Raw genomic sequence first — 572,890 nt, 5'->3', positions numbered from 1 at the left:
CTGGGGGGGGCGTGGCCTGCCCTACTTAGGGCCGGCGCGGAGGGGGCTCGCCCTCTTTTCGCCAGCTCGCCCTCACGTTTTCCCACCCTCCCTCCCTTTAAGTAGGCTTTAGGTAGGTCTTTGACTTTGCTATGGACTTCGGTCTGTCGCCACAAGGGGCATGGTAGGAATTTTTCCCAATTGGCAATTTCTGGCCTTTTGGTTTTTCGCCTACCTCGTAGCAACTCGTCACAACTTCTTGGGATTGGCGGTAGGCATTGGTAAGAAGGGGTTAAGAGGATGTGGGGGGGAGGAACGCCATCACCTCCCCCCAGCGAGCGAAGGGTGGTCTGTTAAAGGACTGCGGGGGGCGTGGCCCTGTCCGAAGCCTATGGAGGTGTGGGCCAAAGGCACGCCCCCGAGCGGTGACCCGGGGGAGCTCCTAGTCGACGTGCCTCCGCAGGAGACTCCCCCGATATAGTGTTAACCCTTCCCCGTGTCTCCAGCAAATGGGCTGGAGCCGGATAGTCGTTAGGACCAATGCCTAAGCCAATGCCTCTCATTCCTGAATTCAATAAAGTTGTGGCCTAATTTGCCCATTTAACCTTAAATTATGGTGTCTCGTGTCTTTATTTATCCTGGTGGGGGGCGGGAACTCGCCACGCAAAACTCTGACTGCCGGAAGGCCCCCTGTGGTATCAGAGGTCATATACTTGTCACAGAAGGCGAATGGTCAGTTGCGCAGGCAGCCAACATGTCTTGCCTGCCAGCATCCACCCAGCCAATACAGCTTCTTTTCATGCTAATATCAGCAAGGTGAGAAAGAGCTTTCAAATGATGCTGGATGGATATGTTTACTGGCTGCTAATGGCCTTGCGGTGTTATGCGCCAGTGCTACACAAAACCAGTAACAGTCCATTTGTGTGTCAAAATACATGCCTTAAATGTACTGCAAGGAATTCACAATTGACTGCAGCTTCCTGAGATGCAGACTCATAAGGGAAAGGAAATCAACAAAACCACAGTCAGAAACCAGAGACAGAAAGAGAATAGGAATAGATAGAAAGTAGTGTGTCAAACTGAAGAAGCACAAGGGGAGTGTTTATGCAGTTTATAATACGAGCTTCTCAGTTCTGTGATTCATGTTTTATTGTATACTTGCCAGAAATAACAATGATTATGCTGCTTTTATTGTTTTGTATGGTATTTTTCCATAATGTTTTTGATTCTTCTAATTTTTGTATGTCACCCGAATTATTGATGTTTTGGGGCAGCCATACATGTACAGTAGATCGATAAATAATATTTTCAAAAAACAAATTGCTCTCTTAGTGGACTGTGGAAATGCAGCAGACATAATGTTATGACAAGTTTCAGGGCTCCCAGGGCCTGCATTGGGCTTGGTTTCCTTGAAATGAAGATCACTGAAGACTGGTGATGTTTTCCGTGATGTTTTCTGTTTATTTACACAGGTATAGAGGCTGAGAATAAAATGGAAGTGTCCCATCATTATCCCTCCAAGAGAAACATTATATTTTTGGGGGCAGGGGACCAGCGGCACCAAAGCCATTGCTTTGGTTTCTCCCACACAGCAAACCAGGCCTCTTTGTCCTGAGATTGCTTTACTGTTGCTTTTCTTCAAGCTGCAATACCATCACCTTCAGCCAGGGGAGAAGAGACATGCCCCCTTCAGCTTACCTTCCAGAAGCATCTACAGCTAATTAGCTTCTATCACAACACTTCCGCTAAAGCTTACATAACCAAGCAATACTCAACAGACCTGGCTAGGCTGCTTACTTACCAAAGAAACTGGTCAGATAATTTATGCAGTCCCCTTCCAGGAAAGAGTGACCCATCTGGTGGGGCAAAGCCACAGCAACAACGTAGCTGCTGTTTACCAGGAGGTGAGAGGTGAAACCTGACACTCACATAGTCCTAACCTTGTTACCTCTTCCATCCCTTCCTCTCCTAGTGACTGTGATGCCACTTCTAGAAAGCTATTGCTGGACAAAGTGTTCCTGTCCCCTTTTCTGCAGAAATCTTTCAGCTATAGCTATACAATCACAGGCTTAGAGGGGAGCCCCCAAAGCCATTTAATCCAACCCCAAACATATTATATTCCCCCCTTCCAAACAAGTCTGCCTCCCATTATCTCTAGAGACAGATGGATGCCAACTCAACCCCCCCCCCAAAAAACCCGCATACTGTAAAGCAACAATAAGCCTACGGCAGAAAAACAATTTCTCCTCTAAGGCACAACAAAATAGATCAATACACGATAGATGCATATATGATTAAATACACACAGTCATTGCACAGTTGCATTTCCTAGCACCAACAGAAACCCCTTTCAGGCAAACTTTTTCCTATTCAGACCTCAAGTTCACAATACCAAAAAAAACCAGGGCTAAAGTCAATTAGCCTTCATCATCCCTCCTAGTGCTCAAACACAAAGGTTAGATTGCTCATTCTGAAGAGCTCACCCAGTCCCCATCACCACTAACAAGGGTAATAATAATAAAAACAAAGAGTGTTACAGTAGGTGTCAGATGCTGATGGTGGTTGCTCGTGAGCAACCAGGCAGAACTCCGACCTGTCTTTTACAGGTTTTATTGTGCAAACTATTTACAGTGCAGATCTACAAAGTTCATATCCATCTTAGTCACTTGCAGAATCCGGGAGTGGCCCTTTCTGGCTTCTCCCCCAACATAAGAACTTCGGCACCCCAAGCCTCCTCCTCCCCTCCTTGCGTTTCATCCCTCTGCGCAAGCCCTCCTGGCCAGCCTGGCGAGGAGAGGCGCTGGGGCTCTCAGCAGCATCCTTGAGCCGTTTTCTCGCTTGACTGGACCCTTCCCTCTCTTCTCCACTGGAGGTGTGGCTTTTCCCACTGCTGGAAGAGGAACTGCTCCTCAGGAGTTTCGGAGGCTCTCTGTATCCCAACGGCCCCCCTGCCTCCCTCCCCTGTTCCGATGGCAGTCCCCTCACAGTAGACAATGGGTATGTTCACATTAGGACCTGCTCCGCATCCAGTGTACTCCCACTGCCAGTATTTGAAGCCATATTCACATGTTAGCTACAATTCTTGATAGATACTGCTGTTTGATATTTTTTAAATCAAACCAGCGTCAATCCGGCTAGAAAACTGGATGCAAAGTAAACGGTAATGTGAACATAACCCTCACAGCCATCGTGCATGCGCAGATGAGCACACATACGCAGATTAACAGCTTCATGAACAGGAGTTGGGGGGATGTTGCAGGAACAGGGAAACCAAAAATGTAGGGGGCAGTGAAGATCCCTTCCCAATTCTCTGATGAAACACAGCAGGGGGAAATGACCTTTCTTCAAGTTGTGGATCAGTAATTTATCATTTTATCATGATCTCAGCAAAGCATTTAACCAAGTGTCCCCATGACATTTAGCTTATTAGCTAGCTGTTTAAAAGGCCTGGGGTGGATGCTAAAAAGACTGTAAGATGGCACCAGACCAGTCCCTCCAGGAAGGCTCTTCCATAACTGGTGTGACACCACCAAAAAGGCCTCCTCTGCCTTGCTTCACTTGGTGGAAGCACTCTCCTTCATTTGGTGCTTCATTTGGTGGAAGAGCAGGGCCTCTAATGAGGATCTTCAAAGATCAGGTAGAGATGATTATTCTGGCAAGATTTATTCTTGACAAACCCATGCTGGCTGATACTAATCATTATATAGGTATGAAGATGGTTGCTCTGCTCCCCGGCTGAATTTCAGCAGGAAAAAGGGGCTTTCTTTCAGTGCAGGAAACCAAGAAGTTGTGTCCGTTAATTCTTCTGGATCACTCAGCAGCTTCCATTCTCATCAGCCATCATAACCTTACGGACCATGTGTCTGAGATGGAGATTGAGACCATAGTGTTCAGTGGCCCGTTCCCACTGGGACAGCCATTTCCAGAAGGTGGTGCTGGGGAACTATCGCCTTGGCCCATGGCATTTTTGCTGTGGTGTGCCAGAATGTCAGGCCTGGACAGGGAATCAAATGTGGTCCTCCAGGCCTCTTAATCTGGCCCTCTGGACTCTCCTCAGGCCATATACCCCCCAGACACACCCCTTCTCCAACCCCCATGAGTGTTTCTGCCTGACGATGTTCTCTCTCCAGTGGTGGAGGCAGTATGTCTCTGAATACGGGTTGCTTGGAAACACATGTGGGCAGAGTGTTGATGCTCTCATGTCCTGCTTGTAGGCCTCCCACAGACATGTGATTGGCCACTGTGACTAGATGGACCTCTGGCCTGATCTGGCACTCTTCTTATCTTGTGTGTCCTTTAACTCTTGACAGTGCCACTTGCTTCTCTGGTTGGAGAATAGAGAGGGGTGTGCAAGTGGGTGTGTAGAAAGAAGTCTGTGGTACGAAGGGAAAATGAACCTTTGTTGCCCTGCCTGCTTTTCCTTCTGGGCCCACCCACCACTGGCATTGACCCCTGGAAGGCTGCTGCCTGGAAGGAAATGTGTCCCTCAATCTACATGAATCTGTTGAGTGAGGTCATCTGAGGATATGCAGTGCCGTGTTATCAGTATGCTGATAACACCCAACCCGTCTCCCTTTCAACAAATTCAGGTGAAACTCTGTAAGTACTGGACCAGTGCCTGGAATCAGTAATAGATTGGATAAGGGCCAATAAACAGAAGTTCAATCTAGACAAGACAGAACTACTGTCAATGGTAGATCATCTGACCTGGAAGGTGGATGGTGGCATTCAACCTGTTCTGGATGGGATTACGACCCCCTCTGAAGGATCAGGTTCACAGTCTGGTGGTATTATTATTAGATCCAACCTTGTATTGGGAGACCCAAGTGGTTCTCAGGCTATGAAGCATCTCTCAACAGCTTAGGCTGGTGCACCAGCTGCGGCTACTTCTGACTAGATAGAAATAGCTTGGTCACAGTTATCCATGCTCTGGTCCTGCTGGGACTATTGCAATGTTCTGTACACACAGCTGCCTTTGAAGACTGTCTGGAAACCGTAGGTGGTTCAAAACATCGTGGCTGCATTTCTGACTGGGACTGGGAATATGGATCATATATCATCAGTTTTGAAACAACCACTTTGGCTCCCAGTCTGGTTTTGAGCACACATCCTTATTGATTGGTTTTAACATTTGATGTAATTTAAAGTCTGTGACCCTCCTGCCAACCTAGCAGTTCAAAAGCACGTCAAAGTGCAAGTAGATAAATAGGTACCGCTCCAGTGGGAAGGTAAATGACGTTTCCGTGCGCTGCTCTGGTTCACCAGAAGCGGCTTAGTCATGCTGGCCACATGACCAGGAAGCTGTCTGTGGACAAACGCCGGGTCCCTTGGCCTATAGAGCGAGATGAGCGCGCAACCCCAGAGTCGGTCACGACTGGGCCTAATGGTCAGGGGTCCCTTTACCTTTAAAGTCTGCAACTAGGGTATCTTAAGGGCCAAAGTTTCCCACTTGAATCTGCCTAGGTATTATGATCACCGCCAGAGGCCCTTCTCTGGCTCCATCCACTACCAGAGATGAGACGGGTGGTGACCTGAGACAGGGCCTTTTTGGTTGTGGTGTGCCATCTCTAACATTTGCTCACCTGAGAGGTTTGCCTGGGGCTGAGTCTGCTTCTTTTTCTTTTTTGTGTGTGTTAGGTGAAAACTGTTCTCCTGGGAACCATTGTGAGCTGGAGTCACATGCCTTAAATAAGCAAGATAAAACAAGGCGGTGTTGTTATTCCTATATTAGGAAATGAAGAACAGAAACTGAGAGATAGTAGGCTGCCTAAAACCCCCTCATGCTGAAATGAGCTTTGAACTGAGAACTTCATGGGTTGCTCTTAAACTGAACTATGATGCACACAAACATGGGAGTGAGTGCTAATGATTTTTTTCTTTACTCAAAACTGTCAGATAACCTGGGGAGCAGGCAGTCCCCACAAGACTGGAAATCATCAGAGGCCTACACTTACCCCTTTATTTCAGAGGCAGCATGGTGAGTATGTTACTCCAGAGTAGGAGATCGGGCCACTCTGCTTATCAGAGGGTTTCCTCCTATCGAAAGTCCCAGCACCTCACCACCTGTATAAAATCTCTCCCCGAATATAACCAAAGCATGCATAACAATGGTCAGATTCCCTTCTCTAGTTCAGCTAGCACAGGGATGTCCAACTGGTCGATCGCGATCTAACGGTCAGTTGTTCCCGGTCAACTTTGGGTTTGACTCCCCAATAAAAGCTGAACAACTTTGGTTAATCCAATGGGGTAGATCACTGCCAGTGTTTTTATAGTGGGAGTAGACCGCAGTCTCTTGGAAGTTGGACATCCCTGAACTAGCACATCATCCGAATGGGGTTTCTCCCCATCTGAAACTGGGGAGAAACACAGCTGTCACCTGAGTAATGCTGAATCCAGCAGTATTCCCAAGCACCTCTCTTACAGTCCCATGCAAGGTAGGTCATGCACTCAGCTCTGAATTAGCTGTTCCGCTGAACAAAAGTATCTCTGCGTTGACTTGATTCAGTTTCCATTGAGGAATGTAGAACTTGCTTCTGAGTAGACATGCACAGGATCAAGCATTAGTCATTATGCAACAGTTCTCAGGAAAGGATTCAATGAGGAAGGGACAATAAATCTGAAACGCATCAAAAACTGTACTAGAGAAATGCTATTTGTAGGAAGAGCTCAGTCCAATGCTTGCTAATTAACATTAGCAACAAATTAGATGATTAGCAAATGCGTTAGAAATCAACAGAGGAAATGGATAAAAGGTTCTGGTCTGCTCTTAAACATGGCATTACAAACAGCCTTAATGGGTTTTTTCTCCTCATACCTTTGGGATTTATTATGATTATTTATTAAACTTATTAGAATGTGACCTGAATTAGGCCAAAAAAAATACCTGGCCTAGTTTTATCCGTTTTGTTTTCAGCGCAGGGCAGGAAACAGGGATTTATTGGAAAGGGAGAGAGGCGAGCCTCCTGAATCTACCTCTGACAGATGTTACAATGCTGGCAGATGAGGATTTCTTTCAATCCCTCTACAGGGAGATGTAGATGGAAGTGCAACCTACAGCCTACGTAGACATCTTTACAACCAAGGGCAGAATAACAGCTTACTCCCCTCCCTGCCACACTACAGGAAGCTGCATCCCCAGCCCCTTGCACAAGAGCTAATGTGTAATCTGCAGTTCTCCTGCTTTCCAAGTCTCCTGTCTCAACAACACAAAAGCAGGTTTGGGGGCCCGAGAACCCTTCCCTTCCTTCATTTCCTTTGAGCTACTTCTGGAAAACAGTGTGCATGTTCAAGCCTGTCTTTGCATGTTCTCTGTGTTACACACATGTGGCAACTTCCACATCTCAGTGATGTCAGCGGCAAAATTTCCTGTTGATTTTAGCAGCTTGTGAGCTTATTGATTTATTTCCCTTGTATCCAGCTCCAACTCAGATCAACTTGCATCTGGTTGCCAGGGCACTCTCCCATCCCAGCAGCTTACAAAGCTAGACCTGTTCAGTTTTCAACAGTGGAATCACAAATGATGCTTTCAGATTGTCGTCTGCGCTGTCTGGTATCATGGGTTAATTTTATAGGTTGCTCACCTGCTTTAGGTAACAACATGTAAATCTGAGCCACATGATTGGCCCAGTGGTTGCAGCAGTATGGTCATTCTTCGCCCCCTTTTGACCTTTGAGTAGGAAGTCTAGAACATAAAAAAAAGCTCTGTGTGTGTGTGCGCACTCTAATTTACAGCAAGTGCAATCTGTTTTCACTGTGCTACCTCACAGCATTTCCCTGTCCCCCAATCACAGAGAAGAGTGCCCTCTTCTGGATGGATGGTATCACAGCATTTGACATCTTTATTTCAACTGCATTTGTTTTTGTCTTTGCTTTGTGGTTTATGGGCCATTAAATTAATAAAACACTTAAAAATTTAGTATAAGAATATAGGTTTCCTGTGGTATCAAACAATGGAAAAATGATGAATAAATAATCAGACAGAGTGATATGATATAGCTTTTCTGATATAACTGAAAAATGAATTTAAAATGTAGTGGGTTGGATTCAGAATTCAGCATGCCTGGTGCAAACTGACTTCCTCACCTTCTGGTTCCCACAACAGCCTTCCTAGCACCTAGCATTGTTCCACCAAGGGTTGGGGAGCCCCGCTGAATGGGGTCGGCTGTTGTGCAGATAGGAAGGCTGAGATGATGGGTCACACACACAAAAAAGCTGAGTGGAAGCTCCTTCTATGAGCAGATCCCCCATTCACATACGTTTCCTCTGCCCCATTTGAGAGGAGGCCCCCTTCCCCCTCAGCCCCCTCTGCCACATCTCAGCCCACCCAACAAGGACCTTATGGAGCACTGGAAGGTTGCCATGGGGGCACTCAGCTTCAGCCAGCTCTCTCACACATGGCTTAACTCCGTGTCCAACTCATTGTATGAACTAAGCTTAAATTGCATGTACACCACAGATCACCTTATAGCCTTTCATGCCTATAAAGCCAAATGTTTTGCTTAAAATACCAAGTCCGTAAAGGAGGGGGGGAATGATATAATAGCTTTAACCACTTATAAAAGCAGTTTAAAAATATGCCACGATACTTTCTAAAGCCAGAATTCTGTCCCGTTTCTCTCACTGCAGCCTGAGTATGTGGCCAGCTGTTCTTGAGGAAAGGCCACCTTCCTTGCACCATGTTTAGGGATAAAGTAATGATTGCATGTCATCATATGCAATCCCATCCACATTTTCCAGAATTTCTGATAGTCAAACACTTTCAGTTTCTCCCTATAGCATAGTTTCTTATTTTTGTTCATGTTTCTTGCTGTACACTGCCCCAAAATCTCATACAATAAAAGATGGTAAATAGGGGTGTGGGGGTGTACACACATGGCTCCCTCTAACAGCAATCTTATGCTCTGAGTGACAACGACTATGCGGCCAAAATGGGGCCACTGAGAAAGAAGTGGGAGGTTATGTGGGAAAATCCGGAAGTCGGCAGAAGGACAACTTTAAAAGCAAACAAACCCATAGGGGCTTATAAACAGCCTTATGAGGACTGAGCATGCTCAGTAGCCAAGGTATATTGAGTGTCGTGGGCTGGGGTGGGGAGAAGGAATGAAGCATGCAGAATTAAAGCAGGTTTAATTTTTGCTTAATCTTGACTCTTTTGTTGCAGGTCCCACCTTTTCTCTCTATATAACTGCAGGGTCATCTGCGGCCTGTTCACACGTTTAGATAATGAGACTTACAAGCGTGAATAGTCTATTCAGGCGGGCTCCTTTCGTAAGCAAGGACTCCCTTGGCTCATCCCCGGACCCGGATCTTGCAGCGGTATACGCTGCTCTGCAAAGCGTCCCCCTAACGGAGCCGCGTTCAGACGACGCTGCTGAATGACTAATCTAACGGGGAGGGGGTGCCTGTCTTTCTTTCGCCCTGCCGCGGAGGGAAGGGATCCCGCAGCAGCTGCCAAGCCGGGGAGGGAGCCTCCAGAGCCCGCAGAGTGACGTGGCCAGGAGAGCACACGACAGGCGACGACACATAGGGGTCTCCTGGGCATGCGCAGTGAGGGAGGAGAAATATTGGGGAGGGGGCGATGCTCGGACGTCTCATGCCAACGAAGCTCGTATGGAGCCATCCTCGCTCAGGTTCTTGCACGCCGGCTGGCTGCTGCCTGGGAATTCAATGGAATCCGTAAAAATGGGTGATCGCCCCCCAAATCACGCGCCCCTTAAGATCAGGAGTTGTGCTGGGGAAGGGGGTGAAATCCAGCATCACAGAGAGAATAATGGGGGGACCACCCTGCTAATGATCCACTTCCCCACCAAGGGAAGCCGCGTGGGGCGGGGGGAGGTGGGCAAAGGATGCCTCGGCTTGGGCTGCCTCTGCCCGGCCCGCAGCAGCCTCCGCCTCCGCCTCCCGCCCAGGCTGTGAATGCCGAGGATTTCCCTCCCGTGGCAGGGATTCCTCCTCCGCCGCGGCCCCCGCGCGCGGAGGGGGCGGAGGGGGCTGGGCTGGGCTGCTGATTCCGCGTCTCTCTGCAGCACTAGCCTAATTCCAGCACAGGAGCCTCTCTCCAGCTCCCAGCTCCGAGCCGAGTCTCCCAGGACTGCGGGGGAAGCACTTGCAGAGGCGGCCGCGCAGGCTCAGTGAGATCTCACTGCGTCTCAGGTTCTCTCGCTGGGCAGATGCCAAGAAAGGGGGGGGGAGGGAAGCGGGGGAGAGAGAGCCAAAAGAAAAAACCCGAAAGCCTGGGAAGCATCAGGGGCTTCTCCTTGGCACCGAGGAATCCCTGGGCTGCCTGCGCTGGGGAGTGGGGCGAATCCCACCTGCTGCTGCCAAGCAGCCTATTTTGCAGGGCCAGCCAGCTGCGAAGGAGACGCTCGGTCGCAGCTGGCCCTGGGCGCCAGGGGGCAGCACTGAGCCGCCTGCTTTGCAACTCCCCGAGATTCCCCTGCATTTCGCATCATCAGGAAATTCCCTTTGACGAGATGCCTCTGCAGCCTTCTGCAGTGTGCGCGCCCGGGGTGCTTGGCGCTGGCACAAGCTCTGCTTTCTGTTTCCCTCCAACCTCCCGCCCCCAAACCAGCCAAGCAGATTACAAGGGTAGGCCAGGCTGGACGAAGCGCCCGGCTCGGCCTGGAGGAACAAAGGGCACCCCCAAAACTGGCCCCAGAGGAAACAATTGTTTAGCTCGCTGAATATGCAAACATCGCTAAGGCCTTGCAGCTTCAAGTTGGTGAAAACGAATCCTTGCATTCGCCTTGGAAATGGGGGGGGGGGCAAGACCAAAATTAATTGAGGCGGCTCGACCACTTCTCTAAGAGGTCAATTGGGGAAAATGAACGCCTGAGGTGAGAATGGGCGCGCGCGAAGTGTCTCTGGCAAGCTGCCATCCCGAGCAAGAAGAAGGTGCAGCAATGCTACGTGGTCTCAGTGGTTGCCTTGCCTCCGCCATGTAGTGCTTATCCGCACAAGGCAGACTGTCGGCAGCAGCAGCCTCCCCGAAATGTATCGCGAGGAAACACGTGCACGCTACCGCCGTAATGCAATAGGAAAGCATAAAAAGGGAGAAGCCCCAGTTCTGGAAAACACCTCAAGGAGGATGTCGATCCACCTAAAATGCATATACAAGATCACATCCGTGTGCATATGCATATCACTAATTTTGGAATCAGAACTATTGCCCGGTTCCGATTGCACCCAGGTCCCAGCAGTGACCTAACTTCGCCCATATGCACGTATTGACAAGAAAGAAGGAAAAAGCCACCCTTTCGCCCTCGCCTGCCCTGATTCTCGTTTAAAGCGCGACTAATCCGCTTTAGCGGAGTTCTAGAATGCACGCTTCAAACTTGGGAAGCTATTCCCGCAGGAAGTTCGACGGGCGCCCTCTGGCGGTGGGTGCGCTTCTAAGGTGCCGCTTATTGGCTCTGCCCGCTGCACTTGCCGCCGGCTTTTAGTTCTCCCGCGCGCTCCCTGGCGACGAGGGGTCGGGAGGGCTGCTCCCCGACTCGGACCCCGGCGGTGCGGAGTTGACGGGAGCGCCGATCAGGCTCCTCCGCAGCGCCTGGCCCCACAGGGCAGCAGGGAGACCAAGGGCTCCTCCGCGGCTCTCCCAGCTCCTCCTCCCCCTCCCTCCTCGCCGGTCTCTCCTCGCCTCCCGCCCCTGCCGGAATTGCCATATAAGGAACAGGAAGGCTCGTGCCGGAACAGGGCCTTTTAAGGGCATGGCCTTATATGGACTCTGCGTCCGGGGGCTTCCGGGGCCGCGGCGGAGACTGCAAAGCGGGGACCCCGCGGGGGGGGGTCCGAAGGCTCCGGCTCCGAGGCCCGGGCCGAGGGACGGGGTCCCCAGGGGCCCAAGCGGCCCAGGCAGGCCGCGGGACTCCCGCCTTGGGCCCGGCCGCAGCCCCCCTTCTCGGCTTCCCCCAGTGTCAGGCTCTCACGCCAGGCGGGGTCCTCGCGCCCGGGAGCCATATAAGGGCTTCCTGCCTTCCATATTTGGACATGTACGTCAGGAAAGGGGCGGTGCGGGGCCGATGAGACCCGATATATAGAGGCTGCTCTGGGGCGGGCGGGGAGCCGAGAGCTTCTAGCGAATCGAGCCAGGGGGAGCCCCGGGCGGGGGAAGGGAACGCAGCGTCTCCCGCGGGCACAGCCAGGGGGAACCCCAGGCCAGCGCCCACCCCGTCGACCCCCGCTCCTCTCGCCTCCCCACGGGCGCCGTAGCCCCCGGTCCAGCGCCCCCCCTCGCGCCCCCATGGCCGCGGCCAAGGCCGAGATGCAGCTTCTGCCCTCGCTGCAGATGGCCGATCCCTTCGGCTCCTTCCCGCACTCGCCGCCCACCATGGACTCCAACTACCCCAAGCTCGAGGAGATCATGCTGCTGGCCGGAGCCGGCTCGCAGTTCCTCAGCCCCGGCGGCGGCAGCGAGAGCGGCGGCGCCGGAGGAGCAGGAGGCAACGGCAGCTTCAACCCCTCGGGCGAAGGCGGAGAGCAGTCCTACGAGCACCTCGCTGCAGGTAGGCAGAGGCACGTCCCGGGATGGGGGGGCAGAGGGGCAGCCCTCCACCCCGTCGGGCAGGGGACTCCGCTAGCCTGAGCGCGCGCGGGGAGGGAGGGAGATTCTCCGACGTGCGTCACCCGCCCGGGCCAGGTAGCTCCGGCAGCTGGAGCCGCGCCAGGCGCAGCAAGATGTAGCGCTCCATCCTTCCTGAGCCCTGAGGGAAGGGGGGGGAGTCCCCGAAGTGGGGCCGCCCAGGCGAGCGCGATGCCCCGAGATGATCAGCTAGCTGGGGGGAGGCAGCTGTGGCTCCGATGCTTGCTTGCCTTTGGGGTGGCGATGGACGGAGGAGGTGGCGGCGCTGTGGGGACTTACCTTGGGCCGCTCTTCTCTCGGCAGACACTTTCCCCGACATCTCTCTGAGCGGCGACAAGCCCTTGGCGGTGGAGACCAGCTACCCGAGCCAGACCACCCGCCTGCCGCCCATCACGTACACGGGTCGCTTCTCCTTGGAGCCGGCGCCTGGCAGCGGGGGCAGCACCCCTCTGTGGCCCGAGCCTCTCTTCAGCCTGGTCAGCGGCCTGGTGGGCATGGCCACCCCGCCCGCCACCTCCGCCGCGGCGCCGCCGTCGTCGTCCGCCTCGCCGTCCATCCCGTCGTCGTCGTCCGCCTCGCCCAGCCCGGCGCTGAGCTGCTCGGTGCAAGGCAGCGACTCGAGCCCCATCTACTCGGCGGCGCCCACCTTCCCAGCCCCAGGCGGCGCCGACCTCTTCCCGGAGCAGCCCTTCGCCAGCCCGTCGGGGGGCTCGCTGTCCTTCCCGCCGCCGGCTTACCCGACGGGCAAGAGCACCTTCCAGCTGCCCATCATCCCGGACTACCTCTTCCCGCCGCCGCCGCAGCAGCAGCAGCCGGGGGGCGACCTGGGCCTGGGCTCGGCGGAGCAGAAGCCTTTCCCGAGCCCGCAGCCGTCGCTGACGCCGCTGTCCACCATCAAAGCCTTTGCCACGCAGAGTAACGGGGGCGGCGGCGGCTCGACGGCGGAGCCCAAGAGCCTCCCGGGGTCGTACCAGGCGCAGCTGGTCAAGCCCAGCCGCATGCGCAAGTACCCCAACCGGCCCAGCAAGACCCCTCCCCACGAGCGGCCCTACGCCTGCCCCGTCGAGTCGTGCGACCGCCGCTTTTCCCGCTCCGACGAGCTGACGCGCCACATCCGCATCCACACGGGCCAGAAGCCCTTCCAGTGCCGCATCTGCATGCGCAACTTCAGCCGCAGCGACCACCTCACCACGCACATCCGCACCCACACGGGAGAGAAGCCCTTCGCCTGCGACATCTGCGGGCGCAAGTTCGCGCGCAGCGACGAGCGCAAGCGCCACACCAAGATCCACCTGCGCCAGAAGGACAAGAAGGCCGCTGACAAGGGACACGCTGCCGCGGCCGCCTCGACGGCACCTTCCGTGGCCGCCTCCCCGCTGGCGCCCTACTCCGCCTCGCCCGCCTCCTACCCGTCCCCCGCCTCCTCCTACCCCTCGCCGGGGCCGGCCTCCTACTCTCCCCCCGTGACGTCCTATGCCTCTCCCGTGACTTCATACGCCTCCCCCGTGACGTCGCCCTTCCCCTCCTTCCCCTCGCCTTCGGTGGCCACCAGCTATGCTTCCACCTTCCAGAGCCAGGCGGCGGCCACCCCGTTCCCATCCCCCGGGGGCCTTGGCAGCCCCTTCGGCTCGCAAGTGACTTCTGCACTTTCTGACATGGCCTCCACTTTCTCGCCCAGGACAATCGAGATCTGCTGAGAGGAGAAAAGGGGGCGAGGGGGGGGACACACACACACAACGACCACCAAGACTTTCGCGACGCCCACCCACCCCGTCTAAGTGGGGTGGGGTGCTGATAACGAATCTTCCTCCGGCACTTGGTGGAGGAACAGTGGACTCCCTCGCAAGCCAGCCCGGGCCCCCCAGCTTTCCAGCAGCCGGGGTGTGGGCTGGGGTTGGGACTTATCTTTCAACTTCAACTGCCTGAAGACACAAGCTCCCGGACACCGGAGTTCCTCTCCACTTCTGTTCTGCATGGACGAGAGAGGTCTTTTTTCTTCCGCGATGATTTCCCCCCAGCCCGCAATTCATTCCTTAGGGGGGAGCAATGGGACTTTGGAAAAAAAATCCATGCATAGACAATGTAATATTGTATTATGTGCCATGGCTTTGCTTTCCTTCTGGGTTCTTGACGTGAAGAACCTCTTTGCATATTCATATTGCGTTCTTTGGAGTACGAAGGGCCATCTCTCTCGCGCGCGCTCTTTCTTTTTTGTATAAATGGTAATTTTTCGCTCTTTTCGTGACGACAAAGCTGTACTGGGTTTTACAACTTGTTTTGGGGGGTGGGGTGGGGGAGGGAGGAAACAAACAAACAAAAAAAAACAGCACTTAACTATGTATTTGAGCATGTCAACAGAGTGTGATGTTCTTTGTAAATATCACCTAGAGGATGAAACACTCTCGCGTGGCGAAAAGTTTTCGTTTGGTTTGATTTGTTGTTTTTCCTTTTGAGAACAAAAAAACAAAACACGTCCCAAGTCTTGGTGCCTTGTTGTGAAGCCCTGCTGACGTCATGCAACTCTGCGATTGGATGCTTTGCATCTAGCCTTAAGGTGAAAAAAGGGAAAGTGGGGGGGGAGGGGACTCTGAGGCTCGAAGACACACACACACACACAGGAAAAAGGGGAAAGGAGCCGGGAGACAGAATGTAAGCAAAAAAGCAAAACAAAGCAAAACAAAACCCCGAACTTCTCAAAAAGTCTATTTTTGTTACAGAAGTGTAAAATTTATAAATATATTCAGCAGTTGGAATGTTGTAGTTACCTACTGAGTAGGCGGCAATTTTTTGTATGTTATGAACATGCGGTTCATTATTTTTGTGGTTTTATTTTTGACTTTGTACTTGTGTTTGTTTAAACAAAGGTGACTGTTTGGCTTATAAACACATTGAATGCGCTTTACTGCCAATGGGATATTTGGTGTACAATACCCTCTGGAAAAGTCAATAAAAAATATCGAGAGACCAGCAGTCCGGCTTGCTCCTTCCTTCCTTCCTTCCCTCCCTATAGGCTTCCAGGGCTCTGGCCCTTTCTTGTACCTGCAGCCCAGCCCGACGGCTGGGCCTCGTCCCGCACCAGTAGGAATTTCTGCCCTCGTGGTGGGAAGTGATCTCTGGGTTTCTCTCTAGGGGGAGAATAAGATGCCCAAGTTCTCTACGACCCAGTTGTCATGCTTGGGCGTGCGGCTGATGTCTCTATTCGCCCTTCATGCAATGCAGAGGTTTGTTCCACGCTGAACAACGTCGCCTTGGTCTCCCAGACCTAAAACGCCAACTAGCCCTCCCTTCCCCTTCCCACTGGGCAAGTAGGGGGGGGGACGACGACCCTCGCGAAGGTTGGAGGGGAGAAGACTCTGCCCCCCGGATCTGCCAGGTCTGTGGCGAGCACCTAGTCGTCGGAAGTGTCTGCACGGACTCACAGCTGAGTCCACTGCCAGCGCCCTCCGTTACCTTAAACCCGACGGCTCTTCATTTCGCTGGTGGAGGCGTGTTTGCTGCAGAGACGGTGGCGAGGGGATCGCAGGCAGGTGACCCTAGACGGATAACGCTGGAGGCATCCCGGTGGGAGGGGGAAGCGTGCCAGGCACTTGGCTTAGATGGGGCAGGCGGGATGTGGGGCTCCTAATCCCCGTGGTCCGAGGTCCCAGGCAGCCGTGAGTCCCTCAAGCCCCTAGATAGCAGCTCTTCTGCCAGGGAGCTAAAGAACTGACCTCCTTCCAGCCTCCCCCATTATAAGGGTGGAGAGGATGGATCCTGTTCCCACTCTATAGCAGGGCTGAGCTGCGGGTCCCAAGATCAGGACCAGACTAAGCCGAGAGAGAGACCCTCTACGGAGGCACCTTGGCCAAACCCCGCTGCCTCCGTTAGCTGTTCACACCACAGCTCCTAAGCACGCTCGCTCCCTTGGCAGAGCAGATGCAGTCTCTCTCTCCCGCTTCAAACATTGCCCTAAGGCAGGAGTGGCGGCATGCAGAGAGACCCATCCAGAATCGGGGCTGCGAACTGGTCCTCTCGCTTGGCTCTTGGCTTCTCTAGCCGGGTTCAAATGGCTGAGGAGCTCATTCTAGGGTGCTGGACCCTACCTTGACTGTTCTGCAGGGCCAATTCCCTTTCAGTCTCAAAATGTTGCTTATCACCCCGGAGTCTTCCTTCTGCTCCGGTTTATACGCAAGTAAGCCTCATCGTGGGGTTTATTCCCTGGCAAACGGGTGTAGGGTTATAGCTCTCGATCGCAATCTTCTGCATGTTTACGCAGGAGTAAGCCCTTCAACAGGGGCTCAGTCCTGGATCAGCGGGCACAATATTGCAGCCTGCGTCGTCTCCGGCACAGCAGTAGGTCACTATGGTTCCCATTTTACAGATGAAGAACTGAGGCTGGAAGTTATATAATGACGGAAGTGAGCCGTGAAGCTATACTGCAGTGAGGGGAGCTGCTAGAGAGAAGGTCCCCCTGCTCTGCAGGTTTAATATACTCAGAAGCAGAGGTTTAGCAGAGACTCCCTCATTCTCCAATCCTGGAATACTTTCGCTCTCTTCAGGGTTGCCAACTTTTTTTCTGGATAGGTTCCTGTGCAGGACAGGCAGAAACCTCACAGGTGCTGTATCTCGCAGCGTGGTGATAAGAGTGGTAGGAAAGCGCCACCCGTTACATTTCTGCCTGTTCTGAAGCTGTAAACAGTTCAGGAAGTTATGACAGGAAAAACAACTGGAAATTCTACGATCTCTGGGTGGGCCCTTTCTCACCTCCCCATTCTCAGAGCCTAAGACGAGACAGGGCTCAGCCTCCGAACTTGTTCTGAGTGTCTACATCATTCTGAAAACCCCGCGCCAAGCAGGGGCAGCCTGCATGGCTCTGGGGCTTGTGGAACCATGGAAAACAGCCTTCCTCTGCACATGTGCAGAGTGCATTCGCTCCCATCTAGTGACTTTTTCCAGCCTTTAGGGCATTTCGCTGATGTGAGGGGGAGGACATGGGGGCGGAAGGGACATTACTTCCGGACAGCTTGATCTCCTCCCCCGCCATTCAGAAACCGGGCGCTGCCCCCATAGGCCGGTGGTAGCCAAGGCATTCAGATGATGGACTGCAACTCTTATCAGCCCTTGCTTGGGGGGGGGGCGGACAATCGGAGTGGGGAGTCCAGCAAAATCTAGAGGGCTACCTCTGCCCTCGGCTGCGGGGTAAGTCGAACTGAATATCTGAATCCCACCCCCTAAACAGTATCTAGAAGTTTGCATTCCAACTTTCATCGCTGGCATTTTTCTACGAAGCAAACGGGATTTATGCATCTGATTTCAAAGTGGATCTTGTTTTTGACTCTAGGTGCTTGCGCTGCGCAGGGAAGATGAGGAAATTCTAATAGGATGGGCTGGGAGGAGACGCCCAGCTCCTAATAATCTGCAGTGCATTGTGAAGTAAGGGAAACTCCTTCGTCCAGCATCCCCTTGAAAAAGAAGCCGCGAGGCTGCCCGCGCCGTCGAACAGACGGGACTTTGATTCCACTCCCGCGCCATATACTGTATTAGTTCCGCACCACCCAGTCTCTTATTTCTGAAATGGCAGCAGCCGGCTGATACTGAGCCCCCCTTGTCCCTCCCCCGCCAGCAAGCTCAACCCACCCAGTTAAGTCTGCTGCCCGACTTGGCATCCCGCTGTCTTTTCTTTCGACGGGGGCAGAAATGATGGCTTTGCTCCAAAGCGGCTCCTCCCGCCGAGGAGGCGCTATTCTGAGGCACCCCAGAGGGCAGGGCTTGGGCTTTTCGGATCTTGCGCGGGGCGGGGAGGGGGTGGGGAGAAAGCTGGTTCTGAAATCCCACTCTGGCCTCTCACGAACCAGACCCCCGCCCCCTGAGCCCCCTATGCCTTAAATGCAGGGAGAAACTCAATGGGACAAGCGTTTCCTTGCACGGAGATGCAGCGTGGCATCGCTTTGCCATTCCTGGAGGAAACCTGCCGCCCCAGAAGGTCGTCACCCCAGTAGCTCTGGGCATTTGCAGCCTTTGAACTGGGAATACTCAGCAAACATAATTCGGAAGTCGGTCGGGCACACAAGAACGGGGCTGGCTTTGAAATAGGCGAGCTTAGCGCGGTGGTGTCAGCCTCGGTTCTTGGTCCGAGAACTGCAATATACTAAATCCTCATAATTCCATCGCAAGAGCGTCCTGAGAGCCAATCGACCTTTTCTTTCTGCGCCGTTTCCGAGCTGCGCCACAGGTGCAAGTTCAACCGGTGAAGCTTCCTCCCATCACTTCACCCCAGGGCCAAACAGAGGCTGCAGCTCGGCGGCCAGCTTCTGCTTCCCGCAGGGCTGTATGGAGATGTGGCAGGGGAGTGAAATGGGGCCACCGACTGACAGCACTTCTCTCTCATCAGGACCACCGAGCCCAGCCCTTGCTGCAAGGCAGGCGGGCAGGCAGGCATCCTGCACCTGCAGACCCCTCTCCTGCCCGACCTTTCCTTGAAGGGCTGCTGCCACAGCCAGGCAGCTTGTGGATTCGCTCTTCTAGCCTTCTCTCTTAGGAAGAACGCTTATTTTGATACCCAGCCATCACTCCTTATTCCCCCCGCTTTCTAAGCAGTAAATTATGCTTTCCGTTTCTCATTACAGTATCGGCAATCCTTCTAACAACCCTGTAAGGTTGGCCAGTATCATTATTATCATCATCATTATTATTCCCGTGGGACTTGAGTCAGGGAGTTGTTGATTCACTCCCTGATCTGCAGGAGTCTCTCCGTCTGACAGCCTGTATCCTGCTCGTGTTTGCGATGCTTGAATCTTCTACTTAGCGCCACCAGAGCCTGGTAGCCAATGCCAGTTCCTTCATCAGGGTTCTCATTGGTCAGAATGTTTGTGGGGAGGGAGAAAGGCATTGATTGGCATGTTGGAGTGGGGTGGGGTGGGGGTTCCTCGCAGCTTCAGGAGGCTGCTTCCGATTTACCCGGAGCCCACTAGGAAAACTTCAGATAGCTGAACGCATGGGATGGGGCTTTGGGGGACAAAAGGGGTGTTTACATCGTTGGGTCCTATCCATTTCCACTCAGACTGCGATGAGATTCCTCCTAAGGAAGCAGCGCGCAGGATTGCAGCCAGCGGGAGCTCCAACTGACACATATTATTGGCTGCTTCAGTCCTAACAAGGGGGGGGGGCATGTCCTCAGGGGAGGGGAGGGGAGTCCATCAATACAGAACCAACGGGCTGGCACTGAACACAGATCTGAGGAAGGAGAGACTGAGAAAATCAGAGAGAGAGATGAGAAGCAGTCTCCATTTCTCCCATTCCTCGCCCAGCTTTCCGGCTTGTTTTCTTTCCATTTGTGTTGCTGAACATATTTCTCTGCAGTATCTCTTTCCCCGGTGCCAGATTTGTAACTAAAGGGACTCCAGTAGAATAAATCTATCAACTGGCTGAGCTTCTGAGTTCTTGGAGCTGCCTCTCCACCCACTCCCGCCTACCTCTGGATATATCTTTCTCAGGCCCGTAGATCTATCCTTCCGGGAGTGGGCTTTCATCTGTGACCCTGGTAGGACTCTAACTGTTTGGCTGCCAGTTTGTGTCTTTTATGAGTCTTGTCTTTGGGTTCAACGGGATCACAGAATCACAGAGTTGGAAGGGATCACCAAGGGCCATCTAGTCCATCCCCCTGCAATGCAGGCATCTCAGCTAATGCATATTTCCAGTCTATTATACCCTCCTCCTAGTCTTAATAGGACTCACTCCTGCAGCCTGCTCAGCCATGGCGCTATAAAAGAAAAGGTGCCTTGAAGCATGTGCAGAATGCCTTTTTCCCACCACCGAGTCACCACAACCAGACCCCACGCATCTGGGGTTATGGAGATGGGTTTCTTGGACAGAGGGTATAACAAAGAGGCACGTTTTCAGCTGCAGGCACCTTTAGAAATGAAATCATTTAGCTGCAGTAGTCGCTGAGACCCATTTATATACCACAGAACTAGAAAGTGGGAAGATTCCCCCCAAATTCCCCTGTGTTTTATCTCGGATATCTGGGTACTCTTCTACGTATGAGCTTTCTGGAGGTCCAAGGCTGCAAAGAGGGGCTGAGAGGAGAGCTGGGCTCTTTATACTGGTTTTGTAATCCAAGTGAGTTTTGAAGGCAGCTATGAGCCTGCAAACCTGCGGCAGAGCTGCAAATACAGTAGGGATGTGAAATGAGGTATCCAGGAGCTCACCTCCTTTTATGCTGAGCTAACCCATCAGAAATCCCAGCTTTCTGAATGCATCATAACTCACTAGGATTAGACCCACGACTAAAACGCGCGCGGAGAAAAAAAGGTGGGAAGCCCCCGTCCCCAATACATGATTGTGGGTGAGCGTCTGATTAGCTGGGACCGTAGGCTGATGGGCACTTACGGCATCTGCACTGGGTTATACTCGGAAGTACTTAAAATGCAAGCGAGCTGCCCATCGTTTGGGTGGGCGCTGCCCCTCCTGCGCCTCTCTGGGTCCAGGAGAGAGCCTTCCCCATGCGAGCGGCACAGAGGCGGCTGCCCCGCCAACCCACCGTCGAGAGGGTGCTGCGCGCCCTTTAAAACGCGCCCTCCACGTTTCTTCCTAGCCGACTCTGGGAATCCCCGCTTCCTTGGCAAGCGCGGAGCTCCCAGCTGCCAAGTGGAGGATTTTATTAGACGGCCGCAGCGGGAGCGGATGAGGGGGAAGGTGCTGACTCGGTCTGTCTGCAGCGAGGGATGGATGGATCCGGAGACTTTTTCTGTTTTTCCCTTTTTTTTTAACCCAGGCTCGATCGGTTCACACGGTTTTCGCCGCGAGGACACCGGATTCCTGCGCGCCCTGGAAGCTGGCGCGCTCTCCCGACGGGGCCAGTCAGCGGGGGAGAATCTGTTTTGGCTCAGTTCGCCAGCAGCTGCTTGTAATTTAAAGCCCTGCTTCGGCGCTGACCATTAAGTGACAGGAAAGGCCTTGCGTCACTCTTGGAGCCGGCCCAGGCGCAGGGAGAGGGGGGGGGGAAGAGAAGGAGCACGCTAGTAGGCCATGCTGGTAGTAGTAGCAGCCGCCGCCGCTGGAGGAGCCCCCACTCCCGGGCAGCCTCCCGCGCCTGGGAAGCCAACCCCCAGCAAGCAAGCAAGCAAGCAAGCAAGCGCCGCTGCTTGGCGGGAGCTGCCTGGCTCCCTCTGTGGAAGCCAAGCGCAGGAGGGAAGCCGCCTCACTCGGCTTTTGCCAGCCTCCGAGCCGCGAGAGCAGCGAGACGAGCCGTCCCCGTCATCCGATCCCAGCCGCCGAGCCAAAGCTGAGCGGAAGCAGCCCTCGTTTGGTTCCAAGCAGGAACTGCCTTGCCCATACATGGCGCTTCCTGCCCTGCGCGCCATACATGGCCCTTCCTCGCGCGCCATAAAAGGCGCTTCCTTCCCTCGGCGGCTGCTGGCTCGAGGCCTGGCCTGGCCTGGCCCGGCGGCGGGAGAGCAAAGGGAACAATCCGCCCGCGGGGTGAGGCGGGGAGGGAGGCAGGGAAAGAGAGAGAGAGAGAGAGAAAGGCGAGGTGACTGGGTTTGCCAAGCCCTTTATGGAGCGGCCCCGGAGGCCACGAAAGGAGGAGTGCTGGCGAAAAGAGGAATGGCTCTTTTGTTGCTGCCGCTTCTCAGGCCGTTGCCTGTTATAATAAAAACAAAATAATGCACCCCCCGTCGCCGTCGCCCCGCTCAGCGCCCTGTTTTACCCAGAGGGGGTAATAGCGAGGTGAATAGAGGAGCTGTTCCTTGCATTCTGAGCAGATAGACTTCTCCTCTTAGAATACGAATTTTCCAATAAGGCAGCTTTTCACCTCAGAAACCCATTTAAAGCCCCCACCCACACTATCTCAGTACATCCAAGCAGTGACTGTACATGTCAACTCCTTTTGCCTCCAAGTGAGCACCACTAAGTTGCTTGTTTTTGTCTTTCTTCAGTCAGGGTTCCTCTAACATTTTGTTTTATGCCACCCCAATCTCTGAGGGGTGCACTTACCCTGGATATTCAGGGTTTGGTTTCCTTGGAATGAGAGACAGCGGAGACTGTGGTGTCTTTAGGATATATGGTTTATTTACACATGTACACAACTTGAGCCAACGGTGGAGGGTGTCACAGCATTAACACCCCAAAAGGGTATTGTTTCTCCCATGCCAGAAATCAGGCATGACTTTGTCTCTCAGCTGCCCAGCCTGCTTCTTGTTTCTAGCTCACACACCTCAGCTCTGGTTTTGTTCTTCTAACTACCAGACCTGGGGAGGGGCATGGACGGACAGACACCCATTTGTCTTCTTGCACAGAGCCACTTCCTTTGTGGCCCTAAGGACCCATACTTAGGGGTCCATTAACTCACCAAGAAGTTGGCCTGGCTATTCCAACAATTGAATCCTTCACTAGATTTTAATCCTTGCTGGATCCAGGAATTGGAAGGCACTCAGGCCTACAGTTTAACCTCCTCTCAAAAGCCTCACAACAATATGCATGATGGGCAGAGTTCAACAGGTTAAACATTTACCCTCTGCAGGGCCCTGATGAGAAAAGATGACGTGAAGTTTCTGCCTGTAATGCAACAACTGAAGGTGTAGGAGCCTTGCCTGGAAAAAAGAAATAGGTAACAAGCAATGCTATTTTATATTAGCACAGTTACTATGTTTCCCTGTATTTAGTAAAGAAGATTGGTAAAGCCTCACTGCTTCTCAGCTTTGTCTGCTCAGGTGTTGCAAGCCTTGGTCTAGAGGAGCAGCTGCCCAACATTTTTGTCCATGGACCACTTGAAAAGTGTTAGTAATGTGTGCAAATTTCCAAATGTGTTCAGGAGACAACTGTCTTGTGAAGTACCCATCTTTGGTGCACATTGCTCTCCTGTTGTGCCAAGTGCCTTTCCCTCTTAATTCCCCATTACCAAACTTCCAAGTGTGGGAGAATTTATAATATACTGGTTGTAGTGGGGTTTATATACTGGTGGTTGTAGTATGCTATCATTGGGTAGTGAGTTAACACCAGCTTTCTACAACTTGGTGCTCTCCAGATGATGTTGGACTTCTAACTCCCATCATTCCCAGCCAGCCAGTCAATGCTCAAGGATGATAGAAGCAGTAGTAAAAAACATCGGGAAGCCTGACTTATGTAATTCTTGCCCCTGTCACCTCTGTCCCGCACATAACTTCACCCTGTTTTCGCCACTCTGGTGGCATATCTTCACAGGTGGAACAGCTCTGCCAGTGGAGTGTTCCATTGGTGTATTTTGAATGTTCCACTAGTATATCTGTCAGACCAGCAGGGTATCTCATATCCTGCCAGTGTAAGGGGGCTTCCACAAGATGATAAGCCTCTCAGTCTGCAGAACCTGAGTATAGTGTTACATCCCTAAATATGAGCTTCCAATAGGCTGCTGTAGGATTACTCCAAAGTAATTGGCTTGAGAAACAGTTTAAATTTATTTAGTGGTAAAAAGATGTTTTTGTTGTTGCCAGAAATGGCAATTTCCTTTTTTTCAGATTATTGCTTATAGAGCTCCTAGGAGCAGCTCTTAAAAGATCCCTGTTTTAGGAGGGCCAAGAATAATATTGTGTAAGAGGCAGGGAGGAGGAGCAGATTCCATCTGTGTTTATTTTGGCCAGATTCTGTTAAGGTTCAGTAGTGATTGAAGCTGGCCAAAGTTGAAGGATCCATCAATGTCCCTCAAGGAGTGTTAATATATTTCACATATTGGGCCAATATAAGAAATGCAAAGAAAAACAACAAAACCGAAAACCCAAACCCTTCTGTTAAAACCAAACTGAATACTTGACTTTGCAGGTTTCATGTTAGGTGGTGCCAGAAGGAATGGTAGTTACTCCAAAGGGCTTTGTTGCTAAAATTTGTGTTTGGCACGTAAACCTGAATGACTCGTGACTGTCTTGTTAAAACTTGCTTTTAAATAATGAAGCATAAAAGTGTATGTGCAGATGTTAGAAAGTAAGAACTCTATGTTGACTTTCTCAGTATTAATCACTGGTAAAATGTTGCGTGGCAAAGCTCAAATGTTGCTTTAAAGGAGGAGGAGAGATACCTCTTTATCTTTGTGTGTAGATAAATAACACACACACAGAGAAAGTGGTAATCTTTGTGAGGTTGAGCGAAAACCCAGCTCCTCCTCCTTATGCAACAGTCATGCAAAGGCAGGTTTATTTTTCTTTTGCCAGCATGCAGGGAGGCAATAAGCTTCTATTCCAAATGGAAAAAATGCCATGCATGCTTACCACTCCCAATTCTTTCTGGATTCTGCAGATGCAGCAGAAGAGGGACCTATATAAATCTGGCGTCTTGACTGCAGACTCATAGAAATCTGTAGGACTCTCCTCTTCTATAACCTAATTTATTAACATTCAAGGTTATGATGGATACTCTGCCATTTCTCTCTTCCCTGCTTTAGCTGCTATATGAACACCTTACTATTTATTCTCACTCAGCATGATTGTCCATCAATGGTTAATGGTGGCTGGATCAAAGGTTTGATACTTTATGGAGCATATGGGGCATTATGGAGCTATCTTACCCATAGACAGTGGCTTAAACTGTGCTTTGCATGAAATCTATTGGGAATCTGGAAAGGGAGTGCATGAGAACAGTGGGTCCAACAATGAGGCAAACAAATTGATGTATTCTTCAGCATCCCACAGCAGTGGGACTCCCAGATGTGAAGAGAAAGCCAAGTACCTTAATTATCATCAAAGCTGTGTTTGGTATATATTGTTCCATGCCACCACAATCTCTGAGTGGTGTGATTCCAGGGGTCTTGGCACTCACACAGGATTTGTATTTCCTTTGGAAATTAGGCACAATGGAGACTGCAGTGTCTTTATGATATATTGTTTATTTTTACATACTGTATATACAACCTGCGTCTACAGTAGAGGGTTTTCCAACATTCACATGAGGGGGGGCTTGCTTCCTACAGAAGCATAGTGTTGGGTTCAAAGGCAGCCAAACAGCCATCTCTGTCTCTTCTCCCATCTTGTACCAGCCCGCTCGCCAACAGCTCTCGCTCACTTCTCCCCTGCTTTTCAAACCTCTTGCAAAAACAATTTTTCTTCAGCCTCCGTCATCCAGGATGAAACCCTATTTTTTTTCTTTCTCTGCCCACTAGCGCAAATAGTTGAAGGAGGGCCCCGTTCCCTATATCACAGTCTTCTCCCCATTGATAGCCCCCCATGGGCTGATGACCAGCTGTCATTAGCCTTCATTCCATTTAATAGCTTCTCTCCCAGGTAATACCTTTCTCTGGGAAAAACAGGGTTAGCCTGCATTTTTACACTTCTAAATGCAACATTTATCAACCCATCTTAATTCTCAAAGCACTGATTAAACCCCAAACACCCCAGAATCTAGTGGGAATCAGGGCACCAACAAGTCCATAACAATATACATCAAGTGCATTGCATTATCAATTGTAATACAACATTTGATTAGCGGTCTATTGAGCTCAAGAACGATATTATTTACCTCCTAAGATTTATTTTATTCATCTGGTGAGTCATCAAAGCTAACCGCAACTGGCAATGAGATTTTAGTTGTTGACAGAAGCAAAAGTATTGTCAATGAGATTGGAAGTTTTCTTGATCTGAGAAATCAATCCTAAAACTTATACTTATGTGTTTAGCTTTGATACTCAGTAATATTGCTAAGGACTGTGAGACTATTTTTCTGCATGTGTGAAATCTCTCAAGAAATGCATTCCATTGGTGCAATTGAACAAATAACTAATATCAGCTTATATATGAGTACAGAAAACAGAAACTGGAGAGAGAGGTATGATGGATATGTTTATTTTTAACTTGGATGTATAGAGATGCCAAGAATATTGAAAGGTAAAATATGAAAGCCTAGGGCAAAGACAAATAGTGCTCTAAGATCCAAGTATTCACCCCAGATTGGAATTCTGCTGAGGGCACTTGAGGCAATAGTGTGAGAGAACTAATTAGACCTCTGACTTTAATTTCAAACAGATATACCCTCCACCTCTCAGTTTAAAAACCAGGCCATCTGAAGCTTAAATAAAATGAAACCAGAACAAATCTTTTTAGTACAAGTGCTGAAATAGCTAGCCATAGCCAAATTTCTCAAGTCTTGCAAGAGATGGACTCCTCTTGGGGTTTTATAGGAAATGAATGTAGTCAAGGTCAGTCTTACTTTTAGGCAGAATGAGGTAGCTGCCTCACACAGGAGTTGCTGAGGGGTGCAGAATGGACAGACCTGTGTATGCTGTATGACCAGACCTCCACCCTCCAAACTAACCTGTTGCCCCCAGAAGATGCTCACTGTCTCATTGCAATGTTGAAACAAAACTCAATTGCTAGTCTGGTTGGCTAGTGTACATGGCATGGGGATATGTACCATCTTGTCCTTAGGTGGAAAAATATATTGGGCCAGCCCTTTCTGCAGTGTTTATAAAGTCCAAAGGTGAAACCTGATAAGAGCTACAATGAAACAGATAACTAGACTCCTGGAAGAGCCTGACAATAGAGTAAGGAAACATGGGGAATGGAGATTTTGTAACCAACAAAAATATTTCTAAACCTTGCCAAAGACAATTCACTTGGTAGAAAGTTAGCAGGGTTCGTAGCACTGGTTACCCAATGTTTGGCAGAAAATGTATGGTGGAGTGTTTGCTTAGTGCACTGAGATCTTAGCTATTAGGAAAAGGCTTGTTCCTTTGAGGCAAAAGTAAATAACCTGGATACACTGAGAGAGGTAGTTGGTGAGACTTTCAGGGACTTGACAGAGAAGTCCCGTTATTGCTACTGTAGACAATAAGCATACAGACATAGTGAGGACAGGGATGGGGTACCTGTGGTCCTCCAGATATTGTTGGACAGTAATTTCCATCTTCCACTAGCCAGGGAGCTGATGAAAGAGCTGGAGTCCAACAGCAGGATTCTAGGATGCCCCAGTTTCCACATTCTTGGAAGATGCGAGTGGAGTTGTATTGTGGGAGGTTAATTAGAAGCAAGGAGAGATGGGGCTGTTGTGAATGTTAACACGGCAGACATCACACACTATATTGGTAAAAGCCAATAGCGCAGTTGATGGATGGGGGAGATCAGTAATTCTAGTACATGTTAGTGTCAGTTCATTGGGAAATACAGTGGTACCTCGGGTTAAGAACTTAATTCATTCTGGAGGTCCGTTCTTAACCTGAAACTGTTCTTAACCTGAGGTACCACTTTAGCTAATGGGGCCTCGCGCTGCCGCTGCTCGATTTCTGTTCTCATCCTGAAGCAAAGTTCTTAACCCGAGGTACTATTTCTGGGTTAGCGGAGTCTGTAACCTGAAGCGTCTGTAACCCGAGGTACCACTGTATAGTTATCTAGTCCTGGAAGTCAAAGCTGTTACTCACGTTTAATTTACAAGTAATATTTTAAAGTGCATTCTTGCTTGAATGAGGCAATATCTATATATTTAGAGCACAAACCTGGCAAACAGAATTGGGAGACCCAAGCTGATTGTGCCTAAGAATATCTCTTGAGGAAGGCTTTGTATTCAAAATATAGTGGGTTCAGTTAATGGATGTCTGTACAGCCGGAGGCTTATTCCTTTCTTTCTGTGCATTTGGTATATACCTCTTCATTTTTGGGGTAAGTGGGTACCTTGGAAGTAAGCATTACTAAAAGTAGAGTTGTTCAAGACAGAAAAGGCCTTGCTGAGAACAAATCAGTGTGGTTCCTGTAAACTTAGGGAAGTCCTGTCTCACCAACCTTACAGAACTGAAAGTATAAATAATTATATACTTGGATTTCCAAAAAGCTGCTGACAAAGCCTTCTAACAGGCTTTGGAGCCAAATGCACCCCTCCTAGCCTTTCTGTCTGGTCCTAGGAACACTCCCTGGGCTTAGGAACTCTCTGCAGGCAACACCATTGCTTCACACCCCAAGTGTTTTTGCAGGGTTGGGATGTGTCTGTGAACTTGGATAAGGCCTCTGGCTTATCAGGATGGATAAACCAGGATGATTACTATCCCCATTTTTGCTTTCGTCCCCACCCACCACTGGGAAGTGGCCCCCAGAAGCTTGCCAAGAGGCAAATGGCAGAAAACAGCTCCCCAAACCTGATTTAGAATATTGTGTGTGGTTTACATTGCCTTGCCTCAAAAAGGAAATTGTAGCTTTAGGAAGGTGCAGAAAGAGGCAAACCAAGAGATTAAGCAATTGAAGCAACTCTCATATAAGGAAATATTACAATACGTGGGTCTGGGTCTCTCTAGTTTAGAAAAGAGGCAAGTGAAGAAGGATGTGACAGAGGCTTATACCATTTCGAGTGCTATTGAAATAGTGAAGCTAGTTCTCAGGAAAAAATAAAAGGAGTTATCCAGTGAAACTGATTGGCAGACAGTTCAGAACAGACAAAAGGTCAGATTCAGCAAAGCTCTTAGAAAACCTAATAAAATAGGTTCAAATGGCTTCCCAGGAATGACTTTGTGTTGGCGTATCTGCACTAACCAAATGTAGTCCATCCGGGAATCATACATGAGATAGACATTTGCTGTTGCCCAAAGAGGTATTAATTTATCTGCTCCAGGCATGCCAGGGGAACTGCTCTTCTGAAAGTGCCTACTCCCCATTATATTTGGTGCTTTATAGAAATAATTCTCAAACTTGTGAGATGTCCACCTTTTGGGGAGGGGCGAGAAGTGGAAGGAGGATCAAAGTTTCAGAGGAGATGGGACCCTGGGGTATGGCATGGATCTTTCCCCACTAACCAAGACCCAGGTAGACTGATCACCTTCTGACAGTGAACATCCTATTGGATTTGTGTGCATGATCCCATCCTTACTTCTCCTTGACTCCAAATGTGATTTGGGAAGAAGCAAGTTTAGGATGATCTGCTGTGCTCTTAATATTTCCTGGAGTGTATCTGTAAAAGAGATTCAGAGATATTCTGCAGCAATGCATATGTCAGATTACTGTCCTGATTCTCATGTCATTGGATGCAGCTGATGGTTGCATGCATGTAGCTATACACACATAACTACATACAAGGATCTATGGATATTCACCCATGCAACAGATAACTAGTGCTGAGGAACTAGAAAGCAGTGAAAGTTTTGAAGTGAGCAGAGTTAAAAATAATACTTGAGAAACACTGCATAGATTCACCCGACAGGCAGGAATTATTTTGGCAAAGACAGATTTCCAGAGAAACAAGAGGTAGAACAGGCCTGAAATTCTGGCTAAGAATTGCATACTTTTCTTTTAAAAGCCTGCAAACCATAAAATTAACTTAGCTTTTGGGAAAGCCAATCTACCAAGCACTTACATGTCCCTGGAAATTCTTTCTTGTGGCATTTCTTCGTTTACACTGCCCTCTTACGGTTTCTGGTAAAATAGCATCTGTATCTAAATTTGTAAATATTTTATTGCAGTTCCTTACATTATTATTATTCTCTCCTTGGTCCTTGTCTTGGAAAACCATGTGTCATTATTGTATTGTTCCTTGTGCTGGACAAGGATCTGGGGACCAGGGTTCAAATGCCCACTCGGCCATGAAGCTCACTGGGTGATCTTGGGCCAGTCACTCTCTCTCAGACTAACCTACCTCACAGGGTTGTCGTAAGGTTAAAAAGGGAGGTGGGAGGGGGAAAGTGTGCATGCCACCTTGATCTCTTTGGAGAAAAGGCGGAATTATAAATGTAATAATAAATAAATAAAGAAGATGAGGACCACTGAAAAAAATACGTTTAAGAAGAACCCTGCTGGATCAGGCCAAAGGCCCATCTAGTCCAGCATCCTATTCTCCCAGCAGCCAGCTAGGTGTCTATGAGAAGCTTGTGAGCAGGCCCTGAGTGCAACGACACTCTCCCCATTTCTGCCCCCAGCAATTGGCATTCAGTCGCATTACTGCCTCCAACAGTGAAGGAAGAAGATAGCTGTGGTGGGTAGCTGCCATTGATAGCTGCTTCTTCCATGAAGTTTTCTGATCATCTTTTAAAGCCATCTGATTTGGCTGCTATCACTACATCTTGTGGGACCAAATTCAATGGTTTGGGTATGTGCTGTGTGAAGAAGTGCTTTCTTTTGTCTGTCCGGAATATTCCAGCATTCAACTTCAGTGGATGGTCCTGAGTTTCTAGTATTGTAAAAGAGGGCGGCAAAGTCCCTGTCCACTTTCTCACACCATCTTATTCCCCTTTACTCAACTTTTTTTTTCAAAACTGAAAAGCCCCTTCAGCTTTGTTTGTGCAATGGGGCTCCTCCCCCTCTTCCTCCCGCACGTACCCCATGAAACCCCCAAAGTTGGCTCTTAGGGGGGTTGGGAGAACCTCCACAACAGTGCATGCAGGGAGGAGAGGGGAGATCACTCCTTTGGAACTATCCCCTTAGTGTGATGTTGAATTCCTCCTCCTATTATTATTGTGCAAATATTAAGCACGTGTGTGGCATGGATTTGTGCCCCCAAATACCCCTGCTCCCAGTTTGTTGTACGGATAAAATGGTGCATGTACATCACTTCTAGCCACTTGGAGGAAAGGCAAGATCTAGACATATTCAATGTGGTTTTTCTTTTTGGCTGTAGGCTAATGAAATCATACTTCTTGTGAATCCATGATGCATCTTGTGATTAAGTCCTGAGAGGTGCTGCATAGGGTCTACAAACAAGAGTTGTAGATGAGTAGAGATCTTTTGCTGATAAGCACTCAGCATCAGAGGCATAGCTGGGGAGGGACTGGGGGTGGGGTGTACTGGGTGCCACACTGCGGGGGTTGGTACTTAACGCCTGGGAGTGACACGGTGGCTTGGGTGCCTGCAGGCTCTGCACTGCCCAAAATGGCAGTGTGGGGTTTGCATCTGCCTACTGCCTCCCCCTCAGCCGCCCTATAGCTGAGAGGGAGGCAGCAGGCAGACTCCTTGGAGGCTCCTCACAGCATGCCCTGCCCCAGCTCACCCCGCCCCCATGGGCTACTCGCCCTGCCCCTGGGAGTTTCTGAAGTAATGTATAGCTGATTTTATGGCAGGGGGAGAGGAAAGGATAGATAGATAGGTGCTAGCACTCAGAATTTGTTCTCTTACTTGAAGACTGATATTAGAAACAAAATATGATGCCTTTTCTTTTCATACTGATGGATGTACATGTAAACCTGTGGTCCCTACAGTAGGTGTCTAATGGAGCAGCTAGCAGTGTGGCTTGTACAATCTGGTCTTTGTAGAACACATCATGTGTGTCCATCTGACACGGCAGCTTAGATTGCTTGGGAATTATGCTGGAGAGTTCAGCATATCCAGGAGGAGACACAGAAACTCTCACAGAACTGGTAAATTTGGTGGTTACTTTCCATATGTACTCTGCCAAAGACAAAATGGTAGAGAAGCTAATTGAACAAAACAAACTAATCGTTTGGCAATCTATGTGATAATTGACAAGGTTCTTATGGACACAATGCTTGCTAGGGGGTGGCAAGTAGAAAGAAATGTTGAGTGTATTAGGAACTGTCTGGGAAGACTAACTTCTAAACAGTGACGGCAGTATTCTTCATCTGAGGAACTTGGTTTCTTTTTTCGCTCCATCTGTTTTCTGCTTCCTAATGTGCTGCTGGCATGACAACTTTTCCACTGTCTATTCACTGCTTCTTTCCCATGACAAGCCATGGGAATCTCTCCTGAGTGCAGGAGTCAGTGTGGGATTGTATCTCAGTTTGATTCATCCCTTCTGGATGCCGTATATGTTGTCAGCTCTTTGGCAGTAGTCTTTCTGTGTTGAGAGAATAAGAACAAAGCAAGTCTCTTCAAGGCTTCAGCGGTTACTTAATTTTGAGAGGCATGACCGCACACACGTAGCTTTTAAACTGCAGAAGCTATGGACTCTTACCATCGGGTCCTTGGGGGTGCAATGCACAGGGCTTTGTCCATTGTACCTGGCTTCACAAATTCCACAAATCAGCTGACTGGCAGAGTTTGTGAAGCTGCGTACATAAGGCCCCCATAACAGTTCAAGCTTCCGCACCACCAAAATGTAGGTCTGCCACCGGCTGCAGCCCAGCCCAGTTTCAGCTATCAGACCAATCCTCTCCTGCCCCTTTCACCTTGCCTAGCCTTGCCAAAGCCCAGCAGTCCTTGTTCTAAGGTGCAGCAGGCCCCAAAGCTAGGCAGGCAGGCAAGCAAGCAAGCAGTCCCACCTCTCATTCTTCCTCTTTTTTCCATCCTATCCTCCTTTCTTGTCACTTATACAGCCACTGCTGCCCCCTTCCTCTTACTTCTCCACCTCTGCTTGCCAAAATGCCCAGGGAGCAGCTACAGTGAGATCAGGCACTCCATTTCTACAAATACCATTGGGGTGCCCAGCATGCAATGGGAGAAGGGCCCAGATAAGCCACTCCACCTTTTAACTTGCTGGCTACCACTGTCTCCTACCTAGGACACACTGCACCAGGCAGGGCCAACAGGTGGGCAGAGCAAACCAAGAGGGTGGCCTGCTTACAGAGACTTCCCCATACCCTGGTCTCCCACTTTGCTTTGCAGTTCGTAGGCTATGTGGGTGGAAGTGCTTGGGCAGATTAGGGATGTCGTCAGCTGTATACATCCAAGAAGCTAGAAGTGTGTTAGTGTGTTGGAGATCTTTAATCTGCCTTGATTTCCTGCTTTTCATGGTCTTGTGTTATCATTAGTATCATCTTACAATACAATATCCTGACTACTAAAGTGATTTTTTAAATGCCTGTACTTTAATTTTAAACTAACAGGGCAATATAAAGAAAAAGGACAACCCCTTAATTATTTTCAAAGTATTGTATTCACCCAAACACCAACCTATTTGAAGCCTTTAAAAAATTGCCTTTAGGGTGAGGGGCCAACACTGCTAACTTTTGCTCCCTACGGCACTGCCCCCCCCATTTGCTAGCACCGCCATTAGAAGTATGTGTAACGTGGCTCTGCAGCCTTAGTAACCTTCTCCCTCACAGTATCCGAGAAACTTTTAATTTATAAATTATATGCTTATAAATTCCCTTTAGTACTTTCCAGAATAGTACCACAAAGTCTGGGAGGGGAAATGTACCTACACCATTTCCTGCAGCAATGCTTTGCCATTTTAGAAGAGTTTTTACTTTAACATATGTAACTTAGCATATAGGCATCTGGCTGGCCACCGTGTTAACAGGTTGCTGGATTAGACCTGATCCAGCAGGTCCATCTTATGTTCTTAGCCATAAGATATGGTGATAGGCAGTGGCTTAGATGGCTTTAAAAGAGAACAGGTAAATTCAAGAAGGATAAGGCTATCAATGGCTGTTGGTCATAACTGCTAAACAGTACCTCCATGTTCAGGGTACCAGATACTGAGGACAAATGGAGTATGGTTATCCACCACATACCCTATCACGGATGGAAGCAAAGTACTAAGCTACAGTGACCTTTGGCCCAATCCTGCCAGGAAGACAGGACTATGATCAGAGAAGGGAGAGGGGAGTCTGAAAGGAATGGCTAGATAACACTTTGTGCACTACCACAAGTGACCACCTGATGTCACCAGGTGCCAAGGTACTCCTGATGTTTGCAAGGAGCAGGCCAATTCAACTCTGAATAATTCTTAAGCAGCTGGCCCAACAAAAAACTCCTACCGAAAATCAGAACAATTTTGTTTGGCAGGAAATGAACCTTGCTAGTTAGCAACAATAGATTTCTCTTTAAAGACAGTGTTTTTCATCAGATTAATTTTGAATCCTTCATTTTGTTTATAATCTTTCTCTCCCTTTGTCATTTGAGGTGTCTGGTGTGTTGTTGTTTTACAGTGAGTAGGACGCCATGCTCAGCATTCCTCCTTTCTTATAAACCTTAATACAAGATTTCAATGTGGGTTACTGAGGTGTGTTTGTAGAGTTTTCTGACACAGGTGCCAAATTAAATTGGCTCACCCTAGCTAGTGTATGTAGCTTGTCTTGGGCAGGGATGTGCGTGTGTGTATGGTGTTGGTGTATTGGGCCTGCCCTGCCACCACTGCTATATACACACACAGACATGCCTATTGCAGATTAAACTTTGCCCCATTCACTCATTGCTGCTTTATGCCCACCAGCTCAATGTATGCTTTGCTGCCAAGCCACCTGTTGCAATATTATGGTGTATCACAGTACTCGGCTTATGCTTGTTAGGTTGATGACTTATGCATCACTAAAGAAGAGGAACTACATAACCAAAAGAAAACAAGGACACAGATCTCAATAAAGTTTTCATTATCTTACCGTAATTTAAATAGAAATACATCTCATTCACCATAGTGGGTAAGACAGTATTCAGTTGACCTGTGTGCCTGCTCAGTCTGCGGCCAGCTGTTGCCTGTTGACAAACAGCTTGAAGGTTCCACCTGCTTTCGCTTTTTTAGGTTCTCTGTATCTTTAAACGGGACTTGGATTGGTAGTGCTTCACAGAGAGGAATCTTTCCGTCAGAAGACTGCCCTCTGACAGCCCTTCAAATAGAGGTTTGTCCTCTGTAAAGGAGGGCACATGGGAACCCAGATGGGGGGTCGGGAATAACTGGAGATGCTTGGGCACTTTTGATTTACAATTAAGGCCAGAAGGTAAAATATATATTTTAAATAAGAGCAAAATCTCTTAAAAGATACAGAAGAAAACAATTATCCAAAAATGTATATAGTGGTACCTCTGGTTATGTACTTAATTCGTTCTGGAGGTCCGTTCTTAACCTGAAACTGTTCTTAACCTGAAGTACCACTTTAGCTAATGGGGCCTCCTGCTGCCGCTGCATGGTTTCTGTTCTCATCCTGAAGCAAAGTTCTTAAAGTCCTGTATACCTGAAGGAGCGTCTCCACCCCCCATCGTTCAGCCTGGACACTGAGATCCAGCGCCGAGGGCCTTCTGGCAGTTCCCTCATTGTGAGAAGTCAGGTTACAGGGAACCAGACAGAGGGCCTTTTCAGTAGTGGCGCCCGCCCTGTGGAACGCCCTCCCTTCAGATGTGAAGGAAATAAGCAGCTATCCTATCTTTAAAAGACATCTGAAGGCAGCCCTGTTTAGGGAAGTTTTTAAATATTTAATGCTGTATTGTTTTTAACACTCGATTGGGAGCCACCCAGAGTGGCTGGGGAAACTCAGCCAGATGGGCAGGGTATAAATTATTATTATTATTATTATTATTATTATTATTATTATTATTATTATTATGTAACCCGAGGTACCACTGTATAGATACACCTGAGTTCTTTAAAAAACAACAACTTGTCACAGCAGTTTTCTGAAGGCCTAAATGTAGGGAGGACTGCATGGCCTCTTATGAATCTGAGACTTTGGTTGAAGCAAGTTGCCTTGAGCAATATAGTCCACAGAGTAGACACTCTACCTGTAAAGGCTTTGGGTTGTCCCACCACAGATTTTACCACTGCTTTGGACTTTGTGCAGTTCATCACTGAAGGATGTGAAGGCTCATATGTATTTTTCCCCCCTCACATAATTTTTTAATTAGATTTTTATACACTTTAACCTATTCAAACATTAAATTACAGGGTTCTCTTTGGACTCCCTCCCATAACTCCAATGGGTTCTTATATTAAAAGTTTAAGTTTTCTGTATCTTTTGCTTTATCCAACTATTGTATATCCCTAATTATCATAATCAATTTCACATTACAAATGTCATTACAACGCTACCAATTATTTTAACAGTTTACAGTGGTTTTTTTAAGTAAACTACAAATTTACTCCAGTTTCTAACAAATACTTGATCTTCTTGGTTTCTGATCTTGCCCGTCAGTTTCACCATTTCCACATGTTCCATCAATTTCTTCTGCCAATCTTCCTTCATTGGTAGTTCTTCTTCTTGAAGGTTCATATGTAAGCCAGGTGTAACGCATTTAGGCCTGGTGATGACTTATTAGCTGATTCTGAAAATGCTTTGGCTATTTTTATTTTTACTGTGGAGACTCACGGAATTTTGCCTGTTTTTGAGACGTAACTATCACTTCCACACTTCCATTTGCTTTCCCCTGGGAAAACCCGCTCTTTGCTGCTGAATTGGAACTCTGGGAATCACAGAGACCCAGAATGTGGCTCAGCATAAGCCCTTTTCCTCTTCTCCCTCTATTCCTAGCAGCAGTAATTCTTCCAAATACCCGCTGCTGGAAACCACAGAAGAGGAGAGCGCTGTTGCACTCTGGTTCTGATTGCAGGCTTCCCACAGGCATCTGGTTGGCCACTGTGAGAACAGGATGCTGGACTAAATGGGCCACTGGCCTGCTCCAGCAGCAGGCTATTATGTTCAGGCATTCATCTGAACATGTGAGGTTTAAAACAGGAACAGGGGAATGTATGCAAGCCCTGCCCCCAAGGTCCTATGTTTAGGACATCCTTTCATACTTGCGCTCTTTGAACACGACGGTCTCGAGGGGGCTTTTACATTTGTTGTATAAAATGTTCTTAGAACTGCAGTAGAGAGCAGGTCAGATCCAATAGCGATGCAGACAGAGCGACAGTAGTGTTGGTGAAGCTACAAGATCATAATAACTTTGGCTGTAAGTCCTGGAAGACCTGCTCCTTCTGCCCTGCAGGCCTTTTTCCCACTTGGCCGGAAAGGGCGGGATCCTGACTGATGCAAGCTACAAAACTGAGACTGCTGAACAGACTGTTGGGCTAGGTAACGCCCTGTTACGTGGGGCGGGGGAGGTATCTTTTTGTATCTTTATTTTAGATCTTGTGATTTATGTGGACATTATTCAGTTTATTTTTTATGTTTAATTATTGTTTATGACTACGTTTATTATGTTGCAGTTGTGTGTATTTCATGTTGCAACCTGCCTTGAGCATGGTTTGAACTGTGGAAGGGCAGCATACAAATAAAATTATGTATGTATGTATAATTTTGCTGGCTGTTTTGCTGTATTGTAGGAAATGCATTCAAGCCAGTGCTGTTTATACTTTACAGGGACTTCTGGCAGTGTTTTGGATCAGGGACGTGGAACATTTTTCCACCCTAAAGGCTCACATTTCCTTGGGAGAAATCTTCCAGGGCTTACAGGTTAGTGATGGGCAAGACCAGAGGCAAAAATGGGGACGCAACAGAAGTGACTCTTACCTTTCTATAGTAAGCTGCATTCCAGTCATGCAAAGAGGTTTCTTTGCAGCCACTCACATGCCTGCATATCTCCAGCCTCCATCCAGGCAAGAAAGACACATTAATACAGTTCAAGAATACATTCCAGGCTGGCAAAAGCAGTAAGCAGGGCGTGGAACAGGGCAAGTGGATGATATGGCCTGGGCAGAGTCCTGGGGGCCAAATAGAAAGGCTTTGGGGCACATTTGGCTCCTTGTTCTCAGGTTCTCCACTCCTGTTTTAAACAGACTTCAGAAAAGAAACTGAAATGGAGGAGAAGGGGAATGGTGGCACGGGTAAAATGGAAGTACAAAGAATGGATGCCAAACATGGCAGGAGGACAGTGGATAAGCAAACACAAGGGAGGGAAGGAGGGAGATTGTGCTGTCAAGGCCAGAAGCAATCTGAAATACTCACTGCTCATCTTGGATTAGTTGACCTCCACATCACACTGATGCCCTTTGCCTTGTTGTTGTTGTTTAGTCGTTTAGTCGTGTCCGACTCTTCGTGACCTCATGGACCAGAGCACGCCAGGCACTCCTGTCTTCCACTGCCTCCCGCAGTTTGGTCAAACTCATGCTGGTAGCTTCGAGAACACTGTCCAACCATCTCGTCCTCTGTCGTCCCCTTCTCCTTGTGCCCTCAATCTTTCCCAACATCAGGGTCTTTTCCAGGGAGTGGCCATAAGGTAGCCAAAGTATTGGAGCCTCAGCTTCACGATCTGTCCTTCCAGTGAGCACTCAGGGCTGATTTCCTTAAGAATGGGTAGGTTTGATCTTCTTGCAGTCCATGGGACTCTCAAGAGTCTTCTCCAGCACCATAATTGGCCATTTCAAATCCCTGTTTTAAGCCATGGGGGTATTACTACAAACAACTGCATGTAAAATCCAGCTGCCCTAATAACATAGTAAAGAGTAGCATTTGAAGTTCCAGGGGAATTGTTTCCACATAAACTTTTTTTTTGGTGGTGGGGGGGGGAATTGGTATCATTTGTTCACTTGTCACTATTTGTCCCCAGTCTTTGTGACAAATTACATATTTTTGTTAAAAGACCAGCAATTTCACAACTGAGTTATTTACCAACCCACAGACAGATACCACAGATACCACCTAGTTTCTGTGATCTGCTCATTTTCTGCTAAAATGGTGCTTCAGGTTAAGAACAGTTTCAGGTTAAGTACGGACCTCCGGAACGAATTAAGTACTTAACCCGAGGTACCACTGTATTTAAGTACAAAAATTACATTTCCGAATAACATCACTTCACTCGTGGCGTAATTGGACTTGTGGGGGAATGGATTTCTAATTACTGTTGCATTTTGAATCTTAGAAAACTTCTAGTGCTCTACAGTATGCTAATGTAGCCTGGTACAACCATCATGATATTCCTTTCCCACCTAATGGATGGCCTTGTGGCAATCTCATTGCGAGGGAATTACCGGTAGCTCTTCAGCGCTTTTTGTTTTCAGTGAAATCAGGGCAGTAGTGTGCTGCAGTATCAGAAAGATACATTTTTGGCATCCGGATAACTAAATGCAATGGGCAGTATCCAGCCAAACACTTTCACTAGTGCAAGCACAGCAGAAATCCCCCCCCCCCCACTTTTAGATCTGTTGTGGAGTTTTCCCCAACCCTCTGCAGCAGATTTAGAGGGCACAGGGTTGAGAGGGGAGGGAGGGGAAGTTCGGTTGCATAGCCAAAAGTGCTTGCACCAGTGGAATGGCTGAGTTGGCTACCTCCCAAAATATTTAAAAAACAAAAACTGAAATAGCAGGGCCTTGCCCCAGGGAGTGGCATTCACCACTTCTCTAAAAGGGTGAGATGAGCACATTAGAATGCTATAGTAAGAGAATGCAGCACTCAAAGATCACAAAACGATGCAAGCATGAGGGGGAATTTGTGTCACTTATCATTAGGCACTGTCCAGGGGCCTGAGCCCTGGGTTTTTTGCACCAGGTCCTGGATCTGTTGCCCCTCCCACTTTAAAACAAACAAACAAACAAATAAGCAAGCGGACTTTGCTTACAGGGCAACTGAGCCTGCCACAAAGTGCAGTGTTGGTAAGATGCCAACCATCTGCTACCTTTATTTGTTCGAAGGCAGTGCAGCAACTGGGGAGGGGCTTGTGATAGAGAAGCTTGTTGAGTGACCATGAAGCTTACTGTGTGATGGTGGGCTAGTCACTTCCTTGCAGCCTAACCTACCTCTTAGGGTTGTTGTAAGGGGAGAGACTCCATCAGGCAAGGCCTTCTTCCACCTGCCTTGCCCCACCTCTTGGCCCTGGGATTCTTCATAAGGAAGCTGTGCCTGGAGGAAAAACTGTGAGGGGAGAGACTTCATCAGGCAAGGCCTCTTTCCACCTGCCTTGCTCCACCCTCCAGTCTCTGCTTCTCATTTTGTATTGTATTATGTTGTGCACTGTGGTTTGCTGTTGTTTTATTGATTGGAGTTTAGATATTACTTGTAACTTTTGAGTGGGTTTCTGTTTAATTCTGAAATGCTGATATTTAATATTATTCTATATTATTTTCTGTATTATTATATAATATTGTATATAATAGTTATATAATAGTTATATTAAATAAATATTTATATAATATTTTCTATATTATTATATGGGACGCGGGTGGCGCTGTGGGTTAAACCACAGAGCCTAGTGCTTGCCAATCAGAAGGGGTGAGCTCACCGCAATGGGGTGAGCTCCCGTTGTTCGGTCCCTGCTCTTGCCAACCTAGCAGTTCAAAAGCATGTCAAAGTGCAAGTAGATAAATAGGTACTGCTCTGGCGGGAAGATAAACGGCGTTTCCGTGCGCTGCTCTGGTTCACCAGAAGCAGCTTAGTCATGCTGGCCACATGACCCGGAACCTGTACGGTGGCTCCCTCGGCCAATAAAGCGAGATGAGCGCCGCAACCCCAGAGTCAGCCACGACTGGACCTAATGGTCAGGGGTCCCTTTACCTTTACTATATATTATTTTAATGAATGTTGAATGTTATTTTATTTGCATATTGTATATTGTATTATGCATATTGTCTTATTTATATGATGTTAGCCGCTCTGAGCCCGGCATTGGCTGGGAAGGGCGGGATACAAATAAAAATTATTATTATTATTATTATTATTATTATTATTGATAAAATATGTACAGTGGGAAGCCACAACCACTGCTCAGAACTCATTGAGGAATAGAGTCCAATCTGCAGGCAAAGTACTGGGCCTAGAAAATCCTGTTGGCACCCTATAGCTCAAAGCCTTGACAGCAAGAGCTAATGTTTGTTTGTTTTCCTTCTGAAAGTGAACCTAAACTTGTATATATACAAATGTATACATATAAATGCATACATATAAATCAGCATATTTTATGCAACCGTGTCCCAAATCCTTTTCAGTAGTTAGCAACACGCCTGCCTGTGACACTTACACAATCATATTCTGCACAGTATTAGCAGTAAAATAACAATGGGCGTGCTACTTGGAGAAGAACCACAATTTTCCTGTGAACTGTGGTTTGATGCTGAGAAAATGTCTCTTCAATGGAAACACTTCCTTAGGAATCTTGCTTGCAAAACAAATGAGTAAAAACTGCACAGTTACGGTGGAAAAGAAAAAGAAAATGTCTTGAAATGCCTTTACAAGAAGCAGCACAAAACGACATTGGTCTGATGGGGCAAACTGAGGCTGAGTAACAGCTTGAAGAGATAGTGGAGATCATCAAATGCCACAGGACCACTATATCTTTAAAACCTCACACTGCAGACATATCCCAGTCTCATCCTGATCACCAGGAATAGGAGAGTAGATAAGAAAACAGCAGAGGCCTCTTTAAAGAATTGGGGGGGTGGGGGTGCATTTGAAAGAGCCTCTCAAAACCTTTAGGGGAGTGAGACATGTTTTAAGATTGTGAAATCCTGCCTTCGGCTATAGTTCCAGTTTAAGCAGGTAACTGGTGGGGAGCCTGGGTTACCAGCAGCCAACAGATTGTTGACTGGAGTCAGCATTTCCACTATCTCTTTTGCCCAAGGCAAAAAAGATAGTGATGGTGGAGAGGGGCTGCAGGATTTTGTTCTAAATGTATTTGGTTTCTTTTTTCTAACTTGTAACATTTGAAAAATGCGAATGCCAGTGGATATCAAGTTCTGATTGGCACATTAGTCCAGGAGGTGCAGATCAACTTGGTTCATACTGGAATTCACAGACTGAATTCCTCAAGCAACAGCTCCCCTAGCTAGACTACTGCAATGTACTGTGTGTGGGGATGACTTTGGAGACTGTTTGGGAACTACAGCTATGGCAAAACACTGTCACTAGATTGCTAGCTGACGCCAGATTAATAAAGAAGGCCTTCCCCCTGGCAGTGGCAAAAATCTTGGGTTCTCAAATTTCAGCGGTGTTCTGTGTGATGCCAAAATTTGTTGTTCCTCCACCTATATCGCTTCATTGTAAACCATAGTTGCAGCACCCGCAAGGTTCCGCACCCAGTGCAGCTGAACTGGTCACACTCTCCTAAATCTGCCTCTGACTATGATGCCCCCCTGGTCTATGGAACTCTCTTCCCAATAAGCCTTGAGTGATACCCAAGTTATTGCCTGTTTGGCACCAGGAGAAGATCTTTTTATTTCCCCATACTTTTAACATCTGATGCGATTTTAATACCCATTCTAGTATTTCATTTTCACGCTGACTTTCCCCTGCTGTTTGTATTATGGAAGGAGTTCTATGTCTTCATGTTCTCTTAATTTTGCAGGTATACTTGAAACTACTGGAGACAAGACTGGAAACATGAAGCCATGTCTGGAGCCTGCAAGTCTGCAAGATACAGTTCAATCTAGTTCAAGCATTTAAATGTGTATGAAAGGTCTGGTGCTTATTATGAATCTTTAGTGAGTGCATTCTGTCTCTCTGTCTCTCTCTTCCAGCCTCTAACATCACTTTTGTTTTCTCCATGAATTGATTTAAGTTACATAGCAAGTTTAAATTCAGTTGGACTGGTTAATGAGAGGAATATATTATTTTGCACTTACCTGTATGAATGCCTGCAAATTAAACAATTTCACGTTCCTACAAGCAGATCATCCCCATTTGACTCACAGCCAGGCTCAGTATCTTTCCAGCTGCCTCCTTTGCGAGGACCATATGCAAAGCCAGGTGGACTACTTCCCAATTCAGAAGGGCTTCAGGTAGCACCTGTGTGGTCAAGGCTGAGCTAACCATTGTACGAAGCATGAGTGAGGGATATCTCTACTGTCTAACAGGTGATGGTGCTCCTGAGTATGAATAGCAATCTTTGCTCTGTTCCATCAGCTAAGCTATTCTAGAAGTCCATACAGTATAGTAGTAACCATTTCATGACCATGCGGCAGGAGAACCAGGGCCCTCCGCTATACACTGGGTGAAGTGAAAACCTTTTCTGCTGCAGAATAGTGCTTGTGTAGCCTTTAGTACAGCAGTACAGATGCCTCACTTTCCAAAGGAGGCATGGGAGGGTTGAGACCACTGTTCGTCGGCATTGCACACATCCATTTAATTGGCCATTATCAAGTGGTGGTGCTGAGCTACATATAAAAGTGGATGAGGGTGGCAGAAAAAAATGGTCAGCTGGCAATTTTGCACCGGACATTTCAGAAAGAGAGGAGGAAAAGGCAGCAGCAATCTATGTTGTGTGCACGTTTGGCTTACTATGAAGGTAAAGATCTAGGGCAAATTACAGGTCATCAGAACCGTATGCAGAGCATAGAATATTGTTATGCTCACCCCTCTTCTCCACGTGGTGAGAAGTTCCAGGAGTGTGGTACTTGCCCAGGTTCCGTTTGCTTTGGAAGGAAATTACTGGAGGCTTATTGATGTTTTGTAATATTTGCATTTCCTTACTGATATCTAGTCTGGGCATAGCGAGGCACAGTGTAAACCAAAGCTGGCTCCAGGTTTCATATGCTCTTGGGCAAAACTCTTTTTGTGGGCCCTTCTCCCTCTGAAACTACTTTCTCGCTGCAGTTATCTCCTCTTCCTCCTCATCACTACTGTTGTCTGCTTTATTGCCAGGCAGAGAGAGGATCAGCAAGCAGGCTGTGGTATCTATTGCTCTTGAGTTTTTCCTGCAAAGCACATTTGGAGATTCTGATGACTTTATATTCCCATGTCCACCTTGTGGGGCCAAAAGCAGCTGGGATAAAATTTTGATTAGGGAAACGTAGGGCAGGGGGAGTTAAACACCCATTCTACCAATGTGGGGCTTCAATTAAATTAGCAGCACCCCACAGCTACTATTCAAAAAGCAACAGGGGGCAATATCCAATGCACTCATTCCTTTAGCAGGAAGATTTGTACTTGTGCAACATAACTACCTACCCACTTACTGCCCTGTGCACCCCACTCCAAATTTGCTCTGGAGGGCTGGGGGGGGGGAATACAGAATATATTAATAAATCTTTGTGCTTGCAGAAGGAGGTACCTAGTGCTACAATGGCTACAAGACAGGAGCTCCAGTCACAGCATTGGAGTAGCCAAGAGGGGGCAGGGAGGGGCAGCTGCCCCCAATCAATAAAAATCAATAAAAATACATAGCAAACTGAGGCTCTGCCCCCCCTAACAAAAGACCTGCTCCCCCTAACAAAAATCCTTGCTACACCCATGAGTCACAGGTCATTTTAACATGTAACTTTGTTCTCACAACCCTTTGAGGTTGCCTAGGCTGAGGGAGAGCCACTTGTCCAAAGTCTCCAAGTTTGGTATAAAGCTTGAGCAGGGATTCAAAGCACATCCAAACCACAGTGCTCTAGCCACTACATCACATTATATAATTTATAAAGTATTCCTAGAATAAATTAAGCTGAAGTCACATTGCATTTTGAAGTGTTTTTATCATTTGACAATCTTCCCCTGCTTCAATTAATGTACATTACAACCACTCACAAGTTATTTTTTCCCCAATTTTAAATGCCTCTCTCCCACTCTAGCTATTGCAGGAGTTGACACTCCCCGACTTGCCTGCTTTGGATAGTGGCCCACATTGCCCTGTGACTAGACACAGACACAATAACAGCACAGTGTGGCTGGTGATAATGTGAAATTTCCCCCCTTCTCTTTCTGCACTCTTCCCATCTCAGTAGGATTTTGTTTGCCACCTCCCTCTAGTCTAGAGAAACTGACAAAGTTAGAGAAAAGGTATTCTCATTTTGACCATCTGTGACTCTCCCTTTGCCAATGTTGTACCATCCAGGACTACGTCTCCCATCAGCCCCAGCCAGCACTGCCAATAGTTAGGGATGCTGAAAGTTCATAGCACCAGGTTGGCAAAGGCTAATGTAACTTATCAGTGGAACTGGCAAGTTCAAGGGGAAACCTTAGAGTGCAATCCTATAGATGCAGAACCAAGTTCCCTTGTTTTCCATGGGTATAGGACTGAAGCCATAATATGCCTGTGTCTTTCCTTGAAAAAAGACGAATATGTGAACAACAGTGCTGGTGCACATCAGCAACCACTAAGTAGACCTTGTCAATTTCACTGGAGTCCAGCAAGGGTTGATGATGCCACTGATGCTTGCAGTTGTGCAAATGGAGGGGGAAGTAGGAAAGAGCCATGCCACACACCTATCCTGTCTAGTCATGTTATATGTGATCAGTTTCAATCTGTTACCTCCGAGGATGTGGACAGGCTGCTTGGACAAGTGAAACCAACCACCTGTCTTCTTGATCCTTGTCCATCCTGGCTGATAAAAGCAAGCTGGGAAGGGCTGGGAGATGGGCTCCGTGGGGGGGGGGTGTGAATGCTTCCCTCTGCGAGGGAGCCTTCCCAGACCCACTGAAAGAGGCGGTCATTAAACCGCTTCTTTAAAAAGCATCTTTAGACCTGGCCATAATGGCCAACTATCGCCCAGTATCAAATCTTCCATTCTTGGGCAAGGTGATTGAGTGGGTGGTTGCTGAACAACTCCAAGTACGCCTGGAGGATGCGGACCATTTGGATCCCTTCCAATTGGGATTCAGGCCTCACCGTGGGACTGAAACTGCCTTGGTCGCACTGGTAGATGATCTCCGGTAGGCTAGGGACAAAGATGAGAGCTGTTTCCTAGTTCTGCTGGATCTCTCAGCGGCCTTTGACACCATCAACCATAACATCCTTCTGGACCGGCTAGAGGGGCTGGGAGCTGGGGGCACTGTCATACAGTGGTTCCGCTCCTTCCTCCTTGGCCGTGTCCAGAAAGTGGTGTTGGGGAATGAGTGCTCAGACCCCTGGGCTCTCACTTTTGGGGTGCCTCAGGGTTCCGTCCTCTCCCCCATGCTTTTTAATTTCTATATGAAGCCGCTGGGAGAGATCATCAGGGGGTTTGGGCTGAGTGTTCATCAGTATGCAGATGACACCCAGTTCTAACTCTCTTTTAAATCAGAACCAGTGAAGGCAGTAAAGGTCCTGTGTGAGTGCCTGGAGGCGGTTGGAGGATGGATGGCGGCTAACAGATTGAGGTTGAATCCTGACAAGACAGAAGTACAAGACAGGGGCAGGCGGGTGTGGGGGACTCCCTAGTCCTGAATGGGGTAACTGTGCCCCTGAAGGACCAGGTGCGTAGCCTGGGAGTCATTTTGGACTCACAGCTGTCCATGGAGGCGCAGGTTAATTCTGTGTCCAGGGCAGCTGTCTACCAGCTCCACCTGGTACGCAGGCTGAGACCCTACCTGCCTGCGGACTGTCTTGCCAGAGTGGGGCATGCTCTAGTTATCTCCCACTTGGACTACTGCAATGCGCTGTATGTGGGGCTACCTTTGAAGGTGACCCGGAAACTGCAATTAATCTAGAATGTGGCAGCTAGACTGGTGACTGGGAGTGGCCGCTGGGACCACATAACACCGGTCCTGAGAGATCTGCATTGGCTCCCAGTACGTTTCTGAGCACAATTTAAAGTGTTGGTGCTGACCTTTAAAGCCCTAAACGGCCTCGGTCCTGTATACGGTACCTGAAGGAGCGTCTCCACCCCCATCGTTCAGCCCGGACACTGAGATCCAGCGCCGAGGGCCTTCTGGCAGTTCCCTCATTGCGAGAAGTCAGGTTACAGGGAACCAGACAGAGGGCCTTTTCAGTAGTGGCGCCCGCCCTGTGGAACGCCCTCCCTTCAGATGTGAAGGAAATAAGGAGCTATCCTATCTTTAAAAGACATCTGAAGGCAGCCCTGTTTAGGGAAGTTTTTAATACTTGATGCTGTATTGTTTTTAACACTTGATTGGGAGCAGTGGCGTAGCGTGGGGGGTGCAGGGGGGGCCGGCCGCACCGGGCGCAACATCTGGGGTTAGGGCAAATCCATGGGTTAGGGGGCGCAAATCCATGGGTTAGGGGGCGCAAATTACTTGCCTTGCCCCGGGTGCTGACAACCCACGCTACGCCACTGATTGGGAGCCGCCCAGAGTGGCTGGGGAAACTCAGCCAGATGGGCGGGGAAAAATAAATTATTATTATTATTATTATTATTATTATTATTATTATTATTATTATAAATCTCTTTGGAAAGATGCAGGAAGTTTGAAATGTGATTTGAAACCCACCTTCCTGTATGGCTGTAAATTGATTAAAAAGCCTGATACCGGCACATTTAAAAATGTATTTTTGACTTTCATACAGTGCGAGCAAGATTCAAAAGTGCTTTAAGCAGCATTTGTGAAATTGCTTTTCGTATTATGGACTTCATTGGTCTTTGTCCTAAAGAAGGGAGTTGTTGCCTGACACATTGTGAGGAAAATGAGCCTTTGTGCGTAGCTTGTGGTGTTGCATGGGTTCTCTACTCTGTGGAGTGCAAATGCAAGATTCTTACACCAGGGACAAAGGTGTGATGGAATAAATGCATTCTTTCATTGCTCAAACTAAAAGGCTGCTGTATTTGAATTGGAAACATTACTGAGTTGCTGGCAGGTGAGAGAGGATTTGGCCACTAGTTCTCAGCAGGTCTGGGCAAGGTTGGAGAATGCAGTTGCTTATCTCCCCTCACCCATAAACATTCCTTCCTAGTCATTCATCTGTTTGCCAGATAAAGCCCAGCCATTTGAATCACACAGAGAGCAGGAATGGACAAGAATGACAGATGCAGATGATCAGCCCTCCAATTCCATCCTAGATGTCCCACCTGCTGACAAAGCACTGGGAGGTGGGGAAGGTGTTTGTCCTGTTGCTGGGCTGACCCCAGGGAAGGAGAGGCTGATCATTTGCAAGAAATGCAGATAGTATTACTGGGGAATGTGCAAGCCTTTGGGTTTATAAAATCATTCACTTAAGGTAGCCCAGTAAAAGACAGAAGGCTTCCTACTTTGCCTTCCCCACAATCTCCTTCCCCCTTCCTCTCTGAGGGCTGCTTTGCTTATTGTGATTTTAATTGGTACATGTTTTAGACCTTTGTTGTGTACCTGCTAAAACTGTAGCAATTAAGAGCATACAAAACCCTTGGCAGACTGCCCTGGTATATTTCCTTGGAGTTTAAAAAACTGCATATGGGCATCAGGTATTACAGCTTTAGATGTAGGTAGCCATGTTGATCAATGGGTGGGAGGAATACCAAAATCACCGTAGAGGAATAAATTTATGAGGGCTAACTAAAATGTCACAAAACTGTGAGCAAGCTGAAGATGGTGTATAACTGTACATCTTAAAGCTGCAACATGTGAAGTACCCTTCCCAGACATTCTTCAGTTGTCTTCAACACAATCCTCTGTCCAACACCATGTTAAGGTTGCAAAATTATAACTGTTCTATGCAACACATTAATGTGTATGAAAATGTCATACTTTGCTTGGAATTTCTAGCTATGTAAGATGAAATCCCTGGTTTAGGAACACTTAACCAGTCCAAGTCTCTGTTGTTTTTGTTTGATCCAACAACCAGCTCATCATTTCAGGAGGTCTCAGCTACACTTAATTCCCATGGACTTAATTCAAGGTTTCTAATGACACAGGAAAATACAGTGGTACCTCGGGATGCGAACGGGATCCGTTCTGGAGCCCTGTTTGCATCCTGAATAGAACGTAAGAAGCGACTGCACATCTGTGCGTGCGTGGGTTGCGTTTCGCTGCTTCTGCGCATGCGCGTGGCATCATTTTGACCGTCTGTGCATGCGCAAGTGGCGAAACCAGAAGTAATGCGCTCCGTTACTTCTGGGTCACCATGGAGCGCAACCCAAAAATACTTATCCTGAAGCATATTTATCCTGAGGTATGACTATACTGAGAAGGGCCAGTCTATAGATTGTGCAACTCCAAAAAGCTGCAGACACAGTTTGATACCCAGAAAGTTGTCACTCTTTCCGCAAGGTGAGACCTGTTTTACTATTATAATCTTTTAGGTACAAGAAGTATGACACTGAGCGCAAAGACACAAGAGCCCAACTAACAACTTGAAGTGGCTAAAATATTTGGTGTAGTGTTGGATAACCTAAGAAAGGTCCCAATATATTATAGGGAGCCATTGCAAATGACCATGTGTGCATATGTGGGTGCATATTTGCTAATCCATGCTCTAGCCAGCAGAGGTGGATTTAGGGGAGTGCAACTGGTTTGCCCTCACTGGGCACTGAGCCAAGAGGACACCACAGGCTTTGCTGCAACAGTGATGAGCAACAGAAGGCAAGAGGTGGTTTGGTGGTAGTGAATTTTGGCCTCACACAGGGCACCGCTTAAATTTTAAAGCCCAAAGTCTGCCACTGTAGCCAGTTAGACTACAGTGGTACCTCGGGTTACATACGCTTCAGGTTTCAGATGCTTCAGGTTACAGACTCCGCTAATCCAGAAATAGTACCTCAGGTTAAGAACTTTGCTTCAGGATGAGAACATAAATTGTACAGTGGTGGCGCGGCGGCAGCGGGAGGCCCCATTAGCTAAAGTGGTACTTCAGGTTAAGAACAGTTTCAGGTTAAGAACGGACCTCCAGAACGAATTAAGTTCTTAACCCGAGGTACCACTGTATTAAGCAGGGGTGGAGGGTGTCTAGTTTTATTATTGCTAAATGGACTGAGTGGGGATAGTTCTTACTTTCTTGTTCCATTAGGTTTAATTGGATAGGCTATGACTACTTCTAGATAGATCAGGACCCTTTGATTTCATCAGGTTTTTGCATCAGTGAAAAGTATTTTGGGGTAGCTCAGCAGACTAAAACCAAAGTGACAATAAAGATTGCACAATGGTAGGGATACCTTTGCCCTTAGACTCCAGTCTGCTGTGCATGCAAGTTGCTTCGTTGTAAATCCTGAGACTCAGCTTAGTGGCCTGGGGTTCTCTGAATCACTTCTGAAATGTTCCTGGTTAGAAAGACTCAGGTTGCAGAGGTCACAGAGTTAGATCTACTCTGCTTTTGTCCTAATCTTAATTTTATATGTCCAATGCCTTGCTTTCAAGAATGGGCAGAAGAAGGTGATGATATAAATGAGGTCAGTTTTTAAGTACAGGGTGAAAAGAAGTTTCTCAGGTAGACATTTCAGGGGGATTCTCTGCTAATGGTAACATGTTGTAAGTAACTGAAAGAAGACAGAGGAGCCCACTTTATCCCCTCCTCTTCCATGTAGAGGGACCATGGCACAGTGGTACAACATATATAGTATTTTGCTGGCAGGAGGTCCCAGTTTCAGTCTGTGACATCTTCCATTTAGAGGATCCCAGATCTGTAGCTGGTACAGATATCTGCAGGAAGACTTTGGAGAACTGCTGTCTTTCAGAGGAGGCAATACTGGTCTAGAAGGGCTGGTGGTTGGATTCAGTATGATGCCCCTTCATACGTTCATACCTGCCTCCTCAGATAAGCCCATGAAGGGCGGGGGACGGCACAGACAATAGGGTTCTGCATGAACAGAATTGATAATGGAATGAGATGTGAGTTTGTTTTCCCATCAAGTTTGCCTGGTCAGTCATTTCTCTGCTAGAGGTGGGGTTGTATAGCAGAGGCTGTCAGCAACATTCTGCATGTGCAGAAATTGCATAGCCGATTTCTGATACCCCAGCTCAGCTCTGCTCCAGATACTGGAAGCTGAACTCATCCTATAAATATGCACGTATTGCAAAAGCCGAATGTGGCCAGACGTTGTGTTTCACCTCTGTGACCGAAGGCAGCAGGTACTGTGTTTGAAACATTTGGCTCTTTAATGTCACACAGTTGTTCCATTAAGAGGGTGCCTTTGTTTATGCTCTGCCCTCTTTTGTATGGCAGGATGTGGGTGGGTAGTGAGCCAGGCCCGGAGATATCTCTTAATGACTCAGAACAATGACCCTCTGAGTATAAACTGGTCAGGCCAGTCCATGGCTGGGCGGTTGTGTGAGAGTTCAAAGGCCCAATTACATGTTAAAAGGAAATACAACCTGGCTACAAAACTTGTCTCCATGCCTTCCAGGGATAACGGCCAGGGATTTCAACAGTTTTTAAACACAGCATGGCAGTTTAATTCCTGGCTCCTCTGGAGTTCAGGCTGGTTAGTCGGGCTTGGAGAGAAGAATAATGTTCTCAAATAACTCCAGCAAAAGGAACGAGTTGTTCTTATAAGCTGAGAAATCACAGACTTGGGGAATCTACAATAGGATATTACTCAGAGGGACAGTTGCACACAGTGGCAAGGTTATGTCTACAGTGCCGAGATAGGGGTGGGGAATGAAGTGCAGTGGTGTGGCGGTTAAAGTGTTGGACTACAACCTGGGAGACTAGGCTTCAAATCCCCACTCAGCCATAAAGCTCACCGGGTGACCTTGGGCCAATCACTGCTTCTCAGCTTAACCTACCTTACAGGGTTGTTGTAGGGATTAAATGAAGCATAGAGAACAATGTACACCACCTTGAGCTTCTTCGAGAAAAAGGTGGGATATAAATGCAGTAAATAAATAAGTGACACGCAGCCTAGACTTTGGGTGCAGAACTACAAGTCACCATGGGCCATAAATGCAGATAAGACAACTCTCTACTTCTGCATCTCTACAGTGCAAACCCACATGCCAGCCATTGACAAGTAAGAGTGGCACATGCAACAATTTGGATTTAATAGTGAAATATGCCAAAGAGGACTGTATTGTCACTGTGGCCTTCTGATAACAGCATCCTGCCCACAGCAACGAAGTTCCAGAGTGGCTGAACAAAAACTTCTAAGACAGCAAGTAATAGCCTTCCTTAGGTGTTAAATGTTTGCTCACTGAAATCCAGACACCTGAAGATTTGAGTTCCACAGTCAGAAATGTGACAGAATTTCAAATATAGTTGATGGAGGCAGCTTGAGGTAATATGGGACACAGGTAAACAAGATGGAAAGTATCCCACATACACTTCTTTACAATGAAGATTTCTTCAAACGATCAGATTTCACTGTCAGTCCCATCATTGCATCAATTACATACTCAATAAACAGAGGAGCAAGGATTGCTGCTGTTTCTAAAATTTGCCTGGCAACAGGAGAGACTGAATCCTCCCCATCCCTCCATTGGCTGAGAAGGTTATAATATCCCTGGTCTGTTCCTCCAGCTGCTGCACTCCAGGTGACAGCAGTGGCATCCCAGAGGCCGCATGCTGAGTGAACCTTGCCCCCCACCCCAAGCAAGGCGGAGAGCTTAAAAGCTCTTTCCATACCAGAAAAACCTTGCTTGCATTGAACTTGCAGGATTTAAACAAGCAAGCCTTCAACCTTGTAGTTGTATGGTTGAAATTGCGCAAGTTAAAAGTGTGTAAGATGCCATCCTCCTGTACTACGTAGCATTCATGTAGTGCTATCTCTATAGTTCTTACAACAACCTTCTGAGGAGCCCTAGTATCATTTTCTAAGGAGCTGCAGATGAGTGGCTGAGGCTGGGAGACTGGTGTTTTGCACAACACTTTTAAAAGTGTTTGTGGAGGGATTTGACGAGAGGACTTTCCATGTATATGTTTTGATCAGATGCTCCAGTGATAGCAATTGTGTAAGACTAAGCTAAACTTTTGGTTTATAGAGCATAGCATCGTGACAGCACAGGAAATCCTGTGATGCGACAGTGGTTCAACTAGCAATGGTACCAAGTAGAAAATAAAATGATAATTGCCTTGATATATGATTATGAGATTATAGTGTGTACTGGCTGACCAGTAAAGTCACACATCTCAGAGATAATGGACACTAGTAGAACAAAGTAGAAAAAGAGATAAGCTGACCACAGGATGTCTTGCTGACTATGCCACCAGTGCCAGGAACTTGAATAGCACCTGCTGTTCTGATGCATGCTTGTAAAAATTCCCTTTGCTTGTAGTTGGTTTGGGTTTTGAGTAAATGAAATGGGTTCATGCATTTTCAATGGCATTGTGCATGAAAAATTAATATGTATTTGCTTAATACACACAGTTGAGTTGGACCTATGTTTTTGTCATTGATAACTTCATTTATTGTTCAAAACATGGGGGTGTGGTTTATAACGTTACATGTGAATGATATGTGGTTCAGAACATGCAATTGAATATGTATTATTACAGTGTGTGCTTATGGAAGCTTCCATATGTGAATGTGTGCTCTTTGCAAGGGTGTGCATTTGTCGCCTGGTGCATCACTGTAACCCTTGCTATCTGTGTAGTGTGTCAGTAGCCCTGGGGGCCTAAGTGATGTGCAGTGTCCTCAGTTTCATGGTAGGTTACTGCCAGGAAAGCTAGGAGAAGTCAGATCGTGGAGAAGGAGAACTTCCCTTCAGTATGAGCTCTTCCTTCGCTGTCGCCTTTCAGAAACACTGAGAAGCAGTTGGGACGCTTCATAAAACAGGAAGGGGCACTCTGTTCTGAGGTTTCCACAGTGATTGGTCATCATTAGGTGGTGGACTCTCCACTGGAGGTTTGTAAGCAGAGGTTGGATGGGCCTCTGTCATGGATGCTTTAGTTGGCATTCCTGCTTTGCAGGGGGTTGGACTAGATGGCCCTCAGGGTCCCTCCCAACTCTACAAGCTAGTGATTCTAGAGTGCTCCCATCTGCCCACCAGCTGTTCTGAATGGCAGCAGAGGAGAAGAAAACCTCTGCTCTTCAGATCAACTAAAGGTAGAGGGTGCAGAATTTGTTGACAACCTAGAAAGAGATCAACAGGAAGAGAAAGTCAGAGAGGGAGAGCTGTGATTAAGGAGGCATGGTCACCTGACAAAGTGAAAAGGCCCCACTGATGTTGTGTCTTTGCTTTTGTAATTATTTTCACTGCCACAGTCGCACCACAGAAATATGTGGAATGGGTCAGGGTGTGTGTGTGTGTGTGTGTGTGTGTGAGAGAGAGAGAGAGAGAGAGAGAGAGAGAGAGAGAGAGAGAGAGAAGGCCTGGGAATTCTAATAGCAATTTGGAAAACTGGTATGTGTTCCTATGACCATTTCAAAGCAACCTATGCATTCAAATGGCCATTATCAGTCATTCAAAGGTATGTTTTTTAAAAAAAAATTTTTTCAATGTAAGCATATGAGAGAAGTGGAGGTTCTTTGTTCTGTTTCTATATATCTTTTCTGAATATAGTAACTCTGGCTTATGTTGCCTGCTCGCTGCCCACACACTACTCTCCATGACCGCATGACAGAGGAGTCCAACGGTCAAGGCTGATTTTAACCATTTACAGCCAAATGTCACTGGCTGCATCAGTACACAGCTCCTGGGTTAAAACCACCTTAAATTGGTAAAGAGCATTTGGGCTATAAGAGGCCTCTCTCCCTCAGCTTCTCAACCATACAGTCATTGACAGCTGCTTGTGCTGTGTGAGGGGTTTCATGGAGTTTTCTTGGGACAAGGATTTAATTGGTGCTTGTAACAGAAAATCATGGCAGTTGAGGAGAAGCTGTGGCAACTGCATGTTAATTAAAGAATTCTACACTGTATTTCCTTGTGATTTTCACACCTTTTAACTTCAGCTGTGTGATATAATATTCACTGTCAGCAGAGTAGGAGGTTACCAGGAGTACATGAAAGACTTCCTGAAAGAGCCTTCATATATCACTTTCCCAACAATTTGTGTTAACGCCTAGGACTTGCCAATCAGAAGGTCAGCGGTTCGAATCCCCTCAACTGCGTGAGCTCCCGTTGCTTGGTCCCTGCTCCTGCCAACCTAGCAGTTCGAAAGCACATCAAAGTGCAAGTAGATAAAGTGCAAGTAGATAAATGGTGGGAAGGTAAATGGCGTTTCCGTGCACTGCTCTGGTTCACCAGAAGCGGCTTAGTCATGCTGGCCACATGACCCGGAAGCTGCCCGCTGGCTCCCTCGGCCAATAAAGCGAGATGAGCGCCACAACCCCAGAGTCGGCCACGACTGGACCTAATGGTCAGGGGTCCCTTTACCTTTTACACTTTAAATTCACATTTCCAACCAGATTCCTACCATACTTTAATTAAAAACTACTCAAGGTACATCAGCAGTTATAGTTTATAGACACTAACAAAGTAAACAGCACAACTATGGAACTACAAGTAAAATTGGAAAGACAGAAAAATTCTTGCTATCTAAAGAACGCACTATTTAAATCTTTTCCTCCACTTAGAAGTAGTGACTCGGGAGAGAATGGGTTGGTTGGAGTTAGAGAGCAAACCTTAATTTATGGACAGGTCAGCTCTAGTAGGCTGAGCCTTGGAATTTGTGCAGAATAAGCATGCACAGAGTGCACTTCCTCCATCAAACAACTGCAGCCTGTCACAGTTAGGATTAAAGAGCAAGGATTTCAGGGCAGATGGCACCTCATTTTTTTAGAGGACTGGGAATAAATTATATATGTTAATTGGCTTGTTAATACCAGTATATATTTACTATCTATGTCTGTTTCTTGTGAATGATTCCCTGCCCCACTAAAGGTGTTTGTTCAGTCAGTATTGCTGAGATGATTGGCAATAACTTAATCTGCTACTGTAAAATGTGTGCCTATGTAAACATATGTTTAAATTCTAATTATCTCTGGCTGTAATTTTTGCATCCCATTGCCATTCAACTCTCACCTTACAATTTTCTTTTTCCTTACATGCCAAATAAGATTTCACTTCAAGGCATCTGATGAAGTCGGCTTGAATCCACAAAGGTTTATGCCATAATATACTTGTTAATCTTTAAAGTGCCAAAATACTTTTTCTTTCTTTCTTAAAATTGCCTGATGCCTCTTTTGGGGCTGTAACTAAAATGACCTAAAAGAAGTGAAAGGAACCTCAACCCACCCCCCATTCCTCACACTTCAGAGGCAAGGCAACTATTGATCCCATCTCTTGCCTCCCTCCCCCAGCAACCAGGGGGAATTCCCTCAGCAACAGACAACACTTTCCGGCCTCTTCTTTCCTCAGATCTAACACTCCCTCCTGCTGGATGCTGTTCCCGCCTTGAGTTCTCCACCCACCCACCCACTTTCTGTGCATTCCTTCAGTCTCTTGAGATGGGGGTGTGGAACAGTCCTCAGTGGCCCCCAATCTCCCACACATAATAAGGGCTGTAATCTCCACATCCACACTAGATCTGCTGTGCTAAGACAGGATTTTTGTGTCCTCCAAAGTGGCCACAGATTGCTCAAGAAAGGAAGGAGAGAGGCAACAAGTCGAGCTCAGCAACACTTGATCCTCCATCTTTCACAAAAACTTGAACTTTATCACTTTGTGATAAAACTTTGGGGCCTGCCCAGTAAGGACGTTTCTAGCATGGGAGAGGGTGAAAACTGAACTCTATAGCTATAGTCCAGGGGTTACTAATCCTTTTGGTCAGCAGGTGCATTTGGAATTTTAAGGAAGTGCCACTGATGCCAAACAAGAAATGGCTTCTGTTGCGATATGGCACAGGCTGAGCCAATGCAAACAGGAACCGGGCAGAAAGAATACAGCCACTTACAGTAGATTTTTGAGGGGCAGCATAGGAGCTACTGGAAAGTACACTGGAACTCACAGGTGCTGCATTAGTGATCCATCACCAGTGTAGACTGATAAGCAATAGTTGGAGGAACAGACCAGTGATGTCATAATCATATTGGCTAAATCAGAGGGTATTTTCATTCCTTCTCTGGGATTACAGTTGTAAAGTATTTTGATGGAAACTATTTCAGATAGCATCCCCACCCCACCCCACAATGGTATTGACTGAATAATTTTTGACACTGTGAAATTTCGAGAGGGGGAAATTCTCATTCCTGTTACTACATAATTCTGATTCTGATTTTCAGTGGGAAATTCAGTTTTCCAGAATTCATATCTCTGGGTAGCTACATGTGTAATTGTTTAGTCCAACCATAAGATTGGGTTGAAAGGGGAATTCAGTTAAAAAATGAATATTTTTGTTTTTTGTTTTCCAGCTTTCCTTTGCCAAGTGTAAAAAAAAAAGTAAATAGACATATGATCAAAGTGAAATTGAGATTCTTGACTGCTTTGCCTCCAGGGTTGAGTAAACCTGCAAAGTTGCGTGACAGTTTTTCACCTACTGGGCCTACTGATTTTCCCAACTTCTTTAGTGTGAGGATAAGAGTGAGACTGCAAGTCAAGCTGAGGAGGCCTTTTAAGCAAGTATGTGGAGCCTTGACTCTCCATGCTTCCATGGGCAGTTAAATAACCCCTCCCTTAGTGACTCAGGGCAAAAGCACCCAAGCCCTTTCCCTTCAAAGTGCAGCTGCAATGGCCAGAGCATAGTTGGAGCTTAGCACTGAGGGTGCAGCCCTCTCATTCATAATGCCCATCCCCCCTGCTCACGGCATAGTTCCTTCTCATCCACCCCTGCTGGCAGTCCTGTATGCTGCTGCCCTACAGTTTGGCACGTCTCACACACAAGGAAACAGAGCTGTAAGATGAGCTAAGTCCAATTCCAGGGACTGGGATTTTGGTGCCACTGAGTCAGTCGAGAGGCGTGCAGTGGACCTGTAGAGAGAAGAGAGCAGCTAAAAATACCCTAGAGCCAACAACACACAAGGAGACGTGCAGAAAACACAGCAAGACAAGGGCAGGGAAAGACGCTGCCATTCGGTCTTGCCGCTGCTCAGCTCAACTTCAGCTGTTTCCACCAGAAACCAATCCTGGTTTGCTGCTCCAATACAGCGGCCTACTATTTTGCCCCTCTGCCAAAGCCAAATGCGTATAATCCCCTGCCTCACAACCACAATTACAGGCTGGCTTTCTGACTATGGCGTGGCCATTCTGCCCAGCGCATGTACCTAGGTGGTAAGCCAGGGCTAGCTCTAACATTAGGGAGAGAGAGGAATCTGCCTTAGGCAGCTCATTTTGGGGTGTTGGGAAAAGGCAGAAAGTAGTTATTTATTTAATTTTGATCTTTAGTGATTACTTACTGCTAAGTAGACAAGAGGATTTTGTCAGATTTTCTGTCTCAGCTTCAAAATATCTTGAATAGCCCTGGGTACTGTATGCACCTGGTTGGTGTTGCTATGTGCTGCTAAACTTCAAGAAGCAAAATGTCCTGGGTCTGCCCTGCCATCATTACCAGACACAAACATATGCCTTATAGATTACACTTTGCCCTTTTCAGTCATTGCTGCCTGATACCCACCAGCTCAATGTATGCTTTGCTGCCAAGCCACCTGTTACAATGTTATGGTATCTCACAATATTAAGCTTTTCTTTGTTTTAAAAAGATTTTAAAAAGAAGAGGACAATATGCAAAATCTAATTTATAGATTTAGGGACACATTTAGAAGTAGTTGCTGTATTTAAATAGAAATACATCTCATTCACCATTGTGAGGAACACTGACTGTGACCAAGTGACTGACTGTGACCAAGTTTGCCTGTTCAGTTTGCCATCCAGGTGCTAAATGTGTAACTTCAAGCCCCCTCCTGCTCATTTTGCCTGCTTAGGGTTCTGTATACCTTTAAACTGGATATGGACTGGTAGCACTTCAATTAGAAGACTCTTTGAAATAGAAGTCTATTTTCTATGAAGCAGGACATGTGACTACCCTAATGTTTGTTTGAGAACCATCTTATGGAGCTCTGAGACATAGGCCATCTTTTAAAGGAGGAAAAATTTGGTGGTGGTGGAAGAAATCAATGATTGCCTATGCCAGCCAGATGTAGATAGTCAGGCATCATGAGTCTCAATCCTTGGTTTCTGGAAACTGGGGACCAGATCACTATATCACCACCCTGATAATGGCAGAGCCTTTAACCAAAACTTACTGACTGTTCCGCTGTGTCAGGAAAAACCAAGCAGCCTATAAACTTCAATAGCACTTTGTAGAGCTTAAACTTTTCAGTCTGAGCACTTTGGTGTGAGACCTTGATCTGGGACATTATACCAAGTATACCAGACTTCTCTGACCCACCTCCCTTGATGCCTCAGTGTCTGTTCCACAGCCCCTTGTTCTCCCTCTGTATTGCTAACGTGGCTTGGACCACTTATTTGACTCCTGTTCTGAATTCCCAGTCCCAGACTTTGGATCATCCAATACTCTAGTCTAGAGCCTATGTTCACATAGATATGCTCCCGGACAATATGGAAGGTTCTAGGCCAACGCCTGACCCTGAAGAAATCAAGGCTGCTTCATCTCTTGAGTACTTGCGGTTCCTGACAAACTTACTGCTCCCACCCCCCTTTTCCATTCTACTCAGCTGGGTGCAGCCTGGGAAAGCAGGGAGTGTTTGCTCAGCTGCTGGCTGAGGAAGAGCGATGGTCTCTGTGGGGAAATAATACAGCACTGTAGAAACAGGTGGCTGCGAGACACTGTCCCTACTCCATGTGCGACAGCACTGAAGGTCTTAACCCATTGTGAGGGATGCAGACTTTTTTCCTGGGAGCACTTTGCCATTTACACCAGCATGACTGGAACTATCTGGGCCCACTGCAGGTGAAGGCAGCTTTGTTCATCACTGCTTATCTACTTTGGGAAAAGGTACATTTCTGTGGGTTGTATCCAAATTCTACTCGGAGAAGACCCATGGAAATCAATGGATGTGACTAACTTAGGTTCATTACTTTTAATAGGTCTACTCTCAGTATAACTTAGTTGGTGACAACCCTGATTTCTTACTCAACTGTTCAAAGGCAGATGAACTGTGCCACTTCACCCATCCTCCTGCATCTCTACCTATCCTTCTAGAGCAAGATTATTGTTATTGTGCCGGCAACAATGGCTACTACAGGCAGCACCATCCCTTTTTCCGTTGGTGTGAGAAACGGTACCACAGATAGCTTAGCCAGCCAGTTCCCCCAGTTATAGAGATCTAGGCAGTGTACTCTTAGATCTTGCTCTCAGGAGGAGTGTGGGCAGGGAAATAAACTGCTGGGGTCCTTTATTTACAGCAATGTCAGTTAGGCTTTCTTACTCCTGCTGCAATGGGATTGGCCTCAAAATGGCAAGTTTAATGCCTGGAAAATCCCAGAGTCAGCACTGAAAAAGGGCAAATCCAAGCATACTGCATTCCTCAGGCCGTGGGCCGGAGGTAGCAAGAGTCGGGCCTGTGCCTGCATGTAAAGTAGAGGACAATGGCAGCATTGACTAGGGGGCATCTCAAGAATGTGCTTAAGATCCTCATGTTGCACCCACATAGATAAACATACTCTGCAGTGCCTATAGACTCCTAGCGCTCTGGCTCCTGGGCATCTTGACCTTCCACCCACTTCATTTGCTCCAGGGGCTCCTGCCAGCCCCCAGTCCCATTCAGCTCTCGCCACCCCACTTTTCTTGTGAAGGTCATCTCAGCTTCTGCGCTCCAGGATCCTTCAACTTCTTTCCTCACCCATTTGTGGATTATATCGCCCTAGTGGCAACACACTCTGACCAACTCTGTGAACTAAGATGTTCATGGATGTGCAGGGAGGCAAAACTGGTGTGCCAGTCAAAGTATCACTTCATATATAGAATTGTCATGTTGTTGTTGCAAACTGGGAGGGGGAGCCCAACTGGGAGGGGGAGCCAATGCCACTGAAGACAGAATCAAGATTCAATATGACCTTAACAGATTGGAGAACTGGGTTAAAACTAACAAAATGAATTTCAGTAGGGACAAATATAAGGTTCTAGACTTAGGCAGGAAGAACCAGCCATACGAATATAAGGTGGAAGACACCTGACTTACCAGTAGTAAATGTGAAAAGGGTCGAAGGGTCTTAGACCACAAGTTTAACACGAGTAAACAGTGTGATGCAGCAGCAAAAAAGCTCATGCTACTCTAGGCTACATTAACAAAAGTATAGCGTCTAGATCAAGGGATGTCATAGTTCTGCTCTATTTTGCTTTGGTCCGACCACACCTGGAGTACTGTGTCCACTTCTGGACACCACAATTTAAGGAGGATATTGACAAGCTGAAATATGTACAGAGAAGGGCAACCAAGATGGTCAAGGGCCTGGAAACCAAGCCTAATGAGGAACAGTTGAGGGAGTTGGGTATGCCTGGTAAAGAGGAGACTGAGAGGGGATATGATAGCAATCTTCCAATATCTATCTGAGCCTTCATAATAGTTTGCATTATCTAAATCAGTGGTGCCTTGAATGATAGTCAGGGGTGCTACGTGCAACACTGGCTTCTGTCCCTCTTTCCTTCCCTACCTTCCTCTGATGCCCTCTGATGTCCTTGCTTCCCAAAGGCTTGTACAACTGTTTGTTACAGCAGCCCTTGCTACAAGCACTCCAGGCAAATGGTGCCTCTGCTGCTGGCCAGGGAGTGCTTCCCAGGGCCCTGTGGGGCAAGGTGAGGAGGCATCTCTTTTTGGGGCAGGTGGCAGAGCTCAGAGACCAGGGGCAGCAGCTGCGGCTGCCCAGAGGACTCCCAAGGAGAGGGGAGAAGAGGAGGCTGAGGGAAAAGGGGTGAGGAGCTGCCCGCTCTGCAGGCAAGGGGTGACGTAACTGGGCTCCTGAGCCCCACAGGGGTGCCACAGAAAGAACGTAGTTGGTCAAGGGAGCCGTGGACCCAAAAAGGTTGACAACCTCTGATCTAAATCAATGCTTAGGTCACCGTATTTCAGCACTCTTAATTTAGACAGCATTCGTATTTTATGGCTTGCTTTTCCTCTGCATTTGTTCTGAGCTTGTATTTTACTAAAGTGCTTTGGTTGCTGATGAACGTATTTCTGAGAGCGCGCAGAGTGCATTCCTCTCGCGAATAATCACAGCAGGCAACCTCCGATCTAGAGCTAAGAGTCATGCCTTCTAAACAGATAAGACCTCAGTATCGCTTATTTTACAAAACAAGTGCTAGATGGCGGGTTTCGAATTTTAGGGATGGAGAATCACGCTCTTCACTCTTTCTCAGTCTTTGTCCCCAAGAAGAAAAGAGAAGCGGTGGGCGCAGTTTGCAGGTGGGGCAAGGCGCGCTGCCTGCGCTTTTCCCCTCCCACAAGAATTTTTAGGACAGGCCAATCGGGAAACGAAGAACCGGAATTCTATTCACCTCTGCCCAATAATAAGTCTGGCGGTGGGCGTGGCCTAGGGTCCCTTGATGGGGGGGCGTGCTATATAGAGCCCTGAGGGTGTGGCCAGGGGAGCGTGCGCCCGTTTCTGTACGCCGAGGAGGGGCGTGGTTTCCTTCGGCGAGAGGGCGGGTCTTGCGGTTGGGGGTGGGTGGGGGGGAGGCCGGCCGGGCGCGCGCGAGGCGGAGCCCGGCGGGTTGGGTCGGGGCTGTCGCGAGCCAAACGGGCAGAGTCTGGCGAGCTGCGCTGCGCTGCGGCTCGGCCCGCGGAAAGGTTTCGTTGATTGGCTGCGGCGCGCTCGTGCCGGCGGTTGCTAGGCTCCTGTGCGCCGCCCCTCCCCCAGGTACGTGTCGCGGCGCCGTCGCGCTTGCTCGGTCGCCTCCTCTGTCGGTCACTGTGCCGGCGGCGAGTCCCGGGAGGGAGCGGCCTCCTCGCTGGGGCTTCTCAGGGGCGGGCGGGCGGGGGACGAGCGGGAGCGCGCCGCGGTAGGTGAGCCCTGGCGCCAGGGAAGCTCTGTGGGGGCGACGGCAGCGGCAGCCAGCACCGGCGCGGGGCCCTCGCAGGCCCGGGATTCGGGGAGCCCCCGAGGCCTCTCCAAGGAGCTCTGGCTCGCGCTGGATCTCCTGGCGGATTTCAAACTCTCACCTCTCCTCCGCTGATCCCTCCGCGCTCGCTCGCTCTCCCTGCGCCCCGAATCTCCTCCACTCTCGGGCTTCCTCCTCCCCACGAGGAGCATCTCACCTTGGGCCTGGGCCACGGTCTTCCCTTCCCGGAGGGGCGTCTGATGGTAAGGCAGGTGGGGGGAGGGCAGATCGGGCACCCACCAGAATGCAGGTGGACGTGCGATACTGGCTGAGCAGGTGCAATTGGCGCTGGGAGCACTGCTCTGCTCTCCTCGTGTGTGTGTGTGTGTTGAGCATTGAGGTGCGCCGCAGGCAGGGTCGGCGATACTGGGTTGCGATTGAAGGGTCTCTGGATTGCTAGGCGGAAGGAACGAGTGGCCTTGGGGTACCATGATGTTTTGTTGAGACCGGGAAACTGGGCCATCTTTAACGTGTAGGGAAATCTTTGAGGTCCTGCTAGAAGATTGCTGCCGTGCCTTTGCCATTTTGGGAGTGTTGCAGGCCCCCTTTCATTAAAAAACTCTGCAGTTGCCTGCCATGTTGAGGAATGAGTTCTCTGTTAGTTAGTGTTGGACGAGCAAGCTGCTGTAAGGCCTAGGCTAAGTGTTCTCTGTTTCAGGAGCTCCCTTTTTATAATACTGTCATGCTGAGTCTCAGAAAGATCTAGCTATATGGCTCAACCTTCTATCTGCAATCTAATGTAGCAATGCTAATTTCTAAGGCCCTCATTCTGCACCCACAGTTCACTGATTGAGAAGAAAGTGGTAGCTGATAGAATTACTTGATGCTAACTATAGTAATAGCAATGCCACTCAATGCTTCAGATCTGTGTTCCACATACAATCTCTGTAATCCTTCTAAGGTTGCTGCCTAATTCTGTGCTGTTATTGTGGTCTGGACTATTTGGCCAATATGTACAGCTGGAAGTGCTAGAAACTTTATAACTGCTAAGTAGGAGCCATTGCTTCTCTGTAGGTACATGTTTATATGCTGGGACTGCTTTAGAGTCTGTATCCTGGAGAGCTAGGCCTGCAGGAATCATTGACACTGAACATGTTAAGTGCAAGTTTGTTTTTTAAAAAATCAATTTATTCACCAGAGGTACTATTGACTTGTAAAGCGATGCCTTGGAACCATTATTCTTGTTGTAGGTAATGCGGTCATGATACCAGTAATTGCTGGCTGTTCCACCACATGCAGAATGAGCACTGCATTCCAAAAGCTTAATCCAGTACAGGCATCTAGTACAACTTATAAAAAAGCTCAGTATATTTAGAAGCAACGTGTAAGGGCGTGTTAAAACAGCAGCTTTCCTGGTCTGGTGTTGTAGTGCACATTTGGAAATGCAATAGTGAGGCTAGAAAAGGCAGTATAGTATACTGTACCTTTTCCTTACACCACTCTGATTTCCCAGTAATTTTTGCTGGCTGTGTCCATGGTTAGGGGACCAGTGTGCACTGAAGTACCCTCTGTGTAATCACTGCAGGGATTGGATATGCTGAATTGTATATTTGATCCTCTAAATAGGGCACACCCACTTGATGTTAAGATGTTTAATGGAGTCCTGGGGAAATAACTGATTTAAATTTCACTGAAAACGCTTTAGAAAACTAAGCTACTATACATGTTGTTCTTTTTAAAATGCTTGTTCAGGTAGCTTGATCAACTATTCTAAAGCAAATTCACTGAAGGTGAGGTAGGGAGGTTCCTTAGAAGAGATAGCTGTGCCATTATTCTAGCAAAAAAAAGATTGTTGGTAGTATGCATATTTGCCAGCAAAATAATTTCTGTCCTGTATGGCTTGAGAAAGTAGTATGACCAAAATGAAGCTTGTTTTTACCCTAACAAAACTTCAGATTTTTTTGAGAACGTGGAAATAGCTCCATCTTTAACATGCTTTGTGTTTTTACATGCGATGCATTAGATCTATAAAACTAGGTATTAGCCCTTTGAGAGAGAGCAGCATGACTTTCTGCTGTTGTGCTCTCTCCCACTAATATTTCACAGTGGAAAGTTACATTGTAAACAACTTCCATATCAATTTATATGTCACTTGCTGATTATCAGATAGATAAAGTCCTGTACCATGTTTCTAAGATATTCGGGTCCTTGAATACATTTCTGATAACTAAGTATTTGATACAAGAACAGATATGGATGCTTGACACTCTCTGGACCAACTAGAAATTTATTATTAGCTGGTAAACTGAAGATATGCTAGGACATGTGATGTTTCCTGAAGGGAGCCTTTAAAGTGAAGTATATATTCAGTGCTATTAAAAAAATAGTAAGAAGCAGTTCTATAAAAGCTCAATTCTAAATGACAACTTCCATAGGGGGAAGCCTCAGCAGTCTGTTGCAGTAAAACCGATAGTGTTGTGGCACCTTAAAGAGTAATGGATTTATTAGGACATAAGCTTTCATGGATGTTAATCTTTTTGCAATCAGAGTGGGTGCCTTCTAGTTTGTCACTGCTAGCTGAAAAGTAATGACTTTCCTACCCTTGTGTCCTACAGACTGGAGGCTGATAAGCATTTAGGGGAAGTTTAATGTGTGGAAGTGGGTTCCTCTCTTCTGAAGAAAAGTGCCCCCTGTATAGTATCAAACCGTGGGGGGGGGGACCTTTTGACAAAAATGCCCATTATCTACACACCACTTTATGCTAATTTGCTAATTGTTAAACTGTGTGGAGGTACAGTACTGTGCTGCAAACATGCAAAAATAAATTAATTAGTTTGGACTCCCAGGCTCCTTTATTTATCTACTAACAGTAAGCTTTCTGCACAATCTTCTGTTCTGAGTGTATGTCTTGCAGTTGGTTTCCACTGGAGGTGGGCAATTCTTTGCTGTCTCTGCATGAGTTTTCAGTAGAGCATTCAGTTACTCCCCAGTTCAGAGATGCAGCTGAATTACCTGCCTTGAGAGGAGGTGATTGTTGCATCCACTCAGGATGCATAGCCTAAATATTAATTCAGACAGAAGCAAAGTCAGGTAATGCCATTTCACAAGGCATAAGATATCTCAAATTCTAATTCTGAAAAATGCATCCTTCCCTACCCATCGTGAAGTTTGTGCTACTTTGCTACTGTGCTACTTTAGACTGATGGCAATCAGCATAGCTCCTGTGACCACTGCAGATGAGTTTTTTGAGTTTGTATGCCTATTTCCTGCGAAACATTGAATGAAAACAACTGAAGTGTGTTGAGAACATGGTTCTGAAACTCCAGATCATTTTGGAGTAATGAAATTTGAAACAGGACAGCACTTATAGGTGACTTTCCTGGCTGATATTTATGCTGGGATGTTAGCTTTGGACCCATTCACATACACCTAGATGTTTCCATTTGATCTGTTTTCCATTTTCTTACATGTGCTTCCTGCAGTTGTCCTTTTGTCTAAACAGTGTGCTGGAACCTCTGGCACCAGTGTGGAGAACCAGGAATGCATTCTTGATGCTAAATATTTTGGCTTTGTTTCAGTAAACGTGGGAGAGAAGCCTTAGCTTCCACAAGTCTCCTCCTTATTAAATGCAGATTGATTGACACATACTTGAGTTCAGTAGTTTAAACCTCAATACATGTGAGGTCCCACTTTTTCACTTTTCCCATGACCTCCTAGAAGTCATGTGAAGAGGGAGGTTCTGGTATGTTTTGAGTATCATTGTTAGTTCTCTGCAAGCACCCATTATAATTACTGGGATTACTAAATGCAGTTCAGTATTTCACTCTCTGACAAGCTATTGATCATAAGACTTTACCCAAGTAGGGGCTTTTATTTTCCAAAATAATGTGTGAGATAAAAACATATTTGTATTATTATTATTATTAGTAGTAGTAGTAGTAGTAGTAGTAGTACCCTGCCCATCTGGCTGGGCTTCCCCAGCCACTCTGGGCAGCTTCCAACAAAGATTAAAAATACATTAAAATGTCACACATTAAAAATTTCCCTGATGTCTTCTAAATGTCAGGTAGTTGTTTATCTCTTTGACATCTGATGGGAGGGCGTTTCACAGGGTGGGCGCCACTACTGAGAAGGCCCTCTGCCTGGTTCCCTGTAGCTTTGCTTCTCGCAGTGAGAGAACCGCCAGAAGGCCCTCAACGCTGGACCTCAGTGTATAACTGCTACAATATCAAAATATGGTAGAATTACTGAAATACTTCAGTGTAAAAACAGAATTTTTGAATGTTGAGGATTTTTGTTTTATTGGTACATGGGGGTCCCGGACTGCATAACCCTTATTGATCCTTAAAAAATTAAAATAAAATATTGCATCTTTGAGGAGAGTGTCACAAAAAAAGAGATCAATTAGTAGTTAGACAATGGTGTCAAGATTCAAAGTTCCAGGATACACTAACCCATTGGTTGTCAACCAGTGTGCTGGGGCACCCTGGGGAGACTTGAGGAATGTTCAAAGGAGCCCTGAATGTTCTTTCATTAACTTGCAGCCCACATCTTCCTGCATTACTTCTCTCTCATTCTCCCTGAGGAACATTCAGGGGACTCAGCGGGGGCAGAACAGGGTGGGGCAGGGGCGGAACGGGAGAATCCCCACTTACACATGTCCTGTAATGGAACCCCAGTGTAAGTGGCTCTCACAGCGAAGCCACAGAAAAAACGTGGTTGGTCAAGGGAGCCACGGACTCGAAGGTTGAAAACCACTGCTAACAAATTAAAAATTAGCAAGTCTCTAGTTGATGGCTTACACCTGACACCCAATAGTTTTTAAATAACTTGAATATAAAATATATGGAATTTGCTATAGAAATCTACCATCTCACCAGAAGATGAGACAGTAACATAGGGTGGGGGTGTTTTGTTAAACTCTGTAATTAACCTAATACTGGTCTGGGTAAGTTGGTGGAAAGTATTACTAAAGCTTGAATTGTTAAAACGTACAGAAGAACAAGCATCAATGAGAACTAATAAATGTGGCTTCTATAAAGGAAAGTCTTGCCTCCCATAAACTTTGTGAGTTCTTAAATGTCAACAAGACATGCTCCATGTCTTTTCTGGTTGCTCAAAGCAGTTTACCACCAGTAATTAAAGATACTAATAAGGAGAAAATCCAGTTACGTAGTAAACTAAATCTACAGGAAGGCTTCTACCAAAAATCATCCTAAAGAAATAGGTCTTGCTCTCCTCATGAAAATAAAGCAAAGAGGTAGATGTCCTAACCTATAGCTGCTAGGACACAGTTTGGGAATGGTCTGTGCTTCTGAGTTGTTGCAGTTGTAACTTGCCACAAAGACGCTACAAATAACAAAGCCTGTTGACTGACCTCACCTCAGCAGACTAGTAGTCTTTGAGGTATGTGAGTCTAGGCTATGCACGGCTTTAAAGCAGGGGTAGGAAGCCTTTCTTGGCCCAAGGGCTGCATTCCTTTGCGGAGTGATCTGGCCACTGCATACCACTAGTTAGTGTGGGGACAGAGGCAAGGGTGGCTGGGGCAATAGATGCCACCATTGCCTTTGTACAATAGAATATATTTTAGCCATGCATAAGCCAGAGATTTCTACACACAGAAACTAACACATACATATTCTATATATCTCCATCCAGGCAAGGAAAAGGCATTGCCATAATTTAAGGGATACTGTTCAGCCAGGCAAAGCGCTCAAGAAGGATGTAGAATGGTGGGTGAGGTGAGGGGTATAGCCTGGGGAGAGTCCCAAAAGCCTGATAGGGAGGCTTGACATTCCTAATTCCTGCTTTAAAGGTTAACACAAGAACCTTGAATTGGACCTGGAAGCAAATTGTTAACTAGTGCAACGGATGCAGAACAGGTTGAATATGGTTGTGCTTTTCAGCATCTGTCAGGGCTGGCTGGTGCAGCAGTGTACAGAGTGACAAGGTGTTATTAATTAGTCAGAATTTTGTGTAAATTATTACTTGCAGCTTTTCATTACAATTTAGTAATGGAATATCATAACAAAAGTATGTGAAACCGGTAATGTTAATTGTAGGTAGTTCTGATCGGATGCACCTAAATAAATAATCAGGTAAGGTTTTCTATCTCATATATCATTCAGTATACTCTGTGATGTTAAAATACTCCCAAATTTTACATAGAAACTCCAACAGACTTCATTTTGGGGCAGGGGATTCCTGCTATGGCTTTCAGAGTAGTTATATATTCCTCATGTCACTTAAGGCATCGCTGCTTATGCTACTTAATTTGCAGTCACAAGGGTCAGGTCACTATGAGACATTTAGGAGCTAGCAAAAAACTAGATAGCCCTGTATAGAACTGGAATTCACAAATATTTAGAACAATTAATTGGTTTGGTTGAAGGGTTTTTGCTGCCCTCAGTATAATATATGCATACAGGGTGGAATCAGAGATGTAAAGTTTCTGGAAATTTTAAAGCAATGGCAAAAAAAGAAGATGGGGGTAGGGGGCGGAAGAAAATTTTGGGGAGGATAGCAACATACAGTATCTGTGGAAACCCAACCAGATGGGTGGGGTATAAATTATAAAATTATTATATGCAATACTTGTTTAAAGCACCTTTTACAAATCAAAATCCACTTGTTACTGGACATGCTCCCTCCTCTTCTTTCATTTCATTAAAAGTGAATGTGGATCTTTAGTTTTGTGCTAAAAGAGGATGGGCCCAGTATAGGCCAGGCCTCTTGTTGCTTATACTGTATCCTTTTGTTTGAGTTTTCCTACCTGTTCAGCTCCGTGCATGGAAAAGGAATTATGTCTAGGACATGTCCCATCCTCCTTTCTAGGTTCCTGTATTCTGTCTCTTGGTCACACTAGAGAACATTTGGTAGAAACTCACATACTTACATACTGAATTGCTTACTCTTAATATTGGTTGTTCCACAGTAGTATCTTAAATATAGGTTAGCGTGCCAATTTGGAAAGCTCTGCTAGAAAGCTGAAGCTTCTGGAATTCCAATAGATTTCTGGAGAAGTACTACAAGGGTTTACTCCATAGATTTTGATGAAGGGACTATAGCCAGAATATGCAACGCTTATTATTCAGAGGGCTTAGAATTTTAGTTTTTATTGAGAGATATTCTGTAGCTGGAGCTCCCCTCAGTAGTTCAGAAACTTCTAAAGGTCCAAGTAAATGTTGGCCGAGCTAGTATCCAGGCTAAGCTAACAGCACTCCCCACCCCCAAAGATAATTTAAGGTTCTGTATTTGACCTTTTAAGGCCTGGAACCACTTAGGGGACATCTTCTCCCTTATATGCCTTCCCCCTTTCTGTGAATTAAAAATCAACTAACGATGTCCCTGTCAGGGAAAAAGGCAAGGTGTAAATAAATATATAGAGGATGACCATCTGCCATGGATACTTTAGTTGAGATTCCTGCATTGCAGGGGGTTGGACTAGACCCTCAGCGTCTTTTCCAGCTCTACAATTCTATGACTCTGTATGTGCCACTGACGTCATTCGTTGGTAGCTTTTACTGTGATAGGTATCTGCGCAATTGAACTTCCAAGGGAGATCAGCCAGGTCTATTTTACTGAAGTTTGACAGAAGAAAATTTATCTTTGTTATGTATTTGGTTTCTGAACATGAGACTGCTCTGGTTTCTCTAGGCCATTTTAATTGTTTTCCGGGAGTTTATTTTATTAACTTTAAATGTGTTATGTTCCTATTACATTTATCGTAAGCTGCTTTGGGGACATTGAAGTAGAAAATCAGTTTATGTTGAAATCATTTTATTTGAATGCATAATCCCTGCAACCTACATTGAAAATTCAGAACTTCACTCATTGAGCGGAAGAATTGTTGCATGGAAAAAACAGAAGTGAGGCATGCCAATAGGTCAAAACCAATTTTCAAATGCATATAAGTCAGTTCCCAGTGAACTGGTTGTCTTTCTACGTGCAGAACATGTACCTATTCAGCCCCTTAGTTTCTGTCATCAGGGTAGAACCTGCCTGAAAAAGAACAAATTCTCACCTTCGTACCATGTATTTGTGTGGATACATTTAGCTGAGAGGTTGTCCTTACAGTTGTGGGGGATGTCCCCAATGTCATACATGTCTGTTGAAATAATGCCATCAGAACTATGCAGTGAAGATTCACAGAGGATATCCCAAGTTTGAGTGTCTTATAAGACATAATCCTATGCACATATTGAACTCAATAGGATTTAGAGCTCCATCTGGACTATATCAGTGTCTCCTAGGCTATTGTAAACTTCCATATGCATACTGTTTCCCTCTGTAACACTCAGCTAGAAGAGAGTTTGCTGTGCCAGACTCTTAAGCTCCTGCAGTACGGAGGGATGAGACTTGGGAACCTGCTACGGAAGAAGCAGAATGGATAGTACTTCTACTTCTGTGCATGCAGCATAATATATCTGAATGGTCTTTGTGTTAGCAATTTCCCACTGGACTTAAAATGAAACTTTTGGTTTTGTCTTGGCTTGTTGCTGGTGCTGTAACTGCTGTGTACAGTATGACATGAGATTTTACAGCGTCAAAAAAGTTTGATTGTTCCTGCCCAGGAACTATCATTTTATTCTTACTCACAATTCCAGTTTGTTTTCTGATTGGGGGGCCTTGTTTAGTCATTTAGTTCAGGAGATATTTCAAGTAGGCATCCTAAAATAGGACAGAGTCAAAGCTGGTTAATCCTTTCCCAGTCTCTAGAGTTCTGCTGCAGACAACTGAGCTCTTCCCCCCCCCCCTTGGCTTAAATTTTCATATCTTAGAAATAGAAAAGTTTTATAGATCAATAAAATTTTCTGCAGAGGAGACTTTTTAAAACTAAGCTATAGGACGTATATCTGCTTCCAATGCACTTGTACTTGGAATGTCATGTCATGTGACATGTTGCAGTGAGATAGGCTTGGATTCATGTTGGATGTCTCGCGTGCTGCTGTCTTTACTGCTGGCTCTGTATGTTTCTTTCATGATATTTAATAGTTTCTTTTAATAGTAGCTAAATGTCTGAGTCAAAGGTACTAGTTCCTGAGAGCAGATTTTAAAACTTTTTTAAAACAAAGAGATGATATAATTGTTTCTGATGCCTTGAAGGACAGTTTAGGACAGGTCAAAGTGGAGGAAACAGTCAAAGAAGGTTGCGGTGGTCATGGACTTGTCCATCATTTAATTTGATCGTGATAAACAGAATCGTTCCAGCCATCAGAATAAGGAAGTTGCAAATGTGGTTCTCATGAATCTACCTGACCTGTTAAAGATTAGCACATTGCATCCAGTCACACTACTCCAGGGGTCAGCAACCTTTTTCAGCCGTGGGCCGGTCCACCGTCCCTCAGACCATGTGGTGGGCCGAATTATATTTTCGGGGGGGGGGGGGTGTTAACGAATTCCTATGCCCCACAAATAACCCAGAGATGCATTTTTAATAAAAGCACACATTCTACTCATGTAAAAACATGCTGATTCCTGGACAGTCCACAGGCCAGATTGAGAAGGCGATTGGGCTGCATCCGGTCCATGGGCCTTAGGTTGCCTACCCCTGCACTACTCAGCCTAGCTGTCCTCTAAGAAACTTGTCTGGGGTACCTCAAATTGAATTCTTGGGTGCCTTTTTATCAAATTAGTACTAAATCTTGTCCTGTTCAGGAATTATTAATCTGTAACTGTGTGAGAGGCACAGGGTTTTTTAGCGTTCTGCCCCAACCTTGCTGTTTTTAGTGGCAAGACCTCATGCCACACTTGAATACACATATAAGCCTCCCTGCAGTTGGCAACCCTGATCACACAGGGCTCCTGCTGGCAGGAAGGCTTGTAAGTGTGTTCAAGCAAACATGCTTGCAAGCTCCTTTCATACCCGGCTGCTGTACATGGAAAGATTGGGGGATGGAGCAGGCAGGGTGTGCATGCTTGCAAGCCCCACATTTCACACAGTTACAGATTAATTATTCCTGAGTAGGTTTTTTACTTGTGCTAGTTGTTTGCTTAAATTTTGTGCTTGTAACAACAATATTTTTGTGCTTTCTTATCAGGCCTAATGAATTTCTTTACATTTTCTCCTTAACACCTGGACACATAATTGCATGTATGTAGTATCCTTTTAAAGGCATTCCTCATTGCAAAGTTCTGAGCAGGTGGTCAGAACTGCTTGGCTTCTACTGGGGAACAGATTAGATTATTTTTTAAGTTATTGGGCTTTGTTCCCAAAGCCTCTTACTTCCACCTCCTGTAATTTTAGGCCCTATGATCTAATGTCCATTGACATGATCAATACTTGCTACATGTAAATTCTGAATTTGATGTTCTCAAAATGAACGTAGTTTTTATTGGAGTTTGTTACTTCAAACTGTATGGAGAAGTGCATGCTTGAACCATCCTCCTATGATGGAGCTTCCTGGTTTTGGAAAGCTAGTATGTCGGGCAGGGGGGAGAGACTCGCTTCGTTTTCTCCTTAACTTGCTTTTATGCGAGGAAGCATTCAGATGTGTTTCATGTGCTCTGGACCTGTACCCTTTTAGAATATTAAAAATAATATTAAAATTAAAATTCAATATTTTAAAATTAAAAACAATATTGTTTGTGCAAAACAGCTTTGGGTGGGTGCTCCCCCTTGGAAACCTCAACAAGTTACGGCACCTCTTTTTCTAGAAAAAAGCCCTGAATGCAATGAGATAAAAAGGAAGAACTCCAGAGAAATTAAAATAGAACTTAAACAAGCTTATTAAATTTGTGTTGACTCCCTTGTCCTTTTTCACTGTCTCCTGGATGAAACTTGAGCTTGATTAGGGTAGATGTTGCTTTGGACAAGGAGTTTCATCATGCAGGTTCAAATCTTAGTTCAGTCATGAAAGACTTCACAAACTAGTTCTTAGGTCTTATTACCCTCCTCCGTTGGTGGCTTGGCTCTTGGGGCTGATCCCAGACACACTAGGAGATTTGAATGCATAATAGCAACTTTAAATTGTTGTGGCTGATACCTAGATGTAGAGAAGCCACAATGGTCAATAAAAACTTTCTCCTTTGGGGCACCTTGCCCTAACTGAGGTGATGAAAAGTTGGGGAGAGGGTGAGGATCAGATCAAAGTGTTTACAATCAGGCTAATGTCTTGTGGCTTTGAAGCAATGTGAAGACTGAACTGATTTGCAAAGTACATTCATAGGCAAACAATTCTTCCATTTACAGTCCTCCCCCAGCCCTCCACCCCTTTCCACCCACTCACTGGAAAGGAATTAGCCTTATTACCGTGACTTTGAAAGTTACTCTGCTGCTAGACTGAAACTTTCTTGAAGACCTGCTGGGAGATTCTGAAGGGCTTAACAAAAACTATCCATTGTTAGACCCCTCTAGTACTTAAGTAATCACTGAATCTATTGAGGGTCAAATTCATATTTTTCAAGAATATTCATCTGAGATTTTATATTCTCTCCAAAATTAGAAATTGAAGACGAGAAGAAAGTACTCAGTTCTGATAACCTTTAACTTTGTTACCTTGATGACTTTGATAGTATTTATTGCCACTTAATTATCATCTTTATGATATGGCATTCATTCTGCATGTTATAATCTGAATAACCTTTTGAATGTAATTTAGTCTTGAAAAGTTTTTTTTAATGGTTTTAGCAGGGATTGCCAAGCAATATTTCTTGCATAGCTTAGCCATAAAAAACAAAATGGTCTTGATAGACCAATTGTTTTCCAATTATTTTGTTTTTTGTGTCACTTCCAATCCCTTAGTTGCCACAGGGTTGAATGAACAAACATCAGTTATCTATTTTCCTAATCTTTCAAGCAAACATTTTGTGCAATACCAATTTTCTTCATTCATGTAAATGGATCAGTTGACCTTTCAGTTCTGGCCTAATCTCTGCCAATTTGGAAAAGGCAGCTTTGGTTAGATTACTGAAAATGTATTTATATCAGGTTTGTAATTGCCCCTGCCAGATTACCCGGAATCACCAGGCAAGAAAGCTTTTGAAAATTGGAAGCAGGTAGCTGACTCTTTTAGTCTATAGATGTGCCAGAAATGGTATACTGTGGACAGGCAGACTAGTAAACATTTTTTGTGGGCCAATAACTAGGGAACATGTCTGCAAGGTTTATTTATAGAATACTAAACTATGGCAGTTCTGATGGTGGTATTAGTAGTAGTAGTTTTATTGTTACTTTTATAATCAGTACTCTTGATGGTTTACAGCAGACAAGTTCTGCCGCAAGGAGCTTACAATCTGAAAATGCTTTTTTGAGTCTCTGGCAGCTGAGGTTTCAGGTTCAGTTGTATGGTTACTTGATACAGCTGCCAACTTGAGGCACAGCTGCGTATTTTTATTTGGAGATTAGACAGAATCTAGTCTTCATCACCGTCTTTTGCAGGATGTTCAAGGTGTGTTTGTTCCCTCCCAGGATTGCGGCTGCTGGGGATGGTTGCTGGTCTGACCCATGTTGCATGGGTGACTGGCTTGGTTTGGTGGTAATGTCCTGGGAGTGGAAAATAAACTTTCTCCCAGGAGCACTTCTGTTTGCCATAGCACTGAATCAGAAACTCAGGCAGCTGTAGGATGGACATAGCAGTATTTTGGCACACTAATACAGAAGCATGTCCTAAGTAGCAAGTTAAGAGAATAGACTTTTTCTGTTATGCATAGTAATAGCTATGGTGGCTTCTCCACTGAACCTCTTTGCTGAAAGTCCTTCCTAACTTTCCAGTATACTACAAATTTCTGTTCTTATTTTTGTCCTGACAGAACTTTTTTTTTGGTTCTTCTGATTTCCTGTCAGCCTGTCATATGAGTTAACTGTGGTTTTGAACTAGCTGGGCAGCAGCTGCCAAAACTACCAGACCCTAAGCAGATGATAAAATCCCCTTGTTATTGTGGTGTATTTGCCCTGCTCTTGACCGAAAACATATTGTTCCCAGGAAGAATGTAGGGGCTACCACACAAGTTTGAACAGAGAAATAGGACAAGCAGATATTGAGGACACTGTTATCAACCACTGTCCATTATCTAGTTAAATCATTAGGTATTACACACTCTTCTTGACAGGCATGCATTCCTGACATAAGGACTAATTTGGCCTCTGAGTTCTTCCTGAGTAATAAAACATGTCAATGTGTCTTCAAAACATGATTTTTCTTCTTGAAAATACATCTGGTGAATTGTGAAAAGGGACCAGGTCAGAACAAAAGGAGACGAGTGATTATTGACATGAGAGTGTTGCTTTACAGCTCATTATGCTTCAAACAGTATAGCCCCAGCACAATGGGATCCCCAAGCAAAGGCATACAGCTCATTATTCTCTCAAACCAAAATCTTTGAGTATTAGTCCATATACATTCTTATTGTGCAATCTCTGGGGCATCTGGAAACTAATTTTGATGCCTAGTCACACTATGTACTCATGATAATGCTACGTTCACAGGTAGCCACAAATTTCTGTCTGGCTTTGGTTTCCAACCATGTTTTGCTGCTGGCCGGCTGTGAAGACTAATCCTGCCATAAAATTACAGCCATACAATACACATTTTAAAAACAGTATCTGTTTCATAAAAATGAAGTGAAATATATAGTAATTCAGGTTTTGTCTTAATTAACGAACACATGACATTCTTTACCTTTTCCTTTCCAATTTTTGGTCTTTCCCTCCATAGTAAATAACATGGGTTACATCCCAAACTACATGAGTGTAAGTCTACATGAGAAGAGGACTTTCTTCCTCTGTTCTTCCCATTACTGCCAATGCGTTGCTTTTGCCAGTTTCCTTCTTCCTCTCTGCAGCTGCCCTCTGCATATCCCAGCACTTTCCTTGGAGTAACAGCAGCTTGTACTGTGGACAAGGGTCTGATAAAGCTCAGTTGAATGAGCAGATTTTTATTTGTGTAACTTGGGTATAACCCATACATTTTTTTAAAGCATAATTTTTTTAAAAAAATGTTTCCTTTTTTTGGTGCAAACCCTCAGATGTGGGAGGGTCAGAGTTTTGTCCAGTAGAGGCTTATTCTGATGAACTGTCCAATAAATTATTACAAAAGTTAGTAAGGAATGTCAGGTAAGAGTCATGTGGCATGAGTGTTTATTAGCTAGAGTCAGTCTCAAGGACAGTTTTTCAAGCTAGAGCACTGAAACAGGATTTGGAAAACTATACGCGGTCTTCATTTTCTGTTCAGGATTCATTAGGAAATAGGCTTTTGTCATTTTGAGTTCTAAGTGGCCCCAACAGGGTGGTGGAAATATGTGTTTCAGGTGTAATACGAAGAGTTCTGTGAACTCAGGAGCTTTGCTTGTTATTTTGTGGCACTTTGGTCCTAATAAAATTATTGCCTGACAGCAGATTTTGAAATTTACAGATTTTCCCCAACTGTGATCTCTTGACATTTCACATGTTTGTAGGACTGCAATCCTGTGCACACTTAACATGGGAGTGAGCATCATCAAACTCTGTACAGTGGTACCTCGGGTTAAGAACTTAATTCATTCTGGAGGTCCATTCTTAACCTGAAACTGTTCTTAACCTGAGGTACCACTTTAGCTAATGGGGCCTCCCGCTGCAGCCGCGCTGCTGCCATGTGATTTCTGTTCTCAACCTGAAGCAAAGTTCTTAACCCGAGGTACTATTTCTGGGTTAACAGAGTCTGTAACCTGAAGCGTCCGTAACTTGAAGCATCTGTAACCCGAGGTACCACTGTAATTCAGAAGTAAGCATGCATAGGATCAAGCTGTGAAACACATTTGAGCATTTGCTTAACCGAAGGAACTTCTGCCAGGTGTAAAACAAACTTTGTATTTGTAATAACTTTTTAAGACAATGCAACATACAAGAGAAGAACCATCCCTCCTTTTCTGCGCAAAGTTATGTGTAAAAGAAACTAGTTGATTTCTTTTTGATGAACTGAGCTCTTTCTAGAAGTTCAGGGGCTCGCCAGACTAGTGAAGTTATGAAAATCTGGTGTGAGGAACCCATCATAACAGTAAGGTTGGAATAGATCTTGGCTGCCTATGTTAATCTGAATGTGTAAAGGTCTCGGAACTCTTGACTGCAGGCTTTCTTGTCTCCCAGTGTAAGCTTGGGATATCTGGAATGGAGTCCCTGAGATGGTTGGATGGCGCCTTGTACGTCTCCTTCCAGCGACTCCTGCAGCCAGGCTATTGCCAAACGTGTTGCTTTCCTTTCCTTGTGAGGTCAAGAGGGGGGTCTTGTTGTCAGGACAATCTAGAACTTCCATACACACCACACAGGTTTGTTCCCTGGGGGTGGGGTCACTTGGGTGTTGCTAACTTAGCAGTTTGACTTCACCCCCAGAGGTGTACTCCATTGTATCTTGAGACAGACAGATGCCAACCAACCAAGTGCAAGCTAGGACTCGGAGCCTAAGTTAGAATGAGAAACAAGCTTGAAACCCCTGAAAGGATTGTGTTCGATGAGCTGCTTTATATTTCTGCTACTTAATTCATGGAATGCTTTAAATTTCACTTGCTATTTGAAAGTGGATAATAGAAAGTCTTACAAAACCACATTTTCAGGTGCTTCCATTGCAGAAGAAATTCACAAGATGAACAGTACAATAAAGCTCTTACAAGTATAGCTAGTTGATTTTCAAATGAACCTTAAGGCATAATAAGTGATCGTGCTGGTTTAAATTGAGACTATAAACTCATTCATAAAATTGCACCACAAGACTTCCATCCATTGCTGTTCTTTAAATGTACAGTTTTTTTGAGTTTATAAGTTGTGACCTAATTCTTTGCATATGAGAAGAAGGGACGCAGGTGGCACTGTGGTCTAAACCACATGTGTTTTTAGGAGCAACTGTCTATTATTTTATTACTATTGAGCTGCAGGTTGAGGTGGGGGGTGTTAATCCGTTAATGGGATACTGGGACCCCAACTCCTGCTAGCTATTTGAAAAAGAATAAGTCTCAAAGATAAAATGGGGGCAAAAGTGTGTTTGCATTAAGTACAGGAACTTTTTAGTCTTTTCAAACTAATCTCTGGGCTTTTATTCTCAGAAAAGTAGTATTTCAGAAAAGTTTCTGTTAGTGTTTATGGGGAAGGGCATTTGACTTGAAATCTTATGATTTGGATTAAAATAATACAAGCTCCCCCCACATCTTAACTAGCCACAGATATCACCTCAGCTGTCAAAGGACGTATTACTGTACTTTGAGAGCACCCGCCGGCAGTGCAGTTCAGTACTCAAATAACTGATGGTACCCTTGTCCTTAGAGGGGCACGGGTGGCGCTTTGGGTTAAACCACAGAGCCTAGGGCTTGCTGATCAGAAGCTCCCGTTGCTTGGTCCCAGCTTCTGCCAACCTAGCAGTTCGAAAGCACGTCAAGTGCAAGTAGATAAATAGGTACTGCTCCGGTGGGAAGGTAAACGGCGTTTCCGTGCACTGCTCTGGTTCGCCAGAAGCGGCTTAGTCATGCTGGCCACATGACCCGGAAGCTGTACGCCGGCTCCCTCGGCCAATAAAGCGAGATGAGTGCCCCAACCCCAGAGTCGGCCACGACTGGACCTAATGGTCAGGGGTCCCTTTACCTTTACCCTTGTCCTTTATAACACGAGTCTTCAGTTTACTGGTCTACAACTGAGTCGCAGGGGAGAAGCAGTTGGCCAGAAGGCAATTGTCTTCAACTTTTTGAGACCCACCTTCACCCTTAATAAGCAACCCATTTAACTTTCTGTATATATCCAAACTCTGGTCAATTACTTGTTCAGACTTTCTTTTTTTTTAAATGAGAAAACTTTAATAAAAGTGTTTGCATCATTTGTTAGTCTTTAAAAGTATTAGTGCCTTTACTGCATGTGAACAATTATAAATATACAGTTCTGAAAGTGGAGCTTAAGCTGTTGTACCCTAAAATATCAGAGTGTACCATAGCTTGCCAACTGGAATAAATAGAATAGAAACAATATTGTCACACAGAAAAGGAAGATCCTGTTTGGGTTTAGAATGGAGTGGCCTGGATCCAAAGATTCTTGCAGCTAGTTCAGCGTGCTGCTAAAGAGGTATTGGGCTTGTTTCTTGAAAAAGACCGACTCCTTGCTTCATGGGAAACTTCTTTTGAATCCCTGTTCTGAGGGGAATTTTAAAAGCAGTGTTTGGTATGGCTTGGGGGCAGAGGTTCTGCCATTCAAAGGAAGAAAAGTTAAATCCTACTGGGCATGTCCAAGCCTTTGGGTTCACTTTAAAGTAGCTCTTAAGATCTTGACCTGTTCAGAGTTGTCATGCAAAAACAGAAGAAACTCGTATTTTTAAAGAGCTCAGAAGATAAGTATCACTATAAGGAACAGCAATACATTTGGATATTAATTTAAATTAACAAGACTCCTAATGGCTGGGGAGGCACTCCTGTGGTCATTTAGCTTGGAGTAAGCCCTTTTGATCTGAGCATGACTTGCTTCTGCGTAAAAGGCATCAGATCTGGTTGCAGTTTATCCAAAAAGTTACTCTTTCTCTACTAGTAGCTATTTATTTTTATGCATTTATATCCCATTTTATCCCAGTAAATTAGATTCATGAAATCTAGCAAAACTCATTTATTCCTCTAATCAGTTAGCAGCCCAGTTCAGATAAAACAATCTCAGTCCAATAAAGCAGAGGCTATTGAACAAAGAAGGAGCGTTGTATCTGTAATACTCTCTCTGCTCTCAAATGCTTGTAGGGTTTCTTTAGTGTACAGTTTCCCAGTTTTCCACACAATCTGGAAGACTGTGTCTCAAGCTCTGTTTGTAAGTCAGGATTGCAAGCTACTGTTTGTTCCCATTTTGAGAGCAACAATTATAATCACTTTCCTGGTTTGGAAGTAATGGCAAACAAGAAATAAACCCCCAAAGTGTAGAATTAGGACACATAAGCAGAGATGAGACAGCACACAGATGCAAACACTCCTCTTCAGTCCAATTTAAGCCATGATTTGTCAAACAATATCATTATGTTCCGAAAGATCCATACTGATTTCAAACAATATTATTTTAAGACACTGCTTTAAAACATTTCATTATCCTAAAAGAGAAACTACTTTATAGAGCTTTCCAATTGCTGTATCTTTCTGTGATCTAAGGTAGTGGAGATAAGAACGGGAAGTCATATTCTGAATTTTTCCATTTGCTTTTACATCTCTACAGTTCAATTATTATTATATCAGTATTCTAATCTCTTGTTTCTTTTCTTTAAACTGAAGATTTATTAGAATTACCTTGTGATAGACTTCATTAGAAAATGCACAATGATTGATCTACTTAAGCCTCAATGTGAACATTCTTTTTAACCCCCCCCCCATAAATGTGGGTTTTATGTGTTTGTATTTTCTGTCCTTTATCTGTATTCTATTAGACAAGATGACTGTAAGAGAAGTCTTGAAGAATACTATTGTAAAATGCTGTGTTTCAACCACTGAACCAGTTCTGGGCTTTGGTACAAAACTGCCAGAGGCCTTTTTTGGGTGGGGTGGAAGGTTGAGCAGCAGATGATTCTTCATCTGATGACTTAAATACATAAGTTGTTTTTCTAGCTACATCCAGGGAATGTTGTAGTTCCGTATGGATAATATCAGAAATCTGAGGTGTATTTTGTTCACACAGGGCTTTGAGGCCAAGCAGACCTGACCAGCACCTTGTGTAAATGGTAGGGCTGGGCAATAACTGGTTTTCTATATCGTGATATACCGATATATCATGATATCTGAAATAAAGAAGGAAGAATGTAAATGTGAACAGGACAATGTCCTGGCAGCTGCTACTACTTAAGGGTCTAAAACTGATAAATGATGATATTATCAATCACCTCATGGTCCCTTTCAGCAGCAGGCAAGCCAAAATGCATCCCAACAGGACATTTGGTTTTGGGCTTGGCTACCAAATGGTGGTATTCTGGACAATCCAAAGTATGGTGATGAGTCATAGTGCATACAAATAATCTGGTACTGCCAGCAGGCCTGTTAGGCGGCAGAAGTGGGAGCAACCTGGCAGCCATGGCATAATAATCTGCAGCCTGCGAGGCTTCGCAGTCTGCTGCTGTTGCCGTCACTCCCTCTCTCTGCTGTTGTGAGGCCTTGCAGGCCACTGCTGTTACTGTACTACCACCACTTTCCGTCGCCAACACAAGGCCTTGCAGGTTGTCGCCACTACTGACAGCATGTACCACGGTCATGGCAAGGTGTTTCTGCAACTGCTACTTCTGCCTGCTAGCAGTTTGGCAGTCCCAGATTATTTGTATTCACTATGACTCATTGCCAATGTTGAATACCAGATATTGCCAAGACCTTACTCACATTGTGATTCACGATATATTGCCAGCTCAGATATTAAGAAACAGTTATCACGATGTGAACTTCAAACCAGTCCTATATATCGCCCAGCCCTAGTGAATGGAGTGTGCTTTTTAGAAGCCCAAGAGAAGTGTGAAAAGGATTCCCTGAAAGTAAGAAGTTTGAAACTACAGTCATACCTCATGTTACATTTGCTTCAGGTTGCACATTTTCAGGGTGCGTCCCACGGCGACCCGGACGTACCGCAAAGGGTTACTTCCGGGTCTTGCCGCTTGCACATGCGCAGACGTACAAAATGACGTCATGCGCAGAAGCGGCGAATCGCAACACGCAGGCGCAGGTTGTGTTCTTTTCAGGTTGCGAACGAGCCTCCAGAACGGATCCTGTTCACAACCAGAGGTACCACTGTACAGCTGTAAAGGAATATATTGCAGTCAATTGAAAGTGGTGCAAATCTCCTTATTTACGGTGCAAATGGATGTGTAGGGCCAGAATATATTCTTTCTGAACCCCTTCTTTTAGGTTAGATTCCACAGGATTCTGTGCAGCATCTAAATGTGCTGTGGCTCTCCAGATGGTGATGGAATTCAGCTCCTATCATGCTATTGGTCATGTTAGCTGGGGCTGATGAAAAGGGGGAACCTGGATGCTGACCTTTATGAGAGAAACTTTGGTTCTGTGGTGTAGACTGGCACTTATCCAGTAAAGGATACAGTGAAAACATCATAACGGGCATTTGATGAAGATCTTATTCCAGAATTAGTGCTGATGGTGCAGTCATGCCATATGAAGTGGGGATTGCTCACTTGATACGATATGTAGAAAAGAGTTTAAAATCTGTCGGGGAGACTGACTTATCAAAAGAAATACAAATGTCACTATAGATCCTTATTTCTGATTAAATCAATGTTTCTTTGATTTCTGTGTTTTAATATCTGAAGCCGCAGTTCAGCATAGGAATGTCAGGAATGTTTGAGTTGGGAAAGTTGGCTTATGGTACTACCGTGTGAAATTGGTGCACTTAGTGAGAAAACACAGCCATGGTGGTCTGGATGGTTGTTTCTGAATCTCTTCAAACATAATTATGTGATTTAAGCTATATGGTAACCATGTAGAAAGAATGTTATTTTTATTGGATGTGTTTCATTTAGTAGCTCAGGAATTCCTTCCGGGGCATAAATCACTTATAATTTTAATGGGGGTGTTAGTTTTGACCTTCTGACATTTGCAAGGTGGGCAGTATTGTTTCTTGAACTTCTTAGTGTATGAGAATTTTCTGTGCTTTGCTCAGTTGGTTTGCTGTTTTGCTCTTTGTGCCTGTATATATGAGCAGTTCATAGGCTGGAGGGAGATTTTCTCTTGATGTTTAGTTGTCTAAAATAAGGTTATAATCTCAAATTAGCACAGCAACTGACACTGCTTGGAACTTGGCCCAGAACAGATACATTTTAAAAGCCAGCTTTCTGACTTGCTAGCCATTCTTCAGATAGATCTCGAGATAAATATTCTAAAATAGCTACTTTTTAAGCTCAGTATTTAGAGACACTCTGTGTAGTCATTTCCTGCAAAGTTATGTCTTGGGAAGGAAGGGAAAGCCAAACTATTTTTACTGTCTCTCAGGCAGTTTGGCATGGTTATTTTAGATTTCTGGAGTCAGTCTGGCCTCTCTCTGTGCCTTTTCTATTCTCATATTCTGTTTCAATCTTTTTTTGAGAACAGGAGGTACTAATAATGCTCTGAGCAAGCTCTACGCTTACATTGATATCTGTTATGTAGACAGTCCGCGTCTCTAGAATACAGTTAATAGTTGCAATAGGTTGTGGTTGGCCTGAAGATGCTGCAGGTGTGCCCAGAGCTGTGGTCACACCTGTATCTTGTGCAGGTGCTATCCCTGGGGCATTTGCAGGAAAATACTGACCTTTTCACTGGAGATCCCTGTGCTGTGCTGCTGCTTCTGTTGAACAAGCAAGTTATCTCCCCATACTTTCCTTTCCTTTGTCCAGATTTTCATTCTCTGTCACAGTGTGCAAACTTTTGTGGAAACCCAATCATCATTCATAGAATCATCGAACTGTAGAGTTGGAAGGGTCCACGAGGGTCATCTAGTCCAAACCCCTGCCATGCAGGAATATGTTGCCCACCGTGGGGCTTGAACCCATATTAAGCGTCTCAGGCTGTACTGCCTGAGCTATCCCAGGTATTGAAGTACTCATGTTTAGAAAGTGCTGAGTGACTAAATCTGTAGTCCACCAAAAATGGTGTGCTGATGCCTCTCATGCTATAAGAAAAAGAACAAAAAGGATTCATGCACAAAATGCTTTGACTAGTTGCTTTTTCTAGTGCCAAGTATGTTTCCTAATTAGGGAAAGTATGGTATTAGAACTAGCACATAATGTGGGAATGCAAAATGAAATTAATCCAGAACTGATAGTCAAAATATAGACTCATTAGCTAGCTAATCTGTTTAGTGAGCAGTTAAGAATGTGTGTTTTCCTGTGGGAATATTTTCCGAGTGCTGGTGTAATTGAGAGCTTATCAGAAGGACATTGTCTCATATGTATTACGAAAACGGAGACCTCATGGAGTCTGCATGTGAATAAAATAGTTCCTTGTAGTTTGGGACAAACCTGCCTTCTGAGCTTGCTGGTGTATTTGAACTTTCCATTTTAGCTTGCAAAATTCTTCTATTCCCAGTTTGAGCTGTCTGTTGTTTCCCTGATTCTCAAGTGGAAACTAAAAACAAAACAAAAACCCCTTTAACAGTACAATTTTTGAATGGTAGTTTCCTGCTTTTCCACTGAAGCATTATTTAGGTCTCAAGAAGTAAGAATGAAGAGTATTGTTTAGGATGCTAAACATCTTGCGAAGTTGTTTTTGTTTTTACTTAGGTGTTTCCATATATATCTGATTTAGGTGAAGCTTTAAAAAAAAATGATTACTCATTTGAAACTAGTCACAACACTTTTGACCCTATATTTTATAGAATCATAGGTTTGGAAGAGATAAAAATACTAAGTCCAAACCTACGCTCCAAGGCATGACCCGTTCTTCAAAGATTGGCCTATTCAGGTCCAGGCCACAGTGTAGCAGAGACTTGGGTGTATTTCAGAAAAGAAAGAAGGTTGTGTGTATGTACATGTATTATGGTGTGGCATGTTATTGCCACATTAGTGAGATAGTAGGCAATCATTTTACACTTAGAAGCTGCAAGTAAGGGGAGTAAGTGTGCCTCCTTATAACTCTTTATATGCATCCTTGTGGAATATGCAGTTTGGTAAACTTTTTATGTTGGCAGTAGTTTCAGAGCTGCACTTCTAAGCGCAATTAACTAAATTGGTGGACTTCACAGCACAACTACTGTGAACTAAGTATGAACGTTTAAATAAAGTTCATATACTGGTACCTGTAAGAATCGGCTGGTTCAACTAGTCTGGGCTGCAGCTGTTCCACCATCTGTTCTGTCAGCTGCCTGGGCAGCTAATGGGGTCACTTCCTCTAGAAAGGGACAAAGACCTTGTGCTCTTGTAGTGGTTACTGTATTCTGCCAGTCAGATGCTTTTGTTTTTTGGTATGGCCGAACAGCATGGACAGAGCCTCTCTGTAGCAGCTGAAGAGATACTCTGCAGAAACTTCCCAGAAACAGGGAAGTCATAAAAGCAAACTCATTCTTGACAAGGACTTGGAAAGTGTGATTGGACCTATATTCAGAAATCCACAAAGAAATAAGAATAAACATATTCTGCCACCTCTCCATCCTAATGGAAACCAATAATTTTAACAATAAAAGAGGTAGATTTTAGATTGATGGACAGAAGCAGCAGCTAATGAAGTCTTCACAAATACAACTGCTCCCAGCTCCATCCTCTTAACCATTTGTGTCAGGCACTTTCAAGCTTTCAAAGTGTTTCGTGTGCATTATCTACCTTGGAATCCTTACAACAGCCTTGTACTATCCCTCATATTACTGATGGGAGAGCTGAGACAAAGAACTGGGATGCCAGTGAGTTCATGACTGAGACAAGAGTCACACTGGGTTCTTCCCAGGTCCATAGTTTAGTCTTGCGGCCGCTATACTACGCCTGCTGTCCTCTACCACTACTATCCACTGGCCTCTTTCAGGCCTTGGAGCAGCATTTGTTTGTGTAAGAGCCTGTTTTGTTTCCCACTTTCCTGCAGGCGTTTTTCCTCTGATGGAGGGGAGGCTACTTATCAATTGCCACAGCAGAAGTTTCTGGGGAATGTGTGGAATGTTGGCAACAGGTGGGGACAGGCAGATGTGCTTATCTGTCACAATATATTTCACTGAAAGTAGTTTTTTAAAAAAACACAAATCTGTGACCTGACTCGTGCAACAGATTTCTATATCCGTTGTCACTTAACAGCCGATACAGAACTGAAAGATGTGCATCTTCCTTGCTGTGAGATTAACCGCAGATTTCCTTTCTTCTTGATTTGGCTTCAGAATGCAGCTATTAAGTGTTGGTCACTGCTCTGGCTGTAATCTGGTTTACAAGTGCTGTCGTGAATACCACTGATTTAAAGAATACTGTACGAAAGTAAGGAGATGGCATGATGTTCTTGAAACCTTGGCTTGACCTCTGTTCACTGGACCTAATAATTCACATTTGGCTGGTCTCATCAGTATGTTTACTGAACAGCAAATCACACAGCTGATAGTGGATGAAAGTTATGGGAAATGTTTTAGGGAGTGGAGGAGGAGGAAGAATGGAATTCAGCTGTAAAGTAGATTTTAGTGGGTTGAGAAAAGAGTATATTCTGTACTCTCAAAACACTTGCCCAGCTATCACTTACATATTTTTTTTTGCAAGATGCTGACAAAAGGTGGTTCACAGATCAAATGCTTTGAAACAGATTTCTCTAATAAAACTTGATCAAATTCAAAGGAAATCTGCAGGAATAGGTCTTTTGACAAAAGCAGACCAGAAGACCATGGAGTATTGCCCAAATCATCCTTAATTTTCCAGTTTTGGTTCCAGATCAAAGGACTGCATCTTTCAGCTTATTAATTTAAAGAACTTCTATTTTCAGGGGCAGCATAGCTCTGAATATCAGATGAGGGGCAAACAAAATGGCCATTACAACTGTGTCTAAGTTTGTCAGCTTCCAGAGGCATCTGGGTTAAAACTGTTGTAAGCAGAGTGCTGATGGAGGTGAATATTGGTTTCCTCCAGCAAGACCATTAGAAGTCACATATATGTGCCATCAAGCACCTTGTTCCTAGAACCACAACAACCTAGATGGTGCTATTCAGTTATCCTACTTTGGAGTGCAAGCATGTTTTATTCCTGCCACGCTTTTAAGATAAGAGTTGCAAAGTTGCCCAAAGATTCCCATTTAACTTCATGACTGAGCAAGTATTTAAAACTTGGTCTCCCATGGTTGAATACACATTCTGTCCTTTGCAATCCATATTGCCGCATTCTAATTTGTTTGGGAAAGAATAGTTCAAACATTGAACCTTCTTGGTTTAATGCACTGCATTCAGACATCGGTTTGGTTTGGACATCATGTTTGATCATGTTATATACAAGCCATGAATGTGAATAAGCAGTAGTGAGCTGATGCACATTGCTTAGAAGCCCCCACTTTGCCTGCTGTGGCCAAGCTGGGGCAGAAACAAATCAGGAGGTGGCTTTGAGTTACATGTGAACCAGCATTCATGTTTTTTCTTGCCAGACAGACTATGAGTACAAGCCGATGTTGCTTAGCTTACCAGTTGGGCTTGTTTTAGGGAAACAGCCCACCAGCTCTGGCTCACAGTGTTGCAAAGCCAGCCTCTGGCTTGTTTTCTGCCTGGTGCAGCAACAGGAGGAGCATGGTGAAGCAGGGACTTTTGAGCAATGTGCACCAGCACACTGCTTGTTCAAAACCATCGTTTATTTACAACAAACTGTTTAATAATGATGTCTAAACCAGACTTATTTTTCAGATTGGGATAGTTTGCATGCTTCAGATTCTCTAATATGCTGTTACTTCTAAAATACCAAGGAATTTGTATCTCTTGGTATTATCTCCTTATTGACAGGATTAGTGAGGGTATTCTCAAACAACTTGTACTCTTCACTTAACCACAGTGAAGTTGACCAGATCTCCTGAAGGATCTCTCTGTGCTAATTAACTTGTAACATGGAGCTACCTGTAGGGGTTTATAAACTGTACTGTTCCACATCCAGAGGCTGGAAGTGGCTTATCCTATAAGCCTCTGTTTTGGAAAGAATGTTTAAACTTTCCTGAGGCATTGACTTCTAAATCAGAAGCTACAAGTTGCATAGTGGCAACAAACACCGAAATCACTGTTGTAAAGCAGAACAACGGCATTTAAATTTATTTAGATTTATTAATTGCCATTTCTGCTATTTTTCTAATTGGGTTTAGAGCTAGCACCAGTATCGTAAGATATACTATTCTGCCTATGATGAATGTGAGGAGGATTGAGAATAAAGTAGATTTTTTTAAAGAAAACAAAACCCCAGTGCTCTCATTTCCCAATCTGTGGGAGGCTTTTTTCTTGTTGCTCCCTGAGCACCTGGAGTGTCACTACTAGTTTATCCAAGCACTCTTAGACTATGACTGTTTGCTTGCTTCTATCACCCACACTGCATATTTTTGAAAATAGCACCAGACATATTGTACCGCCTCGCCCAAACAATTTAAATAGATTTGGCTGTAAGCATATTGCATGGGCCAGTTGGAAAGGCATGAGGTGACTTTTATTTTTTGAGGATTGCTAAAAATTGAACAGCTCTTAAGAGTGCTTGGAAAAGGAAGTTTCAAGTTTAAGGATTTCTGAGTTGTGCAAATCAGTATTGGATGAAATAAAGAAAAGCAGGAAGGAGATATTAAAATAGCATTTTGACAGACCAAATAATGATGCTCAGTAGGGAGGCAGTAATGCCGTGAAGTCTGTGTGGTTTACGTAGTGTGTTTGCACTTGTACTTAATGGCCACAAGGTGATGCTTTAGGTTAGGCACCCCCAAACTCAGCCATCCAGCTGTTTTGGGACTACAACTCCCATCATCCCTAGCTAACAGGACCAGTAATCAGGGCTGATGGGAATTGTAGTCCCAAAACAGCTGGAGGGCCAAGTTTGGGGATGCCTGCTTTACATATTGTAGGCTTAGGTGTCTGAATGGGCCACACTTGGAATACTTAGTTTAGTTCTGTTCACTTCAGTTACAAAGATGACTGCAATAAGTGTGTGTGTGTGGGGGGGGGGGGGTCTTGATGCCTACAACTGTATCTTTAACTAAGCTCCTTAAGGAACAGGAAATTTCAGCAATCTAAAATATCTGAAGTATGTAAAGTGATTGAGAACCTGAGGTACCGTAAACACTATTGGCCAAGAGGCAGAGATGATAAATCAACAATAATCACCAGCCTTGTTTTCTTCTTCGTTCTAGGGCAGCTAAAAGCTAGGAAGACATAATACGAATCTGCATTTATTTAAAGCGGAAAGATCTAGGCTTTTAGACCTTGTCTGGTCTTTTAGATCTCTTCTTTCAGCTGCCTATAACTAATACAGCTTCTTGTTTTCAGCTGTAGAACAGGCATATTCACTGAGATGCAGAGGTAACTTACTGCCTATTTAGATCTAGAGATAAAGTAGCTAGAAAATGTGTGATTGAAACACTGGAGAAGGGGACATTATGGCTTTCAAGGAAAGGAAGGCGGGGATAGAAAGGCAAACCAGGGCTACCATCCTTCTGTATATCCTCTGCAGAGATGTTTTGAAAGTGGCACTCATAAAGATTTGGATTTTTTTTTTTAATGTGATTTTTACCAGAGCTTTCTGGGATTTACCAGAGCTTGCCGACTTGAGTGGGCTTGAAGAGGTATAATGGCTGCACCACCCTCTATTGTACCTTCCTACTGAAGGCCTTGTCAGACAAAGCCCACTTGTCTAGCTAAAGGGCTGTCCTCCAGCAGGCTCTGGGAACAGAAATTCATAGTAAGAATTTCCTTTTGTTCTCTGGCATTTTGGGGCCCATGGGCACACTTGCAAACCAGGCACCCCAGACACGCTCTGCCACCTATTCTGTTGGCTATGATAGAATGCCTCTTCGAAGCCTGATTTCAATGTGGGGAGGGGTCCCTGTGGACAACAAGGATGCATCACACTGGTGTCCTCTGTTTCATTAAATTCCATGCTTCTGTGGGAGATTAGCAACCTTTCTATTCCCCTCCAGTTTTCCTTGACTTTCAACCTTTTGTCCCAGATTTTGCAACAAGAACAAATAATATGCATGAACTATAAACAGATAGCTTAATTGCAACAGTTGCATAGCAAAAAGGAGACTTGTTTTTAACAGCGATGTGCCAATCTTGCAAGAGGGTCTACCAGTGTATTTTTATTTTTATTTAGTTTTCATTGGGTGACTGAAATGCCTGAGTGAGCTGTGCTATTTACAGAGTAGGATATTATCCTACAGTATGTTCCATAGGCTATATTCGCTCCTAGAGAGTTTCTGAGTGCAATACAAAATTAGCTTTGACCTCTAAAGCAAAGGCCTGTTACATGTTGGATATGGTGTGGCAAAGTTTGTGTTCTGATAAGCTGAATTTCATGTGTTTTATGTAAGGCCTAGGAATACACCTTCAAACAGACTAACATGATACTCCTCAGTGGTCTATTTCCTCCCACCCCTTTGTCATGTATAGGTTGAGTAACATTATCCATGCTGCTTTGACCCTTTGGAATAAGTTTGAGGCAACATAGAAAAAAATCACTTACACAGTGGTACCTCGGTTTACAAACTTAATCCGTTCCAGAAGTCCATTCTTAAACAGAGGCGAGCTTTCCCTAATGAAGCCTCCCACCACCGGTGCCCTTCCACCGTTCGGATTCCGTTCTTAGACCGAGGTAAAGTTCGCACACCGGGACACTACTTCCGGTTTTGCGGAGTTCGTAAACTGAATCGTTCGTAAACAGGACAGTTCTTAAACCAAGGTACCACTGTATATCACTAAACAGGGATGTAAAAACCCCAAGTGATTGGTCACCTGCACACCCGTTGCTTCACTAGCACATACATAGGCCTGTGCAGATTTGGTGCTTCTATTTCATGCTGAGGAGCTGGATATACCATTCTGTTGCTGTAAGAGGTTTTCAACCTTTTTGAGTCCACGGCTCCCTTGACCAACTACAATCTTCCAGTGGCGCCCCTGTGGGGCTCAGGAGCCCAGTTATGTCACCCCTGCAGAGCTGGCAGCCTCTCACCCTTTTTTGAACACCCTGTGGAGTGCTCCATCTGACTCCTCCCCTCTCCCCTCTCCTTGGGAGTCTTCTGAGCAGCCACTTCTGCCACCCCTGGTCTCTGAGCTGCCCTCTCTGCCTCAAAGAAAGATCCCTCCTCACACTGCCGCACAGGGGCCTAGGAAGAAGATGCCTCCAGCCTTCGTGGCACAATGGAGACTGGCCAAAGGTGAACATGAGGCCAGCACCTTACCTTGGGAGGCAGCAGTGGGCGCTGCTGGGCATTCCTGGTGAAAAATCTCCCCTTCAGCACTGGGCACTCAGCTTCCGGGCAGACGTTGCACACAGCAAGCACAAAAAACGCCAGTGCCTGCCCACCCTGCCTGCCACTAGTCTGTCCATTTCCAGCAGCAAGGGCTGGCTGGGCTCCCTCATCCACTTGCTTGCTTAACTCCAAGGCCACCTCAGCTCCTTGCAACCAGCAGTCCCTGGCCAGCCCCAGAGGCACCATTCACCTATGGAGCTTGTAGCCAGGGCTGCTGCAACAAACAGCCATACAAGCTTTTGGGAGGCAGATGTGAGAGGGCATCAGAGGAAGGGAGGGAAGGAAAGAGGGACAGAGGCCAGTGTTGCCCACGGCACCCCTGACCATCATTCAAGACACCCCAGGGTGCCATGGCACACTGGTTGAAAACCACTGCTGTAGGTTCTTGTCAAGGTTTATGTACTTTTAGATGCTGCAAGAGAATGCATTATGCAAAATAATTGATTACTACATTATTTGCTTGCTTTGCATAAATGTAAGTTTGAAAGTTCAGATTTTATTTTTTATCTTTAAACTGATTTTGGTGGGTAGAATCTGGAGCAGGGTAAGGAAAGTGTATACAAATTAGATCTGGGGGTTGAGATGATTTCTGTCAGGGTGGGACAGGAAGCTTGTGGGGGGCTCATATCCTTGGACACAACCTGGAGCTGTGGGTTTGTGGTGTGCGAGGTGAGAGCAGCTTTTTCCAAAGCTCAGGTTCATGAGAACATAATTTCAGTGATTGGTAAATGAGAAACTGACATACCTTGTCGTTGATTGTGACTGCCATTTATCAGTCTTTGGTTTCTCTGCTTCACTTCACAGTGGCAGAGGTGAGAAAAACGACCCTCTGAATTAATGTAATATTAATATTTAATTCTGGGAAACACAGCATGAATGCACAGTAAAATTTCTTAATGCTAGCATATTTTAGTTGTTTAAATTAAAAACCTTCTATTTTGTTTTTATTTGCCTATAAATTCTATAAATAAATACAGATCTACATATCCAGGTACGGTGGCTTATTTTCTTATTTAATGCCCCTAAACAAAAAAGGACAGGCACTTCCACCCCCTGCCAAAAAAACCCCAATTTGTAACACCAGAACCTACAACCAGGTAAAATATGCCCCCTAAATATTTCCAAGTCACTTCTCCTCCCCCAAATTCACCAGACAGTGGCAGCATTCCTTCCCCCCCCCTACACAGGCTGGAAAACAAAGCATTGGCCTCCAGCTGCCCTGCCCTCCTTTTCCTATGAAGACTTTCCCTGAGCCCAGAGGCATTCTGGGGAACGGAGAGGAAGAGGACAGGGTGACTGCAGGTCTGCACTTCTCCTTTTAGCTATCCCAGCCATCACCCAAGATAAAAGAAAAAAACACCCACCCACACTCACCAAACCCTCAAATATTAAAAATCAGGAGGCACATGACCTAAATATTGGCCCTGAAGACTAAAATCTCTCATCGCATGATGCATTGCTCATTCTTTTATTAACACAATATACTTAATATGCTACTCAACATGCACAAATGCTTTCTGAAATAAGTGGAACCTAGAAGCACTGGGATCAGGGCTGCTGTGTGCTTAGTTTTATCTAAACAGAAGTAGTTGATGAAAAGAAAATCATACAAAGCTTATGCTGGTACATGCTTTCACCAGGTACATGGGACAGGTACATGCTCCCCCCTTTCAGTTCTCTGCAGAGAAAGCCTATAAGATGCATATTACTGCACAGGACTGTATATATTTGCTACACTTGTACCCCAGTTTCCTCTAAAGGGCTCCAAGAAGAATTTTAGCTTTTGCAGATCTGTGAGGAACATTAGACAGAGAGACTTCCCACGGCCCCCCAGTGAGCTTCATAGTTGAGCAAGTATTCACACCTAGTTTTCTCATATCTAGGTCAAACACTGTAGCCAGTACATCATGCTGACTCTGACTAAACAGGAAGTATCAGTGGCTAACAAATTCATGTATGGTTTGAATTAGTTTCAGCAAAAAGTCGAGGAGGATAGGACAAGACCTGTTCACAAACACCCAGAGTTCTGTTCCAGGTCTACAGCCCTCAGGGTGCGCTTTGGTGGTATGGTTGTACTGTACTGATTTTCCATGTAACATAGAAATGTAAGTTTTAAAAAAATGAATAGCAAATGAGCTTTAGCGGGATTCTGCATTGCACAGATGCATGCTTTCGCTTACATGGATGGAAAATGCACCCAAGTTAGCTAAATGCAAAAAAATTGCAATACACTTACCCAGTATGGGACTACTTACCGGTAATTTTACTCAGCCACGAATGATCACCAATTAAGAAAAAGAAGACGGACTCCACAAAATTGTGTTGAAAATGTAGTGTGCCTGCTAATTAAAATTCCTCTTTTCTGTTCCCTTCCCTTCTCTACCTCATACCCTCTTTTCTGTATTTGAATATGGCCAATCTTAAAGTAGTTTTGTGTATGTTTTGATTTGATTTGTGTTTCATGTCATCTTTTTGTAATGCATGAAGGCTTACTCTGAGAAGGAGAGCAAAGTCCAAAACCACTTCTGTAGTCAGCATTACTTGCAAAATCACTTGCAAAGACTTTCCTGAAAACGACCAAGTCTTGTGATGCCGTAAACACTGTCAAAGTTTATCCTGGTATAAGCTTTAGTAGATGGCAGCCCACTGTTTCAGATGCATCTGTATCGCAACAGAGATGCATATGTACAGTTGGGGGAAGGGGAATTATAATCTATAAGTTCAGGAGGAAATAAAATGCAGAATGTGATAATTATATTCCATTAACATAGTCATCCTGGCATTGGTAAGCCAATTGAAACAAGCAGTGTGATATCCCAGTTTGGTTCACAAGAAAGAATTCATCAAGAAGTTCAATGCTAATCCAACAGTTTCATGTTGCAGTTTCCCTTTGGCATTCTGTCATGGCTATCTTATGATCCGTTAAAGAGTATGGTTGAAATGTTCCCCCACTGATACTGACATTTCTTATCTCAGATTTGTGCCCTTTTTTGGGGGAAAGCAGCAATCTCTAATTATTTGTTCAAATTTTTATACTTCCCTTAATTAGATCTCAGGACAGTTTACAAAAGACAGAAATTTTTATTCATATTGGTGACAACACTTTTTAGATATGCATCATTTCGCGACACAGTAATTCAGTTTTGCATCATTTCGCTACACAGTAATTCAGTTTTACTAGCAAACCAGAGTTTAAACTAACCCCTTTCTAGCCCCTGGAGGAGAGTGGGGAGCATTCACACGACACACCTACATACTGCAGCCGATACACAAACATGTCACAACACACAGTTCAGTTCTAGGGGAAGGGAATTCCACAGATGTGTTGCTGTAATCAAGAAGGTATTTTCCTGTATCATCACATTCACATCAAGCTATGCCCAGCAATGCAACCATGTGAAGGGCCTTCCTAGCAGAATTTAAGGCTCAGGCCAAGACATTTCTTCAAGTATTTGGGACCTAAGTCATGTAAGACTTTCTATGTTAATGTCAAACCTTGAATTGGGCTCAGTAGCATCCTGCCAGTCAGTGCAGATTTCACAGGAGTGGTGTGTTATGATTCTGATTAAATACACCACTCACCAATCTGGTGGTCACATTTTGCACAAAATACAGTTTTCAGATCTTCACAAGGTAGCCCTACCAAAGCTGGTGGTGTAGCTGGAGCTAGACATAGGCAAGCCTTGCCATCAATGTCATCTGGATCACCAGTGACTCTGTTATATACCTGCTTCTTCAGCGGGTTATCTAGAGCAGGCCACCTCTCTAGAAGGGAATTGTTGGCAGGTGGCTTGTATTATATTAGAAGCTGTGATGGGGATGATGTTATTAGATCTTGTAATGTTGTGGAGTTGACATGGGGACAGAGGCAGGGTTTGGATCTGGATGTGTGGCAGGGTCTAGTGGCTTGATGTCTGTTTTGTGGCCAGTTGTTCATGAGTAGCTGTTCTAGGTTAAGAGGGTGTCTGTATACAAGTGTGGGCCTGCCATCCAAAGCCTGTGAGAAGAAAGCGTGCTATAGATTATGATACATTTGATTGGTTTTAACTGGGAGCTGAAAGTGACAAGTGGCGATCTGTAGTTTTCTCTTCTAGATATACACTATAGTAGAATATTCCTGTGTACCAATTTTGTTTATCTCTTTTTTTCATTGCATTGCATGGGTGTTGGATTCCAAGGAATGCCTGGTGAAAATTTGAAAGTCGCAATTCTCTGTCTGAGTCTGTGAACAAATGCAGTTGTAGGGCTTGGCTGTAGAGATGTGGATTCTTTTGTGGTGTGTTCTGAGTGAAAGCTAGTAGCTTTCCTATATAAGCTGGCCTATTCTACACTCATGGCCTATTCTACACTCTACACACACCTACACTCTACACACACCTATAGATTCCTATAGATGCGTGTTACTTGCCCAAGTGCAGTATGGCACATTGTGGTTTCTCTTACAGTTGTAATAGGAGTCTAATGTAGCAGTGTGGCACTTGTTTCATTACTCCTGCCCACTTGAGGTTATTTTAAAACTTTTATCTACTTCTAAGAAAAGTTCCTGGTGATGTCATATATAGCATAATTGAGCTACTTAAAGAAAATGTTGCTGGTCAGTGTGGCTTTGTTCAGCTTATTCCCTTCGTGCCACAGTGCTTTCCCTTCACATAGCTGTGAACAGAAGCAATTTAAAGCAGTAGTGCAGCTCAGTTGCAGGATCTTCAGCGCATTTGAAGAGTTCACTCCCATAGGACAGGCATATAACACAGATTACCAAACAGAAGTCACTAGGTAGCAAAAACCAGAACATTAAAATTGGAATTAATGTACTTCATGTGGTTAAATCTAGTCACCTTGGATTAAATGCACCCTAATGACATCTAAAGGAAATATTAGTATCTCTCTTTTAGGATACTGTAGTAGTTCTGAATGCTTCATGCAAAGCAGTGTGCAAGACTTATTTGCTATAAATACTTTTCTTCACCTTTTTGAAAAGCAGCAGGGTTCATATATTGGGACCACTTCCTTTCATGCATGCAGTGTACATATGATAGCAGCAGAATAATCTTATACCACAGAGGAGGAACAGTGGCGGGTAGTGTGAAGAGCTTTCAAATAGTTATATGTATTTATTTATTTATTTGAGTTAATTTAACTGAGACTAAGAATAAATGAACTGGAGGAGAGCCTCAAAACATGTTGTCACAATAAAGAAATGCCTTAAGTTTCAAGAGATGAGGAATTTTGAAGTAGCTATACTATGTACAACTCAAATCCACTTGGCCAACTTCAAAACAGCCCTTTGCTTAAGATAATGTCTGTGTAAAAAGGAAGGCGTAAGTACCAAACTATGAGCAATTATGCAGCTTTACTTCCTTGCACAATCTTTCTGTTAAACCAGAACTGTCTGAAGTACTGCGTGTTTTTCACTTCAGAACATTCATTATCTTGTGTCCTTCCCTTTGGTCTACTTGATTACATACCTGAAATGTGATTAGCAAGACTAATATTTGCATAGTAACCTTGGTCCTAAAGCATCCCAGGGAGTCAGAGTAAAACTTCCAGTTTGCAGAACTTTGGTCCAAAGGTCTTGCATATTTTGGTGCTGTGGAGTATCGAGGAAAGGAATTTAGATTAAGGAGGGATTTGGGGTGAAAAGACTCTTCAAGGTTGGTTCTTAACCTCTGGGAGAAATGTGTTCCTGTTAAGAGATGAAATTGGTTCAAGAAAATCTATCTCTCTGAGGAGTATTGGCATTACTGGCAGGGGGTGAAGGTTACACAAAGGCCTTCCGGGGCTTTCTCCCCTTGTATGCATTTTTTTTTAAAAAAATATTTTTTATTAAAGATTTTATTGGGTTATAAAAATACGTGCATTGTCTCTATTTGCAGCCCTTATATGTATCTTGAAATGTTGGTAGTAAATCTCATATGGGTAGAAATGTAACGGCTTAGAGCAGTTTTTGTATAAAGGCTTTAATGTGATTTTTTTTTCCTGCTGTGGGATTGATGACTTGTATAATATGCATTATCTGGCCTTACAAAATGGTGTAAGTTTTTACATAATTTTGGAAGCTGCTTTATTATCATTATTATTTATTCTGTTTATATCCCACCCTTTATCAAAAGCTCCCAGGGTGGTGTACAACATTAATAACACATTTTATGGCCCAGAGATAATAAAAACATAATAAAAAGCATAATAACAGTCAGCATAATAATAAACTAATCATAATAACAGTCAACTGACCTGGCTTCCCCCACAATAAAGCTTTAACAGGCCATTCAGTGGCTAAAGAAGAATGCTTTTGTCTGGTGCCTAATGTAATGATGGCACCAGGTGAGCTTCTATGGGGAGAGCATTCCACAGTTGGGGGGTCTCTCTCTGAACCCATCAAGGAGGAGGGACACAGAGAATGGCATCAGATGACAAACACAGGGTCCAGGTCACTTTGTATGAGAGGTGGTCCTTAAGGTATTGAGGGGCTTTCGGGGCTTCCCTTACCTTATTTGGTTTTGGAGGTCAATGTTTTGTTCTGTTTGCAGTTGTTGTATGAAGATTTATGCATTCTGTCACAAGTAGTTGCTGTTTGCGGTTGGTGTTTTTGTTCATAAAGACTAATGTTATGTGCTCTAATGTGGTTCTGGCCAACAGCAACAAAGCACTCCTGGCTCATATTTTTCCAATTAAAGTAAGCACATTTTGATAAATGGAGCTTGTAGGTGTTTGCTCCCAAATCCAGGTGGGCAGCACATTATGTAAACATACGAGCTGGTGGAAAGGCAGTGCCTGCATTGCCAAGTGTTAAGTATTTTTGTTTTTCAAAGAGCCATGGAGCACTGAAGTGACCGGCTTTCTTTGATGTTTGGACCTTGAATAAAGGTATACTTTGTTTGTTTTAGATTATTTTCCTGTTCATTTCAGAAACTTCCTCACAATCTTTAGTACTGCAGTGTGTAAAGCACTAGGTGCCTGATTTGCAAGGCAGCTTTGCTGATCTTGTAGTAAGTAGTTCGTCCAAAGGAACCATTAACACATTCAGTATTTGCTCCCTCCGATAACAAACTCATGTTGTGAGTGCTGTCATAAATGGCGTCAAAACAGAGCCACTCACAAATAAGAGGCAGCTATTGACATACTCTGGGGAACCATGAGGACCAGAAGGAGAGAAGAATAGAATGCCTTGCTTAAATTCCTTTACAGCTATAGTATGTTGGAGTATGTTGTATGTATAGTATGTTGGAGTGTAGTATGTTGGCTGGCTGGCTTGGTAGGAATCCTGAATAGGGACACTCCTAGTAGGAGGTGTTTCAACTGGGCCTGGGTGATGTATAGCGGCTTCACCCAGCAGTATATCGCAAGTGAAACCAACACTGCTTCTGAGTCCCTCTGCTACCAGTGCCACTTTCAACAGTGAGCCGCTGGTAGCAGAGGGACTCAGGAGCAGCAGTGGTTTCACCCGCAATATATTGTGTGGTGAGTTCCCGCCCCCCACCAAAGATAAATAAAGACACAAGACACCATAATTTAAGGTTAAATGGGCGAATTAGGCCACAACTTTATTGAATTCAGGAATGAGAGCCATTGGCTTAGGCATTGGTCCTATCGACTATCCAGCTCCAGCCCATTTGCTGGAGACACGGGAAGGGTTAACACCATAGAGGGGGAGTCTCCTGCTGAGGCACGTCAACTAGGAGCTCCCCCGGGTCACCGCTCGGGGGCGTGCCTTTGGCCCACACCTCCATAGGCTTCGGACAGGGCCACGCCCCCCGGAGTCCTTTATCGGACCACCCTTCGTTCACTGGGGGAAGTTATGGCGTTCCTCCCCCCCCCCACATCCTCTTAACCCCTTCTTACCAATGCCTAACCGCCAATGCCAAGGAGTTGTGACGAGTTGCTACGAGGTAGGCGAAAAACCAAATGGCTGTAAATTGCCAATTGGGAAAAATTCCTACCATGCCCCTTGCGGCGACAGACTGAAGTCCATAGCAAAGTCAGAAACCTACCTAAAGGGAGGGAGGGTGGGAAAACGTGGGGGCTAGCCGGCGAAAGAGGGTGAGCCCTGGCCGCGCCGGCCCTAAATAGGGCGGGCCATGCCCCCCCCCAGCCACCCGATTGGCTGGCTGGCTGGACGACGCGGCCGGGATTCCCCTGCTCTCGTGCGGGCTGAAACCAGCCCCCGCTCACGTGGGGTGGGCGTGAAGCCCGCAACCCTACCTCCTGGGCAGGCCGGAAGTGGCTCTGCCGGGTGAAGCCACCATTGCTCTGCCCCTTATACTGCAGAGAGAGGAGCAAGCTGTATCACCGGGCCCGATACAGCTTGTTTCTCCCTCGCCTTCTTTAAACTGCTTCTGCCCTAGCTCTCTCAGCTGTGGAGTGGGAGCCGTTTAATGCTCAGCTGAGCCGTACAAAGAAGCTCTGCGGTCCCTCTGACTAGATAAATACAGTTAAATTCTATAAGTATATTTTTTCACTGCTCTAACCCATTAGTCTTCAAAAGAACTCAGTGGCTTAAGCGTACTTCCCAGATTCTCCATCCAGGTAGCTTTTAAGACTGGGCCTGCTCATTTCAATGCACATAATTACTCATTTGTTTCCAAGATAGATGCATCAAATGGCATAGTTGTGGGGAAGAGGCCCCTCCCTCCCTCCCTGCACCTGTAATGAGGCCTTCACAGCTGTTTGAAGACGCTGGTGGCTTGAGGGGGAAGTTGGGTAGCTGAAATTTCTGCCCCACCCACAAAGTGGAGTCTTTCTATATTAGCATATGGTGCAGTTGCCACACAGTGGGGGTGGAGCTTCTGCCCAAAGCAAAAGACAACATTAATGCATTGGTTGTGCATTTGCACTAATGTGGCTGAAGCTACCTCCAGAGTTGCTGTCTTTTTTTTTTTATAAATTTTTTATTGGTTTTTCAACACATATTAAAAGACAAAACAACACAATACATAAACAAACAAACATATAAACACGTATAATTTCTTGATCTTTCTTTCCTTAAACCTTCTTTCAGCGACTTCCCCATACCTCCCCTTTCTGCATCCCTGTTTTAAATCATTCCAGCAACCCCTAATTTCAATTTCTTATAGCACTTTCTTTAAATCTTTTTTCTCATATCCAATTGTTTGTCACTGCAATTCTATTTTGCATTACCCAAGACATTTTAACATTCATTAATTTTACAACAATTCTTAAGATAAACTTTAAATTTCTTCCAATCTTCTTCCACCGTCTCTTTCCCTTGGTCACGGATTCTGCCAGTCATCTCCGCCAGTCCCATGTAGTCGATCACCTTGGTCTGCCATTCTTCCAGTGTGGGTAGTTCTTGTGTCTTCCAATACTTTGCTAAGACAGAGTTGCTGTCTTTTAGCCTCATAGTCTGCACACACTGACACCGTGATGCTCCTTCCTGTGTTGTCTCCCCTTTCTCCACACTCCAGACAGAAATTACTACTGCCCCAAGGCTACCAAAATGTAGTAAGAAGCACATTCATGCATTCAAATATTGTCTAAGCTATTGGTCCAGGCACTTTATTGTGCATTGGAATGCACACATGAAATGTTAACCCGCAGATCAGTATTCTTCCAAATTGGGTCAGAACTTGTTCTAACACAACTTAGTGCATGGAAGGAATGTTTCCATTCACTAGAGAAGGTGTGCCTAACTGGGAGTTGTTGTAATCACATCATCACTTTGGTTCTTGAGCTTTAAGGAAGCCTTCTATTACTCATTGACCTTGAAGATCTTTCCTTTAATGCAGAGCAAATGCTAGTCTAGTTTATTATTTACGTATTGTCTGAGCAGTTCTGGGCCTGTGCTTTTTACAAGTGTGCATGGAGCAAAGTGTTCGTATAAACTGTAAAGACATTGCTCATCAGTGTAGATTCTTTTTAGCTGGTGAAAGACAAGCTTGCATGATGTGTCAATGCCCAGCAAAACTATTACATTTGATAATTTACCCTATTAAAAGCAGTAGTATTGCAAATGTCTGCTACCTAATGAAAAGGTCATCTGTGTACAGTATGTAAATATGGATAGAGCTAATAAAGGACCCCATTTATCTCTGTGTTGCAACTTCTGAAATTGGAAAATATATTTGAAATTTCTGCAATACAAAAGTAAGAAGCGTGGGGGGAGGGGAATCTCATATCAGGAGGGGATTCCAGTCAGAGAACGTGTAGGTAAAGATATGCACCTGCCTAATAAGGAATACAGAGTGAATGTCTTCATGCAGGATGGAATTCTGTTGCTCTTCTGCAGGAAGTTTCATGTACCCAGATGTGTTTAGGCATTTTGTCTCTGGTCCATTCAGCAGGAAGCCTATTTTGCAAATAATTCTTGCAGCATGCACACCTCTCAGAATATATAGACACAATTCTCCCAAGCAACATGGTGTTTGTATGGAATTTCCTACGCAGAAGCAATGTCCGGGTAGCAGTGACCTATGTAAAACAGCTGTCATCTTTAGATTACTTGTTTGTAACATTCCAACTTGGGGCTAGGAAAACTGTCGTGTGGAGTTGAGCTCAAAGTAGCGGAACTGAATGGCATGCAACATCTTCCACTAATGGCTCTTATGTTCTGATAATTAAAGTGCAAACTCCCTGTGCAAACTTACTACTGTTTTCTTGAAAGATTGCCCCGCTCTATGATGATACATCGTTTGATTTCTTCCTTTGTTCACATACTTTTATGACTCAGTAAAGATAGAGGGTATGGGGAGTAAAAAACCTGGAAACATTTAATGCTGCAGCGCTGCTGAAGCCAGGAAGTTATAAACTGTTGCAGAAAATTGGATGGGAGGCCCCTGGGAGCTCCATGTAAAATCTAAAAATGATGAAGACATTGTGGATGTGGGAGGGTCAGCAAAAGCCTTGACAGAAAGATTGAACTGGACTGGGGCAGAAACTGGAGAATTTTGAAAGTAGAGGGAGAGTTCTTTGGGCAGTTGGGCTTCAAGCTTCTGAAAGGCTTCATGCACTAGCCAGATGACAGAACCTTAGTCAAAGGGTCATCATGAAGTTTGTCGTCACCTGCTCATTGACTCTGTGTGTGTTTCTCTTACAGGTACCAAGACTAGCAACAATGAATCTGGTGTGAAGGATTGGTGACTGCACGGCTCTGTTTAGCTTGCTGGGCCCTGGATCTCTTTTCTGGCTACAACGGAGTACTTGGCACGTGCTGAGAGAATGACTCTTGGATTTATACAGCTGTCCCCAATACTGGGGAGGACTTTGCTAGTGCTGATGGTGACTACTACTGTTAAGTGCCATTGGCCTAGTGAGGCCTCAGAAGTTGTACGGGACTGGGAAAACCAGTTAGAGGCCTCTATGCATTCGGTTCTTTCGGATCTCCGAGAGAATGTGCCAGCGGTGGTGGGGATTCCTGACAGCTCTGCTGTAGTGGGTCGTTCCTTCAGAGTCACCATCCCAACAGAACTAATAGCTTCTAATGGCGAAATTATCCAGGTGAGAACTTGGGGCTGTAATATCTTCTGCCGTGTATTTACTTCTATTTTACTAGTCTTTGTCTTCTCTCTCTCCTCAATGAGTGTGCTTAGAAATTGACTTTTACATCCAAATGTCACAGAGACTAAGATCAGGATAAGTATCTACTATACTAATTTATCTAACATGATCCTATTTTGAAATCTGGGCTGACTTTTCATGGAATTTGAAACTTGATGCTAGGGGAAGAGAACTTGTCATAAACACGCTCCAAGCATAGTCGCTTTCCTAGGCATAAAATTTTTGCATTCCTCTTCTGACTTCGGTAGGAACAGGCAGCCATGATGTACTTTCCTGGCCTTAGGATGCTACAGAGCCTGCCAGACCCAGCTTTAATTTATTAGTTGTATTATAATTATTTCATTATTGCATATTGATATTTTTTATTAACTTTTTATTTTTAAATGTAATCTTGTTGTTTATTTATGAATCACTTTCCATGAGACACTCCAAAGCAATTAGCAATATAATAAAAACATGTGCAAAACACACACACACAAAAACACCTTAAAAGCAATTATTTTTATAAGGACAGTTTAAAAAGCAACAGCACATACAGTGGTACCTTGGTTTGCAACTGCTTTGGATTACAACCGTTTTGGATTACAACCACGCCAAACCTGGAAGTGCGTGTCCCTTTTTTTGGATTACAACCCATTTTTTTGGATTACAGCCCTTTGGGGGGGGGAGGCTCCATTGGCAAAAGTGTGCCTTGGGTTACAACCTGTTTTGGTTTACAACCAGACCTACAGAACGGATTATGGTTGTAAACCAAGGTACCAATGTATATCAAACAATTCAAAAACAGATAGCAACCGAGATAAAGATTTCAGAAGGCTTATTGGAAGAGAGGAATCATAGAATTGTAGAGTTGGAAGGGGTCCCAAGGGTCATCTAATCCAAACAACTGTCATGCAGGAATCTCAACCAATTCATACATGATAGATGGACACCCAACCCCTGCTTAAAAACTTGTAAAACTTCACATGCTATGTGAGGCTTTGTACACCCATACCACCACCTTGAACTTATAATAATAATAATAATAATAATAATAATAATAATAATAATAATAATAATTTATTATTTGTACCCTGCCCATCTGGCTGGGTTTCCCCAGCCACTCTGGGCGGCTTCCAACAAAGATGAAAGATACACCAAAATGTCACATATTAAAAACTTCCCTGAACAGGGCTGCCTTCAGATGTCTTCTGAATGTCAGGTAGATGTTTGACATCTGATGGGAGGGCGTTCCACAGGGTGGGCGCCACTACCGAGAAGGCCCTCTGCCTGGTTCCCTGTAACTTGGCCTCTCGCAGTGAGGGAACCGCCAGGAGGCCCTCGGCGCTGGACCTCAGTGTCCGGGCAGAACGATGGGGGAGGAGACGCTCCTTCAGGTATACTGGACCGAGGCCGTTTAGGGCTTTAAAGGTCAGCACCAACACTTTGAATTGTGCTCGGAAACGTACTGGGAGCCAATGTAGGTTGTATCTACTTAGCCTAGTAGATAACTGGCAGGCTATGTAATTCTTTCAGCACCGGCATAATATTCTGCCCTGGTGAGCAGTGAAGCCCTGGTGAGCAGTGAAGCCATTCTGCACCAGCTGCAGCTTCTAAGTCAGTCTATCTATCAGTCAAACCTGATAAAAGGCACTGTTAACCGGGACTGGCAGAAATGACCGGCAGAATTCGAGACCAGGGAAAAGAGACGGCGGAAGAAGATTGGAAGAAATTTAAGGACTATCTTAAGAAACATTGTAAAATTATTGAAGGCTAGAACGATGTTGATTCAGAAATTAAGGGGTTAAAAGCTGTAATGATTATGTGATTAAGAAAAGAAAGGCTAACAATTATATAGAAATTAGGGGAAGGATTTGCTGGATTGACTTAATTAGAGAATGGAATACAGAAAGGGGAGGTACGAGGAGGTTGGGAAAGTAAGTTTTATGAATATAAGGGATGGAAATTATACTTGTTTTGTATGTGTTCTGTTTGGATTGTATTTTTATTGTTTTTGTTTTTTATTGTTCTGTTTTTTCTGTTTTATATAAATTCTTAAACCTTAATAAATATACTATAAAAAAGGCACTGTTAACCATCCAGGTCACCTGGGCCTCTAGCAATAGAGAGACATCCAGACTATATAAACCTGCTCCTTCTGTATAGCCCCATTCAAAGCAAGCAATTAATCAGTTATTCAGACTTGGAACTGCTCTCACACAGTGCCTCCATCTTGAAAGAGTCAGTTTATTGACCCTCACCTAGCCCACCACTGAGTCCAGGGCTTGCATGGCCTGTCACAATTCAAATGTTACAAATTATCATTTCTCCAATTGGAGAGGTAACTGTGGTAGTGATGTGAAACTTGCTGTTCTGGGGGAAAGTGTTGCAGTGCCCGAAGACATAAATTCTGCCACTAGTCAGCCAGCCTAACCAACAGCTTTTCAGCCAAAAAGTTGAGGCTGTATTAGAAGGAACCTAGAATCATTTATGGGATACATTTATTTATTCCTGTAAATAATCAGGAAGTACTTGCTGACTTTGCAGTCCTTCCTGCCCCTTCTTCCTTGTTTTTAGTTAAGGAACCACTTTTTTATTTCTGTTAAAAACAACAACATTTAAATGCAATAAAAGCAGTGAAAGAGCCACATAAAACAGCACAGGAAAAAACGAATACAGCAAACACAAAAAATTAACCACAACAATTTGTACCAGAAAGGGAGCAACCATTTATTGCCCAAAAGCATTCCCCCAAAGGGAGGTTTGGACCATCTTGTCACTTGCTTGTCTTTGTGCTGAAAGAGCCTGTGTCTTTGAGTGGAGGAAGGAAACAAGGCATATATGAGTAATTGACTGCACTGGGATTGTGGAGAGTATGCAGAAAGTGTTAGTTAAAGGGTTAGTCAAAGATGTAGAGTCCCCCTTGCTGGAACCTCTCAAACAGATAATTCAGAGGTGATCATAACTTTTTTTGTGCCCTGTGCTTTAAAAAAGGTTCTTGGCATGTAGTCAACTGTCTGGTTGCCAGGCCTCAACATGGGCCGGCAAAAAGAGATATCATTCATACCCATGCTCATTCTTTTATATCTTGAAAGACGTGTAGGTTAGTTACTGAGGCTTTGTTCTCAGTTTTTGTGCAAGTTTTTGTGCAAGAACTGCTTTGCTATCCTGTGCTCAAAGTAGTGCTTTGCTAGCAACATTGTTGACATGGTACATTCATAGAAAGCCAGATGGGTGTTGCCTTACACAACTTGAAGGTCAAGAGAAAGTGATAGGTACTGATAACTGAAAGTAAGGGGCAAGAATCTGCTTGTAATCTGTTAAGTAGTTCCCAAACTGTAAGAGCAGTTGTAGTCCTGCTTCCCTTTTAGGATATTTAGTTTTAATCACTAAGATGCTCAGCGATCTTGAGATGCAACTTATTTTAGGCAATGCCAGAGGTGTGTTAAGCTTGGATAACCTCAGAGGATTCACAAGACCTACAGAACTACAGGCTGAATTTCAGTGCAGGATAAAGGCAGCCGGACATCTTCTCAAAAGAAGAAATCGTATCCTGCCCAAACTTGCTATGCTGACTGTGCTAAACGGCCAACCTATGCTTGGAAACGTGCGGAATTATTTTATTCACCTTGCTTTATGCAGCAACTATAGGATTTTAAAACCAGGAGGACTAATAACAGTTATGGCCTGTAATCTGCATAATGCAGGCTATTGAAATTTACTCAGTAACTGAATTAGTAATCAGCATAATCTGCTCTTCTATTTTACAAAAGACTGCTTTTCACTTAAAATCACGGGGTAAAAAAAAACCCAACTACTTCCAGTTTTGGTTAATCAGCGCCATGCCCAAGTTTATGCCTTATTTTGCAGTCTTATTTCTGACATCTGTGACCTGATATGTGCCTCACTTACCGTATTTTTCTCTCTATAAGATGCACCTAGTTTTTGGAGGAGGAAAACAAGGGGAAAAAAATATTCTGAACCCCAAAAACCAGAACAGCAAGAGGGATCTGGCTTCTGGGATAGCCTCTTGCTGTCCTGGCTTATGGGATAGCCGCACACAGCCTCTCCCAGGCAGTGGGAGAAAGGCTCCCCCAAGAGCTGCACTCCCTTTAAAGAGTGTGCGGAGCATGTGTGCAGCTCTTGGGGGCTTTTCCCCGAGGAGGGAGAAGGGCAGCCCTTCTCCCTCCTCGGGGAAAAGCTCCCAAGAGCCGCACACACGCTCCACAGGGCTCTTTAAAGGGAGCACTGAGCAGAGCCTCCCGCCTGCATTCGCTCCATAAGACGCACACACATTTCCCCTTACTTTTTAGGAGGGGAAAAGTGCGTCTTATAGAGTGAAAAATACGGTAGATTAGCTCTTTAGTGCGGAACACTTTGAATGTATGAATATACTTAATCCCCACAGTCTTATGACATCTAAACCTTTTGGGAAGTTCTGACATGTTGAGCTCTCCACACTTTTCTGGGATAGTATTTTCAGTGTTTGTTTTTTAGACATGTGAACCTTCAAATTGGATTTGTTACCTTACATCTTTAAGCAAATATACAGAAATTACTTGCCCATAACAATTTATTGTAGCCTCTTTGCCCCATCCATGTGGTATTAATTGTATTCTACCAGAATACAATACCAGAGGTATGAAAGGAAGAGAAAATAATCAGCACTTCTCTTTGCTTTACAAAAGCTTCTCTCCTTTGTCACCTGGAGGAGAGTCTTACTAACTGAAGGTCAGATAAATGTCTGTTTTCAAGCCTGCATTGTTTTGCCATCAAGGTCACAATGCCATTTTTAAATAGTTTCTTCTACCCTACATGAGCTTTAAGAACTGTGTTAGTCTTCTTGCCAAAAGTGTGCAGTGTAATACTTAAGGGACCAACAATAATTAGCAAATAATTACTCTACCTTTTTCTCTGGTCACACTGCTGAGTAAAATCTCAACAAATATTCTGCAGAGCAAAGTAGGTTCCTACTAAACAGAAGAGACAATTATTGGGTATGTTGGTGGTGATCACTTTTGTTGAATACTCTTAAATGGAATCCCCCTCCCAAAAAAACCATGCTCAGGAATAGATAAACATTTGGCAGCAGGTGTTTCTGTAGCAATCGAATGGAGGACCAATCTGGATCTGCCTTGGAAGCTACAATAGTTAGGTTCTGTGACCTCCAACAAAATGGAAGTATGGGAAAGTATTTCCTTTGGAGATGAAATCTCCTTCCTTTCAACCTCTCTGCAGTGCTGTACATACACATAACTGATGCACAGATGGTGCCATGACAGTGAATTGTCAAGAGCAAAACCAAATCCATTTAATCTTTGGTTAATTGTTGACTCCATTTAAATGGTGTTTTCTGTGACTGACGGACTAGTTGGCAATAAAGCAATGCAAAGCTGCTTTGCTTGCGCAGTCTGGAGACTTCTTTTCACAAGTCCAATAACTATCACCATCTGCTGGAGAGGCTTTTATTTAACAGGTTTATTTAACAGGTTTATTCTTATCGGATATTAAGGAGATTTCGTCCCACAAACAGGATCTGAGCAGTTTTGTTCGGAGAAACCAAACAGGCTCATTATCAGCTGTGAGTGGGGTCACATGGGCAGGGCTCTGTCCCTATTAATGCAATAGCTGCACTGTGAGAGACATTCTTCTGAGGCATTTGGATGTAGCAGGGAGTTGCCATCTATGCTGCGTTTTTCTCTCCTGGCCTTCTGTTAAGAAGATTAACACATGGATTTCTAACTGAACATGAACTCAAGATTAGGGTCAATGTGGTGCAAAGAGCACTTTCCGTGAAAGCTTCAAGCTAATGCAGTGAGACCACTTGGCAGGCTGCCTGCTAACTAATGGGTTGAGAATTGTGCATGCCTGGGTCTGTGGGAACCTAATGCTGTTTGCCGTACGTAGTTTCAGTAACACCTGTGGACTCCCAGGATATAAAGGGATTGTCACAGAGGCATGTGCTAAGAGACTCAAAGAAGATCTTGTCCAGTTTTTCACTGGTGTAGTCATGTATGCCTCCCATTGTGACAGATTTTGGCCTTTTAGCTTCCAACAGTGAGTTCCACACTTGGAAGATATGACTCAGTCTAATTACAAACAAACTTTTCACACTGACAGTTCCTTGTCTCTTGACGTTGCCACTCCTGAATAGTGTCCTCTAGCATTGAATTTTAAAGAAGGAGAAGATAACCAGTAAGTAATTGTATACATGGTCTGCGTGGCTTGGATGAAGGTCACTAGCAGAAGTTTTAATCCTCCTGCCAATTCAGCCATCAGGATATCTGCTGGCTGGGGAAATAGCAGCAAGTGGTGATTAGTTGGGAGTCCAAAGCATCAATATGCGCTTAGCATCTGGTGCAAATGTTGTATCATAGATTCTTTTTCCTTTGGCCTTTTGCTTGCAAAAAGGTCATGTGTGGAGAAGTGCCCTCTTTCAAAATTTGGCATTCTGCCCTGGACTGTGAGCAACAAAACGGAGAGCAGGATTCAGGCAACAGGTCCCTTGGTCAAGCACCCTGCTAGACTCTAGATTAAGCGAAATGTTTTCAGACTGGCAGCATTTCATCGGACAGTCAATGTTTTGCAGTGACCACCCAGTGAAATTACTGGCATGCCCTCTTGTCATATGAGAGAGGAAATGAGTTGTCCTCTGAATAGTTCCTTTATAATAAATATGGGCACATCTGGAAATGGAAGGCGTTACAGTGGGAGTGGCAGAATGGTATTAGATGGAGCAGCTGTTCAGAACTTTGCTGAGTTTTGAACAATGTGATCTCATAGAGAAGTTGTTTATTACAGACACCAAAGACAAATGTCACTTCAAATACGGGTCATTTCCACATCTTTAAAATGGATCTTGCCGGGGTATGGTTAAATGTCTGGTATGCATAGTGGAAATATTCTAATTGCCCACTGATTATTCAGGTTTCCATTTTCTCCAGATGAATAGACTGAATGTTTTGAAACAAGAAATTAAAAAATGTGCCTTCAATTTAGCATCTGGGATGCAGTTCCACTGTTAAAATACTATAACCAGGCATGTTCCTTACATTTTTTTCATTTTATCGTAACACACCTAGTTGTCTGTACTACTTAGTTAGTATTCTTGAGTGAGCCTCGTAGTTCCCTCTAGTGGTTACATTGGATGTCTAGAGGTTCAGATGCTTGACTGGTGTTCCTGGGTGGTCCCAGAAGAAGGCATTCTGCAGAATGTTCACTGCATATCAAAAATAGCTTTCTCGAGGTCAGCATTTGGTTTTATGCAGCTTTTGTCCTTATTTTCCAGGATAACAATCATAGTACATATTTTCTTCTTAAATTTCTGACCTTTGAATCTGACTCTCTTAAAATTCATGATCAATAAAATACAGCTGTGACTAATAGGTCCCAGATGGCTTGAAGCATGTTGCATTTAGGTCTTGAACAGATGCAAGGGAATTCTAATTCAAAGTATAATAATGAATTGATCGCTACAAAATGTAGTTATGGCTACTGGTTTAGGTTTATTTTTATTTTAAAAAGGGAATATATAAACACATGGAGAATAGATCTCCCAATCAATATTAGAGCTTCCATATTCAAAAATAGTTTATCTGATTGCCAGATGCTTGGACAAATGGTGGATGGTTAATTGCATCATGCCCTTGGAGTGAGTATCTTGAGCATTTGGTTAGCCAGTGTTGGAAAGAGTGCTGGGCCATGTAGACTTTTGATCTTACCCAGCAAGGGAGTTCTTTTGCTCCTAAATTTAGAATTGAAGCAATCTTCATGAGTTCTTGCAAAGTTTGCAATCTGCTTTTCATTCACTGACTATTCCTTGTTATGCTGAGAAGTCAAAACCAACATGGCTTCAGCATTCAAGCTTGTTCAGATGGTCAAATTTTCAACTGAACATTGCCTGTTTCAGTTGCCTCCATTGTTTGGGGGAAGGTGGAGACGTAGCTTGACCCTTTGCTTAGAGCAGGGGTCAGCAACCTTTTTCAGATGTGGGCCGGTCCACCATCTCTCAGACCGTGTGGTGGGCCGGACTATATTTTGGAGGGAAAGAATGAACAAATTCCTATGCCCCACAAATAACCCAGAGATGCATTTAAATAAAAGCACACATTCTACTCATGTAAAAACACCAGGCAGGCCCCACAAATAACCCAGAGATGCATTTTAAATAAAAGCACACATTCTATTCATGTAAAAACACGCTGATTCCCGGACCGTCCGCGGGCTGGATCTAGAAGGTGATTGGGCCGGATCCGGCCCCCCGGGCCTTAGTTTGCCTACCCATGATCTGTAGGTCAATCAACATCAAAACCCAAACATTTCCTGGAAATTATAAAACATACTTAAGCAGGCTTTCAGTACATTTTCCATTTTACTGCCCATTCACTCAGTTTGGAGAGGTCCTTTTCTTTTAATGACTGAACAATTGAGTATCATCAGCAAACTTGGCCACCTCACTACATCCGTTTTTCAGTTAAATCCAGTCAGGGTGAGGCATCTGCAGTCGAGACAAACAAAAATCTTCTGAAAATCTTCAGGAATTAAAAAATTATTCTGAGGGGAAACATTAAATTATAGCAGTAGTATCCAGGATACTGGGTGTGGGGCTTGTAAATAATGGATTTCAGCATGAATATAAGCCCCAGAGATGGAGTACAAATTAGTAAATTGGGCAGTGCATTGAAAGGAAGTAACAGATGTGCTGTGGATCCCAAAAACTGACAAGATCAAATCCATTCTAGAAGCAAGAAGTTGGCGTTGAGTTTTATACATGGCAGGGATGAAGGTGGTCTGTGATTAGGGTATTAATCTACTTTCAAGCATTTGTTGACACTAGGCATTACCTCATAAATAGCTTGATGGCAATTTTAGAAATCTAAATTGTTCTAAATCACTGTTGTTCCATTTGGAGTACAAATTACTTTTTTGCCATGAGTCATAGGAACATGATCATCTTCCATGAAAGCTGCTTGAGATATGCTTGTTTGTAATAATTGGAAACAAAAGCAGGCTTTTTCCTAGCATCCAAGGAGATATTTCTGTCTTGCATAAAATGGCAGAGTTCACAGACGTGCTGATGATAGTGGGCAGGCAGCGCTGAACATAACTGCTTCTCAAACTGAATTGCTTGAGGGTTTGAAATACAGGATAGCATTAATATGTGATAACCAAAGAAGTTACTTTGGGGGTATATTTGAGTCCAAACACCCTAAACACTTACTGCTGCATCTGCACACTGACACTGACATTCCCGCTTCTGGCTTCACATAGCCGCTCTTCTGTATCAGACCCTCCCTGCAACTGCTTCCATGTTCTGCTTTGTGGTGGCTTCAGTTGTTAAGATCTAGGAATAAGCACCTCCCAGAAGTCAAACTCCAGCAGCAGCAAAGCTGTAGGGGAGAGGGAGTGTGAGTTTTCAATACACACATCTATTCAACCCTTTCCCAAGAAAATTGATCACTTTTATGAACTAAGATGCTTGCATTCAGTATTTAATTTCATTTATTTGGGTTACATTGTACCATTCTAGTGGCTTACCCTTTACAATAGCAAGTAGCCCACGATTTCCTCCATCTGATTTAAGGTCTCATAGAGAGAGTGGGTGTGAGTGCAGGGTTCCGAATCACGAATAGAGCCAGCATATGTTCAGTAGGTTTCCCCTATACAGACAAGCTCCCCATTGCATGGATGGGGGGGAGCATAGATGAGCAGGTTCAGCATGCACATCTCCACCCTCTCTCCATGCCTTCTTAATGGCATGGAAGAAATAATACTTAAAGAACTAATATGTCCCTCCTATTATTATTTTTTTGTTTTACTCCTAGAGTAACTTACATGGTAAAAAGGTAAAGGTCCCCTGAATGGTTAAGTCCAGTCAAAGGTGACTGGGGTTGCGGCGCTCATCTCGCTTTTAGGCTGAGGGAGCCGGCGTTTGTCCACAGACAGCTTTCCGGATCATGTGGCCAGCATGACTAAACCGCTTCTGGCACAATGGAACACCATGATGGAAGCCGGAGTGCACGGAAACACCATTTACCTTCCTGCCACAGCTGTACCTATTTATCTACTTGCACTTGCGTGCTTTCAAACTGCTAGGTAGGCAGGAGCTGGGGCAGAGCAACGAGAGCTCACCCCGTTGTGCGGATTTGAACTGCCAGCCTTCTGATTGGCAAGCCCAAGAGGCTCAGTGGTTTAGACCACAGCGCCATGAAACCTACAATACAAACCTAGATCAATAAAAATGTCACTTGAGCAGTAAAACCAGTAAATCAGAACAAAATATATGAAAGGTTTCTTACAATGTCCCTTGCCCAGACCTTCCTAAAGTATGCACTTGGTGCCAAAAATAAAAAGGCAGCACCAAGCAAACCTCTCTTGGAAGGGACCTCTGTAACAAGGTTTGAGTGTCTCGGGTTACCGCTTCCCTTACTTCACTTGGCAGGGAACATGGAGTCGGGTCGCTGAGGCATTTCTGAATAGCTCATGCTCAAGAGGATGGTCTCTGGGGATGTCTACTTTGAATTGTGCTTGGATACGACCTGTAGCCAATGCTGCTTTTCCAAAGCTGGTATAATAGATTTCCTAAGTCTTGTTGCTTACTGTACTTAGGGCTTTTTATGCAATCAAAAGCAGGGAGGAAATATGCTTGTTAACAGTTGAACAAGTTTGTCTGCATGTCATTTCAGTGCGTGGCAGAAACAATGTCTTGAGGAGGAAGATGTAGGTTTGGTGACTTCACTAGACAACTGAATGGACGAAAGCAGAATGGTGACTGAGAGAGACAAAAATGCTTGGCTCTTTCTGGTGTAACTGACTAACCTGATTCTCTTGCATGGTGAACACTGCTATCTTTCAGTTAGTTCTTCGATAGCTTTCAAATATGCAAATAACACACTTTTCCAAGCCTCTGCTTTCTTGTTTTGAGAGGACTGTATGCTTCAAAAACAAACCCTTATTAATTTGTGTTCAGAGCTATAAGTTTTCAGAAAAACAAAATTAGCGGTAAAAGTCCTTTCTTAAAAGTAGCCAGCTGTATAGGAGTCTTGATATGATAATCTGAGAATCATGCAATCTGCCTAGGTTTTAGTGACCTGACTCTCTGCCTTTTAGCTTCTTTTCCCTTCCTGCCTCCTTTCATCTATCCATCTGTAGTCATCTTAGGCTTGAATATCTTTCTATTCTACTAAGATAGCATGGGGAGGCAATATCACAAACACAGCCATGCACTTTTTGGTAATTCATGTAGCCACTTGTCTGTACACACCGAAGTGAGGCTTTAACCATGGAATTTCTTCTAGATTCCACTACATATTCTGGCCAATATATGCAGTATGACTAGAAAAGTGTTTCTTGGGTTTATATTTGTATGTGACATCTTAGTAAAAAATACTGTGTTTGTCAAAGCCATAGTCTGACTGCTTGCAAAGTCTACTATGTGTGAGGATGCAATTACTGTATATGGGATTTGTTTGTTTGTGGAAATAGGCATTAACAAAATAATAGTCCCTTGACACACAGATGCATCTGAAGCACAGAGTGACAGCAGGATATTGGAGTAGATGGGCGGCTGGTCTGATCCTGCAGGGCTTTTCTTAAGTTCACAGCTGCAGCATTGCCGACTGTCAGAGCTACCCTAGGTCCCAGCTCACAAAGGACCAACGCTGCTTCGTTGTTAAGTATAAAAGTCTTTATTGAAGTTCAGTTTCACTTCCAGAGCCGCAGCGCGCAGCTCCACGTCTCAAGTGTCAGACCACTGATGCTCCGTCTGAGTCTCCTCCCCCTTGACACCAATTTAAGATTCTAGCCTTGCTCCACCTTCTCCGCTGCTCCTTCCTCCTCTGGGTCCGCCTGCCCGCCGGGGTTCCGCCCTTTCTAGCCTCTTCTCCCGCTGATTCCCCTGAGCCTTCTCCCTCCCTCCGGCGGGCTTTAGGAGCTGGTTCCCCATCCGGGTCTCCTGCTGTTCCGCGCGCCTGCACATTTGAACTTGGCGCGCGCGCCCAGCCAGCAGCTTTCCTCCTGACCGTTCCACTGCTGCTGTCACTGCTTCCCCCTTCGGGGGGGCTAGCTGCAACTGACCTCCCCTCCGTTGGAGGCGTGGTCAGCCCTGACTCCCTCTCTGGAGGAGACACTGCCCCTGACACATGTGACTCTTCCCCCCCACTACGCTCTGGTGGGGAAACTGGTCCCGATCCTCCACTGCTGCTTTGGGATTCCCCTCTGGCTCCTTGTTTCTGGTGCGTCCCCCCTGGGACCCCCCTTGCCCTGACCATCGGCGCCCCCTTCTGGGAATCTTCTGATTCACTGGAGAAGCTCATGGAATCTCTCGGGCCACTGTCATACTCCCCTACGCTGCCCTCGGATTCTTCCCCTTCGCTCTCCCAATCCTCTCTCCCCAGTGCTCCTGCTCCTGATTCCCTGACACCGACATATTATGGAAAAACTAACCCTGGTTTACACTTTGGCAAAATTATGATGCTAGAAAGTTATCTTGCACTTTTCACTATCTGAGAATTGACTTTGTCTCCCATCTTCTTTGATTATCAGGGAAGGAGTAAAGAAAAGAAATTGAAATCTGTATATATTTAAATAGGCATAAATTGTCAGTGATCTGCTACTCTTGGGGCAAGGATGAGCAGTGAAAACCCTATTGAAAAGGGCACCAGTCCCATACATAAACAGTGTCTGGTGCATAATCCATACTTGGTATTCTTTTTACTTGCATTTTCCCTTTGGAGCTCAGTTACATAAACTTCACCGGTAGTGGTTGGCTTGTTTCAGATTCTGTCCAGAGTTATACATATTATAGTCATGTTTGTGTGGATGCTGCAGGGAAACGTACAGTGTGGTTATCATAAAGGTCTGGTGTTAGAATTTTGAGCTGCATGTCTCCTTTTTGAAGAGGCCCTAATACTATACTACATAGTATGAAATGCACTTAAAGAAGCTAGAGTTAACTTTATTTCCTGAACTCTAGTGTGAGGAAGTTCTGCAAAGCTGCTTTAGTTTTATGAGGGAAGCAACATACTGTTGCTTCATTCCTGTTTAGCATCATGTGGGAAATATTACTCATCTTTGTCCCTCAAATTTGAATACTTCTTTAAAATAGTAATAATCAGCTGAAGCAGAAATAAGTTTGTTGTTGTTGTCATTTTTATTTATCTATATTTATTGGCTTTATTATTCAATTAGAAATTGAAGGTCTGTATCTGTCTTTGATCCAGTTCACATGTAACACTAGATACCTGCAAATCGTAGTTCCTTTCTTGTTCTTAACTATTGTATTGGGTTGGGTTAGTACCAAAGTGCTCCCCCCCAAAAAAATCATTTGCACCCCTCAAGTGATAATATTAATACTTGGAAACCATGGGGGATTCATTCTCCTAGTATTCAGCTTTAGTGCCCACAGGGGACTCTGCCAGCTTTCATTGGCTTTCTTGCTTCTGTTTCCCGAAGTCTGTCACAGATAAAAGGCAGAGTAGAGCTCCAGCAGCAATGGAGAGTTTCAGATCTAAGGATGTAAGCTATGCACTGGGAAGACTTTACCTCGGCAATTCACTAGTTGGCCTCACTCAAATCACTGCTGTTGACCACCACCACCACAACATGCCCTTTACCCTAAGGTCCCAGGGCAGGGTACAATTTAAAATAGAGCAGTAAAACGTTTTAAGAACTTATATTACAGAAAATACAGTAGTGTGGATAGTAGCAATAGTGGCTTACCTTTGATACCCACTGTAAAAACTAAGAAGCTTCACATATATTATTGAAATATTCAAAGTGCTGTAAAGATGCCAAGTATAAAATCTTTCTATGCAGTATCACCTCGAGACTTATCTACATGTCTGCTTGTGAGTCAGGCATATCAAATTCATGTCCTTTCATCCTTCCACCTAGTTTCTAAAATGATAGCCATTTAAAATCTGTCCAGTACTGTGTCTCTTCAGTTGGCAATGTGATTTTGACAGAATTGAATACAAGCATTACCTCAGTAAGGTTTAAAGTTGCAGTAAGGAAGTGTGAAATATTCTATAAGCACTTCCACATATGGTACCTTGACAAGGTAAGAGGCTTAAATTTAAGGTGTGGCTCACACTGACTGACTGCCGGCCTCGGCTGTCATCCTGCCAAACTGGAGTTTACTCTTGCTGAAGAACGTTAAGGTGGCAAAATTTGGGCAGTTTTGTTCTGCATTCCTTGCTTTGTTGAACTGATTCAGTGACTGCAGTGAACAAAAGAGGAAGAAGGCACATGGTTGAAACATTTCTAGAATTGGGCATACACTTTGAAATTTCTCCTTACTTAAAAATCCATGGTAATAGTGGTTATGAGTAGTAGTAGTAGTAGTAACAACAACAACAACAACAACAACAACAACAACAACAACAACAACAACAACAACAATTTTAAAGGCATTTCTTAAAATGGATTTTTTTAAAAAACATGAATCCTCAAAAGGGAGCAGTATATTCAGCACTTAGCAGATACTATCCCCTGACGGAAGATGTTCTCAGTGGGGCTGCCTTGCTGTGATATCACAGAATGTTCACAAACACTTTTAACTCCTCAAGAGAAAGCTGTTAATATAAAGGACCCAAGACAGAAGGAGCTAGCATAGATAGCATTTTGCTTACTGAGATGTTTGCACCTCCAGGTGGTTGGCAGTATTTGTAGAAAAACGGGGAATGATCTGGCCAGAAGTAAACATTTTTTTAACTCATGAATTTTAGCATTTGCTTAATTCTCCCATTGATGTCAGTGGGACAAAAGTGTTACACTCAGGCTGCAACCTGCTTTTATAGAGTAAAATGAAAATGGCTTTCTTCTGGGTAGACACATAAAGGATTGCACTGTAAGTTTTCTGAGAAAACGAACTTTTCCATTCACCTATCTGTGGTATTCATCTTTTTTCTTATCTTACCTTGTTAACACACCACTTACCAAAAATAAAATCAAAACTGCTGGTCGCAATCAGCTTATCTAAATTAAATCTAAACCATTATCTATTGTAGTGATTCATGTAATTTTTCTCCAAAAAAAGTATTTAATTGTTCCTTTTGTAAAATGTGTTTGTGTGTTGTATAATGTTGTTGATATTGAAATGTAATTGTTTCCTCAACTTTAGCTGTTCTGAGGGCTAAACAATACTTGCAATTTGCCAGAATGAGAGAGTATTTTCATAATTTAGGCTCCGTTTGCCTGTATCACATTAGTTAAATGTGAACCATCTTAAGGCAGATACAACTGAGTTACTATTATTTACATTGAATAGTTCCCCGGTAAATGACTGTACAGTCTGAAACATGTTGGGATTGGGATATCTATCTGTTATGGGAGTAGTATTTTTTTGTTCACCTATTTTTTTCTGTTCACCTATTATGTTTCCCCTTTTGCTTCCTTTTTTTTTTTTAAGAGGATGGAGGTACAGTACATATGCAATGGATCCATTTTGGCTGTATGGCGGCCGAGTATAAATTTGAGTTTTGGCAAATCATGAAATATATATGAATTCTACAGACCTTTAGAAAAACAAAAATGTCTTTTACTCTGAGAGCTTAATCACAGCTGTGTACTAGACTGCAGCAAAGTCATTTGGAACTGTACCTAGAAAGACCCAGATTCTAGTCATGGGCTCAGAATACCTTGTAATGCAAAAAACAAAACCCCAATAAAACAATTTAAAAAATACATCGGAATGCAAAAAAACCCAAACCTCAATAAAATAAGATGACCCTGTTGTTGGATACAGTTTCTAGACACCAAATCAACATTACTACTTATTTTAAAATATTATTTTAATATTGAAGGTGCACCATGCACTGTAAAGATCACAGATAGAGCAGTCATAAAATGTTTTGCTGCCTGAAATGGAACCAAAATGGTGCCGCCTCCTTCTAGGCAGGATGGCTGCTGGGACTCCCTTGGTTTCAAAGCATACAGGAATTCGCACAGAAATAGATTTTATATAGTTTTCCCATCTATTTTGAAGAAGGAAAACTCAGCTTGGCATGCTATCAGATAGTTACTCTGATAACAAATGGCTATAGATAAAGCAGGATCCCAGTAAACATACAGTCTGCTAACTGATATTTTGGGTCCCGTGGCTTCCCATGAAACCAACAAAAGTATACAGGTTTCATCCATGCCTCTTTTACTTCCTTCCTTCCTATCCACAACACCAAGAAATACAGGATTATAACCGAAAGCTATATAATTGGGGGGAAATGGAAGAAATGAGGAACAGGAATCAAAGAGGAGGAACTCAGTGCAGTGCCCTCTAATAAGATCCTTTTTGACATATGGGAGTGCTTTTTTCTTTTTTTTTTCTTACATTAAGTTTCAACTTCCTAAAGTAGGCCAGAGGATTTTGAGTATACATTCATATATGTAATTGGACTCTGAGAACTAACCGCTGCCGCATGTCATGCAACAGAGTTACTTATGAGAAAGTATATAATCAAGTGTTCTGTTCCTGAATACAAAGGTCTCAGGAGACCTTAGTACACTTAAATCCTTAACTGGTGTCCTTAAGTTTCTGCAAAAACTTTTTCTAGAGTGTTTCAATTATGTATATTTGAAGCAATAAAGTTGGTCTAACAGAACCACCAGCAGGAACCTTAAAAGGGGACTCTTGTTTGTTCTTCCTAGCTCCTGGTGGCCCTTTGGCACAGTACATATCTTTCCACTCTTCTGGTAGAACTTTGTGTTCGCTCATGTTGCCCTGATGAAAATGGCTAGGCATACTGTAAAGAAGCAGTGAAAAATCAGGGTCCTCTGTCTACATTGGAACACACTAGACACACTGAGTACACGACTTAAGTACCACTTTGATCATTTAAAATTTGATAGTTGAAGAGTTTCAATTATGTGTTTTCTTTTTATTAGGAAAAACCTTTTGGTACCTATTTGACCGTCCCCTTTCAACAAGCCTTTTCAGTTAAATTTTTTACCCATCTGTCTTGAAATTGTTTTGAAGATGTTTTTATGGTTTTATCACTTGTTTTACCACCCTGGGCTCCTTTGAATATTAATTAATTAATTAATTAATTAATTAAATTAGTGAGTCAAAAAGCAAAAAGAACCAACACTACCTTTAACAAAAGCTTCTCTACCTAGTCACCTGTAGGTGATTTGGGCTCAGCCTAGGCCCTAGGCAACCAAGTGAGTGTCTGTTTTCAATCCTGTTTTAATTTATTAATTTAGTTGTTTTCAATCTCTTTGACCTATCAAGTTGAGCTACTGCTCAAGATTTACATTCCATGTGTGCTTGCTGGAGGGGTTCTTAAACGTTGTTTGCACAAACTTTAAAGACCAGAGTTTACTGTAATACTTATACTGAGCCCGGCCTTGGCGGGGTATAAATAAATATTATTATTATTATTATTTCTAACGAATGTTGTAACTACCTCTGACTGTTTCTTTCTTTCTCTTTCATAGATTACCGAAGCTGGGAAAGAAACTTTGCCTTCTTGGTTGCATTGGGAACCAGAGAGTAGCACCTTGGAAGGTCTCCCGCTTGATACAGATAAAGGCATTCATTATATCTCAGTGAATTCAATGCATCTGGTATCTAATGGAAGCTACGTGCCCCAAACCACCAATGTCTTTTCCATTGAGGTTCACCCTGAAGATCATAATGAACCTCAGTCGGTACGGGTGGCTTCACAAGATGTGAATGAAGTAGCACCGTTTGTGTGTAGCGCAGAGGAACCAGTCACTATTTTGACTGTAATTTTGGATGCTGACTTAACAAAAATGACACCAAAGCAGAGGATTGAACTTTTAAACCGAATGAAAACCTTCTCAGAAGTGGAACTTTATAACATGAAATTGGTTCCCGTTGTAAATAATAGACTCTTTGACATGTCGGCCTTCATGGCTGGCCCAGGGAACGCAAAGAAAGTGGTGGAAAATGGAGCCTTACTATCTTGGAAACTAGGCTGTTCTTTGAGCCAGAATAGTGTCCCAAACATAAGCAATGTTGAATCTCCAGCTAAGGAAGGTACAATGTCTGCTCATCTTGGCTACCCCGTGGTTGGCTGGCACATTGCGAACAAGAAGCCTAATCTTCCAAAGAGAATAAGGCGGCAGATTAATGCTACACCAACCCCTGTGACTGCTGTTGGACCTCCGACAACAGCCCTCCAAGAACCGCCAATTAGAATTGTTCCTACACCCACTTCCCCAGCCATTGCACCTCCCACTGAAACAACAGCTCCTCCAGTAAGAGAGCCTGTTCCATTGCCTAGGAAACCCACCGTTACTATTAGAACAAGAGGTGCCATTGTTCAGACACCAACCCTTGGACCAATTCAGCCAACCAGAATGATAGAAGCAGTTTCTACTACCCCTGTCCAGATCCGGCCAACAATGACTGGGCAAGTTGAACCTACTGCAGCAGTTACACCGCCCACAACAAAGAAACCAAAAAGAACCACGCCAAAACCGTCCACACCATCAACCACCGATACGAGCACGACACGAAGAACTCCCAGACCCACCAAAATTCCTCGACCTCCAAAGACTCCCGGGACTACTAAATCGCCTTTCATTCCACCAGAAAGAGTTTCGCCACCAACTCGCATACGCACCACTACAGTTGGAACTCCTCGTGTGCCCAATGATCCGCCAGAACTGAAAAACCATATTGACAGGGTGGATGCCTGGGTGGGCACGTACTTTGAACTCAAGATACCTTCAGACACTTTCTATGACAAGGAAGATACCACCACTGATAAACTGCAGTTGACCATGAAACTAGAAGATGAGAAGCCGCTGGAAGAAAACTCGTGGGTGCAGTTCAATAGCACTAGTCAGCTAATGTATGGACTACCCAATCGCACACACTCAGGCAGGCATGAATTTTTCATGCATGCCACAGACAAAGGGGGCCTTTCAACAGTGGATGCATTTGAAATATTTGTCCATGGTCTTGGAGCCGACGAGGTGCCTCCCGTTAAATTTAAAGCCGCATTAGAGGGAGACTATACTACAGTTGTCAATGACATTCATAAGAAAATTTTGTTGGTGAAGAAGTTGGCTTTTGCCCTCGGAGACAGAAACAGTAGCACTATTACCATAGAAAACATTGTCAACGGCTCCATTGTAGTTGAGTGGACAAACAATACTCTGCCTTTGGATCCATGCCCCAAAGAGATGATTCGCACCATGAGCAGAAAAATTGCTGATAATTCTGGCAAGCCAAGCCACGCTTTCAAGAATGCCTTAGCGCCAGAGTTCCCAGCTAAGAACATTTCCGTTATTGGTGCTGGTAGCTGCGGACGCATTCAGTTTATTCCTTTCTATAGAGAAGGACTTCCTACAACGGCACCGCCGACAGTTGTGCTTCCGCGGGATCCAGAAAAGACGAGCGAAGACGATGTGTACCTCCACACGGTCATCCCCGCTGTGGTGGTGGCAGCAATCCTGCTGATTGCTGGGATCATCGCTATGATTTGCTATCGCAAGAAGAGAAAAGGCAAGCTCACCATAGAAGACCAAGCCACCTTTATCAAGAAGGGAGTGCCCATCATCTTTGCCGATGAGCTGGATGACTCCAAGCCTCCTCCTTCCTCCAGCATGCCGCTGATTCTACAGGAGGAGAAAGCCCCTCTCCCGCCCCCAGAGTACCCAAATCAGAATATGCCAGAAACCACCCCGCTCAACCAAGACACCATAGGAGAGTACACGCCACTGCGAGACGAAGACCCCAATGCACCGCCCTACCAGCCACCCCCTCCCTTTACCGCACCCATGGAGGGCAAAGGCTCCCGTCCGAAGAACATGACCCCATACAGGTCTCCACCTCCCTACGTCCCCCCTTAATGAACAAGAGGCGCTTGCGGAGATGGGGCCTATAGTTCCACACCAGTGTTGTCTGTAGGGGTCGGTGGCCTGCGAATCCGTTACCAATTAGGAAACCAACATACATAAGCTCAAACGTAGCCCGGTCCCGGCAGGCCCTCTCTCCGAATGCGTTTGCTACACCACAGTGCTTGTGGAATTTTCGGGACACTGATTTTATTTTTGCCTAACAGCTTTTGTTTTGTTTATTCATAGAGGGGGGGAAAAATCTACTTGGCTCAAAAAGTATTTCTGACAGCAGGCGTCTCGAAGCATCTTGTGCAAAGGGAGAATGGCTGGACATGCAGGCAGCGCTAGGGGTGGCACGCTGGGTCTCTGCTGTTTGCCTTTAAAACTAACTGTACTGTTTTTTCTATTTCACGTGTGTCTAGCTACAGGGCATAACATGAAACGTAGCCTAAAAAATTAAAACCGGAGGACTTTCTGAGGTCAATGTTAAGTTTTTACATTTAATTGCTGTTACCTAAACTTGTATGTATAGAATGGGGAGGGGGAGGGGAAATGCTTTACTACAAATAAGCTCCAGGGGTGTTTCCAATGCCAGTCAGGCTGAGGGACCGTCTTTTTTAATCAAAGGAATCCTATTTTTTCACACATTATACAGTTCAGTCATCAGCTGGGGTCCTTTTTGCAAACTGTAGAGCGAGCCCTTGTTGCTCCAGCCTGCCATTGCTGGACCGATGCCATGCCGATAGCCGTAGGTTTCTGAAAATGGGATGGAGTTTGGAGAGCTCTTTACAATTACCAAAAAGAAAAAAGAAGAGAGAGAGAGGGGGTTGAATCTAGCTATGTAGCAGCATTAGCTGCCTTTTGGTAACCGGGGCCCCAACAGTGGTAGCTGCAGGCTGCAAGGGTCATGGTGCTGCGCTGAGGTTTTTCCATCTGGAAGGCATCCTTTGGCTTTCGAAACACTCTTGAGATATTTTGGTGAAGATGCAATATTTTTATGTAGTGTAATGCAGTTTCCTCACATCAAGACTCCTCCTGGACCACAGTATTGGAACAGTCCCTCTTCCCCCCCAATCACTCACTGCTGTCCTCTGCACACACACAGACGCAATAGTAGCTGTCTGGCGGTTGGCAAAATAAAATAAAAAACACATGTGCGCCAGAAATAGTTCATAGTGAAAAATCAGTGAACTCTCAGCTCTAATTTTTTACTAAATTTTTGATACAGCCTCAAATTGTTTTATTAAAAAAAGTGATTAAAAATGGTAATGCTGCCAGCAGTTTGTATGAGCTTAGCTTCTTAGTATCAATTCAACGGGACTGACTGCTTTGCTCATTTTGGGTTTTTTTTCTCTTTCTTTTTGGTCTCTCATAGTCATTGTTTTTAAATATTAGAGCCATGTCTAGGTTTCTTGCCTTTTTAAAAAATGAACTTCCACATGTCTCTCCTGGGAAGTTGGAGTGACTGTCAAGGTCACCCCCCATGCCTTTCTCCCCCCCTTTCAACAAAATGATTTTAAGCATGATTTATTAATTTTTTCTTGTCCATTTGAGACTATTTTTGGTACATTAGAGGGAGGAAAAGCCCTTTGCAATAATTAGTCCATCCCCTGGCTGGGGGCTGGGCAGCCTCTGGCTGACTTTGCACACAAAGCAGACACTTTTAAGCCATATTGACTGTTTTGCAAAGTATGATGGTGTGCTGACATGGCCAGTTAACACACTAGTGGATGAATGGCTAAAATGACCTTCACCTCTGAACTTGCTAGGGTGGCATTTCCCATCAAGCCTTTTTTTGACTACTTGAATAGGATTTTGTCTATTAAAACAAATGTTAATTTGACTATGGCCCCATATAGTTCTGCACTCTGCTTCTGCCCCCTGAGGTGGGCTGGAGGGGTTTGTGTTGAAGTGAGGGGGACTGTAAGGAATGCTTCAGATTTAGCCTTTGTCTAGTTTGACAGGTATAGATTTGCCCTACAAAGTTTTTTTCCCCTTAAAAAAAACCACACCTCTCCTCTGTCCCTTCAGTGCTTGAAAGTTGGTGTGTGTCTCAGATGAGGAGAAGCGATGGATTCCGCTCCACACACAGGAGAGTTGGTTGAAGGGAAAGGGATTAAGTGGCACCACTTAGGGCAGACTGCTTTTGAACAGACACTAGAAATACGTTTGTAAGAATGCCTCCCCCCACAAGCTAGCGACCATGGCAGCACAGTGCCAAAATCTATACTGGCAGGCCTGCATTTCAGATGTCTCCAAGTTATCAACACACACAGCCTCCTAAACCCAAATGCTGCAAGTTAGAAGGGCCTTCCAAACAGTGCCGTTGTCCCTAGCAACTGATGCCACTTTATAATGGTCATGCGCAAGCGCAAACGGTTTCAGGCCTGGGCCTACCTGTCACCATAGAAACTGGAGGCGAAGGGGCAGTGAACAGAATAATAACAATGGCATTCTCATCAGCCGCCTTCCCCCTAAGCACCAGTGCTGTTTATTTATGCCACTAGACACTGTAATGGTGGGAGAAAATCTTGTATTAAAAGTGTTCACCAACCACTGATGTGTTTTTATGTCCTTATATAATTATTTTAAAAATGTGTTTTCTGCATTCTGTAAAGAAACATATCAACTAAATAAACCAGTGTACTTTACTACAAACGCAGAGGCTAGTGAGCTCTTCCGTTAGACCCCTCTGGGTTCCCAGCACACAATATTCCCATAACATAGGAAGCTCAGACTGGAAAAGAAGCTGTAGAAAGTGCAGTAGAAGAATCCCATTGAGCTCGAGGGTGCTCTGTTGAGTGCGGTAAGTGAGCTCCATTCTGCTTCGCACAATTCAAGACTCTATGCTCATTACTGGCTTAAAGATTTTACAGTTTAGGAGATGTGAGAAACAAAGCACAATGGTATCTGCTTAAATCCTCCCCAGTGATGAAAGAAAGATTTATTTCTCCATTTTTTAAAAAAAGAAAAAGGTCAGAGTGAAGTTGACAAGTGGTACAAAGGTTGCGTTACTGGAAAGAATTATTTTAAGTGTCAAACCAATAAAAGATTCGTGGAGTCGCAGCCTTCAAATACCAAGGCACCGTTCTCCATATACGTTACAAATATATGTTACGTTGTTTTGTCAAGTGCGTCTCAATCCTTATGCATCCTCATAACAACCCTATTTTGTAGATCACTAGGTCCCATTTTACAGAAGGGAAATAGAGGTATGGTGATGTACATGATAAGTACAATGGGGCTTACTCCTAGTTAGGTGGGTATAAGATTGCAGCCCTTAATCAAGACTACCGAGTGTGTTCTTGGCTGAACATGAATTTAAATCTCTTAGTCCAGTAAGAGTCCCAAGTCATCCAAGGACAACTGTACTGTGTAAAAGCAATACTGGATGGTGTTTTCGTTTTTTCCAGTTTATGGCCTCATACCTTTCCGCCCTCTTACCAGTGGAAGAATGGGTTTCTCCCTGCCGATGACTAGAGCAACAGAGATTTTCAGGATGCTGGCTTAGGAGAAGGTATAGGGTAGGAGAGAATTGGATTTCATAGCCACCTTTTTAATTTATATTGCTGCATAGTGAACATTTAACTGTCACTCCTTTGATTCAAGGTTTAGAGTTTTCCTGTTCCCTTTCTATAATTCAGACTGGGAACACGTTTGAAACATCTATCCATTTCTTTAACATCTCAGTTGCTGTTCTATACCCTAAAATTACTGAGCTAGAGTAATAAATTTCAATAAAATGAGATGTACTAGAGTATTAATGTACCATAGTTTCAATTCTATAGGAAAGTGGTCTCCCTGCACATAAAAGTCACCAACACTTAGCTGTTTGTATTTGGTTTTACTGGGTTTTTACCTGCACTAGCTAATATTTTTCTACATTGTTAAGGCTTCAAGCCTTATTGCGGAGTAAGCTTCATTGAACAAAGTGAAACTGAGTACACAGGAACACACTATGGCTGCAGACCAGATTTCACTTATTAAAGAGTAAGTCCCTTAGAAGATTAAAAAAACAAAGCAGTGATAGCCACCAACTTGGATGACTTTAAAAAAGAATTAGCTTTATCATGCATGAATCTGCCTTATCAGTGACTGCTAGCCATGGTGACTATGCTTTGCCCCTAAGGGTGGCAGCAGTTTGCTTCTGAATACCTGTTGCTGCAGAAGTCTAGTTGGCCATGGTGAGAACAGGTGGACGGACATTGAGCAGCTTCTTACGTTCTTAAATACGTATATGCTGCTTGGTTAAAATTACCGTATACACTCGCTCACTTGGAAGCAAATCTAATTAAACCCTCTGTGGGATTTACTTATGAGTAAATGCATAGGATCAGGCTGTGCAAGGTTATAATGCACAATCCATTTGTGTTCTGGAGCTAGTGCCGTTGTTGGTTACATCCAAAACAATTTCACTGATCTTAACTTCCGTGCTTTTCATTTTCCTTTAGCTTCCAAGCTGTAATAGCCACATTCTGAGGAAACCCATTGAAATCAATAGACATGGCTAACTTGGGACCATTAATTTCAATGCTCTGAGTTAGATACAATGCATAGAACAGTATCCAATGCACTTGTTCCGTCAGTATAAGGATTTCTGCTTGCACGATGGAACTTCTTCCCCATCTGTGCCCTTTCCACATCTTTTCTGGAGGGTTGGGGGAACCCTTAGAACAGATTTAGCGGAGGCATGGTGGGCAAAAGAGAGAGGAAAGTTCAATTGTGCAAGCAGAAATCCTTGCATTTACAAAACAAGTCCCATAGCTCTACTTTGGATACAACCCATTGCTTGGTTTTGCATGCTTGTCCTACAGACACACACACTTTAAAGGGCATGATCTTTGGAACCGTGGTGTGGCAGGCAAGGGTTAACCCTCTCCCTGCTATGGTTCCAGTTTTCATCCACACAATACCAACCTACTTGTTTGAGTGAGATCTAAACATGCTCATAATTTTAAAATGAACAACACCAACAGGACGAGTGATGAAGAAATTAGCCTGTACTCACATGATTTTTCAGATGTGTTTATCCTTGAGGACCAACAACACATAGAACAGGTAGGACTCTGAAATGATTTAATGGCCATAGTAAAGCGGTCACAGAAATGAGCCAAAAGTCACGTTATGGAGGTGTTCCTGTGTGACAGCAGTTGCACACTAGCCATTCAACTTAACCACCTCTAAAAAGACTGCAGCATGACATGATTCATGGCAGCACTAGCTCTTACTATTATTATTTATCCACAAAACTTAATGCACAGTTGTTGTTAAAAGTCACCAACCTCGTCTCAAGGCATCTTTTATTTCATCTCCTTTGAACCAAGAACTTGCCTTATTTGTACTTGTTTTTAAACCAGTGGTGAAAGCTGCCATGGTTAGCCAGGTGCAGAGTACTCCCCAAACATTTTAACCACATTAATCAATGAGTTTAAGCATACCAGCAAAAGATGAGGGAATTCTGGCAAGATGTGCAATCCATTTCCATCACTGGTTTGCAAACCGTGCAAGTTAAATCAGTTTCTGCAAATCTCTCGGTGACATTTAACCTAATTGGTAGGCATTGTCGTTCCGTTGCTCACAAATGCAAAATTCATATTGGTTCAAACATTGCTCATCCTCAGAGGAACCTGAAACAATACCACGTGGCCAGAACTCAGCTTGCTGCTCAAATTTCAAATGCTCAGCTGGTGATAGAGCAAAAAGCTGTGATGATTTATACATTTTATGTGTAGTAGGTATGGACTTGCAGTCAGTAAGATTGACATTTTATTGATTCTGTGTGCATCTTGCTTTCAAGCACTGTTCTGGAAACTGGTAAACTTTATTGGCTTGCTGGATTGAAGTGAATCTAGTGCTACAGTCTACTGTGTTATGTGTCCTTGCAAGGCCAAACTGGACAGCAACATACAAAGAATGATTCAGAAGTTCCTTCTAAGTTACCATTGGTGGTTTGCTTATGTATTGTTAGCTACTTTGCTTACTGTGTTGCTATCTTCCTAAAATGTGTCTGGTTTGGGGTTGTTTTTTTTTAAAGTTAGCCATGATGTATTAGCTAGTAAAATGTCTGTCATAATACTGGGTATAGGCAGAGATGTGCTATATCCTCCCTGGATATAGCACATCTCTGCATTCTGCTCTGCTCACAGAGACGCATGGGATGAGTGGAGAAACCTCGGGCCTAGGGGCCAAATGAGGCATCTCTGTCTGGTCTTTGGGCTCTTCCTTGGACACGCTTGTCCTCAGGCCGTACTTGTCTCCAATCCTGCTCCTCCATACCCTCCCTTGACCGCCTTTGCCTGACTGGAATGAGCCTTGAACTGTGACTGTGCCTCTTTGTTCCCTGGCTGGAGATCTTGGTACATGCAAACCTCTGATTCATCCTGACCTCAAGTGTCCAGTGCACTAACTGCTTTTTTGCCGTTGTTCCCACTCACCACTGGCGTGAAGCCCCACAAGGGAATGCAACCCTTGGGCTGAAAAATTCTTCACCCGTGTTACACCCACACACCAGGAATGTTTTATCATTATGATGATTATTTCTATATGCCACCTTTCCTCCAAGGCGCTCCAGGTGGGGTACACACTTCTCCCCGTCTCCATTCTGCCCTCACAACAACCCTGAGTAGGGATTTGAATCTTGATCTCCCAGATCCTAGTCCAGCACTTCCTGTGCCTCCTCACTGGCTCTCCACACAAGGATCCCTCTTACTGCAAGAACGGATCTGAGAAGGCATTTATCACGTTAAGTGTCTGGAAGAATGCTCAGAATTGATTCTATGATTATGTTGTATATTGGCCTTTGTCAGCCTAGTGCCCTCCAGGCATATTTGGACTTCAACTCCCATCAGCCACAGCTAGCTTGTGCTGATGGGGGATTATGGGAATTGTAGTCCAAACCCACCTGGAGGGCACCAGGTTAGTGAAGGCTGCTATATAGAACACACAGGATTCCACCTTCCCTCCTGGAGAGCCCAGGCCAGTGAGTGTGTGGGGTTTTCATCTTCATGACCCTTGGGTGTGATATCTTCTTTTCTTACTGCTATTCTGACCAGCCATGTTAATGTCACATTTTCCAAATTTTCTACATCCTTTTTCCATTTTCACCATAAGTAGGACAAAATTAAGTTTTAAACATTTAGATTTTTAAGACTATGTTTACTATCTTCACAAATTGAAGATTGGACTACACAATCTTTGTGATTTATCACTATTAGTAATGGAATGACCATTGCACTTCTTTGCATTGCACTTCCTCTGACCTCATCATTTACTGTCATCACTACCCCAAAAAGAATGTATGTTATCCTCCCTTCACCACAAAGTCCCAGGGCAGGTTACAGCAAGAGAAAAATACAAGCTTGAAATCAGTTAAAACATGTGCCTATACCAGCCATTCAGGAAAATCTTCATGCATTCAATGAAGTGGATGGACTCTAGTCCACAAAAGCATATGTCACATTACATTTGCCATTACGTATTTAAGGTGCCACAAGACTCTTTGTTGTGTATTAGGCTCTTGCAGAGAAAAAACAAAACACACCTGGAAACAACAGATTGATTCACCTTGAACTGGCCACCAGCCTTGTTTTAACTCCAGCAGTGCAGACTCACAGGTCCTACCTTAGGGCATGCTGCAAGCCCAGGATGGTTTGCATGCATCTTTTGGGCAGCTGATTGACATGAAGTATAGAATGGAGCCTGTGGTTTGTCTTCTCTTTCTGGAAGGCAAATCGGCCTCTGTCAAGGTGGGTAATTGGCAGCACAGTGCAGCTGCTGCCTTCTTGCATTCAGCAATTGCAAGTTTGAAACTTTCCTGCTGCTATTTTTGGTGTGTGGCTCCTGCTGCACCCTAAGGCTATGAATTGGATTGTTCAGCCGTGTGTTAATCAGGCCGTATTCAGAGGGAGAATGTGGAGAGAATGAGAAAATGGATGCTTAAAAGCTTTCTAGCATCTCCTCTGAAGAGGCTGAGTGGCAGGCCTCCATGTGTTCCACCGCCAGCCGTACCCACTACTGTCAGAGCAGCTCCTGCCCCCCCTTCTTTCTTTGGGAGTCTGTGCCATTTGCTAGTCTTGTGTATGTGTGTGCCTGCAGAAAGAGAAAGCGGAGCACATGGCGCCTCTGATAAGATTCCCAGCCCAGCCTTGTTAGCTTTTCTGCTGCAGAAGGCCAGGAAAGCACGGCTAGGCTGTGTGCTCCCTCCCTCCCTCCCAGTCCCTGTTGCTGCTCCAAAGCTTTTTTGCTCCAGGCCTCGCTTTGGCAAGCTTACAAGCAGTCATTAAGCCCATCCCATCTATTTTAAACTCTGCCAGGATGGGAGAAGGGAAGGTTCTGTAAAAGGCCTTCCCTATTTATGGCTCTCTTAACAGCAGAAGTTTACCCACATCACATGGCTTCCTCCCTTATCCAGACTAGCTACATTTAAAGAGAAACTTGCTCAGGAGCTCCTCACCTCACCTCAGGCCGCTCATTATTTCTTCTTTAAAAAAAATAAAAAATTATTTCATTTGAGAGGCCCAGCATCAAGCCTGCCCCAAACTCGCTGGGGACAAACAAGCAATTTTTAGCCTTCGTGGGTGGAGCAAATTTTATATTTTGTAACTTGACTCCAGCAGCATTTGCTGTAATTCAAGGGCGAGGCACAGAAGGCTTCAGTGCTGGGTTTTGCTTCGCTGCCTCCGCCATAACACCGAGCTCTGCCTTCCTTGAGGGAGCATTGCCTCCCAGGAAGTTCAAGCGTGGCCTTGGGGAGTTTTTCTGGAGCGCTTTTGCCCTGAGCTGCTGTTGGCTGACGATCCCTCTCCTGTGGTCTGATAAGACAGTGTTGACCTCCCGTGTGCTGCGGACGCCTGTTCGCTTCCCTGCCGCATCTGCCGCTCTGTACATGTCATCCCAAATTGTGTCTCTGCAGCCAGTGACAGCTTCCACTAACCTACTTCCTTGATGTGATTATGAATACTGGGAGAACAGTCAGCTTGTGCTCTACCTGTCTCTCATGATCAGGCAAAGGGGGTGCAGGAAAATTACCATCTCCCTCGGGAGCTTTCTTGTTATGTACTGAGTTGAATAGGATCCAAACTGCAGCAGTCTGATTGGTCCTAGAACAATGCAGCAGTATGATTGGTTGGCAGGAACCACCCAAACATGCTCCAGATAGAAGTGAATCCACAACCTGATTGGCTTACAGTAGAATTCCGGAATTAGCCAATCATGTGCAGCCCATTGTGTAAATAATGTATATAAAGCAGATACCTTGAGGGGACTTTCATTCATTCCTCCTCACCACTACGAGCTGAATAAAGAGCATGAAATCACTTTGCGACTCTGAGTATATTTCATTTCTGCAGGATTATGTGATGGCAGCTCAATAGCTCTGTATGCCCATCACGGTCACTGTTAGGCCTTCCCTATTTTTGGTTCCATCCGAGCCTCTCTCCAAAGTTCAGTGGCAGACCTTTTAAAAACTCTGCCTCCTGCCGTGACTGCAAGGGCACAGAGGAGCAGCCTGAGTTGCTTTGTTGTGAAAGGCCTGGGTATTCCCCCCCCCCGCCTTGTCGGCGTTCTTCAAGAGCAGAAGAGGCTTCCCTTGCCCAGCAGAAATATTTGCCTTTGAACCACACAACTGAAGCAGAGCCAAGTGCCTGTCTTTTCCCTCTCTGCCCCCGCCCCCACTCTCCCCATCTTGGCTTTCCCACTCCTTAGAGTGTAGCTATAAAAGAGGCACATGCCAGACAGCAAATTGCCGAGCAGAGCCTGGATAAAGGGCAGGTGCAAGAGGAGTCGGGCAGGGAGTGGCCCATGATGCCAATGGTTAAACTAGGAGTTTAGGAAGAATTAGGAGCACAGAATTGCTGGCTGCATAGGAAGGAGCTGAGTCAATAGATTAGACTTCTGCAACTTACTCAAGAACAGTAAAACTAAGTGACTTTTTAAAAAGTATTTGGCAAATTCATAATGGGTAGATCTGTCCCACAATGGATGTCCCCATATTCCACATCCAAAGGCAGCATATCTTTTGGCTACCAACTGCTGGGGCTATATGAGAAGGGACAGGTGTTCTCCATCATGGCCTGCTTTGTCAGGAGCACTGGACTAAATGCAGCCTTGCCAAGGAAACTATTTTTACAGTCATTACCTTGAAGTGAAGGTTTGTACATGGCTAGTCTTTAAGACTGTAGTTGATCAACTGTTCTGCATGCAGCCCAGTATTATGCACATTTACTTGACAGTAAACCCCACTGAGAGAAATGGCCTACTCTCAAGTAAGTATCAGAAATCTTATGATCAACAAGCCTGACTGTGTAATCCTGTGAATGTCTACTCTGAACTAATTCCCAATGCATTTGATGAGACTCCCAGGTAAGTGTGTGTAGGAATGTAGCCTTAATGCACAGTAAAAGGCAGAAATGTTTCACTCACTGTGTATTTCTAAGTGTCAAGTTGAACTATGTGTCATCATGTTAGGATCATATTAGAGATTCCTATAGAGTGTCTCAGTTCTACACCTTAGAATGAAACACTGTTACCCTATTTAATATGAGTCCAATAGGTAGAAATCTCATTCTTAAAGGAAGTACGGTATGTTTCTTTCTGTTCAGCTACAGTATCTCTCCCTTGGATCCATTTCCTTTTTTCACCAAGCTGACTAGCAATCTGCTTTCAGGGTTAAGTAATCTGCTAGTCATACATCCTCACAATATTCTTTTGAATAAGCCAAGACTGGTTTTGTTTTTAACTTTTAAAAAAGATTTCCCAGACACAATTTCTATTTATGTTAAATGATGAGTCTAATATTTTTCAGGAAACTACACGGCTGAAAACCAATGAGGAGCAGCCACAGCAGCCATCACATCATTACACATATTTTCATATGAATGGACATCATGCATGTCCATACTTAGCCTCCGTTTTCTTTGGTTATCAAGCCCAGGATATCCTTCTATGGTAGTCTGTACACCATAAAGCAATACCATACTTCACAGAAGTCATCTCACACATTATTCAAATACAGTGGTGCCTTGGGTTACAGATGCTTCAGGTTACATATGCTTCAGGTTACAGACTTTGCTAACCCAGAAATAGTACCTCGGGTTAAGAACTTTGCTTCAGGATGAGAACAGAAATCACATGGTGGCGGCATGGCAGCAGTGGGAGGCCCCATTAGCTAAAGTGGTACCTCAGGTTAAGAACAGTTTGAGGTTAAGAACGGACCCCCAGAACGAATTAAGTTCTTAACCTGAGGTAACACTTATGTCTATGTGAATGTCATTCAGGCCAGTTTTCTCCATACAGCTGCAGTACACAATGCTTAACATTGCTATGGATGACATGAGCTTTACGGTAGAAGTATGATAGGCTATAGGCTACCTTAATTCTGCTCCATAAATGCCAACAGCAAAAAGGTATCATTGATTAACAGTTGATGGGTTACAACTCCCAACAGCCCCAGCCAACTTAGCCAAAGTGGGGACCTGAGACCAGCAACACCTGGGGCAACAGGTCCTTCCCCCGTTGAACAGGGCCTCAATGGAGGAGTGAGAGGATGGTGTGTGTTCAGCCTTTGAACTTGGTGTAACAGTCCAGCAGAGAGGCTATCAATTATGATCTGAATCTGGCAAGTGGCAATTTAGAAAAGACATGGGTGTGTCAGGAGAGGCCATATTGTATGGGAAGTTCGGCAGGGTGATGAATGGGAATGGAAAGAGAGCATTGCAGTCAAGGCTCCTGGCCAGGTTTTCTGGGGTGGGTCTCCTCCTGGGTTTACCCGCTTGGCCTGCTGTCTGCTACCCACACTGAGAAGATTGTTCTACAGGCAGCTGTTCTCCAGCTGATCCCTGACAACAGAGCTGTGTCTGAGATCCATCTCTGAGAAGCTCTGAGCTTGGTGGGAAAGGATTACCCTCTGGCATTGGGAACCCAACATTTGTTGCAAACACTGCTCCAAGGAATGGGCTTGGAAAGACAAGCAAGGGGTTCCTAACAAGTATGTCTTTTCCCTAAGCTCTTTCTGCAAAGCAGGCCAGAATCCTACACAGCAGCTGTTGCAATCCAGTGCCAATTCCCAACAGCTCTGCCAAGCCCCCAATCTACTCTTTGTATGCATCTTACCCCTGCACTAACAAGGGGCATGAACCAAACAAAGTTAAGCAAATTTAGGCCCTGTCGAATTATATGAAAGAGATGTTTAGCTCCACATTGAACCTAATGGACATACATGCCCCAATCCAACCATTTATTTAGTTATTTAGAAAAGTAAGAGATGAAGATTTGTACAGTAGAAAAACAAGAGGGTCTGGCCTTGGTCTAACACAGCCTGTACACAGTAGCAGGCTGCACAGTGGCTATTGAGTGTAAAAAATTATGCCAAACTGATGGCCCCTATATGAGCTTAGACCAGCCTTCTGCAACCTGGTGCCCTCCAAAGGTTTTGAACTACAACTCCCATCATCCCTGCCCATTGGCTGTGCTGGTTGGGCGTTGTAGCCCAAAACCTAGAGAAGGCTGGGTTCAAAATTGTTTACCTCCTAAGGCAGAAACACAGCACCTGAGCTCATTCAAGTGATGATAGGTGGTATGACAGCTGATGTCACAGACTATATGTCTGGCAGTATGTCTAAGGTCCAGATCCTGAAATGGGCAATTCTGGGTGATGGATGTGCACCCTCTTGTAACCTTCTTTGCTCATATGGCCTGATCCAGAATCTTCATTTGGTGCAGCAATAAACTTGCTAGCACATTTGCAAAGCTAAGCAGGGCCTGGTATGGTTTCAAATTGGATGGGAGGACCGTGTGTTGAGATTCCTACATTGCAGGGGGTTACACTAGATTACCCCCGGGATCCCTTCTAACTCTACAGTTCTATGATTCTATGAATTGCCACCGCTGAACTATTTTATAATATCTCAGCTGTCAATAATTCCAACAGAGTTTGCAACTAGATGATCAGCACACTTCTATGTCTACTCAGAAATTTATCCCATTAAATTAAATGGGGTTTACTCCCAGATGAATGTATAATATTACAGCCTAAAGTTGAAATCCTATATTTATTTACCTGGGAATAAGCCCTATTGAAAACAACAAGTCTTTCTTCTGGGTAGACCTGTATAGGTGCTGCAAATCTTGAAAGAGCACAAGTTATAAGAATGGATTGGTTTCCTCCAAATAATTTAAATCAACAGGACTAATGATAAAAATTAGAGACCAGGAGAAGAACATTTCTAGTCAGATCTCTTAACATGTACAAACCAGAGATGGCAGATGAATACCCCAAAGTGACAAGGAGAGGCTTACTTTTCAAGAGGCATAGTAACAAATCAGATATTACACTTACATGCAATAGAAGCGAGCCATAATTTATCTAGAATTGTTATTAAGTTTAGAGTTGTTCTAAATATAGGCCAGTTTGAAAGATTAATATGGAGCAATGGCAGAATGAATACTGTATAATGCTTTGCACTACCACATATTCTTCTGCAATTAAGCTCCTTCAATTTTCAGACAAGGAAGCTGTTTCATTGCATTCTTAATAAAACTACTGTTTGGTTACCTTTTAGATCTCTGGACTGCTGTAGTGTGTAAGATATATTTTCCAGGTCTGAAAAGCCTAGTCCTCTCTCATTTAATTTAATTTTCTGGGATGTTTCAATTAGCCAGTGAAAGACAGATGCACTTTTACAAAGAACTCTGTAATCAATATAAACATACAAAGTTGGCTTCTAATGAAATGGTTCATTGGGCCATCTAGAAGCATTCTCTTTACTCTGACTCAGAACATCTTGGGCAGAGGTCTTTCTCAGTCGTGATATTGGAGATCTTTCCCAATGAAAATCAATGACTAAAGCTTTGCTGAAGATGCCAGAGGACTTTTACCACTTGATTCTGGACAGTTACATTTCCCGCAGATCCACTCCAATAATAAGTGAGGAGGCATAGCTCAGCAGGAGAGCAAATGCTTTTCATGCAGAACATCCCAGGAACAATGCCCACCATATCCAGTTAAAGTATCTCTCCTAGCAGGAATCAGAGGGGAGGGAAGAATGCTGCATGGGATGTGGAGAGCTGCTGCTAAGCAGAGTAAACAGTGCCAAGTAGACCAATGGCCTGACAGAATAGGGCAGCTTCATATGGGGAGAATGTGGTTAATAGGCCTACAAGACTAGGCTTAAACCAAATGCACTGCCTAGGATGCTTTTTAAAAATTAAATACAACACATAAAAATTGTTTTTAAGAAAAGCGAAGAAAAAAAATACTTTAATGTGCATTAACATATGGGTGGCTGTTTTGAGAGAAGCTAAATAACAGCATGTCTGTTTCTGCACACATGACATCATGAAATATGATAACAGATCTATAAATCCACTCTGTTGGTTTGCATGGCATTTCTTTAATCTGCACAAAGAGGAATCCTGTACTATTTTCTATGCATTGAATGTGGATTTGCTCTTTTTTTGTATGTATGTATGTATGTATGTATGTATGTATGTATGTATGTATCAGGATCCTTTAAGTGAGGAATGGGAAAACTGTAGTACTTCCTATATTGTTGACCTCCAACTCCCAGCAGCTCCAGAAGCATGGCCAATGGTCAGGGGTGATGGGAGTTGCAGTCCAACAACATCTGGAGGGCTGCAGGCTGGCCATCCCTGCCATAGGCAATGACATTTGCAGAAGAACAGTTCCATACGATACTGTGTACAATGGCTCTCATAATGTTGTTGGACTACAACTCCCATCATCCTTGACCATTCCTGCTGGCTATGGCTTATGGGTGTAAATTCAACCACAGATTCCCCACTCATGCCCTACCACAAGAAGAGGAGGATAGCTGAATCAGGATGATAAGTGTTCTAAAGCGGATACGACCAAACTAACAAAAGCTAAATATTAAGTTCAAAATGTACTTCACACATGAATCTTCTTTGCTCAACAACAGCTTCAGACTACAGTAGTACCTCGGGTTATATACGCTTCAGGTTACAGACTCCACTAACCCAAAAACAGTGCTTCAAGTTAAGAACTTTGCTTCAGGTTGAGAACAGAAATCGTGCTGCGGCGGTGCGGCAGCGGGAGGCCCCATTAGCTAAAGTGGTGCTTCAGGTTAAGAACAGACCTCCGGAACGAATTAAGTACTTAACCCGAGGTACCACTGTATTTGGCATGTATGCGTGAGTCATTATAGATCAATTGCCACAGACAGAACTTTCATACCACTTTACATTTCCTCAAACACACTGCTTTTCAGTAGAGTCAGTTGATATATTAAACTGTGATTGGCTGAGTGCTAAGCAGTCACATGATAGATACATGCATGTGTGAGCTGGCTTTGTTCAAGTGCAGGCGGGGAAATAAACTTTATCCAACAGTACAGTATCAAGATGAATAACATCACTGGCCACATTGTAACCAAATAAAACAATAAAATGACGTGATAGACACGAATTATTAGAAAGCTACTAACTGCCAAACTGAAAAATCACTGAACTGCAAAAAAGTAAGGCTATACCCATGTGTATTCCTTTGCATATGGGAAGCGATTTGCACCCAGAAGTAAGTAGATGCCCTGCACTGCCACCAACCTCAAGTTTTTGGATATATGGAAGTCTTTATGAAAGTAGGCTTACTCCTAGCACAAGAACAGGAGTGATTTAGCTCACTTCAGAAAGTAATTGTCACTCTGTAGGTATTTCTGCACACTAATGATACAGCTTTGTCTATTCATAAACCAGATGAAAGTTGTTCGGATGCTTGATTATCGTCTTCCAAAGCAACTACTCTATTCCCAACTTAAGAATGGAAAGCGAAATACCAATGGACAACAAAAGAGGTTTAAAGACACTCTCAAGGCAAATTGGAGAAAAAGAATGTAGTATAAGCACTGATAGCTGGGAAACACTGGCCTGTGAGTGCTCCAACTGGAGAACAGCCTTTACCAAAGGTGTTGTGGACTTTGAAGAAGCACAAACTCAGGGCAAAAAGGAGAAACAAGCTAAGAGGAAGGCGTGTTTGGCAAACTCCCACCATGATAAACTCCTGCCTTGAAACCTATGTCCCCAGTGTGGAAGGACGTGTGGATCCAGAACTGGCCTCCACAGTCACTTACAGATTCACTGTTAAGACTATGTTCATGGAAGACTATCTTACTCAGCTACCAGTGATCGCCAAAGAGAGAAGAGAGGTTAGCACTTGGGTCTCACTTTGTAAAAATATCTCCACTTGCTGTTTGAGGAAACCTACCTATCCAGTGAGGTTATACATCTGAGGAACTGGGCTTTGGCCCATACACACTTGCACCAATATACATTTGCTAGTTTTCACAGTGCCACAAAACTCTTTGCTGTTTTTGCTGCAACAGACTTAGCACCTCTGGAATGAATCCCTGCAGTGACATCTTTGGTAAAAGGATGACCTCTTTTGAGAAAGCCTGGTACTGCACTTAGCAATCAAAGTCAACTCCCACCGGAATTCCTTCCCCTTGGTTATTAGACAGGTGTAGTCATTGTTGTCTCTTTGATGCCTGACTTTCCTTTTTCAACAAGCCTTTAAGTGGAGGTCTTTCCCAGTCTGCATCTGTACTGGAATTGTTTTGAAAACATTCTTACTGTTTTATCACTTGTTGTTTGCCATCCTGGGTTCATTTGGGAGGACAGGCAGGATATAAATTTAATATAAATAATAATAAATAAAATCATCATCATCATCTCACACTAATGACAGTTCATGCCACCCAGAAAGTCTAAGAACAGGCTACACTCCCTTCCATTCCACCAGTGGCGTAGCGTGGGGGGTGCAGGGGGGGCCGGCCGCAACATCTGGGGGTTAGGGCTAGGGGGCACAAATCCATGGGTTAGGGGGCGCAAATCCACGGGTTAGGGGGCGCAAATTACTTGCCTTGCCCTGGGTGCTGACAACCCACACTACGCCACTGCATTCCACCCTTCAGAGCCTCCATAAATAACTGATTTGACTACTGGACTGAAATGCGCCTACAGTAGAAGGGTAAGCACTTTGAAAATTTACAGCAACATCTTTAACCTAGTGGTTGCCATCAACCACAGTCACCATCCATTCAGCATGTTTTTAAGCTTATTTAAGAAATGAGTTCTATTCCAACAGTTTCCTTTAAAAGGGGGGGGGAGCTGCAGAGCTGGTTTGGTAACATTTTTGTCATAAACTGGCAGGACAAGGAGGAAGAAGAGGATCCTGGTAAGGGGTGTAGCTGGGGCTGGGACACACCAGGGCAAGCAGGGGATGGGGAAGTAAGTACTGTACTCACAGGGTGATGGAGGATGGTGAAGACATGGAAGTCAATGCACAGGAACCAGAGCAGCAGAACCCATCGCCAGAGCCAGAGGGGCTCCAGTCTCCACGAACACAGTGGGCTCTGAGGCATAGGGAGCAGCAGGAGTGGCACTCCAGGAGACTAAGGCGGGCAAGGGCCCACAGCCCAGCTCACTAGCTGGCCAGGTGGGGCTCGCTAGCTCTGGGAGGAGGTGTGTTATTCATCAGTTGGAATAGGCTTGGAACAGGTGAAGGTCGCATGCCTCATCAAGCCAGATGCTGCAATCAACATGTAAAGTACAAAAAGCAAGCAGAGCTGAGGTGCTGTGTCTGCTCAACTGCCCATGTTGATGGGCCTCTATGGGATTGTGCTTTGACTCTGGATGGTATCCCGACTGCTGCATTTCAGACTTGGCCTACTTGGATTGACCCTGGACTGCATTTCCTGACCTTTGGACCTTGGACTTGACATACTGACTTGCTGCCAGGTAGGCGAGGGGTTCAGGACAATTTTTGTCAGCTTCAAAAGAAAACAAGAAAAAAGCCCTGGCCTCTAAATCAGCATGGGTACTTGTGCACATGGCACCCATTTCTCATCCACTTGGCAAAACTGCAGTAAACAATGCTTCTGAAATCCATCAACTCCTAGATCAGAGGTGGAGAACCATTTTCAGCTGCAGAGTCGCATTCCCTTCTGGGCAACTGGGCAGGGTGGGGCGGGGTGGGGCGGGGGCACACACAACAGTACTAGATGAGCGGCAGAGGCAAATGGGGTAGAGCAATGAATGTAAACATCTTTTTACCACAGGCTAGTTTCTACGCACAATCACACACGCACACTTCTGTCTTCCATCTAAGCGAGCAAGATGCATTATCAGCATGGTCATAGCCAAGGGGGGAACGGGGGGGGCAGCTTCCCCCATCACTAAAAAAACACTACAATTCAATAAAAATATGAGGTTGTGCCACCTAACAAAAGTCTGCCCCCCTAACAAAAATCCTGGTTATGCTCATGATTATCACGAGTTCAAGGACACATTCCAGCCAAGCAAAACCACTCAAGGGAGATGCAAAGCTGGCACAGTTGTAGCTGTGGCTGGGAAGGGTTTGTAGCCTTAGGAGAATCACAAGGACCAGACAGACTTAGAGGGCCATGTTCTGCTCCTGGGGTTCTTCAACCCTGTCCTAGATGGATCAGGGTCCCCATTTATTACATACAATGTTCTAATAAGCAGTGTTTAGTTAACTGGGAATGAAGTGTAATTTTACTTCATCAAATTTATAGTCAGTTCTTCCTCCCAAAAGGGAGCCCAAGACAACTAATGGCATAAAAATATAAATCATAATAAAAGTTAAAACAAAAATCAAAACATCATTAAACGACATCTGTTAATACTTTCAATGCAAAAATGTATCACAAAACTACCTCTGAAAGGTCTGGGCAAATAAAAAGAGTTTTTAAAATTCATGTGATTGTGACCAGAGTGTGGGCTTGCCTGGTTTCCCCTGGGAGGGGGTTCCATAAACAGGGCACCACCATCAGGAACACCCTGCTAATTCTGCTATCCTCCTTGTCACTCTCACAGATGGGATATTGAACAGGGCTTCTTCCTCTGATTGCAAACTCTGGGCTGGATTTTACTCCTTCAAGTACTGTAGTCCCAAGTAATGTAGAGCGTTGTACACTAGTCATGATCCCTTTAACCAACAGCCAGCTCTGAGAATGGGGTTGATACGATTCCCACTTACTATTCCATACAACAGCCAGGCAGTGGCAATCTGCACTAAAGTTGTTTCCAGACACTTTTTCAAGTGTAGACCCATGCAAAGTGCATTGCAGTAGTCTAATGTATCTCATCATCTTTGAAATAGGGCGCTTTGGGTTTCAGAAGTGCAAATTACTGTGCCAGCTGAAGGACTGCAATGTCTAGTTGGCCTTTAACAAAGCAGACATCTCTGGGAAGTTCTTTTTCCCTCCTCCTACACAAATACTTAACATGCTTTCCTTCCTCCTCCTCCTCATTCAGCTTCACTGCCAGCCTTTCCTGGGATCGAAAGAACAGTCCACAGTACTTCAGTGACGCATTCCAGTAGCCATGTTAGTGGCAGCAACAGCAGTGAGTTTTGCACCATGTTAAAGGTTGACAGATTGTGCCATAACCCTACTTTCTATAAAACTGTCTTTATGTTCATTCAGGCCATTGGTCTGCTGTCCAGAACTGTTCGTTCTGCATAGCTTTCCACAGTCTCAAGCAGAGGATTCCCAAGGATCCTTTAGCAGCCAGAAAAGCACACAAAAAACCTGTGTGCAGGAGCAGAGCCTGCCATTGCCCAGTTAGAATGGGGTGGGGCAAGATTTGCGAGTGAGGGTTGTTTTGTGTGACTAAAAAATTCCCCAAAAAGCCACCTTCCAAAATAAATTACCCCAACACTGAACTCAGTAATTGTGTAAAATACGCTAGTATGTGAAAGCCTATCCAAGCACATAACATATTTGCTTATTTTATCTGTTTTTTATTGGTAAGTCTTTTTGTTTTTATGTTTTGTTTTTATGTCCACCACTTAGAGGATTTATATTATATATTTTATATTTATATTTATACTATATATAATATATTATATTATATATTATATATTATATTTATATTATTATTAAGCAGTTTATACATTATCCTGAGTAAACGAATAAACTCTCCTCATAAAATGCCGCTTCAAAGAGCGCAATTCAAGCCGTATTCACTGTACTGTACTGAGAATTCGAATAACGCTGTATCCTTCCGCCCATTCCCCCTCCCCCCAGGTAAAAGGAGCGCCGGCTCGCGCTTCCGCACTTCGAACACCGCAACCTGATAGGCGGGCGGAAATTCCCCGCAACCTCCAATAGCCTTTCCGGCCTACTGTCGCTTTCCGGACAAAGGACCGAACCGCGGTCGTTTCCATGGAGATTTCGAACGCGTTCGCGTCACGTCCTCCTTTCCCAGATCAGGGCTCGTTTGTGGACGAGAGTTTCGCGCGCTCCTAGAACGCTCCCCCCCAACCCCCTAAGTGTAGGGGTTTTAAGGGCGCAGCCCCCCCCAAAGAGGCCACTGGGTGGGCAGGCGCACCCGCTGCCGCCATTTTGGCCGTGGAGGCGGCGAGGCGGGAGGGAAGGAAGCAAGCGGGGCCGAGGCGGCTTTCGCAGGGGCCATGGCGCGCGAGGCTGCGCAGTGCACGGTCAGAAACGCGGTCGCCGCGCAGGTGGACGGGCAAATGTCCTGGCAATCCGGTGCGTCAGTGATCGACGTGCTGCTGCCTCGCCGCCGGCCCTTCTTCGTAAGTGCGAGGGGCGCCTTCAGCCTCCCGAAGTCCCATCTTGGTCCGACTTTTCCTTCGTGTCCCTGAGTAGGGAGCGAGAAGCTGAAGATTTTTTCCGTTGGAGATTCCGGTGGATCCTGGATCTTATGCGCCCAAAACGTGGTCTCTCTCGCTCTCTTTCATCCATCAAGCTTACGGCCCCTGCAGGCCCCCCCCCCGCATATTACACACCACTCAATGGTGATAGTAGAGGGAAAGGAAATCTCATTTTTCCCAGTGACAAAATATTAAGGGGGAAATGTCATTAAAAAAAAAAAAAAACCATACAGGCAGGGGAGTGTGAGTGGAGCAAATGTCATAACAGATATATTGTACAGCAAATGACTTAGGAAGGCCCTCAGGGACACAGAGAGGCTTCCATCCGCCTTCATAGCACTCAATCTGACTTCATGTTCAGGAGTGATACCTGTCACTCCTTATTTTCCTAATAAGCTTGTGAAATTGGTCCCTGCCTTTCGCAGTGTAGATGTGGAATTGATGTTGAGACACTGATTTGCACAAGACCCCCACCCCCAGTGACTCCACTGCTAAAGTTGAGGGGGGGAAACAGCAGTTGGGTGTACATTAGATCAGCAAAGCACAGGAAGTATTACTGAGAACATGTCTCCCCACCGCCACCTAGTCTGTTGGCAGAGTAGTGCTGGTATAATGGTATAAAGTCAAGTCACACTTGTGGCAATTATTATTATTATTATTAATAATTATTACTATTATTATTACAACTACTACTACATCCCCCCCCTTATAACACATCTCATGCAAGAGGCTGATCTCTCAGAACCATCTGCAACCCATCGTTCAGTTGTGGATAAACTTACTTGACTATGAGAAGATAAAGGATAGTAGTAGGATATTGAACTTCAAAATCAAATGACCACGTTTCAGGTTATTTTCCAAAGCAGAACTGGATGACCGAGCTCCGCAATTAACCCACCGCCCTGACCTGCAGAACTTTTTACTATCTTCCTGGTCATCAGATCTATTATTTAATGTGCAGAGAGGTTTCAATAGTGTCCTTTCTCAGTTGAGCTGCATGGATTGGCTGGGGCTGTCTGTTAGTATAATGTGTGTGTGCATGCTAGATTATGTGTACAAGACTATGGGGTGGCTACATCTACTTTTCATGAGACCCACCACTGGCCAACAGCCAGAGGGTTAGCCAAGGGTAAATTCAGCTCCTATGGGAAAATAAAGATTAGCCACTCCTGTCCTAAGAAAAACAGTTTATCCACTACAGCTACTGGCTTGTGAATGCAGCAAAGATTACCCAACCTACCTGAAACAGTAGACCCAAGAATGTCCTCTTCCATAGAGTTGTCTGGTTCAGTTGAACAGCCATCAACATAAGCGTTAAGAATTGTCAAGCGACATTTTTCTGAAATTGCTTCAGCAGCAAAAAGCCCTCAAGTAGCTGACCTTGTGTTCTCTTATTGCTTACCCTCCATCTTTTCTCTCAAGAAGGTACAAGTCCTGGATAGAATGTTTGGGGTGACTGGAGGGTGGATATTTCTGCTCTAGCACCCGCTCCCCAGGTTTCCACCATTGTAAGCCCAGTAGAATGGAAGTTACAGCAGAAAAGCATTTCCATCAAGTTCTGCTGTTACTGTTTGCACAGTTGGTTGCTGTTTTGATTTTGATTTTCCAAATGTAAGGCACAGGCTGCTTGCTTGTTAATAATTATTTTATGCAGAGGGAGCTGTGTAATTAAGTGACAGCCTTGTTTTCAGTTACAGGAAATTGTGTTCAGGAATTATTACACAGCTTTCTTGACTGTGCGGATGCAGCAACAAAACTTCACAAACAAGGGAAGGAAAAGCCGCTCCAGCTGGGTCACCTGCTTACGTAATTATTGCCTGATGCCCAACCCACACACAGAGGAAGGCTCCCAGGATTACTTCTGTTTCTCTAGGAATCAGGTTAGGATAACCGGGCTCCACTGGGAGCTGGAGGTGAAAGGCCAGTGTATTGCTTCCTTTCTATTCATTTATAAACAGCTCACTTGGCAGACTGCAGTCTTTTTCTCTAGGGAGCAATCTCTGTGGTAACTGATATTGCACTTGAAATGCAAGATCTAAAATCTGACGAAGCTCTCTTTTCAAGACAGTGCTTTTACAGGAGGATGCCTCAGCTGTGGCTGTTACAGAGGTGGAGCAGTTGGGAGCACGTGCTCATTGCAAAGTGCAAAGTGCAAAGTTGAGCCCCTAGAGCACTACTTACCAAGCAGCTTTTATTCTGAACCTGTGTTCCTTTGTACTTTCACTACAGCTGGCTCTCGTTCCCCACACTTATAGGAACTGTACGTTAAACATCCTCAAAAAAGTACCAGTTTAATTATTAATATGGGATAAGTGCAATGTTTATGTCCAGATTTCCCACTCCCCTCCCGCACACTACTTAGTAGATGGGGACTGCCAGTGCCATTAGTAGCTACTCCTACATCCCCTTTAGCTTTAAGAAAAACTTCTGAGGGAATGGTGAAGACACAACTTACAGCAAGAGCTTCTCCCTTGAAAATGTTTTCCAGTTCTATTCTTGAACAATATATTGTCCATTAATGCCAACCATATTAGGCCAGGTGGTTTCTGATACAGCTGTTAGGACTATGCACTAGTCAACTGAAGGCTTATCCATGCATCTATTTATTTATGAAGTGATTCTTACTGCACCCCAGCATAAGTGCTCTTAGGGCAGCTAATAAAAATTCTCTCCATCCTCACAACAGCCCTGTGATGTAGAGGATGCTGAGAAATAGTCATTCTTCCAAGGTAACCCAGTGAGTCTCATGGCTGAATACAGATTTGAACAGTCCTAGTCCAGCACTCTTACCACTTCATAAATGGACCGAAGGAACTCCAGCACCTGCAATGACTCAATACATTAGTCTTGTTTCAAGTGTCTTGTCAGCAGTTGTTGCAGGTGTTCATTTTTTTAACAGCGTACATTAATTCTTTTAGATGCTTTGCAGTGTGGATCGGGCGATTGCCATGCGGTTGATTCTGCGCCAGCCTTCTCCAACATGGCTGCGTTTCAGTATTGAAGAGCTACAGCTCTGCCCTGGAGACCAAGAGGTGTGTACATTGCCATCTCCTTCAGGCACTCTTTCCCAGATCCACAGGGCCAGTGTTCCCTGTGTCTTACGACAAATGAACTAACAGCAGAGGCTGGGACTAAATATAACATTCTTCAGAGGGAGCCAAGATGGTTAGCTGATGTTAGTCTCTCTCTGCAACACCTAGATCCCTAGCTGTGATCCATGGTTGCCAGGCCAACTCTCTTTCTTACCCACACTGGATGGCATCAGCAAAGATTTGCAGTGGCATCAGGAACATCAAGCAGCTATGTCAGAGCATCCAGCAATACCACTTCTATGTATTTGTGATACTAGGAAAGACAAGAAAGCGGTTTGGAGGTATGTGTCTGCCTGTCTGCGAGTGGAAACTTATAGATTTCCTGCATCAGAAGGAAGCTGGATTTGTTGGCATCTGAGGTCCCTTCCAACTCTGTGATTCTACGAAATCATTTCCAAAGTAGCCCTCATTGATCTTAGGGGCACATACATAAATTAGGTTCAGGTTTTGTTTGACACATGCCTGGAAATCCCTTTCCCATGCAGGCAAGCTGGTCTGCAAGTCAAGATGAAGATTGGCAGTAGTTTGTTGACCTACCCAGGGTGAGGGGCAGGGGGAGAGGAGGCTCCCCCCCCAACTTTGTTTTGTCTTTTAACCCACTGTAGAACTTGCAGAAAGGTTTCTCTGTCTGACTCCCACATCCATCACCCAAAGTCTGGCCAGGAAACCTTTGTTTGGTAAGTAGAGTCAGTAAAATAGGACACTTAGAAAAGAGATTCCAAAATGTCTGGACCCAGGGACATAGTTGGAAATCTAAAAAACTTGTGGACACAAAATGTCCATTGCGTGGAAGAACATGCAATGCTCAGAAACATCTCCCCCAGCAATAGGCAAAAAGCCTACAGAGTCCCCAGATAAGACAAAACAGGCCTCACAACAAAAATGCAAAACCCCCTCATTTAATATATGGGGGGCATGGGCACCAAATTGGAGACCCCAGCTGTAGAAAGACTAGAAAAAACTGTGTGCCATATAGCTCAGTTGTTAGTCAGGACTTGACCATTATTGATGGGCTGCAGGGCTGCATGGTGTGCAGGCCTGTGAGTACTCTGCACTAAAAAAAGTTCAGCATCCCAAGAAGGTAAATCTTTTAACCTGCATAAAATATGTATATTTGCATGAAATTTTATTTTCCAAATGCTGCTTTATATTTTCTATTTTGCATAATGTATCCTGACTTTGTAAGTAGGCTAAGGAACCACGCAATCTACTGGAACCTTAACCTGTAGCTACTGGAAATCTCGAGTTCTGAGATTTTTGCAAGCATTGCCCACACACTTTCTGAGTATATCTTCACAGTCATAAGGGTTGGAAATTTGCTCTTCTAAGAATAAAAAAAAAAACATTCTCAGGAAGCTGAACACTGCATCCCATGTGACATGCTATATTCACACAGAATCATAGCAGTAATGTGAGACGCATCAACTGTTGGGGTGGTAGTTGAACCAGGTAGGAGATAAATTGCTGCCCTTCTCAACAACAGTCTCTTCCTTTCAGGAGTTCCCCAATGCTAACCAAGAGTTTTCAGAAGTCCAGTAAATGTGGGTGCTAGCGGAGATACTTCAAACCAGCCAGCAGTGCAGATCAGGCATTTCAATGTTAGTTGACAACTGTTTCTATTTTCTACCAGAAAAGTAAGGTGCAGCAGGTATTCATTGAAGGGATTTCTGATGTTGGCTGGGCTTTAAGTTGCAACATGCATAGCTATAAAATACGTCACTGAGCTTCCTAGGAATCACTATAAGGAAAGATTCACAAAGGGAAAGGGAGAATGCTCAGCTCCTACTCTTTAAACTTGAGCGAGTGCAGTGTTTTTGCCAGAAACTGACTACTGTTTGTGTTTTTGTTTCAGGTGGATGGCTGTTATTATAGTAGTCTCTTCTCCTACACATAAGTTTTCCAAGCACTAGAATCTGGCACATTTCTTAGGAATAGCACTGTTGTATGCAGATTGGTGCAAAGATGCTACTAGAAAAAGATGAGGAATCCATCCATGTTGGTTTCCTTCCCCTTTTAGAGCTGCTAGATGTAGCCTCATCCAGTGGATCTGGAGGACCTTGCCATTTGAAATGTTGTATAATTTAGTGCAAGAAAAGAATGAGTTGTATCTTATGTTCCTTTCTGGGGTTTCATCAGCTGAACTCTTTCTGACTACTCTTCTGGATATGCTTTTGCAGTTCCATAAAGTCCCTTACTACAGCAGAGAAATGCATCCAGCTTCACAGAATAGCTCAGCATTAGCTGATTTATCCCACGTCTTCCATCCGTTAGTCACATCCTTTGTTCTTTTCTCCTCCTAATTTGAAAGCACTTTCTCTTGGTGCGGCCACAAAAGTAGAAAGGAATGTTAATGGTGTGAGTTGCTAAATAAATGCATTTATTAAGCTTGCTTCCAGACTAACTTTTTAAAAAAAGTTTTGAAATAATAATGGGAACTGCTCCAACATAACTTCAGTTTAGTAAGGCTGTATTTGCAGTTGAACATGGACTAAATATTTACATTAAACAGCTGACATTTGTGAACCATTTTTAACTCAGCTTCGTGTGAGATGAGCCCCATTAAAATAACATTTTCCCCCAAGGGCAAAATAACAAGTACTAGTGCCTAGAAGTAATCTCCTAAAGTCTTACAAAACTGGAGGAAGAAACAGAAAATATGTTAAAGTGAAAGAAAGCCAGCCAGAGATTTCATGGTTGTGTGTAATCTCATGCAGTTCCTAGGCAGTCAAATTCACATCCATCTTGCACCCGTTCTCCCCGGACCCAGCCATACTGGGATGACTATGAACTTGATCATGTATTTTGTGGTTTTACATTTTGATTTTATTCTGTGAACCGCCCTGAGACCTCCGGGTATAGGGTGGTATATAAATTCAATTAATAATGTGAACTAGGTTATTAAGCTTGGTGGAGTGAAAGAGACCCATAAAAGACACTTGTCCCTCAGCTAAATGTCTAGCAGTTTATTTATATACACATAGGACTTTTTATACACAACAGGAGAGCTAGGGATGCAGTGTATGGAGTACAGATACTGTTATTTCTCATGCCCAAAAGCTTGACTTGGCCCAACAAAATGGCACTGGAATAGACTATGAAAAATATACAAGAAGTTTGTAATGCAATGCTGCGTCCCTCCCAGACAAGTCAAAATGGACAGATAGGAACCATTCCTGTAGGGTGCAGTACTGCTCCCTGCTCTCATAGTAACATTTCTTCCCTTTCTGGCAGTTCTCATAGAGACCATTCTGCACCTAGACTTTTCAAAGTATAAAAAACAACATTTTGCTCCTGAGATAAGCATGCAATAGTAAGTACAAATACAACCAACCAAAGTCTGAACCTGACTTGGATGACTCTTTCCAGACTTGCTGTAAAACAAGCAAAATACATAGGCCTATAGTCTCTCTCCCCACAGTCAAAAACAGTCCATGAAACCACCAAAGCTTGTCTCTCCTTTTAAACCCAAATGGTCATAATATTCTGTGGTGACCCTTTCACAGCAAGCAATAAAAGCAGGTTCCCTTGCACTTGTGCAGAGCAGCATATGCCCCCAGATTGCACCTCCACATTTTTATACCAATAGCAGCAAAATGTGTATTCAGGTGCACTCCAAGGGTTCATGGCAAGTTGCTGGTGTAACTCTTAGTGAGATAACTGGCTAGCTAAAGCATCTTCCCCCCAAGCAGAAACTAGTATTTCTGACCTAAAACTACACCATCAAACCCAACCTGTAAGCAGCAGGCAGGCAGGCAAATGTGATCTGGTCTGATTTGTGGTTTGGTCCTCTGAAGAGGGGCAGGATTGATATGGAAACATAGCTGCACGTGTGTTAGGCTAGGGAAATTGAAACTGACATTCAGCCTCTTTCAACAGAAGCCCGGCTACATTTCTTCCACAGACTTCCTTCAGGTGCAGGAACAGATATGGTTAAGAGTTGAATACCTTCCCCACGTGACACACAGTGGGCCTTCTTTGGGGTCATCTAGACTGAACATTATCCAAAGTGCAACTCTCCATCATTCATAGGGAAATATTTGAGCCGATATTTCTGAAATGTCATGCAGCAGGTCCAGGCTACAAAGGTGCTAGTAAAGAGAAGGTGGCTCCTATTCCAACTGAAAGGGCAAGATCAGTTATTGACAAAAAGCACAGTGCAGTAATAACCTCTAGGTGAGGAGGAAGAGACACTTTCAAGGCAGCAGCTGCCGCCAATACAAAATAAATCCAAGTGCTTATCTGGTGAACTCTCATTTGGCCCTTAATGAAAAGGAACCCCTTACAGTGTGCATTCACCAACACTAGCAGTTCCTATGTATTGCTAGAGAGATAGCTGGCTATGTATTCCAGAAGGCTGAAAAGCTGATTCATCATCTACATGAAGGCAACTACACAGTACGTGCAAAGTCCTGCTAAAGGAATCAACACTACTGGACATAAAGTGTCAGCAAGCTGTAAGAGCAACAAACAGGATGTGCTGCTCCAGGAGGAACAGACTGGAAGGATTATTTACATGAGTGTCCAGCAGAGGACCTGAATGTATACAATGCATACAAAATGGCTTTGTTGGACCCAGCGTCCAGAGCAGCACCTGCTTTACAAAAGCCGTATGCTCAGTCTCTCACCACTCATCCTTGTCTAGGCATTTTAATAAGCTAAAAACTACTAAAAAGCAACATCCCAGTCTGAAGCTACAGGTGAAAGGAGTCAAGTTGCTTTATGTTTAGTTCCTCAAAGCTAACCCCATGTCATCTTCAGCTATTTTATTTTGCAAAATTATTCTAGAGAACTTCATGACACTTGCAATATAGCTTCCAGTTCTGTAACACCACCCCTAAAATGAAATAATAAGCCTAATTATCTTGAAGGATTTTACAGATAATGAGGTAGAACAGGGAAGTGGCATGTTTGCACGATTGTGTCCAATGACAGGTGCCTTTATGGCAAGGTGAATGGCTGCAGTGTAACAACAAATGCTGGGTCTACCTTTGTAAATACATTGCCCCATTTATATATCAAAACAGAGTGGGACAATGTACTGTACAAAAGCCATTAGACAAACTAGCTTGTTTTGGGTAGATTCAATTCCTTTTGTTTCAGGGCAGAAGAGGGCAAAGGGGATGCACTCAAACATGTGTGACCTGCTTGCCTGAGACCTGAGACCTTTTTCTCTGGCAAGATGCAAGTCTGAAGAAACAGTTAACCAAACAGTTGGAAGGAGAGCTGCTGAAGGCAAATATTCTAGTTCATACCTTCTGCTCTGTCATGTTTTTCTTGGTGCCTTTTAGAAGGCACTTTTACTCTGCAGAGTTGCTTTCAATCGAAAGCAAATGTCAAGCTGCAGAAACTGATTTTTGCTGCACGCCCAAAGGGATTGCTTAGAAATAACTCTCTGCAAGGAAATCCATTTAAATTTATCTGCCCTGACAGCATGGGTACTTCTCTAACAAACCCTCTAGATGCTTCCGTACAGAGTTTTGCCAGTACATCTCAATTTCAGCTACTCTAACACCAACAGACTACACACAAGCACGTGTGTGCACATGCAGGCACAAACAGCCCTGCAAGAGGCAACATACAGGCTTGCATCAAACAGAGGAGCATGTTAGTCAAATTAGTTCAATTTGTACTCTGAGCTGGTGGCAAGCAGACCTCTACTAGGAAAAGGCAAATCCCTTCAGACATGCAAGGTGCTCAAGTATGAAGAACAGTCACATCCACGTCCCGTTGCTTAACTTGAAGTTAAAGAAATGAACTTGGAAAGCTTATTGCTATTGAACAAGACTGTGCTTTGCAGTTACGCTGTCTGAAAACTAACCACAATGCTAAAATACCAACAAAACCAAGTCCTTTAATATTTTTGGTTCCTTGCGGAGCAAACAGTTATTAGCAACATGAAAACAAAACCTGGCAACAGGAAGGAGAAATGCTATTTACAAGCTCTGGAACTTATGATGAGAAGTTCAGAATGGTCCAGATTTTTTTAAAATGAAAAAAAATAATATCAAAATGGTGCAATCATTAGAACAGGAAGAAGACGACTCTTCAGAGTGATTTTCTGTATTTTCAGTGTTACTTAAGTAGCTGGTAGAGGGATAAAGATTACAAAGCTAAAAACTTCAAAACAATATTGAAAGATCCTGTTTAACCAAAACAATACCAAAATTGTGATGCCTCAAAACCATTCTGAAGACTTCAAAAGCTAGGCTCAACAGAAAGCAAACCCGTTCCCTTAAATTCTGGGAATCAAAGATAACGTTGGGGAAATGGCATTGCTCTTTTCCCTGTGAAAATGCCTCTCGTTACAGAGGCAATATCTAATACTAATTTCTAAATTGGTCAATGCACAACGGCTGCTCCCCCATCTGCCCTTCAGAACATTCAGCACTGAGTCAACTGCAAATACCTGCTGGCACGAGAGGGGGTTCCATCAGCAGCTCCTTGATGAAAGAACCAATACTTTCAAGACAAACCTGTGAAGTTCATACTCGCCCAAAAGGGAGGCACAGATTCAGCACAGGAGCTTTGGGGCAAATGCTAACCCATTACAAGAGCATCTAGTAGTAGAGGTTTACGACAATTGTGCTCAACTTTAACGCCTTGCCATTAGTTCCCTATGGTAGTAAATCGCCTCCCCAACAAAGTGCATGCCCAAGAAGTCTAGTGCATTTGTGCATACTAGGCCTGGTCCTAATTAGAGCAACTAGCCTCCAAGGTCCATAGAAGAGCACTTAGGGCCACCACTGCCACCAAGAGCTGCAAATTGTGATTAATCACGCAGTGAACTAATGCTGTCAAGATTAATGCTACAAGCCACCAACACCTCAGCCCACGCAACAGAATCCCATATATGTATGTGGGGTCAGAACGTGGCACAGCTGCATTCAACCCGTCACAAAGTGGAGGAACAAGGCTGGAAACACCAACTCCCTGAGGTGAAAACAAGCACAGGTGGCAATACATTAAAAGCCAGACAGACGCTTCCCTCCACAAATCAGGACAGTTTCTGAAAATAAAGACGCCTACTTTTCTCATCAATTACCCCACACAAGTATTTTATTATTGTGGGCGGAACATGTATGGAAGTGTGCTGTCTTGCTAGGAAGCCTCCCTGGAAGGAAGGAAAAAGGAAAACTGCAACGAAATATGGTGCTTGTATCTGAACGAGGTCGGAAAAGAGACTATTTTATCTACAAAATGGAAAGACGCATGGGTGGGGTGAGGGGGAGTTGGCACCTGATAAACATCATTAGTTTCACAAAAGCAGCAAGGGATCAACATGAATATGCTATTAACACTATCCTTAGCCAGCTGAACTCTCCCATGAAGTTCTTGACCAAGACAGCATTGTGAACACCTGACTGGGCTTTTCTGGAATTTGGAGAGTTTCTATCAATGTGCAGGAAATGGTGAAGGGAGGTAGGCCAGCTTCATCAATGGGGTGCAAAGCAAAACCATTAAAGCACTGCACTAGTTTTCCTTTGGTCATTTATTTCCCCATTTGGGATGATCTGATAATGCCCAGATTGGAGAAGATAAATGAAGTATCATCTGTACCCTCTAGAAGAGTCTCTCACATCTGCTCAGGGGCAGCAACAGCAGAGAGGAGTATGTGCAAATCATGTGCCTTGATCAGCCCCATAAGTAATGTTAGCTTGTAACTGAATGCCCTTTCCAAACAAAAGAAGAGAGGTTCAAACCACTGGTTCTCGATGGAAGGCTGACAAGGAAGAGGGACACTGGAATCCCAAAATCTACACCACTAGACCATCACCCCTCTTCTTTCCCATGGGGTCAGTCTCCACATTCCTAACAGACATGATCACAGGGCTGTATTGAACAAATGCAACGCCCTAGATATAAATGCCCAATACTGGGGTCCATGGGGTTTGTTTCTCCTGCAAGAAGTCCAGGCCAGGATAATCAAAGCCATTTTGCCAGGATCGTCCAGGATATTGTGTCCTTTGATGTTAAACACACTGGAGCAACAGAATATTTTCAAAGCAGCAGTCTGCTTTTTCTGTAGGGGTGGTGGTCCTGTCTGTTTCTATCAATGAGGGACAAACTTGAGGAGCCCAGCCCAAGGCTACTGGTTCTCATCCCGCATCTGTTCCATTATGTTGATAAGGCTCTCTAGTCCAAACACATACCCCATGTCAGGGCCATCATGTACAGTGGGATCATCTCGAAAGCCTTTGAATGTGCTGTGTGCAAAGTCTATCATACGTACATCTACCTTGGGCTGGAAACTGACTGCCTCTGTGCTGCTGGCATCTTGTAGGCTCTCTGGGAGAGAGATGTCCACTTGTTTCAGGCGCATCTCTGCCCTGCGCTCCATATATGTCTCCGACCGGTTGTCCTTCCCATCATAGATGATGAGCAAGGAGCTGGAGTAGAAGCGATAGGAGGCCTGCCTCTCCAGTACAGACTTCAGGCTTTGCAGTTTGCTAAGGATGGGCTCAAACAGGTCCTTTCGTAGCTCTACTCCATTGTGCAGATACTGGTAGAGGGCATTGCGAAAACCTTCAATGGAAAGACCTCTGCCGTAGTATTTATTCCGGCACAAATAATGGCCTGTATCCAGCTGATATACCTATGATAGAAAAACGTCATACATTAGTCTACAAAGAACAGTCAAACGTGTACTGCATGAAGCTACAAAGCAGTAACGATCAGCTATGCTTTTCTGCAGTAGCTCATGGAAGCCTTTGCATCGTCATGAGAATTGTTAAAAAAAGAAGCATCAAACTAGTTCTAGTCCCTGCTGTGCCAAATTAAAACATTACAAGGACTCGGTTCTCCATAGGTTAGGACACATTCCAGAGTCAGAACAACCAAAGTGGAGCAGGACTCAAGCATACTTAAAGAGGAAAAAGTGGACTAGCAGCCAAATTAAAAATGGTAAACCTCAACAGTGTGCCTTTGTTGTATCCTCAAAGAATTCTGAAAGATTGTACATTATGCTGGCAAGGTGTTAAGATATGGGTGGAAGCTTGGGTACTCCCATATAAGAGAAAAGTCTCTTCAATTTCCTTCCTAAATATGATACAGTATAACTGGACACTATATAACACCCTGCTGGATAAAGTAGCCCAAAAGAAAATTCCAGGCTGGCTAAATGCCTCGTGTTAAACAATAATTGTTTGGAGCACCCTTGTTGCTGAATAAAACACCCTGAGCAAAATTATAATTATTATTACATTTATTTATACCCCGCCTTTTTCCCTGATGGGACTCAAGGTGGCTCAAGTCACAGAAATCAACATTTCCTTCAAAATAAGTCCAAATGGAGCTTGATGCAGAATCATGGCTGTCAGTAAAATTAGTAGGAAATTTTAATAAAAGCAAGGTACGTATTTCAAATGACCACCATCCAGCAGGGGGCACCAGCATCCATGCTATGAAGGCATGCTAAACCAACAGGAGAGTATCTACAACACTCAAAGAAAGGGACACCTATCTGACACCCTGACCAATGCAGATGTTCTGTGCTTTTTTTGTGCAAGGTGTCACCACCCATTTTGAACAAGAGAGCCCCATACGGTTTCAAGATTGTTGAAACTTCTGTTCATCCTTGCCCATTAAGGTAAAGGTAAAGGGACCCCTGACCATTAGGTCCAGTCATGGCCGACTCTGTGGTTGCGGCGCTCATCTCGCTTTATTGGTCAAGGGAGCCGGCGTACAGCTTCCGGGTCGTGTGGCCAGCATGACTAAGCCACTTCTGGCAAACCAGAGCAGCGCACGGAAACGCCGTTTACCTTCCCACCGGAGCGGTACCTATTTATCTACTTGCACTTTGACGTGCTTTCAAACTGCTAGGTTGGCAGGAGCAGGGACTGAGCAACGGGAGCTCACCCCATCACGGGGATTCGAACCGTCGACCTTCTGATCAGAGAGTCCTAGGCTCTGTGGTTTAACCCACAGCGCCACCTGTGTCCCTCTCCTTGCCCATTAGTGGGTTTCAAATATATATGTATCTGAGAAAGAGAGATATTTTCCTATGTTCAAGCCTACTATCCTAATACTACCTTGGTTCCTCAAGGATCAGAGGTTAATAAACTCAGAGTAAGTCTTACACCCCAAGGAGCACTATTCCATTCACTAGCATGTAAGCGCTACCAGGTGAGTTGCCTATGTTAACCACAGTTCAAAGCTAAGGAAGCTCACTATGACACATGGAGATTGTTTGCTATTAAGCAGCTGGTAATATTTGCCACCAACTCCACACACCGAAGTGCAGCCCTATGCTAACCGGGAAGTAAGACAGCAGTCCTATACCCACTTATATTGCAATAAACCTCATTAAAATCAATGGGATTTACTTCTGAGTAGATCTGCATAGGAGTGCATTGTAAGTCACTTTATGCTAATGACTGCTAAGCACTGTTCCACTCCTCCCCCCCCCCCCGCTTAATTGCATACCTGAACATGGGGGATAATGTCACACTTTGACAAAGAGGGCAGATATTGAAGCCTTTTGCCGTTAGTGCTGGAAAGTCTTCAAACCTCTCTATGAAGACTAGAAATGTGCATTTGTGGGAGAGAGACTCTATTATTATAAATTACACACACAGCTTTTTTAAAAAGGAAGCAGAGATTCTCTGTATTCTAAGCAGTTGCCAAATACTATTACACGCCCCCTTGCACAGGAAGGTATCAGCCCTGGCTATAAATCATGCAACAGAAGTTTTGCTAGCAGCTTATACGGTACCTGCATTCCACAAACCCGTACGCCTAGTGTGGACGAGGTGCTCTGGGCACACTTCTTCATCTGCCGAGCAGCTTTCTCCTCAGACGCATCATCCCCGTGCTGCCTGGTCCCCATTTTCAAGTCAAGCACACAGGGAAATTTGAAATGGTGTACCACGTTCTCCAGTAAAAGGAATTCTAAGGAGCCAGTAAAGGTAAATTTGTTTCTTTAAACTCAGCATTCCTAGAACTGCTTTGATTGGTTTCTACAGAAATTCTAAGACCCCTCTCTTTCATTCCAGAAAATGCACTGGTAAAGATCTTAACTCTGACCAAAAAAAAGAACAAGACAGGAAAGAACAAAAACAAATACATGAAACCTCCACCCCCGATAATAAAAGGAAGAAACAAGCATTTCATCTTCAGGGACAGGGGACAAGCCAAGGAAGAGAAAGCCTAGTTTAATACCATAAGAAGAAAAGCTCCCATTTTTAAAGCAAGAGCAGAACTGATATTCGGGTCCTGGTGCTGGGCTACAGGAGGTGGCCAAACAAGAAAACAGTGACTGAAGTAGGGTTACCAGATGTCCCTGGATTCACCAATCTGTCTCCGGAATGACCCCGGATTCTAATTAATGTCCCCCGATTTATGCCCAGAGAGTGGCGGCTGTTACAGCGTCGGCAGCTTTGACAATGTCTGTGTGTGCAAGGCGAGCCCCAGGCAGTGAGCAGCACACACCCAAACTACGCTTGCACCCGGCCCCTTGGTCACTCACAGCCTCCCAGAGCAGCTGAAAGGCGCTTGGGCTGAACCTTGGCCCCTCCCTCCATCCATAACCAAGGAACCTGGCTCTGGTTGCCATGGAAACTACATATGTTTACAAAATGATGCTCCCTACTAATAATCCGGATGCTACGGTCTTTTAACCCCTTGGCTGCTGCAAAAAAGTGTCCTCAGATTCATTGAAAAAAATCTGGTAACCATAGACTGAAGGCCACAGAAAAACACTAGTTATTCCGACTCACAATTCAGCCTACCAGGGCAGGGTAGGTCTTTTAAAGATGAAAATGCTCCAAGCAGGGTTTACTGGCAGGGTGTCAGTCACCCCCAAAGACGCACTCTTCCACTGCCTCCCAAAACAAACAGATGACAGTGGCAGTCAGCCACCCCTCTCAGTCCCCAACAAAGACCATGTGAGCATGCAGTCAGTATACACTATGCCTTTGGGAGGATACTGTAGAGCTTACGTTCCTTGGACTCTGAGCGCATGCGGCTCAACTGTTGCTTGTGGCAACGCAGACTCCACGGGTTAAATGTGATCTTTTCAGAACTCACGCTGCTATTTCCATCTAGCATCTGAAATGGAACATCTGAATGCCAGCTCTTGAGGCTCTTCGTGTCCTGGAAGCTGTTGGCACAATATGGAATCACAAAGAAGAGCTTTGCTAGGAATTAGATTACAACAGAGATTAGCATTTGGGCTACTAAATTTAGTTGCTTTGCAAGAGTAATTCTGTAGGAGGGGGGGCATTCTGCACCTTTCTCATACTTACAGTATGAGAGCCTTCTTAATTGTTAAGGTCTCAGGAAATAGATGTCCAGCGAGCATGTACAAGATTACAGTATCTTTACTGGGGAACATTTTGCCAAAAAAGGGAGTGAAATGTTGTTTAAGGGAAGCAACTTCTGAAAAGCTATGTCTGAACTAATGAAAAACAACTGAAATACATGGTACCTTTCTGATGTGTCACTGGCCAGTCCAGCTCTCTCCTCTTTGTGCTCACTGCCACTGCCAGACCTGTTGAGGCTTCTGCGAGAGTGTTTGCGACGTGGCTGGTCCCTCTCTGGTACATCTTCCTGCTCCAAGGCTTCACTCTCCACATAGGGGTATGCTACCAGGTTAATGTAGCCATCACTGTCTCCCTCAAAACAGACAGACACCACACCTGCCAGACACAAGCCACATGTGGCATTCCTCACATGAAATTTCTTAGTAGCTAGGTAACAGCCACAAAAACTAGCACTCTAAGAGGTTGTTGCCAAGGACCATGTAAGGGAGAAAAACAAAATGAAACCATAAGATGGACTCACTCACTCTCTCTCTCTCTCTCTCTCTCTCTGTGTGTGTGTGTGTGTGTGTGTGTGTGTGTGTGTGTAAAGCAGCTATTGTCACATCAAGGGTGTATCCAGAAGATGGATCAATTATGGTGTTTGGGCAGGAGGAATTGGCCAGATGCGCTTTGGGGGGGGGGGGAGGATTATGTGCAAGAAAGAAAAATTATACACTTTATAAAGTTACAGCTCTTTTGGATTTTGTATGCAACATGTATGTAACAGAGTGGCCCTTGAGAATATATGACTGTCGCTGGTCTACTTGATGCAACAGCAATAGTTTCTATAACTAAAAGTTTACTACACAGGTAAATAAAATGAGCATGGTATAGTATCCTGAAAGCACTCAGTTTCAAATTATAGGCTTTCAAAGGTGCCCTTTTCAGACCACCTTCATTTCAAAAAGGAGAAATACAGGGTAGAAATGACATTCTGATGGTAAATAAAAATAACTGAAATGTATTTTGGAGTCAAGAGTTTGTCCCATGAAGGCACATTAAGTATTTAAGCACATCTAGTATAGGCTTAGCTCTAGCCATTATCTGCATAGTCTGTGCCCAAAGAGCGCATTCATAAGTCACTCTTGTCCATTTTCTGGCACAGCTTCTTAATATTAACTGGAATGACTCCAGGTTGATATGCAACCTATTTTCTCTTGTAAGAAAGGCTATTTCAGTATAAATTGAATTTTGTTGTACGTGAATTGAAATTAAGACTGGCTTTCCTTGTCACACTTTCCCAATAGCAGTAATAGAAAAATGTGCATGATATTCTGATTCATTCAAGAGTAACATATTATTAAAGAAGAGTCACCCTCCTTTGCTATAACATGGGGCAGATTGTTTTCTTCTGTGACAGGCTTTTTCTGTACAGCTTCATCTATAAAGAATGATGTGCCTATTCATGACAGCCCATCTGCTTTCTGTATGAATTTAATAACATCAATTCTTTCTACTTTAGTTTTATTAAACACAGAATTTATTTAGTATCAACAGCTTTATAGTCTCTGCATTAAAAATACAGCAGCAGACTACTACAATTGCCCCACCTTCCAAACACCATTTCCAAGCCCTCACAACTTTTGCAAATAACAAATGCTTGGTGTTAGTTATCAGAGCTGCAATCCTATAAAGCATTACCTGTAAATCCCACATAAATCAATGGAGTGACTTGGAGTAGATATGTACAGGATAGTACCATAAGGCTGTGCAAGGGGTTCTCAGGGCTAAGTAGCTTTAAAGAATCAGACAGCCAAAACAGAGGCGGAAACACAAGTGAAAACAGATAAGATTATAGACACATATACAAAAGAAGGGGGGGCGGGAATCAAAGAAGGTGCTCAAGAGAAATCAGCAAGGTTGGGAGCAATATCAGAAGCATGCAAGACTTTCTCAAAGGAAGGACAGAGATGCTGCAATGCACCATGGGATTTATTTGCATCTCACGGTGCTGCGTCTGCCTTGACAACTGACAGGGCCCTAAAGCCCAACCTGGCAGGTTCAGTCCTATTGTGGGAGATCTAGACTTGCTAATAGCAGGAGTAGCCAATATGGTGTCCCAGGTGAAAGAAACTCTAGAAGAGGCCTAAGCTCCAAGTGGCAGCTGCAAGGAAAACTTACTAAGATGGAACGGTTACGTTTTAAAGTTAGAAAATTAACTCTTTCAATATATGGCAAAAGAGGTGATGTGAAAAAGACATTTCTCTCTTAAGACTCATTTGACACTGCACAAGTAAGGCTCAGTTAATACACATCAGAATCCTCCATGCAAAACAGATTTGTGTCCAAAATTACAGGGAGGGGAAAATGCACACTGCCTCAAAGTCTTGTTTTTCAGTTGCCATACTTGCACAAATTGCCACCAGAAGCAGCATGGTCTTAGTGCCTCATATGTTACTTTCTCCAGGAGACGATGGTCACTGGACCACTCCACTATGAGATTCAAAGGATATAAGCCAGACTTAAGACTAGAATCCTGACCACAGTTACCGGGAAGTAAGTCCAAGTGAACTACGTAGGGCTTATATGACTTTGAAACTAAACCCAACTGGGCTTTAGAAGTACTGCCAGCCAGCAATGCCATTAATGAGATCTTATGAGTGCTTAAGCATATAAACGAATTGTTCTCATCCATGCATTGTCTGAAAATACATGGGAAAGTTTCACAGTGATCTTATGGATAGTATGTAATGAAATAGTTTCATTAGATTTCAATTTGTGCAATAGAACTTCCCTCTCTCTTCTATCCCGGCACACCCTCAGATCAGATTGGGGGAGCCTTCAAGATAGTTTTATGAGGCATGCGGGAAGAAGAGGGGACTTTTCTGTTGTGCAGCCAGAAGTACTTGCACTAACAGAACTAATTTGTAGGACATCACCCTATGTATACATTCACAGCACAGTTGAAGTTTTTAATGTTTGACGTTTTATTCTGTTTTTAAGGTTCTATTGAAAGCCGCCCAGAGTGGCTGAGGAAACCCAGCCAGATGGGCGGGGTAGAAATAATCTATTATTAATTATTATTATTATTATTATTATTGATAGAAGAGTGCCCTCCAGATACACTAAAATGCTCTGGATTTAAATGAGATTCTTCAAAGATTTTGGGAGCTTACCTTTGTACTCAGGTGTGAATTCCTTCATTTCTGGAGGCAGGGACTCATAGAAGCGCTGTTCTCTGGTGATGAGAGGCTTGCACACAGTGTGGTCATCGTAGCGCATCATGCTGCTGTGGCCGCCCACCTGATGGATGAAAGGCTCCAGAAGGACCCCTCGGCCTCCTGTGTGGGATGCGTTCTTGCCATGCTTCCCCACCTCCATGGTTTGACAAACACACATTGCGTAGGGCACCAGTCACACACTTGGAGCTGGGGGTGAGCTGCATGGGGTGGAAGGAGGAGTTTCTCAAGGAGCAAAATCTCTACCACTCCGATGTCTTAGTAAGAAAGCATGTGCCAATGGTCTGCAAAAGAGAGAAGATTGCATAAAACTTAGCCAGTGGCCACTTGCATCAGGCCCAGTACAAAGTCTACCATGTAGCTATGAGTTATACACAAACACACACATGCAGTATTCTTTTTACACACTTCTGTATTTTATCAATGATCTTGACAAGACAATAATTTTTTAAGAGGTTTGTGACCAAAACCGAGAAAGAGCAATGACCTACCAGCTATTCAGAGCAATCTAGATCTTTTAATAAGGTAAGCCCATCCTTTACTTAAAGCATTACTCCTCTGTGCCAGCAAGGAATTAGTTCAACAACATCCCATGCCTTCCGTTTGAGCCATCTCATGTACTTGTCCCCAATAAAGCATCCTTCAATTCACGTAAATGTTGAACTGACAGTTAAGTTGTAGAAAAAGGTTCATTGAATAACTGGAAGAAAATGCATTTCAAAATAAAAAGTAGGCTTTCATCACAGAAGATGCAACTGTTGCATGTTAGGTGATGTGATAAGGGAAACACTAATCAGTCATGAGGAGAAAGGGAAAGGTCAATGTTTTAGGTCTACCATTTGCTACTAACAAGCAAAGCATAAACACAGAAGAGCAAGGAGCTTGCAAACTGCCTCTCAAGCCTTGGTTTATAATATGAATTTCATGAGTAAGTTTTTGACAAGCTTCTGATATAATTTTTGAAAGTCCCCCGCTTTTTACAAAACAGATTGAGCCAACTGTGCCCCAAAGTTGCCCTGAGAGGTGCATGCTTCACCTCCCCTTTCACAGTAAGGGCATGCTTTTGATATTTCAACAGGAGGCTAAAATAGAAGATGACTGAGGTAGACAAAAATGATTTCAGCCAAGTCTAACTGCCAAACAGATTGGTGGCTTCTGCAGAGCTCTAATTTGGCCAGTGATCTTGTGTAAAGCCGATTAGTAAGGGCACTACTTTGGAAAGTCTCATGGCCTCAGGCGAGGATGCACTTGTGATAGCTGTTCTGTTTATCTATGGCTTATATTAAGCTACTGGACACAGTTTGCATTCTGCAAGCATAGATATGTCCCTCTTCCCTCGTTGCCAGGTAGGGAACTTGTTAAAGCAAATGAAGAGGGACGTATGTAAGGCCTGTCCCATTTTTCAAACTCACATGGTTGGCTAGAACCTAAATGCTCCCTTCCCCCAAAAGAGGCTCCTTTCGAGTATGTGATGAAAAAGCTCCCATCGTTTCACATTTCATCCATCTACTTAGCTCACTATGTGAATGACTACTGACCAATATTATAAGGTAGGTTAAACCTCCAAAGTTTAACAGCAGTGGTTTGTATGCTTTTTTAGGTTTCTCCAACAATCAAAATGTTTTGAGCTATATGTATACCAGTTTTTAGCTGGCTGTCAGTTGGTGAAATATATTCATATGACTGATATGGAACAGTGAATGAACGAGTCAATAAGCACATTTACAGAATAAGCGGCAATCGGGATGAGGGGGTCATTTGGAACTGGCATTTTCTACATGTCACTACATACACTAGCAACTGCTCAGTTGTTTATCAAGTATCATACACACACCTTCAAAGGAGCTTACAGAACCTGATCTACTGAGCACTCAAAACTTTGGCATTGGCGACGAATATCAGCTTGCAGTCCAGGAATGAAGATACTACTCTAATCACAACATAAAATTCAAAAGGTATTTTAATCCAATGTTCTTCAACCTCATATCCAAATGCTGAACCACTACGACCCTCATTACCCTCAGCTAACTTAGCCAACTGACAGTGATGATGGGAATTGTAGCGCAACACCATCTGGTGACCCAAGGTTGAAGAAGATTGTTGTAGTTGAATAATCTTTTTTAAAGGAAACATTAATACAAGTAATTGTAATCAGTACATGCTTATTTTGTAATCCTACACATATAGCTACTGTAACAAGCTTACAGCTAATACGTTTTGCACTTTGGAATACAGTAGCTTTTTTAAAAGGGTTACAAGACCTAAAAGTTGCCTATGTGAACCAGAGGGTTGGTTCTTACATTACAGCCACCAAATGAATACCACTAGATACATTACGGCACCAAGAGTACTACAAGAGTACTTTAACATGGTTAAAGAACAGTCACATATTATAGTTGTGAAGTGGACTATGCTTCATCATACTGAAGCATTTCCACTGACATCCATTACGTAAGAATCAGTCCAAGTGCACCAGAATTGCACATTTCTATGCACAGAAGAAATTCAAAAAGAATGGGTTGGGGGGTCAAATGGAGCTGTAGTTTTAACTGAGCTTGCCAGTGAGTTATTACTTTCAGACAAATGTTAATTGAATTTTGAGAGGGAGGTGCTTATTAAGAAACACACAAAGCAACAGTACCTGAACAATCTGAAGAGGCCACAAAAATGTATGATAAGCTTGGGGGAAGAGACTCTCATGCTGTTTATTGTGTACGAGAGAGGAAAGAGAAACATCTTAAATTATTCTGGTTTTATAAGGTATCTACAGTTGTATAGGCAGAGAAAAATTATCCCCTCTCAAAACGAACCCCTGTATTTCTATTCCATGGCCATTAAGATAACATGAAGATCAGCCAATAAATTCACATCTATGTTTACAAGTTAAGAGCCCAGGTTAATAGTTTCAGTTCTTACCATTTACAACAGCAGTCTAAAGTGTTTGTAACTCATAACAGGAAGTACAGAAATAATTTTCACTATTTGGCAATAAGACTTTGAGTGAGAGTTAATGTTTGGGAGTTGAAGTGATAAACCTAGGAACTTCCATTAGCCTGATCCAGTTGTGATGATATATATATTTACAGTTTTCTGCAGACTGCTACAAATTTTTTTCTTTTTTACAGAAAACCTACTTGCTACTGAAAACACTAGCCTGCCTAGTTAGTGCTGTCAAAACAGACCAAAAAAGCAAAAGAAATTGCAAAAGAAGCTAGCTGGCTTGGCAAATATATCAACTGAACATGCCCAAGCATCACCTGCACTTGACCTGAAGGAACTGGTAACAAACTTTGGAGAGGAAAAGGCACACAAACTTGAAACCTTTAAGAGACTTAAAATTTTAACAATAAAATTCACAAAATTATTCACAATGATTTGTGTGCTAAAACGTTTTTTGTATTTGAGAAAGATAATCAAAGATGGTTGCATTACTTATTCTTGCAATTTAAAATAAATTTAGCAGTTTCAAGTTTTGTGCTTTTCATTCCCCCCGTTTTTTGAAAACTGAAGTTAACAATTGGTGTGTGTGTGTGTGTACGTGCAAATAGTTAGCCTTGCCTAGGGCACAAAATAGCCTGGCACCAGCACTGTCTCAGCTACATCTGAAACAGTTTATGAGTATTTATGTGTCACAGGAGATCAAATTCTACTTTAGTGGATCATAAGGCTGTCAACAAATAATTGGTAACTGCTGACAGAGCCCATTCCTCCTGACATCTAAACATAACTGAAGACAGGAAGTGTTAAGTGGGTATCATCTAAAACCTGAGGTAAGGAGGTTATGGATTAGAAACTGGTGAATTTGGAGTTTTGGGGGAAGAGGGAGAACATCTGATGAGGAAAGAAAAAAGAAGAAAGCACAAGATGTTAACAAAGTGAGGCTGTCAGTCAAACACAGTTTTCAAAATTTCCTCCAAGGTCCCATTGTCTATGCCAGTCACCTCAATCTTGCACTCTCCAGATATTTTGGACTAAAATCACTATTAGCTTTTGCCAGCACTCCACAGTATGATTGTAAAAGGGACAAAATTGCAGCAGCTTACTGATGGGATGCTGGATGCTATGATCCTACACATGACTGTGGCCTGATGGGAAGTCTTGCACATGACTGTGGCCTGATGGGAAGTCTTGCTCTTAAGCTTCGCTCCTGCACATAATGCTGCATAAACCGTTCTAATACTAAGACATTCACTCACCACCTTAGAATGTTCAGTTCACATTGAGTTCAGGAAAACATTGTACTTTGACCCGTTATTAATGCATAGTTGATCACATCTACGGAACGTGATTATTATGCTCTTTTAAGTTTCCTATATCAATCATTAGTAATTGTTTTAAGTCTTATTATATTAATCATTGGTTATAATTTAATTAGGTGGTCTTCATGCCTGACTAGTTCTGTGCTCCCTTTCCCAGCCTTTAATCTATTGGTGATTAATGCCTATATGCAACCCTTTGCTTTGTATTTGTGTTAACCAATCAGCAACAAGCACATATGTGGCAATGCTGTAATATTCAATAAAAGGGGCTCCCGAGACATGCTCGGAAGGTGCCTCCCATATGACGCTCACCACTCGTCTGTCGTTATTTCAACCCAACAGCTTACCTCAAAGACTATTTAAGAAAACACAGAATTTGAAAATTTAGTGTTAGCAAATGAATTTTATGGGAAATCACTAAACACTCAGAAAGTGGATAGAAAAGTTCATATGGGGAAGTGGAATAGAAAACTACAGAGTTAAGTCCCAGAGGAGATGGGGACATGCCTTTATACAAAAGGCTCACACTTCTCAGTGACAGTCTGATTTAAATAAATCCGATTCAAAATTAATTCACAATGGTGTTTAGCAGCCTGAAAAATCTGGAAGAGCTATAACAGAGACTTCTATCATATGTGGTGAGAATATGCAAAAAAAAACCAACAACCACCAGATACTAGAAGATAGTGTTAGGAATAAATGATGAACTATTTCAGTTCAGTTCTGTTCAGTTCAGAGCAGAATTAAAGCCCATGGACTTTATATGCTAATTTTATCAAGAGCTGTGTATCAATTGAAAAAATATTTTATGGACTATATGCTAATTTTATCAAGAGCTGTGTATCAATTGAAAAAATATTTTAAAATAAATGATCACAATAGCTACATTGCTCTTTGTAAACACAGAAAAGCAATCAATGTCCTACTACAGTAGACCAATTACAATAGATATAGTATCAAACAGAAGTTATTTGAGCAGCTGGGTCCTGATAATTCAGTATCTAAGACAAAGAAATGATTTCAAGGAAACAGAGGGAGATCGTGTAATACTTTGAAACTGGATGGGGTTGGGAGTTAAATTTTAGATAAGCATAATGAAAGTAATTTGACATATAAAGGTGTGCAAATGATATTAATGTGTATTAAATGTGTACATTCTGAATAAAGCTTTAATGAAATAAAAGAGAGGTCAGATCACCCTGTATTCAGCAACAGCTGGTGTGATGCTTAGCTTACACTGAAGAGAGATTTCCCTCTGCTTGAAGACTTAGGAGAAATACCATTGTGGAGTAGAAGTATAATAGTGATCTACCAACAGCTGTACCAGCACTTCCCATCCCATATTTGAGAGAGGTTTTAAAAGTAAACAGCTTATTTAAAGAAAGCCAGTAAATAAAATTAGTATCGCAAGGACTGTGCAGACAAAAATTAATCACATCAAGGAAAATAAAATTTGCCAGAAGAAATATCAACAACCTCAGATATGCAGATGACACAACCTTGATGGCAGAAAGTGAGGAGAAATTAAAGAACATTTTAATGAGGGTGAAAGAGGAGAGCGCAAAATATGGTCTGAAGCTCAACATCAAAAAAACAAAGATCATGGCCACTGGGCCCATCACCTCCTGGCAAATAGAAGGGGAAGAAATGGAGGCAGAGAGAGATTTTATTTTCTTGGGCTCCATGATCACTGCAGATGGTGACAGCAGTCACGAAATTAAAAGACACCTGCTTCTTGGGAGAAAAGTAATGACAAACCTAGACAGCATCTTAAAAAGCAGAAACATCACCTATGGTTTTCCCAGTAGTGATATATGGAAGTGAGAGCTGGACCATAAAGAAGGCTGATAGCCGAAAAATTGATGCTTTTGAATTATGATGCTGAAGGAGACTCTTGAGAGTCCCAGGGACTGCCAGAAGATCAAACCTATCCATTCTGAAGGAAATCAGTCCTGAGTGCTCACTGGAAGGACAGTCCTGAAGCTGAGGCTCCAATATTTTGGCCACCTCATGAGAAGAGAAGACTCCCTGGAAAAGACCCTGATGTTGGGAAAGATTGAGGGCACAAGGAGAAGAGGACGACAGGACGAGATGGTTGGACAATGTTCTCGAAGCAACCAACATGAGATTGACCAAACTGCGGGAGGCAGTAGAAGACAGCAGTGCCTGGCGTGCTCTGGTCCATGGGGTCACGAAGAGTCGGACACGACTAAACAACAACAACAACAAAGAGTGAAAATAATTTTAGAGCTTTGTAACAGAGCACTGAGACACATAGTAATAGGAAGTAAGACTTAAGGGGTATTTTGTTTCAATTCATACACCAGTCAATGTTTGTTGTTTAATATCGAAGTAAAGTGGAAATCTGCTATAGGAGGCAGTCTCAGAAAATAATTTCAGGAGCTAAGTGCAAAGCAGCAGCATACATCTTCCTCCTGTCTTTACTAATTTTTAGAAACCCAGAAAAGATGTAAGATTATGTTTCTTATTTCCTGCAGAAGAAAGTTATGAAGTCTAGAAGTCAGTATTTCCTGCAAATATTAAAACTGACAGAACATGCTGGACACTGAAGAATAGACTAGATAAAATTGTCAACCATTCATAAAACATGGCAAAAATAATGTTCAAAGCAGTCACTTATAGTACCATTCAATCTGTCAATCCTATGGTTCCTAAAGGTCTACTTCAATGCAATCTGAAACACTGAACACACAGTTCTGCATAATAAAATGAGGAGCTTGGAGACTCTGGATCAAGAGAGGTAATGGAACAGATAAGTGTCTCGTATTTCAGTTAGTTAAACGCAGTAGAGCAGTCCAAATCCCAATATTCAAACATCATCTTACTGGTGGAAGAACCCTACAGTTTATAATCCTTAAGCTGCATTTTTTCCAAGCACCCCTTTTGCTATAGACACACCACATGTCAATTGACAATGTATGGATCTCTACAGCAATCTTTGTAATTTACAAAGTATTTACAAATATGATTTTAAAAAAGAAAGAATTTTCACCACAGCTGCAGAAACTACTACAAAGAATTTCAGAAGACCGCCAGTACTCTCTCTTTTTACTTCAAGGCCAAACATGAAGAAAACCCAATAGCAGAAATGACAGTGCAATTCATTGTTGCTCTTCTTCTAGTGCTTATTTCTTTAATCCATTTCTCTTGCATTTCAAGTTAAAAACAGCTATATAGACTTTGTAAAGCATTTAATATTTAATTTCTGGTCTACTACCAGACCAAATGGGCAGGGTATAAATAATAATAATAATAATAATAATAATAATAATAATAATAATAATAATAATTCTCTCGAAAGTGTGGATATATTTTGTGGTAATAAACTTGATTACAGGAGCAAGTCAGTTTACTGCAGGTTGCTCAGAGTACAAAAGCCTTCAAGTATATATGGGTTGCAGGAAGTCTGCTAACAAGTAGATTCTTTGCAGCCATAGTTTTGCTCTTCTTCTAAAATAACAGGCACCCCCAAACTCAGCCCTCCATCTGTTTTGGGACTACAACTCCCACCATCCCTAGCTAACAGGATCAGTGGTCAGGGATGATGGGAGCTGTAGTCCCAAAACAGATGAAGGGCTGAGTTTGGTGGTGCCTGTAAAAGAAAGTATAATACAAAGCACACTTCAAGCGACTCATCCCACCTGCCCTGCAGTGTAGCACAGCCCTGTTCTCTGTGGTGCAGGCACTGTTTGTGCCAAGGTTTTGCTGCCACAAATAAAGTGCAAAAGCAGAAAGAAGACTGCAACTAAAGAACTGGCTGGTTAGTCCAAATCAATATGAAATTCGCTCAATATGGAGGCCAAATGGCCGAAATACTGGGAAATTTTGGAACAAGAAGGAGACAAATTGAAACTGCAGAGTTTTGAGAAATTAAAGACAAAGTGCGAGACTGGCTTCACTATTATCAAATAAGGGAGGCTTATAATTTGGACAAAAAAATTGGCTTCCAGGTGGAAAAATCAAAATTGGAAACAGAACTGTTAGACCCCAAAACTAAGATACTTTCAAGAATGTATAACTTGCTGCTGAAATGGAATACGCAGGATGAAACGGTTAAATCTGCTATGATTAAATGGGCACAAGATGTTGGGCATAACATTATGTTTGCATAACATTATGTTTGTGGACCACAGGTATGAAATTTATGGCATGTAATGCCCTAAGAGAGAATATTATGAAAATGATATACAGGTGGTACATGACACCAGTCAAGCTTGCGAAAATTTATCATTTGCCCGATAATAAATGTTGGAAATGTAAAGAAAATGAAGGTACATTCTTTCACCTTTGGTGGACGTGCCCAAAGATTAAGGCTTTCTGGGAGATGATCTATAATGAAATGAAAAAGGTATTTAAATATACCTTCCTGAAGAAACCAGAGGCCTTTCTCCTGGGCATAGTCGGCCAATTGGTGCCAAAGAAAGATAGAACTTTCTTTATGTATGCTACAACAGCAGCAAGAATACTCACTGCAAAGTACTGGAAGACACAAGATCTACCCACCCTGGAAGAGTGGCAGATGAAGGCGATGGACTATATGGAACTGGTGGAAATGACTGGCAGAATCCGAGACCAGGGAGAAGAGTTGGTGGAAGAAGATTGGAAGAAATTTAAAGACTATTTGCAGAAATATTGTAAAATTAATGAATGTTAAAATGATGTTGGATTGAAATTAAGTGGCATTAGCAAAAAGGCTAATAAGAAAATGTAAAAATGGATTGATAATGGATGAAAATATATAGTTATAATATGTTAAGATATAGAGTTAAGATAAATGAAAGAGGGTAAGGATTTGCTGAACTGACTACGTGAACGGGAATACAAAAAAGGGAGGTGTGAGGTGGTCAAGGAAACAAGCAAACGAGCTTAAAGATATCAGAGAAATGGAGTTGTTTTTAACTTTTTCCACTTATTTGTTTTTTGTATTTTGTATTTTTTTTCTTTCTATGTATTTTTGTACTTCTTGTATTTCTCCTTTTTTTTTCTTGTTCTCTTTTCTATTCTGTAAATTTCTGTTTCTTGTAAAACCCTAATAAATATTTTACAAAAAAAATCAATATGAAATTCATTCATTCATGACTTTCAGGTGCATGCTGCCCACTTAGGGTTGCCATGTTACAATGCTACAGTGACAACTGAAGTCATAATTTGTAGAATTCCCTTACAGTGGTACCTCGGGTTAAGCACTTAATTTGTTCCGGAGGTCCGTTCTGAACCTGAAACTGTTCTTAACCTGAAGCACCACTTCAACGGGGCCTCCTGCTGCCACCGCGCCGCCAGAGCACGATTTCTGTTCTCATCCTGAAGCAAAGTTCTTAACCCGAGGTACTATTTCTGGCTTAGCGGAGTCTGTAACCTGAAGCATATGTAACCTGAAGTGTATGTAACCCGAGGTACCACTGTATTCACATTTAGGCTGTAGAGCCAGCAACCACGTTTTTTAACCACCGTGTCTTGACCTAATGCTCCTCTCTCCCTCAACAGCACCGAGTGTCTCCTGGTCTTAAATGCTGAGTAGTTTCTTTGGAGCGGTCTCTCTGATTAGTCCCTTTTTGTCTCAGGTCCCAATCTCATCTAACATAGCAACCTGGCTCTTCCTGAAGGTTCCTTTTTCTCAATCCATTCCCTGATCACCATCATTCTTAAACCTAGCCTCTACACCCCAAGAACTCAGTCTCTCCCTTGTAAAGTTTGTAACTACAGCCATATTGACAATTCCCTCAAAGGAACTGAACTGCAAGCCGTTAAGTTCCCTGAACAACTAACATTCTGTGCTTTTGTATAAGCTCAGAAGCTTCACTGGGCACAATGCAATAGATGTACACATTTACTAGAGTAAAGCAAAACACAAAACAAAGAGGAACTACCTCTGGCACATACTTAAGATACATTAGCATAAAACTGGTGCCAATCAATAAGAAACCAGTAGTAAAATGCATTATCTGCACAGTTAGTGACTTAGCAGGGGCAAATAACTATTCTTTCCAAGTGAATCACTTCTTAGAATTTTGACTCAAGCTATACTGAAGGAACAGGCAGATGAGCACAGATAATACAGTCTTCTTACCACTCTCCTGCTTGCCTGAGACAATATCTGCTTTCTCCCTCCCACAGCACACAGATAAACAAAAAAATTATCCAGTCTCTCTTCACTACCCATTTGCCCTCGCTTATTTACTGTGCTATCCCTGTTGCCTGTCCCAGCCTAGCTGCTTTCTTCAACATGGAATCTAGCAGTACAGCACTATGTCCCCTAGTTTGAAGGTACTGTACCAGAGAGCATGAACGCCACAGTGAGTTACTGCCTTTCAGATATGCATGTTACATGCACAGATGCTACAGTGCTGCCCTTTTCCTACTGGAGAAAGTGTCAGCTCTGGCCTATCATGGCTAGAGCAGCTTAACATCACTACAGTAAGATGAGTGTGTGGACTGATGGCAGTGGCACCTGATGCACTACTTCAATGGCTAATTAAAGCTTTATCAAAATTACTAATGTTAATATGTCAATACAATTATAATTCGAGGCAGTGCTTGGAAGTATTCTCTTTTCAGAGATAACTATACAACATACAGAGTGGCTGGGGAAACCCAGCCAGATGGGTGGGGTATAAATAAATAATAATAGTAATTATTATTATTATTATTCCTGTGGAATTTGGCATACTTATGCTTGCTAAAAGCAAAGAGGCAAGGGGCAAATTGCAACTGCCGTCTGACTGCTCCAGGACTTGGTCACCAAGATGCTGTTGCCCTTTTACGCTGGAGAAACAAAAGCTATGTTTGCTGTGTGTATGGTTTCAATTTCTCTTTGCCTTAAGAAACCCAACTGCCACATGTGATACCCCACTTTTTGTATCTCTTGTCTCTTTCCTACTGGAAAAGTTTCTGAAAGCCGTCCTTACCATGCACTTCCGCAATATGTGGCAGCAATTTTTTTTAAAAAAAGAAGAAGCATGGATCACCTCTCAAACCACACCGCAACCACAGACAGAAAACTGACACCAGCCAAATACCTGTTCAAACTGTAACCTATTTTTCTCTTTTAGGAGATTCCATTTCTGGGGATCTATAAAACTTACGCTTCCACTTACAGTTATGGAAACTCCTGTGCTCTTATTCTCCCCTCTGCCCTGCTCCCACCCCTCACATACAAGATTTGTATTTTCTTATTCCTAAACTGGTCAAGAACCAATGATATTTCAGAGGTCTAGTCTCTTTGCAAGCATGAGCAGAAGTTGTCCTTATGGTAGTCACAATGCATCATATTTATACAACAGCCTTTAAGCCATGACATAGCAAAGCCATTGTGTGGGAAGACCCAAATTTTGCCAAAGGGCCATGCTAGTGACCTGGCATAACTCCTAACAGGAAATGAAACGATTTTCTACTGCTCTTTGCTTTCCACAGAAATGTGTCTCAAAACTCTGTGCATAATATTCACTTTTTATAAGATTCCTAAGTTACATATATTGTGCCAGATTAATGGCAGGGAAGCAGTGGAAGGAAGAAGAGGCAAAGAGTCTGCAAGTTTCACAATCTTCAGTGAGTACAGGCTTATTCAGAACACTAATTTGCAATAATTTTCAGTAAATTTCCATCCTGCAGTCCAAACAATACTCTAAGTATAGATTCTGCTCCTACTCTTCTGGGGTGATGATGGATTAAAAGCTTAGATCCTTCCACAAAGAAGCTCAGTAACAATATTTTGAGAAAGCTTTCCAATAGAACTTTTGTTTTTCAGAAATGGCGCCATGTTACAAATGTTCAAATGGAGAGAGGCTTGCTGTCAGATAACATTCAGCCCAATTCTAGACAAAGTTACCCAGAGATGGGTCCTCACTGTATTCAGTGAGTGGGATTCAACTAAGTTGTTGCATGCACAGAATGGGAGCTGCTTGTGCTATGCGTCTTCGGAAGGTTGGAAAAAACCCCGGAACAGATTTAAGAGGTACATGGGGGCAGTGTAAAAACTGAGATATGAAAGCTAGGAGCTAAATGGCACCTTAAACCTAGGTTATGGGCACAACAATGGAATGTCTAGGTGCACTTTTTATAACAAGAATACAAAGCTTAAAATGAATGAACTGCAGCTAAAATCTTATGTTCATTTTTCATATGGTCTAGTCCTCATCTGAAGACTGCAAAAAACAAAGCCATGCTTCCCCTGCCCGCCCCGCCCCCCTAATATTCTTAAGAGGGTCTCTTCTCCAGACTTCAGGAAGTGGCTGGAAGTGGGGAGGCAGAAAAGGGTCCTCCTTTCCTTCAGCACTGTGCAGTTTTAATCTGAAATCTTACGCACAGTACTGTGCCCAGAGCTCAGAAACTGCTTGCGCTAATGAAATTCCGTTACAAAACACACTAGAACAATGGGAGTTTCAAACGCTGATGGGGGGGGGGCACACAAGGGGAGGAGTGGGGAGTCTCACTGCTCATGTGGAACTCATTATATGCCCCCATACCTCACTTAGCACATCACTGAATTCTACCTAATAGGCTTTACCCAAAGACAGGTGTGCACAGTATTGTAGCTTCATGTACACCAACAAGAGATATAGGCACTTCAAGAGCATTGCACTAAGAGCAAATTTTATACATTTTACTCAAATATTATCAACAAAAGCATGCTGTGGCCAACAGCCGGTAAATTCTATTTTGATATTTGTCACACTGTTAGGAAACAGAGGGAGCAGCCTAAGAATTCATGTTAATTTTAATTAAGATTTATCCTATCTTACAAGTCAGTCCAAGGGCAGTTTACAATTTTTAAAAAGAAAACTGCAAAAAGAAAAAGCCCCACCTAAACATGATGGGCTATCCACATTTGTCTGGCACCAATTATCTTCCCAATAACAATGTCTTGTCTGCACTGTCTCCAGAAAACAGCCTCCAATGGATCTTCATTAAGGAGTTCAAACACTAAAAAGTTACTGCAAACTTCTATACACCCTTATAATTTACGGTTATTTTTTAAAATATTATGGTATTCAAACAACAAAAACAAAATTCAATTAAAAACAGATAAAAAATAAAAGCAATAGATAAATCTCAAAACAGACTAAAATTAGCAATTATGGGTTCTATACATAAGTACAGTGGTACCTCTGGTTACGAACTTAATTCGTTCTGGAGGTCCGTTCTTAACCTGAGGCACCACTTTAGCTAATGGGGCCTCCCGTTGCCGTCACGCCACTGGCAAGCAATTTCTGTTCTCATCCTGAGGTAGAGTTCTTAACCCGAGGTACCACTTCCGGGTTAGCAGAGTCTGTAACCCGAAGTGTTTGTAACCTGAAGTGTTTGTAACCCAAGGTACCACTGTACTCACGCCTTGAATTCAGCTAAGAAGCAAACAGGTAGCCAGTGGAACTCTTTTATAAATGGTGAAATATCAGCAAGATGAGACATGCCAGTCAGAATACTGGCTCCCATATTCTGTACCAATTACAGAGTTCAAACACTTGATACAGGGAAGATAGATAGAAGTGGCATCACCTAAGCAGAGACTATGATTGAATTACTGTTGTGGCCAATTATGTAAGCAATGTCATTTCTGCACTACTTCAGACCCTTTCAGATATATATATATATATATATATATATATATATATATATAGAAAGCAAAAACACACAACAGTGGAAATTTACAGTAAGAAAGATAAAGCTTAAGTTTAGGCTAGGGTTGCAGCTTTTATCAAAAATTTAGGGATGCTGTACAGGTAGGAACCAATGCTTAAAGCCAAGCAGAGACAATTTAATGTCAACAAGAACTCAATTATGCTCAAATTTCTGCCTCACATTTCACTCATAGGGTACCTAACTACAAAAAGATTCACCTTTCATCTGACCCACTAAAACACCAATGATTAATTTATAGCTCATTCTATCACAGAGGCTTGGGAAGTTTATCAATATATTAAGAAGCATGGATGTCTGCTATAGTATCTCAGGCAAATGCAATTACAGTAGAACCTCAGGTTACGAATGTGATCCGTGCGGGAAGCACGTTCACGACCCACGTCTGCGCACATGTGGGTCACAATTCGGCGCTTCTGCGCAAATTAACCCATTCCGGTACTTCCAGGTTTGGCGCAGTGCACAACCCGAAAACACGTAGCCTGAAGCGTCTGTAACCCAAGGTAACACTGTAAAATACAACTTGGTTAAAAACAGAAAATGATAATCCTACCTTCCCACCACTTTCCATAGCCAGCCAAAAGTGTACACTCCTGAAATACGTTCTCTGGCTCTGATAAATTTTCAGGAATTCAAATTTGTGAAGAAGCAACACCACCAGCCTTTAATGCTCATTTTTTGTTTCAATATGACACATGGATAGTAACAAAGAGAAGTGTTTTTAAATGATACCGGAAATAAACAAAATATGATGGTTAGCATGCGTGGGTGAGTTTGGGGGGGGGGGGGCGTTTACATAAAGGGCAGCCACAGAGGAACCTAAACTATCTTAGGACCACGGAGAGGAGTTTAACACTTCCTTTGCCCACCACAATTCTGACAAGTTGCTATTTGAATGTCAAAGGAAGTTCCCATTGGCTAACCCATTGTGATAGAACACATGGGTTCTGGCAGCCTGTTTAGCATGTGCCCTTCCCATTTAGTATGTAGATTTGAACCAGGACCTTGAAATCTGCTTGGAAAATGATGCTGTGGCTGCAGAAGCACTAACATATAATGCTACCAGTCTTCCATCCCATCAAAAAGAGGGATATACTAGTTCAGAGGTTTTCAGCCTTTTTCAGTCCATGGCTCCCTTGACCAGTTATATTCTTCCTGCCCTGTGGGGCTCAGGAGCCCAGTTATGTCACCCCTTGCCTGCAGAGCTGGCAGCCTCTCACCCTTTTTCAAACACGTCCCTTGTGGAGTGTTCCCTGAGCCTCCCCTCCCCTCTCCAGGGTTAGCTGCTGCTAACCCTGGTCTCTGAGCTGCCCTGAACTGCCCCACAGGGGCCTGGGAAGCACCCCCTGGTCAGCCTGAGGCAGCATTCACCTGGGGAGCTTGTAGCCAGGGCTGCTGCAATGAACAGCTGTGCAAGCCTTTGGGAGGCAGATGTGAGAGGGCATCAGAGGAGGGAGGGAAGGAAAGAAGGACAGAGGCCAGTGTTGCCCGCGGCACCCCTGACCATCATTCAAGACACCCCAGCGTACCACAGCACACTGGTTGAAAACCAATGTACTCGTTAGTCACTAAAGGCAACTACATGCAGAGCATATTGCAGCCATTCCTCTTACATTACAATGGCTGGTTTGTATCCAAAAAGTCTGAGTGTAACCTTCATACCAAATCCAAGTTGATGAAAAGCACTCATATTTCTGAAAGCTAAATTCTTTGCCAAGTTATCAACCTAACCTAATTAAAATGAGTTTTCAGGATAAATAAAATATAAGTTGCAAGGTACCCACTGCACTAAAAACTGCAGATCGTAGTTAATAACTATGGTCCTTGGGCTGCAAAGGTTACCTTAAAAGAAATAATAGAATCATGGAATTGTAGAGTTGAAAGGAACCATAAGGGTAATCTAGTCCAACCCCTGTAATGCAGAAATATTTTGCCAACATGGGGCTTAAACCCACAACTCTGAGATTAAGAATCTCATGCTCTACTGACTGAGCTGCAGTGATCTTTCAAGCAGCATTAAATATTTCCTTGTTGGTGTATTTTTTAGTGAAATATACTTTCAATCATCTTAACTTTGATTCCTGACATAATCATTTCCTGAATGCATGTATCTCTGCAAATTTAACACACACAGCTAGTTATAAATAGGTTCCGCTGTAGGCATTTTCTTGCTTGTATAACAAAATTCATCAGCTGATTTTAGGCGAACTGACTTCCTCCTGTAAGAAAACTAGGCATTAACTTAAAGGCTATACAAGAGGGTTGGAGTATCCATGCAAAACTGCTTAACTTAAGTGTCACCTATACTGTGCAAGCTCCCCTGCACCAACATTTTGAATTATGGCTCAAGCTACTATGTTAAGTACAAACAAATGTTATAGCAAGTGAGAAAACACTAATATACTAGAATGGAGATTGGGAATCTTTTTCAGACCAAAGCCTGCATTCCTTCATAGACAACCTTCCAGGACCCATATGCCAGGAGTGAGAGGGGCCAGAGACAAAAGTTGGTGGGGCAATTTATTTATCATAGTTGTTAGTTACTCTTTTCATGGAAGGATCCAAATAAACTTACATTGAAACCAATTAATAACATCCAATAACAATCTAACAACACAGCTACACAGATAAAGCAGATAGGGACTAACAGATCCCACCACAATGCCATCCTTCAAACAATGTTATAAACTCAGATATATAAGCTAATCGCCAAACGGCACCTTAAACCTAGGCTACAGTCGCCATAACAGAATGTCTAGGCACCATTTCTCCCCCAGCGAAATTTAGTATTAATACTATTCATTTCATTTCTATAACACTTTCTACCTTAATGAAAAAAAATCCTCAAAGCAGTTTACAACACATGGAAACAACAAATAAAACAATTCAGAATAAAACAAATTTAATCTTCAAGGAAAATATTTCAGATCCTTCTCTAAGTAACATTTTGCTTTCCCCATATTTATGTACCTACTTAATTTATATAGCTGCCCCATAGCAGAAGTACTCTAGGAAGTCAGGGTGGTGTAGTAGTCAGGGTGTCGGACTAGGTCCTGGAAAATCAGGGTTTAAATCCCCACTCAGTCATGTAGCTCACTGGGTGACCTTGAAGTCTGTCACAGTCCCTTAACCTACCTTACACGGTCGTTGTAGGGATTAACTGAGGAGCAAGTGAACCATGTAGTCCTTGGAGAAAAAGGTGGGATATGAATGCAGTAAATAAGCTCTTCTGCTTACCTGCCTAAGAAGGCTGGAGGGGCCAGACAGATGGAGATGTCAGTCGCCAACCTGGCATCCAGAGATCTCCACATGGTCACAACTGGATCAATGCCAGTCACAAAACACACCTGGTGCCAGGGGTATTTCGAACACTGCCTTCATATTAAGGGCCAAACGCCAGGTAAAGAGAAAACGTCTTTGCCTTGTGCCCCAAAATAAAGACGATACCAGTTGTGTCTCCCTAGCGAGAACATTCCACAAGTGTGAAGGGCCACTACTGAAAAGACCCCAAGTAGTTTTTACTTTTATATAGTAGGCTACATGTGAGCCACACAAAAGTCAAAGGTTTCTACACACCACCCCCATCTCTACATCCAGGCAAGCAAAAGGCAGAGTCACAGCTCAAAGACACATTCTTGTCAGGCAAAAGCCCTTGAGGAGTGTGCAGAGCAGTCAATGTGTGCTGCAGCTTTGAGAGAGGGCCTGTTTATGGGTCTAGCCTGGGGAGAGTCCCAAGGGCCAGTCACAGAGGTCTGAAGGGCCACATTCAGTCTCTGGGATTGAGATTACCCAACCCTATACTAGAACAAGATTTAAGTGGTGGGAAGAGAGAAAATATTAAAATGCAAAGTTATTACTTGTCCAGTTCCAGCACAATTCCCTACATGTGGTTCTATGTTAAGGATGATCCATCAAAGTCAGTTGTCGGATACTTACTGCCTACAGAGCCTTCTGCTACTCCCAGAGTTCCCTGGATTGGGGCCAACATACTTACTTAGGTCCAGTGTGCCAAGCAGTCGCCTTCTGTTGAAAACCAACACCATTTCCCAACGGACATGGTGACCTCTGGGATTCAACCTGTCACCTCGTTAAAGGCTTTTCCCAGGCAGCGGAGGGGGAGGGAGAGAAAAACGGATTGAACGAAGGCCCCCCCTCCCAATTTCTCGTGCAGCAGCTACTGACTCCAAGCTACACACACATTCCAAATTGGCTTTGTCTAATGATGTCAACCACTAAGAGGAGTAACGCGCCGTGTATTCACCAGAAAGCCCGCTTCCAAAACAGACGGTTGAACGAAGCCAACCTGGCGCCGCGTCTCCATCGGGGAGGAAAGGAACCAGCAGAACATGCAAAAGCGGCAGCCCAGAAGCCCGTCGAGAACGAAGACGACTGGCAGACCGGGCTGCCTGGCAGGAGAGCCGCTTCCACTTCCCATTTTGTAACACCCTCCGCCTCCCCCCCCCCCAATGGAAAGACACCTGCGCAGGATCCTTCCCTCGGGGGGCAGCCCCAGAAGCCCTCACGGACCCACCACACCCACTAGGGAGCCTGGTCTCTCTTCTCAGGCGCCACTGCCTCACCTCAGCCCCCACCGAGGTCCTTCCTTCTCCCCCCCCCCCGACCGGCCTCCTCTTCCCCCTCCCGACACTCATTCAGATCCCAGCCGAGAGAGGAAGAGAGGCGCCCTCCCCTTCGCCTCCCGCGCACAAACCCCGCTTCCGAGACCGACACTTACCAAGGGAAACTTCTCCCTGCCCGGCCGGGGGGCGCTGCTACTCGGTCCCCCCAGGCCGGCTTCAAACACTGCCCTCACCCGCTCCCTACGGTTCGAATCAACAACAAGATGGCGGCGCCGGGAAGGTGGGCATTCTGCCGTCATAGCAACCGTGTTGTCCAAGGTCCGCCTTCCTAGGAGGGTAATCCAATCATGTACCGATGTGCTCCTGGCGTTGTACTGCTCCTCATTCTGATTGGATGGTGTAATCGTCACTCTTTTTAATTCTCCACGCCTCCTTCGGCAGGAACCCCCGTCTTCAGTTTTCCGACGCACGCTGCGCAAACGTGACGCAACCATCCTCTTGTGGAGGGGCGATTTTCTATTGGCTAACAAGTCATTGCCTATCAACCAATTGAAGAAGCCTTTTACTGCTAATCTCTACCTCCACCTTGAGGCAGCTCTTTCAGGACCTGACCTCTGCTCTTTCCATGGAAAGTGGTTCCTAGATTACCTTTCTATAACTTAGTTTCTGACCCCTGCCGCCACCTTTATCAGTTAACACACGCTTTTGGTATTCTGCTAAGTCTGCTCTTATCCGGAATGTGATTGAAGGCCTGCCCTCTGACCTTACCTTACCAGGAAGCTTGCAGCAAGTGTGTTAACACCCTATATTTTTCACACACCCCATCCTTCCACACTTAATCTACATCTGACAAAAAAGAAAAAAGAAAACTCAGCACACTTAATTTCTAAAACGCTTAATCTGTTTGCCCCAGAGAGTGCCCCAATCCCCACTTTGCAGGATTTTTTTATTACCATTTTTTTTATTTTTACAAATTTCCGTTCAAGGCTGGAATGATTTGGACTGGAGACAGATGGTCATTTTAAATAAAACTTATTGCTCAAAGTGTGTCTGTGTTGCACCTCTGCCTCTGACTGCCTCTGACTGTGCAGGTTTTGATATTATTTGAAAAACCTGCAAACCCTGTTTGACCAAAAAAGGAAAAACAAAAAAAAAAAATTCCTTCCAGTAGCACCTTAAAGACCAACTAAGTTAGTTCTTGGTATGAGCTTTCGTGTGCATGCACACTTCTTCAGATAGGAAGAAGTGTGCATGCACACGAAAGCTCATACCAAGAACTAACTTAGTTGGTCTTTAAGGTGCTACTGGAAGGAAAAAAAATTTTTTTGTTTTGACTATGGCAGACCAACACGGCTACCTATCTGTAACAAAAAAGGAAAAATATACATTTGCTTTTATAATAGGAAGGGACGTCTCCTTCAAACTTGTTTTTTAAATTCTGCTTTGTTCCAGCACTGCAGAATTTAATCCCTTTGTCCAAGGATAGCTACACCCACCTTCTCACTGATTAGTTGTTGCTAAGTCAGACAAAGATAAGACTGAGGAAGGTTTTCACAAACCCAAGGCCTTCAATGATGTGAACTGCTGGTATTATTTGAGGTCAGTATTAAGGTACCCATATTATTTGGGGAAAGTATTAGGGTACCCATATGCTCTATGCTCTTACTTTATAAAGATAAAGGACCCCTGGATGGTTAAGTCCAGTCAAAGGTGTCCATGAGGTGCGGCATTCACCTCGCTTTTCAGGCCAAGGGAACTGGTGTTTGTCCTGTGCTGTAGCACACATAAAGTGGGACATTCTGGGATCAAATCAGAAAACCAGATGACTTTTCTAAATCAGGGATGTCCTTGGAAAATAGGGACACTTGGAGGGTCTGTCATACTAGAATTTGGGATGCCAGAATTTAGGTCCCATTCAAATGGAAACATTATTCTGAAATCACAGGCATCTTTGCTGTTGCAATTGCATCTACATTCACTTGCCAAGTGTTTTTAACGTATCTGACAAAGTAGGCACTGTTCCATGAAAGCTTATGCCGCAATAGTCTTTGAGATGTCACAGCAATCTGTTGTTTTCACAATGGTTCCCACTCTTGAATTTATATTTCCAACACCACAGCACCAAGCACTCTCTATTTTTGCTACAGCTTTATTCCTGTAATGTTTTAACACTCTTGGGTCAAACCATATCATGTGTACAATATGTTTACCCCATTGGACCCTCCCCCCGACCCTCTCCCATACACAGGATAACACATGGCTTGGTAAAAAAACCATAGTAAATTAGATTAATTGCCCAGAAATAACCACCATCTCATGCTAACTAGAAGTAGAAACAGTCTACCAAAAATTTACTAAAACCTCCAAACATAAAACTAGATGTATTGTTGAGAGCAGGTACCTTTTCAATTTATGTAGATTCCTGTACCCAGATTGCCTGTACAGTGTAGGTATGCAAATTGCATTGCCAATACTAATTCTGTAAATTGCTGTCATCTACAGTGGATTAGTATATACGCGGCATAAGGTTAATATTCAGCCAATGCAAATATTCCCTGTTTCAAAACATTTGTGGCCCCCCATGTCCTTTTTATTGCACGTTTCTGATGATTTGTGCCCATTATGCTATTGGGTTGGCCATATGTACTTCTGGTTTCAATACTGTTTGTGCCTGCAAAAGTTTTGGGGAGGTCACACTGCTTCATTTCCAGTCTGTGCATGGCCTGTAGCATCTACCTGAAGACCTGCTACTTTTCATACCACATTCCTGTATGATTGGGGGGGGGGGTTGGCCCATTGCACTAGAGTGCCCTTCTAGACAAGAATAGCGTGATAACACTGGGGAAGCATAAAAAAACCTAATAAAGTGGAATGATGTGCCAAACAAAAATTCACCACTAAAGCACTGTTACTGTGTTTACGCCATGTTGCAGAATACACCTGCCCCAAACCTGCTCTAGTCTGCAGAGGGCCTATGTGACTCTGCCCCAGGGTGTTCACAGCTTTCTAGCCAGTAGGGTGTCTTACAGCTTGGCAACTTAAGAGCATTGAGGAAAAAGAGAAATAGGGAATCTATGCCAGGTGGCCTCTGCTCAGCAGAGATTTTGAGCTCTAGCTTCTTGTTCCATTGCACTGCTCTTATGTGTGAGAGACGAGTGTGTGGTTCTGCATAGCTAATGCAGAAACAATGGGGGCTTTTTGAAACTAACTGGAACTAAAAAACCCGCTTCCAGCTTTCACTTCTCTATTGAAGCTCTCATTTATTTGTCATTCTGGGGTAACCAAAGGTTATACCTGTGGTTCCCATGGCCCAGCTCACCTTACCTCAGCCAAGAGAATTTAAAAGGGAAGACAGATACACAAATGGGGCATCCTGATGTTAGACAAATGTCCCTGCAATAGAGCTGTCAGCAGATTAAGGTGTCCTTCTTTGATCAACTCTCTGTATGTAACAAATGAAAGTGATTAACTGGTTTACTAAGTGTCACTGAACACTCTTTAACATTCCAAATGCCATCCTCTATATATAACACATTAGTAATCAATCCTTGCAATTGTATGCTTCATGGGAGGGTCTCCAAGTTTCTTCTGACCTGCCTCACACATGAAAATTGTTGTCAGCGTTCAGTGTGGTTTGATGGTAACATGTGTCATCAAAATTCAGGAAACATCAGGCTGCACAAAATAATATGATGCTCTCAATACCACACATGCCAATTTAGGGTATTTTGTTCAGGGAGCTGGGTCAAGAGACAATGGTTCATTTGATGTTAAGGGCAAGCCACAAGGCTGGCTCCAAGTTGGGGTGGTGTTTTTTTTGGGGGGGGGGGAGCTATTAGGAAAGATGCACCCAATAGGCTCTGCTCTCCCCCTCCCCCTCTTATTTTAAAGATAACATCTTAGCTCTTATTGGAACATAATGGAAACGCACAAGTTTAGAACTTGCTCTTTGGCCTGTTAACCTCCCTACCCCTAGTATCAGATATTTTGGAAATGGTTGTGCTAACTTAGTAGTTAGTCAAAGAAAGGCTTTCTATACACAATCAAAGGCACATCCTTTATTATGGCACAATTTTCACAGAGAACATAAGAACACAAGAGCCCTGCTGGATCAGAACAAAGTTCTAGAGCAGGGTAAGAAACAAAGGTAGCAACCCAAGTTGTCAGATCTTGAAGTTTATCAGATGAAGACTAGCCAGGAGGAAAACAGCTTGCCAGTGGAGAGGCTCTTAGAGGCTTTTCTGATTCCCCAGGAACATGCACAAGTCAATGTAAACAATTAGGGGCACGTGATAGGAAAGGCTAGTTGCCAGCCCAACATAAACAGCAGGTAACAATTTTGTATATGTATATGTAAATGACAGTATTGGTGCTGTGCAGAAAACCCTGTTTCTCCTTTTTATCTGTGTACACCTGTGCCTCGTTCCTTAAGATGGAATAGGGCATGCTCACACCCAGCGCCGTGCTCCAGTGCTGCTGTCAAACAGGTAATATTGGCCAGTGACTAGGGACATAAAACAAGGAACAACATTAGGCCTTTGTCCAGTTTAGCTCCACGTCCCCATCCTTTGCCTTCTCCATCTGCCCAACAACAATCCCACACTGTGCACCCACACTGTCCCTGCTTCAATACTTCTAGCCTGTTTTCTGCAATGGTTTCATTCATGCCTGATTTTGTATGAAATAAATTTTTTTTAAGCTACAAACGTGGAGGTTATAAGTGGCCTTGCTCTGTGGCATCTGTAGTTCATACCTAGCATTTGTTTCATTTGGAACCTTCAAACTTCCCAGTCCAGAGTCATGGCATCCTACAGGGATCTACACAGCCTGATAATATCATTAGACCCACATGGTTCTCAGTCTGTCATCCTTGCCAGAGAGCCAGTTATAGATTGTGGGTTCGCTGACTGCTGTGACATGTAATCTTTCTGTCTTATTGCAGATCCAGGTCGTCAAGCCTGAGCTTTCACAGCCGCCAGCCGCCATGAACCACCATTGGCAGGATTGGCAGCAACAGCAGCAGATATGTTCTGTGCTTATGATAATATTTCATGCTCCTGCTAATTATGCTGTTTTAATTGTGCATTTTATATGTGACTTCCTTTAGCAAGGTTTTATTTTGAATCTTATAAGTTCATATTTTAGTTTCCTGGTCATTATGCTGCTTTGAATGTATACTTGACTTTCTTCTGTAATATTTTATTCTGGATTGTTTTATTTTATGTTTTAATGTGGGTTGTAAACCGTTTTGAGTTTTTTTGTTAAAAATATAAAACGGTTTCTCCTGAAACCATGCCCACATCTTAATCAGGTGGCATCATCCCACTGAGCAGCTGGCATCAGCTGATGAATGGGGGAAATTGATCCCTAAAGAAGCAAGACTGAACCACCCACTTTTCAGCTGCTGAACTGCAATGGTATGGCTGCATGTGCCTGTTCCTCGTGGGAACTGATGTGTACAGTTGGTTCCTGCAGAAAGCAGGATTGGCTTCCCCAACATCAGTTGATATGAAAAGAGGTCAGTCCTGCCCAGTTCAGATATGCACCCAATCCCTGCAGAAAGCAAAATTGCTGAGGTGTGGGGAGGTCAACCCTGCACTCTTCCAATGCAGGAGGTTGTGGCATTATTGCCCCTTTAAGACTGGTTTATGGGAATAGGTTAGAACCTCAGAAATAATGAGCTTACATACAGCTGTCTCCCGTTAAGGCTTCAAAGCTGGTGTCACAAGGTAATTAGGTGGAAGAGGTAAATGCCCATCTGTCAACTATCCAACAGTATGATGATGTCATGTGACTGATGGGTTGCTCTACTCACCTGTCAAAGTTGGTCTTTGGTGTTGGGTCCAGAGAAGGATCTGGCCCACACAATCTAAAAATGTTGTGTTCTCACCCATGTACTAATGAAATCAGCTGTAGCTGGGGGAAGCATGGCATGGCTGTTCTTTCAATGACGTGAAAAAACATGTGCATGTCGCATTGATTGCTTGATGATTGATAAACTGACTGAACTGCTATACTGTCCCCATGCTATACACCCCATGAGAGTGCTTTGAAACAATTATTAAACAATGGAGAATGAGCTTACCAGGGTCCTGGGCACGACCATCAAATTGGAGTTGCTACAGCAAGAGAGAAAGAGAAACAGATGAACTAACGTTATAATCAGTCCCAACCTTGGGTACCAAGGGCAAGGAGCACTATGAGGGAAGGAAAGCTGCTTTTGAACTGAGCATTTCACCAAGTAGGTAGTAGCACATTACTGGATCCCAATGGACACAAGACATGCCAGGCTCTATGTCATGCTCTATGGATTGTACACTGCTAACACAAATATGGTTGGCCGCACAATCTAGAAACATTAGCACACAGTAGAGTGTCACACAGCTACTGCTGAGCATAAAATCCCTGACAAACTCATGGCCCCATATCAGTTTAGACCACTCTCTCCCAACCTGGTGCCCTCCAGATGCTTTGGACTATAACTCCCATCATCTCTCATCATGGGTGATGCTGGCTAGGGCTGATGGGAGTTGTAGTCCAAAACATCTAAAGGGCACCAGGTGAGGAAGGCTGCTCCACACATGGAAGTGCAGAATTGCCACAAGGCTGATTGCCGGTGACTGATAGCAGCATGTAGAAGCAAGCTAAGTACAAACCAACTGGGGAAACTGAAAGTGGACTATGCCGTACCAGACTCAGTGGCTCAGTGGAATCTTTCCCTTTCTCCTTGCTTGGCTCTTCTGTTGTGACGTAATTTCTTTCCACTCCTTTGTCCCTACAGAATGAGAAATGTGGATCAGAAGGAACTCGGCATCCTTGTGAGAGTCCATCAAGGCTAATGGCAAACAAAGCAATAGTCTGGATTAATCATTAAGATGAAGCTCTGCTCCACTGCAGGGAGACCTGGCTGTGTTATTATTAGGCTTAGCCCTCCCAAATCTGCCCAATTAACTCTGCCAGAAGCATCTATAGTGAAGGCTTTGGACAGCTGAGAGAGGCCCATTCTTGAGAGCTGCATAGGCCTTCAGTCTCTTGCTGGCCAAGGAAACCGTAGTTCACCCTATTGCTTCTGATACAGGAGTTATAAGAGCTTATCACTGAGAGTGACCAGAGGTGTGTGTTTTGACAGTGAGCACCTCACACAAGTTCAGTAGAATTCAAACTTCCCTGTTTGATGAAAGAGACAGAGAGAAAAAGAGAGATAAAACAAGATCCCATAAAGCTGTGAAACCAGGCTCAAAAATATGCAGAACAATGTCTGGTGAAACTTAAAAAGCTGGGAGGCGTGAGGAAACTCCGTAGATTTCCTCACAGCCATATGGTGAGGCTTTGGTGCCCAGCATAGCTCATTATGTTTCTCTCCATGACCGGGAGAAGCAGCAGAATGATGGCAAATGAGCATATTTAATGAATCTGCATAAAGCATAAGGAGTGATATAATTTGTTTTTCTTGGTGCAGTTTTTGCATTGCTAAATTGGCACAGAATTTTGACAGTCTGTATTTGCTGTATATACATAAAGTTCCTGAATGTTGAACAAACTATGGAACCCCCCCCCCACCATAGCAATGACATCAGCTGGGCCCTTCCAAGTAGTATGTGGTCAGTGGCTGTTATAACTCCATCTTCTTAGCTGAGATGTGCTTCAGCTCATTTCTGTACCTCCTCAAAGCCTTTAAGACAGATCCTTCCAAGGGGTGGGGTGGCTAGCTGAGATCTCAGCCCGTGTGAAGCCTCTAGAGGGGCGCTACTGAAGAACCCCCCCCCCCTCTGTTTTTGGAACTGTGTGTGAAAGAGAAATCCTGAAGAAGGTTGCTCTCCAAGCAAAGATGAAAAGGGGAAGTTTTGTTGCTTTCTTCTTTTGCTTCTCACAACATCTCAGAGATCAATTAAAAGAGCTCTCTCTCTCTCTCTCTCTCTCTCTCTCTCTCTCTCTCTCTCTCTCTCTCTGCGTGTGTGTGTGGATCTAAAAGACAACATACATGTTTGCACCATGTGAATATATAAAGAGGGCACTGCTGCATACAATCAGCTATAAAAACTGAGTCCTCTTCATACTGAAAATAAAATTCCTGCAATGAAAGAAATGTGATGCTGGCATATGAAGCACTTTGTATTTATCCCTTCCTGTAATTTGTAAGGAAAATGTAGCCAATCCACTTTAAATTATTTAATTGCTATGGTTCAGCATCCAGCATATTTTTAAGGAAACTTGTGGAGTATTTATTCTTTTATTTCACTATTTAGAACCTTAAACTGCAAGTCTTTACTACTAAGAAGTAAGTCCCACTGAATTCAATGCAGCTTACTCCCAGGTAACTGTGATTGCAGTCTTATACTGCAATCTTAAGCATTTTTACTCAGAAGAAGTCAGTCTCACTGAGTTCAATAGGGCTTACTCTCTGGTATGTGCCCGATCATTATCACAGCTTCTGTTGTTATTGTTGCTATATCATACAGTCATAATACTCCTTATAATTCCTCAAATGATCTATCACTTTCTGAGGAGATCTACTTAAGGCTGAATGAAAGCCAGATACACACACAGACAATTTTACTATTTGGAGAGATTATCTCTTCTCCAGCCTCTTTCAAACTACTTTTTATGCCCTTTATGAAGAAATATGTTGAGAGGGGTGGGTGGGTGGGTGTGTATACGTGTGTACGCAAACACATGTGGGGGTATGTGACAAACTGGGTATTTGACGCGAGTAACAGAAAGCCTAGTTTCAGCCCTGTCCAAGTAATGCCATGAGAATCAACACTCCCCCAAGTCGCACAAGGCTCTGTGTCATGAATAGGGATTCTTACTTGTTCTGCAGTAGGGGCTGAGATGTCTCTCCTGGTGCTTTCCTGAAACACAAACAACAGTGAGAGTTCTGAGAAGGTACTTAGCAAGCCAAAATGTTCCTTGAGCTCAAGAGGGCAAGAGAAAGGTTTTGGCGGCATCCAACAGATTGTAAAAGCTCACATTTTTCAAAGTAGCAGGGAGGGCAATAGAGCATTGTCTATGGGATCAGTTCAGGCTCTTTCTTGTTAAAACGATTGTTCATATTTGGTTACAGATTCGACAGGTCCCCTTCCAGAATATGCCTGGGTAACCGCCACTGCTAATGAAGACCCCACTGACATCAAAGCTGAGTCAGGAATTGATATGAAATAAGGCATAGATAGAGAAGTTTCACTGGAAACTCACCTCCAGCAGAGTCGCCAGAACAATAAACCCAAGGCAGAAAGGAGGAGAGCTCCAGTGAGCGTAAGAACCACCACGAACCAGGGATCTGGTGCCCAATACCTCAGAGTTCTGTGCAAAGTGATGGGCTCCTTGGGCACCGTCTGAAATCAAAACAACATAAATCTAGTATGCAGAACCACACAAGCTCAGGCTTGTCAGGCTCCACTTGAGAAAGCCCATCAAGTCATTGGAACTAGTGGAATTATTCAAATCTAAACCTTCCAATAACTTTTTCTCAATCTGTTCCTTCATCAGTGTGTGGGGATGCTCTTAACCTGTAGTAAGAGTCTACTGGACTAACTAAGCCCTTCTGACCTGTTGACAATGTACTGAATATTTTTTCCAGCATGGCACGCAGTGAAATAGATTTATTCCCAAATTATGATTAATGGAGGCTGCATACCCATGTACCCCCTGTTCTAAAGGTTATTAAAAGCATTTTCACTTGAACCTGGGAGCTGCTACTACTGACTCACGGGAATATTCTTCCAAAATATTTACCACAGCATTCTGCACCAATAGAAGCTTCCAAACCATCTTCAAGTACAACTCTTCATAAAGTGTGTTATTATGAGGATGAAGTAAGATGTCCCATAGTCATGAATGCCACTCTCAACTTGGGCACTCTAGCAATTATTTCATCACTTCTGCTCTGAAAAAAAAAAGTCCTGGAACTGTGTGTTCTTCGTTCTCACTGCACTGCAAATAATCAGTGGATCTCGCTTAGTGACTACTCAGAAACACTGAACAGTAAAGAGGTCAAGGTGGAATCTTGCTATAGTCCATGCAATAATTGCAACTCAGCAGCGCTAGCAGCCACCCATTACTACTCTGAGATCACACAGTCACTAATTTCAATTTCCAATTTCCAATTCTAATGTCTAATTTCAGATGATCCAGGTGGCTTCCAAATGCTGTCAAATTCAAATTCAAGGTGTCAAATGCTGCTAAAAGGTCAAGTCATATTAGGAAGGTCGCATTCACCTATAAATGGAACTTATTAAGTGACTTATTAAGCTACCATAATGCAAGCAAGCATCCTATAGCAGACACACTTCATAGCCCAGGGAAAGAGCTGTGGGTCTAGGGGCACTGGTGCAAGTGTGACTACTCCTGTGAATCAGATTGAATCAAGGCTTCCTGGCAACAGCATGTCCTTATCTGCCCCCTCACCGTGGTGGTGGTGGTAGTAGTAGGCACTGTCGTGGTCCAGGGAGTCACGTAAACGAGAACAGTTGCAGTGCTGCTGAAGCGAGGTGTGCTCCCACCATCTGTCACTTCCACCAGCAGCTCAAAAGTGAGGGGGTCAAAGATGCCAGGACGGTCATAGGAGAAGGTATTATGGAGCACACAATTTCCATTCATGCGAAAGCGCCCATTTGTGTTGCCTGAAAAAGAGGGAGGGAGCACATCTACACTGCAAACCTTACTTACATCAGCTGTATATCACTTTAACTTGTTTTGGCTTCCCCCGAATGAATCATCAGAATTGTAGTTTTGTAAGAGTGTAGGGACGTCCGTTTGAGCTCCAAAGCCTCCTTCACATAACTACAGTTCTCAGGATTCTCTAGGACAGTGGTATAGTGCACTTCAGAATTTAAATATAGGTATTCATTATTAACTGTCATAGACTGGGGGCGGGGGATGCATTGCCATGACCCAAAGTAGAGTCTAATTCCCCCCCCCCCAACTGTGCTGATTTATTTATAAACAGCATACAGAGCAGCAGTTCAAAGCCCAATACCAGTTTATTAGGATACGTGTGGCTGTAGACCTATGTGTAATTACCTGGGAGTGAACTCATTGGTGCTTACTGCATAGGTGTAACTTGTAAAACACATCTGAGCTAAGATGTAACTTTTAGCTTTCCATTGTGAATGCAAACAATCTATCTAAATTGTAACCATTTACCTGCTAATGTGAAGTAGGAACCTACTCAAATAAAAAGAAAGAAGTATGTAGCCTCTGTGCAATTATTTTCCTCGTTCTCTGACCTCCTCCACGGTGATCTGTCAAACTTGAAAACCTCATTATCACCTAGTCCACTTGGCAGAGCAATGAGGACCAGTCAGTTATTCCTGGCACTCTGGCAGGTTATGCCATTGCTCCAGCTCTGAAAGAAGCTCCAGAACTATGCATTCCCTCCTTCTCTACACCACTGACCTGAGGAGGAAGGACTATTAAACCTGCTTAAGTGTATGACGCACACTCAGTATTTGCCATCAGAAACACAACCTAGAGCAGTCCCTTGCTGCCCTCTTTGCATAGGCTTGCACCCTCAGGCAGACCTTCTCATGTTTTCTGCTACTTCAGTTCTGCCTTGAGAGTTCTAGCTTCAGCACACCATTAATTTCCTGTTTCCCTCCACTGATGGCTATCTAGCTCAAACAGTAGCCCATATCTTCTAAATCCACCTCTGTTCTTCAGCAGCTTCACTCAGGAGTTGGAACCAAAGAATGTCACAGTTTAGGGTAGCCTCTTTGTTGCCTATTCCCTAATGCTCTGCCTCAGCCATTCCATACCTCCAACAATCCTGTAGGTGAGTTCACTTCGTTCATTCTTTTCCGTGCATTGCAGAGTAGTGACACACATAGTACTTGTGGAAAGTATGAAACTCTGATAAAAGGGTGGATTACACACAGGGGGCTCATCATTTATATCCTAGGAGCAAGGAAAGGGGTCGTGTTTATCGGCACAGAAGTCCTGGAAAGGATTGTTCCCAAACTCCCATCTCCCATTTGCAATTATCACTGGTGCTCCAAGAAGCGAGGTTCCATGCAAGGACCCCTTCATGTGCTGGGCTTCTCACATTACCCGAAGTGTTAAGAAGCAATTATAACCCATGCTTTTGCAGCGTTCTGTGTGAACCAAGCAACACCCAAAAGATGACATAGAGCAGGTGTCTACAGAACACAGCACTTGATTTTGGCAGGAAAGGGTTTACTTTCTGCAATTTCATTTCCCAAAGTTCATTTCAGATTCTGGTCTGAGCCAATGAAAGAATAATTTAATGTCTTGAATGCTAGGGCCTCAGTGGGTTGATCATTTCATTACCCATAAAACTACCCATTGGCACCAAGGGGAGCTTCCCTTTTGGGGCAAAAAAACTGTTTTGAGGACCATTGATATCCATTAGGACTATGACCTAGGAAGAAACAATTAAACAACTTTCACTGTATACTGAGGTCAGCATCCTGAGCAGGCTGTAAACAGCTGCTGTATGTACTGTAGTTTTATTTTTATTTTATTACAAAAAAATTCCCAGTTTTTTCAAATTTTAAATAGTAACCATCAAATTTGATCACATACACAATTATTTACACTTCCCTACTCCCCTTCCTTGGTTTTTTTTATACAAACATTTTCAAACTGCATTTCCTCCTTAACTCAACTTCCTCCTTAACTTGTAAAAAGTGCCGATTCTGCCAATCAAAGTGGTTGAGTGGACACATGTGGGGTAAGGTGATCTCATAGATGACCTAGTCCCACTCAAAGCTTTGCAACAACCTCACTCTACTCACCCACCTGCCAAGTCCAGTTACCTGCACATTAATGGTGATGTTACACAGACTCGTCGATTCAGGATTTACGCCATTATCAAAGTCCCTTAGCTGGATGACCAAATGATATGACTTCTGCTTTTCATAATCCAGTGGTCCCAACACATAGAGCTCACCTGTGCCACAAAGATAAAATTGTGCATTTATACTACAGTGGTACCTTGGGTTACATACGCTTCAGGTTACAGACTCCGCTAACCCAGAAATAGTGCTTCAGGTTAAGAACTTTGCTTCAGGATGAGAACAGAAATCGTGCTCTGGCGGCGCAGCAGCAGCAGGAGGCCCCATTAGCTAAAGTGGTGCTTCAGGTTAAGAACAGTTTCAGGTTAAGAACGGATCTCCGGAACTAATTAAGTACTTAACCTGAGGTACCACTGTACTTTGTAATAACGGCCACTCCCAGGTCCATATTCACAACTGCCAAAGCTGAATCCCCACTTCCATTCTTCCACCCCTTTGATGCGAGTATAGTAGGTAGTTAAAAGGGTGTTAAATGCTCTGCTTGAGATGATATTGAGTATGGGCCTTGGGAAAGTAGAAGGCAAAGTGTTGTGAAGCATGGGCCATTATTCCCTAGCAAAATCCTCTGGAGTTCTCTAGGCTGACGGGATCAATCCCAATCTGGGTGTGTGTGAGAGGGAGGAACCTTAATCTAAATAAAAATGCAAGAAAGCCCAATTAAGTCAAGATCTGAAGAATAAACCCAGACAAGTGGTGTGTTATATAAAACCAGGGAAGTAGGGCTAAGAGCAGGTGACATAAGTTTACCTGGATACGTCATACAGGATTCCAATCCCCTTCCTTACCTGAGCGACGGCCAATGTAGAAAACAGAATCCTCTGAACCCAGGATGCTGTATATGATGTTGTTGAAAGGATAGTCTCGGTCAGTGCCATTGATGCTGCCAATGAAGTATCCAAAGGCTGCATTTTCTGGAACACTAAAGAATTGCCTTGAGCACTCTGGTTCGTATTCATTCACTCGGCTTACTGTCACTAACACCTGCACTGTGGCTGCAGGGGACAGAAACAAATCTGAGAAGCCTGCGTGACTAGGGACACTTTCAGACTTACTATTTTACAGGTGAGATTCAATCACATACTGGAAAATTCAAGTTGCACAGCTACAGTTGATTTGATGCTCTTGCACAACACCTCCCCCACCCCTGGGGGAAAATCCTAGATTTTTTGTGGTAAGGAAAGTGATGTGGAAATGCACTGGGAATTATGGGATAAATACTGTACTGCCTGATAAGACATCATATAACCTCCCCATTAAAAAAAATCTGGGAGAATACTCAAGGAAATGGATGTCATAGCAACTCCCCATATAATTTGTACAAACCAATCAGGATGCTCAATAAATATGGAAGCAAAATCTCGAGCTTCAGCAGGCGTTGGCTAAGCATTGGCTAGGAACTGAGAAACCAGCCTACATAACCATTAGCAAAATGCCCGGCTCAAATTGTACATGATAGCTGCAGGCTTGTAGGTTTCAACTTTAATTTAAACCCAGTTACATGTAACCAGAGGAAGTGGGGTCTGATTTTTCAAGCAAGAGGGATGTGTGAACAGAGCACTGCATACCTGTCACTTACCTCCCTGTAGCCTCTCTTGTCAGGGTCTTTTGCCCCAGCTGGGAGGTACTCAATACAAACACACACACACACCCCATATACCTACCACCCCATTCACTTTAAAAACTGTGTCCCTCTAAACACTGCTTGAAATGTGATTGGGGCAGATCCAGATTTAAACCAATTGGTCGTCACCTCGTGTGTAGTTTTAATTATTTGGTGATGGGCCAGAATCTGGTGTGGTATGGCTCTCACAACCACCCAGTCAAAGAGCTCGCTGTTTTGTTCTTACAACCTGCCTCCGTGACCCTCATCTAGCCGGTTTATACTCTTATATATTCAATGTTTGCAATTATTAGACATATTAACTGTCTATGAACCCATTGTGGATACCACATTCTTTGCACATTCATTTTAACTGTTTTTTAAAAATCCAGAAAATTTCCCGTACAATTCTCATGTTTGTGTGCTTTAATTATTTCAATTTTATTGGATGTTTGTCAGTTTGCTATTTGTGGTGTGAAGTATGTGTCCCTTTGAGGGTGGTCCATGCTGGGCTTTCTGTTTGATCCTCTGTTTATTTTTTGACACAGACCACATGCAGTTGTTGCTTGTCCATGACAAATTTGTTTAGTAACAGTCTGCCTTCATGTACCACAGAAGACGTTCGTTGGACTTCTTCTAAGGTCAAATCAGCCAACAACTGTAGTACATGACTGTAGTCAACAGCCTGTAGTACATGACGTACATTTTCTCTATCAATAAATATCAACACGTCATTATTATCTTCTGTATGCTATTGATAAAAGTATGATTATTTATCAACCAGCCACAAGTATAAGGGCAGATGATTTGAAGAATTTCTACAGCTGCTTTGAAAGTTTCCCTTATTGTTTAGCCATGACTTTTATGGTATACAATAATTGGTGATTCTTATCTCCCTGTACACCCAGAACACAATCAAATTAACAATAAGCACAGTGATTTCAATGCAGGGTGGCAGGCATAGTCTTATGTCATGTTCATTGAATTCAATCAAACTTGAAAATTCTTTGGTTGGATGGCACCTTTGGTTTTCAGTGGTAACCCGTTAACAAAGTTCATTGTTGAGCTACTACCTGGTTTGTTCTCAGTCAGGTTTTTACAAATTGTTCATTAACCAATGTGGTCAGGCAACTAAAATGTTCAACCTGGAGGCCTTTTCCAACATGTTTTCTTCATTGGAATGCTTTTGAAGGCACTTGGAAAATGTAACAGAAGGATTGGTCACTGTGTCAGTATTTGCTATTCTCTGTAGGGTTGTGGCAAATCAATGTTAACTACACTTTGTTGCCTCTTCAGGCTTGTGCAGAAGTGGAATGTGGATTGCAGCTTTGCACAAATACACCCTTTCCTTGTTCAAACATCCCCAAAGGAAGAGATTGTTTGCAAATCTGTTTTTTTATTCCTAGTAGATGGCTGTATCAAGATGGGCCCACGATATGGGTGGCCAAGTCAAGTGAGGTGGTACGGAGAGGCTACTCTTAAGAACAGAGCAAAATGGTACAATCAAGGCTGTTTATATTCTGTGATTCCACTTTTGCACTAAAGAAGCACAGAATGTGGTACTGGGCTCAGAATTTAGCACCCTAAGGCTCTTACAGCACCAGCCTAACTATGACTACACAGAGGTAAGTCCTATTGAATTCAGTAGGGCTTAGTCCTGGGTAAATAGGGTTAGGATTGCTGCCTTAGATTTCTTTTCATTTCTTTTTAATTAAGGGAGATTTCTAGTTCATCAGGCTGCAAAGTACAGAATCATAGAGTGACAGAACTGGTGCTTCAAAGGTCATTAGCCCAACCCCTCAGCTGATGCAGGAAACTGTCTGCTACAGCATCCTGGACAGATGGCCAGCCTATAATGAAGGAGAGCCCATCACCTTCCAAGGCAACCTGTTCCACTGTCAGGTGGCTCACAGGGTGAAGAAGTTATTCCTAAAGTTTAATCTAAATTTTCTTTTATTGAAATTTGAACCCATTGTTCAGGTCCTAAGTCTCTGGAGCATCAGAAAACCTATTCACATAGTTGGAGATGGCTATCCTATTGCCTCTGAATCATCCTCAAATTGTCTGGTAAAAATCTCTTAAGCCAGAGCAGAAGCTGAGTAGAATTTGCAGTGGTCAGCAGCTGACAACAACAACAACAACAACAACAACTTGTTTTTTTTATCCCGCCCATCCGACTGGGTTGCCCCAGCCACTCTGGGAAGCTTCCAACAGAATACACAAAAACACAACTGAACATCATACATTAAAAGCTTCCTGATACAGGGCTGCCTTCAGATGTCTACAGAAGGTTGTATAATTACAGTGGAACCTCGGTTTTCGAGCATCTCGGAAGCTGAACAATTCAGAACCCAAACGTCGAAAACCCAGAAGTGAATGCTTCTGTTTTCAAATGCTCCTTGGAAGTCAAACGGCTTCTGAGGCATGTTTCTCCATTTTTGCAATGGAATTTGCTGACCGCCCATTGTGCCTCAGTTGTCGAGTGTTTCGGAAGTCAAATGGTCTTCCGGAAAGGATTATGTTCGACAACCAAGGTTCCACTGTATCTCTTTGACATCTCCTGGGAGGGCATTCCACAGGGCAGGTGCCACTACCGAGAAGGCCCTCTGCCTGGTTCCCTGTAACTTCTTGCAATAAGGAAATTGCCAGAAGGCCCTCAGAACTAGAGCTCATCGAGGTCTGAGCTGAGATGGGACTTTGCATAGCTTTTTACATAATATACAAAGGTTAGAGAACTCAAGTTTATTGGTACAGATTTTGGATTCATAAAAGCCAAAAGGGAAGCACCCAAGTGTGGTGTGTGTGTGTGTGTGTGTGTGTGTGTGTGTGTGTGTGTGTATTAACAGAAGCCAAAGCCAAGAACCAAGAGCCAAAAGAAATATATAATGGGGGGGGGGTGAATGCTGTCTTCTGCTATAAATCCAAATTCCAACTTCTTATGAAACATATGCAAACAGGCTCATTAAAACACTGTCACTGCCTACTGAGCACATACCATCTGGCCTATAATTTAGTTCTGATCCTCAGCAAGTGCTTGCATTGTGCCTGCATTTCACTGGGTTCCTAGGCCCTGGTACTAATCCAGACAACAGCCATAAACATGATAGATTTACCTTCGCCAACAGAGAGCTCCAATAACTGTTTCTGCAGTGAGGATTTTACCAGGGGAAGTCACCTCTGCCCTTTGATTCCTACCATACCTCAAAGCAAACCAATCCAGGAGAGATCTTGCTGAAGTCCTGATTTCCCATGACCTTCTGTGTTCAGTATCAAAAGAAGACCAAACCCAAATAACATTTGACTGACAGAGCAGTACGCACTGTTTTGTGGAGGACTTCCATCATCAGTCACTAGAATGGTGGCTTGGTACTGGAAGTTAAGTCTGGCCATAGCTTCAGAGTCACAGTCCAAAGTGGTGTTCACCTGCCAGGACCCAAGGACAGAAAGGTCAGGACCATATGGGCACATCTTAAACTAATAGCATCCTCTGCCAAGGGGAGATACTTAGTCTGGGAAAATGGTAAACTCATTGTTAATTAGAGATACTACACTCATTATCTCTCAGGTACCCAGAAGTGACTGAATTGGAATTAAGCAGTACCCTGAGTCACATTTTGCCCTAAATTCTGGCAAAACTGAGAGGATGGCTAGGTATGTTGGAAGCTACTCAGCCCTTAAGCCTTGCCCACTCTCCACACTCCCTCTCCCTAACATATATGATGAAAGAAATAAGTCCATTCCAAGGGCTTACCTGTAGTTCCGAGTGCCTCATTTGGAAGCTATAGGGAGGGCTCTGACTGCCCTCCATTATTTCGTAGTGAAGCCTATCGCTGCTACTCTCTACATCATTACAAGATGGAGACGGCAGTGGCGTCCCAATGGGGGTCGTCTCTGGAATCTCAATCCTAGGATTAAGCAGCAATAGCCACAAAGAGTAAAAGATGCAGAAGGATAGAAATGGCGATTTGAAAGGAGAGAAAAATCTCCTCCTCCCCGCTTTGCCTATGTTTCTCAATAACCTCTCTTAGAGCTGATCACTGTTGACAAGACAAACAGAAGCTCAAGCATGTCAAGGCTTCTCCATAGGGCTACTGTTCTGTCAGTGGAAAGAAGACAATTCTTGTGCTCTGATTGCTCTGACTCATTAGCCCTTAAGATCGTTCTTACTTCTGGATCAGGGGTGGGAGACCTGTGGCCCTTCCAGTTGTTGCTGATCTTCAACACTCCTCATCCCTGTCTGGAGTTGATAGCAGCTGAGGCCAAATCACATCTGGAGAGCCACAGGTCCCCACCACCGCTCTAGACCCAATTCTCCTCTCAGAGGCATAGTTAATCCAGGGGTCAGCAAACTTTTTCAGCAGGGGGCCGGCCCACTGTCCCTCAGACCTTGTGGGGGGCCAGACTATATTTTGAAAAGAAAAAAAAAGAACAAATTCCTATTTCCTACAAATAACCCAGAGGTGCATTTTAAATAAAAGGACACATGTAAAAACACACTGATTTCCAGACCGTTTGCGGGCCGGTTTTAGAAGGCGATTGGGCCAGATCTGGCCCCCAGGCCTTAATTTGCCTACTCATGGTTAATACTCATGGATCCTCTTATACCCTAAATACTGCTATACCCTGCTGTGCATAGCAGGTAGGGAGAGACCCTCAAACTCTACATTTATTTTGTTGGCTCAGCCTTGAGTAAGATCCTTTTGCTCTATGGAGACTTACACAATTACAGCAGGGGTGCACAGAGGTCCTTGCAGGTTCTGCCGCTTTACTGTAATGTTGACGGTGATGGTGGCTTTATCTGTGGGATGTAGCATGTTGTAGGCTTCCACAGTGAGCAGGGTTTCAGTTAAGTCTGGGTAGCGTCTCAGATTTAGGTCATACGTGTTTCTGATTATGCCTGTGTCTGCATGCAAGCAAGAGACAGGCTGTGATCACTCAGCTCCTTGAGAGTAAGATGGCTGACATAGTTTGAAGACCATTGTTGATGACCACCACAGAAGGCCTAGCCCTCCCTGAGGCTGTGTGGGTTCCATGCCACATCCCTGGATTCTCCTTACCTGGTTCAATGGTGAAATGCCGTGTGGGCAGAGAGGAGATGATCCGGTAAAGCACATTTTCCCCACTGGCATTGACTCTTACAATAGGCTGGAGGGGAATTGTGTTTTCTGATACCAATATTGCTAATGATGACTCCCTAAATCATGAAGAAAAAAGTGTAAGCCCCAGGTGCTATACACCACCCCATCTACTCATAGTTGAATATTCCTGTTTTGGGATAATACAGGAAGCAGAGCATTAACAGGACAACAAGGACTTTTAGAGTCATGTTGAAAAATAGGAAAGTGAGTTATGGCTGCTCCATGCAACTCCAACAATATGTGTGGCATCAAAGGGAAGAAAGAGAAAAACACACCTGAATGTCCTCCCTGCTCTATGCTTCTTCAAAGAATTTGAAGTGGTGCGATGGCCCAGTCCCCAATACAATGGTGGCTGGTGGTGTTTCAGAGAAGCTCACACTCCTCACTGCTCATGTTGTGCTGCCCAGGCCCATGGGACAGAGGAGACAGTAAACCATGTCCTGACACTAGAGGGGATTTGCACAGCTCCCTTATAGCAAGTGAATAATCTCTCCTAATTCAGTTTCTGCTCTCAAATCCAGATAATCTCTACCACCTCTACCACCAGGGACTGGCAGCCACTAGTTAGCAATAGCCTCTCTGGCATGGCACTTGAAGGGATGTGGGTGGGAAAAGCGACACTCCAGGTATCACAGGGAACTGCTGTTTGTCTACTCAAAAGGCTGTCAGAGCTAGGACTTGCCTTCTCTGGTACAAGTTAATGAGAGGGGAAGTGGATGGGTCCCACATGTGCCCTGGAATGGGGAAGCCCAGATCAGTAGCCTCTTGCCCTGGCTCAAATCTCTGATGGCCTGAATGTACATTCCTTACATCAAAAGTGATTGCTTTGTGAGGAGGCGATATTTTAGAGGTGCCAAAAAAGCACTATTTTAATCCTTTGCAGTGTCACAGAAGTGCAACTCTCAGGTCAAGTGTGACTAGACATGATCTGGGAGTGATGCCCCAGCATACTCTACTCTGTGGTAAAAGTTTCTTAAGCACACCTTTCTTATGATATTGCATAACCACCAGCGGTGGCAGAACATATTGGGGCAAGTAGCCCATACCTTAAGTTTATGCTGTGGGGAACCTGGAGCCAAAGAGCCTTTGTATCCCTCTCCCCACTGTTTATTCATAAAAGTGCCCTATACCAGCATATCATAAAATATCAGGGTGGCATATAACCATATAACACCATTAAAAACAACATAGTAACAACTCAACTCACGTGAAATTGACTTGCTTGTGGTAAACAGGCAGCACCTTCACTGCCAGAGTCCTGCGGCAGCTTCTCCCACCACTGTCCGTTACCACAATGACCATTGAGAACGTCTGCAGGGAGAACGGCATGGCGTGAATTTCAAGCAGGAGGGATAAAGTAAAGGTAAAGGTACCCCTGCCCTTTTCGGGCCAGTCGTGTCCGACTCTGGGGTTGCGTGCTCATCTCGCTTAAGAGGCCGGGAGCCAGCGCTGTCCGAAGACACTTCCGGGTCACGTGGCCAGCATGACAAAGCTGCTCTGGCGAGCCAGCACCAGCGCAGCACACGGAAACGCCGTTACCTTCCCGCTATAAAGCGGTCCCTATTTATCTACTTGCACTTAAGAGTGCTTTCGAACTGCTAGGTGGGCAGGAGCTGGGACCGAATGATGGGAGCTCACCCCGCCGCGGGGATTCGAACCGCCGACCATATGATCGGCAAGTTCTAGGCACTGAGGTTTTACCCACAGCGCCACCCGCGTCCCGCAGGAGGGATAGGTCTAGTCAAAAGCAAGCTCTTAGTATGTTGCTGGGTCCAAGAGACCTAGGGAGGGAAGACTGAAGTGCCACAGAAGCCCCAGGAACAGGAAGGCACAGTACCTTGAAATGGAGAATGTCGTGTTTTGTTCCTACTGCCTTATCATACCGGGAGTCTGGCTGAGTCAGCTTTCTCAAGCACTATGCTTTCAGTTACAGTTCTGCATGAGAAGCAGAAGCCTGCTGCATGGTTTTTCCCTCCATAAACCGTTGTGTCTGTGTTTTTTTAGCATCATTTGTGTGGCCCTATCCAAATGATGCCTTTTACTGAAAAGAGGACCTGGGGACAGGGAGGTGGGAGTCACCGGGCTAGGAGGAAACGTCTGGTGAGACAAAGATCCACACCATATACTTAAAGCACATCCAATGCATATTTAAAGTGCAGGTTGTACTCTGAAGAATCCTGAGGACTGCTGTTTCTCCTTCACAGAGCTACAGTTCCCAGCTCCCTTAACAAACTACAGGACACTTTCGAAAGGGAACAGAGCTAGGGAGTGACATGTTATAAGGACAGTTACATTGGCAGAACATATGAATCGGTACAGTAAGCAATGGAACACACCTTGCCAGCTTGCTCGCGACTGAAACCCATGGCAGGTGCCAGCACTCTTCCATCTCCTGTTATGATGAAAGGCAGAGAGGCATTCTCTATAGAGAACTGTATAAAAAGAAAATAAAGTTGGCTGGGGAAATTGTTTCTTGATTTGTTTTAAAGAAAATCTCATCCCCTAAGACTTAGATCCAAAATTGCTATCTCCCCCTCTGCCTGGGGCACTGTTAGAATATGCCACCTTCTAAATTCTCAAGCCTTCTCTCCATGGCCAGACACACTACTTGAAAATTCCCTTTACAAGACACCCCCTCCCCAACTATAGGTGAAGGGACCCCTGACCATCAGGTCTAGTCGGGGCCGACTCTGGGGTTGCAGCGCTCATCTCGCTCTATAGGCCAAGGGAGCCGGCATACAGCTTCCGAGTCATGTGACCAGCATGACTAAGCCGCTTCTGGCGAACCAGAGCAGTGCACGGAAATGCTGTTTACCTTCCCGCCAGAGTGGTACCTATTTATCTACTTGCACTTTGACGTGCTTTCGAACTGCTAGGTTGGCAGGAGCAGGGACCGAGCAACGGGAGCTCACCCCGTGGCGGGGATTCGAACCGCCAACCTTCTGATCAGCAAGTCCTAGGCTCTGTGGTTTAACCCACAGCGCCACCTGCGTCCCTCTCCCCAAATATAGTCCTTATTTATTTAAAAGCATTTATTTAAGAATAGTTTCTAATGGTTTTAATTTTATTTTTTTAAGTCTTCCAACATTCCTGCTTTCGCAGCAACAAAGGTACTTACAGTCAAGTTGCCTCTGCCTTCCCTCTTCAGTACAATTTGGTAGATGAACTCTCCAGGGCCAACATCCTCTGAAACGCCTACTGGTTTCTCTCCTGCAGCAGTAAAAGAGATGGGAGCAGTCAGACTCTTGCCCTAGTTAGAATCTGCCCCTTTGACAGCACTGGAGCCCTCTGCAGGCTGAGCTTCCCACTGGCACGGGCAGCCCCAGAGCCCCTTCTTCTAGCACTGGCAAGTCTACTATTCAAATCTGCCTCCCCATGGTTGAAAAAAAAAAAAAACCAACACCCTCCTTTGCCATGCAGGATCTGCCACATGTTGCTAGAGACCTCACTGCCTCTCAGTGCCTGGTAGCGAGACCACCACCCCTACCCTCACCACACCGCAGTACTGTGCCATATTAAAACTCTTCTCACCATGGCACCCTTGTCAGGGCCTTAGGATGAAATACCAGGGCTATTGTGATAGCCTTACCTATGTATTCAGGTCCACTGCCACAGTCCAATCTGTCTGCTGCAATGACTCGAATGAAGAGCTTAACTTCAACTGGCGTGCCACTTGGGCAACTTGCACTGAATGTCAAAACATACTGATTCACCCGTCTAGCATCCAGGGCAGCACTGGGACTAAGGCTCACCTGGAAGCCAAAAGAAAAAAAATCTCAGCATGTGTTGCACCTCTCTTCCACATGTTCAATCCTGTTGAACAGCCCAGTGTTGGTGTTGCCATGGGCACCAATCAATAGATGTCCATATGCCAGATAGGTGCCCAGGTGCCAGGTGGGAGTACGTAGCATGTTGGAATGGCCTAATTAAAGTAGCAGCAGCAACTAAAAGTCTCCCCCTTTGCATCCGTCAGTAATATTTGGGGAGTAGTTTTGCATACTTGTGGGAAGGAAAGCAGCTAATTGCTGATGCTTCATATCGTCCTAATGTAGGCACCAATGCAGTGAAACAGGTATGAAACAGTTTTCTATGCTCTATGCTTCCGCATACTAGTTACATGTTTACATACGGTACATTAAAAAATCAGGTTACACTTGCTAAACAAAAGCTGTATTCCATGACACAATACTAGTTAACAAAAATGACACTTAACCTGTTCAATTCTTTTAGGTATGTTTAATTGATAGAATTTATTAAATATTCTAGTCCCACAAGAGGCTAGTTCATCTTGATTGGATTGAAATATCTGGCGTGCAGTGCAGCAGGACAATAGCACTGTTGACTCACTAGTACCAGTTCAAAAATCCCCACTAAAATGTGTTTTAAAATGCCACAGAGGGAAAGAGTCCCTGTACACTCATAGAACATGATGGCAGGAAAAGCTTTCCCCTTGCGTACACACACACACACGGAATTGACTACAAATTTACAGGTCTTTTGTACCTCATAGATGTCAGGGGGTACAAAATTTGGCTGATTGAAAAAAGATGTGGTGGGGCTTGTGGTCTTCAGATTTACTGCGGGTGGATCGCTAGAGTCTGTACAGTTGCCGGTGAAGTTGGCCACGGTTGTACCTGGTGTCAAGGTGTCTTCTAGCACCACAGTGTCTGGGATGCCCTCAATCACTGAGACAGAGACAGCAATGTGAGTATTGGTCCCATGGCACCATTAACTACAGCAGAGTAAAGCCCTCTCTGATAAGCATGCATATGACATGGGTAATTTCCATGTTTCTGAAATATAGGCAGCTTGCTTTCATAAATGAATAGTAAAATCATAGAACTGTAAGAGTTGGAAGGGACGCTGAGGGTCATTAGGTTCAACCTCCTGCAATGCAAGAACTGCGATATGGCTCCAAGAACAACTCAGGTAAAATGTCATAAACAAATAAACAAGGCTGAGGATAAAAGAAAGAGAGAAGAAAAAAGATTTGCAAGACACCCAAAAATGGAGGATTAATGAGCAACAGGAACAGATCCTAACAGCACTGATAGTGATCATTCAGCAAACATCAGTAAACTGATGCCGTTATGTTCTCAATAGCGGTTTGGAATTGGGCTGTTCATGCATTGTTATTGCTGTGTATTCATTGTTAATTGGTTATGCCAACTCTTTTAACTAACTGTATAAAGGAATTGTTAAGTTGTGGGCGAACATATCAGACGACACAGCGATTCTTCAAACAGCTCTTGTTTATTCCGAGGCCAGAACAGAACTGAACTGAAGAGCTCAGTCAGCCTGCTTATATAGAGCTCCAGAACAGTGTAACTGTTGCAACTTTCTAAAACTATCCAATCACTGAACGTCACTTTCAATCCTTCATTTGCATACAAACTATCCAATCACTGAACGTCACTTTCGATCCTTCATTTGCATAACTATCTACAGTATCTCCCTGCTGGCCCAGGGTGAGAACTTCAGTACATAACAGGAATATTATTATTTTTTGTATTCATTCAACTCCAGAGCAATTACAGTCTGTCTCTTCTCATCTATAGTGAAGATCTGGCTGCCTAAGAGCAGCCGCTGTTCAAAGGTTTCATAGGGTACTACAATATTATGTTTGCAGGAGAGGGCCTGCCTTGCTCTGACCATAGGCAGCTTCCCCCACAGTGTATTGTAACAGCACTTTAGGCACCCAGGTGTCTGTATGCCCATCTGGAGGTGCATGTGCTCACACATACACGCTTGGCTATAACCTATGTTTGCCTGCATTAAGAACAGCCGACTTTGTTTTAACAGCTGTTGTGCATCAAAGCCTGCTTTTGCACTGCATAGGGTGATCTTCCTTCCCCTGCCACTGGTCATAGGTCTGTTAAGTAGGGAAGTGTGGAGGTTTCCTCTCCTTACCTACGTCTCCGATGGCTGGATCTAGAGCAGTGGGGGGGGGGGACACAAGAGAAAATACTGTTATTATCTACCAGACATTCAGTTCAATTAGTGAGCAAACATTCCCTCAGCAAACACACTCCCCAACCAAAAGCAAAGGAGCCTGGAGTTCCCAGATGTTGAAAGAGAGAACTGAGGAAGAAGCAGGTTGTCATATGGAAGAAAAAGCTCTGCCTGTGTTCTCCTTTGCTTCTGGAAGTAATCATGCATATTTCTGTTTCAGAGAGTACTCAGGCAAACGCATGGACCAATCTCCTCAGAGGGAAGAATTAGGAAACCCTTGATGGACTGGGCTGTGGTAATGCTCTCATGGTGTCTAGGGCTGTCAATTCTTCCCCAGCACCATGTGCTCAACACAAACCACCACCCCCCCCACTAGCTGCTATTCTTTTAAAAACACAATAGTTTCTGGCCATGGATAACTCATGCTATGTCAACTATAACATTTTGTTACAGGCAGGTAGCTGTGTTGGTCTGCCGTAGTTGAAACAAAATTTTAAAAATCCTTCTAGTAGCACCTTAGTCGGTCTCTAAGGTGCTACTGAAAGGAATTTTTTTATTTTTATTTTTTATTTTATAACATTTTGTGGTTGAGCTGTGACTTTTAATAATACATTGTAAATGGTTGTAACCTGCCCAGGGGCCTCAGGTGAAAAGCTGACTAATACTAACAACAACAACAACAACAACAACAACAACAACAACAACAACAACAACAACCCATAGGGACACCAATTCTCCAGTCTCTTGGTTCCCATGTCCTAGCAGCGAAATCTAATTTGGGAATGGGGATCCACCACTGAACAGATATGGAGCAGGAGCTTCATGCATGATGGAGCTGAGATCCCCATAACTCTTACCTATAGTACAGATGCTGAGGAGCAATGTGAGAGGCAAGGGCCACCCTGGATCCATTTTGCAAGGACGCTCCAGTCCAGCCTGGGTTCTGTGCCTTTGTCTCCTTAAGTTGCCAGGTTGGGTTGCTAAGGACATTGGGCGGGGCAGAGCAGGGCACAGCAAGGCTCAGCTCAGTTGTGGGAATTGCCCAACCCTTCTCAACACATAGTGAGGAAAACATTTTTTTAAAGAAGAAGAAGAAGAAGAAACCTTGAGGCTACGAGTCAGTCTGGAAAGCACGAAGAGAAAGAGACTGAGGGCTCAACCATACTTACCCTTGCTCTGCTTTTTCTAAGCGCAGTGTCCAAACAGGCTTTTTTTCTCGTTGGCTTTCAGGTGACCTCTTTATTGAGAATTCAGCCAAATTTGTTTCCACAAACATTAGACAAAATTGTCTATTTGTTTGTGGGGAGGCCCTAGAACATTGCACCAAGTGTTCTTCCATACTTCTCAGTGCATTTTCCTGTCACTTTATCCCCAAAAGTCTGGTTTGGGGGGGGCAATTCTTGTTTTGGTGCACGAGTGCCAAATCCACTTTGATTGTGCTGCCTTAATTTGGTAGTATGTGACCAAATCTCACCCACCCCAAAGGGACAAAAATGCCTTTCTGGCAAAATGGATTTCGTGGCACGCAAGCAGAACGGGGGTGTGTGTGTGTGCTTTCAGACAGCGGCATAATCTGCAAAAGGTTCATTGGCAACAGATTAAAGCACGGGAAACGATAATCCAGGAAATGATAGATCTGGATTATTATTTCTTTTTCCCTGGGGTGGGGATATAAGACGTCTTGTGGATGCTGCAAAAAGAGGGGGCAAGAATGAGGATAAACACAGCATTCCAGTGTCACAAGAGGCAGCCCCTGAAGCCTAAAAGGGAGACACGAAGCCCATTTCTCCTGCAAGAGTTTTCTGAGGGAAAAATGAGTTGTGAACAACAGGTCGCTAGGAAAGGACACGGTGGAGGTCGGGGCCTGTCCTGCTCCGACTTCTGCTGGGCCACTCAGGCCTCCACCTACTGCGGCCACAAGGGCGCAGCCTTGCCTCATGCTGCCCTAGTTCGCGCGTGCATTTTCGAAACAAAACAGCGGCGGCTCGCGGCCAGGGAGGCAAGGCTGTCGCCTGCTAGGCGTCGTCCCGCGCGAAGCCTTCCTTGCCACTCGCTCGTGCCCGCGCCTCATCCACCCTGTGCCCACCAGAACGGCGAGGCAGGGCCGAGGAAGCGCCTAAGAGATATATAACTAGGAATAAATAAGGGGGCGGGGCTGCTGCTTCCTCCACGTCCCACCCCATCGCACTTTGCACAGGGTGGAATAGACAGAAAGAGTTAAAGACAGGGCAATGAATAGAGTTTCTGCTCCCAGCTTCATTTATCACCTAGGTTCAGGGTTGGAGTTAGGTTTGATGAGACCCTACGCTACTGAAGCTAATGGGGCCCTTTATATGTCCAGCTGTCCTTTGTCAACAACAAATTGTCGCTGTTTTTTGTGTTGAATATATGCAACACGGTAATTTATGGACCTAACAGGTCCAAACTCAACAAAAAACACTGTTGCTGTATGTAGGTTTTATTTTTTATCTTATATTTTGGAAATGTACATCCAGTTTCAGTTTTTTTTTATTTTTGGGGGGGGCAAGAGAGTGGGGCCCTAGACTATAGCTTGGTTACCTTATACATAAATCGGCACTGGTCAGTTGGGCAGGTTCAGGAGGATGCTATAGGTAGGTGCCGCTTCTCTCATTGGCTGCTAGATGGCGCTGTTCTGCCAGTGATACTAGAAGGGTGGCTGTGTGCCTCTCTTTGGAGTACACGGGCATCCTGAAGATTCTTAGAAGCATAGAATTGGCAGGGGCTCCGAGGGTCATCTAGTCCTACCTCCTGCAATGCAGGAATAGAATCATCTCAATTAAAGCATCCCTGACAAATGGCTATCCAACCTCCAAAGGCTTATCTAGGGGAGTGTGGCGGGTGCGGCCACACTGGGCGCTGAGCTTTGGGAGCATCGCAGTGGGTGCCACAACTGTAACATCCAATGGAACACGAGAAGCAGGGGGCGCCAGATTTTGGCATCACATAACAGGCGCCACTGAAATTTGAAGCACAAAGTTCCATCACTGCAACCTCTGCTTGGAAACCTCCAAGGAAAAAGACCACCTCCCACAGGAGTCCTTTCCACTGTCAAACAGCTCTTACTGTCATAAAGCTTTTCCTGTTTAGTTGGGATCTCCTTTTTCGTAACTTGAGTCCATAGGTTCAAGTCTTGGCCTCTGGAACAGGAGAAAACAAGTTTGCTCCATCCTTCGTGCGACAGCCCTTGAGATATTTATAATAATAATAATAATTTATTATTTATACCCCGCCCATCTGGCTGGGCTTCCCCAGCCACTCTGGGCGGCTTCCAAAAAAATATTAAAATACTATAATACATCAAACATTAAAAACTTCCCTAAACAGGGCTGCCTTTAGATGTCTTCTGAAAGTCTGGTAGTTGTTATTCTCCTTGACATCTGGTGGGAGGGCGTTCCACAGGGAAGGCGGCACTACCGAGAAGGCCCTCTGCCTGGTTCCCTGTAACTTAGCTTCTCGCAGTGAAGGAACCGCCAGAAGGCCCTAGGTGCTGGACCTCAGTGTCCGGGTAGAACGATGGGGGTGGAGACGCTCCTTCAGATATACTGGACCAAGGCCGTTTAGGGCTTTAAAGGTCAGCACCAACACTTTGAATTGTGCTCAGAAACATACTGGGAGCCAATGTAGGTCTTTCAAGACCGGTGTTATGTGGTCTCTGCGGCTGCTCCCAGTCACCAGTCTAGCTGCCGCGTTCTGGATTAGTTGTAGTTTCCGGGTCACCTTCAAAGGTATTTGAAACGATTAGCATATCTCCCTTCAGTCTCCTCTTTTCCAGGCTAAACATACCCCACTCCCTCAACTGTTCCTTATCAGGCTTGGTTTCCAGACCCCTGATCATCTTGTTTGCCCTCCTCTGCACACGTTCCAGCTTGTCAATATCCTTCTTAAACTGTGGTGTCCAGAATTGGATACAATATTCCAGGTGTGGTCTCACCAAGGCAGAATAATGTGGTACTATGACTTCCCTTAATTGGGACGCCATACTTCTGTTGATGCAGCCTAGAATAGCATTAGCTTTTTTTGTTGTTGCTGCATCACACTGCTGTCTCATGTTAAGCTTGTAGTCTACCAAGACCCCTAGATCCTTTTCACATGTACTACTGGCAAGCCAGGTGTCCCCAATCTTATATGTGTGCAGCTGGTTATTCCTGCCTAAGTGTAGAGCCTTATATTTGTCCCTGTTGAAATTCATTTTGTTAATTTTAGCCCAGTTTTCCAATCTGTTAAGGTCATATTGAATCCTGATTCTGTCTTCTGTGGCATTAGCTACCCCTCCCAATTTGGTGCCATCTGCAAATTTTATCAGCATCCCCTCAGTTCCTTCATCCCAGTCATTTATAAAGATATTGAGCAACAACTGTCCCAGGACAGGGCAATGTTTAGGGGGTTTTGTGGGTGGGTGGGGGGAGGTTACTGCTGTTTTATTAATTCTTTGTTTATTTATTTGAGATCTTATTATAATTTATGTGGAAATTGTTTAATATGGTTGTGTACTTTTTGATGTTTTATTTATTGTTTATGAATGCTTTTGTTGTTTTTATATTCGTGATTTTCTTCATGTTGTAAGCTGCCTTGAGCATGGTTTTTTAATCATGGAAAGGTGACATACAAAGAAAAAGATGCATGTATGTATGTCTGAAGAGGGAGGGGGTGTAGACATCCACCCCTAGCAGCCGCTTCTACTGCTTTGAGAGCTCAGAAAGCGAGATACCCAGAGGATACTATCTTCCCTCTGGGAGAAATTGAGAGGGAGATTAGAGAGTATAGGGATGAATACACATCATACATTTAAAGCTCATGACTTCCCCCAAGCAATCCTGGAACTGTTAAGGGGTAAGCTATGGTCCCCAGGATTCTTTGAGGAAGCAGTTTGGTAAACACATGGCATGCAAACAGCCTAAGAATGGAGGGAGGGGAACCTTCATGGTGCAGTGAGGGTCTGCAGGATGGAAGCTGCCAGGAGAGCAGAAGGCAGAAGAGCTTTGGGGCCTGCATTTTTGTGCAGAAATTCTGCTTCCATTTATGGCCAAGTTTCCAGCTACTTATTGTTGCACACATTGAGGGTTGAGGGGATTATTCTGTGAACCAAATGACAGTCCTGAAGACAATTTGATCTTATTTTTAAGAACCACCACATTGCTATGGGGAGCGTCTTGTGACCTAACAAAACTTTCTTATTTGTACACTGAGCCACCCCAGTCCCTCCCAGGTTTTGCTCTTTTTGGCTTATATGTATATATAGTAAATGTAATTGGAGATGTTTGCAAGCCTGTGATGTATTTTAAAGCTTCAGCGGACTGGATAAATATAGCTGTACAGTACATCTATGCACACGTAGCTGTGACCTGAGTTGATGGGCATCGTTGAAGCTTGATGTGTAGGAGACCCAGGGCCAGGGCCATGTGGGTGTGGGGAGCAGGAAAGGAAACCCTGTAGGCAGTGGTTGAAGTGGACAGAAACAGGGTTCTAGAAAATATGATGGAGCCCTGGATAAACATTTCATCCACATTCATTGCTGAGTTTAGATATTATCGAAGTTCAATAAAAGCATGTTCCAAACCTCTTACATCACTGCTTGTAGAAAGAGATTGAGGGATTTAGCCGAAGTGAGATGGCAGGAATATGGGGATGCAAGGAGTCAGCCTAAGCAATGGGTGAGGAGATTGCAAGGCTGGCGTAGAAGTGGTCTGTTGTTAGCCCAGAAATGGAAACAAGAAGAAATTCCGATGAAAGAAGAATGGCAGACGAAATTAATGGACTATGCAGAATTGGACAAAATGGCAGGAAGGATTCGAAACCTGCAGGACCAGAGATTTACAGAAGATTGGAAGAAGTATATGAATTATTTGAAGAGCAACTGTAATCAACAAATTACGCTAGTAGGATTACAAGAAGTTTTGTAAGGAGAATATATGTGTTACAAAGTAGAAAAAGATAGAGATATTAGTTATGAGTTTGAAATGTAATAGGGAAGATAAGAAATGCATACTGAGAAATTAGATTTGAAAATTTTCAGACAGGATTGATGGAAGTCAAAAATTTGAATAAGATGTAAAAGTATGTTTAATCACTGTTGAAAATGATATGTTAAAAAAACTAATAAAAAATTATATACAAAAAAAAAAAAAAGAAGTGGCCTGGGATAATAAGCGCTTATGGAGTGCTGCTATTTTCAGGTGGGATTCACTCTCATCCCGGCAAATTCAGGTTTCACAATTATAGTTGACTGGGAGGTCTTCCCCCAAAGACAAGACTTTTTGCATCGGAAAGTGTGGCGTAACAACTGCTTTGATGCAACATTATCTAAGCTCACTGAAAACAAATCTGGATGAATGCTCAACAAACAGAGTGTCCAGAAGTACCTGCAAGTAGAGCATGAAAAAAGAGTGAGGAAGTGGGAGAATTGAAATTGACAGCCCATTGGAACTGCTGGCAAGTTGCTGGGGGCTACAGTGAGGATCAATGTGAAGGGACTGTGACTTGGATTGTTCCCATCCCCTGCTTCTCTCTCTGTGTGTGTTTTAAGTATTTATGTGTCCTGCACACATGTGAAGTCGTGGCTGAAAGAGGAAGTTCTCCTGTCCTTGGCTGGAGGCCCTTTGGGGGGGGTGGGGGGGGAGTCTGCACTGGGAGAGGATTTTGTACAGGAAGAGAACTGCCAAGGAGTGGGGGGTGGGAGAGCTGCGTATCCGTTTCTGCAGTGAAGGAAGTGCCCAGCTCACAAAATACATACATACCGTGCAAAGTCTGGAAGGAAGACTTGGCTTAGCTGCTAAGCCTTAGGAAGTCAGGAGACTCTGGAGAGGAAAAATACATCCAGCGAGAAGCTGGAGAACTTGATAAAAAGAGGATGGCTGGCTGGCTGGAACTGAGATGCTTGTTCTTGCCATGTGCCCCAGGTACACTTGGGACACCTCCTCACTTCACACAGCAAACACAAGTTCTACATGCACACCAGTGTTTCCCCAGCAAACGTGTAAAGTGCGAATAATTTGCTAGTTGCTCTTTCTGTGTTTACTGCAGGAAACACTGGTGTACACACAGCAAAGGTGTGTTAAGCTTCCTTTTCTGATCTTCTAAGGAAAGGGTAGGGACGCGGGTGGTGCTGTGGGTTAAACCACAGAGCCTAGGACTTGCCAGTCAGAAGGTTGGCGGTTCGAATCCCCGCCACGGGGTGAGCTCCCGTTGCTCAGTCCCTGCACCTGCCAACCAAGCAGTTTGAAAGCACGTCAAAGTGCAAGTAGATAAATAGGTACCGCTCCGGCGGGAAGGTAAACAGTGTTTCCGTGCGCTGCTCTGGTTCACCAGAAGTGGCTTAGTCATGCTGGCCACATGACCCGGAAGCTGTACGCTGGCTCCCTCGACCAATAAAGCGAGATGAGCGCCGCAACCCCAGAGTCGGTCACAACTGGACCTCATGGTCAGGGGTCCCTTTACCTTTTTAAGGAAAGGGTGAGGAACCTATGGCCCTCCAGATGTCCTTTCTGAGCATTGGCCGTGATAGGTGGGAGTTGGCTGATTGGAGCTGGAGTTTTAAAACATATTGGAAGTACACCACTGAATGAACACCTCCATACTGAGTCTGTGTATACACATGTACACAGCAACTTGTTTGTAGCACAGAATTGTGGTTTTCTGCAATCTGGAATAGTTCGTGTTCAACCTCAAAATGCTGCTTGCTTCCATTCTAGATGTATTCTAGATCCTGCCACTCACAAAGGTGGGTGTGGTTACTTGATATGCATTTGAAAACCTTTGCCTTGATTAGGTTCTCTAGGTTATTAGGTTATTTCCTCCCTAGCTGAATGAAGAAGGAAATGGTGGTTGCGATCCTGGCATGCACCTACCCATAATGTCATTGGGCAGGTGTGGATATCTCCCTCCCATTGCCAGGACTGCCTACACCTGTTTTCATTTGTTTTCAGACAGACACACTGCAGGGTAATGAAGAATCAATCTGCAATGAGCTTTCATTTTCAGAATGAAACCAGTTTTTCAAGGAGTGCTTTTCAGGGGCAAAAAAAATAATAATGCAATATTTCTACATTGTGTGTAGACAACATAGGAAAAACAAGTACTCAGTCTCCATTGATTCTAGAATAAAATCTCATGTGTATGTTGCATCTGTTGAGAGAATCTGTGTATACCTAGAACCTACTCCTACATTACTTGCATGTTATTTTTAGAATTGCCATTTAACCAGGCGGGGGGTGGAGGACTGGCCGGTCCTGCTGTTATGCCTTTTAACATCATCTGGATGCACAGAAAACAGCAGATTCACACTATGCAGATAACTACTATCACTTACTAATGTCTGCGCACACACCACACTGCTGTTAAAGACGAGTTGAAAAGTTGCTGACCCTGCATTTATTCTGCCTGAATGTGTTACAAACAGCTGTGGCAGAGCCAGAGGAGGACCCATAAACACAGACAAGCTTTGCTGCAAAGTACATTAGCAAACATTTGTTTTAAACGTTTTTAACAGCAAGGAGAGATTTGGTAGTCATGGAAGACTTCAACTATCCTGATGTCTGTTGGAACTCAAACTCCATGGACAATGTAAGATCCAACATATTTCTCAATTGCCTCATTAACAGTTTCCCAGAAGGTAGAAGCAGCAGCAAGGGGGTCATCTCTCTTGGACCTGGTCCTCACCTGCAGGGAGGAACTGATAAATGAAATGGAAGTACTGGGGACCTTGGGAGGAAGTGATCATGTCCTGGGTTTCATGATACAAAAGCAAGGGAAAGCTGAGTGTAGTCGGACACACACTCTGGACTTTAAGAAGACTGATTCCAAAAAGCTTAAGGAACTATAGGGTGTGATGCCATGGTCATAAATAAAGAGAAAGGAGTCCAAGATGGATGGGAGTGTCTTAAAGGTGAAATATTGACAGCACAAAGGCAGACAATTCCAATGAGAAATAAAAGTGGAAGGCATCTAAAGAAACTGGTGTGGCTGCATATGGAGAGAGGCATGTATAAGAAATGGAAGAAATTGGAAACCATGAAGGAAGAGTATAAAGGAGTAGCCAACTGTTGCAGGAAGAAGGTCAAGTGGGCCAAAGCTCAGAATGAACTCAGGCTAGCAAGAGAGGTTAAAAATAATAAAGGTTTCTTTGGCTATGTTTGAAGCTAGAAGAAGAACAAGCAAGTAGTACATCCTTTGTATGAAGAAGACAGATAATCAATTTACAGTACAGGTTGGAAGTGTAAAGAAGAGGCGGGAACCTTTTTTCACATGTGGACATGTAAAAAGGTAAAAGTATATTGGAAAATGATTTATAATGAGTTGGGCAAAAAATGTTTAAAATTACTTTCTCAAAAAAACAGAGTCCTTTTTATTGATAATAACCCAGGTGTCAGAAAAGATTGTACATGTATGCAACAACTGTAGCCTGTGTTTTGATAGCCCCAAAATGGAAAGTGAGTGAGGTCCCAACTAAAGAGGATTGGCAACTTAAGTTGACAGAATCTGCAGAACTTGCAGATTTAACACATAGAATAAGAGAGCAAGAAGAACATACATTTAAAAAAGAGTGGGAAACATTTATTGAATATATGGAAAATAACTACAGACAGCTGAAAACATTGGCAGCATTAAGATAAATTCAGCCATGTAAATAATATTTGATTGATGTAAAAGTGGAAAACTGATATGAATGGTTACAGTAAGATATGCAGGAATGTATGATATGTAAAATGAACCATGGAAGGAGAAGAAAGGAAGTCACTGGATATTTTAAAGTTTGTAAAAAAAAAAATTTTAACGTAAAATCGAAAACTTAATAAAAATTATTGTAAAAAAGAGAGGAGGAGGAGACGGATAATTGCTATTGGGAGACAGAGAGGAGGAACTGCTCAACATCTACTTTGCCTCTGTCTTCACCCAAAAGGAAAGCAGTGCCCAGCTTGGTGATAACAGAATCCAAGTCTCTGCTTGGAAACTATCTGACCAAAGGATTCTGTCTGAAGACGCTGGCCAAGCTAGCTCTTTGTCAAAAGATTCCCATTCTGTCATAGAGTTCCCAGGTGCAATTATATCCATGAAAGGTTTATGTGAAACACGTTGAGTTTTAAATGGCAATGCAGGCACCAGTGCGGTATCTGGAATCAGGATCTGAGAGAATGAATTCAAGGGCCGGAAGCATCTTGTCAAATTGTCACAGTGGCGAACGTACGGGCAAGCCCGTCCCAAAATAGTCCCATAAGGAAAAGCAAAACAACCCGTGCTACTGTCAAATGCCAGCAAGACCTACCCACAATGCAGCTCATGCCCTTCTCTCCCACGCACTCCACCCCGCTCACAATCTTGTGAGGAAAAGGCCCGACTTCCTGCTATAGAAATGGCCTGAGCCCAGCTGCCCTCGGTTTCTCAGTGGGTGTGTACCAGGGAGCTGCTGCAGCTTGCACCTGACAGCCTGAGCCCTGAGGAATGAGTAGGAGGAAAGGAGGAAGAAGAGTCTCCAGACTGGGTGGGGTACCCACAGTGCTTCAAGCAGCCTGCCAGCCAGATTTGGAAAAGTGCCCTTTCCCTGTGATACGGCGACCCAACATTTAGCCACCACCCATCTTGAATGGCACAGGCGGGGGATCTGAATTCAAGCCAGGAATAGGGATTGTCATTGGAGGTGAGAGCTGATTATATTACTATCACCAGCAGGGGCATGGGCATAACCAAGGGGGGTGGGGCAGGGAGGTGCAGCTGTGGGTTAAACTACAGAGCCTAGGGCTTGCCGATCAGAAGGTCGGCAGTTCAAATCCCCGCAACGGGGTGAGCTCCCATTGCTCGGTCCCTGCTCCTGCCAACCTAGCAGTTTGAAAGCACGTCAAAGTGCAAGTAGATAAATAGGTACCACTCTGGCGGCGGTTCAAATCCCCGCAACAGGGTGAGCTCCCATTGCTCGGTCCCTGCTCCTGCCAACCTAGCAGTTTGAAAGCATGTCAAAGTGCAAGTAGATAAATAGGTACCACTCCGGCGGGAAGGTAAACGGCGTTTTCGTGTGCTGCTCTAGTTGGCCACATGACTCGGAAGCTGTATGCTGGCTCCCTTGGCCAATAAAGCAAGATGAGCACCGCAACACCAGAGTCAGTCACGACTGGACCTGATGGTTAGGGGTCCCTTTTTAACTGAGGTTCATCCCCCCCCAACAAAAATCCTGGCTACAGTCAGATCAGATCAGATGCTGCTCAGATCAGATGCTGCTGTTGCTACAGCCCCAGCAGACAATTACCTCTGGGACCTCAGGTATGATGAAGCTCACTGACATCAGATAGTCTTTAAGTAGAAACACGTGTGGTGAAAATTCCCTTGGTTAAACTGCTGAAGATGAGGTCAGTCAAGAGAGGGACTGCATGTGAACAACCCTCACTCATGGCCTCCGTCTTAATCCTCAGGATTTGCTTCACAGAGCCAGTGGCCGATGTGTCTCCAATTTAGCAAAACACTAAGTACACAAAAATTTGTTTGCTGAATTTGTATCTCACCTCTCCAGTAAATGTTACTCAAGGCTCACATACCCTCCAACATTTGTCCGATGAAAACAGGGACACCCTATTCAACAACAACAACAATTTTATTATTTATACCCCACCCATCTGAGTGGGGTAATAATAATAAAATATTAAACATGTAAAAACTCCCTTATACAGAGCTGCTTTAATATGTCTTCTAACAGTTGTATAGTTACTTATCTCCTTGGCTCAGGCGGTCGCATAGCTCCAAACCCTCCAAAGAAAATAGGGACATCCTACCTCACTCTCCAACATTTCCCCGATGAAAATAGGGACATCCTAAGGAAAAGAGGGACATTCCAGGATCAAATCAGAAACCAGAGCGGCTTCTGGAAATCTGGGACTGCCCCTGGAAAATAGGGCTCCATTTTTGACTGGGGTCCTACACTGTGGCAAATTATTAGTATAATAATTCACTTTTTCACGACAGTGAAATGCTTTCTGTTGGACCAGCTTCTGTTGGTGGAAGAGCATATGTTCACGATTTCTCAGTGACTGAGCAAATTAATATGATTTCCATTAGAAATAATCCCCCTTTCCCCAAAGACAGGGTGCGAGAAAAAGTACATTTGCAGATAACAAATACATAGTTTTCCAGAATTCTCAGGTGAATGCCTTCTTCTGTTATGAGGATTACTTAATTATTTTAAAGCTAGCTTATGATGTGTACATAAAGATAGTTTTAATGCTGTTATAAATATTTGCATAATACCGGCAATGCAAAACTCTGGTGCATTATCCATTGTTTGAGGTAGCATCTGATAATTGAATTGAGGTCAAGCTTTAGCACTGCTCAAATAACTACTTGGGCAGGTAGGGTCTGGGAAGTTCCTAGCCTGAATGGTCAAGATAGAGGAAATGACATACGGATGAATGAGTAAGACTGCACACATTATCCCTTTAAAGCACATTCAAAGCGCACCCCCCCAAAAAAAAAGAATCTAGAAAATGTAGTTTTTCTCTTGCAGAGCTACAGTGCCCAGCACCCTTAACAAACTACAGTGCCTGGACTTGTTTGAGGTGGAAAATGTGCTTTAATGGTATAGTTTGTATGCATCATAGATAGCTCCAACTGGATAGGTAGGATAATCTAGGTGCAGAGGAAGGGAAGACACTGGAATCCAAGGGAATTAATCACAGGAATTCTGATGCAGAAGAAGGAAATGATTTTACCGGTGAGCTCAGCTCCAAATCAGAACTAGAGGAATCTACCGAACTTGTCTAATGACTCTGGCATATGATGATAACAATACAGCAGCTGACTACAGCAGCTCCTGGAATCTGGTTAGTTATTTAATGCATGCAAACATAGAGTACCCTCAGTATTCATGATGCTTTACAGAGTTGATAAATAACATAGTTCTCTGCTCCAAGGAGTTTACAATCAGAAACAGACAACGGGGAAGATAAGAGGATGGCAGAAAGAGACAAGAGTCACAAAAGGTGAATGTGAGCAAAGGCAGTTCTATGGACATACAGGTCATTATTGTTCCATCATGCATAGGGGGAAACGGGCGGCATCATGTTAAAGAGCATGAGATATTTGGGCAGATGAAGATGGTGGAGTTGGAAAAGCAAAGGTCAGGAGTCGATAGAGAACAAGACTAATATAAAGTGTGGGACAAAACCAAGGACGCAAAGAGGGCTTTTGTTCTGGAAACAGAAGGGGACAGAAAGCCAAGTGGAAGGATTTTAGGAGCATTGCACAAGTGAGCTCCTTTTTCAGTGGGATATGCTTTGCTTGGCATGGTCAAGTTAGCCTGGCCTCAGCTTATCCTGGCAAAGGAGCTGTATATATGTTCTCTATCCTATCACCCTTGTGGGTACCACGCAAAGAGAACTGAGCAATGGCATCTGTACTTCTGCTACCAACACATTCCTATCACTTTCCCTGCTTTGGACCAGCAATTTGCTCCAGCTCCCAGCACTAAGGGCCATATTTCACCCATAATCCATCCACTAAAAATACATATAGTTTTATGTTGTTGAAGAAGACAACGAGAAGGCAAGAAGAGTCCTGCTGGATCTGACCAAAGGCCCACCTAACCCAACATCCTCTTACCCACAGTGGCCATCCAGGTGCCTTTGAGAAGCCCACAAGCAGGACGGGAGTGCATTTGCCCTCTTCAGCTTGTGATCCTCAGCAACTGGTATTCAGCGACCTTCTGTCTCTGATACTGGAGGTAATATATAACCATCAAAGCCTGTAGCGACTGTTAGCCTTATTCCTCCATGAACTTGTCTAAACTCCTAAGTTGGGAGTTACCATACCTCTTGTGGTAGCAAATCCCACTGTTTAACTATGTGCTGGATGAAGAAGTACAGTGGTACCTCGGGTTACATACGCTTCAGGTTACAGACACTTCAGGTTACAGACTCCGCTAACCCAGAAATATTACCTCGGGTTAAGAACTTTGCTTCAAGATGAGAACAGAAATCATGCTCCGGCGGCGCGGCAGCAGCAGGAGGCCCCATTAGCTAAAGTGGTGCTTCAGGTTAAGAACAGTTTCAGCTTAAGAACAGACCTCCAGAACAAATTAAGTACTTAACCCCAGGTACCACTGTATTTTCTTGTGTCTGTCCTGAATACCCTAGCATTGAGTCTCTTTGAATGAATTACCGGTAAGTCTTTTGAGGGGAGGAGAAAAACTTTTATCTATCTGCTTTCTCCAGACTATGCATCATTACATACCTCTATCATATCCGCTCTTACTCACTTTCCGCCTAAATAGCCCCAAATTTTGTAACCTTTCCTCATAGTGGAATGATCCCAGCCTCAAAATCATTCTGTTTGTCTTCTGCCTGCTTCCCGGCACCAAAGTATTCTTTCTGAGATGTGGCAACCGGAACCGCTCACAGTATTCTGCAGTTATTTGTTTGCAAAGAAAGTCGACAACCTTGAGTCAATGCAAGCATTATCTCATAGTTTCCAGGGCATTTTCCCATCACTTATCACAAAAAAGTCTGATCTTTTGAAGAATTGGTTTGTTGCGCAAGAGCCTCAGCTTAGTCTTAATTGTGCAACCTGAGTTTTTCAGCATGTGATTGAATCTCACTCAAGAATAGCAACAGGCCGGAAGTACCCAAAGACTCCTTTCCTCCAGTTCAGGCATAGATTCCTTCCATGCATCTTTCACAGTGAAGACAGAGAAGGAGCTGCCGACAGCAAGGCACAGGCCTAATAGTGTGCATATCTATTTGGGACAGGAATGCTTAACTAAAAGCATTTAGAACCCCAAAATCTGCAATTTTTGTCACTGTGAAAATGATTATTTAGACCTCTCTCCCTTTTTTTGCATTTCATATAAATCTGGCTTGCCAAACTTCTAAGATGAGGATTTCAAAAAAATTAGTCTAGAGTTCCATGCCAGTTTAGCTTTGGAATAGGTGGAATTTTATTGTTCCAAGCATGTACAGAATGCAATTCCGTCACATAACTGCATCCAGACCTTCCCCTTATCTGGTTGTCTTCTTGAGCAATTAGAGCACTCCCATCCCCCTTAGAAATTAACAGCCAAACTAGACTGTTATGGGTGGTACAACAGGAAGAAAACTGATATTCTCTGCCACAAAAGCATGCCCCAGAATTAGGCACACTAAATACAGTGGTACCTCGGGTTACATATGCTTCAGGTTACATACGCTTCAGGTTATACACTCCGCTAACCCAGAAATAGTGTTTCAGGTTGAGAACAGTTTCAGGTTAAAAACGGACCTGCGGAACGAATTAAGTACTTAACCTGAGGTACCACTGTACAGAGGCTAATTTAGGGAAGTGCGACTAGTTCAGTCACACTAAGCACTGAGCTTAGGGGGTGCTGCAGGGGGCGCTGTAACTCTGATGGAGACGGGAAGGTGAGAGGTGGGGGGAGGCACCAAATTTGGGTGTTGCACAGGGCACCGCTGAAATTTGAGACCTTAAGATGCTCCACTGTTAAATATCTAAGAGCAAGTAGTACATATTATGAGTAATTTCCAATAGATGGTGAAGGTGGACATCTCTTTTTCTGGCAGGCTCCTACGCCTTTAAAAGCAGCAAGGCCGGCAGAAGTTGAGAACGTAAGAGGTCTGCAGGATCAGCCCAAATGTCTATCCAATCTAGCACTCTCTTCTCCTAGTGCCAACCTAGTGCCATACTCTGGCTTCTCCTCAGATCGTATAAATCTTTCGCCTTTTACTAGGGCCATGCAATGTGGGAAAGCATCACCTGTTGGATCTCTGCCTGCTGCTCCACTGTTAAATAGCACAGGCACCCTGCCCAGGAAAAAAAGACGACAACCCTATATGGAGAGTACGCGCTCGATGACAACAAAGAACTTAGGGCTGTGCAGTAGTGGAATCGTTTCTTTTGTGACTTGGCTTGGCCATCATAGCGCTGCGGCAGCTGCATGCAATCTCCCTGCCGGAGGTGGGCTGCAGCAGCGTAGCAAGCAAAATAACAGCGGCAGTTGCTCCGTGCCCAAAAGGGGCCCGACCCCCGAACAGCCCGTTTGCTGCGCCGGCCCCCCGTCTCTCCACCCGCAGCACCTTTTGGCTCCTAATATGGGGCTCTAATTAAATTACAGAAGACCCAGGGAAGTTCGGGTTACAGGCACCCACCTCGCCCGCTCATTGGCTGTCGGCGGAGCAGAGACGGTGCCTCGGGCGCTCATTGGTCCGCTCGCGAGACGGGGGCGGGGCTCGGCCCGAACCAAACGGGCCGCTCTGCCCGCTCAGGACTGAGCTGGGGAGAAAGTCGGAGTCTCGCCCAGACAGCGAGAAACTTTCCTCGCTGGCGCGCGGGTCTCTCGCTGGAGTCCCTGGGACACAACAGCCCCCTTCCGCTGGCAGGCATCTGAGCGCCCCGGCTCTGGCATGCACAGCGCCCGCCTCGACGCCTTCGTGAGCCACCTCCGCGCAGAAGTGGTAAGTGCAGGGAGGTGCCTGAAGCAAGGGGAGATCGAGGTGGGCGGGGGGGGGGAGAGAAGCCAGGGGACGCGCCGTCTGGGGGCTCCGGGTCCCGAGAGAAAGCAGCCTGGACGAGGAGCGGTGCCTTTGATCGCGCCTACCTTGCGCCTGCCGTTCCCCCGGGGAGAAAGCCTTCTGCGCGAAAAGCGCCGGCGCAGCAAGACGGGGCTTGCGGCTTCGGCGCCTGTGTGCAGTGTGCGGGTTGCGTCCCGCCCTGGCTGGCTGAGGGAGCTGTCAGCGCCGCGTTGCCTCTTTCTTCGGCCAGACGTTGCTGTTCCGTCCTCCGCTCTGGCTAATGAGGTGGCGGGTCACCCTATCCTGGCGCCGATGCCACTGCAAGGCTGTCCCTGGAGGTGACCTCCTTGGCCTCAGAGACCTGATCTCGCTGCGGAGGAGTCGGCATCCCGGCGGCGCTGCCGCTAAGACTACCATCCCGGGCGCGTCTACATGGGAGTAAGTCCCGTGGAACTCGTCGTGCGCTCTTCCTACTAGGGGACGCTGCATGTTGGAAGTCCATCCCGTGCAGAGTGACTTGGGTGCCAACCCTGGGGAAATCGGTGGGGTATGTTTCAGAGTGACCATCACGCTGCACAACGGACGCCTAGAAATCCGTGCCCACTAATCCCAGAAGGGGAGAGTCTGGTAATTTTAATAGTGAATGAAATGGATTCTGCGCGCGTTTGTGCGGTGCTTCTTACGTTCTTGCCAATCAGAATAGATTGAGGAACCCGGGTGATCCCTGGTTCAGTTGGAACAGATCTCGCAGGGTGAAGATGAGCCTTGCGTGCTGAAGAGGGAGGCGGGAGGCAGCGTCAGACAAGAAGGATCCCTGCCCTGGCCTTTCTTTTTGGGGGGAAACATGAAACAGGAGGAAGATATGGAATCAGCTCTGAAAATAGAATTTTGCAAATCTCCCATGAATGGAGATACCTGCTTATGGACAAAGGAAAGGCTTGCTTTCGAAGTTTCTCATTTGAACAGCCCAGCTCACTTTCACACTGTTACTTGTGGTGGACAGAGGGAATAGGACTCTCCCTGTTGGGCATCCTGCGGTCTTCTAGAAACAAGGCCATCCACGGGGCTTACCCTCTAGTGCTCGGTCTGGGTACTGCAAATTGTAAACAGTCCCTGGAGAAGATTCTGCCACTCTAGAGAACTTGGATGGTTTATGGATGTGTCTTGTGTGTCTGGAAGGAGAGGGCTTAGGCTTTCTATATGCACCCTTATTTCTGTGTAAGAAATGGCTGCATGAAGTCTACATGTGAAGTCTCGTGCTTATGCCAGATTAGAATAGTTTCTGAGATTTCCCTGATATTCTGATGATGCGAGTCTACTAGAGTCAGCTCCAGAACTGGAGGGGCCTTTGAGTAAATCTCCTCTCATGGATCTCTTCATGCATTGGTGAGTTTATCCTGGAAGCACTGAGCATCTGCCGGCTGCCATTTTAAATTGCTCGCAGTGGTCCCAATGCAGAGGTTTCAGGGCATTGTGGGAAGTTAAAATGATGGCCTAAGACCCTCAGGGGGCCTAGCTCAGGAATCAGCACTGGTGGGCCTTGCTGGAGTCCTGGCAGCTGGCTAATGGTACCATGTCCCAACTGGGCCAGTATTCTGCCCTGGCTGCCTCTATTGTTCCACACCCTCTTTGTTCTCATCCCAGTAGGAAATGCTGAGCTTGACCACTGAAGAGCGATGTTAGGTGGGTTTTCTTCCCCAAAATCAGGGTGTTCCTAGACTGTGGCATCTCCTTCACAATCCTGAAAGAAACACAGCCAAGACAGATAGAGTTCTGTATCATATTTGAATAGGAATCATGGTTTTCCAAGATGATACACACCTGAGTATGCCAAAACACACAGGATCCATGTGGACCATCCAAATTGTTCTGCATAACAATATGAGAGAGGGGCAGTTCTCATACAGGAAGTGATGTAATGATGGAAGGAGTTTTGAGCTGTTCAGCTATTGAATTCTCCTCTGAGTCAGAGCCAGAAGGCCAGCAGATGTCAGCTCTCTTCAGACTTTCTCTGATAGAGTTCAGTAAACACATGGGGGGGGGACATGGCAGGCTTTCTCCCTCCCCATTGTCCTGTCAATCGATTGGTCTCCACAAGTTGGAGGGTGATCATCTGACAAGGGGAACTTCCTGTCGCCATCCCCATACATTTTAGAACCCTGGAAGATCAGTGTGGGGAACCCATAGTATGTGCGAGGGTGAAGCTGGTGTGTGTCCCCTCCCCAGTGTATTTACTGAACTCTGAATGAGGCTGTTGTGAAAGATGAAAGTCTCTAGAAAGCTTAATGCAGTCTCTGTTTCATATTTATATCAGGGAGGGGCACTTTGACAGACACTATGAATGCCGTCCTTATAAGGGGCATGGCAGCTCCCTTGCAAAAGCCATACTGTGAGGCTTTCAGCAGCATTATTTTGTTTTGAAAATCAGGCCACTATAGATATGTGTGATAGCTGCTGCAGTGCCCCCCCCCCAATGTTTCTTTTTGGTTGAAGCTTGTAGGCCGTGGACATTATCCCAGCATGCATCACTGAAAGGCATTCTCTGTATTTTGTGATGAAGGGAGGTTGTATGTGTAATGGAAATTTGTTTTGCTGTATTGTATTGGCAGTTGGAATTCTTATGTGCACTGCCCTGGATTCCATGTTTGGATGAAGGTATGGTTTAGGAATTTCCTAAATAAATAAAAGCTTTTTTCCCTGTAGTGTAGCATTGGCTGTTTTGCTTCTGGGCCCAACCCTGGTTTTGACGGTTAAAGGCGCCGCCTATAACGGTTTGAAGTTTTATGGTTAAAGTTTAACCTTTCGAGATGTACACATCCTGAGACCCATAGGGTTGATGTTGCTGGACTACAACTCCCATCACCCCTGAGAATTGGCCATGCTGGCTGGGGCTGATGGAGGTTGCAGTCTTAACAACATCTGGAATGCCACACGGTTCTCTATACCCCTTTCCTTCCTTCAGGACTGCTGCATGCCATTTAAGAGTGGGACAACAAGCTCTGGGCTTGTAGCTAATAACTGCAACAGCTAAGAGCAGGACCTTCATGATTGCTCATAATCTTTGGAACCCACTGCCAAAAGATGTTATGTAGTCTTTGTATTTTGTGGAAATTCAGGGGAAGGTGTCAAGCCTGCCTTTTAAGATTAATGCAGCTGATAGCAAACTGACAGAACTACAGTGGTGCCTTGGTTCTCGAATTTAATCCATTCTGGGAGTCCGTTTGACTCCTGAAACCGTTCGAAAACTGAACGATTTGTTCGGCAACTAAGCCATTCAAGAACCAAGGTACCACTGTTATAATAATAAAATAACGTCAACAAAAACCAAGCATCAAGTCTTAAATCATTCAAGCTTCTGCTGAAAAACAGAACAAGAGTGCCTTATACGTATTGAAAATAGATAAATAAACGTGAGGGCTGAAATGGCTAATGCTGAACTTGGAAATCCGACACCTTTCGGCTGCCGGAGGGAAGCAACGTTTTGCAGGAATCTTGTTTTTTAAACTTGACTTCAAGGCATTTGCAAACAGCTGATTGCTCAGAGATGGTCTAGCGGCAACAGACCTAGTGGAGCCGACCTGCATGGAGCCATTAGTCTTCCATTTGGATGTGCTAAGCTTGTGGATCAATTTCTTGAGTTCTCCTCTGGCATCTGGAGGCCTTGCCTGGGAAATTGTCTGTGCTGACTGGCAGTACATAAGAGGCTCCAGGGCTTTGCAGTCATGAATGCTCAAGAGGCCACCTGGCTCTTTCTTCCCCTTACTCCTTCCCAAACTTGTCCAGCCAGGCGATGTGACATTAACATAGGAAGCTGCCTTATACCAAATTACGTAACTGGTCCATCCAGCAGCTTCAGCAGTATATTTCCCAGCCCTACCAGGAAATGCTGGGGATTGAAACTGAAAAATCAGATGCTCTGCCACTGAATTATGGCCCTTCCCCATAGCTGGCCATGGATGTCGGTCTTGGGAAGGCATCAAGCACCCATGTGCTGTCCTGTTTTTTCCTTCACCCCCAATTAATCATCCTGACTGGTCCAGAAGAGGTAGAAGTTAAGTGGTTGCTAGGCAACTGGAATGCATGCTTCCACAATTGCTTCCTGGCCAGAGATGCAATGGCGGTGGTTCAGGTAAAAGGAGGAGGCATGGCAGGAAGAGAGAGGAGACACCAAGCACAGGGTGGGTCAAAGAGTTGGTCCTCTCAAGAATTGCAACTTATGGGCCTGATCCACAGGTTAGAGGGAAAACATACTGCTTGGGAAGGGACATAGCTTGTTGGTAGAGCATCCGCTTTGCATGCAGAAGGTAGGACTGGAAATGTCTCTTATCCAAAACCTTGATGTTGCCAGTCAGTGAAGACAATACTGAGCTATGTATACCTGACTTGGTATAAATGACTTGATATGAATCTGACTTAGTATAAATCTGGCTTGTTGGCAGTGTGATCTTTTAGCCAGATCCCAGGACAGGGTTTCAAATCTTGGGGGAGCATACTGAGTCATAGCCTATGTGCATGTGTGATACTGACTCAGAAGAATTCCATCTCTTTGCAGCTGCTCCTGAGCGCTGAAACAACCGTTGTTTCCTAACCTGTGTGGTGTTCAGATAGGGGGTTGTCCTCTCATAAAATCCCATCAACGGCTGACTAACCGTCGCTGTGTAAATAGAGTTTATCTGATGCGGTGCCTAAGAAAGGAGTTTGTGTTTTTCCTTGACAGGAAGTGTTATGCATAGGAGTTGGGGGAGGAAAGAGATGATCTATGGGCACTTCCCCCCCTTCTTTTTTTATGGCTCACATGGTTAGCCTTGCAATTGCGACTGGGGCCTAACCCAAAGCAGACGTCTTGATGGGTTCCAGGTTTTCAGCCCAGCCACTGGGGGACTATTGTGAGCTGTGTCACCATCGGACCCACTAAATCAGTTGTCCACTACTTTGCCTGGAGGGGCCATGGGGACTCCTTACGGCACTGCTGTTTGCTGAACCATGGAGACTTTAGAAAATGACAGGAAGTGGGCCTGGAGGAACAGAGCGGAAGAAGAAATAAGATACCAGGACTCTGGTGGCCTTAGCATTTGAACATTTACCTCTGCACATTTCAACTGTTAGGGATAACCAGGGTTCATTTGTGGGCTTGTGAGAAATCTGCCTTTATATGCATCTCTTTCTGCAGTGATTTCTCTCCAACACACACAGGGACCCTGTAGTAACTTCTGACCATCTCTTTCATGCTGACCCACATTTCCCTTAGCCCCTGGGAGGGGTCTGGCACTATTTAATATGTTTGCCTGTTGGAGACTGAGCATATGCACCCCTTGCTTTCCTATGGATTTTCTTTTACAAGTGAACACAGGAAACTGCCTTATACTGAATGAGATCACTGGTCCATCTAGCTCAGTATTGTCTACACTAACTGGCAGTGACTCTCCAGGGAGTCACTGGAGATGCCAGGGATTGGACCTGGGATATTCTGCTAGCAAAGTAGATGCTCCACTATGGAGCTATGGTCCTTCCTGAAAAGATGGTTTGCATCATTCTGGCTTGCTTGGATGTCCTGCCCTCCTTCTGTGCGACAGAAAACAATAACGAGAGACCCCCCAGGTGGTTCTGGGTGAAAGGGGTGCAGGATTGTAACACTTGTTATAGCTCCCAACTGAACTTCACACCCTTGTTTAAACTGCTGCAAATTAATACCTGCCCCCATTCCAGGCCCAGCTGATTACTCCTCACATTTCTGTGGCCTCCTCTCCCGGCTTTTCCCTCCTCTTGCATGGCTCGGGGGACGGGGACTGCTTGTGCAATACCTGGAGACTTCAACACACCCTCTGTGTGTCATCTTCTGCTGGCTAGGGCGGCTCACTCGCTGCAACAAGCTGCTGCTTGCACAGCCGGGGATGGGCTTGGAACGTGCAGGAGCTGCCGAAAAGCTCTGCCTCGGGGCTGGGGGCCTGCCGAGACGAGACGGGGCAAGGGCTTGCGCGTGCGGCTCCAGCTCCCAATTCCACACCTAGGCTAAGTCAGATCTGTGCCCCTCACACATCAAGGTAAAAACTGCAAGGAGGCTCGTGGCATTCGGCAGGCCTTGGAAACGCTGGCACATGCTGGGCTTGAGAGAGAGAGAAGCTTGGGCTCCTGGGCTGGGTAAGCTGAGTGCAACAGAGGGCTGCTTGTGGGACACAAGTGCGCAGTGCTAATAATGTTACCGGGGAGCCAGAGAATAGATGTGTGGAGGCAGAGGACAGTCATTGGCATTAATTCAAGCAAATGATCTGATTTTTGCCTGAGGAGGCCTGGGTCATGCGGGGTCAGGAACTCATTTTTCAGCAGTCAGTGATCCTCCAGTTTTCTGCCTTTTGAATTATTTGGACTCATGATCCACACAGGGCTTTCTCTCTGGGTAGGATTAAATCTACTTGGGCTAATAGTACAACCCTATACAAGTATACTCTGAAGTAGGCTGCAGTGGGCATGTAGCAGTCTGCTTGAAGTATGTTTGAAGGCTCCAATCTGAATGCAATTTTGTGTTGTGCCATTTCCCCACAATGTTATGGGCAATGGATCGTCTATTATGTTGTGCTGGTGACAGTGGTAGGAAGATGACCATGTGTGTGTCTTCTCCCCTCACAGCTGTGCATGAAGGAGTCGAGCGAGGTGCTGCAGGGCCAGATGCAGTGCATGATGCGGACCCTCCACGACCTGAAGAGGGTGCACGACCGAGACATCCGACTGGACCCCCAGGAGATGAGGCCACTCTCCGCCATGCCTTCCCCAAAGCAGTGTACCAGCCCACGGGTATCTGCCATTTCGGAAGCAGACTCTGCCTGTTGCCTGGAGACGGCCGTAGAGGAAGAGGTTGCCTTCTCTCCTCCGAGCAGCGAGCGGAGCTTAGAGTTTGACTCGGGCTATTCTGAAGTGTCTGGGAGCAGCTGGCGGGATGAGGAAGGGCCCCCACCCCTGCGAGCCAGCAAGCTTTCCTCGGGGGGCTTTCTGCGCCGCCGGGCACCCGCCAGGAGGCCTAGGCCCAAATCTGCTTCAGATGCCTGCTTGGAGCGGTGGCGGGATGTCGAGCCCACAGACGCCGGGGACTGGACCGTGTCCCTTTTGTCACAGAGCCGCAACCGGCAGCCATTAGTGCTGGGGGACAATTGCTTTGCTGACCTGGTTGAGAACTGGATGGACTTGCCTGAGGAGAGTGGGGAACGGGGGCGGCTGCAGCGCTGGCTGGCTAAACCCCACGGCTTCCTGCTCAACCTCTCTGGCAATGTACGCCGCAGGCTGGCTGGCATCTCACGCACGGAGCGGGCCAAACAGGACCCCGACGGCACCAAGCGTTTCTCTTGCCCCGCAGGTCTGGGAGGGCAACCTCCATTACCCTACTTCCACCAGTCCTACGCCAACATCAGTGAGCTTTCCACAGACTGTAGCAGCTTTGCTGCCCTCATGAACTGCCGGAGCCGGCAGCCAATCATTTGCAATGATGTGATTGGCTACATCTAGCCTTGCCTCTCTTTTTTTAATGCTCGTTTTCTTAATGGAACAGATTTATATTTTTTACAGTTGTCTGTAAATAAATGTCTTTTTTCTACATTAAATCTGTCTGGTGTGTGTGCATGTAAATGGCATTGCTTGATCCAAACTACATTTTAGCTGTTCTCAGAGTCAACCCCAAGTAAGTCAACACATCCAGTCTTGTCTGTAGCGGAAGCATCATTTAAAATGACAATGTAATAACGTGAGTAAATATAAGAAGGCAAGGAACAATGAACTTTCAGCCCAAAGTATTTCCCCAGAAATTGAGAATAACGGTATGTCATGTTTTGATTCCTTGACATGGGTTGGCCTATCTTAAACTACAGACCTCAAATCAGTCTGGCAAATATCAGTATAGTACCTTTCGATTATTGGAGAACATGAAGTTTGAAATACAGGATAGTCTGTCAGTGCAATTGCAACTCTTGAGGGATTTGATGTAGAGAATTATTGCTGTGTGTGGTCCTCAAATGTAAAGATTATTTCCTTTGCAGGCTTGGCTAAAACAGAGTTTCTTCTTCTTTTAGTTTCTCATTGTGTCAACTTGAAACTGGAAGGAGCAGAAGCTACACTCCTAAGATAGTTAATTCAGGTTGATAAAATGGTGCAGAACATTTCGTGCTAGATTTCAGTACAATTGTTGAAAAGCAGCCAGTCGGAGAACCAGTCTATGCTTCCATCAAGGGAGATTTCAAAAGGGCCAAGACAGGAGCTGTAAATGATGTCAGGAATCACTTGCTTTCCGGCATACACCTGCAATTATAGTGGGTACCATTTGTAGAGCAGGCCGCTAGCTAGTTCTGGTGCCCAAATAAAAATGGTGAAAGGAATAACCATAGCATGGCAATTAGTGCTCACATAAAAATAGGGACTTCATCTGTAAGGGATGTTCATTAGTTGCGGTTATGAAAGAGCAAAATAACAAACTACAACAAATCCAACCAGTTATTCCAAACCAATGTTTGCTGAAGCTTTCAAATTTACCATGTGTCCATACTCAAATGATATTCAGAAATACCTAGAACTGATGGACAAATGTGTTCGCTTTATCATTAAACATAATTGATGGAGCTAAGAACAGATAACAGTATGCAAAAATACTGTTGAACCACAGTAACACCTAACAGTGTTGATTAATCCCATCAGCAACATCAAATACCTGTGAAGAATGGATAACAAGGACTACTGAAGACTAATTGCATGTCAGAGCCTTTCTTATATTTCCAGGTTACATGAAAGCTGCAAGATCCAGTTGTTCCTACACATCCCTTAAAATAATAGTGGGAATGAGTCAGAAAGCACACGATAACACAAATTACAGGATGTCTATCTGGGGAAATTGTGTATATTCCTGGCACAAAATATCAAGGACAAGGATGAAACTTGATATGTCAAAATTAAGAAGCATGGAGAAGTTGTGATAGCATAAACACACAGGAGAATCTGCCTTTAAAAAAACAAAACCCTGCATATAAGAATTGCTTTGCTGGATCAGACAAGATGCTTCCTTCATCAAGCATTTTGTTACAGACAATAAATTACCAGATGTCCCACGAAACCTACAAACAGGTATGACTATGATGGCTATTCTGCCCATTATCTTCACTGCTTGGTCCTTGGAGGCTGGATGTGATGCTGTGGGTTCATTTCAACCGCTTTCCCCCATCTGATACCAGCAACATCTGGAGGGCACCAGCTTCCCCATCCACTCCAATCCCTAAAAACTAAACAAAAAACCCCCACTGTAAGCCACAGGATATCGCCAGAGTGATTTTCATTGCTTAATTATGCAAATATATCAAGGGAATTTGGATGTTATGCATATTTCATCAGTGTCCTTAATTTGCATGACTCTGCATGCAATTGGTTTGATGGGGTTAGGAATTGTTTAACAGAGATTTGAGTAGTCAAATTAAAGCTACTGAAGTTAAGTGGTCCTGCCCCCTGACAAAGGAACGCCCAGCAATGAAATATTGTTGATAGCTGCCCAAAGGCTTTTCAGTCTCATCTCTGCAATCATGAGGACTAGAAAGATAACATTTAAAACAGATTAACAATGCAAGCCCATGCATGCCTACTCAGAGGTAAGTGTATTTAGCGAGGGTAGCCAATGTGGTGTGCTCCAGGATGCTGCCGGACTCCCAGCTCCCATCATCCCTGGCCAAGCTGGTTGGGAGCAAATGTCATCAGGGCATTGGGCAAAACTTTCTTTTGCATTTCCTGAATCTTCTGAAGTTCATCTTCATTGGATGGCCCTGATTTCTAGTATTATGATTTCAGAGGAGGACTATCCCCTTTCTCCACACCTTACATCTCTTTCACATCGCCCCCCTTGCTCACATAAAAAAACCACCACCTAAATGTTGGGGGCAACTTTTCCTTGTAGGGGAGTTTCTCCACCGCCTTGATCATTTGGGTTGCCTCTTCCTGAACCTTCTATCTTCACAATATCCTTTTTGAGTTGAGGCAGCCAGAACCCAGTGTTCCAAGTGTGGTTGCCCCACAGAGCCTTATGATGGTAGCAATTTTGTGTTTCAGACTCTTAATTGACTAAATCCAAATATATTTGTGCACATGTACCTATCCAGTCCCATGGACTGCAAGAAGATCAAACCTATCCACTCTTAAGGAAATCAGCCCTGAGTGCTCACTGGAAGGACAGATCCTGAAGCTGAGGCGCCAATACTTTGGCCACCTCATGAGAAGAGAAGACTCCCTGGAAAAGACCCTGATGTTGGGAAAGATGGAGGGCACAAGGAGAAGGGGACGACAGAGGACGAGATGGTTGGACAGTGTTCTCGAAGCTACCAGCATGAGGTTGACCAAACTGCGGGAGGCAGTAGAAGACAGCAGTGCCTGGCGTGCTCTGGTCCATGGGGTCACGAAGAGTCGGACACGACTAAACGACTAAACAACACCTATCCAGAGAGGTGTTCTTTTTTAAAATTGTTTCTTTGCTCTCTTTGGCCATTCGGATGGGCGTTGTGAAATAAGAACAAATATGAATGTGTAGGCCACAGCGACAGGGCCGGAAACTGTGGGAGGACACATCACAAAAGAAACCCAACAAGCCTTAGCATGTACGCTCAGGGTACAGAAATAGCACTGCATTGTTCTCCTAGTATGATACATCCCTGGTGATAAGAAAAACTCATGCTTTTGAGACTCCACTTGTATCTGGCTGCTGAATGCAGCCTCTTCTCTTTGAACAGCACCTCTTTTTCACCAACATGCGACTGAGGGATAAGTGGTAAACCCCCTTCTTTGTCAGTAGCATTGTCCCTCTTAGCACACTTATGTGAATGAGCCCTAAAACAATCCGTTTATGAGCCATCACCCTGCTCATTTTGCTCGGGAAGTTGCATCACAAGCCAGTGAGAGAGCTCCAGAAACAAACCTTTTTCTAGTCATTACACGCCTCTCCCTTCAATCAGTAGATCTAAAGGATTACAAGAAAACACCGTCTAGTCTGACCTTCAGTGCAACACAAGCCAAGGGGATTTTTCTTCTGTTATTTACAATAGCCAAATGCAGGCTATTGGGTGTAATATATCACTATTTCCTCCCCCTTCATCGAAGCTATAGGGCTTTATAGCCAGGATCTGACCCCTGCACCCATGGAAAAATCAACCTCACACCTTTGTTAGGCTTTTCCCTCAATTGTTAATCACCTACTGTGTTAAAAATAGCACCTTTTCAAAATAGCATACTTGATCAGATTTAATTCCCAGGTCTTATCTTCTGCCTTTATCTTTTGCATATTTGCACAGATTGCAGATGCTTCACGTCTCTCACTTTTAGGGGGGACTTCCAGGAGCCATCCCTTACTACTGCCTTCCCCAAGCTGGTGCCCACTATGATGGGACTATTACTGCAGTTCCTCAAATGTCTTCCTTACGTTGTGAACAGTGGAACCATACAGCCAGCTGAACAATACCCAAGGGTGAGAAAATACCGTGTGTTTCTCCAGTGTGGTGTCCAGTTAATACTACTGACGACTGCATTTTCCCTTTTCATGTGAATATGAGCTTAGCATTCAAAAGCTATTTACTGTGGCATATTTTTTGTATTTCTGCATGCTTACACAGACACACATTGCAGACAATGTTACAGAAGAGTGGTTTCTGAGGTCTGAGCTCATAATGGAAAGTAAAAGGGAAATGTGATCTTCCACCATGTTTATACATACAGTATGTATGTATACATTATGCTGGGTCAGGATGTTGTTTCATCTGACCTGATGTTTCTCATGCTGGTCGGCAGTGACTTTCTCAGAGGGGAGTCTTTCCCAGTGTGTGACCACCACCGCGAAGGTGGAGACCCATTGAAATCACAAGCGGGAGAAGCTTGTGAACCTGGGATTCGGCTGGCACCTTTTGCGCCTCCCCTACTCGCGGGGAAACCGTTTTGGGGATCCGGAGCGACGTGGGGTGAGTGGCGCGGTGCTTTGAATCGACTGCTTCTTTCACGGAGTGAAGCCGCATTGCTGTTGCCGGAGAGCGCTGACTTTTTCCTGTGGACCATTGGATTTTAAACAACTACCCGTGAGTAGAACGGAAAATTGGATTTTTAAATACCTTAATTTGGCACTGAAATGAAAACACTTTTATGGCTTTCACCCATTGAAGCAATTGCACTGAAAAATTGAATACAGAAAAAGGATGGGCAACATATAGAGAACTAGTGGACTTTACAGACACAAGTGTAAGCCTGAAGAAGACGAAAGAAGTCAGTAACTGGATGACAGACTGGTTGCAATACCGTCAATTGAATGAAATATTTAAAGTTGATAAACAATGTGGTTTTTATAGAAGAGATATCAGAATTTGAGAAAGAGCTGCTAGATAATAATGAGAAGTAAATTTCTAAAATGTATAAGTTACTATTAGAATGGGAGAGAAAGCACGAAATGGTGAAAACGGCAATGATCAATTGGGCTAAAGATGTGGGCCACAATATAGATTTAGATTTGTGGGAAAAGCTGTGGAAAACAGGATTAAAATTCACAGCCTGCTATGCTCTTAAGGAAAATTATTGGAAAATGATTTACAGATGGTACCTGACACCAAATAAATTAGAGAAAATGTATAAGTCAGAATCAGGTAAATGTTGGAACTGTAAAGCTATGGATGGAACCTGATATCATATGTGGTGGACCTGTAGAGTAGTTAGAATATTGGGAAATAATATACCATATTTATTCAAATCTAATGCTCACCTTTTTTTGGCCAAATTATGTTGCAAAAATTAAGGTGTGCATTAGATTTAATGGCACATTTACATTCACCAGCAAATACTTTTTTGGTTTCAAGGTTCTGAAAATTGAGGTGCACATTAGATTTGATGACACATCAGACTTGAGTAAATATGGTATAATGAATTGAAAAAAATATTTCGAAAGCCCTTCCCAAAGAGCCCAGAGGCCTTCCTGGTGGAATAATAAAGTCTGAGGTACCAAGTAAACAAATAAATTTGTTTATGTATGCCACTACAGCAGCAAGAATCCTATATGCATAAAGATGGAGAGGGGAGATAGTCCCTACAAAGGAGGAGTGGCAGATGAAATTAATGGAATACGCAGAATTAGCAAGCTTAACCAGCAAAATTAGAGGGCACAAAGAGAAAAGTTTTAAAGAGGAATGGAAGGCATTTGTAGACTACCTAAAAAACATTGTAAAAATGTTAGAACTTGAGTCAGTTTGGAGTAAGCTCAGGAGTTATAGTTTATAATGAGAAGAATTCGAATGTTTAAATAGTTAGAAAAAATAGATTATGCAGCAGGAATGGGAAACTTTAGGGAGTCATGGAAGGATGGATGAGAAGTCGATGGAACAGAGCAATGTAATGTATCTATTTCTCTTCTTCCTTCTTTCACTTTTTTCTTCTTCAGTTCTGTATTTTGTACTCTTATAAATTCATAAATATATATTTTTAAAACTTAATGGAAGCCAAGACTATTATCATTGGCTACTAGTCATAACAGTTATGTTATACTACATCCAGTATTGGAAATAGTGATTTATCAGTCACAGAACAGGGGGCCACTTACTTCTGCATCATTCAAAAAGCCCATTTGGGCACCTTGAACCATTGATGTACATGCCTGAGAACAGGAGCAACACAATAGTGTGGATAGGCCTGGATTCAAATGTCCCTCGTTCAAATCCGGGTTGCTTCCTCCCCCAGAAATGTTGTAGCTCAGTGGCAGAGTGTCTCCTTTGCATCAGAAGGTCTCAGCTTCAATCCCCATCATCTCCAAACTCATTCCATGTCTGAAATCCTGGAGAGCCACTCCAGTCAGCATAGGCAGTGCTTAGCTACATAGAAATCAATGGACTGGCTCAGTATAAGGCAGCTTCCTATGCCTCATGGTAGCTGTAGACACCTTTTGGATCTGAGTCATTCACTGTGATCAAGAGAACAGGGAAATTTTGTAGAGGGAGTGGGCAAGGGAGCAGATCCTGATTTTCAAGGGAAGTTCCTGGAGAGCATTTTGTAATGTTGTCTTCTTGCAATGCCCAATCTGCAGGAGAGCTCGGAAAAGAAGATGGAAGAGCAGGAGGATAAACTGTCCTGCCTCGGCTACAAAAACAGCTTCTGTAGGTGTAGGGTCACTGTTAAAATCAAAGGAGCTTCATTTCCCCAGCAAGCCTGACTCATTACACTAATGTGTTGCTCAAGGTTTACTGTAAACAGGAGATGCAATCCATCTGAGGGCACGCTGCCATAATGATCCCAACTTAACGTAAACACCAGGGAGCTATGTCACCGAAATTTGATGTGAAAAGAACAAGGCCGCCACCAGTTGCTCAGTTACCCTTATCTGATGGTATCAGTACTGCTGCTGGAGGAAATATATGTGTGAGACCCTCCCCCTTCTGCTCCTTAAAATCAAACCAAAAGCGTGGAATAGTCAAACACGTTAAGAACAGCTGCACAGTCTTATAAGAATTTATAAAGAGTGATTCTCAGCACAAGAAGTGGCAAACCTAAATGCAACTTATGTGTAGCACTTCGACTCCCATCTGTGTTATATGTTTAAAGCAGAATCCTACCACTTTAAACAGATGTGGCTGCCCCAAAAAAGAATTCTGGGGAATGCAGTTTGTTAAAGATCTCGAGAATCAGTAGGAAATCATTCTTTCCCTTACAGAACTAAGACTTGTGGAGCGGTTTAATAGTTGACTCTCTTTCCAGGGAACTCTAGGAAGCAGCACAGGCTCTGTTGCTGAGCTGTGCCCCTTTCCCTACATAGTTCCTAGCTCCATGCAGAGAAAACGAAATTATCCCATTCCCCTGCAGCTGCTCTGTCGGAACAAAGCAGGCTAATGCCCATAACAGGGGTGGGGAACCTTTTTCAGCCTGGGGGCCATCTTCCATCACAGGCAACGTTCCAAGGGCCACATGCCAGTAACAGGTGGGGCCAGATGAAAAAGTGGGCGGAGCAACAGATGTGACTCATACTTTTGTGGCTATATTCCACCCACACAAAAACCAGACGGTTTTTTCTACCAACACGCAAACATACTTCTCCCTGTCTTTTGAGCCAGAAGGCACTGAAGGAGGGTGCAGAGCAGAGATTATGAGAGGTGTATCCCAGGTCTACAGAGTCATTTGATGGCTATACAAGGAACCACATTTGGATCACCCCCACCACCTGGGCCTGAGGTTCCCCACCCTGTGTTACAACTTCATTGCTGCTACACCTTTAATAGTTGTACTGGGAAGAAATGCTTAGACTCCGGGAGTCTTTCAAAAGGAGATGCCTGTGTGTTGCACTTATTGAGAGTGAGCTCATTCCTATTTAGTCCTCTGCTATGCTCAGACCCCAAGAGCAAGAAAAGGCCTGCAGGCAGACACAGGTTAGTCCTTGGAGAAGATGCTTCTTCACCTTCTTTGTCAGGCGAGGAGCGTGTCTCTGCTTTAAACAGAATTTGGGTTAATCACAGTCAGTGTATACACATTACTCATTCCATATATTACCCACATTTATTAAATTAATCTGCATCCTGCCCTTCCTCGCAAAGGAGCCCAGGGTGCCAGACAACAAATGGCAAGACAACAAGAACATTTGAAAAAACAATTCCAACATAGAAACAGACTGGGAAAGCTTCCAGCTTAAAACCCTTGCTGGAAGGTCTTCAGTAGGCAGCAAAACAACAACAGAGGCTGCCTCTGCCTAACATCCAAGGGGAGCGAATTCCAAAGAGCAGGTGCCACCACTTTAAGACCCAATTCCAGGGGTGCCAACTTGAATAAAGTATTTTTTGGGGGGTCAGGTAGGTCCCATCCTGCATAATCAATTAAATGATGTGGTACATGCACATCATTTGAATGGCAAAGTCCATTAACTTTGGGGAAGGGCTTGGCTCCCTCAAATATTTTATTGGGGGGAGGGCAGAGGGACCTTGGCCCCTAGGAGTTGGCTCCTATGCCCAATTCATACATTGTGAACCTCCAAATAAGAAGGCAGTCACAGGAAGTCTTCGCCTGCACAGCGCAATGATCAGCCGAGTATATAAGGGATGAGACTAGCCAGGGGTCAGCAAACTATTTCAGCAGGGGGCCGGTCCACTGTTCCTCAGACCTGGTATGGGGCTGGACTATATTTTGAAAGGAAAAAAAGAACCAATTCCTATGCCCCACAAATAACCCAGAGATGCATTCTACTCATGTAAAAACATGCTGATTCTACTCATGTAAAAACATGCTGCTTTCCGGACCATCAACGGGCCAGGTTTAGAAGGCGATTGGGCTAGATCCAGCCCCCAGGCCTTAGTTTGCCTACCCATGGACTAGACGATCTTGCATGTGTCCTGGTCCCAAGTTGCATAGGGCTATACACACCAAGGCCAGCACCTTGAACTTAGTCTGGAAACTAGCTGGCAGGCAGAGCAATTCTCTGAACAGCAGGGTAATGTGTTGGTGGTATCCTGCCCCAGTGAGCAGCCAAGCAGCTGCATTTTGCATCAGGGGCAGCTTCCAGACCATCCTCAAGGGCAGCTCCACATCCAGCAGATTGCAGTTATCCAGTCCAAAGGTTTCCATTGTATTACACATATACACAGTTCCCTTTACTCCTCATTGGTTGGATCCCTCGGTCGGAGCCAGACATGAACAGGCGGTAAGATGCTATCATCCTCTTCATCTTCACAGACTATTTCCAACACCAAGAGCCAGCACTCCTTGGATAGAGCCTCTTTGGTGGCACAGCGAACCAGTTCCGTCAGTCTGAGAAAGTGAAAGCGAAGGGTGAATAGGAGGGCAGATGCAAGAGGGCAGGTAACAGGCAATCTCCTGTCACTTACAGTACTGATGTTTGCCACACATCCTTCACCAGGTATGCTCAGGTCCTGAAACAACTGCAGAACCACACCCAAACTATCGTCTCAAATCCAGCAGCTGCAACCATAGGCAGGAATGGCCTAGCTAACATTTCCCAGGGACTGCTACTCACAAGACCTTTTGCAGGTGGGGTGGAGGCATATATATACCAAAGAAGAAAATGCCTTAAGGATGTAAGAAGAGATCCTGACCAGATCAGACTGAAGCCTGATCTGTTTCAGCATCCTGTTTCGCTCAGTAGTTGAGCTGAGACCTCTGGGGACCCCATAATAAGCAGGACATGAAGGCAAGAGCCTGGTGTGTAGCACCCAGAAACTGGCACACCCAGCTTGCCAGTGCTCAATGCTGCCTCCCTGCCACACTGGCCTTGTTCTTTTCCCTTCTCTGAATACAGCTGGAATGGTGGTTCAGAAGCAGGAGCTAAAATCAACGCAGCTTCTCGAAGGAGGGATGCTAGCACTTCTTTGCCATCTCCCCAGCCTCCTCCTGCACTGCACCCGCCCGTAGCAGAAAACCAAGCACACTTTTGCTCTCTGCTTAAGAAATGGCAGAGGCAGCCAAAGTGAAACTATCCATCCTGAGCGAGTCTGCAGCCCAGTTTGTTTTGGGGTGGGAATGGGGGGTTGGAGAAGGCGGGAGAGTGAGTGGGCAGAGAGCAGGACAGCCTGCCAAGGCGTCTGGAAAGATCATAGAGTAAGGGACTCATGCTGCCTCTGGATATATGTGGATGGCAGAGGCCCAGGAGAGCCTGCATTTGGGGGGTGGGAAGAGCTTGGTCTGCCCCAGGAAGCAGCGGAGGAGGCACTGACAGCAGGATGTTTACCCAGCGTGGAAGGGACAGGACGCAGAGGCTTTGCAGCTGCTGCAGATACAGTAACCCAGGCTGTTCTGGCAGGGGGCCTGTAGTGGGGGCAGCTATGGCCTAGCTATCCCACACTCCTGAGGGTCCCTCTGCCCTCTTCCAGGTCAGTGGCTTCCCAGCCCCTAGAAAACGGGCAAGCAGGGAGGAAAACAGGGCAAATGCCATTTCCAACCCCACGGCAGGCAGGAGGAAATGTGGAAGGGCTCACTGAGAGTCTGACTGCTTCCGGGGTGGTGTTAATGTTGCAAAAATGATATTCAGGTATTGCAAATGGGTCACTGATAAGAGTTGTGGTTTGTTTTTTAATAAACCCATGTACTGGATTTTCCTGAGAAAAGGGTACACCTGGATTTAGGGGCAGAGGGGAGGAATACAGGCTGGCATTTTGATGTTGAAGGTGTTGTGTGGACTCTGTAAAAAACAAACCCTGCATGCATCAGAAACAGCTATTGGAAGGTTCTCTCTGCCTAAGCCATGCCTTGAGAATACCCGGGGCACTGGCCCCACTCAGGCTTCATGAGAATCAGGAGCAGAAGGTGGAAACAGGAGGTTTCCCCCAGGCATGCGGTTGGCCACTGTGAGAACAGGATGTTGGATGAGGTGGGTCATGGGCTTAATCCAGCAGTCAGGCTCTTCTTATGTTCCTTTGTGACCCCCAAACTCTGTTCCTTAGGATTCTCCTACCTGCTGGATAGCTTCTGCTCTTTTGCCTTTTCTTCCCCGAAGCCAGCGTACAGAAGAGCTTTTCCATATAGTAGCATCTCCAGCACCAAGGAATGCTCCATCTGTGAAAGTGAGCAGGAGTCAGCACCACACAGAGACAATCAGAACTCTCAACTGAAAGAGCTCCAGGAGCACCAGGTTAAGTACAAGTTGCGAGAGGATGGCGTTCAACTAGTTATTCTCAAAATAGATCCACTGAAATTAACGAACATGGTTAAGTTAGGTCCATTAATTTCAAAAGGATGACATGGGAGCGCAGTCTTGGGAACCAGCAGAGGATGGGGTGGGACAATCAGGGCAACCAGAAAAAAGAGCAAAGTAGGAGCAGGGAGCAAACTGAATTGGATTATGGCAATGGGGTCTTTGGGACAGAACAGGGGCATCTCATTGATATTGGAGTGAATGAGGGTACCTGGTAAGGGATACCTTTGTGTTTGTTAATGCTGGAAGGTGCAACATGCCCATTCAAAGTGCTGTGCCCACTGGCCTCTCATGGACCTCAGGATGCCGCAGAGGAGAAGACCCACTGCTGCAACCCCGGCATGCATGGTAATGAGGAGGGTCAGTGGCATGGGCCATCCCAGCATATGCTGCCTGGGTTCCTGATGGAACCTGCCTATGAAACGTTTTACTTGGTCATCCTCTTCACCTGGAGGTGTTTGCAGAGGTCTCTCAAGGTGATTTCCTTTCCCTCGGCATCGACACCTGGCACCTCAATTCTGTCCCAGCAGCTCCATGCTTTCTGGCGATACTGAGATTAAAGCAAAATCAGTGAAGAGTGTTGCGGCAAGACTAATAATAAGATGAACATGCTTATTAGTGCATAAACTTTGGTGGACTGCAGTCCACTTCACCAGGTGCATGAGAATAGAGCAGATACCCAAAGAAGGTCAGTTCTAAAATTAAATGGATCACCCAACCCAGCAGGTACCATGTCCCAACACGCTTGCAGCATGAACCAGGTAACCTATGAAGGAGCCATTTCCTGCAGAGCCAAGTGGGTCAAGGTCTTAGATCTTTAGGGTTGCCATATTTCAAAAAGTAAAAACCTGGCCACAAAAGTTGTTGAGCTTCCAACTGCAGCATTCCGGGTATGTCCGGAAAATTCTGGACATATGGCGACTCTTTTAGATCACATATTTTAAAATGTCATGCAGCTAAAACCTTTGTGTGCTGGGCTTACATCCAAGCAGGTTTGCATAGGATTATAGCCTAAAGGCCCATATTGGTAACTACCAATGGCCACAGACTGTTAGTACAGAGTGATTTGAATGACTAGACTTGCTAGGATCCTTTTATTAAACGAAAGCCTTAATACCCTTAATGTTGAAGACACAACTGCTAGATCACAAGCACCATGTCTAATTCAGGCTCCACAGTTCATTTACGATTCAAATATTAAAAAACAGAGCTGTTTGTAGCAAAGGAAACCTTTGCAGCAAAGGATTGTAGCAGCTCATTCTGTTCGCCTTATCAGAAAGAAGGTTAAGAGGTGAACTGATTGTAGCGCACCTTCACAGAGGAGAAGTTTTTAAGTGCCAAAAGGGCGGCGCTTTAATCTAGCCAAGAGGAACATAAGAACCTCCAATAAAAATAAAAGATAAAACCAGACAAATTCTGATCTGACGCGGCATTTCAAACAGCAAAGGCAACTAACAATTGCAACGCCCAATGCCAAGGAAGTGGGTGGGTGGGTGGGGTCTCCAAAGCATGGAGAGCACTGGATCTGGATACTGGAAACCCAGATTCAAATCAGCCATAGAGTTCACTCTTCTTTCAACTTAACGCACCTCATATGGCTATTGTGAGGCTTAAACATCTTGGAGGAAGGACAGAGCAGAATTCTAAGAAGCAAAGCAGCACAACCCTCACAGGCTCCAAACAAAGACCAGCCCTCTCCTCAAAATATGTTTTAAGTGGAGTCCATCGCAACAGATGTGGCATATAATATGAAAGGGAAGGGATGTGGTTCAGTAGCACAACATCTGTTTTGCGCACAGAAGTTCCCATGTTCAAGATCTCAGAGAGCTGCTGCCTGTCAGTGTAGGCTGCCAGCGGCCAGCATGAGGCAGCTTCCCTATGAACCAAAGGAAGCCATTCCTCCTGCACTGTGTATAGGAAATCAGATCTGGATGAAATGGTTCTTTCCTGTCGTGACGGCTCTGAATGCGCTAACTGTCAACAGGCCTAACGGAGGAGACTCTTTAAGGCTGCCTTCTGTCCATTCATGATCTGTGGCTCTCTGTTGCACAAAGACACATTGAGATGGCGCCTTGCCTATGCACAATTGTCCTTTTCTTCAGAACAAGGCCCAGGATGTTGTGGAACCTCTTAGCCCCCTGCACTGTTGACCCTGCCTGCCTGTTTTGGCCCTGGGCAAGGAGAAGGAGAGAGAGAGGAGGAGGACAAGAAGCAGCCAGTCCTCTTCACAAGGAGCCCTTTGGGGCTAGTTAGCGGTTCATAGCAGGAAGTGCCCTGACCAGAAAGAACTTAGTGGGGTCAGACTGTCGCACAAAGGGATACTGTCCTGGACTAACTCACTGGCCAGCAGGGGAGGAGAAAGGCTGGCCTGGACTGTAGCATTCGCCTAGGTCTCCAAAGCAAACCTGTTTTTTTGTCAAAAACGACAGAAATATATATAGAGACACATGGACATGTATACCACCCTAAATCTGGGGACAGAAGCAGCTGCCAGAGGTACCATCAGACCCCTGCCCAACACTCTCACAAGCCTATAAAAGTGAAACAACACTTCCCTCTGTTCCTGCGCACGACACTGTGCCCCCAATTGCCCTATACATTTAAAGCAGTGTCATACCACTTTAAACAGCCATGGCTTCCCTCAAGGAATCCTGGGAACTGTGTTTTGTTACAGGTGCTGAGAGTCGTTAGGAGACCCGTGTTGTTACTCGCAGAGCTACATTTCCCCAAGTTCCCCAGAAAGAGGGATTGTTTGTTAATCCGCTCTGGGAATTGTAGCTGTATGAGGGGGACAGGGCTCTCTTAAGAACTCTCAGGACACTTAACAAACTTCAGCTCCCAGGATTCTTTGGGGAGGGGCATGATGGTTAAAAGTGGTATTATACTGCTTTAAATGAATAGTGCAAATGGGGCCCGTGCCCCAGAGCACCGCCTTCTGTTCCGCCTGCTTCTCAACAGGATGGAGACAGAGCTCCTCTGCCAGCCAGAGAAGTACAGGGCTACTGTTCTCTCATACTAGCTTCAGGGCACAGGCCTCCACACCACTAGGTCTCATCAACTCCAGTCGCAGCAATTATGGATTGTAGGAGGGAACTTTTTTTTCTCCCAGAGATACTCACCTGGGACTCTGTACTTGGGTAGGCTGTATAGCCATGTCCTCTTGCACTAGTCTCCACCCCAAAGCATACTACTAACCCCTATTCAGATTGCAGGTAGGTAGCCATGTTGGTCTGCCGTAGTCAAAACAAAATTAAAAAATCCTTCCAGTAGCACCTTAGAGACCAAATAAGTTTGTTATTGGTATATTCCTTCCAGTAGCAACTTAGAGACCAACTAAGTTTGTTATTGGTTGGTCTCTAAGGTGCTACTGGAAGGAATCCCTTTTCAGATGTTCTGTCCACATGTAGACTGTGGAATGAATGGGGGAAGGGATTGTACTTTCTGCCCCCCCCCCAACAGGCCCAGCAGGCTGAGATTCCTGCATTGCAAGGGGTTGGACTAGAAGACCCTTGGTGTCCCTTCCAACTCTACAATTCTATGATTTCATATCTGAAGGGGTTTCCTGTATGTGTACAGCTGCATGTACACACATTCTCGCATGGGAGCAGGAACCCTGATCAGATAGAGGAGCCAAACAGCTGTTTGCAAGAAGCCCTTTCAGTTCTTCTGCTGAATACAAGCAGATCAATAGGTCTGGGCGGGCTAGCAAGGCCAGCATGGTCGATCCCACACCCAGTCTATGCTTTCAGAGGGAAGGTCCGATCACAGCCACCCTTTGCTTGGGATCTGGGGTCTTGTCCTTTGCTCTGTTGAGATGCTGTTTCTAGCCAACTCAGCTGGAGGGCCAAACATTCTCTCCCAGCTTATTTCAAATTTACACTGAGGTTTTGTAGATTTCATGGAAAGGAGGGGTGGATGCAGAACAATGGAAAACAGGAGCACCATACAGTACTCACTCATGCTTCCTGCAAGCCCTGGGAAGTGCTGCTGGTATTCTGAAGAACGGAAAGCAAATTACAAAAAGGAACAGAACAGAAGCAGGAAGGAGGAACTCATGTTTTCAGCTGGCTGGTGCAGCAAGATGGACAAAAGCTCAGCTGTAGTGTGGTAGCAGCTATGCATTGGTGCCCTGCAAGTTGCCCTTCCTATTGTTTTAGACACCAGCTGAAAACTTTTTATTTCAGCAAGACTATCCAAACACATCATTCAGTTATGTTCTTTTAAAAATGTTTTGCTGGTTGCAATCTGTGTTTTATTGATAATTATCTTATTATGTACACCTGCTTGGAGAGATTATTCCAAATGAGTGGCCATTTTTTCTGAAAGAATTAATAAGAGCGTGCATGCAAAACCCAAACCCCTGTAAACAAGAGAGGATATGCTTTTGTTTGAAACATGCAAAGTCTCGCTCCTGACTATACCTCTTTTTTTGGGAAGAACATGCTTTGGAGGAGGAAGGCTAGAGTTGGAAATGAAAGTTGCCTCCCTGCAAAAAAATCTTGGCCATTTGGGACCATATGGTCCATCCCATTTGCTCTTCTATGTTGTTGCCAACCCAGAGGGCAGATTCCCATCCTTCCAAAAGAACCATATGGCTGGGCTTGGCCTTTCACACTGACAGGGGACTCATTAGCACCTCTTGCTCAGCTCTTCACCTTCCAGCACCTTAATGCTGCTTCCACAGCAAAGCAGAACCAAAGACATGCCGGAAAGGACCAGCCTGCAGAGACTGGGGCAACAGGAGTCGGGTTCTGTTCTAAGCAATGTGTCCCCCAGCTGGCTGGAAGTCCCGATGCAAAGGAAACCTCCCTTTGCCTGATTTTTTTCCTTTGCTCATGCCTGCCTTACAGTGCCCTGCAAACTTATTATTCTCACACCCACCCGCCCCAAAAAATAATTTAAAAAATCGGCTCAGGCACTAAGGAGCAAAGGTCCAATGAATCTTATTCGGGGGGGAGGGGTTTAGGCGTGAATCCTTTGGCGCCAGGGTAAGAGCTCGCTTCCCCCAGTCGCCAGCCCTTGCTAAGTAATGACTCCCATATGCTGCTTAATCAGTTCCACACGTTTCTGGACCCGGCACCGCTCTCGATTCCCTTTTGCAAATCAGCCCCGTTCCTCATCTGGAGCTGCTCCCTTCCTCCTGATGCTGCGCTCTATTCACTCCATCGGCTCCTCTCCTCTCCTGGTTCCCCACCCACCCAGCTCCGAGGGGAAGCAATTTCAGATTCGCTGCTTTCAGGAATGGATTCATGATTTCACTTCAAGGGGAGGCAAACTCACCCCTGAAAGTGGAAGCAAACCGTTCTTTGGTCCAAGTGGTCCTACGACTGCAAACCCAACCACCGCTGCTCTGGTTTCTTTTTCCTTCCCCCTTTTTCCGACGGCGGTTCTATCTATAGCACCGCCAGAATGCCCTCCATTCCCAGAGGGCTGACATGGGCAAACTGGGCACGGTGCCACTTCGCTGCAGCCAGGCCTTTTCCTCTTAAAGACTTTCGGGGAGAGAGAGAGAGCTCACACACTGCACAGCTGCTCCAAGATTCAAAAACTCTCTCACACACAAAAATCATTTCCCACCCCCGCGTCACAAGGGAAGCTTTGAAGTTCCTGCTTATATAGGGACCCTTCTGCGGAGCTGGGCTGTTAAGAAATCTGAGATGTCCTTTTAAAAAAATAATCACAGGACGTTTGGGGCCTGCGCGCGCGCTCAGCAAGCCCTCGGGCCGTGCAGCGTGATCTGAACTGGGAGCGATGGAGGGGGCGGGGGGGAGGAACAGAGGCGCCGAGAGCCAAAGCCGTGGAAATCAGTGGCGATAGAAGAGCCGGCCTCCCCCCACCCCGTCTTTCCTGCCCGCCCCTCCACCCCGCTCCGGTCCCACCAATCTGGTTCCAATCTGCGCTTCCTGTGTAGCAGGAAGCCCCAGCCTCGCACTCCATAAACTCAAGACAAAAAGGCTTCTATTCAAACAGACGCTCTTAATTTAGCTTCTTGCTCTCCCGCCCTCCTCACCGATTCCACCCCCCCCCATCCAAGCTCTGGTTTCTTTCTCCAGAAAAGGGAGGGTTTTTAGTTTTTTGTGGTTTTTTGCAAGGAAACCAAGGCTGGCCCTAGCCCCAACAAATTGGGAGGAATGTGAAGTCTTGGGGCTGCAAAAAAAAGGGGGGAAGCACCCCCAAAGTCTACGTCTGTGTACCTGTGTGTGTTATGCATACATGTGTGCAGGCTCATGCATGCACATGTACACACATACGCATCCACGTCTATACAATGAATGGCAGAATGCCTTGCGAAGAGGCAGCTAGCTAGAAGCCATCGTGTAGGACAGTTAATGGCACAGCTGGTAAGGCAACCCTATAGAATAAGTGAGGGCTGGCTTAGGGCATCACCCTATGTACCATAATTCCAACTCAGAGCTAAGTAGGTCTGGGGAGTGGATGGGAGGCTGCCCAGGAATCTTACAAATGCAACCCTGAGCTCACTGGAGGAAGGGCAGGATACACAAGTAATAAACAAACATCCACTTATGACTTGCTATGTACTTTCCTGGAAAAGGCTCACCACTGACAGTAGTAAAACAAGATACAGCGATCCAGTCAGCACAAAATAGCTCAGCAAAATTGTATGGTCTATAGATGAGATTGTGACCTCTGCTTCTCATTTGATCCTGCTACTGCTAAACCACGACTTAGCATACTGTCCAAACCCAGGCTCATGTTTCGTCGAGCTCCAGATAAAGCACGACCTATAACCAAGGTTTGTCCTTGGCTTAACAAGCCATGGTTTGTCTGGAGGAGATAAACCATGAATCCAGGTTTAGATTAAACCCTAAGCTGCTCACATCAGCATAGCAGCAACAGGACCAGAAGAGTAACAAAGAAGCTGCAATATCTAGGAGCCTACCCCATTTACACTAAGCCACGGTTTGGCTTAACATTACATGGAAACTGAAGCCAGTGAATTGCATCCAAAGATATGTAAGATGTTACAAACGTGAACAGATGAACATGAATTGCAATTCCTAATTGTCAGCATGTATGTCTGCTCTCTGTTTCCTTGGCTAGTCACCCTGTTGTCAGCAGATGCACCCCCCACCCCATTATGAAATTTTATAAACCACTTAATAAAAAAATCTTAGTGATGCATATTTAAACAGTAAAATAATTATCAATAATATGGAGTTAAGATCAGAATTAGAAAAAAGATTAGGCATAACTTAATTGTATGTCAAAATAGGCTCGCTGAAATAATTTTTTTAGCAAGAGTCTAAAAGTACAATGAAGGCGCCTGACTGAAGTTAAATGCTAAGGAGTTCCAAAACTTCACAGAAGCCGAACACGTATTAAATGGCACTTGTAAAAGTGCATGTTCTGTTGATAGAAGCTGCCAAGTAGGTACATATGGGGCAAGGATGTCTCAATTAAATTGGTCCGAAGCTGTTAAGAGCTTTATATACTACTAGTAAAACCATGACCTTGGCTCAGTAGCGAATTGGCGGCAACTGAAGATCTTTAGGAAGAGGTATAATACATTGGCACTCCTGTCAGCAATTGTGTTGCAGCATTGACAACTGCACTTTATGGGCCAAGTACGGGGAAGCCCCACAAAGAGTGCATTGAAGCAAGCCAATCTTGAAGTTACCAGTGCCTAGACTACTGTGGCCACGTTACCCAGGTCTAGGAGCATCTGCAGCTGCCACTCCAGACTGCACACTTACTCCTTCAGAGGAAACGCAATCCCATCCTGGGAAACTCACCAATTTCTTGGACATGTGAACCAGGGTCTTGCCAGGATTCAAGATCTGTTTGTTTTCCCTTGTCCAGCTCACCACTACATCTTTGACAGTAATGCCAAACCTACCATAATTACCGTATTTTTTGCTCTATAAGACTCACTTTTTCCCTCCTAAAAAGTAAGGGGGAAAGTGTGCGCGTCTTATGGAGCGAATACAGGCTGCGCAGCTATCCCAGAAGCCAGAACAGCAGGAGGGATTGCTGCTTTCACTGCGCAGCAATCCCTCTTGCTGTTCTGGCTTCTGAGATTCAGATTTTTTTTTCTTGTTTTCCTCCTCCAAAAACTAGATGCGTCTTGTGGTCTGGTGTGTCTTATAGAGCGAAAAATACGGTATTCACACACAACAACTTGTTTATCGGCTGAAGGTAATACGGCTGGGTAAATTCTATCGCCTTATGCTGCTCTCAAGATGTCCACCAAGTATCTACTGCATGCCTGCAAGGCACAAGGGGAACAAATGTTCACTGCCTTGCATGAGGGCCCATTCTGTATTCACTGGGCCTGCTGGCTATACCTCCAAGAAACACCTCTCAGTCAAAGCGGTTCAGAACACCCAGTGGATGCACAGATGCCTGTGCAGAAAGGTCAAGAACCAGCATCTGGGGCTGAGGCTAAAGGAAAGGGGTGTTGAGTTAGGCCAGGGCAAGAAGAGCCAGAGATCCAGCTTGGCACCAGCTGTGTGTGTCAGCTGCAGGTTAAAGACCATTTCCTGTGTCTGACAGCTCACAGGCAGCCTCGTCTGTGCCTCTCCTTCCACACTGCTGCTAGCCTGATACACACGCCAGGCACCGGCTTCTGAAACTAGATCTCCTTCGCCTTCTGCCTGCCAGAAGGGGCTCAGGAAAGGCAGGGTCAGCAGCTGAGTGGGAACAGCCGTCCTCCCCCACGCATCGGCTCCTGGCAAGCTGCTCAGTACCCAGCACCCAGACAGGAGAGATGGAGTAGGAAGTCTCCCCCTCAACACAGTCTGGGAGTTGCTGACATCCCTAGGGGGCAGCCATTCTAGCATCAGCTCCAGCTGACGAGGCTTGCGCAAGTTCTGACTGCGTGGTCCACTTCCAGGGATAAGGTATGGCTGGGCACTCTGAGAACGGACGGCAATCAGGCCTGAAAGCATCACAGCACCACCATCACCGTGGTGCTCAAGGGCTACAGTGGTTGTCGCACTGCTTATGTAATGTCTTAAGGGGAACTTGGTCAGGAGAGGTTCGCAGGCTGGACATGCAAATCTTTCCATACCTGTTTGTTTGGCTTTGGGCATCACAGCAGCAGCATAAGAACTAATGGCATGAGGTGCTGTACATCTGTCTTGAAACGTCCAAAGCTGCTCTTAGGTGCACTCTGCAGCACAGGACAAGAGCAAGCCATTGCTGTTTCATTTAGATTTTTAAGAGCTGGAGTGGGTGGGGAATTAAGCAGGTACCTGTCTGAATCAATGTCTGTGCCCACACAGGAATACTCCTAGGTACAGAGCCTCTAATCCAGCTATATGGGATACTGCACTAGCCTTGGGGAAGGCAGATTCTTGTTCCTGAATGACTTTCTCTCCACACTGAAGCACTCCATGTTCTCTCTTCTAGAGACTTGGGAACCTCCAAGTCTGTCCCTTGCCAGACATGGCCCTCTTCCCACGGCACGTCCTTCACCAACCCTGCCTCACACTCTCCTCAAGCAATCTTGCTTAGCTAGGATGTGTCCTTGAACTCCAATAATGCCTTTTACTTGCCTGGATGGAGGATAGAGAGGTGTGTGTAGACTGTACAAAGTGAAAATGTACATCTGTTGGTCCTCCTCCTTTTGCCTCTGGCTCCACCCACCTCTGGCATGTGGCCCCCAGGTGACAGTCCAGAACAGAACATGGCCCTTGAGTTGAAAAAGGTCCTCTGCCTCTGATCTACAACCTCAGCAGAGCTAGCTCTGAGTTTAAAGAACAGCAGCCCATCTAAATGCGCATGGTGTCTCTCTCCTTCCTGCCCTCCCTGCCAGTCTGCTAGGAAAAGCAGGCCCTACTGAGCTTCTTTCTGCCTTCAAAGCACGAGGAGCCCAGAGCCCAGGCCTCACCTTGTATATTGGTCGAGAGGAGAGAGGCTGGAAGCGATTGAGCAGGGGCTCCGAGAGCTGCAGGAAGCTGTTGCGATAGGAGCTCAGGCGCCTGTGTCGCCACACCAGCTTGTAAAGCTCCAAGCACGCCAGACCAGCTACAGCTGTTGTGGTTGTGGCAATGGCAGGCACGATCCTCCCCACGATCCTCATCGCCTGTGGAAATCAAACTGGGCCTTCAGCATGAAGACAGTGAATGGGAAAACGTACCAGAGGTTACTGGAGGGAGGGATGCTGCTAGGCCAGACACATGAATGTGTCCCGCCCCACTTTATTTCCTGAAGCTGGCAGGCAACTGGGGAAAATGACTCCCAAAGCCCCGCCTCCTTTCCTCACCTGGAGCTTATCAGCCGGAGGGATGCCATAGTTCTCAGCTCGCAGATTGGCTGCTGTCACGACAAAGTTCAAGTGAATGTCGTTCCCCTGAGGGCCCAAAAAGTTGCAGAATCAATCGAGGCCAGAGAAGGGTGGCAAGGACAGAGGGAAAAAGAGAAGGAATCTTAGTGGGATGAGGATGAGAACAAAGGGAGTGCAAGGTCTACAAAGGGTGGCAAGGAAACTTAACAGAGGTTACAGCCAGGGTTTGTGTGCATGGTGTGATTTTTTTTAAACCATAGAAGAGAAGGGGTGGGGAATCTGGTTTTCTGATGTTGCTAGACCACAGCTCTCACTGTGACCTGGAATTGGAGTCCAACAACGTCTGAAGAGCCAAAGGCCTAGAGTCTAGGAGGCAGAGCTTCAGTTCCCTGCAAAGCTCCTTACATTTTCCTATGAACAGCAGGAGCAGAATAAAATGTGCTAATCACAAGCAACTATACACAAATTTGCACCACATGCACAGGCACAGAATCTGACTAAGAAACCATCCAAGTAGCCATAGTCCAACATAAACTTCCCGCAGTGTATGAGGGAGACCACACTACAGGGCAGAAGCCATCCTTAGCAGACAGAAGGCCCTTGGCATCTGCTGCCAAAATCAGATTGCAGGTGAGACGCTGGAGAGGTTCTACCAGTTTCGGCAAGCAGCACTGGGTCAGCAAAACAAATAATCTGATGAGGCAGCTTTCTAGTCCTTACGTATGATGATTGGAGAAAGCCTTGTTTATAGAAATAATATGAAAGTGACAAAAACACACAGTTCCTGGCTGAAGGACTCCACTGCCTGGCTTGATAACCAACTGCCATTTTGTACTCAAGGAACAGACTCTTCTGATCCTTCTTGGCTCGTTTGTTCTGCACTCAGAAAAGAACACAGCCTGTAGGAGGGTGGGTCACGCGCTGCAAACCACAAACAGGGCTGGGTATAAGGCTGTGCACGCTTTAGCACTTTGAAATATGTCTAGGTTGTCCTTTTTCTCACTTTGGATTGATGCTGGTTGTGGAGGAAACACATCAAAACACAGCATTTCATAATTACAAGATAGATGCAGGACAGATGCTTATGTTGTGTGTACACCGCTGTGTGCACTCTTTTGGGAAAGAGTGGTGGGAGTGTGCTGGATGTGGAGTGAACAGAAGTGCGTACACAGCCTAAGAGAGTAGTAGGCTAGGTACTACACAGATTGCGGGAGGGATACTGACCCCAGGGCTCATCCCAACCCATTCCTGGCACTCTGGCACCTCCAAAAGCTGGACACAAGAACTGCAGCTTACAGCAACTGTCAAATTCAGGGACATCTTTGGCTGTGCCAATACCCACCCTCCACCTCCGTTTACATCCAGTGTGCTCTCACCACTGGTTTGGGAAGTGCTGTACATACAACGTTCGCCACAATCTGTATCTATCCTGTCGTTTCTTATGAAATACTGCATTTTGATGCCTTTTTGTCCAGACCAGTTTCTATCCAGAGAAAAAAGTACAACCTAGCTGCTTTTTAAACTGGTAAAGTGTACACAACCTTAGGAGTTTTAAATCTCCACTCAAACCCTTCCCAGTGGAATCAGTGGGACTTGGGTACTTAGTTCTACTGGACCAGTAAAGACAGAAATGAAATTCATACATTCAAGAAACCTGTGGCAAGCAGTGCATATGTAAATCCTGAATATCAGTCTACACAAAATACAACTTTAAACTTCAGGCACAAACCTCCCCCACCCCTCAAAAACCCTTAAAAGGTCAAAGCAACAAAACATTCCATACAAACCAGATTTTTTTTATTAGGGCTGTTTGACAGCAGCTTTCAACTTAACCTCCAATATATGGAAAATATTCTACCTTAGCTGAAATCTGGGCCCCAATCCTGGCAGCTGATGATATATTGGGATATAATCCCCACAAACTCCCCACATTACATCTGCAGTTGTGCAGACAAATGCTCACTGTATGAAGAAACTTCTGTAACAGCAGCTGTGGAGTAGAAGTGGGCCCGTTCCCAACTCTACCGAACACATTAACAAGAAAACCCCCACAATTCAGCTACTAGTGTCATTTTAGCTGAATAAAACAGTCTCTCAGCTACAATACAGAACTAAAAGATAGGGGATGGCAGAACACATGCTTTGCCTACAGAAAGCAGCTCCTCATTCAGTGTCCAATAGGGGCTACAGAACAAGTGGTCTGGATTGTAACAAATTAGCCTGGTTCAGACGTAATGACAAACCATGATTTCCTGTGTCATTATTACTTAGGGTTGCCATATTTCAAAAAGTGGAAATCCGCACACAAAGGTTGTTGAGCTCTTTTTGGCAAAACTGCAATAACATTTGTTATATAGGGCATTCACATTTTTAGCATACAGTAGTTTATTCCTTCAGAATACTTCTTAAAAGTATCTGTCTATCAGGATTTCAAAAATTAATTAAAAAAAATTAAACAAAATCTGAACTTCCAACAACGGTTTCCATTCATCTGGTTTTCCCCAGACTTTTCAGCAATTTCCACCCAGACACTGCTCCCTACTGTGGTATTCTGGCTGTGTCATGGAAATTCCGGATGTGTGGCAACCCTACTGTCTATTCATCATTGCTTCTTGTAGTAATCCATATACGTATCCTGCAAGGTAGGCCAGTATTCTGACTCTTATTTTACAGTTAGAAGGCTGACCCAGAGACTGTGGCTTGTTGAGTATCAGCGAGTTCATGCCAGAGATGAGATTCAGAATGAGGCATCCTGATTTGTAGCTCAGCCTCTAAGCCTCTATACTCAAACTTTTAGCACATGATGAAATCAGGTAGTAATTTTTTATTTGGGCATCTGAACCCTGAACGTAAAATATCTTGCCTGTGCCTGCCCTTTACAGATACTGGGGCACTGTGAAAATTTGTCTGTGAGTCATCTCAAGAAAGCACTGTTGATCTTAACCGAAATTAACCTCTTGAGGATTAAGAGGCATAAGAAGAGCTGCAGGAGGGGAAGTCATGGCTGGAACAGCAGAGTCACACACCACACCCTCTCTCCTTCAAGAAGGGTCATGCTCTTCCGCCTTTGGAAACCTGGAGCTCAGAGGGAAACGCAAAGAGAGATGGAAACACGCAGGAACGTTTTTTACCTTCTCAAAGTGAATGGGCTCCATAGCATTAGACATGAGGGAATTTTGCTCTTCCAGCTCTTGCCTCAGTGCTGCCAGTTCCTTCCTCAGCTCCCCCACCTCCATCTCATCTGAAAGACACAGTTAGGGGTAGTAGGTGGGGACACAGCCCAGCAGTGACCTGAGATGTGAGCAATGCAGGGAGAAGCATGTTATCCACTTCTGGCTTGGGTCTACTGTGTGGGAAGCCCAAGTCTCATCTCACCCTTAGAGATCCCATTGCATTTCCTGGCACTCCATTCACAGATGTGACATGGTTGGCAGACTGCTCTAAGGAAGGATGGGAAACCTGCAGCCCTCCAGATGTTGCTGTACTACAGTTCCCATCATCCTTGACCACACTGGCCAGGCTGGCTGGGGCTGAGGGGAGTTGGAGTCCAACAACATCTGGAAGGCCACAGGTTCCTTGCTAGGGCCCGGCTGGAACGGTTGGGATACCTGCCCTTCAGCAAACTTCTTACCAACAGAGTCTTGTGGATTCTGCATTTCTTGGTCAGTGAGGGGGATATGCACTCCCTGAAGTGGCTGGAAAGGTGGCAGATGCGAGCCAAAGAGGACTTGGGAAGTGACAGAATCATCCTCACTCACACACAGCTTGTGGGTATTGGCAAAGAGGTGACTGGCAGCCAAAATGAAGGTCTTGTGGGTGGTCTAGAAAAGCAAAGAAGGTGCATCAGAGACAGCAGCACCCTTCCCCACTATGGACTGTTTCCTTCTCCTGACAACCAGTAACTGGCTCTACTGGCTGCTCTTCTAGAAATGTAGACCCCTTCCAACCTCAGCTAAGCATCCTCTTCCCTCCTACACAGTCAAAACAGCATCCCAACTCATGGAAGCCTACTGCCAGATTCAGACCCAGGGGTTATATCCAACCCTGCTCTTCCACTCTACTCAAACAGACTTCCGCTTGCACAACAGAACTTCTCCTTCCTCTTCTCCCTGCTACAGCCACCACCCAAATCTGTTCCAAAGGGTTGATGGAGCCTCCAGAGCAGATTTTGGGAGCATGCAGGCAGAAGAAAGAAAGCAGAAATCTCATAGTAGAAGTGTATCCATGCAACATTGGATACAAGCCCAAATTGGTGGGAACAATGATTTCAGGAATCTTACATGCCAAATGTGCTGGATCCTGGGTCATTTGCAACCCACAATTCTACAGAGGTATAAGATGGGCTCGGTTCCTGGTCAGTTCACCGTTTTAAACTAGGCAGATCAATCAAATGAGAAAAACAGAGCCAACCTCCTGCTCATCAATTAGGGTGTCATGGAACATGCTGGTGCTATTTTACACAATAAATAAGGTGAAAAACAGATAAGGGGTTTCCACCTGCTCTAGACAGCAAGAATAAAAAAGGCACTAATTTCCATTTATTGCTTTTTCTTTTCTTTTTTCAGAAAAGTTACATTCATCCCTTTCTTTGACCATGAGACTAGGAAGTGGTGAACCTAGCTGTGTAAATGTCCTGATCTCTCCTAGATGTTCCGCGCTGAGGGTGCAACCTCCATTGCATCCTGAGTTTCCCCCACTTCTCAAGCTGAGCTCCCCACTCACATGACTGCTGTCAAATTTCAGCGGTTGTGGGCATCGCTTGGGCCCTGACCAGAAAGGAAGTCCAGAGCTGGTCTCCTGGGGACAAAGACAGATGAGATCAGTCAGGAAGCAGCATCAGAGGGAGCAGGAGGAGAAGTTCAAGGAAAGAAACTCTACAGGCCAAGCAAGGGCTGGAAGAGGGCCAAAGGTTTCTGCAGCCTAAAATGATGGGAACTGGAGAGAGAGAGAGAGAGAGAGAGAGAGAGAGAGAGAGAGAGAGAGACTGTGCACAGCCAAGGAAGAGAGAACAAGTCAAGGGCCAAGGAAAAAATATGTAAACGTGCATGTTGTTGATTTTCCAGAGTTCAGACAGCAGTACTAGGTTCCTTGTGAAAGCGAACATTGGCTCACTCGTATGCCAAAACCATGTAATTTCACTCCACCAAGACACCTGGGACAAAACATAACCACCAACCACAAAATTATTTCAGCCAATCATTTGTGACTAGTGCTGTCCAGTCACTGGGACTGCAAGGAGGTCAAATACCAGCCTCTGTTGTGTGCCAGGTCCAAAGGAAGGAGCCTGATTCATAATGGAGGGAGGGGAGCAACTGACTCAGTGCCCAGAGAATGTACTCTAGAACCCATGGCACCATCATTAAGAAGGGCCCTGCTGACCTTATATAAGAACTGTCCTAGGTTTAACAACTTGTTGCTTGAGGTGTTACACAGACTGCTTAGTCCAGCCTGACCGTCAGGCTTTCCTGGACCAGATTGCCTGCCTTTGGCCTCTCGGTTGCTGTTTCAGGAACTGACTGTGCAGTTTGCCTCCAACCCACAGCCAGCCCTACCATTAGGCAGAGTGAGTAACTGTGTCTGGGCCCCAGACGTTCCTCCTGAGCCGTGACTGGAGATCAAAGCTATGAGTACCACAGGCCTGTCACATACCAGGAAACAATCCTGCTCTCCTCAGGTGCAGTGGCGACACTACCCCATTGGCTGTGTTGAACTAAGATTCAAGTGCAGTCTAGTGATCTTCCGGTCATGGAGTGTTTATGTGATCCTCAAGCAGCAAAATGTCTTGGGCCAGCCCTGCTGTGACCATCCTGTGCCTTGCTGTGGAGCCAAAAGCTATAAGCAGCTGGTTCTTTGTGCAATTAAAGCCATTGGAGATGCTGTATGTGAACCAGGTCATATAAATGGTGGTGTGGGTCCACCTAGAAAGAGCCCAGAGTGAGAACTACAGGTGTTGAGGCTAAGGGTGAGTAGGAATCTCCCACAGGAGGCTTAATGTTACAAGTGGCTGGAAGGCAACACCAACCAACTGAAAGATGGGCTTTGCAAAGACTACCACTTGGTCTTAATATATCTCACATTAAGCAGCTGCCAACAGAAGTCTGCTGCATTTGGTTCCAGACACCTGGATTGCAACTCTCAGAGCCAGTGCTGAGTGATTGTAACAGAGAAAGGCAAAGGAGTGCTTAGAAAAGCGCCACACTAGGAGCCAGGAAATGGCCGGGGAAAGAGGCAGGGCCCTTACATGCTCAGGTGGGAAGTTATGCAGCAGCTGCTGGATGTCATGGGAGAAAAGGCGCTCCCAAAGTCTCCGAGCCCAGACCACGCAGTCTCTCCAGTTGCATGGCTTCTCCTGAAAGCTGATGCGCACTGACTCCAGCATCTTGACAGCCTCCATTTCTTGGGACTCTAGGAAGCTGGGATCCCTGTAGACAACAACAGACCTCGTTTGTGGCAGAATTTTGAGATAACACTGCTCTTAATTCTTCCTAGTAGGTAGTTTCTGTCCCTGTCCCCGCCTTTTTCATAAATTGGCAGGCAGCAAGCCTCGAACGTGCAACCTTCCGATTACCGCGCCGGTCGCACGTTCGAGGCTTGCTGCCTGCCAATTTATGAAAAAGGCGGGGACAGGGACAGAAACCCGATAAAAGGGAGCTCACTAAATAGAAGCCCAAAGAGACTCTCCTATGAAGAACGGTTGTAGTAGGTAGTTTGTTATCAATTCCATGCTTAGAAATATCTATGATGCCTCTCCAAATGCCCAGGGCAGCTAACAGACACCAATCTGTCTGTCTTATGTCTAGAATAGTTTAAGACATAAGAAGAGCCCTGCTGGATCAGACCAAAGCCCCATCTAGTCTAGCATCTTCTTCTCATATTTGCCAACTGGAGGTTGGCTCTAGAGTCTTGGGGCAATGAAGGTCCTTCTTTGAGAGGTATCAGAATTCCAGCCCAGGAACCTCACCCTTGTGGATTCCCAAAACAAGCAATCAGGATGGGAATGAAGTGGCCAAGTGCCTTTTGACATCAGGTAAGTTAAAAGGCAAGAGCAGGGGGCAGAGGGAGGGAAACGTTTCTGAGCATGTTTGTCTCATGTATTATCCCAACCATCCCCCAAGGAGCAGCATGAATGGGGGTTATTCCATTAACACCAACTGATTAGGCTGAGAGGCAGGGACTGGCCCACTATGGTCACCCAGTGAATTTCACAGGGCAGCTAGGATTCCCCCCACATTCAAATATGATACTTTAACCATTACACCATACTGGTATAGCACACCAAAATGGCACCACTAGGAACAAGGCAAATTCCACCTGTGGTCATCATGGGACTTGGATAATGATCAATATGTCTTCTAGGCGGCTGCAGAGCCCCCTTTTTTGCACTGAGTGTATAACTAGTAATTTTATGCACGTGGAGCTCTGAGTGGGTCCTGCCACTAGGCAGTTCCACCTTCTACCCCAGATGCAGCAGCTCCTACTACAGCTCAGAGGTGGGATATGAATGTGTGGTAAACTTCCCTCTACCTCACCCAGAAGACTCCTTAACAAAATCCACTCTATTCCCTACACAGCCCACTCTAAGCTTTCCCTCCTGCCAATTTATCTACCACATCACCTCAGTCAAGATTGCTCCCCATACTCACTTCAGGAATGTGTTGACGTTTTCTGCTTTTGTCTTGAAAAGTCCCTCAAACTGATCTCGGGCCCACTGCAAGAGAAAAAGATGGGGGCAGGGGAGTTTTTGTCAGCAGTTACTTGGGGTCCCTTAGAACAGGGTTAGGGACATTTTTTCAGGCAAAAGGCAGGGCTTACTCTCAGGCAAATGGGCACTGGACTGCAGCCTCAGACCACCTCTTCCTTCCAGTTGTTCCTTGGTTCTAAGGCAGTATACACACTCTACTTCGGCCTGAAAGTGAGATGAGTGCCACAACCCCATAGTCACCTTTGACTGGACTTAACTGTCCAGGGGTCCTTTCCCTTTTACCTTTTTTACCTTACACACGTAACATTAAAGCACATTGAAAGCGCATTCTTTCCCTCAAAGAATTCTGGGCACTGTAGTTTACCCCTCACAGAGTTACAATTCTCAGCAATCCTTAAAAAACCACAGTGCCCATAATTCTCTGAGGGGAGGAAATATGCTTCAAATGTGCTTTAAAGATATAGGTTGGAATTCAATACCACACTGTGATGAATGTCCTGTCAGTCCAGGTACTGCAGTTCTCTTCCCATTATGCGAAGTTCTGGAGGTTCTCCTGACCCCCCCCCCCACCCCAGAGCCAATCATGGTGGGCACCAAGAGGAAAGGAAGGCCCTGTGGTGCAAGTGGAAGCCCTTGAGCAGGGCTTGTGCTGCAGGGCTGCAGTGCAGTCTAGGAACTCTAGTGCCATTCCCTAAAACTGAACTCCTGCCCCTGTTGCTCCTCAGGGTCCTGATGCTACATAACAGGCCCAGTCAGACAGCCTCCCCATCAGCATCTCCTGCTCCATGGAGTGAAGGAAGCAGGGGCATGCAAAGGCACCAGGGCAGTGTGAGATAAAAAGAGAGAGAGGTCTGTCTGGCCCTGCCACAGAAAAGGGAGAAGCAGCTGAAGCTCTGCAAAGGGCGAAGGATTTTGGCCTGGCTTCTGGGCGAAACAGCTGGACCCCATATCCTGCCGTCAACGCTGTTGACAGCCCTGGCCCTCGTGCAGCTGCCTGGAAAGAGTAAATGAAGCCAAGGGGCCAGGCAAGGAGTGAAGAGGAGCTTGGCAGCTGAGAGTTTTCCCTCTTTAGGCATGGACCAACTGGAGAGAAAGGCAGGAGAGGGGTCTCTTTGGCAGCAGCAGGCACTGCAGAGTGGATCTGTGGCTGAAAGAATAAGTAACAGTATTTGAGGAGGCCAGGAAAAAACCAGCCTCCCGCCCCCCCACCTGTAGTGTGTGCTGGATGGTGCTGGGGAAGTGGCGCAGGGTGCAGAGAGGGTACTGCGTCTCTTCCTCCTCCCGAGCTTGGCCAAAGGACTCTGTCAGAAAGGGCACAAAGACCTGGACGTGGCCCCGGGTGCCTTCCGTTCCGGAATCAAGCAGAGGCTTGCGGTACTGCACACACCTTTGGCACAAGTATTTTCCTGCAGGAGGAAAGGGGAAGAAAGAGAGGAGGTAGACGGGACACAAGATCCTTTGCAGTGCCCTACCTTCTTCATCTGACACACACACACACAAACACCAGCAATTTCCTGTCAGAATTCTCTCTGACAGAATGGCAGCTGACACACACACACAAATGGTGGAAAAGAGCTGGACAAACTTCTGCAAAGTGGACTTCTTTTTCTGATTGGGTGGAGAGAGGGAGGGAGGGAAAATAAAAGAGAAATCTCAATATATTATTTTCTTCAAAAAAATGTATCCCAAGACATTTTCGTCCAGCTCTACAAAGAGCCTCTGTCACTCAAATACACTCTTCTGTCTGTATGGTCTGCTGGCTCCTTTTTTGTAGATGCCAAGCCATTCCAGTCTCCTCAGCACATACAAAGCCTCCATTTTTTATAGATGTGCAAAGCAGGAGATAATGGCTCAGTGTGTGTTTGGTGGTCTGTGGCTTGAACCCCAACAGGGTATTATGACCGTTAATTAATGACGGTGACACTTGCAAGTTCTTTAGCACATACCCTCCAACATTTCTCCGATGAAAATCGGGACACATCCTAAGGAAAAGCGGGACATTCCAGGATCAAATCAGAAAATGGGATGGCTTCTGTTAACCCAGCACTGTCCTTGGAAAATAGGGACACTTGGAGGGTCTGTTATCAGTGTTTGCATGCTATTAAAAGCACACACAGCTATTTCAATCATCCTTCCAACGATCCTGTGTGGTAGGCCAGGATTATCACAGCACAGATGAAGGTGATGAAGCAGAGAGACTGTGGTTTGCCTAAGGCCAGCCAGGGATGTTCACAGCTGATTCAAGATCTGACTTGGGGACTTCCCTGCTCTACACAGCAAGAGAGCTTTCCTGTTTATCAGCACTGTGTATATTTTGTGGGCCTGCATTTGCAAGACACTTCAAAGACTCTGGACTTTGGATTTGGTCTGGGATGCCTCTGGCAGTTTCGGCAAGAAGTGAGAGCAGCTCTTTTATTATGCAGGCCTTCTAGCTCCTTGACTTAGCCAGCCCTGCCTCACATACCCATAGGGGAACGGCCACAGCTACTTCGCATGCAGAAGGACCCAGGTTCAATTCCTGCACTCTCCCAAGTCTTGCTGGACAAGAGCTGCTTCCTGAAACCATGGAGAGTTGCTGCTACATAGTCAGTAGAGAGGCAATGCTGATCTGGGTGGGCCAACAGCCTGACTCTAGCTCCCTAGGTTCACCTCCCCTTTAATATCTATCAGCAAGATACACAATGCAGTCAACCACAAAGGAACATGGGATCTCTTCCCCCAGCAATGGATCGACTTTCTGTGTAAGAAGCACCAGGTGGCTGGACCACAGCAGCAGCAGGTCCATCTAGTCTGGATCCGGTTAGAGGGCAGCCCCCAACACTCACGGGTGTCAATCTCTCAACATCTGTTCCTTTTTTTTAAAAAAAATGCTTGTTTTCTGTCTGCCAGTTCATAGGATAAAGCTTGAAAAATGTGTGCAGCAGGTTATGTTAATGATTCATTAGCTGACGTGTCCATGAGCAAAGTGACCAGGAGACAAAAAGTTGAGAGTCTTCTGTGTCCACCTATACAACTCCCTGTCCTTGCCTTTATCATGATGACCTCCAGCTTATGTATGCCTGCCCTGCACACATACTGCCTTTGCCTGCAGCTTCCCGCCATCCCTTCTGCGCTACACTCTAGGCCAGCCTGCAAAAACTGTCAACATCCTGTGAGAAACAACAGTACTAGAATTTGTATACATTATTTCCCCATTCCCCCACCCACAAGGAAATCACAGTGTAGAACAGAGGCTATGGCTACAACCCTATACCCACTTACTAGGCAATTCAAGGGGCTTACCTCCGAGTAAGTGCACAAATGATTGCACTGTGAATCAAGGTTTCTGATTTATATGTCATCTGAGCTCACTGCATGACCTTAAGCAAGTCTGCCTCAGCCTCAGCCTTCCATTTCCAATATGGGGATAATAATAAATTACTAACACATTAATAATAATAATAATAATTATTATTATTATTTACAAAAACTGGCCTACTTTGCAGGGTTGTTGTAAGCAAACGTAATGTCTGAGTGGTGCTTTCAATACTTGAAAGTGGTTAGGAAAATGCTAAGTAGGTGATTAATCATATAAAATAAGCACTTTCAAAGAAGTCTGCGTAACATAATTCATTCTGAGCATGGAATGCTTATTACAGGGAGCTGGTGGCTACAACACAGGCATTCTGTATGAAACACTCACTGGCTTGCAGACTGTCCAGGGCACTGGCAACGCCATCCAAGCCAAGAAAGAAGTCATCCCCATAGAAGTGCTCTGTGTCTGGTCCAACCTGGTTCTGCTGTGCTGATACATTGATGTGGCGGTTCATGAGTTTTACGGCAGCTGCTGCCACTTCTGACTTCTGCTTCTACAGGAACAAAGGGAATATTACTAGGGAGATCCAGGGTAGAAAGAAGTTGGTTATTGCCTGGGTTCATTGGCCAGGGCACTTGTTAGAGAGTCAAGTCAGAACCCACCCTCTCCCCTGTAACATTACAAATAGGTTTGTGAATATTCTCGTGTCTGTTGAGATTTATTCCTTGGGCAAACTGTCCCCAGCACCGCCTCACCCAAACCTCTTTTCCACCATATTCACTGCAAGACTTACTGACACATCCCCTGGTCGAAAGAGGAACTGCCTGTTGAGGTTGGAATATTCAATGGTATCCATGTCCGTCACAGTGATGCTCCCACCCTCGCTAGCAGCCAAGCCAATCATGGCAAAATTCTTCAGGAGCTCACAGCCAATGGCACCAGCTCCCACCTGAGGAAATTGTAATAAGATTGGTTGAAGGCCCATGGCACTCTGAGCCAAGATGACCTCAGTGACTCAAGTGACTGGGGCAAGGGGACACAAGGAGATACCTCTCCAAGTTACATGTGGCTGTTTCAGATACAGTGGTACCTCGGGTTAAGTACTTAATTCGTTCCGGAGGTCCATTCTTAACCTGAAACTGTTCTTAACCTGAAGCACCACTTTAGCTAATGGGGCCTCCTGCTGCTGCCGTGCCGCCGGAGCACAATTTCTGTTCTCATCCTGAAGCAAAGTTCTTAACCTGAAGCACTATTTCTGGGTTAGCGGAGTCTGTAACCTGAAGCGTATGTAACCTGAGGTACCACTGTATAACGTTTTGCTCCACATGGGTGCTGTTGGGCTGGTTGCCATGCAGGAAAAACACATAGGAATCAGGGCACTCCCTGATGACCCATTTATTTACCTGTTTATTGAGCATTCATCTTGGTTTGTTGGCCAGGGGATTGGCTGACATTGGCAATTTAACAAACATTCACTCTGATTTGTTTATAGGGAGGTTAGGTGTCAAGCATTATTCCCAGGGCATTCCCCCATTGGTTTCCAAATTCAGATCTTTTGGGGAAGTGGGTTTGTTATGCAAGCCCTCCCAATCAACTCTCATTGCATCAACCTGAATTTGCTGGTATGTGATTCAATCCCACCCCAAATTAGTCTGGAAGCCCCCTAAGTTATGCACAACTTCAAAATACACACATTATTATTATTATTATTATTATTATTATTATTATTATTATTATTATTATTGAAAGGCTAGACATTAAATTCCAATAGCCTTTCCCCCAAGGAATTCCTTGTTGGTTTTCAGTTCTGACAAAAAGTTTTCTATATGACTGTGTATTTGTCACATCGAAGGAAACCTTATGTTCAATGAGGCCTGAAAACAGATGGAACATTTGCACTTCTCTCAGAGAATGCATTATAATTACAGAGGCTGGAATAAGCATTTGCAACAGCACCCGAGAACTGTTGTAGAATCTGAAACAGTTTACTAACGCAGTTCCAAAGCATGGATGCTCACTTTATAAGAAATGACAAACTGAACAATCTCCCTCAGGGTCCTCTCCAACTCTACAGGTCTATGATTCTATAAGTGAACCTCTGGCCACAATTTCTACAACAGATGTTCGCTAGCCAAAACATGTCAAGGCAAGGGAAAATATTTGACTTCGAAATACATTTTGACTCCATCTGGCATTCTGTACCAAGTCTTAATTTTGCTACAAAACAAGAACTAGAAAGAAAACCCACAATCTCATTAGATCCATGTGCCAATTCTTCCAATGTTTGTAACACAGAGAGAACAATACAAGGCCTTCAAACAAGAAAAAGGAGTAAAACAAGGATGTAACATCAACCCAACCCTCTTTTATCTTATAAATCAACTATCTACCAGCTCTTTTTGAAACTGTTGTGAAGTGCAGGATTACCAGAACATGACTCAGCGGCACACTGCCTGATATTTACTGGTGACCTCACCATGCTCTTACCTTTATAAAAGTTAACTGCATGCTACAATGGTTCTATTTATCTATCTCTATCTATCTATCTCACAAAATTTATACCCCACTTGATTGTAAAAAACCTCAAAGTGGTTTACAAAAAGATATACATGGGATGCACAGATGAGTTTGGCAGGGCAGGAGGACCAAAGTCCACCTTTCACCAGAGGTAGCAATAAATCAATCAGAATACAGAAATGCATTCTACGAGTGTAAATCATACATGGCCTAATAGCAAACATAATATGAAACTTTAGGGATGGTTTTCTAAGAATTTTGGGTAAGAAAGAATACTGAGAATTTTTATCTAGTCAGAGTTTATGCACTACAGTGGTACCTCGGGTTACAGACGCTTCAGGCTACAGACACTTCAGGTTACAGACTCCGCCAACCCAGAAATAGTACCTCGGGTTAAGAAGTTTGCTTCAGGATGAGAACAGAAACTGTGCTCCAGCAGCAGCCGGAGGCCCCATTAGCTAAAGTGGTACCTCAGGTTAAGAACAGTTTCAGATTAAGAACGGATCTCCAGAACGAATTAAGTTCTTAACCTGAGGTACCACTGTAATTACATATAATGAAGGGTGTTTTTATCTGCACCATAATTTCTGGATTCTGCACCCAGAAGATTCCAATTCTATGGTGAAAGCGTAATAAGCAAATCAAGAATGGTTACGCAAAGTGGAGTATTTTATATATACAGAGAGAATGTGCATTCTTCACTCTTATTCTGATATTTGAGCTGAGCTAGAAAGAGGCATGTGGGCTGGAGAAGTTCCACCTCCTAAAAACACAGGAGCTTTCTTCAGATCCTACCTGCCTCTTTTTAAATATTCCCTTCAAGCCACAAAAGTTTGAACCCATGTCCACCATCCTCCTTTCCTTTCCTTTCCTTTCCTTTCCTTTCCTTTCCTTTCCTTTCCTTTCCTTTCCTTTCCTTTCCTTTCCTGGGTCAAGATTCTCAGGGATGCATGGCAGAATTGCCCACTTTTTCTAGGCATTCAGGTCTACAGAAAGTGACCCCTTGTAATATAGCTCTTAGTAACCGTTGGTATAATTGTTTGCACTATAATCCAATGGTATAATAAACAACAGCCAACAACTGGAAGTCCACCTTTAACAATTGACTCTGCTAACTGGGACAAAATCCCTGCATTGGCTGTTATGCTAGCAAATGTCATGTTTACAAAGAAACTTCAGTAACAGCTGCAGAACAGATCTAGGTCAGCTACTCATCATACAAAAATCGTTCTTCTTCTATCTAGTGTCATCGCTCAAACTAAAGGAGTCAACACTCCCTCTACTGGAAAACACTGGAAAAGTCTACCCACTCTCATCACGGCATCAGTGCCTGGTTAGTTAAGGTGGGTGGCTTTCAGGTGAGACCAGTGCCCCTCATGTAGGCAAATATTTGGCAGTATCCACACAATGTTGTTGACATCAAAGGGCCAGCCTGTATTTGCCTACCACCCCCTGCAGCCATTTAATTCATATTTACCCTTACTATAGAAAATCTGATACACTAAAAAAAACTCTGTTGCCAACAACCCATTTGCAATATTCAACAACGCATTTTCAATATTAAACCCTAGTCCAAAATATGTAATCCAAATACAATCTTAAATGTCAGGGTCATTAGGAAGAACTACATATGTCAAAACTTTATTATTTTTACACCTCACCTTTCCTCCAATTTTATCAAGGTGGCACATGTCTTTCCTCACCATTTAACCCTTGCAAAATCCCTGGGATGTAGGTCAGGCTGAAAGACCTTGTGGCGGAGAGTTACATACATTCATGATGCCTTGTGTGGGAAGAACCTGGCTTCACCCAGCCTGCCCCAACTCACCACAAAGTATTTCTGCTTCCCAAGCCATTCCTGGAAGGTATTCCCAAAGACAGCAATCTGCCCATCATAGCGGCTGCCACGCTGTCAAAAGAGAGAGATGACAGACATTAGAGACCCAGCAGGCGACAGATGGAGAGCAACACAATCCCTGTAGGATGGCCCTATACCCATTCTAACAGATTTAGAATTTGGGCACTGTGTGGGTGTTGAATCAAGTAGGAGAGAGGGCGGCCTATATGTCAGGAATGTAGAGCCTGCAGTTTCTCATCAGCCCTAGCCAGCTCCAGTAAAGAGAGATCAGCATGAGAAAGGGTGTGTAGATGCACTGCCAGAAGGTTTGTCCACGTTTGAGCATTACTGAGCTATTAATCTACTTTTTCCACACTTGAATTGGATCAGAATACCCCCCACACCCCCACATATCTATTTGAATTTGGATATGAGGAGAAACTTCTGCCTTTTCCAGTCATTCCCTTTTCTATTTATTGCTGCCTTCTAATTTGTTGATTCAATTATGCCAATCAAGCAACAACAAGGCATACACACACACACACCTTCCCCGCCCAAGAAATGTGCAAAAGCACTGTGTCAGGCAAATTCTCAGTACACACTTCTGCCATTTTCTGCTTTTGTGTAAATCTGAGGGCTCAAAAGGGCGGGAAATACCACTGTTCAGAAGCACCCTGGAAATAGCACGGCCAGAAAAGAAATGAAAGCATGGAGGAGTTAGTGGGTTTTGAAAGAGGAGCAGCAAAGAGAACTGATCCATTCATCCACAAAAACCAAAGCGAACAATCTGCAACCCTGACTGGAGAGGTCTGGAGCACAATTTTCCTCAGTTTAATCACATTATCTCCAAATCAAAAAACCTTGAATTTATAGAGGAAAGCATTGAGATTGGTGCTGTTTGAGGGTAACATCATTACCCTACACAAATTAAATGGGAACAAAAACAGCTCTAAACACACAGTAAACTCCTTCGTGGAAAAGTCTGGAATGCCTTGGAAGAGGCAGAAAAAGAACTGTGATCCCATCCTATCTCTAACGGAAAAGTACAAACTGCAGAATTTGTCACATACTGGAGCACAGTCTTCCTCAGTCAGCTGCACGGTATTTTCCTCTTCAGGCAGACATTCATAAGCATCAAAGTACAGCCACTGGTCCAAAGGAGTGAACTTCCCTGAGGCAGCCTGCAGACAGAGAAAAAAAGGAGGAAACTGCTCAGCCCTTCCTATAACTGCACGTTTGGGTTTGAGAAGAGGGAGCAGCCACACAGAAAACTCATGGAACATACTGTTCAAATTTTCCTGCTTTCTTCCTCTGGAGGGGGCTCCTGTGCTTTAACAGCTGCACGTCAGGCCAACATTCAACAGGTAATGCTTCTCATGATCTCATCTACGTGTCAGGAAAAGCTGCACATTTCTGTTTTCTATGTTTTACACCACTGATTAAGGCACAAGAGCACTGCTGTGGTGAGGAGATGGTAACTCTCGTCATTCCACACCACTCTAGTCATGTTGGCAGCAGCTCTGTTGGGCACCCAGTCGTGCTGGGAGCTGACAGAATGACCTATCTCTGCAGCAAAGACAACAAATTCGCCTGCAGCTGAAAAGCATGTATGAAAACTACGATGGAAATTCTAACAAGAGGTATTGCTACAATTTATATACGAGGCGTTTCTTCCCCCCACCCCCATTATATTTTGGATCCATTCAGTACAAAACACACATGCGCAGCACATGGTTGAAAGTATGGAACTCGCTCCCACAAGAAGAAGTTGTGGCCACCAGCTTAGAAGACTTTAAAGGAGGATTAGATAAATTCATGGAGGGAAAGGCTATCAGTGGCTACTAGCCACAACTGCTATGTGTCAGGGGCAGTATGTTGCTGTGAATAGCAAGCATTACATCTCACCATGGTAGGGAAGACTGTGACCAGGTGATCTTTTGTGCCCGCTGAGCCTACTGCTCACTGCTGATGGCAAGCAAGGCCTCTCCTGCTCTCCCTTCTTACAGTTCTCTGTGTCTTGAAACCAGACATGGGCTGGACAGTTTTTCAAACAGAGGACACCTTCAGACAGAGGCCTGTTCCCTGCAAAGTAGGTCACATGGCCACCCTTCCTGGCAACCCATATACCCTTCAGCTTGTATTGTCATTTAACACCTCAAGAGAATCAGATATTCCACTCTGGAAAACAGCATGTTAATATCTTGCCCAACCTGTGCTTCAAGATCTTCAGCAGTCAGTCACAGATTTGGCCCAGACCCCAAGATATTTGGCAACCAATAAACTTTGCTTTTCTATAAGTGTGGTAAGTACATTCAAAGCACTCAAATGAAAGCATTTCTCTCCCAATGCAAGTTGCAGACACACAATCCAGAATGGGACCACAATGTGAGGAGCAGGAAATTATTAAAACCCACTCCCTCCCACCCACTCCCACCGCATGCCAGTGTCCCGATCCTGATTAGGTGCTCTGCACTGGTAATTTGTGAAAGTAAAGGCAAACACAAGGGAAAACTATGTGATAAACAGCACACTGAGTTTGGCCTCGCTCACTAATATCTACAAAAACCATGCAAGGAACACATGGAGGGCCTGTGTGGCCTTCCAGATGTTGTGCTCCAGTCCCCAGCCAGCATGGTCAATGGTCAGGAACGATGGGAGCTGGGGTTTAGCAACATCTGGACTTTTACAGGTCCCAAATCCCTGCTCCAAAGTACTACCATATCCTCACAGCTGCAGATGGAGCTTGCAATCTCGTGGTTTGCCTAAAGCCACCAGTGAGCTGAGAAAGCAGGTGTAATATTCAACACAGGGATTTCCCAGCTGTCAACGTGCCCTTTAATCACATTTAATTGGATCTGCTCCTGAGAAAGCAGAAGGGAAGGGGAGAAGGTGCCAAGATGAGGAAGCTCGGTGCCACAGATATGGAAATGAGCCAGTAATGAAGTAGTTATTGAAGTTGTGGCTGCCAAAATTCACTCACCGTACAACCCAAACCCTGTGCACATCTACTCAGGAGTAAGTCCCATCATGGTCAATGGGCCTGACTCCCTGGTGATTGTGTGAGGATTGCAGCCTAAATCTCAAGGTTTCTATCCGCTTTCCTCACACCAAACATAATCTTATATATTTCTATCATGCCCCTACTTATTCCTAAACTAAAAAGCCCCAAGCATCATAGCCATTCTTCATAGCCCAAGGAACATTTTGATTGCCTTTTTTTCTACACCTCTGCCAGCTCTCCAATATAATTTTTGAGATGAGGTGGCCAGAAACTATACATGGCATTCCAAGTGATGACATCAGGATACGGGCAGTTTTATTTTCAAATTCTCTTTCCTAACTATCCCCAAGATGGAATTCACTTTCTTCACAGGAGCTGCCACACATTAGGTCGACATCTTCATCAATTTCACCAAGACCCCAAGATCTCTTTCCAGGTCAGTCACCGACAGCTGACTGAACAGAGATAAGGGAACTAGCTGATAGAAACCTAACCTTCAAAAATCCTCAAAGCTTAAGATGCCATTTGGTGGACACTGTAAAACACACACACACACACACACACACACACACACACACAAACAAAAAACAGCAGCAGCAGCAAAACACTACATTCACAAGTGAACAAAAATAAGGTCTCTGAAGTATAATCCACTGCATATCCTTTCTCTGATTTACCCCCTAAACCAAAGTTATAGCAAAAACTACCTATGCATGAGAGATGAAAGACAAGTAGGTAATGGTGTAGGTGGGTTCCCACAAGGCAAGACAGTGACAACAGCAAAAACCTTTATTGAACAAACAGAACTGGACAACAGGGGCAAAGCAACTGCTTATATACATTTCTGAAGGCCTGGGCCACTCCCACTCCCAACGTGATTGGCTGTCCAAACTTCCAAGCTGTCCTTCCGTCACCCAGCCCTGCTTGGCTCTGGGGGAATCAAAGAGTTGGAAGGGACTACGAGGATCCTCTAGTACAAACCCCTCCAATGCAGGGATCTTTTTGGCCAACATGGGGCTCGAACCCACGACCCTGAGATGAACAGTCTCATGCCCTACCAACTGAGCTAGCTCCACCGTTGGTGGAGGAGCCCCACCAACAAGTGAAGCCCCAAGGTGCCTGCCCAAATGGTGGGCAGAAGCTACAACCAGTAGTATTCTAACTGGCAAGAGACAACAGACACCCATGAAACAGGGGGTTTCAGGGGTGGCTGGGCAGGCACCGGATCTGTCTGCTGGATCTAATCAGCCTTGCTGTCATCACATGATGGCAACAAGTCCAATTCAGGCCTCTTTGCTACCCCAGTCTGGGAGCCAATGCCTGGAAGGACCATGTTTTCCCTCCCACTTCAGTCTGCCCTGGCAAGTGCAATCAGCAGAGTTGAAGATGCAGCGATGGCTGGCAGATGAAAAAAAGACAAAAATTAAACACCATCACAAATTTGGATGTGGAAGGAAAGAACATACAGAATCCTTTGGAGATTAGAAAGTGCTTCCAGAGATATTTTAAACAACTATATACACAAGGGCCACAGAAAGAGACTGATTTAGACCAATTTTTAAGAACAAATGGATTACAAAAAATCTCTCAAGAAAATAAGATAATGTTGAATCATAAAATTACAGAACAGGAGGTTGAAGGTGCCATTCAGAACATGCAGTTGGGCAAATCTCCAGGGCCGGATGGTCTAACCTCCAAATACTATAGATCTTTGAAAGACTGGTTAATTCAGCCACTAAAGGAGGTCTGTAATGAAATTTTGGAGGGGGAAAAGGCGCCAGAGTCGTGGAAGGAAGCTTACATTACACTTATACCGAAAACTGAGTCTGAAAAGACACAACTTAAGAACTACCGCCCCATATCCCTGCTTAATGTGGATTACAAAATTTTTGCTGATATTTTGGCTAATAGATTAAAAAAGGTATTAGTTGAAGAGATACATAAAGATCAAGCCGGCTTTCTCCCAGGTAGACATCTGTCTGACAATACAAGGAATATAATTAACATTTTGGAGAAGCTGCAAGTGAACATCAATACTAAAGCAGTTTTAATTTTTATAGACGCGGAAAAAGCTTTTGATAATATTTCTTAGAATTTTATGAAGAAAAATCTTCAGGGAATGGGGGTGGGCCAAGGGTTTGAAAATGGTATAAGAGCAATTTACTCAGAACAAAAGGCTAAGTTAATAGTTAATAATGTGATGACAGAGGAATTTAAGATAGAGAAAGGGACACAACAAGGCTGCCCAATTTCCCCATTGCTTTTTATTTCGGTTCTGGAGGTTTTGCTGAATATGATTAGAAGGGACCGTCTAATTAAAGGTATTCAGGTCGGAGCTAAACAATATAAATTGAAAGCTTTTGCAGATGACCTAGTTTTGACGTTACAGGAGCCAGAATCTAGTACGAAAAGAGTATTAGAACTGATTCAAGAATTTGGTCATGTGGCAGGATTTAAGTTGAACAAGTCAAAAACTAAAGTGCTTGAGAAAAATTTTACACCAATTGAGAAAGAGAGGTTTCAGAAGGAGACAGGTTTAACATTAGTTAAGAAAGTAAAATATTTGGGGGTTAATATGACGGCTAAGAATTTAAATTTATTTAAAGATAACTATGAGAAATGTTGGATAGAAGTGAAAAAAGATTTGGAAATATGGTCAAATTTGAAGCTTTCCTTGTTGGGTCGAATTGCAGCTATAAAGATGAATGTATTGCCAAAAATGTTATTTCTGTTTCAATCATTGCAAATTTTGGACAAGATGGACTGTTTCAAGAAGTGGCAGAGAGACATTTCTAGATTTGTCTGGCAGGGCAAGAAGCCTAGAATAAAATTTAAAATATTAACTGACGCAAAGGAAAGAGGTGGATTTGCCCTGCCAGACCTTAAACTTTACTATGAATCAGCAGCATTCTGCTGGTTGAAAGACTGGCTGCTTCTTGAGAACACAGATATTTTGGACCTAGAAGGTTTTAACAATGTTTTTGGATGGCATGCATATTTGTGGTACGACAAGGTTAAAGCACATAAATAATTTAAAAACCATATTGTCAGGAAAGCATTGTTCAATGTCTGGATAAGATATAAAGACTTACTTGAAAATAAAACCCCATGGTGGCTATCACCGATGGAAGCAAAGGCTCAGAAAAAGCTCAATATGGAGGCCAAGTGGCCGAAATACTGGGAAATTTTGGAGCAAGAAGGAGACAAATTGAAATTGCAGAGTTTTGAGAAATTAAAAGATAAAGTGCGAGACTGGCTTCATTACTATCAAATAAGAGAGGCCTATAATTTGGACAAAAAAAATTGGCTTCCAGGTGGAAAAATCAAAATTGGAAACAGAACTGTTAGATCCCAAAACTAAGATACTTTCAAGAATGTATAACTTGCTGTTAAAATGGAATACGCAGGATGAAACGGTTAAATCTGCTATGATTAAATGGGCACAGGATGTTGGACATAACATTATGTTTGCTGACTGGGAACAGTTGTGGACCACTGGTATGAAATTTACGGCATGTAATGCCTTAAGAGAGAATATTATGAAAATGATATATAGGTGGTACATGACACCAGTCAAGCTGGCAAAAATCTATCATTTGCCCGATAATAAATGTTGGAAATGCAAAGAAAATGAAGGTACATTCTTTCACCTTTGGTGGACGTGCCCAAAGATTAAGGCTTTCTGGGAGATGATCTATAATGAAATGAAAAAGGTATTTAAATATACCTTCCTGAAGAAACCAGAGGCCTTTCTCCTGGGCATAGTCGGCCAATTGGTGCCAAAGAAGGATAGAACTTTCTTTATGTATGCAACAACAGCAGCAAGAATACTTATTGCAAAGTATTGGAAGACACAAGAGTTACCCACCCTGGAAGAGTGGCAGATGAAGGTGATGGATTATATGGAATTGGCAGAAATGACTGGCAGAATCCGAGACCTGGAGAAGAGTTGGTGGAAGAAGACTGGAAGAAATTTAAAGACTATCTTCAGAAACACTGTAAAATTAATGAATGTTAAAATGATGTTGGATTGAAAATAAGTGGCATTAGCAACAAAGTTAATAAGAATATGCAAAAATGAATTGATAAATGGATGAAAATATAGAGTTATAATATGTTAAGATATAGAGTTAAGATAAATGAAAGAGGGTAAGGATTTGCTGATTTGATTATTTAAATGGGAATACAAAAAGGGGAGGTGTGAGGAGGTCAAGGAAACAAGCTAATGAGTTTAAAGTTACCAAAAACGGGTTTGTTTTTAATTTTCTTTTTTTTTACTTATTTGTTTTTTGTATTTTGTATTTTTATTCTTCCTTTTTCCTTTTTATGTATTTTTCTATGACTTCCTTTTTGTATTTTCTTTCTTTCTATGTGACTTTTTTATCTATGTTTTTGTAAAATCTTAATAAATATCTTTTTAAAAAAAAAAAAAAGAAGATGCAGCGATGGTTATGCATCTCTATCAAGCCCTACAGCTGCCAGTCAGGGATCTGGACTGCAGCCTAATATCAATGTGCTTTTGTTTAAATTATTAAACAATAAATGCTTGTAAAAAAAAGGTTTAAAGCAAGTGAAGGATACTATTGAAACGACACTCCCCACCCATAGTTGAAAATGCTGGGAAGCAGTTAGCAATAACTTGTGCAAGCAGCTATTTCCTGAAGCAGATGTATAAGCACTCAATCCTCGCACTTTGCACACTTCAATATAATACACAAAGAGGAACTTGCATGATTCAGAAGCTCTGTGTAGCTCTTCAGGCATTATATTATAGGTTTAAATAACAGAAACTCAAACGGGAGTGGCGTCACTATGTGGTATCCTTGGACAGCTGTCGGAACCCCACTATGGATGCCCCCCTTAAATCTTCCCCCCCTGACTTTGCACCCCATGCAGATTGGATCTCGCCAACCTTTCCGTTTCCCCTAATTCCCCATAATTTCCTCCTTTTGTTTTTAAGTTGTATTCATTCAACTTATTTTTATTATTGGTTGTTAGCTGCCCTGAGCCCAGCCTTGGCTGGGGAGGGCAGGGTATAAATAAAAATGATTATTATTATTATTGTTGTTGTTGTTGTTGTTGTTGTTGTTGACCTGGCCTTGCCCTAGAGCATTGTGGGGAAGCAAAAAGTAGTCCAGGCACAGATGCCAATTGCTGGCTTAGAGCACTGCCACTGCAGTCCGATGAGCCCCCCCAGGGCCCTCTGAGAGAGGAGTGGGCCCACCAGGAGATACTTTGCAGAGAACCCCCTGAAACATGGAATCAGCCCTGAGCATAAGGCATTTGGACAGTCACCACCTGGCACTTCTAATAACCTACCGTATTTTTCGCTCTATAGGACGCACTTTTTCCCCTCCAAAAATGAAGGGGAAATGTGTGTGCGTCCTATAGGGTGAGTGCAGGCTTTCGCTGAAGCCTGCAGAGTGAGAGGGGAGAGCCCCAGCGCCAGCCCCACAAGCTCTGGGTACAGTGGGGAGGCGCAGCGCGTCTCCCCGCTGTCCCCGGACCTGATCTGAAGGCGGGCGGCGGGGAGAAGAGCGCTTCTCCCCGCTGCCTGCCCCGCAAGCTCCGGGGACAGCGGGGAGGCGCAGCGCGTCTCCCCGCTGTCCCCGGACCTGGTCTGAGGGTGGCGGCCAGGAGAAGAGCGCTTCTCCCCGCTGCCTGCCCCGCAAGCTCCGGGGACAGTGGGGAGGCGCAGCGCGTCTCCCCGCTGTCCCCGGACCTGATCTGAAGGCGGGCGGCGGGGAGAAGAGCGCTTCTCCCCGCTGCCTGCCCCGCAAGCTCCGGGGACAGTGGGGAGGCGCAGCGCGTCTCCCCGCTGTCCCCGGACCTGGTCTGAAGGCGGGCGGCGGGGAGAAGAGCGCTTTTCCCCACTGCCTGCCTCGCAAGCTCCGGGGACAGTGGGGAGGCGCAGCGCGTCTCCCCGCTGTCCCCGGACCTGGTCTGAAGGCGGGCTGCGGGGAGAAGAGCGCTTCTCCCCGCTGCCGGCACCACAAGCGCCTGGGGGGAAAATAATTTTTTTCCCCTTTATTTCCCCCCCAAAAAACTTGATGCGTCCTATGGGCCGGTGCGTCCTATGGGGCGAAAAATACGGTATAAAGGGACAGGTGTGCCCCGTCTGACGATTCCCAAGTTAACACTGAAACGAAACAGTTTTCTTTCCTTTGTATAAGATGATCCAAAGTAGTAGCTGTTGCAAAACTGCATGTCAGCTGCCTCATAGCTGCACTCATTTAAAACTGCCTAGCTGGGTCTGTGAGTTGATAATCCTAAACTGGCAAATCCAGAAGAAAACCAGCTAGATTGGTTTACAAAGGAGAGCAGGCAGCAACCTGAACTCAGCAGTGACACAGAAGCAAATGGGTCACAGGGGACAGGGCAAGTGCCTTTCTGAGCATGAAACTCAAGCACCTGCCACTTCTGGGCTCAATCAGGAAATGTTCAGGTGATCCACTCATAACTGATGGGAAGCTTGTAGCTTCAGGATGCTTCTTGCTTCTTAAACGTAATACCTATATATATTAATAATTTTATAATATTTATTTTTTAAATCCGTTGCTTTTATTGGTAGTTTTATTGGTATTTCTTTATGAACACTTTATGTAAACTTCTTAAAAGGATTCTTTTATGAAGTGGTGTGTGTGCGTGCATGTATTAAATAAATAACAGAAAAATAACAATCATTAACATTTGTGCTGTGATGCATTCAAATAATTTCACATGTGTTATCTAATGGAAATTCTTACAACAACCCTGTGAGGTAAATCAGTATTATTACTGCAGAAGTTTGGACATATTGGAAAACAAGCAGGTTGGCCTAAGGCCACCAAATGAGTTCATGGCACAGGTGAGACTCAAAAGTGTGTTCACAAAAATGCCTTAGACGGCAATGAAGTTCTTGGTTTTTCCCCTCAGGAGTATTTCATACCTCCCCCCCCCCTGGCTGCTCACGCCATCACAGCTTCATTGTGTGAAAATTCATTTCTGTTTGTACACACCAGGGGGCGTGGACGGGCAGGGATGTCTTTACCCTATGCAAAGGTGTTCACACCCTGGCTAGAGATGGATTAGGAATGACTAAAGGGCGCCAGCAAGTGTGAAGTTGGTGTTGAAGCAGATTAAAAACCAGGCACCGGAAACACAGTGAGTGTATACTATATGGAAGTGTGAACACAGCCGCAGACTGGGGCCTCCCTCATTCTCTTAGCTACCACATTATTATTATTATTATTATTATTATTATTATTATTATTATTATTATTAACATTTATATCCCGCCTTTCCTCCAAGGAGCTCAATACACACTTTTCCCCATTTTATCCCCACAACAACCCCGTGAGGTAGATTACGCTGAGAGGCAGTGGCTGTCCAAAGGTTACCCAGTGAGCTTCATGGCTGAGTAGGGATTCGAACCCTTGTTCCACACTCGAACCACTTTAGTATTTCACACATTCCACACGCTGGCAGCAGCTTCTTGAAACGCAGATGCCTCATGGAAAGTGACCTCCAAGCAGCTCAAAAAGCTGCCTTCATTCTTCACAGGAGCCTGCCACTCACCTTCAGCACCTCTTGGGCAGCCAGGCCTCCGATGAAGGCATTGATAGGGCTCAGGTCACCAGAACATCCGTAGGAAAATGTCCGCACCAGGTCTTCTTGCAGTTCCTCCTCCTTGCTCAAAGAGACGGTCTGTGCCAGTTTCACCATCTTGTCTGCATCTGCCTGTTGAGGAGTAAAGATGGATGAGGCTGGGAAAAGAATCTATCTGAGGAAGCTTACAATGAGCTACTTGCAGGAAAAGTAACGACGTTCTCTGCAGAAGGAGACAATATCCTGCTCAGGGTTGGAAACATGAGGAAGCCTGGGAGGCCGGTTGGGATTGCTAAGAAGAATGAAGGCAACTGGGGAGACTTGCCTGATTCCTGGGCCTAGGCAGCCGCTTCATCTCCCGCTGGAAGACATGCAGCGCCCAGAAGGCAGCATGGAGGGAGCGACAGCGAGGTAGTTTCCCCTTATCCGGGATTCTGATTTTAGGATTAGCCCTGGAGGTACGCAGGGATTCCTGGGAATACAGAGAGATTAGTGGACAGGAGTAGAACTACCTAATGCACATCCTTCTCTTTAAGGTAGGAGGTGGAGAAACTCAGGCCCAGGAGCTGAATATAGCTCCTTAGACATCACTGTCCTTCCCTCAGGACTCTCTCAGGCTAGGCCTCCTCTCCAAGTCACCTCCCTGTCCTCTCCTCAGGCTATGCTCTTCATGTGCCCTGCTCTGCATCCTCCTTGAGTGTGGAGACCTTTGTGTGGCCTGGGTGTGCCCTACTGTACAAAGAAAACGCCACACAATCCATTTCCCTACCCACTTTTTGAGTCTCAACCCACCCACCACTGACATGGGGGCCTCAGAAAGTTGCCCAGGAGGTAATGTGACCCTTGGGTTGCATTTCCCCACTCCTACTTTAAGGCGACACACTTCAAGAAATGCCTCTCCTCACCATAGCTGAACATAGGAGCTATACCAACCATGTCAGACCACTGGCCCATCTAGCTCAATACTGTCTGTACTGACTGGCAGTGGCTCTCCAGGGTTTCAAACAGGAGCCTTTCCCAGCTGTATCTACAGATGTTGTGTACTGGACCTGGGATCCTAGACATGCAGAGCATGGAGCTCGATCCTCTCCCTAGCTGCTTGGGCTGGCGTTCTGCACCCAGGCTCTAGAACAGCAGTTTTGAGGTCTCTTCCCTGGTGAAGCAGTCCTGTTTGAGTCCTCCAGCTAAAATGCTCAGCCCTGGCAATAAGCTCTGCCCATCTTGGCCCCCTATGAACTAGCTAGAAAAGAATAACCACATTTTTTCACCACCGCCAGAGACAAGAACATACATAGGAGTGTTTTTGAGGTATCTTGACTTGGGTGATGATCCCACCGCATTTGTATGGAGAAAAAGAAGATGTATCTCCAACTTCCAAGCTGCAGGTTCCTAAACAGACACAGATCACAAACATTAAGTCTGTTCTCTTAGTTGTTCAATGGGACTGAAGTCAAATAAAATGATATAAACCCATTCTCTGCAAGGTAGACACCTGCATTTCTTCTGGAGGTCTCTTGTCCTATCAGGTGCTTTAATACTCACTAGTGAAGTCCCACAAGGTTCCTAATAGGAGAGACATGATGCGTCTTTCCCCACAACGCAGTGCCACCCCATCCTTCTGTTAAACTCCACTCTCATAATCTTTGCCTGTCCATCTTCCTGATCCACATCTGTCCCCCTATTCTCCTCTGGGCACTTTCTGTGTGCCGGCAGGCACTGTACCCAGAGACATGAGGAGAAGGAAGAAACAGAGGGCCTGTTACCTTTCACACGGATGAGGCAGGGCTCGGAGGTGTTGAGTTCTGTCATCCCCTCAACCCCGGAGAATTTCACCCAGTCACCATCCTCAAAGTGGTGGCCTTGTCTCTCCTCATTGTCACACGCCACAGTCACTATGCCAGGGTTACTCTGGGGGAAGAGTATATTATTATTATTATTGCTACTACTACGGTTAAATACACCACTTAATACCAAAGCAAGCTGCTAGGCAGTTTACAAAGTAGAAAAAAACCAGTTACATTAAAAAATAAATACTCATAATTAAAATATGCAATAAATCAATCGCATTAACATATTAAAATATAATTGTCCATAATTAAAATATGAAATAAAACAATCACAATAAAACAACACAGCAATGAAAACAGGAGACTCTGGTTGAGAGATCAAAGGATTGCCTGCATCTGATTAGATGGTTACTCCATCTGTTTAGGGAAGTTTTTAATGTTTGATGTTTTATAGTGTTTTTAATATTCTGTTGGGAGCCGCCCAGAGTGGCTGGGGAAACCCAGCCAGATGGGTGGGGTATAAATAATAATTGTTATTATTATTATCCAAGCTTGGAAAGACATCTTGGGGGCTCCTTTGGAAGGAGGCATGTTCAATCCAGGGTGTGAAGGACATGAGCTCAGAAAGGGTGACACAAGCAGGGCAATAAAGTGCAGGAGACAGATGTTATCTGGATGAAGAGACATTACCTGGGTAATGTGGTGAATGGTAGCAGAGACAGGTTCAGCCTCTGAAGGATTGTGCACAATGAAGTGTTCTCCAAAATCACAGAAAAGTTGCCTGGAGCCAAAAGACCAAAGCTCAAGAAGTCAGACTTCTACTTCGTTTTCCTCCCTACACTCAGCCACTGCTCCACCCTGAGAAAGCCCCTTCACTTCCACCCATGGGGTCTACCTGCTCAGAGAACCTTCATCCTGCATTATGGAAGGATGAAGGCGTCAATTTCACTTTCGCTCCATTTCCCAGTTTTAAGTTCAGTTCTCCACATTTCCACCTCCGTTTGCAAATATTTTTTTGAAAGCCCACATGAAAATTAATTGGAATATTAGTGCAAATTCTAATATACAGTTGAGAGTTTGGAGGTGGGTTAGTCTGCATGGTACCTGAGTCCCTTCTAATGCCTAGATCCAGCAAAAGGTTAAAATCTAGTGGAGGATTCCATTGCTGAACTAGCCAGGCAAAAGCCAGGGGAGAGTGAGCTGGACTAGAAATGGAGTGAGAGCCAGGCTTGATTTCTGTTGGAATGCAAGGCTATAGTTATGGGAGAAGCAAGACCATATTGGGGTGCTAATGCTGTGAGTCCCTCCATCATAGGCTCAGGATGTATATATGTGTAAACAAACCATATCTTATAAAGACACCACTGTCTCTGCTGTCCCTCATTCCAAGGAAACTGAACCCTGGGTAAGCACGGAACCCCTGGAATCACACAGCACTTGGGGATTGGGGCAGTGTGCAACAATGCACATTTTTTAACAAAACAATTTATTATAATATAGTGCCATTTTTGTTGTTTCAACTAACATATGCACACTTTACCAATTTACAGGTGATTATCATTTCGTGCGCAGGTCCCATTCCAGGCCCCTTTGCCCGTTGGGGGGAGTACATATAAGCATCCCCCTTCCTCTTCTGGGTCCAAAAGGACCCATGTGTAGGTGATCATACGTTAATTGGACGTGCCTAAAATGGCCACCACCGGTATATGCATTTTTGTACTCAGTGCTTGGCTGGAAAACTTCATGGCAAAATTCAAAAACGTGCCAATTTTGAAGGACAGCTGTGCTTGGGTTTATATCTTGATTCAGAAAAAAATGAACTCAATTAAGTTCACCCTTAAATGCAAACTGAATCAAATCTCTCCCCCATCCCCACCCTGAGGTGCCCAGCCAGAATGCTGGCAGCTTATACGAATTCTTAGTCCACCTCTTATTCCACCCAGAATCACTGCACCACTCCAACATCCCAGCCTCGGGACAAGGACAGAAGCCCCCAACACCTACCCAGCCAGGCCCTTGGTGTCAACTAGGACAAAGCAAATGTTCTTGGTGTGGCAGAAATCACTGATTCGCAGCTGCTCCTCCAAGGGTGAGTTACTCAGGACCACAACCTGTAAAGTTTGGTGCAGAATAGTATCAGAATAGTGATCTGCATAACGTAAGGGGCTAAGAAACAGCACAACAGAGAGCACTTTCCAAACAGATTCTCTGTTCCCCATCAATGACAGCGGGTCACATAGTGGTAAATCCTGGAGTGTGGGCCCTTTGCAACAACTTCCATAGCTATGCCTCTTCCGAGGCTATACAATAAAAGTGATTTTTCATCAGTGCAGATATTACGACTTCAATTGTTGATGGATCTTAACCATAACTCTTGCTACCAGCTGCCAAATTAGTGAATTCCAGGATGATGAACAGGAGCTTGCTGACTAGTAACTTGATTTTTGTTTAGTTTTATTATATACAGCAGAATAAAGCACAGCTTTGTACAAGTTACTATATATACACAGACAAGATTCAAACTCCTATTCCAAACTCAACACTCCAACAACAAACTGCTGTGTCATACAGCTTATAAGGGAGAACTTAGCCAATCACCACCTGTTGCTAGGCTTCCCTGTCTCCAAGCAGAATTTCTCAACATCAATACTGAGCCAGCTTTCCCCCCACCCCATCTCTCCCATCTGTTTTGCTTCAACAACCAATCTGATGAAGATCTCTGGTGGACTCAAAAACTTGCTTAGTTTGACATTTTGGTTGGTTATTTCTGAGCACAGCTTACGTAGCTAATTGGCCCCATGAGACAACCCTGCAGTGGTGCTTCTGTCCCTGCTTGTTCCTGATCCCTCACTCGCTGGATCATCACCTGCACCATCGAATGACAGGCAGTGGTATGCCACCCAACACACTGCAGCTATCCCAACCAACCACAGACATGAGAGCTAAACCCCACTTTGAGCTTCAGGTGCAGCTTCAGAACAAAACAGTTAGTGGCACTTGATGATCAGTAGGCCATAAATTACCACTATGAGAAACAGCTGGGCATGGGCAACAGTCTTGTTGCTTTCATTAGGTTAAGAGCAAAAGCTCTCCCACTGATGTAGGTCAGAGCCTACTGAAGCACTGGAAACAGTGGTCACATCCACAGCACCCCATGGCTCCCCCCCCAAAGAATCCTGGGAACTGTGGCTTCCCCTCAAGCACGCTTCACCAACTACAGTTCCCAGGAGTCTTTGGGGGAAGTCATGTGCTTTAGAGGTGGGGAAAATGCACTTTAAACAGATAGTGTGGGTGTGACCAGAGTTTGATTTTTTATCTTCACTAAAGTCACTCCCATGACATGAGACACACAGCTCTGTCCTTACCTGGAAAGTAGACAAGAAGCTCTCAGACAGCCCACTGGTATAGGCATGCACAGGGACATGTGCGTTCAGTTCTGCAAGGCGGCACTGGGAGACCAGAGCTCGGTTTTGCCCCACGTCATTCTCCGACAGATAAAACTGCAGAGACACAGCAATGCTAAGAGTGAGGATGGTGAGGGAGGATTGTATTGTGGAGCTGAGTGGATGACAATGGATTTCACCAGTGCTTTTTTTCTGGGGGGTATGCATACCCCTAAACATTTTGTGAATCTTTGTACTTTTGTCCATTTACTGTATTTATTTTCCCCCAATTTGAACTATAAAACGGTTATTTTCTTGAGTCAAAATGAGAGTACCCCTAAATAAATTTTTTTTAAGAAAAAAAGCACTGGATTTTACTCTTTTACCCACTGCTCTACCACCAAATTCAGGACCCAGCTACATAGGATATTAGCAATGCCATTAGCAATCATGTTGCATGTTTAAAAAATATTCAATCCTGAGCACAGGTGGGAGATGGTTTCGAAAATGGCAGCATGCAGGGAAGGCAGGTTTAAGTACACGTGGGGGTGGGGAGTCACTCTTTAGTATCAATGGGAGCTTTTTTCCCTAATGGTAATTGACACAAGCGGGGGGGGGGTTGTTCCAGAGAGATTATGGCTGGAGAGAAGGCTTAAACCTCCCCTCTCCATATTCTGTGATCTATGAAAAAAATGCCCTTCCCCACACATTGTGTATTGTTGTTCTTAAAAAACACCGCCACAAATCGCATTATCAATGTCACCCGCAGTTAGGCCCTCAGTACTACGTTGGCTTAGAGCAGACTCAAAATTTGGCTTCCAGCTCCATTCACAGACTCCATCCATCATCAGATATATGCTTTAAAAAGGGAGTGTGCCTATTTCTTCATCAGCATAGGGCAGGTTGCAATTCATTATGTGATTGCACCAGAAAACAGGGTGCAGAAAAGAGCATTGTGAGAATATCAGCTTTTATTGACAATTTTGTTATTTTAAAAAAAACAAGCACCTTGTCCTAATTGCTGCAAGCATAGGCTTAAAACTGCGAGAGCAATGCTTAGTGAAATCTCAGGAGTCCCGAGAGAAACTTGTCAGGGATTCCAGTGGCCAAGGGGCAGGACTTCAGCACCTTGCACTGCCGCTAGCTTTTCCCATATCTTCAATGAATTATGCAAAAATGTGCCTATTTATTCAGATCATTAATTCCAGTATGTTTGGGCTCATTGTTTCAATACTTTTAGCTTAGGATAGGTATGTTGTTAAACCAACATTGCAAACATACTGCTCCAGTCTTTGAAGCCAAATATACTGAAGGAGACATTGAGAACATTGGGGAAGGGCTGTAGCTCATTGGTAGGGCATCTGCCTTCCATGCAGAAGGTCCCAGGTTCAAGCCCCGGCGTCTCCAGGTAGTACTAGGAAAGACTTCAGTACAGAAACCCTGCAGAGCAGCTGCCGGTCAGTGTGGCCAATAATAAACTAGATGGGCCAATGGTCTGAGTCAGTATAAGGCTGCTTCTTGTGTTGCTTGTGAGAACCAGGGTACCAGAAGGTGGAGTTTTAAAATTAATCTCAAAACAACCTGTTGTGAAATTCATAGCTTAATGTAGCAGCATTTCCAGTTCTGACTGCTTTTAATAATAGCAGCAACTGACTCACCAGACTTCCCAAATTATGCAACCTTGTTTTAATCTCATGACTAGATTAGGCTGGAAGCCATGAAACTACCAATAATTGTTTTTTTGTGGGGGGGATCTAATTGTAGTTATTATTACAGTGGGCTATAGACTGGGATCAGTCAAGAGTTCAGGTGACTTATGATTTAGTATAGAGTGTTGGGACATAAAGGGCAAATGAAGCAAAATTTGCTGTATGTGATAGATTTTAGCCTTTGTCACGACAGGATATTGATTAATTTATTTGGACTAATAGTATGCTCTGCCTAGAGTTCTCACAGGGTTCTGGGTTTCAGAATAAAATTATATGAAAACAATATAGGATTGAAGAATACATGCGAATAGCTTGGCACAAAATCACTAGAGTCATCAACAAGGTCACCACAGATACCCAGTGTGAGTTCTGGAAAGACTTGTTAGCAAACACGTCATACACAAGAACTTATCAAATAATGGAAAATGTATGCAGTCTATATTTTCATACCTTGACTATTACACACTCTCTCTCTCTCTCTCTCTCTCTATATATATATAACCTTGGTATAGAATCCTGGGCTCCTTTTACTAGGTCCTAATTTGGAAATTACAATTGCAATCCTATACACTTACATAGGAAGATGGGGAACTTGCTTCTGACTTGGCATGTATAGGATGTTGCCTCAGAGAGGCACTGCTGCAAATATATATTAAGGAAGGGGGGGAATGGACCAGAGGAATGAAACAATGATAGAAAAAATGATAGAAAAAAAGCCATAGGGTATGTTAACAGTGCCAACGAGGGAAGAGGACTTTGTGCCACATTTCCTTGTTTGCTAGGCAAAGCCTCTAACATGTGCAATCCTACACATGTAAACTCAGAACACCATTGAGCAGATATAGGATTTCACCCTAGGCAGCATACCTGTGAAGAAAGGTCACTCCACTGAGTCTCACTCTGGTCATGGACAGTGACAGATTTCACTCCTGCAAGGATGATGTTCTTGGCAATCTCCACCCCCAGGCCCTTCATTCCAGAGACCAGTACAGATGCTCCCACTATCTTCTGCATGGCCTTGTAGCCCAGAACATAGCTAGGGGGGAAAGCACAGCTCTGTGTTTGAAATATGGTGAGTTATGAAGCCCTGGACAGTAGCATTCCCTCACCAGTTTCCCTTAAACTCCACCTATACTTTCTTTCCCCTTGCCAGCCACTTGTACCTGCCCCCATCTTAGGTATAGTAGTCACTAACACATTGCCCCCAAAGAGGAAATGCGTTACCAAACAAGAGGGCACAGATTTGCATAAAATGTACACATGCTAATTTATATGTGCAGATTCAATTTTAGAAATAATTGGGCGGTGCACGATGGGAGTAGCAGCAGAATCTTGCTGCTCCAGTCCCAGATTCTTTAAAAGGCATCTTCCAGCTGCCCTAATCACCAATAAACAGTGGCATACTAGAAGGGGGCATGTTCTGGAAAACACTCTTAAAACCATAAACACACCTATGGTTCAGAGCCCCAGTACAGCCTTCCCATATGATTGTGGGAACATCTGAGAACTGCCATAGGCATTATGGGAGTAAGGGCACATACATGCATATGTGGTGGCAATGTCCAACAGTGGTACATTTTTGGTCTGCAGCAATGCAAAAAATGTCAATCATTTTGAATGAGCAGGTAGATTTCTCATTGTTCCTTTTGAACATGTTTGAAAACTACAATTTACACATGCATCCAAAGATTTGCTACTGTTCCCGGGTATTGCAGTGCAGTTAGCCACTGTACAAAGCTGGAAGACAGTGGAGGGTTTGGATTTATGGTGTTGGAATGTATGGAATACAGCAATGGCTGAATTACTAACACATCACCACCAGTGGGTATTAAGAAGTAAGAAAGCATACAATATTTTTTTTTGCCATTTGACACTGCTTGATTGAATCCTTTCACAGCCTGAAACAAAGCTATCCTCCCTCAGAAATGCAAAGATGTGTTTGGCTCATGGGCTGACTGTTCTTGTGAAACTATTGCTTTGGGACTTCATGCCTAGACCCAGGGTACCCTGATCTTGAAGACTGAGAATCTTCCATGTTAGTCTGGTGATGGACTGGGATGACATTGACTGTATCCACTATTGGAAGGGATTGTTCTAACTTGCACACTTGCATGCTGATGTTTTATTGATTTTATTTCAGACTTTTGTTTGTTGTCATCTATTATGATAAAAAAAAACCTGGGGCACTGGCAGCAGAATTAGAGATAATTGTTGTAATTTAACTATAAACAAGTTAATTTAACTAGACCAAGGTGACTTGCGTGCTTGCTTGGTCTGCTAGCCAGGTACTAACTGATGATAGGCAACTTCAGGTCTTTACCATTAGCCTGGACGGCTCTTCAAACAGCAACACAATCAACTAGAGAACTGTGGCCCCTATCACACATACTTTAGTTCAGCTTAGTCTGCCATATTTCCCCAACAAAATACATTCATATCACTGCTCACTCTGTAACATCTTGCCCCAGTCATAGCACTGTGATCATTTTCAGCCACCCAGGCCTCCTCCCGACAATCTGTTTATTGAGCATGCGTCCCGATCTCCATGCACAAGGATGGCATGCAGGTTATACAATGTCTGCTCTTGGCTTATAATTAGTTCTGATTTTGGGGGGAAGGTTATATGTGAATGAGCATTCATCTTGATTTGGTTGTGGTAGTGACTGTGGTGTATTTTGCTCCCTCCCATCAGTCAATCATTATTCCACACTTTTTAGTGTATTTCCCCATCACGTTCCTAACTGCAAAAAGTCTGATTGCTGTTACAGTAGATTTCTTGGGCCTGGGTGTTTTAATCCACTTTAATTGGACAAACCTAAGTTCCCAGTATGCTGTTGAATCCCTTCTCAAGATCCTGGTCGATATCCCTTTTCAGCTCTGCTAGAATGCTTTTATGTAATGTGTCGCAAGACTTACAATTGGCGAGAGTACAGGTCCTCATCGATCTCAGGAAGGCTCTTTGAGGCACTCATTCTGCTCCTGCCCATCAGAAACAAAAAGCTAAGGCGTCTGTTGAGTAAATTCCTTTCTGCTTCCACAGCCAGAAGGATCATGCCTGTGAATACCAGTTGTTGGGAATAGCAAGGCAAGCCACTGGCCCATCTATTCCAGCATCCTGTTCTCACACTAGCAAAACAGATTTCTGTGGGTAGCCTGCAAGCAGGACCCAAACACCAACACTCTCCCACCTGCAATTCCCAACAAATGGCACTCAGAGGCATACAGTGGAGATAAAACGTTGCCCTCATGTGTGTGAGTGGGTGTACAGTATGCGTGTGCAATGGACAGTGCAATGTTATGCATGTCTACTCAGAAGGAATAATATCAAGGTAAATGGGACTGATCTTTTATGCTGTGAACTGCCTTGACATCTTCAGATGAAGGGAGGTATACAAATTTAATAAAATAAATAAATAAATAAATAACCACAGCAGCCTGAACATAGCCGTAAAATTGATGTGTGAAATCCACCTTTCTGTCTGCCGCTGCCGCATCTTAGCTTAGCCCAAACCTGACCAGGTAACACAAAGTTGGCCCCAAGAAACCAAACAGAGAAGGGAGGCATCCTAGTGTGTAAGTGCAGCACCAAGCAATGCAAAGCATGAGAAAGGCTGCTTTTTTCTGGGTTCTTCCAGATCTGCAATCCCCCAGTGCCCACAAGAGGCACTGCAGCAGAACACCACAGAATTCATATTTCTTTTTTACCTTAAAATAAATGCTCATTAACTTGGTTCTTAGTAGCAGCCATGGGCATAGCCAAAATCCTGGCTAAGCCCATGGTAGCCACTAGATGGTCTATAGCTCAAAAGTGGGAGAATCTTCATGGTTTATACCTTCAACCATGGTATGAAAACATATGGAGTACTGTAATCACCAAGAAGATAACTCATAAACTTTGCCTTATGAAAAGTGAAGAACCTGTGGAACATTTCTATGCTACATCATTTCTTATGTTTCAGATAACAACCTACTCCTTTCCCATACCATGGAGAGAAATATGATCTTCCTTATTAAATACAGAAATGCAATTATACTTACCTGCATAACATAGACATCTCAGTACTGGCTTTCCACACTGACATGTGTCATTGTTTTCTTTTCATTGATTCACAGAACTGTAGAGTTGGAAAGAATCCCAAGAGTTATCTAGTCCAACCCCCTGTGATGCAGGAATCTCAACAGCTTACCTTTTATTCCACGTTGTGTTATTGCTTGTAAGGATAAAATGCGATATTGTTCACTTGCAGCACCACCCCGAAAGAAAATTAATGTTCTTTTCCAAGGGGAAATCAAAGCCTCACCTGAACTTGGGTCTCTAACGCAAAGACACAAGCGCCTCAAGGGTTACGACAACCCCACTGAGGATCCTCTTCAACTCATCAAAGCCTGGCTTCTCCCTCCCTAACCGAGACAAACGAAAGTGAAAGTGACAAACAGGTCTTTTCCCGGCAGCCAGGGGATGGCGCAGCGGTGGCTCAGTTTCTTTGCAGCAACTCGGAGCAGGAATTGAAGGCAGACAGTGCTGTATTTAGAATGGTCATTACCCACGTTCACTATTGTTTTATTTCCTTCCTAGTCCTACTCTGAAACCGAAGCAGTATGAGTAGATTTCTGCAGCCCTTGAATCAAGGGGCTGGCGGGGAGAAAAGAGAGTCAAAACCAGACGCAGCCGAAGTAGTCAGGTAGCGGCTTTGTACTTTCATTAAACTGGTTGTCCAGATCTGCTTGATTTCCAGTTACTGGGGCGGCGGGAGGCTGACCTCCTGGTTCATGAACCGGGCGCGCTCCCACCATATGTAGGTCCACATAGTTCAGTGCGGCTCTCTACACTGACTGGCAGCAGATCTCCAAAAACAGCGACGAACATAGGAGCCGACTCCTTAGGGCCGCGGGGGCTTTGGCCCCTACAATAAAATATTTGAGGGGGCCGCGCCCCACCAAAATTGATGGGCATTCCAATTCAAATAGTGTGTGCGCGCTGCGTCATGTGATCGATTATGCGGAGCGGGGTTTATCTTGGGCCGCCCCGCAATATTTTATTCAAGTTGTCACCCCTGGCTACGAAAAATAGCGAAGTCATTTCAGGAAAAGTTGCAAAAGGTTCTCATGGAAGGGCGGGGGCGTTGCTTCACGGTAGTGTGGTGCCTTCTTTCGAGCAGTTTCCTAAGATTATGCAGCACCTGCCTTCCCACGTCGCGGCCCGCCTTCTCCTTCGCGAGCTAGCTCACGCCGGGCCTGGAAGGTGATGCCTTGCAAATGCCGCAAGCAAGCAAAAGTCAATAACAATATATCGGGAAAGTTGTGCAACTCAGCCCTGCGCCCATTTCACCTGAACCTCTTTGAAAGCCGGGGGGGGGGAGAAACTACTCGCGGGCAAAATAGGACAGGATCGGGTTATAAGGGTGAGATCCTAACCAGATCCGCACCAGGAAGAAAGTCTCATTGAACATAACGGGGACTTGCACCCGGGTAAACGCGCCCTGTGGAAAAAGCGGTGCAGGCGGGGTGGGAGGGAGGGAGAACTGGAGGCGGGAAGAGAGCCTCGCGGGGCGGGGCCTGGATCTTTCCCTGGGGCGCACGCGCGGCGCCGCTGACAGTTTCCCCGCGGCTTGTGGCGCAGAGCCTCTCCCTCTCCCGCCGCCTTTGCGATGGCGGAGGAGGCGGTGGCTGCGGCGGCGGCGGCGGCTGCTGCTTCTGGGCCGGCGGAGTGGGAGGTGCCGACGAAGGCGCTGCGGGCTTTCACTTGGCTTTGGCAGGAGTTCATGTCGGACTGGGAGGCCCAGGACTTGCGCGCCGCCCTCTTCCAGCTGCTCCTGCTCTGGCTGCTGGTGAGCTTGCTCGGCATCCAGGTGGCCTGGCGGGTCTACGGCAACACCGTCACGGGCCTCTACTACCGGCAAGGTAGGGCTCCCTTCCGAGGCGGGCGCTGCAGTAGCAGCTGCCGCCGCCGCCTTCTTTGTTTACCTCGCGTGACCCACCCAGCGCTTCCTCTGGCTTCGGCGTAATCCCCAGCCCGGGGTAGCTGCCTCTGGGTTGCCGTTCTGGGCACTGTTCCTAGTGCCACACTGAATACCAATTCTACCTATCCTGCTGCTGACTGACTCCAGAATTGTACAGTAATTGGATACCATCCAGGTCCTAAACTGACCCTGGTGAGATAGCAGATAGGGAGCACGTTTTGAAAGGTACTTTGCTATGTGCATGGCACCCAGATGCAATTGTTTACCTGGGTTTCTCTCTGCTGACATCAGGGACCCCATGGGCATAGCGGGGGGGGGGAGAGCTGCCCCCCATGCACAAAAGAAGCCTGCCCCATAAAAAGCCCAACAAGCAAATCCCCTAAATACACCTCCAGAAAGATTCTCCTTCCTTTTGTAATACATGACTGAGATTGCTGGGTGTTTGAATAAGAGTATTTCTTCTGTCCTCCTCCTCAACTGCTGGGATGCATAATCATGACACAAAGAGCTGCTTAACCATTTTTCTTGCGTAAGATAATAGTGTGTGATTTGTATTCTGCTGTGATTTGTCTTTGGAACCTGCAGTGTAAAGTGCCTCCCAAACAAGTAACAGTAGCTATATTGCACCCTCATTTTTAGGCATATGTCTTGAGCAAGAGGTAGAAAACTTACACCACCATATTTGCAACGTATGTTTGCAATATTTGCAGTATGTTGCAAATATTGTGTAGTATGTTTTCCACCTCTTTCAACATCTGTTTTGCTCCTCGCACCCAAGTTAAGAGTCATGTGTCGAAGACAAATGTCACAGAAGCTTATGACTGCAATCCACTAACTGGTTTAACCAGTGCCTGGATTTAAGCCAATTTAGTTCTACTGCCTTCAATGGGACATTCACCTTAAATCTATTTGCTTTAATTTAATAGGGTTTGTGTGAACTGGACTAAAAAAAAAAATCATATTAAAAATGACCTTTACTATCCAACCTTTCTCTTGTCAAAAACTGAGATCACGTTAATTTGGGAAGGGTTTTGGAATAACTGACTGGCATTAATTTTTATTTTCATCCGTTGCATACTTTTCTTGGTAATCTTTTTGGTCAAAACTTTTCAAACTAATGATCAGTTAATTGTCGGGATTAAACTATATATCCTCTCATGTGTCTAGGAATATAGGAAGGGGTCTTAGAGCAGGCCACCCCATTGCTTCACCTGACTCAGTATTGCTTACATCAGCAGCATTTCCTTTGATTTTGAATTGTGTTCGCAAAGGAAGCGGGATTTGCAGCCGCCACTGATCACCAGCTGATCTACTTGGAGTCAAAGGACTGCCAGGTGAGAAGTCTAGCTGACTAACAATATTCTCTTCTCCTTCCCAGGTCCGGGAGGGCAGAATGGAGGGACGCCAGATGGATCCTCACACTTCTCAATGTGGTGAGTTGATTTATCCATTGCCTTCCAGATGATGGAATCGGTGCTCATGGGGATCTGATGCTGGAGGAATACAGGATGTGTAATCCCTGTTAACTCATAATTTAAAGTTTCGGTCTGTTTTGTTTTCATTTAGGGAGAGTTCAAGTAATGAGAGTATGAAAACGCATCGGGAGTGATGGCAGAGGTTACTAAGCCAAGCTCCTGCTGCTCTAGGAGCATAGAGGACGCTGACGCCCACCTGCCTGCCTGTCCGCCCAGAGGCCTCGCTCTTTCAGTGTTGAGGAGACAGCAGCTATAGTCGCCCTTTCTCTCATCCTGTGGCCTGAGCTGCTGGTCAACGCTGGTGCTGTGAAAACTGTTCCTGTCCATCCATTTAACCAAGCACTGAGTCTCAGGATTGCTCTACTCAGGTTGGGAAGCTGCAGTTTCCCCCCTTCATTAAGCTGTCTGCATTTCTTCTTCTTCTTCTGCCACAAGTTATTTTGCAGACTGACCTTGAGCCTGCCTCTCTTCAGTGTAAATATCAAACCCATTGCTGGCCTGGAACTTGTTTCTTTCTGCAGTGGTGCTTGGATTTCCCTTGCCTTGAACTGGCCTCAACTCGTAAGAGAAGCAGACGCCAGGGCTGATGAAGAAATTATTTCTCCAGCTGAGCTTAAATTGCTCTTTGCTAAGTATCCCCAATATTGTGTTGGAAAGCTACAGAGACTTGCTTAGTCTGACTGATTCAAACCCTTGCTGGTCCCTTGCCTCTGGTCAGATTTTGCAGTCTGTGCCAATGACTATCTTAGAGCTCACTAGTTCTAAAATAGTTCTGCTCCGAAATCATACTACTTGGTGCTCAATCCCTGGAAGAGTCAGATGATTGTGTGTGTTCTGTAGCTACGTAATGCTGGAGCTGCTGATGTGATATTGAGCATCCCTCTATTTTACCACCCACTGCCCTCTTATTCCCCGGTTGTGTGTAATGTATGTTTAATGTATGGGTTATAAAAGAGTGATGGAAAAATTGAATATAGTATTGACTCTTATTGCAATAGCTGTTGAGTACTTGTGCACATATGCAGAAGATAGATTAGGTGTTTTTTTTGTATTTACTTTAAACCAAAATACTTTAAAGTTCCAAAATATCAGAGTTTGCTCTGAAGTAACTCAGAGCAAAACTGTTGAACAGCATTCCTGCTCAATTATGATAGGTGCCCGCTATCTGTACTTTCCATAAACAACTGAAGATCTTTTTGTTTTGACATGCTTTTTCAGTTGGATGAAAATGTCTTCACTCAAGGTTTTAAAACAATGCAAAAGGAACATTCCTCCTAAGTTGTTGTTTTTTGTACTGTTTGAAAATTTCCTTGAGATGCATATAAATACATACTATTTCCCCAAAATAGCTGCTGCACAAAAAGTATTTTATCTCTATTTATGTGGAGCAGTTCATAGCAGCTCTCAATATTAGTGTCTTCAGCATCCAAAGTAAAAAATGGTTCCTTCAAATGTAGTTCTGAATCTTCTAGGCTAGATGGCAGTAAGAAAACAAAGGGGTTTGCTCAAGCTGAAACACTATTTAAATATGCCCCCTCCAGAAAAATAGTAAGAAGAGCAGGCCTTGGGCTAAGTATTAATTGGTGTAAACATTATTTGGAAGAAGAAGCCCACATCAGGGCATGATTTCTCTTTTTTGAGAAGTAGCAAGTACATCTTTCTTCCCCTGCACTACAGGGAGAATATTTACCAAACTGGTAAAATGAATGCACTGAGCCTACGTATGAGAAATAGAAGGAATAAACCAAGAAGCTTGTTCTTTACTTTTGTTGCAATGTAAGGGTCTTCTTCCTGCTTCTAGCTGAGCATGCATCAGACCATTTCAAGAAAAGGAGCAGATTGAAAAGGGCAGGAGAAAATTCAAGGACTTTTTAATATTTGGGGATAAATGCAAAAGGGGGGTAGGTGGAGTTCTGGAGATCAAGTCATTGGGATCTTTCTGCTTTCAGCAATAGGCCAAGAGGCAGATAAGACTAAAGCATGTCGTCAAGTCTTGCTCAGTTGCCTGCCTCTTCAGTTGTTAACGTCCCCAACATCCCCTGAAATAGTTTATCTCTTTTTAGGGCTGTTTTCTTTTCAGTAACCACCTTTGTGGCAGAGCCCTAATGGAATTGAGGGGCCCTTTATAGGCAGGCCAGAATTCAAAACTGAAAGCCTATGCCAGCAGCCGCCTATTTCACTGTATAGTAATGGGTGGCTACAAAGGGCATCTTGGTCACTAGAGCAGGGCAGCTCTTCTTCCTCACTTCTACAGTGAGGGCTGTGCTCAGTTTGCTGTAGTCACTCTCCACGTATCCCATGGCGATGTTCTTCTGCAGACAGGGGGAAGGGCAGCCACTGGTGACCTCACCTAGTGCATGGGGGAACGGACAGAGCACTTATCAAAAGCAAACATACAATCTGCATTAAATGATCAATAAAAATTGCTGCCAAAAATGCAACTTCTTCCCAATTTCTGTAAGTAGGGTGGAGAGCCTAGTTTTCCACACACACCAATGGCCCTAAGAGCAAGTTCCAATAGAACACTTCGAAAAGGCTGCATTCTGCAATAATCTTCAATGAGGTTCACTTACTAGAATGTACTACTCTGCCGCCTGAAAGGGGCAGGGAGTTAATAGAAGCAAATCCACTATATATTTTGAAAGCTTTGTCCCCTTTGCCTTTGGACACTTCTCAATACACCTTACCCAAATTTTGCATGGTGGTTTGAGAGATTAAGGAGCAGGTTTTCATCCATGTTCATATATAAATGGACACAATTTTGAAGCAAAATGGCCTTTCAAAACTTGCACTGCTTTTGTTTCCAATAATTCATGAGTACAAGGCTGCTAGTTCTAAACAAAGCTGTGCACCGAACACCATTGCCTGCAGTATGACCAAGCACAGCAAGTATTACATGCTTATTGGGGTGCTTGTTGTAGCAGAGGGCAGATCTTCCTAGACAGTACTCAGAGAAGCTTGGAGAACCTACCAATGGCCTTGCCCTCTGGGCTGAGAATGGGCATGTGCTGCCGGATGGGAGGCCCTGAAGAAGTCAGCCCCACACGTTTCCTTTTGGGCTTCTCTTTGATTTGGGCCAGTATGATTGATGCACCGGGGAAATCCATGGCAGCACGACGGCGTTTCCCTGAGAAGCAATTGGAAATAAGGTGTCCTGTTAAGGCCAACAGAAGAAGAATTCCCCCGCCTGTGGTCCAAATTACCCTCACCACATAGTGTCCCATCACCATTGAAGGCCTAATGCAGCTTCTCTCCCATTCCAAAAACACTCTTATTCCATGCCCAGTCTACTCTGGTCTGGGGTGCAGGAATGGGCGACTTTTTGCCTATTTGATATTGGCCAGGAATGTCAATGGGTAGGAAGGCAGGGCAGGGAGAGAAATCCAGAATTGCAGCTGGCACCTACCAAGGGTCCATATCAGACTGGCTTCCACAGGTGTTGTGCTCTCATCAATGTCGTTCCCGTACAGACACAGACCTGCCTCCAAGCGCAGACTGTCCCGGGCTGCGAGTCCTGCCAGCCACACAGTGGAGTCCTTAAGCAGCAGCTCAGCCAGCTCCACAGCTCGGCTTGCAGGCACAGAGATCTGGGTACAGAGGAGCACAGTGATTTGGTCAGTGTGATTTTTGCCACCCTTTCCCCACCCCCACTCCCAACTTCAGGTCTCCTGGCCCAATCCTGCACTCTAGCTCAATCTGAGGCTATGTCCAGGCTTGACTGACACCCTTCTCCCCCAAGCCAACCTGATTCAGTAATCCCCTTCTTCATCAATACGCTGCCCTCCCAGCCTGAAATAGCTTCTTGCTTCTCAGTGCACAACATCAGTGCTCCTGCTCCTCCCACCTCTTTTTGGTTAGCTGAGCCGAGCCCTGACTGTGTAAAGGTAAAGGTAGAGGTAAAGGACCGCTGGACAGTTAAGTCCAGTCAAAGGTGACTATGGGGTTGTGGTGCACATCTCACTTTCAGGCCGAGGGAGCCAGTGTTTGTCCACAGACAGCTTTCTGGATCATGTGGCCAGCATGACTAAACCACTTCTGGCACAATGGGACACTGTGACGGAAACCAGAGCGCACGGAAACGCTGTTTACCTTCTCGCCACAGCGGTACCTATTTATCTACTTGCACTGGTGTGCTTTTGAACTGCTAGGTTGGCAGGAACTGGGACAGAGCAATGGGAGCTCACCCCATCGTGAGGATTTAAACCGCCAACCTTCTGATCGGCAAGCCCAAGAGGCTCAGTGGTTTAGACCACAGCACCACCCGCGTCCCATTCCCTGACCGTGTACCTCTACGCCATCCTCGCCTGTGTAGCCACAGCGGGTGACCCTGCAGCCTGGCACTCCGAAGACACTCATCACTGCACTGGTCATGAAGGGCAGCTTAGCCAGGTTGTCTGACACCCCAGCCTGTAGCACTCGGGCCATGGCAGGACCTGGTGGAAAGAGAAAGAAGAAGGGAAATGGCTAGGAGTTTGAAGAGGTGTTAGTTCATCAAGCTCCCCCCCCCCAAAAAGGAGGTTCAATAAGTCTCAGTTAAATGATGGAGAAAGGAATTGGGCATTTCAAGCTGAATGAAGTGGGCTCAGACACATAGAGGGTGTTGCCCTTGCTGATCTCAGCCAAGGCACATCATTGCCACCGTGGCAGTAGGATAGAATTCACTGCCACATGATGTGGCACAAGCTTATGGACGAGTGATCTACCATTAACAGCCACAACAGGTAAATGTAACAGTCCACACTCCTTCCAGGACCAGCCCAAGACATCTTGCTGCCTGAGGTGAAGGACAAGGTAACACTCCACTCCCTAAAGACCTTAGTGACTGGACAAAGATACAAGGAATCAGGTGGTCCCTGATTCCACCCCCACATGGAATGGCAGAAGGGCTCTATCTTGTCCTGGCGTACCTATACATCTCTGTCATTTAACCCCTTGCTGTTGCTCCTTGCCCTCACAGGATCTGCTTGCTGGGAAATTTGCCCCACACTGCCTAATGTTAGGGCCAGTACTCTCCCCTCTGAGTATCAGATGCTGGGGACAAAGAAAAGGGCTATTGCCATCCTAACCTGTTGGGCTGGGCCACTGGTAAGAACAGGGTGTTGGATGAGATGGACTATCAGATGTAGCAGGGCCCTTGGGCTCTTATGGGTGCAGAGCAGCACAGGGGAAAGTGCGTTTGTCATATTCAAATGCCCTAGGCAAGTCAGTACCACACCAGCTAGCAACAAGCTGGCCTTGCAATGCCCCAATGAGCCTAAAGATGCAAAAAAATAAAATAAAACATGGGGTGGAAGTGGGGAAGGCTTTGGGGTAGGCAACCTAAGGCCCAGGGGCCGGATGCGGCCAAATCGCCTTCTCAATCCGGCCACAGACAGCCCAGGAATCAGCATGTTTTTACATGAGTAGAATGTGTCTTTTTATTTAAAATGCATCTCTGGGTTGTTTGTGGGGCATAGGAATGTGTTCATTTTATTTTATTTTTTCAAAATATATTCCGGCCCACCACATGGTCTGAGGGACGGTGGACCGGCCCACGACTGAAAAAGGTTGCTGACCCCTGCTTTGGACAGTGGGATTAGCTGTCCCAGGAAGATCAACAGTAAGGCTATTAATTGGTCTGGGAGATGCTACTGTATCAAAGCAAATAAGCAGCAGTTCTGTGCATTCCCTTAAGGCAAATGCCTGGGTATTTTGTCTGCTGCTTCCCACAATAGTGGCAGCTATCACAGGTACATAATATTTACCTTGCAGAGCAAGCAAAGCGTTGTCTGACACTTCCAAGTCCACATCGCAGCCAGCTGCTTTCATTTCCTTCACCTTGTTCTGCAAGCAGAAACAGAGAGCAGCAAGGTCATGACCCACTTGGGGGTGGGGGAGGGAAGGCATCTTCCTCTCTTCCATCCCATTCTCTCTCTCATTGAGTCCAGCATCAGCTGCAGCAAGGGACAAAGATCAAGTTTCCCGAAGGACTGGAACTACGTAACCATCGTCTGTGTTTCTGCTGCCGCCTACCATCTAGGAACAATTCCCTACAGGATTGGATAGTGAGAAACACATACCTTCATGAGGGCAAAATCCTTGTCCCTGCAACCTGCATTGGAGACCACATAGAGGTGCTGATCCGAGGTGCTGGTCACAATCAAGTCGTCCATGATGCCTCCTCTTTCATTTGTGAACAGAGACAGAGTGCCCTGAAAGTAAAGCACAGTTCAGTTACTGGTTGCCAAGAGTGGCTACCGTTTAACAGAAGCCAGGCTTTGGCAGACATGCAGTAAAAATAATAAAGAGTCATAATGATATGATTTTCCTCTGTATAGTACATTCCTTGTTTTGTGACGGCAATTGTATTAAGACATGCAAACCCATATTGGCCAGTGTCTGTGACCTCGTGAGGAACAAGCAACTAAACATCAAGAAGAACTTTCTGCCAGTAAGAGCTGTTAGACAGTGGAACGGACTCCCTGGAGGTTTTTAAGCAGAGGTTGGATGGTCATCTGTCATGGATGATTTAGCTAAGATTCCTGCATTGCTGGGGGTTGGATGAGATAGCTCTTGGGGTCCCTTCCAACTCAATGATTATATGATTCTCTCCCTCATGCCTACATAATTGTGCGTCACTACAAAAAGTGATTTCTGCAGTGATCCCTTCACTCTTCTCTTTCACAAAGCCACCACCTCTATTATTTTCAAACAAGAGCAGCTAGACAATCAGAAGGTCGGCAGTTCGAATCCCTGTGATGGGGCGAGCTCCTGTTGCTCGGTCCCTGCTCCTGCCAACCTAGCAGTTCGAGAGCACGTCAAAGTGCAAGTAGATAAATAGGTACCGCACTGGTGGGAAGGTAAACGGCGTTTCCGTGCGCTGCTCTGATTCGCCAGAAGCAGCTTAGTCATGCTGGCCACATGAGCCGGAAGCTGTACGCCGGCTCCCTCGGCCAGTAAAGCGAGATGAGCGCCGCAACCCCAGAGTCGGCCACGACTGGACCTAATGGTCAGGGGTCCCTTTACCTTTACTCTCATTTTGACTCAAGAAAATAACCGTTTTATAGTTCAAATTGGGGGGAAATAAATACAGTAAATGGACAAAAGTACAAAGATTCACAAAATGTTTAGGGGTATGCATACCCTCCAGAAAATTATATGGTTATATGGTGATGCTGTGGGTTAAACCACAGAGCCTAGGGCTTGCCGATCAGAAGGTCGGCAGTTCGAATCCCTGTGATGGGGCGAGCTCCCGTTGCTCGGTCCCTGCTCCTGCCAACCTAGCAGTTTGAAAGTACGAAGTGCAAGTAGATAAATAGGTACCACTCCAGCGGGAAGGTAAACGGCGTTTCCGTGCGCTGCTCTGGTTCGCCAGAAGCAGCTTAGTCATGCTGGCCACATGACCCGGAAGCTGTCTGTGGACAAACGCCAGCTCCCTCGGCCAATAAAGCGAGGTGAGCACCGCAATCCCAGCATCATCCGCGACTGGACCTAATGGTCAAGGGTCCCCTTACCTTTTTACAATGGTTATACAGCTATCCCCAGGAACCAAGGTTCTCTCCGTCTCACCCCCTCATCCATTAAATGGAAATAGTGTTTTACTGGTGCTAGATTACAGTTTGCAGAGGTAGCATGCAATGATCACATGCATTTAAGAAACACTTCGATCTTATAGAAAAGCCCTGTAAAAGTATTACTTTTACTTACATCTGTGTCCTGTCCTTGTTCAATGGTGCTTGAAAAGTGGCAATACTTCTTTACATCATTTCCCCCTCCCATCCATTCACTGAGCAACAGTGATTTGTCCAAGATCACACAGTTGATGGATCTGAAGTGGGATGTCCCACATCCAAATTCAGCATGCCATCCATTGTGTTACACTTGTGTGCAACCTAATGAATGGGAATCCTGTGGTGCTGGCCTGGACTACAACTCCCGTCATCCCTGACTCTTAGCTATGCCGACTGGGGCTGATGAGAGTTCAACAAGATCCAGAGGGCCGAAGGTTTCCCACTGAGCGTGTGACCCATTGGGCTCCAACATACCTGATTAGGCTTCAGCTCTGCTATGTCCCCAACTACTAGGCTCTCTATGAATTTAATCCGATCTCTGCCAAACACTTTAGTCTGTAAAAGAGAGAGTCACCTCACATCACCAGGGTGCTATGCAGGACCAAGGACAGCACACTTGAACAAAACATCTGAGCCTGGTGCTACCACAAAGCTAAACTGCTGCTTTGGTGCGGTACAGTTGGGCTTTATTATTTTTCCATTTATTAGACACATTTCTAGATTGCCCTTCCTCCCCAGGGGACCCAAGGTGATGCATAGTAGGATATAAACACCCAAAATGTGTATCATAAATAAAACATAATCCTAACCAACATACTACAGGCCACCCCCTATTTATGCAGGACATTGCATTCCGGGCCATTGCGTGCTTGCGTGAAATTGTGTGAAATCACAAACCCATTGAAAAAGCCTGCAAACACCCCATTCTGCCCTCTTAGTGACGTTTCTGTGATGTCTTTATGATACTTCTGGGTCACTTCTGGGTTTGGCGCTGTGTGCATGTGCACGATCCCACACATATTGGTCATGCCTAAAACGGGAGTTGCCTTATGAAAGGACAGATCGAGCATGGGGCATAATTCCTTTGTTAAGTAGGCTTAACTCACTGATTGGTCCAAGGCCACCCAGTGAACCTCATGAGTGATCAGGGGTGTGAACCTAGGTCTCCCCAGCCAAAGTCCAGCATGTTTCTTACCACACCACCCTTTGCCAGTTCACGAATCTGATTGTCAGCTGATACTTATAAAACTGAATTTTATGCTACGTAGTGATGCTCTTTGGGACCAAGCCAGCTGCCCACATTTGTGGACTATCATTGGGGATCTAGTTGCAGACTCCCTTGGTGTGTTATGGTGGGGGGAGGAGCTAGGAGGGCTGTCATAGTGAGCTCCTGCACTTCAAAACTGACCACTGCCCCACTGCTGAAGATGACCCACAGCGGAAAGGCTGGGACTTCAATGACCTTTGGCTTCCTCCAGCATTACCTGCAGCATATGAGACACATCAAAGAGAGAACAGTGCTGGCGGGTGTGCAGGTGGGACTCCAGGTGGCTGTGTGTATACTGCACTGGGAGGCTCCAGCCGGCAAAGGCCACCATCTTCCCTCCATGGTGCCGGTGAAAGTCATAGAGGGGCGTCTGCTTTAGGCTGTCCTGCAGAGGAAGGCAAGGCATGTTCTGACTGGCAGGTGCCAGCAACCCATCTGAGATCATCAAAAGGTCAGCAGTCTTGAGATGGGCAACCAGGGCTCATTATTAGTCGCCCCACTGCCACTCCCAACCCTGGCCGCATCAGAAGGAAGAACATCCTGACCTTCCCCAACTTATACCTGTTCTGCTTAAATTAAGCACTGATGTGTGCAGCCCTGGGTGGCCTCAAAGGTTAGACACTGACCTCCAGCTGTCTTGGAGAGTGGACCCATCACCTCCTAGCTGAGAGCCAGCCCCAGGGACCAAACTTTTCCTGTTGGAACAAGGGGTGGCTCTGGTCTCTAAGCTCCCTTTGACCTTTGTGTTTAGTGCTTGTTTGCTTAGTGCTTTATCAGAAGTCCAATGTCAAGAGGAAAATAAAGCTGCTTGCCCTTTGTACCCAACCCCCTCTTGCAGGTCTGCAAAGCCTCTCCTGTCTCACTTTCCCACCTGCATAAGCTCTGGCCTGCATAGTTGGGAGACAGTCACCATGCTCTCCAAAGGAATCACATTTGCTTTTTAACACCCTCCCCGTGACCGTGGCTGTGGTGAGCACCTATTACGGGGCAAAATGTTGCTGCTTCTTGCTCACCACCGGTATTGATCAAGGGGTTCAGTAGGGGAGACTCTACCAACTTCCACTCCAACCCCCACATATGGAAGCTTTCTTCCTCCATTCACCCCCCCCCCCCGCATCCCCCCACTTCATAACAGGAAATTCTTGGGTCACCACCAGGGAAGAACTTTGGTGGAGAAGCCACTACTACTACAGCCCAAGTGCTTAATGCTGAGAATAGCATATTACTGTATAAACTCTGTCTTTAGAAGCATCCGCTGTGAAATTGCCCCCTCGCCATTAGAATGCCCAGGGAACTGCGCCTGCCTCCGACTCAACCAAAAGGAGGCGAGGGGTGCGCGGGCGGGGGAGGGCTCTGTCGAGACTCCTCAGCCTTTACCGCCCCCAAGGAGATCCCTTGATTTCACCCGGTCTCCCCTCAAAAACCAGGCCAAGATCAGCGCTCCCTTTCTAAAGCGGGGAAACGCTGGGAATGAAGCCTGCCTGGGGAAGGCAGCCTCCTCCGACCCCTCGCTAGTCCTGGAATCTCCGATGCGCGAGAGCTAGTGCGAAAGCAATGCACTCTGCACATGCTCTGGGACTGCCCAATTCAGATATCCCCCGGACTTTAAAACAGTGACAATAAGCAGGTTGTGCGGTTGACCCGTTTCAGTCATGAACTTTTGAAAAAACAGAGCGCATCTCTTCCAACCCAAGGTCCCCCGCCTGGCCCCCTTCCATCCTGCTTCCCTGGCTGCCCGGAGCGAGCCAGCCGCGCTCCGCCACTTCCAGCTCCGCGCAAGGCTCGCCTGTTGCCGGGGCTTCCGAGCGCACACCTGCAGCCGAGTGGGAGGAGAGGCGGGTGTCCCCAGCTCACCTGCCCGGAGGCGTAGCCCCGCTTCCCGCGCGCAGCAGCTCTGGGGGACCCCCAGCCCGGAGCCGCGAACCGAACAGCAGCTCCGACGCCGGTCCGAAGCATTTTCCCGGGCGCCCCTACGACATGGCTGGAGAGGACAGCCCCTCCTCCCCTCCCCTGGGCCCAGAGCTCAAGTCCCGGGGAGGAGCCTGGGAAATGTAGTCCCGTTCCGGCGGCAAGTGACCAGAGGACTCGCCCTCCCCAGCCGAAGATGAAAAGCAGAGGAAGCATCCAGGCAGACCGGACTCGCTGTTGACCCCAAGATGAACCGCGATCGTCACCGAAGCCCGTGCGGTCCAGGCGAGACGCGCACGCCGCTTCCTTTCTGAAGCCAGTCTTTTCAGTTGGAAGATTGAGGAGTATGCATAATGGACAAGGGTCTTGAAAGGGTGCAAGGTAAGGGCTTCTCAGAAGAAAACGTAGGGATAGCTCTCTCTCTCCCTTAATTCTTTACACACACAGAAGATGCCCGAATCACAAAACTGGAGCAGGGAATTACCCTTTAGTGCTGCTTAGGGTTCATTCTAGATAGTAACTCTAACCAAGTGAATCAATATGTAAATAGCAGACTATAAGACAGAAAGGACAGCAATATTAGCTTAGGGAACAGTGGTGTTAACAAACATGAGTGCATGAGATGTACTGTGATTAGCTGCTTAAAAATCCAAAGGATACCATAGCCAGTTACAGGTCTTTCAGAATACTTACTTTTACCTTAAAGACAAGGGAATATAGAAGCAGAGCAATGGTTACTAAATCAGGAAGGGCATTTTTTCTTTCCAATTAAGCAGGCATGCATGAATCAGTTGGATTGAATAAAAAACAGATTACATAGGATCAAAGTAGCCTGGAACACCAGAAGGTGTGTTGGTATTTCCCTCCCTTATTTTGCAGGTTATCTGGGATGTTTGCTAAAACAGGGAAGGTTTTGGAAGCAATTGGCTTTTCTTTTCTTTTTTTAAAAAATATCAATATTCAGCTGTCATATTCAATTCAGAATTAGACAGTGGCCTTTGCTTCTATCCTCCTTCCCACTCCCCCTTTTGGTTGCTCGGCATCTAGCATGGGAAAAAGAGCATTGGCCCATGTACTGCTAATTTTAGATGCTATTACGGGTTCATAAATAACCTTAACAGAGGTTTGACAAGTACAATCCACCAAGCACATACAATCAATACAACACAACAATCTTTTATTTGTGATGCATTTGGGCTGGATAATCATCCACTGAAAAAATACTTCAAATACATTAACCCTGATTTAATGCAATGGATTGCAATGGGTAAGGGTTGCAGCTCAGTAGCAGAGCACATTATTTACAAGCAGAAGCTCCCAAGTTGGGCATCTCCAAGTTAGGCTAAGAAAGATCCTTGTCTGAAACCCTGAAGAGACATTGGTGCTCAGACAATACTGAGCTAGAGGTACCAATAAGGCAGCTTCCTGACATCATTTGCAAAGGTCTTTCACTGTATTCAGTAAAAGTTTATTATACTTGCAATGGGTTAGAAGATCACTGTGGCTCTTTCCAGCTATAAATAAAGTAGCATACATAATTCATAATAAATAACAGAAAGGAAGTTACACAGCTATGGAAAAGAGGTTGTTCCCGAGATTTAAAGTCCAGCATTAAAAAAAAAAAAAGTCAGCTACACATCCTACTGCACTAATTCATTTTGTTCTGCAGCTTGGTCCACCAGACTATTACATATCATGGACATTACTGCAGGAAGTGCCCTATACCACAAGAAGATACCCTTGCTAAGAAGCAACGCAGTGCTGTTCTGTTCAAAAAATATCTCTGAAAGGCAGTTTAAGATGTACTGTTGAGAGAAAGTGATTGTTCAAAGGCAGTCTAGTAGCTCCTTGACAGAGCAGGGATCTGAATCCAGACTTTTACCATAATCATTTATTCACCTCAGCTTTCAACACTCATTCTTGAGCATAGTAATTCATGGACTGGAAATGAGCATCTACAACCATGCAAGGGTTATCTAATGAGTTGGAAAGATTAATATGGTAATATTTAAGAATACAAAGGTGACAGCTGGTAATTCAGGTTGCAACTCAGCTTAAATAAGGGAGCTCTCAAGGACATGGCTTTTCAGGCTTTCCACCAGGATGCTATTTTCGCTACTTGAAATATCTACAGCTGTGGCTGTAAAAAATGACAAGGTGCTCCAGGACTCAGCTAAAAACCAACACAGCACAGTCTGGCACTGCCATTTCACTAGGGTAAACTATTTCTCTAATGTGGCCCTTACAATATTGTAGCCAAAGCTAGTGACAGGTTGTTGAGGGCTAGCTCTGTACAATTCACAACTAAACTACTCACATCCCTCCAGGAAAAAAGAGGTGGGGGTTAACTCTTCAGGAAGCATTTCTTATTGCCACCCACTTATTAAAAACCCTACACAATTACATAGTGTAGGTTGCAAATGAGGTAGCCATAGCAGAGGAAGCAACAAGGGAGTTCTCATTCTCTCTGGAATGCCAGCACATGAATTTGAGAAAGTAAAACCTCCAGTCTTGTCAGCTTCAAGACATTTCAAGTCATTTCTCTTGCCAAAATGAAGGATTCTTCTCTCCACCCTGCCCTGCCCCCATCATAGTACCAGATTCTTGAAAGATTGCTTGATTTTGCCCCCAAAAGAAACATGCACCAAACAACGGGGCTTCCAAAAAACAGACCAGGAGATGAAGAGCCCAAATAAGGCACCTTCAAGTTCAAGGGAAAGCAGCCTTCCAGGGTCCAGTGCAAAATGGAGAACAATCTCCACATAAGACCTGGCAGGAAGAACAGAGTAGAGCTGGAGAGTTCCCAGAAAGGCCACCTCCATGCAGTGGAAAAGGGAAGGACTGGAACATGAAGGCAACAGACTTTGTCCATCATTTCTTCCTGCCTCAAGCCAATCCAACACTGTGGGGGTGCAGCTCAGTGAGTCCAGCTCTTAGGAACTTAGTCAGCTTTGAGTCCTGGGAAAACTCAAGTGTAGGAAAGGAGGTTAAGGTCATACGAGCCATTCACCTGAAACGAGAAAGATACAGAGAACTGTTTTTAGCAAAGAGTCAACATACTGGGAATGTTACGGGGTGTATGTTTCTCCCACACAGCCTTTATTCCCTCCAGTGGACAGAATGCTGGACTTGAGCTCAGGGGGAGCTGAATTCAAATTTCCGCTCATCCAACAGGGTAACCTTGGGGGGAGTCACTATGCTGTAGCCCAAATTGCCCCAGGTTAAAATACAAACACTTCATGCAAGCCATCCTTAAGTTCCTTAGAGGAAGAAGGATACACGATAAACAGAAATTTCATACTGACGGCCAAATTCTTTCATTGCAGCTTTCCTGATTCGTTGCTGGAAACAGGGAAACCAAAGTGGGCCTTTGGCCTGATCCAGCAGGGCTCTTCTAAGGTTAATGGGTATGCTCTGTGGGCTGCAAAGGCTGAGCGTAAACTTGAAGTAAGTCTTCAAGAGTTCTAACCGGACTGCAATGAAGGACACACTCCCCAAACAAGAAGCAAAAGGAATATGAAACTAACATCAAAGCGGCCAATTCGTGCTGCTGGCTGGTTGGCTTGGAGCATCTCGGTCAAAACCCACATTTGCTGCAGTTCAGAAGACACTTTGTCAGCATCAGGGAGTCCCTGAAAGTGAAGGATAGTTATATATTCATATAAGCAGTTTCTTTACTGCTTTTGAGGATAAAACATCACATCTCCCCAGAGCCATTCCCTGCCAGGAGCCTGTCAGCAAATCAGAAGCCCCAGTGTCACCAACAATACTTACATCACGCAGGTTTGTTGGCCGCTCCTGAGGAGATGGGTGAGAAAGCCAAGCTGGGAAGCCTTTTTGTGGACTCTGGAAGATAAAAACAGCCCCAGAGCAAAACACTGCTGATTCTCTACCAACTGGAATGTTGCACTTACACACATTACCCTTTTTACCTTCACCAATTTACTCTCTCAGAGCAGGCTGCCTAAAGACATAAATACTTGTCTCTACTGCCCACAGGAAAGTGCAGAATTCACTCTTATGAACTATTACAATCTATTTACCTTAAGCTCTCATAGGAGCATTATTTACCGGGGGGGGGGGCAATTCTCACTGTAGAGGTACAGTGTCCAGGATAATGTTTTCCCCCATCTGGATTTCACAGGTGAAAGCTTACTCTAAAATCAGCTTTAGAATTGAACCTGGCGACTGCAGAGTTAATAACATGCATTATGTACATGAGGGGCCCTGGTAGTTTCATTGGTGAGCCACACTAAGGATGTGAAATTCATAGCATGGAAATTAGAATGAATTGGCAGGGGGAGCCATTAATAAACTTGTTCCATGGGTAGCAGAGATCTCAACCTGAGAAAGTGAAGAAGAACAAGCTCAGTGAACAGTAGTTGAATTACACAGGAAACTCTGATAAAACTCAAGCCAAGCAGCAGAAGAGAACAGGAGACTTGGCTCCACATAAGCTGATGGCTAGAAAAGGAAGACAGAAGCTGGTAGCTCAGAATCAAAGAGATCTAGGTCAGCATCTTCTCCAGTTCAGATGTGTGACCTAGCATTTTGGGGGGGAATAAAGCACAGAGAGCCTGAGTTCAGCCAGTTATCAGACCCTAGACTGTGTTCTGAAGAAGGCTTCATTCAATGCTGAGCAAGCCATTACAACCATAGAACAATGCTTATAGAAAGAACAGGTGCTTTGGGGATGAGCTGAGTATGTACCTTCTGACCCCCAGGGAAAAGCTGCAGCTCCTCAATGGTGAAATGCAGCCATACTGGAGATGGTTGACGCAGGATGAGACGCATGGCAGCCACTCGGTCCACATCACAGAGCATCTGGCAAAGTAAGGGAGACAAGGCATCACTGAAACTGCGCCAAGGCCCAATATCCCTTCAAAACAAAGTAAACAATGATTTGCTGTAACATTGTAAGAGCTTCTAATAACTTCTCCCTTGATACAAACAACAGGGAATCATTCCAAACTAGCTAGAATACAGTATCAGTAGGGCCAGGAAATAAGGCCAAGTTGGGGTATTATCATGGTCTGGTACATATAGTAGTAGTTCCGTTCTGAGCATTGGACCTTGTAGATCTAGTGAAAGGTACCCTATGGGAAGTAAGAGCATGCAGACTTCTATAATTTTTTAGAAATTCTATTACAGAAAACAGACAGTCCATACCGTTCCCCCAATTATCATCTGGCACACTAAAGAAGGGGTGGGGAACTTGTTGTCCACCAGATATTGCAAGACTACAGCTCCCACAATCTCTGACCATTGGCCATGCTGGCTGGCGTCGATGGGAGTTGGAGTCCAATAACATATGCAAGCCACAAGTTCCCTATCCCAGTTCTATTCAAGATTTACTCAGTGGTGGCTAAAGTGTGATGGCGCAACAAAATAAACCAGGAATGTTGTGTGGAGCACAGGTTGCCATTTCAGACAGGAAACAATATGAATTAGCAGAATAATTGAATCATCTCATAACTGAGATTCCTGCATTGCAGGGGGTTGGACTAGATGACCCTTGCATCCCTTCCAATTCTATGATTTATGTGCAATACCAACAGAAATACAGTGGATGCTCGGGTTGCAAACGTGATCCGGGCAGGAGGCACGTTTGCAACCCGCAGCGCCGTGTCCGCGCATGCACAGGTTGCAAGTTGGTACTTCTGTGCATGCGCCAAAACCCTGTTTCAGTACTTCCGGGTTCGGCGCGGTGCGCAACCCGAAAACACACAACCTGAAGTGTCTGTAACCCAAGGTATGACTGTACTTACCTGATGTCTGGAGAGAGAGAAGTAATCCTGAGAGCCTTCTTCTGTGTGAGGGTTGGGCATCAAGCAGTAATTCTGCAGACAAGTAACCCACTTGGGAGGACTTTCGTTCCCACCATCTGCAGGGTTTCGGCGCTGCACCCGTAGAGTCAGAAAGGCTGTGTAATAGTTCTTGAATACTATTTCCTGCAACTGAGGATAGCAATATGAGGGGAGGACTGTCATGGATTCCTCCTTTTCTTGCTCAGAAACATTACTGCAACCCTTGGAGCAGGTCACTGCTTGAATATCTAAATTACAGCTTGGAGCAAAGTAGAGACGCTTGCCTAGGGTAACCAAGTGAGTTAACAAAGGTGAGTTTTGAAGCAGGTACTTCCTGGTTCACCATCATAGTTTCTATATCAGCTTTACAGCTAAAATGAGAGACTTCAAATATAACATCTGACAATTCCAAGCCCCACACACTTGGTTTCCTCCCATACTTACATCAATGGTTTGTGAGTGTGGAAGCACAACATCAATCACCAGAACACCAGGACGGCCTTGCTCAGTCCTCATGTCTCCCACTTGCAGTGAGACTGGGCTCTTTAAAATGCAGGGAATAGGCTCATGAGCCATGGTCCCCATGCTGGAAGAGAGTAGTGGACTCCATTAAGCAGCACATAAATATTACAACCTCCACCTCCCTACACTGAAACTCAGGAACCTTGCCCCCTGTTGTTGTTGTTGTTGTTGTTGTTGTTATTATTATTATTTGTAGTAGTAGTAGTAAATAAATTGAATAGTAAACCCCAGGGCAGCACACACACCAGCAACAAAACATCCGTTCAGAATTCCAATACAAATGCAGACTACTAATGACTATAACATGTATATTTGGGGGATCATATTCCACCAACAAAGCAAGTTCTGCAGATCACCCAGTAGCATGATAGCTTTGTTTCACGTATCTGATGCTGCCTGCTGTGAAAGGCCATGGTCCAATAAAACCAAGAAGGTACAATCCTATGTATGCTTACCTGGAAGTAAGCCACATCACATTCGGGGGTGAGGGGCACACTTCTGATTAAAGACATATGGGATCAAGCTCCCCCAAGGTTTTACATACTGTTATTTTATCTTTTTAGTAAACCAAACATTTTAGCAATAAAAACGTAGCAATAATATAATGATGACCTCCTCCACACAGGCTTCCTTAACTGTCAACGATGCAGCTCGGTTTTTTACTTATCAAAGCCGGAGCGTCCCCTAAGAAGAGAAACACGGACGCACTCGCCCCACTCCCGGTTAAGCCCAAGACAAGCAACGATAAGACCCCTCCCCGAGAGTAACGGACCCGTCGTCACCCGCGGAGGGCGGCGGGGACGCGCCCAGGTTCAGGCCCTTTCTTTGCCCACCCAGCGCATCCCTGGGACTCGCCTGCAGCCGCTCCCTGCTCGCTCTCGCGCCTCCTCCTGTCAACCTCCTGTTTTAAAGCGGGTAGAGGAGCAGACAGAGAAGAGCGAAGCAATTCCCCCCGCTACGGCTTCCACTCACCCGGTTAGCTAGCGCAAAGCCACTACAAACATGGCAGCGCCGCACGTCACGAACGTTGCCACTACTACGGAGAACGAGGAGGCGGAAGCCTTTGTTGCTAGGGCTCGCTTGGCGTCGCGCACGCGTGACGACACCGCGCCCCGCCCGCCTAAAGGCGGTGCTAAGGGGAAAGAGGGGCGGGGCTTTAACTTGAAGCCGCCTTCCTAGAGACGTGTCTGCTGCGGCGCCTTGGCAATGACGCAAAGCGGTCGCATTTCTAACCTGTCCGCGTTGCTGCGGCAACGCAGTAGCTAGCGTTCCGATTGGCCGACAAGCATCGCCGCTCTCGGCCGCCATTGGATGCTTAGGATGCTTGGACACGTCCGGCGCACTGATTGGTCGACCGGTTCGAAGGGAGTTTGACGGAGATGTCGTGGTGGCTGGTTCTGTCGGCTGTAGGCGGAGTGGCACCTCCGGGCCGGGTCAGGTGAGTTACGCGGAGCCGAGTGCGGAGGGGTGACGTTGGCTACGGGCCTCTGGGCACCGAGGGCTCCAGGGGCGGCGGCGGCCGGGCTCTGAGCTCGAGGGGCCGCCGGCAAGTCCTGCTTGGCGGGGCGTCGACGCGGGGAGGTTGGGAGACCATCGAGGGGGACCTGGCAGGCAGCGGGGCCGGTGGAGGCCTTGGGGGCGGCGTGGGGTCTGACGCTTCGCCCTTTCCTCCGCCCTCTTTCAGGCAAGGATGAAGGCGCTGATCTTGGTGGGGGGCTATGGCACGCGACTGCGGCCCCTGACCCTCAGCATCCCGAAGCCCCTGGTGGAATTTTGCAACAAGCCTATCCTCCTGCACCAGGTGGAGGCTCTGGTGAAGGTAGGATTGAGCACCAGCCTTCTGTGTTTGGGTGGGTGGGTGAAGGTGAGGCTGCCGTCCGCTTAGAAGAGCGGGCAGTGGGGCGGGCGAGAAGAGAGATCCAGGGGCCTCTTTTTCCTGAAAAGGGCGCTGTGTCTTTTAAGAGCTGCATGGCAGACTGGAATTCAATAGGTGAAGCTTTTGCTGTTGAGTTATTCCATGGGAAAGTCTCATGCCTGCCCGACTTAAAGGTCTTAAGGAGATACTTTATAAGTTCTCCTGCACACATCTGGGATGGCTTCTTGTGCTGTGCCCTCTGCCAGGTTTCCTGTGCATTTCTAGGCATCTCTCCATCTCTATGCTAACTGAAGATAAATTTCTTTGCTTTGCCATACAGATAAATAGGAATGGATGTACATTTTGGATAACTTGTGCTATAGCCGGGGAAAGTAGCTCATACAAATGGATTACAGACTAATGCCTAAGTGATGGGTGGTCTTCTTCCAGATTTAGGAGTGGAATGTGTGAATTCTAACTGCTGCCCATTTGCTGATTTAGCTTCCTTTTGCTCAGTGAGTTGATGGGGAAAGGATTAGAAATGTTTCTCTGTGTTCCAATCTTGCATAACCATCCCTTACATCTTCTAAATAATTATGATCTCTAGTCCAGTTGGATGGATATTGCCTCCCTGGGTCTGGACACCTGATCATCTCAGTTGCATGCATAGTTCAAGTGTCTTGGAGTTACTATTCCTCTTCTCTGACAGGCAGGTGTGAACCATGTGATCCTTGCTGTCAGTTATATGTCAGAACTGCTGGAAAAGGAGATGAAAGAACAAGAGCAAAGGGTAAGTTTTGAGTTGATAGTTCTTAGGCTGCTTTCCTGAACCTGATGGTTGGGGGTCATGTAGATGTGCAGGAGTTGATTGGAACTCTTCATTTGCTATAGCATTTTGTCTTAATGTGGCTGAGGTTCTATGAAAGCTAGTGGCTCAATAGCATTACCTAAACTCATGCTGCTTTCATAGGGCATAGCCTTGTGAATCGCTAACTCTAGTGATTATTTTCAGTGTTCATGAGGTATTCTTGGGGAGTTTTGCAACTGCAAGGAAAGGGGTTCGCTTTGGACTTTGCTGAGTTAGGTAGCCTGTATGTGCTAGGGCCTCTATGTGAAACTCAAATTAATTATAGTGCAGTTCATGAGCTTTAATTAGATTACAACTATACAATATATTACAATTTTAACTGAAGCCAACTAAGCCAAAATAAGCGCATGTTGTGCAAGTATATCCATAAACGTTGCTCACTTCCTACACTGTAAAAAGCAGGGTGTGACTTTTTCTTGGCACCGTGCCAAACCACTTTTTGTAGCTTCCTGTAACTGAAGGTTTATGGATTCAGTTTCATTGGCAATACCAGCTACACAAGTGTTGGTTAGAAGCAAGAAAACTTTCCTTCAGTAAAGATCTAGCTAGTGGTACACTCTTAACAACAGCACTCTCTTTTTGTGATTTGATATGATTCACTGGCAGATTACTTTGGCCAGAAACCTATTATTTTCAAATAGATGGAACCTATTGTCTATAACTATTTGAAGACAGGGTGGTATTTAAAATAGATGCACTAGCTCAAGGATTAGTACTAATGCATTGGACCCCCCCGCACACCATGCACTGTGCTGTCCTCAAATCTGTTCCAGAGGGTTTCAGAACATATTTAGAGAGTGTGTGTTGGGGGGGAGCATTGTACAAGCAGATAGTACAAGCAGATTTTTTTCTGCTGACGGAATGTATTCTTTGTGCTGCACCAAATGCAACCTATACTTTTAATGCACATCTTATTTCAGACATTCCAGCATAAAAGGCTTAGCACCCTCTCCATTGTTACACTGGGACCAGATTCAACTGATTTGCTAGTGGAAGTACAACGGGGCTTCCCCCCTTCGCCCTGTGTGCCCCCATGCCTTCCCCAAATACGCTCTCGCAGGTTGGGAGAACCCACTGAAGAACACGGGGGAGGAGATGGGAGATCATGCTGTTTGCAAAGCGTATATGCTTGTGCTGACAAAATGATCAAATTAGTGTAACACTGAATTCTACCCACTGACTGCATTCTTTTTATTTTTGGGCTTCAAGGGTGCCATGTGCCTATTGGCTTGAATCCTAAGACAAGACAGCTTCAGAAAGTTCATGGAAGGAAGATTTCCCATTTCCTATCTACACCCACAGCCACCTGTGCTTCTCCAATAGCTTCTCTGAAGGAATGGGGTCCCCAATTGTGGGACAAAATGCAGGCGACTTTGGGAGGAGTAGTAGTTAGGAAACCTTCCCTCCATGAACTTTCTGAAGTTACCCTAGGATTCAAGCCAAATTTAGGGCCGTTATCAGCCATCTTCCATGCCCTGTCCCACATTTTACAAGCACGTTCTCCCCCCCATTGCTCTAGGGAGGTTTTCAGGGGGAGGAGGGAACAGGAAACTTGCATTCTGTGAACTTCCTCAAGTTAACTTATCTGAGGATCTAAGCCACTGATTCCAACCTCCTCTTTGTAATTGTGAATGCAGTGACCCCTCTGACCCTTAGTGTACCTAACTTAGCTGAAATTCTGTTAGACTTGCTTTCAAATGTGGATGGTGTGTTACATGACTTTCTAAGGGGGAAAGTAAAGTTTAGTTATTTCATCTTAATTTATGCTGTTCATCTGTCGCTTCATTAGAACAAGTACCCCCACAAAGCCAGGGAGCCTGCAATCTGTAGGTCACCATAAATTCATCATTGAATAATATTGATATGGTTGTTTAGTTCTATTAGAGAGGATTTATGAAAATCTGATGACTAAGGGAAGGGTATATAACCAGGTCAGTGACACACATATTCCATTGGTGGTGCGCATCTTCTAATTCTGTTTTCCAAATTCTACTTTGTTTCCTAGCTGGGCATTCACATTTCCCTGTCGCATGAGAAGGAACCACTGGGCACAGGTAACTGAAGCAGCCACTTTCTTGTGGAGAAGTGAGGTTACAGGGACAGTAAATGTGGGATCAGAATCAAAATTTGTGGCAACCTGGAGTGTCCTGGCTATATGCAGGTGGAGGATTGGGTACTACTTATTCTGATCAGGAGCTATATGGGATGGAACTTTCTAAAGCGGGTTGAGCAGTGCATGCTGGCTGTTGTTGCTGAAGGGCACATGAATAGGTGAATATTGAGGGCTCTGGTTTCCTCCACAGCTGGACCCCTGGCACTAGCGCGGGAGCTGTTGACCGAGAATGCAGAGCCTTTTTTTGTGCTTAACAGTGATGTGATCTGCGATTTCCCCTTCAAAGACATGGTGCACTTCCACAGGCATCATGGAAAAGAGGGCACCATTGTGGTAAGTACCTGAGGGGCACCCACTCCATGCTTGCAATGCTCCATTGCTGGAGTGGCCCTCCAGAGGTTGCTGGATTCCAGTTCCCCTCAGCATGAGCCAAAAGTCAAGGATGATAATAACTGTAGTCTGCCAAAGGGTAGACCTCTTGCTCTTTTGCTTGGAATTGCCTGTGGATCCTTGGACAACCTAGTTTCTGTTGGTTGCGGAGCTGCCAGAAAGCTAAGTTTAGCAGGCCAGCTGGAGACATAGGCGGAAAGAGCTCCATCACTTCCACAAACCCTTAATACTTGGCAAAAACTGTAGTTGCAGGGACAAAGAAGAATCATAGGATTGTAGAGTTGGAAAGGATCCCAAGGGACATCTAATCCAACCCTCTGCAACCCACTTAAAAAAAAAAAACAAGTGCCTCCTGTGGGTGTTATAAATGCCTCCCCTTGTTTACATGCACAGGAGCACGCTTATTAGTTCATAAACAAAGAAGAATTAGGGTGTGTGTTCTTATTTTAGGGATGAACTGCACACCCATATTTTTCTCTAATGCAAAAACAGAAGTGGTTGGAGTAAAGGTCTTCTGTGTCCTATCCTTTATTTTGCTCATGGGATTCTTTTTAAAATAAGAGATCAGGATAGTAAACTAGGCATGGCACTTCAATAGAGCTCTTTCTGTGCCCTCCGAGTACCGAGTACCATGGCTGGGTGTGATGCCAACTTTGCGTTGCAGGTGACCAAAGTGGAGGAGCCCTCCAAATACGGCGTCGTGGTGTGTGAGTCAGATACAGGGCGCATACACCGCTTTGTGGAGAAACCCCAAGTTTTTGTTTCCAACAAGATCAACGCTGGCATGTACATCTTAAACCCAAGCGTGCTACAGCGGATCGAGGTATGAGGCAGGAAGGGTGGAACAGGGATCTTGCACAGGGCAGACTGGCTGGGGTGTTTGGGGTTGTGGTTTTAGTTGGGCACCTCATCTTTTCATGCCGGTGAGATTAAGGATGATGATGTCAGTGGGAACAGTACATCTCTAGTCTTTACAACATAAATGGCCAACTGGTAGTACTCTTGCCTTCCCTTAGCTGCGGCCTACCTCGATTGAGAAGGAGATATTCCCAGTGATGGCAGAACAAGGACAACTCTATGCCATGGAACTGCAGGGTAAGGGCACATGGAAGGATTTGGAATGGTCCTTTGATTCTAAGGGGCTCTCACAGTTGTAGGCAGTGATTTGAGGATAGGGCATATTAGACAATTAAATGTTAAGTCAGTGAGGACCTGGGACTGGAGTTGAGAAGTAAAAATAAGATCAAGATGTGGAAGACACCACATAACATACAAGGGCCCTGTAGGGCAATGTTTGTATGAAATAACGTAATGCGGTTTCACTGCACATCTTGCTATATGCTGCCTTCGGGGATGAAGGCTGGTATAAGGTCCATCAATGGAGACAGGTGTCTTATTAATGCAGCTTTGTCATCACAGGGTTCTGGATGGACATTGGGCAGCCCAAAGACTTTCTGACTGGCATGTGCATGTATCTGCAATCTCTACGGCTGAAACACCCCGAGAGGCTGCACTCAGGACCGGGTTTTATGGGGAACGTATTAGTGGTAATTCTATTCTTGTATTTCTTTGGAGCGAGGGTGGGCAGCACTTCATTAAAGGCTGATCTAAAAGTGGTAGTATATTGGGCAAGGCAACAGTAGCGCTTGATATTACATCTACCATCTTGTGGACTAGAGCTGTGAGCGAGTGTTGTTCTCTCCCATCAAGTTTCCTCTGAGGAGGAGGAAGCTGCTCAAGAAAAACCAATTTACTTTCATTTCCCCCCTCCAACTTCAGGACCCAACTGCCAAGATTGGATCGAACTGCAGTATTGGTCCCAATGTCACCATTGGGGCAGGAGTGGTGATAGAGGACGGGGTTCGGATCAAACGTTGCACTGTGCTGAAGGGGTCGCGGATCCGGTCTCATTCGTGGCTGGAGTCCTGCATTGTTGGCTGGAGCTCCTCCGTAGGCCAGTGGGTGAGTTATGTGACAGAGCAATCCTCATCAGGCAGATATACACTGGGGAAAGTGAAGCTGCAGCCCAACTGCTGTAGGTCAAGGGAATGCAAACATTTTCTGCTCTTTTATGGAGGAAATGTTACCTCTCTGGGCAGGACCAGTAAAAGGAGAGAGCTGGAATGCAGGATAATTTTGTTTATTCCTCTCGGTGGCCCCAATGTGCCTGTTTGCTGGCCTTAACATGCCCCCTTTTTGCCCTGCATACTGGGATAGCTTGTGCCAGGAGAGCTTTACTTCAGCCAGGTGAAGTCGCCAGCTTAAGGCCACCTGAGCCACAGGGGTGGGGAGATCAGGTCATAGCCTAACCTCTCCCAGCCACAGTGTCTGGGACTTAAGAATTGCACTGTTGGTCAGAGCTGCATCTTAGCAACACTAACTAGTTCTTTTACTGATGAGTGACCTAGAGTGCACAGTCCACACAAATGCTACTGTGATGTAGTTTCTTCACATGCCTACATGCTTGTTCTCTCACTCATGATGGACTTGTAGCTTTGCAGTGGTTGTGTGTTCATACTCAATACCCTTGTTATTTTGAGAGCTGCTTTCATAACAGGTAAACTTGTCCTATAAAGTCCCAATTTAAGATCTTTCAGTCCTGCTTTGTGCTAGGTATCAAGCTGTCCTTTCTCTATGAGTTGAATTGGTACCAGATTTAGTGGCAATTTGAGTAAGATTTAGGGAAACTCTACAGGTATAATTATCATGGCACCTCATTCTGGCTGCTCCTGCTTTTAATTAGCAGCCCAGAGCCAGAAAAGCAAGGGCAGAACCTGTTAGAAACAGACTCCTGAGTAGCCATAGGACTGTACTATGGAGGCAAGTAACTGCCTTAGCCTAAGTCTATCTTGTAACATACTACTTCCCCCCAGCTCAGCATAGAGTTGTCTAACTGTATGTCACACCCTTCCTCAGGTACGGATGGAGAATGTGTCAGTGCTGGGAGAGGATGTCATTGTGAACGATGAACTCTACCTCAATGGTGCCAACGTGCTGCCTCACAAATCCATTGCTGAGTCTGTACCGGAGCCACGCATCATCATGTAGCGGTCCTGGGCCTTGAGGATTGGACCTGCTGAGAGGGCCCTCCCTGTCTTACCCTCTTACAAGGGGAATCCCCACCCTGTGCCTTCGGAGCAGGGGCTCCCTGTTGACTTTTATGCTGAGAAAATACTAACCTTCTGCTGGAATCCTAGGAGTGTAGTGGGATAAGGAGGTTTGTAAGCTGGCTGGAGTGCTCCTCAGAATCACTGCTTAGCATAAGGCACGATGACCTGGGCCAGCTCCAGGGGTTGTCCAGTGCCACAGGCTACTACTGGAAAGTAACCCTAATGTGCAAAGAAGAAAATGCTTGCTTGTGTGGTTCTGCAGTAGGAGTTCAGCTGCTGCAAGAGAACAGTCCCAGGCAGGCCCGGTGAGGAGAAAGAACAGCATGCTGTGCTTTTATTTCAGGATAACATGTGCTGCTCATGTTGCACAAAGGGAAGACAGAATACAATCCTCTTCTTTGGAACTCTACTGCCTTACAGAGACTGATCCCTCTCTCTTCCCTCCATATGGCCAATAATCACTAACTATTACTATTCAAGAACTCTGGACAGGGCTCTGTCAATTAATGGGGACGGGGAATGAAATTATATTGTCATGAAGAATGGGAGCTGTGGTGTGTCATATGTTTTCTTTAACTCCTCTTGGGGAACAACAATGACAGTTTTGTATGGCAGCTCACTTTTACAGCTGCCTTCCTTGCAGCCAATCCCATCTTGTACTGCCGCTGTGACAGCCTTTAGAACAGTGCTCCATAAAATGGAGAGAAGAATACACATAGCTCACCGCCTTAAGGAATAATAATTTAATAATATTCCATTGTATGGAAGTTAACACCCCTTCCACTTTGGAGGGTGGTGGGGGAGAGAGACAATCATAGATGCACATAAGTTAAAATTCCTTGCTTCAAGCACAAATGCTTGCTGCCCTCCCCGACACTTCTGGTTACAAGTCACACACAGTTAGTAAATTAAAAAACAGCAACCATCCTTGTCTGCTCCTGGATAGTACAGGCAGCCTGGTCACACAGTGAAGGGCTGGTGCCATGGGCACCTTCTGCTGGTGGAAGAGAGCAGTGCAATCAGGTTCACCCCTGCAGTAGCCCATAAAGCTCAACCTAGCTCGTACTTCTCCCAACCAGAATACAATGCATGGGACAAACTCTGGCCCCTGCTATATGTGTTTTTCTTTTCTTGGAGAAGCTTGGGAGTCTATTCAGACTCATTCCTCTGGTTGTGGGCTTCATCTCTGCACTTCTGTTAGTCATGGCATAGTGTGCCTGCTGTTGCATTCACTAAGCTCCCCAGACCAAAAACTGGGCCTTGTGTCTTTGCTATGCGTATCTAGCAGTCCCTACCTGCAAAGGAAAGGAGCTATATGCACAAAGAGCAGAGTCTAATGTTTAAGTGGACAGATGGTACAATCTTTCACTTACCAGCGCATCTGATTGCAGGTGGGAGAATGGCTTGTCAATATCTCCCTCCGTCACCAAAGCATATCAGGTGGCACAGCTGGGCAGGCTGCTGCACGATATGCCCACGTAAATATCTCAACCAACTCTGAGCAACACACACACTTGTCAAAACAGCTGCTAAGCACTGCAGCAAAAAACACACTTGGCTAGTGGCCAGCTGGGCTCACAGGAGCGATGTTGCCTGTGAGATCAGCGTTTACCCCATCGAGAAAAGCACCACACCAAAGGGGATGTGTCCCAGCTACAGTACGAGACAGGCTTCCTGGGGCAAATGCAGAAAAGGAGCTACAGATTCAGGCTGAGGTAGAAAACCTGAGCATGTTCAGCCCCCTTGTACATGCCCCATGGGAAAAGCCCAGTGCCTGCTGGCTTGGAGTCAATGACAGCAACAGGAAGTGTACCTAAATTCAGGGGGGGTTGAAGGATATGATGTGGCCGAGGGGATGCATATGGCAGTGCCTGGCCTGCAAGAAGTGTTATAAATTAAAAAAACACACAACTGAGCTCAGCTGTGCTGAACAGCAGCCGCCTTTGACAGAGGTGCTCTCGAAGCAAGGAGAGTCCATCTTGTGGAGAAGCTGCCTGGGCATGCGGCCCTGCCCTGCAGGGTCCAGGCACTAGGAGGTGGCTGGCTTCATGTAATCATCCACACCCGTGATGGTGGCTTTGCAGAAGAAGCAGTCCTTGTTGTTCATCAGGTGCTGGTTGATGCAGGCTCTAGAAAGACAAGAGCAGGAGGCCTTGGACATTTGTTCACAGCTACAGGCCGAGCTTTGGCCCAACAATACGTATCTAGTACCTAAAAGCCCCTTGCTGGGTCTAAAGGAGTGCAAGTGTCCTCTGCATGCAAGATAATGCCCACTTTCCTCTTAAAATCAAATTCTACAGCTTCTCTATAAAACAAATTACACAAATTTGTTTTGGGGGCATGTGCTAAGCCATGGTAATGACTTAGAGGAATGGGAGACACTGAAGTCTTCCCCTGCCCCCAACCAGTTTGAATCCTGATCAGCCTTCCCCATGGCTTCTAAGATTTAAATACAAATGGCACACTTTATCAACCAAACTTCGCAGCCCAAAAGGTTAAAATGCTAGCTTTAAAAAAAACCAACAAATCAGTTGAATCTAATCTGCATGCGCAGTGCAGTCACAGCCTTGCGTATGGGAGAGCTGGCCTAAGTAGCTATTCAGAAGCATCATGCTGCTGTGTCTTTCCATTAGGGCAACAAGTGAAAAGGAGATTTCAGCTAGGAAGCTTCAGAGAGTTCAAATGGCAAAATTCGTTAATTAAATTTCCAGTTATGGTCTGGGGCACCTTCTAGGATCCCTTCCATCCAACCAGAAAGCAAAAGTAGAGAAAAGCCCACATCCCCCAAGGGATTACTCACTTGCAGGACTTGTGGGAGCATGGCTTGAATACGGCAGATATGGGATGCGCGTAGCAGATGGGGCACAGGTCCTCCTCACTGGTGGGCTGCAAAAGAAGCAACAGCTCAGCTTATTGGCAGTTGCCAACACCCAACCCACATCATGGTGCAATGCAAGGCATCTCACGGTAGAAGAACAGCAGCTCATTAACAGTTAATAACATGAAGGTTCTGCACTAGACGCTTGAAACTGAAATGGCTGGTTGGCTTCGTACACTTCATGCCAGGGCTTACTTAAGATACATGCTGCAAATCTTAGATCAGAACCATTTGTGTTGCTTTGATCCATGCGGCAACTCTCTAAGAGTGTTGCCAGTGAGGTAGGAGGGGAAATGGTTCCAGGAAGATTCCACTATCAGCTATGAGGGCTCTACTCTCTCAGGAGGGCTACATGAACTGGAGGGCTACCTCTACCTCCATGGCCAAGGAAAGAGGAGAAAACAGGAATTCTAGCCTCCTGTGTCCTGTTCTTCACAGGGCAGTGTCCTCATTTTGATTGCTCCTCCTCATGGCCTGATTAGGCCCTGGATGTCTAGAGGGGGAGTGTGATAGGTCTGTCTTGCTCTTGGTGCAAAATGTTATAGGAACATTAGCGAATGAACCTCTCTCCCACTGTCACTGGGATGTGAAAAGCCCTGGCTTGTGGAGTGAAGCCCATGTTTCCTTGCCAACTATGATCTGTAATCAGGGGAAGGGTGTTTTTAAAAAGTAAGCTATTAATTTTATTTCCTCTTCTTTTAAATGTAACGTCTTTCACTGGGGAGTTCTATAAAAATGCTGATGACCGTAGGGACTGCACTCCTTTGGGTATTATGGGGACTCCTTCTCCCGGATGATGTCATAATGGAAGGGAGGGCCTTGTCTCTCCAAGAGGTGAGGGAATCCCAGTGCTGCTGCCACTAGGGGGAGAAAGTGAGATTTTTAAAAAGTTTTGAAAAGAACAATATAAATGTATCTCTTATGAATCTCCCCCTTGGAGCAGGGACCATGAGCGCTGCCTGTAAAGACCACCGTTAAGTGCACCTATACATATCCTGCTATCTTTCAATATAATTTTGGGAGAGCTAATAATCTCAGCAGCGGAAGCAGTAGTGAAGAATATATGGGGCTAGTCAACTTCTCTGCACTCGTCTCCCTGTGCAAAGAATGCACAGAGTTAGGCTTAGCTTGAGGTTCTTAATGAAGGTTTGCTTCCTGCCCTGGGGTTGGCCTAGGCTAAGAGCATGAGTTCCTACTGAACCCAGGGACAGTGTGTTCCCATCCCATCAGCTCTCTCTCCCACCCCCACCCTGTCCTCCTGCAGCAGCCTTTATGCAGCTCCAAACTGCAGCTGGAAGATGAGCAGCCACATTAATAATTCAGATCCTACCCCTGGCAGAGATCAGGTTGCTTCCTGGATCACAGCTTCTCTCTGGAGGTCACCCAGACAGAGCAACACACACGGGGGCTGCTTCAGCAGCCGGAGTCCATCTGGGTAGCTTCTGTGCTGCTTAAGCTCCTCCTCCCTCCGTGCCCATCCAGTCCAATTTTTTTTCAACAAAGAAACCCAGTTCTGTGCCTTCAATTTCGCAAATTCATCTTGAACAGCTTATTCTGCTTCCAAGGTTCAGAATTTCAAAAGAAATTGGAATTGTTTGGGCAAAGATTTGGGTTGGGTGAGGGAGGGGAGGGAGAATGGAGCTCTCAGGCCTCACTTCCCTGAAGACAGTGGAACTCCTTCCCACTGGGATATCTGCTTGGCCGCTGGGTGACCTTGTAAAGTGAGCACATAGCACAGGAATTTTGACTCTCATATTCATTCTATGTTGTACTACTGCTGGGCTGGCTAAACCCTGGTTTATGGGGCTGATCTGACCCCTCAGTCAGTTCTTGTCTGACTCCCCACCACCAATTTTGGCAGTGCCAGAAAAAGGGGGAAAATAGTTAAATACACTCGGTATGAGGTAGGTGGGCTTCAGAGCCTTTGATGTTCCCCCTTCCTAGTCATCAGGCAGATCATTTGATGAGCAGAAAGGGGATAATAACCCAATTTCCTCGGTTGATCAGCATGGATCAGCTGGGAAGGGGGGCTGCGCGGGTCCTGAGTGTGTCATGTATGTGTGCATCAAAGTGGTTAGGGTGGGCACCCCCACAATTGGCGTGTAAACCTCAGAGCATGGGCCAAGGATGAATGTGACCCTCAGCCAAAAAAAAGAATAACCACCCCTGCTTAATGAAGTTGAGGATATTATTAGCTTAGTAAGTGTGCATTAGCACCTGTGCATATGTATGCTACGCATCTACCTGTGCCCACTCTCAGATCCTGCTTCCACAGGAAAACACACTGTCCTTACAGATGGCTCAGAACTAGGCCTAAAGCAGGGGTGGTTATGAGGGTGATGCCAATATATTGTTGGACTCCCAATGGTCAGCAGTGATGGGAGCTGGAGTCCAGCAGCAGCTGGAGGGCACCACATTGGCTATTGCTGCCCTACAGCATTAGAGGTCAGCACCAACCTTTGCCATGGAACGTGGACACTTACCCCATATGGTTTTAATATGTCCAAGCCAAATCAGGTACCCAAGAAACAGAGCCACCCAGTGTTGCCAAGCAAGGTCAGTAACGGCCCTTGTATCTGCAGGACCCTGTAAATGCTGCGCCCTCGGGCAATGCAGCAAGGGCCAGTACTTGATCTTTTGCCTCGGTTGAGGTCCTGCGAGGGGTGGTGCTATGGAGGGTGCCTTGGGCAAGTGGCCACACACATTCAGTTCATTAGGTGGAAGCTTACCAAGGTGGAGGCTGCAGCCTGCTTGGACTCTTCGCTGAGGTGGCCCAGCATTTGCTCCACCTTGGCCAGCTCTTCCTGGCTGATGTAATCAGTGTCTGCAGAAAAAAAGAGAGATTAATGATAAAGGAAGGACAAGTGGCAGCAGAGTGGGGGGGGGCACAGGTTCTACTATTACTATGCAGAGCAGGGGGTGGGGGGGGCCTTGCCCCGGATTTCATTTTTCAGCCCCATCCCACCAATGACTAGTTGGGAGGGATTAAAATGAAGCTGCGGTGGAGGTGTTTGGCCACATGGTGGCAGAGCCCAGCATGAGCTGATCTGTTAACCAAGTGAGGCGCAAAGAGGTGAGGCACCTTGTTCTCAGTGTTATCACAGGACAGAGGAAAACGGCTTTGCGCAGTAGTGGGGCAGGGACAAGGGTAGAGTTCTCAAAAGCCACCACATGACAGCATGCATGGAAAGCAGCATGCAGGTATAGCTTTTCTGGGCATATTGTGGCCACAACTCTTGCTACAATTAGACAACCCAGAGATTGCTGAAGAGAAATACTGGTCTATGTTTTAAAATATGCAAGCTTTCAGAACCCCATAGACCATGTGATCAAAGATGACCAAGTCCTCCAGACCATGACAAGGAAATGGATGTTAAATATTGCATCCGGAGTGACAAGGCATCCATGAAAGGGGTGCAAACTCTTCACTTGTCACAAGGCAATCAAAGCTTCCTATCTGAGCAACTCATGAGGGGGAGCAGGAGTGATCCTACAAAGGTTAAGCAACGTTATTGTCAGTGCCATTAAGGGCTCCAGCTGTAATATGTAAGAAAGATCTTCTGAAGCATGCATGCTCCTGCACACACACACACACACACACACACACACACACACACACACTCCTCCGCCTCTCTCTCCACCCTTCACACGTCTCTGGGGGAGCCTTCATAAGAACGTAAGAAGAGCTCTGCTGGATTAGGCCGATGGCCCATGTACTCCAGCATCCTGTTCTCACAGTGAACAACCAGATGTGAGAAACCCACAACAGGATCTGAACACAAGAGCACCTCCCCCTCCTGCAGTTTCCAGCAACTGGCATTCAGAAGCATTACTGCCTCTGACCTCTGCCTCTGCCTCTTTGGATTGCTTAGGCCTCTGGGATTTGACACAGCAAAGCGCCTGCGAGAACTAGCATAGTTTTCCTTACTGGGTAGAGCAGGAAAAAATGGTTGGCAGAGAAGGCACAGGGCAACTTTGGCCACACCCATACACCAGAGTCTATGAAGCAACCTTCACAAGCGGATCTAATATTTGCAAAGACTGCCTATGGCAGAGAAGATCAGCCGCTGGGCCAGCTCAGTATCAGCAGAGGTGGTGCTGCTGGCAGATACACAAGTACATGCATTTTTGGAATCAGGCTTTTAGACAGACACTCTCTGATGGGTAGGGCGGGAACAGTCCCTCCACGGCCCAGAAATAGGATGGGAACACAAGCACTTTGCTGTAGGGTAAGGGAATTCAGAGCGAGGCAACAGTAGGTAATGCTAGACTGACGGGGGAGGGGCAGGGGACTCAGCATGCTCCCTTCTGGGAAACAATTAACAGTGCCTCTTTAAGATATAATGCACAGTGCATTGCGGAAAACAAGAGAGAATCTGCCTGTGGTGTCCTCTGCAGGCTACTCTAGCACACGTTTTCACACTCTCAGCAGGAAAAGGGAACCTGCAGTTGGCAGGCAGGGAAGTCCCACTTAATAATGACATTAGCGGGAAGGAAAGGACAGTGGTTATATTCCCTGTAGACTCTAATGCAGCAGCAACCACCCCAAGGCACAGCCTTGTTCCATGTAAGGCATCCCCTGAGCTTTAGGATTCCCAGTTAACAGTAAACCCAGAGCACTTTCTAATATTACTTTCCTTTTTTTTTTACAGCAGAGGATCATCATCAACTTTCCATAGTACTGCTTCAATTTTTTTCCAAGCACTCAACAGTGAGCATATTTGGACATAGTAGAGTAATTGTCATTACCCTCTTCCATTTCTCTTGGATTTAGCTTTCCTGGGCTCCGCAGAGATTCACAAGGGAAGAAACCAGAGATCATACTTGAGCTAAGATGTGGTTTATCATATTGGCTAAATGGCCTCTCTAAGATGCCTCAGTTCTGTAAAAACCTGGAAGTGTATTGCTTTTTATCAAGGCTGGACTAAGACGTTTTGTTGCCTGAGGTCTGAAGGACAAGATGGCACCCTCCTTCCCATGCCATGTATAAAAGCCAACCAGACTGGCAACTGAATCTTAGTTCAACAGTAACAATGGGACGGGGTCCTCCACTGCACCCAAGGACAGCAGCCTAGCACAGTGGGCGTAGGGCAGATTGCATGGCAAACACACAGGGCCAGTCCTATTATTAGGCAGAGCGCAACAGCCACCTTAGGCAGCAGATGCTGGAGAAGCAACATCCCCTGGCCAGTCCTCCAGTGTCCTTTTGGCAGCTCCCCACCTTGGGAGGACAGAGCTGTGTGTGCCATGTGGCCTGTCTTGCACCTTCCTAAGTTAGCTTGCTGCCTTCAGGTGCTGAAATATGCTATCCCATCACAAGTGCTGATGCAGCTTGCAGTCCAGTCAACTTCTGTGCATGGAATGGTGAGGGAGGGGAGAGGCTATCATCTACTCATCTGCCTCAGGCAGCAAATTATCTTGAGCAGGCCCTGTACACAATGGCTCTGCCCTTTAGCACTTTGCTGTTGCTCCCTATCCCACAGTATCTGCCTCACTCTGCCTAATGGTAGGGCTGGCCCTGGTCTGCATGCATTCGCAGCTGGAGAACAAAAACTGGAAATGCCTCCCCCCCACCCCCCACGCAAGCCTGAGGCAAGGAGGCCTTCAGCCAGGCTTTCATAGAGTGAGTGAGAAAAATCACAATGGCCACAAATCAGCAGAGGTTAAAAGAAAGAGAAAGCTTTGCTGCCTGCTGCAGTAATCTTCCACAGTTCTCAATCAGTTCAGCAGCTCTGCACCACTACCCCAATCACATAATGCCTTATTTCGTCATCAGTTCAAGATCTCCATGGAACTAACAGTTTCTAGAGGTTGTGTAAATAAAGCCTGCACCATTCCTTAGGGATCACGGTTTCCTCCATCTCAGCGCTCCAATTGCTTTCCTCTATCTCAGCAAACTTCAAGGGCATGGGCAGAGCCAAGGACAGGAGCTTGGTTCTCTCTCTCTCTCTCTCTCTCTCTCGCTGGACACACATTTCTTTTAAGAGATGGCACGTGGCAGATTGGTATGCAAATGCATACATAACAGTACGGTTTTTTTCGCTATAGAATTTTTTTTTGCTGCCATCCTACCCAGCGAATAGGATTGGATCCTTAAAATGGGCTGTGGGGCAAAGTTAAGTGAAAATAAAATAAGAAAAGATGCAAACTTCTTCTTCTCTGAAAACACACACAGTGGGGAGGATGCACAGTGTGGGTACTCTACACAGCCACGACTGGTCCCTCCGGGGAACCGTAAGCAGTGCCATGTGCTGCTCTGCTGTGCCACAGGACAGTAGGCCTGAGCAGCTGAAGAATAATCTGCCTCTGTTGCCAGCATTGCTGATGCAGGAATCTGCCTTCTATTGAGGCAGGCCCTTGAGTCAATCCAGCCTCGTATAGTTTACTATTCTAACTGGCAGCAGCTCTAGGGGGTCTTGGGCAAAACTATTTCACATCCCTTTTTACCTGATCCTTTTACCTGGAAATGTAAGAAGGCTGAACCTGGGACCTCCTTGCATGCAAATCCTGTGCCCTAGCACTGGGCATCCCACAAGTCCACATTGCTCTGCTAAACCCCCTCAAGGATACCCTGCACCTGCTCTCTGTACGGAGCTACAGTCAGCTCACAACACCCAATTTGTGACTTATCTTGTTTTATTGTGTTGTGTTGTGTCTTATCTTGTTTTATTGTGCTGTTTTTTTTACAGCAGATGAATTTTAAAGTGTGGCTTTATTTTTCAATGTGGCTTTATGGAAAAGCAGCTTGGAATATTTCTTAGAAGAGAGGCTAATGAGCTTACATATATGTATATACACTTTCCCCCCCTTTTAAACCTATTCTTTTGTCTGAATTCTTAGCTGATCCTTCTTAGGAAATGTAAGAAGGGCCCTGCTGGATCAGGCCCATGGGCTCATCTAGTTCAGCATCCTATTCTCAGAGTAGGCAACCATATGCCTGTGGAAACAGGATGGAGAAGTTGTTGCTGTTGCTGTTGGAGAGCAGAGGCACAGCAAGAGGAAAACAGGGAGTTATTCCCATGTTGTTGCCACAGGGCAAATATATTTGGTGGCCTCAAATACACAAAGCATCTGTGAAGAGCAGGGACAGGCAAGGAGGGAGGAGACATACAATAAGGTAGCAAGGACAAGACAGCTGTTTACAGGCTCTGTAGCAGAGATCTCAGTGACCACCTTTTCTACAAAAGGCACCTAGGAGTTACCCAAATGGCAAAGTGGCAGGCAACAAGGAGCCATGCAGTAACAAGCGACTCATGGCGTATGTTAAGCACAGCAAATCAGAGGAGATACTTACAGCTCTGCAGGGAGAAATGTTTCTTGTCAGCAGAAGCTGATGCCATCCCCAGGACTAGAGGCTCCGTGTTCCCCAACAAGTACTGAATAGAACGGAGCTGGAAACAGGGATCTGCCAGCAGCACAGCTGTTGCCCGCTCAGCCCTGGAAAGACAGACAGACATGCTTTATGAAGGCCTTGTCTTGGAGTGGCAGCACACCTCGCTGCTCTCAGCAATCCCAGTGTGACATGGCCATGTTTGTGTTCACGAGAACTGGCACCTCTAGGAATAAAGGACACACTCTCTGGTCTTTAGAGCAATATTGCTTCATTAATATTGTTGTCAGATCTCCTGCCCTGTGGCCATCACAAGCTGCTCCCGTTGCTCACTGGTGGCCTAGCACAGCAATGGATGGTGCAGACCCAATGGCAATGGGAGAGGAAAAGGCAGGAAGTCAGAGAATGGGCCCATATGGTGCCTCCTAAGGGTCAGGCTGCTTTATAAAGACATCTGGAACTCCCTCTTGGCCAGAGTTGGTGGTCTCAAAGTGCAGGACATCTTGACAGGTCCACCTGACTTAACTTCGTATGCGTTATTTTCTAGGTTGATGAGGCTTCATAAAATGGGGACTGCTTAATTCCAGAGGCTGGTCTCTCAGAAGCCAACGGCTTTTGTATAGACACACAGCACAGCTTAACGAGCACCAAATTTTCCAGCCACCTTGGTGTACAAGTTGCACACAATCAGAGGGCAAATGTCTCCAAAAAGCAACAGCATCCTGGCAAATTAAATAGGTCTTGAACAGCAGAAATTGCATTCTTCATTTGATTGATATTCAACTCAAGAGCAAGAGGCAGCTGTTTAGCAACTAGATTGACTGACATACTGCATTTGCTATATGCTGCAGCCTGGTATACAAGAATGGGTGCAGGCGGGGGGAGGAAATGTCACCATGAATTGTCTTGACTAGGAAGCAGAACCTCCATACATTTTAAGCACCTCTTTCAGCCATTTGTTGGGTCAGGTTCAACAAACAGGTCCTACTAGTGGAAGCCTGAGCAAAGGCTGGTTCTCTTCCAGCATGCACCCCCAAATTGGCTTGGGGGGGGTCAGAAGAACCCCCATAACAGGGGGTGGAGGGGAGATTGTTCTACCAGAAAAGCAGAAATGCTTGCACTGATGGAATGATCTCCTTATCACCATGTTGAATTCCTCCTACTATGTCTGTTATGAGGGATATGATTAGGACAACCAGTAAATACCAAATTATGTATATTTATTTTCATGCTGACGCCAGGTTGTCTGTTTGTAAAGAAGCACAGGTGAGAGGAGAGAAAGCGGCTGCCCTGAAGGAGCAAAATACCGTAATTAAAAATGAATTCTCAGGCATTAAAGTTATACTTTATGAAATCCACCATTAAAAAAACCAACCCTCACTCTGAAAAAGGATTTTTATTTATTTATTTAATTTATACACCACCCTTCATCATAGGATCACAGGATGCTTTGCAGCATAAAAACACAATTTAAAAAACAACAACAAATGAAAGAATAACCCCCCTCACCACATTTGTTATCATCTTGTTGCCATAAACACCTGATCATTTTGAGAGTCCAGCTGCTGTAATGATTCAAGAGAGCTCTTATCTGCACTGACTACTAATTATGAATTTAAAGTAATGACTATGACACCTTATTTACACTGGATCAGCTGTGATGTATTATTTCTCACTAATTAGTTGGGGTTTCTGCTACATTCTTGCAGCCATTTTGACCTACCAAATACATGTAGAATTGCAGCTTAATAATATAATCTTTTATCAAAATGACCATTCACAACTTTTAATTACTTCCTCCTACTCTTTCCATTCAAAGAAGATTAAATATGGTAAGAACTGCTTTAACAGGTGAACACAATAGTTGGATTAAGAAGTCTTACAGACTACTTAAACCCTCAGATTTCATGATGGTACACGAAATGATATGTTCATGATGGAACATATCATTTGCAACAGGAGTTATGTTTCTGCCAGTTTTTTACAAACACACACACACACTCACAAAGATTAATTTCTTGCGATTAGCTTTTTTTGTTCTTTGTTGGTCTTCTTATTATAGATTTGTATTATTACAATAAGAATTTAATAAAAATTACTTGTTAAAAAGCTCAATTTTTCATGTTCCCTAACTGAAAGCCAACCTTTGTTCATCACAAAGCATTAGAAGATGTGTCTCATTACTATAAGGCTACAATGCTCCCACAATCAGCAAATGAAGCAGTCACAACAAGACAAGCAGGCCAATAGCACAAAGAACTGAAGAGATGAAATTTATGGGAAGTATTATGCAGCCCTGCACAGAACTATTACAACAGCTACCAACCTCATAAGAGTGAAATGTGAGAACATAAAATGGAATCTCAAAAGATTAAAATCAGAAGGCACAATTGCCCTCCTCACGTGTGCCTCCATGTATACACATAAAGAGAGACGGTGCTGTGTTCTCCTAGCCCTGCCCCTGATGTTGCTATACCTCTGACACTTGCACATTGAGTGGCATTCTGCAAAGGCACAGCTATGCATGTACATGGAAAGCCACTTTATGGGAGGACACCTCGACCATGCAGGGGTCCTTGTCATCTCAATTGTCTATTTGCATACAATTGTACAATACCCTTTTCTGGTGCCCCACTCAATGCCTAGATTTCAGATATGCAGCAACAGTACTGGCCCTGCCTTTCTTCTGCCCTCCATATTTAGTGAATGTGTACGGTTCAGTGCTAAGCACATGGCAGCCAGAAGCAGAATGGGCAGTGTTTCCTGGTAATCCAGTATAAACTCTTGGAGCTATTGTGATAATTTGAAAGCATGAACTGCGCTAGCACTGTACAGAGAAACACACGGGGCCCTTCCTAGCCTCAACATGCCATATAGGGGAATTAAAGTCACATCATTTCCTGAAGACCACTGATTTGAAATTGGGGTTTACAGGACACTGTGCTGATGTACTTTTGGAGTGGTTCACACTCTTGTCTCTCTCACTGCTACTCCCTTGTCTCGCTCTCTCTTTATCCACATCTCCCTCTTCCCCCATTTTCCTCCCTCCTTGTCCTATGCGGACCTAGGACTGCTGGTTGCCCAGTCTGCTCTGTGGGTCACTGTTGGACCACATCAGAATACAGGGATTGGTTACAGATACAAAGAAGCACTTTCCGTCCTTGGGAGAAGCAGTGAGCCTGCTTCCTGGGATGCAGCCAGTGCATTTCCAAGGAACATGCATTTGTTTCTACTCTACACTTAACTTTATGGCTGTGCAAAGCTGCCAGTGGGGACTACTGCTGTCTGGCACCCCTTTCCTCCAAGGAAGACTGTCAACATTCAGAAAGGGCCTTTGTGAGTGGTTTGTCAAGGGCCGAATGATCCAGACTGCTCAGCAATGCAGCACTTGGGTGTAGAGAAGCAGGGGACCGAATTGCTTTAGAGCACTATTAGCTTTCCTACTCATAAAGTGAGGAAGGCCGTTCCCTTGCCGAGAAAGGAATTAACACACAGTCAGGGTGCTGCCAAAACACCACTCATTTGAAGACATACGCAAATCTCTTACCAATACCAGGGAGAGCAGCCAGAGCACTTTGAACTGACCTGTTTCAAGAGACAGGCCTCCTGCTTCATTCAACCTGTGGGGCACACTCTGGTGCCATAACTGTCCTGAGGACTCTGCTGAGAGATGGAGAGGTTGCTCACCTGGAAAGGAGGGTGCACATGCCGTGGAGAAAGGGGCTTCAGGTGACCTTCTCTAGGAGTGTGTTCAGGACTTGCGTTTGTTATAGGGAAATCAGCAAAAACAAAGTGGTCCTGTAAAAGACTGTATGTGGCATGTCTACTGCCATGTACATGTATGATACAATACCAAAGTGCAAATCCAGACACAGGCAATTGCAAAGACCTCAAAGAAATGGATGGTTGAGCTAACCCAATGTTTTGTGTTGAATTTTGACTATTTCTACTGAGGAATCTTATATCGTTCCAGAAAACACCTGATGCTTTAATGGTCATGTTGTATTTTGCTAATGGGTTTTGTGTTGTCTTCTCCAGCTGCTGAGACTGAAAAGCTTTGCATAGCTTGAAAAAAATTGTGAGAGGAAAGTCCAATTTAAGCATGTTAGGCCTAATGGAATTACAACCCACAGATCACTTCCTGATGGCTAAAACTAATTTGATATTAATTGAATTACTCTTCCTGCTCAGCCTGCCACATAGCAGTGACCTAGCTCTCACTGAAGTGGTAAACATGTGTCTCACTTGTACCAGTTCACAGTGCATTTGGAGGCTCACATGGTGGGATGCTCCCCTACCCATAGAAAATGAGCATGCCAGAGAGAAGACCAGACCAGAGGCCTTCTTCCTGACATGCTAGTTTTCTAGGTGAAGGGATATTTTTTTTTCATGAACAAAGGAAAATTCAGTCACGTGAATCCCCACTTGCTCTCAGAGAGAACTGGATATTTTTGTTCAATTTCTTTAATAAAATAAATGCTTAAATCCGCATCATCTCAGATGACGATTTTAGCTCAATGACCTCAACATTCAAGCCTACTTCATCAACTATATGGAGAATGTAAAGTTCATGGGCCTAACCAGGTCTGACGTCACATACTGTTGGATATATAGATAAAGGATTATGAACAGCTCAGTTCTTGTAAAAGTTTTGCTGCTTTGCATCATCCATTTTGTGGAGAAGTATGTTTGACACTGGGTCTCAACAACACTTTCACTTCCCTTCCCTGGAAAATACACCACTTCAAGATCAGAGAGGAGAAATCAATTCATTTACAGTTCACTTCAGGGCATATGCACACACTCTGGAATCACAATTCAAGAAAGACATGGACAAAGGAAAAACAGAACACTTAATATTTGCTTAGAGGAAAAAGATTGCAAGTGGGGGCAGAGATTAATTTTACATATATTTACAGGTTTTCAGGAAGAAAAACACTGTATCACCAGAGGACTATTTAAATTACAGAAAAGCCGTGTTGTTGTTGTTTTTAAATTAAATATTAGGAAATTTGAGCTAACCCTGTCTATGGAAGTTACATTAGGATTGCCATATTTCAAAAAGTAAAAACCAGGACACCCTGAAAGTTGATGAGTTGCTTTTTGTTTCAATTGACATGCCTAAGATCCAGGACAAAGTACCTCCTTTCAGACATCAATTCCACCTTTGAAATTCCAGTAATGTCTGGGAAAATCCCAGCCCTATGGCAGCCCTAAGTTACCGTATCACTCTCTTTCATTCAACATTTTCATGAAAAGTACCGTCTGTCCAGAGTAGCCTTTCCTTTTTCAGATGCAGGAGAGACCTTTCATTTCAACCTGAAGAAAGGGGAACCTCCTTTTAAAATCCATTTGCAGCCTGTCTCTTAGTTACCATTGGCGTGACCCACCTTCTGTCAGACCCAGTTGTGGCTCATGAGTTGAAGACCAATGGCATAGAACAGAGGCAGGGAATCTCAGGTCTAAGAGTCAAACACAGCCCTAGTCCAGGCTGCTCTCTCTGTCCCCAAGAATTCTCCCCAGGCTACCCCCTCACTCAGAGTGTTTTTGCCTGGCTGGAATGTGTCCTTGTACTCTGATAATGCCTCTTAACTTGTCTGGATGGGGGACAGAGAGGGTTGTGTGTGTCTGTAGAAAGTAGCCTACTGTAAAAAGGGCGCAAACACATTCATTGCTCTGTCCATTTTTGCCCCATCCCTACCCATCACTGGCATGTGGGCCTTCAGAAGGTTTTCCAGAAAGGAATGTGGCCCTCAGGCTGAAAAAGATTCCTCACTTCTGGAATAAGAGTACACTGCCTTAATATACTGCTGGAGTCATATGATCAGTGGGATTAGGCACAACTCTGAAGTTAAGAGGGAAAAGGGAGTCTTGTAGAAGTGACAGAGTGCCAGTCTAATTTCTACTGGATAGGACTGCAGAAATGACGAAGAAGCCTGCCCCATTAACACCTAAGAAGCCATCTGTCTTGGCTGCAAAGTTCACTTCCTTTCCCTTTTCAGACCTTGACCTTCAAGAAAACTTGTCACCTTTAAGAGATGTGTCAGTACAGTCCTATTGTTCCAACGGCAAAGATGAGCAAGACAGCTCAAGGTCATTACATTTTGGGTTGCAAAACAAAAGTAACATAGTTCTTACAGATTTCAAATGCAGACTACATCAGGCCTAAATCGGAGCCTTGAGAAACACGGTCGTTCAGTAATTTGTCAGGCGCACAGCTCAAGGCATGTCTAACAGCCAATAGTAATGTCACCATGGAAAGTTACCAAGAAAATATCTCCTTTTTTAACAATGAAAAGGAATTATCTCACACACCCTGAACTTATCTTATAAAAATGCAGCAGTCGCTACTGAATCTTGCTGAGAGTGGAAAAACACTGGCCATTAAATGGCAACCCCATATACAAGCTAGAGTAATGCACTCAAAGGTCTTTGATTAACCCAACATCTTTGCATTAGAAGCATTCAACTCATTTGGCAATTCGGAATAAGTTTAGGGCACTTGCTTGGATGCAGTCAATTTACCATGCACTTGCCACACCAGCTTTATGCAGATCACTTAAAATTGATGCATATCACTTAAAAGCAGAGTGTGTTGGTTCCCAACCACATGCATTTAGAACTATTTAGACCTTTAAAATATGGTCCCTTTAGCATATGTAGTGGTTGTGAATGAATGCACTGTTTCCTCAGGGTTCTTACTTCACATGAATTAGATGCTACACCTTTCATTTTTTGGCTCACACACATAAATTTTTGTTAGTTTTCTGTTGGGGGGAGGAAGGTATGTTATTTTCCCATCAGTTTAAATGTAGGATACATCTTAATTGTACTATTGTTACAGAGAAAATGAATACATCAGAGTGCATCCCTATATTTGAAAATGAATTTAAAGTATTTTTTTTAAAAAAATGGTCCCAGCTTCACCAAAAGAAAGCCAATCTTGCATTACAAGTAAGATTAATGTTTCAAAGAAAAAGACTTGCATAAAAATCACATGTACTAATTTATATGTATAGCTGCAACATATACATACATTTATTATTATTATTATTATTATTATTATTATTATTATTAACATCAGAAAGAGTTACTAAAATTTAAACAGACATACAGAGCTTCCTACTTATGCAGGGGTTATATCCCAGGCCCCTGCACCCGTAAGTGAAATTGTGTAAAGAGGGAAGCACCCTCTAAAAATCCTTTAAATGCTTTCTCTTTAATTCATACCAAAAATACTGCACGTATTCCAAAGAACTGAAGCTCTGGGGCCGGCAGGAAGCAGGAGGATGCATGGGAAAGCTGCTGCTGCTGCACTACCCCACACACCAGCTGTTAAGTGGGGAAGCTGAGCCCTGCTGTGCCTCTGGTCTCTTTGGGGCTTCCTCACGAGCTGAGAGGACTCTCCAGCTCTCTCCTGCCACTTCTGGGTATGAATTGCATGACTTGATTACTTTCTTGTGCTGCACATATACACAGTCACACACAAGTAGAACACACGTAAGTTGGGGGATGCCAGTATAATACCCCTAATCTCACCATAATGGAGAGGAGAAGGACTTGTGTGCCTGCTCAGTCTGCTGTCCACATGCTAACTGCTGGTGGGCAACATCAAGGCCTCTCCTGCTCTCCTCTTTCATGGTTCTTTATCTTTAAATTAGACTTTGAATTGAGAGCCCTTTAAATGGAGGATGACTTCAAATAGAGGCTGGCCTTCTGTAAACAGAACACATGGCCACTCTGATTCAGGAGTATTTTACCTCTGGAAGAGACAGAGGAATAAGCTAGGAGGAGGGGAGACAGGGCCACTCAGCAATAAGGGGTCACTTAAGATATGCAGCAGGGATCTCTGATTGCACATTTAAAAGCAGCTGCACAAAAACATGCAAGCAACTTTACATAGGGAAGCATCTGGCAAATATTTTCCCCAAAACATCTCCCTTGCAACTTGTAAAAATAGAGGGTTAAGCACCCACTACGTCCTGCAGCTGCTGCAGCCAAATTAGTCATTTGCTGTACTAATGGAAACCAATTATTCTGCTTTGATTTTCACTTTCCTCAAATAAAGCAGACTGGATCTCCCAGGAAATTGCCCTCTAGCTGCTGCTCTCTCTGCCCCAGCAATTACCGTATTTTTCGCACCATAGGACACAGTTTTTCCCTCCTAAAAAGCAAGGGGAAATGTGTGTGCGTCCTATGGAGCGAATGCAGGGGGGAGGCAGGCGGGAAAAGCCCCCAAGAGCCGCACACAAGCTCCGTGCGCTCTTGCGGGCTTTTCCACAGGAGGGAGAAGGGACTGACTGGCTGCATCAGTCCCTTCTCCCACCTCCCAGAAAAGCCAGGAGAAGCCGCTATCCCTTTAAAGGGGTTGCGCGGCTTCTGCGGGCTTTTGCGAGAGGTGAGGGAATCCACCCACCTCCCAGGAAAGCCAGGAGAAGCCGTGCAGCCCTTTTAAAGTGCGCGCGGCTTCTGCCGGTTTTGCGGGAGGAAAAGCCAGGAAAAGCCGTTATCTCTTTAAAGGGGTTGCGCGGCTTCTGCGGGCTTTTGGGAGAGGTGAGGGAATCCCCACACCTCCCAGTAAAGCCAGGAAAGCCCTGCGCAGCGTCTCCCGGCAAGGAGAGGCTGCACAGGGCTAAAGGGGAAGCCAAAACAGCGAGCGGCATCCATCCCGCTCGCTGCCTTGGATTGTTCCATAGCTGCGCGCAACCCCTCCGGCAAGGAGAGGCTGCACGGGGCTATGGATTCTTTAGCCCTGCGCAGCGTCTCCCGGCAAGGAGAGGTTGCGCGGGGCTAAAGAGGAAGCCAAAACAGTGAGCGGGATCCATCCTGCTCGCTGCCTTGGCTTGTGCCATAGCCGCGTGCAACCCCTCTGGCAGGGGGAGAGGTTGTGCGTAGCCTGTACGCTGCTCTTTGGGGCTGGGGGAAAAAAAGATTTTTTTTCTTGATTCCCCCCCCCCCTAAAAACTGGGTGCGCCCTATGGTCCAGTGCGCCCTATGGTGCAAAAAATACGGTACTCTACAGACATGCCTGGTCAACTTTGAGCATCTGCTTAGGGGCAAAGGGTAAGTCAATGGCATGCAGTCTCTCTCTTGCCCTCTGTCCACTGAGGAGAGCAAACTGTGTTTCTACAGAGTTGGAATTACTGGACAAATCTCAGTCACCTCTGCCTCTGCTTTGATCAGAGATCGCTTATTGCAGTTGGACCTCTCTCCAGCCCAACAGTCTCACCTGATGGCTGATGGCACCAATGCAGCCTCCAGTTCAAAGGATGCAAGTTGAGGTCACACTATTGGTTCAGCCACAGGTGAGTGAAGTGATGAAAATCCAAGATGGCCAAGTAAATCAATACTAAAAGTATAAAAGCCTCAACAAATGTCAAATATGTAAATGGGGATGAAGGGAGGTAAATCAATAACTTGTGCCTCACCAATTATGTAGATACTGACATACAGCACAGACTAAAAAAAGACAATGGTTGTAGGGAGTTTGATCTGGCTTCTGAAATCTATGCATCTGCCCTTGAGAATTCTCTCATTCTCCCTCTTCTTCCCTCCCTCTCTCTCACACACACATTTGCTTCCTCCACAGGAACAACACTTGCTAACACCTTAGCAAGATCATCCACACAATAAGCAGCCAATAATAATTGCATCAGCACACACAGAAAATGAAATTGGAGAGAAGGGGCAAAATCTGAATGGAGAGCCAACTTTTTTTTAATGCTGGCATTTTGAATGTTGCTCAACTTTTGTGCCCGGATTTTCGCTTTTTGAAATATGGTAAACCTAGGTGTGAGGAATCTTTGGCCCTCCAGATATTGCTGAACTACAATTCCCATCATCCTCAGCAAGCATGGCCAGGGATGATGCGAGTTGTAGTTCAGCAACATCTGGAGGGCCAAAGGTTCTGCACATCTGCTCAAGGACAATGATTTGCTGTATAGCTAAGTTGTTTAGAGCACAGTGTTGATAACACCAGGGTTGTAGGTTTGATTCCCCTACAGTACAGTTGCATAGTCCTGCACTGCAGGGAGTGGCCTAGATCATCCTTCCTCAGGGGTCCCTTCCAACTCTATGATTCTATGATCAGTTTCCTTATGCAGAAAAAGTGAAAAATGAGATAAACTGAAAAGCTGGATAACCAAAAGGACCTGTGATGGCATGGAACAGGTCTGTTTGATCTAGTACAGCCAAGCAAATTATAATGCATGACTTCACCCCAAAGTGTAAAGATAGCACTGATCGAATTCAAAGCCGAACACTCTACTGCTATCAGGGATTTGGCAGTGACAGAAAGTGTGGTTGTATACCACTACAGAAGCATACTGCAAGGATAATGAGGCTGTACACTGCTTGTACGAATTCACTAAAGCCAAGGTAACAACAAAGGATGAAGGTTGGAGAAACAGAGCGAGGTGATAATCTGGCATAGCAACAGAAAGGATGTCACTGCCTCCAGCCATAAGCCTTCCCTGAGGACACCATATCCTGGGGAGGACCACAGTGAGGAAAATTTCAGAACTGTGCCAGGGGAGTCACTTGTAAACTTCAAAAGGCTGAAAGACTCAAACACACCAGTCGCAATGAAAACAGAAGCCTCAAGCTCAATCAGCTTTCACAGAATGAAGGAGTTGGAAGCTGAAGTGGCTGGCAGGGTGGACACAGCCTCCTGACGGAGGCAGCACTGCTGCTGACTGGGACAGAGAGTCCCAAGCTTGCCACTGCCCTGCCCTGTTGTGGGAAGCAGCAGCAATGCTGCTGCTAGGAAGCTGCTTTCACAGCCCCGGTAGCTGTTGCTGGTTGGTCAATACAATATCTGCATCTTTGGCAGATAACTATCCAGTCTCTGCTTAGTTACCTCCACCTTTGTTAGTCTGTTCCATTGCTGAATGGCTATTACCATTCAGAAGGTTCTCCTAAGCTTCAGCCAAAATCTACATTCTAGTATGAATGTGTATTTATACATTATGCTGTGCTTTGGGTATTAAAATACAAGCTTTCAGGTGTGCATACACTGAAAGTCTGTGATGCTGACATAAGGTTTTTTTGAAATTATATTTTTAGTTAAGAGGCCTAATCACAGAAGTTGTCATGAAGGTCACAAAGAAACTACGATCACCTGTATCACAAATATAATGTGTGAAGTTCTAGACAGACAAAAATGACTAACTATTGGGGGCAAACTATCCAGAACAATAGGGTCACAATCTTGGTTGTGGTCCTTTAGTGCTACGGTGTGATCTATTCTTCCATGCCTACCCCTAAAAAAATAATAATAATTCAACCAAGAACCAAAGATTACAAAATTGCAAAGACTTACATAGATGCACTGAGAAACTGTAAACAGCAGAGGTACTTGGGCTGCTTCGCAAGACCCACCCCCTCCTTTTACTAAGCCTGCTTCTTTATCTCCCCTTGTAATAGTGCTGCTGGCGCAAATTGCTGCAGCTCTCATGTGCCACTCTGATACCCAGTCCAAGGATAGCTGTGCAAGATTTTTCTGCCCCCACATGGCATAACAAAGAAACTACATGCCATTCAGAAAAAAAAACCCTTCACTACTGTCCTCCCCTTCCCCTCTCTTCTTATCACCACTCCCTCTTACACAAGCCAATAGGATTTCTTCTTGGTCCACAAAGCTTACCCTTCAGTGTTCACAGGCAGCTTGTAAATAGGAGCAGAAGAGGATGAAAGTGTTTGCATACAGTGCTGTCGGCTGAAAGATGAAACAACCGGCAGGAAAGAGTGATGCTGCTCAATATAACCCAGAAAGGAAGATATCCGGGTAAGAGCTGCTTTCTTTGGCGTTTCTATATGAGATTACAGAGGTGAAGAAATGGGCTCGTATTGGCCCTTTTATGATGAATCTGTACTGGAGTTGCTTAGCCTCAAGATAAGGATCCACTAATGGAAACTTTGGGATCTAAGGACATTTGACTTGGCAAAGCAAAAAAAAAATGGATCCAGCTTCTCCCTGGACCAATGTTACTGAAGGAGCAGCCTCAAATAGATGCAAGGTTGGGTTATTTGGAGAGGGACACTTTAGAGGCAAATCCTGTAAACATGCTCAAGGCTTTTGAATCAGAGCTCAAGATGATCTATATAGACATTCCTTATTTTTGAAATTATTTGAGGCAATACCTGCACACAGACTCCTGCCAGTTTCTACAACTACCAAGAGAGACATGCAGAACAGCAGTTACATGCTGGCCTTTGATTACAGCATATTTCTTAAATGCCTGTTTATTCTGAGTGAGACAACCCAATATTTTAAGGAGCATAATTCAGAGTCTTTAGGCACCATCTGATTTTACCGATTCATTCTACTGTTGCCCTTTCACACATCAGTGTCTTGCAAGAGGATTATACTCAGTGTGAATTTGACTTTGAGAACTTATTTCCATGCTAGTGACAAACCAGGGTGAGCTGTTACATGATGAATGTACTGACCTTGGCTTTATTTATTTGGAAACTGCTTGGAAAGCTGTTAGTTTTCTTTGTCCTGTGCATTCAAGTCAGCACCTTAAACAACTGCACTCTCAGAAGATGTCCTGAAGTTTGCATTTGTACTGCTGATCTCATGAGTTGTGCCAAGAAGGATCTTGAACAGGTCCCCAGCACCCTGCTTCCCACAGCCACTACCTTGGACCTCAGCTACAATAACATTACTCAGCTTAATGACTACTGGCTGGCTGCCTTACCACGTCTCCAGACCCTCAGGATCAGCCACAACAAGATCCACAATATCACCCGGCAAGTGTTCCACAATGCCACTTACATTGTACACCTGGACATGTCTTCCAACTACCTGAGCACTGTGGAGAAGTATTACTTTGATGGCCTTGTGAAGTTGGAGGAGCTCTTGCTATACAACAACAAGATTGTACAAGTCGATCAAAATGCTTTTGTCAAGTTAATCAGATTGCAAAAAGTCTACCTGAGTTGGAACAGGCTAACAAAATTTCCATTTGAGTCCATTCAAAGACTTGAACACCCATACCTGAGAACCCTGGATCTGTCTGCTAACAACCTAAGCAGCATTCCAGTTCAAGTAATAGCAACTTTGCCTGGGTACATAAAAAATGGTTTGTACCTTCACAACAACCCTGTGATATGTGACTGCTCTCTTCATCTGATGCTCCAGGAATGGAAGCACCGCGGTTTCAGTTCTGCGGAGGATTTTGTAGAGGAGCACACCTGCAAAGCTTTCCCCAATGTGCCACGTTCCTTAGTCAACACCTTCAATTACAACAAGTATATTGGAGATTGCTCCTGGAACCAATTTGACATTCCCCAAATCCTCTGCCAAGTGGGAGAATCCTTGGTAATAGACTGCAACACGAGCCTCCATAATGACAATGCCACAAACTACAGATGGATCTCTCCTAGACATGAATTATTCATGTACCCTGAGCACAGTAATCAGGAGCATCAACCTTTCAGAAATGGAAGCCTATTGATCAGAAAGGGTAACCGTTCCCATTCCGGCGTTTATGTGTGCATAGCCATCAACGAGCTCCAACAGATCAACCAGACGTTTGAAGTCAACATCACATTTCAATACCCCAAACCACCCGAGTCTTTCAATACCGGCCTCACAACCCTCTTAGGGTGTGTTGTAACTCTGGTACTTGTCCTCATGTACTTGTACCTCACACCATGTCGCTGCTCCAAGTGCTTCAAGAAGCCCGCAAGCCCCCCTCCAGACTGCAGCGCCCAATCGTCCATCCTTAGTACCACCCCGCCAGCCACAGATGGGCCAAATCGCAAGATCAGTGCAAACAAGCATGTTGTTTTCCTAGAGCCCATCAAGGAAGCCCAGAATGGCAAGGTCAGGTTGGCCATCAGCGAGGACTTTCCAGAAGCTAAAAGCCCCAGACTCTTACAGCTCAAGCTGGACAGTGAATCAATCAGCTCAGTCTTTTCAGATCCTCTCATCATGTCCTATGAGGAACGAGAACAGACACCGGCAGATGGATAGGAAGCAATCCACAGGAAGGATGCAGCCAAGGTGGAGAGTGGGGAAGGAGTGGGGTCAAACCCCATATCCACTGTGGGAGGGAGAGGGAAGACAATATATATTTACAAAGCATCTCCTCACTGAAAAGCACAGAGGAATTCTCTTCATCTCCCTTGGATGGACTACTGTGGTTTATTCTTAATTTCTTTCATCTCCACTAGAAATTATGGAGGCCTTTTCTTCTAACAATTCTAGTCTGACCGTCCCAGAATCCATTTATTATGCACAACAGAAGCAACCATCTTTTGACAAAAAAGAATTGAATGCTCTTTACACATCCCAGATGACTACAGCCTGCTCAGTAGTAGAGACAGTAACTTGTAGCAGAGAGTACCATCCCCCTAAAGAAAACTGCTGTGGAATACAAGATTGTGTAATGGCTTTGACTTTCAGAGAATAAACATTTGCTATATAAGCAAGCCTGTTTTTATTTCTGGAGAAGAAAGAGTGCCCTTGCTGGACCAAAGAGGGGGCCATTTCTTACTTTTTAACTGCTTTAGTCAGCTACTGCTTCTAATATTAATTTGGAAAGTAGGTTCCCGAGCCCATAATTTTCAACTTACTTCTAGGCTTCTTGGAACAAGTCATAGCATGGCTAAAAACTGAAGCAATTGCTCCCTTTACAGAGGTCACAAGCCCTGCTCCAGATGACCACCTCGCCCTTTTGGATATGTGCAGTCAGCCACGTAAGTGTCAGAAACTGTAAGAGTCAGTCTTCTGCTTGAATCAGCTTAACAAAACTGCTTGGTATTACTAGACACACTGCCTGCCCCTTAAAAGCACCTTGTTCTGGGTTTGCTTTTAATGAGGAACCTTTTCCCTAGATTGAATTCTTCGTATCTACAATAAAATTCTAATAGCTCGGGCATCCTGTGCTTTTGGATCACTGTGACAGAAAGCAAAAATTGGTGCCAGAAAATTATCCTTGGGTTAGACTTGAGAAGGGCAAATTATTTATTTTGCTGTCATCACAGCAGAGGGGAGTTTGATCCAGCAGAGGGTTAAAAAGGATGCTATTCTAGACACAGTGCTGATGTTGTGTTATGTTTTTTAAATGCACAATTAACCTATGGCTGGCCAATTCAGATAACTGGATTAGATAGACAAGAACACTGCTTTGGTTAGTGTACCTTTTTATATAACTTAATATAGCCATTAAAAGTTAACTTTGTTTCTCCCCACCCACCCCTGCCCCAAAAGCTGCTGTAAATAATCAAATTCAGGAATGCATTAGATTATTCATGCACCTAGTGTAATTACAACAAGCCAGCTCCGCTCCGCTCCGCTCTGCGCTTAAATGAACCATCTCCCTGCCTTTTTTCTCCTTGAGAAGGGCAGATGTGCTTGGGAGAACGAAGCATCTAGCTATTTTGGTAGTACTTTAATCCATGTAATGATAATAATTGTAACCTGGGGGTAGATTTCCTCTCAGGTTACATTTAAATAAAAATGCCCTTTTATTTTAAAATGTTGTTGTCTGCATCTGAAATTGCCTTTGCCCTGCAACGGTGTGAGACAGTGCAGGCTTCTTCTCCCTTGCCTGTGGCCAGGTAAAGCTCCATATACAAAGTTCTAGTTCTTTTAACACAAAAGGAGCTCAAATACCAGTCTAAACCCAGGCACTCTAAATATTACAGATGTCTCTGATGTTAAAACCAAATTACAACACAATTTAATTTTGGCACAGTAAATGAGGCTGGAAGGTGCAAAGAAAGAAATGCAACACAAAATTCTAAGTCTGTGGGCAAGAATTTGACACAACATACACAAACAAATATTTACATGTATGTGTATGTGGGGGGGTCAAGACTGAGGAAGGAAGAAAACATATGAAATTCCATTAAAACTAATTTCTGCAAGGCTTGGTGCAAAAAAAACAAAAAACCAAGGATCCCCCCCACAAATGGGCCATCTCTTTGGAGCAAAAGAAGATAGAATAGAGTGGTTTCTCCCTTCTAATACTTTGGCTTGCTTACTTTGCACACATTCAGACACTGTTTTACCTTGCAAAGATACTCTTCCAGGAGTATATCAAACTACATTTGGCCTTAATCCCTTCTCCCCATGGCTAGTAGTTACTATACTACATTATTTCATTACAGGCTAGCTATACTGCAGCCCAAAGTACAGCCTGAAGACGGAACAGAAAACTGGGCTAGATAAGTTGGCACACACCAACATGAACATTACAGAGCAAACTATGCACTGCCAGAGGTTCTCACAAACTTGTATTCTGGACAGCCACAAATGTTGTTGACGTGAGGCTAGAAAAATCCAGGGAAGATATTAATATCTTCCAAGATCATCTGGGTCGGGGTGTTTCTAAACCAGAAGCTAAGAAAAATAACCAAGATTGTTTATTCTATTAACATTTATTGCTTGCATCTTGCGAAGCATACATAGCCACTGACAATCCTGAAGCAGGATTCCTGATATTCAAAACGTAGAGAGATGTGGATCTTTAGTTTGGCCATATTTTTATGCTGTGGTTCTGCACACCAGGGTCAAAGCAGAATATGGGGAAAGCAGCAGGAGATGTCAAGCCATGATTTCCAGAACTTGAGATGTTCTATGCTGTTGAGATGCTCCTACTATGCTGTCTGTGGACAGAGTCAACTTGAGCCTGGGAAGAGTAGCACACCAAGCAACTGTCAGAGACAGCAGCGTTCTGTATCACAGCCCTACTCCCCCCAGTTCTTTGCCAAGAAAAAGCTAGTAAGTCACTTGACACAAATCAAAACTGAATTAAGCAACATTTGCTTCTTTTCATATGTGCACATGTCAAACACCATTTAACTCCTTTAAAAAATCCATATTTAAAAATCAATTTGTAAATGGATAGGCATTGAAGTAGTTAAGATACAAAAATAAGTAACAAGAGATCAAAGCAGCAGCATTTTTTAAAAATCCTATTTATCCAATTTTGGAGGCTAAGAAATGTGTGGTTGAGAGTTTTTATGCGTTCTAATCTGTTCATGTATCATAAAATTACTGCTACATAACCCAAACCTTGGGATGAAATGGGATAGACTACCAAAAAACAACAACAATTTTTACAATTTATCTTTTATCCAGCAGGAAAGGATGTAGGAATGCATTTGCTGCTTCTGACTAACAAATCACAACAGACATACTGAGCTTCAGGGCAGAAATCTTAAGGTGCAGCCTAGTATGTGTCTATTCAAGTAAGCCCCCTTGAGTTTAGTACTACTCACTCCCAGGTAAGTCTACATAGGATTGCAGCCTTAGCTACTGAGAAGCTAATCCCACAAGAAAAAAAGGCAGAGGAGGAGTGGTGCTCATATTACTTACTCCCATGGCTGCTCTCATAGATATTCTCAAACTGAGAATAAAAAAGGCTACAGTTTTTGTCCACTGAAGTGCTCCTTAGCAAAGAAAGAAAGAGGGGGGGAAGTCATCGTGATACATGCAATAAAATGGAAATTAGTTATTCTGTCTGTCTATATCTAGCTAGCTATCATTACTTCTAGTTAAAGGAAATAAACTGTGCAGATACTACAATAAAGTGCATAAAATTCTTCAATAATTTTCATGTCATTCTACAGTATTCCTCACTGCTCTACAGTAGACCAGGGGATCAGTTAAATTTCAGAATCTCTTAAAGAGTACAGTCATGAATTTCCAATTACCAGCACTTTACAAAAAAATCAGTCTGCTCTCTGGGACTGCCCCTTCTCCTAACTATGGACAGAATTCTCCTTCAATCACAACATCATCCTGCATTAAAATCTGCCTGTGAATTATGGCCAATGTTCTCAGGCCCTGCTCACATTCCGTCAGCAAGAGAGATGATTGGTAGAGGCACATGACTGTGTCTTTTCAGTAATGGAACTCCCATTGTTGAACTCATTCCTAAGGAAGTTAGACTGGCTCCTTCTTTGATGTCTTTTGCATGAACCGTTAAGATTCTATTCTGTCAGACTTATAGTGCGTTTTAATTCATAGCAGCTGTAGATCTAGCTTCTAGTTTTTGAATGTCCACTGGTTGTGATGAGATTTGAATGGTTCAAAGCTGCCTTGGATTGGATTGGAAGGCACTATATAATATACAGTATAAGTACACCTTTCTCCCAAGCCCAGATTGTGCCTGACCCCAAAGACCTTCACCACAATGCAATATAATAACTGAACACACAACTAAGCATAGAGAAGATGAGTAAAAGGACGTGGTAGAGATATAGACATCCCATGGTGTTCCTGTATTATCCAACTCCCTAATTTAGACAGAGAGCAACAAGTGAAGGGCCTCACTCAGCTCAGAGGTGGAACACATGTTGTGCATGCCAAAGGGCTCAAGTTCAACCACTGGCATTTCCAGTGAGGGCCAGGAAAGACTCCTGCATGCCTTGATGGAGAGATGCATATCAGTCTGTGTAGACCAGGGGTCATGACCTTTTCTGAGCCCAAGGACCACATTCCGTCATGGACAACCTTATGGGTGCCTAATGCCATTGGTGGGTGTGCCAAAGGCAAAAGTGGGGTGAGCAACAGGCGTGAGCCCTACCTTTGTACAGTAGGCTACAGACAGTTAGAAGTTTCTTTACACACTCCCATGAACGCATCTCTCCATCCCGCCATCCAAAAGGCACTACGTCAGTTCAGGAACAAGCAAAAGCATGTGAGGAGGGTGTGGAGCAGGGCTGATGTGATGTGTGATCTGTGGAAGGGGTATGTGCTGGGTAGGGTCTCAAAGCCTCATTAGAGAGGTCTGGAGGGTCATTATTTGGCCTCTGAATCGGACGATCTATAGCCCTGGTGCACACAGCTACATGGAATATTCTGAAGTAGCATAAGGCAGTTTCTTGCATTCCTACAGAATGAAGAAGGTAGGACAGACTATCTTATGTCCACTAGGAAGAACCGGACATCTGCAAACAAGTCAAAACCCCTGTTTCTCCACAAAGTGGCCTTCGAGCCACATACCAACTGGGAAGTAGAAGAACAGTTCCATTCTAAGTGACTGTGCCCACTCTACACCCATTAAAAAAGCATGAGAAAGCATGAAATACTATCCACATGCTCGCTTCTACACATTTCTTCAATGGGAAAACAATCTCATAGCTAAGAAGATGGCCAATTACTCAGAGGCAAAGTTCAGAGATCATGCTAGAACCCAGTTTGGCACCATGTGAATGAGCCTTAGTAAGGGCATGTAACCCCCTGCCCCAGCAAAGCGTGGTTTGGAGGCAAAAGTTTCTGTTTTTGTTAATGACTGGTTATTTTTCGCTTTCCAGAGCAGTTTCCCTCATCATTAAAAGCAACCCAAAGTTTCTGAAAGCACATGCTTCATTCCCATCTGAATTAATCTTCAATTTAAGACACCCAGCAATGAGGTTTGTTTTCAATCTAAAAAGGCAAATGAAAGCATAAGTGCATCTATGAGTGCATTCCACCATCTGTGCATTGCCTACAGACACCCAATCTCAATGCCTTTGATGCCTTCTGACCAGAAAAGGGTGTTGCTAAACCTTCCCAGCTTTGACCTACTAAGAACATAAACATATGGACATCCCTGCTGGATCAGGCTAGGCCTATCTAGTCCAACATCCTCTCCTTACTCTTGATAGCAATCACTAGCTATTGTGTGCAACTCGGCACTGTGAGAAGTGAATAAGCGCTTTCTTTTGTCTATCCTGAGTCTTCCAACATTTAGCTTCATTGGATGGCCTGAATTGGAGGGATACTATTATGAGGGACAAAACCCTCTCTCTCTCTTCACTTTCTCCAAACAATGCATAATTTTATAACACCTCTATCAGGTCACCTCTTACTTGTCTCCTGTCTAAACTAAAAAGCCCCAAATGTTGGACCTTTCCTCACACAGGAGCTATTCCACCCTCTTGGTCATTTTGCTTGCCCTTTTCTGAACTTTTTCCAGCTCTACAGTATCCTTTTGAGGTGAGGCAACCAGAACTATACACAGTATTTTAAGTGTAATCACATCGCAGATCTGGATAATGATATTATGATATTGGCAGTTTTATTTTCAATCCCTTTGCTAATGACTGCTACCATGCTGTCTTCATCAGAGTTAACCGCTATGAGCCCAGGTCTTACTCCTGGTCAGTCCACTAGTGACTACCACTACCGCTGCCATTTTACTGCCCATTCACTTCACTGCCATTTTACTACCCAGTTTAGATGGATCTTTCTGGAGCTTCTCACAATCCCATTTGGTTTTAACCACCCTGAAAAATGTGGTATCAGCAAACTTGACAACGTCACTATTCAACCCCAACTCTAGATCACGGTTTCCCAAACTTGTGTCTCCAGCTGTTGCTGGACTGCAACTCCCATCATCCCTAGCTAGCAGGACCAGTGGTCAGGGATGATGGGAAATGTAGTCCAAAAACAGCTGGAGATCCAAGTTTGGGAAACCCTGCTCTAGATCATCCATGAACAAGTTAAACTAGCACATCCCAAAACCATTTTTGGGGGGGACTCTACTTTCTACTACCTTCCATTGGTAGAACTTTACATTTATTCCTACTCTCTGCTTCCTTTTTCTTAACCTCATCCACAAAAGAACCTCTCCTCTTATTCCATGACTTCTAAGCTTACTCAGAAGTCTTTAGTGAGATACTTTGTCAAAAGTTTTTTGAAAGCCCAAATACATAATGTCAAATGGATCACTTCTATCTAATTGCTTGTTGATACTCTCAAAAAACTCTAACAGGCAAATGAGAGAAAACTTACACTTGCAGAAACCACACCGGTTCTGCTTCAGCAAGACTTACTTCTGGTATATGCTTGATTACTCTGTCTTTAACAATGCTTTCCTTTTTTTCTGGAACAGATGTTAAGCTAACCTCACATTTTAAGAGGAGAGCCCCAATGCTGCCTCATTTGCTCCATGGAGAGCAGTAGCGGACATTTACAACAATGAGTACCTAGGTGGCACTCGTCATAATGTCCCGTTGTGCCAGAAGCAGTTTAGTCATGTTGGCCGCATGACCCGGAAAGCTGTCTATGGACAAACATCAGCCATCTGGACCTGAAGCGAGATGAGTGCCACACCCCATAGTTGCCTTTCACTGGACTTAACCGTCCAGGGGTCCTTTACCTTTACCTTTTACCATCCCTAATAGTCCAAAATTAACTTACATATTCATTACGCACCATTCTTCTTAAGGTGTGTATAAAAGCGCCCCATGTGGTAAAATCACAATTTTTTTAGTCCCTGAAACCCCTGGTTTATACCCTTCTTTCACCACAGGAGGGCACCTTTGTCTTATCATTAACCACAGTGCTAAATGTGTGAACTCACCCTGTGACAATACAAAATTAAGCACATACCATCACCTGCTCTGAGCCCTTTGGATAAAACAGCACAGTACACAAATGTCTGCCACCAAGCTCTCCACAGTTTAGCTTAAATTTTCCCTTTAGGCTGCTGTTCTTACAGTGGCCAAAATTAAGCCAGGGGGAAGCAAGCAAGGAGCAGAAGAAAGCAATATAAGGGCATCCGAAGAAAACCACATAACATGGAGTGAAATAGCCAAGCTTGGCAGATTGAAAGAAACCTTTGCATCAATAAAATCAGCTGTTTTGCTACAACCACCTAGGTAGCCTCGTTAACAGCAGCTGCACTTAAGAGACAATTTTTCAGAGTTCAAGAGGCTTAAAAACACAGAAATCCATCATTAAAAATTGGGGTTGCTTAGTAAAAATCCAGCTTCTCTGACACACAGGACTTTGAAAGCTTAATGAATGTCCCTTGGGAATGGACTATGCCGTCTCTTAGCAAACACAACAGCAATCGAGAACTCACACTGCTGCCAAGTTTGGTGTTTCTAAACTGCCTATACATCAAGCTAATGGGTCAGCATAAAACACTTACGTTTTACCAAGAGAAAGCAAGAAGTTGTTGAGTCATTCTGCCCCGGCCCCCACCTCTACTCAGCACAAAAGTGGTTGTTTTGTAGAGAGATTATTCCTAAAGAATGAGAGCTGATGGTTCCATTTTCTACTAATGCTCCATATTTAGTAAGCCACAACAGAAGAGGAAATAACTCTACTTCAGCCAAGGACATGAATCAGACTATGGAAATTGGACAGTGACATCATGGACCAGAAACAACCAAATAATAGTAGTAATAGTAATAATAATAATAATAATAATAATAATAATAGTAATAAATGTTACAACAATTAAAACACAATATTAATCAACTAGTTGCTCTAGCAGGTGCTAGCACAATGAGTCCTGCTAGAGCAATGGGGACTGCCCCCACTCTCCTCCACCCATGCCCCCCATAAATTGGCTTGGCAGGGCAGTTGGGAGACCCCCAGAACAGGGCACAGAAGGAGAAGAGGGGGAGATCCGTTACACCAGGGAAGCTGAAGTGCTTGCACTAATGGAGCAATCGCTTCAGCACTACTTTGAATACCACCCTATGCCTTTGGCCAAGAGTCAATTTTTGGCCAATTTTTTTTGCCAATTTTTGGCCAATTTTTTTTGCACTTGGGCAAAAAAAATGAGAGGCACAAATACAAGATGGGTGACACCTGGCTTGAGAGCAGTACATGTGAAAAGGATCTAGGAGTCTTGGTTGACCACAAATTTGACATGAGCCAACAGTGTGACGCAGCAGCTAAAAAAGCCAATGCAATTCTGGGCTGCATCAATAGGAGTATAGCATCTAGATCAAGGGAAGTAATAGTGCCACTGTATTCTGCTCTGGTCAGACCTCACCTGGAGTACTGTGTCCAGTTCTGGGCACCACAGTTCAAGAAGGACACTGACAAACTGGAACATGTCCAGAGGAGGGCAACCAAAATGGTCAAAGGCCTGGAAACGATGCCTTATGAGGAACGGCTAAGGGAGCTGGGCATGTTTAGCCTGGAGAAGAGGAGGTTAAGGGGTGATATGATAGCCATGTTCAAATATATAAAAGGATGTCACATAGAGGAGGGAGAAAGGTTGTTTTCTGCTGCTCCAGAGAAGCGGACGGAGCAATGGTTCCAAACTACAAGAAAGAAGATTCCACCTAAACATTAGGAAGAACTTCCTGACAGTAAGAGCTGTTCGACAGTGGAATTTGCTGCCAAGGAGTGTGGTGGAGTCTCCTTCTTTGGAGGTCTTTAAGCAGAGGCTTGACAACCATATGTCAGGAGTGCTCTGATGGTGTTTCCTGCCTGGCAGGGGGTTGGACTCGATGGCCCTTGTGGTCTCTTCCAACTCTATGATTCTATGATTCTATGATTCTATGATTCTATGATTCTATGAGTCACTCTTGCAATTCCTGCATTTCTGTCAAACTTATGGGGGAAAGACAAAACCTGCCAGCTGAATGGCAGCATGGCAGCACAATCTGCACTCCAGTCAGATAGCCAGTCTCTCTCATGCCCAGGATGTACAGTTAGAAAAGGCAGGTTCTGAACCAGCTCTTCTGTTAATACCTTATAAGCAAAAGGCGTCTGGCTGCACCAAACCCCATTTATAATCAGTGGCTGGTATGTCAATTTAGCAGTACAGGGCAATTTACACTGCGGCTCCTCATACAGACCCAGTAGTGGACCATGGGGTAGCAGCACTTACCTGACCTCCATTTGGCTGTGTCACGGCTGCTTACTGGGAGATGGAGGGGTGAGGTGACAGTGAGGTAGGCATGGTGCAAATGCACCAGGCAGGAGTACCAGATAACTCTGAGTTTGAACCGTGCCAACCTTGCCACTGCCTTCTCCTTTCCCTCTACCTCTTAGTAAGGAACAGTGACACAAACAAGGTTATGTGAGCACCACCATGTCATCTGCTACTGTATAGACCCCTGTTAGTGATACTCTATTGATTAGCCATCACATGCGGCACCAGAGTTAAGTGATAGCTGACCCACATTAACAGCACTTAGTCGCCCAGACAGACAAATCCATATAACGGATCAGTCCTGCTCTACCAAGTTGCTCTTTGACTGAATTGTGCATCTGACATGTCTACAAAGGGAGTTATTAATTTCACCAGGTGTGAGGCAAAGGAGAACTACCAAATGCCAGATTAATGCAATGAGATTGTAATTAATTAGTGTTCTGAACACTTTGAATCTTCAAAGGTTTTTGCAAACATTTGTTAATCCCCAGCACCAGGAGAGAAACTAAGCTTCTCTGATCACAGGATCACCCCAGGACAAAAAGGGCACCCTCGTCCTTATCAGGAGGAACAGCCCATGCACAGAGACTATATGTTACAATGCTGGAAGCTGACTAGCTTTAAAAGCCTAATTATAAGAGTAGAAAGAGGCTGAAGGTCCCCGACTACCAACATTTACATCGATGTATTCTGCTTTTCCTGATTTCCCCTGAAACTGGAATTTCCCATTTCTCAAAGTTCTATAAGCTTCACTCCCCCAACCCAGCATGTTAAGCAAGTTAAAACAAGCTCTTCATTTGACATTTATGTACTAAATGAAACCCTGCCCCATCCTGCCCCCTGAGTAGACCTCACTATCCAGTAATTCTAGAGCACCCTTTTAGAACCAATTAACCCTGAGCACTCGGTTCAAGATCTACTCTCAAGGCTGTAGAGATGCAGAACTGGTGTCTGCACCTAGTAATGGCTTGGATGGGGGCCAATAAACTGAAGCCGAATCTTGACCAGATGACAGAACTATGGATTGACAGTCCCTGGGTCCAGGAAATTTGGTCTATTACCTGCTCCAGGTGAGGTTACACTCCCTCTAAAGAAGCAAGTATATAGCTTAGGGGTTTTCCTTGATCCAACATTGCCAATAAGGGCAAATGTGGCCCTGAACACCTTTTAGCAGTTTAATTTGGTTCATCAGTTGTGGCATTTCCCAGGTTACAGACAGTCAGGCCACATTGATACATGTGCTGGTCACCTCCAAACTGGATTAATGTCATTGTGATATGTGGGGCTGCCTTTGGCACTGAGAAGTCAATGCTTCTCACAAACTGTAATCCTTGTATGTATCTATTGCCACAAATAATCATAACACCAAATTATTATTATTATTATTATTATTATTATTATTATTATTATTTCTACACCTTCATCCGAATATCACAGGGAGGTTTACAATATAAAAACACAAACATACATACCACAATATCATAACAACAAACAAAAACAATAACCCCACACAGTTTAAAAGGCCATAAATTGCTTAATTAGCCAAAGGCCCAGGAAAACGTACTCTTTGTCAATAAATGTTAATATACACTGAAGATATGCAGTGAATGGAATTTCTGGACTCCTCTTCTCAAGCCAGTGACAGTGCAGAGAACGTCTAAGCATTGATTCAGAACACTGATATTTTTTATGAATAGCAGAAAGCAAATATTTTTATAAATAATATAGTCAGATATTATAAGGGCTAAATTGTCTCCTATGCACAAACTGAGGAAGAAAAAGCTAAACAGATTACCAGTTTAGAACTAATCACACTGTGCACAAATGTGAGCTTTGCAGTTGAGCCATTTTCCTCCATATTTTTAGCCATAGGCTAAAGTGTCTGATGTTCTCAGAAAGGTACAGCTTATGAATACATATTTATTCAGAGAACATTTCAGATGTTTTCAGAGTAATAACTATGAATGGCACACAAAGTCAAAATACGAAGATTACTTTCCTTTGTTCTTCAGAATATAAGAGCTCATCATAGGTGCTTCATTTGGGAGGATTATGTTTAGCTGGGAATGTTTAGTCTGGGGAAAAAGGACACTGAGAGGAGATATGATAACCATCTTCAAATATCTGAGGGGCTGTCACAGGGTAGATGGAGCAAGCTTATTTTCTCCTGCTCTGAAATGTAGGACTCGAACCAATGGCTTCAAGTTACATGAAAGGAGATTTCGACTAAACATCAGGAAGAACTTTCTGACAGTAAGAGATGTTCAACATTGGAATGGTCTCCCTCATAAGGCTGTGGACTCTCCTTCACTGGAGGCTTTTAAGCAGAGATTGGATGGCCGTCTGTCATGGATGCTTTATCTGAGATTCCTGCATTGCAGGGGGTTGGACGAGATGACCCTTCAGGTCCCTCCCAACTCTACAATTCTATGATTCCTTGCTCTTTTAATTGCAGAAAGCAGCTCACACCCTACCTTCTTCCCATAACGAAGCTCTTCTCCTCGTATAATTTACAATTCCCACCCACTGCTGAACATTCCTAATTAAATTGGGAAAGCCTAATGATTATTGCCATCTGTCAACAGCAACACTTCCCCCCAACTTTAGATATATGAACTGAAATGGGAGCCATGTGATGCCCATCTCAGGATGCATTACATTGCTCCTGCAGCTTTGTAATCGCACTGGGGTATGTGCTGACAACAGCACAGGCCAGTTAAGACAAGAACTCAATAGCTGGTGACTGATCACAGCCATGGCAACCAGCAAATCGCTAGGATGCACACTCACATCCCTGCCTAAGACTATCATGCTGACATATTAGCTGTGTGTGTTTTTTCCAAAAGGACAATCTGCCAGTGGGACAGAACATCTGTCAAGTGCAACTCAAGATGCAGAGAATGAGGCCAGTTTCCATAGGCCTTATCCAAGGCTCAAATGAGGACCCATGGGACTCTCTTCAATGTTAGCACAAGCAGGTCAAAAGAAATTGATTCTCCAAGCAAAGGCTATGCTTTGTATTGTGGTCTATTGCCTAGTGGAGGTGGAGGTTAGGGTTAGGGTTATGGTGGAGGTTAGGGAGGAATCAAAACTCCTATTAGGCATGCATGGCTCAGGCCTTAGGGCATGCCTAAAGCAGCTCTTTGAATCCCAGGTCATTATGTATTTCTAACCAGGGTTCTATAAGTCCACTCATGAGAGGACATGCCCCCTCGCCCTATACTACATGCCCAGAACAAAGATCCTATTCCTGCTGGGGTTTTGCAGGAGGTAGCAGTAGTGAGGTGCTACTGGTGCTTCCTGCAAAAGCCCAGCATGAGAGAAGCAGTACCCTTCCTTCTTCCAAGGACAACTCAAGGGACAAAAGTTGGAGCAACTTCTCTCCCTTCTTGCTAGGCTTCTGAAGGAAGGTGGCAAGTGAGGAGAACCACCCTGAATGGAATGATCAGTGGCAACCACAAGTTATGGTTGTGTAATAAGCCACACCAAGACTCGGGGATCCCCTTTGCAAACCCCTACATGGGAGATCCCCACTTCTCAATTCTGTATGCCTGCTTTAGATGTTATTAAGGCCTTTCAGTATAGTTGTCATGGTCTGGAAATCATAGGAATTTATGGTAATATAACTGAGCTCATTGAAAAGTATGGCATGTAATTGTCACCAGCCCAGTTTTCCAGCCAGCCCCAGTTAAACAAGCATTCTAATAAATTTAAATGCCTCCCAAGCACCCGAAGAGTTTGGTGAGCCACTGATTGCTCGCACCCCTGGCCTAAGGTCTCTCCCAGTGTGCCTTCTTGTTCTCCATCTACCAATCTTGAAAAAGTGATGTCTAGAAGTGGTTAACACATTTGTATAGAAACAAGAGCATCCAGAATACCACATCTCATTCTGGCACACATACCTCCAGAATAGATTCCAAAATAATTATCAAATAAACGGCAATTATCAGACTTCACTGGAAGGAAATCAGTACCATGACAGCTAAACTGGCTTAAAGCAGTTTCACTCTGTAGTGTAGATCAAGGTTTCCCAAACTTGGGTTTCCAGCTGTTTTTGGACTACAATTCCTATCATCCCCGACCACTGGTTCTGCTAGCTAGGGATGATGTGAGTTGTAGTTCAAAAACATATGGAGACCAAAGTTTGGTAAACCCTGGTGTAGAAGAACCTTTAACAATCTTTAGGGTAAGTTTGTTAAAGAGCACAATGTATGCTGTAGTTCAGCCTAATACTCTGGGGCTGCTAAATGATATCCATTTTCAACTAAATGTTCACAATGCCCCCTTCTGGTCTGACTGTAAGTCAGCAACTGGAGTTCTTAAAGGCACCCAGACCTTTTCCATCAAAACCAAAGCAGCTCAGCCTTCCATAGAAAAGCAACTAGTTGGCACTATGCCTGGCATTGCAGAAGAATGGCTGCCATTTTATAGGTAAGCATCAATGGGGCTTCTAACCAAATGTACCATTAGTGCACGGCAGGTACAGGTCTGCTATGAGGATTTCTACCTGGGGTATCTACAGCAAGTAAACTGAAGAGAAAGTAATGTAAGTAATCAATTGGTGTGATGGAAGTTCCTGATCAGGAGATACCTGACAAGCTGTTCCATAGGTCTGCCAAGGATTCCAAATCCTGTCCTTCCCCCACTGTTACCATCTTATTTATATATATCTCCCTAGGCCAGGAATACAGAACCCGTTTTTTGGCCATAGAGCCACATCCACCCTTGGCCATGCACACATGCACAGGACACACAGTCTCCCCTCTTCAGATGATCTTTGCAAATCAGATGAGGAAGGGATAATTTGCATCAACAGGAGATTGCTAAACTGGAAGAAGAGGTTTAAAGCCCAGCATCATGCTTTTTTCTTTCTTTTTCCTGTCGCTGCTAAAATTGCTGGGGGCTTGGGGGGGTCTGAAAAATTTGCAGCTGGAGGTCAGCCATCCCTGTCATAGACTCTGTTAATTGCCCTAGGCCCTTGAAAACTCTTGATTCACCCATGCATTTCTGCAAAAACATCTCCATTATGATTTCATAGCAATTACAGCTATGAAAATACTATTGCTCAAGTCACAGTGTTAAGAGATAAAGACCCTAGATTCATGCTCCCTCCATAGTCTTCCAACAGAACAAAACCCGATCCCTCTTCAATGAAAGCCAGCAGCATCAAGAAGCTACAGATCACAGAGACGGTAATTAGCCCCATTCCCATCCACTGTTCATGCCTCAGAAACAATTTAGAAGTTATATGATACAACAATAGTCCAAGGGAGGCCTCTATAATGAGCTGCAATCACTGCTGAGAAAAGGACCATATTTCACTATAATTAACGAACAAATATCTGTTGGATGTTATTAAGCAATGTGCTGTTTTCACTTGGAAAATGCAGCCTACTCTGTCCTCAGGCTGTTGATTTACTCCTGTTAACATGAAACTTGTCCAGGAATTTGCTGTAGATCCCATATGCCATGTTAAATATGCTTAATAGTAATATATCATCATTAGTCTGTTCCTATCTATGAAAGTGCAATGCGACCTTTCCTCAAAAAGCAATGGGTTATTGAGGGCACTATAGATGAGGACAACATGCGAAAAAGAAAAGAAACAGCTAGTCTGTCCCACAGAACAGGAAGCAAATGGGCTTTGGAAACAGGGACAGGGAGGGTTATGATTGCATCTGGCTGTCAGCATATCAGCTGGGCTGTAAAGGAACTAGTGTAGAAGCTAGATAGTGCACAGGATCAATGATGAAAGGAGTTCAATCTGGAAAGAAGGCAAACTAGATGCTCTGGTAGATCCAGAATCCCTGCTGAGGCCGCTGTGGCTGATATAAAGGTAAGGGACAAAGGGAGCTTGTTACCCCAATTTGGGTGGGATTGGATTTGCCTCTATAGGGTTTCCCACAACCAGATTCAAAAAAATAAAAATTCACTTTAATATGGTGTGCTTGGCACATTTATATTTAGGGCTATGTGGCTTTGACCACAGGAGGGAGGATATAATTAGGTTGATTTGTGTCTATCTGGAAGGCCTTGGTGGGGGGTGGAGAGGATCAGAAATAGCCTGTTTATAGAACTAAAATGCCTAGCCACATGGAGCTCAGCTGTCTGCAAAACAAGGACAACATTTTGAAAAAATAAGACATGCCAAATGAGAAATTGAAACGTGACACAACAGTTTCATATGGACTGCATTTCCGTGAGACAGATTAAACTAGAACATCAGGCAAGATAAAAGCAATCTGAATAGAGTTGCCACACTGGATGGCTGGTTACCTATTTAATTTTTTGAATCTAAAAGATTGTCAAATATTCCAAGTAGCCGTGATACTGGTGCTGCTTGAAGAACTAACCTGCTAATCTAGCATGTGCCTTTAAAACTGCCATTTGTTATTAAATAGTTGTTACTTTGCTTTATTTTTGCTTTAATTTCCTTTATAACAAAAAAAATCCAACTGCAGGCTGGCCCTGCTGTTCCAGGATAAAAGCCAATGAGGAGAACTGCTCAGTAAATCATTCACTTTTATAGAAACCTTATGTAACAATGTTAAAAGCTGTAATTCAAAGCAATGCTTTTAAAAAGGTAATTTCATTCTTTCACAGTTAACAGTTATCTAACTTGTTTTTGCAGTTAACGTAAGTATCAACCCACTTGAGAATATATTTTTTCCTTATACAGTCTGACTGATCAAATGGGCCAAATCTTTTTGACCTGTCAAATGCCTATCCCTAGACCTGAATGCAATTAAGGCTCATTTTAGAAGGAGGCTATGCACGTATTTCTCCATGATCATCATGGATATTTGCATGTGTTTCACAGGGGAGTGAATGCACCCTTCTTTTTAAAACACCCCTCTGGACCTTTTTCAGGAGCTTGATGTTACCATTTTCCTCCTCAAGTTGCAAAGGTCAGGAAGTAAAAGATGTCCTTCCCCAAGTGAGGCAGAGGGGTGAGAGGAAGTGCTGAAAGCTGTTTTTAATGCTACTTTAAGATCCACAGTAGACATCAAAAAGAGTGGAATTAAATGCAAAATGTATTTATTGACTGCCTGCATTTGAGAAGTTGTTTACCTCATTCAGCTGATTGTATCAAAACTTAATCAGCCGAGATATGAACAAACCTTATGCCAGCCAAACCACTTCTTCCTGTCTTAGCATGTTGCAATTAACCCCAGAGGTCTTCAATTTCACATAATTTCTTGCTATGTCTGAACCATGAAACTATGACAATCAGGATCAGAACAACCAGGTTCTTAAACCACCTTCCAACTATGGTTTAATATCCTGGCCTGGTTTCCCCCCGTCCTGGTAACCACAGGGCAGGATTCAACTAACGTACCCTGCCTGTTAGGAGACATGATTTTTTCTAGATTGGAAATCAGAAGAAAAGCTACTACCAGTACTTAATTTATAAAGGAAAGGCTAGTTTTGTTTTTTTCAAAAAACACAACAGGATGGGAGAAGAGATTATCAGATGACAAGCGAGTGTCAACCCACTGTCTCTAAAAGTCCTGAGAGCTGTGGAAGGGACTTGTCCATCACGTCTGTCTGAGTACCGTAACAAGGGCAATGAAGGCAAAGCAAGAATGCCATCAGCCACACTGCAGTAGATCTGGAGGGGCATGTCAGAACCACTTTCCCTTGGGACTTGGCTTATTTTCCACTGTCATACGCTACTGCAGCTAGACATATTCACTGTTTAACACAACCAAACACAGCATGTCTGTACAGTTTTATCTGTCTAAACGATCTGATGCCAGCATTGCTCAGTTTGGGAAGGTAACCGCATATGTAGAAAGAGTATTCTTTTGCTACAGCATGATGTGAGTGGTGCCTATGCATAAAGGTAAAAAGAAATGGCCTGCTTTCCTTTGGGCAGGACCATTCCCAAATCTAAATCCCAAAGCTTGTTCTTTCTAGAAAAAGAAGAACAAGAAGATGGAGAGAAACATACAGAGATAGGACAGATCTCCCTTTAAAGTTATTGTAAGAATAGAGTAGAACTAAAGATCATCTTGTCCAACTGTCCACCCCCTAAGCAGAATCTGCCACGAACCCACACCACGCAACAACCAAGGAACATAATATAGTATAGCTTGCATGAGCTACACAGCCGTGTAAGCAGAGAACAGAAGCAAGCAGAGAACAAAAGCAAACAAAGTTACACCAGAGAGTGGCTAATACTCTAGATGTTGTTGGACTCCAACTCCCATCAGCCTCAGCCAGCAAGGGCCAGGGATGATGCAAGTTGTAGTCCAACAACATCTGGAGGGCACCGCGTTGGCTACCTCTTTAAATAATTCAATGGAAGGTTTAAATTGACAGGATGTCTCCCCCTTTTTTCTTTTAAATAGCTCTCCAGTACACTATAGTCGCAGCACAAAAACACCCAGAGACCAACGTACAGGACAGAAATTATTTGGGGATTTACTATCCTGCAACTAGACTGAGCATATGAAAACAGGGGGCAAAGACAAAGACTGCATCATTACCCTAATACACAATGCTGCCAGGCTGCTCATTTCAGAATAGTAAACTAGAACACAAGCAATGAAATCTTCATCCCCATGGAGCGGAATTAAGCAGCACTTACCCTTGGAAGTCAGTATCAACAAGCAGCCGGACCAGAATTCCTGTCACAGCCACAAGGATTGGATAGTGATCTACGCTCTCCAGTCCTAGGGAAGAAAGCAGGTATTTCAAATTACAATCACTTCTATGAAAAGTTAGTTTGTTGACTTCCCTTGAGCACCCCTTTTTATCTTCTTAACTATAGCAGAGGACAAATCTAGCATAGGACTGCACTGAGGAACACCACCAGCCTAAGTTTTCAGGAGACCAGGAGGAGATAAATGTTTGTATTAATTCATTTAAAGATTTGTACTACTACATCCATCAGCTTCATCAGGTCTTTGCTAGAGCACCATAAGATCAAATGAGTCCTCCTCAACCACCACTCCCAGCATGGACAACTCTGGACAAAACAGAATGAACCTCCTTGGCAAACAGGAAATCTTAGAGGTAAGTGACAAACACTAGAGAAAGCACTTGCTCATCTCTGCTAATGCCACTGTCTGGTTTTCTATTAGAAGGGCACGTAAAAGGATTGTGCAAAAAAATTGGAATTGTGCTAAGCCCTTCAGTAGTGGTCCAGCATTCCTCCACCTTCCAGTCAGCATACAATCCCCCGAGTCACCCAAACACAGAGTGTTTCTCAAGCACATAACCTTGAAAACGGCACTTGAAGACAGGTCTGAAGAAGTGCTGAGTGATGATTCCAATTTTCTCCTGCTTCTAGGTGAGCATGAAAGTAGCCAATGCTTTGAAATGTGGAAGACTTAATGGTGGTCACACATGCCAATATGCCCCATGTTTCCAACAGGGCAGAAGTGCTCGAGCTGGGATAATGGGGGTATGACTAAAACAATGCTCAAAATTTTAAGGGAAGCGGAGGGGGGGGGTAAAACAAGCTTGTCCAAATTTAAAATTAGGCACACTTCAGAGACAACTTTCTTCAGGATGACAGCTATTTATATGGTCCTTTACTCCACATGCTTACGACCATACCTATTCCAGAATGTTCTTTCTATCACACTACTTACGTCACACAGATGCCAAATGAATAAATCCATCAACGAATAGGAAAGTGTAAAAATGTGTGGGAGTGTGTGGATCTTTTTATGCTCTCTCCATTCACAATCTCAGTTTTCAATGAGGGCTGAGCCCTTGTTCCCCAAGAAGGAACACAAGGGCTCATTGACTCAGCAATATTGTTTACTTCCTAATACTGATCAGTATGACATGGATCTGCAGCAGTGTGTGCCACAGCAGTTATTTAATAATGCTGTGTGAAGGAAAAGGGTCCATGCTCTGCGGGAGGGGGCGGGGACAGGCAGAGAGTGCACACACTGCTAACACATGCTGTCCTTTTCTCATCATAAGACACCAGAATAACCAGCCAAAATGAAGGGCTAAAGATAATGGAGCTATAGTGTAAGTGGAATCTAGTCAGCAATTTTGCAGTTAAATGCAGCTCCTGCTCATTCACCGGTACCACTCTCTGACAGCTTTTAGTGCGGAAGCAGGACATCTTGCCTCCCTAAAGATTACTTTGCAATTTAACAAGCTCTGTACAAGAATGGATTCCTTCACCCTGAGTAGGTGGGCACACAGCCATCACTTAATGACTGCTTACTGTTTAGAGCCAAAAGATCCCATTTCCCATCATTGCAGGTTTTATGCATTTCTGTAAGCAGCGAAGGCCAAGACCACATAGGGCTTCCTTTTGGGATTGGATGCTATCTTTCATTCTCACGTGTGCTCTGCTGGGCTCTTGCCTATCTGAAGAGCGGATGGGAGGGAGCAGTGGCATCAATGGAAGCTGCACTGACACCATAATCAGAGATAAAAGGTCAACACAGAATTCTCCCCACAGACATTTCCTATCTTGTTGTTCAAAGGACTGGGAGTGGGTGAAGCCCCTGTGCAGACACAATGAATGTCCACAACCAGGTCAGAGTTTTTGTCTTTCTTACCTAGCTTTGCCTACTCTTTAGTGGTAGTGGCTCTGCAAGGTCTCAGACAGCTTTGCCATCACCTTTGAGCTCCTTTGAATTAGAGCTGCCAGGGACTGAACCTGGAACCTTCTGCATGCAAAGCACATCCTCTACCACTGAGCTATGGTCCCTCTCCCAAAGCAGGACTGACTGCAAGGTGGCTGGGAAGGAAGCTCACCTGGCAGACGAAGATTGACCACTCTGTCAAACAAGTTCCGCTCAGCTGTCACACGATTCAGCACCTGATTTAGCAGCTGTGGAGAAGGAAGAAGAGATGGCAGAATGATTAAAGCAGAAGATACAAGTTCTCTCTCTGCACACTTGAAGAGATGCACATATGCTACTCCTGATACTTTCCAGTCTGATCATCAGGGTTTAGACAACTCAATTCCCTCGGATTCAGAAATCTCTCTACAACAGCAGGCACAATATTGGGCACTGCATTGTAATAAGGTGTGTTGGGATACAGAAAAGGGCCTTGAGGGTAGTTCCTTCCTTTATGCCTTGGAACTATCTGCCTTTCAGACCCACAATAGCAGAGGACGGTCTTCCAAGAACATATATTTTACAGCAAATGGTGAGATACTAGATGGATGCATGATAACGCTCTGTGTGGCCCTAGATTTCATGACACGGAGGATACCCATCAGCAGGGCTGCTCAGAAAAGAAATATGACAGGCCTCTCTGTGACCCATTAGAATGACAACAGACCTGAGCCTTCAGCAATAACAGACTGAAAATGTGGCTCGGGTTGCATCAGCTCACATCTCAGGCTGTGGACACTTTCAATGAAAAAACTCTTAGAAGGCAAAACAGCTCTTAATTCCATGGATGGATGGGGTCCCTTTCTAATAAGCCAAATTTCCACATGCATACATTGGAACCTTAGCACAAAGGTACATGCAAGGTTGTGCAGAGATATTTGATTTAAAGAAGTTGAGCAAAATGAGGAAATAGCCAGCAGTGAGTCATCATTCCAGAGAGCAAGCTGATGCTTCAACTAGAATGTGGCAGAATTCTGAAAGTGGCACCCAAAGAACATTTGGCACATTGCTTTCCCCTCCAGCGATAAGTACTGCACTGTTTTAAGAAACAATTCATAAAAGCCTTTCGAAGAGTTCATTTCAAAATTAAAACCTGACATTTTTGGTCAACCTATTTTCAAACACTGCACTGTAGTTGGTTGTGTGAACAGATGTGCTCGGAACAAATATGAGTGGTTTGGTTACTTCATCTGCATGTAACTGCTTATAGGTGGTTCTGCTGTGCCGCAAGCCTCTTTGCATGGCCAGTCATCGCATGACAAGTCAAACTAGGTTTCCAGATGGATCTGCTACAGTGACCCATGCAAACAAGTCCCAAGTGACATGCACACCTTGCCCTCCCCATCTTTAAGCATCAGTGTCTACATCTATAAGTTTCATGTTCTCCATTGTTACCTAATGGCTAACGGCTGTATGATTTAGCAGCTTCACTCAAGTGGCCATGTAATCTTCCCAGGACATCTGCTCATCAACTGTCTGGTCATATGGTGGCCAGGCTGACCATGGACAATGGAAATGGAACATGCAAGGCTACCTGTCTGGGCCTTTGGAACCTGATATTGTTGATGGTGGTTGGTGTTTCGGCTTTGTGTTGCTAGTTTTCCTTAATGAACTTATGATTTTATTCTGTTTTATTTTATATTTGTATTACATTGTAAGCTGTGCTGACAGCCACCTTGTGCTCCAATCTGGAGCAAACAGGTGGAGGGATATGAAAACATTGAAATAAATGAATGAATGAATTATTCTGTCTGTACTGGTCTGATGCATGTGAGTATGAATTGATGTTTGACAGAAAAGGTGATTTACTGATACATCATGCTTTAAAAGCTTTAAGTAAACCATAGGGGGCATTAAGGCATTTGAAAAAGGAAGCAAGGGCTGAAGCCCAGAGAAGGAGATTCTTAGGAATATCATTGGGAAGGGGTACAGATTGGCTTATCCTTCCACTTCTTGAAATGTTTGGCTGTCTTTACTCTGGAGTTCTTTTCCAGGAAGAAATTAAGGCTTACCAAAGATGAAAGAGGGCAGTGAACTGGAGACCTTGCTGCACACATACAATCTCCGAATAATCACTAATAGAGTAAGACAGTAGTGGGGGAGGGAAGGGGAGAGCCAGCCTGCAGTTTGTATAAGTTAGCCCCTAAACTTGCTGGTGACACATTCTTTTAGAATAATATAGTTCACACTGGTAACTGTGACTGTGCCAAATGGCAGCACCCACATCCTCAGCTAAAAACCTTTGCCCCTTGCCATGTACCCAACCTAATGTTTTCCTGTGGAGAAGTGAGTACCTGTGCAAGTCTCCTGAGTAATAGCTCTGATGAGGGGCGACTCCAGTCCAGGAAGATCTCAGGAGCCAGTGTGACCGTCATTTCCAAGACCCTGAGCAGGCTCACTGACAGGTCAAAGCACGTTGCACACACCTTCAACTGGCGACTGTCTACAAAGTTTCTTTCCAGGCGCTCTGCAGCTTGCTGGATCTGCCCAAGCAAAACAGATGCAGCTTAATGTAAGAACTGGAAGGGGGAGCAGCTGTTCTCCTCACACTTGCCCCTAACCCTCCCCGCTTTTCCAGTTCATGCACAAGTCAGCTCAATCCCAGCATCCCACAAGAACTGTGCTGCAAACTGCTACTGACACCTAATAAGGAAAGGACTTTTGTTTTTGTCCTCCAGGATGACAGGCAGAGGCTTACTCCTTCAATCGGATTTATTCCGGATCCAAAACTCTCACCTCCTGAATCATGCCAATGAACTCTGAGAAGGCCCAGTTCAGCTGGTTAAGCACACTGTTGAGGAAACTGGGTGCCATTTCACGGTCACTCCGCAGCAGGTCCGCCATGTGTCGCTGCAGCAGGGTGGAGGGACAAGGCTCTGGAATGAAACAACAGCGGCTTCTTAAGAGGCCACACTACCGGAAGGTGCTGGGCAGCTGCTGCCCAAGCCCAGCCTGTTTCACTGCCATCGTGTGGAAATGGGGAACAGTTTATAAGTTTATACGTATGTGCCCCTTTCACTGCATTCAGCTTCATTTTGTCTCTCAAAAATCACAAGGAATTCTTGGAGCCTCCTCCCAGCAGAGGCCCTCTTTACAATAAGTAGAGGCGGCAGCTGCCCTCCAAGGCCAGCTCTCACACATGGACTATTCTGAGCCTGTCCCGTCTCCAAGGCCCAGAGCTCTTTGCCATAATGCCGGTCTGAATTAGCTGGGATGTGGTCATGCACATTTGCTGTCTCTCTGCAAGTAAGAAGCTGTGCCCTGCAGCTGAGCTCAAGCCAAGCATCCCTCCTGCTCATCCCCACAATGCCCTAGGTCAGCTCAGCACTAATCTCTCCTGAAAGCAGCATCACAGTAGCTCCCTAGCAGGGAATCAGCACCCAAGACAGACAGTCCCACTCCTCTCTGTCAGCATGGCACATGTTCACACTTGTTTGCCCATTTCCGATCAGGGCGAGAAATCTAAAGGGGAGGGGGAATTAAACCCAACTCTTTTCCAGCCTGCCCATGGAACCCAAAAGCAAGCCTGAAACAGGGGTGCATTTTAAATGTTCTCTCTCTCTCTCTCTCTCTCTCTCTCTCTCTCTCTCTCTCTGTGTGTGTGTGTGTGTGTGTGTGTTAGCTACAGGAACTTTGCTAGCTCTTATTAATAAGTCCTCCTCATCAGAGTCTTAAAGCAGGGCCATTTGTTTCCTCACTTCCCTTAGACACAGGGAATAAGGTAAAACTTTTCACAATGGAACTATAACCCAGCAGCAGATACTACTGACATCACTAGGACTGCAGCAGTGGAAAAAGAAATCTGAGATACACTGATGGCACCCCACCCCAGGAGCACACCTTACATCACTTTTCCCTCCTTTGGAACATGCTAGAGATCAGATGTAAACCAGGAGGAAGTTGTCAGGCAGAGCCGGATTATCGAAGCTTCAGTTTTGCACTGAAATGAAATCCCTGCCAAATGAGAGTCCCAAAGTGACACACATGTGAGAGCACTGCTTGCTTTCAAGAGAATGCAGCTGAAAGGCTCACAACTGTGAGAATAAGCTTTAAGAGCTCTTCTAGCCAACCTCTTAACAGCAGGACCTATAACTCAAGTCTCAAAAAACTAGCCAGTAGAGGACTAAGCTAGAAGGATGTATGTGCATGTTCTCCTCTCTTAGGAGCCAGCCAGTCCCATCATCGCTTTAGTTACTAAAGGGGGCCCTAGACAGGAAATGAGCATGAGTTGTCCCTTAATAAACTGAGGCTGCAGAGCAAATGACGACTAATCACTGGTGTGCCCCTAAATTGCCCATCAACATTAGGCAAGCATAGCAGTAACTCAGGCACAAAAGGCGAGGGATTGTAACAGGACAGGCAGAGAGGTGAGCTGACTTTCACATTCAGATATTCCATCCCAAGTAATGGCCAGAGCACACCTGATATGTCTTCCATTGTCTGTGCTCCAATCTCTCCCTGCAGCATCACAAAGACCTGCGAGAGGGGGGTGGACTCAGCCCCTCTAGGGCAGTGTCCCAAGGACAGCTGGTAAATAGGCTCCTTTCAATTAACTTGGTATTAATTATTCATTCAAGTACACCTCAAAATAGCAGAAAGCAGGATCACTAGCCAAAGGATCCTGTGCCCTGTCTTAGACCTTTCGGAGCCACATGGAGGAAATCACTGGCAGACAGTGATGACCTTGCCGACACCTAGAAAAGTGAACCCAATTGCATAGGTGTCCCAAGGTCATTCAATGACCGCACCCCCAGGGATGGAGTTTCATGACAGCCTCAGCAAAAACAGCCAGCTTATTAGCCTGCAGAACTGGGCCAGAACTGGAGCTAGCAGTTTCAGGAAAGCTGTATCTGCTCAACCTTTCTGTTCCCTGTTGTGTCCATATTTTCAGAAGGAGAGGTGTAAAAAAAAAAAAAAGTGGAATGGAGAAGAATAAAGAGGAAAAGGACAGTTGACACCACAGCCACAAGGGGAAACTGCTATGGAGAGCACATTAACAGCACCTACACATATTTGCTGTGGACTCGTAATATTCCCTCCACACTAAAGGGAGAGGCATACTTAACCACCCACCCTGAGGCACATTTGACAGGTCACCATGACAAACATTTGGATGGCTCTTAGGACCATCACTTGGGGCAGCCAGACTCATCCCGCTTTATCTTTCTACCCCATCGTTTCCAAAGGACCGGCTTGTGCACCAAGGGTGGGAGGGGAAAAGGCTCTACTAGAGGGCTATAAAACTATGTCACCACCATACAAAGGGAAGACAACAGGAAACTTACTCTGGAAACTAGCAACAGAGAGATCTCCTGGGCCCCAAAAAAAGCAGAAAAGAAAAAAGCAAAACAAAACAAAGAGAGAAACATTATAGATGCAAGTTTTCTTAGAAGGGTCAAGCAGGTGTTACTACTGCCACCTTCTGCTGGGCTGTGAGGTTAGTCATTCTGTCCCGGCATTATATGCTCTCTTAGAGAAAGAGTGCAGGACCAACTCATAACTTGCCATCCACTCAGCAACACAGATGCCATCATTCTCTTCACTACATCAATAACTACAGACGAGAAGCCAAAGCTCCCCCTACAGCTTGTAACTGGAGTCTCTCAGAGATCCTTGCCATGCTGGATACAAAGCCATTCTGAGTACTGTGGTAACACTGGAAGACCAGCCTGATTACTAAACCATGGCTGCCATAAGTGAGTGGCAAATGCCTCAGAACAAAGTAGGACTAACATTCACAGAAGAAGACCAGCCCAGAGCTGCAAGAGAAGCAGTGCCTGCTGGATCCAATGTACCACCAATGCCAATCAACTTGATTTCCTTAGAAAAATCAATTTTACTCCTTAAGACTATAACCTGGTGTGCCTTTGGGGATGCTTTCACACTTTGTCAACTCATGCCTGCTCTGGCCATATGCTGCTAAAATGTTTTGTCTCCTATAAATATACACCAGAGCTTTTTTGGTCATCACCTAGTGAACCAGTGAAAACAACCAGGGTGATCACAATTATATGGAGGTGGTGTTTTGTTTTGTTTTGTTTTAAGGTTTTGCACTCAAAAATAGAAGAGAGCTGGGTGAGGGTGTTAATAAGAAAACTTTCACCCTGAGTTTGCCACACACATTTAAGTTAGGGACAGAGACAACTTGTTTATATTACATGGCATCAGGAGCCCTCTAGCTCCCAGACACAGACAGGATCCACTGGTGCCGATTATTGTGCCAACAGACAGCAGCAGTGTGGGGGCACCACACAACAGGATCCTGCCCTTCTTGTACCAGTCAACAGCTAACCAGATTAGGATAATCTCAGTTACAGGACTGCATTTACCCACAAGCTGTAATGGCAAAGCAACACATCTCCACTCCCTATCCCCCACTCACTCTGCAAGCTGGGGAGATTGGCATCTTCTGGCTTGGTTTTCAGGAGATGAGGAAGCCGTGTGTACCTGTATCCAAATCCACAGCCCTACAGGAGAGGGGGGGAAGGGAGAAATGTCTGCTTAGAAGACCTCGCATTATCTCCCAACAAGGAACATGGAGACCCTCTCGCCAGAAGCAGGTAACAAAGTTCAAACAAGAAGTTAAGGGAAAGTTCAAACAGAGGGGAAACCACTGGTTTTAAAACTACAAGCTGGAAATTCTGAACAAATGTGGAAGCAGAGGGTATCTGTTCTTACTCGCCACAGTCGTACAAGGATCCAGTTGGTCTGGGCCCAGGGTCTTTGCTCGTACGGGGCCAACAGGTTCTTCATCATGGATATTCGCCTGCCAGAGTAAAACAAACAAGTCAGCCAACCACCATGAAAACAGCACCAAGGTTAAAAAGTGGGGGTTTGGGAAGGATTCAAGGCAAGATGTTTAGTTTACTTGAGAGGGAAGTATCAGAAGTGCAATGTGAGGAAACAAGGGGAGCAGCAGCTTCCACACAAAAGGGATTATAAGTATAGGAATCATGCCTGGTTCAGAGAAGAAGAGAGAAATAATCCTCTTCCAGGACATATAATATTTTTCAGGAATGGTGAAACCAAGAACTTACTGTAGTTCTGGAATCCTCTCTACAGCACGGAGTGAGTGTGGGTAGCAAACATAGCTGGCCAATGCCTGCATTAGGGAGTCTCTGATGTCTGAATGTGGAAACAAGACAGAATGTAAGTGGAGTAGGGATAATAGGGACATAGATTGCCAGAAAAATACTTCAGATATTGTGGTGCAATTGCATACTTAGGGTTGCCATACGTCTGGGATTTCCTGGACATATTCAAAATACTGCAGTGGGCAGTAGTGTCTGGGCAGAAATCGGAAATATGTGCAGTAAAATTTGGACGTATGGCAACCCATGTCAGTAGTGCCATTGTTGCTGATTTTTCATAAATATAGCTCAAAAACAGAAACTTTTCTGTCCAGATTTTCACTGTGTGAAATATTGCAAGCATAGTTTACTACAGTTACAGGACTAGTAAGCAGGACAGGATATAAAGACAAATGTCAAACCCAAAAATAATAATTGAATTCTGCAATGATCTGAGGTGTTAAAAACATTAAAAACAGACACCCTTACTATTCAAGAAGTATCAAGTAGAAATAAAATTAAAAAAACAGCAAGCATGAGCTTAATTTTCTTTCCCCCAATCACATATGCATGTGCGCACGCATGCACACACATAACACCTACAGCCCAGGATGACCTTTGGAAAACAGGAGCTGCCTTACCAGTTCCCACAATCCTTGAGTCAGCAAAGTGCTTGGCTAAAATGGCAGCGAGGTGAGTCAAAGTCTCTTCGTAGCCTGAAAAGAAAAAGTTCAGAATATCAGGATGCAGGAAAAAAAACCCACAGCTATAGGATATAGCAGCTGCAGCAGAATGAATTTCTAGAATGAGCTTTCAGATTTACAGAGAGAAAACACGGTCCAAGTATGGAGGATGGGCTACCACTTGTCTGAGTCTCTAGCAGGCAAGTCAGGAATCAAGCTTAAAGTTTAAGAGAATGATGGCAGGAAGTCTGCACAGCAGCATTTGGTGTTGCCAACTTTACCTTACCACTTAACCAGAAGCATCGGAAGTAAGTGGGAATGTCCATAGAAGTTCTTTTACACACCTGGTTAGAAAGCAGCCATGTAGGCTGTGGACTGGGTTCATCTCTTTGACTAGTATAGGCTTTCTGAGACATGCATATAATCAGTACAGGAATAGCAGTTGTTGAATTTGATAAAATTAGCCTGGACACTTCCCTACAGTTAAGCAAATTCTTAGTAATAATATACAGTAGTCCCTTTGTATAGGACTAATACCCGCATAACACAGCTAAAATAGGAATACTGAACTGTGTTATGGAGCAGCTTTGGGGTAGACAGAAGAATAAAGACTGGGGAAATTGTAGATGGGATGGGGGTTAAAAACCTATTCCTCAGTGCTGTAGCTCTGATCTAAAATCCACCACAAGCTTTTGACATTTGAGGTGGGGGGGGGGGGGAGAGTGGACAATCCAATCACAGATCTCCTGGTGTCATATCTGGCTTCATCCCCAAAATGAAAGAGATTGTGGCTCTCATAGAGTACCACCTACAGAGAAAAAACAATATGCTGAAATACAGAGCCTCACTTCCAAAAAGCTTGCAGCCAAAAAGGAGAGCTGAGGAATTTCAGATGGAGGAGTTTGGAATAACTATGAAATAAGAAAATAGATCTTCCAAACCAGTTTTCATAATTACATCTCCAGGGCCAGACTGCACAACACCTGCTCTGACACAATGACAGTATTTTCTCACCCTTCACAGTACTTCAAAAAGGAGGAAATGTATTTTGCATATATTTCCAAAACAATGTAACTGCAGGCTGAGGGCAGAAAACACAACACAATCCAAAACCAGGGACAGAAAACAAGCATAACCACTGGAATTTGAGGAGGCCAAAAACGATGTAAGCAAGAAGGCTTGGTTTGTATGCTTTGCTTGAGCAGTTCTTGATAGTCAATATGATGCAGTTATTTAACCTAATTACGCCTTGAAGTTGCATAGTAAGAATGGCTATTTTCTACATGTTTTGCTACTCTTGCCCTGCAAAATTGCTAAATGACTTTTATTGAAATTCTAAAAACTGTACACAAAGGTCCTTTATGACCGCAACTCTTCAAAAAGGGGATCAGTATAATTACCAGGAGCTGCAGTGTTTCAGGGTAACATCACTCAGATAATGTATAAATACTAAAAAGTTATTAGGCATAAGGGTAGGCAGTCAGGCTGAATAGCATTTAATCAACTTCAGGATGCAGGGGCAAACAATGCTTCTTATAGCTTGCACTAGGCATTATCAAGATGAGAAACCCGGGGACCCGGACTGAAGTTTTGTGTGTGTGGAGGGCAGGACAATTGTGTGAGCAAGTTAAACAGCACCTAATGTGATTAGAAAGTTGAGTACCACTCAAGAGTATCCCCAAATTTTACTCAACAGTAGACCTACTGAATTAATGAACATGACTAAGTTAGGTCTATAATTTCAATAAGTCTACTCTGCGTAAAGCTTGGTTGAATACCACCCCACTGTTACGAAAAAGGAGCAATGCTGCTGAGTGCTCCAGATGGCTGGAAAGCCAAACAGGATGTTGATGTTATGGGACTGTACCGTGGGAACAAGGAACAGTCTATTATGTGCTCTGAGCACCGGATGTTAGCTCAGAGTGTCACATGACCCTGTACCAGAAGTACATGGGTGGAGTTATTTACTCTCTGCTGTGGCTGCTGAGGAGTGCAGACATGTTTCCTCTGCACTGCTGGAAAGACAGAAATAAAGGCATGTAAATACATTTCTGTCTGTCTCTCTCCCCTCCCTGGGGATGGCAGGGGGGAGTGGTTGTGTTCTCCTCACGTTTGAGGAGAATCGGCCGATAGAGATCTGGCCTTGTCTTGCCGGGAGCCGAGACGGGGGAGATCAACAAGGAATCAAAGCCGGGCACCTGGAGAGTGCCAAATTCCTCTGACTGAAGGCTTTGAAGATTCCGACACCCACAACACAGCCAGCATATTTTCAAAACACATCTTTACAACCACTAGGGCACGTTAAGCTAAGGTTCTTTGCAACCCAAATTCTGTGCAGCATGCAATATTCTGTGTGGAGTTCTTATCCCTTTTCTCTTGCGCATTGAATTCTATACACAAAATTACAGATGGTCCTGCTCAGAGGCCCTCTCCGGTTCCCTCCTTCTCCTCCTCACCTGGAAGCTCTTCCATGCTGTTGACAGGACTGAAGTAGTTCTTGAGAGCACTGTAGCTATTCATAGCCACACTCAGATAAAATTCTGGCATAAAAGCAAAGAGCGAACCAATCCTGTCTCCATGCTCAATAGTGCGGATGCATACCCGTAGCAGCCAGTATATATCTTGCATCTTCTCCTGAAAAGGAGCAATTCCTAGTCAGTTTGTATCTCAATTGGCATGAAATAATATATCTAAGTGCAGGGGCAGGGAACCTGTGGTCCAGCAGATGTTGTTGGACTCCAATGCCCATCAGCCTCAGGCAGCATGGCTAACCATCAGGGATGAGGCAAGTTGTAGTTCAGCAACATTTGGGGGGCCACAGGTTCCCCACACCCAGATCAGAGTAAATACTACTGAGGAAATAAAAGAAAAGGAGGTCAACAATTTTGTGCACTCTGGAAAAATGCAGGAAAAATGAATATGAATTTACTACTAAAACGCAAGATTTTTCTTTAATAAAAATGAACTTTACCAGGATTTACTAACAGAAGCACAACATACAAGACTTGGGAAGAAATGGTACAGCTCCATTCAGCACTGGCCAGGCCAGAACCGGAATTTATGGCCCAAGCTTAGGTGAGGCACCTCACTGATATTATATGTACTACTTTCCTTCTCACCTTTGAATAAATGGTAACATTGATCCAAGCAAGTCGGCGACTCAGATGATTAAGTTTCTCTGAGAAAACCTTTTGACTCTTCACCAGTTCATCATGGATGTCTCTTCTCTGAATTGGACACAGAAGGTGGGGATGAAGAGCAATGGTGCATATGTTTTCCTGCTTTCAGAAGCATGTACACAGAAAGTCCAGTACTTCACAAAACCCTTACCACAATCACAGGATGTTCTTTTAATGTTGAGGAAAAGCATGAGCTGCCATGGTCTTTGGCTAGCTACAGTACACACAACTTTTTACACCTAACAATATCCAAGGAATCTTAAGAGGAGTCTTGACACCAATTCCACATTAGACACACCACCACGGAAGTTGAGAATCTATTCCAGTGGTACCTTGGGAAACCAACTTCATTTAACAACTGCTCACACATGAACAGTGTAACACAGGAGACAAGAACTGATGCAAATTCATGACTCCCCTTCCACAAAGATAAAAACCATGTTTTGATGGAAAGGGAGCCATGATCTTGCAGGAGTGTGTGGCTCCGAAGTTTACTTTAACACTCAAGGCGTTGTTGTTTTAATCATTAATCATTAACCAGAAAAAACAACCATCCTATTTTAGCTAAATGGAGAATTAGCCACCATTACTTCTCAGTCTGCCTGCAGAAAATCAGTGAGAGCAATAGAGTGCTGCTCAGCACCTGAATGATTCTCAAGAAAGAGAACAGCTTGCAGGCAATATAGGCCTATTTTAAGGGAGAGTGAATATAACTATCCCCGTGTTATTCTTACCCTCTTTGGGCATCGGCTAATCTTTTCTTCAGTGTCTTTCAGTGCCATAGCATACTCATTCACATCATCGGAAACACCTACCATCTAAAACACAAATAAGGGTCAGTAGTACCAGCTAGAGCTTTTCTGTACAGGTTATAGCACATACTGGATTATTTTCCAAACACTTAACTTGTGGCAGCATCAATACATTGCAGGGCCCAACCCCACAATGAGCCCCTCCCACCAGTCGCTTTCCTGGAGACAGATTTTCAGCTGACAGCCTATAGCAGAACTACATAAGATGGCAGCAGACAGATCCACACCTCTGAAGGTGGGAGATTGCCAGACGGCAATAAAGCAGCAGAAGGCAGGGCAATTTCCAACAGAAAACTGGCAACTCTTGTTCTGTCAGCCGCTATCCCTGCTGAAGCTCTTCTCCCTCAAGGCTATTCGCTTGCAGCTAGACTCACTGTCGATCACAGATCCCTGCTTTGGGACGGAGGAAAGAAGCGGCTGCAAGCGGGATACCAGTGCGGGGAATGGGGATCAGCATCCCTTCTCGCACCTGCTACTTCTCAGAAGGAAATACATGCACATCTATTGTGTTACTGCTGTGTGGTGGCCAACCATGTTCAGAAAGTGCAGGTCTGTCACCAAAGGGTGTAGTTCCACCCAAAAGCAGAGTGCAAGCAAGCATTGTGAGTTGGTATGGTGGCTGCAATCAAAAGCGCCCCACCCTCTGCCAGTGGGCCATGGTGTCTTTGTTAGTGTGAGTTCCAATCCCAGTTGTGCGAATGGGACAGGACTGAAAACTCCCCTGAAATGAATCCTGCTCACCTTACCAAGCTGCTGGTGCACGCTGAGGTTGTACATCATGACTATTCCATCCAAGATTTCCAAAAGAGAATTCTCAGTGATTGGTTGTTCTGGCTCTTCGGCAGGTCTCCCCAATAAAAGGCCCTCATTTCCATGGCTGCCTTCAACTGTCATAAAAACAATGAAACATCCATCACTGTGAAGAAAATGGAACTAAGGCTGGTCTGGTATTCTCTTTTTTAACCATAAAGTTTTGTTAGCCTTTCTGTTCTGAAGGAAAACTTGAACAAACAACTACCTCAAGTCACCAGACATCTTAGTTCAGCTGGTTCTGTTTCGAGGCATATGGACTCTGCCTTTGAACCTACATTTATCCTTCTGAGCCTCATCATCCTGCAGTTTTGTTTACTAAAATAATTAAATATAACCTATTTAACACTGTTTACTCCCAGATCATTTGCACTGGCCTCGCAGTTCTGTTGCTTAGAAAGCACATAGCTTGAATTACAATCGTAGTCCTTTACAACAAATCCAGGCATGGGCTAGCATGCTGGTAGAAATCCTTTCCCTCAGTTAGAAGGCAGAACTTCAGGCTGAAATTATCTATCTACCTACCTACTTACCTACCATTAAATAATTATTAGAGGATCACAGAGCGATTCACAGCATAAAAATACAAAAATGCCTAATAACAAAGAAAACATTAACCACTATGACCCCACATTTGTTATCATTTTGTAAACACCTGATCATGTTGAGAAGTCCAGTTGCTGTAATGATCCAAGCACTGTAAATGATTCAAGAGAGCTCTTATCTACGGTACCAATTATGAATTTAGGATGGCTGAGAACAATGGAAGTCAGCTGCAAGAGACTTGCAAGAATATTGCTACCTTCAGACCTGGACCATTGTTTAAACAGAAAATGTTAACAAAATTTACCCAAATCCTACACAACTTAAAAATGAAGGACAATTTAGGAAAGTGTTACATCTGTTTACTGAATACATTAAAATTAAGGAACATGATTGGCAGCCACTCTCTTTTCATGGATCTCTTCGGAAAAACATTATTGGAAAAACATTATATGTTTATGAATCTGGAATTATAATGTTATTTCTGGAATACTACCACTCCCTCCTCTCACCTTGTATCCTTCTCTCCCCCCCCCCCACTTTCTTGCCTTGATCCCTTCTCTCTTTTGTTGTTGTTGTTATTATTATTGCTTTTTGTGTATTAGAAAGGATTATATATATATACACACTACTCACTGTCCTCCTCTGTCCGTTGTTCCATGTTCAACGTACGAACTTTAACTTTCTCCAAGGCACCTGGTGACCGCCTTGGAGTCATAAGGCTAACAGCTGCAGTGCTGAGAAAACGGTTAGCCCGCCCCAGGGTGGGTGAACTAAGCCAGCTTGGTCTGGCCAAGGCACCTCCGATTGCCAGTGCTGCAGCTGGACGCTGAGAAAAAGAGAGATTGAGAGATAAGAAGTAATATTTGTCCAGCTCTTTCTCTAACAGGAAGAATCAAGCTGGTTTGAACCATGCACAAATCTCCTTTGTTCTAGTTAGGCTCATTTGTAGGACAAGTAGCCGAAATATTTCCTTCTCACTCATGGTAACCTAGAAGAAGAACCAGGGTCTCATACAGGCAAGCATAGCACAGGCAGACATTCAGGACAGGAAAACTTTTACTAGAAAGCACAATTTGTATCCTTATCAGTTATTTCAATAGGGTGGTTTTGAACTGACACACAACCCAGTTTACACAATCCACACTGCAAAATGCATCAGCTTGATTATGCATCAGCTGATGACTGGAATCAATCTTTTAAGGGTCCAAACAGCAACCGGAGTGAAAGAATCAGCACTGGGCCAGACGTAATGGCAATACTGGGCTATCCTGTGCTGTATAGTTCCAAATTCAAGGGGCACAATATTCTTTACAACATGGTCTTATCAGAGGGTGCAGTCACAGATGGTGAAATTGTGCTCACACTGACATCCCTGTGAACTAGCAGACAAGTATCAACCATTCAAATTTCCTGGGCCCAGCATGGGGTATCCTTCCATATTTTTAGGAGTGGGAAATCCTGACCACCTATAACCTTGCCCTTGAGAATCCCAAGGAGATAGAACTTTAGCCTGCAGTTTCTAAAGAGGAACACAAGACAAGCTGCAAGGCAACATTTGCCCACGACGTGAAGACAAAAAATGCAATTGAAGCCAAGCAAAACAAAAGAACTTTTTTTCTTTGCACAGAGTACTTTCTTTAACAAACTGAATCCTTGAATTCCTCATCTTATCAGGCCTTGCATCACATTGTGTCAACAGTTCTCAAAGTTCTCAGAGTAGTAGCTGGTCTTGAGTTTCCACTGAACTTTTCCTGGCGTATATATAGATGAGGCCTGGAGCCTTAAAAAGCACCCCCTGCCCGAGCTTTTCCCACACTTTACTGTGCTCTACAGATTTAGTCACCAAGTCACTATGGTGGCTGCCCCTGCCAACCTTTGGGAACCATCCTCCCCCCTAACATAAATATCTGTTTTCCTGAGTTTTCTGCAAATTACAGATAATTTGGAAGGGGGAATCTTTCGCTTCGTAGCAGGCTTTTTCATTAAGCAGAAGATGGAAGTAGAGGCTGACACTGCTTCTCATGTGAAGTGAGATAAAACCCACCCTCTGCTAGCAAGGGCAACTGAAGTCTTGGGACAGGCCTTTTCTGTCATTTTACATCATGCTTTAGAAAAGGCAAGAAGTGACGGGATCCCCCTTCATTGCTTTCCCCTTCTATATGAGTCTGTGTTAAGTGATCCTCTCTTGTTCCACACCAACCATTGGGGAAGGAGAAAGCAACAAGAGGGCCTCCACCCTGCTTCTTTCATTTCCAAAGTCTTACATGCTTCATGCAGGATTTTTGTAGAAGGCACTCACTACTTCTGCAAATCCTGCCATTTCCCCAAGTTCTCTGTGTATGCCAGGAGATTCAGGACAGGGGGCAGGGAAGAGGAGATTGGTGGAAACCATAAACAACAGGTGACAACTGTGTCAAATCAACACATGGGGCCTTCTATATAAAATCATGTTGCAGTTTCCCTTGTATTTGTTTCTGATATTAGAACTTCCTGACTCAAACTGCAGAGTCATCACTACAATCTTTGGCAAGCCCAGATCCTGACTCAGATGTCTGTGTTAGGACCAACAGCAACTAGCGTTCAATCAGCATTATTGGCATTCTCAGGTTAAGAGTGTAACGCTGCTGATTAATAAGAAATGCAGAGCTGTTGGAGCTTTAAGTGACCATCAGATCTTGCTAAACAGAGAACTCTCCGTTAGCCTGCAAAATTCTGGGCCTGTAGTAGAACCAGCAGGGTTAAAATTAATATAAAAAACCTGAGAAAATAAAAAGGTCTTTGCTTGGCACTGAAGGACAATGAAGCAGGTGCCAGGCCAACTGCTTTGGAGAGAGCATTCCATTACTGGGGTCCAAACACTGAGAAGTCCCTCTCCCTGCTAGTCTCCCACCTCAGGTAACTTTGTTTTCAGAACTGTCCCCTGGCCTAAATATATCTGATTATAGCCTCTTAGAGTCAGGATTTTGGGCTGGATTCCTATGTACACTTTGCTATGGCACCATTAGACTGCTGTACAACCAATACGTTCAACACAAAACTTAGAAAGGCGAATTTCTTAGGTACAATGCATAAAAGTCTCTCTTTACTTGCTTCTCCCATCCATTCAAAACAAATTTATGCTTCCAGGAGGTTCAGTGCTCCTCACTCCTCCCTTATAGACTCCATTGACAGCTGCCTAAGTTAAAACTCATTGCACATGGCATTGTTAGGCTCACTTGTGCTGTTGACACTGCTGACTCTTCATCTTCATCGAGATCATCCATTGTCACCGCCTGAAGTTCTGCAGGGTCAATCAGAATATTTGCCTTTGAAGCAAGCTCATCTGTATGAATAAAATATCAAATACATTCACTGCTAGGTATAATTACCTATGCACATTCAATTTACCACATGCCTTATTTGCAGTATTTTTATTATTATTATTACTGTATACCCCACCATTTTCCTGGTGGGACTCAAAGCAGCAGTACAGCTACCAGAAGGTCAAAGTGCAACACATCAGAAGTGTCAATACTGCTACTGTGTCTTCACTAAGGCTGCAATCCTATGCACAGTGGGACTTGCTGAATTCAGTGGGATGTACCTCTGAGTATACACCCACAGGACTGCACTGTAAATGATCAGATCTGGTGGCAAAGGCATAGAAGAGGATCAACGCTCTTCCCAGCCATTTGTCCACTCAAAAACTCCCCCAAAGATAAAATATACTAGAACCTGTATTTTTTTTATTTCTCAGGAAGAAAAGCACCTGAAGAGGCCAAATTTGAGTGGAGAAATAGCTGGGAAAGAAAATGCTAAAGCATCTGTTATGCACTTTAAAAAAAAGGTATTAAGTGGCGTGGGACAGCCCATTGCCAGTAGTCATTCTATATAGACTTAGAACATGCTGTGAAAAATCAAATATGGTTAGGTATGCATTTTTGGGTACAGAAAGTATTGATCTAATGTGTAGAGACCTTTTCTATTCTAATTAATTGAAGAAGCTTCTGGAAGCTTCTCTGTGTGATACAAGCTGGAAATTTGTAGCTGACAAGCAAGATACTATTCTGTCTAGAAACAAGCAGAAGATTCCTGGTGTTTTGGTTATTCCTTCAGAGAAGCTGAGCAGCCGTTTCAAACTGGTTCTGTTCTCTTTTTCTGTCATGCTGACTATAAGAACAGGCCAGAAGGAGCCTGAGTTTCTCTTTTCTTCTGGTGTGGTGGTTTGTATATAACATGCTTAGTGCTAAGGTTTCAGTCTTATTGTAAGTTTAAGTTTAGTCTGCTGCAACTGGATTTATTATGGATTGTGCCAATCTTGAAGATATATGTATTTGTGACTATTATGCTCATTTACCTTCAGTAGTAAAGCTCTGCAGGATGAAGAATTAATTGCCTCTGGTCTATTTTTTGGGAATCCTGCAATGTGTTTAAGTTTTTACTCTGCTAACTTTACGATGAAGTCTGCTCTAGATCAATATGAGCAGTACCAAATAACAAATATGCTTTCTGACACCTACACACACACACACACACACCCACACACCATATTGTTATGCTTTATCGTTTTACCTATAAACAGACAACTGAAGGGTGGTATTTATTTTTAATGACTAAAATAAAATGCTCCCGAATGCAAACTGTACTTTTTCCAGATCGTCTTACTGATTCTAATAGCTATTTCCTTTTATGTGCGTTTTGCCTTGGAGGCTGCTCCCAAGGCAGAGAAAGGAGCATCCAGACCCTAGGTGGAATGGACAAGTCAGTCCAATAAGAGCCAAAAAATTGGGTAGGAAAATCTTGGGTCTCCCCCAGGGTGAACAAAAACAAGATTCATAAAAGGGTCACACACAATCTTCAAAATGTAATTTGGAGCTTGTATTTCATATTCTCTTATCTCTACCAAGCAGATGGCCAAGCAGCCCCAGTGCCCTAAAGCCTGGCTCTGCTGATCTGAAGAGCACCTGAAAGAGGAAAAAGCAAGTCCTAATTGGAATCTCACAGGCCAAGAGGCATCAGCTGCCACTTTATCGTCAAGTCCCAGGAGAGCAGTTCTTGTTTTTAGCTTCAGAGGCCGTACACATATCCTTGAAGAGGACTGAGCTATTTAAATTAGCTAGAATAGATTTGCATGTAAATTAACAAGTCAAAAAAATTACCACACTTATGTCATGGCTGCTATTTGATAATCAAGTTAAAATACATAGTTTTAAAGGAAGGTCACAAGTGAAGACAACTAAGCCTTTGAAGAAGATGCCAAGTTAGCATCTGCCTGTTTGAGCAAATAAATGACATTCTGAGTTTCCCAGTATCCCTAGTATTTAACGAAGTGAAAATAGAAAAGGACCTTTCCAACCTTGCCGGGATCACTTAGGGGACCTAGAAACCAGCAGGCTTCTGAGTCCAAGTACCAGGCAGAACCAAAGCTTTCACACACAGATACGTAGCTCCACAAAGAGATGAAGCTAATTCTGTGACACTCCGGCCCCATCTTTTACTTCCCTCAATAATTTGCTCCTGCAGCAGATCTTCCACATCATATGCTTCCACATGAATTAATGGAACACAACAAAACAAGCACTTGCCTTTGAGGGTCTTCTTGAGATGAGACAAGAGTCCCCCAAGTCGCTGGAGGTCAAAGTAATCCACCTTCCCATTATAGAAGAGCTGAGGGGGGACATATGCATCTGTGGGAAAAGATGTTTCATATGTATTTATGGAGAAGTCCAAAGAAAGCTAATCTTCAATGAGTGCAAATAATCAGAGCCGCAGTTACAAGACATCCACCTGCCCTAGCCAACTCTCCCTCTGGTATGAGGGGGAAGAGAAGTCAACAGAGCACTGAAAATTGGTACTGAACAAAGAAAGCTAAAATGCATTCACCCATAGCCCCTTTGAGGGGCTATGGCAAGGCTGGCATACTGATGAAGATGACTTTCTTCTCTGCTACATGTCTGCACAACAGTGAGGACTAGGTCCACTTTTGGATGGGCATCGTTTCACTGCGGGATGCAAAATGTAAGAAACGTTGTCTTAAATGTCTCTAATTTTGCATTTTTGGGTGAAGAGATAGAATTTGGTTACACACAACTCGGGAAATTCCTGAATGATACAGCCTTCTTCAAAATGCAATCACATACAAAGACCAATATTCCCATTTGTGCATCTTCGGAAATTACCTTCACTGCTCATTGCTAAAGGGTTCTTCATGTTGTACTCATCCCAGTAATGTTTCAAGGCCGAGATGAGTCGATGCAAGAAGCACACCATATACTCTGGAGGACACAGCACAGTCAGATTCTAAGGACAAAAAACGACAAGGCTCTACTGTTAACAGAACAGTTGAGGAGCCATGCTGAACAGTTGAGGAGCTATGCTTCTCCATCCCCTCAGATGTGTGTGATGCACACCCTTGCCTAGAGCATTCCCCAGGCAGCACAGAACATTTCCAGTAACTGACAGAGTCAATATCCATCACTGATTCTCACCTGTTTCCCAACAAGAAAGAGCAAGCACGTATCTTCCCTTCAAAGCATAGTAGCACAGTACATCAAGAAAAGAGATAATAAGGCAACCTGGTGGCCCCAAGGCATGTTAGCAAGCGCCAGTAAGCACATTTCCCTCACTGCCAGAAAAGATTGGCACTGAAACAACAGAACACTCCCAGTCAGGAAAGAACTAAAAGTCCATATCAGAGAGGTGACACCTTCACTTAGAAGATTTACTGAGAGACCTTTAAGCCATGGCTGAGTGTGCTCTGCTAAGCAAGACTCAAAATGACATACTAAGAAAAAATGAATTCAGGAACCTTCAGTAAGTTATGCAAAGCTTTAATTAATTGCATAGAAATAATAATTCATTCTAGTAATGGACAGGGGAATCAAGTTATATAGGGTGACAAAGCCCTGTCCTCTGACTATTGAAAACTCTGACAGCTGCATTATCCCACATTCCTTCAGCTTCTGTGATTTCACCATGATTTGCATTTAGGCTTCAAGACCCACTTTTAAAACCAAGACTTCTGTTCAAGAATGTGTCATCAATACAAAGTGTGTATTAATTCCCCACAGATACCATTTCTTTTATGAAGTTATAACTTGACTGCTCTTCCCTTCCAGGTATCTTAAGCTATTTCTTTACATTCTGTTAAAAAAGATGAGATTCCTAGCATAATTGTTCTGCCACCAATATCCTAGGAAGGCAGTCAATGGGGAACAGAGGTATAGGGATATAGGGGTGGGGGGAATGTCAGAACTGGAGCCTGGCTTTGCAGATCTCAAGAGCATTGTCTGTCAGTGAAGAGAACTGACACTGTCAGATAACAAAACCAAACTGAATACAATGTAAGGAGTGACCGTGTGTTCGTATTGCATGAGTTGAGGGGCCTTGATAAAGAAATCATTCACTATGAACTTGACACCTTGGTAAGCCATTGATGTGTGGAAATTTCTGCACAGGACAAACAGTAGCATGGAGTCCATCAGCCCAAAATTTAAGAAGTCATTACACACTCAACAATGAACCTATAGTGTCCAAGCTGCAAACATGTCTGCAGCTACTGCTTCTGACAGATATAAGACTGTGTCCTTCTTCAGACCCTCCAGCAGAAAGTGTGACAGAAGTCAAAGTGGAATGAAGATACTGTTCTCAGCTTACCCCTCGGTTGCTGGCATTTTCCTGAAGAAACTTGCGGAACTTATTTAGAAAGATGTATCTGGAAGCTCCTCCCTGAAACAACCAGTGTTTAAAGTCAGTTGAGTTCCATCAAGGTGAAAGAACAACCTAAAATTACAGTATTTCTTGGGTTTGCCTGAATTATGATCACTTGCTCATCTGATGTGAATTTTGCCCTTACAGGTAAGTCCTTAAAGACAGGTGTATACATGTATTCTCATAACTTGCTAGACTTGCACTAAGCTGAGGGAAATGCGGTCTGCTGCTGTCTTGTTTCAAACGGCTGTTTTAAAATAAATTGGAGTTCAGTTTGAATTGCATATCTGGTTTTGTTATTACTTATTATTGCTTGTTTCATTATGAGCTGCCCTGTGGGTTCTACTGGGCCACATAGGCATTATAGAAATCAATTTTTAAAAAAGAATTCTCAAGAGCTGCAACATCAAGTGATGGTCATCACAGAGCAAGAACCACACACAAACCTTTTCATTAGGATGCACACTTCATAATGCAGCCTGCTTTGGGGTGACATCAACTGGAGCACTGCTGCACTTGTGTTTTTGAGTTAAAGAGATCCACCTCACATGTTTGGTCTTGAAACATCAACGGAAGACATTTTTATTTGCCCAAGTATTTACTGTTTAAAACCGAGAGGCTGAATACTTAAGCAGTAACAGTATGGGTTTCAAACTGATTTTGTTATTAAATTCTTTATATTCTAGATGCTTTGTCGGGTTTTTTGGATGGTTGATGTGTGTTGTTTTGTGCTTCTTGTTGTATACGACCCCCAGCTCCTCTAGAAGTCTGGTGATTTACAAACATCCTAAATAAATAAGTCACCTGTCATTACTTCAAAGAAAATTCCTCTTCAATGGAGGCAGCTCACATGATCAGTTGTGAGTCATTTAGTGATGAGGAGAGTGTGATATACTGCACATGCATGCATGAAACCGATCCTACGTCAAGTTTCATAGCAGTGTTCTTTGGCTGCCTATCCTCAGAGAAGTCACCTTGTATGAATGCCCTGCTCGCCTCCATTACTAGCTCTTTTGGCTGCTGTACAGAAATCCAGTTCCCTAATCAAGAAGTCCATTCAGGATATGTACAGTTCCACACTGCCATCATTTGGTCGCCAGTGCAAAGGAGATGTTCATAAATCATTTATCTTTATTAGGAGTCCCACCTAACCGCATTAGATCTTAGAAATCCCACTCATATTCTCAGCATTATCATTTCACACAGACTCATGAGATGCCAGGGTACTGGGCAGGAGTCATTAGCCTGTGTGCCCTGTATCCAATAAACAATGTTGTCAGCTTTAGCATTGTACCCAGTAGAGAAGATAAGCTGCTAATAGCCTAATCTGAGCAAACAGCTTCTAGTGTACAATAGTTTGAGCCTCCTCACTACATTTAATATCAGGCTATCAGAAATGAACGTGGTATTCATTTGTTACTATTACAATGATTATTTATTATACTTCTTTCCCACCCATCACCAGAAGGTACCAGGACTGATTTATATTGCACTATAACAATGTAAAAGGCAAGACAATTTACAATCAGAAGAACACAGTGGGTACAACAGAATATATAATTTAGGTGCTAGATGCCAGGGTAAAGTGTTGAGTCTTCAACATATGACGAAAGCTATATAATAAAGAGTGTCAGACACATCTCTGCAGGGAGGAAATTCCATAGCTCGGGGGCTGCCACGGAAAATGCCCTCTCCCGGGTTTCCACCTCCTGAACTTCCAAGCGCCAATCTTAACAAACAAAAGAGTTTTCTACGGAAGGAGACAGTCTTTCAGATATATGGGGCCTCAGTTTTCATGTGACTAAATCTTGTTCTATGGTGAGATCCAGGCAAGGCCCTTTGAGGATACATGACAACCTCAAAAAGCAAGCTGCTCTCCAGTGTGACTGAAATACTATGCAGATAATATATGCAATCATCCTTACCCCACCATGGTCTTTATTGTTCAACAGCAACTTCAGTATCTGCACTTGGAGTTCCTCCACCACTAAGAATAAAAAGGACCGGAAATGATATACACTGCGTCAGGTAGCAGCCATCACCACATTGCTACAGAGAAACTGACAGTGGCCATATTCAAGCCTTGCATAGAAACTCCCAAGAAGAAACTGACTTTCCCAAATTATTATACACATCAGTTTGTTGAGCTACACTCCCCAAGTGGCTCTGGACAGTCTTTGGAATGACAGGAGGTAAAAACATTATCAGCGGAAAACTTAGTGCTGTTTCTAAATGAAGTTACTAGTATTGCATTTGCAAGCAGGGGTGCCAATGGCACCTGTAAGATAGCACTGCCCAGCTAATATTTTACAGCATTTGTTTATTCAAATATTTCAAATGTGGGTGTCTTGGCACAAAAGACAGTATACAAATGCAATAAATTAATTAATCGTGGCATGCAATTATTTCTCCATACTCTGTGAAAGCTGTGCTCTAGCACTGATCAATATGGCTTCATGCCATATTCTAAATTGCCCATGAGATTTTGAACGCCACTATCCCATCCTCAGACCTTCAATGCGTTTCTTGAGCCGCTGGCATCCTCTTTCATACGCTCGCCTCCTCAGTCTCTCCTCAGCAGTCTCATCTTTTATCTCTTTACTTTCTTTGCCCTGTGTTTAAAAGATACGAGGTTAACAGAGTTGTTAGCAGAAGCCAAAAAGGATGGACAGGAAGGGCTGCAAATGCTCAAGAATGCAAACACAGCTAATAAGAGAATGCAGCTGTATAAAGGTGCTAAACAAAGGGTTATTTGCATAACCTATTATGTGCAGAAAACACCTAGATAAAAGGCAACATCTCTGCAGTTAAGCTAGAACAGCCCTTAAATCTACCAGGAGTGGGTGCCATATTCCTCACCTCTTTGTTGAAGCGGTTTGGCCACCAAGTGGTGGGAATGAGCTCCTGTAAACCAGCCTCCTCCACACGCAAAGGACTCTTGATGTAAAAAAACACAACTGAGCGGAGCACATCAAATCTGCAGAGAGTTAAGGGAGTTGTGTGGTAGTTCATATAGATGCACCTGTGGGATCTATGTCACAAGCAGCATCCCTGCAATAAGTTAAGAATAACTCCACACACAGGACCATGTGAACAAAATTAGATTTCCTGAAAACAAGTCAACTCCATAGGGTACTTGGAAGCTGTAATGACTGTATCGTGCAGCAAGGAGGGTATTTGGGGGGAATGAAAGAAGAGGTGAAAAACTGCAAAAGGAACTTCTGCAACTTTTTGCTTATTTTCATCAGCTTCCAATGCATGGGGACATTGAAGCAGCTATCCACCCCACTTCCCCCATGTTAGCAATCTGCTGCTGAGACCACCTTGTGTATGTTCTCAAAGCTGTTATAGAATTTGTGCTATTATGGTCGGTCTTGAGTGATGCTACTGAGACAGAAGCCACACCCTTCCAAATAATTGGGATAATTACAAAAGGCACATGGGGAAGGGAAGCAAAGGAATAATGATCAGCTCATACATAGATGTTATTTAACTATTGTCAATGAACAGAGCATTTATCTAGCAGGGTAGGCCAGGTAGGTGTATAGTGTTGGAAGAGAGAATAAGTGAAAAATAATCCTCTGGGCATGCTGGCTGTTCCATGAATGCAGCCAGCCTACTTTCGGGGAACACTGGGATCAGATTTGAATATTAAGGGAGAGACCCCAGCTCCATGGCACAACATGCACTTGCCTGCAGAAGGACCCGGGTTCAATCCATATCAGGCAGCAGGTGATGGAAAAGACCCTCTCTGCCTGACAGCCACTGCTAGTCAGAGCAGGCAATACAGAGTAGGCAAAAAAAGGTGGTAGCAGTGGTGAAGTTAACAAGAAGCAGGGGTTATTTTGGCTAGTCTGGCTGCCTCTCTCTGGTCTCATGGCACAGAATACAGGCCATGTTATCACAGTTATATTTTTCCCTGAAAGTGAAAGAAACTGAATCTGAATGTATGCAAAGAATGGGTGATACAATAAAGTGTGATCTCAAGGACCTCACAGTGAAGATGCAGCCATTTTGCCTTGGTCAAACCCTTCCTCTCCAATTTGTGCAGAGGCGCACCTGAGCTGCATCTGGTAGTAAGGAAATAGCAACACTAAGATATAGAAGCGACTAGGGCCTCTTAAATTTAGCTGCAGGTGTGTGCAGCCACAGGAAAAAAAGAAACCATGTCTTGTTACAGGGTGATGTTTCTGTAGGGCCTACACATGAATCTTTTTGTCTGTCTAAGCAAGTTTGTACCATCAGGAGATTTGGATGTATGTGAAAAATATTGTGTTTTTTTTAAAATAAAAAAGGATACAGGACATTGTGAAGCAGGTACTTCCTGGATTTCTCATGCTTCAGGATAGCAATAGTGAGACGGAGGTAGTGAATCTGGATAGAGAAGAAGAAAAAAGGGAAATCAAGATAAGCTGCAGTGATACATGAGGAAGAGCTCTTAAAACAGCATATTTAAAATGTCTTTACAACATTTGCAAAGCTGTAACCAGTCAGCCAAAGCAGCTCCCCTCTCACTGCATGAACATTGTTCTTAAGGGTTTCTACCGGTGTTTAACAGAATAATACTCACCTGTAAGCCTAGATCAGGAACAATGGGAGAAAAGCGGTATGCCCTGAGCAGGGACATCAGCAGCTGCTTGAGGCATTCATGCACTTCATAATCCTGAGGGAGGAAAGAAACACTTTCTTACTCAATAGGAAAGAAGATACTGGGTCAGGGAGTTCCTCTGGAGAAAGGAAGAAGGGTTTCTTTCATTGAGAGTAAAAGCACTCCAGTAGCTCACCTCCATGAGAAGCCACATGAGATCCAACAACTGCTGTATAAGAGGGTGCGCTTCCACAGACCCTCCTCCTTCCAGGATGCTGAGTAGGAAGTTCATGAGCACATCTTCCACCAAGTACACTTTGCACTGCAGAAAAGAATTTATTAAAGCAGAAGACTTAACAGAATAGCTTTATCATGATGCTGCAGCAGAGTCAAGAACAGTGAATACTCTGTGCTGCTGCAGCTCTGAGGGGGCTCACAGCAGCCGTTTCCCTAGACTACATTGAGAACTCCAAGGACAGATTGTCCCACATCCCAACAATGTCCCTTTACTCAGGATCCACCTTCTCATTGGTTTTCAAGAGCCACTCCCCCCCATAATGTTGCTATTTCTTTATTATTTATAAACTACGTTTCCGTTTTTAAAAAATACAGTAAAGTAGTACACAGCATACAAAATTACAGTAAGAGCAATAAAAACATCAATAAATAATGGTTGGTAAAAAGAAATTCACAGTGCAAAGCTCTGTCTGAATGACACCATTTTTAGACTTCTAAAAGAAGGTAGGAATAATGCCTGCCGAAGCTCAAATGGCAGGGAGTTCCACAGGGCACAGCCTTCCACACTAGAGGCTCAGTTCATAGTAAAGGTTGGCCGAACCTCGTGGTTGTGGGGAACCACAATAAGTGCCCCATCAGAGGATCTCAGTGGCCAAGGTGGAGCGTAAGGGATCAGATAGTCCTTAAGGTACCGTATTTTTCGCCCTATAGGACGCACTTTTTCCCCTCCAAAAATGAAGGGGAAATCTGGGTGCGTCCTATGGGGCGAATGCAGGCTTTCGCTGAAGCTTGGAGAGCGAGAGGGGTCGGTGCGCACCGACCCCTCTCACTCTCCAGGCTTCAGGAAGACATCCGCAGCCTAGGCAGCCCTGCGGGAGTTCCCGCAGGGATGTCTAGGCTGCGGATAGCACCCTGCTTCCCGGAGCGTTGGGCAGAGCGCCCCTCGCGCCGGGCATAGATCCGCAGCGTGGGGAGCCCTGCAGGAGTTCCCCGCAGGGCTCCCCATGCTGCGGATAGCAGCCTGCCGCCCGGCGCGCAGGGCGCCCTGAAGCAGAGCGCCCTGTGCACCGGACAGACATCCGCAGCGTGGGGAGCCCTGCAGGAGTTCCCTGCAGGGCTCCCCACGCTGCGGATAGCAGCCTGCCGCCCGGCGCGCAAGGCACCCTGAAGCAGAGCACCCCTCGCGCTGGGCATACATCCGCAGCGTGGGGAGCCCTGCAGGAGTTCCCCGCAGGGCTCCCCAAGCTGTGGATAGCAGCCTGCCGCCCGGCGCGCGGGGCGCCCTGAAAAAGAGCACCCCGCGCGCCGGACAGACATCCGCAGCGTGGGGACTTTTGTCTCCTATTGCCATCAACAGGAGACTTTTTTCAAGCCTAAAACTTGCAGAAGGATGGGGTTCAGGGAATGGGATGGCATCATGGACCGCTGGTTGTCCGCTCCTGATGTAAATAACTGATCTAAACATTCCAGTGGTGTGACCCTCTATTAAGTAAGAGAATTTGTGGTTAAAAATTGAATTCACTGATGAGGAGAAGTTCACTTTCATCTGAAACTTTGTAAACAGTGGTGGAGGATCCTGAAATACATGAACTAATAGTGGATGAAACTTACCATAAGGGGAGCAAAACTGTTAAAAATGTGTGCAAGGGTGATTAAAACAGTCGGTTCTCCCTGGAGTTGCCACGTGGAAGCCTCTCTTTCCACCAGCTTCCCTTCCTGAAATACATAACTCAGGGTTACACATTTTTAACAGATCCTAATTCTACAAGAGTGTTTCTTAAGCTTGAGGAAGCCACTGGGATTCTGAGGTACACCTTGGATTTGAAGATTGTAAGATTTGGCATCAGTTAGGCCAGAGGTTTTCAACCTTTTTGAGTCCACGGCTCCCTTGACCAACTACATTCTTCCTGCAGCACCCCGTGGGGGTTTCACCTGGCACCATCTTCTTCCTTTTTCTTTTAGTACCAGGGGAAACCTTATTATCTGCCCAGCACAGACTAATAAGATTTACATCATGCTCAAATTTTATCACTGCTTTGTTTTTGGTGTATTTTTATTTTTTTATTCTTTGTAAGTCAGTTGAAGAGCTTTGGCTAAACAGCACGTAATAAAGGCCCTCGACAAAATTTGAAAAATGAAATTAAATGCCCCATACCTAATCAATCCAATGTGCAAACAGTTTTTGGCAAGGCAAGTCTGAATAAACATAACATTGAAAAGATTATCTCACCGTAACATCTATTCCAGTATGAATAACATTTTTCAGGTACCCCAACAGTTTCTGCGCTTTTGCAAGATCTGCAGCTGGTTTGTCCTGTAAGGGCCGATATCCCTCCACTGGATATGTATGAAATTATTAAGGGGAAAAAACCACAGAAGGCAATCTATCCCTCCTTCAAGGAATGATCCTAAGTCCCCAGGCTTTCCTCTGCTGCCAATCCTTGCTTTCATCCACCACACCAAGCTTCTAGAATGCTTGCCACATTTATTGGTATTTCATATGCCTCCAGGTCTTGTCCCACCCTTGCAAAGCAATCTGTACCAAGCACAGCATGTATTGTAAAGGAATTCAAGGGTGATTGCTGCTTTCTCATTCAGGACGTCTTTCTTATTCACACTGACCAATAACCACCTTGATGATCATTCAAGAAGGTAGTATCTGCTGCTGGAGATCCAAACGGCCTCCTGAGAGTATAACATTTCTGACATATTGACAAGAATGAGATTCAAACTTTTATTCATGCTGGCAAGAAGAGCTTCAGCTACAGAGCTAGAGGCCCCCTGTCCAAATCTTAGCATAACTACAAACTGGCCTTAGACAAAGCCACTCTCAGATTGTAATAAGGATAAAAAATAATAGTAGAATAGTAGGAATCTGCCTTATGGGGGCATTGTTAGGCTTACTGAGATAAAGTGTGTCGAGCATATAGTATTTATATAGCACTTCTCCTAACTATTATTATGTTACTGAGAACTAGTGGATGGCTGGAAAGGTTTAGCATAGTTGTGGCCTGAGAAGAGAATTATACTTTTCAGATGCCAACATTGCTCGGGAAAAATATTTCTACGGTTTGGCTAAAACTATTGTCAAAGGATATCGGAGAGGCCGGCTACCAAAGTTAAAAGCAACGGATTCCTTGAATGACAGGCTGATAGCAGGGAAATAGGCCATGCCAGAGCCTCGTGAGATGTTATCAAAAGCAGTCCCCAGAGACACACCATTCCTGAAAAAGAAAATAAAGAGGGGAAGGAGACAAATCCCTAAAGTTTTAACACACCTTGCCAAGAATTCTATATACAAAAGACTTATTTATCTGACATTACACAAAGGAAGAAACAGTCACAGCTTAGCGGCTTGTCTTCTGTATTATGACAAGTCAATAAAAATAAAAGCAGATTCTGAATCCCAAGTGCAAAATTCTCCCACTGCTTTGCCTGAGGATCTTAGGAAATAACTTCTTGCAGAGAAACGTAGAAAAATATGAATTGTTATTGCTGGAGCTCTGTTCAAGGTCCTGTTCAGCTTAAGAATTCCACGCAGTGACTCAAAGTGCTCTATAGAGCTTTCTGTGTTGTACAGCTCCACGCAGTCATGTTAAAAACAACCACTCATGTTGATTACTGCTTGTGTAGATCTAGTTTTATTTCTCTATTCATCTTTCTTGCACCCATAATAACATTGTACCAGGAAACATTCCCTATCAGCATCTAAACTCCTGTTCAGAAGTGATGCACTCCAACTTTATGAAACAATTTAGATGCTGTAAGGCAAAGGACCTTGTTGAATGCAATTTTAGTAGAGGATTATTGAGAATGAAGTAACTATTTACCCTTTAGTGGAGCTTGGTTTAAACTCTCAATGAATATACTTAGAAGCTGAGAGGACAGAATATAGCAGACTAGCAACATCTAGCATAGCTCTATAAGGGTGCTTACAGGCAGAAAGAAATGCTTCCCTCATCCAGGTCTATCAAGCAGCTGACAATATCTCCTGCTGCCCAAGACTGCAGAAAAAGAAAAGATTATTAGATGGGACTTGGGGTATGTAACCAATGTTGCTAGGATACTGTTAAAACATATAGAGATTGCTTCCAATTCAGTCAAGAAAAACTGTACAGGTCAAGAGTTCTGCTGCCATACTGATTCATTGTTTTTACTTTCTACCCCCTTCTGTTGCATATTGCAGCATGCAGAATTCTAGTTCTATATTACAGCAGGCAAGGGATATGAGATGTGCAATTTTCTATATCACGGATGGGATCTTTTTGGTACCGCAGGCCAGATTCCCATGAGCCAACTTTGACAGGTAGGTGAGTAGGACAACCCCCCTCCCAACTCATATGGTATCATGTGACATCACATGATTGACAGGAGGGTTGTCCAACCTACGTCTCAAAACAGTCTGCAGGCTTGGGGACTCACAGCACAAGACATGGTGCCAGCACTGTACTTGGCACTTTGGAAAGCTCTAATCACAAGGCTAGCAAAGTGCTGCTTTCTCCTCTCTCCCCATTGGAGACAGGGAAGAAAGAAGCCTGACATTAAAGGGCATAACAGAAATAAACATTGAATACCACCTCAAAGACAAGCAAACCCAATTTTCCCGATGCTTCCTTTGGCTGTGTGACCTGTTCCTAGGAGGGACAGATGCACGCAGCTAAGCTGAGCAGGGTTTAACCATTGCTCATCCGCTGCTGTGTGAGGGGTTTAAACCTGCTAGGAACAGGTACCCACAACAATGCAGTAACCTGCACTGATGTCACTGATTGACAGGTGGACATGATTGGAGAAAATGGTCTCACAGGCCAAACTCGATCTGCTGGTGGGCCAATATGCACAATGGAAGAGAAATTGGTTTTTCACAATAAAATTAAATACAAAACATGAAGTTTAATAACAAATAAATTCTGACTACACCACCCAATAAGAGTCTCCAGTTCTACTGGAGACTATGAAAACCTGGAGAGCTATTGACAGTCAGTGTTGAGATTACCAAAACAGATAAACTAATAATCTGATTCAGTGTAAGACAGATTTCTGTGTTCCTAGTTCTTGAAACAAGTGAAGTGGTTCACAGAGATACACAGACTACATGCTTAGTACAGCAAGAAAACAATTAGGGGCAGACACTCACTTTACCATAGTTGGTTGTGGTTACATTCCATTTGCGCACTCGATTCCCATCGTAAGCATATGAATCCGGAGTGTCTCCAACTCCTTCCTATGCAACATGAAAACCAAAAGCAAACCTTTACCAAAGATCACAATTAAGATTTTGTGTTCCAATAATATGCCTTCTTCCACCACTGTCACTGACATACCAAAAAGGACTGAGAAACTTGTAGGCTGGGAGAAACAGACCTGAGAGAAACAGCCATATGGGTAACATACAAGGTGTGACCGGACAGTTCGGTGAATGGTCACAGAAACCAGACAGCGGGAATATTCGAACATACAGGCCTTCAAAGTAGGTCCCCTCTGATACAATGCACCATTGACAATGTTCGTAGAACTGTTGGAAACTTCTGGAGAAGTCCTCTTTTCGTATTGCTTTCAGTTCCCTCGTCCCAGCAGCTTGGATGTGTGAAATGTTGGAAAATCTGTGCCCTTTCAGTGCAGATTTCAGTTCAAAAGAACGAAATCCGGTGGGGCCAGATTAGGAGAATATAGAAGGTAGGACAGCTCAGTAACCTCAATAATGATTTCATATGGAATATGCAATTCTTCCGCCATCATTCGGATGGAGAAACGCCGATCCCACATCAATAACTCATGAACTGTCAACATTTGCCGCCGTTCTGCTCGTCGACGGTCTGCCAGATCGAGGGTCATCTTCAATAGTTTGCCACCCTTCATGGAAATGCTTAAACCACTCATACACTGTCTTTCGAGTTACAGCTTCATCTCTGTACACAATTGTGGGCATTTTGTGGGTTTCTGATGCCAATTTACCCAATTTGAAACAGAATTTCATATTGACTCTCTGCTCCATTTTCAATCACATTGCACTGCTACTAAACGCTACCGCATCAACGTAGGCCTGTCAACAAATGCCGAGACATGTGCGCATATGTTAGCTGAGATACGGACCAACGTCTCCCACGTGTCTCTGTGAATCCGGCAGTTCCTATTGTCAAGATTTCAGTTCCCATCAGACCTAGCTAACATGGGATGATGGGAATAGTAGTCTAACAAGGGGCCACAGGTAATTTCTGGGATTTCCACCCTTGGAACTTCAGGTAAAGAGTGATGTCTAAATGTAAATACAATAAGAAAATAAATAAATAAATAAAGATGCTCTTGCATTACCTCTTGATTGAATCGGCAATTGAGAGTGCACCAACCAATTTGCATAAGGCCTTGGGATGAAATCAGCACCTCATAGATCCATTTTCCTAAAAGAAAACATAGCAGCAAATGTGTCAAATGAAAAATTCTCTGTTAAATGCTATTAACATATAAAACTAGAATAGTCCGAAGGTTTGGCAGCCAGAAGAGTTCAAAAGGATGAATTCATTTTTCCAAAACCCCTGATCGATTTGTTTAGTATCACACTACCCTACAACAAAAAGCTATCTGGGTGGCATGTCCAGTGTCTGACATTTTCTGCAAAAACCTGAAACGAATGCGGCCCCAAAATTAAAGTCAGGAATTTGTTTAAATCTCATTGTTAATAAATTCTCATCGCAAGTTGCTGTTCACTAGCAGCACACATTATGCCACTTGGACCAGTACCATGGGTTAGTGCATATTTTTTCTAGTCCTTACCTTTATACACACAGGTAGTAGCCCTGATAGAGCCAAAGTTACTATGTCCAATTACCTGAATTGGGAAACAAAGGAGGAAGACAGTCACACACCATGATTGTGTGTTTTCCATTATCAAGGGTTTCATTACATCTCACAAATGTGTGTGTGTTGGCGGCGGGGTAAGTAAATCAGTTAAAGAAAATATTAGGTCACTTTCAATTAATCAAATCATAGAACTTCCACAATAGGTTGCTCTCATTTTACACCAGGATTGGGCGCACCCAAAAATCAGGTCTGCAATTACACCAAACACAGATCTAACAACAAGCATGCCCACACAATGGCTTCCTGATTCCATTTCTCCTAGACGAAACACCCAGTGCCAAAAACAGAAAACTGGCTTTGAAGAAGTCACAACCTGTGCTGAGCCCATTACTGGCCCAAAGAGCTGCTTGGTCAAGTTGTGGAGGGAATCAGCATGGAATAAAAGCCTGGGGCAGGCCAACTGCAGGAACCAGATGGGCTGCAGGAGAGTGTGTCCAAAGATTTGTCAGAAGCAGCAAGACCAAGAAAGAGAGTGCCAAAAGGAATGATCAAGGAGTGATCACAGATGGGACAACACACTGTTTCAGTACATAATGACTATAAAAACTGACAGCAGTGCCAACAGCACTAAAGGCACTTCCTATATTGTTAGGCAGCCATAGGCACTCAGCCATAGTATTGGTAGCTAGGTAGAGCATAACAACAGCCACTGGTAAGTTCAGGGCAAAGCTGGTTCTGTCCTTCCTGTCTCAGCTGAGAACTGGAACCCAGTGAGACATGTTGACAAGAAAAACATTCAAAGCAAACCTCTATTAACCCAGTACACAAACATATCAACAGTAGAACATAGACAAGTAGAAAGTAATTCTCTAGTGGGGGTTGAAGCAGAGGGGGGAGAAGGAAGACAGCAATTATCAGAAACAAACCCTTAAAGACCAATAGAGGACAACAAAGAATATGTAGGCAGTGTTTAAAACAGAACACTTAAGCTGAGAGTGTTAACAGGTGGGCAGCAAGATACATAGAGGCATAATAAAAGAGTGAGTTGTGCAAAGCAAACTACAGAGAAGTAAGAAATTTCAGACTTAGGTGGGCTTATCAGAACATTTTATTTATTTGTTTAGAACATGTACATCCCAACCTTCACCGCATGCTATAAGGGCTGCTTCTAACAGATCAAGTTATATAAAACTATCCCAAAACATGTACATTGCTGTATCATGCCTCATTTTAAATTCAGTATACAAGTCACTTTATCTGACAGCAGTGTGAAACATATAGATTTGTGCTGTTCCTTATAGGACTGACAAAAGAGAAACATATTTACCCAACATCAAAAACCTGATTTGATGCCTACCTGATTCCAGAGGGGAGACAGTTCCTCCACCAGGATGCCACCAGGGAGAAGATCCTATTCTGAGTCCTGGGCAACTAGAGTTCAGTTGGTGATAGCACACAACTAACAATGTGTCTCCAGCACATCTCAACTCACAGGCAGAACAGTACAGGGACAGATGCTGTTTCAGATAGCTGAGTTCCTAGCTGTTCAGGGCTTTATATATCAATCAACATCTAGAATTGGGCTCAGTGACACATAGCTAGCCAGTGCAAATGCTTCAAATTTGGTGCTATATGATCACAGGCAGTATAGCTCTTCAAAACGTCCACAGCCCCATTCTGCATTACAACTGTGCTCATAGAACTGTGTCCTACACAGAGCAGCTAGAGAACTAGATGGAGCAGAAATAAGGCACTCCACACCACTGTGGCCACCTGGATATCAAGGAGTACCCCTAGACTACATATTTGATCCTTAAGGGAGAATGCAACTCCATCCAAAAAAGTTGTGTACCTAATTCCTGAATCTGGGAACCACCAGCAGCTCTCCCAAGAACCAAGGAACCATCTGAACTCAAAACTTAAGAAGAACCATGCTATAACAGCAACCAAAGGGAAAGGTTATAATGAAGACCTGACAAGTGTTATCAAAAGGGAGAGACCCTAACAGCAACTCTAGCATAAAACACATTTTCTATTAACCTCAAACCAATGACGGCGTGATAGTGGCTCTATGTTGACCACAATTAATAAATAGGAAATATTTTCTTAAACATGCAATCTCTCCACATATCACCTTCACTCCTGAGACAAAATTTTCCCATTAACCTCAGTTAAATGGTTTGTCACCAACATTAGCAATTAATGTTTGCCTTAAATTAGAATCTCAAACTGCTGTCTCAGATTATAGTTAAATGGTAACCTTAGTTAACCTTCATCACAGTTGACATAACTGCTGACAAGCTGCTTAATGGTGAGGAAGGGGATTCGCTCCAGAAAGAGGAGTGGCAGGAGATAGGAAATTCACACTCAGCTTATTAGCCAATATTAGCAGGGAACCAGTGTTACCTAAGCCCAAAAGCAAAAGGAGAGTGAGGACATACCGAAACCAAAAAATGAAGTGAGAAAACACCAGCACAGACTTTAAAGAGCGACCTAGAGTCCCCAGTGACAAGTTAGCCCATTCACAGCGTTTACCTCACACTCACCCCAAGTAGGTCATCATCCACCAACAGGAGCCCTTCAAAACCACTGGTGTGATCCAACACCACAGTTGAAGGGCCAAGCCTGCCCTCTACCCCCTGATCTGAAATGAAAGTTGAAGGAATGACAATGAGAAATATTTGTGAAGCAACAACATAAGAGGTAGAGTAATTGAGATGAGGCAACTCTGTGTTCAGTTTTATGGCAAAAGAAAGAGGCACAAGCATCAGTTAGGATATTATATGGTTATTTTTCTTCTCCTGAACACAGAGGAAGTTCCCCAAAGGTAGAGACATTTCATACATCCAAGCACAGTTCTCCATAGAATCCCATGTGTGGAGGGTAGGTGACATGTGTCTTTTAACAATGACACACATTAAATAGAAAAAATACTGAATATGTGTTATCGTTGAAAGACCCATGTCACCTACCCTCCACACATGGGACTCTATGGAGAACTGTGCTTGGATGAATCAAACTGTTTCAATGAATACTGCTCTGAACATCAAACAGGCTGATATACTGCAAACCTTCTGTGTAGTTGGCCATTTCTTTTCCCAAAATAGATATTATGTTTATCTGATAAAACTTAATAAAAATACATTTTTTAAGAAAAAAAGACCACCAAGAAGGGAACTAGGTTTAGGTGGAAAGTCCCCATAATATGCTATTCTACTTTCTCTTTAGGCAATTGCAAAATGAGCAGACACCAGAGGCATCAGCCCCGGTGCAATGTCATGACGTCACACATGCAAGGTCACAAGGAGCCAGGGAATGGAGCCAAACATGGTGGCAGCACAGCCTCTGTCCTCCCCTTCCCTCTGCCATGCAAGGTAAAGATGGGGGAAGCCGCTCCCAGCTAGTGGCGGTAGCAGCAGCAGCAACCAATGACCACTGAGCTATGCCATGCTTGGCTCCAGTATAGGCTGCTTCTCCCGTCCCTTCCCCATATGGCAGGAGGAGAAGGAGCCACCACAGGCCACTGAAGCTGCACTGCACCTGGCTCTATGTTCACCCTCCTCCTCCTCCTGAACATTGGGGGCCCGGCCCCCTCAAAAAACAAACAATGGGGGCACAAAGTCGCTCGGCCCCTTGGAGCTGACACTTATGGCAGACATTGTATCTATTTACCTTGACCATCTTCTGAGACAGCATCTTCTGCCAGCAATCGTTCTACGTGTTCTTGTAGGTTTTGAAAGGAGAGGTGCTTTCTAGGAATAAAGTGAAGTATCCTTCAACAGTTTTTATATAATTCCCCATGGAGAGACTCACATGAATTGTTAACCACAGTTTCTTCACTACTTCAGCACGATCCTCCATAAACTATTTATTTAATAAAGCCACGTGGTATGTTTAATAGATAAAATAGCCCAGGGACACAACTACTTGAAAGGACCAGAAACTAAAATATTAGACAAATAAAAATAGCTTCTATAGAGAAAATGACGTCATGGATTCTCAGAGACACACTCTGGTGTTCACCAACATGAACAAATTAATTATTTTGCAACTCTTTCCTTCTAGTGTGAATTTTGAACACAACGCTATAGAGTATTCAAATCCCAACTGCCAAGATTCTTTATGGCTTCCTATTGGACTGCTGTAGTGAAGCAGACATGTACAATTTGTGACTAAGATGAATAAAACCCACCAGCCAGGGCCTGTGTCCTTTCAGCTTCTTAACACTGCTATGTTTTTACAGTTCCAGGCAGACAGAAAAAAGAGAGCTGCTGTTGGCTGCCACACGTGGCTGGTGGTTTGCATTAGGTTGGTGGATCACCATGCGTTGAGGCTTATGCAGCAGAACCCCTAAATCCAACAGGAGCTATGAATTAATCTAAGCTCCTTTTTTCAGCTTTTAAAGAATAAACCAAAGGAACTTAATGCTGAAAGTTTTGACACCAACCCCAAAAACATGGTAGAATGATGAATTGGAGCATTCCAACTATACACTGGGAAAGCTGTGGCAAACAACAAGAAACAACTCTATTCCTCCTCCTCCTCCTCCTGGTAACTGCTACTCATCAGAAGGAAAAAGGGATGAAGGTTATTTTTAGTAGCACTGACAACTCAGTTGTGAGTTCAGAAGCTAAGTATATAGTGGGCGGAATTTGACCCCAGCAGATCTTTAAATACAAACATACAACAGGCGTTCTTCCAGAGCAACATTCACATGAGAGGTCTCAATACGAGGATTCCAATGTGTACAAGAAAATGAAATTAGAGGACTTTGCTAAAGGCCTTGTTTTGTGATTTCTTATTTGATTCAGGAGGATTATACATAACTGGCAAGGAACAAGTGTAAAGCAATTTTTAAAATCACAATCACACAAAAGAAATGAAAAAATAATCAAAGAAAGCTAACATCATCATTTCACATGAGAAGTACTTGAAACTAGTTTTGATAATACAAACATAACATATTGAGACACATTCATTTAAATTAATAGTGGACATGTGTCAGTCATTTTTAAGTGTTTAATAATCTAACAGTGTAATCCTAACCATGTCTACTCAGAAGCAAGTCAAATTGAATTCAATAAGACTTTCTCCCAGGTAAGTGAAGTTACAACTACAGCATTAAATATTTCTTAAATAGTGTACAGATGTTTAAAGACATTCAGCTTTCATCATTATTTGCCATTTGTAAGTGCCATTTAGCCAGATTTACAGAAATTATCATTTAGATCAGTAATTACCACACCCCTGGCCTCTCATACATACCTTCAAAACTAAGGCATGCAAGTTCTACTGTCTGAAAGGCCCATCAGCTTTATACCACATAAACACTTCAGCAGTAAAATGAAACTTTTGTCTCATCTAGAGTCAGCATTCAGCTGTGTTCCTAAGCAGTACCATTAAAGTAACACCACAATACAACTTTGCTTGCTCTTCAGTGAATCAGAAGTCCAGTACCTATATGCAGCAGTAGGCTGAGTTCCATCAGCAATGGGAAAGATGCGATGCAGATAATCATTCAGGAGTTTGCTGTTCACTATCCCTATGAGAATGAGTAAAAAGCCAAGTCAGCAAGGAACAACCAGCTATTACCTCCAATATACCAATTTTACTTCTACAAGTGAGGCAAGATGAACTTAGGCAGCCCTGTTTCATTTATTTATTTCATTTACAGCCTGTCTTTCTTCCATAGAACTCAAAGCAGTTTGCATGAGGTTCCCAGGAGGCCGCCCATCCAGACACACTCAGAGCTAGCTTCCGTAAGGCAGCTAAATCATATGACTTCAGCCTATGCTGTTGCCTATATAGCTAATACTATATCATAGTACTTAATCAGCAAAAATATGGAGATTAATAAATCAGTTTTGATAAGATCATCTCATAAATCACTTAAAATGTTTACTTGAAAGATGACCCCAGTGAATTCAGTGAGACTTACTCCCAAGTGTACACAGAATTTCAGCCAATGCCGCTAAGGCTATATCTCTACCAAATGTTTTTCCTTAGAGACCAACTAAGTTTGTTCTTGGTATAAGCTTTTGTGTACATGCACACTTCTTGCACATGAAAGCTTATACCAAGAACAAACTTAGTTGGTCTCTAAGATGCTACTGGACATTTTTTTATTTTTATATATATTTTGACTGCGTCAGACCAACACGGCTACCTACCTAAATGTTTTTCCATATGTCTTAGTATATACAGCAAATAGAGGATACAGCATGCCTCTTATAAAAAGTGTTGTTTCTAGCTGAGACTCTACTTCCAGGTTTTTTCATAGCAAAGTTACTAAATTTACTCCTGAAGGATTCAAATAGTGTGTTAATGTGTCTCTTGCCCCTCATTGTTGCCATGCTGCTATTTGAATGTTTGCACATTCTCCTGAGTTACTTGGCAGGAGGAGCTACAGCATGTTGCTTGAAATGACAGATCAATTTGGCCTGTCCTTGTTATCTCTCCTTGTCCCTCTGCTTCTCTTTGCACAGTCATAATGCAAATGTGCAGAGACCAGCCTACAGACAATGAAGGACAAGCCAAATAAACAATAAACCAAAAGAGCTGCACAGAAGGATTTTGTTATGCTCTAAGTTTCCTTAGCACTTTCTTTAACAGCTACAACTTAGCATTACACATGTGAGCATGGGATTCATAACAGAACCTTTTAAAATTACCAGTACCAAGTAGCTGTTCTATTCGAGAGCCTATATCAGTAGGAACCTTGGTCTATGGTAAAATGCATTCACAAATGATTATGCTGATCATTTCTCTATGATAACAATCTTTTCAAACCGGAACACCTGTTAACTGCAAGTGAGGGTAGATTTGCATTAAGCTAAACCTTTTCCCACCAGGTGAATTCTGCAATTACTTTGAGTCAGAAGGCCACATTCATCCAAGTGTTGTGATTTCTTTATTGCATCCCAGCACTTCAGACCTAATTTCTGTCTGCAAAGGAAATGTCCATTTACAGGTGAGCTTTGAATCCAAATTGCGCCTGCAAATGGGCAACAGGCTGTCAGCATCAATCAGCAACCCCCATTTGCCAAGGCACAACTGACAGGCTCCGGATGGTTCCTTTGCAGCCACATCTTTACCTATTCCAAACCTGACATTGCATATGATGACAGTTGGGGGGTAGGAGAGCATGGTTTCAGGTTCCCCATTCCTGACTTAACCAAAACCATCTTCTCCATCTGTGTGAATTAAAAACTAACAGATAAAATAAGACAGATAAAACACCCTTTATCCCAGTTTGAAATTCCATCCATGCTTTCCCCTGCCTCTCATAGGGCAACACTGTTTTACATCAGATGACAAGCAAACCCATTTCAACTAGGCCAACACTTGGCCTTAAACAATGCATCAGATATTTAATAGCATTGTGCCAGGGACAAGTCTGGAGTGCTATGAAAGGTGAAACACCAAATACATGTTAATTCCTTTAAGCAGATTTAGCTTTGCCATTAGCTTGCACAACTGAGCTAAGACCCCAAAAAAGTATCTGCCAATGAAGTGGCAAACTTGAATAGGTGGCAACTTTGTTTGCACAGCTATGGTGCTGAAAACAGTGAATCTCTCTCCTAATTACTTGATGACAAGATTTGTAAAAACAGCCTCCTCTTCCCCCAGTCATCCACAACAGTATTCCTACCTGCAACCTTGGACTTCTCAGGCTCTGTGCTTAATCTATAGTTCTTCCGAGAAAATGTTGTTCCAGAAGCTCTTGATGTCATAATTCAGGTCAGCTTGAATGGCCACTAATCTCAAAGCTGAAATAGGGGGGAAATTGACCAATTAGAAATGAAAACACTTGCAACAAAGAAGGATGCAACTCTTCACAAAAATTGGAAGAAAGTAGCAATACATTTTTTTGTATTTGCCCTGCTTCTAAATGTGTATATACTCTGGCATAAAACTCACCGCCTCTAATAATATACTATAAATTTGTTAAGAAAACAAGTACAAAAACTCCAAGGCGTTTCACTGCCTGCAGCATGAATACTGGAGCGCATCTAGGTTAATATGCAGAAAATTTTGGCTCATAAACTTAAAATGATTTCATTTAAGAAAAGCTAGAAAAGAAGATCTGCATTTTTCCTAGTCATAACAGAAAACTAGCAAAACAAGAGCCAAAAATGTTCACTGAAGACTGACATACATAAAGAGCATGAATAGTTTAATGTATCTAAAGTTATGGTTTTAAAATGAGGGAATGCACAAAGCATAATCCCGGGATAGGGACCCTCCGGGTGGGTCTAATTAGGCCTAGCAGGTGTCCTAATACAGCCTCCTGGACCATTTCCCCCATACCACACATAAGTTGGGAGGCAGGTAAAGGTGTGGCTTTTACACTGAAGCAGGTTTCATAGAGGTTTCAACATAAACCACCTGGAAATGCACTTCAAAAACAATGTCTCTTAGCACTCATCAGTACTTTGAAGTGCATATCCATGCAGTTTCTAGGGAAAGCGCTTTGAAGCACACTTCAAGGATGTTAACGGTTGTCCCCAAAGTTGAAGTCTTTGCATGGATGTCTGTCTGCTGGTGGTTCTTGGTCTACAGGACAGAAAAGTTTCCCCACCCCTGATATAGTTAAAAAACAAAGAAAGGGAGAGGGGAAGCCATCTGAACAGCAATAAATATCTATTGGCAAACACATTCCCGTTTTTTATGTAACAATCCACATGTATAGCAATACAAAAAAAGTTAATGCCTATATAGCCAAACAACTCTCAGGAGAGTTATATGACTAGTGTTCTGTTTTACGGGAGACTTGTGTTTGTCAATAATTGTTTCATTACTCTCTAGAGTTCAAAGTAATGGTTGCAACAGCAGCTGTAGGCTTTCTATCTATATAAACAGAGCATGATAGTCAGAACAAGACTCATATTTGTTTGCCTTAAAACAGAAACACAATGTATAATGATGTTATACAAAGACTGTGTAAGAACATGCAGTACAGTAGAATTCCTAAAGGTTTTCTGTTAATCAAACATGCATCCAAAAGATAACCTGTTGCCCTGCAGATGCTTTAAACTACAATTCTCATTATCCCTGACCAGGAGTTGGCACTTAACAACATTTGGAAGGCCACAGGCCCTCCATCCATGTTGCTGCTGTATTAATTGATATGTTGCTTATATGCCAAAATGCCTTCTAATTGGCTTATAACCTATCCTTTCCCTTTCCATGTATATTTTCTATTCCCATGAAGAACTTCCTTAGTATATAATATGTGGTCAGCTTTTTTTCAGCCTGCAATTTTCAATCTTTTTTTCAGGTTCATTTCATCTACTATAAACTGAAGCAAATATTAAGGAACTTCACTTATTTTATATATCACTAGACACTGTTTTATCCATAAACAAAGACTATATGCAACATCCAGTCACTGTCAGTCCCATAATATGCAGCAAGTCTATATCCTGAATCCCCAAACACTGGGCCATCATGTCTATCTGTTCTACATCCACATTAGCAGGAACATGTTCTTCCTTCCGAATAATATGAAAACATCAACTTACAATTCAGGATTACCTTTCACACTTCAACACAAAAAAGTAACCTTGGCAACAGCAGCAAATGCAGCTGACAGGCTAGATGGCAAGCAAGGAGAGTATAGTAAGACTGGCAGAATTGTTTTCATTTACACTATGAAGCAGTTTAGTTTTACAGTGGACCAATTTTATTAGAATTTGTTTAATTTAGTGAGGGATTGTCTCTAAAAATCCAAAAGCTGTAAGCGTACCTGCATTATGAATGAGTTTTTTAAACAATACAAGAATTTCACAAATAAAATGGCAAACAATACTAAGCGACCTTCCCATGCATCTGTTTTTGTTTGTTGCCTCAAAGTCAAAACAAACCAACTTCCATGTATCTCATCTGCCTGGTCACCTGAAGATAACCTTAGGCAACCAAATAAGTGGTTATTTTCAAGGCTACATTACAGGGTTTTGCAATAATCTTTGATCTTAGAGACCTGACACTGAAAAGTATACACAGATATTTCTTCCACTAGAAATAACAGAAAATGGTAGACCTCTTTATGAGGAATACATCTATGAAAGCAGAGATGGTCCTAGTTGCCAAGGACCTTCCCAGAACAATCCTACCCAGGCTTATTCAGAAGCAAATCTCAGTTCTGCTCACCATATCTTTAAAAGCATATGGTGGAGCTGGAAAAAGTACAGAAAAAGGCAACCAAAGAAATCAGTGAGTTAGAGCAACTCCCCTACAAGGAAATATTGCAATCAAGAGGAAGCATGACAGAGGTATATAAAATTATGCAAGCTGTAGAGAAAGGCGGTAGAGTTAGGTTTCCCCCATCTTTCACAACACCATAACCTGGGGTCATCTAATGAAGGTGAATAGTGGGTGATTTAGGACAGACAAAAGGAAGCACTTATTCACTCAGCACATGGAATTTACTGCCACAAGATGTGGTGACTACCACCAATTTAAATGGCTTTGAAAGGGAAGCACACAAATCCATGGAGGATAAGGCCATCAGTATCCACGTTACCTCCAAGATCAAGAAGCAGCATGCTTCTGAATACCAGTTGTTTGGTGAACAACAGCAAAAAGGGGCTGTTACTCTCATGTTCTGTTTGTGGACTTTTTTGAGCATCTGGTTGGCTCCTGTGGAAAACAAGATGCAGGACCAGATAGGCCTTTAGTCTGATCAAGTGCATCTTTTCTTATTACAGATAGGTAGCCGTGTTGGTCTGCCATAGTCAAAACAAAAAAATTTTTTTTCTTTCCAGTAGCACCTTAAAGACCAACTAAGTTAGTTCTTGGTATGAGCTTTCGTGTGCATGCACACTTCGTCAGATACTTCAGTATCTGACGAAGTGTGCATGCACACGAAAGCTCATACCAAGAACTAACTTAGTTGGTCTTTAAGGTGCTACTGGAAAGAAAAAAAATTTTTTTGTTTTGATCTTTTCTTATGTTCACTAAGTTCAGGTGGTCTTACTCCCAAAGAAGCATGCATAGGACTGCAGCCTGAGCCCTTCATGAGTTATATAAAACTGTCATTTGAAGGGTACAATCTGAATAAACAGACATTATTACTTTATATTAATTTTAATCCTACAATTATCTTGATTGCTGGAATATTTTGACTATCAGATTAACCATGTGACAATATGACAACCATTTATTTGCAAAAGGAATACACGGTAAATGGAGCAAAGGAAACTATGCAGATGTCAGCTTTGGTTCTAAGCAACAAATGTAGCTGAAAACAGTGCTAGTTTCTCTGCAGAATACCATGCTGCAATAACTCTGGTCTTCAAGAGTTGTGAAAGCCTTGGAGGTATTTCTACACTGCATGGTAATTATTACTTCTAGTTTTCCACTGGTGGAGGTAATTTTTAAACCACCATGCACTGCAACATCTGGATCACTGTCTGGCACCACTGTAGCAGCTTCTACTGTTGCATATTCAAAGGTTTGTTAAAAAAAGTATTTAATGATCTGATCCCATACTCACTTACTTGTGAGGAAAGTCCAGTGAACTAAAGAGTGCTTACTTCAGAGTAAACCAAGCATAGGATAAGGCAGCAAAGATGCAGACCTTGAGCCTAGCACAATCAGGCTGCAGTCCCATAACACTCACCTGTGAGTATACCTCATTTAAATCAATGTGATTTATTTCTGTGTAAGTGTATATAGGCTGGCGCTATGGTGACCACAGACTGCGCTGTCTGCTCAGAAAGACTCCCAGGTTAAGCAATGTGTGTATAGGATTACGGGCTAGAACTCAGTGGGGTTTACGTTTGAGGCGGTTCGCTGAAGCTCCCACTGACAACCTCCTCCGCGTAACTGAGGTTCCCCACGACACATCCGAGGGGAGACTGGCTCCCTCCCTCCCTCCGCATTCCTTTGGCGGAAACTTGAAATCAAATGCTTCCCCACAGCCACCAGGGCTCCTCCGAGGTGGTGTCAGCGCTGCGCAGAGGGACGGTGCCGGGGACGGCAGGGAGGTGCGCAAAGGCGGGAGAAAAGGGGCATGGAAGATGCGCGCGCGGCGGCTGGAGGCACCTGGCGGCAGCCGCTCCCTGCCTGGAAAAGGCCTCCCGACGAACCCACGCCAAGGGCAGCGAGACCCGGCCAAGGACCGGCGCGACGGCGGCGGCGCTCACTCTGCGGGGCTGACCGCCGAGAGCTTCCCCGCGTGGCTGGAGGCTGCGAGGAGCGCCTTCCCTCAGCCCCGGGCGGAGCCGACGAGGCAGCCTGGAGCTCTTCTCGGGTCGCAGAGGAGCGGGGCAGTTCGGCGCCGCGGCACTCTGCCCAAGCGGCTGACCCGGGCCTAGCCGCGGCCGCCGAGCCAGGCCTCTCGCAGGCGCCCCTCTTGGGCCCTCGCGCCCACCCCGGCCAGGGGCTCCCCGACCCCGGAGCCCCAGCGAGACCCCTCCGCTCCTGCCTGCCTCTCTTTCCGCCGCTTTGACTCACCGCCGCCACCCCACGCCTGGCTCGCCCAGCCCCGGCAGCGGCTCCTCACAACATCCGCCCTGCTACGGAGCGTCGGCAGGGACACACAAAGCGGAGGGTTCAACCGCAGCAGGAGAATTGGGGCGGATCTCGCGCCGCCTGTGCCGGCGCCGCCCCCGAGAGCCGGCGGCGGCGGCACAGGCGGCGGCAGCAGACTGCTCTCCCCGCTCCCTGGGACTGTGCGACTGACTCTTGTTCAAATTCAGACATGCATCCTCTCCTTGTGTCGCCCTGCTTGTCTCTGCCTCCCGCGCTCTCCCTCGCTGCCCCGCTGCCCAGAGTCTCGCAGAGTTTCTGATATTCCGAGCACATACCCGCCGCTTCAGCTCCACCAGACTCCAACTGGGGTTTCCTGTTAATGACCGGTCCCCTCCCGCCCTTGGGTTTTACATGACAAGTACGTTTTATATTCCGCCTTTCTTCCGTAGGGTGCTTCCACATAGGGTCACCATACTGTAAACAGCTCGTTCACAAATCGCAAACAGGATGTGGACGACAGTTCTCGCTTAGAATTGTAGAGTTGGAGTGGGGGGGGGCACTAGGATCATCTAGATCAGGCATAGGCAAACTCAGCCCTCCAGATGCTTTGGGACTACAACTCCCATCATTCCTAGCTAACAGGAGCAGTGGTCAGGGATGATGGGAGTTGTAGTCTGAAAACACCTGGAGGTCCGAGTTTGCCAATGCCTGATCTAGTCCAATGCGGGAATAATTTTCCGGACATGACCCTGAGATTAATTTTTACCAGTTTCCCTCCAGAAATCAGATGAATGATGGGGGCATGGGGATAGGCAAGCACCAATCCTACAATAAAGGTTGATCTGAAAGCACCCTTAAGTACATTTTATATCCCAGCTTTCTTCAGTCATTGTGGAAGAAAGTACTAGGGATTCCCAGCATCCAGGCATTAGTCAGACCCAAACGTGTTCGTGGTTGCATCATGTGCCCTCAAATCTGCTTCACTAAAAAGGCAGTTTTCAATTAATTCGTTAGGAGGAGGACCTCAACTCAGTGGTATAGCATATGTTTTGCATACAGAAAGTCTGAAATTCAATCCCCAGGATCTCTATGTAAACTAGAAGAGACCAAATCCTGGAGAGCTGCTGTCCATCAGTGTGGATTTTTTAAATTTAAATTTTAATTTAACAGATTTATTAACCTTATTACAGAAGCTATCAAAGCAGCATACAAGAATATAAAATAAAACTCTAACAAAAATAAACAATTTCTACAATTGCACATTTAATATCCCATAGAATGATTGTGTTACACTTCAGGAAAAGACATCAGTAGCATCTAAATATCAAGATGCTAGGCAACTGTCTAATTTCAGCTGGTAATGGATTTCTGTTTACAGTGGTACCTCGGGTTACATATGCTTCAGGTTACAGACTCCGCTAACCCAGAAATATTACCTCAGGTTAAGAACTTTGCTTCAGGATAAGAACAGAAATCGTGCAGTGGCAGCATTAGCTAAAGTGGTGCTTCAGGTTAAGAACAGTTTCAGGTTATGAACAGACCTCCAGACAAATTAAGTTCTTAACCTGAGGTACCACTGTATTTATATACCAAGTTAGATAGATCAGTGGTCTGACTCTGTATGAGGCAGCTTCCTATGTTCACTAGCCTGTCAGTCCCTGGTATTGGTGATCCCTTTAGGGAGGGTCCAGAGCTCTAGTGACATTCCCACAGTCCCCCCCCCCCCCGTGCAGAATTACAACTTGAGGATGCCACCAGCTAGCTACCATGTATGTAAAGTAAGTCTTGAAACCTGTGGCATTAGTTCTGGTTAAATGTGGTTAGAATTCAGCTGCTTGAGAAATACATCTGCAAAGCCAATAATGGCTCATTCAATTTAGAGGATAGTCACCTAAGTTCTACGATACCCAATGCCCTCCAGATGTTGTTGGACTACAGCCTTGTCTCAGCTTGTGTTAGCAATGATCAAGGAGGATGGGAGCTGTCCAGCAATGTCTGGAGGGAATTGCAGATGGATAAATCCATGCATTACTGTGCAGAATGGTATCAAATAGACTAATGGGCTTCAGCAGAAGATGCCTTCCGAGTTCTTAACAGAGTGACTCCAGCTTTTGGCTCTGGAGCTTTAAAAATGTATGCCCCTTTGGCTTTCCTTCTGATTTTATTAGACTCCCCCACCAGGTTGCTGTTGTACTCTGTACTCTACTGTATGGAAACATCTAATTGCGGAATGAGATATAATCTCAACAGGAATAATATAAAAAAGGATCATGGCCTGTGAGCTGCCTTTTGGCACCTTTCCAAATCTCTCCCTATTAGTTTGTCTAATTTTTCCTAAGAAGTTGGAAGTTGATTTGTGTGTAGAAACACCCACAGACCCACACCAAGTTGTTCTATTTCACTGGCCACATACATATATAATTAGTAAATAAATGACTTTATTTCTGAACTGCAATTCACTTTAATGTTTCTTGCTTGCAGATGCCACCTGTCCTGCAATCCTGTCCAGAGCTCTCTGCCACTGAGGAGTAAGTTTGTGATCTCCATCTTGGTCTTTCTCCACCATTTTGAGCCCTTATAAAGCCTGCAGCACTCTCTTAACAACACTTTGGCCTTCTATAATTGTTGTCACATCCACCCTTATTCATTCACTCAATTTTTGATGGCCCCTGGCCTATACACATGTGTATGAGTGGATTATGTTTGTGTAGAACATCATACATTGTTTGCTACATGGTTTTTTTTAGGGCAACTTTTATTGATACATTAAAACTATGTATATTTTATGCTCTATGGAAACTGAATGTTTTGACAAATTAGCAGTGTGTGTGTGTAATAATGACGTATGAGGTCCTAATCATATAGTACAATTATTAGAGAATGTAATGTTTGTATAGACTAACCTGCATATTTAAATAAAAAAAATTCTTCCAGTAGCACCTTAGAGACCAACTAATTTTGTTATTGGTATGAGCTTTCGTGTGCATGCACACTTCTTCAGATACCATGCATGCACATGAAAGCTCATACCAATAACAAACTTATTTGGTCTCTAAGGTGCTACTGGGAGGATTTTTTTATTTTGTTTCGACTATGGCAGACCAACACGGCTACCTACCAGTAACTACATATTTAAAAACACACTAAAAATTGTCCATGTCTAATTTACAACCTCAGGGGCCACAGGAGATCCATCGCCAATCCTTATTTTGCTGAAATAATACACTGTTATAACAGTAAGAAGATTGCAATTAAATTTATCTCATCCAAGGACAGGGTGAAATGAATTGAACTCTGCTTTCTCATTTTTCTGTTATGCTCTGTACTACATAAAAAACAAAGCTGTAATATCTTAGATACTATACTCTGCTCTTGCATCTAACATTGCATTCATGCAAATATCAGGCATACTATCTCATTTACTAATAAGATTCATTTGATTTAAATGATGTTACGGAAACAAATTATATTTTGAAGGGAGGTTTTAAAAGATCATAATAATACATGGTATATATCGGCAGGCAGAATCTAGCTTTAAGAAACTTGGGTAGAATATAAAAGTTATTGTCCGTCTGAATACTGGAATGAGCAAAGTGGACTAGTTTGAATTAGATGTAAAAGTGTGAGGCTGTAATGCTATACATAATTAAATGGCAGGAAGCCTCATTAAACTCAGTGAGAGTTACTTCTGAGTATAGGACTGCACTGTGAGTCATCTAATTATCTCATAACCTCTTGATGAGGGATGTGAAAGATGTAGCCATCTAAACATTGCTGGACTACAACTCTCACCATTCCTGATCACTGCCAAACCTGGCTGGGGCTGATGGGTGTTGGTATTCAATAACACCTGGAAGACCACATGTCAAACCCCCCCCCCATTCTTCATCATGCAGCCCTGTCACCCCCTTCTTGCTGGCATTCTGTGAGCCATTTCCGAAGAGTATAATCATATACGTATAGTTGTACTGAGATATTCACCAGTCTGGTTTAATAAGCAGAAAAGCATCCAAACAGCAGCTGAAGTCTAATACATGATGCAAAAACACAGTGAAACAAAATTGACAGAAGCATGTTCGCCAGAGTGCTTAAACATAGCAGTTAAGGAGGTGCATATCTGCAACCATTCACCCTAGAAATCATTTTAAAAATCAGATATGACTTAAGAAACATAAATAGAACTGCACCATACAAAGTTGCTGTGGAGGCTTAATTGAGCATGCAAGCCATTTATTACCAACCTGTGTCCTAACAGCTACTTTCTGTTAGATTCTCTCTGTCGGATGTCTTTTGTCAGTGAAGTGAGACTATTTTCTAGTTCATTGTACTAACTGTGGATTCCAGATTTCTTTGTTATATATTTTTATATGAATTACACAGTCCTCCTGTTATCAATTTGCCCTTCAGTTCCTCTTCATCAGTCCCTCGAAACCAGCATCGGAGTCTTGCTGCTTTCAGGAATTTCATCTGGCATAGTATAGTGTCTTTAATGTCTGCAGTAATAGCAGATCAAGGAACATGCAAAAAAATATTATTTAATAATTTTTCCTTGTTCCAGATGCCAAGTACTTATCTTTCCATGGAAGAAGAAATGCAGTTGTCTTTTCTTTTTTTAAAAAAAGGTAATGTTTTCTTTCCTAGGACAGGTTACGTTCAACCAATCACAATGAACTAAAACACACACACACCCAATTTTCCCACTCAGATACAAATATCTGCAAAATTAGAAGAGTGGGTTGGAAGTTAAAACTTCCATAAAGGTGCTGGGAAGGTGGGAAGCATACTGTAGACAATAAAATCCTAATTATTTTCTCTACATGCAAGTGGGTAAGGCAGGTGTGGCAGGGCAGAGGGAATGAACAGAGAAATGAGACAGTGAAAATAATGTCCCCATATATTCCGATATATTCAGTGCTGCTGTTAAAGTCTCGACACATTGCAATACTCCCCATTGTCCAGCCCCATCTCCCCATTTGTAGGTAACGGTCTTCCTCACAGGAAGGGAGAAATGCTCTTCTTGAATCTACAGCTGTTCGGTTCAAAATGAAGGTGGGTTGTTGGCTGGCACGGTCATTTTTCTTTTGGTGATTACTGGTCCTCTGCTTAATTTTTCACTGATTTCATGCTGTATTTGGTGGTGATGTTGCGTCCTGACACACTATGATACTGCCCATTTTCCGTCCTTGATTTACCATTATTGGTGATGATCAGCTCCACAGGAACAGAGGCCGTGACTACCTTCATGATCACCTGGATGTTCAATTCTGATTTTTTGGGGACCTTGGCTGGCATGGTCACCTCGACTTTGTTTACAGTAGTAACAGAGTCAATCTTTCCTTTTTCTACTGTCAGGTTGGTGCTCGGATCTATGCTTAAATTGAAACTCTCATTTATTTGAAGGTTAGGGACTGCTAATTTGAAGCTGTGGCTTGTGAATATTTCATAGGTTCGACTGCTGGTGGTGGTGAATGTCTGCTCTGTTTCTGTGGTGTTGATACAATTTATCTCATCAATCATCACATCCCTCTCACTCTCCAAGTTCATGCGGTCCCATAAGATCCTGCTAGTGATAACAGGCCGGCCACTTTTAAGGGGATACACGTGGGAACACTTATCATGGAAATGATACAAAGGGCCATAGTTATCAAGCTTCGTTCCTTCTCGAGCTATATAGTACCAACCACCTCTCCTTGGATGTTCATAGAGGAGCCAGGCACCTTTCTGGACAATATGGGAAGACGCCTTGTCATTGAAATACCCGTAACTTAGGTTGGTTTCCTCTTTTATCACTTTGCTTATCCCTTCATAGTTAGGGTGCTCATAAAGTGTGATCTGAGGATCTTCCAAGTCCTCAGTGACTAGTTGGATAGAAGAAATGTTATTACTTAACTGGATGTGCTTATGTTCACCTTCTTCATATGCAAAACCCACACCTTTATAGTTGGGATCACGGAAGACCAGCCAAGGTTGTCCAATCACCTTAAGGGAGGAAATGCAGTCCCCAAAGTCTACACTACGTAGGTCAGGAACACTGCAAGTGAATTCTTTCCTGAACCCCTCAAAGTCTTCCTCTTCATAAACAATAATTTTATTCATCTTTAGCTGTTTGGAGAGGGGGGAAACGGGCAACTTTTCTGGATCTTTATCGGGTCGAAGATGGAGAAGTTTTCCTCAACAGGAATTCAGTCTGCATGAGAGGAAAAACAGAGAAACACACCCTTAGAAGCACATGTAGCAGCATGTACACATTTGACAGCTGAATAGGGGGATGTTATTATTTATTTATTGACAATATTTTTTACACACTTTTCAGGGCACCCTCACAACATGGCCTACAAGGCTCTAAAAAAGGGGCGGCTAACCTTTTCTAACCTGAGTCACACATTGTCAGCTATCCGCCCCATGCCGGTGGTAGGTGTGCTCAAAATGAGTGTGGCTCACCTGCACACACCTCCCTCACAGACATTCAGATGGGCAGGTAAGTACAGAGAGATGCAGGAACATGGGGCTGCTTGCAAAGGTTTCCAAAAACCAGATGTTCAAAGAGCAGGGGGCTATTTGAAAGCCCTTTGTAAACAACAGCTGCTTTTTAAACCTCCAATGTTCAGAAGTTTAAGGAACAGCATGGGGCTCCTTGCAAAGGGCTTTCAAAGTACAAGACTTCAAGCATCAACTACTTGTCAAATTGGACCTGCCAGGTGTGGGGAGATTAAGGTCCAACCCCCTCTGGCCAGAAAAGGTTCTCTACCCCTGCTGCAGACAATACTGAGCTAGATTGACCAATGAGTCTTGACTCAATGTAAGGCAACTTCCTATGTTCCTGTGGTTACTACGCTCTTATAAGCTTTCGGTGCCAACTGAAGGCCTATTCACTTCCCCAGATTGAATCTGTGGCTGTGTACGCATTACCATTTACTCCAGCTCTACTGCGCAGCCACCATTGGTGTTTGAAGCAAAGTACACATGACATTAGCCACAATCCATATACATCCTGTAACTACTTGAGAAATACTGCTGTTTGGTGTGTTTTCCCTCAAAGTAGCTCCTATTTGGTTTTAAAATGTAAGCTGCAGTTAATCTGAGGTAGACAATGGAGACATCTGATACACAAGCGCAGATGACAGCACATGCGCAGATGACAGCTTAACTGAATACTTTGGAGGGGCTTTGCAGACATGGGGACAAATCAGATAATATGCACTGGATGACGAAATCGCTGCCCCCTCTCTGGTGTGTACACCACCATAAAAATATGTCATGAAACGCTGGGGTGGGGAGAATGACATTTAAGCCACTAACAGGTATTATTTGGCCTGTGCATTTGCTCATGCCTGCTTTATAGTTTTTAAATTACAATTGAATCATGTTTTATTAGTATTGTACCCAGCTTTGGGATTAGTTTATACTAAAAAGTGGGGAACAATGTTTATGTATGCAGGCACAGAGCATGCAGACATCCTTACAAACACAAACTGGAAGTCAAAAACATGCACTCATTCAAACACACATGCAGGAACACAGCATATTCTCTCTCGTACGCAGACAGTTTCCTGCTCTTCTGCCCCATTATGGGGAAGAGAGAAGAAAAAACTTTCTTTTGCATTCTCGGAAGGGAAAGAGACAGCGTCCCACCCCACAAAGATGTCCTGTTGCCAGGTTAAAGGACTGCTTAAAGAATCAGTGGAGAAAAGCAGCTTCTGCGTATGCTGCAGTAGGGCCCAGTTCTCTCTTTCCCATAGGAATCAACATACACTTAGTTTGAATATTATTTTGAAGGTCCTCATTTATGATCAGCCTGTTATGCTCCTACCTATATGAAGGGGTTTCCTAAAGAGTTGCTGAGACAGATGCATTTATTTCATAATTCGTTTCATAAAATGTATGAAAACAGCTTGGTTGTAAAAAAACAAAAAACCCACAAAGTGGTTTACGAAATAGGAAAGCTATTTATCCCAATGGGTGGGAAATTGCAACATTGCATCTCTCTCAGTTTTTAGCCACTGGGTCATGTTTTTGCCCTTTACAATCTATCTCTGTTCTGTTCTGTGTTATAGGCAGCCGAACCTTCTGACATTTCTGCAAACCAAGAGAAACACATGAGTCAAGTCTCATGTTTCTGCATTTCAAACAACCTAGATATGCATTCATGTAAGAGCATATATCCTGAGAAGAAGTGGGGAAAGTGAGAGATGTGGAGAAGGGTGGGAAGAGGGAAAGAGGCTAGAGAGGGAGGAAAGAGTATTGAAAAGATAAAATGAAAATTAAGGGAACAAGAGAATGGAGCTGAGGGAAGCTGAGGAAGAGAAAAGGAAGCGGACAGAGAAAGTAACCAGAGGATAGGTAGACAGAAAGATGCAAACAAAGAGGTGAAAAATAGAGGGAAAGGCAGCAGGAGGATGCTGTGCTCTGGCAGCTCCAACTGCAACTTGGCCTATAGCTGCCCCAGGACTTGTGCAGGTAACAGTAAAATTATCATCATCATCATTAACATCACTGGTATAGCCTTAATTTATAAAAGTAAAACATTTATGTGCACATAGAGATAAACTCCCCATCCCACACTTTCTTGGCGGCAAGCTACAAGCCTGTGCGAGAGATACTTGCACCCACCTTGTTAGGCGATCTGCACGAGCAGCCAGCCTTGCTCAGCAGCCTGGAGCTCTCAGGAGTCCTGCTAGGTTTATATAAGGCGGGCATGTAATAAACATGGAAGCAATTAGGATGTTGTAAGGATTGCCTCTGCCTATAAACATTGCAGCCAGTCTGAAGAATGCAAGTAAAGGAAGAATTTCAGCACAGCCCAACCCACAAGCTGTCAAGAGACAAATCCTGGAGCCAGAATTCGACCGATTTATGAATTCGGTTTTCTCGCCAATCTGTATGAAAACCAACATGTGTGCAGCTCCATTTGCTTTCAGACAGAGGCTGATACATTTTTAAGTGCTGCTCACAGGCAGATTTTTTGCTCTGTTCCTCATCAGTGAGAGAAAGAAAGAAAGAAAAAGAAAGAAAGAAAGAAAGAAAGAAAGAAAGAAAGAAAGAAAGAAAGAAAGATTCCATCCTTCTAATTTCACTTACAGTTGAGGATAACTGGGGAAGAAAAAGAACAGTATTGAGCTTACCATACTCGGCTCTTTTGATGGACAGAGTTAGCTGAGGGTTAAGTCAGGAGGCAACCTAAGCCCGGGGGGCCAGATGCGGCCCAATCGCCTTCTAAATCCAGCCCATGGACGGTGCGGGAATCAGCGTGTTTTTACACGAGTAGAATGTGTGCTTTTATTTAACATGCATCTCTGGGTTATTTGTGAGACATAGGAATTCATTCATTCCCCCCCGCCCGCCGCAATATAGTCCAGCCCACCACATGGTCTGAGGGACGGTGGACGGGCCCACGGCTGGAAAAGGTTGCTGATCCCTGGGTTAAATCATCACTCTGCTGCTGCTTCCTTCCCACTGCCCTCTGACAAAGTGGGAATTTCTAGGTACACACTGCAGCTCAGCCTTTGCCAAACTGGTGTCCACTAGATGTTTTTGACTGCAACTCCCAGCAGCCCCAGCAAGCATGGACTTGCTGGAGTCGAAAAACATCTGGAGGGCAACAATTTGCCGTCCACAATAAAGGCAGGAAAAAGAAAATGAGGGAAATGACAGTAGCTGGTTACATACTTGGTATACAACGTGCCAGAAGCAATGAAGCTAGCTGCACAATTCTGCCAGCTAAAAACGTTTTGTCAACACGTGAGGACAATCCTTTCCTGGACCGATCGTGCTTCTACTTCCAACCCATGTGGATTCTATAAATTGTGGGCATTTCTCTCTCACACATAGCTACAGGCTGTTTATTTATTTATTTATTTTTCTGCATTCATGTCCCATTATTCTTCCAATGAACATACATGGTTCTTGACCACCCCAATTTTATCCTCACACCAACTGTGTGAGATAGATTAGGCTGAGAGATAGTGACTACCTCAAGGGCACCTAGTCTAGTTCATGACTGAGAGGGGATTTGAATCTGGTTCTTCCCAGCTCTAGTCCAGCACTCTAAACCAGGGGTCAGCAACCTTTTTCAGCTGTGGGCTGGTCTACCGTCCCTCAGACCATGTGGTGGGCTGGACTATATTTTTTGGGGGGGAAATGAACGAATTCCTATGCCCCACAAATAACCCAGAGATGCATTTTAAATAAAAGCACACATTTTACTCATGTAAAAACATGCTGATTCCCGGACCATCAGCAGGCTGGACTGAGAAGGCAATTGAGCCGGATTCGGCCCCCAGGCCTCAGGTTGCCTACCCCTGCTCTAAACACACCACTGGCTCCCCTCCCCACAAACTTTCTGCTTGATTACTTGAAGAGAAGACCACAATATTCGGGGGGGAGGGGTTTCATTGAGCTAAACCTCTGGTTACTCCCATTCCTGAAATTCTGTTTGTGGAATTCATTTAGGGTCTAGACATTGGGTCACCTGAATTTTCCCACAGCATCAAACCCATTTTGGAGAAACATCACGAGTGCCACCTAGTGGGGTTGCAAATTTTTCAACCTTTTCTATTAGACTTCCTAAGGCTGTTCACATAAGAAAACAATTTTTACTATATTCCAGAAAGTTTCAACCCAGTCTGTTACTGATGGCATTGTACTTTTTCCAGGCCACCTTTTGCAATGCCACAGCTAGTCAATTTAAAACATTTTGCAAATCAACATCATGCACTGTACCTTTCAAATAATAATATTTTAGAGTAATTTAACAATAAATAGGGACGCGGGTGGTGCTGTTGGTTAAACCACAGAGCCTAGGACTTGCCGATTGGAAGGTCGGCGGTTTGAATCGCCGCGAAGGGGTGAGCTCCCGTTGCTCGGTCCCTGCTCCTGCCAACCTAGCAGTTCGAAAGCACGTCAAAGTGCAAGTAGATAAATAGGTACCACTCTGGCGGGAAGGTAAACGGTGTTTCCGTGCACTGCTCTGGTTCGCCAGAAGCGGCTTAGTCATGCTGGCCACATGACCCGGAAGCTGTACGCCGGCTCCCTTGGCCAATAAAGCGAGATGAGCCCCGCAACCCCAGAGTCGGCCACGACTGGATCTAATGGTCAGGGGTTCCTTTACCTTTACCTTTAACAATAAATAACCAGCCATTTCTAATATTTCTAACAGCATGCCAATAAATTTGAATTACTGGGCAACTCCAAAAAAACATGTAAGCTATCTGCTTAGTTCACATCACAGCTCCAGCATTTATTTGAGAATATACCGGCACTGATATTGGACTTCATGGGCATTTTTCTTGAAATTTGTAGTTATAATACTGTCTTGGTATTCTAACCAACACCCATTTCCATTCCTTCTCTGTTAATTCTTGTCAAATATTTTAGCCCTTTTTAATAAATGTACCAGTCTTCTTATCCAATTTAATAATTATAATACAGGCCTTACCAATTAAACCCTTATCGTGTTCTGATGCTAATAATATTTCAAATTCTGTTTCTGCTCTCAAAGGTCCACATTTCCTTAATAAACAATATGGTACTTCTCTTATTTGAAAGTACTGATACAACTACAGAGAAAATCAGTCAACGTATTAGTAATTTTTACATAGTATTTAAACCCGCTGCCTAGTTGTTGTTGTTTTTAATTCAGTCTAGTTCTGCTTTATACAAAGATGTAAGATCACTGAGCATGTCGCCTGCATGTGAGATGATTTCATTGTAAAATAAGGAAGTATGAGGAGACAAAAGCAAGGTAAATTTATTCTTCAACTTATACCAAACCGATACACTGGTAAAAACATAAGAGTCATAGAATTGTAGACTTGAAAGGGACTCTGAGGGCCATCCAGCCGAAGAAACATTCTAAAAATCCTTTTTAACTTCTCTTGCAAGCCTGAGTTAATTCTGAGCTTTGGCCCACCTGACTTTTCCCCTGCAACTGTTGACTACTCATGTATCCTTTGTAATTTCTCCTTTCTTCCATTTCTTATACCTGAAGCTCATCTGAAAGCTCCTTATGCAGCCACACCAGTTTCTTTAGGTGCCTCACACTTGATATTTTTTGTTGGGATGGTGCCTACAATAGTTTACCTTTAAGAAACTCCTATCCATCTTGAACTTCCTTCTCCTTGAGTATATTTTACCATTGGATGTCACACAGTAGTCCCTTCGGGTTTTTGAAATCAGTCTTCTTCAAGTCCAGAGTGCGTGTCCGACTACACTCAGCTTTCCTTTGCCTCTGTATCATGAAACAGAGGAGGACATAATCACTTCCTCCCAGGTTTCCCTGTACTTTCACTTTATGGATCAGTTCCTCCCTTTTGGTGGGGACCAGGTCCAAGAGAGATGACCCTTCCCCCTGTTGCTTCTTCCACCTTCTGGGAAATGAAATCGATCTTTTCCTTTTGAACAGGTTGTCCTCTCAATTTCTACATTCCAGTAATGAGTCTTATCCCACCAGGTTTCAATAATGCCTGTTACTGGTAACTCACATTTGCAACCCTGTATTATGAGCTCAAGTTCTTCTTGCTTGTTTCCAATACTCTGTGCATTTGTGTAAACAAAACTGAAACCCCGAGTCATCCCCCCGCACGCTGCTGCCTCTGTCCCCCTCCATAGGTCTCTCCTTTCTTTGGGGAACCACAGAAGAGTACGGACAGTACTCTATTAAGCAATCTGTGCCCTGTATTCTTCTTTAACAAAGGATGGAAACAAAAATGCTTGGACTGATGGAACAATCAGAATAGCACAACTGCTCCCATGATATTAAAAAGTTTAAAACAAATTGGGGTCACAAGAGTAAGGTGCTTCCTAAAAATACTTAACTGAAGGCCAGGATAAAGAGTTACATCATCAGCCTACAATGGAAACTGTATAATGAAGGTGCCAGACACATCTCAGCGGGAAGGGAAGCCTGCAACTTAGGGGCTGCCACAGAGAATGCCTTCTCTCAAGCCACCCCCTGAAAATTCTGAAAAAGTCAAACTACCAAGGGGGCTCCCTCTGCTTCTGAGCAAATGGGTACCTTCCGTGCAAAATGGGATACTCAATATGTCCCATTCATTTTCCAGAGATACTAGCACCATCAAGCAGGCAGGGGTGTAGATAGCTGCTCCGGCACCCAAAGCGACGGGGCCAGGGCAATCCGCACATTGGGGAGGTTTCAGTATCCGCCCAGGGGGGCGAAGCGGCGAACTGCCTATGGAGTTTGCCTGGTGGACACAAGCCCCATGCTGCCATTTCAGGCAGCACAGGGCCCTGAGCCACGTCACTCCCAGGAGCATAGCTGTCAATCTTTCCTTTTTTTGCAGGAAATTCCCTTATTCCAGCGCCGTTTCCCGCTGCTTCCTGCTGCTATCCCAGATTGTTAGATATCCCGTAGACTGTCCCCGGGACAGGTGAGGCTGCTGATCCCTTATTTTCAAATCTGAAAGTTGACAGCTATGCCCAGGAGTGATGGGTGGCTTGGGCGTGCTGGCCAGGCCAGGCCCCGTGGTAAGTGCCGACCCCCGTGGTGTGCCATTTTGTCACCCCCCTCAAGGATGACACCTGGGGTGAGCCACACCCCCCGCAGCCCCCTTCCTACGCCCCTTCAAGCAGGTACTCCTGCTATCTCTGGACGCCATGAACCACTTCCTAAGGCCATAACTAAGGGGAAATTGTGTAATTCTAATTGAAAGCTGTTTTAGTGTCTTGCTGCCGTCCGCTGAGCACAATTGCAACATTCCATAAGCACATTGGGGCTGTCTCTTTTATGGTGGATTTTTAATATGACCCAACAATCATGACCCAACAGTTTCTGAGAACAAAAATCCCTAGGGAAGCACAATAAAATGTTACATCTGCTTTTAATTAAAAGCCACACTGTAGCTGCCACGTTCAGAAGAAATGCAAATGTTTGCTGGGGATGCTTTTCTAAAGGCACCATCTGAGTGGAAGAACTTCAAGTACAGATGACTAGGCATTATCAGGCGTAGCACCCAGGCTATGGACCTTCATCTCCTTGAAGCCACTTTAGGCTGAAATCGTCCTATGTTCTGATGGCAATGCAAAACACTTCCCGCCCCGCCTTCCACCTCACTTCCCATGCTTCTCTTTATGAGTTAGTAATAAGGGGAAAGAAGACTAGGCACACAACAACACACATCCCACTGATTTCAGCAAAAGCGATTTAAACATTTTCTTAACTCTCCCATTAAAAATGCTTTACTTTGACTGAAATGTGTCACTTAAGGGCGGGATGGAAGGTTAATTCTTATCCCAATCTGTACCTGAGCTGTGATTTTAAAATGTAGAAATATGGTTTTATTCTTGGGTGCTTTTATTGTTAATCACTTCAGGATGTTTCATGGGAAGCAACTCATAAATGAAATAAATAAATAACAGTGCGCTTTTTCCTAGTTTTAATGTGACATTTTGCCATTTATTTTCATGGATATGCTCTACTTATTTTATATTTTGAGTCATTATATTAGGTACTATTAAAATCCACAAATAAACATTAAATAAAACACACAGAAAAAAATATGAAGGAGGCAAATGACATGCATGAAGGAAGGGATGTTCATAAAAATCAGCAGATAATGCCAAGCTGTAAAGGGTAGCTAAGACCTTAGAAAACTGAAAAAGGAACTGAGATTTTCATGACAGGGCGGAGAACTACTAAAAAACTAACAATGAATTTCAGCAGAGATAAATGTAAGGTTCTGTATTTGCACAAATATGTTATTTATTTATATTAAGGAATGAGGATGTGTGATACCTGAGTTGATAATGGTACATGTGAAAATGATCTATGGCAGGCATCCCCAAACTTGACCCTCCAGCTGTTTTGGGACTACAACTCCCATCATCCCTAGCTAACAGGACCAGCGGTCAGGGATGATGGGAATTGTAGTCCTAAAACATCTGGAAGGCCAAGTTTGGGGATACCTGATCTATGGTTTCTACCAGTTAACAGACCATGTTCTTGGAGGACCATAGAAAAGTCCTCCTGGATAAAGCCAACAGCCCATCTAATCCTGAATCCTGTTCCCACAGTGGCCACACAGTGCAGGAGGATTCCATGCAAACCCCTTCCTGATTCACCCCCTCTATATAATACACTCACTGTTACTATATATCAATATACAGCTCTGCAAATTATTCTGACGAGGGTCTGAGCAGGACCTGGATTTGTTGTAGGGTTGCCATATGTCCTCTTTATCCAGGACACGTCCTCTTTGTCGTGGGTATGTAAAATAAGTGTTGTCATAGCGATCCAAAGTTATAAAGTAGAAGTTGGCAAAGGTGTCCTTTTTTTTTATCTTCAAAATATGGCAACTCTAGAAGATACCATAACATGGTTGCCAACTTTCACATTCGTGGACAAAGATTGCAGGACTTGTAATAAAGCTATGAGAATATTTAGTTTCTATCCACTCATGGAGATGTGAGTAGCCATAACACCTTGCTTCTTCATCTCATTTTAACAACTACAACTGCCTCAGCATCTTGTCAGCTCCCTTGGCTGGGAAGTGTGAAGAACAGCAAAAGAGCCTCATTTTGCCTGCCCTTAATCGCGCCCAGCTGAGCAACACCCTTTCTCAACAGCCTTTGCTTTAAGAACAGCAAAAGCAGCTGGAAGAGAGGAGTTTTGTGTGACCTGGGGAGGGGGGAATCTTTTAATAATTTCATAAACTATGTGCCCCTGCTGCTCAATTTGATCTTTTTACAAGAATTTTTATGTATTGCGGTATCTTATGTATTGTAATTTTGCTATTATCTTTATAATTTAAGTAATGATTTATTGTAATTGTTGATTGTGGATTTCTATTTAATTGTTATTTGTTGGTATTTTGAAATTTATTTTTATAGGGTACTATTATATTCTAATGGGACTGTTGAATATTACTTTATTGGATATAAGTTGTTGATTTTAAGCCATATTTTTTTATTTGCCTTATTTGTGTTGGATTGGATCGTTAATAAGATGTGTGATTGGTGTTGTTTAATTTTGTTGTTTCTTCAGCTTGTAAACAGCCTTCTATATAGAAAGGTGGTATACAAATTAAAGTGAAATTAAAACAAGGCTGCTAGGTTGAGTAAGAAAATACTAAAAAAATAATAATCAGATAGCTGATCAAAGTGCTTACTTTTTTAATTCAATGACTGCTCATTTCAACCTTCCTGTTTGGGAAGCAATTTCAACAACTAAAGTTGGCAGCTCTGCATCTGAGCCTTAAAGCTGCCTTTCTTTCTTTTAAAAAAATGTTCAGCTCTAGAACTCCCATCCTGCAGCTACAAGCACGTTTACCTGATTCAGTACAATGCTGCCCTTTGGTAACATGACTGCTGTTGATCCAGAGCATACAAATTAGAATGTGTCACAGCCACAACAAAAAAGGACGTCCTGACTTAGTTAACTTCTTCTCTTGCTGTTTCAAGCGTTTCCTTCCTTTTTCACCAAATCCATTACTACCCAACCTGGAAGAAAAGGAAAGATAACCAGAAATGAGTACAAATGAATACAGTGGTACCTCGGGTTACATACACTTCAGGTTACGTACGCTTCAGGTTACAGACTCCGCTAACCCAGAAAAGTACCTCGGGTTAAGAACTTTGCTTCAGGATGAGAACAGAAATTGTGCTCCAGTGGCGCAGCGGCAGCAGGAGGCCCCATTAGCTAAAGTGGTGCAGCCTTATTGGAGTTCACCGATTGGGTCTGCATTGCTCCGGGACAGGAGGAAGGAAGTCAAATGACACTGAGTTGGTTCAAAGAAAGAGTTTATTCTGCTCTCCGGATAGCAGAAGGCACTTGCGTGATCAAGTCCACAGCAAGTCCAAAGAAATGACAAGTCTCATGCAGTATATATATCCTCCAGGCACCTCTCCCCCTTCCCCAGCCACGTCAGCTTGTACACGCAGGTTGACATCACAGATGTTCCTGCTCCGGCACTCTTAACCATAAAAGGGATTTCCTTCCTGCACTCCTGACCATAAAAGGATATTCCTGTTCCTACTCTTATCTTGGAAGAGGTCATGATCTCTGGGAACAGGCTTTTGGCGTTTTTCCCGGACATCGGTCCCCACGTATTTTGTGGTGAGCACATAAGATAAAGTATTGACGTGTTTTCTTTGTTCCCCTAAAGAGTCAGGGTCATCCCTCCCCGTGACTGATAAAGGAGAGAGCTTGTTTATGCAATTGTGTCCTTATTATGCTTTTGCTCAACAGCTCAAGTTTTACGCATTTTAAAATGCTCTCTTTTGAAAGAACAAAAGGGGGGGTTTGAGTCAGTTTTAAACTTGCTACACAGAAACCCATTCCTTCAGTGGTGCTTCAGGTTAAGAACAGTTTCAGGTTAAGAACGGACCTCCGGAACGAATTATGTACTTAACCTGAGGTACCACTGTACCAGGATCTGAAGCTGCAGTTTTTATGAGTGGGCTGCAATGCTACCTTCTGTCTTCATATCCTATGATATGAAGTGAGCAGCAGAGAGAGGAAGGATCCAGTGATTTAACTTAAGGTAATGAAGTGAGTGATATTTTTTAAGGGTATGCAGGAGCTCGACATATGTGACTGAGGCAGGGGAAGGGAATCTCAAGCCCAAAAGCCGAATGCAGCCCTCCAAACCTCAGGACTCTCCTTACTTAGGTTGTATTTCCTCTCTCCCTCTTCCTCACTGACACTGTTCCACACCCTCAAGTGTGTTTGCTTGGCTGCAATGTATCCTTGAGGCAAGCAAGAAGCATCACAACTTCTTTCCTTCCTTCCTTCCTTCCTTCTCTTCCTATGTCCAAGACACCATTGAATCTGGCAAGTCTGTACCATGTCTTCAGTTGGCCAGGAGCAAATCTGGTGGGATGAACTGGGTGGTTACACAACTATCAATCTCTATGTTGGACCTAAATGAGAGCAGGAGGAGAGCGTGCTAGCAGAATGGAAAGTTTTACTGGCTTCAGCTTTTGGCCTTACATCATGTGCTCAAACCATTTTATTCCCATGTAAAGGAACTGGAAACAGCAATTTCCCTTTTCTTTTAACCACCCTCTGTTTCTGGATGGAAATGTGTGTGATGTCAGCATAAATGTGTGTATTTGTTATGTTGAAATCTGCTTATAAAGAGCAAACTCTTCTGGTGACAAGTTGTAAGGTCAGATATTGTCAGGGAACTGCCATCGGAGCCCGAGGGAGAGGGAGGGCTCCAGAGGGGTTCCGGAGAGCGTCCCGGGAGGGAGAGAAGCAGCCCATCTTCTGGGGAAGGAATTCAGCGTAGCACCAGTGGAGAAGGGGGGCAGATGGGGGAATCGGCGAGGTAGCTCCAGGACTCCTTGCCGGAGACCAGCGGGGAGAGCACGGGTCCTCCGCTGCCCACACCCTCCCTGCGCAGAAGACTTCCGCGCAGGGAGAGTAGGCGGCGACTAGGCATCAAAGAGCTTCTTTGCTGGAAGAAGTTCAAGAAACGCCCACGGATTCTGCCAGCGATTGAGACAGCCACGGGTGAGAGGCTGTCCAGACAGAAAGGGTTCACCCAGGTAATCTAGCCAGGTGTGGCGTCGATTTACGCACGAGCAACCCCTAGAACCATTACAGATATGCTCTGAGAAACCTGCTCTTAATCCTTTGCCATTCAGTCAAAATACTCCTCCCATCCTGCCACTTCACTTCTTTGGCCTCAGGAGCGACAACAGCAAAGCAATCCTATCGGTTTCCTGGAAGGCAAGGTTAGTTCTCTCTCCCACCCTTTATCAGCACTTACGACAGAACAGTCAGGCTGGGGCAGGTCTCCATGAGGTGGCGGATGAAAGGCACAGAAACCTCTGAGAAGGAGTTGTCTTGAAGGTTTAGGGTGCAGAGCGTGTGGCTGGTGCTCAGAATAGTGCAAAGTTCTTGGGCGCAAGCATCTGTGAGGTAATTCTCATCAAGACTGGCAGGGACAAAATGGATGCAAGGTCATAGGCAGATCACACACTACATCTAAGCACTATTATCCTTTCCTCAAAACTTTGGTGAGAGCAGACTCAAAGGAATATATAGTTACAAGCAAACTATTATTCAGTCTACTTCCAGAATTTAACGTGCAACTCGAAGCCAAGTTGCCAGCTTGAATAGTCAGTATGAGGAATACCTAACATTCCTCTTTCCTCATTGCCTTATGTGCCAGAAGGCATACTAGGAAGCTACTGAGCCAGAGTGCTTTCCTCCCCCCACTTTACTTGGAAGTGGGACTTGAGCAGTCATTAAGAGGAAATTATAAGGAGATGAGCTCTGTATCTCCTGGAGACAACTTGTCTGCTGATGTGGAGCTGTCCCTGGTCCTGTTGGTCTTGTTCCCAGACCTTACTCTGTCTTTGCATCCTGCTCTCAGCACCAGTGTCTGGCTACTTGTGTCTAAAAACCCTTCCCACTGTGAAATTTCTCTCTCACTGCCAGCTAGTTGCATCCAGACTCCCACAGACCCTGCACCCCATTGGAATAGTGCGCAGATAGCAAATAATCTGAACTCCAAGCCCACAAAGACGTCATACATACACCCAACTTTTTGTATGTGTCTCTGCTCCCTTGTTACTTACTTTAGAGTGGTTACATTACAGTCTAGTTCCTTCAGAGTGGCACAGAGAACATGCACTCCTGAGTTTCCAAGTTTGTTACTTCCAAAGCTACAATGAGAAAGACAGAGAATGAGAAAGATGAAAAAAGATTCAGGGCTGATTCTTCAAAATCTAGGAGGAATATAAGAAGGTGGGTCTGCATAGTTGGAACTGGACCATCCAATGTAGAAACTTAATAGCTCACACAGAAGTGTGAAATCTCCACTTCCTTATGAAAAGAACAGGCTTCTAGCCATTTACAGAGAAATACTTGAAAATTAGGGATTACTAAAAGTTTGTGTATGAGGAAGTGGCTTTCTGAGGGTGCTATGGGCAAGAAGGATCCCACGCTCTATTCCCTTCCTTGCCCCTACACACTTATTGCTCCCCAATGCGTCCCTTCTGTTCTCCAACCATGGTACTGTTTCTGGTCCAAAAACAACCACAAGCCAGAATTCTGTCAAAACTAAAATGTAGCTGTAATACACAATGGAATCTATGGTGAAATTTGTTTTGACTGAACACACAGAGATTTCTAATTGCAGGTTTTTGAGTTCTGTGAAAATCTAGAGCGGCCAAGCAGATGGGCACTCTTACCACAGTGTCAACCAATTCTAGGTGTTAGAGAACAGAACAAAGTTTTTATGGGGAAGGCTGGCACCTGTGTACTTAGCAGAAAAATAACACACCTTCCATGCACTCCTACGCATAGCTACTGAAGGGTCCTATTGAGTTCAAGGAGATTTACACCCACGTAGGTGTGTACGGGAATATAGCCTTTATTTCCTTATTTCAAAATTTCTATTGAGAAATAGAATGGTGACCAGGAATACGTTAGTTACACCACCATCAACATTTATTTTTCCAAGCCCAGTATGCATCTCCCAACTACATGCATGACTTTGCTGGTCTAGGATTTTCAAGCCAGGGAAACCAGGGGCTTTTTACCTTCTTGTGCATACTATTCTAGGCAGGGGGACAAGGAGACTGCATGAGCTTTTGAGCCAAAGATGGAGACTGGAAGGGATTTTGAGCCATGGTTACTGACAGCAAGGCATTTATACAAGGCATATATTGCCACATTGATTTCATATGGTTTCAGAAATGGTGAAGAAGTGAATACATGGCTATTCCACCACTACAACACAGTGTGCTTGAGTCTGGGAGTGTCTTCCTTTGACAAGTAATCCTAGTAACAAAGGGGAAAACAAATCAGTGCCCAACCCAAAGGCTCTCCACTCAAATCCTGAAATGCCTGGCATTTGCTGTTCCTAAAAAAACAATATGATGGCATCACTTACTTTAAAGTTGTACAGTTTTTTATTCCTGGAGCCAAAGCTCTCATGTGGTAAGACTTCAGCCTGCAAAACGTTAGATCAATGGAGTGATCCTCGATTTTACTGTGCTGCAAGCAGAACGCCAAAACCCTGCAGTCCAGCACCGAGAGCATCTGGTAAGAAAGGTTAATATTCTGGAAATGATGCATCACACGGTTTGCAAATTCTGCTTCCTGGGTCTCAAACAGGCAGTGGAAAAACTTCAGCAGGCAATGACCTTTTCGAGGAGGCTCCTCAGTCGCCACTTCTTCTGCTCTCTGAAGCAAGAAAGGCTTCACAAGGTCAGATGTCTTGCACTGCAGAGTCTGCTCAAGAAAGATGCGCACCTTTTCACTGCTCAGGCCAAATACGAAGCATACTGTTAATGTTAAATGCTCATTGCCTGGCTTCTCGCACTCAGCTAAAAGTGTCTTCAAGTCCCCCATACTGTTATCTGAAACTTCCGTTGAGTCCTTCTGCAGAATATACCACATGGCAGCAAAAAACTCCTGGAAGCAGAGATGGAGAAAACTGTACAGGTTGTGCCGGCCAATCCCCCTTTGGAATGTTCTTCTGTCTAGAAAGAGGTCTTTAAGAGCAGAAACCTCCAAATGATGCTCCTTGAGATCCTGCTCCTCAAAGAGGATTTTCTGTCCCAGGATGCCAGCCCGTGCCAAGGAACAGAGCCTTCCGAGCTCATTCAGAGAGGAGTTCTTCCATTTCGCAGAATCATGCTTAAGAAGATTGTGAGAAAACTGTACAAAGACTTTTGTTGTGGTGTCCAAGGTGTCTGCAATCTCGTCTTCAGTTTCCAGTTCAACTCTGATGACAGAGCAGATGATCCAGCACACCATGGGGATGAAGCAGATGGTGGAGACTGCACTAGTATTTTCAATGAATCTCAGTGCTAGGTTGGCTTTCTGATCATCTTTAAAGAACTTGAAAAAATACTCACGGCGACCTTTCTCAGTGAATCCAAGGATCTCAGCAAATCTCGGAAACTTCAAGCACCCATGCAGCCTCTCTGCAGCACCAGGTCTTGTGGTGATTAACAGGTAGGATTTGGGCAAAAGCTTCTTTCTCAACAAGCTGCTCAGAACACCCTGTATAGACACCTTTGAATAAGGATCATCACAGAAACTGTCTCCTACGAGCTCTAAGGAGCAACAAAGCTCATCAAAGCCATCAATGATGAAGAGCAGTTTTTCAGGGTGGGCTAAAATCCCTTTCACTGGGGCATACATGTCTTGACACTGATCTACAATAAGGTCAGCCAGGCTGCTGGCATCTTCAGCAAGGCTTAGTTCTCTGCAGCGAATGCAGAACACGTAGTCAAAGACATCCTGGTACAGCTCCCCAGCAGCCCAGCCCAGCATAATCTTCTGCACGGTCATCGTTTTACCAATACCAGCAGGTCCTTGCAACACCACAGTTCTTGGGGCTATTCCCGATTCATCAGGTTCAAAAAGGCTTTGTATATCAGTTGATGAATAATTTGAACTGTTGGTTTCCAAGATGTCCATGTGCAGCCTGCCAGTAGCAACCAATTCATGTTCCCTCTGCTTCTGAGGCCGGTGTTTTTTGATGATAAGTAACTCTATATAGCGGGCATTTAATGGGGTGCTCTCACCAAAGAGACTGTTTCTGTCCTCTGTTAGCAAGTATTCTTCCTTCACATTCTCAGCATACTTTTTTTTGTAATCTAGTATAGACAGAGAGAAGGATTAACCACCTGCCATGGCATTGCAACAGTGGTCCCTTGTCTATGCAGACCCTCTAAGTTAAAGAACTTTTCTTTTGCTCAAGACTACCAAGGTCTGTGTTTGCAAGTTTGCAGAGTTCATCATCATCATCATCATCATCATCATCACCATAGTAATATTTTATACCCCGCCCATCTGGGAAACCCAGCCACTCTGGACGGCTTCCAACAAACTATTAAAAATACATTAAAACATTCAAATACCCCGAATCAGGCATACCGTTTGCCTGCACTGTTTCTGAATTGTCCCTATCATTGGGGAAAACCTAAACTAGCATACATCTCTTTCACTTTGGCTCTACTTTATGGGATCTGTATCCCCGCCCTCCCCATCATAAATATATATGAAAATGTACTGACTCATGGGCATGTCAAAGTGCACATGGCTGGTAAAAAAAAGTGTCTGTAGTCACAGAGGGGAAAGTGGGTGTGGTCAATTTGTATCTTTTGTTTATTTGCTTTGGAAAGAACAAGTTTTCAGAAAAACCTTTTGGCATCAAAAGGTTACAGCAGGGGGTGTCTGGGAGTGATCAGTATTTTAAAAAATAAATAAAAAGTCAACTTTGAAGAGAGGGGCTTGGGGACACAGAAAACCTTTTGGCATCACAAGTATATCTGTGGGAGCAGAAACTAAACAGATTAAAAAAGAAAAGGATGGGCATAGGAGCGAGCAATTAAAGAAAGCTTACTTAAAATAAAAAATTCAAATGTGGGGGAATCTTTGGGAGCCACAAACAATCTCTTGGGAGGCCAGACGCTGATCACCACTGACCATTTTAGAGCTCATCGGCAATGTTAGAAGAATAACTCTAGTCCTGTTCTGTCTAGCACCAGCTCTCTATTACCACTCCCTCCCCTCTTAATACTGGTACAGTGCAATATTCCCAAATTAGAGAGCGATGCAAATACTTACATCTTCCAGAGGCCATGCTTACCTGATATCTGCAGTTATGCCTCACAATCCTGTGGTTATCCAATTTTGTTTGCTTTTCTCCTTCAAACATATTCTACAAATTACTGAGCCTCAAGAGTCTTTTTGGCTCTCTCTAGGCTGTTTTCGAAAAGTTAGCACAAGGGATCCACTTATCTTGAGTTCTAGACTAAAACTTACAATGGCTTACGATGAGGTGCTTACATACCTTGAAATTGCTTCCCAACCTCTGAAAAGAAATAAAATAACTGGTCAGACATTTTTGTATTGCGATCAGTAGGTTTTTAACTCTGGTGCTCATAATGTATAGGAAAGTTGAAAGGATCACTGTACATACCAAGCCCCTTCCTGAAAAGCTGAGTTCAGGCCAGCTTTGAGACAGGCTTTGGGGCTTTAGGTCAACTAGCATTTGGAATCAAATTCAGTTCTATATCATCTGCATCACAGGTGGGCAACCTGCAGCATGGCAGCCCCATGTGCCCATCCCAACCCTATTTTATGCAGCGCCCACCATGCCTCATCCCTCCATCTGATCAGAGTTCTTTCCTTCCTTTTCATTTCCTCCTTCTTACTGGCGCTTAAAAGTCTCTCCCTCCCTTTACTATGTAGTTTCAGAACAAATGGAAGGAACTGTATTTTAGCAAATGAAAGTAAACGGTGTTTAAAAACATTTTGCTTGGTTGAATGGCTTGAGGAAAGTAAGCCCCCCCCCCCCAGCTATCTGAGAACATTTTGGAAGGTTTCTGTCAGAAAGGAATTATTTTCACTTGGGCTGTGTCTACACCAGGGCACTAATGTGAACACGAGTGTCAGGGAATCAGGAGCAGGAGCACTAGGGAGAGAGGATTGGGAGAGCGAAGGGGAAGAATCCGAAGGCAGCGTAGGGGAGTATGACAGTGGCCCGAGAGATTCCATGAGCTTCTCCAGCGAATCAGAAGATTCCCAGAAGGGGGCGCCGATGGTCAGGGCAAGGGGGGTCCCAGGGGGGACGCACCAGAAACAAGGAGCCAGAGGGGAACCCCAAAGCAGCAGTGGAGGATCGGGACCAGTTTCCCCACCAGAGCGTAGTGGGGGGGAGGAGTCACATGTGTCAGGAGCAGTGTCTCCTCCAGAGAGGGAGTCAGGGCTGACCACGCCTCCAACGGAGGGGAGGTCAGTTGCAGCTAGCCCCCCCCCCCGATGGGGGAAGCAGTGACAGCAGCAGTGGAACGGTCAGGAGGAAAGCTGCTGGCTGGGCGCGCGCGCCAAGTTCAAATGTGCAGGCGCGCGGAACAGCAGGAGACCCGGATGGGGAACCAGCTCCTAAAGCCCGCCGGAGGGAGGGAGAAGGCTCAGGGGAATCAGCGGGAGAAGAGGCTAGAAAGGGCGGAACCCCGGTGGGCAGGCGGACCCAGAGGAGGAAGGAGCAGCGGAGAAGGTGGAGCAAGGCTAGAATCTTAAATTGGTGTCAAGGGGGAGGAGACTCAGACGGAGCATCAGTGGTCTGAGACTTTAGACGTGGGGCTGCGCGCTGCGGCTCTGGAAGTGAAACTGAACTTCAATAAAGACTTTTATACTTAACAACGAAGCAGCGTTGGTCCTTTGTGAGCTGGGACCTAGGGTAGCTCTGACAACGAGTAATTATTTTCTCTGTGTGTATACGTATGCCGTCATCCACAGAGGAGCAATTTCAATTTTATGCCTCTAAAATCTATCTCAATGTTTCCAGTCCTCAATAGCAGTGGGGCTTGATGGGATGTACTGCACTGTATGTTGCTGTCCCTGTCCCCTCAGTTAGTACGTTCCTGCGCATGGTAAGTTCTGGATACCTGAGGTCCCTTGTGGGAATGCAAGCAGGTATTTGTTTACCCCTACATGCACCTTTTAATTTTTTGTAAAAAAATAAAAACTGAAATACAAGTTTCAAAATATACCAGAATTACACAGAACAGTCAGAAATAATTTTTAAAATATGTGTGTGTGGCTCCAAGCCAGGTAATCTAGGCCACCTGTAGTCTTGCTCACAGATATGTGTTCACCTGTGTGCACACGTTCCAAATTATTTTATTTTATTTTAGAAATAACAAGTTTTCATATATACCAGATTTTCACAGAAGAGCAGTAAAAAAAAGAAAAGAAAAAATGTGTCACCCCAAGTCTGGAAAGGATTTGTGTGAAGGGCTGCTGTTTCCTTTCCTCCCCTTTTCCCTTCCAGCCTCTTGTTACGTGCAATGGCAATTTTTGTTTTGTGGCAGAGAACTTCCACAGAAAGGAGTCGCTTTTGAAAAATAAAAATAAAAATACAATGAACTTGTAAAATTGTGAGGTGAGCAGAGCTAGGGGTGGGTGAACAGCCTCTAAGCCATGGGTAGGCAAACTAAGGCCCGGGGGCTGGATCCGGCCCAATCACCTTCTAAATCCAGCCTGCGGACGGTCCTGGAATGAGCGTGTTTTTACATGAGTAGAATATGTCCTTTTATTTAAAATGCATCTCTGGGTTATTTGTGGGGCCTGCCTGGTGTTTTTACATGAGTAGAATTTGTGCTTTTATTTAAAATGCATCTCTGGGTTATTTGTGGGGCATAGGAATTCGTTCACGTATTTAAAAAATCAAAATATAGTCTGGCCCCCCACAAGGTCTGAGGGACAGTGGACCGGCCCCCTGCTGAAAAAGTTTGCTGAGCCCTGCTCTAAGCGATTATTAGCTATACTGAACTGCAGTCAATTATATAGCACATTATATCTAGGTGAGTACAAATCCATACCCTTGCTGAGTTTAGAAGCATTGTACTTGAGACCAATGTCTTCAAAAATAGTTATCATCAGGGCAGCAGCCTCTTCCTCATAAAACTCAACCAGAAGCTCCACCATCTTCTCCCGAGTTGCCTTCTCCATCCGTCCAAGTGGAATATTCTTACCCCCAGGAGCTGCTGCAGTACGCAACTTAAACTTAAACTTCTCAAAATCTTCTTGGCCAAGATCCTCTAAGGCGTCTAGTAGGAAGTCCTGCATTGTGGCTCCTCCTCCTGACTCCATCGCCAGCTCACAGCCAGGCTGCAAGCAAAGAACCATTTTAAGTGCCAGAAGAAAAGATGTCGCCTGCCCATCATGCAGTAATTCACACGAGAAAGGCCTCTGGAATACATTTTGTAGGTTTCCGGGTGGACAGAAGGGAAGGGAATAACACTGACATCGCATACCGACTTTAGGATCCATGTGTGGGTCTTTACCGTACCCATATTATACAGAAGCAGCCCACCTAGCCATCCACTCCGTATTTACATCTGTCACTGCATATTTCCAAAACAAGAACCACTTTGGAACTGTACTGCCTGAACAAGGGATGTAAATCTGCAATCCAAACCCATTTATGTGGGACAAAGTCTCAGTTAATTAAGTAGGACTTACTTCTGAAAGATGTGGTTAGGATTGTACTACAGTGGTACCTCGGGTTACATATGCTTCAGGTTACAGACTCTGCTAACTGAGAAATAATACCTTGGGTTAAGAACTTTGCTTCAGGATGAGAACAGAAATCGCGCGGCGGCAGCAGGAGGCCCCATTAGCTAAAGTGGTGCTTCAGGTTAAGAACAGTTTCAGGTTAAGAACGGACCTCCAGAACGAATTAAGTACTTAACCCGAGATACCACTGTATATTAATCATGTTCTGTGGAAGCGTGCAGCAAGGATGTTTTTGCCCGAAATTGGGTTTAAAGGGTCCACAAGATGTGTGGCAGGTTGGGAAGCTTTTGCTTTTGACCCAGCCCTCTAGGAACAAGCACTAGTGAGGTCTCATCAGCACCACACCTTTAAATAAGCATTATCCCACTTAGGTCAGTCCTTACTTCCCTCAAAGCAACCTGGGAAGGAAGCATAGCTTGTTAAGGGCGATGAGAGTTGTTAGGAGACGCCTGTTCCCCTCATGGAGCTACAGTTCACAGAGCAGTTCTAACAATTACTTCCTTTTCCCAACAAACCCTGGGAATTGTAGTTCTGTTTGGGGAACAGGCATCCCCTAAAAGCACCCATAACAAACTACAGTTCCCAGGCTTCTTTAGGGGAAGCCACAACTGTTTAAATCAGGGGTGCCCAAACTTTTTTCAAAGAGGGCCAGATTTGATGAAGTGAGCATGCATGAGGGCCGACCAGAGCTGTTGAGCTTTTTTTAGGATTTTACCCCAGGACATATACTGCCATGGGGGCCACATTAAATCGACCTTGTTGGACATGCCTGGTTTAAAGCATGGGGGTGAGCAAACTGAATCTGGCCCAATCGCCTTCTGAATCTGGCCCGCAAATGATCCAGGAATCAGCGTGTTTTTACATAAGTAGAATGTATCCTTTTATTTAAAATGCATCGCTGGGTTATTTGTGGGGCCTGCCTGGTGTTTTTACATGAGTAGAATGTGTGCTTTTATTTAAAACGCATCTCTGGGTTATTTGTGGGGCATAGGAATTCGTTCATTTTTATTTTTATTTTCAAAATATAGTCTGGACCCCCACAAGGTCTGAGGGACAGTGGACCGGCCCCCTGCTGAAAAAGTTTGCTAACCCCTGGTTTAAAGTGACGTGGTACTGCTTTAAATCCTTAAAGAATGTCAAAGAAATAAACAACTATCTGACTTTTAGAAGATATCTGAAGGCAGCCCTGTTAAGGGAAGCTTTTAATGTTTGACGTTTTCTCATGTTTTTAATATTCTGTTGGGAGCCGCCTAGAGTGGCTGGGGAAACCCAGCGGGATGGGCAGAGTATAAATAATAAAATTATTATTATTATTATTATGATTATGATCATAATGAACTAGAAAGAAATCACCTACTACTCAAAAACAAGTTTGGTTTCTTCCCACAACCCTTTCTCCCCCGCTCGCCCTTCTGAGCAAAACACCCCCAGCTTTTCAGACGCGCTCTACAGCTCGACTTCGGCCATTATCATCCACCAGGTCCTGCCTGAACTGTTCCTTCACAAAAGGTTTCTAATAAGTCTTTCTCACCAAATGCCCGTCCCTCTCAGCTTCCCCTTCTCCGCCCCTACAGGAAAACACCTCCCATTCCGCCCAGCCGCCAGGCGGCCTTGTGGGCTTTTCAGGCGCGACCCTCCCGCCACCCCGTCCATTGCGACACGAGCGGGGCGGGGGTCGCATTAAACAGCTGCCTCGTCGTTTATTCAGTTTCAAGTGGCCCCTGTTGCCCCATTTCCCCCGCCCACAGCGCGGCCAGGCTTGGCCCCACCGGCGGAAACACTCCGGCGGGCTGGAAGGCGAGCACATTCCCGCCACCACCCAGGGGGAACTTTCTTCCCAGCTCCTAATGGCGCCTCGTTTGGCCGCCCACGACCTACTCGTTGCCGTCTCTAGGCAAGGCTGGCTGGCGTTGCAGAGGCATTTGGGGCGGAGGGGACAGGACGATGGGCAGCAGACTCACCTCTTCGGAGTCAGTCCAGGATAAAGAAGCCGAACGAGAAAGTGAAAGTGACGTGGCTCAGGCGGCGGGGGAGGGGGAGAGAGGTGCCCTAAGTCAGGCTTTCGATTGCATATCAGGCATGGCCAAACTTGGCCCTCCAGATATTTTGGGACTACAACTCCCATCACCCCTAGCTAACAGGACCAGTGGTCGGGGATGATGGGAATTGTAGTCCCAAAAAACATCTGGAGGGCCAAGTTTGGCCATGCCTGGATATGCAGTGCGGATAGAAGCCTTCGCCAACCTGGTGCCCTCCAGATGGCATGTATTACGACTCCCATCAGCCCCCAGCTATCCTTGGTGTGCTGGTTTGGGGTAATGGGAGTCGTAGACCCAAACTTCTAGAGGGCAACAGGTTGGCAAAGGGTGGTGTGTATGTTGTTGCGCCCCCCCATTTCTCTTCAAGGCCAGCGAGCGTTTTCGGTTGGTGGCACAGACCATTTGGGGCTCAGCGTAAATAGAAACTGCACTCTTTCAGGGGGACTTAACGTCTATTGTTGAAAGGGCAACTTAATAAAATAATAAAACTGGTAAAAAATAAATGCAACTTAATAATTATTTAATTAGTTATTTACCACCCTCCACCCTAAAGTCCCAGGCGGGTTACAGCATTAAAGGCAACATTTAAAACAACCACGCACCTATTTGTCTATAAATAACATATTCACCTTGGACTTTACTTCTGCTTAACCCAGGGTACCCCTCTGCCAGATATTGTTGGACTACAACTCCCATTGCCCCTGACCTTGCTGGCTGGGGCTGGTTGGAATTGTAGTCCAACAGCCAGAGGACAGTGTTGGTTACCCCTGCCTTGCACTTTCACTAAGGGAAAGGCACAACTTGCACAGAATACTGTACTCTAATGATGGGTTGTGTCATTATCAATGAATTGCTTGCATTTCAGAAAACATTCTATGACTTCTTGTCATCATGAGGAATTTAGTATCGCTGAATCAGTGTCTTTGTTTCCGAGAGCCATTGTTCTGATTCCTATTCTGAAATAAAATGCAGTTTTCTTAATCTTCATTCATCCAGGATTGACCAGTGCCTTTTCCTTCCATGCAGACTTTCCCCCTTTATCTCTTTACGTGTTTCCCACTTTCTTTTTGGAAAACAGGGTGGCCAAGGCGGGGTGTTATGTGATGCACATTTGTAGAAATTAGAAACACCACAAATTTGCAGGCTGAAATAAAATGTAGCTGGTTGTATGCGGGGCAGCTGAAAGGCTGCCTGAAGCTCCTCTTCCTGTTTCCATTCAGGCTGCCAGGAGAAACAGTGGCTGCACCATGGCCAACAAAATGTTTTGGTTCAGGTAGGTGGCCGTGTTGGTCTGGCACAATAAAAATAAATTAAAAATTAAAAAATTGTCCAGTAGCACCTTAGAGAGAGCAAACTTAGTTGGTCTCTAGGGTGCTACTGGACAATTTTTTATTTTTTTTGAACATGTGTAGCTAGGATAAGCTGAAACCTTTACTCAGCCTCAACTCGGGAGACCTGGAGAGCAGGGCCTTTTCCCTGGTTACACTCAAGAGCTGCCTCATGTTGTACTTAAAACGCCCTTCCTCCTTGCCCACTGGCCATGCTGACTGGGGCTGACAGGAACTGGAAGCCCAAGAATATCTGGAGGGCCACCAGTTCCTCATCTCTGCTCTAGAGGCATGGATAGCTTTGACATTGCTCAGTTTGTGGCATGGTGAATAAATGGTGGTTTGCCCCAGCTTTCAGTGCCTATTGTTATTTTAAAATTAACTAATATATAACTTAGGCCAAAATAGGCATCTAAGCAGTATACTATTTATATCTATTTTTTATTATTAGTTGTTCATTTGATTTATTACCCAGTGCTCACCATCAAGTTCACAGCAACTGAGCCGAATTGAACTACCTGGTCCTACTGGTAGTAGCCAGGGCAGATTCTCCCACTAGCACAGTGGGGCTACCCTCTTCTCTCTCTGCATCCCCGCAACACCTCCTCCACATCCACTCGGGTCGGAAGAACCCCCAGAACAGCACATGGGGGATATTGTTCCACTGGGCGAGCAGAAGTGCTTGCAGTGACAGGTCAATCTCCTAGCACAACACTGAATTCCACAATATTAAAATAAAAATAAATTTACACAAACATTTAAAATGTTTAACTATGGATACGCTGGGGAGCTGCAAGTGTCCACCAATATTTTCTGGGACACTCACACTATTCTGGCATTGGATGGGCATTGGAAGGGATACACGGCGGCAGTATCCCTTATGTACACCCATCCCAAACTCTAGCTGCAGACTGGCCACATTTGTTAAGCACAGGAGGTTTTATTGTTGAAACACAAATGGAAAAAAAGATACCCCAAGTTACATCAGATAATACAAAATACTTAGAAAACTAAGCCCCCCTCCCTTGGCACATGATAAGTCTCCCCCTGCCCCCCAAAACACACTGCACATTTATTCTGTTGGACAACCGCAGCGAAATGAATCGATACCTTCCAGCAGCAAAAGTCAGCCGCAGGATGCTCTTACTGTGTATATTGAAACTGCCCACTATGCACAGTCCCAACATCCTGCTCTGTTTCAACTGTTAAAAAACAACATCACCACCATCATTGTGTTCCCAGAAATGAAGATTTGGTTTCATAAAGATTCTGTTAAAGAGAGCTTTGCAAGCGCATAAATCGGCTTGTATAAAAACCACATAATTAAACATGCTCTTGTACAATTTAGCCATTTCAGGTGGAAATCACCCGCACAAAGTCACAGGCTCCAAAGGGGGATGCAGCTTCCCAAGGGGCAGAGACGAGCGTAACTCCCATCCATATTAAGAAATGAAGAAACTTGATGTCTGATCGTCAGCTTCGTAAACAGCTGCACATTTTTTTCCAGGTTGGCTCCCTGCCAGCCTCTGCCACCCTATGTCAGCGTTTCACCTTTTGTTACCTGTCAAAAGAAAGAAGAGAGCTTGCTTGCCTTGCAATGTGGTTTCCTGGGAAGGGAAGGGGGAAGAGGATATTCCTAAGTTTCTTTAGGAAACTTATATGTAGTATTGGTGCAGGAGTATAGATATTATTATTTTTTGTGTGCACACTTGATCACATAACACCTTAAAATCTAAAAATAAAGCAAAAGTAGCTGGGCTGACCCATATGAAACAATCCCAAATCCATGTTAAGTCAATACCTTCACTATGTATGCCAACCAAAATTTCAGAAAATAGCATCAATAATCTACTTCATGCCACTCTGGTAGCACTTTTGTAAATTGTTTTTTTAAAAAAAATAATCACGCAATGTATACATGTTATGAAATATATAAATAATACATGTACATTCCCCCAATATGATAACTTAAAATCGAATACAGCGTTAAGTGTAGTGGACTTTTTCTGGGTGGAATGTGTGGGCCAAATATGTGTGATGAAGAAGGCTCCAGGCAACAACAAAAAAGGCTTGTATCACAATGTGTCTGCCTTCTCCCTTATATGCTAGTTTTCTATGTACAGGAAGGTTTGGGAGGAAAGGCAGAAGCTGACTGGAGGGCTTTTGCATTGCAGGGGGTTGAACTAGATGAGGTGCCTTATCTATGAATCATTCAAGCACACAAGGGCCATAGCTAAGTGGCAGAGGTTCCATTGCAGGCATATCCAGTTAGCACTGCCAAGATCCCTTGACTGAAACCCTGCCCATCAGTTCAGGTCATACTAAGCTGGATGGTCCGTATCTGACTCAGCATTTGGCGGCTTCTTACATCCCTGCGCCCAACCTGCTGCCTGAAACTGACCACCTGGTTCCTCTCAGCCTCCAGGGAGGGCAAAAGCAAGCCTGGCTTCCGTGCCTGGAGGAAGCCTGCAAAAGGGAGCAGGGGGTCGCGGCAGCAGAATCCCCGAAGCCAAGTCGGCCGCGGGTGCAGCCAGCCAGGCAAAGGGGGTCATCGCCTTCCGGGGTCCCCCATCCTAAGGAGCAGCCTCCGCCGCCTTACCCGGGCCTCGATGTATTCGATCCGCCTCTCCAGCGCCGTCAGCTTCTCGTTGAGCGTGGCCAGGCGCGAGCGGCAGGACATGTCTGCAGGCGGAGAAAAGGGAAAGTGAGAAGTGCGCGAGCAGCGCCCCCAGGCAGACCCCCCCCCCGGCCCCGCTTGGCAGGGATCGCGACCCCCACAGGGAAGGAAGGAAGGAGAAGGCCGGGGCGGCGGCTTCTGTACCGAAGGAGTTGAGGAAGTCCGCGATCTTCTTGATGGAGCTGGTGATCACCTCGATGTACTCGCGGTTGGCCCAGTCCTGGTGGATCTCGCGCTGAACCGGGTCCTCCTGCACCGACATGGCCGACAGCTGGGAGCAGACCACCCCCCTCCCCGGAAGCTGCTGCGCTTGCGCACAAGACGCAGCCCTGTCTCCCCAGGCTCGCTTTTCCCTGTCTCGCAGGAGCAGGCCCAAGGTAAGCAGTACGCGTGCGCCGTCCTTCCCTGGGCCCCGCCCTCCCCAAACCCGCGAGTCTGCGCACTGCGGCAAGTCTGGGATTGCTGAGCAGATGCAGAGACAGAGTTGGCATTTGGGTTTGTTGTGGGTTCAATCTTTTGCTTGTATTTCTCTTTTGAGGCCCAGTAGTGAGGGGCTTTTTTAGATTAAGGAAAGTCAGGTCTACCATACCTAAAGCCTGCAAGGGGGAGATAGCAAGAGTGGGAGTCTTACGCTTATAAATCATGTGAAGTCAATTTCAAACATATTTGTGCTTCTTATGCTTTTAATAAAAGGGCTAAGAACACACTGTTTTGGCTACAATACTTATCTTTCCTGATGTTGTGGTTTACCAGATTTTCTTCTTTTTCATAGCTTTGATGTGTAGCTGCAGAAGCCAATATTGCAGCATTGCGTACTACTTTTACACTATGGAATTAATGTTTCTCTGGACTTGAAAAGCTTATGACGCAAAAACTCCTTCCTTCATAGCCATTATGAGGGAAGAAACTGCTGTGTCCCTACAATAAAGCATTTAAAAATCTACAAAATCAAGCATTATAGTTAAAGGCCTAAGGGACTTTAAAAAGCAGGACTGCCCAAATTTAAAATGCAAATCCCACACCTTAAGACATATTCAAACCCCAGTTAACACCCATGTAAGATATAAAGTTACAAAAACAAGAGACATATATTTGCTTTCCTTCCCATCTAATTCATGAAATTTGGGGCATGACTGATTCTCTGCTTACTTGCCATTTTCTTACACTCTGGAAAGCTACATGTATTTCATATTAAATAGAGATAACAGCAATACTTGAAAGACTAAAGCTAGCTGGACAATTCAGGACAGCAAAATTTATATTTTTTCAATGTGTAGACATGGACATGATTCCATAACATTCAATTGCCCTATTTAAATGCTTATAGACAATGTCACAGAAGCCTTGAAATGACTTGTGGGTAAGGGACACAAATGCTGAAGGTTAATTAAACCTACAGAAATGTCATTAGTGCCCCTTAAGAACTATAACACTTGCCACAGCATGCAACAGTTAGGATTTCTAATTTATTTAGTAAATTTGTGAATGAAACTCCAAAGATCTTAATACATATTTCTGCATGTAGCACTACAAACACAACAGTCTAGAACACTATACAAATGAGCAATGAAATATTTTCATGAGAAGAAAGCAACCAAAATGAACATTTTAGTATTTTTTCAAATGTTTAATCAAACATTTCAAATGTTGATTCTTGACTCAAATGAAAAGTTGTATGTTTTGTTTTTACATATCACGAGTGGAGAATATTTAGGGATGGACAGAGCAAGGCATATGAGAGAGGAAAAGGGAGACAGATTTGGATGCAAGGAGAAAAGTGCTTTGAATTTCAAGGTGCAAATCTTTCTAGAGATCCACATAAGCTCACTGAAGCACAGGTGTTCTGGACACACAATCCATTCAATATTTGCTTCCTTTAATTTACTAGTTCCAGTAATTATGCCATGAAGAATTAAGCCAGTATAGCCCATGCTAATCAGAGCCGTCTTCATCACTGTCTTTGATATCCATCCCATCTTCATTCTCTGAATCTTCCCCTTCCTCCTCCTCCTCCTGGGGAAAAAAAATCATGGCACTGATGCACAAGTGGTGAAGATTAAGGGATACAGATGTATGCACATTATCTATAAGCATTTTCATTGAGCTAGCCATCACAACCCCAAATATTTCTTGGCCTCTAACCACCAGTTTGAACCTTATTAGCATATATGTAAAGTTAGGGGTGGGTTTCCCCAATGTGCAAATTGCTGCCTTTCCATGTCCAAGAAAGGAATGGTTCAGAGTGCCATTTCCATCTTAATCTTATCTCATTAGGCTAACCAGATTATGCCCATTGGTCAGCCTACCCCCCCCTTGAGCCTACAGACTGCAGCTCATTTCGTGCAAAAGATGTTAGTGAGAAAGACGCAACAGTGGCACAGCTCAGATTACAACAACAGTGAAGACATCTTATCATTGTGCATTTCCTGTACCAGAAACAGAATGATAATCTTGACCCTTCCCCTACTGCAGAATATAATGATTATAAAAACAACAACCACAACCACAATAGTTGCTTTAGAGAATTACCTCTGTGGGAAGCTTGGAAATCTCCTCCTCCATCTTGCTAGCTTGGGATGCCTGTGAAAGAATCTCTTCTCCCTAAAATGGACACAATAAACTTATGATGCCACTCAAAAATGGAACTCTCCTCTCTCTTGACTGGCTTTCTGCTACTCTGTGAAGACCTTTCGTTTTAGACATGCATTTGACTCCTGGCATATGACTATTTGGTTTTAAAGCTCTTTTGGTTGCTGTCCCTGCCCCTTTTTAGCTGTTCTTGCATTTGTCACTTACTGTATTTTGAAGAACTAAATAAATAAAATAAAAAAATTGTCCAGTAGCACCTTGGAGACCATCTAAGTTTGTTCTGGACAATTTTTTTATTTAATTCGACTGCGTCAGACCAACACAGCTACCTACCTTTTGAAGGTGTGTTATGAGCTGCCTCAAACATTCTACTGGAAGAACAGGGCACAAATACTTTTAATTTAATATAGGGCTTATTTCTTATTCTATTTCACACAAATACTGTGTGTGTTACTGTTACCCGTATATCATTCCATTGAAGAGGATGAACACACTGTCAGCAAACTGGCCTCCAAAAGCCAGTATGTGAAAATTAATTTCTTTGAGTTCAGAGGCCCTTTCTGATGATCTCCATCGAAATAAATCATTCAACAAGCTAGCAACAATTGGACACCATGACGCTATCTGCACCATGGATGAGAGAAGAGGAACCCAGATCAATATAACATTGCAGTTGCACGTGGCTCATCTAGTTCCAACAATTTTAACTTTACCATTTCTTCACTGTACAGAGCTTGCTTAGTGTTCACTCAGCTTTCTAAAAAGACATCCGATAACATAAAAGTTATGATCTTCCATGTATTTAAATGTTATTTACTCTGCTAATACTTGAATAATGATGTCCATTCAAATTCCACCAAGCTCTGTGAGTGAGCCATTCACAAGAAACCATATGTGGTGCTGTACACATATATATTCTCACCTGCAGATCCCTGTTTTTGAGGACGCCCACCCAGAAAGCTTCCTGACAATGATTGAGAGCCAACATTGCTTTCACTCGGTAAACAAACAGCTCAAGGGATTTCTTCAGTAGTGGTACATGGCTGGTGAGTCCTGTGTCTTGATGAATCTACACATGGAAGAAATGCACAGAAGGAAATTAACAATCCTTATCTGCATCTTTTTCTGTATTTAATCAGGATTGTTCAGTTGGTTTGGGATATAGGAAATCTGGCTTCAAACCCTGTTTTATGAATGCACTAAATGGCATTCAGCAAGGTTTTATCTCCCTGCCTCTGCTATGATGGAAATAGCGACCTTCAGTATGGTTGTTATAACTAAATAGTATAAAGGTTGTAAAATGTATATTATAAACTTAAGAGTGCTATTGATATTGTAGCTTGTTGCCTTTGGACAAACTTGCTCTTTCTTCTGAAGTCTGTCTTCTACCTCCCCTTCTCTCCCAGTGCTAACCCTAAAAAGACAAGTGTAAGGTCAAGGAACAAGTTTTAGGTAACAGGACTGGCAGTGGGGCATAGGGGAGCAGGAAAGGGTCTGCTGCCATAAATATAACCTTCTTAAGTTGATCAGGGTTGAATATTATATTACTACTACTATTACTTGTTTTTATTATTGCTTGTAAGCCGCCCTGAGCCCGGCCTTGGCTGGGGAGGGCGGGGTATAAATAAAAATTATTATTACTACTACTACTACTACTATTATTTTACAACAACAACAACAACAACAAACAATATCAGGAGTAGCAAAACAGATGATGACAATTTAGCCTTCCAGAAGAATATACCTGTGGTTGTGATAAAGGTAAAGGTAAAGGTAGCCCTGCCCGTACGGGCCAGTCGTGTCCGACTCTGGGGTTGCGCGCCCATCTCGCTTAAGAGGCCGGGGGCCAGCGCTGTCCGAAGACACTTCCGGGTCACGTGGCCAGCGTGACAAGCTGCATCTGGCGAGCCAGCGCAGCACACGGAAACGCCGTTTACCTTCCCGCTGGTAAGCGGTCCCTATTTATCTACTTGCACCCGGGGGTGCTTTCGAACTGCTAAGTTGGCAGGCGCTGGGACCGAGCAACGGGAGCGCACCCCGCCGCGGGGATTCGAACCGCCGACCTGACGATCGGCAAGTCCTAGGCGCTGAGGTTTTACCCACAGCGCCACCCGCGTCCCTGTGGTTGTGATATGTCCATAATAATAAAGGTCAGACTTACAGGCTAATAGCAATTAGCTTATAAAAATGTTAGCCGGACCCTTCTTATTATGCATGGACAGCAATGGATAAAGCAAGAATAGCTGGAGGACAACCTGGAGATTCCCAGCCTCTTACTGGATTTGCAATTCATTACAAATAATCACTGAAATGGGAAGACTGAGCATACTTCGATAGAGAACTTAAAGCAGATTGACCAGATTGTGCTAAATTAGAAGCCAACACCTTGTTTGTAGCCTTCTTTACCTTGGAATGGCCACATATGTGGTGAAGTTGTCTAGTGCTCAGCTGCAAGGTTTTCAGCAAACTCTGCACATCCTCCTGGAAGGCGGAAGAAAACCATTTACAAACCTGTTCAAAACTGCCACCTATTGGGCTACTTGGAATACTGCATTATCACTATAACTCAAGGCTCTATTTTCACTCAGTGGGTTATACCGAACCAGTTAGGACGGCTTTGCATATTGCATCACACCAAACTCAGGTTTGCTACCAAGTGTACTGTACATTAAAAAAGGAGTTGCAGTCAGTCTTGGTTCCTGGACAAGTGTACTTGTATGATGCCCATATTTGCCACATGTCCCCTAAACCTCTTCGAGATGTATATTTAAAAGTAACACACGAAACAGCCCTTATCTGAGTTACTGTCTTACTATTATCCCATGCTCTGGGTCATGGCAGTTTTGCAAGGAAGTGTCACTAAGGCACATAATTTGTTTCACCCACTGTTCAGTTCTCAGATCAACTCAGTTATACCAAACATTTCCTCCCCCGTTTTCATTGTATCATTTGCACAGTCACTATACTCCATGCTTAGAAAGAGCAGCCACAAATTGTTCAGTCCATTCCTGTGTCAATCAAAAGACAGCCCTGTTTCCAACACCTTACCCTGTGTTTTTTAAAGCTGCAGTCCAATAGGGGCATGCCAAGCTTCAAGAATGTTTCCACAAAAAGACGCCCATACTGTGTGGAGCAAAGACAAAAAGGCAGAAAATGTGGTAATTGCTTACAAAAATTAGGAGATGCTATTTGAACAAGCCACAAGTTTACATCACAGAGCATGGAACCTTGCATATTTGTTTATTTCCCTTTCCAGCCTAATCAGGGAAGAAGTATTAAAGCATATCCCTGCCATCAATTTACATCATTTTAATTTTTAAAGTTTCACCCAAACAATCTCAGGAACTGTTTCATAGGATGTCTGTAGTGCAATGTAGCTATGTAATCAAAAGGTATTTGTGCTCCAAAGTTTCTCTACTGTAGCAGGAATACTTGGGCAGAAGGTACATGTGCCAGGAATTTCAAGTATCAGCATGGTGCTCCCTCATACCTACATCCAAGTTCACATAATAAGCACCTTTCACTGAATGAAGTGCTGTGCTCCCTGCCTTGCAATTATAACCAGGTGCAGAGTCAAATTGAAGTATCAGAGTGGAAGGCTCTTAGAAGTCCTAGATTGCCTGGGTTGTTTTTGGCACTAGGAGACCAGCAACCTTTGGATGCTCTCCATTTTTTCCTCAATTCCTGCTGTTCATTGCAAGATCTCTGTAACTAAGAATTAGCACCTGAGCTTGCTTCCCCCCGCCCTGCTCCCTCCCAGCCCCCTTTTCTTTTGTGTGAGCTTGAAGGCAGAGATTGTCTTCTCACACATTTGTAAGCCCCTGTGGGAGCCACCATTGTCATCAGATTCTCAACTTACCTTCAGGCAAGCATTGAGCACAGGCCTACTGTCAAATACCTGTTTGGAAAGAGTAAAGGGATCCAGCAGAAAGAATGATGAGAAGCCAGAATGCTAGTTAAAGCAATTCCTCCCACCTTCCCAAGGAACGTAAAAGTCTGTACAAGGTCCTGAGGCAGCTTATTCCAGCTGAACAGCTCTTGTAAGAAATTGCTGTTAGGAAGTTTCTCCGAATGTTTAGCCAAAATCAGCTTCCCTGCAATTTCCACCCATTGATTCTAGTCTGCACTCTGGAACAGCCCCCTGTTTCTGCATGGCAGTCCCTTCAGATGTTTGATGATGGTTATCACATCTTTTTTTTTTACTCTTCTCCAGGTTAAACATAAAGGCACTCATTTTGACTAAATGGATAAGAATACAGGAATCCTGCATGGTCATATTCCAGCAATGCACGTTCCTTGTTAATGTGAAGGCTGCTCACCTTGACTAAATTAACAAGGATGTGGAAATCCCGGACAGCCAGGTTCCAGCGTAGCAACTTCTCTAGCTGGACCTGTGGAATAACAAGAGTATAAATATGTTTATTTGGGTATCATCTGGCTGCTGCCATGACATATTCTTCGAGGTGAGGAAGAGGCAGTGGTGATGAGCAAGTCTGAGGTTCACCGAGGCTTGTTCACACAATGATAAATCACAGGTTAGTGTTACATCTCAGTTAGGCCACTGTCAGTTATGAAAGACAACACATTTATATGACTCAGGTTCCCTACAATAAACAATACAAGTGACCTCCAGCAGGTACTTTCAAGCAAATTGTGCTTAAATGCCATGGAGAGTGTGTATCTTCTCTCTCTCTCTCTCTCTCTCTCTCTCTCTCTCTCTCTCTCTCTGTGTGTGTGTGTGTGTGTGTATACCTTTACAACTGATTAAACATGTGCTATTTTACCACTTAGTTATTGTACAGTGGTGCCCCGCATGACGAATGCCCCGCTAGACGAAAGGGTTTTCCGTTTTGGAGGTGCTTCGCAAAACGAATTTCCTATGGGCTTGTTTCGCAAGACGAAAATGTCTTGCGAGTTCCTGCGGGTTTTTTTTCCTTTCCCCCCCTTTTCCCCAAGCCGCTAAGCCGCTTAACAGCTGATCCGCTAAGCCGCTGATCGCTAAGCCGCTTATCAGCTGATCCGCTAAGCCGCTTAACAGCTGATCCGCTAAGCCGCTTAACAGCTGATCCGCTAAGCCGCTTATCAGCTGATCCGCTAAGCCGCTTAACAGCTGATCCGCTAAGCCCGCTAATAGCGCTAATCGGCTTGCTTCGCAAGACGAAAAAACCGCAAGACGAAGAGACTCGCGGAACGGATTCTTTTCATCTTGCGAGGCACTACTGTACTTGTGCAAAATTAGCTCTGAGCTTCAGGAATGAAGTACATGGTGAGGCTGAACATGCTCTAACACATTCTGCCAGAGCTATGGTAGGCAGACTTCCTGCTAGAAATCTCAGATACCCTATGTCACCCTACCTCACTGGAATCTGATGGTTTTCCAGCAGAAATGCTTTTTGCTGAGCTCTCTAGCTGAGCCATCATCACTCGGAAGAAAACTGGAAAAGTTTGCCTGGTAAAAATAGAAAGTTGTGCTGAAGTCACACCATTTTGAAATAACACACAGCTTTCTGAGCATTCTTATTTTCTGAAGCATTTACATATTATTTATGCTGTATACATAATATAAGTTTCTCCAATATTTCTTCTTTTTGGAGAACTGTTCAATGGAAAAAATAAATCTCAAGGTCCCCATTACCTGGTCAACGTAGGGTAAGTGGAAGAGTATTCATCTTTAGAAGACTGAATCAGCTGCGGAATCCCAACACTGCAAATGTCTTCTATTGCCTTCAGTATATTATCTGTGTGCTCCATATAGATACTGTGCGGAACAATTTTTTTACAAAAATTACCAGAATTCCATATGGTATCAGAAAGCCTTATAAGGCTTACACTACATTACATTACATTTGGCTTGATGTACTAGAAAAGCATAAAAGATGTTTTCTTCCCTATTTCATCAATATTCATAATTATAAACATGTAGCGTAGTTACAAATGCAATTTGATTAGAAATTGTGATTTTTAAACAATCTCAGTAGTTGCCAATGAGGCCTTTTCAGTGTCAAATGAAATAAACTGGCTGCTACATCATGATCTTTTTGTGGGAATGAAAGTAGAGAGCATTATGCTTATATCTCATACAGAAAGCCATCCTTACCAGAACAAAGTGTGGAGAGCATCATTAAACTGGGTGCCCTTCTGACGAATTCCACTGGGCTGCAGCCATGATTGGCAGAGAAAATGTTTAGTGATGGAAGCTGTCGAAGAAGAACAAAAGAAGAATGCATGGATTTATTTTATTGTGCAGGGCAGGCAACAGTCTATTGATCCACTTTCAGTGTCTAAGTCGGGTAGCCAGCATGGGGCTATCTTGAGGTTGCTGAACTCCAACTCCCATTAGGCCAGCCAAGAAAGCCAATGGTCTGGCATGATGGGAGTTGTAGTCCAGCAACATTTTAGGGGCACCATACTGGCTATCCATGAGCTAGGCAGATAACATGTGTTGAACACCATGTGATTTTGCATCAACTTTTATTTCTTGCCATTTGTGATATCTGTGGGCCCAAGCACCTGTGGTTCTGCAACCGTTGGAGTCATAGTCTCATAATCCTGTAACTATTTTTCAATTATCTCTGTTGGGTTGTCACCTACAAAGCTCTCCCTGTTTTCAGGGAATTTCCAATAAGACGTACAAACATTGTGTGCATCATCCACTTTGGAATCCTACTTTCCATCTAGGTTAGGTAAGAAACACTAACCATAAACTAAATCCTTTCAACATTTTATTTCTTGAAAGCATAGCATGCCTTCTTCAATGTGCTTGCTGAAACTCTCAAAACTACACATAATTTATACAAATTAAAGCTATGCAATACAAGGAAACTCTGTACACATTACCTATTTCATTGCTTTTCTGGCTAGTCCCAGATTTTTCAGTAATGACAAGCAGAAGCTGAGTGAGGCTCAGTGCACAGTAAATGTTGGGAATACTGTGCTGGAAGTTCAGTAAGTATTGAAAACTCTGACTGTAGGATACAAAAAAGAAATTATTATTATTATTATTATTATTAACAGCATTGCTGGTATATAGGTATAATAAACACTTTCTAATATTCCGTTTCCCATGCCCAGTGATGGATCCTATATCCTGTTTCTGAATCTTTACCTTTTAGATCCATTTGAAAAACTACCTGGAAGGATCAGGTACTTTGACAAGAGGAAAGGTGGTCTATTCAAAATAGGGCTAAAAAAACATCAAGGGGTGCACCATGAGGGACATGTTCTTTATTTTACCTGAGTAACTCCTCGAGAGGGAGATCTCTCTCCCCTGGCTTGAGTCTATGTGCTAGGACACGGAGACCAGATTTCAGCAAGCTATGGTTTTCGTGTTGAGAAAATCCACTCCTGAGGAAAGAGAAGACATCAATCACCTTTTGCAATAATGCCTAGTGTGGGGAAGAGAAATGTAAGCATTCTTCAAGCTCTGTATGTTTTTCATGCACAGACTGCCAGCCACATGTCATCAGAAATCTTCGGTCTCATTTCTACAGCAGAGGACTATCAACTCTGATTGCACAGTTGGGCACCCTAAAGTTTTGCTTACGTTCTTGTCTTAATCTGACCAAGTAACTGTGTCAGGGCTATATGACAATGAGCTTCACAGGAGCCTATTACTGACCTTAGCTAAGGATGGCTTGTTTGATGGGAGTCCTAGCCAAGAAGAAAAATAAGAGCCCTAAAATAAGAGTGATGGTTCATCCTCACTGTCATATTTGCACCTCCACACACTCACCAAGCAAACAGAAGGTGAAAGACTTGCAATAATCGCTGATAACAGGAAGACATGAGGTGGTGTTCTTGAATGTTGACCCTTGGCCCATCGATCACACCATGGTTCTCTGCAATCAGTGCCTTAATTGAAGAACAAACCATTAAGTAAAAGCTGCCATTTGCTTGCTTACATTGTGATCCACCTACTTTACAAAACACTCATGATGGAAACAAACCCATACCTGATAAAACACACATTGTATGTTGATGTAGCCTAAACAATTTACTTTCTAACCTGGAAGTAGTTGTGCATATTTTCCATGTGGTTACACAGTGGCTTCAAGAGTTCAACAGCATATTTAATCACTTCTTGAGATGATCTTTGACAAAGATGTGAGAATCCAACATTTCTATTTCCTTTTCCCTGTAAAAAATCCAAGGTTTTTAAAGTTTTATGCAGCGATCAGACCTTAGTATAGGTGAAAGGGATTTTACCAATCAGCAAACATGAAATTGTCTCCAGTATAGAATAAAGTGCATAGCTGGTACCAGAGTAAAGCTGGGCACATAACTCAGTCACCTTTTGAAGAGCACAAACTTGGAAAAATGTGGCTTGGACTTTCTCCCTCCCCAGCTTCCTACTTTGATCAAATCATGGTTTACTAAATCAGGTTTAACAGCAAACTAAGATTTGATCAAACCAGGAAGTATACAAGAGTGAATCAGAATGCACAAGGGACAAAGAGAGTGCATTACTTAGGCTAGTTTCTACACACTCATCACATCCTTCTCTGCCCTCCACCCAGGCAAGCAAGAAGCACTATCAGAATTCAAGGACACATTTCAACTGGGCAAAAAAAACCTCAAGAAGGTTGAAAAGCAGAGCTGATGACAACTGTGGTTTGGGAGGATGCATGCCCTGGGGAGAGTCCTGTAGGCTAGAGAGGCCTGGGGAGCTGCATTTTGTCCCCAACATAAGAAACACAATACCTTCTTACTATTTCTTTTGTACATACCTTAAAAAAGGGGGCTCTCTTTGCAGCAACTGGAATCAGCATGTGTTCCAACTTACGACTCAGATCATCCAAAAGGAACAGAAGCTGTGTTGGCCCAATCTGCACCACTTCATGGGTCTAAAAATTTAAGGGAAGAATATGACACAATTAAGTCAAATGCTCATATGGTGCCTATAAATGAAGTATTCTGGGATCTTCAGGCATTTAAATATAGCACTACATAAAAATGCTAGTTCAGGAGATATCAGAGTAGGATGGGACAAGTGTGTGTGTTGCTGCTGTGTATTATCACCACAACAGGTGAGAGTAAGTACACTGAAGTTTATGCCATGGTTCTTTAAATTTACGTGCCTTTATGTGCATCTCCGTATCCAGAGCAGATTTGGTCAGCAGGCCACTGTGAATAATGCTAAAAACCTCTAAGTCTAGTTCACGGAAATACGCACTATAACTCTGCAGTGGTACCAAAGGAGTCTCTGGTTCGTTTTCTGTGGAGTCCTGAAAAGAAGAACAAGAACATATCTCTTTGCACAGGACACATCTCTGGGAACTGACTGAGTGCCAGTCAACTGCAAAAGTAACTCTGCATTTGGCCAGCATCGGTTCTCAATGGCATTTGATAAGATGAAATACACAGGTGGCATATACAGATACAGACTGTGCAAATTCCCCTTTCAACAGTATAGAATCATAGAAATGTAAGGCATCTCAAAGGTATCTTTGCCCAACCCTCTGCTGATGCAAGAAATGCTGCTGCTATAGGATCCCTGACAGGTAGATAGCTATCCAAGTCTGTGCTTAAAAAAAGCTATAGGATAATAGAATTGGAAGAGCATCACAGAATGGGAAGATAGAAGCACTGCCAAACAATATGGAAATGACTGCACATTCAGATTATGGTGCTTCTTCATTAATGTCTGGTCTTAGATTTTCACTAAGGGGGCATGTATTTGTATATGCTGCCAGTGTACTGCACATCCAGAAGGAAAGAATATAAGAAAAATAAAAAATCATGGGTACACAGATTTAAGACTTGAAAAATCCAAGGCACCCTAAGAATCTGAAATGCATTTTTGCTGGCCCTGCCCAACCCCTTAAGCCACTGAGTGGATACCAATTACCCTGGCAGGCTTGCACCAATGCTGCTTTTTTATCATGTGGTTTATCAGATTTATCATGAGAGGATGTTCATAATCAGGGAGAGAATAAAGCTCAAATTTCTAGGAAAAAAACCCACAGCACCCCAGTCTGCTCTTTTTAGTTTCCTTTTGTATACTCCTCAAAAGAACTTGTGCTATATGGAACCTTCTCTGGTTGGCTGATCTCAGCTTCAGGCTGATTTGCTTCTGTGTTCTCATCCAGTTGTGAGTTGTCTGCAGAACCGTTTTTGCCATTATCAGATTTGGGGTTTTTTTGCCCTGAAAAACAAGGTAGCATTTCACAGAGAGAAAGGGGGCAAGATCTGTTGAGATGAGCATCTTCGGATGCAGCAGATCCCCAGCTAAGCTGCGAAGTTCCTGACACAGCTAAGTCCCCACCCTTGGGCTCAGATGGAGCTATGCAAATTCCTGCAGCAGCCAAAGCTGGTGCAAGCCCAGAATAAGGGGTGTTAAAGGACAGGAGGGAGGGGGACATAATGTGCATCTCAAGCCCCATCAGATCAGTCATGTGACCCTAGGAGCCCTGCGTCAGTTAAGCTAGCAAAAAGGATGGCCTAATGAAAACAACAACACAGAAGTCAACGAAGAGGACCTGATCCTCAAGTAATTGGGCCCAGCAGCACCTGGTCCCAACTGAGGCCACTCCAAATGGGACTTCTGGACCCAGTGGATCTACAGCACCTGCAGGATTCAAATTGTGCACTTCTTGACATCTGTGGTGTGCTATGCTGTCTCACAGGCTCCCTGCATAGGGACTTTGCATTCAGGAGTGGGGCGGGGGGCACTTGGAGAAAGACACTATGCACTTGAGGAACACACACCACAAACACTGGGCACCTTCGAAACAAAGGCTGCCCCTCAGACATGGAGAACAATCAATACCTTCATGCTAACACCTTTCTTCCTATCTTCACTCTCCAAAGGAATGCCACTAGCGCAGCAGTGACTGCTGCCGTACTGCTACTCACAAGAAGGAGCAGCCAGAGACAGAGAACTGGGTAAGCCTGGAAGAGGGGAGCCCTTCTCAGTGTGGAGGCCTTGCAGCAGCCACAAAATCCCTTCCTCCCGGTCGACCCAGCCCTTCTGATACTCCTGCAGCACCATGGTATACTGAACAAAGACACAATTATACTTTAAGCTTGAGGTGCTGCGCTATACAGTCTTATTATTGCGTTACCTCTTCTTCATTTCTGGACTTATTTGCAAAAAAAGTTTATAGTCTCGATTATATCCTTCCATGAATTTTATTTTAAAAATAAAGTTTAGCATATGTTACCTTTGCTCTTCTTTTTGGTGGCACCAATGGTACTGATGACAGGTACTCCTTCTGAGGTTTCAGAATCAAAATTTGCAAGAGGGGGAACATATCCAGGGCTTGCTGAGAAACAAAAGGAGAAGCATTACATTACATTAAGGCAGACTTCATACATTACAAAGTTTCTACATTAATTGTATTTCCATGTGGCAATGAGAAATATACAGGTAGCTCTAACTGTGCAGCAATCCTACACATGCAGAAAAACCACAGTCAACCTGTTTGCCGGCCCATCTACTTGTAGACATATGCAGATACTGGATATTTTCTTTCCCCCATGCCCTTTAACCCTGCATTTTGTTCTTGCTCACCTGCCAAGCATTTTTCCAGTAGACACTGTAGCTCCGTAATGTTCTGTAACCGAGTCAAAACTTTCCCCTTTATCTCGGGGTCATCTTGTTGACAGAAGGCATTCACCACCTTGAAAGGCAAAGCAAAATTGTGAAACTAAGAAAGGGACATCTCCTTTCCTAGCTACCTCTGCTAATCTAAGGTGGCTGCTAAACCTTTTATCGAATCTGATACTTCCAGAGCACACTGGAGAGACATCTTAATGCACTCCACAATAAGGATTGTGTCCTTCAGCCTTTGTCCAATTCCACATACATCACCTATTATAAATAAGTTGCTGACTTGGACCATAAAATGTCAGCCAAACAACATGGCGAAGTGCATCTGCAAATTTCATCCCCTTGACCAGGAACCCACAGCTTTAAAGATGCAGATATGTTTCTTGAAATTGCTGTACTATACTGCATGACACAGTGCTCTGACATCTTGGGGCAGACACTCTTTTCAAAAGTAATGTGACAAACAAAGAAAGCAATTAAAAAAAAAAGAATCCTGGAGGCTCCTTTGTACACTTATTTTTCCAGTTACAAATATTAATATCTGTATTATAAAAAGTGTGTACTTCTGAAGGCATGTATTTTTTTACATGTACCAATCAGGAAGCATGCACTTCTTCACTCCCAAACACAAAAATAATATTTATGTCATGAAAATATGAATCCATTTAGACATACACAGAACCCAGTTTAGGAAAGCTTCCCTTTATGTTTTTGGGGAGATGGTACTTGTCATATCAGATAGACATCTGGCGTATTAGCCAGAATTTGAAGGAGTAGGAAATTAACTATTTCTTGCATAGTACTGCTCACCTCACGGAACCAGTTGAGGGCATGAAATAGAAGAGAACAGAGGAATTCACGCTCTTGCTTCGATAAGGAATCTAACTTTCCTACCACCTCCAAGTTGGTCAGATACAAAGGACACCCTGTAACAAACATGGCAAAACCCCAGGGCTTAAGTTAACTTAAGTTCAACATAATCAAAGCACCCACCCACTGCCACCTTCGCAATCCATCCCTCTTAGCTGTTGCATTTGTATATAGCAGCTAGCACCTTATCCTTCCCAGAGTACCACAGAACTAAGTTCAGCTGGCCTGAGAGGTAATGGCACACGACCAGTGATTCCTAGTACAGTGGTACCTCGGGTTACATACGCTTCAGGTTACAGACTCCGCTAACCCAGAAATAATACCTCGGGTTAAGAACTTTGCTTCAGGATGAGAATAGAAATCGTGCTCCGGCGGCACGGTGGCAGCAGGAGGCCCCATTAGCTAAAGTGGTGCTTCAGGTTAAGAACGGACCTCCAGAATGAATTAAGTACTTAACCCGAGGTACCACTGCAGTTCAGTCTATTATGGGGGAATGAACAGTATAACTTAAGAGACAACAAATTAGAAGATAAGATGTTTTGCTCACAACCCAGCTCTGAACACCCCAAACCCTCAAAGAGATTACAGGACAGATTAGGTCAGGCAGAGCCAACTATCTTCTGCTGTAGTCCATGGACTAAAGCAATAAATGCCATTCATTCACAGAGATAACTGTCCATAACCTGTACCTAATAGGGCATCAACATCATCCAAGCTCCCTTTATTCAGTTCTGCCATGCAGAGTCTTAGCAGCCGGAAGAATGGTGACAAACACAGAGGAGACACTACCCTGGGGAGAGAAAGGAGAGAAGAAATGAAAAATGTCCTAGTCCAGTTTTCAGTATTTCCAGACATGGCTTGGAAAGACCAGTCTGAAGCCCTAGATCAGGAGTAGCTAACTTCAGCCTTTCCAGATATTGATGGACTCCAAATTTCATCAGCTCCACCCAGCATGGCCAACGATCTGGGATGATAGGAACTGGAGTCCAACAACTATGTTGGCTGCCCTGGACTAAATCTATATAGGTCCGATAAATGACCACCAAGTTATCTCACACCACTTAATACTTTAAAAAACCAACAGTAGTTTCCTTGGGGGATTTCTTTAATAGGCATATTCATTGTGTTTATGTATGGAGGGCCACAGGTTACCCACCCCAACCCTAGACAATACTATGCTAGGTGGATAAATAATTTGGACTTTGCTTAAGGCAGCTTTATGTGTTCTTAATATATTATTCAGACAGTGTAAAACTTAGCAAATTTTTAAAACTATATTTAAATTTGCCTGCATCTTTCTTGTTGTATAAGAAGAAGAGGAGTTTGGATTTAATATCCCGCTTTATCACTACCCAAAGGAGTCTCAAAGCGGCTAACATTCTCCTTTCCCTTCATCCCCCACAACAAACACTCTGTGAGGTGAGTGGGGCTGAGAGACTTCAGAGAAGTGTGACTGGCCCAAGGTCACCCAGCGGCTGCAGGTGGAGGAGCAGAGGAGCGGAGACGCGAACCCGGTTCCCCAGATTACGAGTCTACTGCTCTTAACCTTTAAATTGCCTCCTCTCATGAAAATGGAATCTTTGTTCCCATATGCAATGCCTAGGGGGAAAAGTTGGGATAGTTGGGAAACGCAGATGCACTACTAAGCAAACTGGAGAGATAGGAACCATGAGCTGTGGCAAGGCAATGAGATGTGTTTTGAAAAGGAACACTGTGAGTCTGCTGCTCTTTCCCCTTGTTTTTACATTTATCAGAAATGCCTGCATGTTTTCTTCATAACCGTCCTGACTAATTCTTTCTGAAAGAACAAAACAACTATTTCCATGATTCCATTTAAATTTTAAAAAGTATGCATTAGCAGTCACATTCTGCCTTGGCCAAGGCTGTTATCTATTCATCTCAATAAGAACAGAGAAGCACCACTGACCTTTTGTCATGGCTCTTAGCTGCTACTTCATCTACATTCTTGCTCAAATAGCTCTGGGACAGCAGAGGCAACAAGTTAATAGCAATTATTCCCTCACTTTTGTCATCTTCCAAGCTATACAGGGACTTCACCGGGAGCAGGAAAGCACTGCAGAGGAATCAGATATCAATTGATGGCAAATGCTACAATAACTAATTGAATTTTTTGTACTGAAGGCGGTAAATGGTGCTTTCTTTCCTGAAATACCTGTCCTCTATAGGGAGAAGATCTGTCACAAAATCTCTCTCAAAGTCCTTCTCCACACTGTTCTCAATCCACTCCTGAAAGAATGACAGTTCCACAGGGAAAATTAATTTTAAAGAATTATGTTGAAGAAGGGTGACGGTGCAGGCTAAAGGAGGAAGTGAAGCATGCAAACTAGCTAAAGCAACTCCTCCTTTATCCCCCACTACTTTTCCTTTGACTGCTTCCACTGAGAACCCCTTTACCCTCATAGACTTTAATTAGCCTAATCTACTCCCAATACTGGTTCAAGTTGTATGGCACTTAGGTGTGGTGCCAAAACCTTATTTTCCCTCCAAAAACAAGATATTATTTTATTTAAGGATTTAGTAAAGCAATAAGTTAAACTTTCTTCGAGGAAAAAAGATTTTAGGGTGTAGAAGTCAGAAACAAACTATGGCTTACCACAAACATGCAGCATGCTGGTGCATGTTATTCAAATTGCATCCACCCTGCTTCTTCCATTGCCAAAAGCCAGGTTAAAACCAACCACAGTGCTGGCGGAGTGTTACATGTGAACCAACGCTCATGGTTTGTTTCTTCCATATAAACCAAGAGCATGAAGTAAAAAACAAACCTTCAACTCACGGCTTATAGAGAGAGAAACAAACCATGAACAATGGTTTGCCTGTGATGCTAAGGAAGCGCTGTGGTTGGTTTCCTCTCAGCTTGGTAAAGGGAGCAGGAGGAGCAACTGGAGCAATGTGCATGTGCTCAATTGCTTCAGATTAAGGTTTACCATGATTTACCAGACTACTGTTTCAGCTAATATTATCCCAGCTACGGTTATACAATGTCTGTAACTGAATGGATGCAGACCAATAGCTCTATGACCTACTAGGATCTGAGAATCCAAATTCCCTTTTTGAATCAAGTTGGCAAGTTCATCGTAATAGAGAGCCAAGGCCTGGGGGACCTGTCCACAGCAGGAGCAAACCAGCTCTAGTAAAGATATAATCTGTAGAAAAAGAAGAAGCAGAGTAGTTACTGGAGGATGATATGGTTTCAGCTTTTCAATGTTCGCACATAGTCCACAAACCCCCAAGTGGCTTTAGAGGTTACCAGAAATGTCATTAGCCAAATGAATGTCACTCTGGCATTTGGTCAACGGCTCTTCTCATAATTGTGATAGGATAATTGTACAGGCAACTTGTGATGGTTCCACAAGAGCAGGCAGCCTGTACACATTCCCCTGTGAACATTATAAGGAACACCAGCAGCCAAATGTTAAGTAATATCTGACACCTATCTCTGAAACGCATTCTGTGTGCACAAATCTACACTGACACATTGTCTTACTGACATTGACATCCTGCTCCTCCCATAACTCCCACTCATGCATTCTCAGATTAATTCTTCCAAGTTTATTTTTCTAACCTCTTTACCTGGCCTCACCTCACCTAATGCTAAACCATGGTTTCTAGCATTATGAGCAAAGGCTCTGACAAGTCTTGGGCTTGCATATTCTCTCCTCCCATCTCCTCTTTAGTGCATAAGAGAAGAAGATAGTTTAAAATGAAAAGGAGAAACTTTCAAACGACTCCCCCCTCATGTTAAAATTGGGGGGGATTCCAGTCAGTTTAAATTCTAAGTTAATAACTAAGCAAGCATCATGTTAATCTGAATATCTCCCCAAGCTTTACACTGACTGATCTTCCCATTCAGCTCTGCTGCAATTTTTCAAAGAACACATCTCTTCCCCACATACTACCTATTCCCAGAGGGGTCCTGCAATATCCAAATACTTGCCTGTCTACATTGCTCCTTGCTCAGCTGTGCCCGTTCCGATAGCTGTCCATTTTCTTTACTCCTGAAATTATATTTTAGAGTAATTATTTTTAACTGATGTAGCTGGGCGCTCGCATATACATTTCTGAGCCACAGAAATGGAACTAAGGCTGCTTCAAAGACCGTAAATTCATTACATTCTTTACATCTCATTGATCATCATTCACTGTCCAATTAATCATCACAATGATATAACTGTCACAGACCCATATGGGTAGAGAGGTGGCTTCAAATGCCATAAATGCTCACATATCCTCTGAAGGCTTTCTTCCTGCTTTGCATTATTCTCCAAAACAAATGAACCTCAAATACCATTGCCTAATGAACTGAAATCCAGTGAGAATTGTGTCTCTTCACGAGAACACTATTATTTTATTTTATAGCTTCTGTTGTGTTCTTGATCATGCAGCACTTCATATCACAGAATTAAAACAATACCATGGAGGGATCCCCTCATAATTTGCAGAATGCATTTTGACAGCATTCATTTCAAAAGCCCAGGAACACAGAATTCTACCTCACCTTTAACAAGGCATCAATCAATCATATGCAAATGTATTGCAGATCATTAGGCTCTACAACATTTTGCCAGACATTTGAAAAGCGGTGTGCCCCTCATCTCTACTGCACTATTTGTATACGTTGTGTGTACACAGGGAACACAGTTAGAAATCCTGCTGCTCACTTTTTCTAAGGCTCCGCTTTCTTTTTCCCCATAGACCACTTAAAAATTGCTAAGGGATCTGATGGACCAATTAAGATTTTTTTCCTGCTTGTTGTAGCAACTGTAATGCACTGTGCTAGACGCTGTACAATTTTAAACTGTATTTTTATTGCGTCCTTCAGTTCTTATATAATTGTATTTTATTGTATAACAATCTGAATTCCAGAGACTTCAAACTGTAATATAGTAAAATACAAGAAATAAAAGAATCAATAAAAATAAAATTAAAGATCACCATATTTAACACAACGGATAAGCTGCCTCCTGTCTTCAGCCACAAATCCACCTGAATGAAGTTTGCCCATGGACGACAGTTTGGAAGCCCCTGTTCTAAGGCATACTGTTGGTATCAGCCTTAATGGAGCTCTTTCGGACAACCTATATATTTGGAAATTGATTTTTAAAAATTGCTATATTCTCTTGGATTTTTCATGGTGCAGTTTTCAAGAGACACCCTCGGTTGCCATCTGTATCTAGAAAAGAGTTAAACGACAGTGTGCAAATTCTTCTCCATTTCCTCACCTCTTTGCTGCCATGCTTCCCACCATGGTAACTGCACCAATAATACCAATGCGCTTATACTTTGGAATAGTGCTGGAGAGTTGCTTCCTGATCACCATATGCATGTCATCCTGCATGGAAAGAGAGGAACCAGAATGTCAGAAATAACGACGCCTCATCCAGATGCACTCACAGTAAATCTCATGCCACTGAATTATGCGTGAAATCTCTAACACCTGAAAGGGTAGAAGTAGTATATGTGCTGGAATTCAGTGGAGTAAGTCTGAGAAGTGGATAAATGTTTTCTCTCTAAGGTAGGAGGTATCAGCAGCGTTCAGCAAGTTTTGAACATTCACTGTTAACACACACACACACAATGGCATCTAGATATTTGCGATTAGGTCATAAGAACATCCCTGCTGGATCAGACCAAAAGCCCATTTAGTCCATCATCCTGTTCTCACAGTGGCCAACTAGATGCGTATGGGAGCCCAGAATCAGGACACGAGTGCAATAGCAACGCTCCCCACTTGTGTTCCTCAGCAACTGGTACTCAAAGGAATTCCATCTTGGAGGTAGTACTGTATTGGCCCAAATATAAGCTGCACTTTTTTCCCAAATTCTGACTGTGAGAAGTTAAAGTGCAGCTTATATTTGGAGCCGAGTGCCGGCACCGGCTTGGGGAGTGGGGCGCTGAGCACCGGCCACCCCCTGTTCAGGGTGTTAATGCTGGGAGGTGGGCCGCACCTGCAAATAAACCTTGAATTTTAAAGGTGCGGCTTATTTGCAGGTGCAGCTTATAGTCAGGCCAATACGGTGCATAGCCATCAGGATCTACAGGACTCAGTATGTTTCTACTCACCTGAATGTGATTGCTTTTGTGCCCCTGGCTGAATGCCAGCATGCTAAGAATCTGGAATAGCTTCCGGATTTGTTGTGGACTTAGATTATCCATATAATCTAAAATGCTCTGAAAAGGAGAGATCAGAGTCAGGCCAAGTACTCCATATCTTCATGATAAATTCTGATAATAGAATGTGCAGTACAGCAAAAAGTATACTGTTAACACCTGGACTGACTTCCTCTGTGTAAAGGGCCACAAAAAGTGGACCATTAACCAAACTATGGTGGACCATCAAGCACCAGCCGATTGCTCAGACTCTTCCAAAGAAGAATGGTGAGTTGTTAAGCTGTTAGTACCAAAGTGAGAGCTCCTAGCTTTGTATCATACTTGCCTTCAGAAAGACTGCATAAGGAACTATGGATGAAGTGTGAAGAGATACCAGGTCAATGAGCATATCCAGAGAGACATCAACTGCAGTATTATTGCCACCACATGCATGAGTTACCAAGGCACCCACAATCTCCTGCAGGAACAAACACAAGGAAAAATGAAAAGCATGCAGTCCAGCTTTGGGCAGAATGGCCCTGACCTGGTAGAAGAGAGGCTAGAGATGCTGCCTACTTCCAGAGGCATCCCATCCTGTTTTGCCACCTGAGTCCAAGGCCTCCCTTAGCTGGGTCACACAGCAGTGCCCACAAAGTGAAGGGCACAAGATGTCTCAAGATATTGGTGAGATCTTGCTGGAAGTTGCCACTTTTCCACCAGTCATGGGGACACTGCCTCCTGGGATTCTGCCGCCTGAGGTGGCTGCCTCAGCGCATCTCATAGGTGGGCCGGCCCTGACTTCTTTGCCTGTATATTCTTGTTCAGCTTTCCCCTTTTGGTTAACATAGTTTGCACCCACATAAGCTGGACTGTAGAGAATGACAAGAAACTCTACATAAACCAGAGCAAAACACAGAACAGAGATGTGCTTATCAAACTAATCACAGCAGGCATCTTGATGTAACAAAAGGAAAATAAAAAGGAGAAGTGCAGATAAATGTTTTTGACTTTTGAAGCCGGAGGTATGCATTTTCAGAACTCATCATGTTATTGTGATTTTTATCTATTTTTATTCTGAATTTTAAATTGTTCTAACCTTCCCTGGGACCTCTCTAGTGAAGAGAAGGCAATAATTTTAATAAATAATAATATGCTGAACTATTCCCTCCCTCTCAGTGGTGTTTAATGTGAGGAATTAAATAAAGGTGACCCTGGGTTATCAGCAGCATTTCATTCAGAATTAGATCATTGTGAACTTACTGTTTAAACTTGTACACTGCCTTGGCGTGGATTGTAATGGGTGATTTATAAATGTTTCACGAATTAAAAAAGTAATTAGCATATTTCCCACCCACCAGAACATGGCCCAGCCCTGGTAGCTGCAGGGTGGCTAATAGTGCCGTGGCCAGAAAGGGCCTTTGGCCAGTGCCCTATCTCACCTATCACTGGCACAGGCCTGGCTACAAAACAGGAAACTTGATGCAAACTGGTTGTCTTCTATGATCCATGGCATTCTGCCCCCCATTACATTAGAAGCAGAAGCTGTCAATTGCTACAAGGCAACAACACACACACACTTCACCAAACAGAGAATGGAACAAATGTGTCACTATACCTGCTGGCAATAAGAGTCAAAGACTGTGAATGCTTGCTTGTACATACAGCAGCCAAAAGAGACAATGCAGGGATCTGCCGAGTGTACAAAGATCTCAGCCAGTGACAGGACAGCTGGAAAGAGGTCTCTCATAACCTGGATAAAGACAGAAAAAAGGGAGATTCTGATACATACCTCTACTATATTTCCAATTGTCTATATTACTCCAAGTTAAGGGGCTTTTTATATTTTACTCTCCTGAAAAGATTGGCAATGATTACAGGAAACACTTCAACATCTCACAAAGATGAGCTAACAAAATACTGGAGCAATTCATACAGATTTGCCAGACAGACTGACATTTCTAAAATTACATTGTAAATCGATAAGACAATGAGGCAAGCAATAAGGAGGTTTCTGAGGGATAGAAGCCACCAACGCTGTCTAGTTCTGCCAGAAGGAAGTTTTACTCCAGCCGGCTTTAGGAAGCGTACGTATGAGGATGTCTCCTGTTGACAGTTTCCAGACGTAAAGAAGCACATGTTCTTTGTAGGAGCCAGTAACACCCTGAATCCTAGAGCCAGTTCACACATACAAGTCTTGTTATCTTCAGAATAAATCAGGCAGCATGTGGAGACAGCCAGCAGCCATTTCTGCAGTTGAAACCACTGTGATTGCAGGAAAAGCTGTAACCATCTCTGCCTGTTTTACTTTAATGTCTCTCCATGCAGATCTGTACCTGTGTACACAGCCATGTGGATAAAATAAGCAAGGTCTGTATGCAAACCAGCAAATAATCATGCAGATTTTAGGACAGAGGATGGAATGGGGGAAAGACTGTCAGCATGCTGGATCACACAGCAGCAGGAGTACTCACCATTAAGTAGTAACGGAAGGCATTGCGCAGCAACTGCTCGCTTACGCAGCCTGATTGAATCTTGTTCTTCAGCACTCTCTCAATCTGCTTCTTGTTCTTGCCATTTGTAGCATAGATTACTAACAGCATTATCAGATCCAGAACCTTTTGGCAAGTAAAACAATTAACCTGATTATGCAAAGGTTAACAACCAAGCAAGGTAGAAGAATAAGAATCAGACCAGACAAAGGATCTAGACAACTCACTTGGCAGAACCTGTGGTAATTTTATATAGCATTCTGAAAAACGTCTCTTTAGTTTTGCTTTTAAAATGACACGTTCCTAGTGTTCATGATTCAGAAGAAAGATTGGAAGGCCCAGCCAGTGTTTACAATAAACTAAGGTTTCAGTGGTTAGAGTGAAAATTCATTCCTAGTTCTCATCTACTTTCTGATAAGAATTTCTTCCATTGCACAATTACATGGAGGGAAGAAGGTGAATCCAAATTCTGAAAACAACTCCTTTTTGTACTTATGTAAATCAAATATAAATGTGCATACACTGAAGGCAGTGTCTAAAAGCAGAATCTGACAAGCCTCTAAAACAGAATTCTAGTATCTTGGCCAAAGAGTGGAATAATTTTCTGTCATATCGACAAGCAGTCCAGAGACTGAGATCTCTCAGTTTAGAGGATGGATGAAAAGTTTGGCCCTCACCCTGACTTCTAATGGCTTTGAGTGAAGAAATAGATTTGCTACAAATATTGAGCTAGAAAGCTAACTCAGGTGTGTTAGAAATGCAGAGAGAGAAGATAAAGGTCACTTTCAATATGTCCTCTTACTACACAAGTGACAACTTCACACTATTCCAAATTAATGTAATTGCTGCTGGGAATTTTTTTTTAAAGGGTGCCATGAAGGAAACAAGTTCCCCCCTTCAATTAACATCCCTAAAAAGATAATTATAGGTAGAGAACAGCTACTGCAGAATCTAAGATATTACCTTATGGTCAGAGGCAGAAGCAACACTTTCAATGGCCTAGAACAGGAGCAGAAAAGACAGTTGCCAATGCTGAACAAATAACCACCCTACACAAGAGACAAAACACATATTTCCAACAGTACACCTGCTGATTGCCGGGATCACATGAAATCATGCACAAGTCAGACATAGGTAGAGGGCCTTCTCGGTAGTGGCACCCATCCTATGGAATGCCCTTCCATCAAATGTTAAGGAGATGAGTAATTATATAACATTTAGAAAACATCTGAAGGCAGCCCTGTTTAGGGAAGCCTTTTAAAGATTTAATAATTTGCTGTGTTTTTATATATGCTGGAATCCACCCAGAGTGGCTGGGTTGGCAACCGAGTCAGATGGGTGGGGTACAAATAACAAATTAATATTATTATTATTAGTGTAAACCTACTGGAACCTTCCTAATACATATCTTCTACCACAGTCTTAGGACAAAGGTTGTGCTATGGGAATGGGGAGGAGAAACACACCTGGGCACTTCTGCCACATGAGTCAAAATGCTCCTGGAACTTATTAGGACTCACCATCAAATATTGGAAAGAGACATCCATCCATTTCAGGAATATAAGCCTCTGTTCTGGTGGTGTAATGGTTGGAGTATTGGACTAGGACCTGGGAGACCAGGGTTCAAATCCCAACTCAGCTCAATTTTATGATTCTATTATCTGCATCTTCCCGGCATATTGTGTTATTTTATCTTCTTTTGACTATTAGTTAATAAGTTTGGAAAGGAATTTACTCCCAATCGTTCTGCATTCCTAGCAGTAATTCCAGGCAGCCAGATGTTATACTGCCAAAGTTACAAACTCAGGTTGGAACTCAGGCATCAGATGAGGAAGAGTTAAGGAAGCCTCCTTAACAGCACAATCTTATACATGTCCACTCAGAGGCAGGTCCCACTTTCAGTGGGGCTTGCTCCCAATGAGTGGGTATTGGATTGCCGCTTAAGACGGCCTGCATTGGCCGCAGGGAGATAGAAAGGCTTCAGAGCACAATGAGAGGATTACATCATCAAGGGATGGTGTTGAATAGGGACGATAGCTCATGGTTAGCAAGGCTGTCCCTTCCCAGGGGTGTATGCCGGTCGTTAGACTACCCACGCACATGCCTGTCCATCTCCACTGCCCATGTTCATTACTACATATCGTTATGCTCTATCAAGTGTTTTCCTTTCCCGTTTCTTCCTCAATGACTATGATTGTATGTTACACCCTACATTGCAGAATCTGGACTGGATGTCCTCAAAAGATTCCTCCCAACTCTGTGATTCTATTCTATTCTGTTTTGATTTTCTCAAATAGGACTCAAAGTCTGAATTCAACAGCAGAGCTGTTCTGTGATGATTCTATCATTCACATATAATTTCCTTACTGAAAAGGAAATAGATTTCAACAGGATCTTTAAATAAAAATCTGAAGTACATATTTTTTATAGAACTGCATCTGAAAGAAAGAACAACTTGGCAAAAGTGCATACCCACAGAGAAAACACACCCTGACCTTAATCCAGCCTTCTGAAATGGTCTTCTGGAATTTAACAGCAGACTTTATAACTTCAAAAAGGAGCTTGACGCAGTCCTGGTTGACACACAGTTGGCTTGCAGACAGACTGAAAAGAAGCACAAGATGGGCAGGCAGCCCATCATTTTAACCACAAAAGCAGCCAAGCAGGTAAAGAGGTTGTTTCAAGTCTAACTTTGGTGGCTAAATTGCCACCCACAAAAGAATGCATTGGCAGGTATAAGGCACAGCAGCATTGAAAGGGAGCGAGAAAATGGGAACCCACTAAAATGAAGGCAGCAGTGATAACTGCACAAAGCAGCAGTACTATCTAAGGCAAATAAATGGCAAAGAAGGAGGGTAACAGCTGAAGGAGATGCAACAGTTAACACACCAGCCATGCCAGGGAATGCTTAGGATTGTCCAAGTGCACACTGAGGTCTTGGGTCCCCTCATTGTATCAATCACCCTCATGGTGTGAAGAACTGTCAAGCCTCTATCAGATAGTTGGCAGCTGCTGTTGGTGGAAAGGCTCTCCATGTGTTGGGGACACGCCACACGACCCCTTTCTACCCATTACCCTTGTCATATGGAATATTTCCTACTCCCGTAGGGGACTCCTAGATCTGCCCAAAGATTCATATGATCTTTAAGAAGAAAACCTCCTTGTGGCAGATAAGCTGTGGAATCTGTATGTTCTTCTTCAAGGATCAGGTGGGGATTCTTAGTTTTGTGTGTATGTGTACATGTACTCCCCAAAAAAGGGGGGGAACCCACCAGGGGATATGAGCATAGATAAATATAGAGCTGTGATGGTGATGCTGTTTTGGCTGAAAGGGAGAGAACAACTAAATAGTGAGATTTCAAAGTGAACACGTTCAAAAGGAGATGAAATGTTGCAATCCCATCCATGCAAACAAAGGCACCAGAAACCTGATGTAATATTTTCTTTGCTATGTTTCGCTGAGGCTATGATTTTGCCTCATCCTAACTGCTCATGCACAGAGACTGCAAGTCTTTGGGTGAAGCTGAATGTCAACACACAAACCTTGTCCGAGTCTGGCTCCTGAACTTGGTCTGAGAAACATGAATCAGTGGAAGTGAAACACACGAGTCCAGGTCCAACTTCCTACGAAGGTCAGAAATTACCTGCAATAACACAGTGCATAGGTTTCTGCAGCTATTACTCAGAAATACGCACGAACATTCATTGTCATATATTTTAAGACAGTGATTGTGGAGTAGGAGAAAAAAAGTGTAAATGGGGTAAATGTCAAGGAAGGAGCCTGTAAAAATATTTTACAATTTATACAGAATCATCAACTAAACACAAGCTTAACATTGTTTTTGGACTGAAAAGAGGATATTTTTTTAACTATCATACTTAAAATAGTTTTTAAAAGGCAAACCTAGTTCTACTTCCTTTTATGGAAAGGAATGCTGAATGAGCAATAAAAAAAGGAAGAACTTATTCCCATTAAAAAAAAAGTTTGGTTTTAACCCGTTGTCTGCAGCAAGTAAAGAATTGTCTTTTGCTGCCCTGCGAGCCATAATTCAGTTTTTGACTGCTATATGCCAAGCAAGCATTTAGCACGGAGAAAGGGGTCATACTTCTTTAAGAGTCATGCACCTGCTTAAAAGATGGAAAATCTTTGGCCAAATGATACTCTTATCTGCCTAGGTAAAAAGATAAAAAGGATTTAAAGCAACTGGAAATCATGAACTTATAACATTAGTTTCAGAGGTGTGTGCTGCCTCATCTTGTTCACATGTAGAAAGAAAACAAATGTTTGAGTGCTTATCCCAACAAAGTCATCTCTGTATTCCTAAAGAGTATACTTTTCAGCTTTAATAGTAGACACTTTACCTCTGTTGCATCTGTGGCGTTGACGGAACGGAGAATAAATTTTACTACTACAGGCAAATCTTCCACTTTTACGGCACCGACTGTGATCATAACAGATTGGCGCACCTAGGTTGAGAGCAGGACATTTTTCAGCTGTAGGAGCAGGGGAAAGTGCAGCATTTATTTACAGTTCTTGCTTACCTCATTATTAGGGCTCTCAGCAGTTGTTAGTGGAAAATTCACACAGGCTGAGAATATACTAGAATCCTGAAGGCTCAAACAAAAAATGAACACCAAGCACTACCCCATATTTTAAAAGTCACTCAGAACTTCCAGAAAGTGATCAGGAACCAGCTTAGGGAAGCCTCCAGAGCGAAAGGATTCCATAATTACAGAGCAGCCACCAAGACTGCATGTTAATGTGTCTGCTATCCAAATCTGGGGTCCACGTGCTATAGTTAATGAGGATTTTTCAGATCTGAAAATTTATTACTTCCAGCCTTGGCAAACCTAATTCCTATAATTTCTAACTCTCCTATGCTCTCCCTGAATGCTTGTACGTATTTATGTACAAAGAGTACCTAGTCTCACCTATATCGTGACTTTAAGCAACACTTATATCTTGCTTGTGTGCCCATCTGTTTAACATAGGGCTTCCTACCTCAGACAGAAGTCCCACATCTAGATTCAAACTGGAAAGGGCATCAAGGATTGGAACAGATAACTCAGTCTTCTCCTTTAATAACGAACTGAAACGCAGGACAACAAAATGACCTTTTAAGATCTAGCAACATTCCCAAACTGCAATAGTGAATTACAGTTCATCCAGTATCAATTTGTGCAAAGACGGTTTTGTAGGCTGCTACAATAAAAGTTTATGAATGATTTATCGCTTATCTCTACAATGTGTAACTTGCCCATGTTTGCTGTCTTTCTTTTTCAATCAAGGATACACAAAAGGGTTTACAAAAGATTTTCAAATATACAATCAAAACAAGAAAATAAAATATAAAACACAAAATATCCATTTTAAACTGTGGGTGCTTCCATATGTGGATGATTTAATCATTCTTGTTTCCTTTAAGCTGTAAATGGAACAGCAACTCTGCTTTGAGATTTCAGGAATCTAAATAATGTTCTGTAGTTGGCGAGGAGGAGGGGGTATTTTAATTGAGATTATGGTATTAGGGATTAGGCTAAATAGTAACGCCCCCCCCCCCAGCTGCACTCCCAATCATGATCTTTCCCACTCTGCAATTAAGGAGTGTGGGGAGAAACAGATATTAGACAATGGTTCATCTACACTTAAGAGAAATTATGCAGCTGTTCCATTGTGTTAAATAAACAAAGCACAGTGGATTTTCAGGGAGAGAGGAACAGAAGCTGAAAAGGGAAAACGTGAGAGGAGGCTGTTTTGATAATGATACTATGAAGATGCTCTATTAAAAGTGAACAAAGCATGGCTCTTCCACAGTAAATGCCCAAATATGGAAGGAAGCAGCCTGTGACAAAAATAAAAATATATATGACCATATATGAGAATGTTGAAGTGTGATGCAGTTTTCTGCCCTGAAGACTAATTAGTAGAAATGCATCAGGATCAACTGACCTTGTTCAATAAAACCTTTGTTTGAATTTTGTGGCCTTCTGGTTTTATCCATGTATTATGAGGAAGAGGAAGAGGAGGGGGTGGGGTTCTGTTGAAATCTTGCTTTTTTATGGAGCACTTGAAAAGCTCAGACTGTCAGTGCGTCAGATGAAGACCACACTGCATGCAGCAGCAGCAGCAGCAGCAGCAGCAATGAATTGAGAGATACAGCCTTAAGAATTATGATGCCACCACCAGTTTGCTTGGCAGGGGGTTGGACTCGATGGCCCTTGTGGTCTCTTCCAACTCTATGATTCTATGAGTTCTTGTGAATAATCAGATTGGCATGGAGAAAATACTACGTGCAGAGTTCATGCTTTAAAGGCTCCTTATATCAATTCTAGGCAACTCAATGCCCTTCCCTCTAAGAACTCTTTTGAAACTGGAATTACACACACACACATACACACACACACACACACACACACACACACACACACACCCTTTAAAGCATGAACTGAGACACAGAAGTGTCTTACAGTTGTGGTTGCAGTCTCTTGAATGCCAGGGTTTGGATGCAGGAATTGAGGGGATGATAATCAAACATGCAGATGACATCAAACTGGGAGCGGTAGCTATGCCACAGAAGACAGAATTGGGATTCAATTTGACCTTAACAGATTGGACAACTGGACCAAAATTAACCAAATGAATTTCTATGGGGACAAACGTAAGGTTCTGCATTTAGGCAGGAATAACCAGCTGTACAAATATAAAATGGGGGGATACCTAGCTTGCCAGTAGTACATGTGAAAATGATTAGGGGTCTTAATGGACCACAAACTTAATGTGAGTCCTGGTCACTCTTGTCTGGATGCACTCTAAATTCCCTTCTTTTCACATTATGCCTAGTCAGAAGGTATCTTCAGCTAAGGCACCAGAAACAGCTAAGAGAAAACTATAGAGAGAGTAAAAAGAGAAGATGGCAGCATCAAACTTACCTAAGCTCTCTGGCAATTTCACTATGCTGAGAATCCTCCAGTATTTCTGGCAGGCTTGTGATTATGTCGTGTTGGATTGGTGGAGGAGAAACACAAATCATCTCCATGAGTTTCTGAACAAGATCCTGTAGATGAACAAAAGCTTTACAACACCAGGAACTCAGAAAAAGGACATTTCCTTAATGATGACAGCTTAAACACAGAGAAGCCAACAAATGTATGCTGCACATATGCATCCAGAATGGAATCTAAGTGATTGGTTTATTTATCAGACATATATTATTTGTAGTTTCTTAGTATGCAAATATTTTTAAATGCTTATCTCTTTTGTCCCCACAATATCTCAGTTCATTTCCAGACCCAATTGAAAATGCTGGTTATGATTGCTAAAGCCTTGGGATGGAGCTACTCGAAAGATCACCTGCACTCATACGTACCTGCCCAAACCTAATGCTTAGCCTGATGCACTGCTTATGGATTCATCAGTGGGTACAATTAGAATGCCCTGTCTTATGTACATAGCAAGATATGAGAGTACCCAAATCTGCTGTAGAAACTAGTCATGAACACAGAAACTGATATGTGATAAAGCTGAAGCCTTAAGAGTTTTAAAGGAATGAAATCTTTATTGCTAAAAGCTATAAGCCGCCACAATTGGCCACAATGCGTAAAATACAAATAATTAATTTAAAACTGAACAGCAACAACAGCAAAGCAAACATACAAAAATGCAAAAATCACACCTGCATAAGTTAAGCACACTCCCCTTCTACTTGTCTTGGTGCCTAGCTCTCAACTTACTTGCAGCCAAGGCAAATTTTGTAACCTGTGCAGTAATAAATACATTCTTGCCAGCCAGCAAAATAGAGATTTGCTCAAGGGGAGGTTGGTTGGAGAGAGAGCAAAAAATGTAATTGAGGAATTTTTGTCTAGGGGATGTACATAAAGGGCATTGCAACAAATTGTGTTGAATGTCCTCCACCTCTCCCAACTAACAGATGCAGAGTCTTTGGGATGCAGGGTGCAGTAAGAGTTTTAAAGCATTTTGCAGGGCTCTTCTTAGGTCCTGCACAGTTCTTTGAAATCCCAACTTTGGGACTTCAAAGCACCCAAGCTCCCGACGCCATTGTGATGTTAGATAATTGACAGGTGAACAATCCTACCCACCTATCAAATTTGGCCTACAAGGTTAGGATCAGATAAAGATCTGGTCGATGAATTCAAAAAAGTTTCCCATCTCTGGGTTAAAGAAACCAACATCTAACTACCATGTTGCTAGTGCTCACTGAATGTTAAACAATACCCCATGAGAAACATAATTGATTGCATTGGTGGTACTTGCCTTGCTGTCAGCTATCCTGTCAAGCCATTTTAACTGATTGACAATGAGCCGAGGCAAATTGAGTCCATCACTGCCCACACTGAAAGATCAGAAGAGATAAAACATAAGCCCTAGTTCCTTTTTATTACTGAGAAACCCTTCTTTCTGAAGTCACTTCCAGATGCAGCTATGGCGGACTGCTCTCAATCCTCTCTAGATGCTTTTCGAAATGCAATTTATTTAGAACTATAGTTTCTTTTAACAGATTCTGTTGAAAATAAATATGCCATGCCATCCTGTATATGAGCCATTTGAGGAGGTGCAATACATACTAGTTTTCAGACAAGCAAGAAACCCAGCCTCAGGATCAACAGCAAGGTAGGTTTTAATAATAAATTTAATTTAATTTAAAAAATAAAATAAAATAAAAATAATTTTATTTATACCCCGCCCAATTGGTTGGGTTTCCCCAGTCACTCTGGGCGGCTTATAGCATATCTAAAAACAAAATAAAAACATCAAGCGTTAAAACCTCCCAATACAGGGCTGCCTTCAGATGTCTTCTAAAAGTTGTGCAATTCTTTATCTCCCTGACACCTGAAGGGAGAGTGTTCGACAGGGAGGGTGCCACTACCGAGAAGGCCTTCTGCCTGGTTCCCTGTAACTTCGCTTGTTGCAGTGAGGGAACCAGCTGTCGCATTCTGCATTCGTTGTAGTTTCTGGATCACCTTCAAAGGTAGCCCCACCTAGAGCGCATTGCAGTAGTCAAAGCAGGAGATGACCAGAGCGGGCCACCAAGGAATCAGCCAAGAGGCCATCAACATGGGATAAAACATCCCTTACCACTCTCTGGAAACCATTTGGATCCATTAAGTGGTGGGGCAGGAGCATCCGAACTGGTCCCACTTCCCTGTGGAGAGGAAGGGTCGCAGAGAAGTCTAGTTGCACCAGGGTGACAGCTCACTGTAATCCATTAATTTATTCTACCATCTAAAACTTGCTTTGTACAGCAGAAAAGAACACACAGTAAAAGCTTAAACTTCAGTCCTCTATAGCGGGGTGACTACTAACCTTTGGCTCTCCAGATGTTGTTGGATTCCAACCCCCATCATTCCTGACTATTGGCCATGCTGGTCAGGGCTGATGGGAGTTAAGGTTCAACAACATCTTGAGGACCACAAGTTTGTCCAAGTTCCTGAACCTTAAATGAGTATAGGGCATGAGTGGCAAAGATTTTTTTAAATCTTTCATGCATGGTAACGAGATCAAGTTCTGAGGATTTCAACAAGCGGTTGAGGAGAAGCAGATGGAAAATGCGGAGCAGTCAACATTTCAAGTTAAAATAGTGGAGTACTTGCCTTTCGTGAAAAAATTCGGGGAGTTTTTCAAATAGCAGTCTTATAACAGCAGGCTTCCAAAAAGAAAAAAGGCATTTTGAGAAATTACATTTACAATGAGGTAGCACACTGTGCACACAACACTGCAGACCCAAACCCCATCATCCACTGTTGAAGAACAGTTTTCTGCTATGAAGCACTGCAGTAAAACTTCCCCAGAGCACTAATTCTTGGTAAATAAAGCTATTGAGCAGTATTCAGCGCTTGCGCAATGGGACCTTCCCCATTCTGTGCTTCTCCAAATCTACTCCAGAGGGCCAGGGGAACCACAGGTGTGTGTGTGTGTGTGTGTATGTGTGTGTGTGTGTGTGTGTGTGTGGAGAGTAATTTAACAGTGGGATTGCTTTTTCTCAGGGAAAGCCAGAACTGTGACTCATATTGGTTTTAACTTTGGGAACTTGTGCTTAAGGTTGCTTTTCCCTCCTCCCTCCCATTCCTTTTCCCTTATGCCTTTTTAGTTTGTGAGCTTGTAGAGCAAGAATAGTCTTGGTGTGTTTTTCCCCCTATGCCAATATGAAAAGGTTGGGATATAAAATGCAATAAATAAATAAATAAATAAATAAATAAATAAATAAATAAATAAATAAAAGGAAGCTGGCAAAAGATGGTTGGGAGAACTGCATGGAAAAGTGATCTTACCTGTAATATCTCAATGCCAAGGAGCAGTTTAATGAGGCTTTCACAATATGAATGGATGGCATTACTGTAACGGAGAGAGACACTTTGCTATTATTATTAGAAAAAGGCATCATGTGAGTACCTGGGTTTAAAACAATATACTGTATTTGTGATAGGCACTCCCTGCCCCACTTTGAGCTCCTTAGACAAAGGGACACACATGTAATAAATAAAATCAGATTAGTTTAACTCCAAGTACCTTCTCTTTAGTTGTTGTTTAGAGTTTGACCTTTAAAAGGTGTATATTACAACAGAATTAAGTTTGTTTCTTTAAAAAAAACAACCTCCAGTTGCAGTCCAGAGGCAGATGGGAATATATACAGGTAGTCTTTTACTACACTGTCATGGTAACATACTGCAAGTATTAAACCATTCACATGGCAACTTGCAGGGAGAAAACAAATTAGATTTTTCATTGACCTTGTTTCCTGACTTTGTGTGGGTATGCATGGTAGAAGACAATTCCTGAAGTGATCTCTGTTTTCTATATGGGATTCCAAGCCACTGATGAACTCCTCACCAATCTAGACAGGATGGAGGGAAGGAGAGAGAGAAAATGAAGGCTGAACAATTATCCCTACTGTTTCAAATGCATGAAGAGCAAATCAAGCAGTGAAAGCCTACTGTTTACACAATGCCTGTTCTTGATCTTTGTGGGGGATGCATAAAACTGTAATTTGTTACTTTTTAATGAAAAAATCCAGGGACCAGTTTCATACTTCTTCCAGATCTGTCAGCAGCGAATCATAAGCGAGAACTCTGTATTGATTATGGAGGTCTCCTATTTTTAAAATGCAAGGTAAAGAATAAGAGAAGTGGATTGAAAAAGAGATTTTAATTTGGGAGAGTGTGTTTGTCAGAAGAGAGACACACACAGAGAGATGGACAGAGACAGAGAGCTTTGGGTGTTAGAATCAATACAGGCCACTTCAATTTCAAAAACATGAAATAATGCCAGTTCATACCAGTGGTTGAGAAGGGTGCTTCTTCAATGCTTGATACAACTTCTTCTGGAAAATTGCTCCATCCACAGCTATGGAAAAAGTGCCAAGAAGGACAAACGCTGTCATGTTCATGTCATAATAGTCTGAATCTGCCACCTTCTGCCCTTCCCACTAACTGCCATGTGACAGACAGAAATCCACCTGGCAAAACTTTCCCTGGCATAGAGGCTAGAATGCTAAAAAGGTAAAATTAAATAAATACATTTCTAGCAGAGCTCCTCTATTTTTAACAGTTGTGCAAAGTAGCAGAAAATCAGCAGGTAAATGTTTTGCACTTTAATTTCCCTTAGAATTACTGCTAAGAATGTCATGAAAATATATACCTATTTCATTCTGTCGTTCTCCAGCTTTCAGTATAATTCCTCCTATCTTGAGGAGCTGCCCAAAAACATTGTCGTTCTCTACAACTCCATCTTTGGGAATGGATCTGTTCTTACCAAGTGTGCAAGATTTCTTTGTTTCTAAGATGGAAAAGTTACGAGCATAAGATAAATGAATGTCATATTTGAGAGTCACATACGTCAATACAAATAAATGAAAAAATCAACCTTTATACAGTGGTACCTTGGGTTAAGTACTTAATTCGTTCCAGAGGTCCATTCTTAGCCTGAAACTGTTTTTAACCTGAAGCACCACTTTAGCTAATGGGGCCTCCTGCTGCTGTTCTTTTCCTGAAGCAAAGTTCTTAACCTGAAGCACTATTTCTAGGTTAATGTAACCTGAAGCGTATGTAACCCGAGGTACTACTGTATCATGAAGTTTGTATAAAGTTTGAGGTCCCTTGGAAGATGAATCCAAGGGTTATATATTCTAACCTAGAACAACTTCTAAGAGAGTGTAGGAGATACATACAATAGAGCAAAACCAGGGTCTCCAGCTGTTTTTGGACTACATTCCCACCATCCATGACCACTGGTCCAGCTAGCTAGGGATGAAGGGAGTTGTAGTCCAAAAACAGCTGGAGACCCAAGTTTGGGAAATCTTACACTAGAGGAAGGAGGATATAAAGCAAAGTTAGGGAACCTGTGGCCCTCCTGGTGTTATTTGGACTAATTCCCAGCATCCCTTACCATTGGCCATGTTGGCTGAGACTAATGGGAGTTGGAGTCTAACAATATTTAGAGGACCACAAATTTCCCATCACTAGTATAAAGGGTGCAACTAACAAAGAACTTGAGTAAGTGGTTTGTGGATTGCAATCCCAGTCCTAAAATTACTGGACATTGAAGAGAGTTAAGCTGAAATCACTGGGGCTCCTAAGTAGGACTGTCATCTGAAACCCTCAGATTATAATTATGGAATATTATATACACCACAAGAGCCAGCCAAGACTTGTTGCCAATAAAGGCTGCATGTTGTCTTGTCCCTGACCTTATGTTGTACTTCACCAGTGTCTGGTGTACAAATCAGGAACAATTCGCATCTCCAAGCTCAGGATGAAGCATATCTCTATCCTACTGTGCTTCTGATGTACCAAGACTACCTCCAAAAAACAGTACAACAGTACAGCCCTTTTCTCAAGCTGGAGAGGGAAACATGGATCATATCCAAAAACACAGGAGCTCCAAATACTTGGAAGTTTAGTGAGACACAGACAAGCCCCAGCCCCACTTTCGAGTGTGGAGTATAAGAAGAGGTTGAGAAATTGTTCTCAGTTACACCACAATTCCAAAACACTCATGAATTCTTTAGAGGAACAGTACTACTCAGGTCTTCCCTCAAGCTGGGAAGAGCAGGATAGCTGGGAACAGCAGGACTGTCCCTACTGTTATGAGACCCATTAGGTGTGACTTCTGAAAATATCCCTGATGCTTTTTCTAGTTCCAGACTATCACATAGTGCTTCCAAGAGCACAATGCAATTCCACAGCCTCTAAATCAGGAGTGAAGCTAGCATTCTGCTGAAGATGGAACATTCACCGTGGCAAAAATATGTATAGACTCTGCATAAAATGTAGGAGCATAATTTAAGTCCCCATCAGCAATCCTGTATGTCATTACTTAAACAGTAGTAAGTACTGTTTAAGTACTTAAACAAAGCAAGATTATCACACTTGTGGAATATTATTTTCATTTTATGATATATAAAGAATTCTCTCCTTTGTAATTTTTCTCAATGAGCTTACAGTGAATTTATATACAATCGTACCTTGGATCCCAAATGCCTTGCAAGTCAAATGTTTTAGCTCCCGAATGCCGCAAACCTGGGAGTGTGTGTTCTGGTTTGCGAACGTTCTTTGGAACCCAAACGTCTGACGTGACTTCCGCAGCTTCTGATTGGCTGCAGGAGCTGCACCTTGGTTTGCGGACATTTTGGAAGTTGAACTGACTTCCAGAACGGATTCCATTCAACTTCCGAGGTACCACTGTATTCAGTGCTCATAACCATGTAGAAAAAAGTATTCCAGGGCTGGGGAGAAAACAGCACTGAGATCAGCTCTGTGAATACTTTTATTGTTGCATTGGGCATTACTAAAAAGGAAGGCATGTTCTATGCCTAATAATAATAATAATAATAATAATAATAATAATAATAATAATTTATTATTTATACCCTGCCCATCTGCCTGGGTTTCCCCAGCCACTCTGGGCAGCTCCCAACAGAATATTAAAAACATGATAAAACATAAAACATTAAAAACTTCCCTAAACAGGGCTGCCTTCAGAAAGTCAGATAGTTGTTTATTTCCTTGACCTCTGGTGTGAGGGTGTTCCACAGGGCGGGTGCCACTACCGAGAAGGCTCTCTGCCTAGCTCCCTGTAACATCACTTCTTGTAGTGAGGGAACTGCCAGAAGGCTTAAGGATGGGGGTAGAGACGCTTCAGGTATACTGGGCCAGATGACAGGAAAGATTCTTGCTTTACATACTTGGTAACTTTTCCATCAGATTTTCTCCTTCCACATCAGATTTGGACAATTTCCTTTTTGGAGCCATGACAGCAGGCACTAAGGTAGTCTATTTCAACTGTGGGGAGAGGGAAGGGAAACAATTAGAAGCTGACTGAACGAGATATGTTTTGTTATAAAATGGTGCACAAAAGAGAATTTATGAAGCTACAACTCTGTTCTTGAAATGGCAGTAGGAGTGCTAAAATGTCATGGGTAATGTAAAACAGAATTGCAGTGACAAATAATTGGGTAAGAGAAAAAGGATTAAAGAAAGTGAATTATAAGTAATTGAAATTAGGGGTCGCTGGAAAAGTTTAAAACAGGGATGCAGAAAAGGGAGGTATGGGGAAGTCGTTGAAATAAGGTTTAAGAAAATGAGGTTATGAAATTATACGTGTTTATATGTTTGTTTGTTTATGTATTGTCAGTTGTATTGTGTCTTAATATATGTTGGAAAATTAATAAAAATTTATATATATAAAAAAATGAAATGGCAGTAGGACCTGTTTGAAATATACCTTATTTACAATAACAAGTATCTGTGAATGGCAAAAGGGCCTACTACAATAATCTGCTGAAGTAAGCCATTTACCGCAGTACACCAATCCATATTGACAAGAGGTAACAAATATTAGATCAGTATTTTACTTATTTTAGACATATGTGCAACTGGATACATTTTCATGAACATATTGGACGCAAGATCACAATTAGTGTACATGTTGCATTTATTACACTTTATTTTTAATTCTGGATTTTTAAACTCTCCTATCTCTGTGAGACAAAAAGCAGTCCTGGTCACAAATCCTCCTCCCTCCCCAGTTTGCTTCTATACCCAACAGGTGATTTGGGAAAGAAAGATGAGGCCAAATGCATTAAATCCTGCTCTTTCCCACAACAAGAAGGATGGGAAAGCTCCACTATCTGTAATCCTACTGCTGTGTTTTCAACTGTCAGCTCAGATCCTGATTTCCCCTCCCCTCCTTCAGGCCACAGAAATGCCTCCAATGCAATGGAGGCTATCATTAACAGGCAGGGGAGAAGTGATTTTTGGCAGCGCCACCTCCTATGATGCTTCACTGGGTCCTTGAGCCCTATATAATTCTGCATCCCTACCCACTTTGACAACTTGTTGAGAGCCCAACCCAATAAGGCCAGCCGGGACAGGACTCGTACCTGCGCTGTCTGTTAACCCACCTGAGCAACCGCGGAAGCGCTGTTGGAGGCCAAGGGATAACCACCCAACCTGCCTTTCAGAAGCTGGTGGGGGAAGATCTCCTGCGCACTGGCTCATTCAGAAGTACAACCCCTCGCCCGCTTCGTGGCTGTTCAGCCGGAGCCCTGCCCGAGTCCCGCTCCTCCTGAATTCCCGGGACGGCGGGGTCTTAGTCCCAGTGAAGCGGCGCTGGAACGGCAGCGCTTAAGCAGAAGGCGCCCCTCACGCGGCGCTGAGAGGCAAATGGAACTCCGCCTCCCTTCCCCGCCGAGGCGCAGTTGAAACGGCGCGCGCGCTCCCTCAGCCACCCTTCGCTCCCATTTCAAAGGTTCCCGCCAAGCGCCGGCTCGGGACGCGTCGCAGTGACGTCAACGAACGCGCGACGCCTCTCCCTACCAGGCGCCGCGAAAGCGAGTCAGGCGTCGCTCCCGGAAGGGTGAACCGGGGGAGGGAGACCGAGCTGCTGCTGCCGCCGGAGAGGTAAGGAGCCGGTGGGCGCGCGGCGGGGGTCGCGGTGCAGGTGCGCCTGGGGGGCGGGGCTACGCGGCGTCTGCTTTCCTCTTCCCCGGGTGGGCCGGCCGCGGCTGTGGCCGCTGAGAGGGTCGTGTGAAATCTCCCCACCTGTGGTGAATTTGTTGGGGTTTTTTTTTAAGAGGTGCCGGGGCTTGAGCCTCATCCCTGCGACTTAATTCCAGGTGCGTGGAATCCGGCTGTTATCCCTTCTCAGAAAAGGGAAGGCCGAGTATGTGCGCATGTATTTACATTCGCCAGTTTCCGTTGACCTAGTCCTAATAGGTGAAGAATTTTTTTTAAGGACTTTGCCGTTTTCTAGGGGGCTCGTCTCTATTTCGTCGGTCCCGGGATTGCGCTCTGTCATTAGGAACTGGCCGCGGAGCTCTCCTTCACGCGGAGTGCTGCCTGCTTTTAATGGCATTTCGGTTTGCTTCCTGCCTTGTCTCTTAGGCCTCTGCCTGTACCAGATACTCGAGTGGCAAATTATTCGGCCTCACTGTGCTTCCCTGAGGACAAATGGGGATTAATGCCCAGAGCTTCCATTGTTGCCCAGTGTCTTGCTGTGGCTGCCTTGTAACTTAAGAAGAATTCCCCACCTGCATAAGAAACTCCTGGGTGTAAGGAATGACTGCTGGGGTAGAATTAGAAAAGCGACTGTGCTCTGGGGAACGTAGGCAGCCTTCAAAATAAATAAAACTTGGCTAGCAACACGCTAACTGGCTCAATGTTTTGGGAAAGTTGAAGGTAAGTGGAAATTTCTAATTGATGACTTGTGCTTTGTTCCCCTAGATACTGAAGGTTGAAGTGCATGACCAGAACTGAATTTAAACAATGAGTGAGCCGGAGCTGTTGTTGGACTCTAATATTCGATTATGGGTGGTGCTCCCAATTGTCTTCATAACCTTCTTTGTGGGGATGATTCGTCACTATGTATCCATCCTTCTCCAAAGTGACAAAAAACTCACCCAGGAGCAAGTATCTGACAGGTAAAAGATGCTTGCAACTGAAAACTGGGCATCGTCACTTATACTAATAATTGACAACTATAGAGCTTGATGACAATACTTGATGGTAGCACATAGGCTTACTGAACTGCAGTAGGTGGGTTATATCTTGCTGTGTACGTTTTTGGGAATACTTCTAAACCCGGCTTTGTGGCTGGAAATCCAGATAGCAGGTAGGTTTGGGGTGTTTTCGGAAAATGAGGCCTGGTCTTTGTATATTTGCAAAGAAGAATGCACAAGATAGACTAGAAAAAGTGGAGCCTAGCTCCTGGATCCTGTCAGCTGGGCTGAATAAAATCCCCAGGATTATCATACTTAATCTTAAAAATGGTGAAAATTCAAAACAAACTGTTATTTGTTATATTTGTAATACTCAGATTCCTAAATTTCATTTTGAATGTTTTTGCTTTTTAGATTTTGATTTCTCTCTTTAGTCTTTATATGGACTTTTCCCAGCTTTTCTTCTATAAATATGTATATCTTTCTTCAGATTGTTTCTAGTCACACAGACGATAGCAAGGGACTAGTGGTGATGATGGAAGGGGATAAGAAAACAGTTATTAAAAATCGCAAGGCTAATCTGATTGAAAATATATGTGCTTTTCAAGTAGATTTTGTCATGTTCTATGACTGTTCACTTCTTTATGGTTTTACAATATAGAGATAATATAGGGAAATGTATGTACACTATAATGTTTCCCCACAGCAAATGTATGGATTGAATATTTGTATTTTTCTACCCTGATTTCTCGTTAAAAGGGGGGAGGGTTCCCCACAATGGCTGTCTGGTCAATAACTGCTTGTACACTTCAGATATTTATGAGCAGCCCTGTGTTTTCTTCATGGAGCATTTTTGTCTTTCAAAAAAGAAATATATGAAGGAGCCCTCTATGGCAAGGAATGAAACTGTTGCCCTTATTGGATTAATATCTAGTATTGGTTCCCAAATCAGTTCTTGCTGTTCTTGAAATCTTGCTCAGCACATGTTTTTAAACTATGAAAGATGATAAATTTTTATATGAAAGAACTGTGTGAATATCGATAACTTGTTGGGAGGCTCTTGGTTGTATTTTGCATCAATGTCACATGCAGTGTTCGTGCAGGAATATTTTTCTGTCTTCCTCCTTATTCTCTTCTTCTATTTCATATGTATGATAATGGCTTTCTTTCTTTCAGTCAAGTTCTGATTCGAAGCAGAGTTCTCAGAGAAAATGGAAAGTACATTCCAAAGCAGGTACGTTTCCATTTGTGTCAGAATTTAAAAACTGGAGGAAGGGGAAACCTTAATTGTTCCAAGATTTGGAATGTAGTCTTCATAAGGATCTAAAATGACATTGTAAGCACATTTGTGGAGTAGACCCAGTTATTTCTATTACTATTAATATGCAGCAATATACATCCAAGACAGTGGGGTTTCCATCATTCTAATTTGCTGTCATGTTGTAAAATTGGATCTATTACTGTTTTAAAATATAGTTACTAAGATCAGCATACTTAGACCAGATTAAACTAATGTTAATTGCAGCAGTTAAAATCTTAATGGTTAGAATGGATCTGTGACATCCTGTCAATCCAAGGGGGGAAATCTGTATCAAATTAAAGTGGCTCATAACAGACACAAGCTAGCAGACTTCAGAGCTTGCATAGTTCCCTGATAATCCAACCTCAGCCTTTGTCTAAATGTCTTTTGGAGACCTAGTTTGTTTCTATGACACATAATTAAAGTTTTTTTTAATGCATAGCACTAAAAAAATTTAGTGCATAGCACTAGAAAAATAACGTGAGCATCATATGGCTTTCAGTATAATTTTGTCTTTGCATCTTATCAACATTATGGGTATACTAGACGGAGGAAATTATTTGTATTGCCACTGATCTTTTGGGAAATGTGTAACATGATTATCTGTAAAAATGTTTGGCTACATCTCTGTTTATATCACAAGTGCCTAAACTATGTCACAGGCAAAGATACTTGAAAAAATTAAAGGAGGCTATGCATTGCCACAGTTTCCATTGAAACCTGGAAATATTTGGAAAAGCAGGGTAGGTCGTTTGCAGGGTAAATGTCTGTCATCCTTATTGCAAGCTCTTCTACAGAGAAATAACCTGTGCTTAATTTTGAAGCCTTGCGTCCACTTCTTTCACCATTAGAACTTGTTTTTCTTTTTTCAGTCCTTTCTGACACGGAAGTATTACTTCAATAATCCAGATGATGGGTTCTTTAAGAAAACTAAAAGGAAGGTAGTGCCACCTTCCCCAATGACAGGTAAGTAAGAAGGCTTCCTAAGAGTTTGTTATATTCTAAAACATGAGCAACAGAGTAGTAATCAGTGTTCGAAACACCCATTGTTCTAGGCGTATTTTGCGACAGGGAATTTCATTAGCATGAACAGCTTCTGAGCTCTGGGTGCAGTACTGCGCCTAAGATTTCAGATTAAAACTGCAGAATGGAAGAAAAGGAGGACCTTTTTCTGCCTCCCCACTTCCAGCTACTCTCTGAAGAGACCCTCTTAAGAGTATTAGGGGGTTGGGCAGGGGAAGGATTAGACCATGTGAAAAATGAACGTAATATTTTAACTGCAGTTCATTCATTTTCAGCTTTGTATTATTTGTATTATTGTTATAAAAAAGCATGCCTAGACATAACCTAGGTTTAAGGTGCCATTTAGCTCCTAGCTTTCATATCACAGTTTCTAACTCTGGTAGTAATAGGAACATCTGATTTGCTTTTGTGCTTAGCAGCAGCCACTAATTCTAAAGTCTACCTGGTTTTCTCATAAAATAGCCCAGATATACTTAAAGTCAAATTAAATAGCAAATTAAAGACTAAACCAGGGTGATCTCTTCAATCATGCTAAGGAGGTTTCCTTTGTTTTTAAAGTAGTATACCCAAACTTCAGAAATCCATGGGTGTGTAGGCTGTCAATTGTGTGGTCACTTTAACTGCATTTGCTTTGCAGATCCTACTATGCTGACAGATATGATGAAAGGGAATGTAACAAATGTACTTCCTATGATTCTTATTGGAGGCTGGATCAACATGACCTTTTCTGGTTTTGTCACAAGTAAGTGAAAGTTTAGGAATCTAAACTTGTGTGGTCTGGAGGCCTTCTAAAATCCCCTGATGCTTCTAAAATTCCAAATTTAATCAGCGTTTTCATTAGCTGAGTGTTCGTGTTCCCTGTCACAGGTTTTAAGCTCCTTGTGAGAGAAATTTCCCTTCAGTTATATTCCCCTGCAAAGCACTGTGTTTTATGGTGCTTTGTAATAATCATAATTGTTTCTGACCATATTTTTATTTTTTACAGCAAAAGTCCCCTTTCCTTTGACGCTTCGTTTTAAACCAATGCTACAGCAGGGTATTGAGTTGCTTACTTTGGATGCATCCTGGTAAGAATCCTTCACTGTGCTTCAAACAACCTTTGTGTATCTAAAACTGTGAAAGTTACAGCAGAGTTGGGAATTGGGCATTTGTGCATTTGTTTAAATGACACTCAGTTTCTTTGGTTTGTTAGGGTTAGCTCTGCTTCTTGGTATTTTCTGAATGTGTTTGGACTTCGAAGCATTTATACCCTCATTCTTGGTCAAGATAATGGTAAGAAACTGCTATTTATGTAAAAGTAAGAGTGATTCTTGATTTATTAAATGTGTCAAACTATGCTTAAATGTTTCTTAGGAATTTTGACCTAGTTACTAATATTAGTAAATTGTAAGAATTTCCAGCAATAATAGACAAAAATCTTGTCTTCAGCTTATTAAGGCTGAAGAAAGTTAAGCATACCTGGCTGAGACCTCATACCTTTTTCGGCCTAACTTGTACAATACAAGGGAGATATTTTGCTGTCTACCTCAGCACAGCACTATAATGCTCACATTCTTAATTTTTCCCAGCTTTGATAGTATTGCTACTGTTATATAGAGTCACACGAGTCACTCTTTCATATTTACAGCTGCCGATCAGTCCAGAGTAATGCAGGAGCAGATGACAGGGGCGGCAATGGCCATGCCTGCAGATACTAATAAAGCATTCAAGGTATGAGGCTTCTGTTCCAATTGCTGAAACGAGCTGCTCAAGTTTCATGTAGCCTTGCTTCTATTCCTTGAATGTACAGAAAAAATACTTCAAAGGATTAAAACCTGCAAAACATGATGGTCTTAAATATCTGTTTATTGAATGTATGCTAAATAAATTTTGTAGCTTATAGGAGTGTGATTGGAAACCCCTATTCTATTGTAATCTTTTCATGCTGCTTTAGGGTAGATAAAACTTCCATTCATTAGGAAACACTAGATGAGAAGATCAGTAATGGTGGAGAAGCTTAGTCAAAAGAAGTGCCCATTATTACCAGTGCATAGACAGGGGGTATGGGTGGGGTCCTTGGAAGACAAAATGGTAAAGTAAGAGTGTCCAAGGGGTAGAAAGTTTGAAAACCTATGCATTAAAATATACTGTATTCTAGTTGATGACCTGTATGGAAAAGATAACTTAACATTGTATGCAAAGTGGAAATATGCTGAACAGAAACTTGTTTTACAGTACTAGTTGCAAGAAATAAGAAACAGAGGTGGTTTCAAACCCCATAAGTAGCTTCATGCATTCTGAGCTGTTCTTCTGTCTGCAATTTGTCAGTAAAGTAAAAGCTTAATCTCCAGGAAACAGCCCACTTGTCAAATGCTAGGCACTAGCAGCCATGTACACACAAACCAGAAATGCCCAGTGATCTCCGTTTAGTATTGCAGGCAGTTATTAGCTGTGAGGACCTGCCCCCTCCCCCAAACATACCTGCTCAATGTATGTTCAGTAGCCTTGCTGCTTCCTTGTACACATTATGATTCTCCTTTGCAAGTTCCTACTATTTAATCACTCTGCACATATACAGTTCAGCCACAAACTTCAGTGTCTTTGTTCAAGATTCAGAGTCTAAAGCAGCATGAATAAATTAAGGCAGAATTGTTGAGCAAAGGCTTTTTTTCCAAGATGGAAAGTAGGTGGTTGGTACACTTCTGTTGGCTGCATCAGTGTTTTTTCTTTATCACTGCAGACAGAATGGGAGGCTCTAGAACTGACTGACCATCAGTGGGCCCTAGAGGATGTTGAAGAGGAACTCATGGCTAAAGACCTCCGCTTTGAAGGCATGTTTAAGGAAGAGCTGCAGACGTCCATGTTCTGAGTTGCTTCATATGGTTGGCATTAAGTCAGTTTGTGTTTATTTATCTATAATGTACTCTTACCGGTGGCCAGAATAAAGATGGTCAGAACTTATGTGAGTTATATACCTGCAGGACAGAGTCTTGCTTCTGAGGTCTCCTCTGATGCCTTTTGAGTCACATGGAGCTCTGATTTGGCAGCTGCTAATAGTCATGTCAGAAGGCAAACCACCAAACTTGTAGTGATTGACCAAACTTACTGGAAGAAACATTTATAATTCAGGAAAACTTGAAATTGAGTGTGGGTCCCTGCAAATTTTAAATCTACCTGCTACTCTAGAGACATACTAAGCCTAAGTCAGAATCCATTAATGATTAAAATATTGGTATAAGATTTAACCCTTGAAGCATCTCTCATTGCCAGGGCTCAGCCTTGCTGCATATGCAGCATAACTGCCAATACTCAGAGACTTGAATTTAGATGAGAGAAGCATCCAAAGATGATTCTCCTTACTGTTGCCATTCAGTGGTCCACAGACTGAGGTACTCCTCTGTCTACTGGGAGGCTGGTTCTTTTGAGGAGAAAGGCTTGATTAGGGACTGGACTAGAAGCGACCTGTTGTCTCTAGAGCCACTCTTTCTCCTGCCCCCTAAGTGCATGGTCAGAGGTTTAGGGTCTGCTTGAGCAGTAACTAAACACTGATTTTGGTATTGAAAAAGGACCATTGGTACACTTTGACTTTAGCTGGCACCAACACTGAATCTATTTGTGAGTAGACTTCTTTCATTTTAAGAATTTGATTTAAATGTTTTTAAGACATGATCCTAGAACCAAGGAAAATCCCTTTTTTATTAAGATACTGGTTTGTCTTTGGAAGACAAGCTTTGAGCTTTTGCTCTTATCGTCCATTAGGGAACAAGCACCTGAAGTCTCCCAATATGTATGACCTAAGGTACTTGGTGAATTATAGTTCAGTGCTTCTTGGGGGCTCATTTGTATAATCAGAAGACAATGCACATTCCTCAGATTCATAATAACAGAACTAGGTTGATTGGATAAAATGTTCTTTAATGACTGTGGGTCAGTTGGCATAGTGTGACAGTAGAGAAAAGGCTACTGATGCCATAGTCTGAAGTTGGTCAGAATGTAAGCATTTGATTATCCTTTTGGAATAACACGTGGCCTTGGCTTATGTTTTTATGCCTGAGAAAAATGAAGGGAGCTGTTCACTGTATTTGTGTCTTTAAGAAACAAGATAATGTGTCAATGAAACTGAATTCTGGTTCATTGGTCGCACAGTAGCTAGTACTGTAAGGGAAAGTACTGCATCCCTCCTGGAGCAGCTGTATCTGCCCATGTCAGTGAGGCTCTGAAATATATCCTGTTGCCCATTTCTGCCTATGTACAGCTCTCCCTTGCTGCAGCAGTATATTTATGTTTAGAGTAAGTTATAAAGTGTTCGTTAGTGAAATTCAGAAGCTTTCATTTTGTTCTCTGCTTCTAAAGACACATCTCTCCATCCAGTTGTAGGCTTATGTGAAAACTGCTTTTAATATGATAAAATCCATCCTAAGCAGTGACCTAATTTGACTCCAGCATCAAGACTGCTTTACTAATAAGCATTGCCCCCCTGCAACTGAAATGGTTAAAGCTACCTATACACAATAACTTGAAAAGCAAAAGAAGATTTATCACAAGTGTATGTTTGGGGTACTGGGAGATGGGTACAGCTGCTTGTTATCTCCATGTTTATAGCAAATAAACTCTTAGACTGCTCTTCAACCTTGACGGTGTACATATTCCCTGCCCCAGTTTGTGGCAGATTGTAAATCTGCTCTTGAGGGGAATGTAAAGAGGTTTCTGTACTATAGCAGATGCTGAATGTTTTAAGGTGCATGGAGTAACTTTAAATGTTCACTTTGTAGTTACTTACTTCTAAAATCACTTTCACAATATCTCATCCTGTCCTTGCAAGTATTTTCTCTTGAATAGCTTTACAAAATAAGGCAGCTAAAAGCTTGAAGAACTTTAAGGCAGTTTTGCCATAATGTAGATAGTTGGATTTGTACCATCCCATTGCTTGATAAATGTAGTGGGAAACCATGACTATATAATCAGTTACAACTTGTCATGCACATTGTGGATAAGTTGTTCCTCAAAAGACAAGAAGACAATATCTTAAGGGTAGTATGTTCTGATCCAGGCCTAGATAATGTTCAGTGTTCATTAGCCTATGGGGAAAACACTATAACGCCACACTATTGTAAATCATTTTAATAGTGCATCTTGCAACAGAAAGGATTATTTGCCTAAGTTTCCATGGTTCAGAAGCATTAATTATCAAATCTTAAATAGCTCACACCTCACACCAGCCTTTCTACTGCAGCTGCTGCAAGGTGGAGCTGTTTGGTTTGTAATCCTCTTCCATATCCAGCAGTGTTTCAATAATTGCTTCATCCTCTAAGGTATGCTCCAGGACCTTTCTGAAACCGATCTGTGCACTCGGATCCAAGGCTGAGGCCTCATCTAGAGGAAACAGTTCACTTGAGAGCCTAGACATCTGCTGAAGTTCATTCTCAAAGTCAGTTTTCCTGTGCATCCTCTCTGATGGCCAAATAGCTGGGTTATCTTCAGTGTAAAAACAAGAATGCAACTTAAATATCTGCACGAGTTGATGAATAGCTGATACATAGAGGGATTTTCAGCATAAACACTCCTGCTAAGCTTCCATTGGCCAACATGTAAAGTAAGTGCAAGTACTAGGCTTTTTCCCCCCTAAAGAGGAACCCACTGCCTTTAGCATTCTAATAACAATTACTCAAATATCTCCCTTCCAGCTTTGGGATAAAGTATCTTCCTGTTTGTCAATAGGTGATGGCTTGAAAGCAAGTGTGTAGCAATGGATGTGAAGGATTCTAAATTATGAACGCTAATTGGGCCACAGTGGTCTAAAGGAGGGATGATTCACCTATGAGCTGCATTCTGCCTGCCAAGACTTTTCTATGCCCTTCTCTTCTCTCTCCTCACCCCCAGGAATTTGGCAGGGATGGTGGTTCATTCTTTTACCAATTCAATTCTTCCTGCATGTAGAACACTTCTCAGAAGGCTTGTGCAAGTTCAGAATGCAAATGGTCTCTCACTCCCCTGATAAATTACCTGGTGAGTGGGAAAGAAGCTGCATTCCCATTGTGATGGAAGGATCAGAGTATAGAGCCTCCATCTCCCTATTCACCAGATCAATCATTGGGTCCAAAAGGTTAGCCATCCTGGTCTAAAGTATTCCTCCCTAGCCATATGTAACTGTTTCCAAGTCGGAAAGTCTTATTTCAAGGATATGCATGCTTAACCTTTTCTGCTGTTCAAGCCCTTGGCTTTCTGCTGAAATTATTTGCCATGGTACACCCTGTAATAATGCATTCACTCTAGCAGCTATTGGTTAAAAACTTGATTAAAATAATACTGACTGCTTGTTCATGTAACGGAAAAATAACTAAAGATACCTCACCAGGTTACACAGTCTATTACAGACTCTGCAGGTATGCAATTCAATTGCTCTTTACAGTGCCAGTTTTAAAAAGCCATGTCTGGTAAGCAGGGCAGACAACACTTACCACTCATATTGGCAAGATCTTTCGGGCTCTGTGGAGGAACATCAGTGGCACTTATACTTCCTTCTGACTTCACAGGCCTTTCATCAGGTTTGCTAAACACCACAGAAACATGTTATGGAGACATTGTTCAGTTAAACATTCTCTAAAGTGTATGATCTGTACCAAAATTTTACACTAGTATATCTTAGTGTCACGGTCGACGGCCGGAAGATACTGGGAGGAGGAGAAATAAATGTGCTTGCACCAGCAATTACAAAACAATTAGTAGAGGTGGTCTAAAACTGAACCATGAGGAGCACCCTAACACTGTGCTTTACCATTCCACAGAGTAAGGCAGTGGGATTTGAGCATCTCTGAAAGGTAGCAAATTGTTAATTAATAAATAAATGTATTTCTCATGTGACAACATATTTTGAGCCAGCTCTTTGGACCAGTCTGAAGCCACATCAACAGCCATCCGAATAGAAGCTCAGTGCTATTCATCCTAAGATAAAAATTAAGCCTGTGACAAGCAGAGCATACCTTAGATGTCCTTTCCTCCATCTCTCACTGTCTTCTGGGCTGATGAAAAACTGCCGGTCAGCCATGAAGATGGGAGGATGTAGCCATGTGTTTTCCTTGCTTGTCAAGGGTTCCCGTTTTGTACATGGAATGTTGGAAGCGGTAGTCACTGGAATTAAGTTTGGCCTGAAGAGGGGATTCTCCTTTTCAGGAGTGGAAGAGACTGGTAAAGATGACTGGGGGCAATACACAGTTGAAAGAGTAAGTTCTCCCTTCTGACTAAAGAGATCTGCATTTAGGGGTGAAGAGGGCTGTGCTGTTTGCAAGTCAAAGTTCTGATCAGTGGTGGAATCTGGGGAGGGGGGGAAAGGAACCAAGAGGTCTTCCACTGCTCTGTCAATAGCTGCAGTTAGCTCCTTACGGCATCTGTTCAGCTTTTCTGACATCTCACCTGAAAGGAAGAAGTATCACGTTGTCCAGGAGTTTAGTTATATAAGAAAATATAAAGTTGGGAGGGTGCGCACAGATTGAAATCAATACTAAGTTGCCAATCCATTCAGTTATAGTGCAGTCAGCTAATCCTAGCATTTCCTTTTCTCAATATACTATGTCCTTGACACAGATGGATTACTGAATGTTAATGCAACATTAAAAACAAAAAGGATTAAAAAATCAGATGTGATTTTTCAAATACTTCACACATAGGCCATGATTTTTACGTGAGTGCTGAAGAACACTTTAGATTGTTTTATTCAGGGCTGCTTATAATCCATTGTAGTTTGACATTTGCATAGCATACAATACTTCCTGCTAGACTTTCTTCAGGAAGACATGTCTTCAAAACCTTATTCAGCTGTCAAACTTGTCAGGTGAATTTGAGACCAGCCTAATCTACGTTACAAGGCTATAAGGATAAGGAGGACCCTTATACCCCAGCTCGATCACCAATACCTGTGGGAGAATCAATGGCTGTCCCCCAAGTTGGTGAGGCACATTTGACATCAGCACAAAACTGATCCTTCAGTGTTACTGACCTCCTGTGGAATGAACGTCCAATAGAGATTTAGCAGGCACCTGCAATATTAACCTTCAAACTCTTGCTCGAAAACTTATTCAAAACTCATCAGGCTTGTGTCAATTAAGGTGTGTGTGTCAGTTTTACTAGACACTTGCTCTAGTAAAACTCAGCCATAGAAATCCCGTTATATTCTCCCAATATATCCAGAAAGCCACTACAGCTTACCTGGTTCTTTACTTGCAGTCAACAACCTTTCACTTCATCTATTAACAAGGTATAAGAATGGACCATTTTTTCTACTCTTGTGACTACTGAGTGGTTAATAAGTGCTAATGAGTAATTTAACACGCTTTCATAGTTTGAATAAATGCCCCTTGTAAATTGAACGTGGAGCAATCCATCCTACACACAAATCAACTCTGAATTGTTCACCTGTTGTGATGGTTTACCAAGATGTCCCAATATCAAGACAAGTGCAGGATAGAAGATCGATTGCTTAAGCACTTTTGAGTAACATGGGGATGATCAACAACTGGATCTGGATACTTCTAGTAAACAGTCTGTTGCCTCCCCCCTCTACTGAAGGTTTTCAACTGTCACGGAACCTTTCCCCTCTGCTAGAACTTTCTCTCAAGATTGTACTTGGTGCCTTTTGCCCAACAGCATAAGACAGACCATTTCAAAATCAACTTTGAGTAAAATCATCTCTCTGCCACATAACCTTCTTGGTGCCAGCTGATGTTTCCCACCTAGCATTTTTTACCTAGTGCTTGTCACATAACCCAGGGCTGTGGTCCTCTAGAGGGTACTGGGCTCCATCTCACATTAGCCCCAGCTAGCCAATGATCAGCAATTATGGGAACTGTAATCCAGCAACCTCTGGATGACCACAGGCTCCTCACCCCAAAGCAGGCAATCAATGATAAGAATAATGAATTTTATTATTTATACCCATCTTACTGGGTTTCCCCAGCCACTCTGGCCATCTGACAGCATATATACAACATAGTAAAATATCAAACATTAAAAACTTCCCTATGTCTAAAAGTTATGTAGTTCTTTATCTCTTTGGCATCTTTCTGTCACCTCTGCCTTTTCCTTGGCACTGCTCCATAGCTGATCCAATGTAGGACTTAATACTATACTAGGATTTACTCAAGAACCCCCACATTTTAACATGGATTGGCAAAGAAGGAAATCAGCTATTCAACTTTCTTCCAACTCTCCTTTTGTGCTTTAACAGTAATTTTAATTCTTTCCATACTCTGATCACATAGCTAGAGAAGTTAACAAAGAAAACTAGTTCCATTTTAGAAATCAAAATGACAAAAATAATGTTTTTACATGAGATGCACCTCTAATCCATTTTATAATCTTGCCTAGTCAAAAATATTTTAGGGGTAGCCAGCACAATGGTATCAGGTGTAAATTATAGTTTGCATTACTGTAAATATATTCTGGTCTTGTCTTTTTCCATTACATTGGTACCTCTGGTTAAAAACTTAATTCATTCCAGAGGTTCGTTCTTAACCTGAAACTGTTCTTAACCTGAAGCACCACTTTAGCTAATGGGGCCTCCCGCTGCCGTCGCACAATTTCTGTTCTCATCCTGAAGCAAAGTTCTTAACCCAAGGTGCCATTTCTGGGTTAGCGGAGTCTGTAACCTGAAGCGTCTGCAACCTGAGGTACCACTGTACTTACCCCACCTTTTATGCTTTATTATAATAAAGCTTCTTAAGTTAGTGTCATCAAATACATTGCTTACACTATAGTCATTCAGATCTACTTTTTACAATGGGAATCAGAGATAAAGCTATTTCCTCCCAAGCCAAATAGGAAATTAATGTCTCAGCAAATGGAAATCCTTGCTCTGATGGGATGTGCTAGTTGAATACCTTACAGATAAAAGCTGGCCCAGAGTTTTCAGAAGCAATTTCCAAATAAAGCTAATTTTGATCAAATTTATTTGTACTAGATACTACTGTGCTCTCGCAGCCTTGTATAAAGTGCTGGTTTGCAATGACTATTTCCTTGGGAGGGGGTGGGAGAGAGGAGATATATATATATATATTTACAAAACAAAACAAAACAAAATTTTTTCCTTCCAGTAGCACCTTAAAGACCAACTAAGTTAGTTCTTGGTATGAGCTTTCGTGTGCATGCACACGAAAGCTCATACCAAGAACTAACTTAGTTGGTCTTTAAGGTGCTACTGGAAGGAAAAAATTTTTTTTTGTTTTGTTTTGACTATGGCAGACCAACACGGCTACCTATCTGTAACTGGATATATATTTACAGACAGAGATGATATTTTTTGGAATTATGCATTTATCTACATGCATATCCTGGGCACATTTATCTACATGTACCATGATTTTTAAAACACAAGTCACTTGGAATCCTTTGGGTAACAAATGAGTAACAAGTCTAAATAATAAATAAACAATAATAAAATTGCAGAGCACCACTGTATTCCAAAACCCACACTTCTGCAGAAAATAAAGTTCCTATAACATTTGCAGTGTTTCATACAGACTACCAATTAAAAACTAGAGATACAGGTTTGAGTATCTATTTCAAATCCCCATCCACCATACAGAAAAAACGAAGTCCACACTCAAGTGCAATCCACTCCTTTTTAATTTTTTTTCCTTTTATACAGTAAAGCCAGTCACTTACAAAGTGCTAGTCTAAAAACAGATTTTGACACTATACAGAATGTACACACCAGCTAGGATCCAGCCTGGTCAGAGGCAAATCCAGGTTCCTAATACCATCTTTACAGCATTTAGAAGAAATTTAGTTCAGGAGCCCAAAAATCACCCAAACACAAATGTGCACACTATCTGACCATACAGAGCAGTGAAAAGATTGCTGCAACAGTATGGAACAGAAATACATATGGTTACATTAAATTGCTCTTTGCTTTTAAATATCTGTTTCCTTATCTGTCCAAATGTTACATTCCAAAGTAAATATAACCCAGAAAAACAGGAAAAAACAAAACAGTGCAATGCTACAGTTTGAACTTAGCCTTTAAATAATTCCAGCCCTAACCCCACCCACCAACCCAAGTGTGCAGGAAAATAATATCCAGTTGAGACAAGACCTCAAATCAATTAAAGAACCTGGAAGCATTAGCAACTGAACAAAACAACTCAAATTTCAGTGTTTAAAAGGACTATCCTGGAGAACGCAATAGTAATCACTGGAAGATAGTGAGCAAAATGCAGCTGACAGCAATGAGGACTCTTCTGCTCTGTAGGTTAAAAAGAACACAATCACTTTTAATCAGTTCTGTTAAAATGATGTGGCCTGACGATGCCACTGGCTACCACTTGCCTGACGTCATGCTGATAAAGATCAGCACAGAAGCAGTCTGGGAGAGGAATATTTCTTAGTTTGCTGAAGGGAATCCGTGGGAATGTGTTCAGAGCACAAAAGTGAAACACCTTTACACAGGTGCCAAGGTAGTTTCAAAGCCATGACACTAAATGGAAAATGCCTTAAGGTGTCATAGCAGTGTGCATGGGAATTCCACGGCGTTACCTGAAAGCTCCTTTCCTAGGTTCTTGTCTATCATCCTCCGTGGAGGAGGCTGTGGGTAGGAAGAAGTCAAACAACATTTACTCTTGCCATCTCTCAGCCAATGAGAAAAAAATACTAAGGAGGTATGAGGATAGCAGAAGATTACAAAAAGAGAAATGAAATGGCTAGAAAGAAAAATAGTGTGTCTGAGACCACCCAAAAGGACATATGCCACTGGACACTGATTCCTACGCAGCCTTCAAGAGATGGACTCTGAACTTTTCATGGTGTGGCTGAAAGTGCAGAGAAATAGAAGACAGCGGAATTTCAAAAACTACCAGGGAAAGTTATTTTAGCTCCCCAATGAGACACTTGAATAAAGAAGCCTTGTGATTGCACAATATGTAAGTTACCAACTAGATCAGGAAGAAACTCAGAGCATATAAGTCTTCATGTGAGTTGGTGTGAAGAATAGGCCCCATGAATACTGCTGCTGGAAAGGCTGGGGGTGGGGGAGAGTTAATCTTTGGGACGGATCCTAAATAATTGTTTTATTAGCACGCAACAAGAAAATGTGGGGATTGTGACTCCTGTATGGGACACAATGAGCCAGAACAAATATGCAATTTTCTCTTTTTATTAAAAGCACACACAAGCTCACCATGCCATGTCAGCAAGGGACTGACAGGAACATAGTGCCAAAATGTGCTGTGCAAGATTGGAACTTGTGCCAAATGTTCACTTCTCTTTTACTCTGGAAACACAAGCACTCAGGCATCTTCTGCAATGCATAGAGCTCAAACCAGAGTTCTACTTACAGTCAAATGTTGTTTCCTCTTGCAACACAGCCCCACTTTCATACATTGCTCCAGTCATACAGCATAGCTCCTGCTTCCACACAGTTTCTGCCAGACTAGACAGTCAGATTTAGATAACACTTTATTGAATAACTATTTGTTTAAAAGCTCTTTGGCTATGATATACCCAAGTCCTTGACATCTTATTGCTTCCCTATGCTATCCATAGTTACTGCTCATTGAGTCCTTCTGTACTGAAACTCCTGTTTGATTCTTACAAAAATCAGTTCTTGGATGCCTTTTAAAATTAGCAATATGACTTGTTTAAACCCCACCACATAGGTTCAGTTGGTATCCATGCCATCACATTCCTCAGATTTCAGCTCAGTGCTTATGCAAGGAGCGGGGTTTCCCTTGAGCATGCCATCTCTACGTTGGTAGAAGAGGACATATGCCGCTTTTGTCTGCAAGGCAAGGTGAGAAATAATGGGATTAAATTGGTCTTCAAGCCTGCATGCAAGAGAAGTCCCAGTACCAATACCCTGTTCTCTAGTAGCTCTGTAGATCTAGAGCAGCCTCCCACAACTTGGTGCACTCTGCATGTTTTGGACTACAACTCTCTATCATCCCTGACCGTTCACCATACTGGCTGGAGCCAATGGAAACTGTAGTGCCACATCTGGAGGGACCTATGTTCGCTACCTGTGTTTGATAGAAATAGATAATCCAGCACTCATTCCTGAAAGTGATTTAGGCAAACAGCGTCAAGAAAGTCTGACCAAGTCAAACAGAGCTGCACTCAGCTCCATCTTCCTTATGAGTTTCCAGGTGTATGCCTCAATTCTTTTTAGGAAACATTCTGCATGTCCATTCCTACCTCGCAACTGTGCCAATTTAGCAGCTGCATAAACATTGTTAGGGAGTATTCGGGGGGGGGGGGAGCTGAATCTCAGATCTCATGCCCTTTTTTTAAAAAAGGGTTTTTAAACACACTGCTTACACAGCAGCCAGGCACAGTGAAAAGTGAAGTGCCAATGAAATCCCTGTCAACCAGCATCTTAATGTATAGAACTATGCAGCGATGAAAATGTGTATTGTTGGTCTGAGCCTCAATTTAAGTACTGAGCAATGCCCCTGTAATTCTAAAAGTCACAGAGTACATCAAGGTATATTCAGTTGACTTCAAATACATACCACTATTTGATCTTCGGATGCTGGAGACACACTGCTGTCATCAAAGTAGTACCATTTGCCATTCACTTTATTCTTAGCATATGCAGTATCTACCAGGGAAGCAGACGTGACATAATGGACTTGTTTAGAGGTACAGAGTGAGATTTACAAGTGCTGATAGCCCACAGTTCCATTTAACAGTAGCTTTTTTTTGGTTAAACTCAGTAATCAAAGGCCACTTTGTGCCTAGCTGACAATGGCCAAAAGGAGCATGAATAAATCATGAAGAGCCATTAATAGTTTGAGATTAGAAAAACATTCTGATTTGCTATCTGTGTCAAATATGTGGCAAACCTTGAACAGTTTAATCAGATGTAACTTGTAGATTCTCTTTTACAACTTAATTGAATGGTTTTATGTTTTGCACAGGTATTTTTGGTGCAACAGGAGCAACTACAAAGATGCTAGTCCCAATCCTCCAGTGGTACAAATGTGATGGAGGTTCAGTGGGACAGAGGAAGAAAGCCTTGATTTGAAGCAGAGCAAAGGCTATTGGTTTAAGAAGGCATTTACTCTAGTTATAATAAAAGAGAAAGTTACTGAGAAGGCGCAGCACTGCATTGGGGCAAGGCATAGCTTCACATTTTTAATAGCAAAGGTCCAATGAGCATTTGTGTGGTACACACGCAACTCACAAGTTGTTTTTTTAAGCCCCACCTCCAAATGCACACCCATAGGGAATGGTGACTGCCTTTACATAATCAGGGATGCACAGGCATTGTTCAAAAGTCAAGACCACATTTGAAGAGTTTCTCTTAGTCCTTTTACGAGGCAGAGTGGGGAATGGAAGGAGCTTGATAAACCAGCCCCAAGTCAAACCCTTCTTCAAAGAGCCAACTTCTCACCTGATGGAGCAGAGATCAACCCATTGTTCTGGACCAGTGGATGTCAACCAGTAGGAATAAGCAACAAATAGCTTGTACTAGGAAACACATTTATATTAGGCCCTATCTACTTTGGCATTACATTAGTGGGCTGAAATCTGGATCACCCCTGCTCCTGTTTTGTGAAACCAGAGTTTAAATTTGTACAGTATTTCAACAAGTTGCAGTTCCATCCACCAGAGCATCTTATCTGAAGGAGCAACTGCATTTTGCTGCCCACAGAGTACTCAATTCAGTTTTAAAATACTACTATAGTCCATACCCAGTAAGCCTGACTAACACCTGGGGTGGGGGGGAGCCTGCGCTGAAATCTGTCAGGTCTTCCACTAAGTTCCTTTTATCTTGCATATTATCTAATGGGAACATTTTGAAATTCTGCAGTTACACATCCAGAAAGAACATAATTACTCACAGTGGCCAACACCCATGCCTCCATAGTGATTGGAAACAGCAATGAGGTCATACACGTATGGGCTTGCTGCCGGGTCACAAACGAACTCAGACATGTTCAAATCCCTACAAGAAAGAGTCACAAGGGAAAGGTCAGCCAGCAACAAGTGCAAGGTGATACTGAAATCTCAAGACAAATAAAAAGACTTCCATGAGCCCCCAGACAGTGCTGTAAGCACCCAACACTTCTTTTTTAAATATCCCAATATTTAGCGTCAGTAACTGACTTCACTGCCGCTGCTAACTCCTAGCAGGAAAGCCAGTTCACAATATCAACCTCAATAACCACACAGTGCTCCCCCAATGTCCCTGCCGATGCAGGAACAGGCATTTCCGCAATACACCACAAATGTAGTGGCAATTTTTTCAGTTGCAGCCAATGCTGGGCGATTTCCATGATTGCAACATCTGTGGACATTGGAAAGCCTGGTTTGCATGAGGCACTGTACAAATGCATTCTCAAAGTGCATTGAGACAAAACTGACTGTGTGACCTAACCTCAAGTAACTTTTGGGAGAGGTGCTCGAATATGGTAGCTTAGCAGTTGTTGTTCAGAGTTGGACTTATCATATATTCCAGTGCTACAGAATTACAGAGAAAATATTAGACCTCAATACCCTCCAGTGAACAGAAACAGCAGGTGTAAGATCAGGGCCAGGCACTTACGACTTTCTATTCTGCCTCTACTATACCCCACATCCAAATCAAGTCCTGGATGCATATACAGTGGTACCTTGGTTCTCGAACGTAATCTGTTCCAGAAGTCCGTTTGAGTTCCGAAATGTTCAAAAACTGAAAGCGGAAGCCTCAATACAGAAAACTCAAAATGGAAGCCACGTTTCCTGTTCGACTTCCAAGGCGCGTTTGAAAACTGTGGCATTTACTTCCAGGTTTTTGGTGTTCAAGTTCCGAAACGTTCAACTACGTTCAAAAACCGAGGTACCAACGTATATGTCAAGGCTCTGACTGTGCAGCAGACTTAGGGAGAAATTCAACATCACACTATGATAGTTCCATTAATGCAAGCATTTCTGCATGCCAGATGGAACCATCTTCCCTCTCCTCCTCTCCTACCACACTGTCCTAGAGAACCACTCAGAGCTGGTGGAAGGCATGCGGGCGGGGGGGGGGGAGGAGTGGGAAAGCCCCATTCTGTTGGCTCCTGCTAGTGCAACTATTTAGCTGAATCCAGCTCTTAACCTCTAGTGCATTATGTTGTTGTAAAATATTAATCGACCACTGAAGTGGATGGTAGAAAACTGTGAGACATGCTTCTGGCTCCTCACATTTTGAAGGCTAAAATCCAGCCTGTGTACAGTGGTGCCTCGCAAGACGAAAATAATCCATTCCGCGAGTCTCTTCGTCTAGCGGTTTTTTCGTCTTGCGAAGCAACCCTATTAGCGGCTTAGCGGATTAGCGCTATTAGCGGTTTAGCGGCTATTAAAGGCTTAGCGGCTTAGCGGCTAAAAGGCTATTAGCGGCTTAGCGGCTTAGAAAAAGAGGGGGGAAGCGAAAAAAATCGCAAGACTCGCAAGACGTTTTCGTCTTGCGAAGCAAGCCCATAGGGAAATTCGTCTTGCGAAGCGCATCGAAAAACGGAAAACCCTTTCGTCTAGCGGGTTTTTCATCTTGCGAGGCATTCGTCTTGCGGGGCACCACTGTACCAAGGTTCTAGTTCCCAGCTGGGTTCTCCAGTCAGTGAACCCCAATTATTTGTATTTCTTTTTTGCTCTGACCACCAATGCAACCAAAAATCCTACCTGATAGGGAATTCAACCACAGTGTCAAGCTTATCCCTCCAGTATCTGTTATATGAGAAGCGTTTTAAATGTACTACTAAAATACGTGGAAGTGACCAGAGATCAAATTTCTTAGTGGCTTGTTGATGTTTCTTGCAATTGGGACAGTACCTGAAAGAACACCAAAGAGAAAGGTAAACAAAAATAATTATTATTATTCTTCCTCCTTTCTAATCTTTGGAAACATTTACATTTGTATATATTTAATAAAAAACCTTAGGGACAAAAAATGAATAATACTGAGGAGACACAGAAACCATGCCCTGAATAAGGACCAGGCTGGAAAACTGGATGTAACATCACGTTTTGTTCTGGCATAACAGCAAGACAGCAGTTAGGAAAAGCTTGAGCTACCTTCCTGTCAAGGCCAGCAAATTGGATGTCCATTCTGATGAGGTGGCAAAGAGAGCTAAGGAACAATAATCAGAGAAGAGGAAATACTGACAGATGGCTTCTCAAGGAGCCCCCAACTAGACTGCACTGTGAAAATGCTGTGCCACTTTTTGCCTCCAATTTGTCTTCCAGTGGGTAGTCTGATCCGCCAGTATACCAGAGTGTAGCTTCATGTTAAGTCCAGCATTTCAGTTCAGTCACAGGCCAGGATAGCAAGTTGGAATGTTTTGCAAAGCCCACATCCAGAGATGGGGAGGAACAGAAGAGATTTGTGCTGAAGTCTACAGATGTATGTGTGCTGAGGCAAAGTTATCAATGTCCAAAGATAGAAGGGGTAGCCTTTGTGGCTGGCCTACACAAGTTTCCCAGCAGTATATTAGTTCTGTAGAAATAGCAGCTGCCTGTATAAACCTGTAACATCACTTACATCATCTGGGGAAATTTTACTTATGACACTGTAGCCTACAGATAATCACAGGGTGATTACCTGAAACAGGTCTTTTTGCCCAGGCTTTCCTTAGTCCATAGGTTTGGACCCTATTATTGCTATTAATGCAACTGTACATAATCATGTAAGCCTTCCTTTTGACAGCATGTTATAATTCTTATATGCATGTAGTACAAAGAAGTTAATATTTTCCAGGATGGGTCAAGCGCTGTTCTTACCACATGTGAAAAAAGCGCTGTTCTTTAACCATGTGAAATCAAGCCACCTCAAAAGTGACTAAATGAAATCAGTCTGAGCTACCTTTTCTACATGACCTACAGGGCAAAATGCATAGATAATATCCATGCTTTAGTCAGTTGCTAAACACAGTCCAGAGATGTTATTGCTATGAGAAAACACAGCAAACCTACCATGGATCATGTTCACCAAGTGTTTCCATAGTAGTGAACAGTTCTATGCAATCTTTCAGAGCTACGGTAGTTTTCTTCTTCTGTGGCTGAAACATACTGTTGTGTTTTTCAAATGCCTACCAAAAAAGAAATATACATTATGTTTTTTCCTCAAGTGTAAGATGCATGTTAAACCTTCTAAAAATTAACACACCACACAGGAGAATACTTTAAACCCTTCTATACTAATTGTCTGCAACTTTTATTTCAGCTTGATTCTTTGCCCTCCTCTTCTCTAGTAATGCCTCTGTACACTTTACTCATACAAAGATGGTACAATACCATATCTGTAATCACACATATGATGTCAAGTGTGAGACAGGTAAAGACCTGGGTCAGCCAAAATGGGGTTTGCAAAGCTCAGTGGTAAGCGGTGTGCACAAAGCTGAACCACCAGCTGATCACCAACTCTTGAGAAGCCTTGTGCTGGTGCTGATAATGACCTGTTGTCAATATTCTATGACATTGCTCTATTTCCTCAGTACTTTTATCAAAGTACAAAGGCAGAATAAACCACATAATCTTGCCTAACCCCCTGCCAACAGTTATAAGGGGCCAGACTACAGCTGTGCCCTTTAAAAGGTGGGAGAACGCTAATCACCTGTGCCTCATGTTCATCAAAAAGCAACTTTCGGGTGTCAGAATCCCAATCAATAGCAAGAGTTGCATGAGCTGGAAAAGAAGAAAAGAAGAAAAGCAATAACATCATGTAAATCTGCCAAAGATGAGGTGTGTCTAGGATGACAATTAGAGGAGATACCTACAACTCAACTTGAGGATTTTCCCATCTGTATTAAGGGAGTTTATTTCTGATGTTCCATAAGAGTTCACAAGACTGAAGCTAAAGAGATGCCTTCTGTGATGCAGGCCTTCCTTTTCCAGGTCATCCTGGATGCAGTCCTCTGATTTGCAGGCATCTGTTTCTGATATTTTCTCCTTACTGTCTTCCTCTCCATTCTGATGTTCCATTTCTTCAACATCACCTGAAACACATTTTAAAAATTGTTTTTCACTTTTGTTGTTCCTCCATAGCATTTATAATATCCTTTGTCTGAAAAACTAATGAGCAAATGATTGCAACAGCAGCTTTGAAAGGAATGCGGCTAAATCAGAGAGAACCAGGGAGGAGTCTGTACCCAACTTTGCAAGTTATCACAACATGCAATATACTTAATAGTGTTATTTGAAGAATATTTCTAAAGCACAGAAGGTTGTATACTACTACAGGATGTATAATACTATTGAGGAGTCATGTCTACTACTTTAGACAACACAGATTTAGTTAAATAATACCCATCTTAGGATAATTTACCTTCAGACACACTACTGGAGCCATTGCAATTCTCACTATCTGGACATCCTTCAGAACATTCTTCTTTTAAGGAAACTTTTACATAGCGACTGAAACACATAAATTATTTTTTTCATTAAACGCTGACACGAGTGACCCATTATTGGAAAGGCAGGTACATTAGGAGAAAAGAACAATTAGTGCAAAATCTCCTCTAGATGTTGATGATTACAATTCCTACCATTCCTATGTTGACTGGGGTTGATGGGAGTTGGGTATCTATCTCATCAGGAAAGCAGCCAAATTGAAAGTACAGAAATATTTCCTCACCCACTACGATTATCATACACATATAAAATAAAAGGATCCTTAAATCCCTTGAATTTCCTTGAAAATTGGTAAGATATGTAAAAGAAAATATGAAATAAACAAACTGAGATATGAAAGCATAAACGAGAACCACACATCCTTACAATTTTTCATTGATTCACTGTTTATGTTATTACCATAGGAGTTTTCTCTTAGGATATAGAATGCTGTAATATAATCAACATTTTCACAAATATGGTAACATCAAGATAAACAAACTAATTTAGTTCAGTTCGTTAAGTTAAGCATGCATTGTGTGATGACTATTAGTTTAGATTTGGGGTGGAGTTTTTTTAGCAAAGAGAAATTCATGGAAGCTTAATGCAACCTGTATACACAGAAGCAATACACAGATAAGGGCCAGGAGTTTCTTGTGCCGCTTCTGAGTTTTCAGAGGTATCTGGTTGATAGCTGCTAGTAACAAAAAGTTGGTCTTTGATCTTAGATTCTTTTTGGGTTCATATAAAGGAAGAGTTTCAACCAACCAAGTTAATACAAGACATTTGCCAGAAAATTCTACAACTATGGAAGTATTTGCAGTTTCAAACTCATACTGATAAGCTACCAGTGGATGCAGAACAATAACAATTAGGGGCACACAAACTAGTAACATCTAATAACAATCCTATTGTAGAGTAATTGGAGAAACGGAGATGATTGGACTTAGAAATGAGTAAACTTATATGCCACAGAGGTCCTGTACTCACCTAATCCGCTCCAATATAACATTGTACAAGTGATCTAGGGTAAGCTTGTGTTTGGGTATAGCTATGAGTAGTGGTTGCCCATAGAGAACAGTCCCCGGAGCAGCACTGGATTGTCTTGCTTTCTTTTCTCTGAAGTAAACTGAAAGAGTGATGCATTCAGCACCATCTTCCGTTGACTTACAAACTTCGTATCTGTACAAAAGAGAGAAGAATAGTGAGCAAAGTTCAGTCCTTTCAGAACTGGTAAGAGTGTCATGCCAGTCTTAAGCATTCACACTTGGAAGAGTCATATTCTACATCACAGTTCTTAAAATAGGAGCTGATTCTAAGCTCATGACTGAATAAACCATTTCCTTCTCCCTTTACTTGAACAATTAGATACGGTTTTATTTAGAAAGTGTCAAAAGTTACCAGGTAAATGAGGGCCCTGCCTGCAGACATGCAATGTAAAAAGATCTAGTGATCAGTCCTATGATGTTAACCCAAGACAGTAACTTGTACCCACAGGCATTCACAAACACCCGTTAAACAAACAACTAGAGCCATGAAAAATTTAATGCTGTATGACATAGTACTGGAATAATAAATCAGTTTGCTAGGAACCAGGATTTTTTTTTTAGGAGTCAAGGAGAACCAGGTGATTGAAGGGTGCATAAAGATCGGGAGGAGGGGGTCAAAAGAATGAGAAAGAGAGTACAGGACCCATAGGGAAAAAGGAAAAGACCTGTGAAACTCATCTGGGACAAAGAAAGTGAAGAAGTGGAGTACTGTTCCCTCAGGCACAGCTCCAATAAACAGCAGCAGACCAAGCATCCTCATTATTGCAACACTTGCAACTTGTATCTTCTCTGAACACCTCCCATGAATATGAAAGTCCTCCCATCTACTAGCACTTCCACCATGCATGCAGTAGTAGCCCGACTCAGAATGGTGCCTTGTAGTGATTCCTCACCACTTCTCTGAGTGGCAAAACTGAGGAACTGTACCTACCAAAGTTACAAAACAAAAAGCCTTTTGCCTCTCACACTGAAAGTAAACAAACAATCTGTATGCATGAATATAGGGAGGTATTCCTCTTGCTGTACCTCAACATTTGGTGTCTGTGAATTCATCCAGATTTTTCAAATCCTATTGATACTGCGTAAGTAAAACAAACAAACCAACCAACTGTACACCTAAGTACATAAACATTGCAACTGCCCACTATTATTAACAACCTCCACAATAACCCTAAATAGAATATTATTGATATGAAAATATAGCTTCAATGGGTATTATTGGTTAGCTTAATGTGCAAAGTTGCTACTGTACTTTGTTCTTTACATATTGTTTTTCTTTCTTTTTTTACTCAAGACCCAAATTACAAAAAGTTCATTCTAGATTTAGCCCTGACTTATTTTTCTGACTTCTTTAACAATGTTAATTTAGATTAATCTGAATTATGTTTCAATTAAGTTAGATTCAGACACTGGCCTTAATTTTTTTTCTAGACCCCCAAGACCAACCAATTTTGGCCACAGTTGCAAAAGGGGAAAAAATAGCCAAAGTAGACAGCAGAGCCCAGCATCCAAATGTGGCTACAAATGATCCCTTCCTCAGTCATCAGATCAGTCATTTGAAGAGTGGAGAATGGGCGATAACCCTTCCTCCTCATCTAATCTGCATGGATCAACTAAAGAGGGGAGCTGCCTGCCTATGTAAACCCTGGGTGAGTGTATATATGTGAGTGTGTGGGAGTGGCCACACCTACTGCTGCTATGTGACTCTCAGAGGGTAGGCTAGGAGCGAATGTGTCCCTTAGGTCCCAAAATGTTACCCAACCCTGCTCTAAAGCAAAGAGCAGAATCACTCAAAACTATTTTGCTTCAGGCTATATAATCTCTAAGGAAGGAGCATTTCTAGGGTCAGATTTTATCTTAGTTTATAGTTGTATTCCACCACCCATCCAAAACCCATTATCAGAGAGAAAACCAAAGAGTAATAGGATAAATCTTGTATTTCAGATACTACATTCAAAATCTCCATAACCATTCAGTCTTTTACCAGTTCCAAGCAAACAAGGGTAGAGAAACTATGCAAGGTAAAGTGGACAGGAAACCAGGGTAAAGTGACTGGCATGAGAATATTATGACAGTTGATGTCAGTAAGTTAAGTGTGACCTGCAAATCATTTTGGCAAAGTTTCATCAATTTTAAACATATATGCTGAATGCCTCCATTATCCAGGCTAAGATAACAAAGGCACTCAAACATATAAAATCTCTCCAGCCTCATATCCCAAGATGCTTCCCCTGGGAAGGAAAAACCCGACAAAAACTTTGCATATTTGTGCAATGATAGACACTTACCTGACCCCTTGTAGGCTGGCTCCATGCTCCAGCAGGATCCTGGGTGATGTGATATCACCATCATGGCACATGCTGGGGCTTTACATCGGAGCAGGAGCCTAGTTGGGGCGGAGCATCATGGGACCTAAGGGGAAAAAATAGTAAGTGTCTGCACTGAGTGCTGAATGCCCCTTTTAGTTTAGCCTGGGGGAATTCAGCACAAGTGACGCATGTTGATGTAGTTTTGCCAGATTGATTTGCAGATCACCTTTATTACAATCTGTCAACTGAACATTCAGTAGGAGAAGCAACTTTCCCGAGAATTGCTGATTCCAGGCGGCAACACTGCTAGACCACCATGTTCTTATAAATGCTTGGACTCAAACTTTACATCTCCTGTCACTCGTGAATGCCTCCAACGCATCTACCAGTACCACATTAACCAATCCTCTAACAACTGGTTAAAGTATGTATGCAATACACCTAGAGAGCAATTCAGCTAATAGATTAATACTGGAAATTCTTTGTTAGCTCCCAGCTACTGAAAAAAAGTGATTTCCGATATTTGCAATAGGGTGTCAATAGTAGCACAACTGAAAAAGAAAAAAAGACAAACATGACAGAACAATTCAGGTTCCAAAACAGATGAGATGCTGGAGATTGGTGATCAGCTCACCTAACTTTTCCCTCTCACTTAAAAACTGTGGGATGGAGGGATTCATTTTTGATCACCACAGTTGCCTTAAGGAACAGAGGTAATCTTTGCTCTGTGCCATTTTCCAGGTCTACATCATGCACATTCTGAAGCTTCAAGCCCTCCAAGTAGAAATATTACAGGCACTTACATTTTAATTGCTACATACCGTATTTTTCGCTCTATAGGAAGCACCCGACCATAGGACGCACCTTGTTTTAGAGAGGGAGAACAAGAAAAAAAAATTCTCCCCCTCTCTGCCCAGCGCCCCTTCAGCAAAGCGGCAGGAGAAACGGAGCCCCTTCGCTGAAGGGGCGCCTACCCTTCAGCGAAAGGAACCCAAAGCCTCTGGAGCGCAGCAGGAGCTCCCGCTGCGCTCCAGAGGCTTCAGGCGGCTATCTTTGAAGCCTGGAGAGCGAGAGGGGTCGGTGCGCACTGACCGCTCTCACTTTCCAGATAGCCTCGGGTTCCTTTTGCTTGTGGGGCTGGCGGTGGGGAAAGCCGAGCTTCCCTCACCACCAGACCCGGGGAGCAGCGGGAAGGCCTGCTCTTTGGGAAAAGCTGCTCCCAGAGCTTGTCGGGGCTGGCAAAGGAAGCCCGGGTCCCGCCCCCAGCCCCAGGGACCACACATTCGCTCCATAAGACTCACAGACATTTCCCCTTAGATTTTAAGAGGGAAAAGGTGCGTCTTATGGAGCGAAAAATACAGTATACATGGGTTTAGAATGCATTGGTGCGAGTTTATCACAGGAACAAAAACATATTCAATTTTTGCAGGAAAGTGCAGATAGTGGCTGCCTGCCATATCTCAACAGGAATGCTATTCCACCAAACAGCGGCAATATCACCCTAAGTTAGTGTTACACTAATTTAGTGTCTTTGTGTACTGCATCCCAATCCCTTCTCATGCTCAGGCATGGCTGTGAGGAAACTTTTGCTTCGTTTTTCAGCTAACCAAGATTACTTTTTGTATCCAAGCTGTGCTTACTATTAACGATGTTTTCAGGAAATAGACAGGCTCATGAACCACAATTTGAAATTTGAGTCTCTAAACCCTGATAAATGGTAAACAGCTTGTCTGGGTTTGGACATAACGAGTAACTATTATTAGCTGAAGGAGCGTCTCCACCCCCAGCATTCAGCCCGGACACTGAGATCCAGCGCCGAGGGCCTTCTGACGGTTCCCTCATTGTGAGAAGTGAGGTTACAGGGAACCAGACAGAGGGCCTTCTCGGTAGTGGCGCCCTTCAGATGTGAAGGAAATAAGCAGCTATCTTAACTTTAAAAGACATCTGAAGACAACCCTGTTTAGGGAAGTTTTTAATGTTTAATGCTGTATTGTTTTTAACACTTGATTGGAAGCTGCCCAGAGTGGCTGGGGAAACTCAGCCAGATGGGCAGGGTATAAATAATAATAATAATAATAATTAAGCTGAAAGCTGATTCTCTTGTGACTACACTGGAGGAAAATGGAGGGGACCACATGACCCTAAAATTTGGACATGTAACACTAAACTAAGCTTTAGTAATCTGGGTGTTGCCATGAAAAAGGTCCACCCGTGCATTACTGCACACCATCCTTAAGTAGTGGGACACCCAATAGGACCTCAGATGTTTGTAACCTATGGGTAGATACATGCGAATGAGGCCACTAATAGCTGAAATGACAAACCATGGTTTGTGGTAGGCTAGCAAATGAGAATTAAGACAATCCTGTTTTGAAACGTGTTTTCAAATTGTGCTTTGTCCTAACCAGAGTTGGGTATGATGACTCGAGTTGACAAACCATGGTTATGGCCATGACTCCAACCCAGAAGATCACAGTATCAAGAGATAGGAATGCTGCGTAGACCAAGTATGAAAGCTCTAACATCATCTGCATATATGCTTGAAAGCTCAAAATCATGATTTGGGTTCTAAAATGGGATTAGTACAAAATATAATTTGCATAATGCTGGAACTGAGATGCCTCGACAAGCCATTATCAACTTCCAAATGTATAAGAGCAATGCAGATACAAAACAAGGGAGAGTGTAATATATTAATCACATTTGTTAATAAACCTTAAAAGTTCACTTTACATTTGAAGAACTCAAATGCTTCAGTTCAGAACGTTGCTCAAATCCATTCTTTCAAGTCTAAGCATCATTAGTCAGGAAGCCTCTACTGATCCATCTAACTCAGTATGCTAACGGTCGGAATCTTGCCAGGGGCTCAGTCAGGAGTCTTTGCCAGCTTCACTGCTATCAGGGACTGTATCTAGAATTCATTTTACACAAACTGCACTGCCTTTGAGCTGACACAATTAATGAAGCATGTAAAGAAGAGGGGGGTGGGAATAAGCAATCTTGTCTGCTTCAGAAACTGGCAAAAAGGTATTTCTAAGTTTGTCTGGAATGGGGAAAAGCCTAGAATAAAATATAAAATACTTATAGATACTAAAGATTGAGGTGGCTTCTCCCTTCCAGACTTGAAATTATACTACAAAGCAGCTTGCATCACGTGGATTCAGGATTGGATTAAATTAGAAAGAGATGAAATACTGGACTTGGAAGGACATGATAATAGATTTGGTTGGCATTCATATTTATGGTATGGGAAAGATAAAAAACATAAAGGTTTTCATAATCATATAATAAGAAAAACACTTATAAAAGTTTGGAATAAATATAAAGACTTTCTAGAACCAAAAACCCCATGGTGGCTCTTGCCGGTGGAAGCATTAGCATGAAAGCCACTTAGTAAGGGAGGAAATTGGCCAACATATAGGGAATTATTAATAGAGGCGGAAAAAGGGTTAAGGCTGAAAGGATATGAGGAATTGAAGATCTTTTTACAAAGCTGGTTACATCATAGACAATTAAATGAATAGTTTAAGGAAGACAATAAGAAAGGTTTTAGTTATACAGTTTCAAGCTTTATAGGGAAATGTTAGATGAAATTGTAAAGTCAGCACAAATAAAGTGGGCTCAGGATTTAGGTCATAATATACAATTTGAAGACTGGGAAAAGATGTGGAAGGTAAACCTAAAATTTATAGATTGTATCTTATTGAAAGAGAATTATATGAAAATGATGTATAGATGGTATATAACACCAGAGAAAGTGGTCAAAATGTATAAAAAGGGATCAAAAACTTGTTGGAAATGTAAAGAAAAAGATGGAACATTCTATCATATGTGGTGGGAATACAAAAAGATTAGAAATGATTGGGAAATAATATATAATGAATTTTAAAAAATGTTTAAAAAGACTTTTGTTAAGAAACCAGAAGCATTCCTCCTAGGAATTTTAGACCAAGATGTAAAAAAAAGGGGGGGAGGGGGGATTTATTTATGTACGCAACAACAGTGGCAAGAATCATATTAGTACAAACTTGGAAGACAGAAGAAATACCAACGAAAGAACAATGGCAAGGAAAACTTATGGAATATGCAGAACTGGCAAAATTAACAGAAACATTACATGAAAAGGACAGCAAAGACTTTAAAAGAGAATGGGAACCATTTACAACATATATGAAGAGGCAACATAAAGAAATGGACTCATTGGCAGGGTTTGAGTAAACAATCACAACTGTATACAACAAAAAATAAGACTATATGTATTGGGAAAATTTTGGGGAAACAATACGCAGGGTGAACAATGTGGAAATAAAACAAAACGGGAGTAGGAGGGAAGTCCAGGGGAGGAAGGTGGAAATACGAAAAATTGTTAAAGATATATTGTTAGAAGAAGTATATATGGAAAAATTAAATTAAAAATATTTTTTAAAAGGGGGGGGGGAATCAAGCAAACATTTTAGGTAGTCTAGAACTGAGATGCTAAATTCTTTTTAAGAGAGGTTTTACCTCTACAAAAGTGTTTTGTTTGCTTTTCAACAAGCCTTCCACCACCTGTACTCTAGGGTAATGCAGCCTGTTTCATCATTTGCAGCTCCCAAAGCACCAGGCTACTGAATGGACTCCACAGCACTTAAGAGAGCACTTGGGAGGATTTCTGTTAGCGGCCCATCTCATCTTGACATTCTATAGTGAGACCAAGGCCTTGACAGGTTCACTTACTCTATCCACCAGAAACTCCTGCATAACATTCAGGAATCCACTGCATTCTATTAATCTCCATGGACCTCCACCCCTGCAGTGGGATGTAGGCACCACAATTCCAAACTTCACCAGGAAGTGGTCTGATCATGATGACTGTGTTGTAGAACCCACCCACCCCCTACTCCACAGAAAGAGACAGACACTACCACTTTCACAACTTGAAGCAAAGACAAGATCCAAGCTATGTCCTACCACATCTTAGATAGATGATGAGACAGATGCATGGTTACCACAGATATCATGAACTCAAAAACTGGTCCTGGGAGCCTCGGCACACACACTGAAGGTTACCCAGGACAATCATCCTGGGTTCCTTCAATACTATTTTCACAACCACCACAGCCATCAAGGCTGTTGGGAAACAGGGTGTGGACGGTATACCAGCAGCACCCCTAATCAGTCTCTATGGCCCAACATCAGGTAAAGACATTCTCATTCTGCCCTGAGAGCAAGAGGTGTACTAGTGAGTTGCACTGAAATTCTAAGAACTATGTCAATAATGTGGTACATTGGTTCTCAAACGCCAAAACCCCAGAAGTAGGTGTTCCAGTTTTCTAATGCTTTTTGGAAGTGTTTCTGGGGAACCTGCACCAATCAGAAGCTACACCCTGGTTTTCAAACATTTCGGAAGTAAAACGGATTTCTGGAATGGACTAAGTTTGGTGCTCTCTTTTTTTTGCTATTTATTTTGCGTTTTTGTTTTTAGAGTTTTTTGATTGATTTGTTTTTGTGACTGTGTGGAACCCAGTTCAGCTACTGATTGATTTTGTGACTGTGGAAATGGATAAAAGTCCCCCATCCAAACAATGACTATCATCAGTGCAGGTAAGGGGGGGAAATTATTTTAATTTTTATCATCTACAATACTGTCTTATTTATTTTATATTACAGTACGTTGATTATTGCTTTCATTTTATGCATCAATGGTTTCGTGAAATAGTAAAATTCATGCTAAATTGCTGTTTTAGGGTTAGGGTTGTTTTTAAAAGCTTGGAACGGATTAATCCATTTTGCATTACTTTCTATGGGAAAGCATGCCTTGGTTTTGGAATGCTTTGGTTTTGGAACTGACTTCCGGAATGGATTAAGTTTGAGAACCAAGGTACCACTGTACCTCTATCCCCAGCACTGAAGTTTGCCCTGCTGTTGCACCGAGTAACTGGTCAGAGAGATGGGTGAGATCAGGCCCACCCAAGTCTTAGTTATGCTAGGTTGGCCTCTTTATCCATTGTGGATGAGTAAATTCTTATTCTGAACCTGCCTAGTATTTAACAAAACCATGTTATCATTTTAGAGAGGCTTAATGATGCAGCTCTATAAATACTACACAAAACAAAGCCAGACCCTCCTATTGCCACCAACAAATTTTCACTGTCACTTGATATCAATAGTCAATCACTGTACTGCCACTACCACCACTTCTCCTAATCTAATTTCACAATCTGCTTGACTTTAACTATTTTGAAGATTCCTATTAAAGAACTGCAAAACAATCTGCCATTAACAAATATCTAACGAAGTCCTAACTAAATACAGAGAGTTTTTAGGAATTTAAAAATAGATAAATTTAGTAGGATTTGTGATGTTCTGCCATCATATCCAATTGCTAAGAACTTAGTTTAAAGGCTCATCTTTTATAGTTCATTTTTGTGCTCATAGCTCCAACACAATGGGAATACAATCCAAAATGCAATTCTAATACAGTATGTGTATGTGTGCTCGCATGCATGTATACCGTATACACACAAAAAAAAAACCTTCTTAAAAGGAGGTGCATTGTAAGATGTCAAAATATACTGCTTTTAAAATGTCTCTGTTCTAGCCATTTCTTACTTGACAGTGATGAACAAGCCCCATCCACTTACTATAAATAAATGTTGCACCAAACTTGCCCAAACTGACCAACTCCAGGATCAGTTTTACTGGTGCATTCCCAAAAGATTGACAAGAGAAGCACAAGGTAGTGCTCATGATGTTTATCCACCAACATTTCATATATACACAACTTTATAGGAATGTGCACATGACAGATACTTAGAAAACAATACCTGCAGACACACTGGAAGTTCGGGGTAGGTGTATGTGAGGCAGGCTTACAGCTAACTTTAAAACTAGAACCCAAAGTTTAAGGTTTAGTTTCGAATTGTCACAAGTTCTCCATGCCTGATTTCCCAATGTAAATGTAAACATTTTCATGCTCTTTTAAGTTTCAAAAATGTTAGTAAATTTCAGTGGAGATTTAGCATTCCATGTAACATAGCCCCAATGTTTTCTAGAATCTATTGGCATCTGCACAGCTAAACAATAAAAAATCCAAGAGGAAAATAGCAGCACACAAACACCTCAAAGGTCACTAATTAAACAATATGTGTCCCACACCACATGATATCTCATCAGAACAGCATACAACACAATGTAAGAACTACTGATCACCTACATAAATTGTGGGTACCAAATAATCTTTTCAGGCTAAACACTCAAATGTTACATAGCAGAAGTTTCTTATCTCTACTCTTCCCAAAGAACCGGTTACTCACACAAAGATGTTGTCCTTTGGCATAATCTGACTTAAGCTTTCATCCATCTGGAAAATTTTGTGGAATCGGTGATTATAAACATCTGTCACCACCATCTAAAAACAGGAAGTAGTTGAGAATGGAAGTCAGAATAGCATAATGATAATCAAAATATAAGCCAAGTTCAAGAAAAATATTGAAGATTTCTCCTAGGCATTTTCAATATTCTCCAATCACAGAATAATAGAATTGTAGAGCTGGAAGGAACCCCAAGGATCATCTAGTCCAACCCCAAGAGGAAGTTTGGTGTCAAGTGACTCATGCTTAAATAAGCCGAGGGTAAAGGTAAAGTTAAAGGGACCCCTGACCATTAGGTCCAGTCGTGACCGACTCTGGGGTTGCGGTGCTCATCTCGCTTTATTGGCCAAGGGAGCCAGCGTACAGCTTCCGGGTCATGTGGCCAGCATGACTAAGCCGCTTCTGGCGAACCTGAGCAGCGCACGGAAACACCGTTTACCTTCCCGCCGGAGCGGTACCTATTTATCTATTTGCACTTTGACATGCTTTCGAACTGCTAGGTTGGCAGGAGCAGGGACCGAGCAACGGGAGCTCACCCCGTCACGGGGATTCGAACCGCCAACCTTCTGACTGGCAAGTCCTAGGCTCTGTGGTTTAACCCACAGCACCACCCCATCCCTAAATAAGCCGACTAAGCAAAAAACAACAACAAAAAACAAACAAACCAGTAGTCAAATGAAAGAACTAGTACAATATACTGGATCTCAGCGATGAGGAATAGTTAAGACTCCTTGTGTTTGCCAAGAAAACAGATGCCAAAACTGAAGGAATAGAACTGGTTGCTTTAATAGCTTGCCCAGAGAAAAATCTCTTTAAAATTTCAAAATGGGCAATATAATTTGAAAAGCAGCTGCTTGAAAGCAAGGATGGCGAAGAGAATGCCTAACAACCACTGGCAACAAAAACTTTGATCTGATAATAAGCAGTTAGGTAGTGGAATGAAACAGGGTTCTTCTTCTCCCAAGAGTACTGGCCTAGCCACTGCTTCTTCTTACTTCCTTGATCCCAAATGTGTTCTTTTCCCAGCTCAATCACCTTCTCCACCATTTTCAGCTTACAGAGTTGAATTCAAGATAATTAAGGTTGGCTATCGTATACATTAGGGAGCTGACAAAAGAAGTAGGTGGGAACTGACCTGAATACACTAACCAGAATAGGATTCCCTCCTATTCCCTCAAATCCCCATTTATTTGGTCTGGTTTCTAGAATATCCCTTAAGTTTTGCATGAGATCACCATCATCAAATACACTCTCAAAGAGCCCAAGAATAGCAATTGTTATTTTTCTTTCTTTCCTCTTAAATATTATCTGATTATAAAACATTAAGATGATGTCTTTCACCAGACGATTTCATAGAATTGTAGAGTTGGAAGAGACCACGAGGTTCATTTAATACAACACCTACAATGCAGGAATCTTTTGCCCAACGTGGGACTTGAACCCACGACTCTGAGATTAACAGCCTCATGATCTACAGACTGAGCTATATAAGATATAGAAATAGATAATCTTTCCAGTTTAAAGAACTCTTCATTATTACACAAGATCAATTCTCAACTACATACAGATCATTTGTAACACAATACCAAATTCTGCTAAGAATGCCCTTCCTATTAAATATTTGTAGAATGTGCATAATTATCAAGGAGTTATCAGTGCTAAGGATCCAAGGTCTCACTTCGACCCAATGCTCACTTCAAGCACTTGGGGACATCTTTCAAAATGAGTGCTATACATAGTTGGTATTAGGGCAAGCAGAACAAGGACAAGGTCAGAGAATGGGCTCATGCTGACAAGCTGTTCCTGTACAGAGTTTTTATCTGAAAGAGGACAGTTTGTTTTCATCTAAGTTTCTGTATAGACAAACATTTTAACATGTGGAAAGTGGAACGTGACTCCTCACTTCTTGCCCTAAAAAGAAAAATTTACAACCTTTTAAAAGATGTGCCCACTCCACAATATCAAGTCACCTTCTTTTAATGTTTGTTAAAGTTATTTTTAACTAATTCAGGAATCAGTCTACCTAATAACATTTTGTAGAAAACTGAGCCCTTTTATTTATCACACAATATTATTTAGCCTTACATTTTCTGCAGGAACCCCGGAGAATTTTGAGAGTGCATCACACAGGTCAGATACAGCCCCCATCATTGGCACAATTACCTTGTACTGGGGAAAAAAGCAGAACATTACACTTATACTAGGCAAAATAAACCTTGGTAAGGAATACAATTCTAGACTTAAGGATCAGCATCAGTAACCAGGTTTGATACAGGGTGTGTTTGCGTGTTATAGTCAGACATGGTTAACAGTTTACTGTGAACGTAGCTTCTGCTTTTCTCCTACCTGCTAGTAAGTAGGAGCAACAAACCACTACCCTTGGCTTACTGTTATGTCCAAACCAGCCACCATTGTTTGTGCAATCAAGCAAAATTGTGAAGAAACTACATTTTATTAGGATAGATTTAAATGTAAAAATGTTGTCCTGTTATAAGCACTGCTGGGATTGTAAAAAGCTAATGGTATGACAGGAAAAAACTGGCATTTTTTACTCTTAACTAAAGCTAGAAAGATACACTGTATTGGGGGTTCAGCTTGCAATCTACCAAGAAGCAATTAATACTATTGCTAAGGGGGTCACTATTGCTGATATCTAATATTAGTCATATGCAATATACACCCGATGACTTAACTTGATTGATTTCAGTGGATCTACTCTGAGTACAATTCAGTCAGATACTACCCTATGTAGTTTGTGAGGTATAAGTTATGACACTTAGCAACAAAATTCAGTTTATTTAAGACTCAGAAATATGCAGAATACTAGGTTGTGAAAGATTGTTTAGTGGAAACTACATCCAAAATTATCAGCCCATAATTACAGGCCAATTAGGTTTCTTTGTGGGAATGTTGTTGCTAGGCAGTGACTGAAATCAGAGAGGTCATCTCTGATTCTTGGGCTGTAATTGTGGCCAGGGCTTCACTTCTGTGTGAACATCCTTGGGGTTCCCTCCTCCCTGCGTGTAATATGACTGGCAATTGGGATCTCACCTGCTGAAAAATGGATTGGACAGATTCCCTCTCCAAACATGTAGATCACAAAACATACAGCTGAGGTCAATCTTACTATGCTCAGTTGGGCGTACTCACAGGTGAGCATGCTTGGAGTACAGACTTAGCTGTCTTCCCAGAGTCTCTGTAAAACTGATCTCAAGATTGGGTACTGGATGCATCTTATCTCTGTGTGTACGTATGCTGATATATATATATATAATGCACATATAATGCAAAGCTGGTCATTTTACATGCTGGGGTAGGAAGGCTTGTTGTGAACTGTGTATTTTAAGACAGCAATGTTTGTTCCAGCTATATCTATTTTAAATTTGATTTCATTCCATTTATCTGTTGGAGGTAAAGGTGTTGTATATGATCTCTTCCTCTGCACATTTTTTCCTCACAACAATCCTGGAAGGTAGGTAGGTAACTAGAAAAGGTAGGTAAGAGAGGTTGTAATTGACTCAAGGTGATCATGTGAGCTTTATGGGATTTGAACCTGATATCTGAGTGTGTTTCTATGTACATTGAGCAGGCGGGAGGCGTACAACGCAGCTCACACAATGACCCTTAGTATCGGAATTGTAATGCTAAAGGCAGGCAACCTCTTGTAAGTTGCAGAGGGCACAAAACACTACACTTTGATTTTTCTGTCTTTCATAACAAAGACCAACATGAACACCTCTACTTACCTGAGTAGGTTTGCGCTGTGGATCTGCAAAAACCAAGAAAACCTCCATGGTTCGATCTTTCTTCAAGGGCAATGGAAGGGTTAAGTAGCAAAAAGGGTCAAAAGTCACAGAAACTTTAGAACATTTGGGGCAGACCAATGTGGATTTGAAGAGACCGTGGAAAATATCTACAATTATAGAGTTATTACGCAATCGATGATTCTCCCAAGCTTCTTTTGCTACCACCTGCAAAAAATAAAAACACATTGCAGAGAAGCAGAAACACAGTATAAAGATTAAGATGCAAGTTCTGACGAAACATCTTTTATCTGTAGGGAAGGTTACTGAAATACAATAGAAGGACGTGATGTGACAAACTGATGCTGAACAACTATGTTTGTATGCAATGAAATCATTCACTTATTGGTATACCTGTAATTCAACATGCAAGTGACCTGCAACAGAACAGAACAGAACAGAACAGACTATACAAGATGATTGCACCCTAGTGTGTAGGTGAAATTTGCATAGTATGAGAGAATCCAATTCTAGGGAGGGAATTCCAATGTCACACTATTACAAACATTCTGTCTGCCTAAGCATTTCAGTTTGCAAGATGGAACAATGCCCCTCCTCTTCCCCTGCTGTTCTGGGGGTTCTCCCCACCACCCAAACCAATTTCAGAGGGAATTTGGGGCACACAGGGGAGGAGAAGCGTTCTGTGCAGGGCTGCTGCTGACAGTGAATCCCAACCTAGGGAAAGGCAGATTAGAGGTAGCTTCTAGCAAGTGAACAAGGAACTGCTTAAGCAGTACTGCAGCGCAATTAGTAATGTACAGTCAAACCTAAGAAATATGTAGCTTTCGGCAATGTTTGCTCCAACTATGATCGTTGTGACATTCATGCAAAGGCAGTTATTTAATAAACACTACACTGGGGGGGGTGTGCGTGTGTATGTGTGGCATCAATTCTCAAAATTACCGTAATAAAAACTAGGCCTGCAATGGAAAAGCAGCCCAATTAAGTGAAACTTTAAATTGGGCACTGTCCCCAAGTAATTATTTATGTCATTCCCTTTTAAGCCCTTGTTCTACTTCGGTTTAAACAGGGCCAAGAAAGGAGGATTACAGCAACTGACTGCAATTGGAAAGGGTCACCTGGCTCTCAGGTTTCCCCAGCCAAACTGGGTGGCTTACAAAATATATAAAACATCATAAAGCATCAAACATTTAAAAAACTTCCCAATAATGGTGATTTAGCTATGCAGGTCTTATGTTCTTAATGAGAGGAAGGATAGTTATATCTGGCTGGCCACAACTGAAAACAGCTAATGTGTTCTCAATACTGTAGTTAAGTTCCAGCCAGCATCAGTCACAGTGATCTGTCCAGTGTCCTGACAAACTGTACTTTGCCATGCCTGTTGTGATCCTGCATCGCCTATCTGGACTCTGCCTTTCTAGTAAGTGCCACTAATTTGATCCAACTTTGGAGCTAGTGGAGTTTGCCATGCAACTGCTTGGACAATCTCGTCCATGTATGCATCTTCAAAATTAGGAGGAAGGCTACCTGCTTATCAGAGCACAGGGCCACACTCACAATGGAAAGCATATTTGTTGAAGCCTGGCTAAGAGTCAATGGTCCCAAGTGGACTGATTCATGGATTCATTTGCTAAGAAAAAGACATCCTCAGTAAGACAAACAAAGGAACTGGATGGGCAAAAATAATTTGTAACATATGTTGAGTCTTTTATAGCACAATTTAACTCCAAGCAGTGGAATGTCTATGCAGCATACCGAATCAGGCCTGCCATTAGCATCCTTCAACTCCAAGTAAGGTTTCTTTTTTACTCTGTTTAGATCCTCATGTAAACCATCTAAAAGAAAGGCCAGGAGCTCTTGGGAATCTTGTTGCTGGTACCCTGAAAACTGAGGAGCAAAGCGGCCAACCTGGGTCTAAAATTAAAAAAAGAAAGGGAAAAATAACATTAGGAAGATGCATGTGAGCAGTGAAGGGAAAAGCAGTAACTCTAGCCTCATTTGCAGAATTCAATGAAGATTAGCTAATTCCTAGCAATAAACTAATGTCAAAAAGATACCAAGATGTATGAAGTCTCCTCTCATATCAGTTTCTTTGGATAACAGTTATCAGATACAGTTGCCGTATGGTTAATCCATGTAAAATTCTGTGAAACTGACAAACGTGCTAATAAAGTACATTTGTTACTTATTTGACTACAGAATATCAACAAGTGATTTGAAGACCATGTGTACAATTTTAACAACTGTTTCAAAAGCAACTCAGTGTACAACTAATTTCAGAGAGATATAAAGTTGCTAACTTTCGGCTCAATTTTATTTGGAATATTGCACTTTACAACATACCACAGTGGTACAAAACAATAAAAAGTAAACAGATAAAACAGTTCTCAAAAAAGAAGTCAGATAACTCCTAAAATCTTGTTAAAAATCAAATTGTATCAGTAAAAGCTTTAGAAGCTACAACTATTCTAAACAGAATGCATGGCATTTCCCTGCAATATGCAACATTCAGTGAATTATTAAGGCACTGTAGCACTCAGGAGTCCATATCATACTTAGCATTCTTTTAAGTTCAACCTAAGCTACCAGGCTAGACATTTCATGATGGGGAAAGTATTTCCCCAAGGGCTAACATTAAAGCTCCATGCAGAAAGCATGAAACCAAAAATGTCACTTCCTCTAGCTGTGTTGCAATGACAGAAAGTCTACTTACTTTGAACATGCGGGGGGCCACGTGAGAATTTCTCCCAGACCACATCTGTTTGATGAGTTCTGCATATGCTTCTGCAATTTCTCCTCTCATTCCCAGAGGATTCTCCTGATTTATTTCAGCTTCATACTCATCTTCCAAGAAATAGTCAGTCAGTGGAGGGGTGTTACTCAAACACTAGAAGAACATTCAGACACAAGAAATGCATAAAAAAGAAAGCCATGCCAACAACCCATTTTCAGCCCAATGAAAACTAAAATTGTACTAGAGTCAGCAAAATCACCCTATACAGAACTGTATTGCAAGCTACATTAAATATTACATATGGAAACTGCTGAAAGAAGAAAACTGAGTAATATGTACTAGCTGGGTTATTTCTATTTTGGGAGGGCGGGGTCATAGCTCAGGGTAGACCACTTGTTGTGTATACAAAAGGCTCCATGTTCAAATGCTGGCATCATCATATAGGGCTGAGAAAGTTTCATGCCTTGAACCCTAGAGAGCTGCTGCCAGTCAGCAGCCTGAGTTGCACACAATGCTAATCCAAACAATGGCTAAGTATGATTGAGTGAGTGGATTCTCGCAGCAAAAAGTGTAGCCACTTTGCTCCTCCCTTGGCCCTGCTGCTCCTGTGCTACTCATAGAGGAGCCAGGGTTTGGCTTATAACATATCAGCAATATTGAGACCAGTGTTCTGACTCTAGAAAAATGCAGCTTTCTATCTTCCATTGTAACCCACAGCATTATGTAGGTTTTCCAAGCTGTATGGGAACCTAACAGTTATACAATTTAAGATGGGGTAGTATAAAACCCAAGCAGTACAGTGCCTACCACTCTAGGTTCTTCAGCAGATTGTACCAGTTCTTTACCTGTAAAGCTGAATTCATGAAGCATGTATTTCCTAGGTTACTGAGCCCACAGAGACCGGGCTGTGACTGAGGAGGGCTCTCCCTGTTGTTGTAGGAGTTGCAGGAAAAGCTAGAACCTCTGGAGGGGGGAAACATACTGGAATATGATAACAGGTTGCAGAATATTTCGGCTAAGAAACTATTTACAGCTATACAAAAATAATGTATATTGTATTTCTTACCCGCCCTGCATCAAAATTTTATGGGGAGTTTACAGAATGTAAAAACACAATACAATTAAACACGTAACTCAAACTGAAGACAAAGCAAACTTTCCAAATGATCTATAGCATACACATGCCTACACTATAAAATTCCTCCCTCAGACCTAGTTCTCACAATCAAGTATTATGAGGTAGCCAGTCTGCTGCCTGACTGTACCATTTCATACTGTAGGTGGACACTCAGTTTACTGATATTACATTTTGCTTAAAATACTCATATCCTGCTTTTTGGTTTCCGGAACATTATGCTAATGAAAAATGAAACCAAGACTAGAACTAAAGGTAGGAAAAACCACCACCACCACAAAAACCCCCAACCAAGCAGGATAAAAAGAACAACTGAAGTCAGAGGGTCCTACAATCCTCCAATGTAATACTGTGTTTGCCAGGCATCTCAAAACTACCATATCAAGGAAAAGGCAATGTGAATCTGCTTGACAGGAATTGCCATAATTTTGGTGCCATGACTGGGAAGCCTTGCCTCAAGTAACCACCAAGCACCTTGAGAGCACAGCCCCCAAGGGAGATCTCAAATGTCCTAGTAGGTTTATATGGGAGAACGCAATCTGGTTTAATGAACTATTTTAGAGTGGCATTTTTTCCCTATCAGCTATTGTATGATAAAGTGCTATTGTAGGAAAAAATGGCAGAACTCATACATCTTAATGGAATAGTAACTGGCAAAAAAATGCCAGAGGGCCATGAAACTGAAGTTAAGTTTAAAGTTATACATAGCTAGCTTCCGAACAGTGGAGCCATGAATGCTTCAGGGCAGAACCTTATTTAATAAAGAAGAGAATGCATAAAAGTATTCAGAGAAAGGAAGTTACATAAAGAATAGCAGACACATTCTTGCTATTACCCTTTGCCAAGGCTGGAGCAGTTCAAACTATAGGAGTTATTGCTATCACCATTTGTAATGGTTGAAGAGGAGCAAGAGCTTGCTGATGATTTTGAAGAGGTAGCTAGATTTCTGCTTGTTGCAGTGCTTGATCTGGGAGGGAAAAAAAGTAATAAAAATCCCATCAGGGTTTTTGTTTTTTTTTAAAAAAAAAATAATTCCTGAGATTCTTTAACTGACTTTTTAGTATAGTTTACTATTTTAAACTGTTTATTTCTGGATTTCCAAACCAGAAGGAATGACATCAGGTTGAAGAGGTGGATTGTTTTTGAGTCAATGGAATTAGAAATCTAGTACTCACCCTCATTTTGTATGAAATTTCCCTATTGTAAAATACCAAGGAGAACTTATGCAAGTGCACTAAGCTACACAAGGCAATTTCTTACATGGCAGAGCGCATGATACAATGCGCCAACGTTTGCATTCCAGCTGATTAACAGATCTCCAAATAATTGCAAGGAAAGAGCCATACTTCTGAATCAGTGTTTGATCCACAATCAATCATTGTAATGAGTACTAGGCTAGCAAGACCTCCCAGCAGAACAGAAGGCAACCAACAGGATTTTTAGGACTAAAATTAATCTACTAAATGAAATGATTATCTTTTGAAAAAGAAGGCTTAGGTAGAATAGATATTCATTGGCATAATCTACCAGTGATTTGTAAATACTCTTAACATTTTAACTACCTCCAGCTGTGGTCAGGGACCAATAAGAATTGTAATGCCTGATACATTGGGTGGAATTCAATGTTTCATCTTCCAATAATTCCACGTATGCGAACCATGTACTGTGCTAGAAGTTCTTCTGATCTTTCCCAAGCCAATTTGGGGATCATGTGGGGGGCAGAAGGGACGAAATCCCCGCGGGAATCTTTTGTAGGGGCAGGTTAGGTGAATCTTTACATGTGGCTTAAATTGTAGATGGCTTTGCAACAAGCTCAAGTCAGAATGAAGCAGTGCATAGGATAGTTCTTCACTGTTTTTTAAAAAGTTGAGCTGCGCATTTCACTACCTCTTAAGGAAAGTATTATTTCAATATTGTAAAATAAGATTAATTCCGTCAAGAATTAGAAATGTAACTTTAAAGTATGTTTTTGGTACTTATTTTTTAAGTCAATGCTACTTCAATTTAGAAAAATGGGGCATTTCCTATCTCATTGTTTAGCCTGAAAGCTCTCAAAAGTGGCTAACAAGTTAAAATACAACAGGACAATAAACACAATGTAATAATAACAGAATAGAGAAAGAAGCAAAATAGTCAATATCATGCCAAGTTAAACAGTGGTAGAGACACCTCTCAGACCCAAGTTAGACAGAGCAGACCCAAGTTAGACAGAGGCACAATTCAGACATCACAAAACCATGGTTTGGTGTTCAGGTTTTGCAATGTCTAAACTGAGATAGAGAAACGGAAAGTATAAATAGAGAAAAACTTACTTTGTCTGAGATTGCCTGGGCCACGTACCATCTTCATTCTTCACTTCTATTAACACTACCTTTAAAGTTAAAGAAAAATAATAGTAAAACTAGGTAAAAGGAGTGCTATCTTATAGATCTGGGCTTTCTTTGGTTCCGTGCAGAAAAATACAAGCAAATCAGTGCTTACAAAACAGGAGATTCCCAATTAAATAACCCCCATGCTAACACCTTAGGATGTAAAGGAGGCTCTGGAAGGGTTTTCACTCAGCAGCATTTACAAGTTACCATTTAAGGAATCAGCATCTACTCAGAAGAGTTGTTCACACTACTGTGGCAATTTGATCACAACTTGTCTTTTCCAGGCCCACAAATCACACAATGGCAGAAACAGCCACCACATGCAGCTGCCTGTATATGATTGCTGCTAGGCTGTGAATGCAGTAGCTCTTCCACAATGGCTGGCGTTTGAATGAACCTGGCCAAATAGTTGAGAAACCAGCTCAAATTTCAGAATACTTTGTATGACTTCATAATCACATGGGATGGGATCCAACTTCCAAGTCCTACTAGCAAGAGCTCTTGCTAGCACAGTTGGGCTCCCCCGCCCCGTGTGCCCCAAAATTGGCTTGTAGAGCTGTCAGAAGAACCCCCAGAACAGCATGCCAGGGTGGTGATGAGGAGGAATAATTCTGTCTGGCAAGCTGAAAAGCTGGCCCTGACAGAATGACAGCCATAGTATTACCCTGAATTCCTCCCATTGTAACTTTTTTACAAATTACAGCTTTATCGACAGCCCACAGGGTGAGCAATACAACATGCGACATTTGGACTTCTTACCTGTCCCTGATAGAGCCCCGCATCTTGTATAGTACTGTCGAGTTTGCTTAACTGCTCATAAGTATTACTCATGTATCTGCTCCACAGCCTAATTTCTTTTCCGTCAGGAATACTAAACTGCTTTCGCATTTCATTTTCAATAGTAGCTGGTAAGAAAGAGACAAAGTTATTACAAGCTGTATTTTGACTAGGTTGGAGGAGTGTGGCTTGTTCAAAGTGTAAAAAGGTGCTTATTTACTAGTGCTAAATAAACAAGAAGGTGTATACTAATTCTGGATTATTTTACATTGGTGAATTATTAACTGTATCTATACATACCAATTTTCTATAAAATTTAATTTCTGACCATAGTTGTATTGCCTGAAATAGCTAAATATTATCACTTTAAAAGATAAGGAATCATTTATTTAAAATGCAGCTAGGGTTATCTGAAGCTGACATTCTACTACTACTGAAATAACCAGTCTGCTGGTAGAATTGTTTGAACAATGGCAGAAGCATCTAAAGCTGAAGAGTAACTGTCAGTTCTAAGGACAAATAATAAAAGCTGGAGTGAAATCGTGGTTTAGCAATGCTATAGGAGGATCAGATAAGTAGAAGCATTCACCACTTCACAGGGGGAAAAGAAGTAATTTCAGATGATTGTGAAAACAAAATTTGCAAGAAGAAAATGGTAAAATATACTTGCCCCATTTAATGATCTAAATAAATTACTAGACACCACTAAGTGTAGATGTGTTTCAAGGTGTGTTGTGGCGTTAGCAAACAGCTACTTACCAACGGTGTCTGCTTTGCTGAAATAAGAGCTCATAAGATTAGCAGGATCACTGTTCTGACACAGCTTCAGCTCCAAAAGATAAACTTCTACTTTACAGTGCTTCACAAACAGTCCATACTCCACAACCTAGGAAGAAAAGGCTTCCTGTAAAGTAGGTACAACAAACTATTCTGAAAGCAAATATGTAGTCTAAACGGAAAGGCTCCACCCTCAAAGTATCCATATCTTGGCCTGATAGATAACAGTGCCATCATCTAGAGTTTCACATAAAACAGAAATCCTTGGTTTTAACTCTAGTTCTACAACTGGCAAAGTGGCTTCAGATAATCCTGCAGAGGTTTCTACAGCCCAATCCCAAGTGTGTTTATTTCAAAATTAGCTCCACTGAAGTCAACACCAACCAACGGTTATAGTTAACTATTCTTCTTAGCTATTCAAACCAAGAGGTAAGACCCATGATGGATAAAAATCAATGCTTTTTAAAAAAATAATAATAATAAATAAAATAAACTAAATTTAAATTGAATTTTTAAAATAAAATGCTTTTGGAGGAAAAATTCTTTCTAAAGATAGTTTTCTATTTAAGTTACATTATAGTCCAAAGGCTATTCATCAGGAAATAAGGATTTGTTTTAAGTTTTTCATGTGTGCTAAAACTCAGTTTAAGTTTTTTAAAAACATGTTTAACATCATCAGTTATCAAACATGGATACATATGCTATAATGTTATTGTTTTAGTTAAATAAATTGTTTAACTTGTTATTAAGGAAATGATCATTTTTCTCCTTCCAATAAAGTACAGCAGAAAAGTTGTCCAAATATAAACTGTTAACTTATTAAACATCACAATAATTTCATAATCATCTGTCTATGTATTTCTAATAGTATAACCAAATCAGTAATTTTTGCTATAACTGTAAAAACTACTCTGAAAATTTAATATTCCAAAAATGAAACCTTCATTTGGTTGTAAATATTAAGATTATACCAGCAAGAATGAGTCTTTCTGTTAAAAAATGATTTAAATCAAATCCACCCTAGTAAGACCCAAACAGCAAAGGGCAAGATCAAGTTTACCAAGATCTCTTTTCCTCAAACTGCCTCCCCAAAGTTGCCCTGGAAGAGTTGGGAAACACTGGCACAAAACTGGAACATCCAATGCCTTGACAAGTTGAAGCTCCATTTTTATTGGGGAGTCCATTAACATGATTGTAAAATTCTACAACAAAACAGGAGAGCTGAATATGACCATCCAGGTCTCTTTATCTGGCCCTGTAAACCAGGAGTCAGCAAACATTTTTTAGAGGAGGCCAGTTCACTGTCCCCCAGACCTTGTGGCGGGCCAGACTGCACGCATGCACGCAGCAGAGGATTCTCTCTCTCCCCCAGCCCCTCCCCTCCCCCTGCCTACCTATGGTGCTGCCAGTGCAAGGGCAGGCTGGCTCTGGAGAGGCGCTGTGCTGTGCTCTGCCAACTGCGGCTCCTGTGCCTGCCCTTGTGAGCGGCAGAGGTTGGCAGCAGCGGCAGCGGCGGCGGGATGAGCGGCCTGAAAGGGCTGGCTGGCTCTTGAGAGGCGCTGCCCAAAATGGTGCTCAGCCCGTTCCCCTTCCTCCTCTATGCCAGGAGGGGGGAGGTGCTGTGGTGTGTGAGGAGAGGGGTGAAAATGGCGCCCCCCAAAAATGGCAGCGCAGAAAAAAAAATTAACAAAGACAAAATTAATGAACAGAATCCACACGATTCACAGACCATCCATGATGGGCTGGATCTGGCCCTCGGACTGTGGTTTGCCGACTCCTGCTGTAAACTTTCCATAGGTCACACGCTTCCCTGGCCCTGCTTTATACTTTGAATGTTTTTGCCTGGCTGTAATGTGTCCAACACATAACACTAGGTACAATCTTCTGGCTCAGGGAAAGGAATGAATGTTATGTGATCATTTGGTAGACACTTGGGAGATGGTTTTGTTCATTTCAATTTCAATCAATAATAAAAGCAATAAAAGAAAAAAGAAAGATCAGTAATGGATCATAGCAATTTGCTAAATCACTGAGCCTCTTGGGCTTGCCGATCAGAAGGTCGGTGGTTCGAATCCCCACGACGGGGTGAGCTCCTGTTGCTCAGTCCCAGCTCCTGTCAACCCAGCAGTTCAAAACCACGCCAAAAAGTGCAAGTAGATAAATAAAGCGAGATGAGCGTCGCAACCCGAGAGTCGTCTGCGACTGGACTTAATTGTCAGGGTCCTTTACCTTTACCTTTTTATCAAACAGTTAAAGTATACGCAATCTAAACAAAACTAAAAAGGGGAAAGGGGGGGTTGTGGGGGAGGAGGGATAAAAAGGGGAATTACCCTTCCTATTTTACATTTGCACATTCCTTTTAAGGCCTACATTTAAAAAGCATATACTGTATTTTAGCAGCAATATGGGCATGTTTAGCTTATCTTATTCTGAAAATGGAATTATTCCTATGGCATATCACATGCTCTTTTCTACGTCGTTCATTAAAATTATACCAGATTGCATTAGCATGTACTATATATTATTTATTGCACAGTTAACTATTTGATTTAAGATCCAGCCTACAAAGCAATTTTCTGCATTGTGTAGTTACTTTCTGCATTGTGTAGAGTCCTGCTGTGTTTCTGAAGTCAGTATACATAATCTCTTCCACTGAAAAGAAGCATTCCTGGTAGAAGGCTCATGTGGAGTGTCCTTTACTGTATTCCCCTATCCAAAGAATAAACAGTTCTTCTCTTTCCTCTCCTCCCCATGGCAACCCACTCTCTAACCTACTCCAGTCTCCTCACTCCACACAACCCTCCAAAAATGTTTTTTGAGATCCACAGAGGTAGCAGGGAGAGGAGAACAGCAAGTCCCACTAGCTGATGGACACAATTGGATACCACCCTTTAACTTCTTCCTGTGTTCTGGCTAAATGATTAATCAACAGAGTACAGGGCAACTGAAGCGAAACTTTCTCCTCTACTCTACATTAGCTAAGCAAGAAACATTCTATAAAGCCATTCTGAAACTGTAGGAGCCATCCTAATACTGAGAAGAGCAGTTCATTTCCTACCCTGTATTTCCAGTTATTCAACCTTATATGTCACACAATATATCATTATCCTATGCACCCGTTAAATGACACCAAAATTTTCTTTATAGTGTTCATTTCTCTGGGTAGCTCAAGAGATAATTCACATGATTCCACAAAGCGGCAAAACAGTGTAAGTTACATAAAGATCATTATCACTTACCTTTCTCACTATTGGTTTCTGTCCCTCTATACAACCATACCAATTTACTAATTTGTTCCAGGCTTCAGTAGGAACCAACACATAATCCAACTCATCAATGAGATGTTCTTTCAAAGTCTGAGCTTCTGAGTCTAAAAAGGAAAGGAAACATTATAATAAACAGGAAGACAAACAGTTCTCCTGGAAATCCTGAATAAAACAAACACACTTTCAAAGTGACAGACACTTCTGAAAATCTAACTTAAGGTAATTTAAATAGCCACATCAAAGTAAGTCTTGAAGAGACTCAAGTGGTATTATTTCACAATTGATAATTTCTGACTTCCCTTCCACACATAATTTCAAACTATTAATCAATTAAAACCAGCTGTATAGTATTTGAAGTTTTCTTTAAAAAGTACAATGCAGAACTGGAAGACTTTCCTATACCAATATGATCCAGAGACTTTGAGAAGCAAACTTAAACTTTTTATGTTTGTACACAGACTTTCTAGTGATTTCCTGGGACTCAGCTAGACTGATAAAGAAAAAGCAATTTATATGCATTGTATGTGAGATATAACACTGCGCTACCAGATGGCAGTGTAGAGTCCTGTTTTTCTCTACCTGTCTTCCCTGTTTAAATTTACAATGCTTTAAACTGAAACACTTTTTTGATATGTCTAGATCCAACCCTGGTCTGAGGAACACAGCATCTATATTGCCTTTTGCTGCTAAATTTAAATAGCTCTACCTATCCACAATATGTATTACTTTAAACCTTTTAAAGAGTTGCTCAAGTGTTATTTCTCAGGACTGTATCTGGAGAGAGGTGGCATGTCAGAATGGTGTATTCTTTCCACTGCTTCTGCTGCCACTGGGAACCTCTTGCAATACAGGAAAATGTGATTTCAAGGTATCTAGTCTCCCAAATAATGAAAGATCATGTATGAAGCAGGCTTCAGATTTTAAGTTATCACCTTACCAAGGTCAACTTTGTGCCACAACAAACCTGAACCAGTACTAAGCCAAGGAAACAATGTGCACCTGGAGCTCAGGGGGCGAATCAAAAACTTATTCAAACACAAGTTTGAATTCAGTGGATGTGCCTAATGATTTGAAGTTCTATGACACAATATACGAAGCTAATAATGATTTGCAACCAACTGATTTACAACGCAGAAGCAGATGTAACGGTTAACTCTTTCAGTTTCCATTTACAAAAAAAGAAAAGTCTTCTGCTTTCAGGCCTAGGCTGAGTGGAGAAATACAAAAAAAAAACCCACAGGAAGGGTGTGGAAGTCAAGAATGAGACACTTATTTAAGGGTGGAACCTCTAAGACTTGTTACAATACTAGTTATGATTGCAGTAACTGCTGATGTGACAATCATGCTAGATTCCATCATAGTTTTTCCAGAGCAAGCTGCCTTATCATATAGAAAAACTAATATCCCTACTTAAGAATTGGGAAAGTGTACTGGGGAAGATTGGAGGGGAAGGGCACTGGCTCCCTTACTGTCAGAACATAGTCCAAAAAGTAGTACCGTGCAGTGACATTTTCCCTCCTCCACTTCCCAGTCCTTTCCAAACTCCAAATCCTAATCCCCTCGCCGCACAACTTTACCTGCAAAAAGCCCCGAGTTATCAATGGGTCCCGGGAAGAGATTAGGTTCCCCAACGTTGTACAAGTCCCAACTGTCAAAGCCCACGTATTTCTTCCACTGCTTGAACCACCGGCTGTCAATTAGGAACCTGCAATAAAAGGGGGTGAAAGACGCCTTGAGAAGAGGAGGAAGGGGGAAGAAAGAGTAATAAAACAAACAAATGGGGCAGGATTGGAGCGGGAGGCAGGAAAGGTGAACGAAGTTGCTGGAACGGACGGGGCGAAGAAGAGTGACTCAGCACCGGGAGGGCCCGGCCGGCACCGACATGCCCTCTTCCTACCACCAACACCAAACTCCCGGGGGGAGCAGCTCGCGCCTCCTGCTGCCCCCCCCCCCGAACACCCGCATTCGAAAGCCAACAGCCCGGGCGCGCGGAGGGCCTGCGCGGAGGAGGTGGCGCGCGCGCGGCCTGGCTCTCAACCTGACACCGAGAGACGAAAGGAGCCGCCGCGCTCTCTCGCTCCCGCCGCCCCACCCGCCACAACGGCCCCGCTCCCTTCTCACCACGACTCTCCCGGCCGCAGCGCCGTCCCCAGCAGCGGCATAAGTTCCGCCCGTTGCGTCCCGGCGTCCGGCCTCAGGCCGGCGCCGCCGCCTCCCCCGCCGTCTAACCCTACTTCGGCAGCCGCCATGACAGTACTGCAAGCGCTTTCGCCCGGCCGGCCGTCCCCAACTGCGGATATCCTTCCTCGCCCGGCCGCCGCCGCGCGCACAGAACAGCACTGCGCAGGCGCGGCGGCGACGCCTCCGGGCGTTCGGAGGGCAGGGAAAGCCGGGCCGAGCGCCTCCGCCTGAGCGGGGTGTTTTGACGCTGAGGAAGAAGGGGCCGCTTTCCGGGCGGGGCGGCAGGGAAACCCTCGTTCTCCAGTCGCTCACACAGGCTCCGTCTGCGGTGTCAGTTACCTCTGAAGGGCTGAGAATTGCAGGTCGTGCCTCAAACTAGACAGCGTCCCTGGCTATAAAGGGATCCTTCTGCATTCGGTGGACTAGAACTACCAACATCTAGAGGGCACCACGTTGGCGACCCGTGGATCTCTGCTGGTGCAGCTGCATTTTGGCTTCTTTAGGTGTTATGCTGCCATGACACTTTCTTGTTTCTGGACATCCCACTCCTTGAAACCAGCAGCCAACCCAGTGAATTGATATTGAAGGTCTTGTGGGTCGTCCTGCTGGGTTGGCATAAGGGCAATGGCAATTGTCCTTTTTATCCTAAGCTTTTTTTTGGAGACTGCTCGTCTAGGAAATATACGGTTCGATGTTGGGCTCTTTTTGCGGCAACCATTAATATTGGGTGATACTGAATTGCAGTTGCTTACTTGTGCAACAGGCTTCCCGCTCCTGCAAATTGGACTTCCCCTTTCCCATTTCTCCCCTGCAACTCCCCATTGCATAGCAAATCTGCTTTGGAGGTTAGCACCCTCTCCAGAACAGATTGTAGTAGGCAGAAAACTAGTATGTAAGTAAACTGTAATCACCACCACAAACTATGGTCCTAAAGATATGACTGAGCTATCACATTAAAGCACAGAACAAATATGCTTACAGAAGAGCAATAGCATTACTCTCTCCCATCAGATAACCTTCAAGAGAAAAATAGGGGGTAAAAAAGCAGCATGTAGTCTTTGAAGTACTATTAGTTGCAAGATCTCTGGTTTGTTAGTTGAAGTAAGTCCTCCATAGCCATTGGCTCAGCTGTTGAAATGAACAATTTATGAACGTTCCTCCAAAGGCCTTCATACACAAAGTCTAGGAAAGATTGGGCTGGAAGATATTCAATGGAAAGAAAGCATGCATGATTGCCCTCTGAAAACATAGATCTTGATGTGCTTTGACCATGCTAAAGATATTAGTGTTATTAGGACAACAGGATAAGAGGATAATTTGTGTAATTACACATTTTAACAACTGCCAGTTATAACTATATGGTAATTGTATTGTTAATCCCTTTTTGTTCTTGTATGTTACATTCTTCAAACACCCATCTAATAAATCAATGCGGGGGCGTGTGTGGAATGAGGAAACAACATTGTTGCAATATTTGTCAATTGTGTGCGCATATTTGAGAGAGAATGACACAGGAATAGGACACAGGTAAGATACATGCACACAAATATCTACAAAGCTGAGTTTCATTTGTAGTATATTTTTCATCTAGTTCCAGTTTCCACTCCTGTCCCACACGACTAATAACAAGCCTTTTTATTTCTAGCAAATTACCTTCCACATTTATTTGTAATGTTGCTTATTGAATCCAGTTTGTTAATAAGGACTATGATTTGGTAGAATTCTATGTAGAATTTTTGCCAGTAGAAGCCAGGTACCCAATCTATATCAAATAATTTATTATGTCAATCCATAGCTGTAGGGAATTTTTTTTTTTTGTCTCAGTTCAGTTAGTACATAAGGCTAAACCAAATCGTGGTTTAGCATGAACACAGATTCTTCGAGCCATCATAACTGCTGCACTCCTTTGGTTCTGCTGCTGGCATGCTACCCGGGGCTAAGCCATATTTTGATTTAGCATGCTGTCTAAATGCAGGCTCATTGTTTGTCTTCTCCAAACAAACTAAGCTGTAAACCAAGAACATAGCTTAATTACAGCTCATGGTTTGCCTAGAGCAAGACAAAGTACAAGCTCTGGTTTGGACAACATGCTAAGCAAAACCATGGCTTAAGCCAGAAACTGCAGTAGCAGCAGCCATGAACTTCTCTCGAGGGACCTGCTCAGTCATGGTTTAAGTAATAATACTTCAGCTCTTTTGGTAATGTGTTAAATGAGCTTAGGTTGAGATTTCAAATAACTAGTTGCAACCTAATTTTACGCAGCCTTATTATAAAGACACAGACATAATCGTCTTTGAAGCATTTTATTGGCATAGAATTTCATAAACTGCTGTTTCCCCTAGTGTAATTAACTACATCTTCACATACAAAATTTTACAAATACATCAAGTGTCCTTCAAGTGTTTAGAAGAAGCACCATCATAAATAAAATTTTGATGGAGAATAGAAACTTACTGCCAGAGTAAACAGATGAATTGCTGAAAAACAAGATCAGGCCACACAGACAAACAGCATGGAGTTTGGCACATGGAGGGCTGCTTCACATAGTAGGATTTAACCCACACATTAAAGCAGCCACTCATATTATTCAGCCTTGAGTCAGGTAATACATGGTTGCCTCTCACATTAGAGGAAGGGTTATAATTTAGCTTACATCACGGCAAATAGATTCCTGCATTTCAATTAAGTTTCATTGCTATGATGCATAAGCAACTTTCTTCTGCTTATTTGGTTAGATCAGCCCAGTCTAATCTAGGACAGATCTGCAATTCACTCTAGTATGGAAAGTATACTCAACCTAGGACATCATCTAAGCAATAGCCTAGCTGAAAAAAAGAAGTAGACATTTCTGCAAGGCACATTTTCTGGTTCTTGGTGACTCGCTAAAGCAGCTTTTGAATATCATCCTGGATCTTGATGGTTTCAAAACGCCTGCTGTAACGCTTGAAAGGCACTCCATCACGGCTTATGAGGAACTTCTCAAAATTCCATGCGATGTCACTGCGACACACAGGGGACCAGATGATGAACTGTGGGTTGGTCATCAGAGACACGGGGTCATCATGTGGAAAGGGCAACTCTTTCTTCAGGAATTTGAAGAGTGGGTGAGCGTTTTCCCCATTCACCTCACACTTCTCAAAGACACTGAAGTTGGGCTCATACCCATTGCCTGGGCGGACATACTTTAGTGAATTCAGGATCTCCTCGTTGGTGGAATTTTCCTGTAAAAAGGAGAGAGAAGATATATGCTTAGTTCCAAATGTCAGTACAAGGTGTAGCAAACAACCACAGCAGCACCAACCAGGCTACTGACTTCTGCTTTATGTGACATTTTCTTTTGCTTCACCAACCCCTTCACCATGACGATAGCAGCTTTGCAGAGAGAAAGATTTGTCTTCTTGCAAAAACACTGGGCAAAAACATTCCCTTCTGTCGCAACTTGCTACTTGTTACAGTATCTTAGTTTAGTTCAGCAAACATATGGAGATTAAAGTTATGGAGAAAAGCAAGTTTTACCTACCAGTTCTATAAACTGCTCTGCTGCAGTTGCAAGGAGTTAGTAGGATCTGAAACTTCAAGTTCCTCATTGAAAGTAACATTTACAGAACAAATAATTTCTTCCTCAAACATAAGTCAACTGATATTCCCTAGCATATTGCCCAATCAGTGACAGACATTTTGGGGTAGTGCTGTGGATGTCTCTTGACAAATAACAGAAGGTCTTAAATAACTGGGCAGGAGGGGTGGGGAATGAAGCAATAAAAAGCACTTTAAAATTATTTCCAATTTAAGCCCTTACAAGCAGATTGTGATGTTGCCACACAGTTTAGGCAAGTACCCTAACTGGAAGTTTGCGCATAAGGGTTTAGATGTGCAATCAAAATGCACAGTTCAGCTTTGTACACTTTACTATACAAACTGCTTCATCCCCTGCCCCATCTTGAGTACCCCACTGCTTTTTGTCCCATTCAGAGAAATACTACTTCAAGCCTCAATTCATGTAACACTAATATGTCCCTGCTGCACACTGCCTCCAAGGTGTGGCTGGGAACTGAAATTTTACAACACCCTTATCAATTCTGGTGAAGCAGGTATTTGTACATGCCAGTATCAGCAACCCTCAGTCTGTCTTCTGCCATGATTTGACCTAGTCCTAGACCTTTTGGATTGCATGCAACAAAATCATCCTGATAGCACAAGGACTTCCTTCCACTTGTGCAACAAGCTTTCCTCTTCCACTCCTTGTGTGCCCCCCCCCCATCTGCTCTGGACTGTTGGGGAGCCTCCAGAACAGACTGGAGACAAGGGAATAGGATTTCCTATTGTATGCCAGGTAGGGTTTGAAAAACAAGAAGCTTATTTACACCCCCTACTGAGCAAGATCTGTCAAAATGACTGAGCCAGTAAGTATTGTAAGAGCACAGCTGCTTTATTAGTTTCACGGAGGTAGAGTAGCCATCCTTTGAGCCAGCTACTTGGTTGAAAACTGCAGACTTCCAAGCCTTACCAAACTATCACCTCCCAATCCACATGCTCCAAATTACGATGGTAAAATGCATGTTTCAATTCCTGAATTTGACTATCTGCTCCCACAACAAGAGGAGCAACTGGTCTATGCAGCCTTCCCCACTTTGTTCCTTGGTGTACAAAGTTTCCACTCAAATCTGGAGAATACATTTATAGTATGAATATACCACTTAAAAGTCATGGAGAATCCCGAGAACTGTCAATTGGGAAATGTAGCTTTGCAAGAGCAGCACCCTTAAACTACAGTTCCCAGTATTCTCCTTGACTGCTGAAGCGGTACAGTAGCACTTTAAATGAAGTTCCAAATGCTGCCGTTCTCAAAAGAGGTAGCTGTAGCTGGTTCAGTCACAACCACCATCCTCTTTTCCACTTCACACAAGTGGAGATGCACGGAAACAGTGAGTGAGTGGGAAGGAAGCCATTACGCAGTTTAGCTTGTGAGCAGACAGGGGAAACTGGTAAGGTTGCAAAAGCAGCAGCCACACGTCTACAGCACAACTTGTAGGGTGATCTCTCTGCTGGAAAATGTAACAAAGCCTTGCTTCCTCTCTCCCCTCCACAATCACCCAACAAGGTGCTGACTTGAGATGCAGAGCAACTGGGTTAAGTGTCTCCTCAGGGCACGATTCCCCCCTCCCCTATCAATGCCCCAAGGGGCTCTTGCTAACCTTTCCTGTGGTCGGCAGGCATAAAGCCAGCTTGGGGGAAGATTCCTCATCGAAGCACTCTTATGCCCAGATAAGAGCCTGTAAAGCAAGCCGGGGGGGGGGATGTTGTGGCGATACGGAAGGCATCAGTTTCAGCATCTGGGAAGGCGCGGTTCTTATCACAGAAAAGGCAGGGGCGGCTGGGAGCCGTGATAGAGCTTCCAGGAACTAGGTTCACCCCCGCTCCATCGAGAGCAAGAGAGAAAATAAAGCTTCTGGCCATGTGCAGAGTGCGCTCTTTCCTTTCCCCTCCCGCCCCTTCCTTTAAACCTAGGACTGAGAAGCCCCCACACAAAGCAGCCCCCGCCCCCCATAAAAAGACCTACAAGCCGACTTGGGAGCTTGTGTCGCCCAAGGGCGCCTCGTTCCCTACGCAGCAGGAAAAGCTCCCAAGGGGAAGGTCTCGTCCTCCTCCTCCTCGCCCACCGCGCCCCCTCGACGGCAGCTACGGTACCTGGTGGCCGAATTGGTTGCACGGGAAGGCGAGCACCGTGAGCCCCTGAGGCCCAAAGCGCTGCTGGAGCTCTCGGAACTGCGTGAAGTCCCGGCTCGTGGTGCCTCAGAGGGAAGCCACGTTGGAGACCAGCACCACCCGGCCGAGCAGCGAGCCCAGGTCGACGGGCTCCCCGCCGCCCAGGGGCCGCACCAGCACTCCCGCCAGGCTAGACAGCGATGCTCCGGCCATGCTGCGAGCCATCGAGGATGCAGAGCAAGTGCGCGGCCCCGGGGCACCTCCGGCCCTTTTCAGCGCGCCCAGCAACCCCGCCCACCTCGCCATGGCTCTGTCTGGTCCTGGGGTGGGTGGGGCTAGCGGGAGAAAGCTCCGCCCATCGTCTTTGTCCTCGTCTGCCGCTGATAAACCCGCTTTCTTTTACTCCACCCCGATTCCGACCGCTTCCTGCCGCGAGCATTCTGGGCATGCGCGGGAACCCTGCGATTCGAAGGTCATTTTCAAACGCCGATTGCGAATGAGTGATTTGCTTGGCTCGAAGCCAGCGTGGTTTGCTGGCGTTTCTCTTCCGTGTGGATTAATTTAATCATTCTCTTCTTAAAGATCCCACCTCACGTAAAGCACAGCCGCTCTTCTGATGAAGGAAACGCAGCCCTGTTGCTGCTGGGGAGAGGAGACCAAGCAGCAAATAACTACCTGCCCCGTTTCTTAGGAAGCAGAAGCTGATTCCTAAGGTGTCTAATTTGGCAAGCTTAAGGTGGGCTTCATGCCCCAAGTTGCTTATCTGTCATTGCCGTTGAGTCATCACGCTTTTATGTGTGTTGTGCAAACAAAGGTTCTGAAGGTCTCGAAGGGGACGCTCACAGTCATGGGAATACATGGAGTGGGGTACAGCAAAGCTTATTTTCGAGCTCAGAACGTAGTAATAATAATAATAATAATAATAATAATAATAATAATAATAATAATAATAATAATAATAATAATAATTTATACCCCGCCCATCTAGCTGAGTTTCTCCAGCCACTCTGGGCGGCTCCCAATCGAATGTTAAAAACAATACAGCATTAAATATTCAAAACTTTCCTAAACAGGGCTGCCTTCAGATGTCTTATAAAGATAGGATAGCTGCTTATTTCGCTAGTTCCTTTTAACCTTTTCAGATTCATCTCTTTCGAATTTCCATGCAAATAAGGAAATTAAAATTAGGCAACCAGGTTCAGCATCCTCTGATTTGACTCTCATAACCCAAGCCGCCTTCTCCAAGTCCCAAGTCCTTTTGAAGGCAGCTGGGGGAATGCAAAATGTGTAGCTGCCCTTACTGCTCTTGGGGAAGGCGGGAGCAGTCTCTTGCTTGCTAACCGTCTCTGTGCAGATTTGGTCATAGTTTACCAGATTACTGTGGGGAACTTCTTTGCTAGCCTGAGCATCATATAGGAGGGCTGGGATAAAAATGAAAAATGTTTCATCACTTCTTTCATTTTAAAAAAGGAAAGGAAAGGAAAGCAACTGTAACAAAATGCCCAACCTGGATGGCCTGGGTTCTAGTACTGTGGGAGAAGGAGAACAAAAATCTCCCAGTGCATTTTCTCTATACACCACTTCATTATTTTTTTTTAATGAATTATAAAGTACTATTTCCACTGAAAGGATTACTTGCTCCAGCCTCAGTTATTAGATATTTTATATTGTACAAGAGAAACTGTTAAAAAAGGAAACAAATTAGGGATTGGAAAGATGTAGATCAGGTTCTGAATAGCCAGAACAATCAGGTGTTAGAACTGGAAGGGAAAGTCTTTGTTTCAGAAAACTGGTCTTAAAGTTGTGACTGATAATTACACCATCCTGGCAAGTTTTGAAATGCTGAAATCTAAATGTACCAACTCAGGAGTAAGTCTCATTAAACTCAATTTGGCTTACTCCCAGACAAGTGGATGTAGGATTGTTGCATAAATCTAGATCTTCCTTATTGCCCCAGAAAATAAGTTCATATTTTCCACTTAGCAATCACAATAGTTCCTCAGTGTTGGACTTCAATGGAAATACTTCAAAGCTCCCTCAATATTGCAGTATGCTATAAAGTCCAGGTGAGCAATAACTGCAAATAAAAAGCACTGAGGCTTACAATAGGAGTGGCAGTCAAACATTCAACAATAAATAGCAACCGCTCAGCCTCAGGTTGAGCAAGAGCTGGTTTCCTTTGCCTTTAATAGCTCACCTGCCCTCCCACACTGCTCTTCTAGAAGCTTCTACACCAGCTTGAACACTTCCTCACTCTGGGTGGTGCCACTGTAAGGACTGGGCCCAGTTAGCCCATTCTGAAGAAGTGAGCAAAAGGAGTCAGAACACCCAGCTCCTCCTTTTCCTCTACTGCAGGCATGCATTGCATTAGACAATTAAAACTTCCCATCAGCACAATATAATAACAATTTAAACATCTATGGCTTCCCCCAAATAATTATGAGAAATGTAGTTTGTTACGGATGCTGACAGGGCACCTGAAACAAACCACAAAATGGTGTCCCCACTAGGGTAGAAGATCTGCATTGGGAACAAGGGCAAATAAAGATCTACCCTGGGAACAAAGGGATAATACATATATACATGTGGTACATAAGAGCCAACTCCTAGAGGCCAAGGCCCCTAAACCTCCCCCAATAAAATATTTTAGGTGGCCATCTCCCAAACGTTGATGAGCACTGACATTTATATGGTGTGTGTGTGTGTTGCATAATGTAATTGAGTATGCTGGGTGGGGCTTACCTGCCTCTCCAATATTTTATTCAAGTTGGCACCCCTGCTGCCCAAGCTCACACATTGAGCTTTACAGCCAAGTAGGGACTTCAGACTTAAGTCATTCCACTTGACTCATCTTTGTGCACAAGTGAAGTGTACAGTATGGGTGTAATCTTGTGCGTCTGCCCCCAGATGCAGGACAGGGAAGGCAGCCAAATGGAAAAGGGGAGAGGTTTCAACATGTCGCTCTGCCTGTGTGCTGTTGCTGTAACTGCTCTTGCGAGAGATTTGCGGGAAAGACAAGGCACACACACACAGAGTTCCTCCTGCATCACTTCCTTTGTGAGCTTGGGGAGCTGCCTGCTTTTAAGCCAAGCTTCTGCTTTTAAGCCAAGGTTGCCACCCTTTTCTCCAGCAACGTTCCTGTGGTTTGGAACTGCTCTACGAGGCAAACGCTCGACAGGTTAGACTTTCCTCCTGATTCATTGCATGGTTGTTGCATGTTCCAGAATTGTTCTGTGAATATCAAGTGTCAAAGAATGCAAGACAAGTCATGCCGCAGTTAAAAAGGAAAAAATTGCATCATTTGCCCTGTTCCCAATATTAAAAGTGGCAGCAAATTGCTTCTTGGAAGTCAGGTGATCCTATGTCCTTTACGATCTGGCATGTCTTTTTAGAAGTAAAAGCACCCTTTGAATTCTTTGTCTGTGATCCCCAGACTCAGTTATAAAGGTGCATCTTTAGTTCCTCCCATTATGAATGAATGAATGCTTTGCATTTATACCCCATAATTTTATTCAAGGAACTCATGGTGGCATTCATAGTTTCCCCCCTCCTCATTTAATCCCCAAAACAATCCTGTGAGGTAGGCTAGACTGAGAGGCAGTGCCTGGCCCAGGGAGCTTCATTCATGGCCGAGTGGCGGTTTGAACCCTGGTCTCCCAGATCCTAATCTGACACTCTAACCATTGCACCACACTGAATAATTTGTGAACTCAGTTGTTTCAATAGGATTTAAATATGTAACTCCCAGTTTTATGGCTGTCTGTTTGAATGTGCCACAATTTCCACTTTCAGTGCTGCTCGGTTTCTGTTTTGTTTTGAAGCAATAACTGCATTCTAAGTTGCTATTGCTTTTAGAAATTACTTGCAAATTGAACTTGTACTTTTATTATATCATATGTGGTTTTACGATTTGACTGAATGCCACTCTGGGTACTTTTAGTAGAACAGGATATATAAAAGAAATGAATGTTTGATTGCTTGTACTAAAAGAGTAAAGCATGCATCTGCATGGAACCTTATCATTTTTCAAATCAAAGCCCTACCAAATAATCTGCATGGCACATCTTGCAGATAGGTTTGTGCGACCCCAAAACATCCTGTTTGTCCTGCAAATAATATTTCTTGGCACTTATTGCTGCAAAGGTGCCTGCGACAATATGTTTGAGGAAGTTGTTTGTGAAAGTCATTTCCTCATATGTGTGTCCCTTGCGCTTGTTTCAGCTTAGCCATTGTTGAAATAATTGCACAAGTGTCAGTGCAAAACAAATAAAGCGCACCTGGTGTAACAATTCAAAGCCATTTCTGTGCAGGCTTGGAGAGAAGGGGGCAAATACGCATTGCAAATATTTGTTTCTCCCCTTACAAGCCAAGCTGCCATAATGAAACCGGGAAGTAAAAGGACAGCTGGACTGATTAAATACTTTCTTTTCTTTTCTGGGCCCCCACATTGTGGGGGCTCAGTGATTTGCTGAAGCACTAAGACACGGCTTGTATAGTTGCTATGCAACAAAGACAGTGGCAGCTGCTACAAGGATGTTTTGTGCACCCCAGGACTATGAGGGGGAGGGAGGGGAGTCCAACTGAGTTTAGTGGTCAAAACAAAAAAATTTTTTCCTTCCAGTAGCACCTTAAAGACCAACTAAGTTAGTTCTTGGTATGAGCTTTCGTGTGCATGCACACTTCTTCAGATACACTGAAACAGAAGCATTACTCAGAAGGGTGGTGGGAATGGGTGATTGGCAGATAGCTGTGATGAGCCTGTTGACGACTCTTAACGACTGCAATAGGTCTTACAGGAAAAAGCAAGGGGTGAGAAGGTGAAAAATGGCTTTTTGTTTTTTTATTCTGAGTAATACCCCTCCCCACCTTCTCACTATATAGAAGGATCTGGCAACTTCTGTTTCAGTGTATCTGAAGAAGTGTGCATGCACACGAAAGCTCATACCAAGAACTAACTTAGTTGGTCTTTAAGGTGCTACTGGAAGGAAAATTTTTTTTTTGTTTTGACTATGGCAGACCAACACGGCTACCTATCTGTAACTGAGTTTAGTGGTGCTCACTTCCAAGTAAGAACATAAGAAGAGCCTGCTGGATCAAGCCAGTGGCCCACCTAGTATAGCATCATTTCTCACAATGGTCAACTAGATGTCCATTGGAAACCTGCGAACAGGATTTGAGCACAAGAGCCCGCTCCCCTCCTGTGGTTTCCAGCAACTGGTACTGGGAATCATTGCTGCCTCCAGCTGTGGAGGCAGAACATAGCCATCAGGGCTAGTAGCCATCAACAGCCCTCTCCTCCATGACTTTATCTAATCCTCTTTTAAAGCCATCTTGGTTGGTGGTCATCACTGCCTCCTGTGGGAGCAAGACCCATCATTTCAACTACTCGTTACGTGAATAAATACTTTATCTGTCCTTAATCTTCCAACATTCAGCTTCATTCATTGGATGTCCATGGGTTCTAGTTATGAGAGAGGGGGAATAACTTTTCTCTATCCCCTCTCCCCATGCCACACATAATTTTATACATGTCTATTATTGTTGAATGGTCTCTTTAAATTTGAAGGTTCCTTATTGTTCCACAAGATGTGTCTTTCTTTAAGGGTCAGAGCAAATAACGTGACCTACTTTTACGGCTGTGAAGCAGTGTAGCAGGTGCTGTTAAGTTGTGTTAATTAAGCTGTGTCAGCAATTGGGTATAGTATATAAAGAGCAGCACCTAGCTCTCTCAGGACCCTGGTGGTTGGGTTGGTGGATGGGTCACGCTTATTGATATATTATAATTAATGTAAAAAGGAGTTTTTGTTTTTGTTATTAAAACCTAGCAAAAGTTATTTTTGCGTTCCTTGTAATGTGTGGTCTCCCCAGCATGTTTTCTGCTGCGCAACTAATCTGCAAATAGCCAACAATTATATGTATGTAAATAAGTATGCCTAAGCTTGGAGTCCTCATCAGCCACTCTAGCGTTACCTGACATGCTTTTCAGTTCTCATGACTTTCAATGACACAGCAGGAGCTGAGGACCTTTCACTGCCCCACCCCCAGGTGTGCTCTGAGCATGGTTACAATTTAGTCTGTAGTCTCTGTCACACAGATTCTCAACAGCATTTCCTCCCACTAGTCCTGTTTTCTTTTGTTGTTTAAATAGGTGCTTGGGGACTGTGTTGGCTGACCAACCAACCAACCAACCAACCAACTAACTCTTAATCATAGGGACGTGGGTTTGAGTCCCACATTGTGCAAAAATTCCTGCATTGCAGAGGAGTGGACTAGATGTTTCTTGTGGTCCCACCCAGTTCTACAATTCTATGAAAGATGCCTATACTTGCAGTACCTAACAAACAGTTCAGTATGACCAGTGTCTTGTAGATTTGCTATCTGAACAAAACAACTGAGCTGTTAATAATAAAGAGAATTTATTGAGTTACACATGATAGCCATTGACCATGCATTTGCCTGTGCTTTTAATGAGAATTCAAATGTTTCCATCTTGCGTCTTATCTATTCACTATATGTTTTCCAACATCTTTAATTGAGCAGAACTTTCAATCATCACACCATTCTTCCTCAGACTGGTTACAGGAGTTCCACTGGATCACACTAAAGGTACAGCATCATGTTCCCAAGCACATGCGTCAAGGAAGCCCATAGCAGAGCATGAAGTACCCTCTCCCCCAGCCTGTTTAGTTAGCATGGCAAACACCTAATAACTGACCTGCCCACCATAAGTTTGCCTTAACACCACTTGAAAACCAGCCAGATTGGTGGCCCTTGCCGCACCTGTGGCAGAAAGCTGCAGGTTATGCATTGTGTGAAATGTAAAAAACAGCCTGCAACGTTTTTCCAGCTCACACTGTGATAAAGATGAATGGTGGCAGTTTTTATTTGTTTTGTAATCTGACTTTAAAAACAAACTGATCTTGTTTTTGAAAGCTGCATTGGGTTCTTTTTCAATGGAGAAAAACAAGATATAAATTATTGAAATAAAAACAAGTATGTTGGAAAGTATTAGAAATCTGAGAACATAAACAACACAGTGCCTATTCAGTATTTCATAAACTGAATGCTGTACACAATATTTATCACTGAAAGGGAGTGCCAATATCCCACAACTGAGGACTAGCGGAGGTTGAAATACAGCTTTTAAAAATGGTTTCACATGAAAGTGGATGACTAAGAGTTGACAATATTTTCCATGCACAAAATGGAAGATGGAAAAAATAATTACTGTGCTATGCCCTTTTTTCTTTTGTAGGCACCCCATCTTGGTTAGAGATAATGTTAATGCGTCATTCACTGAAACTGAAAAGTATCAAATTATTCTTACATCACCTTGGTATCATTGCTGAGGCACAGCGATATTCTGAGGTAATGTCTGGAAGAGATTGACAAATTATAAAGTGTATTTCGTACACACATTGAACATACTAACTTTACATGTTGCAAAGGCAAGATTCTGCAAGCACCTGCCAGGTTCTTTAGGCTTGCCCACATGACTATTTGGGTTTGTGTGTCTTTTAAAACACTTTCCTCTGTCAACAGCAGATTCCCTTGCAGTATCAAACTGCTTCTGAAGCTTCCCTCAGTTTCAAAAGTCCTGCCACATGGGACAAAGTGTGGCAGAGCTGCTGTTCAAGAAGCAAACCTAAAACACTATGGATCATACATAACTGAGAACGTATTTTAATCCTGTACTTAGCAGACAACCCAATAAAAGCAATGTGCAGACTTTATGGCAAGGGTCGGCAAACTAAGGCCCGCAGGCCAGATCCGGCCGAATTGACTTCTAAATCTGGTCCACGGACGGTCTGGGAATCGCTGCATGGATCTGATCGTTCAGGCTGCGCACGCGTTATTTCCCTCTCCCTCACATGGCGCCGGCGCCTCCTCCGTCCCTCCTTCTGGCTTCTCCCTGCCCTGCCTAGAGGAAGGGGGCTGGGCTTTGTTGGTGCCAGCAGCAGCAGCAGCAGCAGCAGCAGCAGCAGCAGCAGCAGCAGCAGCAGCAGTGTTAGCACTCGAGTGGCTGCCACTGTAAGCAGGCTCAATTCGGGCTTTGTTGCTGCCAGCCCCTTTCCTGAGCCCTTTCACGCGCCACCCATCATCCCACCGCTGCCAGCCTGTGCTGCTTGCAAGACACAGGTAAGCAGCCACTGGGCTCGTCCGGTGCTGTGGAGAAGGGAGGGGAGAGTCGGGGGTGTGTGGCTTACCTGAGCAAAATGTGTCCTGTTATTTAAAATGCATCTCTGGTTTATTTGTGGGGCCTGCCTGGTGCTCTTGCATGGAATGTGTCCTTTTAAAATGCATCTCTGGGTTATTTTAAGTATTTTAAATATTGTATTGTTATGTTTATGTTGATTAAAATCATTTTAAAGATTGTATTGTTTTTCTTGTTTTTTGTGCACTACAAATATATTATGTGCAGTGTGCATAGGAATTTGTTCATTTTTTTCAAAAATATAGTCCGGCCCACAACAAGGTCTGGCAGTGGACTGGCTCCCTGCTGAAAAAGTTCAAGGACCCCTGCTTTATGGCAAGCAAAATTAGAGCATGGCATGCTTTTGCCACTGGACTGATGAGATGGTGCAGCAGGGAGAAAGGCACAAATAGGATGCTTCCTTTTTGGCAACCCCCAACATTCTCTAGGAAGGGGAGAAGGAAAGTTTGGGGTGATCATTTGTGACCATGTACCAAAGGACATAGCTGAAGACAGATGCACCAACACAAATTAGCAGCAGTTGCAAAAGTGCACTGGCATTTACATAAGCTAAAGCTTCTAGCATACACGGAAAATAATCTGACAGTAGATATGCATTACAGCTCTTTATAGTTACCTCATGCACTTGTATAGCTAAATATACAAACCTGTGCAATAATGCTAAAGAACTTTGACATTTTCCCCTTTAATGTTGTATTTTAATCTTGTTTTTAAGTTGTATTCATTCAACTTGTTTTTATTATTGCTTGTTGGCTGCCCTTGGCTGGGGAGGGTGGGGTATAAATAAAATTTATTATTATTATTATTTAGGGTGCTCAACTTTTTTTCTCTGATGTTGAGTAACAGTATTTGCTGCATGGTGCGCATTAAGATAACCATTTGCCAGAAACTTTGCTGTGCAGATATCTTCTCTTGTGCAGACATTTTTTAACCTGGCAATGCAAGCATGGATCCTTCTTGAGGAAAAGGCACTGCTCTGCTCTACCCCACCTTCATACCTGCTTAGGCAGCTTGCTAGGAGTACTGGTATCAAGTTGCCAGCACTAGCCAAGAGCCCAGCCGCTGGATATTCAGGAGCAAGTTACACATCTTCATATTTTAAAGTAGGGTTGTTATATTCTGCAGACAGTGCTGCTGACAATTATAGACAAAAAGATGAGAGTTGGCTTTCTTTTTAAATTCACACTGTTCCACCCTGAACACAAGCTTCTACACAGCGAAGAACACAAACACCAGAATACAGGGAGCTTAGAAAACTGCCTTTATTTTATTAGTTGTTGGAAACAGGAAATACAGAAGAGAGTTTAGTTTGCTGCAGAACAGCAAGATGTTCACAGGATGGGAATTTGGCCAGCAGATTAGCAAGAAATTGCATTTTCAGCTTGGAGCTGGATTCAGCAGGGGTTAACTTAAAGCTTCTGAAACATTCAGTTACCTTGACTGTAAAACAGCTGCTTTTCCCTTGCTCCAAAGGAGGTATTAAGATGAGCTTTCTGGGCATGTTTAAGTCATACAAATGGGTTGGACAATTACAAATGGGGAAAGGGCATCAATCTCCATTTGACTTTATTTTGCGATACACTATTAAAAAACCCAGAACACCTTACACAGAAGTTACAAGCAACAGTATTAGGAAATCCAATTATACAAAAAATACTACATCTAGGCTGGGGTATATAGATTTATTTTTGGTAACATACATTTAAGTGGCACTAATTACACAGTAACTATAAGGTAACTAACATGAAACCACAGAACTGTCACTTTTCATAGCTGGATGGGACTTTTGTCATTTCAGGATAATCACATTTTCCAACCACCAATTTTACACTTCAGAACCTTTGAGTACAGAATCGGGGGGCGGGGGGGAGGGAGGGAAGAAATCAAATGTGAAAATACTGAAGTTACTCAGGACCTCATCCACAGCCATGTCTGTTGTGCCTGAATAGGCTAGAACATGTTAGTTATGAAGTAGTTACAGCCCAATTCTCAGTGTTACCAGCTTTCCCCTCCCCATTTCTAAAAAAAGCAAGAAGTTAGAGAATTGTCTTGAATTAGCGCCTGGCATATCCTGCAAGTGCAGAGAAAGTTTTGTTAAAGGAATGTTGAAGTTAACCCTTGTGTGCACAGATGTATTTGATGCAGACCGTTATAAAAAAATCATGGTTGGCTTCTAAATACTGGTAGCAAGACTCAATTTTAAATCTCTTAAGTAAATTATAGATAAATGAAAAAGGCTGGTAATCATACACTAAGATTAATAAACAGCACTTCAAAAATTTATCGAGTGCAGGGCGCTGCTTCAGCCATCTTCCCCTGGCCGTGCTTTACAAGAGAAGGCACCCGGATTTTTTCTTGCCACGTCGGGCTTGTAAAGCAGCTCTAGTGGCCATTTCAAAAACTTCCCTCACACCGTCTTTGGTCTTTGCACTGCACTCCATGTATCCAAAAGCACCAATGCGGTTTGCCATATCCCTGCCCTCTTCAGGTTTCACTGGCTCCTGTACAAACACAAAAACAATTAACATAGTTCAAAAGGAAGGAAGACGGAGCATTTTGGTTTTTATCCTCCCAATTCAGATGCAAGCCCCTGATTCTCTGCAGCTATTATGAAGGGAATAAACTTCTGGCAATGCTCTTCTAGCAAAGTGAGGCCTTCTAAAATTGAAGTGAACACTTAAAAACGGTTTGGTACAGTACCAGTAGGTTTCATAATGCAGCAGTCAGTGAAAGTAAGCCATCAAAAAATTGAATCTTAAAACCTACATTCTATTCCCTGTGGTTCTCTTCTTCCTTAAATAGAAAAATTGTGAGATCATTTATTTGCTGCATTATTCCTCAGTATGCGTAGCAGAAAAGGGGGACTAGTTACTGCCCCAGCCACTGCTCAGGTGACAGTTGTTTTATAAGTTAGTGACATGTTGCAACACACATCTTAGTGATTTAAATAAACTTAAGAATTTGTTGGGCTTTTAGAGAAATGTCAGGTATAGATGTGCAGTTTAAAAGGACTATTACATAGGAGTCGAGAAACCTAATTTATTCATATTGCAGGATGTTACCAAGAGGCAGATAAATATCTCTTTCTAACAGTGAATCCCTTTGCACCCGTAACACTAGGTTTCCTCACAGTGAGCAAGCATTTTTACTAAAGAAAAGGGCATCATGTTTTAGCATCAAGTAGTCAATAACATTTGCCGAACATCTAGAATATTCTCCAGTACTGAAAAAAAGCCACTGAGACAATGACCTAAACTTTAGATCCTAAAGCTGCTCCACAAAGCAAGCCCAGGTAGGCACAATGCCGACATGGAACTTTCCATGTGATGATCCTGCTTTAGAAGTAATCATATTACTGCAGCAACATATGAAATGTCCCTTTGTACCTGTGGCAGTTTTCTTACCACAGCACATTGCTTGCCCAGCTCAGGAAATCTAGTACTGCACTATGGAATTCTCGCGATGGACCAGTATATGCCACTGAACAGTTAGATTTGGCCAGCTGGGTAGAGAGACAGACCAGGGGATGTGCCCATGCCATGAAAAATAAAAATACTGTAAACTATTTGCAATTATACAGTTTTATTATACTTTTGTTTAGTTGTCCAAAGGCATAATAGAATGTTGCTATTTCCAACTCAGGAAAGCCAGGCAGACTCTTCTGTACTGTCTCCAAGGCAAGATGCAATTACGAATCTTTGAAGGTTTGGTAGCAGGGATGAAATTCATTTAAGGGGGGTTAAATGTGCTGATGGAGGCATGGCTGCACTGTTGTCTGGATCGGAGCACAGGTGTGAAGGAGGGGATGCCTAGCTACCTATTTAGCAGGAGCAGTGAAGGTGATTCTTGCACCTTAGGAGTGCTTTGACAATAAAGAACTAAATTTCTAATCGTGTGTCCTCAAGGGGGGGGGCTGCGTGTGCTTGCGGACACGAGGTGGGCTTTAGCCCCCAAAAGCTTATGCTGTTATAAATTTGTCAGTCTTTAAAGTGCTGCTAGTACTTTTCTTTCAGTTGGTTTGCTAAAATTACACTATTATCTACTTTAAAGGATTGATGTGAAGATAAAAATATTCAAACACTTTGACAAACTTAAAATGCTATTACAAAAAGGAGGATGGCGTGGGGGATGATTCAGATGAGAACTCGGTATACCAAATACAGGATCATGGATTGCACCTTGTCTGCACATCCACCTAAGGAAAGCTTGTCCTAGCAGATAGCCGTACACTGGATTTGCTGGGGACCTACATGTAAAGTCTACTGTTTGCAGGCATGAAGATCCTGATTGTGTCACATGTTCTTTTCACTTTCATTTTTAGGTTAGGCTTCTTTTTTTGCAATTCCAAACCTGGTCTCCTCCCAACAATTCAAAATTGTTGGCAGGCAGGCAAGAAAAAGACTTTTAATTTTGTTTATTCATTCATCAGTATAGCCATTACACCTTTCCTCCAAGGAGCTCATGGTGGCATTCATGAGTCTATTTCCCCCCATGTCATCCTCACAGCAACCCTGTGAGGTAGGTTAGGTTGGTCACAAAGTGAGTTTCATGGATGATTTTAACCCTAGTCTTACAGGTTCTAGTCTTAATATCCCTCCACCTTCTTCCACATTCTGGAAAAAAATGTGTAAAAATGAAGAAGACGGGGAAAGGGAATAATCTTTTCCCATAGATCTGGAAATTTATAGTGTCCCTTGTTGACAACTGTGTGGCAACTTTGAGATTAGCTAATTCAGGCTACAATCCTTTACATACTTATCAGGAAGCAATTACCATGGAATTCAGTGGGACTTACTTCTGAGCAATGCACAGTTTCTTTGGCATAAACCCACAATAGAAATTGCGGCAACATGGACCTCTTTTGAACCAAATTAGGAGAGTTTTCTCTTTAAGTCAGGTTTTCGTAAAATATGTAAAATTTTGTGGTTTGTAAAACTGCAGTGGTTGAGTATCTACAGCTTTGCAAGGGAGGAGGATAGGGAGAAAACTGGAACAACTTGGCTGTACCCCCGTGACCACGCCCCATGGCCTCCTAGCAGCCCCACCAGGTCTAGTGGGCACCAGCTGCCCGGGCACACAAATACTATCAAATCTAAATTAACTCACTACATGAAGAGGTCAAAATATAATGTAACACTCAGATTGCCAACTCTGTCATCCATACTCTCTTGGTAGTACTGTGGATGCTCAGGTTGTGAATGTGATCTGTGCGGGATGCACGTTCGCAACCTGCGGCGGTGTGTCTGCGCACACGTGGGTTGTAATTTGGCGGTCCGCAACCCGAAAAAATGCAACCTGAAGCGTCTGTAACCCAAGGTATGACTGTAGATATCTGCTCCTGGTGACCAACATTAGAAAACCCGTCCCCCAAAGTTGTAGAACACCTTCATATGATGGGATCAATTTCTAGCAAGTCACAGAGAGGAACGAGCAGCTGCTCTATGAGGAGAAAATTGAGAAGCACCAGTATAGAAGTAGCCTACAGCAAGCGTGACTCTTAAGAATTCAAGCTACTTAGCAGGCAGATTCCAAAGCATCTTTTAGGATATACATACTTTAAAATTCAAGTACTTTCTAAGCTGCTGTATTAGTAAAATAAAGATTTTCAGCCTCAGCCCAAGCCCCCAGTAGCACATACAAGAGGAACAGACACTGCATGGAAATGGAAAAAAAGACTTGCCTGCTTCATCTTGGCCAGTTCCCGCCTTGTGTGTTCATCATTCCTCAAATCCTTCTTATTTCCTACCAGGATGATTGGTACGTTGGGGCAGAAGTGTTTCACCTCTGGAGTCCACTTCTCTGGAATGTTTTCTGAAATAAAAAAAACCTCACATCAGAAAATCAATCTTCAGTCAAGATTAAGGTAACACATGTACAACAAATTTCCACGGGAGCTCATTTTCCCAAATCCCTCAACTGCCTTACTGGCTGGGCTCTCAAAATGCTAGACACCAGTGTTTAAAGATCCCAAACAAGAGGCCATTTGGGATTTTCCCAGCTGTTAGCAGTTAGTGAGAGCAGTCAGGATCCTCCCCCCCTTCCTAGGTGTGATCCTTGCACTGGTTCCAATGGATTCCAGTTTCCATTTTGGCAGCTCTCAAGCAGCTTATCCTAATGGAATATATTTTCTCTCCAACATTCTCTAATTTGGCTAAGACAGAATCCATAGCAGTTTCCCCACCTTCTGCCGCCATTTCTCTGCCACTATTCTGTTTCAGCTAGTAAACAAGGCAGAAAGGAACATTATGAATCTCAGCCTGCTACCATTCCTTGGTTTAAGTCACTTGGCAAGATCGGTAGAAGAATGAAGTCTTAAAATTCTCTTTCTGCTGAACCAATGATGAATTTCCATTAATCACTAAACAGTACATTTTGGAGCAAGTTTATAGTAGTTATAACTGGAATTATGGAAGAAATACTGCCCTTAGAAATATGTATTTTATATTTTTGCATATTCTCTCAAAAGTATGTTCAGCATTTAAAGAGAAACAAACTTGCCTCTTGTGGAATAAAATGTGATCAAGATCAAACTTCATCACATCAGGGAAATTAATGTTTCTCCCAGCTCAGTTTTAGACACAGAAACTTTGAATTCTCTGTTTTGTCCTTGATATTAGCCTCCTTTCCTACCTTCACAAAAAAACTTGCCTACCTTCACAATAGCAATCTTTTTATACACTTTGTTCACAGCTATGATTAAGAAATGAGATTCCCTCCCCCAAGAACTAATATTTCATTGAAACACAAGTTCTCTGAAGTTTTAGCTTATATATAGTATAGACATCCTGCTAGCAATGAAGTAATTTAGAGGACATGGCATGAATTTAGTTTTAACTACTTACCTAAACTATCAGGACTATCAATTGAAAAACACATAAGTATAACGTCGGTGTCAGGGTATGAAAGAGGCCTAAGTCTATCATAGTCTTCTTGTCCTGCTGTATCCCATAAGGCCAGCTCCACCTACAGGAAGAATAAGGGCATTCAGTCAATAAAAGAAGGTACCTTAATAGATAAGGCTTGTCAGGGTGGTGTTAAAAGTTCTTGTCCTGAGATTTCAGAGCATGTCCCTCTCCATTTAAGCACTCTCTCATTTAAAAAGAAATAATACACTGTTCCATATGCTACTTTCAACAGTGGTGAGAAGAGCTGTGCAAGGAGCAAAGGCCTTCTTTATATGGGCCCTGAACAGATTTCCAGAGCTTCTCTTTGAAAAAAGAACATCCACCTATTTGTTCGGCCTCCGCTGGTTAGAAAAAATGGGATTTGAGTGTTTAGCTGTATTGCTCAGGAGTTTCACTGTTAGCTAGATTTTATAAAACTACATGGCCAATTGCAGGTTTCGATTACTACCAAATATGACTGTGATAACAGATGTTTGCTTGAAGTACCTTACATTAAAGGAAATGGGGGAGAATCAGTATCAATTGTATTTTTATAAACATGAACATAAAAAGGAATTGCAAGTAGGCAAACAGAACTGGGCCTTTTTTCTGGACACCCCCCCCATCCTAAATTATGGAACTCGGTGCTCAGTGATATCAGGCAAGCCAATCTCTGATATTTTCAGTCAGCCTAAATTCATTCTGGCTTCTGGAGGTTAATTAAGGATGCTGATCATTGGGTCACAGTTTTAAACGACCATTTTGTCTTACGCTGTTTTATAGTTTTTAGATATAATTGAGTATTTTGAGTTTTATGAATGTTTGATGGAAATATGTTTAATTGTAAACCACTTTGAGTCTTGCCTAAAAGCAGGATAAAAGGTTTAAAAAACAAAACAAAACCCACAAACAGTTTCAGTGCTTTTAATTCTCTGTCCAAAAATTCAGTTCGAACAGTTCCTTAGGAACTTCTATTCTACTGAAAGCCATTAGTGTAGTGTATTGATAAGAAATAGCTTAACAGAAATATCAGTTTACATTTTCCAGATGCATATGACTGAACATTCAGGGGTTTGGATCAATTTGCAAATTATTCAAAGTATTACAGCCAAGATCAAATTGAAGGCCTCTTTTCATTTTACATTTTAATACCCCCAGGACATATGTTCCCTGCTTCAGTTCATAATAAACACATATTTAAATCAATGATTTTTGGGGTGAAAATCTTTAAAGAGCAGGGACCAAAATGGATAAAGGTCCCTAAAATTTGTTTACATTGTAGGGCAGAGTTGCAATTTAACTCACAATGAAGTCATTCCAAGCTGACACGAGGCATGCACTTTATGTACCTGGGCACCTACACTCATGTACAAAGAAGTGAGAAAGAGCACCAAGACTGAAAACAATTCTGTGCAAATGCCATTCTCACAAAACTGCCACTGGAGTGACAGACTTAAATACAGGGCTTGGTAGAAGAAAAGGAAAACTTGGCAGGATTTCTCTGGGGTAAAGAAAAGAGAGACCAAGATTGTATTCATATAACCAGTTTTTCCCTTTACGTAGAAATTGCTAATACTGCTGTGCAGTAGGATAATAAATTCTTCTGTAGTTTAAAAGGAATATCCTGTATTTAAAATCCACATATAAATGGCACACATACATACTGTTGTTTCTGAAAGCCTTGCAGCTGTTTTGGTGAAGCAATGTAAGGTGTGGGAGTAGAATGGGGAGGGTGATATTGAATTAGTAGGAGGCATTGTATGATGTGTGTATCTGTAAGGCAGAATTTGGGTATGACTGTATCACTTTGCGAGTCAGGATGTGCCTTGGCAAGTGTGAGGCTGAAGAAGGGATCCCGGACTCTAAAGGTGCTTCAAAGTGACCTGCTATACTTTTGCATTTTAGGATTTTATTGTTTATTGCAAAATATTATATTTATGTTTAATATTGTACTGCATTATATATTGTAGCCTCTCAAGTTTCATTGCTATATATTGTATTTGTTATTCTGTAAATAGCTTAGGGACTGTCTTAAGTGGTTTATAAATACATTACATTTTAAAAATAAAGAAACTTACAAAATTTAGCTTGGTTTCAAATAAAGTCTGGCGATCAAGAATAAAACAGATTCAGTTCTGCTTTTCATTACTTCTACACACTTTTTTAAAAATGCTGCTATGTGCTGCACTCTGCGCAAAAGAGGCATCCACACAAAATTTTAATTGGCAAAACAGTTTGTTCCAATACTAACCCACTGAATGTACAACATTTTAAGCTGTTTCTAAGATATCCTTTCATTAACTTTAGCAGCATGTAACTGAGAACAGAACAAATACCCTTCAATTTCATCCAAATGATTTGAAAGGGGAGCAATCTAACATTAAGCTAGTCAAACCTTCTATTTAGTGAGAGTGTTATTTACACAGAGTAGCAACCATATATGAACTCTTTAGAGAACCAGGAGGCCACCCCCCAAATGTAAACACATGCCCATAGATTCATCACGTTTCCTTGGGATGGATTCAGATTTCATGTGAGCAGAATTTTGCTAATGGGATAGTCTCTATGGTGGAAAAGGGAGTGATTGTTTGCAGATTCCTCCTTTCTCCAACAGCTGCTCTGGATGCTTGGGACCTCTCTGTAGAAGGTAGTGTGGGGTGCATGAAAAGTTAACTGAAAATCTCAACCCCTTTCCTCAGCAGAAACCTACTCAGTTCTCCTAGATGGAAGAAGCCTTTTCATTTGCAGAAGTGAGACTCAGGATTCAATCCATGATATTGATCTCTAACTACAGATTCATTTATGCTAACTATATACTCTGTAGAACAGATGCAGGTGATGTGCTAGTGGCAGAAGTGCAGACTCACCTGTTTTCCATCAACTTCAATATCTGCTACATAGTTTTCAAATACCGTGGGAACATATACTTCAGGGAACTGGTCTTTACTAAATACAATGAGCAGACAGGTCTTGCCGCAGGCACCATCACCCACTATAACCAGCTTTTTCCGAATGGCTGCCATTGCTGCAAAGAGAAACACATTGATGATTAAAAATCTAACAGAAATTATGGTTTTTTTATGGCAGTGTGGTAGGGATGCTGCAGGCTATTATTCCCTCTTGGCTGGAAAAGCTGACAAGACTGCCGATTCCATAGTATTCTGCTCACCTGCACTGAATCCCACCCTCCTATACCATGGGGCAGCAAACATTTTCAGCAGGGGGCTGGTCCACTGTCCCTCAGACCTTGTGGGGGGCTGGAATATACTTTGAAAAAAATAATGAACGAATTCCTATGCCCCACAAATAACCCAGAGATGCATTTTAAATAAAAGGACACATTCTACTCATGTAAAAACACGCAGATTCCCGGACTGTCTGCGGACCGGATTTAGAAGGCGACTGGGTCAAATCTGGGCCCCGGGCCTTAGGTTGCCTATCCATGTCCTATGCTTTTCACACCAACAATGCTAATTTTAAAGTAGTCATGGACAACTCTGATGCTGAGGTGTGCAGTAGCAACCACTCCTGATTCACTCCTTTTGTCATACTGTGACAATTTCTAGACTGTAATTTCTAACTGTGAAGATAGTTCAGTAATTTGTGGAGAGTTTTTGGGATGCTGCAGGCTGTATTTGGAGCCCAAAAGAACTTTAAAACCCCCGGACCTTAAGCTTGAGACTCCAATTGTAAATATATAAAATGGATGTGTACCTCCCCACACCCAACTAACACTGGTAACTTATTCCCTTACTCCACATCTATCAAGAGCCAACTACACTGCATCCCCCCCACCCAAGAATAAGAGTGGTCTCCCCTTTAAGTTGCTATGGTTTCAGTTACAGCCTCACAACATCTAACATTTTTATTAAGAATCTCATTTCTTTATTTTTTCTTAAATGTTAATACAACTGTTCTATGGTTCAGTGTCCAAGACTTTTGTATAATAAAGAAGAATTAATCTAATTGTATTTTTGATTATATTAAACACATTATTAAGTAAGTAAAAAATACTTATTTTCTTAGAAACTGCAGTAATCCTTAACAAGTAAACTCATTTGTATATCTCATTGTATTGCATTGCCTGTGTCTTCACAGTTTCATAAGCTTCTTTTTAGAAGAACAAAACAATTAGTCTGGCAGCCTCAGGAGTGAAATGGAAGAGTGGAAGGTAACCCTGCAGAACATGAATCAGAAACTATTTTCCATGGAAGGGTTACAGTGAAGACATTTCCTGAAATCCTAGCAGTTTCTAATAGTCATCCCAAGAGTGCCATGACGCAGCTCTCTCTGCAGCCCAGTCGACCAACAGGAAATAATATACACATAGCTACCAAACTGTCTAATATGAGAGATTCAGACAGCAAGCTTAAAGCAAGAAGAAAGTGATCTGTTCCTGTGGTCTTGGATCTTTCTGCCTCTGAAAATCCTAAACAATTTAGGGGCAAACTGAACTTTCCTTACTTATGCTCACATAATTAGAGATTAATACAGGATCAGAGATTAATACACACTACTGAAGTATGCTTTCTGAAAAATCTTTGCACTGCAGAATTACAAGAACAAGACTCAAGCAAAAACCTAGATGCAGAGATGGAGCAGCTTGGGAAGCATCCAGTCATGGCAATACTGAGCCAGATCCTTCTGAGTCACCTAGTGTACTTAGTTCAATGAACCGTCATATGGATTCATAGGCACTGAAGTCAAAGAACCATTGTGCGCATATACTACTGCCCTATCCAGAAGTAGTGTAATCCTAATCATGCCTACTCAGAATTAAGTCCTACCTATTGAATTCAACAGGGCTTACACTCAGATACAGGGGGACAGGATTGCAGCAAAGGCAAAATCTGATGTAGTCATACTGGTATCAGACCTACACGACATTGTTGAACTACACAGGATAATTTAGAAATATCCAGTAAAATATACTGAGAAGGAAAAAATAAATTTCAAGTGCCAGGTTCTCATAGCTCATGGTTATGATTTTATGGTGATTTGTAACGGTAAATACAAATGCAGTGCTTAGCCCATTGACAAGTGGAGTCAGTTGCACACTAGATACACTCCAAACCCAGAATGCAGGGTCAAGTGTAAAAATTGTACAGTGCCAGTAATTTAAAGTAAGAACATTTTGAAGCCATGAAGCCCCAGTCTTTCAGATTTTTTGGGGTGAAAAACTAAGATGTTATCACCACGTTGGGCACTGCTTTCTTTTTGGGTGAAGACAAAGAAGATGTTGAACAGTTCTGCTTTCTCTCCGTCATCCAAAAGCATTTCTCTGTATTCTCCATGCAGAGGACCTACTACTTCCTTGTTCTTTCTATTGCTTCAAACATAGCCATAAAACCCCTCTTATTATTTGTAACCTCTCTTGTAATTCTGTGCTTGTTTCTGAGCTTTAGCCTGCCTGACCTTCTCCCTGTAAGCACTGGCTACTTATTTATACTTTTCCTTTGCAACCTGCCCCTTCTTCCACTTCTTAAACATGTCCCCTTTAAATCTCAGCTCATCTGAAAGTTCCTTATGCCCCCCCACTGGTTTCTTTAGGTACCTCCTACTAGTTTGTTGGAATTGTTTGTGGTTGTGCCTTCAAACATCTTTTTTAAGAAACTCCATCTATCATGGCCCATTTTTTGAGTATCTCAGCCAGTGTAGTTCATTATGCTTTTAGAAATCAAAATTTTAAAAGTCCAGAGTGCATGTCCAACTACACTCAGCTTTCCCTTTCCTCTGTATAATGAATCCCAAGAGGAAATGGTCACTTCCTCTCAAGGTTCCACTACTTCCACTTTACTGACCAGTTCTTCTCTGTTGGTGAGAATGAAGTCCAAGAAAGGCAATCCATTTGTTGCTTTTCCCACTTTCTAGAAAAACGAAGTGACTATTATATCTCTTTTATGAATGTTTGTTAATCTGCTCTATGAAAGCAGCATCCAAAGCCATTACTTAGCCTGAAAGTGTTTTTAGTTTTTATGCTCCTTCTAGAAATATGCAGCCAGTCTTAAGCAGTAGGAGGTAAATTATGATTGATCCAAGGAGCTGCTGAATTCTGCTGATACAGAGATTGCTAAGAAACTCAAGACAGGAATCTTTTCGGAAAAGGAAAATTAAAACACTTTTGCAATGGTATTATTTTATCAAATTGGGCCATATCTAGACAATGGATTTCCCCCAAGAATTTGTGATTAGAACACTATGGAGTCCAAGACCTATGGATTAAAAACACATTGAACTGTCCATTCCAACTCTACAATTCTTTGATTCTATTATGCTTTGATTGAGATTCCTGCACTGCAAGAGGTTTGACTGGATGGCCCTCAGGGTCCACACCTTTCAACTCTACAATTCTATGATTTTTCTCTTTCTTTCATTTATTTTAAATTTATTATTCTATTTACACCCCACCTTTCCTCCAAGCACCTCAAGGTGGTGTACATGTTTCTCCCTCTTCTCCATTTTATGCTCCCAACAATCCTGTGAGGTGGTTAGGCTGAGAGAGTGACTGGCCCAATGTCACATAGGGAGCTTCATTGCTAAGGCAGAATTTGAACCCTGGTCCTCCATGTCCTGATTTTATATTCTGGCCTGACCACGACACCGCTTGCTCTTTGTATTTTATCCTTTATTCTATTTATATCCTTCAAGCAAAATACACCAATATTGAAAAATAACAACTTCTCCAGTGTCTGGAAGATCTGTAGTTTCCAAAAACTTTCATTCTTGTTTCATTAACTTCAGAAAATGGAAAATTTGTATGAATTGAAACACACTTGAACTTTCACATGGTTGTTCCTTGATTGATAAATGTTTGAAAACGCATAATTTCATTTGTACATGTCACCATGTTGCAGGAGCAAGCAACACACTTGGCAGACTCTCAGACTGCATTCCTGAAACAAATACCTGAAGACATTCTATGTTCTGCAGCATTTGAAAGTACTTTGGCAATATTAAGTCCCAAGAATGTTGCTTGTTCAGCAACCTGGTCAGAGACAAAAGCAATGCTATAATCAATTACATTCGTACCTTTGAACCTTGTAGTCAAGAATTTTTCAAGTTTTTAAAATGTTGATTTTAAGTATGTTGCTTCATTCCAATATTAGAGGCCTGTTTCCATTTAGGAACAAACGAAGGTCATGGATACATACATTTCCCATGGCTTGTCTTTTCTGGAACAAGCACACTTGAATACAAAAATAGCCATGAGGTCACCACTGTTCTTTACTGCAATTTCTCCTTAAGTGCTCCAAGATCTGCTACTTCTAAGCTACATATAACACAATATAGCATTCTGGAGAAAAGACTTCTGAATTTCTGTGTGGAAGGGTAATGGGTTTTATTTAACCCTAAGAAGATGATTGCTCAGCAAATTTCAGTGAAACTAAAAGGGCTGTGTCACTATCACAAAAACTGGGGGGTTTGCATGATTTTATCTATTTGCTAGTTGACTTAAGAAGAAAAAAAGGCCTGCCTCCAAATTAAACTTCGTGACCCATCAATAGTCCCTTGCCAAAACTATTTTCAGACAATGAAAAATCAGCACCCTAAGTTGCTTAGGGAGTTCAGCATGAGAACACACAACTGATATACTGTATTCTTGTTCTTGTTTAGAGAATATTCCATCTAGGCCTAAGAGACATCACTGAACCATCTAGAGTGCCACTTCTTGGCCTGCAAATTGTCTATTTCTATGCAATGATACAAACCAATGCAAGCATTATGAATGTAGCGCTGAATACAGCAATTTATAGTTCCTTGAAAAATGAAAGAGAAAATATGTATACTTTCATGTAACATTTGATAGCAGAGAAGAAAGACATGGGCAGTACAAGACTGAAAGAGAAGTTATAAGTCTGAAGCTCAATGCCCAAAGCTCAATGCTTTTAAGCCTTAATAGCCTGCAAAAGAACAGTCAGCTTGTCCCACACCACCATTTTCAGCTTGCCAGAACATTTTATCAGAAAGTTGAAGTACAATTTCACACTATTGTGTTTAAGCAACTGAGGAATTTTTTTAAGCATTCTTTTTTAACACAGAGATTTCTTTGGGTCAAAGTCTTAAGTTTGCATAAAAATGAATACATAATGGCTTTTTTGGGGGGGAGTTTATAACTTAAGTATGTGCAGGAATAAAGCCTAATTGTCTCCATTCTGAGATTCTTATCCATCTCATTAACAGGTGTCACATTAGGCATATAAACAGCCACTTGCTTGGTTGCTGTGGAAAGTTAAGCATTGTCTCCAGGTGGCCATGTAGTTTTTGTAAATTTGTTTTAAACCACAAGTGACTAACACAAGTATATGAAGGCAGGGTGACCTAGTAACTTGTAGATTTTCAAGGCTCTGTTGTATTAAAACATCACAAACCAAGGTAATTTTCAGGTTCTTAGTTGACAGTATTCAAGATGTATAATTTTTTTTGCTGCCTGCCATAATTCCACATACGTCAATAATGAAATGTCATGAATTAAGCTTCTTTGAGCTTTTTGAATTTTTCAGGTAGAAACTATTTTACACAAATATTTACATGCAAAATTGAAGCAGCAGAGGCATAACTTGCAGACAGCTAAACAACAGAAGTGTGTGTTAGGCTTAAGAAAAATGCAGAAATAAATTAGAAGACTAGATTATTAAATATGCAATGGAAGATGTTTCTCTGAGAATTTGTGATACTTGTGCTAGATATATACAATCTGTCCTATACACAGGCAACACAAGGAAACTACCTCAGTCATTAATTTCATACAATGAACTCTTCCCCTCCTTCCTTCAGATCTATCTGCTTTTTAACCACTAAAAGAGTAGGCTTTAAGATGTTTTGCAGCCTGTTGCAAACAAGGGGACAATTAAGTTTTAAAAATCTAAAAGCAATATATTTACACTCTGCTAGCTTTGCAGAATACTTTTTCTGGTATCCATTGGGTGATCGGAAGAACTAGGAAAAAAAGTTATGCGAGAGTTAAAAAGCTGCTTCCTGTTGTTAAATTAAGTGCATGAGGTAAGCTGTTGCCAGCTGCCAAATGCTACGTTAGCTTTCTAAATTAAAGACTTAAGACAGAACAAAACTTGCTTTCAGTGTGTTATTTTGGTGACTTATGTCAGCTTTTCAATTACAATGAACACAGTGACTTAGGTTTTATAAATCATTCCTTCTTTTCAAGTCCCACACCAAAATATAGAGATCTGACATTAATGACATTTACCTACTGCAAGTTAACATTGTACCTATACTGGCATTAAGTATCAGAATAATTTTTAAATGGTTTCTGCAGTCCTAACTGAACCACTGTTTTCCCCACTTGTGGAAGTTAAGCAAATATGTATTAATAACTTTATGGGCTAGATCCTTATTTCCCATGAGTGAAATTACACTCATGCGCTAATGGATTAAAGGAGATTTCTCCTCTTCCTCTCTGCAGCCCATAAAAATCTGCTCTAGAGGGATGGGGAACTCTCTGATAGAGTGGTGGTGCTTCCAATTGCTCCCCATCAAATGGAGCCAGTGTTTGGTGCTTTTTAAATATGGCACAAAATATAAGCCCTGCTGGGAGTGGTTTTACTCAGGAGTTTTTGGGTGCAGCTGAATGCTGCTGAAAGCAGGGCTTACAGACAGCAGGAATCTTTGCAGCTGCAACTTGAATTCAAGTTTGGGCTGCAACGAAAAAGGGAAGAATTGGGGTGCTTAAGTGCAACCCTGATTCTTTCTTTGAAGTTATATGATATATTGTGTCAGGTTGTTAACAGGTGGGCAAGTCTTGCCCACTTCTCAAAAGTGGCCTGCAGTCGGTGGGCCAGAACAGGATCCTGCCTACTGCTCTGATCAATTTGCCAGTTTGCTCCAACAGGAATTTGTGCTGGATTGGAGTCCCCTCCACAAACCAAAGGAGCCCCTCAGTTGTAGAAGGACATGCCTGGATCCAACCCTATATCCAGGATCCAACCCTATATCCAGGACTATCTTCATAATATCAGTATTTCAACCTTGAAAATATATATATTATTTTGACTGAAAATGAAAAATAATTCACGTTTACAACTGCACAGTTATTAAAGTTAATGATTCCACTTGAGTTAAGCATCTTAATCTGGTAGGCTAGTGCAATAAGCAGGGTGTAACCTTTCCATGTCTGTATATGACCAGAGAAGATGAAAGGTCAACTGAAACATCACCCTTGCTTGCCACATCACAAATGGCTTTTAAAACTACTATAGGTTTCAGAAGTAGTGCCATTTCTGTAAAGGAGACTGTTGTCTGGAAACATCCACCTTTGAAACCAGTTGGACACACAGACCTACTAGTAGAGTGGTTCTTTGAATCTGTATGTGCCTAAAAGCTGCTTTAATGGAACTGGAACTTTACTGCAATCAGTGCCGTAAACTGCATTTCATACCCTCTGTATTGAGGCAATTTCAGCCTCAGTATAAACAGCTTCAATTTTGATAAAACAAGAGCCAAGGATACTTCCTAAGAAAGCTAAATTGGATTTGAGAGATCAGAGCATGCAACAACGCTATAAGCAAATTCACCATCGCCTACAGAAGAAAAAATAAGCAGGACAATAAGAGTCTGCACTGAATGACTTCTTTACCTGCAGGACAAATGTTTTAGTAAACATTTTCCTAATACATTTGACTCGGGACAAATATTGAAAATAAAAATAAATAAATAAAATTATCAAATTGCCTTCAATTGCTACTTTACTAAGTCTACTAAACAGAATTATGCTGAAGTAGTAGCAACAAACTGAAGACATCTAATCAAGTGAACTGGGATTGCTATAGGATACAACAAACTTTCAGGTGACTTCAAGTATCTGACAGCCTCAATTTGTAGTCAGCTATAGCTGGTTCCTGAAACACTGCAAATTCTCAGCAGCTAATATGTATTAATTGAGCACTCTAGAGCCCATCACTGGAATAATTTTTCACCGTCCTCCATGCAGACTAATTCACTTCTTTATTTGATAACTATTCAGAAAATAATTCAAATTATCTTTATTCAACAAAACTCAAAGTGCAGATATAAAAGTGAAAGTCATAATATAGCTGTGTAGATTAATTACCAACCTAAACATTTATACTGAAGGGAGCATAGAAATTGACTAAACACAAACACACACACACACGCAAATATTGTAGACAATGCTTTAGTATGCCCCCTCCCCAAAAGAGAGTCTTCTGTGAAGCAAGTCTTGGGAACGCCTCTGCGGCAGTACAGCCAACCAAATGTTTTCTGACAGTAAGGCAAAGGACAATTCAGAAAGAATTACTCTTGAACCATGAGCCAAATTGCAGGACAGCAGCAGAAACATCCTGAAGTGGGTTGCAGCTACCAAGAAGCTGTAGTTTACTCCCAATTAAGTGTGAAAGATAAACACATAAGGTTTCTAATTCATGTAGAGGAACAAAACAAAAAACCCCAAAGTTGACAAACCTTAGAAAAGTGGTTGTGACTATGAGTCATTCCTTGGTGTTGACATTTAAGGAAGGAAGTACATGTCTCTCCCTTCTAGCCTCCTGCAGGTCTTCAGTTTAGCCTGAATCAAAAGTTCCTGGATAATAGATTCTGTATATTTGGGGGCAGGGAAGGGGGAAGAATCAAGATCCAGGAAATGAAGACACAGACACAAATACAATCCCCACTGAAGGGCATCATATTTCTGGATAGTTCCTGTACCAAGATTATAAAATCATATTCTACCTCATAGTGTAGTTCCATAACACTATGTAAAACATAAAAGACTAATAGGAAAAAGAATGACCAGAAGGTATATTTAAACTTCTTTTGGAAAAGGAAAGTACCAGCTGCTGCTGCTGCTGCTGCTACTACTACTACTACTACTACTTTATTATTTGTACCCCATCCATCTGGCCGGGCTTCCCTAGCCACTCTATGAACAGTATGTAGTCAGAACATTTAGCGGGGAAAGGCTTTAAGATAGCAGGGGCTACCCTGTGGCCCACCTGCGCCCTCTAGATGCTACTTGACTACAATTCCCATCATGGCTGATAAATGCCTATGCTTGTGGGATTGATGGTTGAGCAATATCTGGAGGGCCACAGGCAAGCCACCTGTAGCTTTAATGGAAGGCTGAATTTCTCTTTTCTTTAGGCTGTTTTAATTAGGTGGTGTACACTCTGCACTCAAAAGTAATTTTGAGTCTCAAATACATTTCTGGATTGAATCAGAACCAGAATGAACAACTTCAGCCGCAACTACTAAAAGTCTGACCCGTTTGCAAATTTAGACTGTTTACCCTTATGTATCTTAGTAAGGAATTGGTTACAACTTCTGAAATCTTAGAACAAAGAAAAATCCATTCCAAACACACTGACTTGGGCTCACCTCCAAATATACATAGAACTGAGTCTGTCTCGGCAAAAATGGCTATATAGAAGTAATGAACTCCTGCTTCCAGAATGTTACTGGCAGACAAAGAGCAGTTTGTGTTGTCACAAAATGCAAGTTGTTTGCCAAGAAAACCCATACTAGTGTGATTCAAGCTAACCAAATACATTTTAAGTATATTTGCTAATTTTGCACATTTTACTCTAAACCAAATATTAGATATTTAATTGCTTTGGCAAGTAAAAATGCTGCAGTGGTAGGAGAGTTATAAGCATCAAGGCTGTGGGGAAATCCCCCCCAAATTGACCAAAGAACCTTCCTTGAGTGTAGTTCCAGCTTATGGCAGTTGCTTCTGCTTGATTTTGGGGGGCCCCCCTCAGTGCCACAGCCCACCCCATTCAGCAGGGCCCTGCTACTCAGTGGAACATTTTCAGGAGTCTGGACACGTCAGCTTCTGCTAGTCCCATTACACACACTTAAGTCTGGATTGTAACCTATATTTCTCTTAAGGATGAACTCAAATAAAATTAGGCAACTAACATAAAACCAACAAACCAACCAACCGGATTATAATCAGGGGTAGTGAGACAGGCTGATCTCAAGCAATGCTGCAAATGGAACCTGAACCTAATGGTAGTCATTGGCCTTCTTCAAGTATAACGCTAAAACATGGCTGATCATTATGAAAACAAGTTGGAACAAATCTCAAACTCTGGCTCCCCTTCCTCCCTGGCACAGTCATAAGGAACTCAGATGCTTTTGCTTCAGCTTGTTACATCATCCAAACCTGAACTGTGGCTAATTTTAACTATGGTTTGCTGAAACAAGTCCGCTTTATAAACTGAAGTTTGAAGTTAGCTTGTTTAAACAAACCGTAGTTAAGATTTGTCTGGGTCTGGATGACAGAACAAGCAGACAATAGAACAAGCTGAAGTTAACTTAAAATCTAAGCAGAAGCTTCTTGCAGAAATGCTGGAGGAGATGGGAGTACACAAGCCAAAGGTTTAGGGTTACATTCAAATGCAGCTACTGAGTGACTATGGATTTTAATATTATGCAAGTGTCTCCCCCCACCTCCATCTCAAGCTTAGAAGCTGTACATATATTTGAAATGAAAAGTTCTGGGATGTCTTTGCCTGAAACTATTCTAATTCCAAGTTTAGGAATTTGAAGCTCCAATCTGATTTACAATGCATGATGGGTATGACTGAGCTTAAGGTAAAGGGACCCCTGACCATTAGGTCCAGCCATGGCCGACTCTGGGGTTGCGGTGCTCATCTCGCTTTATTGGCCGAGGGAGCCGGCATACAGCTTCCAGGTCATGTGGCCAGCATGACTAAGCCGCTTCTGGCGAACCAGAGCAGTGCATGGAAATGTCGTTTGCCTTCCCGCCTGAGCGGTACCTATTTATCTACTTGCACTTTGACGTGCTTTTGAACTGCTAGGTTGGCAGGAGCAGGGACCGAGCAATGGGAGCTCACCCTGTCGCGGGGATTCGAACCGCCAACCTTCTGATCAGCAAGTCCTAGGCTCTGTGGTTTAACCCACAGCGCCACCCGCTTAAAGCAGCATCTAAATGATCCTACTATTAAAATTACTCTGTATACACAAATTGAATTTTAATCATCAGCTGTTTCCTAACTGGATGGGTCAGCAATGTGAATAAAATCCTGCAAGCACTCCAGCCAAGCACTTTCATGCCAACTGGAGTCAGGGTCCAGCTGGTAAGCAACACAAGCTTCTTGCTCCAAGGATACCAGTTTTCATTTACTTATGTAAAATCAAATCCCAATCAAGCTTCCAGAAAATGTACCGAAGTATGGATTTTCTGCTACATTAAGAGTATTGGTGGAATTGTATATCTTAGAAATTGTTTAATAAACGTAAGGTATCAATCAGTTAAACAGAGATATGAAAAATTAAAGCACTTCAACTTGTTTGCAAGATTCCCCGTATATGAAAGAACTAGCATTTTTGGAGACAGATGTTTTGAAAGAACTTCCAATGCTTGAGAGATATGCAATTATTAACCACTGAAGACCACTTATGGTTGAAATGCATTCAGCAGCTGAGCGGGGGTGGGTTTCAATCTTCATTGGACCCAACATATTCTGGTAATTTATATTATGCTGAAGTGATTTAAGTAGTCATTTATACAAGTATAGGAACTTTTAATAGTTGTTTTTAAGGATAATAAAGTTGCAGAAAAAAATACTAATAGTAATCTTTCAATTATCTGGTATTTAAGTGAACTTATTGGCCACCCTTCTGTCAGTGCTCTGGTACTTAAATCAACTTATTAGCCAACCTTAATTTTTTAATCACAGTCAATTCCTCCCAAGTCTTCTGTTTTAGGAAAGAGACGGGCGTATTATACCATTCTGGGCTTCTGGAAAAGATAGAAGCAATGCAAGTCTCTTGTCACTTTGGCTTTTTCCACAGCTCAGTACAAAAAACATCCATATCCCAACTCAGAACAGAAAAAGGCAGGTCAAGCTGAGAAGTTCAAACTGAGAAGAGTCCCTGATCCTTGGCAAGCAGATTTGTGAAAACTTGCATAAGACCGTATTTTAAAAAGGCAGTTCTAGTCATTTTTCTTTGTTCCTTTTCAGCTTTTATAGGGTTCAGTGCAAATTTATTTCATCACACCTACAAAATTATGAAAGGCAGAAATATTAATGAAAACACTGAGTTAAGGGGAAGGATATCTGTGATAAAAACGAATGTATTACCAAGGATGTCTTTCCTATTTGAATCGATACCTGTGGTCAGGGGGGCAGGACACTTTAAACAATGGCAAAAATATATTTCCAAATTTGTCTGGCGGGGAGACCTGGAATTAAATATAAATTGTTAACAGATGCTAAAGAAAGGGGCGGATTCTCCCTGCCAGATCTGAAACTGTACTATGAGGTGTCCTGCCTTTGCTGGTTATGGGAATGGAATACAGACCTACTAGATTTGGAAGGACATGACAACAGATTTGGGTGGCATGCTTATTTATGGTATGGAAAAACAAAGGTATATAAGGGATTCCTGAACCACATTGTAAGGAAATCAATTTATGAAGTATGGGGAAAGTATAAAAACTTGTTGGAAACTAAAACACCATGGTGGCTCTCCCCATTAGAAGTGATATCTATTAGAAATGTAAATATGAAAGATGGCTGGGTGACATATAAAGAATTGTTAATAGATGTGGAAAACCAATTAAAACTAAAAGAGTTCAATGAAGTAAGGTGTATGTTATCAGACTGGTTACAACACCATCAACTGAATGATATATTCAGTTTAGATAAAGGTGTGTGTTTTGGAAAAGAACCCTCAAGGTTTGAAAAAAGATTTTTTAGACAATAACGAAAAACTGTTATCAAAAATGTATAAATCAATGTTGGAATGGGAGACAAAGGACGAGGAAGTTATGATACATTGGGCAAAGGATGTGGGGTATAATATACCATTAAATCAATGGGAAAAGTTATGGAAAGAGGATTTAAAATTTATAGCTTGCTGTTCGCTGAAAGAAAATTATATGAAGATGATGTACTGAATGTATCTGAGTCCAACAAAATCAGCAAAAATGTATAAAGGTATATAAAATGTATGTTGGAAGTGTAAGGAAAAGGAAGTTACTTTTTATCATATGTGGTGGACCTGTAGAAAAGTAAGAGACTTCTGGGAAATGATATATAATGAACTGAAAAGATGTTTAAAATAACTTTTGTCAAAAAACCAGAAGACTTTTTACTTGGATTAACAGGGGATGGAATACCAAGGGACTTAAAAAGACTATTTATGTACACAACAACGGCCGCAAGAATATTACTTTCCCAGAAATGGAAAGAGAAGGTACCAACAAAAGAAGAATGGATAATTAAGATGATGGATTATGCCAAAATGGCAAAGATGACCATGAAGACCAGAGTTCAAGATGAGAAAAAGTTTCAGCAAGAATGCAAGATATTTATAGACCGGGGATGTCTAATCAGTAGATCACGACCTACCAGTAGATCCCTGGCTGATCCTGGTAGATCACGGGATCCTTATTGTGTACAAAAAGTTATGGGGGGAAAGCTAAAAAACTCTGTGCAATCCTGCCCCTGCAAAAAGCTCAACAACTCTGGGCACTTCACTTCCACCCACCCTACGCACACTCCTCCTCCTTCTAATGACAATGGGTAGATCACCGCCAGTTTTTGGGGAGTTGGACATGCCTGCTATAGACTATTTAAAAGACTACTGTAAATATAGTAAAATGTTAGCAGGTTTGATACAACATTTATGTAATTATACAATTGGAAATTAAGATAAATAAGAGGGAAAACAAAGTTTGGAGAAATAAAATGAGATGCAAGAAATTATGGGGGAGGAAATTCAGTTGGAATTCAGTTCAGGGGCGGGGGGGAAATCTATACTATATTCTTGGAAAATCATTGAATATATGAATCATTGTGATGATAAATTCTGAAAAATCAAATATTTTTTTAAAAAGAAAACACCGAGTCACACTTCATTATTAAACCAATTAGACTGAAACAAAAACAAAGGAAGTCATCTTACAGACTTCAAGTGCTAGAAATGTACTGCCAGTGTCATATCCAAATACTAAGCTTTACAGAATTAGACAGAATCTCAAGATACCAAATTGGCAATTTTTAATGTTAGAAAGATGAAGTTCGCTACTAAGTTTTTAAAGCAACCAATCATAAAGAGTTTAATCATACAGAAAAGAACTGTAAACATCTCAACACCAACAGATCAAAAGCTTAGCATTTCTTGAAAGTAATATTAATTTGTGGCCAAAATTCACAGGAGTATTAACACTACTTGAGGAACAAGTTTGTATCAACGCTTTACGATGCAGGGCTGGAAAACAAATGCCTTGATGCCCAACTTACCTGAGTGCAAGTGGACTCAATTCAAGTGGACCACACTGGCACTACATTATGCCTGCAGAATGCCAAACAGTCCTTGCACCAAGCTAAGAATCTTTGATCCATGGAAGATCTCTGCAAACTGGGTGAAGGGGCATTAAAATGGCAAATACTATGCAATGTTAGCAAGTCTAAAGTGACCTGGATTAGGGTAAAAACCCTTAATTGACATATATGCTAATGTGGTCTCAACAGATGGTGAGTGACCAGGAAAGAGATGTTGAGGTCATAGTGGATTTGGTGCATCAACAGTGAAAAAAGTGAATTCCATGTTAGGGATAATTAGGAAAGGGACTGAAAATAAAAATGCCAATATTATAATGCCATTATACAAATCAATGGTGCGGCCACACTTGGAGTACAGTGGTACCTCAGGTTACAGACGCTTCAGGTTACAGACTCTGCCAGCCCAGAAATAGTACCTCGGGTTAAGAACACTGCTTCAGGATGAGAACAGAAATTACAAGGCAAAAGCGCAGTGGCCCCATTAGCTAAAGTGGTATCTCAGGTTAAAAACAGTTTCAGATTAAGAACGGACCTCCAGAACGAATTAAGTTCTTAACCCGCGGTACCACTGTACTCTGTACAGTCCTGGTAAATGCACCTTAGAAAGGATACTGTAGAGTGGGGAAAAGTGCAGAACGGGGTAATCAAAGTCATCAAGGCAGAGGAGCAACTCTCAAGTTGTTAAGCTTTTTTTACAATTTTACCCCAAAGTTGCTGAGCTTTTTTTAGGATTTTACCCCAGGACATATACTGCCACAGGGGCCGGATTAAATCGACTGGCAGACTGGGTTAGGCCCCCGAAACCGACTTTGGACATGCCTGCTCTAAACAGTTTGGGACCACCTACATCTGATTGAGCCTGTCTGGGCATTATGATCCGCCTCAGAGGCTCTCTTGTAAGGTCAATTGGTCAGTAGGAACTTTTCAATGCTGGCCCTCAAATTGTGAAACTTACTACACAGTTGTTCCCAACACTACAAACTTTTCAGAGTACTTTAAAAATCTATGTCTGGCTAATTATTTTTAGGTGGATAGTTATTTTTTAGTATCTGCAGAATACTGTGTATTGAGAAGCTAGATGTAAAAAGCTAAGTGCATTAATTGCTATACATTGAAATATATATTTTCTTCTATACTTGTGCAGTACACACAATGCTGGCAAAAACAGCTGAAAACAGCCTAACCCTAACCCTAACCCTAACTAATTGCACCATGTGTGAATAAGTCAGAAATTAAGTCAGATATTAACCCTCTGAGAAAATTCATTTGGTGATTCCAAGGGAACACACTTCCCTTATGATTGTTCCATTTGATTCTATCTCAAAACATCTCGAGTCCAAAATTGCAAAGAAAGAACTAAGAGATAGTTCAGAGAACAAAAGGGAGCTCTCATTCACTGAACTGATAGAGCCTGCCTCCTCTGCAGAAGTTAAGATGAGTCTTGAGAGGATGATGGTCCCCAAGCATAACCTTCAATGTCCACATGCCTCTTTCTGGTTGTGTAGAAAATATCACCTGCAGAAGTGTGATATGTGGATCCAATATGCGATAAGTTGCAAAAAAAAAGAAAAAAAAAAGAAAAAAAAGAGTACTTTCACCTCAAGTGATCTTTAGAGACTTGTCCCAACTATGAACTGTTTTCTCCTTACACCTTTAACTGTGCAATTAACAGTAGATGCATTATTTCTAATTGTGGGTATTCAACTTTCTCCATTAAGTTCCGCAAAATGAAATAATTGCTCTGTTGGAAGGCATTGAGAATGGACTTTTAAATATGAACAAATCAAATTTTCCACAACAGTAATCAGTGACAGAATTCATTTCATGAGAAGCATTATAAACATCAAACACATCTGAAGGTGAAATTGTACTGATTTAGTGAAATTCTAAAGGGTACTAGGGCAGTACCAGCGACCAGCTGAGAAAAAATCATATTCAAGGCCAGTTTACCTATGTGAAAGTTTTTTTTCCATTCCAAAATATATGTAATTTAGCTACTCTGAATCCTTCTAATTGACAATTAAAAAGCAACTGGGTGAGGGATAAAATGTATCTACCCTCCCTGCAAAAAAGTACTGGAGCACAAGAGGCTCAAGATAATAAAGACAGGCTTGTAGATCATATGGACAGATCTTGAAACATTTAAACAAGGCAATAATATACATGAAGTATGTGTGGAAATGTTTTACTCAAAGCCATAGATTAGTTTACTGGCTACTTTTCAGGAAAATAAGGAGAGCGCAAATAGCAAGCTTGCAATATTCAATCTAAGGAAGTATGGATGAAAGTAGAGTTTGTGACAGCAATAAAGTAGGCTGGTTCATTGGGTAGAGAAGACAGTGCTTGAGAAGAACTTCTGCTGGGAAAAGGGCACAAATCCTTATTGATCACTGTTACAATTGCAGGTGTTTAAGCAGATTCATTAAATCAAAACAAGCATAATACACTATGCATGTAAAGAATTGAATGGTAATTTTCATGTAGTATTCCAGGTGTGGGAAACCTTTGGTTCTCCAGAAGTTGCTGAACTACAACCCCAGCAAGCATGGCCAATGGTCATGAAGGATGAGAGATGGAGTCCAGCAGCATCTGGACAGCCAAAGGTTCCCTACACCTATAGTATGCTATTGGAAAGGGAAGGAAAAAAACCACATTTTCAGTTACTGTACTTTCATTGTTTATCATAACACTTTAAGCCAGACGGAAATTCCTAATTATATAGTGGCAACCAAGCCCAACATACTCTAGCAATTTGTAGGTAATTTGAGTACAACTTCTCAATCTTTCCTACCCTTTGAAACATTTCAAACACAGAATATTGCATAAACGTTTCCTCTTCCTAGCTATGCTTACACAGCCCTCCCACTGCAGTGTTAAACCTACAGCATTACCATAGCAACCCCACCAATCACAACAGTTACTTTAGAGTCCTTAAATATTATTTGACAGGTGGCTATCAGGAAAAGATATCAACTTACAGAACGTGGAATGGGCTATATAAGAATATGAATGCTGATCACTAATTGTCTGCTACTTCTAGAGTAAATACTGCTACAGGAAGCATTACAGGCCACTGCTACTAATTTGGTTATTTATTCACACCTAGTGGGTTGGGTCTTTGGCTGCATTACCAAACAGATCTATTCTTCCAGACTATAATGTAAGACAGGTTAGATACAGAAAAGATTTCAAAACCCGCTGTATATTCTACAAGTGTTGAATCATATTGTTAATGACACCAGAGAGCCAGAACAGCATAACATTGAGTATTTAGGGGGGTTGTTGTTGTTGTTGTTTACTACATTGAGCTGGATTGAATTAACCTGGTAGCCTAAGACCTCTTAGTGCAATGGAGCCCTTCACCTTCTCCCACAATCTGCTTTGAATACCTAGAACCTCTAGAACAGCACACAGGGGAGGAGAGATGTTCTACCTGCCAAGCAGTGCTTGCACTGACAGAATGATCATATTACTGTAGTGGGACATTGAATTCCACCCGTTATTATTATTTTTGTTGCAAAGATAAATTGCTCCCTATCATTCTAACCAAAAAGAGGTCAACATTATAATTTTATTACTACATTTTTACACCACCCCTTTTCTAAGAGAAGGGCCTCTCCTACACCCTGTGAGGTAGGTTTAAGTTGAGAGATAATGACTGACTAACGTCATGCAATGAGCTTCATGAAAGAGTAGACATTTGAACCCATTCAGCATTGGATTATATAAAAACATTCTGCTAAAAAATTTGAGAAGACCTGCCAATTTAGCCATCAACACGCTTAGATGGCCTTGGGCAAGTCACTGTCCTCTTGGCTTGAACTCCATCTGCAGTATGAGAAACTGATACTGGTCTGCCTTACAGGGCTATCACAAGGATTACTGAAACGTATGTGCTTTGAAGCATCAAAGTATATATTATGGATAGACCCAACATGCTGAAAATACACGTTAAGAATAGATCCCAAATAATTAGCGAAAGTTATTTCAAAATAAATTGTAAAGGAAATTTGGGTCTGATTAGTGACTCTTGAGGGTGACTGTACATTTGAGAAAAAAACCTGTTTGGCTTCAGCTGCAATTCGCATCAGGTCACATCAACCCCTTGCATTGTTTGTCTTATGAGGTAATCAGTTAAGTTAATGTAAAGAAGCCTCTACAAACAAACAAAACCAAGCACAAAACTGAAGTTGGTGATGTGACAGAATGCTACCGGGATGAAAATCTAAATCAGCAGCAAATCTGGAAGTTAACTGCATGCTTCTAGTGCATTATTCAGCAAAACACAACGTTATTCAGTCACACAGCGTGTCTTCTCCATTTGGGCCTCCTATTATGATCTGAGAACACTCACACACTTCTGGAGAAGAAACCCTTACAAAGATTCAGCGCCGGGGCTACACCACTACACAGCCCAGAGGCTCTGCGGAATCTAAAACCCAGCACTGCACATTCGGGCACTTTTCATGGTATTTTCAAGAGTTATTTTGGCTTTAAAAAAAAGAACGCCAAAGGCCTCCCAGGAGGGAAAAGAGCAGCTCGACAAACAAGAGAGGAAACACCACCCTTCCTCCACCCCAAACAATCGACAGAAACTTATGTTTTAAAGCTAAAGGAGGGCCGCCGTGGGGAGCCCCCGCCTGGCATCCCCGCTGGGCTCACCTGGAGACCCGCCACCCGCTTGGAACAGGCAGTTCCCGAACTCCACCCGAAGGGGGAAGGCGGCGGCTCAGCCACCTCTTCTCGCACCAGGAAAATAAAAGGCTCGGGCGGCCCCGTCACCCACAGACAGCGGGAGGCTCCACTCCCGCTCCCCCCACCCCCACCCCCACCCCGCCTTAGCTTGTGGCCACGAACCCCTCGCCCGCCCACGTAGTGTGTGTGTGTGTGTGTGTGTGTGTGTGTGTGGGCACTTCCTACTCCAACCGCCTCACCAGGAAGAGCGGAGGAAATTCCCGCTCCCTCAGTGGCCACTGGCTGTCGGGTGGGGCAGGCCGCACAGGGAGCGGCCACGCAGGGCCAGGAGCCTCCCCGCTCCCGCGTTCCTCGCCGCCCGCCGCCCTCGCCCCCTTCGCTGACCCCGCGGCCTCTCCGACTCCTCTACCTGAAAGGCCTCCTCCGCTGCGTCTCCCCGGCGCTGCTTCCTTTCTCCTTCTACGGGCCCAAACTCCGGCAGCGGCTGAGGAGGAACGGAAACCGGCGGGGCGGGTCGAGCCGAGAGGAAAGCGCGTTCACGCTCTCATAAAAAAAAACGCGACGTGCGCGTTCCCGCCCCTTCGCGTCTCGGCGGCCAATCGGCGGCCGCGGCGCGGGGGCTGCTGGGAGGAGGCGCTATAAAAGGACGCAATCTATTTGTGAACAGGCTCTTAACTTTCCCGACGGCGTCGAAGGAGGAAGCCTGGAGGGGCGGGGTGGTGGGCGGTGAGGGAGCCGGGACTGGGTGTGCGCATGTTTACGTGCAGCGGAGGTAATGCAGGAGTCAAGGCCGCGCCTCCTCCTACCTTCACCTGCGTTCGGACGGGCTGAGGTGTTTGGGCTGGGCTAGGCGAGCAGGAAGGAGTTCAGGAAAAACAGGGCCGGGCGTGTGACGGGCACCTGCCGTGGCGCGCCTATCGGGAAAGAGAGCAATCGCCGGATGAGCCCCTTCCTCCGAGAATCTGTGCTTTGCTTTTCTGAGTCTGCTGTT

The 572,890-nt window shown here is 43.7% G+C and overlaps 23 protein-coding genes and 2 long non-coding RNA genes across 67 annotated transcripts; 10 read left to right on the top strand and 15 right to left on the bottom strand.

Annotated features, from left to right (window-relative positions):
- Window positions 1–12,038: 12,038 nt before the first annotated feature.
- Window positions 12,039–15,529, top strand: EGR1 (early growth response 1). Its single transcript, XM_083591769.1, has 2 exons — window positions 12,039–12,482; window positions 12,863–15,529. Exons 1-2 carry the CDS (start codon window positions 12,221–12,223, stop codon window positions 14,254–14,256), a joined length of 1,656 nt encoding a protein of 551 aa, XP_083447895.1. The 5' UTR covers window positions 12,039–12,220; the 3' UTR covers window positions 14,257–15,529.
- A 5,677-nt stretch (window positions 15,530–21,206) lies between these two features.
- Window positions 21,207–53,967, top strand: LOC310757929 (uncharacterized protein). 9 transcript variants are annotated; one of them, XR_014545577.1, is made up of 6 exons: window positions 21,207–22,018; window positions 37,437–37,529; window positions 42,349–42,459; window positions 48,463–48,544; window positions 48,806–48,887; window positions 51,532–53,967. XR_014545577.1 is itself a non-coding variant. In XM_083603654.1 (3 exons), exons 1-3 carry the CDS (start codon window positions 21,566–21,568, stop codon window positions 42,385–42,387), a joined length of 585 nt encoding a protein of 194 aa, XP_083459780.1. In that variant the 5' UTR covers window positions 21,213–21,565; the 3' UTR covers window positions 42,388–44,439. The 9 variants fall into 9 exon arrangements, 1 of the variants encoding a protein (XP_083459780.1); XR_014545579.1 differs by lacking the exons at window positions 48,463–48,544; window positions 48,806–48,887; window positions 51,532–53,967 and adding an exon at window positions 23,061–23,147 and having other exon boundaries at window positions 21,431–22,018; window positions 42,349–44,439; XR_014545581.1 differs by lacking the exons at window positions 21,207–22,018; window positions 48,463–48,544; window positions 48,806–48,887; window positions 51,532–53,967 and adding exons at window positions 22,026–22,267; window positions 23,061–23,147 and having other exon boundaries at window positions 42,349–44,439.
- Window positions 53,968–62,003: 8,036 nt separating this feature from the next.
- On the top strand, window positions 62,004–125,190 carry DAG1 (dystroglycan 1). 2 transcript variants are annotated; one of them, XM_083603625.1, is made up of 3 exons: window positions 62,004–62,237; window positions 102,284–102,684; window positions 120,157–125,190. In XM_083603625.1, exons 2-3 carry the CDS (start codon window positions 102,406–102,408, stop codon window positions 122,542–122,544), a joined length of 2,667 nt encoding a protein of 888 aa, XP_083459751.1. In that variant the 5' UTR covers window positions 62,004–62,237; window positions 102,284–102,405; the 3' UTR covers window positions 122,545–125,190. The 2 variants fall into 2 exon arrangements, with proteins under 2 accessions (XP_083459751.1, XP_083459752.1); XM_083603626.1 differs by lacking the exon at window positions 62,004–62,237 and adding an exon at window positions 62,241–62,681.
- Window positions 108,597–112,135, bottom strand: LOC310756250. Its single transcript, XR_014544775.1, has 2 exons — window positions 111,944–112,135; window positions 108,597–111,220 (listed from the first exon to the last, which is right to left on the bottom strand). It is a non-coding gene; the product is annotated as an uncharacterized lncRNA (long non-coding RNA).
- A 17,455-nt stretch (window positions 125,191–142,645) lies between the features above and the next one.
- On the top strand, window positions 142,646–148,684 carry LOC310757927 (nicolin-1-like). 6 transcript variants are annotated; one of them, XM_083603650.1, is made up of 7 exons: window positions 142,646–143,125; window positions 144,895–145,083; window positions 146,122–146,235; window positions 146,404–146,576; window positions 146,901–146,972; window positions 147,793–147,893; window positions 148,473–148,684. In XM_083603650.1, the coding sequence occupies exons 1-6, from the start codon at window positions 143,000–143,002 to the stop codon at window positions 147,845–147,847; spliced, it is 729 nt and encodes a 242-aa protein (XP_083459776.1). In that variant the 5' UTR covers window positions 142,646–142,999; the 3' UTR covers window positions 147,848–147,893; window positions 148,473–148,684. The 6 variants fall into 6 exon arrangements, with proteins under 6 accessions (XP_083459776.1, XP_083459775.1, XP_083459779.1 ...); XM_083603649.1 differs by having other exon boundaries at window positions 148,148–148,684; XM_083603653.1 differs by lacking the exon at window positions 147,793–147,893 and having other exon boundaries at window positions 142,646–143,050; window positions 148,148–148,684.
- Window positions 148,685–149,243: 559 nt separating this feature from the next.
- On the bottom strand, window positions 149,244–180,731 carry IP6K1 (inositol hexakisphosphate kinase 1). Of its 3 annotated transcripts, none has more exons than XM_083603632.1 (6): window positions 180,620–180,731; window positions 161,711–162,057; window positions 158,720–158,930; window positions 158,220–158,392; window positions 157,007–157,182; window positions 149,244–154,888 (listed from the first exon to the last, which is right to left on the bottom strand). In XM_083603632.1, exons 2-6 carry the CDS (start codon window positions 161,931–161,933, stop codon window positions 154,382–154,384), a joined length of 1,290 nt encoding a protein of 429 aa, XP_083459758.1. In that variant the 5' UTR covers window positions 161,934–162,057; window positions 180,620–180,731; the 3' UTR covers window positions 149,244–154,381. The 3 variants fall into 3 exon arrangements, with proteins under 3 accessions (XP_083459758.1, XP_083459757.1, XP_083459759.1); XM_083603631.1 differs by lacking the exon at window positions 180,620–180,731 and adding an exon at window positions 180,422–180,580; XM_083603633.1 differs by lacking the exon at window positions 180,620–180,731 and adding an exon at window positions 176,240–176,559.
- A 3,578-nt stretch (window positions 180,732–184,309) lies between these two features.
- Window positions 184,310–206,870, bottom strand: CDHR4 (cadherin related family member 4). Of its 2 annotated transcripts, XM_083603627.1 has the most exons (20): window positions 206,629–206,870; window positions 205,730–205,750; window positions 204,323–204,504; window positions 203,409–203,571; window positions 202,938–203,029; window positions 202,156–202,251; window positions 201,027–201,130; window positions 199,739–199,875; window positions 199,401–199,584; window positions 198,433–198,586; window positions 198,002–198,104; window positions 193,867–194,073; window positions 193,043–193,176; window positions 192,023–192,161; window positions 190,674–190,888; window positions 189,462–189,601; window positions 189,077–189,118; window positions 186,957–187,041; window positions 186,352–186,385; window positions 184,310–184,770 (listed from the first exon to the last, which is right to left on the bottom strand). In XM_083603627.1, the coding sequence occupies exons 1-20, from the start codon at window positions 206,759–206,761 to the stop codon at window positions 184,715–184,717; spliced, it is 2,421 nt and encodes an 806-aa protein (XP_083459753.1). In that variant the 5' UTR covers window positions 206,762–206,870; the 3' UTR covers window positions 184,310–184,714. The 2 variants fall into 2 exon arrangements, with proteins under 2 accessions (XP_083459753.1, XP_083459754.1); XM_083603628.1 differs by lacking the exon at window positions 205,730–205,750 and having other exon boundaries at window positions 206,629–206,869.
- A 15,111-nt stretch (window positions 206,871–221,981) lies between these two features.
- Window positions 221,982–229,856, top strand: INKA1 (inka box actin regulator 1). Of its 4 annotated transcripts, none has more exons than XM_083603644.1 (2): window positions 221,982–222,210; window positions 228,892–229,856. In XM_083603644.1, exons 1-2 carry the CDS (start codon window positions 222,160–222,162, stop codon window positions 229,759–229,761), a joined length of 921 nt encoding a protein of 306 aa, XP_083459770.1. In that variant the 5' UTR covers window positions 221,982–222,159; the 3' UTR covers window positions 229,762–229,856. The 4 variants fall into 4 exon arrangements, with proteins under 4 accessions (XP_083459770.1, XP_083459771.1, XP_083459773.1 ...); XM_083603645.1 differs by lacking the exon at window positions 221,982–222,210 and adding an exon at window positions 222,352–222,705; XM_083603647.1 differs by lacking the exon at window positions 221,982–222,210 and adding an exon at window positions 227,697–228,308.
- Window positions 229,857–237,764: 7,908 nt separating this feature from the next.
- On the bottom strand, window positions 237,765–289,421 carry UBA7 (ubiquitin like modifier activating enzyme 7). Of its 5 annotated transcripts, none has more exons than XM_083603611.1 (25): window positions 288,294–289,421; window positions 286,909–286,971; window positions 284,860–285,028; window positions 282,266–282,400; window positions 280,905–281,011; window positions 279,591–279,681; window positions 278,877–279,021; window positions 278,405–278,502; window positions 277,435–277,585; window positions 277,084–277,241; window positions 267,596–267,706; window positions 266,517–266,597; window positions 262,965–263,120; window positions 262,559–262,724; window positions 260,086–260,282; window positions 258,818–258,882; window positions 257,416–257,596; window positions 255,897–255,971; window positions 254,806–254,995; window positions 254,306–254,415; window positions 251,154–251,240; window positions 250,779–250,973; window positions 241,374–241,475; window positions 240,686–240,786; window positions 237,765–239,025 (listed from the first exon to the last, which is right to left on the bottom strand). In XM_083603611.1, the coding sequence occupies exons 2-25, from the start codon at window positions 286,962–286,964 to the stop codon at window positions 238,869–238,871; spliced, it is 3,084 nt and encodes a 1,027-aa protein (XP_083459737.1). In that variant the 5' UTR covers window positions 286,965–286,971; window positions 288,294–289,421; the 3' UTR covers window positions 237,765–238,868. The 5 variants fall into 5 exon arrangements, with proteins under 5 accessions (XP_083459737.1, XP_083459738.1, XP_083459736.1 ...); XM_083603612.1 differs by having other exon boundaries at window positions 241,374–241,466; window positions 288,180–288,537; XM_083603610.1 differs by having other exon boundaries at window positions 288,180–288,535.
- LOC310757914 lies at window positions 269,882–280,964 on the top strand. Its single transcript, XR_014545566.1, has 3 exons — window positions 269,882–269,962; window positions 276,528–276,669; window positions 280,844–280,964. It is a non-coding gene; the product is annotated as an uncharacterized lncRNA (long non-coding RNA).
- Window positions 289,422–289,548: 127 nt separating the features above from the next.
- Window positions 289,549–292,399, top strand: TCTA (T cell leukemia translocation altered). Its single transcript, XM_083603616.1, has 3 exons — window positions 289,549–289,893; window positions 291,331–291,385; window positions 291,519–292,399. The coding sequence occupies exons 1-3, from the start codon at window positions 289,641–289,643 to the stop codon at window positions 291,559–291,561; spliced, it is 351 nt and encodes a 116-aa protein (XP_083459742.1). The 5' UTR covers window positions 289,549–289,640; the 3' UTR covers window positions 291,562–292,399.
- Window positions 292,400–293,281: 882 nt separating this feature from the next.
- On the bottom strand, window positions 293,282–302,264 carry AMT (aminomethyltransferase). Its single transcript, XM_083603615.1, has 9 exons — window positions 302,099–302,264; window positions 300,462–300,629; window positions 299,452–299,532; window positions 297,487–297,618; window positions 297,172–297,250; window positions 295,715–295,860; window positions 294,834–295,014; window positions 294,399–294,554; window positions 293,282–293,777 (listed from the first exon to the last, which is right to left on the bottom strand). Exons 1-9 carry the CDS (start codon window positions 302,198–302,200, stop codon window positions 293,599–293,601), a joined length of 1,224 nt encoding a protein of 407 aa, XP_083459741.1. The 5' UTR covers window positions 302,201–302,264; the 3' UTR covers window positions 293,282–293,598.
- Window positions 302,265–303,312: 1,048 nt separating this feature from the next.
- Window positions 303,313–309,574, bottom strand: NICN1 (nicolin 1, tubulin polyglutamylase complex subunit). Of its 4 annotated transcripts, none has more exons than XM_083596182.1 (7): window positions 309,337–309,574; window positions 308,404–308,545; window positions 307,921–308,109; window positions 306,863–306,976; window positions 305,927–305,998; window positions 305,680–305,784; window positions 303,313–305,162 (listed from the first exon to the last, which is right to left on the bottom strand). In XM_083596182.1, exons 2-7 carry the CDS (start codon window positions 308,542–308,544, stop codon window positions 305,121–305,123), a joined length of 663 nt encoding a protein of 220 aa, XP_083452308.1. In that variant the 5' UTR covers window position 308,545; window positions 309,337–309,574; the 3' UTR covers window positions 303,313–305,120. The 4 variants fall into 4 exon arrangements, with proteins under 4 accessions (XP_083452308.1, XP_083452307.1, XP_083452305.1 ...); XM_083596181.1 differs by having other exon boundaries at window positions 309,454–309,475; XM_083596179.1 differs by lacking the exon at window positions 309,337–309,574 and adding an exon at window positions 309,254–309,312.
- A 208-nt stretch (window positions 309,575–309,782) lies between these two features.
- On the top strand, window positions 309,783–317,365 carry GMPPB (GDP-mannose pyrophosphorylase B). 2 transcript variants are annotated; one of them, XM_083603557.1, is made up of 10 exons: window positions 309,783–309,919; window positions 310,166–310,300; window positions 311,046–311,126; window positions 313,210–313,258; window positions 313,508–313,650; window positions 314,372–314,530; window positions 314,724–314,802; window positions 315,127–315,254; window positions 315,487–315,669; window positions 316,624–317,365. In XM_083603557.1, the coding sequence occupies exons 2-10, from the start codon at window positions 310,172–310,174 to the stop codon at window positions 316,753–316,755; spliced, it is 1,083 nt and encodes a 360-aa protein (XP_083459683.1). In that variant the 5' UTR covers window positions 309,783–309,919; window positions 310,166–310,171; the 3' UTR covers window positions 316,756–317,365. The 2 variants fall into 2 exon arrangements, with proteins under 2 accessions (XP_083459683.1, XP_083459682.1); XM_083603556.1 differs by having other exon boundaries at window positions 309,846–309,919; window positions 311,050–311,126.
- A 180-nt stretch (window positions 317,366–317,545) lies between these two features.
- RNF123 (ring finger protein 123) lies at window positions 317,546–406,427 on the bottom strand. Of its 4 annotated transcripts, none has more exons than XM_083603255.1 (39): window positions 406,122–406,427; window positions 401,314–401,431; window positions 399,120–399,204; window positions 397,335–397,414; window positions 396,209–396,306; window positions 393,636–393,690; window positions 393,177–393,262; window positions 392,002–392,088; window positions 390,804–390,871; window positions 389,966–390,091; window positions 389,098–389,212; window positions 388,479–388,583; window positions 386,827–386,952; window positions 386,613–386,705; window positions 386,343–386,416; window positions 384,902–385,019; window positions 384,555–384,654; window positions 383,968–384,029; window positions 381,989–382,060; window positions 380,512–380,632; window positions 379,918–380,019; window positions 377,569–377,675; window positions 374,987–375,179; window positions 373,739–373,884; window positions 372,920–373,003; window positions 372,126–372,233; window positions 371,463–371,640; window positions 368,965–369,039; window positions 368,291–368,378; window positions 367,932–368,019; window positions 367,636–367,720; window positions 363,990–364,129; window positions 363,548–363,736; window positions 361,387–361,462; window positions 359,246–359,330; window positions 326,990–327,132; window positions 322,425–322,519; window positions 319,618–319,703; window positions 317,546–318,946 (listed from the first exon to the last, which is right to left on the bottom strand). In XM_083603255.1, exons 2-39 carry the CDS (start codon window positions 401,393–401,395, stop codon window positions 318,847–318,849), a joined length of 3,921 nt encoding a protein of 1,306 aa, XP_083459381.1. In that variant the 5' UTR covers window positions 401,396–401,431; window positions 406,122–406,427; the 3' UTR covers window positions 317,546–318,846. The 4 variants fall into 4 exon arrangements, with proteins under 4 accessions (XP_083459381.1, XP_083459382.1, XP_083459383.1 ...); XM_083603256.1 differs by having other exon boundaries at window positions 406,097–406,155; XM_083603257.1 differs by having other exon boundaries at window positions 405,711–406,134.
- AMIGO3 (adhesion molecule with Ig like domain 3) lies at window positions 337,833–342,513 on the top strand. Its single transcript, XM_083603435.1, has one exon. It carries the CDS (start codon window positions 339,459–339,461, stop codon window positions 341,004–341,006), a length of 1,548 nt encoding a protein of 515 aa, XP_083459561.1. The 5' UTR covers window positions 337,833–339,458; the 3' UTR covers window positions 341,007–342,513.
- Window positions 406,428–408,562: 2,135 nt separating the features above from the next.
- Window positions 408,563–414,810, bottom strand: LOC310757814 (epidermal differentiation-specific protein-like). The gene is made up of 2 exons (XM_083603547.1): window positions 414,750–414,810; window positions 408,563–412,326 (listed from the first exon to the last, which is right to left on the bottom strand). Exon 2 carries the CDS (start codon window positions 412,233–412,235, stop codon window positions 411,243–411,245), a length of 993 nt encoding a protein of 330 aa, XP_083459673.1. The 5' UTR covers window positions 412,236–412,326; window positions 414,750–414,810; the 3' UTR covers window positions 408,563–411,242.
- Window positions 414,809–436,512, bottom strand: LOC310757732 (NACHT, LRR and PYD domains-containing protein 3-like). 8 transcript variants are annotated; one of them, XR_014545444.1, is made up of 10 exons: window positions 434,681–435,016; window positions 432,453–432,741; window positions 429,917–429,937; window positions 427,001–428,717; window positions 425,682–425,768; window positions 424,868–425,035; window positions 422,422–422,591; window positions 418,218–418,365; window positions 417,574–417,694; window positions 414,809–414,902 (listed from the first exon to the last, which is right to left on the bottom strand). XR_014545444.1 is itself a non-coding variant. In XM_083603306.1 (7 exons), exons 2-7 carry the CDS (start codon window positions 432,721–432,723, stop codon window positions 422,492–422,494), a joined length of 2,364 nt encoding a protein of 787 aa, XP_083459432.1. In that variant the 5' UTR covers window positions 432,724–432,741; window positions 435,111–436,507; the 3' UTR covers window positions 422,248–422,491. The 8 variants fall into 8 exon arrangements, 3 of the variants coding, with proteins under 3 accessions (XP_083459432.1, XP_083459430.1, XP_083459431.1); XR_014545442.1 differs by lacking the exons at window positions 414,809–414,902; window positions 417,574–417,694; window positions 418,218–418,365 and adding exons at window positions 419,958–422,151; window positions 423,759–423,963 and having other exon boundaries at window positions 422,261–422,591; window positions 434,681–435,017; XR_014545441.1 differs by lacking the exons at window positions 414,809–414,902; window positions 417,574–417,694; window positions 418,218–418,365; window positions 434,681–435,016 and adding exons at window positions 423,759–423,963; window positions 435,111–436,512 and having other exon boundaries at window positions 422,248–422,591.
- Window positions 436,513–437,436: 924 nt separating this feature from the next.
- On the bottom strand, window positions 437,437–439,567 carry BRK1 (BRICK1 subunit of SCAR/WAVE actin nucleating complex). Its single transcript, XM_083603602.1, has 3 exons — window positions 439,338–439,567; window positions 439,116–439,198; window positions 437,437–438,077 (listed from the first exon to the last, which is right to left on the bottom strand). Exons 1-3 carry the CDS (start codon window positions 439,453–439,455, stop codon window positions 438,051–438,053), a joined length of 228 nt encoding a protein of 75 aa, XP_083459728.1. The 5' UTR covers window positions 439,456–439,567; the 3' UTR covers window positions 437,437–438,050.
- A 1,074-nt stretch (window positions 439,568–440,641) lies between these two features.
- Window positions 440,642–478,574, bottom strand: FANCD2 (FA complementation group D2). The gene is made up of 45 exons (XM_083603249.1): window positions 478,309–478,574; window positions 478,220–478,268; window positions 477,002–477,098; window positions 474,457–474,594; window positions 474,095–474,162; window positions 473,550–473,653; window positions 473,091–473,154; window positions 472,413–472,465; window positions 471,076–471,154; window positions 469,734–469,858; window positions 467,806–467,893; window positions 467,166–467,270; window positions 466,347–466,447; window positions 465,299–465,407; window positions 463,767–463,802; window positions 462,786–462,929; window positions 461,930–462,064; window positions 460,661–460,792; window positions 460,288–460,395; window positions 459,447–459,556; window positions 458,162–458,222; window positions 457,251–457,370; window positions 456,377–456,450; window positions 456,131–456,277; window positions 454,893–454,993; window positions 454,144–454,259; window positions 453,295–453,403; window positions 452,945–453,046; window positions 451,814–451,926; window positions 450,860–451,006; window positions 450,509–450,625; window positions 449,788–449,916; window positions 449,515–449,633; window positions 449,016–449,126; window positions 448,620–448,747; window positions 447,880–447,979; window positions 447,418–447,540; window positions 447,138–447,231; window positions 446,102–446,173; window positions 445,642–445,680; window positions 444,831–444,905; window positions 444,189–444,263; window positions 442,705–442,851; window positions 441,723–441,794; window positions 440,642–441,206 (listed from the first exon to the last, which is right to left on the bottom strand). The coding sequence occupies exons 3-45, from the start codon at window positions 477,066–477,068 to the stop codon at window positions 441,126–441,128; spliced, it is 4,338 nt and encodes a 1,445-aa protein (XP_083459375.1). The 5' UTR covers window positions 477,069–477,098; window positions 478,220–478,268; window positions 478,309–478,574; the 3' UTR covers window positions 440,642–441,125.
- An 18-nt stretch (window positions 478,575–478,592) lies between these two features.
- Window positions 478,593–486,686, top strand: EMC3 (ER membrane protein complex subunit 3). Its single transcript, XM_083603568.1, has 9 exons — window positions 478,593–478,718; window positions 479,541–479,737; window positions 480,932–480,989; window positions 481,928–482,021; window positions 482,716–482,820; window positions 483,064–483,145; window positions 483,271–483,350; window positions 483,706–483,788; window positions 484,798–486,686. The coding sequence occupies exons 2-9, from the start codon at window positions 479,583–479,585 to the stop codon at window positions 484,924–484,926; spliced, it is 786 nt and encodes a 261-aa protein (XP_083459694.1). The 5' UTR covers window positions 478,593–478,718; window positions 479,541–479,582; the 3' UTR covers window positions 484,927–486,686.
- A 477-nt stretch (window positions 486,687–487,163) lies between these two features.
- Window positions 487,164–492,069, bottom strand: LOC310757831 (uncharacterized protein C3orf62). 2 transcript variants are annotated; one of them, XM_083603569.1, is made up of 4 exons: window positions 490,467–492,069; window positions 489,038–489,467; window positions 488,516–488,607; window positions 487,164–487,532 (listed from the first exon to the last, which is right to left on the bottom strand). In XM_083603569.1, exons 2-4 carry the CDS (start codon window positions 489,460–489,462, stop codon window positions 487,282–487,284), a joined length of 768 nt encoding a protein of 255 aa, XP_083459695.1. In that variant the 5' UTR covers window positions 489,463–489,467; window positions 490,467–492,069; the 3' UTR covers window positions 487,164–487,281. The 2 variants fall into 2 exon arrangements, with proteins under 2 accessions (XP_083459695.1, XP_083459696.1); XM_083603570.1 differs by lacking the exon at window positions 490,467–492,069 and adding an exon at window positions 490,260–490,455.
- Window positions 492,070–492,656: 587 nt separating this feature from the next.
- On the bottom strand, window positions 492,657–530,563 carry USP4 (ubiquitin specific peptidase 4). Of its 2 annotated transcripts, XM_083603296.1 has the most exons (22): window positions 529,049–530,563; window positions 528,505–528,632; window positions 526,901–527,031; window positions 523,644–523,770; window positions 522,867–523,012; window positions 522,048–522,106; window positions 520,571–520,702; window positions 519,446–519,563; window positions 518,580–518,753; window positions 517,622–517,780; window positions 515,849–516,073; window positions 514,188–514,271; window positions 512,046–512,140; window positions 502,383–502,574; window positions 501,328–501,416; window positions 500,780–500,998; window positions 500,617–500,687; window positions 499,977–500,092; window positions 498,687–498,836; window positions 496,889–496,992; window positions 495,554–495,642; window positions 492,657–494,823 (listed from the first exon to the last, which is right to left on the bottom strand). In XM_083603296.1, exons 1-22 carry the CDS (start codon window positions 529,174–529,176, stop codon window positions 494,704–494,706), a joined length of 2,856 nt encoding a protein of 951 aa, XP_083459422.1. In that variant the 5' UTR covers window positions 529,177–530,563; the 3' UTR covers window positions 492,657–494,703. The 2 variants fall into 2 exon arrangements, with proteins under 2 accessions (XP_083459422.1, XP_083459423.1); XM_083603297.1 differs by lacking the exon at window positions 520,571–520,702.
- An 834-nt stretch (window positions 530,564–531,397) lies between these two features.
- GPX1 (glutathione peroxidase 1) lies at window positions 531,398–535,220 on the bottom strand. Its single transcript, XM_083603583.1, has 2 exons — window positions 534,797–535,220; window positions 531,398–532,329 (listed from the first exon to the last, which is right to left on the bottom strand). The coding sequence occupies exons 1-2, from the start codon at window positions 535,118–535,120 to the stop codon at window positions 531,991–531,993; spliced, it is 663 nt and encodes a 220-aa protein (XP_083459709.1). The 5' UTR covers window positions 535,121–535,220; the 3' UTR covers window positions 531,398–531,990.
- Window positions 535,221–544,277: 9,057 nt separating this feature from the next.
- RHOA (ras homolog family member A) lies at window positions 544,278–572,473 on the bottom strand. 3 transcript variants are annotated; one of them, XM_083603580.1, is made up of 5 exons: window positions 572,309–572,473; window positions 552,781–552,938; window positions 549,872–549,992; window positions 548,710–548,840; window positions 544,278–545,530 (listed from the first exon to the last, which is right to left on the bottom strand). In XM_083603580.1, the coding sequence occupies exons 2-5, from the start codon at window positions 552,934–552,936 to the stop codon at window positions 545,357–545,359; spliced, it is 582 nt and encodes a 193-aa protein (XP_083459706.1). In that variant the 5' UTR covers window positions 552,937–552,938; window positions 572,309–572,473; the 3' UTR covers window positions 544,278–545,356. The 3 variants fall into 3 exon arrangements, with proteins under 3 accessions (XP_083459706.1, XP_083459707.1, XP_083459708.1); XM_083603581.1 differs by lacking the exon at window positions 572,309–572,473 and adding an exon at window positions 561,350–561,476; XM_083603582.1 differs by lacking the exon at window positions 544,278–545,530 and adding an exon at window positions 547,515–547,598 and having other exon boundaries at window positions 548,683–548,840; window positions 572,309–572,463.
- Between the last annotated feature and the right edge of the window lie 417 nt (window positions 572,474–572,890).

This window comes from Podarcis filfolensis (genome assembly GCF_964270895.1).
Source record: "Podarcis filfolensis genome assembly, chromosome: 2".
NCBI lineage: Eukaryota > Metazoa > Chordata > Lepidosauria > Squamata > Lacertidae > Podarcis > Podarcis filfolensis.
The sequence above is the reverse complement of the archived record's forward strand: the minus strand, read 5'-3'. Positions and strand labels throughout refer to the sequence as shown.

Coding starts and splice junctions, on each gene's coding strand:
- CDHR4 (XM_083603627.1), bottom strand. CDS start 206,761: ATGTCCTTAGCAACCCAACCTGGCAACTTAAGGAGACAAAGGCACAGA. Junction 198,587..199,400: donor TGCACCCCTGCTGTAATTGT/GTAAGTCTCCAT, acceptor GCTTAATCCTAG/GATTGAGATTCCAGAGACGA. Junction 190,889..192,022: donor CACCTACAGGATTGTTGGAG/GTATGGAATGGC, acceptor CCTCTTTTTCAG/GCAACACAAATGGGCGCTTT.
- EMC3 (XM_083603568.1), top strand. CDS start 479,583: ATGAGTGAGCCGGAGCTGTTGTTGGACTCTAATATTCGATTATGGGTG. Junction 482,022..482,715: donor GCCACCTTCCCCAATGACAG/GTAAGTAAGAAG, acceptor TTTGCTTTGCAG/ATCCTACTATGCTGACAGAT. Junction 483,789..484,797: donor ATACTAATAAAGCATTCAAG/GTATGAGGCTTC, acceptor TTATCACTGCAG/ACAGAATGGGAGGCTCTAGA.
- DAG1 (XM_083603625.1), top strand. CDS start 102,406: ATGACTCTTGGATTTATACAGCTGTCCCCAATACTGGGGAGGACTTTG. Junction 102,685..120,156: donor CTAATGGCGAAATTATCCAG/GTGAGAACTTGG, acceptor TCTCTTTCATAG/ATTACCGAAGCTGGGAAAGA.
- AMT (XM_083603615.1), bottom strand. CDS start 302,200: ATGCTTCGGACCGGCGTCGGAGCTGCTGTTCGGTTCGCGGCTCCGGGC. Junction 297,251..297,486: donor AGGATTTTGCCCTCATGAAG/GTATGTGTTTCT, acceptor TTCTGCTTGCAG/AACAAGGTGAAGGAAATGAA. Junction 293,778..294,398: donor CCCAGAGGGCAAGGCCATTG/GTAGGTTCTCCA, acceptor CCCATGCACTAG/GTGAGGTCACCAGTGGCTGC.
- GMPPB (XM_083603557.1), top strand. CDS start 310,172: ATGAAGGCGCTGATCTTGGTGGGGGGCTATGGCACGCGACTGCGGCCC. Junction 313,259..313,507: donor GAAGGAACCACTGGGCACAG/GTAACTGAAGCA, acceptor TTTCCTCCACAG/CTGGACCCCTGGCACTAGCG. Junction 315,670..316,623: donor GCTCCTCCGTAGGCCAGTGG/GTGAGTTATGTG, acceptor ACCCTTCCTCAG/GTACGGATGGAGAATGTGTC.
- TCTA (XM_083603616.1), top strand. CDS start 289,641: ATGGCGGAGGAGGCGGTGGCTGCGGCGGCGGCGGCGGCTGCTGCTTCT. Junction 289,894..291,330: donor GGGCCTCTACTACCGGCAAG/GTAGGGCTCCCT, acceptor TCTCCTTCCCAG/GTCCGGGAGGGCAGAATGGA. Junction 291,386..291,518: donor TCCTCACACTTCTCAATGTG/GTGAGTTGATTT, acceptor GTTTTCATTTAG/GGAGAGTTCAAGTAATGAGA.
- LOC310757732 (XM_083603304.1), bottom strand. CDS start 434,956: ATGTGCTCGCCTTCCAGCCCGCCGGAGTGTTTCCGCCGGTGGGGCCAA. Junction 432,742..434,680: donor CTGAGAGGGACGGGCATTTG/GTGAGAAAGACT, acceptor CTTTGCTTGCAG/CCTGGCTGTGAGCTGGCGAT. Junction 422,592..424,867: donor CCCAGCCTGACTGTTCTGTC/GTAAGTGCTGAT, acceptor CTTTTCTTCCAG/GTTGGGTAGTAATGGATTTG.
- USP4 (XM_083603296.1), bottom strand. CDS start 529,176: ATGGCGGCTGCCGAAGTAGGGTTAGACGGCGGGGGAGGCGGCGGCGCC. Junction 523,013..523,643: donor CAGCAAAGCAGACACCGTTG/GTAAGTAGCTGT, acceptor CTTTCTTACCAG/CTACTATTGAAAATGAAATG. Junction 518,754..519,445: donor TCATGAATTCAGCTTTACAG/GTAAAGAACTGG, acceptor ATGTTCTTCTAG/TGTTTGAGTAACACCCCTCC.
- LOC310757929 (XM_083603654.1), top strand. CDS start 21,566: ATGCTGGTAGTAGTAGCAGCCGCCGCCGCTGGAGGAGCCCCCACTCCC. Junction 22,019..37,436: donor GGGAACAATCCGCCCGCGGG/GTGAGGCGGGGA, acceptor TATACTTTACAG/GGACTTCTGGCAGTGTTTTG. Junction 37,530..42,348: donor AAATCTTCCAGGGCTTACAG/GTTAGTGATGGG, acceptor TTAATTTTGCAG/GTATACTTGAAACTACTGGA.
- EGR1 (XM_083591769.1), top strand. CDS start 12,221: ATGGCCGCGGCCAAGGCCGAGATGCAGCTTCTGCCCTCGCTGCAGATG. Junction 12,483..12,862: donor CTACGAGCACCTCGCTGCAG/GTAGGCAGAGGC, acceptor TTCTCTCGGCAG/ACACTTTCCCCGACATCTCT.
- FANCD2 (XM_083603249.1), bottom strand. CDS start 477,068: ATGGCTCCAAAAAGGAAATTGTCCAAATCTGATGTGGAAGGAGAAAAT. Junction 460,793..461,929: donor TTGACTCTTATTGCCAGCAG/GTATAGTGACAC, acceptor TTGTTCCTGCAG/GAGATTGTGGGTGCCTTGGT. Junction 449,127..449,514: donor TTTCACCTTCTGTTTGCTTG/GTGAGTGTGTGG, acceptor CTCTTTCCTCAG/GAGTGGATTTTCTCAACACG.
- NICN1 (XM_083596182.1), bottom strand. CDS start 308,544: ATGGGGACCATGGCTCATGAGCCTATTCCCTGCATTTTAAAGAGCCCA. Junction 305,999..306,862: donor TTTTCCCTGGGGGTCAGAAG/GTACATACTCAG, acceptor TTTATCTTCCAG/AGTCCACAAAAAGGCTTCCC. Junction 305,785..305,926: donor GGCCAACAAACCTGCGTGAT/GTAAGTATTGTT, acceptor CTTCACTTTCAG/GGACTCCCTGATGCTGACAA.
- UBA7 (XM_083603611.1), bottom strand. CDS start 286,964: ATGAGTGCCTCAAAGAGCCTTCCTGAGATCGATGAGGACCTGTACTCT. Junction 277,242..277,434: donor TAGGCCCAGGAATCAGGCAA/GTCTCCCCAGTT, acceptor CTCAACAGGCAG/ATGCAGACAAGATGGTGAAA. Junction 266,598..267,595: donor CTGAGGAAGACTGTGCTCCA/GTATGTGACAAA, acceptor CTCTTTTGACAG/CGTGGCAGCCGCTATGATGG.
- INKA1 (XM_083603644.1), top strand. CDS start 222,160: ATGCACAGCGCCCGCCTCGACGCCTTCGTGAGCCACCTCCGCGCAGAA. Junction 222,211..228,891: donor GCCACCTCCGCGCAGAAGTG/GTAAGTGCAGGG, acceptor CTCCCCTCACAG/CTGTGCATGAAGGAGTCGAG.
- AMIGO3 (XM_083603435.1), top strand. CDS start 339,459: ATGATGAATGTACTGACCTTGGCTTTATTTATTTGGAAACTGCTTGGA.
- RNF123 (XM_083603255.1), bottom strand. CDS start 401,395: ATGACATCAAGAGCTTCTGGAACAACATTTTCTCGGAAGAACTATAGA. Junction 380,020..380,511: donor TTTAGCAATGAGCAGTGAAG/GTAATTTCCGAA, acceptor CTTTTCCCACAG/ATGCATATGTCCCCCCTCAG. Junction 322,520..326,989: donor ACATTTCTCCCTGCAGAGCT/GTAAGTATCTCC, acceptor TTTTTTCTGCAG/ACACTGATTACATCAGCCAG.
- RHOA (XM_083603580.1), bottom strand. CDS start 552,936: ATGGCAGCCATTCGGAAAAAGCTGGTTATAGTGGGTGATGGTGCCTGC. Junction 549,993..552,780: donor TTGAAGTTGATGGAAAACAG/GTGAGTCTGCAC, acceptor TTCTTCCTGTAG/GTGGAGCTGGCCTTATGGGA. Junction 548,841..549,871: donor TGATAGTCCTGATAGTTTAG/GTAAGTAGTTAA, acceptor TTTTTATTTCAG/AAAACATTCCAGAGAAGTGG.
- LOC310757831 (XM_083603569.1), bottom strand. CDS start 489,462: ATGTCAGAAAAGCTGAACAGATGCCGTAAGGAGCTAACTGCAGCTATT. Junction 488,608..489,037: donor TGGAGGAAAGGACATCTAAG/GTATGCTCTGCT, acceptor TGTGGTGTTTAG/CAAACCTGATGAAAGGCCTG. Junction 487,533..488,515: donor AGATCTTGCCAATATGAGTG/GTAAGTGTTGTC, acceptor TTTACACTGAAG/ATAACCCAGCTATTTGGCCA.
- LOC310757927 (XM_083603648.1), top strand. CDS start 143,000: ATGGCGCGCGAGGCTGCGCAGTGCACGGTCAGAAACGCGGTCGCCGCG. Junction 145,084..146,121: donor TCTGTTTCTCTAGGAATCAG/GTTAGGATAACC, acceptor TAATTCTTTTAG/ATGCTTTGCAGTGTGGATCG. Junction 146,236..146,403: donor TCTGCCCTGGAGACCAAGAG/GTGTGTACATTG, acceptor TGCAACACCTAG/ATCCCTAGCTGTGATCCATG.
- LOC310757814 (XM_083603547.1), bottom strand. CDS start 412,235: ATGAATAAAATTATTGTTTATGAAGAGGAAGACTTTGAGGGGTTCAGG.
- IP6K1 (XM_083603632.1), bottom strand. CDS start 161,933: ATGTGTGTTTGTCAAACCATGGAGGTGGGGAAGCATGGCAAGAACGCA. Junction 157,183..158,219: donor CAAGGAACGTAAGCTCTACA/GTATCCTCCCAA, acceptor CTGGCTCCTTAG/AATTCCTTTTACTGGAGAAC. Junction 154,889..157,006: donor TACGGGTTTGTGGAATGCAG/GTACCGTATAAG, acceptor TTTCTATCATAG/GTATATCAGCTGGATACAGG.
- BRK1 (XM_083603602.1), bottom strand. CDS start 439,455: ATGTCGGTGCAGGAGGACCCGGTTCAGCGCGAGATCCACCAGGACTGG. Junction 439,199..439,337: donor GGACTTCCTCAACTCCTTCG/GTACAGAAGCCG, acceptor CTCCGCCTGCAG/ACATGTCCTGCCGCTCGCGC. Junction 438,078..439,115: donor TCGAATACATCGAGGCCCGG/GTAAGGCGGCGG, acceptor TTCTTTTGACAG/GTAACAAAAGGTGAAACGCT.